Source organism: Vanacampus margaritifer, chromosome 9, assembly GCF_051991255.1.
Source record: "Vanacampus margaritifer isolate UIUO_Vmar chromosome 9, RoL_Vmar_1.0, whole genome shotgun sequence".
Taxonomy (NCBI): Eukaryota; Metazoa; Chordata; class Actinopteri; order Syngnathiformes; family Syngnathidae; genus Vanacampus; species Vanacampus margaritifer.
This window is the reverse complement of record NC_135440.1, coordinates 23,516,923-24,004,509: the sequence shown is the minus strand read 5'-3', so window position 1 is coordinate 24,004,509 and position 487,587 is coordinate 23,516,923. Positions and strand designations below refer to the sequence as shown.

Here is a 487,587-nt window from a genome sequence, read left to right as displayed (position 1 = left end):
ACCCCCCCCGCCCCCCTCCCTCCTCCACTCCCTCCTCCTTGTGATCTGTTGGCACTGCAGCGCTACACACTTGCCTATAAATCACACAGCATTACCCCCACCGTCCCAACGACTCGCGCACGCCCCCGATTGGCCAGGCGAAAAGCTCCACTCCGATCCCAAGCCCCGCCTCCCCCTCGCGCGCCCATTGGACGAGCCCCTCGCCGCGGAGCTGCCACTCAAGACGCCGGAGCTCCTTGTTGCGCGCCTGGCGTGCTCTGCTGCGGGGCTGAGAGGGGACGAGGCGCGCTGCATACCAACACACACTTCCACGGGAGTACCCAAGCACCTCCACCCGCTCTCACAGGCATCCGCGCCAAGTTTTTTTGCAGAGAGAATCCCAAAGCGCGCCAAACTCCGATTGTGGAATATTTGTTTTTTTGCCTTTGCTGACATTTTGCGAGCGTGATAAATCGCGCGTGGAGTCCTTGAACGGCTGGAAAGACGACAAGTGGACCCGACTGATGTTCGGCGCGTAGAAGACGCTCTTGTTTGCTTGACATTTCCAACGCAGGAATATTCCTTAAATCAACATAAACAGAACGAAGCGCATCGGTGGAATCCATCTCAACTCCCATCATGGGCTGCCCCCTCTTGTGGAACGCCTTGGCCGGCTTGGTCCTGGTGCTGTTGTGCAAAGGTAAGTTGATGAGATGTGCATTGATGGATCCACGCGTGTGCTTTGCTTGATGCATTTATGGAAGGATGCTGCGCGCCTGCTGTGTGTGTGCGCGCGCGCGTGTGCGCGTAATTCATCAGCGCGCAGCAACGACTGAGTGCAACGAGTGGTGCATGTTAAAATGTTTACTCGGAACCAAAATAACAGACTAAGGAGGGGTGGGCTTTTCTGTACGTGACACGAATGACCGCCCATCTGTATGCATCATGCGTGCGTGCTGGCGCGCGCGCGCGCGAGGGTGCGCGTGTGCAGTGTAGTTGTAAAGGTGTAGCGCGGCCAATGCAGAGGAGTTGGTGTCACCTCTCAGAATCAACAAGGTCGACTGGGACAAAGGGTGACGCATGGTGACGAAGTGGACAGCAGGGGTCAAAGTTGAAGTGGGTGCCAGTGGAGGGGATCCAAGGTGATACCACCTGCAGAGGACGTTTTTTTCTCAATGTGAAGCTCATTAAGAGTTAGTGTTTTGCAATCAAGAGCAAAATAATGGTTTCAGCTCATCAAGTGTAAAGGGGGAGGTCATATTGTGGGTTTCAGTTCTACTTACCTCCAGTAGGTGTCACTGGCGCATGTTTTCCAATTGTATCAGCCAGGCAAACAAAACAAGAGGAAAAATTGATTTTTCAGATTGCCCAAAACAATGCTCGTATCAATTTAGAGTGTAACATCCCTTTAGGATGTGATTGTAACATGCTTGTATTTGTTTAGCACATTCCTAGTAACTGTCTAGCGCTTTGGTAAGTGTATTGCACATTTCTACCTCATTCTGGCAACTGTACATTGTGTTTTTCTGGCACATACTGGTGACTGTCTAGCATATTTTGGTAACTAATCCTTCCTGTAACTTTCTAACACATTTTTTGTAACTGTCTAGCACATTGTAATAAGTGTTTAGGAGAGTCTGGTGATTGCCAAGCACACTCTGGTAACTGTCTAGTACTTTCTAGTAAGTGTCTAGCGCATCTGGTGTCTGTCTAGTACTTTCTAGTAAGTGTCTAGCGCATCTGGTAACTGTCTAGTACTTTCTAGTAAGTGTCTAGCGCATCTGGTAACTGTCTAGTACTTAGTAAGTCTCCATCTGGTAACTGTCTAGTACTTAGTAAGTGTCTAGCGCATCTGGTAACTGTCTAGTACTTTCTAGTAAGTGTCTAGCGCATCTGGTAACTGTCTAGTACTTAGTAAGTGTCTAGCGCATCTGGTAACTGTCTAGTACTTTCTAGTAAGTGTCTAGTGCATCTGGTAACTGTCTAGTACTTAGTAAGTCTCCATCTGGTAACTGTCTAGTACTTAGTAAGTGTCTAGCGCATCTGGTAACTGTCTAGAATATTTTACTAAGTGTCTTGCACATTCCGATGATTGTCTGGCCCAAAGTTGTAAAGCAAATGTACTGAATCTTTCATGTAATTGTCAAGTTACATTCCTGTAACTGACTAGTACATTATGCTTATTGTTTAAATTATCCTGGTAGGCTAAGTTTTAATCACATTTCAGTATATATCCAGCCTGTTCTGTAGACTCTTAAAATCATGCTGGTAACTGTCTAGCAACTTCCGGTTACTAGCTAGCACATTTCTGTATCTATGTAGAGGATTCCATTGACTGTCGAGCATATTGTGGTTGCTGTCTAGCACCTTCAAATAACTGTCTTGCACATTCACGTGTGTAGCCAATTCCAGTGACTGTCACGCATGTTACATTACAGGTCAAGTTCATTCTAGTGCCTGTCTAGGACATTCTGGTAATTGTCTAGGACAGCTCTCTGTGCAAATAATAATAATAATAATAATAATAATAATAATAATAATAATAATAACGGCAACATCAATGAAAAGTGCTTAAGCATTCATCCTAACATGCTTAGTGATCAATAAAGTTTGGAATCCATTAAAGCATCCTCCCATCCGTCCTTACATCATCCCTGAGTGCTCTTGGCATGCTGTGGGATGTCCCCGCGTTTATTAGTTTTGCAAGACGTACTCAGCATGCTCAGTAATTATGCTCACGCCCCCACATAACTCCCCCCCCCACCACCACCACACACTCCTACTTCATCTATGAACGCATGCAAAAAAAAAACTTCACACAAACACACACCTGCCGCAATTAGAACCACCTCCGCCCTGTGGGAAATCAGTATATAAATAAATTACCGCGACCCTTAATAACAGTAATTGATGTGTCAGTGCAATAAGACGGGGGGTTAACAACCTGCAGTACGACTCCCGCCTCACGGGGGCAGGAGTGAGTGGGAGGGGTGGTGCGGGGGGGGGCGACCGGTCATGCTTGACGGCGAGCAGACGGATGGCGCAGGACGCGTGAAAACACGACCGACTCGGTGGCCGCGGGCGCACATGCAGGCGCGCGCACGTTTCGTTTCATCTGTGAAAGCTACTGCAAAGGGACCAATCACCGCCGGTTTCTTCGTATGACTGGAGATGCACTGCGGTCCTGCAAGCGTGTTGTTTGGGGTGGGAGGGGGGAGGAATGTAAATAAATGATGCAGCAGTGCAACTATCTTGTGAAAGGCAATAGTGCACTCGCCACCAAGTATGCTGTCGGCTTGTTTATCTGCAAACTTTGCCGGCAGATACCGTCTATTCAGGCAATTCTGAAGCCCACTTCCGGTTCCTGTCTACCACATACTGGTAACTGTCTAGTACATCCCGTTAACACTACCAAATAATTCTGGTAACTGTCTAGTACATCCCGTTAACACTACCAAATAATTCTGGTAACTGTCCAGTACATCCCGTTAACACTACCAAATAATTCTGGTAACTGTCTAGTACATCCCGTTAACACTACCAAATAATTCTGGTAACTGTCTAGTACATCCCGTTAACACTACCAAATAATTCTGGTAACTGTCTAGTACATCCCGTTAACACTACCAAATAATTCTGGTAACTGTCTAGTACATCCCGTTAACACTACCAAATAATTCTGGTAACTGTCTAGTACATCCCGTTAACACTACCAAATAATTCTGGAAACTGTCTAGTACATCCCGTTAACACTACCAAATAATTCTGGTAACTGTCTAGTACATCCCGTTAACACTACCAAATAATTCTGGTAACTGTCTAGTACATCCCGTTAACACTACCAAATAATTCTGGTAACTGTCTAGTACATCCCGTTAACACTACCAAATAATTCTGGTAACTGTCTAGTACATCCCGTTAACACTACCAAATAATTCTGGTAACTGTCTAGTACATTCTGCTAACTGCATAACACATTTGTAATGTGCTAGCTAATGTGATAGACAACTGTCTATCACATTCTGGTAATTGTCTACTACACTCCGCTAACTCTTTAACACATACAAGTAACTGCATAGCACATTCAGGTACCTGCCTATGACAGTCTGCTGATTGTCTAGCACATTCCGGCATTAGAACATTTTGGTAACTGTCTAGCGCAGGCTGATATCGCTCCAATATGTCCCCGTTTATCAGCACTGAAGTCGAGCTATTCCGGCAACTGTCTCACATTCTGTTCACTATCGATAAGCAATCCACATAATGTACTAGAAGGTTAGCATATTTCAGTAACTATATAGCACATTTTGGTAACTGTCTAGCGCAGGGTTCACCAATTCCGGTCGACCATGTCCGTAGTCCAGGTTTTAGATGTTTCCGTCTACAAACACACCTGGTACTAAAGATCAGGATCCTTTTCAGACATGTTGATGAGCTGATTATATGAATCAGGTGTGCTAGTGGGCAGAAACATCTAAAAACCTGCAGGAATCGGAACCCCGAGGACCGGAATTGATGAACCCTGGTAGCACATCATTGTAACCCTCTAGCTAGCTAGCTCAAGGGGTCTACTCCATTTCGATAAGAGTCCAGCACATTCTGGTAACTGTCTAGCGCGGGGTTCACCAATTCCGGTCCTTGAGGTCGAGAGTCCAGGTTTTAGATGTTTTCGCTTACCAACACACCTCATACTTAAGATCAGGATCGTTTTCAGACATGCTGATGATTATATGAATCAGGTGTGCTAGTGGGCAGAAACATCTAAAACCTGCAGGAATCGGAATCCCGAGGACCGGAATTGATGAACCCTGATAGCACATCATTGTAACCCTCTAGCTAGCTAGCTCAAGGGGTCTACTCCATTTCGATAAGAGTCCAGCACATTCTGGTTACTGTCTAGCACATTTCGGTTGCAGTATTTGCACATTCTGGTTTCTTAGACATTCTGTTTATCAGTACTGAATCAGCGCCATTCTGACAACCGTGTAGCTCATTTCAGTCACTGCTTTGCTCCTTCCGGTTTGGCACATTTTGGTTACCGTCTGACTCGCCCACAAATATCACGCTTGATGCCCGGGTAGAAGGGAGCGCACATGGCATGGAAAGGGTGAGAGAGCAGGTGGGGTCAATTTGTCACCTGCCTCGTCCTTCTGATTTAAGCGGCATATGTGACTGTGAGCTCAACACCCCCCCGACACATACACACACATCCATGCACATTCGCACCCGCTGGATCAAATGTGTTGGCGAGCAGAAGAAGAGGCGGGCCATGCCAGCGTCAACAGATGCCTGGTGTTGCTAATCTGGAAGCAGTTTTTTTTTTCTTCCCCTCTTCCTTCCTCCCTGTGAAATCCTCAGTTTGTCCTCCGTACTCGCCTCACACAAATGCTTTTGCCCAATTGGCGGCTTTCATTTTTAGTGCGCCACCATCCCGAGTCAAGAGCCTCAGGGAGAAGGGTCGGAGGTTTAGCCAGCCTCGAGTGCGCTCAACATCCCAATGCTACCCCCCCCCTTCCTACCACCCCTCGGGTGCCGCTTTTCATTCCCATTCCTTTGGCTTGCCACGCTGCAGTGCCTCCGACATCTGCTTATTCCCATTGCCGACGCCGCCGAGGCGACACCTTTGTAAAAAAAAAAAACCCCTGCTGCGTTTTGACCTAAAACTAGAAGCCACGGGGAGCCATGATGGAAAAATGATAAGAAAGCTCATTTATCACGTTGACAGTTTTACAAGGTGCCGTCGCGGTCCTAGCATGGCGACGGAGCGAACGCCACCACTGCCGAGATTTCTCCATTTTAAGCGCTAATCAGTTTGAAATGAGTCCAGATGTTGCTGGGAACGAGTCAGACGCTCGTGACTCATCAGGCCTTAATATTTCGTGGAATCGGAATTTGATTAGGAAAATGAATTCCAATGTGACGCTACCACGTCTTCAGTTATTGAGCCAAGAGGACGGAACATGAGATGCGAAAGTGTGCTTTGCCTTCTCTTTGGCTTAAATTTAATTTGGGTGATGACAACGGTTTGCCGCCCCTGAATTCAGAAGGATTAGCTCCACAAGTGTGCTTTGTGTTTGTTGTTTTTGTATGTAATGTCTGTAATATTGGAAAAGTTGATAACACATTCTGGTAACTGTAACTAACTATCTCCATTGGTCTAAAGATTCCGGGAACAGTCTAGCACATTCCAGGAATGGTTTAGCATATTCTAATAACTGTACAGCACATTCTGGTAACTGTTTAGCGTATTCTGTCAGGCACATTCCCGTAACTTTGGGAAAATTTCTTTACTGTTCAACACATTCTGATAACCGTCCCTCGCTTGTTCCGTTAACCGTCTTGCGTGTTCGGGTGACTTTCGAGCACGTTCCGGTAACTGTCTAGCACTCTGGTAAATGTGCAATACATCCCAGTAAGTGTCTAGAGCATTTTGCCAACTGTTGAATCCATTCTGGTAACTGTCTAGTGCATTTTTGTCCCTGTCCGGTACAATCTGCTGTCCATAGCACATTCCGTCTAGCATAATACAATAAATGTCTCGCACGTTCAGATAACCGTTTAATCCATTCTAGTAACGATTGTGGCTATTTGGTGACTGTCTAGCGCGTCCTGATAATTTTCCTATTTCCTGGTGACAAACGACTCCGGGCTTTGTAAATGAATGTAGTGTTAGCGTCTCTCCCATCTGCGTGACGACCGACATGCTTGGGTGGGTCGCCGTAAAAAGGACACCCCCCGCCACGACCCACGCCCTTTCCTCAACGTCGGCGTTATAAACAACCATTAAAAGTGCCATTTGTTTGCAGTTATAATTACCGTTATAATATACAGAGTGCAACGTAGTGGAACGCGAGGGGCTGTTATAGCGGTTAATTGCTAGTCGCTGTTCATGCCCCGGCTCCTGGCGCCGAGGCCGACCCGAATGAGAAAAAGATGAATTCCAACCTAGTAAAAGTCTGAATGTTAAATCAATGTAAAGCCAATTGAAGCCAAGTCTGTTACATATAAACATGTCAGCGTGGCTATTAATAGCGCTCATCCAATAGCAATTATATGGAGACAATAAAATAAAAGGCCAGGCAGCAGAGAGCCACTGGTGTGATCTTCCTCCTCCCGCCGACGCCTTTTTGTTGTCAGACGGACAGACACAGCGAGAGGGAGAGGAAGGCAATCGAGATTAGCGCGGGCGGTTGGTCCTCGGGGAGCCGCCAGGGATGAGGGTCCCGCTTCCCTCCCTGTCCTCATTACCACCAGACAAGGAAGTCGCCGGCAAAATCAATGGGAAAGGCTTAGGTGGTAATGCGGGCCGTGCCATTGCTTTTGTGTGCGGCTTTTTCTTCTTTTGTCTTGAAGTGAGTGTGTTTGGACTCGTGAGTGTCGGCCTGTGACTCACTTTGTTTTATTTGGCCTGTAAAAGCTGTAGTGCTTACGATCTAGGACATTATGGTAACTTTCTAGTCCATTCCGGACACTGTCTAGCGCACTCCGCTAACTCTCCAGTCCGTTTCAGGGACTGTCTAGTACATACTGGTTACTGCAGGTGTCAGTGACGTTTTTTGGGAGTAAAATATGAGATCATTGTTGAAAAGCATATGTAGACCATTCTGGTAACTGTCTGGTATGTTTCAGTAACAGTCAAGCACCTTAGAGTAACTGTTTAGTCCATTCAAGAAACTGTCTTGTACAATCTGTATACCAGATTTGGGGAAATCTTGATCATATTCTGACTAGTGAATTCCGGTAACAGTCTAGCACATTACAGTGATTTTTATTTCTTTATTAACCCTGGAGAACCCAAGAACCCTTTTCTTCTTTGGAAAATTATGAATTATACATTAAATGACTGCTATAAGTTCACTGAACACCAAAATATATGTTTTTTCAATGTTTTTTTCAGTTTATTCCCTAATTTAGGATTAGGGCAAAATTTGACCCTTTGGGATTTAGTGGTATAGTTTCGAAAAATCTGAATAACAAAAACTGTCAGTAAACTATTTAGAATTTAAGAAAAATAATCAATCAAATACACAGCTACATTGAACAATATACTTTTTTTGTTTTATTTGTTGCATTTTAGCCATCTTGTCGCCACCACTCTGGCTCATGTAAGTGCAATATTCATCCACTAGATGGCCCCATGCAGTGGTCAGAAGTGGCACTCTGGACTTTTGAAGTTAAATTTGTAAAAAAAAAAAAAAGGTCTTTGTTATTTGAGTAGCAGAATTTATAGGGGCCAAATTTGACCCCGTGGGTTCTCCAGGGTTATTAAACACATTCTAGTAATTGTCTACCACATTGTGGTCACTCCCTGGCACATTAGGGTAACTTTCTAGCATCATCTGGTTACTATCTAACACATTCTGCTAAGACAACCATGCGGTGGTTGTGGTGCGGACAGAGACCCAAGATAGCGTCACATTCATCCGCGACTTTTGTCATAGCTCATGTGGCTTTAATTGCCAAGGGCATTGTTGCCATGACGACTTGGAGCAGGACAGCATGTGGCGGGCTTCCTGGAAAATAAAAATAAAAAAAGAGCAGCGCCTCAATGTTTATCGTCAACAAGACGCCAGTGGCGAATAGGCCGCTACTTTCTCTTCTATCCCCTTCTTTGTTTGCGGCTGTTTACACGTGTAGAAGTAGCGAGCGCTACACATGCTAACTTAATGGCCTCGCGTTGCGCTGGATTTTCAACCCGACTTGACTCCAACGAGGTGTCTGAAAAATAAATAAAAAGAGCGGGACAACAGATCAATACATATTTCAACAGCTTCTTGCAAAGCCAAGAGAGACGCACACAAAGAGAGATGGAAGGAAGGAGGGAGAAGAGTAATTGCGCTCCACACTCATTGTCGGGGGTGCACGGGAGATACGGGGATAATTGCGGCCCGGGCTTTAACAGAGAGAGTGAAAGGGTGGAGAAGAAGCACTAACGAGCGGCGCATAGCAAACATGCTATGAGAGGTTGAGGCCCCCGCACCGTGGCATTTCATAATAGTGGCTGAATAGAGCACATTCTGGTAACTGGCTAGCACATTGCGCTAATGGCTAGCACGCTCTGGTACCAGTAAAACACCTCGGGGTAAGTATTTTGTTCCTGGTACTGTTTGGTGTCTAGCACATTATGGCAAATCTCGAGTCCATTCCGGTAATTGTCTAGAACATTCTGGAACTGTCTTGTAACAATTAGCCCCTTCCAATAAGAATCTCGAAACGGTTAACGTTTGAGTTTTTCCTTGCCGTCTTGTTGTTCGATCAGGGGATGTCGTTAATATTTGTCAACTGCTATTTGTCACTTTCCTTTCTTTTCTTTGGTCCTTCCTCGGGTTTCCTGACGGCCTCATGACTCTGGCTGGAAGTGTTCGGTTTAGGTGAACGGTTTGGGATTTTTTAATAGGTTTTAGGTAAACTAATAAATTCACACGCACACGCACATACACATTCTCACCAACATTAAAAAAAAAATTTAAAAAAAAAGGAGAGCAATAATGATGACATGTCAAAACGGTAAAATTACCAAATGAACAATACTGAGCTAACCAGAAAACTGTGGGCATGTGAAGCCCTTTGAGACTCTTTTGTGATTAAGGGCTATATGAATAAATTTGACTTAAACACAATTTGGTAACTAGCGTATATTCCCAATTGGAACGTATATGCTACACTACAAAAAAAAAGTTAATTTATCTCTAAAACCTCAATCTATATGTGTGGCCTAGTAGTAACTGGATGGACTGGTGGTTGTGGACCACATTTCTAAAACATTCTGGAACAGCCGTTTCCATCCTGGTAATGGTCTAGCACATTTTTTGGCAACTGTCTTGTCCATTCTGGTCGCTGTCTAGCACATTCTGCTAACCGGCTTTCACATTCCGTGAACTATTTACTCCTTTTTGGTAACGGTGTTGCACATGTGTGAGACAGTTGCTATGCGGAATGGGAATAATTGCATCCCGGGCTTTTAATACATAGAGAGAAAAAGCGCGGCGAAGAAGCGATGCTAGTCGCCGCACTAACGAGCAGTGCATAACAAACACGGTATGAAGAGGCTAAGGCCCCCACTCTGTTGCACTTCATAATAGTGCCTGTAAGAATCCACCTCCTTCCCCCCCACACACACACACACACACACACACTACTTTACTTCCTGTTAGCTGTTGAGTGTACTTAGAGGTAAGGATAATGAGCGTGGGACAAAAAAAAAAAACGGTGCTGGGGCTGGCATACAAAGATGGGTGGTTTAAAAAAAAAAAAAAGGTGCGAAAGAGGCAGGTGGTGGGAGGAAGAGCGAGCGACGCAACAGGCGGCCATGGTGTCTGATTGATCTTGCAGGTGTGTACGACCTTCAGGGTCTCTTTGTGTGCTTTGGGGCCAAAGTCAATGTTAGCTGCGGTGGTAGCATAGCGTTAGCATCTAACAATAGCATAGCATTTTTCGGACAAATAATTCAAGGTCATTCCTTGCCTTGGTGTTCTTGTTGATTTTTTTTGGGGGTCACTTCACCCACGTCATTTTATTGTAGCTTCCTGTAAAGTCTTGCTAGTCTATACCGGTGCTCTGGCAGCCTCCGAAAATGGTCTGTGCCGCTAACTAGAACGTTACACGTGGACATGACACATTGTCACCCGACACAGTTTTGTAGCTGTAATAAAACGTCCCTATTAATGTTGCGCCGTGAGTCTAGTCAGTGCTCGGGCAGCAGCTCTTTTAAAAAATGTGATGAGATTGTACATCAAACCGAGGGCTCTTTTTGATTATAGCTGAAGATGCCGCGGTGTCAGTTTGATCTTGATCTTGGCTTATCTTAGCTCCCACGTCAGTATAATGTATGATTATGTCGCTAGGAGAAGTCTAGTCAGCACTCGAGCCACCTCGGCTGATCTTTTACAAACTTGTACATCATTTTAGCTGCTAACTCTGCCACAGTGTTGTAACTAATAAAATGTTCTTGTTCGTGCTGTACTGGGATTCTAGTCGGAGGTCGGGCAGCCTTGAGTGATCTTGTTCAAACAGAGAACCAAACAGTATATATTGGGAAGCAAGGCCTTTTTAAAAAATATATAATTTCAGTAAAATGTCAGATTACGTGTGTCATCTACTATCGTTTTGTGAGGATAATAAATTCTTCGTGCTGTGCCGTGAATCTAGCCTTTTCTAATCTTTTACAGACTTTCAGGGTTTGTACAGCAAAGTGTCCTTTTCTGAAGATGCCACGGTACCAGTTTTATTTTTTAATCACAGTTCTGATACTTGAACGTCGTGACCGAAAGAACAAGATCCCGGATACGAGCGGCCGAAATGAGTTTCCTCCGCAGGGTAGCCGGGCTCTCCCTTAGCTCTTTGACTGCCAAAAACGTTAAATAACGTTTAGTAAAATCCTATGGAGTGCCAAAGACGTTAAAAGACGTTTTTTTCAAAACAGAGGTGAAACTAACCATTTTCTATTGTTGATTACTGAAAAACGGAATAAGGTAGAAACAAACTTTTTTTTTCTGATGAAAGATGAGAGTCCAATCTTTCATTTGGTAGTATGTGTGTTTCCATAGTCCAAACACATACTTTTCTGTGGACCTTGAAAGATCAGTCAAAAATGCTTAAATCGGTTGGCACCCACGGCATTCCTTTTCTGAAAACGTCTGGCAGTCAAAGACTTAGAGATAGGGTGAGAAGCTCGGTCATCCGGGAGGGACTCAGTGTCGAGCAGCTACTCCTCCACGTTGAGAAGGGACCAGTTGAGGTGGCTCGGGCATCTGGTTCGGATGCCTCCTGGACGCCTCCCTGGGGAGGTGTTCCGGGCATGTCCTACCGGCGGGAGGTCCCGGGGACGACCCAGGACACGCTGGAGAGACTACGTCTCTCGGCTGGCCTGGGAACGCCTTGTGGTCCCGTCGGAGGAGCTGAGTGAAGTGGCTGGGGAGAGGGAAGTCTGGGCTTCCCTGCTAAAGCTGCTGCCCCCGCGACCCAACGCCGGATAAGCGGAATTGAAGACGGACGGACGGACAGTTCTGATGCAAAGTGTGAGGACAATGCAAGATCCCGTCTTTTAGTAGCAGTCTAGTCGTTGCCCGAGCAGCATCAGCTCCTTTTTCACAACTTTGTCCAATGTCTTTATTGCTAACAAGTGAGGTTTTAACTGACGTGACACGCCGTCATCTGCCGCAGTTTTTGTGGCTGTAATAAAATGTTCATGCTGCACAGTGAGTCTCATCGGCACTTGGGAAGCCCCCCCCCCCCCAAAAAAAAAAAGTTTCTGCGCTATCGAAGCATGGCCTCCTTTGATTTTAGCTGAAGATGCCGCTGCGCCAATTGGATTTTGATCGTAGTTCCCACAAAAAGGTGTCAGGACAGCACAGGATCAATGCCCTACTAGAGGTCTATTCGGCGCACGAGCAACTTCGGTTGCTCTTTTATAAACTATACTGCGACACAAGGGCTCTTTGATTTTAAACGGTTGCAAAAAGGTAGAACAACTGTTGTAATTTTGTGACTCTAATAAAACATTCTTCTGCAATTCATGCTGTGCTGCTAGTCTCGAATAACACCGACTGATCTTTTCACAAACTTTCAGAGCTTGCATATCAAAGCAAGCTCTTTTGATTTTTAAACGATGATGGAAAAGTCTGAGATTGTTGTCATGAAACGCTCTGACGTTCCCATTGGCTGCATTTAAACCTTAATTACATTTTTTTAAACAAAAAAAACAGCGACAATCTGGATGCTAGGTGCGATTTATTTTTTATTTATTTTTATCAAACAATTGTGCCAGCTTGAGATAGTTCTTTTAATTGGCTTTGAGAGCAGACTCACGTCGCGCTATTGTTTTGTGATATTTTGCTAATTAGATCCCGGGTTGGATAGTGCTAAAAGCCCGTGCCGCTCTTTCCAGTGAAATTCCATTAGTGCTTTGACGCGGATCGCTCCGGGTTCCAAAACGTTGTTCAAGACACTCCGAGGACTGGTATGACTCGCAGTTTGCTGTAAAAACAACATCACACATTGCACTTGTTGAGTCCTTGCTGGCTACGTTTTAGCAACGACGCCAATTAAAACGCTTTAGCCCCAGCGTCCTTGGAGAGGTTGCTATTTACTATGTGTGGCAGCAGCATTGGAAAGATGCAATAGCAACGCAACATGTCCCCCTTCTGAGGGGTTAGCGAACGTTAGCGAGCGTGTCCGCATGACCTTTTACACAGCTATCGGACCTGTGGTGCCGTTAAGGAATAATGAAGGTGTCAGCTAAGGGCAATTAGCTGCTTAATGTCAGGCAATGGTGTGTTAATACGGCATCTTTTTGCTGACTGTTCAATAACGTACGTAGCAAGGCCTGAAAGAAGTGCTCATGTTATTGACTTTGAATCTGGTTATGTAAAGTGCGATGTTGTTAAAAGGTCTTCAGGACGTAGCCTGTAATGCTAGCGTTAGCATTCTAAGAAAGCTGGAAACCTCGATAGCTAAGTTTAAAAGCAGAAGCTTCTGTGCCATTAGCATGAACATTAGCATTGTTGGAATTAGCAGCAGTAACATTAGTGCTAATAGCTTTAGCAGAGTTAACATTAACATCATTAACGTTCGTGCGAGTACATTTTGCAGTACTGATGATTTGAACTATTTACATTAGTTCAACATTTTTTCCACTTTTGTTAGCAAGGGTATGAAAACCTAAAAAAAAATATTGTACATTTAGAACAGATATAAAATTTGTGATTAATCGTGAGCTAGTCATGCAATTAATTATCATAAAAATTGTAATCATCTGACGCACCTAATTTAATGCATGGAACACATAAATAATACAATAAAACCCATGGTTACGTCTTTGGTCAATTGTGGGGGTATTAAGAGCAATTAGTGACGTTTAACTGCGTTTGTAGCAGAAGCACTGTTGACATTAGCAGCCTTTAACGTTAGTACTAGAAAATTTAACACTCATTGGTATTAGCAACATTAACTTTGTCAACATTGACATTAGCATAAAAAACATTAGTGGCATTAATGCTAGTTCCAGTAACTTTAGCGCTAGCGCTGTTGATGTTGAGCACTTAACTGACATTAGCGGAATTGACATTAGTAACATTAACATAAACGGGCATTGATGTTTGTGGCAGTATTTAGCGCTGTTGACATGAACGTCAGCGTCAGTTTTGGTACTTTCATTAAATTCATTAATTTGAGTGCATGTCCATCAGCAGCGTTCCCTTTGAAATTAGTGTCTTCAACATTAGCTGCATTAACGTTATTAGCAGTAACTTTAGCGTCATTGACATCAATGTTAGTGTTAATAACTTCAGCGCTATAGAAATTAGCCTTAATGTCAGTTGCTGGTAAATTAGCGGCTTTAACGTGTAAATTTAGCACTCACTGACATTAATGGGCTTTAAATTAGTGTCATTAACATTGATGTAAATAGTAACTTTGCCCCATTCACACTATTGTTACCATTAGTAGTCGCAGTGCTATAGAAATTTTAGAGACTTTATCATTAGCAGCGTTAATATGGGCACCATAAAAATAACTGAAATGGGATTGCAAAAGTGTGCACACCCTCATTACTGGGTTGTGGCTGTTTCCAGAATTGACCAGTCACATTCAAACTCATGCTAAATAGCAGTCAGCATACACCCGCCACCAATTAAAGAGTCTCTGATTAACCCCCAAAATTTCAGATGTTCTAGTAGGCTTTCCCTGACTTTTTTTTTTTGTGTGTGTGTTTGCTTTCTTGTAGAAGCCTGAAGAATTTGCGCTAACACTGACTGTTTATAATTCCTTCCACCTCGTCCAAGGCCCCAGTTTTTCAGCTGAAGAAAAATAGCCTCAAAGCATAATGCTGCCATTTGCCATGCTTCATTGTAGGTATGGTGTTCTTTTAGTGATGAGCAGTGTTGTTTGCGCCAAGCATACATTTTAGAATTATGGACAAAAGTTCAATCTTGGACCGTAACAAAAAATGTATGCCCTGTGTTCCTATACTATGCTAATTTCATTAGCTTGTCTAGGGATTTTTGTATAGTTTTTTCGTTTGTTGAAACAAGCACACTTGACATCTTTTTCAGAAAAAAATGTTTATCAACTGTCAAACTGCTGCTTGACGTGGAGTTCTCTGCAGCTATCGAGTGGTGGAGGGTCTGAAAGGGTCTGAAAGACACTCAACTCAAATCATTGCTTGCAAAATAAAGCAAAAATTCAGCCAAATGACAGCTCACATAAAAAAAGAAGCTTCACTTATAAGTCAAGGCACTGTTGCATAAAAATCCAGGCGGATAAACAAGAATTTACTAGAGTTAGCGTCCCTGATTAAGTGCTGGTTGTGGTCGCGGAGGAGGCGGGGGTGGGGGGGGGGTCTCCACCCTTGCATTGTTTACTTCATCAAGCCGGCCGACGGCCACTTTAGCTGGCACTTTTTTTTTTCTCTCCTCCCGCCTCTGACAAGCATAATCACAATTGATCTGTATTCCGGCGGGGGGAGGCGGCTCAATCAGACGTGACAAATGCGGGCAGACAATGCAGGTGTTTTCTTCATCAGGCCGACGCCGTCTATCCTCGCTTCAATCCATCACAATCAGGCCGTATTGACGCAACAGAGTTTCGATTAAGATTCTTTCTCTTTTTTTTTTTTTTTGCCCCGTCTCTATGAGCATTCCAAGATAAAAGTTTCCGCCTGGTCACAATAATCTAAAAAAGCCATTTTGCTAGTGCCATTGATTTGACATTAGTTATAATTGCTAAACTCTTGACCTACAGGTTAATTTAAAAGGCCAACGTGTCATTATTGGCTCCACAGTCAATCATTTGCATGCCATACCAATAGGGGGCAGCGTGTTATCTGAACTTTGACTTTCATGTGACAAAACAATCGCTGCTACAGCTGGTGGGACAAAATTGTGACTTTTTTTGTAATATTCGGATGTTATTATAGGAAAATATTGTCGTGTTGTTCCCCTCATAAAATTATGACTTGATTCCAGATATATTTCGGCTTTACTTTTCATAATGTATCAATTTACCGGGTAATCTTTTTTACTAATATCCATTCATTCGTTTTCTATTCTGTTGATCCTCATTTTGTTATAAATATGCAATCATTTAAAATTATATTGATAGTTTTATTAATAGCAATAATACCAATATGACATTGTAATATTACTGTTTGATTAATGGAAAATTAAGGGGGTTTTGATTTGACTATTATAATTTTGGGGAGTTTTGATTTTATTCTCGTTATGTTTAATCTTTGATCTCGTAATATTCCAAATTGTTCTAGTAATATTCTAATTTTAAAAAAATCTTTACAAACATAAAACTCTCTCTCTCTCTCTATATATATATATATATATATACATATATATTTTTAAAATTAGAATAAAATAAAATTTTCTTAAGAAAATTATCGATGATTTTATTGTTATTATGTCTTTAGTTTCATTTCATATTATCCTAGCAATACACTAATAATTAAAATATTTTCTGTTGGATAAATAAAAATATAATCGTATTACAACTTGACTTTCATCACTTTCCGTAATGATAATAATACATATTATTGTGGTACCAATAAAAAAAAAGAAATAAAAAAAATATCATTAAAAATACAACTTTGTCATAAAATATTCTTACTTGACATCATAAACTATTTTTATTAGTTGTATTGTTTCATATTGTATTTTATCACATATTATCCAATAATGAAAAAAAGTGACAAAATGGCATGTTTTTGTGCAATATTACTTAAGTATCAGACTTTTTAAAATCATCATATTACAAGTTAATTCTCGTTACATTTTGTGTTCACCCGCATAACTCTACAATATTACACTCATAAAATTCAAGTCAAAGTTGTGCCGGGGTGCGTCGTTTATCAGCTTTTACGGTCTAGCGACCGACGGGCGCGGCAGGATCGCAAATCGCGCGTAACGGGATAATATCCAGAATGACACGAACATAATGCATATAAATCGACAGCGGCGGGACGGGCCTAGTGTTGATGAACAGTCTTTTGGAACAAGGTCAAATAAACAAAATCCCATTCAGCAAGTGTAGAAAAGTGGGTTGCGGCCTTTGGGCGTGGCCGTGCCAGATGAGGATGGCGGAGACAAACGCGCACCATATGGCAGAGGGCCGCCGCGCCCGTGCCGGCGCCGGCGCTTGCTTGTTTTATTTATTAGCCGCGCCACATTCATTTCATGCCTGCGTTCCTCCACCTGCATCTTTACTCGCCGATAATGAATTCTCGCAGGGCCCGAGCGAGGACAAAGAATCAATCAATAGAAGAGATTAACAAGTGATTAAGTCCATATTTGACTTTTGCACAAGTTTAAACTTTTTTATTGGGTGCATGCGAGGCTTTTTGAAGCCGTAATATTCCTCTATGCAGATATTCCAGATTTACAGAATTACAAATTGATTTTGGTGTAAATTGCAGCTGCTAATCATGTCAAACATTTTGCCAACATAAAGACACGAATAATAATGGGATTTAACAGGCTTGTTAGCGGTTTATTGCAGTCCATCGTGGACTTCTATGGTTTAGTTTTAATGGTTGACAAGTTTCGTTTCGGTTGTGAGTGTGTTTGACGTATGCTAACAAAAGAGAGCTAGTGGCCAATGCTAATTGTTTTTTTTCCCTCTTTGTTAGCACGTTCCTAAGACTCCATTTTAGGGTGTATTTTAAATAGGTAAATGAGTTTTATGCATTTTATGGCTTTGAAAGAATCCGAAGTATGCTACAAAACAGCGGCTAATGCTAATGTGTCAACAATCAGGTTTCCATCCACACATTTTTATTCGAAATTTCAAGAAATGCGAAAATAAAACTGAATGGAAATGCTAGAAATTTGAAAAAGTGCCCCAAATTCGCATAAAAGTTTTTACGAATAAGAAAATGCGAATTTTTAGCTATGGAAACGGGTTTTGCGGCTAAACGGCAACAAGACCGGATACACGTACGTTTGTAGTCACAAAGCAATGGCGGACGATAAAGTAAGGTACGTTTGGGGGGGGGGGGGGGGGGGGACGAAACAGAAATCTTTTTGGAATGAATTAAAGAAGCGAATATGAATGCAATTTTAGATGGAAAACAGCAAATATAGGCTACGGTTTATCAAGAATTACAAAAGCAAACTCATACGACATCTCACAGCGCAGTCGCTTCCTGTTCTTTTTTCTTCTTTTATATTATTGGTGGGGATCACATCTCTATAGTGAATACGTGGCCGAGTCCCCTTTCAATATTCGCAAAAGAAGAACAGATGCAAACGGGCATAAGTCACATGTCCGTTTTGCGCATTTTCAGTAAATTTGCTTAAAGAATTCGAAACAATTGGATGGAAACCTGACTATAGCCTTCCTCTCAGCACGTCTTCCAGTATAGGTAAATCTTTTGTAACTTAAAAATATATATATTTAACAGTGAAAGTGTATTCAAAGTATGCTAGAAAATGCCCTTGTGCGGTTGCCTATGCTTTAAAAGGAGCTAGCAGCTAGAGTTAGCGGTCTTAGTTGTTAGCCTGCCTTATGGCATGTTTTTAAGGAGTCTACATTATAGTTCTATTTTTTCTTTTTTGGAACAATGGTGAGTTTAATCAATCATTTAAAATTATTAAACAGTGAAAGTGTATTCGAAGTATGCTACAAAATGCCTTTGTGCGGTTGCCTATGCTTTAAAAGGAGCTAGCAGCTAGAGTTAGCGGTCATAGTTGTTGGCCTGCCTTATGGCATGTTTTTAGCAGTCCACATTATAGTTCTATTTCTTCGCTTTTGGAACAATGGTGAGTTTAATCAAAGTAAGCTAGAACTTTTTTTTAAACAGTGAAAGTATATTCGAAGTATGCTAGAAAATGCCTTTGTGCGGTTGCCTATGCTTTAAAGGTAGCTAGCAGCTAGAGTTAGCGGTCTTAGTTGTTGGCCTGCCTTATGGCATGTTTTTAGCAGTCCACATTATAGTTCTATTTTTTTTATTTTTTGGAACAATGGTGAGTTTAATCAACGTAAGCTAGAACTCTTTTTAAACTGTGAAAGTGTATTCGAAGTATGCTAGAAAATGCTTTTGTGCGGTTGCCTATGCTTTAAAGGGAGCTAGCAGCTAGCGTTAGCGGTCATAGTTGTTGGCCTGCCTTATGGCATGTTTTTAGCAGTCCACATTATAGTTCTATTTTTTCTTTTTTTGGAACAATGGTGAGTTTAATCAAAGTAAGCTAGAAAATGACATTCAGTAGTACGGTGTGATTTAATTAGAACTGGCAGCTAAGGCTAGCATTTATGCAAAAGCAACATTTAGTATGCAGCTATTTGAAAAGAACTAGCAGATAAGGCTAGAGCAATTTTAGCTTTCTTGTTTCCAAGTTTTTGGAAGCCTGTTCCAGGTCTTTTTAACGATGCCGAGTGTATTTGAGGACCAGAAACGCCATTGCTTCGTTTTCTTGTGCTTTAAAGAGAGTACAAGATTAGCACTCACTTTTTCAGGTTTTAACCTGCTTGATACCTGATTTTTGAGGTTCTGTGGTGTTACTCGGATGGCTAGTGTGGTTAATGGCGGTGGGCGTAACATATCTAAACTCTCCAAAATTCCGTCACCAGAGACACGAGTGCACTGCAAGCTCTTATTCTCAATTCTCAAGTGAGCCACAAACTGGCAGCTAAAAGATTCATGCGTGTGGACTTTGGGTCATTAAAGAATAATCTGGAGAGAGGATCCTCATAATGAAATCCAATATTTATGAAATGGATCTTCACACCTGTTTGTTGATATAGTTGCTCGGTGTGGAATTTTCAGGGCCACCTGCTTAATTATGCTGCATTGAGGGACAGACTCGCAGTACTTGTAACAAGCGGAGATTCTTCCCGAATGAGGTCGGCGTCATCGTGAAATGTGGTTATTAAAGTGCAGGCGGTGTTTAATAATAGATGGCATGTTTTGTGCTTATTAAAGTATTTTCGCCAGATTAAGTTTTTCCTTCCAAAATATACAGTAGAATATTGTTCAATGGTTGTATTGTGTTATTATTGTGAATAACTGATATTTTGGGGGAATATATTTATTTTTAGTAAATACTTGATTGAGCCCTGGGCTGAAATCGCAAAAAAATACATATTTGAGACTTTTTTTTCTACCAAATTAATTTCATGCTGATTAGTGAAACTGGCTTTGACAAAGAACCCTGGAAATGTCAAAAATAACCCTAAAATGGCCGCTTCAAACCAATAATCCCCAACAAATTATTATTATTTTTTTTTTAGGAACGGGTAGTTAAGGCTTTTTCTGTTTTGTTCCGTTTTTTTGACATGCTTACCCAAGTTCTCCCTACCAAGATTTCCTCACAAAAGCCAATGAAAAAGCCAAAACCCACTTATGGAATCTATGCTTGTACATACTATGCTGAAGTCTGATAGGACTTGCTGGAGTGCGTGATGACACTTCCACCGTGTAAAAACGAAACAAATGCAGCGCAGAAAGTCATTGAATTCCTTTGCGGAGGTAACAAAGCACCCAAACGCCTGCTAAACCACGTCAGAATGCCGACGAGACGCCGTGTGACCATTTAGAGCCCCAATCAATAACTAATCTTGAGGTCAGTGCGTTTGCTTTATGGCTGCTCTGGTGTTATTTCTTGAAATGAACTCCTGCAGTCAATCACATGACACCTAATGGATTTTGTTAGCCTATGTGTTGGTCGCAAGCCAACATTTGAGGGCCATTTTTCCACTTGTCCTACAGATTTTGTCCGACTGCTTCAGAATCTTAAACTGGTACACTCTATAGATTTTTTTTTTTTTTTTTTTGGTCTATCATGAGCAGACCAACATAAAAGTATTAAGAAGCCATGGTCGTTGAATCGGTGGAGGCTGATGTCTGTGGATCTCACTCTGCTTCATCTATCCTTCCTTCCTTTCTTTAGTCTTTCCTTTGGTCTCTTGAGGTCTCCCTAATTTTTGGGATTTTAGATGTTTCTGGGGTTGGTGAAAGCTTCTGGTTGGTAACCCGGTGGGTAGTAGGAGATGTCTGGTCGGTGCCGGATTTCACTTTCCTTTCTTTTCTTTGATCCTTCCTCTGGTCTCCCGACAACCTCACGACTCGAGCTGGATTCTGAAGTATTCGGTTCAGGTGAACGGTATGGGATTTTTAATAGGTTTTAGGTGAATTAATGAGTACACGTACGCACACATGCTCACACACACCCGTACATGCACATACTCACACACATCCCAAAAAAAAAGATCAATGATGATGACATGTCAAATCGGTAAAGATTACCGAATGAACAATACTGAGCTCTCTCTCAAGAAGAAGAAAAAAAAGAAGCCATGGCCGAAAATGCACGGCAAATCTGCCATTTTGTTATGAAAAAACAAAAACAAAAATTTTGGGCAATTTTTTATAACATATAATACTAATGTCAAATGACACTTTAACTCATTCACTGCCATTGCCGGCTATAAATGTCAAAAATTAATTTTAACAATTTCTATTAGTTTAACATTCTTTTGTTAACAAGAGTATGAAAACCTAGATTTTTTTTTACTGTACATTTAGAACAGATATAAAGTTTGTGATATAATCATGATTAACTACGATTAAAAACTTTAATCGCCTGATGACCCGAATTTGTAATAATCTTTTTTTTTTTTAATGGATTTATGGCAGTGAATGAGTTAAAAAATAGTGATGTTTAACCTGCTGAAAATTGAATTTTGAATCGCTACTGCCACCCGTGACCAAAAAAGGAAACTGCACACTCCCTTCTTTAAATACACAATGCGCACATAATAATAATAATAATATAATAGTAATAAGAATAATAAAGGTTAAAACAACACAAGTGTGAATGCTGTTCGGCATTCCCACAATTAAATTTGTTATCATTGTGTGTGGGTGAAACATGGCTGCCAAGTTTGATGAATTAATAGCGATGATTTAAAAAAAAAATTCAGCCCCCGAAGTCAGCACCACATGGCAACGTGAAATTTGGTAGACATGCCTGTCATGAGAAGACCCACCAAAAATGTCTCAAAAAGCCATAATGAAAGGCACAGTCTGCTATTTAGTTTGTTTGTTTTGTTTCGGCCGTTCAAGTGTCATTTTTTCACCACTTACAGGGTAGATGTTACTATTTTGTCGTTTGTGTGTGTGGCCATAAAACAGGATAACACTAATTACTAAGCCCACTGATTTCATTTGAGAGCCTTTATTTGAATTGGAAAACAAAAAGCAAATACCTTGAAATGTTAAACACACGAGGGGCGCGCGGGGGAGGATACAAACAGCCTCAAAACTGTGTGATTAAAAGGGCAAAATAAGCACCAGCAGCAATCTTTAATCAAGTCTTGCATCTATTTTTATTTCTTTTTTTTTTTTTTTTGGGGTCTTTATGCGGAGACGTGTTGTCAGCTTTTGACGTTGGCCTCCTCCGCCGCGATAACCTGCAGACGCGGCGATCATCAACAGCGATAATCAGCGCAATCTTTTCCCGACGACGTCGCCGCTAATTTCCAGCTTTGCGCACGTGCAAGAATCTGTGTGTGTGTGTGTGTGTATGTGTGTGTGTGTGTGTGTGTGTTTACTCCAGTGAAGCAGTGGGGGTAATCCTTTCTTTCATTGCCTTTGATTCTCTTCATGCTTTCCCCTTGTGTACATAATCTGCAACACACTGCAGTACAAAACACACAAAAATATACAATTATGTCGTTCAGACTGGTTTAGTCTCATTTGATTGGCGGACTGTAACGTACCTTTTTTTTTTCTCAATGGCCGACAACGGTGTACTGATTATACAAATATCTTAGAGCAGATGAAGGCGTGCCTGTTGATTATTGATGGCTAATTGAAACGACTGTGACTTTGCCACATAGCTTTATCCAGAGTCACCTTTTAGCTTAAATGCTTAAAGAAGCATTGCTTTTTTTTTTTCTCCACGTTTTTTGTTAGTTTGGGGTTTAGGAAAGGAAAAAAATTTTTTTTTTTACTTAGGAGCAGATAACGACAGATAATGTGTGCCTCTTGATTTTTGATGGATGATTCAAGAACACTATGCAGAAAGCCACATAGCGTGGGATACAACAATAATACATTCTTGGGAGATGAAAATTGTGTTCCTGTTGAGTTCCTGATGATAAAATTACAAAAACTATATGGAGGGTTAGATAGCTTTATCCAGAGCCTTTATTTGGGTTAGTTTGAGGTTTTTGGAAATAAAATCTGAGGAGCTAACTTATTTTTGAGGGATGATTCCAATTACAATGTGGACGGCCGCATAGCTTTATCCAGAGTCTACATTGTCTGCATTAGTTTTGGGTTTTGGGAAAGAAGAACAACAAAAAAAATATTTGAGATGAAAGTTGTGTTTGCATTGTTTTTAATTGTATTTTTTGATTTGTTGGTTGAATTCAAATGACTGTGGACGCCCACATAGCTTTATCCAGAGCCTGCTTAGAGCTGCCTGAATTTGAGGATTTTGAAAGAAGTGGCATTGCCTTTTCGTTAGCCTAGATTTGACTTGGTTTGGAAAAGGAAACAAAAACAAAGATCATTTTTAGCAGATAAAGATATGCCTCTTGATTTTTTTTTGGTTTATGCATATATTCAAATTATAATGTGGATGGCCGCATAGCTTTATCCAAAGCCTAGTTTGTCTGGGTTAGATTGGAGTGTTGGAAAAGAACAATAACAACAACAACAAAAACATTTCCTTTGAGGTGAAAGTTATGCTCCTGTTGATTTGTTGATGAATTCAAAAACTGTGTGTAGGGCCGCATAGCTTTATCCAGAACCTGCATTTATCTGGGTTAGTTTGGTTTTTTTGGAAAGATAATTAAAACATCCTTAGGAGAAAATAATAGCATACTTCTTGATTATTTTTTTTTAATTTTTGTAAGGGATGATTCAAATCACTATGCAGAAGGCAGCAAATCTTTTCCCACAGCCTGAATTTGTCTTGGTTAGTTTATTTTTTTGGAAAGGAAACAAAAAAAATAACAAATCTGCTTGAAACCCAGAAAAACACTTTTTTTTGTCAGTCATGACTCGACTTGAAAAATGTGATCTATGAAACAAAAATCAACCTCATGTGACTCAAATTTGAAACACAAAAAAGGGGCAAACTATCAATCAGAGAAGGTGTTAGTGCGTATATGAGGTTGTTTTCAGGGCCAACAAAGCAACAGGTCATCGCCAGTTATGCCACACAACAAAACCAATCATTTCGCCAGATAAAAGAAGTCGTCCTGTTGACAGATTCAAATAACTATGTGAACCCTCGCCGAGTCTGCATGCATTAATTTTGGAAAAGGGACACAAACAAACATTTTCCTTCAACCTGTCTGGATTATACAAAAAAAAAAAAAAAAAAATCACAGCCGTTAGACTTTTCTATAAATAATAATGTCCGACGGGCAAGCCGAGGCGTGCATGCGCATGCAGCAGGAGTTCGACCAACAGAAAAATAAATCAGAGCGGGAATAAATTGCTGGTCGGCGCCCGCCTGCTTGATCTTTTCCCGTGAAGAGAAATTGAATTAAAAAAAAAAAGTGGCGTTTGATATCTGCTGAATAAAACCATCAGACTTTGTCAACATGTTTCCCGACCGCCCCCCCACCCCCCCACCCCCCCCCCCCCCACCCCGCCGTCGTCTCCCCTCCCTCTCGGTTGGGATCTGGAAAGCCATTTTTTTTTTCTTTCTGTCAGGTAGTCAGCGCACGTCGCCCCCCCCCGCTTCTTCCCTCCTCTCTCTTTTCGCTCTCTCCTTTCGTCTTTATCCTCCGCCGTCTGCTGCAGGCCCTGTAGAGAATTTGCCTGAATTACCTGTCATAGCGGATGCGACGTGTAAATAAGGCCGCATCGTATATCGCTTTTCCCCCGGCCTATCTTGTCTGACTTCAAAACCGTAAACCGGACCCCCCCCCCCACCCCCCTCTCACCTTCACCCTCCATCCATCTCATCTCTTTGGCCCTGTTTTCTCTCTTCCTTGCCCTTAACCTCAATCTCTTAGCGTCCCTTTCCCTGGGACGGCAGCACAGCAGGGGAGGGGGGGCGCGGGGGTGGGGGCGGGAGCTCTTTGTGCTTTCTCTTTAAGTTGGGAAATGAGTTTGTTGCTGACTCGGTAGGAGACGCCGCGCGCCGGGATAGAGGTCATTGACTACCTGTCATTTAGCTCGGGGGGCTTAGTGAATTAGAAATAGCAGGGGGCGGGGGGGGGTGGGGTTGTGTGTGTTCCGAGTAGCATGTTTGTTAGCCCTAAAGGGTGCGACCAACTCAAATCCAATATACGGAGACAGGAACGTAGCGGAGCGAGTGGGAAGCACGTCCCGATAATGCGCCAAACTTCTCCGCCAGTCGGATCGCGGGGTTTCATGTTATTGTTATTCTCAGGAATGTAAACTAAGCAGACAGAACAGGACAAGAGGTCCAACACCTTTTCAGTTCAATGTTGATTTGCATGTTTTCTGCCCCAGCCGGGTCTGGTCTCTGTTGATCAACTGAACTGCGTGAGACTCCAGCGCACCCTGGCAGTGTTCGGGGGGGTTCTGCCACAAAATTTCACGAGAGGCCGAGTCTCTGCCACTGTTTTTTGCGGCAATTGAAAATATAAATCGCAGTTTCATGTTGTGGCGACGTCGCTAATTGTAGCTTGTCCGTCAAATTCACATCACAGACAGATGGAAAAAAATTTAATAAAAACACTGTACATGCATTATGCATTGTTTTACAACCATACTCAACCATATGCATATACGTTGCATACTTATATACGTTGTGGGTTGGTCTGGAACAATTCCCACGCGAAAACGGGTTCCTTCATGCTGTCGCCGCACCTCTGTAGGCGTCGCTGGTTTCGTAGTCTGGTCTAGTAGCAACAAATTCACCTGTCGTAAATGACAACATCTATGAACGGAGGTTTTTGAGGCATTTATTTTTTTTTCATTCACTCCCAGCCAATTTCACTGAAGCAACCACCTTCGCTTCCGCCGGCTATTTGACTGGATTTTGACTGATTTTGCAAGACCCACACAATATTCTGGAACCTACCTTTCATCAGGAAAAAAAAGTATATTTGTATCGGTTTCCGTTTTTGCGGCAATTAGCATTAGAATATAGCGAAGTTTCATCATTATTCACAAACTTGTTGAAAACACTTGGGAATAGAGCTTTTTTTGCAACATGGCCCTGGTTGATCTCTTATACTCTGCTGCTACCTACTGACCATTTTTTAAAAATAATTATTATTGCTTTACGCAACCTCTTCAGGTCAGAGGCTGTGCAAAAACCTTCTGTATGCTCTTGCATAAAAAACATATAAATACGTTTTTGGGACCATGGCAATACTTAAAATAGAACGTTTTTATACATTTTTTGGAGCAAATGAGTTAAATGGACACAACCGGTGGTTAATTGGGGCTTAGCATCTGATTGCGGGAGAGCATTCTTTGAGGAAGTAGACTTTTTTGTCTGTAGGAGAATCTTTTTGGACTTTAAACTTGTCTCGAGGGAGGCATTTATTTGCCTGAGTATTGCGACCGCATAATTAAAAATGATGTCTTATCTCTATAGTTGCTGCTGTTTTGGTTAGCAATAGTCTAAATAGGCTCTGCAGTTGTGGCTTTCATGCCTTTGCGCGAACGATAGTGTCTTTGAACTGAGGTCAGATGTTTATTGGAGGGAGGCCTTTATTTTTAGGCGCATACTGCTAGTGAGTACCTTACGCCAGTCGGTGCTGCTGTTTTGGCTACCTCCAGAGTCCTTATTTGCTTTCTGAGGAATTTATTTGAGGCACGTATAAATAGGAAACTATGAACCAACTGTAGAGTGACCACGTCAGAGTTGTCGCTCCTCTGTATTTGCTGCTGTTTTGGCTAGCAACAGAGTCCAAATGGGCTGTACAGTTAGCGTCGTCTGTGTGCGAATCGGTGTTTTTATAAACTGAGGTCATCATGCTTACGATCAGTTTTTGGCCGGCATCTACTTAATACAGGCATTTACTTGAGGAAATGCTGTATTTTATAGAGTCCGTCCGTATGGTGTAGCCTTTAAGCAAGACGCCACAGAAAAAGAATCAATACATACTTAAATGAAGACGCTCCTAAGGGGGACGTTTTATTGCCAATAAATTGAGTGTCTGAAATCCTTGCTCCTTTTAATCATACAACAGCGGCAGCTTTTCACGATTCGCGCCGACACGAATAAAAATGGACGTTCTTCGCCCAACCCATCCCTGACGTCCGACTTTGTGTGTGAAATCCCCCGCTGTGCCGTGCACATTTGTTCATCTTGTCTTTTTTTTTTCCCGATTCGAACGATTCTCGCGAGCAAAGATTTGCTGAGCTGATGGCACCTGTTAGCCAAAGCGGCTTCAATCGCGGCCGGTCACGCTCGGCCTCCCGATCGCCTCTCGCAACACGGAGATACGCGCGCGCGTCTATATGTGCGCGCCGCTCCAAGCTATTCATGCTAATTCATGCACACTGGTGTAATGTATGCACCTCGAGGCGTGAGGGGCGAGAAGAAAGACAGAAACGCCTCCTCCTCCTTCTTATTAACATAGTGGCGGCAATGGCTAGAAATCGGACCTCGTTTTCAGGCGGACACTTCATGGGAGAAGAAGATGATCTGTAGGGTCTATTATTATCTATTATTTCTAGTAGTCATGTTGTTTCTATTTTGCAAAGTGGCTCTTACCATTAATAACTGGCAAGAGGAGTGATGGCATTCATTATATATAGCAACCTTTTTTTTTTTAAACTGTTAGCTACTTCATGGGCGCTGATTAATGTGACGGGCTATCAGTTTGATACGCACTTCTGAAATAATAAATTACTTTTAATAATATTTTGTTATAAATAATTATTCATGATGTTAATTTATCTGAAGACACCGAGGATGTTAATGATTTCTCACAGTAGTTAAAAAAATTAAATAAAAATTATGTCAAAATGAACTAACCCAACTTCTCGGGTTATTTGTTTGAAAATGGACAACTTCCGAGAGTTTTTCAAAAAACAAGCCAATTTGGGGGGAGAGGGTTGTACAAAACCCATTTTTGAGGTTGTTTAGTGGGTTATTCATTAGACACAACTTTTTTGTTCAAATAAATAAACCAAAAAGTTGAGTTGGTCCCTATTTGACCCAATTTTTTTTTCACCCCCCCCAAAAAATAAAAACTAAAAACAAATAAGGTCAAAAAGGGACTTAGCCAACTTTCAGTTTTTTTTATACATAAACAACCCAAAGCATGTTGTTTTGTGATTTATTCATTTGACCTAAATTGGGTTATTTTGTACAATCTAAAAAAATAAAATAAAATAATTAAATAACGGCCAAATTGGGTGGTTACCGTGGTTTAGTGCAAAACCACCTAATTTTGGGTTGTTTTGTGGGTTATTCATCTGACCAAACTTTTTGGGTTAAATAAATAACCCAAAAAGTTGAGTTGGTCCCTTTTTTTTAACCCAATTTGGTTGTTGTTTTTTTATCCCCCCAAAAATAATAATAAAAAAATAAAAGGTCAAAAGGGACGTAGCCAACTTTCAGGGTTCTTCAATTAATCCAAAAAGTTGGGTTTTTATATATAAACAACCCATAACACGTTGTTTTGTGATTTATTCATTTGACCTAAATTGGGTTAAATTGTACCCCCCAAAAAGTTTTTATATTAAATAATGCCCAAATTAGGTGGTTACCTAATTTTGGGTTGTTTTGTGGGTTATTCATCCGACCAAACTTTTTGGGTTAAATAAATAACCCAAAAAGTTGAGTTGGTCCCTTTTTTTTAACCCAATTTGTTTTATTTTTTTTTATCCCCCCCAAAAATAATAATAATAAAAAAAGGTCAAACGGGACTTAGCCAACTTTCAGGTTTCTTCAAATAATCCAAAAAGTAGTTTTTTTTGTATATATGAACAACCCATAACTCGTTTTGTAATTTATTCATTTGACCTAAATTGGGTTAATTTGTACCCCCCAAAAAGTTTTTATATTAAATAACGCCCAAATTAGGTGGTTACCTAATTTTGGGTTGTTTTGTGGGTTATTCATCCGACCAAACTTTTTGGGTTAAATAAATAACCCAAAAAGTTGAAGACTTGACTTTTTGGGTTAAATAAATACAGTAACCCAAAAAGTTGGATCAGTCCCTGCTTGATTGGTTTTAGTGTAAATTCACAGTTAATTACCCAAATTTCCATGCAGGCTTCCAATTAGAAAGATTTACGCCCCCCCCCCCCCCCCACTCCAATGGAAACGTCCCGGAAACTTTGCCAAATAAATAAGAGTCAAGGAAGGATGGCATTACAGTAATTGCATGACACGTTTCACGTGTGTGCGCGGGACCCATCATGCTGACGTTGCCGCTGCTTTCGAGGTCACATTCCTCCATATTGTCGCTTCGGAAGGCATCCCCGAATGGGCCCGCGAGTGGGGAATAACAACGCATTCAATCAGCGTGTTGTGCGCCATTATGGAGGGAGGAATTAGAAAACATGCTTTCCCTAATGAGCTCAGCTATAAAAATCCCCACCACGCCGTGTTTCTTCTTTTCATGCTTTAGATTTCCATTCATCCGCCCCCTCGCCTGCAAATGGGCTTGAGAATTTATGCTTTTCGACAGCAACGGCGGCGGCGCTGGCGGAGGCGCTATCAAAGAGGGAGGCTGCTTCTCAGATGGGAGTAGAGATAGTAAAAAAAAAAAAAAAATGGATGGGGGATCGATTGTGTGGGCTTATTTGAGTTGAGCCAACAGCGTGAAGGTGTAAGAGAGATTGAAGCGCTGGAGCCAGATGGCAACGAGACCACGCGGCCTCGTAACAACACTTTGTGAGGCTTTCATTTGCCCTCCAGAGTACCGTGGGGAGGGGGACCAGAACGGAACGATTAATCGAATTTAAATCGACATGATGATGTAGCGGAGTGGAAAAAAAATACGCAAATGCCGTACGGTGAGTATGCAGGGATCCACTTTTTTTTTTTTTTACTTATGTGTGAAGTCGCTCGACCAGGCCATCGGCTGCCTTTTCCAATTGTGAAAAGTCGAGAAAAAAAAAAATAATCCACCAAACCCTGGCAGGCTTAGTCACTTTGTTGCGCCACAGACACAGATAAGCAGGATCCTTCTCCCCTCCCAGCTGAGAGCATAACAACAAAAGTTTCATTTGATTTTCCCACTGCAAACCTAATTTGAACTTCCTCAAAAGGGAGCCAAGCGAGGCTTCGCGGTCATTGATTTCGGCGCGATTTCCTCCAAGGGAGAGCGTTTTGCAGCTTTTGCAAATGAGCCACTAATGCAATCCCCGCGATGCCTTTCCGATTGGATTATGGGAGGTGGGATCCAGGAAGATGGCGGCTCGATACGTTTCAAGTGTGGCTGGGAAGTTGGCATTGATTTTGCTGGCATAGCAGCTATTTCGTTATTCTCCGGTGTTTGCCTGACAGTCGCTTTATCTCGTAAAAGCGAAGCAAGTTTATCCTCAGGTCTACGTCATGGGATGTGATATTTACTCAACAGGTACTGTTCTTTTGATGCACACTTCTGAAATAACAAATGACCTTTAATAATATTTTGCTTTTAACTCATTCACTGCCATTGACGGCTATAGACGTCAAAAATTCATTTGAACTATTTCTATTAGTTTAAAATAGTTTCTACTTTTGTTAACAAGAGTATGAAAACCTATATATTTTTTATTGTACATTTAGAACAGATAGAAAATTGGTGATTAATTGTGAGTTAACTAGTGAAGTCATGCGATTAAGGCGATCATTTTTTTTTATTGTAATTAATCGCATATCTTCAATAGTTAACTCATGATTAATCACACATTTTATATCTGTATTTTAAAAAAAATAATCTAGGTTTTCATTAAAAAAGGGGGAACTATTTCTATTAGTTTAAAAAAATTCCCCCTTTTTTTTAATGAAAACCTAGATTTTTTGGGGGAAATACAGATATAAAATGAAATGTGATTGATTAATCGTGAGTTAACTATTGAAGTCATGCGATTAATTACAATTAAAAAAAATGAATCGCCTTAATCGTAATTAATCGCATGACTTCACTAGTTAACTCACAATTAATCACACATTTTCTATCTGTATTTAAAAAAAAAATCTATGTTTTCATTAAAAAAAGGGGGAAAAATGTTAAACTAATAGAAATAGTTCCCCCTTTTTTAATTACAATTAAAAATTGTAATCGCCTTAATCGTAATTAATTGCATGACTTCACTAGTTAACTCACAATTAATCACAAATTTTCTATCTGTTCTAAATGTACAATAAAAAATATACAGGTTTTCGTACTCTTGTTAACAAAAGTAGAAAAAATGTTAAGCTAATAGAAATAGTTCAAATGAATTTTTGACGTCTATAGCCGTCAATGGCAGTGAATGAGTTGATAATTATTCACGATGTTAGTTGCTGCATTATCAACATTTGAGATGCAGATATAGAGCAGTTAGAAAACAAACCAACAGTAAATTTCTCGTAAATTTTCTAGAGGTAACTCTAGAACTTGTACATTTTCTAAGAGGTGCGAATGCGCCAGAAAAATGCAGCGATATGTAAAGGAACTAGAAAAAAACGGTACATTTTGTAAGTACGCATCATAAAATAAAAAGAACATAAAAATGAGAAAATGTCGTAAATGTCCATCATTGACGTAGCGCCAGAAAATTTAACTGTCCACCATCACAGAAATAAAACTGTCTTGCCTTTCATCAGGAGAAAATGTGAAAGTGTCGTAAATATCCATCACAGAAGTCAAATGGAAAAGTTAAAAAATCATAACTCTGCCTCATCGCAGAAGTACAACACGACGTTGTAGTTTTCCATCATTACGACAGCGGAATGGGAAAAAAAATATGTGATGGTCGAAGAAGACAGAAAATGCAATAACTGTCCGTCAACACAGGAATTAAATAAAATAAAAAAAGACAAATGTACTGTTCATCAAGGACATAAAACCATGTCCGGAGTCATATGAAAAAATGCCCTCATCATCCATCTTGACAGAAATAAAAAAAGATGTTGACACAAAACAAAACAAGAATGTTGTTACTGTCCGTCATTAAATAAAAAATAAAAATGTCCACCAAAGCCGGCTTTGTGTGATCGAGTCAGTCCTGTGATTGACAGCTGATGTGTCCCTCCTTCGGGCTTCTGTAACAGGCTTTCGGCACCCCTGCGACCCTGAACAGTAGCAAAATGAATGCCCGACATCGCCCCCTACAGTGAAGTCACGACAACACCGCAAAATTCCATCAAGAATCAAGGACTTAATGCAGGAAAACGGCAAGGACAATTAGTCATTGCCCCCCCCCCCCCCCTCCTGTCTTTATACAAATGACTCACAAGGGCAATTCCATTTGATGCGACTCCCCGGGCGGATCAGCACAAGCGCTCTGCATGTAGAGTGGAATTGTGGATTTTCCGGAGAGCTACAGTATAGACGTCCAAAATTCATTTGAACTATTTTTATTAGTTTAAATTTTTTTCCCACTTTTGTTATGAGTATGGAAACCTAGGAAAAAAAATTGTGTACATTTAGAACAGACGTAAAATTTGTGATTAATTGCGATCGTGAAAATTAGGGGTGTCAGGCGATTACAATTTTTAATCGTAGTTAATCGCATGACTTCGCTAGTTAACTCACGATTAATCACACATTTTATATCTGTTCTAAATGTACAATAAAAAAAAATTCGAGGGTTTCATACACTTGTTAACAAGTGAGAAAAAAATGTTTAACTAATAGAAATAGTTAAAATGAATTTTGGACGTCTACAGCCGTCAGTGGCAGTGAATGAGTTAATTACGATTTAAAAAATGTCATCGCCTGACCCCTGAATTTTTAATAATCTTTTTTTTTTTTTTATTCATTCACTGCCATTGACGGATATATTAGTTCAACATTTTTTCCCACTTTTTAATTTTTTTAAATTGCACATTTAGAACAGAGATAAAATGTGTCATTAATCGTGAGTTAACTAGTGAAGTCATGCGATTAATTACGATTAAAAAAAAATGTATCGACTGTCACCCCAAATTTTTTTATAATCTTTTTAAAAAATGAATTTATGGCAGTGAATGAGTTTTAACCTTCATCCGACACATTTTACATAGAAATCGTGCCAGTCCAAAAACGGAACCCCGTCAAGAACTGTTTCATATTTTCAATAAGTGAAGAAGACACACAATATATTTTTTTTTATTAAACTAAAACTAAGCATTTTTAAATAACTAAAACTAATAAAAACAGAACCACCCTGAAAATTAATTCAATAAATTTAAAAAAAAAAAAAACGAAAATGAAAATTCCCAAACTATAATAACCCTGTTCGTACTTATTCTAATGTTGGCAACGACTCATCTAAAGGAAGACGAGACGCTGTAAAAGCAACACCACGCGTACCGCGATGAGGCTTGAAAAGCGAGCTGCAGGACCGGTCTCGGTGGGACTCATGCATTATTACTGACCGCATCGATCCGGCCGGCGGGAGAAAAATGAGATTGTCTTTAAGGCCAATGACGGAGGATGGAAAAGTGCACGGCGGCGGCGGCGGAGGCGTGAAATGAAACGTTCTTCGTCAGCCTGCAGACAACAGCAGACAGAAACTTGCAAACAATCACGGCCGTTTGTGTCAACAACACGGCCTGGCATGCTGGATGGGGGGAGGGGGGAGTTAATGTGACACGATGATTGTCATGAACACTCCCAAGGTGGACAAACTGCGTATTTACCATTCCTGATTGCGTTTAACCCCCTCGCTCGACCCCCCCTTCCCGCAGGCGACGCTCTCTCACGGAGGCAATTAGCAACTCAGCAAAGATTCGGGACGAGAGCCATCGCTGAACATTTGCAGGTGACCTTGAGGTGTTCACTACTGTGCGGGGAAAAAAAAAAGAGCTCGCCATTAGATGTTTAGTCGAATGTTAGAAGTCAAGGATGTCTCTTACAGGAAAAAAAAAAAAAAAAAGATGGGTGCTTAAAATGAGAAAATGTCCATTCATGCAGAAATGAAAGTTCAAATTAAGAAAATGTTGTTACTGGCCATCATTAAAGAAGTAAAAATAAGACAAATATTGCAACTGCACAGTAAATTCTGTAGAGTAATTTTGACTCTAGAGTGGGAACAAATAAATTCCGTTTTAGAGTAACATTTACACTGGGAAGGGAGTAAAATAAAGATAAAAAAAGTAACTCAAGGGTTGAGGAACAAACTCACGATCTTCGGTTTGGGAGTCGTTTTTGGTCTCTTGGATGTAAGCAAACAGGAGGAGGCGCACTTTGTCTCCCAAGCTGAAGGTCGCGAGTTTGTTCCTCAACCCTAGAGTGACTTTCATTTTTTTCAATTCCTTATTTTACTCTCTTCCAAGTGTAAATATTACTCTAAAGCCGATTTTGCTCTACAGAATTTACTGTGACCAAAGAAGAAAATGACAAAAATGTCATCACGACAAATTAAAATGAGAAAATGTCCTAAATGACCGGTCACAGAAATAAAAATTAATTTAAAAAAAAATGGGGGGGGGGGGGGTGACGTAAAAATCCATCCAAACTAAAATGAAAAAAAAAATAAATAAATTTGTATGATCATAGACATAAAAGGTAAAAATAAAAATAATTTCAGAGTTCAAATGTGAAAAAAAAAATCTAATTGTCCATCACAGAAATGTAAACATCAGAAAATGTCTTAAGAAAATTAGCAAGCTGTCCCTCATCACAGAAATAAAACGTAAAATGAGAAAATTAACGGTGCACTGTCACCGTGTCGTACAATGCGTTTGCATAGCGTCTGCGGGCGTGCACGTGACCCACCAACGGAGACTGGAGTCGTCCCTCAGGGGGGGGGGGTCCGGTATCTGATCGCTCCGATTGATCGTTCCAAGGAGACCGTGACATTCACTGGCTCGGGCGTCAAAAGAGCGCTTTGGAAAAGGGAACGTAATTAAGACCAGCCAATCGCATGCTTCGAACCCTCCTCTTATGTTGAGGGTCAAATTTAACCATTTGAAAATTGAGAGAGAAAAAAAGTGAACTCTGTTATAATACGTTGGGGTACGGAGAAAAAATAGAATTTTTTTCGTGAAACTGTCGATCACAGAAAAATAATATAATATAATAATAATAATAATAAAAAAGTGAAACGAGAAATTTAAGTACATTTTTCCATCACATAAGGAAATCACATAAAATGTAAAATGAAAATGTCGTATAATATCACAAAAGCAAAACAAGGACACAAGCAAATTTCGTAAAATAGTAGAAAACTGTAGCTGTCCATCACAACGTAATTTTTTTTCTGTAAATTATCACAAAAGTAAAAAAAAGATGACCAAATGACCAAAAAAAGACAATTTTGTAAAACGCTGTAATCTTTTAAGTATAATGAGGAAATCACATAAAACGTAAAAAGAAAATGTCATAAAATAGTAGAAAACTGTAGCTGTCCATCACAATGGAAAAAAAATTCGTAAAAAATATCACAAAAGTAAAACATAAAAGTGAAACGAGAAATTTAAGTCAATTTTTCCATCTTTGAAGTAAAACAAAATATTGTAATCATCGATTATCACAGAAGTAAAATAACAAAAAAAAGACAATTTTGTAAAACTCTCTGTAATCTTTTAAGTAAAATGAGGAAATCACATAAAAACGTAAAAAGAAAATGTCATAAAACATCACAAAAGTAAAACAAGGACACAAGCAAATTTCGTAAAATTGTTCCTCTTAAGTAATTTTTTTTTTCAGCAGAAAAAAAGGAGCATTTCATAACTCTTTATCATCTTTGGAGCAAAACGAGGAACTGTCCATCGTCACGGACGTAAAAAAAAAAAAAATATATATATATATAAAAAAAAGTTTACTTTTTTTTTTTTTTTTTACAATATCACAAAAGTTCAAAAAATTCCATTTTTTTTTAATTTGACAAAAAATTTCCATCTTTGAAGTAAAACAAAATGTTGTAATGGTCGGCTATAACAGAAGTCAAATTTTGTAAAACTCTCCATAATCTTCACAGCAAAATGAGGAAATGCCGCAGAACACGTGAAAAGAAAATTCTGGTGGTTCCCCCATCTCCCCGGGGGAGGGGGGGGGGACATCAGCTCCGTCAGCTCTGTCTACAGATGAGACGTGGGAGTTTTCCGAGGGGCTCCAGGCAGCACAGGTGGCGCTCGCATTGATCCCCTCGGTGGCGTTCGCTCCGGGAAATGTCATCCTCCGCCACGGAACAACTTTGGCGCAGCCTATCAAATGAAATCGGCATCGGTGACTGACTCTCACTAATGGGACTGAAATCTCAACTGTGAACCCTCGCTTCCTAAAATAGTGCTGATGTTCATTCATATTGGCTTTTTGTCATCTGAGTGAATATTAAAATGTCTCTTTGGCTTTGTTCCCGGAGCTGAAAACATAACATTTTTTCCCAACGTGCCTTTGTTGAACCTGCCGTAGTGCGAGCGTGCTGGCGCCAGCAAGAATATTAATAAGTCATTTGAATATGTCTACAGATGAAACTTACAATTTCAAAAGCCATACAGTAGAAGCTATGCTCAAAACAGAAATTGAACTCTCAAGATGAAAAATAATAAAATATTAGCTAGAAATAGACAAATTATTTGCCCCCCAAAATGCACAAATATTACAAAATAAAACTGGTGTTTGGAAGAAATTTACAAATATTAAATAAAAAATAAACTATTGGAAAATACAAAAAAAATGAAAGGAAAAGCAAGAAAAAGAAGGAAAAAAATGAACTTATCAGCTAAAAAATACAAAAATATTAGACAAAAATACCTTAATTGGCTATAAAAAAAAGCAAAAAATATTAAGAAATAATCTGAACACAAATGGTTTGCTTAAATATATCTGAGAAAATATTACTGAATAAGTCTAAAATATTTTTAATTTGATCAGCTGAAAAATAAAAAAATATTAGCTAGAAATAGACAAATTATTTGCCCCCCAAAATGCACAAATATGACAAAATAAAACTAGTGTTTGGAAGAAATTTACAAATATTAAATAAAAAATTAAATATTGGAAAATACAAAAAAATGAAGGGAAAGCAAAAAAAAGAAGGAAAAAAATGAACTTATCAGATAAAAAATACAAAAATATTTTACAAAAATATTAGACAAAAATACCTTAATTGGCTATAAAAAAAAGCTAAAATATTAAGAAATAATCTGAACACAAATGGTTTGCTTAAATATATCTGAGAAAATATTACTGAATAAGTCTAAAATATTTTTAATTTGATCAGCTGAAAAATACAAAAATATTAGCTAGAAATAGACAAATTATTTGCCCCCCAAAATGCACAAATATTTTAAAATAAAACTAGTGTTTGGAAGAAATTTACAAATATTAAATAAAAAATAAAATATTGGAAAATACCAAAAAAATGAAAGGGAAAGCAAGAAAAAGAAGGAAAAAAATGAACTTATCAGCTAAAAAATACAAAAATATTAGACAAAAATACCTTAATTGGCTATAAAATAAAGCAAAAATATTAAGAAATAATCTGAACACAAATGGTTTGCTTAAATATATCTGTGAAAATATTACTGAATAAGTCTAAAATATTTTTAATTTGATCAGCTGAAAAATACAAAAATATTAGCTAGAAATAGACAAATTATTTGCCCCCCAAAATGCACAAATATTACAAAAATAAAATTAGTGTTTGGAAGAAATTTACAAATATTAAATAAAAAATAAAATATTGGAAAATACAAAAAAAATGAAAGGGAAAGCAAGAAAAAGAAGGAAAAAAATGAATTTATCAGATAAAAAATACAAAAAATATTAGACAAAAATACCTTATGGCTATAAAAAAAAGCAAAAATATTACGAAATAATCTGAACACAAATGGTTTGCTTAAATATATCTGAGAAAATATTACTGAATGAGTCTAAAATATTTTTAATTTGATCAGCTGAAAAATACAAAAATATTAGCTAGAAATAGACAAATTATTTGCCCCCCAAAATGCACAAATATTACAAAATAAAACTAGTGTTTGGAAGAAATTAACAAATATTAAACAAAAAATTAAATATTGGAAAATACAAAAAAAATGAAGGGAAAAAATGAACTTATCAGATAAAAAACACAAAAATATTTAACAAAAATATTAGACAAAAATACCTTAATTGGCTATAAAAAAAGCAAAAATATTAAGAAATAATCTAAACACAAATGGTTTGCTTAAATATATCTGAGAAAATATTATTGAATAAGTATAAAATATTTTTAATTTGATCAACTGAAAAATACAAAAATATTAGCTAGAAATAGACAAATTAACTAGTATTTGGAATAAATTTACAAATATTAGATTAAAAACAAAATATTAGAAAATACAAAAATATGAAAGGGAAAGCAAACAAATAAGAAAAAATGAATTTATCAGGTGAAAAGTACAAAAAATAATATCTAAAAATAGACAAAATATTTGCCAAAAAATACGTAAATATTACAAAATAAAACTGGTATTCGGAAGGAATATAGAAATATTAGAGAAAAACAAAATATTAGAAAATACAAATATTTTCGATAGAAAACAAGAACAGTAAGAAAAAAAAGAATTTATCAGGTGAAAAATCCCAAAATAGTAGTTAAAAAAAGAAGACTTATTTTCAGAAAAATACACGCAAATATTATATTTATATTTGGAAGAAATATACAAATATTAGACAAAAAATATATGATTACAAATTTTGATGAAAAATACGTAAATATTCCGTTCCATGCCTCTGACGTATTCCGTTTCTTTGCGGTATTTTTTATTTTTTATTTGTTTTTGCTGTTGCGGCATAACCCAACAATGGCCAACTAGTACACGCCTCTCTAAGATGTTCAATACGGTAATAACTATCATTTCAATTTCAATCAATAATTGTACCCATCTTAACAGTTTCATGGCTACTCTCTAGGAAAGCGAGCTTCTTGACGTGTATTTCTTCCATCTGGAGAGGGCAACACACACTAAGCTGCTCTTGATTGTTAGAGGAGACCTCCGTGGGTTTTGGCAACCGGACCAAAGTCAACCACAGGTGGTCCAGTGACGCACAAGGTCCAGATGGCCCGCCCGGCTGCGACAGAGAGAAGCCTCTCAGACGTTATTCTGTGATGCTATTAATAGTTCAACAATCACTTAGAATACAGTGAATGATTAATAGTTTTGATGGTTTATTTATAACTCGTTCACTGCCATTGACGGCTATAGACGTCAAAAATTCATTTAAACTATTTCTATTAGTTTAATGTTTTTTTTTTCACTTTTGTTAACAAGAGTATGAAAACCTAGGAAAAAAATTATTGTACATTAAGACCAAAAATACAATTTGTGATTAATCATGAGTTAACTATAGAAGTCATGCGATTAATTACAATTTTTTTTATTATTATTTTTTTTTTCTGGAGAGCTCAGTATTGTTCATTCGGTAATCTTACCGATTTGACATGTCATCATCATTGCTCTCTTTTTTTTCTTTTTTTAATATATATATTTTTTATAAATTTTTATGTGGGTTAGTATGTGTATGTGCATGTGCATGTGTGCGTACGTGTGAGTCTTTATTCATTAGCTCACCGAAAACCTATAAAAAAATCCCATACCGTTCACCTAAACCGAACACTCCAGAACCCAGCCAGAGCCGCGAGGCCGTCAGGAGACCAGAGGAAGGACCAAAGAAAAGAAAGGAAAGTGAAATCCAGCACCGACCAGACAATTAATTACAATTAAAACATTTAATCGCCTGACGACCTAATTTTTAATAATCTTTTCTTTTTTTAAATAATTTTAATTTTTTAATTCAAAAAGAAAAAAAAAACATTTCTTTTTTGAAAAAAAGAAAATATTATTACAATTTAGGCTGTCAGGCGATTGTAATTAATCGCATGACTTCACTAGTTAACTCGTGATTAATCACAAATTTTATATCTGGTCTAAATGTACAATATATTTTTTTCCTAGGTTTTCATACTCTTGTTAACAAAAGTGAAAAAAAAACCCCGTTAAACGAATAGAAATAGTTCCAATGAATTTTTGACGTCTATAGCCGTCAATGGCAGTGAATGAGATAATATCCAGCTAGACTGTATCTACTTTATTGGTATGTTTTGGTGGTAACAGACTTGCCGCCACCAGGAAGGTCCGCGCCGACCTGGCCTGCTCCTCATAACAGTTAATCGCTTCTTGAAAAGAGTAATTCTATTCCAGGCTAATTAATAACATGAGTGACACTCCAAAGCAATGCTTGGGATTTCATCCTCTAACCCCCCCCCGTCCCCCCCACCGCCCCCCCACGGATGCGGCTCTGGAGTCCTCCTACTGGCAGATCCCACCAGACGTCATTAACATTATCTGTGCCCGGGCCGGCCGAGCGACTGCACGAACATATTCGTGCTGTAATTCGACTGCGTTGTCTTCTTGAGTAATCCCCGGTCACGACGCGCTCTTTAAGAAGCCAAAGAGCGGCCATTAGCGACTAAACCAGGGAGGCCCGAAATTGCACACGATGAGAGGTTGGTCTACTTTTTGGGAGTCGGCGTGTGGCCGGCTTTTTGGGCGGTGATTTGTGTTGCTGTGGCTGGCATCGCTTCAGCGCGGCTGCAGACCACGTTGTGCCATCCCACTTGGCGTGTCGCCGCGGCGGCCGCGCGTCCGCCGCTACCTGCTGCTCCCTGAAGCATGCGGTGCTCTTTAGTCTTAGTCGGTTCTTTATGCTTTTATTCTGATAGCGGTTTCATCACAGAGGAAGGAGGCCTTGGGTTTGATCCTGGGTTGGGGGGGTCACTCTGCCAATTTGACAGTCTGAAAACATGTTGATGACAAGGGGAAGGCGTTTATGGTTGGTTAGCATTAACCCCTTCAGGCCTGCCTTTTTTTCTGATGGGCATTTTTTTCCACTTTTGTTAACAAGAGTATGAAAACCTAGGAAAAAAATTATTGTACATTAAAACCAGGTATACAATTTGTGATTAATCATGAGTTAATTATTGAAGTCATGCGATTAATTACAATTAAAACATTTAATCGCCTGACGACATAATTTTTTAATAATCTTTTCTTTTTTTAAATATTTTTTTTCGAAAAGAAAAACATTTATTTTTTCAAAAAAAGAAAAGATTATTAAGATGTAGGGCGTCAGGCGATTGTAATTAATCGTAATGTACATTTTTTTTTATATCTGGTCTAAATGAACAATATTTTTTTCCCTAGGTTTTCATACATAAAAAAACGTTAAACTAATAGAAATAGTTCAAATGAATTTTTGACGTCTATATCAACATTTTTAAAAAAAACAAATTTTGACTATTTTCCCACATAAGAACATGGAAAAAAATTCTCATGTTTTTACTTGTTATCGTGGACGCCGGGGATGGTACAGTCACAACGTGTTGTAAATTTACCATACATCAACTTGTGGCTGTGATTGGTTAGCTGGTATCCAATCAGGAACCCCGAAGTGTTGACATCATCCAAATGATGTGTTTTAATTGGTTTAGACACGCAAATATGTCAAGCCCACCGCAATCATCTATGCCATAGGTGTGTCAAACTCCGGTCCTGCATGTTTTGGATGTTTCCCTTCTCCAACACAGCTGATATATCATCAGCTCATCAGCAAACTCTGCTTAAGCCTGATAACCATCCTGCTGATTGGAATCAGCTTGTGTTGGAAGAGGGAAACATCCAAAACTTGCAGGACTCCGTCCCTCCAGGACCGGAGTTTGACACCTATGATCTAAGGTTCCGAAGGGGTTAAGGTTAGTAGTAGGGGTTAGTGGCTAGAATTAGTCGTTGAGAATATCATTAGGGGAAAGATTTATGGATTAGTGGTGATGGTTCGGGATTAGGGTTAGTGGTTTAGGTTAGGGGTTGGTAGTAGCATTAGGGTAACTGGTTTGGATTTGTGGTGTGAGTTAGGGTTATGGGATTAGGATTAGGGTTTGGGGTCAGGATTTATAAAGTAGGTTAAATTTAGGATTAGTGGTTTAAATAAAGGGTTAAGGTTAAGGTCAAAGTTACTTGTTAGGATTTGGGATTAGAGTTGGGCAAAATGGCAAAAACCAAGACCAATCGTCAAGTTTCGATTTTAGGCGAATTTTTGTCCAAGAGGAGACTGAAGGCCTCGAGAACAGGACCTCCTCACTAAAACCCGACTCTGGAGAGTTAAAAACATTTCAAATGGCAGTGACGAATCATCCGTGTGATATTGACATACTCCGAACCCCTGCGGACCAGGTTCCATTATGAGCAGTTATTGCTCTTGCCAATAGAAAAACATCAATATGGCCGAGTAGAATTGAAATGGGATTCAAGATTAAAAAAGAAAAAAAAGATTGGTTTAAGACCAAAGATGTTGGCTTTCAAAATAAGTTTGGTTTTGCAAAGTAAAGTCAGGAAGTTGTGCGTGCCCTTTAATGCTTTGTATGCTAATTATGCAAGCGTTTGTATATGTGGATGACGTGACGAAAGCTGTTAACAAAACAAGCCCAAAGAAATTAAATTAAAGCTGCTGCAGATCAAAGGCCACAATCAGTGCAAATGTTCTCCCTTTTGTTATTTCATTCACCGACGCTTTTTATGATTGGCTAACGCGGCGTCACATTTGCAAGTTCAGAAAATAATAATGCGGCCCTTTGAACATTTAGCCAGAAAAGCCGCCACCCGCTCTTTTCCAATTTGTTTTCTTTTTTTTGGTAAACACTGTGAAATGGCAGCCGCTAACAACGCCACAGCATTTATTATTATTATTATTTTTTTTGCGCATGACTTTTTCTCTCGCGGTCCCGGCCCTCGCCGAGCGCATTTCAGTCGAACGCCATCTGGTCCTTTGGTTCAGTGGCGGGCGGGCGGCTGCTTGCTGAATGGTCATTTTCCTCCACAAAAAAAAAAGCCGGCTTTGACTTTTCATGTCGATATTAGTAGCGCGCGTAGCTTCAAAAAGCGGGCGGCGACTCGTGCCACGTGTTCCTTCAAAGCCTTATGATTAGTTTGGCTGAACTTAAGTAGCATCTGTCACGCCTGCAGCTGTCTTATGTAGCCGGCAGAGGTGGCAAATGTACACTCTGTACTTTAGGACCTTGTTGGAGGTACTGAACTTCACCAGTTTCCTATCCGCATTAAGTGAACTTTTCTTTATTGAAAAATAAAATCTTTTTTTTTTTTTTTTCAAAATTCAAGATACAAGGTTTACTGGTGGACAAAATAAACAGGGAGAGTAGCCTTTTCAATCTGGCTCTCTTCACCTTGAATTCAGAAAGTGTTGTGTTCTTGTATTCCCCATGTCCATGCACCTGAACTCATTTGCTCCCAAAAACGTATAAATACGTTCTATTTTAAATATGCTCCCAAAGATGTATTTATATGTTTTTTTTTTTTTTATGCTAGAGCATACAGAAGGCTTTGATGCAGCCTCTGAACTGAAGAGAATGCTTGAAGCAATGGTAGTTATTACAAAAACAGCCAGCAGGTGGCACCAGAGTATAAGAGATCAACCATGGCCATGTAGCAAAAAAGCTCTTTTCTCCACTGTTTTAAACAGATTTGTGAATAATGATGAAACTTAGCTATATTCTAATGCTGAATGCTGCAAAACGGAAACAGATAGAAACATACTTTTTTTTTCTTTCCCTTAATCAAAGAAGAGACTCTTTTGGTAGGTTGCATATTTTTATAGCAATAGAACAGAATATTCTGTGGGCCTTGCAAAATCAGTCAAAATCCAGTAAAACAGAGTGAAGGGGGTAAAAAAAAAAAGCAAGATTGAGAAGAATGTAGTACTTGTGAAGATAACTAAAAGTGTTTTTACACACTTTAAACAAACTCACTCTAAAAACGACTTAAAACTAAAAAGTCAAAACGAAACAAATACTAACTTCAAGAAAAATCTGCAACTACTACTTGGTTACTTCTCACCACTGACAGCGAGCAACCAGGCTGAAAATGGCGTCATATAAATGTGATTTAAAAAAAAAAGAAAAGAAAAAAAAAACAATTCCCTATTCAAGCCCTCCCCTGTCATTATCATAATCTTCAAAGATGCTTGTCTTGTTCATTCCGCCGGTGACCCCGCCGGGCGAATTTCCTGAAATAACTGCAAATAAGGCGAGGCGTCATTAAGATCCCCAGCGTGCGCCGTGCGACGGGACCGAAGAGACTGTGGATATGAAAGGACGTCCGCTTGATGGCAAATGATCTGAACTCGGCTCGTGAGGGGAATGCAAATGGTTCGGCTTCATGTCGACGGAACCCGCTGACCTCCCGTCGCGGGAACGGGCGCCAGGAGATGCGGCCGCTTGTTTTAATATGCGTATATGGTGACACATCCGCTGGGTGCAGCCATTTTCTCTGACAGAAATCCCTTCACCCAGCTGTCCGTTTGCTACCTTTTATCTTGTTCATGTTCAGGGCTGCTGTGATGGTGGCTGATTTTGAGTGGGGTGGATAAAAGCGATCCTTATTTTTATTTTCCCGACAGGAATTTAGTAGAAAATTAGCTGGCAAGTCATTACTTGCTTTTTACTGTTGAGTAACTGGCGACCAATCCAGTTGACAGTCAGTTGGGCTAGACCCCCAGTCCCCAAATTACCCAATTTGGGTCAAAAATAACTTGACTGAAGTTTATGGATTGTTTTGCACAAAATAACCCCAAAAATTGTGTTATTTTAATAAAACAACCCCAAAAATGTATCCGTTTTGTACAAAATAACCCCAAAAATTTAACTTCAATTGTGTACCAGAGAAAGACAGAATGGGAAGCCTGATGGGCCACCAAACAGCGCCCTGATTTTCTTAGATGTAAAAGAAACACATTAGGAAAGGGGGGGGGCACAGTATGGGTTTGGGAAAAAAACAAAAAACTCAGCAAACGGCCACATTCCACAGACGATTCCATAAAAAAAAAAAAAAAACAATTCAGAAAGTTGGGTCAATTTGACCCAAGTGATGGATCCGTCCACTTTATTTATTTTATTTTTTTTTTAACCCAAATTGTGTTATTTCTGAGTCTGACCCAACTGTTTTTAAGGATGATTGGTCTGTTAGTGGTTTACAATCCTCCTGCGATTGCCTGGCTACCAATCCGACAACCCAGAAAGTTGGGTCAAATTGACCCAAGCAGTGGATTGGGTTGTTTTTGACCCTACTCTGTTTTTAGAGTGCACGCTCAGTTGGGATAAACTCTCAGAGTAAATAGGAAAAACTTGCCACTGTCATGCATGTGGCCATTCAATTTCCTGTTAATGACTGGCGACCAATCCAGGGTCAGGTCCACCTTTTGCCCCCAATATAGGATATGTTTTCAAGCTTAATAATAAAAGTTAAACAATCTGTGGGCCGTTTGATTGGTCGCGTAGTGCTTCACATAACTGGCCTCTCGATTCCTCCATTCATAATCACCCTAGAATCAACTGGCGACCAATCCAAGATATAGTCCGCAGACTGCAATCAAAGTTCTCTTTGTGGGACTTTAAAGGGTACAGGGGGGTGCACTCCAAACATTACTACTACTTGGCACTGCATCAAATTCAAGGGCAGCAGCAGGAGGAATAAAAGGCGCTGTAGCGAATTTGAAGCATTTTTGCGGCCGCACTGTGTAGGTTCGAAACGACCGCGGAGGTGTCGCGAGTAGAACACATTTTGGCATCGCGCACTCAAGGACGAGCGTAAAAAAAAAAATCCCTGCACACCCGCCGGGCGCGTCCACACGTCAGACAACACAAATGGCAAAAGTAGGAGTACGGATAATTTGGTCAAAAGAGAGTCTGGTAAAGTCGGAGGGCGGATTTAACTACTTTTGCTAAAAGTGCACTCGAAAGTGGAAAAGGAAAACATTTATCTTAATAGTCACTTATATACAATAATGATTGTCAGTATTTGGTACTCATACCGCAAGAGGTACAAGTATGTGGTATGCGAAAGCAATCACTATTTATTTATTGGTATTTTCATACTGTGTATGTACGCACAGTGTTAGTGTTGAAGTTGTGCATAATGTTAGTAGGCCTGACCAATCAATTTGTAAAACTGTCAAATGTTCTTCCTGTTATAAATATCTTTATTGTTGTGCACATGCAGGCACCAAAAAAAAGGAAGTTTTATCCATATATTTTATAAATATATCTATTTTTAATTAATCGCCCAATTAATCAGTCATCAGTCTTTTATTTTGTCAAATTTCAGAATTGACATCGGCCTAAAATTTTTTTTTTTTTGGGGGGGGGGGGGGGGTCAGGCTCTAGTTTTAATGTTGGTCATGACAGTGGCACTTTGCATTGTTTTTTTTTATTAAGTGGCATTTGCTGTGAAGTTGAAGAATCTCTGATATCAAGTACGTGCAACAAAAATCGGTCAGCATTCAAAATGGTTTCCCACTTTTATTAACTTGCATCCTGCTCCTACTGAGCAAAGCTGACATTCTTGGCTTGACTTGAATGGACTAATGAAAACAACTCAAATACTACCTCATATGTTTCAGTTTTTTTTTTTTTCAGATTAACTCATTCACTGCCATTGACGGCTATAGACGTCAATAATTCATTTGAATTATTTCTATTTCTTTAACTTTTTTTTCCCCACTTTTGTTAAAAAGAGTATGAAAACCTAGAAAAAAAATGTGGGATGTTTTTTTAGCTACAATAATTATTCTCTCAAAAATTCCCCATTTAAGTCATTCACTGCCATTGACGGCTATAGACGTAAAAATTGCATTTGAACTATTTCTATTAGTTGAACTTTTTTTTCTACTTTTGACAAGAGTTTGAAAACTTAGATTTTTTTTATTGTACATTTAGAACAGATATAAAATGTGTGATTAATCGTGAGTTTATTGAAGTCATGCGATTAATTACAATTAAACAATTTAATCACCTGATGCAATTTATAGACTATTAAAAATTCGTGCCATATGGCGATTATTTTTTTTTATAATAATTAATCGCATGACTTAAATAGTTAACTCACGATTAATCACAAATTTTATATCTGTTCTAAATGTAAAACAAAAAAAATCAAAGTTTTCAAACTCTTGTTAAAAGTTGAATTTTTTTTTTTAACTAATAGAAAAAGTTCAAATGCATTTTTGACGTCTAATGGCAGTGAATGACTTAAATGGGCAATTTTTTAGAGAATAATTATTGTAGCTAAAAACACAAATCCAAGGTATGTGGTCAAAAACAACAAAAAAGTCAGGTAAAGATACCTTAAAAATGGTCTTTAGTAACGCAAGTAAGTATAAATACTTGGATACTTGCCACCGGCGCAAAGCAGAATCCGGCACAGTATTCGGCGGCCCCGCAGAGAGCGATTGTCTTATTCTGTCACTTAGTCGCTTTGCGGCTGCCTTAATCTAACGCAATTGGAGCCACTTACATTTTTCACGCCGCGCGCACTAGCCAGTTAGTAGTGGCTGAGTGGGCCAGATTAAGGGCCACCGTGCAGGCAATCGCAGCCGCGCACACCTCGTCTTTTTGCGGCCACCTTGAAAATGACGGCAATTAAAATGTAAGGGTTCGCAAACATTTCGGGTCGCAGACATTTTTCCGAGGGCCCTTGTCATAATTGGAACGTTAATTAAACTTAACTACCATGTGCACTTATAAGGTTGGCCGAAAAAAGTTACAATAGCAAATTAGCAATTTTTTTTTGTATAAAAAATGTTGCCATGTTATGAGATTAAAATTATATTAAAATCAAAGTTTGATGAGGGAAGAAAGTGCTTTTTTTCCCTCATACTACACTTTTATTTAAGAAAAAATGCCTTTATTCTCTCGAAAAATCGCATTTTAACACCAAACACACATTTTTATAAAGTATTGATATTTGCATAATGATGATTTGTTTGAGGACTCATTTTTAAGCGCTATACAAATTAGATTTATTTTTATTTTTATCAATATTACTAAGCAGGTCAGTTTGCCATTTAATTTGTTAGATTCAAATAAAGAAAAACTATTTTTCCCCAGGCTGCAATTAAAAGCAAGCAAACAATGTACCAACTCAAATCAAAGCACACACGTAAATATTAGGCACATTTTCAAAATACATGAAAATACTATTTTCTAAAATATTGAAATAAAAATGACATGAGAAATTAGCATATTGAGGTGGGTACAAATAAAGGTGTAGTTGAGCAAAGTACATACTTTGACTTTGATTTTTTTTTTCCAGGTTCAGACTGTGCCCCCCTGTAAGGGCAACGCTTGAGCGTCATTTCCCTCCTCCTTCTTCCTTATGTTTTTTTTTTTACTCTAAAAACCTTGGGGCACTAAAAGACGACCCACCAGGCTTCCCGTTCTGTCTCCCCCTATTGGTCATTTTTATTTTCATGTTTTTCGGACTGATAGTAGAGTAGTATGGACCTACGAAGGTATGCATTTTTGAAATTAGGACTTCAATCATTTATCCCAAATTATTTTGCAGACCGTTTAACTCCAACTGGAGGACCCCAGTTTGAGAACCGTTCTTAAAATAATTTGTTCTGGTTCTGCTGCAGTGCCTATTGAGACTCCTTTCCCCACCCTCTTTTTTTTCTCTCTATTTTATTGATTGGACACTTTATGACACGACGCGGCGGGGACGAGCCGGCAGTGAGGCGGCTGGCGTTGTCGTTTTCGTCGGATGTACAGACAAACATAAATCTTCCCGTCGTGCTCACCTAAGCCCGATCATAACGCTGTCTTGTAAATGTCGGAACCGTGGCTCAGCGTTAAGGGGGAGCAGGGGTAGTAAACCAAGTCTTTATGGGCACGTTCGGCACTGATGAGCCCATTTGTTAACATATACCAAGCTACATCTTAGCTATATGACTCACACCTAGTATTGAAAGGAGTCTGTTCTTTAAATAATCCACAAAACTAACGATCCATTTAATGACCGTGTGTTCTGTTGATTGTCATGAGGGTCAATTCGGCCAGGCCAGGGGTCCTTTAAAGATGGACTTTTCTCAGATGGCTACTAAATTTAGCCTATTTATACATCTTTGGACACAAATGGCTCAGCAACAGATATGACAATACTCACAGACATTTTTTTTCTTTATCCTCTGCAAAGAGCGACAAATATGACTCCAGCCCACTGAGCTATCTGTATATCCGTATGCCTGCATTCTACTGCCCCCAGGTGGCCGAGGCGTGCACATGGAGCAATGTCCATTGAAGTGAAGCAAAAAAAAAAAATGTGGCGAAAACTTTTTGAACTGCTTAAAAACTCAAAAAACTCAAACTGTATCACACCAAATTCTACAGAGTTTCAAAAATAAGAGTTTGATGAAATACAACTAAAGAGTTGGATCCAAAGTGTTTCAGAACTGTGAAGCACCTCAAGCTTGAGAGGTCTTGCAGGGATTCGACATCACCATGGGAAACATCACAGTGCTTCCCTTTCACACTGCCAAGAATCCCGGCCGGATTTGTGCCAATTTACTGTGCTCGTCTCGCAGTTTAACCCTCTGCAATATCTGTGTTTGAATGTTAGCTGCACAAGCTTTTGGTCCTGGAAAGATACTCCAAATTTTACTTTAGAAGATGCACAGATGCAGTACTTGCCAAAAAAAAAGTAGTACATACAAAAATGATGGTCTTGTCCCACAGTTCTAGTCAGTACTTGAGCAGAAACTTTTTGGACCAGCTGGAAAGATTTAGGTTTAGATTTAGGTTTAATACTGGGCGGGCCCCAGTATCCGGGGGGCGAGAGGGCCGGTGGGGTGGATGGGGGTTTGGTGGGCGGGTGCCCCTCCTGCCCCCGCCCGGTTGGGGGGGGGGGGGGTCCTGGTCGCTCCTCTTAACTCACTGCACTAGTTTTGCACAATACACTTTTATAGACATATAGGGCACATAACACACTTTGGGGGTGGGGGGTGTTAAAGAAAAGAGAAAAAAAAAGAAGATTTCTTTGGTCTTCTACTGCAATAAGAGCCGTCTGCAGCTGCTGTAGTGCACGAGAACTACGTTGCTTCTGACCGTTCCATTCAATACCTAATCAATAGCATTTTGGACCAGCTGGAAGGTCACAAGGGTGTCTTTGGGTCTTCTACTGCAGACTTCTACTGTCTACTGTGGCTAGTACAGACCGCAGGTCACAGTTGTAGTCTGTACTCCGACAGCAGCATTGTAGTCAAGCTGGAGGCTCTTCTGAAAGCATTTTTTGTTTGTCTACCACGATAACAGTACTTGTTAATAACTAGAATGGGAGAACTTTCCCCCACTGGCATCGACGACAACAACATTCTTCACTCCCTCTTGATCATTTCTCCAAATACAAACCCACATTGTGGAGGTTCTGAGGGACCATTCCTCCCCATCTTCCTGTTTTTACCGCATCCATCCTTCTCCCGCATACCGTTGGTCTGTCGTAGCGGTTGTCAGAGATGGAGAGGAAGCAACTCCGGGGCCAGAGAAACTGGCATCGATTTGCTCGCTCGCACCTGAAACCTGCTGACTGCCGGCAGAAAAGAAAACGTTGGGAAACAAATATGTGTTATCAAAAAAAGCCAACCCTCAGCTTTTTCTTTTTGTACCCTTCTTCCCACCTGTTTTATCATCACGCATGCAGGTCACGCTGGCTTTGTTGGATACCTTTTTCCTGAAAACATCCAGGACGTGACTGCCCTCTTGCTCGGGTGCACTGTTTTTATTGTCTTTTTCGGTCGTAGCCCCGTGATCCAATTTTCCGAAATATCCGCTCCATCTCTCATACTTGGAGCTGCTGTCCATTTATCTTTCACCGTGTCCTCTTCTGCATCCCCTCTGCGTCTGCAGCTCCATCTACACACATACACATTCGCGCAGAAAACCATTTATTTCTGTCGCAACCCCCCCCCCCCCCCTTTCTCTGGCTGTTTGGAGCACGTATCAGAGGCTCAGTCATCGGGGATTAGCCACAGACTTGATCAGCGTCTCTGCAGTGACCAAGGTTGAATCTGCAGCCTGAAGATTTACACAAGACAGTTAATAACAACCATGTCGGGGTCTTGAGCCTGATGTCTGTGTTTGGGCGACAAGCGGAAGGGCGTTATACCCATCGTGTTGTGATTAAGGTCAGAGCATGCAGTGCGTAGGCCATTCAAAGAAAGCTTCGTCTTGGAGGATTTGGCCGATTTGCGACCAAATTTGAAGTGTTTGACACATTTTAAGTTTTTGTTATTTTGTGGTGCCCTGTAGTAAATTCAGCCCTAGGCCACTTTTTATTTGGTAACATGAAATTTGGTCATCATGAACAGACTAACAAAAAAAAAAAAAGTCTCTAGAACCCATGCACAAACATATGCATGTTTAGATGTGTTGCTTAGCTGTTGTTTTGTGGAAAACACGACTTCACTTTTATATTTTTATGCAGGATCGTGAGTGATCGGTGGCAACAATGAATACACAGAGACTGATATAATGTGCTAGAATAATTGTGCCCTTTATTCCCCGAAAAACAGCAATCAACACACTTCAACGCTAAGCAGCATAATATAATCATCATCAGCGCTTGCCTTGACACTAGACCGGAGAGCCGACGGTCCGGGTAGAACGAGCTGCTCAACGGCTGGGCGAACGTACGCTTCCCTCAGCTGACTCTACCCACACCGCGCGCCGCTCCGTCTTTTATTCTTTAACAAGTAGGGATGAGCGTGAGAAGCCGAGCTGGCCAAGCCCTCCCCCAGGCTCCCTTTCTATGAGTCGTGTCCTGCTTCGAAAACATGTTTCCGAAATAGGGAGGACTGCAGGTGTTGTCAAAGTCAACTTTTGCAACCTGGTAAAAATGTAAGCTTGGTAGACTCGGTAGGGGTGTCTGGAATTCAAATAAAATAACCAATGCAGCACAAAATAACATTTGGTGGACATACTATAACTTGACAGTAAAGTCCCAAGAACGCAACCATTTTAGGGTCATTTTGGCCTTGTCCAGGGAATTGCTACCAAATCAGGACTAATTATACGAGGCAGGCGGGTGACACAAAATTGCATGAAATTTAACGAGGATATCTATCATGAACAGACGCCCCCAGAAAGTCTCAAGAAGCCATGGCGGAAAAGACACATGAAGTCTGACTTTTTGTTTGAGACCAATTATTTTTGGACATTTCCGAGGGTCCTTCTAACACATGTCTCTAAAGAGCAAATCGGAGCTAATTTAGTAGACAGCCGGACCACGCATAATTACCAGCCAGCTGAGTTTTCATCATTGTGTGTAGGCGGAGCTTGACAGCGATGCACCATAAAGCAAAAAAAACTTCCATAAATCAGCCCTACAATGTCCAAGCCGGACCAAACGGGCCCGTTCAGATCTTCTTGTAGCTTGAATGATCATTATTATTATTATTTGGAAGGCATTGCACAGACAATATCCCATTTGCGCCTCCAGGAATGAGCTTCAATCTGATTATGCTGCGTCCTGTGCCAATTACCTGACGGCATCATCCTTAATTACTCGCTGACCCCCCTTAGGTGGCGCATTATTCACGTCAAATGATAAAAATAGTCTGTTGAATCAATGACTTGGCTCACTGCAAACCCGCCGGAAGAAAATAAAAACATTTTGTCAAGGTTAACACATAAACAAGCCAAGGTCTTTTTTGGAGAACAACAACCCGATAGTTTAGTGCGATTTAATTATACAGTTGAGCTAATTCTTCCCGGGCCGAACTCTTTGTAAAGGAACTACTCAAATATTTACAGCTCAAGGATTTCAGAGAAAGCACACATGCTTCCTTTTTCTTCTTGGAAGACACAAGGAAAAGCAGTTATGTGCACGAACCAAAGAATATATTACGTTTTTTTTCTCCCTTGAACATTCTTCAGAGATGAAGGGCTTGCTACGCTAGCCTTATTTAGAAATTAGCACAGTGACTTCATACAAAATTGAAAATATTTTTTTTCTTCTAATATTATCAGTCCATTCTTAAAGAAAGCCAACAAACATTCAGAGATGCTCAAACGGTTATCTTGCTTTTGTCATCATCAAAGGAGGAGCCTCGCCAAAAGCTCAATTATACGTTTATAGACTTTGTAGTGCCCCAATTTAGAATTTAGAACCCACAGCTATTTTCACTAAGCATCAGGAAATTTGGTAGGCATGTCTATTATGAGCAAGTCATGTCCAAAAAGACATGAAAAATCTGCAAATTTTGGTTTGAAGCTGCCATTTTAGGGTAATTTGGTTATTTCCAGGGTCCTGACGGACTCCCCCTTGACATTTTGTCAAATTTCTACCAAATTTGAACTAATTGTACGGGAGAGATGGAGGTTTGGCTCGTTTACCTGCTAGGAAGCTAGCTAGCAAGCTATTCAGAGGCTAAAGCCAAATGGTGGCACGGTTTTTACTTTCAAGTGCTAGCTAGCCACCCCCCAAGCTAGCTCCCATGGTGCTTATGTACCTGCCAGAGAGCTAGCTAGCTAGCTATTCAGAGGCTAAAGCCAAATTGTGGCAGGGTTTTTACTTTCAGGTGATAGCTAACTAGCCCCCTAGCTAGCTCCCATGGTGCTTGTGTACCTGCCAGGGAGCTAGCTAGCTAGCTATTCAGAGGCTAAAGCCAAATGGTGGCACGGTTTTTACTTTCAAGTGCTAGCTAACCACACCCCAAGCTAGCTCCCATGGTGCTTGTGTACCTGCCAGGGAGCTAACTAGCTAGCTATTCAGAGGCTAAAGCCAAATTGTGGCAGGGTTTTTACTTTCAGGTGATAGCTAACTAGCCCCCTAGCTAGCTCCCATGGTGTTCGTGTACCTGCCAGCGAGCTAGCTAACTAGCTATTCAGAGGCCAAAGCAAAATTGTGGCAGGGTTTTTACTTTCAGGTGCTAGCTAGCCACCCCCCTAGCTAGCTCCCATGGTGCTTGTGTACCTGCCAGGGAGCTAGCTAGCTAGCTAGCTGTTCAGAGGCTAAAGCCAAATTGTGGGAGGGTTTTTACTTTCAGGTGATAGCTAACTAGCCCCCTAGCTAGCTCCCATGGTGCTTGTGTACCTGCTATCAGGGGCTAAAACCAAACTGGCGGGGTTTTTACTTTCTGGACTTGGATTTGCCACCTCTGTCGGCGACTCACATTGGCAGAAATGCCGACTGACCACCGCACACCTACCAGCTTGCAATGTTTGAAAAACTGCAACCCCGGGTGTTGTTGAGAAACAATGTTTTGAGGCGTCACTTATTTGACTTTCTTTAAACCCCAAACATGGTTTGAAATCTATTAGTCTTCTGCCTCCTGCAACCTTGCTTGGCGTGAAACACAAATGAGTGTCCCTGTTGCTTGTTAGCCCCCCAAACAAGGTTTTGATTGGTTAATTGGGTTGTTACAGCATTCGCTCCGGGGGACGACGGCACGGCGCGGCCTGGCTGTCATTCATCGGCGGCCCAAAGAGATGGTGACGTCATGTGCAACAAGTGAGCGAGCGTGTCCGAGGAACTTCAATGCGGAGTTGACTTTAATGACTTTATTACCCAAAACTTTTCTCAAATCTCACATTTACAGAATTATCTTTTAGCATTACAGTGGGATTCCTCCATACTTGTAGTTTGGCGAATTAATCTATTCACAGATTTTTATGTCAATATCATTTATATATTTTTCCAAATGCGTTTCAATGGACATGAATTACAGTATAGATTTTTTTTTTTCGCTAATTGCAGACTGGCCTGGTCCATCGTATTAAAAAAAATAAATAAATAATTAATTTAGCAAAAATAAACGTAGTTCAATTTGAGCAATACAGTTAATTAATTATCAATGACTTGCCCTAATTATCATTCACGCAACTAATTCCAGCATGACCTACAAAATAATTGTGTTCCTTCTCTTACATGTCTGTCAAAGGGTGAGTAGTTTTACTTTATTTTAGTTTTTATTACACAGTAGTTAACGTGTCGTTACCCCTGTATTGAAAATGTGACTCAAAACATTGCCTGTACAGTTTATAAAGGTGAAATAAGCTACGAGTGCTAATGGTCCATACGTTATTGGTGGTGAAATAGCGCTATTTTTTTTTTCTGCCACCTCTCACGAACGGGAAGATCTGGAAAAACACCCCGCGACCGAACTAACTGAGCTGTTTGATGAATCCATTTAAATTCGTCGGGAATGTTCCTTTCATGTTCCCGCGCGCACGGGTCACCGGCAATATGTCCGACAACCCGAGAAATGTAGTAGCGCGGCGCGGGGCTAATGAGGCCGGCGGTGATTCCGGGCCGTCGCGCGCGAGGCGTGAAGGTCGCGACACGACGACAGGGAAGCTCTCGCACGCTCGCTCTCACCAGTTTGCTACACTTGGCCTGCTCGCTGATTAATTAGCCTCATCGGGCTAATTGAAAGTCACCCGCCAGCGCCACCTGAGGTTGGACTAGCGTCCCGTTACGTCGTGCGAGCTGGTGTGCTGTTTTTGCGCGTGACGTCGTTGTTTTGTGTCGGCAAACAGTGGAGGTCAGAAAACCATGCAAAAATTATCATAAAAAAAAAATAAAAATAAAATGAGAATGTGAGAACTTGGAATGGTTTGAATCGGTCAAATATCAAAAGGGGGGGGGGTGTAAATATGTCATTTCTTAACTCATTCACTCCCAGACAATTTGACTGAAGCAACCCCCTTCGCTCACGGCTGTTTTACTGGATTTTGACTGATTTTACAAGGCCCACAGAATATTGTGTTCTATTGCTATGAAAAACATGGAACCTACCAAAAGATTAGAGTCTCTTCTTTCATCAGGAAAAAAAGTTGTACCTGTTTTAGTTTTGCAGCAATTAGCAATGGAATATAGCTAAGTTTCTTAATTATTCACAAATCTATTTAGAACTGTGAGTAAATGAGCTTTTTTGCAACGTGGCCCTGGTTGATCTCTTATACTCTGCTGCCACCTGCTGGCCGTTTTTGTAATAACTACTATTGCTTTAAGTGACCTCTTCAGGTCAGAGGCGGCGTCAAAGCCTTATGTATGCTCTAGAATAAAAAAAACATATAAATATGTTTTTGGAACCATGGCACAAAAAAAAAATTATACGTTTTTGGGAGCTAATGAATTTGGGGGTTTTGTTGTAAAATTACAATTCGATTCTTGTAAAATTTGAAGTTTTTTTCTCTTAAAATACAACTTTCTTACTCCCAAAAATTATTTAATTCTTCTAAAATGACTTAACTATTTTCTGTTAAAAATGTCAATTTTGATAAAAATTAATTACTATTATCTTTTTTGTAATTTGTTTGACTTTTGCCTTCATAAAATGATTTTCCTATTAGCAACTTTTTGCAACTATATTTTGGGAAAAATCTAATTAATTTGCCTAAAATTCATTCGCCTAAAATTATATCTTGTAATTTTGCAACCTTGTTCATTTTACTTTGTTATACAAGTACTATCTTGAAAATATGTGATTTATTTATTTTAAGTACATTAGTCTCTTAAAATTACAAATTCATCCTCATGAAACTACCTCATTCTTGTAATTTTTTTTTTTTTTTTCCCTTTAAAAATTAGACTTTTCACTTTTTTTTAAAAACTTAATTCTCATTAAAATTGAACTTATTTCTTGTAAAATTCCGAATTTTTCGTCAAGAAACTTAAGGTATAAAGTAGGGATAGACGAGTACCAATACCAGATATCGGGTCGATACCGGGTCGATACCGGGTCGATACCGGCCTTATTTCAAGGTATTAGGTACTTGTGAAGAAGGCTGATACCAACCACTGATACTTAAATAAAAAAAAAAAATCTGACATTGAATACATTTTCCTTGCTTATTTGGCATTGCGGTGAATCATTGTGCGGCAAAAAGATTTGGACTTGTCATTGTGTTTTTGTGTCAAAATGTATGTATCATAAACACTAGTGGTATCGGTCTGGCAAAAAAAGTGGCATTGAACATCCCTACCAAAAATAATGACTTAACGATTGCGACCAATCCTTTTTCACCCTTGTTAAACAGCATTTGTGCCACTGTGAAATCTCTGTGGGGAAATGCCAACACAAAGACAGCTGCTTGCGTGCAGTCGCATTGAACTTGTGTAACACGCAGCTACTTTTGAAAGGCGTGTGTGCGTGAATTTGCGTGTGTGTGTGTGTGTGTGTGTGGGCGTTGTGCTTTTAGTCAAGTGCAAACATTTTAGCCTTAAGAGGAAGAACTGCCAGAGTCCGCCGCCATCCACGCCCACGCCATCTCGAGTGGCAGCCTCAACAGCAAACAAGCTCGTGTTTTTCTCTGCGCGTGTGTGTGCGTGCGCGCGCGCGCCCGATGCGCACCAATCATACGCGCAGTCGGTCCGAATTGCTACACGTGTTTGACGACACGGTCGCTCGCAGGCTTCTTGAAGCCGGTCCAAGCTGCGATTCTGACGGCGGGCAAGGCTCGTGTTGCTCAATAGCAGATGTTGATGGTGCGTTCAAAAACACTAAAGCCGTCATCGTGTTGCGTTTAGTGGCAGTGTCGGAGCCGAAAGCTCAGATTGTCAGATGTTTTTCATATTTGCATTTGTAAACTGAATATGGACAAGTGTGAATTTGGAAGGGGGTAGCTTCGCAAGGGTGGAAGCAGAGAGGGAAAATGACTAACTAAAGTTTCACTTGGGGGTTTACTCACTTTTGTTGCCTGGGCTTTATCTATGAACTCATTCTCTCCCAGCTATTTTCACTGAAGCAACCTAATTCGTTTATTGGATTTTGACAGATTTTGCAAAATCCACAAAATATTGTGTTCTATTGCTATAAAAACATGGAACCTACCAAAAGAAAATTTTGAGTCTCTTCTTTAATAGAAAAAAGAAGAAGGTATATTTGTATCTGTTTCCGTTTTGCAGCAATTAGCATTAGAATTAGGGCTGTCTAAGTTAAGGAGTTACCTAATTAATTAATCGCAAAAAAATTACCACATTAATCACGTATTAAGACCGCAAATGATCCTTCAGCTGACAGTGGATAGTTACGTTAAATGTACCACAGGTTGTGTTTGAGCAATAAACATAATTACATGCATTAAAGTAAAGCATTTAAAAAATGTTTGCGTATGCCATTCAGTATATTTTTTTTATGTCAAACTATTGGGGTTATTTTTTTTTCCATTTTCAATCATGCAAATTATATAACGTTAAATGTCGAAAATATTGACACACAACAGGTGCTCTTTAAATTTGGCGGGCAGAAAATGTTGATTAAAATAGCCTTTTTTAATTAAACGATTAATCGTGATTAATCAAAGTTTTAAGATGTGATTAATCTGATTAAGAAATCTAATCGTTTGAAAACAGCTACGTTTTGTCAATATTCACAAGAGCTTGTTGCAGATCTGATCTCTGGCTGATTTCTTATACTCTGCTGCCACCCACTGGCTGTTTTTTTTAAATAACTACCATTGCGTCAAGCCTCCTCTTCATTTCAGAAGCTGCATCAAAGCTTTCTGTTTGCTCTTGCATAATAAAAACATAAAATAAAATAAAACGTATAAACACGTTTTTGGGAGGGAAGGACAAAGTATTTAAAAACGTTTTTACATGTTTTTGGGTTTCAATTAGTTAATGACTATTGAGTTATTTTTATTTTATCATGAAACAGCAAAAATGTGACATGCTGTACATGTGAGAAAGTGACCAATCATAAATGATTGTTTGTGACCGGTCTAGGGTGTTCAGTGCCCCTCACGCAAAGTCATCCATGTTGAAATGACGCTAAATGACTTCCTCGCTGGCATTCTAATAATATTAGCGGGAGCGGCATGTAATACAGAACTACTCTAAGTAGTAATAACATGCCACTAGCGAGCCATATGGTGCTCAAGAAGTCATTTCATGGAGATTTATTACATCCGGGCCGCCCAGGGTCAAGTGTTGCCAACTTGATCTTTTCAAAAAAGAAGCACATGAACATTCACTTCCATGTAATTGAGGCGTAAACATGCTGCCGGTCTGCGGAGGGGGCGCGCTTAAAAAGAAATAAACAAATAAATAATAGCAAAAAGCTGTCAGGGTGAGCGACAGGCAGCGAGCGGCGGGGGCCGAGGGGCGGGGGCCGAGGGGCGGGAGCCGAGCGGCGGGGACCGAGCGGCGGGGACCGAGCGGCGGGGCCGAGCGGCGGGGGCCGAGGGGCGGGGGCCGAGCGGCGGGGGCCGAGCGGCGGGGACCGAGCGGCGGGGGCCGAGCGGCGGGGCCGAGCGGCGGGGGCCGAGCGGCGGGGACCGAGCGGCGGGGCCGAGCGGCGGGGCCGAGCGGCGGGGCCGAGCGGCGCTCCAGCGTGCGTTGGCCGTCGGTCCAATGGAAAGCAGAGACTTCTGGTTGGTGGCCTGGTGGGTGGTGTCTGGTCAGTGCTGGATTTCACTTTCCTTTCTTTGGTCCTTCCTCGGGTCTCCTGACGGCCTCACGACTCTGGCTGGAAGTGTTCGGTTTAGGTGAACGGTATGGGATTTTTTAAATAGGTTTGAATACACACACACTCACACACACATACTCACCCACATACAAAATTAAAAAAAATAATAATAATAAAAAAAATGAAAGCAATGATGATATGTCAAATCGGTAAAATTACCGAATGAACAATACTGAGCTCCCCCCCCAAAAAAAAAATAAAATAAATAAAATAAAATAAAATAAAGGAAAGCAGAGACTCCTCCTGACAGCGCTTCTTAGACTCGTCACGCTGCGAAACTCCCGAGAAAGAACGGTTTAAAGGACGACAACAAAAGGCCGCGGACGCAAATAGACGCGCTTGAAAGAGGGCCCGCAGTCGCGCCGGCGAAGGGGGGCGGCAAAGTGATGTTAATGACGCGGGACGTTGATGGAACAACTGAAGCACACACACGCAAGTGTACGTATAAAGATACAATACACACACCTCGGGCAAGCGAGGGGGAGCGGTGACAGCTCGGTCCCTGGCGACGCCCACCAGTCCACATTAAAGTCACTGATCTGTGACCTCGCCGCCACGCCAGGAAGACATGCACGTTCTTTCGAATGAGCATTATCATCAACCAGTGGCAAGCAAGCTAGTTTAACTCATTCACTGCCATTGACGGTTATAAACTAAAAAAAAAATCATTTTGGACTATTTCTATTAGTTTGACATTTTTTCTACTTTTGTTAACAAGAGTATGAAAACCTAGAAAAAAAATATATTGTACATTTAGAACAGATATAAAATTTGTGATTAATTGTAAGTTAACTAGTGAAGTCATAAAAAAATTTCATCGCCCGACGCCCCTAATTTTTAATAATCATCTCGCCAGGCGATTCCATTTTTTAATTGTAATTAATCACATGACTTAAATAGTTAACTCATGATTAATCACAAATTTTATATCTGTTTCTAAATGTACGATATTTTTTTTTCTAGGTTTTCATACTCTTGTTAACAAAAGTGGGAAAAAATGTTAAACTAATAGAAATAATTTAAATGATTTTTTTACGTTTATAGCCGTCAATGGCATTTTTTTGTAGAATACGTTTATGGGGTTTAAAAAAATAATACATTTTTAATAAATGTAATAAAATTATTTAAAAAAAAATTTTTTTTTATAATCACCCAAATCCCATCCAGCAAAAAAAGAAAAAAAAATTAACAAAATAACAAAAAATCAATTCAAAAAATTCAAATCTGGTCACCCTGAAAACCGCAACAAAATAACTCAATTTTGGTTCAAAATTGGACCGACTTGCTACTTGGGCTAATTTAACCCAACTCTGCATTATTTTGTATCAAAGCAATAAAAAGTTGGGACAAATTGACCCAATATTGGGTTGGTCCAATTTTTGCCCCAAATTGTGTTCATTTTGATCCATCAATTTTAAGAGTGCAGGATAATCCTCTTACTTTTGAGGCTTATTTGGGCACATTTTCCAATGCAAATGTTCTCAAAATGGCCGCTTCAAAACAAAATGGCCAACATCCTGTTAAGACTATTTCATGGGCTCTTGAGACGCTTTGGTGCATCCTGTTTGTTGTGTCAGACTCGCCCAGCCAATTTCTTGTGGCGTGAAACCGTCCCGAAGGGCAAATTTATTCCAACTTTCTTTATGAATGCGTTTGAACATTTCCTGAAATCATTGAACGCGCCCCCTCACTCTTGCAAAGCCTTCTGACAGAGCTGTCAAAGTTGTTTTGCAAAGTGCAAAGTCTTGTTCATATCTCCACATAAACCTCCGCCCTCGCATGCATTCATCTGAAGCCTCGACACGACTTTCCATCGGCATAAATGCATCGCTAAGAGGCTGCTTACTGGTCATTTCAGCTCCCCGTAAGGTCGGCGTGCTTTTAAAGGCTTCGTTCGGCCGACGCGTCCTGGAAGCTCTTCAATGACGAGGAGCGAATCAAGCGGCTGCCGTAATGATCAATATCCCGCTGGCGTGCGCGCGCTGAAATGGATTCCCCCCCCCTGTCAAGATTTACATCCGAGCTCATGCGATGCTATACGGCGCGGGAAAAACATAAATCCCAATCGGCCGTAAATGTGCTTACGAGAACAACGCTAGATTGCAAACTCGGTTACAGCGAGTCTATTCATTTCGCAATAACGGGCGCTTATTTGAGTGGCGGCATTTTTTATTTGCCTCGTATGACATTTGGGAATTGAATATTTTACTCCCTGCTTGGATTTCCTTGACAAGCATGAGCATCGTTTAGCAAACTACCGAGTGTTAATTTTGTCAAAGAAAGTTACACAAAAATAATTTCGTCAACACATTTTTCACTGGACTAAAACTAGACTAAAACCCTTATTAACTCATTCACTGCCATTGACGGCTATAGACGTCAAAAATTCATTTTAACTTTTTGTATTAGTTTCACATTTTTCCCCACTTTTGTCAACAAGAGTATGAAAACCTAGAAACATTTTTTTATTGTACATTTAGAACAGATGTGAAGTCATGCGATTAATTATGATTAAAAAAAGTAATTGCCTGACGCCCCTAATTTTTTAGTATTTTTTTCTTAAAAAAAAAGAAAACATTATTAAAAAATAAAAATAAAATAATTCAAATTACCTAAAATAATAATAATAATAATAATAATAGATTATTAAAAATTAGGGGCGTCAGGCGATTAATTTTTTTTGTAATTAATCGCATGACTTCAACAGTTAACTCACGATTAATCATAAATTTTACATCTGTTGTAAATGTAATTTTTTTTCTTCTAGGTTTTCATACTCAACAACAACAAAAACTTAACAAAAGTGGAAAAAATGTAAACTAATAGAAATAGTTCAAATAAATTTTTTGTTGACTAAAACTAGACACATAAAAAAATGTTTTCTTGGACTAAAATAAAGACTAAAATGCTAGATTTAGAGTAAACTAAAAATGGATTGAATAAAAATGGGATAATTGAAACTGGACAAAAACTGAGACTAATTTTTAAAATGGCGGCTAAAATTAACACTAGTACTACTTTGAATCATCAAAAATGATGCAGAGGTTAAAATCAAGTTGTTGTTTTTTTTTACCAATTGTCAGCAAACCTAACTTGAGAGAAGCAAACAAACCGCAGCATCATGTACGTGGTTTAAAAAGTTTCCGCTTTGACTACTTTCTATGTGCTGACAGTAAAGCTTTCATGCTGATCCTAAAACAATTAACGGCAAACCTCTGCCAAGGCAGCCTATTTCCCTATTTTTTTTTTTTATTTTTTAACGCTTTAATTGCTTGGCGCTAAAGTGTAACGGCCTCATTCTTGGCCCGTGTTGCACACCGCTGCTGAGTTTCAGCCGACCTCGCTCGTTTGTTGTGCAAACACACGCGCACACACACACACACACACACACACACACACAGTGGGAACATTAGCTCCACAGCGCTGCTAAGAAGTCATTGAAGTCTATATGTTGATACTGCAGCAATGGATTCTTTTGAAGACGACTGCACAGGAGCATATTTTGCGCGCAGCACCTGGCATCAAAGTGTCGCCCCCGCGTCGGCCCGAGCGGTGCCAGAAACTCATTAGGACATCCCGCAATGCACACATGAGCGACTTTGAATCGGTGGATTCGTTCGCAAGAGAAAAACGAAGGTTGGGGTAGATGACGAGTGTGGAGCGTCAATGGAGGATGGTCTGCATTTAGCCCGTTACAATACTGAGGATTTCTTTTGTCCCGTTTATAACCGTAATGCACAGTTAAAAATTACACTACCGTATTGTTACAGAGGAGAAAAAAAATGACCGTACTACTACAAATCCCCCAAAAGTTGTGCAGGTTCAAACAGGACGACAAATTCCTTTCAAAAAGGCTTCTGTGAATCCCCCAAAAGTTGCTTGCCATACAATAATAAAAAAAAAAAATCCTGATGAAAGAGGAGACTCTAACTCATAATTTCCCATGATTAATATGTTTTGTTTAGTTTTTTTAACCCCAAAAATATATATTTAAAAAAATTGGCTCAGTTTTCAGAAGGCATACTTAACTCATTCAAATCCAAAAACATATTTATACGTTTTATGTTTTCGTTTTTATCCTTACAGAAGGCTTTGATGCAGCTCATTACAAAAAAACGGCCAGTAGATGGCAGCAGAGTATAAGAGATCAGCCAGGGCCATGTTGCAACAAGCTCTTTTTGTCAGTATTTTCAACAGGTTTGTGAATAATGATGAAACTTAGCAATATTCTAATGCTAATTGCTGTAAAACGGAAACAGATATCATTTTTTTTCTTTTGATTCCTGGTGAAAGAAGAGACTCTAATCTTTCTTTTGGTAGGTTCCATGTTTTTATAGCAAGGGAACACAATATTCTGTGGGCCTTGCAAAATCTGTCAAAATCCAGTAAAGCAGCCGGGAGCGAAGGGGGTTGCTTCAGTGAAAATGGCTGCGAGTAAATGAGATATACAATAATTGGTTGGTTGGCTTGGAAATGCACTTAAGTGCAAAATAAAACTGTATCCAATTAATCGACGTAATAATCGATTTTTAAGGACATATTCCCTGAAGTCTGACGTCTATCTACCGTAAATTTCCCAAAACGTTTTGCAGGATTTACGAATATATCGCACGAAATCCCCTGAAAATTCCGGAGAGTAAACATCAGCTTTCGCATTACACCAAAGTGATTGTCTTCACTAAAATCCAAGCGAAGGCAAAATTGTTTACTCGAGTTGTGGGAAGAAAACAGACTTGTGGGAGTTGTTGCGAATCTGTTCATCCGCGCTAATGTCAAACGTTCGTCGCTCCGTGTTGCGGCGGCGGCTTCAACAGCTGAAGGTACTTAATGGTGTGGCAAATGAGCGGTAAAAGTGTGCGAAAGAGTGCAAAACGGAGGGAACCTTGGGACCCGCGCTGGCTCGGCGCCAGCGTGCGTGTACTTCATGGCTCGTAAATCGTCTTTCAGAGCCTCTCCGGGAAGAGCCTATTGATCGCCAAAAGACAAACGGGGCCTCCTCAGGTCTTGAGGAGACTTAATAACGTCACTCACGCTTTCGCAACGATCTGTTATCGGGGAGGGTGACAAGACGGCTCGATTGTCCTTCCTCCTTGTGGCCCGGCTCATATTTTCTTCTTGAGATCCAGCAAAAAAAAAAAAAAAAAAAAGTTAAAATATGACTGTAAATCCCTCAAAAACTGCACAGTTAAAAGTAAGAATACCATAAATCCCGCAAAAGTTTCGCAGGTGGGATTAAGACAAGCATGAAACGCCTCAAAAGTTGTTAAATTCAGAATAAAAAAGTTGGAAATGACGCAAAAGTTCACCATTAATCTTGAAGAAGTTAAAATAAGACGACCATGAATCCTCCTTCAGTTGGACATGTAATAAGATGAACATGAATATATCAACTGTTGCTACATTAAAAATAGAAATTACATAAATCCACATTTTTTTTGTGACCGCCATAAATCCCAAATCTTGGGTACCTTAACTCATTTGCTCCCAAATACGTATAAATACATTTTATATTAAATGTTTTAAGTGTCCCAAAGACGTATTTTACTTTTTTTTTTTTAATGGTATTTTATGCTAAAACATACATAAGGCTTTGATGCAGCCTCTGACCTGAAGAGGTCACTTAAAGCAATGGTAGTTATTACAAAAACGGCCAGCAGGGAGCAGCACGGTATAAGAGATCAACCAGGGCCATGTAAAAAAAAAAACTAATTTACCCACAGTTCTATACAGATTTGTGAATAATGATGAAACTTAGCTATATTCTAATGCTAAGTGCTGCAAAACGGAAACTGATATAATTTTTTTTCCCTGATGAAAAAAGAGACTCTAATCTTTCTTTTGGTAGGTTCCATGTTTGTATAGCAACAGAACAGAATATTCTTTTTTTTAAAAAAAAAGAAAAAAAGAACAGAATATTCTGTGGCAAAATCAGTCAACATCCAGTAAAACAGCCTGGAGTGAAGGGGGTTGCGTCAGTAAAAATGGCTGCGAGTGAATGAGTTAAAATTTCCCAAAAGTTGTGCCAGATAAAATAAAATGAACACAAATCCCCCAAAGGTTGCATTGGTTCAAACAAGCACCAGAATCCCCTAAAAGTTGCGCGGGAAAAAAAAAGACGACTGTGAATCCCCAAATCTTGACACAAACACAAACACTCTTAAGTTGCTGGTTGTGACAAGACTGCCATAAATCCCTCAAACGTCAATAAATCCAAAATAAGGCTACCATACATTTCCAGAAGGTTGCACAACTAAAGACAACCATGAATCCCCCAAAAGTTGAAAAAAAAGACTAAAGTCAAAGTTGCAGTTTAGAAGATTTTTATAAAAAAAAAAAAATCCCCAAAAGTTGCACAGTGTAAAAATTTGCCTGATAAAAACCCAACACCCTGTAAAAAAAAAAAAAAAAAAAAAAAAAGAGAGAAGGGTCGGAGAGTGTGCCTTGTAACTGAGCACACCTCTGTCCGTTTCTCCTCACGAGTAAAATCATCTAAATCAGTTGTCTGCCTTCCTTGTCTGTTGTTTATTAAATGTTCTATGTTGTCTGAACCTGCTAAAAAATAATAAGAAATAATAAGAAATGGGTCTACTATAAATCTCCCCAAAATTACAGAGAATAAAATAAAATGACCACAATGAATCTAAAAAAGTAAAAAAATTTGAATTAAACACTTCTAAATAGCCCCAAAGTTACTGTTAAACCCCAACATTTTTGCAGGATAAAACAAGTCTGCCTTAAACCCTCAAAGTTGCATAGATAAAAACGGGAGCACAAAAAACGAAAACAAAAAAAACAACAACGCATGGTTGCACAACTAAAATAAGTCCCATAAATCCCCATAAAGTTGCAATAAATTCTGTATATGGTTTGTACACTATTGGCCTGATTCCCCATGCGGCACATATTTACATGGCGGCGCCGTCACGAGCTCATAAATCTCCTTTCAGGGCCTATCGATCGCCCAAAATACAAACGGGCTACCTCTGGTATCGAGGAGACTTCATAACGTCACTCACGCTTGCGAACGCATCCTTCATCCCGGAGGGAGGGCAAGCTGGCCTCTCGGAAGGCACGGGGCGAGTGGCGAGCGGCCTCCTGGGTCCTAAAGAGACTCTGGCTAATCCGCAACGTCAGCCTCGCGTCTGTCAGGCAGCCGGCGGGAATCAGGGAACGTGTCATGCGGGTTAAATGCGAGACAGTGCAGCGTGTAAAATATCTCCCGCATCAGACAGACACTCATACAGATTAAAGCAGCCATGCTCTCTTTATCCCGACAAAAAAAAAAAAAAAAAAACCTGGGGCGGCTTGGTGAATCTGAGGGCTACTTGAAGTTGCCGTCGTCGTGATTTCCGAGAGGCCGGCTCGACTGTTCTTCTTCCAAGCACATATTTACATCAAGGAGCTGTGAAAATAAAACCCCCCAGAAATTGCACAGATTGAAATAACGTTGCCGCAAATCTCCCGCGCTATTAATCGGAAACACGATGGCCGTAAAATCCTCCAAATGTTACGCCAGATAAAATAAGACTTTATAAAATCCATCAAAAGTTGTGCGGGGTTAAATCACTTTTCAACAAAATAAGAATAAGGCGAGAATTGCAATTAACAAGAAGACTAACATTAATCCCTAAAAAAATTGCACTGTGTAAAAATAAGTCTGCTGAAAATCCCTCAAAATTCACATAGTGTAAAAAAATAAGTCTGTTGTTAATCCTTGAAATTTTTCTGAATTAAAAACAAAAATAAAGTAAATCTCCCAAAAGATAAAATAAGATGACCATGATGCCCTAAAAAAATGCAGAGGTTAAAATAAGACTAAAGTCAATCCCCAAAAGTTGCTTAGTGTGCTGAAAATCCTTCAAAAATGACGCAGCATTCCAACAAAACAAAACAAAATTTACTGAATATATTTTTTTTTAAAGAGTAGTGTAAATTCTTCAAAAGCTCTGCAGCTCGATAATAAAAAGTTACACAAATTGAAATAAGACAAATCTGACATTTCCCAAAAGTCAAAAATGTCCAGACACGGACACAGATTAAAGATGACATACTTTCCTCATCCCTGTGTGTGTGTGTGTGTGTGTGTGGGGGGGGGGGGGGGTGTAGACCCAAACACCTCTGGCTCCATTGTGAATTTGAGGGCTGCTGAATGTCGCCGGACTTGTGATTTCCCAAGAGGGAGTAAATCCAGCATGCAAGTTGGGTTTGATTATCTTTTCTTCCGGTTGCTCGACTCATCAGGAGCTGCCAGAAAGTAGCACAGGATAAACTAGTCTATTGGGGTTGCCCCCAAATTTGTGCAGGTTAAAATAAGACTAACACAAATCCCTTAAAAATTGCCATAAAAATAAATAAAAAAGAATAAATGAAAAGAAAAAAACGTACATTTCGAAGAAGATGTGCAGGTTAAAAATTAAATATGACTGACACGAATCCCTCCAAATTTGCGATTGTTGAAATAAGACTAAACAAACAAAACTAAACTAAAAACTAACTATTATTAAAAAAATAAAATAAAATCCAAAACTACTACAACCATGATGCAGAACAAAAAAAGCTACCATAAATCCTCCAAAAGTAGCACAGACAGAAACAGGACAAGCATAAAAATCCCCAAATGGCCACACAGCTAAAATAAGTCTCCCTTAATTCCCCATAAAGTTGCAGTAAATCCCGCAGCTGGTTTGTGCTCGATTGTCCTTCCTGCTGTTTCCCATGCGGCGCGTATTTACATGACAGAGTCCTCGGCTTTTCTTGGAAAGGTTATCCAATGGCGGGAAAAGCAAGTATTTTCATATGCTGGGCCCCTGCAACTTCCCGCCATTCCATCTTCCATCTTGGCGCTAAATTGATCCTCCGGCGCCAGGACGTGATTGCCGCGCTCATCTTCACGTCGCACCAGAGAAGGTCAGCCAGCGGCAGGTGGCTCGCGAGCTTATAATGATCCCAAACAACCGCTCATTTGGCCCACGTGTCTTATTGAGTAGTTCTCAAAGCGGGAAGATGCGCCGTAATGAGGGAACGTCGGCATAACGTTTACCTCGCCGGTGCCACAAACCGGCGAGACCCGATTAAATCGGCACATTCTTGCCGCCGGCTCCCTTTGGACGCGGCAGAAGCATTCTTCTCTCGCTTCCCTCTGAGGAGATGATAAGTGCTTGTGAAATGAATACAAGAAAAAGGCCAAGGAATTGTCTTGCTATCGGGCTGCGAGCAAAAGCCCGAGGGAAGACACGGATGCGACCGCACGCCGCAGACAACGGCAGTCGACGCTCGACGGAGGCTGTCGTTAACTAGCGGAGGCGAGAGGTCACCGTGTCGGACGGGGGCGGGTGGCAATGATTAACGGCGTACGTTAATTAGCCCGCTCGCGCATGCTAGCACTTATTACAAATGCACCTCACGACATGATCGGAGTGATAAGACAAGTGTCGCCTCTAATACCCAATGATGTTTCTCAACTACAATTTTCGACAAAAAATATGTTACAGAAAATTACCCAAAAGTTGCAAAGGTAAAAAATATGACTACCGTAAATCCCCCAAAACTTGCATGAGTAAAAATCGGACTATAATAGCAACCAAACTCTTACACAGTTGATACTCAATCTACAGGTTATAATTAATCTACAGAAAATCTCCCAAAAGTTGCAAAGGTAAAAAAATAAGACTACCGTAAATCTCCAAAAAGTTGCACAGTTAAAAATAGTACTACCATAAAAAACTAAATTTGGTTCAGGTTAAAATAGATCTAAAGAAAATCTCCCAAAAGTCGCAAAGACAAAAATAAGACTACAATAAATACAAATATCTTGCACAGGTTCTAATAAATATACAAAAAATCCCCCAAAAGTTACAATGGTAAAAAAAATAAGAGTACCGTAAATCTCCAAAAAGTTGCACAGTTAAAAATAGTACTAAAATAAATACCAAAATTTTAGGTTAAAATAGATCTACAGAAAATCACCCAAAAGTTACAAAGGTAAAAAAATATATATTTTTTAACTACCATAAACCCCCAAAACTTGCACAGTTAGGAGTACAATAGAGACCAAACTCTTACACAGGTAATCTACAGAAAATCTCCCAAAAGTTGCAAAGGTAAAAAAATAAGACTACCGTAAATCTCCAAAAAGTTGCACCGTTAAAAATAGTACTACCATAAATACCAAAATTTGTTTCAGGTTAAAATAGATCTACAGAAAATCTCACAAAAGTCGCAAAGACAAAAATAAGACTACAATAAATACAAATATCTTGCACAGGTTCTAATAAATATACAAAAAATCCCCCAAAAGTTACAATGGTAAAAAAATAAGAGTACCGTAAATCTCCAAAAAGTTGCACAGTTAATAATAGTACTAAAATAAATACCAAAATTTTAGGTTAAAATAGATCTACAGAAAATCACCCAAAAGTTACAAAGGTAAAAAAATATATATTTTCTAACTACCGTAAGCCCCCAAAACTTGCACAGTTAGGAGTACAATAGAGACCAAACTCTTACACAGGTAATCTACAGAAAATCTCCCAAAAGTTGCAAAGACAAAAATAAGACTACAATAAATACAAATATCTTGCACAGGTTCTAATAAATCTACAAAAAAAAAAAAGTTACAAAGGTAAAAAAATAAGACTACCGTAAATCTCCCGAAAGTTGCAGTTAAAAATAGTACTAAAATAAACACCAAAACTTGGTTCAGGATAAAATAGATCTACAGAAAATCACCCAAAAGTTACAAAGGTAAAAAAAAAAAAGAAGACTAAAATAATAATAATAATAATACAGGAAGTCCCGCATAAATTACAAAGATAAACACTAACGTAAATCTCCTAAAGGTTGTTCAGCTCAATATTACAGCTACCGTAAATCTCCCAAATCTTGTGCAAGTTTAAATAATTTTACCAAAAAGCCTCAGAAAGTTGCAAAAGTAAAATAACAATAAAAAATAATAAATAAAACAAAACTAATAATAACTGTGGTAAAACATTTCAAATTTGCTCAGGTCAAAATATTACAATGAATCCCCTAAATCTATGCTGCTGAAAATAAGACAAACGTGAATCCCCAAAAGTTGCATATGATAAAATAAGACCACCCTCAAAGCTCTGCACTTTTCACCTGGTCACAATTTGCATTCAAATTTAAAAACCGTAAATTTTTTTTAAAAAAAAGCCTTCTAGATGAAATCAAGTCATTGTACGATTGTTTTTTAATTTTTTATTCTGAAGAACATTTTTGAGAATCAGCCGCAAAGAGTCGCTACGCATTGGCCACGGGTGCTGATGCTGCAGATTCTCTGCGCATCCCGTTGTCAGGCGTTGCGATTTCACGCTGCCAATTAGGCCTCTAATGCCCTCTGACGGCCTTTTAAATACCTCATTTGATTTTCATCCTGGGCTACAAGCTCCCCACTTCACCTGCCAGTCCCCCCGCTTCGTGTCGATGATCCCCGCTTTCGCTCTCTATTTCTTTCCGAGCTTGCTCTTCCCCGTGCCAGCTGTGTGATGAGCTGGCGGGGGGGGGGAGGAGATAAGCGGTGGTCAGCTGCTCTCCAGATGGCAGCCCCCTGAGCGGCGGCAGCTGCCTGGCGAGGGAGTGCGAGCGGGCGAGCGAGGGTGGCGAGTGTGCCGGTGGAGTGCTGGGATGATTGCGGTGGTGTTGCATCTCCAGGTTCGACGTGGTGTGTGTGGTGATGGGGGCCTTGTAAGTGGGATGTGTGACATCACTTGCCACCCGGGGGGGGAAAGAAGCTCAGCGGGGGGGTCGCCCCCACATTCATGAGTATTTCTTTAGTTCATGCAACAACGCACTCCAACACTCCCACTGTTGAGGACATGCTTTTCCCATGATGTGAATGTGATTGCTTCCATATGCAAAACTGAATATAAAAAGGAGCGTCCTTTTGTTTTCCCTTCAGTCACGGTCTTGGCTGCTGTCTGTGGGAAGGGGGACTTGGCGGTCTTTCGCAACACTTTCAGCCAAGTTAAAAAGACGAGTCCTCGGCTCTTTCGGTCTCATGTCGAGGGGATTGATTCAATGTGGAGTTGTAGAATTTCAAAGAAAAAAAAAAAAAATATATATATATATATATATATGTATATATTAGGGGTGTCAGGCGATTACATTTTTTTAAACGTAATTTTTTTCTTTTTTTTTCTTCTTTTTTTTCAAACAATTAATCGCATGACATCAATACAATTAATAGAAAATCTGTTCAAATGTACAATAAAAAGTTTTCATACCCTTGTTAACATAAAAGTGGGAAAAAATGTTAAACTAATAGAAATATGGCTGCATCTTTTAGTCATTGAAACAGTAATCTCATAATAATTCATAAAATTGAGTTAAAATTAAAAAGATGCACTATTCTGTAAAAAAAAAAAGTGTGATATTGATTTGTATTGAGGTCATTTTTCTGCCACTAGATGGCATAATTGCATTTGTAAGACTTTGGTGACAGCTTAGAGCATTTTTCTTATCTTTTAACGTGAAGTAACTTGTGAAATTCTGCACCTTTTTAAAATTGTAAAATATAACTTGATCCCAGTCTCCACAAATATATGCATTATTATGATATTTATTACTGCTGAATTTTGACGTGGACGTGTCTGCTGCGTTGCGACTGGAATTCCCCTAGTACAGGCTTTCCAAGTAAGGGGCAGTCATTAATCGTGCGTTAAAAAAAAAACCTCAAAAGTAACACACAAATTTTGACACCCCTAATATATATATATATATATATATATATATATATATATATATATATATATAGTTGTAAAAAGCAGGATTATAGAGGATGAATTCTTCAACGAGAGCTACGCCGTGCTGAAATACTTCCTGTTTCATTCTTCTTCTTTCAAATTCACATGGTCTGAAATTAGATTAGTGTGCTGCCATCTTGTGGTCAAGAGTGGAATTACACTTGATTTAAATGCGAGTTAGGTCAAAATAGTTATTAATGCCCCCCAAATAATTGCAAATTAGCAGGAACGTGAACCTGGAACCTACAACGGTGATACCATAATGTTTACCATAATCAAGGTATTCCTGGGTTCAAGTTCTTCTCAACCGTACATCAAATAACTTTATTTAAATATGTACGCTACACCTGCTTTGTTAAACTCCCCACCAGGATCCTCCACTTCAATTCTCCGAGTTTTAGTGGGAATCGTGAGCAGCTCCAAAGATTCTCCCAGGGATACCGAGATCAGAAAGGGGGGGGTTGTAGGGGAAGAGTGAGGCGTGGACAACCCGCGGCGCATGATAATTAGGAGACCATTCAATTAGCGCAGCTGAACGGGGCCCGATGTTGATTACCTCAGACAGGCCGGCGAGTCCCATCTTTTTCCCACTGATTAAAAGTAAGATGAGGGATGAGCGCGGGACGCCGGGCATGGGTGGCTTTTCTAATTCCAAAGGACGAGCAAGGTCGACGCCCAGCATGCACCGGCTGATAATTGGATGTAAATGTAAGCATAAGATGGGGAAAGTTGCCGTGCGACCACGTGTTTCCTCATGAATGACATCGCCTTCAGTTGAAGTTTAATGTAAGATCAACAAATCCGTGTAGCTAAATGCTAACACACAAAGCAGAACATATATGGGCTAACGATTAGCATAGGTATTTCAGTATAACCCTTTAATAAACAGATATTTGAACACGAATGGCAGAGCAAGCTTGTATGCATAAAATGTGCTGATTAAAGTTTGTGTCTACTTTTTGTGAAGTTTCTTTTTGGAGGTGTGTTATAAGGTTTTTTTTTTCTAATGTCATGAATGAATAAAACGTAAGCCTTGGCTCTGTAAAGGTTGGGAAATACCTCTAACATTTATTGAACCAAAGTACGTATTTCATAATAGAAAATCGCACAACAAAAATGTCATTAAAAATATACATCCTTCACTATATTATGGTTCAACTACTGTGACCTGCACTCCATTGTGGATATTATTATTATTTTTTTTTAAACACACATCGCTGTTAATAAGCGTTGAAATCTGTTATGCCCTCTTATGTAGGAATTGAATTAAACACGACCCACCAGTTGAATCACTGGCTTAAAGGTCCATTATGTGTTAGCGTTAGCATTAAGCTAATGGACTAAAGGCTAGGTAGATGTCAGAGGTGGCAAATCCAGGTCCAGAAAGTAAAAACCCTGCCACAGTTTGGCTTTAGCCCCTAGTGCTAGCTAGCTAGCTAGCAGGTAAACGAGCACCATGGGAGATAGCTAGGGAACTAGCTAACTAGCACCTGAGGCTAAAGCCAAACTGTGGCAGGGTTTTTACTTTCTGGTCTGGATTTGGCATAATCTTGTTTTGTTGTTAGCTGTAGTTTGTTGTCAATAAATATTTGGGACAATTAACTGGCACCTGGTGATTTCTGAGTAGTTGGGCATCGCATGTTGTGACAGGGATGATCATGCAGTGATGATTGGGCGCGCTTTGAAATCCCAGCAAGGTGTTTGTCACTCGGGCGGAGTAACGGGATAATCGCTGCCATTGTGTCGCCGTCGAAAGGCACATTGGTGTCGAGCGATGCGGAGGAGGAGGAGGAGGAACTGCGACGAAGACGCGTCTCGTTGCTGTTGTTGTCGTCCTTGTGTGCTCGCTTAAATGGAGATGACACATCCTGTTGTCTGGCGTCAAGCTAAAAAAATAAATAAAAACGTTTTCTAAATGTTTTCAAATGCGTTCATGGCAAAATGAAATAATCCCCATAGAAGGTCATGGAAGCAGAAATAGTATTGAAAGTTGGCAGGGTTGGGGTTTTCAAATTGGGGTTTCAAGCCTGGGTTAGGGTTTCAAGACGGGTTCAGGGTTTCAAAAGGTCAACATTTTAAGAAAGGCTTGGGGTTTCAAATACGTTTTCAAGACTGGGTTAGGGTTTGAAACAAGATCTAGGCTTTTAATTTAGTGATAGGGATATGGTTTCTAACAGGTTTAGGGTTTCAAATGAGGCTTTGGGTTTTAATTTAAGATTTCAAGGTAATGTTTTAAACTAGGGGTAGTGTTTCAATGTAGGGTTTCCTATTTGGATTTGAACACTGTTCGGGTTTCAAGGAAAGATTGGGGTTCCATATTAGTCTTTCAAACGAGGAATATGGTTTCAAGCCAGGATTGGGGTTTCAAAGGATAGCGTCTGACCACCAGTTGCTTGATTTAGAAATCGGGCTTTGGCCCCAATGTAAGTAGACGGCGACGTTTGTTGATCTACTTTATGTTGATGCTTGGACTGTTTGTATTTTGTCAGACGGCGAGTGACAGGATGGTGGGCGGCGCCGGCTAACGGGTGCTGGCATCACAGCCTGGGAGAACGCTCGACGCCTCGCTAAATAAAACCGTGACGGACACTTTTGACATGTGAGCGGAGGCAGGAGGAACACAGAGCCCCCCCCCCCCCAAAAAAAAACTTCCTGTTTTGTTTTGGCTGACCCTCAAGAACAAAGCGAGGCAGCTGTAAATTGGATTAATTAAACACATTCCTTTCAACTTTGGGCTAAAGAAAGGGTTAGGGTGTGAAATTTGGGCTAACATTTGGAATTTTGGTTTTAAGCATGTGTTTGGGACGCAAGATTTCAAGATAGGTTTACTCTCCATTCCCAAAGTTGGATTTCAAGCCTGGGTTAGATTTTTCTATTTCGCAGTACGCCACTGCCAGTCGGGCAAAATAAGTGTTAGGGTTTCAAAATAGTCTCAAGGCAGGGTTGTGGTTCCAAACTAGATCTAAGGTTTCTAATTGAGGTTTCAAGTCTGTGTTGAGATTTCAAATTAAGGTTCCAAGCCAGGGTTAAAGTGTCAAATTTGGTCCAACATTTTGAATTGGGGGTTTTAAAGCATGTGTTTGGGTTTCAAATTAGGGTTTCAAGGTCAAACTAGCTTTCAGGGTTTCAAACAAGCGTTATGCTTCTAAAAGAGGTTTTAACACAAGCTTTCTTGCATGTGATTTTGAAATCGGGTTTCAAGCCAGGAAATGAGTCAACATGAATAGAAGATGAGGATTACACGGAGGAGGGAGGCCACTGGGAGCAGGAATCGGATGAGGTTTCCGAGGCCCTGAGGTGTCGACTTGATCCTGACCTCGGCTGTTGCTGAGCAAGCGACTGAGGCCAGTGTGTGTGCTTGTGTGTGTACCGTGTGGGTGTAGTGAAGAGCGGCTCGTGCGTGAACAAACGAGAGATGATAGCGAACACGGGCGCCATATAAAGAAAATGTATGCAATGTGGGTGGGAGTCTGCGTGTGTCTTTTTCCACCATGAACAGCCTCAGTGAGTGCCTGGTGGCCTTTCAGGTTCGCTAACCTTTTATATGAGGTCTCAGCGCATGTCCTTTTGTTGCTTGATTTACATCTTCCTCCCTACAGGAACAACAGCAACTTTGAATGGTTGCATTTTCGGAATTCATTTGATGATCACGCACACCCATATGAATGATGTCATAAGAGAAATTCTCATAATGGGCGAAGTGTAATAATCAACCTAGATTTAGATTCGACACGGAGGCAAAGCCGGCTTTGTTCCTTCGAATAATATTGCGCACACAGAAACGTTTCAAGGCATGAGTGTGTCCAAAAGAAGACGCTGAGGGACGTTTAACATGTGTAATGTATATGCCAAGTCTGGAGTGGGCGCTGTTGCGCAGCCACAGGGAGTTAGCGGAAAGCGTAGAAGAAGAATCAGCGAAGAAGACGAACCACTGATACGAATAGCTGATAGGCCAAGACTTTTGAAGCCACAAGGCCGCCATATTACTTCTCCCAAGAAACCTACGAGCTGTAAATGTCTAATCTGAAAGTATACGTATCGTTTATACAGTAGTCTGCTCGGGAGATGGGAGGAGTAAGATGGCCGCCCTGTCGCTTCAACGGCTTGCATGGGCGTGTATGGGCTATCGGCTGTCCAGTAGTATATACAGATCAGTGAAACGAACACAGGAGACGTGACAATGGCGGGTGATTCGAGTACAACAACATCACGCAAAAATATTTTGATGTGAAAGCCAAGGAGGTTGCGCAAAAACGACTACGACGCGGCTATCCGCCATTGTTGACAGACTAGCGGTACGCAAGCATGCGTCATCAAACTGGAGGAGTACGAAAACGGTTTCAAAATAGTCTCAAGGCAGGGTTGTGGTTCCAAACTAGATCTAAGGTTTCAAATTGAGGTTTCAAGTCTGTGTTAAGATTTCAAATTAAGGTTCCAGGCCAGGGTTAGGGTGTCAAATTTGGGCTAACATTTTGAATTGGGGGTTTTAAGCATGTGTTTGGGTTTCAAGGTCAAACTAGCTTTTAGGGCTTCAAACAAGCGTTATGCTTCTAAACGAGGTTTTCACACAAGCTTTCTTGCATGCGATTTTGAAATCGGGTTTCAAGCCAGGAAATGAGTCAACATGAATAGAAGATGAGGATTACACGGAGGGGGGAGGCCACTGGGAGCAGGAATCGGATGAGGTTTCCGAGGCCCTGAGGTGTCGACTTGATCCTGACCTCGGGGAACCTCGTGGGGAGCGTTTTGAAATATTTCCGCTCTGGAGCGCGGTTTCAAAAGTGATCGGTTTCAAGCTCTGAAACGGCGCCGCCGTGTGGAAGAGCTGCCCAAACGGTAAGGAACTTGTGCGGATACATTGAAACAGGCTTATGTGTGGACGGGGTCTTCGTCTGTCACGATTGTGAACAGCAATTCGTAAGCTATAAACTTGTGCAAGCATGAGCCTTGATGTCAAAGTTGGACTGAGACGGAATGGATAGTTATCCACCTCTGTATTAGAACATCAGATGAAGGTTACAAAATCTCATTGAAGCCCCGTCGCCGGCCTCCCGCCCTCCCTTTTTCCGTCCTCTATTGATCCCGCCGTCTCATCAGGCACGTTTCCTTGAAGATGCAATTTCCCCCACACATCAACACGGCAGGCCGGGGCACTTTGTTCTATGCGGCCGTGTCATTGATCGAGCCCGTCGTCCCGCCTTCCCCTTCGCTTTGCTCCACTCGGCCCCTCAATCCCCTTCGTTCTGCCCCGCCGCCATCGCCGCCCCTGCTGGGACCAGACGGTAGAGGCTCCCCACATCCACGCTCATCCCTCGTCAAATTGACCCGGAAATATTATTGCTGATTCGGCGACACGGAAATTTCAATTGACTTAAATTGCACTATAAATCCATCTGATTATTTTGTGACATCATTAAGGACCCTATAAAAGAAAATTGGGATATTACTTTCTAAATTCATGATACAGGTTTGAAGGAACTTACTAAATAAACAACATGCACAAAAACTGATAAACGAGAGTACTCGAGAGGCAACATGAAAATGGGGGCTTTACACTGGCATGGTTGCTTCAGAGTGTCTCATTGTCAGCCATGAGTATGCGCATGACCATGGGTATCTTTTACTTAATCCCTTCAGACCTGAATATGGATGGCTGCTTTAGAGCGCCTTGTTGTCAGCTGTGAGTGCATGTATATCATGGAGACAAGGCATAAGAGTGAGGTAACACCAAAACATTAAAGGTCGGTTGTGACAGCCAGCGTGTGGACCAGCTTTGAGCTGGTGTTGCCTCTTTAGAGTGCCTTGTTGTCTGCCATGAGTACACGCATATTATGGAGAGAAGGTGGATGAGCAGGGTAAAAAAACAAAAAGTAAGACAGATGCTTCAGAGTGTCTCATTGTCAGCCATGAGTATGCGCATGACCATGGGTATCTTTTACTTAATCCCTTCAGACCTGAATATGGATGGCTGCTTTAGAGCGCCTTGTTGTCAGCTGTGAGTGCACGTATATCATGGAGACAAGGCATAAGAGTGAGGTAACACCAAAACATTAAAGGTCGGTTGTGACAGCCAGCGTGTGGACCAGCTTTGAGCTGGTGTTGCCGCTTTAGAGTGCCTTGTTGTCTGCCATGAGTACACGCATATTATGGAGAGAAGGTGGATGAGCAGGGTAAAAAAACAAAAAGTAAGCCAGATGCTTCAGAGTGTCTCATTGTCAGCCATGAGTATGCGCATGACCATGGGTATCTTTTACTTAATCCCTTCAGACCTGAATATGGATGGCTGCTTTAGAGCGCCTTGTTGTCAGCTGTGAGTGCACGTATATCATGGAGACAAGGCATAAGAGTGAGGTAACACCAAAACATTAAAGGTCGGTTGTGACAGCCAGCGTGTGGACCAGCTTTGAGCTGGTGTTGCCGCTTTAGAGTGCCTTGTTGTCTGCCATGAGTACACGCATATTATGGAGAGAAGGTGGATGAGCAGGGTAAAAAAACAAAAAGTAAGCCAGATGCTTCAGAGTGTCTCATTGTCAGCCATGAGTATGCGCATGACCATGGGTATCTTTTACTTAATCCCTTCAGACCTGAATATGGATGGCTGCTTTAGAGCGCCTTGTTGTCAGCTGTGAGTGCACGTATATCATGGAGACAAGGCATAAGAGTGAGGTAACACCAAAACATTAAAGGTCGGTTGTGACAGCCAGCGTGTGGACCAGCTTTGAGCTGGTGTTGCCGCTTTAGAGTGCCTTGTTGTCTGCCATGAGTACACGCACTTTATAGAGAGAAGGTGGATGAGCAGGGTAAAAAAACAAAAAGTAAGCCAGATGTGACAGCCACCGTCTAGGCATGTTAAATGTCGACTGTGACAGCCAGCATGTGGACCAGCTTCGAGCTGGTGTGGCCGCTTTAGAGTGCCTCGTTGTTAGCCATTAGTGTGCTCACGTTATGGAGAGAAGGTGGAAGAGTGAGGTGAAAAAAAAAAAAAAGTAAGACAGATTTGACAGGCTTTACACTGGTATAACTGCTTTAGAGTGCCTCGTTGTTGCGGAAAACCGATCTAATAGGATATACAGTAGTTCAGCTATTTATATTTAACAAAATAGCATTTAACTTTATAAAAGGCACAAAAATGAAACCCATTGAAATTGAGGTCCACAAAATATTTGAATATCTTGTAAGAAGATCTTTAAAAAAAAAAAAAAAATTAATAAAATAGGTGACGGCGTTACGTTAAACGAGTCGTCCCGTGTAATATGTCACCTCAGTTTGTATAGTGTGCTAAGTGAAGGCCGTTCTATTGCTTTGGAATCGAGCCGCTTCCATTCCGCCGCAGTAATCCCGCCATTGGCTGGGGCGGGGAAGCGTTAAACAGGTTTTGGGCTTTGAAATGAGCCGGCCACGTATGAAGCCATATCACCAATCAAACATCCCGCCGGGCCCACGCCGCCGTACAATTGGATCAGTGTGGCGCATTCACATGCCAGGACTCTACTTTTAAATAATAAACACACGGCACCTCTCCTTCTGCTGCTTCATCCTCCTTTTGCGAGTGTGTGCGTCGCTCGCACATACACACGCATTCATTCATAAGGTCTCTATCAGAAGAAACACACTTCCACTCTCGCTCACACTTATCCAAGTCAAGCAATGCGGCAGTGATTTTTTTTCTTCCCAGCGCACCCCCCCCCCCCCTCACCGCCCCCACCATTGCTCTCTCTCAATCCCATCCTATACAAGGGTGTTTCCATGGCAACAAGCTCTATTTTCTGGCATTGACATTTGCAAAAAAAAAAGTTAGAGGAAGTATGCGAGGCCTCGAAGGGGGAGGATGAGGGGGGGGGGGGGGGGTGGCTTGAGTAGACGTCAAGATGGCAGATTGTGAGGATGCGGGCGGGGGTTGGATTCTCGCAAGCGCTCCAGTGACGCCACGCTGGCATGATGAAAGCGCCCGCTGCCAACGTCATGCAAATGGGGCCTTGATGGCGGTTCTTCTTTGTGGCCTGGCATGTTGGTCAAGGGTGCTCCAAGACAAGTGGCTCTTTTCTGCCGTTCCCTTAGAAATCGTCATGTTTACCGCCACCGCCTGTCCTAGCGTGTATTGCATTTCCATACCCAGTACCAGCCGTCTTGACAGCGGTGATCCGGGCTGTCCAAGTGCGTCCTTGGAGTCAGTCGGATCCTCAGCGATAAACCTGACGAGAGATGAAACCATATGGTAATTTCCAAGTGATCAAAATCAGTTATCATGTTTTTGAAGGAGAAAATATTTGTCCTCAAACAGACTTGCGCACATAAGACACTTCTTGCAAATTAGAAAATTAAACAGCAGCAGATAAAAAAAATAAATAAATAATACTTTTAAACATTTGCTTATTCTTAAATGAAATAAACCAAAAGCACTTATTTGCACATTAGAAATTCAACAAAAGCAACCCAAATAGATTTTCTTGTACGATTGTAAATTTACTTCGAATTGCTAAGAACATTTTGGGTGGTGATCGCAGTAATCTAAAAGAAATCAGAGACACGCCAAAAGCACTTCTTGCACATTAGAAATTAAACAACAACAAGTAAAATATATTTTTTAACTAAATTTTACTCAAATTACTGAGAAAATGTAGGGTGATAATTACAGCAATATTGATATATAGTATCAATATTATAGTGCAATATTCATGTGCCAAAAGCATTTTTTGCACATTAGAAATGAAACAGCAACCACCCAACACATGTCTTCACCCATGGAAACACGTCATAGAACCATCTCGCTAAAAGAAATCAGAATCACTTTTGTCACATTAAAAGTGAAAGAGCAACAGTTAAAATTTATTTCAGGCACACAAGTTTACTGTTAAAAATAAAGTCACATGACAGAAGCACAAAGTTTACTCAAAAGTACTTGGGATTTTTTTTTTATTAGAAATGAAGCAGAAACACATTGGAAATTGAACCGAAGAAACCTAGTAATTCTCACACAGACTAGGAAATTTCTTTCAAATTGTGTTGAAAAAAAAAATCACTAATGCATCAATTAAAAAGTCTTTTTTTGCACAATAGAAATAAACGGTAGCACATTAGAAACGAAATGGCAATGAAATGGTTAAGCTGGTTGGTTGGATACGGTTATCAATATTACGTTGTTCAATATTGCTAAAAGAAATCACAGACACTCACTGAAAGCACTTTTTGCGCATTAGAAATCGACATGGTAATAGCAAACGTGTGAAATTTCCAAGCCTTTTATCTGACTGTGGGTGCCCATTATGGTTGCGTGTGCTTCCCCTAAAGGGGACAGGCTCCGCTAGCTCAGCCGTAGCATCTGCGAACAAGCCCGAGGTCATTTTCGCACTTTCTCGCAACACTTCATTGCTACATTAACGCGGCTCCTCATTGGGATTCTCGCTTGTGGTTCTCTCTCGTCGCCTTCGCTCGCTATCCAGAGGAGAATGTTCCCGCGCCAAACATCTGAGCGCTTCTATGACTGACACATGACAAGCGGTGTCGCCTGGCATGGAGCTTTAGAGGGTGTTTTTTTTTCCCCCTACTCACTGTATGATCTCAGTGGATTTACACATTTGCAAACACATCTGCTAGGAAGTGTGAGAGCTGTGATGTTTGTGGAGGCTGAGCAGAAGCATGCATTATACAGACTATTGTGTAGTGGTGCACATTGACTTTTCATGGTATGGCATGTCTGTCCACATCTGCTGGCAAGTGTGAGCTGCGACGCTATGAATCACTGGTAGTGTAGTGGTTGACATAACTTATTTTTTTTACTGTAGTTCATTTTAATGCCAACCAGTCCGGTTGCAGAACCCCTGTGGCACTATGGGTCATTGGTAGTATAGTGGTTCACATAGATTACTTTTCTTTTCTTTTTTTAAATACACTATGCCTTACTGGTATTGTAGTGGTTCACATGGCTCACTTTTTGTTTGTTTGACTGCTAACCATGCCAGGGATGTCTCCACAATTTAGGTCAGTGGTAGTATAGTGGATCAGATAACTGACTATTATTATTCTCATTAGTAATGCAGTAGCTCACATAGCTCACTTTTGTTATTGACTGCTGGCCAGTCAAAGGGCATCTCTATATATTCTCTACGGCACTGTGGGTCATTGGTAGTACGTATAGTGGTTCACATAGCTGACTTACATACTGCATATAGTAGTTCACAATTTCAGTTCTATTGACTGCCAATCAGTCCTAGGATATCACTACATATCATCTGATGTATGATAATGGTCATTGATAGCGTAGTGAATCACATAGCTGACTGGATAATTGTTGTCTAGTTATTTACATAGCTTACATTTGTGTCTCACTCTACATAGCTGCCGTGACATCTTGGGTAGTATAGTAGTTTACATAGCTGACTAATATATACTGTATGCGCTTTTAATCCTTCATGATGTAGTGGTTCACTTTTTGTTCGATTGACTGGTGACCTGTCCAGAGATGTCTCTAAATATTTGGTATGACACTATGGGTCACTGATAGTATAGCGGTCCACCTAGCTGATTCCTGGTTCCATTACTGACCAGTGGCACTATGGGTTGTTAGTAGTGTAGTGGTTAACGTATCTAGCATATACAATATGGATCATTGGAAATGTTGTCGTTCATATACAATGTTTCTCTAGACGCTTTGAATCATAGTAATGTAGTTGTTCTCATCGCTCATTTTTAGTTGGATTGATTGTTGCAGATCCGCTGTGGCACTCTGGGTCTATTAGTATAGTCGTTTGCAAAGCTGGCTAAGAGATTTGTGTATTGGTTCACATAGCTGCCTTTTGTACATATACTATAGATCATTGGTAGTGTAGTGGTTCACATAGCTTACGTTAAATTCAGTCAGTCCAGTCCAGGCCAGGGATGTCCCTCAATATCAGCTGGCGCGCGTAAGCTGTGACACATTAGGCCATGTTAGTGTAGTGGTTCACGCAGCTATGTGAGCCGTAACGTTAGCGAAGGCTGCGCAGAAAATTTGACCCTGAGGATAAGCAGCGAGGATGGATGTTAACATAAGAGAATCAGTATGTTCCACTCATAAGCAACACGCTGCCAAGCTCTCCGGTGAAGAAAATGCAAAATTGGAGCTAATAAAGCGAGTTGGAATTCCTGCAGCTGTACAAGTTTGACGAGAGGAAGTTTTGACTGGAGATGTTTTTTTCTCAGAGGACTCAGCGCAAGTGCTGCTGCTATAAGGCAAATAGTTTGAAATTCTCACATTTATTCAGAAACTTTCAAGCCGTCTCCGATCGGCTGCTGTAAATGAGTTTTTCCTTCCTTTCCCGCGCACTGCATTCAGCTCTTAATCCTCCCTCGAGTCGGTCCTTCTTTTCTCCTTTTTTCCCATTGCCTTCCCATCCCTGCACTTGTTTACCTTTTTGTCCTCCCTTGATCGGACCCGAGACAAGCCCGAGTTCTCCCGACCTGTTGTCGGTATGTTTCCCCGCCTTGGGTCTTTCCGCTGGAATGAACACATCAGATGATAAATTCCTCCAATTCTCCCGACTTCAGTTTTGGCGAGGCACGCACAGTCAAGCATCAAAAGGTCATCAATTGCGAGCGGTCGCCTTGGCCCAGCTACCTGCCAAGCAAGACTGTAGTTACACCTTCAATCCAAAGTCCACTTGTAAATACGCTAGCCTCAGTGCTGTTGATTATGTTGGTAATTAATTATTGAATAGAAAAAAATCATTGAATTAATGCTTATTCCATTGAGATTTAAGGGAAATGGTTGCCGTTTCAATCCTAATCTTTCTTTCTGGGGCTGCTTTGCTACATCTGGTATTGTAGATTATTTGGATAATCGGTTCATAGAATAAATTATTATTCCCTTCAGATTAAAGACCAAACGTGAGCAGCTGTGAAGGGTCCTCGCAACCCAGGATACTGGTACGTTGAAATTAGACGTACTGTATTTAAATTTTTTGGGTAAATGCCACAACAAACCTCAACAATGAATGTTAAGACATGTTAGCAAACAGCGCGTCGCCACGGTAACATTTCAAGACAGTCGGACAAAATCTGTAGGAGGAGTTCTTTAACGGGACCTTTATAAAAAGGCCAAAAATGGGGCCAAATTTGAAAGAAAATTCAAAATGGCAGACTTCCTGTTAGGGTTAAGTTAGGTTAGTTGCTGAAACGTTTATGTAGGTCTTGGGCTATTACATATGCCTTCAAATTTTCATGGATCTTGGTGAAATGTTAAAAATTTCATGGAGGTGCTACTGAACCATTTTTTAGCCATCTGGGTTTTTTTCCCCCAATCATTCAATAGAAATTCTTTTTTTTATGACTTAGCCCTTGCTGTTAAGAAATTCACATTACCGCTGTTGCTTAAAATGAACGGCACCGTTAAACTGTTGGGGGAGCCACGACGCAGAAGATAAATCTACCGTCTATCGTCAACAGGTATGTTTATTATTCTCGGCCACGACATCCTTCCGCTTTCACCAAATTGATTCTTGATATCTTCCCTCGCTCCGGAGCCGCCGCTGACCTGCCACGGCCGTCTGCGCATCGTCCCCCCTTCATCTCTAATTAAAAAGTTCCCTGATATCAACACAACTCGTGTTCCTCAGGAGCCATTTGGAGTGAGTTCATTAAATCGGGTGTCTCTTTCATAGTATACGCCTCATGCCCGCTAATGGGAAAGCTCTGCCATTAGTCTTCCCTGCATTGTGGAACAAGTCGAGAGGTTGAGGACAAGTTGTCGCTGTGCCTCTGTTTTTTTTTTTATTGAAATAAATGTGCCTTGAAAGGTTGTGCGGTGTTGAGATTGCGCCACTGCTTAGATTGTTTGGCTCGCAGGGTTGTGTCGCGCAAACCCAATCAATCCTGCTCTTCCCTTCCACTCGGGGTCTTCATTAAATAAGAGTTGCTTGGGTGGCGCTGGGGACGGGATTTCAGTTGCGTCTCCTGGCGTCTTCAAATTAGATGACCCGGGTTGGATCTGTTGGGTCTGTTTCACTGCCGGGTGCCCGCGGTCGTCTGACTTGTTTATGGCCTAATTTGCTGGGCTGCACGTGGTTAGCCCGGACTCTCTGCACAGAGCCACGGGGTCAGGGGTTAACAGGCGCCATGTGCTATCCAGAACATACACATTTCTCAAGTGAAAGGTGCATTAAGAGCTTGAGGAGGCCCACGGGCGTTGGAGGGTTATAGGCCCGTGACAACCAGTTAGAACTGTTTACTTTTGAGGGAGGCCAACGAGGGGAGGAGGTGGCAAGTGTTTGTGTTGCACTCATTATGTTCCTTTGTGCCTTCTCTACCGCCAGTTATTCGTAATAACAACCACCTTTCAAAGTAATAAAATACAGAACAACTACAAAATACTCGCCACGCCTTGATATATAATATTTCTTTCACACAGTTTTAGCGTGCGGTATATACCGGTACTGTACGGTCCTACTCACGGGTCATTGACACGTACTGCAAAAAAAAGCTCAATACTGCACACTTGCATGCTCAGACTTCTGACTGCGTCTAATATTACAGCAGACGGCATACATTTGGCCAACGGTCAAGATTTGGACCCTATCGACCAATAGCAAAAACGTTTCTTGACGACATTATCGTATCGAGTCCACACCAGTATCAAGCTGTGACTGCCTAGCTAGTGCGGCTAAACACGTTGTAACTAATCATTACCTCCATGGCGGCAAATAAGATATTTCAAGCAAGATTATCTTGAAAGGACAAGGAGTACCAGGAAAGGATGGCGAAGCCATACTAGCTGCTAAGATAACACAAAATGTAGAGAACTGAAACACCAGATTAATAAGTGCTTAGTGAAGAGGGTCTTCTGCCCAGATTTAGTCATAACTGTTTTAATTTACTTATTTCCTCAATAGACCATTTGTCTGTGGTTGAAGTCAATGTGTTAGTATGATTTCTTTGTAAATCTTATCTTATGCCGGGTTTTGGTTTGTCTGGGGGGCCTCCTCTATTTCCACAACAATAGACCATTTGTCTGTGGTCGAAGTCAATGTGAATTGAATGATGTCTGTAAAAGTTTCATCTCATGTCTGGTGAACTCCGGGTGGGCTGGGGGCTTGGTGGTTTTGTGGTACCGCCCTTCAAGATAGTATAAGAATGTTGTGAGTCCGCTGTAACTTCGCACTAGTGAGAGGCTGCCATTTTCTGGGAACTCACTTGTGCCCGGAATATTCTGTAGAAATAAAAGTGACTGTTCATCGATCTCCAGCCTGCATTCGGATAACCAACATTCTCACTACCCGAAAGAAAACAAACACATGGAAGAAAAAGATTATTTTCTTCAACATTAGGTAGCTGTTAGCTCTCGAATGGAGAGTTAAGCGCAATAACAGTCGAGACATTTGTGTTGTTTCCATCCTAACCCATCCCGGTATCAATTTAGCCTGTGTAGAATGCTGTATGGTCACATTTGAACCCAAGGTTTTGTTTTATGCTTACTTCATCATGTAAATGACTGAGAATAAACTACAAAGCACCGTTGGTTACACAAGCTAGCTACCATGCGCATGCGTCCACAGTCAACAAAGGTCAAAATGCGTCTTATGATGACCACTTTTGCTACTTTTGCTAGTTATTCACTGTAACCACCACCTCGCATGAAAGAAAGAAACAAAGCAACTAGAAATAATCAGTAGACAAAAGAATCTTCAGCACAATTGGTCACATACGTACACAATGTACATCACATTACTGATGTGTGAATGCTGGTCTCGCCAGCCACATCAAAAATAAAGAGATGATTACAAACAATCCACAGACAGGAATGTTCCAGTGCGGCAAGGATTTGCTTTTGTTGGGAGCAAGAACGCGAAGGCTGCGGATCAATATTAGTTAGCAGTTGTGTGCGCACACAATACGAGTCATTAGCGACGTTCGCGTTTGCCAGCATTGACAGAAGCGTGTTTATTTCTGATTTATTCCCGTCGGCTGTGCCACCATGGAGATTTCCATTGAACTCACTCATGTAATTAGCAACGGTGCTATGGAGGACTTCGCATCCTCCTCAAAGTGCACAGCTGTGTATCCTGTGTATCCCCCCCCGCCCCCCCTTGGTGTTTCTGCGTCTCCCGTCACCCTCCGTCACTCTGACCAAGCGTGCAAATGGGCAGCCTACCGCCACCACTCCGTCCCCCGAGCTTCTTCCCCGGTTTCTTATTCATGAGCGGAGGTTGCCGCGTTGCCCCTCGTCGCACACTATGTCACAAACACACCAGAGCCTCTTACTCAACAGAAAAAGCGCTTTGTGCCCGATAAACCTGCCGTGACATTCCTGCTCCTGTTGCCACATCCCGCCTTGGAGAGTGATTAAAAAAAAAAAAAGATACCTGTAAAGGGGCGGCCATAGAGGCAAGGGGGAGCCAGACTTGTCTTAAGAAATGTACTTCCCTTGACTTTGTTGTGAAAGCGATCGAAGATGAAGATTTATGATGATCGCCGCTACTGTTTTAAGATGACTGATGGCCATTATTTTATTTTAATATACTGAGCACTGGCAACCTTGTACAACGAGTGTCACCTTGGCGCCCTAAACCAATCTTTAAACTTGGACCTCCCTCCACTTTTTTATTGAAGACTAGGGAAGACTGTAGCAGGAAGTCAGTCGCCCGTACTTCAACCTCGGCTAATGAATGTAATGCGGGTAGCTCGACTTGTCCTTGAAACAAGTAAGCCCATTCACTTTGTAAGTGAAGACAATGACTGAAGGCCTCAAATCAATTGCTGCTACTTTATTTTAGCAAAGCAATTACCAGTAGCCTCGGGTAATGAATCTAACGTGGGCAGCCAGAACTGTACATTACTGTAATGTATGTACTTCCATTGACTTGGTTTTGGATAGATCTTCTTCAAACGGACCTTTGCCTGCTTTCCGGCAACGGGTGTTGAATAGTCGGGGGCAGGTCAGACAGTGTTCCATGATGTGGTCTGCGGATGGTCGGTCCGATCTTGTAGCCTCATTTGTTTATAGCAACCCTGGATCGTCCTGTTCTTCTCAGGCGGTTCAGGGTTTTCCATTGGGTCCGTGGTATGTCTGGGCCAGGAGGAAGTTCTTCAGCAAGTGGGATTTGCATATTAACTGGTGAAGGTTCCTTTCGGAGCTTTTCCAACCAGAATCCAAGTCTAGTTTCCTCCCAGGATGTTGTTAGAGGATGTGGAGATTGTGTTGAGGTCTTTGTCTTGCAACTTCCAGTCTGATGTTGGGAGGGGCTGTACCAACAAGGTGGGTTTAGGCATTCAGTGATCAGGTGGCAGGTGTTGGTTAGTCTTAGTCATGCTTTAGTCTGAGCATGTGCTTTCTTTCCATTTTGAAAACAACGAAAGACTGTCAAGATAAAAAAAACAATTGGTATTTTCTTTTAATCAATCCATTGCCGAAAAGCTCACAGGTAACGTGTTGATCGGCCATCGGGTTCCCCTTGAAATGTTCTTGTCGGCGAGGATTAGCTTCTCCCGGGCCAAGTGGGCCACAAGTGTCGCCGTTTTCCAGCCCCTTTCATCTTCTGAGGATCTTGGCAGCTTCTTTGACAATCAACCGATCCATTAAATTTTTACAATACGCCAGCCGTCGGCTCCCCGGCGGGGTTTCGACATCCAATCTCTCTTTGCCGGGGCGCCTCCTAAGTGGGGCTCGGTCAATCTCTGAGCACTAACTGGTGAGAAGGAGGACAAATTATCTCCTGATTAAAAATTAATTAAAAGCCATTTAGCTTTTCTCCCTCCCCTTTGCCTTTGTCGCCCTTAACAGAAACAACTTTGCCCTCCAGGTGGGAGGTAGAAGCCACTTTCACGTGAACTTTACTTGACCCATTCCACCGATAAATATATTAAAGTCACTTAATTTGGAAACAACCGCCAATGTTTTAATGAGTGTCCTACAACGAGGAACTGCTGTAGGTGAGAGGGACAATTACTTTGCCATTACTTTGTTTTAACAAGCCAAGTATTGACAATCTTGTCAGACTACTTACATAGTTTAATAGTTCATTAAAGTATTTGCAAGTGTTACAAATATTGATTTTTCGTCAGGGTTTGTTCAAGGTCGCAAAGATGTCCGCCAACAGTTTTAATGACAGTTGTCCTTGTTGCGACAAGAAAAACCCTTAAGACTTTTGGCGAATGTCTGACGAACATTTGAAAGTTTGTGTCATTGAACGAACCCCGATGAGAAACAAACGTTCACCCCTCAGTGAGATTCAGGCTATCCCAATTTGACCAATCTGCATCAGTCAAACTTGTTTGGACAAAAATTTACCTTTTTTTCTGACGCAAAATTGTAATTATTAGGTAGCAAGTCCTTGTTTTGTTCAAACAAATTAGAGGAATCAAAAGTGTGAAGAAGTTCTAACGGTCAACGGAGATACTCGTTAAAGTGGAAGTCAACCTTAAACATTTCTTAGCAATAATTTATTACATGTGACCCTTACTAGTATAAACATGACATTCTGAGTCATATTACATTTGTGGAATATGAGTTATGAAGTAAAATGTTGCCATTTTTAACCATCTCAAGGCGTGGCCATTTTGCCATTTGCTGTCGACTGAAGATGACATCACAGTTGCTCAGGTCTCAGGTAACAACCAATCACAGCGAAGCTTCAGAAAATAGGTGAGCTGTGATTGGTGGTTGCCTGGACAAAATGGCCGCCCCCTGAGATGGTTAAAAACAGCTGGATTTTGCTGCTTAACTCATATTCCACTAATGCAATATTAACCAGAATACTATATTTAGACCAACAAAAACTGGGGAGTTGACTTCCTCTTTAAAAACAGCATTGTTAAACCTATTTAAATCAAACAAATGAAAGGCAATCAAAACCTCACAGTTCTGGCAGCCAGTGGAGAATACCATTGGACATCAATCAATCAGACAAAGTTATACACAAATTGTAATGTGTTATCATTCTTAACCCTGTGCTTAAAACATTACAGTAATCATCTGTTGTTGATATTTGGTTTGGTAAAACAAAGTAAAGGCGATATGCTTTTGTCTTGTGAAGTCTTGAGAGAGAAAGTACAATGCCGATGATGACTTATTCCATTTCATTTCTATTCCACAACAGCAATTAATTATATGTGCCGGCACATACAATGTGTTCTTGCAAAGTTCCCCTTTAATCATGCCAGAATGTCGATACTCGTTTGTTAACACAAAGGCAGCTTATCTATAACGTGAAGACCTCACTTACATTGAAAATAAAATGAATGGGGGGAGGAAGTGCGCCGTGCTTGAAGGACACTCCTGGCAGTTAGTGGATGTACTTCAAAACATGGCATTATAAAACATGTTTTCATCGCTTCTTTGCATCTTAACAGAGTCTCGTATGCCCTTGGAGGCTAATAAGTTATTCAATACATTATTTCCGTTAGCAAAACATGCTCCCTCTTCCCCCTTGTGTAAGATAGCGAAACCGACCTAGTGGCAAAAGGGAGCCGTTACATCAGCGTGTGTGCTTGTGGTCATGCCAAGTTTGCCGCTCTGCCTTAATGACCCGTGCCGCACCCCCAAGAGCTGGGGGGCTGTCAGGCCACCTTGACTAACGGCCCAGCCCGTGATTGCCTTCTGACAACAGCCAAGTCAACACACACACACACACACACATGCATGTGAAAACACACACACACACACACACGCACGCCCCGCTGCTGCTTAGAGACCTCTAAATGTGTTTACGTGGCTGCGGATGCCTGCCCTGAGATGTACGTATTACGTATGTGGAAGTCGGCAACATGGCCGTTCGGGCTAAAAGCATTTTACGCGGGCGGCAAGATGAGATGGATTTTTTTTTTGTGTGTGTGTGTAGCGAGAGGGAACATGAATTGTGGAAGGGGAGCCCCCAGGCGGCCCCCTCGCACCCCATCAGGACTCCCTTTCTTCCTATTACGCACATGTCCGGTGGTCTCAAAGTGTCCATCATCAACTGGAGAATTTATGAGAGACGGCTCTTTTTTTTTTTTTTTTTACAAAACAAACACGGTTGGCTACGCTGTGATTTGTAATGTGCTTGGCCTGCTGCCGGTTTGAGATTTTCCGATGAGGACAGGATTCTCTGGCAGTTAGAAAAAACCCTGACTCCAGTTTCACCGATTAATAAAAAATTGAACAGGAATTCTGCCATTTTGATTTGAATCAGCATTTTTTTTTTTTTTTTTTACCACAGTCTCCTACAAGGGAATTTTCCCAAATGAGCCCCAATTTTGAGCAGGTATCCTAAATGGATGGGTGATGCTAAATAGTAAAGAACTAAAATCTTTTACTCAATCTAAAGTAGGAGGAGCACAACGTTTGAGGATAATTTCTTGGCTTCTCATTTAAGTTTCCCAAAATTAGCGGCAGTTTTGACCCACAGACACAAACCGGGTGGACGTCTATCAGGACGAGAAGTCTGAAAAACCCATGCCTGAAATTGAACAGGAAGTCAGCCATTTTGGTTTGAGCATGTGCTTTCTTTCTATTTTGAAAACAATGAAAGACGGTCAAGATAAAAAAAACTATTGTTATTTTCTTTTAATCAATCCAGTGCCGAAAAGCTGCAATGTAATTTTTTTAGCAGATGACAAAATGGTGTTATTTATTTTTTTTAAATCAAGATAAATGCAAGTTTGTGGTCGGTGCTATCTGAGAATACCATCAGGGTGAAAGCGAGGGAGGTTGTGACGTGCCAGGGCGATGACATGGATCTACAGTTTCATAAAGACGTTTCCCAGGAAACGATGACATCAACAGTATGACATTCAGGATGAAATGTCTATTTTGCACCAAGTTGATACCGTAATAAAGTTGCCTTGGATGCTGGGCTTTGCTTAAAGGTCAGGTCATTCCATGACAAGTGCTTGATGCTAAATTGAGAAAAAAACAGTGTAAACTTTTGAGGATCATTTCTAGGATTCTTAGACAAAAATGTCCTTAAGGACCCTTGGCCTTATATTGAACATGAAGTCAGCCATTTTGGTTTGAAGCAGTCGTACTGGGGCAAATTCCACAACTTGTACTTGACCAGCTAGAGAATTGAAACTCAATTTGTCCTGATTAAAAGCAGGTATACTAAAGATTTTTTTTTTGTATATTATATCTGATGTCAGCGGAGCATGGCAGCAAAATCATTTCAAGGATTCCCGGAAAGCCCCCCCGACATTAGTTTCACCTGTCCATACAAAATGTCTATCTTAACAATCTCATAACATCCCCCCAAAAATACATTTGTCCACCATGATGTCATTAACCCCTGGTTCTCAACCGCGGTTCTCGAGTACCCCTATCCAGCCTGTTTTTCATGTCTCCCTTAGCCAACACAGCTGAGGATCGTTATCAGGTTTCATGCGGAGCTTGCTAATTAGCTGATCGTTTGAAACACCTGCGTTGACTGTGGGAGACATGGAAAACAGGCTGGATAAGGGTACTCAAGGACCGCGGTTGTGAACCGACAGTTTTAGAGTCAGATTTTCTGTCCATTTCCAAATCAACTTGGCTTTAACCTTCACAGGCCATCAAATTAGGTCCCATTGAACGCAGCATCTCAAGATTGTGCTTGTTCAGTATTGCGATGCGACGGCGAGCGAAGAGAAACGGATTAGGACGCTCGTGTCGATTCATCAAGAGAGAAAGAACGAGCGAACCAAATGGAAAAAAAAGTGCTCTTTGATAGCACGGCAACGGGTGAGAGGTGCAAAGATGGAACGAATGCGCTGGCGAAATTGAAGCGGAGAGAGTCCGCCGCCGCAGATGTATGGTTGCAGGCTTCAATCAATTATTAACGGCATGCAGATTAGCAGCTGTAGCGGCGACAAACGATGAAGGCTGTCAGTTTTTTCCCGTCGCCTCCTCTCGCTCACCTGCTTTCCGGCATGATGGAGCGCATGAAGAGAGGACGGCGTGCAATGACGGGAGATAAATTGGACGGTTGAAAAAAAAAGTTGCATCTAACTTGTTTTGTGCTTTGTTTATACCTCCAGCAGGGGAGACAGAAGGGTTCGCGGAGAGCGCTCTTATTGCGAAGAGAGCAATAAAGCATGATCATTAGCTGCTCGCAAGATGGATGGCGCTCAGCTGGAGTTGGCTGCAGCGCGTCACGATGTGACAGATGAGCGGCGAGACATACCGTTGTCTAATCGTCACACAGCAGCATTCAATAAGCATGGCCTTTGGACTCACTTTTTCATGGTGAAGCCACCAAATAATCATCACATTTTGGCACCATGCTAATCCCGCGTTAGATATTATACGTAAAGAAGCATCGCAATTTAGCGGCGTTCCGCACCTGTTTCCAATGCCGGCTTGTTTAGCAGAATTCCCTAGAGGGAGTTTGTCAAAGTGCAAGCTGTGGAGTTCACCCAAAATGACTGCTTCAAATCAATTTTTGGTAAGAGCTTTTAAAAAAAAAAATTCATGCTGCCTATTGTGATAGACATGGCTGACAAATTTTCTGTTGAACAGTTGAATTAGTGTTGGGCTAATTTTTTCAAACTTTACGATGATCCTTTAAATTACCATTGAATTTCTCCGTCCACATTTGATCTTGGCCATTTAGCATCGCCCATCTGTCAACCTATGACAGATTGGACGAATTCCCTCATAGGAGTTTGTCAAAGTTCCAGCCCGGAATTCATCCAAAATGGCCAACTTCCTGTTAAATGAGTTTTTTGTGCATCTTGCTATGATAGACATGTCCAACTAACTTCATTTTGATAGGTTAAACTGGTGTTTCAGAAAATAATGAAATCATCAAGCTTTTTCATATGGCTCCTCCCATATTCTGGGTGAAAAGCTTGGTCATTTATCCTCACCCATCTTTCTTATGTACTTGTGTACCAAGGTTCGACTCTTGGCTCAGGCCTTTGTTTGGAATTTGCACGCACTGTGTCTTTGTGTGTGTTCTCTCGGGACTCCAGCTTCCTCCCTCATTCCCAAAACATGCTTCAATAGAAGTATTCGAGTGATGCTTGTTTGTTTATATGTGCCCTGGGATCGACTGGTGCAACGTATAGGTATATCCCGCCTCTTGTCCAAAGTCAGCTTAGATAGACTCCACCCATATGACCCTAATAAGGACATGGATGAATGGATGGATGGATGGAGGGGAACTGTCGACCACTTTCCAATGCGCATCACCACAACCTCTGGCGCTTGAGAGGAACTTGACAAGGAAGTTTTTTTGCCCCTGATGGAGGTCTGTGCTCCACTGAGTGTCATCTCACTTCTCCCTTGTCTTTGGTCCCCCGGCCAATCAATGTTAAGACATCAACATCAGCGCTGCAAACTGCAATTGGTATTTTGCATTGTCTTTCTGACATTTTGCTAAAGTAATTAATTGGTGCATCGCAGGGCGTGTGGCCTGAAATCCATAAACTGTCGTCATTCATTGCATCGCAGACACTTCTACTGCATTTTCATCCCCGGGATGAAGCGCATTGATTTTCTTTTCTTTTTTTCTCCCTGTCTTTGATTGAGTGTAGCCGACATTAGCGCCGCTTATTCTCATGACGACGTCGCGCAGAGGCCATTGAAATGTTAATTGAGCTTCCTCTGGTTTTTATTTCACTTTTTATGTAATGACTGTCATTCATGTCACTCGCTAGACTTTATCAGAACACTTGCTAAAAAAGAAGCAGGTGTAAATATTGTCAGGGTGGTGTTTATTTGCGAAGAGAAGCATAAGTTGGAGGGCAGGTGGGGGTGAAAATTAGCCCGGCCTGAAAGTATATCAACTCCCACGAGCACGTCAGCTTGGGTCAACACAATTAACCTAAAGACGGGTGCTATACACACTGTAGCTCACTATAGAGGTTATCGTAAAACAGCGTGAAGTGCTTCTATTTCAGCATGTTAAATCTCTCCGCAATTCATAAATCATTCAGTATAACCTCGGGCTATTCTGAACGTAAAAGAACACTGGCAGAAGAAACGCAAAATATGCACATGTAGATGTAAAGCCACACATAACAGCAAGAGTATCATGGCTCCATATTAGACCCCATCATTTTGTACTAAAATCTATTTTTTTTAAATGTATTTATTTTTTGGATTTGTCGGCTTCTTTGTCAGTTGTTGGTTGGTTGGTAGGTCCAGCAGTCTGTTGAGTGGTTGGTTGTTTGGTTGCTCAGTCATCTAGTCCATTGGTTGGTTGGTTGACTGGGTTGGTTGGTCCAATAGTCTGTTCAGTTAACTCATTCACTGCCATTGACGGCTATTGACGTCAAAAATTCATTTGAACCATTTCTATTAGCTTCACATTTTTTTTCCAGTTTTGTTAACAAGAGTGTGACAACCTAGAATTTTTTATTGTACATTTAGAACAGATATAAAATGTGTGATTAATCGGGAGTTAACTATTGAAGTCATGCGATTAATTACAATTAAAAAATGTAATCGTCTGACGTCCCTAATTTTTTAATTATTTTTTTGAAATTGTAATTCATCACATGATTTCACTAGTATAAAAATTATATCTGTTCTAAATGTATAATACATTTTTTTTTAGGTTTTCATACTCTTGTTAACAAAAGTGTGTGTGTGTGTGGGGGGGGGGGGGGGGGTAAGTAAACGTACTAGAAATAGTTCCAATGAATTTTTGACGTCTATAGCCGTCAATGGCAGTGAATGAGTTAATTGGTTGGCTGTTTGGTTTGGCCTATTAGTGGGATAGTTGGTTTGTTGGACAGTTGTTTTATTGTCCATTTGTTAGTTATTTGGTTGGCTGGGTGTTTGATTAGTTGGTTTCTTTGTTGGTATATTTATTAGTGATCTATCTGTCTGTCAGTCATTTAGTCCTTTGTATGGTCAGTTGGTTGATCATTTAGTTAGTTGATCAATCAACTGTTTTTTTGGTAGGTTGATTGGGTGGTCGGTAATTTGGTCAGTCAGTCGTTCAGGTTATTGATTGGCTAGTTGATTGGTCCATTCCTAAGTTGTTTGTTTGCTCTGCCAGTCAGTTATTTGATACGTTAGTTGTTTGGATGAGTGGCCAGGCCATTGGTTGGTCTGGCGGTTTGTTGGTCTTAAGTCAAATAGTGTCATAGGTTGGTTGATCACTTGGCCAGTCGGTTGGTTACATGTTTAGTAAGTCACTTGGTCAGTCAGTCGGTTGTTTAGATCAGAGGTCCCTAACCCTGGTCCTCAGGGACCGGTATCCAGCCTGTTTTCCATGCCTCCCATAGCCAACACAGGTGATTCATATCACCAGCTAATCAGCAATCTCTGGAGAAGGCTGATAACGATCTCCACCTGTGTTGGCTGTGGGAGACATGGAAAACAGGCTGGATACCGGTCCCTGAGGATCAGGGTTGAGGACCACTGGTTTAGATGATCTTTTGTTCAGTTGTTTGGCCTGTCACCTGGTTCATCAGTCAGACGTTAAAAGCATCCGATCTGCAAAACTGACTGTCCAAAATGACATTTGACCGCATTATTATTTGCCTGTTTTTCAAAATCAAGACATCCATCCCTCAGTCCAATTTTACACATCCCTAAGGAATTGCAACCTGTGTAGCACTGATAAGACCCAAACTGTAATGGGGATAGGGATGGTCTCAAATGTATTCTTTAATGTTCCTCACTGGAATCTAGCAATGACTGCAGTGTCATCGCCGCCCATAACAAGAGCACATTACAGTTTGAAACCCGGCAGAAAGCGCCTTTAAAAAATGCATAGGGAGAATTTATAGTGCGGGAGAGTAAATGCTTCCTAATGGAATCTCCCATTAAAAGCTCTCCAGCTCTTAGCAGTGAAGTAAGGCAGGAATTATTCGAGCATTCACTTCTGCAAGCACCCCCACCCCCTTTACACCCCCCTTTATTTTTCAGTTTGTCCCAAAGACAAGGTTAGGGGCTTCTGCTTGCTGCCTGAGGCATATCGTGCAGATGAAGTGACAAGAGACAAGGATTTGCTATCAAGTGGAGAGCCACAGAGTAAAGCTACAGAGGATATAAAAAGTCTACACACCCCTGTTTAAATGCCAGGTATTTGTGATATTTAAAAAAAATGGTACCAAGATAAATCATTTCTAACGTTTTTACACTATTAATGTGATCTATAACCTGAACAACTCATTTAGAAAATGTATATTTAACAGAGGGAATGCAAAAGTAAACGACTGAGATCATGTGGTTGCACAAGTGAGCACACCCTCACAACTGGGCATGTGACTGCACAACTATTTTATCTACCTTTTTCTATGAGTGTTGGGTGTGCAGACTTTTTCTATCCACTGCACTTACCGTGTGGCGGGTAAAGGTATTAAAAGTGTTGACGCACCTTCTCTGCTTGCCGGTCTGTACGCCGCGGCGAGGTGAAGGTGAGGGCAGTTTATATTCTTGTGTATGAGAGTGACAGACAGTAAATGCGTATTTTGGCCGAGAGGAGAGTGAGCGCAATAGTTTGACACTAAAACGTGGAAAAGGGAGCAAATACCAAGTATGGCCTTTCAGTCTTGTTGCTGACAATCTGCACGATTTTTAAGCGTTTCCTAGAAACTACAAACTGCTAGAAATAAGGTCTTATCTTATTTATTGGCGATTCTTTCATGAACCACTTAGAACAGGGTTCACCAATTCCGGTCCTTGAGGTCCGGAGTCCTGCAGGTTTTAGATGTTTCCGCACTCCTGATTCATATGATCAGCATGCCTGATAACGATCCTGATCTTTAGTATCAGGTGTGCTGGTATCTAAAACCTGCAGGACTCCGGACCTGGAGGACTGGAATTGTTGAACCATGATATAGAATATTCAATTTTTCAGAGTATAATATTAACATTTTTTTGGGAAATCAGTCGGTTGATTGGTTGGTCTGTTGATTGGTTGGGACACCAGTGGCTTGCTTGGTCATTTAGTCAATGAGTTGGTTGCTTGTCCAGTCAGTGGTTTTACCAGTTGGTTGATTTGGTTGTTCAGTTGCAAAGAGAATAAATCTGTCCAGCTAGGCCGTAACAATCAAGACGATAAGAGCCACAGAGATCTCTGCCAAGTATCTTCCAGATGATGAAGTATCTCCTCTATGATTCATGTCTGCGGCAGTGTGGACTTGTGTACTGAATTTCCAACGACCTAATTAGACTTTTTCCCCCAGAATATATTCTTGCTATGTTTTCAACTGTTGGAAACAATTTTAGTTTTTTTTTTTTTCATTCCTAACATAATCTGCAGCGACGTGTGACAAGAAAAATCAGCGAGCAGATGAAAACTTAAACTCTATTCGAACCCACCAAAATGGTAGATTTACGCATCCAACAGGAAGCTCTCGTTGCTTTCTCCGCCTGCTTTCGCCAAAAATCCTCCGCCATCTGTTCGCCACTCACCAGCCGTCCCCACATCCTCCCCTCGAGTTCAGACTCCCCCAGACCGTCTGTCAAGCTCCTTACCCTTCCCACGGAGCCCCCTCCCCTTCCCACAAAGCCCCCCCTCCCCTCCACCGCCGCCATCCATCATGGCGCACTGACTCATGATTCCCGAGTGGGGGCTGCCAGGCGACAGGGATCATGCAGCTTTGTGGAACCGGTGCTCAGATAAGCTGCTGAATTAGCGGATGGAGGAGATGAGCGCTGGCATTGCAAAAGGAGCGCAGAGGATGAGAGGGAAGGGGCTGTGATCAAAATGCATAAAAAAAGAGCTGTAACAAAAAAATATGAGGTGAGGAAAGTAACAGGAAATTAGCGTCTACACTAGGTTTGTTTGATATCACAAGTACAACTCAATTGGAAAAAGAAACAAATATTTTGGGATAGAGAGAGGGAGGCCAGGGAGGTTGTGAACAAAAGTGGATTTGTTGGTTAGTTAGTCGGCAATTTTGCTGATTGGTAGATTTGTTGATGTATCGGTTGGTTGGTCAGTTGGACAGTCGGTTGGTTTGAAAAAAAAAAAGGATGTTCAGATCTTTGGTCATTTGATTGGTTTGGCCTTTCGGTCGTTCAGTTGTTTGTTTGGTTGGTCCAACAGTAGATTGGTTGATTGTTCAGTAGTTTGGTCACTTGGTTTATTAGCAGGTCATTTGGTCCATCTCTAGTTTGGTTAGTTTTGTTAGTCAGCTTTTTAGTCATAGTTTGTTGTTTGCTCTGTCGATTGGTTTGTTGTTCAATCAGTAAATTTTTGGGTTGTTTGATTTGTTAATGGTTTGTCGTTTGGTCGGTCATTTCGTGAGTTGGCGGGCCAGTCCATCACTAGTTGATTTGTTGGTAGCGGTCATTTAAGTCCAGTGGTTCTCAACCGTGGTCCTCGAGCACCCCTACCCAGCCTATGTCTCCCACAGCCATCACAGGTGTTTCAAACGATCAGCAAATCAGCAAGCCCTGTATGAAGCCTGATAACAATCCTCAGCTGTGTTGGCTGAGGGAGACATGGAAAACAGGCTGGATATGGGGACTCGAGGACCAGGGTTGAGAACCAGTGATTTAGTGATCGTTTAGGTTTGTTGGTCAGGTGGTCCATGTGTTGATTGATTGGTTGGTTTGGTTGGTCATTGAGTTCGTTGGTGGGTTGGTCCAGCCTTTGGTTGATTGGTTGGTCCATCAGTCAGTTGGTTGGCAGTTGGTTTGTTGGTTGGTTTGTTGATCAGTCAGTGAGTAAGTTTGTTGATCGTTGGTTTGGTTGGTTGGTTGATGGTCCATCAGTGAGTTGGTTGGTCTGTTAGTTACTTTATCTCCATCTGTTGATTAGTTAGGTTGTTGGTTGGTCAGCTGTGGAGTCGGTTGATTGGCCAGTCGGTCGGTTGTTTAGCTTCAATGAGAATAAAACTGTATTAGCCGTGCCTTAAATGTGACAACGATCTCCCGTGTTCTTTATATGTCAAGTCTGACTAAATTTCAGGAAAAAAAGCGATTTTTCCATGAAACCCTTCACACATTCACGACAACACTGAAGATGAAGACGAATTTCACCTTTCGGATGCCCACATCCGCATCAACAAAAGAACTTCTGTCGTGACAGCTGACGACAACGCGTCCTTCCCACTCCTGTCACTCGGCGAGGCTGTCAGTCAAGAGGTCGTGACCCTCCTATCTTGCAATAGGTCAGACGCTAGTCGCGAGCGGCGCTTTTTTACGCCCGATCGAGCGCGTTGAATCGCGTGCGAGGCACCCGTTGTTCAGCACGGCCGACGACGAAGGCGCTCGCTCATCTTTTTTGTCAAGAGGGAACCAACGAGATAGAAAGCAGGTCCATGCTGCGTAGATTTGCTTTAAATGGGTCAGGTTATAGAAAATTTATTTTGGAATTGCTTGTATACAAATAGCTTTGCTCTCTGGTGTGTTAGTCAGGGGCCTATTTCTGAAAGAAAAAAATATATATATTTGTTTTCATTTTGTACTGACTGTGGAGTCTAATTCGTTAACCACTAGTCCACCGTGCTGCCCTGTATATCATAATTCCCTGTAAATTATAATTAGGTTACAAATTATGAATAGTGAAGCCATAATGGACTTATTTGACATTGGCTGCAATCCCAACAAAGAGAAATAAACTTCTCGCTCTCCGTGTAGAAATGTGACCAAATCTATGGAAAAATCCATAGCAAATTCTCACACACACACACACACACACAACTGTGCAGCAAAATAGCGAGCCGCGACGGTTATTTTTTTCTCCCCCGCCCGCTGCACATGAAGGAGCATTAATCCAATCCAAACAGCTCCGAGGAGACGGCTCTCTAATAACTTACGGTGACTTAAGAATCTGTTTATGTCGGCAACGGGCCCGTAAAAGATTAATAACTGCCACAATAGGAACGGTGCGCGTCCTCGGGAAATAAAGAGCACAATAGGAAAATAATGCCGATGTGCTGAGATAAATGAAAAGGCAAATTAGCCGCCGGCGATGTCGTTTAATTACAAGTTACCTCAGTCGGCGCTTGATTTGCTGGCCTGAGACTCCGCGAGGGACGCCAGCCGGCGAATTCGTCGGCGGTTTAGTTCTGTAACGGTCTCATGGGCAACGGTTCTCACACTGGGGTCCGTAAGGGTCCGCAAAATAGATGATTGCTGGATTATTTTACAAAGGAGATAGCTAAACATAGTTTTCGGACAGCTGGCCAATAAAGCAAATGTAATTAACCAATTACGTTGGCTTGGCAGACTATTGGTATGCGCATCTCTCAATGTTCTGAGGTTGGGGGTTCGAGTATGGATTGTGTGGAAATGTATGTACGTTCTCCCTGATCTTTTGTGGCTTCCTCGCACATTCCAAAAACATTCATATTCAATTCATTAAAGAATGACATGTGACATTGCTGGATGTCATTAGATTGTGCGTTCCTACCTTTCTTGGTGGGTGAATGCGGTGTTCTTTTTATGTTTGGTTGAGAAATGTGTTTGCTTTTTGGGGCAAATGCTGCTGTGCTGTGGCACTTTAGGGTGCTCGCAGCCAAACACACGCACACACACGTATGTGAGCCGACTGCAATCGGGAATGCAAATGAAGGCCGTGCACAGCTGTAAACGTGTCTGTGGGCACAGCCGGCCCGCTTCCAAAACTGCACACAAACAGACGGAAATCCGCAAACACACACTTCAAATCAATTCCCTCACGCACGCACCTGCATACATGAACCAAGACTTCTGCGTGCGGCAAATGAATTACACAAGCTTGCATTCGTATTCATTACCCTCGCAAAAGCAATTGCTATTGTTTTCACGGCGTTCATTTATTTGATTGTCGGCACGGCGACGCAAAAACTCAAGTGGAAACACTGAAAAGTTGTGAAGAGATGGGAAAGCAGGAACCCAGTCGATATTGGTCCAATAAGAAAAAGTATGGATAGATAGATCATAAAATTTTTGAATGCAGCTATTTTAAAAGTTGCCCAAAATGGCCGACCACCAATTCATTTGGGCCGCGGGTATTCTTATGATGGACAATTTAAGACTGCAGCTATTGAATATTAACAAAATGTGCTTGAGGCATGAATGTATTGTCTACTTGCTGTTGCCATCCTCACGTTCCGCAATATATCTGTGACTTTGAGTATGCGTGGCTTGATAATTAATGCCTGGCCTGGTGAGTGACATGGGCGTCAGCGAGTGAGCGTGTAGGGTCGGAATATTAAATTTTCGAGGGCTGGTGCTACTCTACTGTGCTGTGCTTTGTGTCTTTCAAATTCAACAAGCCATGTTTCCATAACATTTATTTTTGAATACAGCTAAACAACATGATTGTTTTTCTTCAGAATTTAGTGTCAGTCACCTGACCCAGATGCTGCTAAGTAAAATGGTCTCTGGGGGCTGATTTTTTTTTTTTAAAGTCTACCCATTTTAATTTCCGGCTCTTCTGTGCTACTGTGGTGACAAAGTCGCGTCAGCAATGTTTCTTTTTGAAAGATAATTTTTTCCCCCTATATTTTAAATTCAGTTGCAACCGGACAAACTCTTCAGGATGAGTTCTTCTTGAAAAGACTCAATGGAAACGGCAAAATTGAGCCGTAATGGCTGCTTCCAATCAAAATGGCCGGCTTCCTGTGCATTGGTCTTTGAGACTTTTATTGTACATCTCCTCATGTTAGAATATGCTTCCAAATTTCATGTTGCTAAAAACTACCAGGCTATATTTTCATCTCTTGTGTAACTATTGTGCTATTGTGATGGGTTTCAACAACAGGTCCTCCTGTTTACATGATCGCTCTTTATGAATCGAACACACGATTGATCAACTTGATGTGTGTAACCCGATTACAATTCACAGGTTTATTCTTTTGAGCTTGTTGCCCAAAGTAGTTGTCGCGCCTTGTTTGTCTGTTTGCAAAAGTCAACACAAACAACAACAAAAGCCTTTCCTCAGATTGCTTACCGCTAATTGCCCTCCATTCAGTCACTACATCTAAAGGCTCTTATCCTGCCGTTTGACATCCTTTTTCACACACACACACAGAAAAATACTTCATTGTCAGTGCAAAGCGAGTTCTGGCAGAGGGGAATTAGTAAGCGAGCGAGTGCTTGCTGTGAAGGCTTACGACTGCAAAGCTAAATGAGATCCGTTTTTTTTTTTCTTCTTTTTTACCCTTCTACGCAGCTCGGCATTGTCTTGAGACTTTGTCGGGAATTGTTGGCTTTGTGTGCTTTTGGGCATGTTGATGGAAATCTGCGTTATTGTCCCAAAAACATCTGTTTGTGCTCATTAGCGCTGCTTTTCCACTGTGTGGGAAAATGGCAGCTTGTGTTGTCCACTGTGTTGTCCACTTGTCAATTTTTCATCTAATCTTGTCACTATCAGCCAGTAATTGCCTGTTTTGTATTTTCCCACTTAGGAGACTTAAGTGTAAGCCACCAAATCAGTCCACATCATACACTCTAAAAACAGTCGCATCAAAATTCACCCAAATTCAGTCAAAAGACTCAGACACAACTTTTTGGGTTGTTTGTTTAATCCTATTGTTTGGCTTAAATAAATAACCCCAAAAGTTGGGTTAAGTGAGTAACCCACATAACAACCCAATGTTTGGGTTATTCTTGATCAAATTGCTGAGAGTGTAGGCTATTCATTAAAAACAGTTTTGATGACATGTCAAATCGGTAAAATTACCGAATGAACTGAGCTCTCCACAAAAAAAAAAAGGAAAAAAAATTTGGGGTCATAATTGGATTAGGTCCACTACTTGGATCAATTTGACACAACTTTCGAGTTTATTTTGTACAAATCAATCCAATTTAAATTGGGTTGGTTCCTCTACTTGACACAACTTTCCGGGTTACTTTGTACAAAACAACCCAACCCAATTTTGGGGGGTCAAATTGATCCAATTAGTGGATTGCTCCATTATTTACCGAAAACTGTTTTTTTGAAGAATAACCCACAGTCTAAAAACAGTTGGGTCAAAAATAACCCAAATAAATCTTGATCCTTGGGCTATTGGACAAAATCATGCATATTAAGACACCTGAGATTTAAATTGTGGGAAATTCATGTCTCTTTTAAAACCCCTGGGCGTTATTTTATTTTGAAATGGCTTGGTCAGAACCAAACAAAAAGCCAAAAAATGGTCAAATAACGCCCAGGGGTTAAAGTTAAATTTTTAAAAGCAGTTGGGGCAAAAAATGGACCGAACCACTACTTATTGAATTTGACTCCAATTTTTGGGTCATTTTGTACATAACAACCACAGCAGGGTTGTTTTGTACAAAATAACCCAAAAAGTTGGGTCTAATGTGCGGCGGAAGTTCAGAGCGTCTCACTACAGACGTTTTTAGAAATCAGCATAAAACAAAAATATTTGTGGCTAATGGTTGAATCGAGGCAACTGGACTCGTCTTGTTTGTTGAAGATGTTTCATTTTTAATCTGAAATGCTTCTTTGGTGTTCTATTTCTTTTTCACGTCTCTGGTTGCTGTTGTTTTTGCCAGATATGGCTGGTGAAGGACCGGCCCTGGTGTCCCTAGACCCTTTCTAGTTTAACTAAGATGACTTCTCTCATATTTCTTTCCACATCAGCGTTCCTTCTTATCCACAATTTGAACATGGTTGCCTTCAAAGAAATGTCACATCTTTTTTTTTTTTTTTAACGGCTCTCTTATGGTTGCACCATGCTTTTATACAAGGTTTGCTAGGTCTCTTCAATGTACAGGTCATTGCATTCATTACACTGCACCGCATAAACAACATTTGCGAGTTTGCTGTAGAGATTAGTTCATGAACCAGTTTTTTGTCTGAGGGTGTTAGTAGGTTTGAACTGAGAATCTACGCAGACATTTACATGCTTGCTTAATTTCACACTTGATGCGCAGCAGGCACTCCAGAGACATGACTATTTGTATACAAGCAATTAAAAAGTCAATTTTCCATAATATGTACCCTTTAAAAACCTAATGAAGGCATATTGAACAGAAATACGTCCAGATAGAGCTACCTGGTGAGCCTCGGTGTATGTACGCACAACGGCTTCCAAAGAAAAAAATGTCAGCGTCTTTTTTCCCCGCTGACAAATGGCTCAAATCAGCCATCGGGGGTGGCAGTCAATAAAGAAATGTGTTATGAATGTGCTTCATAAAAGAAAACACGGCGAGTATTCCCGCCTGCTGGATGTATTTATAGCATTTCTATCCAATGAAAACCTTGTATCCGCACGCTATGACAGTTCTGACTTAATATCATGACATTTGCCATGTTCTCCAAATAAAAAATATATATATTAGTGTAATAAACAGCAGGAAAGCCCAGGAGAGGATTCCTGGCAAGGAAGAGAGATCATATAGAACAGAATTGCAGCTTCTGACTAACTCTCACAGAGGTCAGGTGACATTTCAAAATTAACCCGACGTGCATTATAATAACCTTTACAGGTGAACGTAATTTCACCGACTCAAACTTCTGAATGACTTCATTCAGAACAGGTTTGGTCCATGAGTCAATCAAGATGTTTAGGGCAAGTTGTACAAAAAAAGTGCTAAAACAGTGAACAGTTTGTAAAAGTGATCTTGTATTTTGGGTTCATTGGGAAATTTTCAAAAACTTTCAGGACCTTTCAGTTCTTGGTAGATGGAATTCCATGTAACTTCCAGTCTTGTGTTTACAGCTGCAGATCTCCCCCCAAAGGTTCTTGGACCTCTCTGAAGTAGTTCGGGTCTTCTTTTGGGGCTTAATTTAGTCAGTAAAGCCCAAACATACATACTATTAGTTCCACTTATCTGGGGTTGGGTCGCGGCTGCAATAGCTTTAGCAGAGAAGGCCAGACTTTCCTCTCCCCAGCCACTTTATCCAGCTCTTCCGAGGGAGGTTGAGGTGTTCCCATATAGTCTCTCCAGCGTGTCCAGGGTCTTCCCCAGGGATTTTGGGATTTGCCGGAACACCTCACCAGGGTGTCAAGGCGGCATCCTAATCAGATGCCCGAGCCACCTCATCTTGCTCCTCTCACTTTGGAGGAGCAACGGCTCAACTCTGAGTCCCTCCTGGATGGGAGGTACTGTAGAGCCCTGCAATTGGCTGGCAACCAGTTCAGGGTGTACCCCGCCTATTGCCCGAAGCCAGCTGGGATAGGCTCCAGCAAACCCCGCGACCCTTGTGAGGACAAGCGATTAGGAAAATGGATGGATGTACTGTAGATTCTCTGGTAAGTTCTTCTTCACCATGACAGACCGATACCAAATAGCAGTCCAAACGTGCAATGGTCTACCAAAAGTTACTAGTACCAAGGAATAGCTACAACGTTGTGTACCCTTCAAAATACCTCTGCCGTGACTGAAACAAATAGTGTTACTGCGCTGACCTAGAGAAACAAGCGCTCTACAAGTTTGTTTCTTGTTTTTCTTTTTTTGTTTGGCTGTTGCTTTTTGTCACAATATTGTCACCAGAGGATGAGTTGTTTGCCTCTTGGGGCGCCTCTGTACTTGTGAAGCTCGTCTTTAGGACCAATGACAGACCCCAGCCCTGTAAATCTGTCAAATTACTAGTACACAGGGTGCATTTAGGGGCCTCCACAGGGCCTTGTACGAAACCAAGTAATAGTTTAACTATTTTATTGATCTCAGGAGCGCTACGGTGTTTAGCAGTGGAGAAAAAAGAGGGGGTAAAATACAGCAGAACGGCATTTTCTCATCTCTCCGTCGTACTCGATTCGACGTCGGTGATCTAGCGCTGCCCATTGAGGTTGCACAAGTGCTGCATTGAGAACGTGGAGTCTCCCTCCCTGCACTCGGCAGCGCTCTATTGATTGCTGTGTGAAGAGGGATTAGTGGCTGGGAGGGAGAAGGAGGGGTAGCGAGGGAAGGGGGGATGAAGGGAGAAATGGACGACAGGGGACATTATGGCGCAAAGGGAGGGAGGAGTGGAGCAAGGTAGGGAATGGGAGACGGCGGCCGATGGAGTGAGAAAAAAGAGTTGAATGGAAGAAAGGAATGACGAAAAGGAGTGAAAGTTGTCATGAGGAATGGATCGGTGGAGTGACGGATGGGTGGAGGGAAAAAGGGAACGGAGAATCAAGCTGCTGGCGATGGAACAAGGTAAGGATGGTGGAAGGACGGAATGAACGAGGGACAGAGTGAATAAAGTCATGGAAGCAACAGCGGTAAGGATGCAGAGAGAAAGTAAGGGAGGGATCGTGTGGGGTGATTGGAGCGAGGGAGCAACAGGCTGAGAGTGGGTACCAGCTCAGTGGCCGAGCGGTACAGTGTCCGCCCTGAGACTGAGAGGTTGTGGGTTCAATTCCCGGCCGGGTCATACCAAAGACTATAAAAATGGGACCCATTGCCGCTCTGCTTGACACTCAGCATTAAGGGTTGGAATTGGGAGGTTAGATCACCATATGATTCCCGAGCGCGGCTGCTGCTCACCGCTCCCTCAGGGAATGGGTCAAATGCGGAGAACGAATTTCGCCCCACTTAGGTGGGCGTGACAATCAGTGGATTTTATCTTATCTTACAAAGGAGGCATGGAAGGAGAACTGAAACCAGACCGGAAGGAATCTGCAAGTGTATGAGGATAGAATGGCCAAACCTTAACTTGACCATAAAGTAAATTCAACCCTAACCCGATATTAATACCAGCAGAAATTTTCCTAAATAATGTAAACCAATCCAACCCAGTCCTTCACCATCCTGACATGGGCTGGGGCCGACCGATCCAAACAGCCACTATTAACTTTTTTTTTTTAAATCAGCTCAAATCTGTGCTTATCTGTTCACAGAACAGAGAACGAGTTGATCAAACGAGAAAGATTCAGTTGCATCTTTGTTCGCAGTAGTCAAGACCCCCTCAGAGGGGGATTTGACTATTTAGGTGCACATCTGGGGATGACAGTCTATTGGCTGTCACACTCGTTTGAATATGGAGGCCTCACGGATGACACAAACAAGGTGCATTTGTGTGCATCCGCCTCCCTCCTGGGAGCAACAAACATTTGCAGCCCTGAAGGGGAGGAAGTCGACCTCGGCAGATAGAATCCAAACAACTCCTTCAGTCTCTGACAGGTGTCAGATTTCTCTTCAGGCGCAATGGTGGCCGACAAATGCGGCGAAGGGTACATTTTTCAGCTATCTGGACTATACTTGGATATTTTTTGGATGACTTTTTTTGATGATATTTTTATACACCTCAATAAATAATGAGATATACGTAGTCTACTTTTTGGGGTCATCAAAATGATGCCTGCGGGTACAAAGTAGTCCCCAAGGACCACATGAGTGCCTGTTCCAAAAAAATAGCTCCCCAGTGAGATGCAACAAATTACCAGACAGCTCCTATTAACTTTCCTTGTTGCTATTCTTTTTTTTAAATCACACTTGCATTGATATCAATTTGAAAATAACAATATTGGGCAAAAAATAGTATAGTTCGAAGGTTGGTAGTGCAGCGCATGACCAAACCATACCATTTGTTGAGACAAGCTAACAGGCGCAATAACAATGAGGAGATGATTTCTTTTCTTTAGTCCTTCCTCGGGTCTCCTGACGGCCTCACGACTCTGGCTGGAAGTGTTCGGTTTAGGTGAACGGTATGGGATTTTTTAATAGGTTTTAGGTGAACTAATGAATACACACACACTCGCACGCACACACACATACTCACCCACATACAAAAAAAAAAAAATGAGGAAATGATTCAGCCCCAAATAACTTGAGCAAATTTCAGAATTGGGTATCAAACTGGTAGACCTTCACACTAAACAGTACCCAAGAAGTAGATACGTAAAAATGACTTACTGTGAATGGAGAGAGGTCAAGTCAACCGATTAAGGTCTTGGGCAGAAAAAACGGGGACAACCAACATGGTAGGACGAGAATTAACCACGGCAACAGGCTCGTCGAAGTCATCCGTGGTTGTGGGCAAGAAGATTCGTTCGTGGAGAATGCATTGTCTAAAAAAACAACATCTTCTGGTGATTCTTTCTAATCTAAAAAAAAAAAAAGTACTTTTCCGTCGTTGATATTAGCTAATTTAGCATTTTTGTATTACTCAGTTCACAAAATTAGCAAAGCTACTATAAGGGGAACACCTTTGCTATCTTCAAGGTTGTTCCTCGCTCAAAGCGCATCACCGCATTTCTTACTCGGAGATATACGGTGTGGATTAGCTAGTGGACGCGATGGCGTCCGGCCAGAGTTAATGGGATCACATGAGGGAAGAGAAAGGATATCGGCGCTGGTTAATGTTTAATCCCGCACCTCTCCAACACCTCGCCTCGTGGCCCGCGGCTCCCCGCATCTGATAATCCTCGCGCCTCCTCCTTGTATCATCGGGGTGCCTGTGTAAATATTTAATTGGCTGCAGCATGCCGCTCTTAATTATGCGGGGTGCATGTCGCTCTGCTCTCTGCCCCGCAGCCACTTGCGTGCCTTCACACTGCGCAGATTTGATGTTTTTTTTTTTTTGTTTTTCAGATTTGAAATCGGATTGTAAAATGTACATCCTGTGGCAGGTTTGGACCACATTCTGGACTGAATTGTTCATTACAATTGTTCAATAAAGTTTTTTGTTGTTTTTTTTTTTATAGCCAATATGGATTCAAACACACTATTGTAAGGATTGGCTAATGTCATTCATTCTCAAGTTTGAAACAGACTAAGGCTACGTGTAGGTTGAAGCGGACCAATTCCCAGATTGAAATCCACTATAGAAAGGAAACAGTTTCATTCGTGTCTTTCATTGCTGAAGTTCAAGAAGACTGAACTTGCTTGTACCTAATTCATGACCACATAGTGAAGTGGACCAAATCCAATCTAGATTAAAGTCCACTATACAAAGGATTCTGTTGATGATACGGTTATATATATATATATGTCATTAATTCTAGTTCCAATCTAATCCAGACTCAAATTCACCATGGTCAAAATTGGTGATTGTGTCATTTATTTTTCAACATTGCAGATAGAGGTTGCCTATACTAGATTTAGGACCACATTAGCACAGACCAAATTTAATAGAGATTCAAATCCACTATGGAAAGAATTCTGGTGATTCTCTGTCATTTATGTTACTCATTCTTGGGGATGAACAAGACTAAATTTGATCTAATCCAGATCCAAATCCATTTAGGAAATGATTGGGGATTCTGTGTCATTTGTTCTTGACATTGAAGAAGAAAGAGGTTTCTTGGATCAGATTTAGGACCACGTTTACATGGACATCCAATCCATATTCAAACCCACAATGGAACAGGATCAGCAATAGTGTCATTCATTCTTAAGGTCAAAGAAGACAGAAGTCGCTTGTAGTGACATAGGACCACCTTTGAAGCGAACCAAATCCAATCCTGATTCAGATCCACAATGGAAAGAAATCTGATCATGTAATGCACATTCTTTTACGTTGAAAAAGACTTTGTTTGATCAAACTCGGATTTAAATCAAAGGCTGAAGTTCCTTGACATGAATCAAATCCAATCTGTATTCAGATCAGTGTTCCTGCCAAGTGTAAACGGGCTTTGTCACAAATGTGGTTCCATCGTCTAAATGGAACCACAACACCTGGATCAATGGCGGCACGACGGCGTGCATTTGAGAACGCTTTAGGATGGTGGGAGCCAAATTCACTATTGTATTGACTCGCTCCAATTCTCCTACTGTTGTGAACATTTGTAACGATTTGAAATAACGTCACGGACCTTGTGCACGTCGCACGTTTGCAACGCGTGCAGCCCGCGTGCGTTCGCACGTATCACCCGTCATCGCGGAGACTCTGTCTGACATTCGTCTGATCTCCCGATCCGAGTGCCGGCGCAAGCCATTGTTGCTGTCGCATTCGTCCCGTCATCCTCCCCGCCACGTCCTCATTTGCTGTGACTTTAATTTTCCAGACACGCCTATAAAAGCCATTTCGGCATGCATTAAAATGCATTATTGTCATGTTTTTTTTAATTTATTATTACAGCCTCCTCTGTTCCTCATCTGAAAGACGATCGCGCATTCAGAGGAAGTCATCCCCTTCTTTTCTTTGCGTGTGTGTGTGAGTGAGTGTGATTGTCAAGGGCAATGCAAAATAGATGAGCAGCACAAAGGAAGGCGCCGGGGCTAAAGTCGTACAGCTCAATAGAGCGCCGCTCACAAGTGTCTGCCGGCAGCGGGTGCAATTACAAACACAGCGCATGTAAAAGTCAAGAGAATACAAATCACATAATAGACGCCCGGCTTCCGAGCCAGTGCGACACACACACACACACACACACACACACACACGCGCACACAAAATGCCCCCGTTGAAGGCTATTACGTGAATGTCTGCGCATAAACCTGCACTCTCACAAAAAAATGGTTATCCTCCAACGTGGAGTATAAATGCATGTGTAATCCCTCAATGTCCTTTAAATGTTATTCCCGTAAAGAATGACCTAACAGGCAGACAAATGTGGGTGGTTGGTGGGTGGTTGGTGGTTCGAGTGTCACAAGGCGAGTGGATGAAGGTCTGACCTTGGTGCACCGAGACAGCAGGTCATAGCAAGGACGAGTGATAGCAGCAACTAGAGCAGGCCGTTTTTTTGAATATGGGCCGTTAAGCGCATGTATATCCAAGTAACGTGTACCTTTTTTTAGCCAACTCAGGCTGGTGCAGTCTGAATCCAAGCCTTGCTGATGAAACCTGTTCAGATGAGAGACGACTTCTAGAGCAGTCCAGTTGTGATTTTTTTGCCCTAAGAAGGAAATGACAAAAATCAGGCATTAAAAAAACAAAAAAAACATATATTACTTTTTTTAAATGCTGCTATTCCAAATCATTTGGAAGATGGGCAAAAAAGAAAAAAAAAAAGCTAGCTGCTCTGCCAAAACACTGACATTAATCCTTTTTTAAGTTTTAAAACTTTTTGCTTTTAAACTTCCTTTTAAGTTTAAAAGCAAAAAATAAAGACATTTTAATATGACAGGAAGTTGTAACAGACTGTGCCAAAACCTCTTTTTTTTTAACAAGGCCAAAATGGATTTTCAATGCCAAAACTTAAAGGTGGCATTCTGGCTTCATATCACAGCTCCTCTCTTCCTTGCACAAACTACCCCCCCCCCAAAAAAAAAAAAAAAAAAAACTAGCCCACTGAAATTGTTGCCTAACCACATTGTATCCTCATACAGCTCCTTTTAGTAGGATATTTTAAATAAAGTGTTTTAAAAAGCACTCTATAATATTTCCTTAAAAACATACAGCGATGACATAAATAGAACGTAAAGAATAATAGTTTGTGTATCATGATTAATTCATTGCAACACCTCCTGGTGTGGACAACTTGGCCACCAGGGGGAGTATAATACAGTCATGAAGAGACAAACAAAGAAGACTTTTACAACTACTGTAAGTGATTAAGTAAGCTGCAGTATTATTTAGGATTTATGCGATCAAAATTTTGGCGCCAAATTTAATAAAAAAAATTAAATACATTTAAACCAATCTGATCAGAGTGGACCAATATTTTTATGTAAACAACTTCTTTATTTAATGTACAGTCTTGGGACCGTCCGACCCACAAATAGCCAAAATTCACATATAATTGACGCCCATTAAACACCCCACAAGTATATATATATATATATATATATATATATATATATATATATATATATTTTTTTTTTATTATTGGCAAGGAATTGAAAAAAACATCTGACTATATATGCTGTGAAACCTCCGATTATTAACAATGGCAGTCGCTGGAGTGAATGAGATTGTTTACATTTCTGTAATGTTTAATTTCGCCGATCTGATCAAAGACGTCATTGAGCAACCGGCAAATTTATGACATTACAGCCAATCACCAATTTTGCATAAATGGAAAATATCTGCCAATCCGATGCAGCCGATCAGATCTGTGTAAGATCTACTACCTTTAGTCGTTTTTCTCAAAAAATAAAGAAAATATGCCTGTGAGCAGTTTAATATCATCTGTCTACAGTACACGTGTTGATGTACCAACTCTGTTGAAATAACTAAAGTTCGTATGCTTTACAATGACAATACTTCACTTTACTTTCACTTTTCACTTCATCCTATGGCGGAGTCTTAAAACGCTACAAAATAGTTAAAAAAAAAAAAGTGTTGTGAAGGAAACCCATCCCTGCTGCTTTGGCTCGCCGATTCAAGTGTGACGAGCATGCAACACATTGTGTGTGTGTGTGTGTGTATTGACACCGGGGTGTTGTGCTGTGGGAGCGCCGTGCAGGTTTTGGCATGCTGGGTGCCAATCGAGCTGTGAAAATAGCAATTGAGTAGGGAAATGGGGAATAGCACCTCGCCACTATGTAACCTCGGTGTGCATGTGTCACTCATTCAATGGGAGCGCGCGTGCGCACGTGTCGACGGTGAAAGCCCCTCTCCTTCCCGCCTTGGTATGTAGGCTATCTATGAAAGCGTGTCACAGGCGTATCCAAGCCCCCAGCTCTGGAAGCGAATAGAATTAACCCAAATAAAGCGAGGAGTGTAGCAGGGAGAACACATGAAAAGGACCGACGACTCTCTGAGGCCGGTGGGCGGCGATGCGGCGTAACTGTGACACACAAAATAATAATAAAAAATACAGATCATAAATAAAGCAAAGTTTGTCACACTTTTTGAAACTTGCCAAGTATGCATTGCTGCTGTGTTTTTTTAAAGTTCACAACAGCAAGCTAGTAAAAGTTTAATTTGGAATACAAAAACGGATTAAAAATGTTGTAGTACGGCATGCCAGGCCAGTAGTTGGCGATGTCAAGTATGTTTTTGGCTTTAAATTAGCTAGCTAGCTAACTAACTAGCTTTAAATTTCCACTGTGAGTTCTTTTTTCCAATGGTATCTCAAAGCGGACATTTTTCAAAACTAAAGTACTCTGGCTGTTTGTTATTGGTTTTGTTTTTTGTTATTTTTTTGGGGGGGGGGGGTGCTTAAAAAGCTAACATTAAATAGAGGTATGAAAGGTAATTTCACAACAAGCATTTTTTAGCCTACAATGCTAACAATGGAAAGTCTATTATATTTTTGGGATTATCTAGTGTTTCTGTTTCCTCTTTTAACGTAACACAGAAAAAAAGTGGATACAAAAGTTAAGTATTCTCTGGCGCACTAGGAACGAAAAATGTCCGAAATAGTGTTACTGTATTTCTATGACGTTTAAAATGTAAAACATTGGAAAAAATCGGCACTATTTTAAAGGTGATAGATATTATATAATTGTGGCGGCCGTGGCCCAGGGTGAAGAGATGATCGTTCAGTAACCAGAAGGTCGCCTGTTCGATCCCCGCTCTCCCCAAGTCATGTGTTCGTTGTGTCCTTGGGCAAGGCACTTCACACACATCACTGGAAGGTGCGACTGGTCGGAGGGGCCGTAGGCGCACACTGGCAGCCACGCTTCAGTCAGCCTGCCCCAGGGGCAGCTGTGGCTACTTAGTAGCTTACCGCCACCGCAGTGTGAATGTGTGAGTGCATGAATGATGTATCGTCTTTGAGTGTCTAGAAAAGCGCTATAAAAATCCGATGCATTATTATTATTTTTTATATAGTGTTACCATGTTTTCACGAGTGTTTTTCGAGTTTAAATCGCTTACTTTTTCTCAAAGCAGAAAAGGAGTTTCTAAGAACGATAAAGCTTACCACCGCTACCGCGTTTCCCATGATAGCATATTTCGAGCCTAAAATGCTAACATAATTAAAGCATATCTCAAAGTGTTTTTCTTAACAATAGTGAAAATGCTAACCATCGAGACATTGTATTCCTTTCCACTTTGAGATATTTTTTCAGTGTTAGCATGGCTTGACAAATGCTATCGTGGAAACAAGCTAACACGATTAGCATTCAATGTTTGCATTTGAATAAACATTTTCGAATGAGATGCGGGCTTTACAGACTTGTGGGCGTCCCTCAATGCCGCTTGTGAATCCATCACATCACCTCCGCGCACAGCATCGTTTATCTTGATGAAATGATAAACGCGTCGGCACTTGACTTCCCTTCGCGTCCGCTTAGCGGGGCGACCACTCCGAGACGGAAAAAAAAAAAAAAACGCGTGGCTCCACAATGGAGCGCAGGTGCTCGGCAGCTATGGAACTCACCAGCTTTCTCCTTCTTTCATGAAGATGAATTTCTGAACGCTTAAGGCTCAGACCTGCTGGTATATTGAGGTCAGCGCTAGCTAGGTAGCTGGTGGGTGGTATCAGGTGTAGAGAAAAAGCCTGGAGTGGCCGACAGGCATGTACAAAGTAGGTCTTTGGTTATCTTTATTTGCACTCCTGCCAAGTTGGGGGAAAAATTAACTTTTTTTTTTTGCTTCACCCCGGTGTCCGGCACAAATCACATTTCCTCTTTAACAAATGGCTCTGGATGTGTCAGTGCTTGTCCAATTGTGTGTCTGTGTGTGTATATATGCATGTGTGTGTGCGTCCCTTCTGTTACTGTCCCTTCATTTCACGGTCCGGCACCTCCGCGTGAATCCTTTTCCTTGGGCTCATTATCAGTGCTGTTCAACGAACATCCTGGCAGAATGCATGCGGAGGTTGGGGGGGGGCAAAAATGATTATTCCGGTGGGCACAGGAAGGGTCGGCGGCGGCATTATGACTTTTTGTTTTGTTTTGTTTAGCGCATTCATTACTTTGACGTCGTGCATAAATAAAATAAAAAAGCAGAATGGAAGCAGAGAACCTAATTTAAAAGAAGTGCTGACTTGAAAAACTTGGTTTTAAGTTTTGGTTCACACCTGTTTATTGCCACTCCTTTGGCGTTTACTGTAAACAAACATTAAACAAAAATTATTACCCATTGTGTATTCAACCAAAACGGCATAACTTTCTATTATAAAAGTCTGCTAGCGTAATGCTAAAACGCTGCGAAAGGGCTTATAGACAGGCTAACGAAACTAGCATAAACACCATGGCAGGTTTAAACCTTTAATCAACTTATATGAATGGAAACAGTGCCTAACAAACCCAGAACAAAAACAATACTCAGGTTTATATTCTTTCTACACTGCGAAAAACACTGATCTGAATGTATGACTGGATAGCCGATAGCTTATACGCGCCCGTGCGAGCCGTTGAAGCGACAGGGCGGCCATCTTGCTCCTCCCATCTCGCGAGCAGACTATTGTATAAACTATACGGTATACGTACAGATTAGACATATACAGCTCGTAGGCAGTTAGTTTAGGGCTGGGCGCTGGGGTGGGGGTTTTGTGGCGGGGTGATCACTATTTTTCAAAAAGAAAAAAAAAAATTAACAAGTGGACGGTATGTGCTGCTTTCTTTTAGCACTCAGTTCCTTAGACCCTAATATTAGATTTGGCATCTTTTGTTGAATTACAGTTAGTTTCCTCCTGTAAACATTAAGCATATAATTTATACATGTATTTAGGGCAACTTGTAAAATGTCTGAAGTCCTCTTATTAACAAATTTAAAACCTGATAAACCATGCTGTTTCTACTGAGTACTGTCTCAAATGTTCTCCAATTTTGATACTGTAAATGCATAGGATCATATGCAGAGAAACGTTTCTACGGAGGAGCAAGATTCATAAGTCTCGGCTATCCAGTCATATTTTCAGATCAGTGGTCGAAAAACGACCAATATTACCGCAGCTTAGCTGGAACGTCGTCTTTGTGTTTAATCATCTAATCTACAGTATGTTATACTGCCCCCTGGTGGCCAAGACATGCACACCAGAAAGAGACTTTCTCGTACTAATGAGAAAGTTGCCGTTAATGAGAAAAAAAAATAAAAAATTCCCACGTGACACTTAAGAGACTCCTTTGTTGGAAGAGATAAATGCCATTAAACTTATATTTCAGGGCACCACTATATGTTGAAATTCCATATTTTTTGGTACAACAAGCAGTCAGGTCACATTTGTGTAGTGTTTCCTTCCATTGCCATCTACTGGCCTGGCATGTGTAGTACAATGTTTTCAAATTGCTTCGATATCGTCACCCTTAGTCCTGTGCCCGTCGTTGCTCACGCAAACATCTGCCCGCCCATCTGTTGTTGTCATTTAATCCTCACCGGACTCTCCTGTCGTCTGTTCTTGGCAGACTCCAGCGTGCACGGAGCGGAATTTGGGCACCTGCCGGACAACATTACAGTTCTAGAAGGCGAGAGCGTCACTTTGAGGTGAGTTTTGATCCTTTGCACCTGCGCCCGCTAATTACATTTGAAAAACCTGTTTGTCTTTACACATGCGCACGCACACACACCTGTCAGATCCCGCTCAGCTCACATTGTGCTAATATTCTCAGCTTTGTTTATCCCGCAACAAACTAGATAGCAGTTTATCTCTCCAAATTGAATGCTGTCTGGCAGTGAGTGAATTATTTTATTGAAGAAAAAAAAAAAAGCACACACAAAAAAAAAAAATCTAAAGATTCTTTCTTGGATAATCTGATTATAAGAATCCATAAAAGTTTTGATAGGATCGTCTGAAAATGGTTGCGGGCTAAATATTTTTGGGGATGCTATTCGAAATTTCTGTCTGAGGAATTCAAAAATAATAATGTCTTAATGTTTGGAACTCAGCTCACAATTGCTACTGCTAGAGCGCTGCCTAGAAAGTATTGTACTGATTTTACATCTTCGGCGGACAAAAGATGGGGACTATAAGCATTAATAGTAGGAATTGAAGATTGCTGCGGGTAGAAAGATGGCGATTACTGATTTGACAGGATATTATTCAAAACAAACGAGGACCTACTTCCAACTGAAAATTGCTTCATGTAGAGCAGGGGTGCTCGAGTTGGGTCCTCGAGAGCCCCTATCCCAGCCCGTTTTCCACGTTTCTCTCCGCTAGCACACCTGATTCATGATCAGGATCGTTATCAGGCTTCTGCAAAGCTTGCTGATTAGCTGATCTATTAGATTCAGCTGTGCTGCTTGAGGGAAACGTGGGAAAGCAGGCTGGATAGGGGCTCTCGAGGACCCGAATTGAGCACCCCTGATGTAGCGTGTCGCCGAGAAAGATGCGGAGAACTGATTCGTCAATCTTAAACAGCAACTATTTAGCTCGTTAAAGTATATTCTTGCCACAAAGATGACTGGAATCAGCTGTAAGTCGCTGCATGTAGAGCGCCCCCTAGAAAGATAGAGAGAACTGACGTGTCCACCATTCTGAAAAATATTGTGTTTGTGGAATATGAATTAAGCAGCAAATTAAGGGATTTTACCCTTTTAGATCTTTAAACAGTAATCATGTCACAAGAATCCTTGAAAGTATTAGCATTTGCTAGAGATTGCTACAGGTAGAGTGCTGACTAGAAAACGACAGCTCCCAACACATTACTCTCGCAACAGTAAGTATTATTTCAAAGCCCCCGAGAATCGATATTTGCTTGAACACAGATCTTTAACATCCCCGATCCTGGTAGCCTGAAGCTGCTCTCAATCTATTGAACTTCCTTCAATCCTGCACACCTTGAGGACGTTTTTTTTTTTTTTTTTTTTTTTTTTACAATCGATGTCACCTGTTTTTTTCTACCCAGCCGTTTGTTGGATGTAAACACTGCAGAGCCGCCTCTCTGGAGACATGTTTAACGATTCAAACCAGGTCTTTTTCTTTTTTTTTTTTTTTTAATATGTCTGCAAAATGTATTGGCTTTTGTTTCCGTCGTGAAGTTCCACAGTCAAGTTCAAGTGAAGGTTGAAGGAAGTTGGCGAACATCTCTCACTATTTGGGTCAGAATGTTTTCTTATTTGTTGTTGTTTCATTTTCGCATGCCATTAGAGGGCAGACGGTTGGGAAAACATTTTTTTGGGGCGAAAATCACTCCCAGTGTAACATTTCTCATCAAGCCTTTATGACTTCACGAGCAGCAATAAAACGGCCTATTTTGTAATCAAACGTGTGCGCGTACTCGCTGGACAGCCCGCGGCTGACAAACAAAACACAAAAGCGCTTTATAAATAAACTTCCACTTGAATGTAAATTACTTTTTTTTTTTTTTTTGCCCAAGTACTTTTTTTTTTTTTCTCCAGACGATGCAGTTTGATGCGGGCCATTAAGACCAAGCCACATTTGATGTTGTTACGCTTCTCATTTCCTTTGGGCTCCAAGTGCTGCAGCAGCAGAAGAAGCAGCGGCAGCAGACGTGATTAAGTTTAAAATTAGATTAATACGCCATTTGTACACAGATTCTGTCATTTTTATGGCGGAATTACTCGCACCGAACCTTGTCTGCGCATCTGCGAGACAAACGTCAGCTTAGAGACTATTTATGTTGAAGAAAGTCCAACTTATGTGATTTTTTTCCCCCCTTTTTTTTTAGGGGAGGGGATGGAGGGCGTTTTTGCAGTTCTTTTATGCTAGTCTATTTCAACATGAAGAGCTGGATGTGTTTTACTTTCTGTTTGGGTCACAATCACCCATGGACATTTTCAGAATACCAAAGAAACCAACATAACAAGGGGGAGTTAACAATAATCATGAAACGGCAAATCCTGACAGTCATCTTTTTGAGCCAGTTTGAAGGGCAATTGCTACTAGTTAACAAACTTCACTAATTTCGGAAGATGTAGCGGACTTACTGAATTTCAAGACAAGCAGCAGTTTGGTAGCTAGTTAGCAAATCTAATGCTAACACTCAATGCAAATAGTCAGATTCAGGAACTAGAATCAGTGTAATTATTATTGCGTATTTTTATTTTTTTTTGACATTCCACAATTCTCTCAGGCATATATTATTTAGCTAGTTTCTATATAATTTTGTTATAACTTTTTATAAAGTCCAATCTGAACACGATACAGAAATATTTGTTGGTGTTTTTTGGGCAGCGGTGGCAAATCCAGGTCCAGAAGGTAAGAACGCTGCCACAGTTTGGCTTTAGCCGCTAATGCTAGCTAGCTAGCTAGATAGATAGATAGATAGATAGATAGATAGATAGATAGATAGATAGATAGATAGATAGAAGGTAAACGAGCACCATGAGTGCTAGCTAGCTAGCTAGTTAGCTCCCTAAATGTGCACCATGGGTGCTTGCTAGCTAGCTAACTCCCTAGCAAGTAACCGAGCACCATGGGAGCTAGCTAGGGGGCTAGCTAACTAGCACCTGAGGCTAAAGCCAAAGTGCGGCATGATTTTTATTTTCTGGACCTGGATTTGGCACCTGTGTTTTTTGGGGGCGTTGGAAAAGTTTCCATTCATTTGAATGGGGAACGATGATTTGAACGATTTAACTACGAAGTCAAGTGCCACTGCATAACTAACTGGCCATGATTAGTTGTAACGCTTTCGAGTTGGCGTCGTGGCTGAATCATTTCAACACATAGAATGTTACTCATCAGTTTTGCATGAGATGGATAGAAAAGGACACTTGTGAATAGACGAGCAGAGGCGGCACAAAGCTCAGATATAACGTGAATCATGTGCTATTCATGGACCTTCTTCTTTTCTTTTCTTTTTTTTTTTTAAATCAAGCAGAACACTTTTGGGGAGATTTTTCATGTCGGGTGTTGTGAAAACACTCGAGGGGGATGCAGTCAGTGTGCGTCAGTGTCGTTATTGTCGGTTGGAGCACGCGGACGCCGACGCAAAGCGAAGAAGAGCTCAAGGCCGACAGGAAGCATCGTGAATGCTTGTATTTATTTAACAAGAAGTACAGACGCAAAGAGAGAGAAAGGCTTGACAAGACCGAACAAACAGAGAGAAGACACAGGTGGGAAGAAGGCAGGCAAGGGCAGACGAGAAACTACACACACACGAGGAAGCTGGCATGGCTGACAAGGCGATAGAAAAACATCTAGGGATGGGAAAAAAAAAAAAAAAAGTCACATTCAAGAAAGATGAGAGGCTAACAAGTAATGTGAGAAATCTTGAAAGTTGTGGAGCAAGCTGAAAACTGCTGCTGGAAGAGTGCCGACGAGAAAGCGCAGTCGCGCGTAGCCTATATAAGAAATCTTAGTTTGGACAGGATTCAAAACAGGCATCTATTTCCCTTTCAAATTCAGCCTTTTAGATCTGTAGACAGTGAACATATAACAAGAACTGAAAGATTTGGAATCAGATGGAAATTGCTACTGCTCGAGTGCTGCCTAGAGAGATCGAATACTGATTTGTCATCCATCTTGATTCATTTATAATTAAAAACCAACAGGATACTACTTTAACCTTAAACTTTCTAGTTTGTTCAGCAATAATCACAAGAATGCTCTAAGGGTTTCAAGAGGAAAATTGCTACTAGTAAAGCGCTGCCTAGAAAAAAAATGTTTTTTATTGATGTGACCACAGGAACAGTATGACATTAATCTTGGTATTCAAAACAAACTATTGTCGATTTTATGACAAGGTTTTGTTAACAAGAATCACATAGCAAGAATCCCTGAAAGTTTCAAACTTAAAATTGCTACTAGTGTGCCTAGGTGCCGCCTAGAAAACGTGAAGAACTGATTTGACAACAGGTATGGCATCCATCTTGGTTTGGGTATTATTCAAAACAAGCTGCAACCTGAAAACAAGCTGTAAACACAAATCACAACGTTTCCAGATTAAAATTGTTGCTAGTAGAGAGACGTCTAGAAAATATAAATGACTGATTTGATCACACGTATGGCATCCATCTTGTTTCAGCTATACAGTAATTTTTTTAAAAAGAATATTTAATATATTTTATTACATTCTTTTACAACAGTAAACTAAAATTATATTTAAAAAAAAAATGCCTGAAAGTTTCTAGATCAAATTGCTACTGTTAGAGTGCCGCCTAGAAATCTGCAAATTATTCATTTGACTACATATGTGGCAGCCATCTCACTCCGCTCTACTTTGCTTTCTGTAACAATCACAGAATAAGAATACCTGAAAGTTTAAAGGTGAAAATGGCTACAGATAGAGCGCCGCCTAGATCTGCCCATTTCAAATGCTCTTGTCATTTATCCTCGCAGGTGTCGGATCGACGAGGAGGTGACGCACAAGGCCTGGCTGAACCGCTCCAACATTCTATTCACGGGCACCGACAAGTGGTCGCTGGACAAGCGCGTCACGCTGGTCAATAGCAACAACAGCGACTTCTTGGTCCACATCGACAAGGTGCAAGTGAGCGACGAGGGGCCCTACACGTGCACCTTCCAGGCAAACAACAAGCCGCGCATTGCCCACGTCTACCTCATCGTGCAAGGTCAGAATTTGTTGGGACATTTGGGGAAAAAATTGAAATGGAATCTATGTTGTGAAACATACAGGGAGTCAGCCATTTTGTATTTGAAGGTGCCTTCACTTTCCTTTGTTTTCTTTGGTCCTTCCTCGGGTCTCCTGACTTTAGGTGAACGGTATGGGATTTTTTTAATAGGTTTTAGGTGAACTAATGAATGCACACTCACACGCACGCATGCATATACACATACAAAAAAAATAAAAATACAAAATAAAATGAAGGTGCCTTTTTTTTTTTTTGGTATCTCAGCAAACTTTTCATCGTTATCACCTGATCACAGAGGTGGCAAACCCAGGTCCAGAAAGCCCTTTTTGCTAGCTAGCTAGCTCCCTTAGCAGGTAACCGAGCACCCGGGGAGATAGTTAGGGAGCCACCTGGGGCTAAAGCAATACTGGCTGTTGACAGGACCTGGATTTGCCACCTCTGTCTGATCACCACCAAATTTGAACCGGGTATATTAGACACATGACCAATGCTTAATTGTGGAAGTTGTGACTTTTAATCATAAGGTGTAAATGGATCTCGACAGCAGTTTGATGGGTCGCTATTTTCAGTTTTTCTGGCATTTGGGCAATTTTTGGAACGTTTGTACCAGAACAAAGGCACGATTATTAACGTGGGTAGTCGTGATAGTCACAGAGAACACATATCCTAAGCTAGCATTAGCACTGTAAACAAGCTGATGTTAGCTACATTGCTAGCATGACTTATTCCTAATTCAATGTTGCTTTATAATAACCCTTATTGGTTTGAAGTCCTATTTTTGGAATACACAAACACAAATCAAAAAGCGGTGATGAATTTGCATGTCAAACAGAAATGGTGCTTTATGACAAGTGACAAGGTCGCCAATTCCCCATCAAGCACGAAAATATGATCTCCCGCCATCAAGGTCATCCTTCGCCGTGCCTTCTGCTCGCAACCGCCACATCTGCCAAATGACTTAATTACGCGTTCCGTTTGTTGGCTGCGATTGACGCTTGACACCGCGGAAGCAATCAGTAGGTTTTATGGGCGCTTCAATGTGCCTTTTCCTGTTAAATCACAACTAACAAGCCCGCGCGACAATTTAGCACGCGAGCTAAGTCGTACGTATGAATGAGTCGCGGCTTCATTGCGGCTCACCTGCAAAAGGTAAATAGAAGCCGAAAGCGCAGGTGGCTGGTGACAAAAGTGGGACGGCCGAGAGCGCTTTCTCACTTCCCTGCCGCAGAATCTGTCGACTTGTTTGTCTTGATTTGGGAAGTCAGACAGATTCGACGCGAGCGGAACGGCGCGCGGAGGCTCGAGTGCATCTGCTGGCAAAAAATGCGAGAAAAGTGTGGCAGAAGGCACAGCGATCGCTGATTAGCGGTGGGAAAACAAAAGCCAGCTGACATTCGAACCCGGCTCCTCCAAGTGTCTACTGTATATCCTTTATAGACCAAAAAGGATTGATGTTTCGTAACTAGAGCCGCAACGGGCTCCGCATTCCGCTCTGTATCATATTGATGATTAATTATGACCCTGGAGTAATGGCTGCTTCAAATATTGTCAGCTTATTACAGATTGCTCTTGTTCTGGTTCTGAATTTGGAGGTCGGATCAGGGCAGGGACGGAGCAGTTTCGCAAAAATAAATAATTTATAATAATGTATTAGCATTTTACTGATTTGATATTCACTCTCAGCTAAGCTAAGCTAACCTAGCTAAAAAAAAATGTACATCTGTTCTCCTTTCAGAATTCTTATACTAACAACTTTTTTTTTTTTTTATCATAATCGCCCTAAAAGAACAGGATGCGTTTATGGCTGACAGGTGGCAAAGAGATGCTGACTGAAGTGCTTTTTGCCAAATGCAGCCAAGCAAGCAAACAATCACGTCTGGAGGGTCCAAATCTTGGCATAGACTACCAAACGCACACGACATACATGCGCATATATATGTTTATATTTATATGTTTGTATTGCTGAGCGCTGCGATTGTTTGTTTATTGTGCCGCTTCGCCGCCGATGCCGTCGGCTACCCGGCAAGTGAAATGAGAGCCATGGCGGAGCCAAGCTCATTAAAAACAATGATAATGGCCCATTTAAATTCAAGGGCCGTCTCGTTATCAATTTAAGTATGAGGCAGAGTGTTGCACGCTCCGTGCCGGTTAATCGGGTTTGTTGTTGCCCGGCCGCTGGATCAAGAGGAAATTGACACTCTTGATCAATTCTACGAGGAAAAATGACTTTCCTTGAGTTAGAAAATATTAGCATGCGGTCTTAGTTTGTTTTATTGACGCGAAATGCGGCATGGCAGGACACATAAAAATTGGTACTTTTGTATTTTGTAGATTGGTGGCAGTTTGAGGATTCACTATTTAAGTTACTATTTTCTCCAAATTGGGTCACTATTGTGGCTTTGGGAATTGATAAGAATCTAGTAATTCCGATTCTTGATGTGACGTAATTGATGTCCATTTTGATTCCTAGGAAGAATCAAATTATTATCATGGGAACCGTTTTTTCGATTCTCATTTTAGTTTCTGCCTGAACGAAATACTCAGAGAGAATTCACACGATCATCACCAAATTGGATTTGAGAACAGAATGACCTTGATTTTAAAAGCTATATATATATATATATATATATATATATATATATATATATATATATATATATATATATATATATATATATATATATACTGTATATACGTATATACGTATCAGTATTTCTGTTTTCTCAGTGCCAGCCAGAATCGTCAACATCTCCACAGACGTGTCTGTGAACGAAGGCGAGAACGTCAACCTCTTCTGTCTGGCCGTGGGCCGGCCCGAGCCCACCGTCACCTGGAAGGACCAGAAATGTATGTACCCTTTTTTTTCTCTTTTCTTTTTTACCGCAATTCCGGCATCAAGCCTCAATCAGCGTTCCGCCCTTCATCCCGTGTTGTCATCCTTAAAGCCAGCTGCATTGTCTGGCCTCTTCCGTCTTTCAAATCCACTCTGCTGTGTTTTGCTGGCGTCCTGGTGTTTTGTCCCAAATAACCGCTCATTACGCGTGATTATCCCCGCCGCGCCACCCGTAATCATCGGCATCTGTCTTCATCGGGGGTCCCACGTCAAGCGGCGTGGTGCTGCCAAATGACGCTAGCCGCCACTTTTGGAACTTCACGGGAGGCTATTTCTACATATACTACTATACGCTGAATGGCAGCCAGCAAAACGTAAACATCCTTCATTCCCTTCAATTTTGTTTCGTTCATTTTCACTGAAGCAGCCCCCTTCGCTCTTGATTTGATTGACTTTGCATTTCATAAATCAAATCATCTTTTCCCATTAAAATGAATGGAAATGCCATTAATCCGTTCCAGCCTTCCTTAAAAAGGAAAAGAAAAATAATGTAATGTTTATTTTAATGAGTAAAAAATACGCAAACGTCCTTCATTTCCTTCAATTTTGTTTCAAAATCAAATGCCGTCATTCCTCCATTGTTGCGTGCGTGCGAGTCCACGAGAAGCTCTTCCGATCTGCCGAGGATTATTTTCTTTAACTTGTCCAACGTTTTATCAAGTGGGATAATTAGCGGTTGGCCTCCAGAGCCGAGGCAAAAAAAAAAACTTGCGAGCGCAGCCTGCTTTGGATTCGGCACCGGCAGCGGGTGAGATGCAGCGGGAGCAGCAAGCGCACTGTAGATCACTGGGACAAGCCGCAGTAAATAGGTCAGTGTGTACGACCACTGAACTCCGTGTAATTAGACTCTTAGGGCAAAGGATGCGCAACCTACTGTCCTCTGCTGCTTGCACACAGATTTCCTCCCCATGATGTCCGCTGCTAATGTCAGCACTTAATTCCTTTGGAATGCTGCAAATTCACTGCAAAATTCGAATCTAAGATTAAAACTGTCAAACCAAAATGTGCTTGTGCTTTTTATGCCTTCTTAGTAAGCATTTTTTGGTGGCAGAACATTTCACTTGCTTCAAGCAATTTGTTTTATTAAGAATCTTGTGGTAAAGTTGTGCCTTGAGATACAAATTAATTTGTTCCGTAACCACACTCATAAATCAAATCATCTTTTCCCATTGAAATGAATGGAAATGCCATTAATCCGTTACAGCCTTCAACGGCGTGACCTTGTGCTATATATATTTTTCCAATAATTGTGCTTTTATACATTTTTTAAAATGCAAATAGACTGAGATGATTTAGTTTTATAATTCAGATTGTTCCACAAATGGACACCTTTGGTTGAAATACATAACAGTTTTTTTTTTCTGTATTTAGGTTTGGAAAAAATATCTGTTCCTCTTAATTTGTAATCCGGAATTTGATTTGCATGTTAATTAGTACAATTTCATGATGGGCTTTGTAGATTATTTTAAGGCGTTTAAACTCCATCAATTCATAAAATGTTGACGTTTTTAGTTTTAAGTTCATAAATATTAGATTAGTGTGATCTGTGCATCCACATCCGAAAACGACACAAATAGCACGTTTCTGGGTTTGTTTGTTTTTAGTTTGTTGCTTAAAGGGTTAAAGCACTGTGACATAGATGCTACTTACTGTTAGCATTAAGCTCGCGGACTTTAAGAGAAAGTTATGCGGTTGTTATAAATGCATGCGTGATTCTCTGTTTTATGTTTTGTTTGACAGTAACTAGGTGTGGCGTTAAACAGCTTTTTCACTATTAGCGGCGACAAAGCGCAGCAATTGTAAAGTGATGTGCCTTCCCTACCACTGTATGATTCTCATATCAAGTTTGAGCTCACAATTCAAAGCAAATGGCCAAACTTATATCTCAAAACTTGTGAGTCAAGTTACTCGTATCTAAAGGCAACACTGTCTTACCAATACAGAGTATCGATTTTATGTATTGTGGTTTACAATAATATTTAGCTGTATTTTCAATTTCATTTTTACCCCTAGCTAAAAAGCGAAGCGTGGAGAGTCTCCGGAAGAAAAAAAAATCCTTAATTTTTTTTTTTATTCATGTATTTTTGTTTGTTAAACAAAGAACCAACAGTTTTTTTCCCATTTATTTTACTGGAACAAAATGTGAAATAAAAACTATATTTACACATGGATTCTGTCCATTTGCTACACTGAGAGGATCTTTGCAGTCTTGCACACACGCCGACACTTCCACACACTCGCACATACATTACAAGCGGCGAACATTTGTCCTCGCTCGCAGGCCGACAGCGTTTCTCCTCTGTCAGCTATAATCTACCCCCCACCCCCACCCCCTTCGCCGCCCCCTCGCCATCTCCCACGCCTTCTCACACCCCCAACCCTTCAAGCATCCGACCCCCCCCCGCAACCCGTCAGCTCTCTGGAGATAGCGACCGCATTGCTATTCGGCGTCTGCAAGCAAGCATCAATTGCCGATGACTTGAGGGGCCAGTGAAGGGGAAAGAAGGCTGGACAAGCCCGCAGAGACAGCAAGAAACTAGCAGACATCACTTGCTATTATTCAGTGGCTTCATTGAAAAACAACATGCCGGGTGTGTTGGGAGTCACTTCTGTTGTGTGCGTCGGGGGTTCACAAACTTTTGGGGTCCAAGGACCATGGAGGGAAATTACTGAAAAGCTCTTCGTAATCCAATAACTACCATCTGTACCCCTAAAAGTCATACAAATTAAAAATACAGCCATTTTCACTGAAGCAACCCCCTTCGCTTTGGATTTGATTGATTTTGCATCAAATCATCTTTTCCCATTGAAATGAATGGAAATGCCATTAATCCGTTCCAGCCTTCTATATGAAAACATGGAACCTACCAAAAAAAGATTTCATCAGGATAAAAAAAGTATTTCTATCCGTTTCTGTTTTGCAGCAATTAGCATTAGAATATAGCCAAGTTTCAGCATTATTCACAAATCTGCTTAAAACACTGCGGAAAATAGCTTTTTCTGCAACATGGCCTTGGTTGATCTCTTATACTCTGCTGCCACCTGCTGGCCGTTTTTGTAATAACAGCTATTGCTTTAAGCGTTCTCTTCAGTTCAGAGGCTGCATCAAAGCCTTCTGTGTGCTCTAACATAAAAAAAAACTAGTGCGTACTCAAACAGTGAATACTCGTACTGGTATCAGTCTGAATAAAAGTGGTATCGAACATTTCTAATAAGTACAATATTTATATATTTTGTCAAGATAAAGTTGTAATCGTACAATTTCCTTGTGATATAAAAGTCATTTTAAAAAACGCCTTTTGTCGGAAGGTTTTATTTGCTTAAAAGGAGGACTACAGTCTAAAAAAAAAAGTCCTGCCTTTTGTTCGTGAAAAAATACATATTGTAAGTAATTTGACAGGCTGCCAAGCTAACCGCTAATATAGTCACGCCGGTCTGACGTTGGCGGTGGTCATCAGACACAAAGATCCCATCTATGGCGTCCCTGACCCGCATAGTGGAGGTCTCTTCTTCTCTGTTGGCTTATCACTTGACACGGCGTCACTTGAAACAGGCACAAGAACGAATGTGCGTCGCTGATAGCCGGTGAGCGCTTTGCGAGAAGGAGATTGGCGGCCCCCGCCAGCGGAGACAAAAAAACAAAGGCGTTTTTTTTTTTTGAAAAATGCGTGCGCTTGAGCAGAAAGTAGTCAAGTGTCCTCGTGAGGAAGATGAGCAGGCGAGTCCATCAACGTCCTCCACAAAAAGGCCTACTTCAAACGTTTAAGCTACACTTTGTCATTGAAGAGCGTTTTCAAAGTGGAGCTGTTTGTCTTTCATATTAAAAGACGGCCATGCTGAAATGATGTTCCTCATTTGAATGTAAACAAACAACCGCGGTTTTCTAAAAGTCATTATTTCGTCGGTTGGCGAGCTGCACATATACATAAGATCCATTTACAGCTCTCTCGTTTCACTTGACTTCCAGGCTTGCCCTTACGTAATCAGATTACAAAAAAATGTAACTGTATTACATTACAGTTACAGGAAAAAAACATGTAATCAGATTCCAGGTACATTTATTAAAAATGGGGATTACTTTGAGGGATTACAATTTCTACGATGAGAGTGCGAAAGAGGGCGAGAGAGAGGGACAGAGCGAGAGAGAGCGCCCGCGCAAGTGGGACCGTTGCTACATGTCGGGGAGGTGGGAACGAACGAACTGACTAGTCGTGTCCTCCACACGCCGGCAGTTTGAAAAAGCTTCACGGACGGGAGGAGGAAATGGCGACCGGTATTCACTGGAACTTACTCAGAGCGAAAGTTTGAGTCCAGTGGCATGCTACACGCTGTAGCTTCTTGCTAGCTAGCCCGCTAGCCTACAACCATAATGTGAGTTACACCTTCCAAACAAATCCTCCTGCTATTTGTAGGCTGCCCGGGTCCCTGTTACCCGCAAATAGCAGGGGCATAATGTAAAGAATATATATTGTGGTGATATTTATTTTTATTTTGTCTCCATGAGCATACTCAATATTGGAGTATTCCAAAAGTAATCCAGTTACATTACTTTGATATTATGGTACTTGGATAACGTTACTAACTAACTAGCTACATTTTTTAACATGTAACTTGTAACTGTAATGAATTACATTTTAAAAGTAACCCTCCCACCCTGTTGATTTCACTCCAATCCTCACTGAGGGGACCATGATGGAGCAGATATTCTTCGCTACAAAAAAATAAAATAAAATCATAGCTAGTAAAATGCTGTAATAGTGCAAATGGTTTAGCATGATGCAAAAAGTTCAAAAGGTGAAAGGACAAATAAAGGACAAAGTTAAGGGAGCTGCTAAAATGATCTAAATGGTGCAAAGTGGTTTTAGCACCACACAAAATAAATGGAGCAATATTGAGGTTAACATGTTGACGTGGTCTTGTTCCAGTTTCTCACATGGTCCCTTTTGGGAAATGAATTGCCCGGCCCTGGGTTAAGCTAGTGTTGAGTGTTGAGGTTATGGCAAGAGTTTTTGTTCGGGATTCAGGGATGGATGGTGAATAAGGATTCTACGGCCATCAAGTTTACAAACCCCTGTTCCACAGATTCCAGAGGTTCTAAAATTCCAACTTCCACGATTTTACAATTCTGAGATTCTGATTCATGGAGCTCCAGCTAGGGAGGGTCTTCTTTGGACTCCTGTGTCCGATTTTGAGGCCTCGTCTTCGGATAGAAAAATGCCCAACCATCCCGGAGCCTGGAGGTCCAAAGTCGGATTTTTGTTTTGTTTACCCTCTTGAGACGGGGTGATCATTTGTAGACCTGAGTCGATGTTTTTTTTCTGAATATACAACCTAGATTTGGATTCTCTCTAATTAGCCTTAGGATTCGGGGTTGTGGTTAGGGTTCCGCTTTTAAGGTAAAATCAAGTTAAAGGGTTTGGGTGTAGATTAAGGTTAAAGTCAATCTGACATTCTGATTAATATTACATTTGCGGAATATGAGTTATGAAGCAAAATCCAGCCGTTTTTATCCGTCTCAGGGGGCGGCCATTTTGCCACTTGCTGTCGACTGAAGATGACATCACAGTTGCTCAGGGCTCAGGCAACGACCAATCACAGCTCGGCTTCAGAAGACAGGTCAGCTGTGATAGTCGAGAATTTTTGGGAGGTTGACTTCCGTTTTAAGGAAAGGGTTCGTTTTAGGGCTTATGGCTCAGGGTTCGGGTTCAGAAGGCTTTTATGATGGAGACAGTTAGACCCTGAAGCATAAATGTCATTTTTTTCTTTTTAGTCTTCCTACTAAAATCGACATCACTTTCAATGACAATCGACTACAGTACTTTTGCTTTTGGAACGCGAAAGACAAGAGGTGCCGAGAGCTCAAGTGATCTTCTGTGGCTCAAAGTGCTGGAAAACACTCTGTAGTGCTGAACCCCGGAAAACCTCCTCTCACTTTCATCCCCGCCGCCTCCTCTCCAGGTGGCCAGAAGTCAAGCTCCTTCCAAAGCTCCTAAGTGCTTGATGGAGTTGTATTTTTATACCGCATTGTACCCGTGGCTGCCTGCTGGCTACAGTCAGATATCATCATCATTACTTGTCGCCCCCTTTGCAGCTCCAACGGCTTCACCTCCCCTCCTCTCACGCTATTCTTGGGAGACTTTTTGTTGCAGCCCAGTAGGTGCAGGTTCAAATCGGGGTTAAGGGTTTATACTGGTGCTTAGAAATCTGTGACACATGTCAGAAGTGGCATGTTTAACCGCCAGGGAGTCCGCAGCGTAGGATTGTTTTTCAACCTTCGGTTTCAAATGTGGGTATATTATATATAATATACGCCTTCTTAAGATTCACAAGACAAATGATGTTAGAAGTGGGATATATAGACACAAGGCCAGCTGTGTTCAGATCCATCTGAAGGAATCATTGGATTATTTGGTTCAACCCACTATAGACCCTAGTCCATATCTGTTATTTTATTTCTTTAGATTAGAATTCAGTGACAAATGTGGAGGTTGGCGTTTGTGGATCTTACTCGGCTTCATCTATCCTTCCTTCCTTTAATCCTTCCTCTGGTCTCTTGATGTCTCATTAATCCTGTTGGAATTCAGATGTATCGGTTTGTTTGTTTGTTTAAGATTCTGGATTTGTAAGTGTGGGTGGAGGGTGATGCCTAGTTGGTGTTGGATTTTGCTTTGCTTCATCTTTCCTTTGATCCTTCCTCTGGTCTCCTGACAACTTCACGACTTTGGTGGAACTCTGAAGTATCCAATTAAGGTGAAGGGTTTCAGGTGAATTAAAGAACACACACACACACACACACACACACACACACACACACACACACACACACACATACTTGCACTTGTATCATTAAGAGGACATCCATCAACATAATGCATTTTCTAGCCTCTTACCGTAACCTTAATCATCACAACTGATTGCTTAACCTTAACCCTTTTCCTAACCCCAACCAAAAATACAATTAAAACCTAAACTTTAAAACCAAGTCTTAACCCTCAAAAAGAGGTCTTCAGCTGTTTTGACAGGCCAAAATGTCCTCACTTCACAAAAATGTCCTCATTATGTTGGTTCTGTTAGCATTTTGGTCCTCACAATGTAGCATGTACAGTAACACAAGCACATGCACAAAAAAAGAGTGATGATGATGATGATGATATGTTGACTCGGGAAGGCTGCCGATTGAATAATACTGAGCTCTCAAGAAAAAGAAAAAGAATAAAAAGAATTTAGTGACAAATGGTGTCAGAAGTGAGATGAACAGCAGGGGCCCCAAAATTGAGCCCTGTGGAACACCACGGGGCAGAGCAGGAGTCAGAGCAACCGAGGCTAACAGAAAAAAGTCCTTCAAATCTGGATTGAGAGCACCTTATCAGACAAAAGATGTCAGAAGTGGGATACTTTCCCGATATCATAAATAATGTATCATCTGTATGTCTTTCATCCTCTTGTATAGCTCATTATGTATTCTCCCCGTCTGCAGTTTCTCCGCACGTGTGCCCCAAATCCTTCTTTCCCCCGCTTCTGTCGCCAGTGATGTCACAGACAAGCGCCACGTCGACGTGACTAATGCGACCAGTGAGCAGCACCGCACCGAGCCTATCAAGCAGCGCCAGAAGGCTCGCCTTCCCTTCCCGCCTGTCCCCCGAATCGTCGTCTCCGACTCGGCACCCGCGCTAATAATCCTGCGCTTCTAATCTTCAATTAGAGGCGGCGTGATAATCTCTGTCGTGAATAATGGCGGCGTTTAGCGTGGATTTGTGTGTGCGGAAGCGTGGAGGCCGCTTGTGTGTTTTCGCTGATTGACGGCGACAATTCAGAAGCGGGATTTCCTTGTCAGAGATGATGTAGGAACGTCACGTTCTGTACGCTGCCTTTCTCTAATAGGGGGGGGGGGGGAGTTTTGAGGGCGGGACGTGATGGCCAATGAAAATTCTTGTCATGGACGGTAAAATGTGCTTTTACAGGAATCATATTGACAGCAGTGGCAAAATGCATTTTGCATGTGTGTTCCGCATGTGGCCACTAGATGGTCTGGTGAGCGAGGGCGAATTCCTGGACATCACGGAGATCAAGCGGCAGCAGGCCGAGGATTACGAATGTATCACCCACAACGGCGTGGCCCCGCCCGATCAGCACAAGGTCAAAGTCACCGTCAACTGTGAGTGCGCACCCCCCCTCCCCTTATTGGACAGTCGTCATCCAATCAAGTGACTCTAAGCTCTTTTTTTTTGTATTCGACCCGCAAGACCCGCCCACCATCACCGACATGAAGAACATGCCCGCCACCATGGGGAAGACGGCCATCCTGCGATGTGAAGCCATGGCCGTGCCCCCCGCCTCCTTCGAGTGGTACCGGGACGAGCACAGGTGAGGATGCTTCATTGCTAATGCTAATGCAAATTTTTTTTTTTACATCCATTCATTTTCTGTGCCGCTTATCCTCACCAGGATTTATTCAAGCTAAACTAAACTTAAAAAATTAAAAAAATATTCTTCTTCTTCATTAAATTTCCCCTTATAAATAAAAAACTCAAAAATTGTGGATGTTATTGAATTTCCCCTTAACAAAATTTGAAAATTAGGGGGGGAAAATTTTTAATCGTAATTAACCGCATGACTTCAATATTAACTCACGATTAATCGCAAATATTATATCTGTTCTAAATGTACAATCAAGTTTTCATATTCTTGTTAAAGAAAAATGTTAAACAAAAAGAAATATGGCTGCATCTTTTAGTCATTGATACAGTCATTTCATAATAATTCATAAAATTGAGTTAAAATTAAATGTACTGTACTGTAAAAAAATGAGTGTGATGTTGATTTGTGTTGGTCATTTTTTTGCCACTAGATGGCATAATTGCATTTGTAAGACGTTGGTGACAGCTCAGTGCATTTTTCTTTTCATATTAAATAAGAGCTATCTAATCTTTAACATGAAGTAACTTGTGAAATTCTGCACATTTTCAAAATTGTAAAATACATCTTGACCTCAGTCTCCACAAATATCGTATATGCATTATTGTAAAATTTTATAGTGCTAAATTTTGACATGGACGTGTCTGCTGCGTTGCGACTGGAATTCCCCCACTACAGGCTTTCCAAGTAAGCGGCGGCCATTAATCGCACATTAAAAAAAATTGAGGTGTTAAGAACTTTAAATTAACTCAACATTGTGATACCCTTATTGAAAATATCTATTTTTCATTGCATTTCTCTCTTCAGAAAAAAAATGAAGAAATGCACTCAAAAAAAGCAATCGTTGTTTATGCCATACATGATTTAGCAGAAATTGTCCTCTACAAAGGGCAGAAAGTCAAAAAGGTAAAAGGTGCGAGTGGGCCTCTCAAAAAGGCTCTTTGGAGCGTAATGCGAGCACTCGCACACTAATGATGACAAAAGTTGGGCCTAATGGGCAACAGCGTAAAACAATGAGGTGAGAAGGACATTTTGGCCACAAATGGGCCAAGGTCAGCGTGTCGCTTTTCCAATCTACGAAATCCTCCACTTGAGGAAAAACGGCTTTGAATTGTTGGTCAATATTCATTTCAAATGGAAAAGGAGAGACAGAAAAGTGTGTTTCTGCAACGAGCATGTGACTTGGGAAAATAAAGATGAGCATTTCATTGAGATTTAAATTTGTTTTTTTTTTCAGATTATGTTCTCAATTTTAAGATTATGGTACGCTTGTGATATAAAGATAATGAAATATGCACTTTAAAACGGTTCAAAATAACCCATTGTGGGTCAAACTATATCTGTGTCTTTATATAAAATGACAGTCAAAATATGTCTTTTTTTTCCTGCAAACAATTACAAGTACATTAATTTATTATTATTTTACTGCGGAGTAATCTGAAATTTCCCCCCAAAAATTGCATCAAATCCAGAGCAGCCAAATTTCAGAATGTCATTTAAGTGGTCGTCAATGCGCCATCCAGTAGACAAAATTAGCAACAACTGTTAATTTTAGTGAGAAACTGCAGTTTTTGTTTCTGTCCTCACGGGCCAGATTGGACCTCCTGACGGGCCGGTTCTGGAATATTTGACACCGCTGATTTAACCCCAAACTTTCTATCTATGAAACTCGGGACGCTAATTAGTAGGGGTGGGAATCTTTGAATGTCTCACGATTCGATTTGATTCCGATTTTTGGGTCTGCGATTCGATTCGGAATCCATTTTCGATTGGAACGATTTTTGATTCAGAACGATTTGATTGACAATGATTTTTGCTTCAATTTATAGATGTGCAAGGAATCGTATTGATCTACCCCAGTCTGACTCGCTAATGCTAATTAGCGCGCTACTCGCCGCACTTTTATCACTCAAAAGAATGGCACCACACTGCAAAAAAACTACTTTTATTGGAATAACTTCATCGTGACTTTTTCCTTCTACTCTCTAATGTGGCTACAACTTAACGGTTTATCAGACCGCGTGGAACCACACTGCCCTTCAGTGGCCAAATCGGGTACAACATGAACAGCGCTCCAAATAAAGGCACACACAGACAAAGGCAAGACAGTATAAAATAATTTCAATAAAATTAGATTTTGGGACATTTAAAATCGATTCTGAATCGTATTAAATGAGAATCGCAATTCTTATGAGAATCAATTTTTTGGCATAATTAGTGGACCGTCACCCGCTGTAGCTCGTTGTTATTTTTGGTGTTTCTCGAGTTGTGACTATGAAGACATACTTAGCCAATAAATCGGATTCTGATGGTTGACATTTAAGGTTACTGAATGTTGGCATAGAATTTTTTTTATTGCGTCTTGTCTTTTTTGCGGTTGTGGCAGGCCGGTGGAGAGCGACAACACTCTGCGGATCAAGAACGAGAAGACGCGCTCGCTTCTGCTCTTCACCAACGTGACGGAGAAGCACTTCGGCAACTACACCTGCTTCGCCACCAACCGTCTGGGGACCTCCAACGCCAGCATGTTGCTATTCCGTACGTTTTTTTTTTCTTCCTTCTCTCTCCGCCCCATTACGTCTCCCCCCGCGCCGCCTCCCCCTCGTTAGATGTCATCCCTCTGCGAGCCCGATCGGCTTTCCCCTCCGTTTCCCCCCGTCAACTCCTCTCGCCCGCGTCGGGCATTAGCGTGGTAAGCGAGTCCTTCATCTCTCGCCGCCTTTCTTCCTCTCCCCCACATTATCCCAGCCGGTGCCCCTTCAATGACTCACTCTCCCGTCAGCCTCATACATCTTGCAACTCCCGTTTTCCCACCCGTGTCAGCCCATCTCTCCATCATCCTCCCCTCCTCTACCTCCAAATCTGCTCCGACCGTCATTAGAGCACAACAAACATCTTTAATTCCGGACGTGTGGCCGACCTAAAAAAAAAAACACGGCCGGAATCATCCCTCCGTGTCATTGCTTGCCGCCGATTTTCTGATCCGAGTCTTTGCCCGCATTGCATCCAAATGAGGCGTGTTGGTTTCACTTTCACTCTTAAATGGTGGGAGGTCGAGTTGAACAATTTGGGAAAATAATCAAATTGAAACTACATCTTACATTTATAAAACTAACTAAAACTATAACTAGACAAAGTGCAATTTCTGCAGAAATTGCGTGGGAATGCTGAAAGATTTGAACGCATGTGCTTATGAAGTAAATTGAAAGATAAATAATGGGAAAATAACACATTTTTATTTGTAGTTAAATGACAAATGAATAAAAACTGGAACTGCGATTTGTCTAAGGTGGGATTTGGGAGTCAGTTGGTATCGAACCATGGAATGTACTCAAATGTGGTCCCGGGTTCTCCGTGGTGGCAGGCAATTGCTCTTAAGCACTTGTTCAAATTCATGGCTATTGGCAAGTTTATTTAAAAAAAAAAAATGATGCTGAAAGATGAATTTAATCATTTCAGTGAAATGATAATCCATTTCCTGATATGATAGTCAGTTGGTATGCATGTACATCATTTAACATAACGGCCATGGATATGTTTGCAATGTACAGTCGGAGGTGGGATTCGAACCTGCAACCTCCTGGTAACTGGACAATGCACTTTCACCGCACCAGCGAGCAGTATCAGACACCTGGCAATGATGATCCATTGTTGTTACATGGCAAAAAAAGTGTGGAGAATAAAAATATGTTTTTGTTTTTTTTTTTGTTGCAAAAATGTCTTTTAATATCATACATTGCTTTCACTGTTAATTTTAAGTGTTAATTTATTTCAGTATCGCTGTACGTCTTAATAGAAGAAGGAAGGTCATATAGTCGTCTCAATTGTATTTTTTTTTTTTTTTTTACACAATACTAAGTGATCTTTTATTTTTTATTTTGCAGGACTTGCACTCGATAAACACTATATGTTTAACCCTAGTGGGAGGTAAAAAGAAGAAGAAAAAAAAAAGAACATAAATCAATAAATATGGAACACAACTAATCATATAGAAGACGGCCCTGGTTGATCTCTTATACTCTGCTGCCACCTGCTGGCCGTTTTTGTAACAACTACCATTGCTTCAAGCATTCTCTTAAGGTCAGAGGCTGCATCAAAGCCTCCTGTATGCTCTAGCATAAAAATAAAAAAACGTATAAATACGTCTTTGGGAGCATGGTAATATTTAAAACAGAACGTATTTTTACGTTTTTGGGAGCAAATGAGTTAACACCCAACTGCTCCAGATGAAGTATATTGCACAGCTGCTTTTTTTTTTTCTCGATAATTGTGTTGGTAAGGCCGGCCACTGCTCAAATGACATCACCGCCGTCCCCGTTATCTCGAACCTGCATCCACACGGCCCGCGAGCCTGCCCGACGGGCGCATCGCGGGAATCAAGGAGGTTAATTAGAAGCCGTTGCAAGTATGATGAGACCGGCCAATTAAACATCGCCGCGCTTCCTCTGGCACGCTCGCAAAATGGTCATTGCATGTCATGGAATTATTATTTATTATTATTTTTTTAATGATGAATTCTTTCTGGTCGTTGGAGTGTGCAAGGTGTCCGTTATCGTTAATAAGCGGCTTGAGGGTCCATCGCGTTCCATACGGTATATATATCAAGTGTGCATGCGTGACAGCAAATGGATTATCTGTCGGCATTGTTTATTTCTATTGCGCACATAATCGGTTATCTTGAATAGTTGGCGAGAGCAGCAATGGCATTAATGACATCACACGTACGTTGCGTGTGACTGACTGCTGCTTCGTTTATTTCTATTTGTCTTATTTATTTCTATGATGCGGTCTGGCATTTCACAGGTAAGAGAGGGGTTTGTTTTTGTTTTCTTTGACCTGTTTTGCAAGATTATATACAAATAACCACCAGAGTGGACGGTTAAAATACATTAGAAGTTCATCTAGAGAGTTGAAATAAATAGCTGGATTTCACTTTCCTTTCTTTTCTTTGATCCTTCCTCGGGTCTCCGGACAACCTCACGACTGTAGCTGGATTCTGAAGTATTCGGTTTAGGTGAACGGTGTGGGATTTTTAAGAGGTTTTAGGCGAACTAATGAGTACACACTCACACTCACGCACACAAAAAATAAAAAATGAAAAAAAGAGAGCAATGATGATGACATGTCAAATCGGTAAAATTACAGAATGAACAATACTGAGCTCTCAAAAGAAAAAAAGAAAAAATAGAGAGTTGAAATAAATGCTCACTGAAATTAAATTAAATTAATGTAGCAGGTTCAATAGAAATAAACAAAATGAGTAGAATTAATCAATACAGTAAAAATAAATAAAAAATTTAAATTAACTGCCTGTTTCGTAACATGCGTCCGCAATGTACGTATCCTATAATGTTAACTCATTCACTGCCTTTGACGGCTATAGACGTCAAAAATTCATTTGAACTATTTCTGTTAAGTTTCACATTTTTTTCCCCACTTTTGTTAACAAGAGTATGAAAACCTAGAAAAAAATTATATTGTACATTTAGAACAGATATCAAATTTGATTAATCGTGAGTTAACTAGTGAAGTCATGCATTTTTTTAAAATTTTAATCGCCTGACGCCCCTAATTTTAATCTTTCCTTTTTTAAAAAAAAAAAAAATTGCATCAGGCGATAATTAATAAAGACTCACGATTAATCACAAATGTAATATCTGTTTTAAATGTACAATAAAAAAAAATCTAGGTTTTCATACTCTTGATAACAAAAGTGGAAAATATGTTAAACTAATGGCCGTCAATGGCAGTGAATGAGTTCATGTTATGGCTCCCCTCAAGTTATTTATGATGAACTCCAACATACACAATAGAAATAAACACCTAAACAAAATGGCTAGAAATAATTCTTTATTCAAATAAAGCTTTTAACACTATACAAAACAACTATTGATTATAACATCATCTCAACTTTTTGTCACAAGTGACAATAAATAACACGATAAGCTGACGAAGGAATCGGCGAAAATGAACCAGTACGCACTTAACTTATATCAGAAATACAATTTTCTGCACTGAAGCATTGCACTGATCATTTTTACCAAAAAATGTTACCAAATTGAAATTTTTACTCAATTTTATTTCCACTCGTAATTGTCTAAAAACCAGACTTTCATCCTTGAGGTGACGTAATGCTGCACGGCTCCCGCAGAGTGAGTCGAAAAACCAAGATTTATTCTCAGAGTTTAAAGATTTGTTCCCAAGCTGTTTTCACACCGGAAATTGTTCAATTATGCATAAAAATATCAGATGATGAAGGGACCAACCAAACCAATAAAATCAATTTGTGCTTGACAGCGATGATAACATCCTATCGTATCGTTCCTGATTTAACATCTTTCCTATTTTCTCTCTTTCCTCCCCGTGCTGGACTTTGGTCTTGAAGGACCGGGTGCCATCCAGGGTCGAGCGAGCGCTCTACAATCAGGCTTAAGCGTCGCCCTCAGCGTTTGGATCTCCCTCTCGGCCGCCGCGCTGCTGAAGGTGTAACAATCGGACCCCCAACCCCGAAAACGGAATAGAACGCCGGCCCCTCTGATGCCCCCCCACCCCAACCCCGAGCCCACCACCTCCCTGCCCCTCGACGGAAACGGAATTGAATTCTTTAATTAACGAACCCATCACTGTGAACAAAAAGAATATGCATTGAGTCATTGCATCGAACCGGAGACGCCCAACTCGCACCCCCCCCCACCCCTTCTACGACCCAGCACGCTCATCGTCTGTCCGTCTCCCGCAATGCCTTGCAGATTTGAGTGTACATAAATGATTATTGTGACCAGTGAGGAAAATGGCTGTCATAACAAAAGGGATGTAACGTATATCTACTGTATGTACTAATGACTGACCTACAAAGTCTGCCTTATGGGGAAAAAGTCAATCATCAAAGTCACTCTGTGGTAAAATGGTGGACATGATGTATGGTAACGTGCCCTGTTTAAGGCTACACACGCATTATATACACGGTGGCGGTCCAAAGTTGACATGTACGCATTATCGCCATTTGGAGCTTTTAGTGATGATGCGCTCGTCAGATCGGCCAATACCGAGAGCGACGACGGACATGTTTTGGCCGATTTTCAAGATCCGCAATCGATTGTTCAAGACGGAACGCCAACTTCTCCATGTTGGTCACCAAAATGGAAAAGGGACTCACAAATTGCTGGAGATAGACCGATATGGTTTTTTTCAGGGTCGATACCGATTATTAGTAGTCAAGGAGACCAATAACCGATATTTGAAGCCGATATTCATTTTCACTAAAAGCGAAAATATTGGCATGAAAAAAGAAAACAACCTCCAGCTCTTTTTTTGTAATTTTTATTTTAAGCATATGTTTGTTGAACAACGTTTAGGGTTTGTAAAATATTGGTGCTTAAAAAAATAAAAATCTTAGTCAATCATCTTTGTTGGAGCCGATATTCATTTTCACTAAAAGCGAAAATATTGGCATAAGAAAAAATTACAAAAAACTCCAGCTCTTTTTTTATTTATTTTAAGCATATGTTTATTGAACAACGTTTAGGGTTTGTAAAATATTGGTGTTTAAAAAAATTAAAAAATCTTAGTCAATCATCCTTGTTTTAAAAATCTAACAAAAAGTTCAGGGATCTCCCAGGAGCATCTCTTCAAAAGTTGAATAAAAAAACTTAAGTAAATATTTCCCTATTGTTTGCTACAGCAAATAAAGTTTAAAATTGTACTTATCTTCGTTTTAATATCCAACAAAGACAGAAGGTGTAGACAGTTCCCAAAGTCAGAAGCATCTATGAAAATTTAATTAATTCCTAGATTTTTTTTCCCTGAACACCTTTAAAATAGATCCGTATAATTCTTCAAAAATGGTCGACGCCGATATTCGTCAAAACGCTGAATATCGGCGCCGATAATTGGCCCAGACGATTATCGGTCTATCCCTGCAAATTGCATTCGATCTGCAATTGAGTTCACTCGCACCAATTTTGTTGATCCGTTCCCATTATTTGAGTATTGGCCGATCAATTAATTCATCGCATCACTAAATGCCCTAAATTAGCGTGCGTAAACTTCGGACCACAACCGACCATATATATTAACATTATCTCTATATATAGTGCACTGTATGGCTTTTTTTCTCTCTTTTTTTTTTATTTCCAACCGTGCGGCAGTTAAACCTGCAGCGAATGATGTCAAAATGTGCACAAAAATAAAAAGATCTGGGTGGGGGTTTGCGGCGGCGGGCATCTTGTATCCCCCCCCCCCCATCACTACCCAGGCCTTTTCACCCCCCCCCCCCCCCCCAATCCCGTATCCATCCACCCCACATCACCAATGTAAATATGCAGTACAGGTGCGGAGGGGCAATTGACCGCCCGCCCCCACTCAGCTTTGTTGCTTGTTGATAGCATGTTAGCCCTGTTGTGACTCCATTCATCACCCCCCCCCCCCTGCCCCCTTCCTCAAAACCACCGGTGTCTATTTGACCTCGCTTTTTTTCTTTATTGGTGTTGCTACTACTACCAATGCTGATGATGTTAATATGTATTTGAATACCTATGAATAGTTATTCCATGTCAGAAGAAGACAAAAAAATATATGGTGATAATGAGTCGTTTGTGGGGGGGGTTGGGTTGGATGGGAGTTTTAGGTGGGGGGGGGTAATTTTTATACTTTGAGACATCTCTCACACACACACACACGAAATAACTGGGAAAAAAAGAAAAAGGTGTAAAGTTTTCCTATTTTGCCATGACAAGCTTTTTAAAAACACTGTCCAAGGGATGATTATTATGATTATTATCATTTGTACCACTCACCCCGTCATATACAGCGTATGTGTCCACATGTCTGAGCATCTTTGTCAATGGGGAAATAAACCATGTAATAATTTGCCGTCCACGTGGTGTTGTATGGTGGGTGGAGCTCAATTATCAGGAACGGATTAAAAAAATTTAAAAAAAAAAAGTCTCGAGAGTACCGCAGCAGCCGTATGAATGTGTCCGAGCAGCAATAACCCCACCACCACTCCAAAAAAAAAAAAAAAACTTTACCCATCTGTTGTCGTATTGACTGTATGCTGTGAAGTTGGTGCTGAAATCATTGAAATTCACCATTTGTGCATGTTGAAAAAAAAAAAAAACACACACACACAAATTCAGAAAAGTACCATTTCACTAGGTTGTTGATTATTATTATTTTTTTTTTTTTTCAGTCACGCTACATTTGTGTCTATGTAACGTGTTCTTGATGATGGAAAAACTTTGGAAAAGAAATGCAGACAAAAAAAAAAAACATTTGTCAATTTGTGGCGGGGCGAGTGAACGAGGAATTGCGGTAAAACGAAGCACGTTAATGTACGTTGTATGGATGGTTTTTGACAACAAAAAAAATGATATTAAAAGTTGTTGGATTTCTCATGGATTGCAGTGTATGGGGAGTGAGGGATTATGGGTAATTGCGGCCATTTTTCTTTACGGGACATGATGGAAACAAAACATTACTTTCTGTTTTAAGTCAGATTTAAACAATTATGAGCCTGGTCATTAGGGGTGTGCCCAAAAAATCGATTCTCATAAAAATTGCGATTCTCATTTAGTACGATTCAGAATCGATTTTAAATGTCCCAAAAGCGATTTTATTTAAATAATTTTATACTTTGTCTGTGTGTGCCTTTATTTGGAGTGCTGTTCATGTTGTACCCGATTTGGCCACTGGGGGCAGTGTGGTTCCATGCAGTCTGATACACTGTTAAGTTGTAGCCACATTAGAGAGTAGAAGGAAACAGTCACGATCAAGTTATTCCAATAAAAATAAAAAGTGGAGCGCGCTAATTAGCATTAGCCAGTCAAATAATTCTGAAGCAAAAATTGTCCCTAATCGAAAATCGATTCTGAATCGAATCGCAGACCCAAAAATCGGAATCGAATCGTGAGACATTCAAAGATTCCCACCCCTACTGGTCATGGTCCAGTCATGGGCCACAGTCCAATCCGTGCTTCTGTGCTCCCTTGGTCTTGATCTGTCTAAGAATTCCGAAACCCGCTGGATCTAGAGAAGAACTGTGACATAACGAGACTCGATGATACGGCAACTGGCGATGGAATGGAAATAAGCAGAAGAAAGAGCTAAACAATGACAAAGGGTAGCACCGAAGCATTGCAAAAAACATCCTTCAAGGATCTGTGGAAGGAAAAAGCGAAGACGAGGTCACCCCGAAATGAATTGGAGGGATAAGCTCAAGAACCAGTCAAGTATGCCATTGTACCAACTCCTGGACAAAACCAACAGAGGTGGAAGGTCTTAGTGTTACCTCCTCTGCTGTGCCCCAACGATTCTACACTAGGTCATGGGACAACGAGAACGACCTGTAGAACTAGAAACCCTTAAGGGCCACCGCAGTTCGTTCTTGTATCCAAGAATGCAGACGCAAGCAGGGATTTTTGGCCACGGACCGCTCATGGTCCAGTCAAAAGGAAGTCATGGGTTTGGTTTTTACAGGCAGATCACAGGATGGTCCCTGGAAAACCTTGATCCAGCCAAGGGGCGTTTGTGCCGGTCATGGTCCAATCAAGGGCTAGTCGCGGTCAAATCAAGGGGCAGTCATGTGCCAACCATAGGCTGTTCTTAGAGCAGTCTTGCACCATCATTAAAACGAATCTGATCATGGACTTCATAGTCATAGTCATCAATCATAGTCCAGTCATGGGCAGACTACAGGCCAATCGGACCTGCAGTATTTTGATGCCATTCTTAAGTGTTCCAGTCTTTCCAAATTTGGACCTCGCCTCTCCCAAAGACTTTGGAAGTAGGAGGATTCGCGCGACTATGCCGCGGTGTGTGTTTGCGCCACCCAGAATGTCAAATGAATAATAAACACAATGTGGCCTATTTTGCGTGTATAAATAAACTATCCTCCAAATCAAGAGCGGGCTAACGCTAATGAGAAGTTTGCTGCGCGTGTGCTGATGAGGAAGTGTTGATGTAGCACAATTCGTGTTACTTGAGGCCCTTTTGAATTGAATTCAGATGCTGTTTCTGTTTGTTTTCCACTCTCAGACGCTTGAAAAGGAATTTATTTTCATGTTTATCCGCACAATTTTTTTTTGGTCTTCCAGAGGATTTCTTGGAATTGTTTCCAAGAAGCAGTCGAATAATTACAGCGCTTTGAGTGTATTTCTCATCTGGCTGCACATGTGCAACCTCTTAATCAATACCTCTGACCGAAAGGCTTTCGGGAACGGCGCGGCCGCCGCGCACGCCCAATTGATCATGTGCCTGCAAGAGCGCTCGTAAAGCCAGAGAGCATAATTCATCACACCTGATATGAGGCTCCCCTAATTGTGCATCGATTGGTCGCTCCTGGGACGCATGTGCGCACCCCCCAAACAGCAGAGAGGAAAATGAATTCATTTTTTCGGGCAGCTATTTTTGTCCCGTGTTGCTCCGTTTTCTCTCTCTCTCTCTCTCTCTCTCTCTCTCTATTGCTGATAGACGTTTGATTTATTTTCTTCCTGGAAGTTGTGCATTAGCATTAGCAAAAGTGCCATTGTTTTATTTATGAGTGATGGCGGTGGCGCTCATCTTTTACAGCAGCCTAAGAATGGCGTACATTAGCCTAATTGTCCAATGTTTACCAAATATCTTTAGGCTCGTTCATTCCTCATGGGCGCAGTCAATGTTACGAGTCTATTAAGGCCCCGCTCTGCCATTACCGCCGCTAATGACTGCATTAGTACACACTGAGCTAGATAGGAAAGAATGGCAATACACTACCCGTACACACAGAGATCCATATGGATCGTCATAGGGAGATTATCCTGGGTTAATCATGGAGGGTCTAGTCATGGCCCAATCATGGTCTAGTCATCGGCCGATCATGGGCTAGTAAGGAGACGGCAATGGTCCAGTCACTGGACGGTAAACAGAGAGTCTCTGGTTAGCCATGGGCCAGTTAAAGACCAGTCATGATTTGGTCATGGTCCAGTCAGGTGTCAAGCAAAAGGATGGTCATGGCCCAATCATGGTCTAGTCATCGGCCGATCATGGGCTAGTAAAAAGCCAGTCAGGACACAGCAATGGTCCAGTCACAGACAGTCTCTGGTTAGCCATGGGCCAGTTAAAGACCAGTCATGATTTAGTCATGGTCCAGTCAGGTGTCAAGCAAAAGGATGGTCATGGCCCAATCATGGTCTAGTCATTGGCCGATCATGGGCTCGTAAAAAGCCAGTCAGGAGACAGCAATGGTCCAGTCACAAGACAGTCTCTGGTTAGCCATGGGCCAGTTAAAGACCAGTCATGATTTAGTCATGGTCCAGTCAGGTGTCAAGCAAAAGGATGGTCATGGACCAATCATTGGCTGGTCTTGAGCTAGCTAAGGGACAGTAATGGCACAGTCATTGAGCAATTAATGTTTCCTTATAGGCCAGTCATGGTTGAATAATGAGTCAGTCATGGGTCCATCATGGTCCAGTAAAGACCAGTCAAGGGCTGGCTGTGGTGTAATTGGCCAGTCATCAGCCAATCATAGTCATGTCATAGGCCAATCTTGTTCCTGTCAAGAGCCAGTTATGACCCGGTCTTGGTCTAATCATGTCCAGTTATACAGTATGCTAGTACTTATGGACTAGTCGTACTTTTTTATGCTTGGTCCAATTAAGTTCCAGTCAGGGGGAAGTCATGGGCCAACAGGTTGTCCTAAGCTGATGATGGATCAATTATGGCTCAGTCATGGGCAGAACGTGGGCCTGTCATTGTCCAGACAAGGTTGTGGTACTTTGTGACGATCAAGCAAACGACAACAGAAGACCTAAGGTAAGATATACATTTTATTCTTCAACAACATCCTACAATTTGTAAAACTGTCACTTAAAAATATTACCTTTGCATTAATAAAAAGTTTTTGATGTTGAAAGTTAGTTCCATTATTCCACACACTAATTCCTTTCTCACAGAATCCCGTTTCCCCGAGTTGAACATTTGTCGCTAATGACAACGCATTACTTAGCAGCACGCAATCCTTTGAAAGTGCGCCGCAAACGCGTTCCTTGGCTGGCGCGGCGGCAGCAGTAAGAAGTGTGTAATCAGATAAAGTGAAACAACTACAATTAGCGGCGAATATGTAATGAGCCTCGGTTTGACAGCCGCAGATGGCGTCTAGTCTCTCTCTTGGTCTGACTTCTCTCTGACAGACAGCGCGAGGGTGTCGTGCCGCTGCCGCTACGCCATCCCCCTTGTCATCATTAAGTCGCCCACCTTTCATTACTCGAGTACTTGCGAGCCGGCGGCCCACTCTTGCCATTTTCCTCGTCAATCAACCGCAGTCTAAATGCTGCTTGTTGGCGCTGAGAGCTGATGGGAGACTTTTTATGACATTTAACAACAAAAACAATAACTGAGGATTTATGATATTAGACATGAGGCACTATGCCAGGAAGTGTCGGCGGGGAAACTTGACAGGTGGTGGAAATGGGCCTGGCATGGGCTGGTCTTGGAATATTAATTATTATTAGGTCCAGAAATTATGGAATAGTCTTGGTCCAGTTATGGGCCCGTCAAGAATCAGCTTGGGACTGACTCCATTGGCCTATCATGACTCAGTCTTGGGCCAGTCTGGGTCTGTTGGACAAACTCGGTCCTCGAGGGCCAACGTCCTGCTGGTTTTGGAGGATTCCCTCTTACAACACAAGCTGATTCCAATCAGCAGGATCGTTAACAGGCTTATGCGAGCTGATCATGTATCGGCTGGGCTGGAGAAGGGAAACACCCAAAACCTGCAGGACTAAGTCTTGAGTTTTGGTCTGTTCTGGGCTAGCTCTAGACCAATCATGGCCCAGTCATGGGACCTGTGCTGGTCCAGTCGTGTGATGATCATGATCCAATTATGGGCCCTTTCATGATCAAGTCATACTCCAATCAAGTCTAGCCATGGCCCAATCACAGATCAGAAATGCCCAGTCATGGTCTGACGATGTTACAGTTAGTGGCTATTCATGAGACAGTAATGGCCCAACCAGGGGCTACTTATGGGCTCGCCATGGACCATATCGGTCCTGCCATGGAGCATCCACGATCTCATCATTAGCCATCCATCTAGTAGGCGGGGCACACCCTGAACTGGTTGCCAGCCAATCGCAGGGCACACAGAGACGAACAACCATACTCACAATCACACCTAGGGACAATTTTAGAGTGTTCAATTAACCTGCCATGCATGTCTTTGGAATGTGGGAGGAAACCGGCGTACCCGGAGAAAATCCACACAGGCACGGGGAGAACATGCAAACTCCACCCAGGAAGGCCGAAGCCCGGACTCGATCTCACGTCCTCTGCACTGGGAGGCGGACGTGCTAACCAGTCAGCCACCGTGCCGCCCATCATTAGCCATTCAATGTTAATTATGTCGAAGTAATTGACCAGTCATAAGATGATCATACACGGTCACGGGCCAGTCCAATCATGGTGATCGTGTTCCAGTTGTGATCCAATCGCGGCAGAGTCATGGTCCAATTAGATGCAGGGCAACGCTATGATAGTTAATGAAAACTAATTAAACTAAAACATTTTCATTTGAACTAAAAGTAACTACAATTATAGCAAACATGTACTTTGTTTTCGCCTTTGTTAATAATATCATACACGAGCTTTCGGGGTTCACTTTAAACAGCAAGACGGAAGAACGAAGATCGAACAGTCGTTTGGGAATTGTACTTTATTACAAAAAACTTAAAGAGACCTATTTTATGGACAAATATTCCCATAAAAGTAAAAGTAATGCGAACTAAACTAAAGGCTTACTTGGAGGCAAGCTTGTGATTGCCTAGAAGATCGTGTTGTGTTTTGTGTTGAACAAGGAAACCATTTGTACTTCACACCGGCACATACACACAAAGCATGTGTCATTGTGGAGTCAAAATCGTTTTTTGTCATCCTTTTACTTGCTGAACTTGTCTTTGACTTCTGTCACCACAGATGTTTCCCCCCCCCCCCCTCGCAAATCCACAAAGTGAAGTTAAAGATGATAGTGGAGGGAGCAATCTGGAGTTTTGATTTGATCAGAAGTCTTTCTTGTTTTTGTTTGCGCAAAGACAGGAAGTGAGGTTGGCTTTCATTTCCTGTTGGGTTTGTAATGTCAGTTAAGCACGCGCCGCCTGTGGGATCTCATGTCAGAGCCTGGTTATGGTTCAGGTTCGTCAGTCAGCTCATAGGCCAGTTGTGGGTCAATCCGTGGTCCGATCGCGGTGTGTGCGTATTCTAAGTAGCTAATCAAAGGACCACCTGGGTATGATGCGTTCTGTTGCTAGTGATCCAGGTCGGCGTGGCGGCGCTTGTCAGTGAGCAGCTGGTGATGAATGTGGTGTCCGCCGCGTGTTCTCCGAAGCACTGAACTGATCTCCTCCCTCGTATTTTCAGTCCCGCGGGGTCGATCCGCTGGCCCGACGCTCGGCTAACGACGCCCGGGGACGCACTAAATCTCGCCGCCCCCTCGCCTCGACTAGATGAAGTGTCATCTTCATCACAGTCGACGTCAACCGGTGTGCCGGCTCGCCCCGCGGCTAACTTCATAGAGAGATATGAAGTCTTAAGCTGTCAAATGCAATACAGCTCAGCTGTAATGGAATAGATTGAGATTCTGTGTGTTTAATATACGGTAGAGTTCTTCAGTGGTCCACTGGGAATGCTTCTGTTGAATGTTCAACCAGCATTTGTGTGACTGAACTCCGTTATACAAACCGCATGCGAAATCCTATCAAGAGTTTCAAGACGCGATATGGCAATAAAAATGACAATAGAGCGTCAAGTCCCTGTTGGAGGTAATGTGTATTACAAAGTGGGTGCCAAGTACCACACAACTCCATCTACTGGATGTGGTGGGTTACTGCAACCACTTGGCCCCAATATACAATAAGTAATTGGACTGCGAAAAGTGAAAAGTGGGATTGTAATGACATAACTAAAATAAACATACAATTAAAAAATATCTAAAAGTACATAATGACTTAAAGCAACCAATTTAAAAACTAATCAATAAACCAACTGGAAAAGTAGCTAACCATCCAACTAACTAAACACGTAGCTAACCATACCGCTAGCCAACTATTTAATTAATGATCCAACTAACAAATCAACTGATTAACCAGCTTCTCCATTAACTAACTAGTCAAGTATGTTAACTTCGATGGTTAACTAACTAAACATCAAAAGTTCAACAAGCTAACAAACGGACTGATTACTAACCTACTAACAATTGAACTAATTCAACAGCCATGAATTTAACCAACTAACCAAGTAGTTGACATCCAAATAACCAGCCAAGTCACTGACTAACCAACTAGCCAACTAACTACTGTAACTAATCAACTGAATAAACCACAAACTAACCAGCCAGCTAATCAACTATAGAAGGGTAAATGACTAAACTAACAAAGTAATTAATCATCCAACAAACCAAACAACCAACTGTTCAACAGAATAACTACAAAAGTAAATAACTGGCCAACTAAAATACCATCCAACTAACTACCCAACCAACACAACGACCAATAATTAACTAACCCACTAAAACAACAACTCAACTAACCCATTAAATAACTAACAGATGAGCTTGATGGCTGTATGAAGTGGTGCATTTGTAATACCCAATAATGAGCCAATCCATCAATCAATCAATCATCACTGAAAACTGAGCTAATCCAATGTGTGCTGATGAGCTTTCTCCCTTTGGCCTGCTCTGATTTGAGTGGCTCTCATAAGCGCAGCAGGCTCACGTGTAAACAAGCGACAACACTTTGCTGATAACAAAGCCCGTCTCCATATAAAACACAATGTGCGCTGCAGTGCATTATGGAAAATGTCTGTCCCCTCTCGTAGATAGATGCAAAAAAAAATGTTTTTTAAACATTCTTTGACTTTATAGTGTTGTTGTATTGTATCTACATCCCAACCCTGCTAACTAGCATCCAACTAACAAGCCAACTGGAAAACTAGCTAACACGCCAAGAAACGACCAACTAAAGAACCAAAACTTAAAACAACAAACAAACTGACAAACCATGAACAACCATGTACAGTACAATTAACTAAGCATAACTTTCAACTAACTTACTAACTGATAAACCAACTACCTATCTGGGTATCTTAGCATCCAACTAAGTGACAAACTGAACATTCAAACCATCAACCACCTAACCAAGTAACTAACCATGCAATTAAATAAATAACCAATGGACTGACTGACTACATAACTAAGTAACTAACTTACTAAAAAAACTACAGTACTTAAACAATTACCTTAAATAAAACTTGTTCATCTAAGTAACTACCATTCAACTGACAAACCAACTAACTAACTAACCACCCAATTGACCATCTCTCAACTTAACAGCTAACTAAACAACCAACTGTTAAAATAACCAACTAACTAACCAAGTAGCTAAACTATTATTGAAACAACCACCGAAACAAAATATCGTACGTCGATGTTCCTTCCACATCAAGCCAACATGTGCCGCAATGCATGATGGGAAAACAACTCTCCCATCTCAGCTAGCGCGGAGATGCTATCTCTGTTTTGTTGTTTGTTTGGTTTTTTTACGCATTGTTTGGCCGTGTTTAGCGTTGTTGCAGCAGGCAGTCTCGTCTTATCTGCGGCGTTAGATCGCGCTGAGGTGGACAAAGAGTGCTCGTTCCCATCGGCATAAATCTGTGTTGATCGTGTTGTTGTGCCGAGAGGGAAAAAGAAGATTATGAAGCAAAGGTAATTACAGTACAAGCCGTTAGAAGATGCACTTTGAGTTGCGGCTCGGTGAAATTACGCCAAAGTGACGCCTGGTCTGATGGATGGCTTGCGGCGGAATGGCCTTTTAGGCGTACATCCTGTTTATGAGGTAGACTTGTGCAAACTTTCCTGTCTTCTGCAGGCGTGACAACAAAACTATAAAAATGCTTTCATGATGACAACTTACCACTCAAATACAAGTTTTCTTCTTGGTGGGATTCGTTTGCGGAATCGTCACTTTAAACACTAACCATTGAACTGGAACCTTAATTTAAAACCTTAATCCTGTTTTGAAACCCTACTCCTTGTTTGAAACGAATTTAAAACCCTAACCCTACTTTGAAACACAATATTTTATTTTAAATGTAATTTCAATTTATGCCCCATTAAACCCTAATTTGAAACCCTACTCCCAGTTTTAAACCCTAATTTGAAACCCCAATAATACTTTAAAAGCCCAATTTGGAACCTTCCTCTTGATTTGAAACCATACTTCGAAATTCTAACCCTAAATTAAAACGCTAATTTGAAACACCAACCCTAGCTTGAAGCTCTGATTACCCACATTTCAAACCCTAGACCTAATTTGAAGCCCTAATGACGACTGATTTGAAACTGTAATCCACATTTGAAGCCCTATTTTGAATGCTCAACTTTGTTCTGAAGTCCAAACCACATTTTGACCCTAACAGAGCGTTAAAACTTAACCCGGGTTTAAAAAAAAATCAACACTTGCTGTTAGTGCTAAAAACTTTCATTTGAAAGCAAAGGCCTTGCTGACAACCGAACCATTTTCAGGGTTTTTAGTGACTTGACGAGGTTGAGCAGAAGGCTGCGAAAATTCGAGTCCTTCTCTCCAAGTTCATCTTTTCATAAATAATGGCGGGCCTGTACGCGCCTTACCTCGTATTGATGGTGAAGAAGAAACAAGTGGTGAGCGATGCTCCTTTTATGATGTGCAAATTCCTCATGTGGAAGCAACGGCAACTATGTCCTCATTCCAAATCAATGAGAGACAACGAAAAAAAAAACACAATGTAGATTAGCATTTTAAACCCGAAACCTAGACTGACACTTTGAAAGTCCAACATGGGCTTGAAACCCTAATACATTAATTCAAAAGTGTTTTATGATGGCAACTAACTAGGGCTGAACGATTAGTTGCATTGGGGGGGCAGAAACGTATGTTGTGTCCGATTCCATGAATGAAAATGAGGACGAAGGAAATGATTATTGCTCGTCGTTACTCACCTTCATTTAGGTGCCGCCGGCGCAGTCTCTTTTATTTTTTGTAGCATTGCATTGGTGAACTAATCAGGCCAAACGGCGAACAAACAACAAAAACTGTCGGCTGAAACGGTAACCACGCCAGAACACAACAGCTACAAACGCGTTTAGCTTAGTTTAGCTTAGCTTAGTTTACCAAAACAAAAGTCTGTGATGCATTCGTGGCCCCTCCCGACAATGGGAAACTACGCAACCCGCGACCCACCCACAAGGATTGCTACAGAATGCTAGTGTTTTTAAAAAAAAAAATCTAATCGGAAAATGTTACGTCATATAAGATGGTATAATTTTACTTTGCCTACACTTTAGCATGTGTGAGTTTACTGACTGGAGATCGCTAAGTTGTTTTTTTTTTTTTTTAAATATGTATATTGAATGTATTTATTGATAAATACAGTGTTTAAAAAGTGAAGTGTTTACATGTCATGTTTCATGCAAATTAGGTAAATTGTAACTGTAATTGTGGTAGAAAAAACGCTGATATTGAGGCTTCATTTGCCTTTATCTTAAGATCATATAATCAAATCTTTTGTTGGGTAAAAAAATCATTGAAAAAAATAATTGCCTATGATATCGGAATCTCAATTTTGGGGGGTGGGGGGGGGGTCACATTTATAACTCAAATACACTTGTTTTTTTATCTACTGTATGGGAGTGTACAACAATTGGTGGGATTTTTTTGTGCATGGTCACATGTAAAACACGCCTACCCTGGTTTGAAATCTCAATTAAAAACATTGTCTTAAAACCCTCATTTGAAACTCTAACCCAATCTTGAAACCCTACTTTGGAACCCTAACCCTGGTTTTCAACCGTAATTTGAAACACTGAACCTACTTTAAAACCCAAATCCTAATTTGAAAACTTGCTTTGTAAACCTAACAACTTAAAAACCCTACTTTGAAACCCTGATCTACTTTGAAGCCCTAACCTTGTCTTTAAAGATGATTTAAAACCCTAAACTTGAAACCCCAATTTAAAATCTTAACCCATACTTTAAATAGCAAATTAAAACCCAAATCCAGTTTTTGAAACCCCAATTTTAAACTGTAACCCAGGCTTGAAACCCTACCCGATTTTTTTAAAACTCCTAACATACATCCTTAAAAATAACGGGAAGAAAATGAAAAAAAGTTTAAAAACAATTATAATTAAAAAAAAAAAACATGCCTTTATTCTTTGAAATATCCGACTTTTTATTTTTCTGTGCACGTCCCATTTTGCCTTTGTTGTCATCGTCCGTGTACCATCGCAATATTGTCGCCCTGCCTTTGGCAAACATTTCCATGTCAGCGTTCTTATTGCCTGATCTGTCTAACCCGCTGTCATTATTGGGGAGGAAAAGTCAACAAGGAATGCTTTCCAGAAAGGTAGAAAACTGAAGGTTGGGGGACAAAAAAAAAAAAATGATTGTGGACGTTTGGCAAATACAAATAAAAATATTTTCATACGAGCTGGGGGAAAATGAGACGCTATCTTTTGTCTTTAATAGCGTAAACATTGGGAGTCATGTAAACAAAACAGCCCCTTTTTGCTTCGCTTTGTGTTGCTGGGAAATTTTGCTAATTTACCAGAATGCGTTATGCACCTGCCACATAGAATGCGCGTGCGTGTGCGTGTGCGCTTGCGTTGCTGTGACGCTCTGATTCGGAAAAATAAATTAGGCCATTCAGATAAGACTTAATAGTGTTGAATAATAACAAGAACGACAAGCACCAGATTAAATAGTGAGTCATAGTTTCATCTTTTTTTTTTTATTCTGAGGACTCACAAGCACATGAATGTTAGACTTTTAATGACGTCCAGTCTCGGTGAATGTTTGGTGTCCAGCAGAAGGCAGCGAATATGCTACATGTGTTTGCATCATAACATACATATTGTAAATAAAACGACATTATTTTCTACAACATGACTAGTGTTGCTATTCTGCTATGTAGAGCCAGTAAAGCTCCTAAAAGTGTCAAACCCCCTAACCAAGCACCTGTAACCTCAATTTACACTCACGTAACCCCACAACTCCTACCCCTAACATAATCTTACCAACCCCAAACCTAAAATCCAAACCAAACCTTGACCGGACCCCTAAAGTATGCCAAACTCTACCCCTAACGTTATGTTACCCTAGCCCGATCCTATCCAATACTAAACTTACATCTTGACGTAACGTAACCCAAACCCTGACCACAATCTAGACCCCAACTTTACTTTTAATTAACTAACTAGCTAACTGGTCATCTATCTATCTATCTATCTATCTATCTATCTATCTATCCGTTTATCCACATAGCTAGGTAGCTTAGCTAGCTAACTAGCCAACCAACTACATAGCCAATTAGCTACCTTGCTAACACCATATCCAATTTTAACCCCAACTGTATTGTTTTCTTTACTCTAAAGTAACTAGAGACCGAGCAATCTGAGATTTTTAAGCGCAAATGTCAGATGATAACTAATAATTCGGCATATTACTATACATGAATGCAAATTCTTATCATATCTAAAACACTGCTTCCAGACAAAGAATCAGGATGCTAAAAATAAATGAATTTTACAAAGTAACACCAGAACTTGAAACTGTATAATAGTCTTATATTAATGGTGGACATGGGAATTACCAGTTGTGTGTTTTTAAATCTTTTTTAATTTACGCGACGTTAAAATGCTATAATATGCTCGCTAATACCCGTTGACATGACTTCTTAACGCAAGGACATTATTGGCACTAAAGTGGAGTGTTTTGTTGTTTTGCAGTCAATTACATGGAGTAAATTAAGTACTGGGATCTGACCCAAACCTTAACCTGACCCTAACCATCTCTACCACTAATGTAACCCAAAACCCTAACCCTAAAATAAACTTACCCCAACTCAATTCAAAACCAAACTGTACACTAGTTTTATATCTTTTGATATTCATTTTTCTGGCGCCTTTGTCCACATCCCGCCATTGTACAAAATGGTTGCTTGTTTCCAAGGCGCTCTGCTCTGCTCATCGTGACGGGCGGCGGCGCTTCTGCTAAGTGACACGCGGCACCACAACACGCCCCAACTCACGTGCCACAAACATGAACATGACATTAATTTCCTGCCGCCGGCGGTGATAAAGAAATAAACCGAGCTGTTAGATAGCATTGATCTCTTCTTGTTTGCTCTCCTTATCGTCCCCGCCCTGCTTGGGGGCCCGCCACGGGGGCCGGTACGACAGGCACCCGTTCAGGCGGGCCCTCGCCCCCTCCATCACGTTGCCCACCGTACCCCGCACGGCCGCCGACGAGAAGTAAAAGATGAGCGGGTCCAGGCAGGCGTTGAAAGTGCTGCACAGCAGGGCCTTGTCCCGCCATTCGGGGTTCCGCCAGGTGATGAAACCCACCACGTGGGACACGTTGTAGGGGCCGAAGCAGACGGCGAAAACCAACAGCGTGCCCAGCGCCATCCCGATGGCCCGCAGACGCCGCCGCCGGTCGATGTGCTGCAACCGCGAAAGGATCCGGATGAAGTTGATGTAGCAGAAGCTGCAGATGAGGAAGGGGATGCAGAAGAGAACCAGGCAAAGCTCCAGACGGACCGGCAGGAGCACCAGCAGCTGAGCGTCGGAGAAGTCATCGTAGCAAACCTTCTCCGGGGCCGGAGTCGGCGCCGGAGTGGTGACGTTGGATTCCGCCGTGGCGCTGATGGGCTGGTCCGACGCGCCGATGAACGGCATGATGAAGACGATGCTGAGGTGGGTGAAGGAGAAGATCCAGAAGAAGACGCTGGCGGCGACGGCGTAGAGCGGCCGGCGTTTCAGGCTGTGCTGGATGGGGAAGGCCACGCCCAGGTAGCGCTCCACGCTAACGGCGGTCAGGAAGAAGATGCTGTTGTAGATGGTCATGTAGAAGATGAAGCCCGACATGGGGCACAGCGCGTAAGGCATCTCCCACAGCATGTCGTTCGCCGCCTCCTGCATCTTGAAGGGCAGGAAGAGCAGGAAGAGGAGATCCGAGATGGTCAGGTTGAGGAGCAGGATGTCGATGGGCGTGGCCTTTTGCCGCACTTTGCTGCAGAAGGTGTAGAAGGCCAGCACGTTGGCCGGGAAACCCAGCACGAAGGTGATGACGTAGACGGACAGGCACAGCTCCATGCTGCACTCCTGCATGGACAGCTCCTTCAGAAACATTGGACCGGCGGCTCCCCCCCCTCCCCCACCCGGGTCGGAACGAACTCCGGCGAGAGACGTCTGCTGATGGTTAGCTCATTTTTTCTGCAGAAAAATTGGAAAATGGAAAAGAGATTCCTTCACAATACATTCACAACTGGTGGATTCCGCGAGACACGATTACTGTAACGGCCTTTTGCCCGAACTCCTTCGAAAGAGCATCAAACAGCTGCAGCTCGGGTTCGGACCAGAATATATGACTCCAGTTCTAAAGACTTCTACACGAGCTCTGAGTCAACTCCCGGTTAGACTTTGACCCACTTGGGTTCTGAGGTCCGCAAACTCGAGTCAATAAGTGGGGGGCGGAGTTCAAAAGCAAACATGGCGAAGCAGCATTTAGCTGTTATGCTGCTACGCAAATGGAATAAGCTTCCAACAGAAGTGTGGTCAGCCCAGAGTGTAAATGCTTTTAAATGTGAGGTAATTGTACAGGAATGGATAGTGGTACATGGGCTCCCTCTAGTGGTACGTGAAGAATCACGTAACTTTCAAGTACATTTGTATTTCATTTTTAAAATAGTTTTTCAAACATTTATTTAGGTAAGATTTTGGTGATTTGAATTTTAATATATATTATTTTTTTGGGGGGGGGGGGATTATATATATATATAAATTTTTTCTTCCTTCAGTCGTACTTGTAAGACGTTTAACTCATTCACTGCCATTGACGGCTATAGACGTAAAAGAATTATTTGAACTATTTCTATTAGTTTCACATTTTTTCCCACTTTTGTTAATAAGAGTATGAAAACCTCATTTTTTTTTTATTGTATTACAACAGATATAAAATTTGTGATTAATCGTGAGTTAACTAGTGAAGTCATGCGATTAATTACGGTTGAAGATTGTAATATAATCTTTTCTTAAAAATAAATATATATTTTAAAAAATATTTATTATTATTTTTCTTTATTTGAAGAAAAGATTATTAAAAATCAGGGGTGTCCAAAAAAATTTTGTTTTAATCGGAATTATTCGCATGACTTCACGAGTTAACTCACGATTAATCACAAGATTTATATCTGTTCTAAATGTACAAAAAAACACGTTTCTAGGTTTTCATACTCTTGTTAACAGAAGTGGGGGGAAAATGTCAAACTAATAGAAATAGTTCAAATAAATTTTTGACGTCTATAGGCGTCAGTGGCAGTAAATGAGTTAAGAACTACTGATCTACTATAACGTTTTGGGTGGCGGGTTTTGGTACTCATTTTACGCTAGGACAGCATATTCTTCGCTTTTCTTTCAAGATCAACTAACAAGATTAGAAGGTAATAAATACCATCATGACGACTATCGGCAAATGTTGGCGTATTTTCGTACGACACGTGAGTTTGTGTACAAGCGCATAAATTCAACTTCCTCGCAAACACGATGGAGTGTCTTCTTCTTTATTAACTGTCCGCTTGTGTACTCGCAAGAGGCAGACAAACATTTGACTCCATGATGCTCTCTGATGTCATTCTGCACACACCAAACAAACTCTTGTCGTTTTTTTTTTTGTTTGTTTGTTTTTTACTGGCCAGCCCCTGCGTTTACCGTCAATAAATCATTGAAATTAATTAAATGTATTCCACTTCAAAGACGGCCATATTACTCGAGAGAGAGAGAAAAAAAAACACATTTACAAACACAAAGTAAATGGATTTGAACACTCGATATTTCATTTCCCTCATTGGAAAAACAAAGCACCTCTATGTCTCTATCGAGCTAATAGGCTTAAGGTTGACATTTGGTTCACAGCTATTTAAAACAGAAAAAGTACGTTTTTAATCAATTAACTCATTCACTGCCATTGACGGCTATAGACGTCAAAAATTCATTTAAACTATTTCTATTAGTTTCACATTTTTTTCCACTTTTGTTAACAAGAATATCAAAAAAAATGTTGTACATTTAGAACAGATATAAAATTAGTGATTAATCGTGAGTTAACTAGTGAAGTCATGCGATAAATTAATGTAATCGCCTGCGCCCCTCATTTTTAATAATATTTTCTTCTTCTAAAAAAAAAGAAGGTATTTTTTAAAAGTTGTTAATAATCTTTTCTTTAAAAAAAAGAAAATATAAAAAATTAGGGGCGTCAGGCGATTTTTAATCTTTTTAATCATAATTAATCCAATGACTTCACTAGTTAACTCACGATTAATCACAAATTTTATATCTGTTCGAAATAAAAAAAATTCTAGGTTTTCATACTCTTGTTAACAAAAGTGGGAAAAAATGTTAAACTAACAGAAATAGTTAAAATACATTTTTGACGTCTATAGCCGTCAATGGCAGTGTATGAGTTTATGATATACCGTAATTAAAAAAAATAAATCTAATAAAAAGTAAGTCAAAACTGTCAAAAACATATACAAATGGTAAAACTATTAACTCAATGTTACCGTGACTATCAAATGAAGCCACTTAACATGCTAATTCTTAATTATGAGCAAACAAATAATTTCATGTTTCAGAAAAAAAAATAAAAATTGTTAGACAGCTAAGATATACATTTTTACAAAAAACGAAAGTCAAAACTATCAAAAGCACAAATATTGAAAAACAACAACAAACACGTAAAAATGCTTGTAATGATGAATATTAAAGTGATCAGATCAGATCAAGTCGAACCACAGTTAGCATGCTAAGTCATCATGCTAAGAGCATTTTTGTTCAAAGTTTCACCTGGTAGCACTAAAAACATTGAATAAGCAATTTTTTCTATATATATATTTTTTAAACAAAAACAAAAATTCTTACCTCGCATCCAACAAGGTGCACGCAAATTTCTCCAAAATCCTCTCGTGTTCCCTCACTTTTTTTTTTTGCAGCTAACTTCCTGTTCCAGCAGCACTTAATCGGCCCCCGCGTTTGCCGCCCGTCTTGGCCCGTCCCCCCCTCGCCGCTGTGCTTGCTCAGCTTGCTTTATTGGATCTCTCTCTTTATGCCGAGCCGGCCGTCCATTTCCACTTTATTTACATGGCGCTCCCGAACATCCAGCGTGCGGATAACGGCAGTTATTGCAGCGCTGCAATTTATCAGCTCGCCAAACAGCGTCTCCCCGGCGACGGGCGAGGGGCTCGCACCGCCTGATGCGGGTTATTAAATCATATTCGGTTATCTGCGCTTCTACATGGATGCGTTCCGTTGTTAGAGCGAGAGTTGGGGGGGGGGGGGGGGCGCAAAAGGCCATTTGACCTGCCGGACACGGGGCCGACATACGGCGCGGTTGGGCTAATCAAACAGCGGCCTGTTGTTTGCCGACTCGAATCGTCAACGAGGTTTTCATTCAAAGGTGGATTATGGCTGACAGGTGAAAAGACTTCTGTATGCCAAAGTCCACCCCGGCCATGCCTGAAGTGTTTATTCTGCTGTGATGAGAGTGACGCGGTGTTGACGGTTTCGGACTCGGGGTACGGGGATGCATTGAAAGTAGCCGTGCACCATATTCAGGGCCCGGGTTCCAAATTTCAACTTTGAACAGACTCACTTCCCTGACTTCCTGGTGGGGGCCCGGGTCGGAACCATGTAGACCTACTTGACCTTTTGGGCCAAGGGGTGCCGATTGTGTATATTTAAAAGGTTAGGGTTTGAGTTTAGGGTTATGATTAGGTCATAATTTAGTTGATGGTGGAAAAAAGTTTGGAAATGATAACCAGGCATTTGACCAGGGGTGTGTAGACTTTTTATATCCACTCTATATGTGCTTAGATTGGTTATGCGACCAAACCTGTTAACTTTAGAAAGATTCAAAAGGCATTCAACAATCCAATTCATTTTTTTTTTGGGGGGGGGGGGTTAGTCGAGTCATCCGTCATGCAACCGAAACAAGTGCTTATTTTTTCATCCAAGTAATGGATGTCACCATAAAAGGGATTAAAGGCAAGTAGTAGCAGTCAACTACACGAGATTATCTGTCTGTTTATTAATTTACTGCATGTCTGACTGTGTTGTAAGCGAGCCGCCCTTCAAGCAGCAACATGGCAGCTTAGCAGAAACTCATCTCGTCTGTCGAGAAGGCCGGCGGGGGAGGGGAGGGGGGAGGGGGGGGCGTAGTGTGTGTGGGGTGTCTTCTTATTCACCGAAAAAAGTGAAGGTTCATGCGCGAGGGATTAACAACAACAACAAAGAAATCCTACCCTATGCCATAAGCGTAAATTTCACAAACCCGAACCTTAGCTCATTAACTGCCATTAACGGCTATAGACGTCAAAAATTCATTTGAACTATTGCTATTAGTTTCACATTTTTTCTCCACTTTTGTAAACAAGAGTATGAAAACCTAGAAAAAAAATATTGTACATTTAGAACAGGTTTAAATTTTGGTGATTAATTGTGAGTTAACTATTGTCATGCGATTAATTACAATAAAAAAAAAAAATCATGACGCCCCTAATTTTTTAATAATATATTTTTTTTTTCTTTTTTAATTAGGGGCATCAGGCGAATAAAATTCTTAATTGTAATTAATCACGACTTCACTAGATTAATCACAAGTTTTATATCTGTTCTAAATGTACAATACATTTTTTTCTAGGTTTTCATACTCTTGTTAACAAAAGTAGAAAAAAATGTGAAACTATTAGAAATAGCTCAAATGAATTTTTGATGTCTATAGCCGTCAATGGCAGTAACTCATTTACTTCATAAATTCATTAAAAAAAAAAAAAGATTATTAAAAATTAAAGGCAAGAGGCGATTACAATTTTTAATTGTAATTAATTGCATGATTTCACTAGTTAACTCACGATTAATCACAAATTTTACATCTGTTCTAAATGTACAATAAAAAAAAATCTAGGTTTTCATACTCTTGTTAGCAAAAGTGGGAAAAAAAAAAGTGAAACTAATAGAAATAGTTCAAATGAATTTTTGACGTTTATAGCCGTCAATGGCAGTGAATGAATACAATTTTTTTTTTTAAATATTATAAATTCGGGGCGTTATTGCCAACGTGCTTGGGTCACACCCGTGTTCCAATGTGAACCGAGCATGACAGATGTTGATCATTAGCAAGGTGCGCCATCGTCCCGTTTTTTCAAAACAGGGACTTGCCGTATTTGCCGCACAGCGATCACATCTTTCATTCATTCTATTTTTAGACTTACGACTGTTGGGCTTTTGATGCTTTCGGACACAATAAAAAAGACAGTTGCGTTGTGAAAGCCAGCCCGGTGATAAATCTGAAGGTGGGCCCCAAAAAAAGCTGCTAGTGTTTGGATCGAGACGATAAAAATGTCTGGAAAGGTTGAGCAGCATTGTAAAAAGGACAAAACATATCTGGTGCGAGGATTCACGTCAAATGGCGGCTGATGGCGGCGATTACAAGTGTCCTTGAGATTAGGGTTGACCTTGAGTGGAGGCTTCGGGTTCAGGGTTCGGGTTTACGGTTTTGGTAGGGTTGCAATATGGGTAGGATTAGTGTCAGGGCAACGATGTGGTTTATGGGTTCATTTAACGTAGGGATCATATTAATGATAATGAAAATATTGTGATATCACGACATTAACATGACATTAAAAGCAGCACATTACAGTTGTAGCACCCTCTGGTGGTTAGTTTATTAGTGCATCTTAATTTTAATTATGAGTGTTTTGGCCACTGCAGCGGCTATTAGGGGCGGGAATCTTTGCATGTCTCACGATTTGATTCCAATTTTTGGGTGTGCGATTCGATTCAGAATCGATTTTCGATTAAGAACGTTTTTTTTTTTTTTTTATTCAAAATGATTTGATTGACAATGATTTTTGCTTCAATTTATAGATGTTCAAGGAGTCTGCTCCAGTCTGACTCGCTAATGCTAATGCTAATTAGCGCGCTACTTTTATCACTCAAAAGAACGGCTCCACGCTGCAAAAAAAACAACTTTTATTGGAATAACTTGATCGTGGCTTTTTCATTCTACTCGCTAATGTGGCTACAACTTAACAGTGTATCAGACCGCGTGGAACCACACTGCCCCCAAGTGGCCAAATCGGGTACAACATGAACAGCTCCCAAATAAAGGCACACACAAACAAAGGGAAGACAGTATAAAATAATTTATTATCATTATTATTAATATTATTATTATTATTATTATTATTATTATTATCATTATTATTATTATTATTATTATTATTAACTAATTTAATCTCCAGAAGAAAAAAAAAAGTATAAAATAATTCAAATAAAATCGATTTTGGGGACATTTAAAATCGATTCTGAATCGTTCGAAATGAGAATCGCGATTCTTATGAGAATCGATTTTTTGGGCACACCCCTCGCGGTTATAGTCCTATAAATCAGTCAAACAAACAAATATTTTTCAACATATCTGTAAAAAATAAATAAAGCCGAACACAGTCTTGTGAACTACAAAGACCATGATGCTTTGCACCACCGAGCCAATAGGAGCACATGATAATGACATGACCAAACCTATTTTATGTCACTGTTGTTATTACGTACAAAAACAACAGTTTTGTTTGTTTGTGTTTCCAGGAAGGAAATAAAAAGTAATCTGCCGTAAAAGATTGTAGATAAAGCATGTCGGCGGTGAGACGCTGACAGATAAATGATTATTACAAGGTCTTTAATGTAAAGGAATCCGTCGGCGCCGCTTTCAACGAGTCCGCCGCCAACACGGCAACACGGACGACGGCAAACATAAAACATTAACTTCCGCCTGTTATCTAAAATGTCTCCAGTGAAGCGCACAAACGCACGGCGAACATATTATAGACGTCGCAAACTTTTTGCTGACTCGGCCGCTTTGTGCGCAGGCATGCAAATGTCTGATAGTTTCCCGTTTGAGACAAAATGTCATCGCCTAAAAGACCTTCAACATATTTGACAAAAAGCTCTCAAGGAATATATGAGAGCGAATGATTTATTTTTTTTTGTTGCTACAAATGAACCCTGACAGAAGGAATGTGTAAATGTCACCGTTTAACGCCGTCACATGACCACAGCTGACATTTGGAAGGGCACAGATTGTCCCGCTTTGCCGGGAACACATCGAATGGAATCAAGAACAAAATACACACAAAACACTCAAGCTTGACCGACTGATTTGAACAATTAATACCGAGAAAACATAACTAAAAATGGGACATATGTGTCATCTGCTACTACAATTTTTTTATCTACAACATGTCGGCCATGTTTGTGGAGCGTGTTGTTGGCCACCGTGTTTGTGTTGTGCACAAATCGGTTGTGACTCATATTGAATTGGCCGTTAAAAATGTATCGGGATGTTTAGCCGGCTAATGATCTTGATATTAAACTGTTAAGCAAACAACCAATAAAGCCCATCTGGGCAAGTGTATCAACATCTTTGCCGTAATTTGCCGTTTTGCTGTCGTTGGTGCTCGCAAACTTGGATGCTGGACCAGAGAGACGAACCCTCCTAGGTTAGCCTAGCGCTTGCGAGCTAGTACAGAACACGAAGGGATTTCAAAGTTTACCAAAATATATATTTTTTAAAACACACTCTGGGTTCTGTTGTTGGCCAATGCACGGAGAGGGATCCTACCGGTTAAAGTTATTTGAAACTAAAAAGAAAAACTTTTCCGTAGGTTGAAGCAGCTGCGTTTAGCGCGACAGCTACATATAGTCTTGGCACACTCCAAAAAGTGAATATTAAGCTTAATAAAGTGCTTTGGACAACATAGAGTGTCGATAAAGCGTGATATAACTACACTCTGTTTACTAGAGGTGGGAATCTTTGAATGTCTCACGATTCAATTCCGATTTTTGGGTGCGCGATTCGATTCAGAATCGATTTTCCGATTAGGGGCGATTTTTGATTCAAAATGATTTGACTGACAATGATTTTTGCTTCAATTTATAGATGTTCAAGGAATCGTAATGATCTATTCCAGTCTGACTCGCTAATGCTAATTAGCGCGCTACTCGCGGCACTTTGATCACTCAAAAGAACGTCGCCACGCTGCAAAAAAATAAAAAAAAACTTTTTGGGGAATAACATGATCGTGACTTTTTCCTTCTACTCTCTAATGTGGCTACAACTTAACAGTGTGTCAGACCGTGTGGAACCACACTGCCCCTCAGTGGCCAACTTGTGTACAACATGAACAGCGCTCCAAATAAAGGCATACACAAACAAGGGCAAGACCGTATAAAATAATTGAAATAAAATCGATTTTGTGATATTTAAAATCGATTCTGAATCGACTAAATGAGAATCGCGATTCTTATGACAATCGATTTTTTTTAGCACACCCCTACTGTTTACCGTTATGAATGATCAAATTGGATTTCTCATGTTTTATGGTCTACGACGTGATTTTGTTTTTTGACGGGAGTACAGTTGGTTGAGTGATCGGGACTCACCGGTTACAAACCAACCAACGAATACGAGGACGTAGACTTGTCCTGGCGGCCATGTTTGTGGACTGTGTTGTCGCAAATGTTTCTGGACTTTGCTGCCAACCGCGTTTGTGGAACGTGATGGCGGCAAAGTCTTTTGACGGCCAAATTTGCCAAGTATGTTCAAAATGTTTGCGGACTATTTTTTCGGAGCATGACGTCAGCCATGTTTGTATTTTTAAATCCAAACTGGTGGGTGTATAAGAACACATTAAATGAGTACAGAGAAAAAAAAAAGCAATTCAAACTGAAAGTATTTATGTTTAACAGTGTGTGTTTGCAAACCGCAGTCATGCATTTCATGGTCTTTATTTTTCGCCTCGCACGCTGCACCATCCTTAATACTCGCAGCCAGGCAATAAGCGGGACCCCCGCTGCTTTTGGATCAGGCTCTCGCAGCCCTAAATACCCCAATGACTTTATCGGTCTTGAAAATGAAACCGACGCCGCGTGTGTTGTGCCATGTGAGTCGCGCTATTAAAAGCTCAACTGCAGACATAGAGGACGGAAAGGAGAGGAAGTGGGGTGTGGGGGGGGGGGGTGGTTCGGGGGTTGCCGTTACTGGCTCAGGTGTTTGGTAGGAAATGATACAAAAAAGTCAAACCGGAAGCACCTGCAGAAAACATCATCTCCACACAGGAAGGCCAGAGCACAGACACGAACCCATGACCTCTGAACTGTCAGCCCATAGTAAAATATTTGATATATTTTTATATGAAATATTTTTCTTTCACATATAGTCTTTTTTTAGCTAAATTTTTAGCAATTAACTTTAACACCAAAAAATATTTCGCTGGCGTCGGGCCAAAATGTAAGTGCCGCCAAAATCCTCCCTTTTCAGGAGCGACCCAAAACAACAAGTTTTTCGAACCGTTAACCCATCATCAAAGAGAACAAGCCATTTTCAACACTTTCGACGGGTCAATAATTCGTAAAAATGACACTCACACGTTAACTGACCAAAAGTATCGATTTTTGAGAAGAAAAAAAGAAAACGAAATTTGGCAAATTGTGACTGACGAGTTTTCGCCAGTGATAAATGATATACATTTTTTTCCCATTTTATTTTCAAATATATTCTATCATTTTATTTTAACACAAAAATATTTTAAAAAGTGTGTTTTTTAATGTATTAATTGATTGATTTTATTTTACATATGGATTTTCTATATTTTAAAATAATATTATATTATTATATAATATATAATAGTTTAAAATAAATAATGTGTACAAATAACAGTCATTATATGTATTTTATTCCCTTTACATAAATGTTTTTTTTTCATTGACATGAACATTTCCGCCACTTAAATCACATTTTCATTGAAAATAATTATTGAAATCATTCTTCGTGATCAATACATTTCCACTCCAGTCCAGGTGGTGGCGGTAATGCTCATTGCAAGCTTCTTCCAAATAGCCCAAAAATTCAAGAATTTGAGCAAGTTTTCACATGATAAACTTCAGAAATCATCAAGTGAATTATTTGAGGTGGCGATTTCGGATGTTGTCGGGATTATAAATAAAAATACGGCACCATCCAAAAACTGCTTTAAGTACACAAATACACTTGACAGAAAAGCGTAATGCCTTGGCGGAGGTAATAAAGCAAACATTTGACATTTTCAGCCAGCATGTTTTGCTTCGATGTTCTGTGATCATTTTTCCTTCTGCCGCGTTTCAAACAAACAACGCTTCCCTTTGATGCGCTCGTCTTGAGGTGAGCTTAGAAAGATCACTTACAAACTATGTTTTGTTTTTTTTCCCCCCCTTCTTGTAATTGAATTCAAAGCAGCAGGTGCATCACTATTCTAAATGTTTTGGAGGCGGGCTTTCACTTCTAAGAAAACGCGTGCGTGCCATACAAACATGACAGCAATAATAATAAAAAAAAAAAAAAGCCTTTGATTTTCTTGTAAAATGCTTCTTGTTAAGTACTCCCAAAAGGCCCGCGTTCACCTTCACCAACACGCCTGTCGATTTAATTTATGTTATGATTGGCAATGATTTTTTTTTGGGGGGGGGGGGGTGCTTTGACGCTGCACAGATGGCGAGGGGCCGTCCTCGCCGTCCCCCTGAGGGAAGACAAAAAAACTAAACGCTGCGAGCGATCGATGGCTAACCTCGCACGGCTCCCCCTGGTGGCAGTTTGAGCGTATCATTTACATTTTTTTTTCTCGACACGCCAGTCTGGAGCTATTTACAGTTATGAACCGTCGGGGGATTCGGCGTCCTGCTCAAGGACACCCCCGCCGGATGCAAGGCCCCTCCAAACAGCCCCTTTCAAGCAATTCAGGGTCACAAAAAAATGAGTCGGCTGCGGAGCCGTAAAGTCCATACGTTTGTTTTATTTGATGGCCCCGCCCCCCCCTCAAGGGACGACATGTTCACAGGTCTCTAAATGGCGCCCGTGCGCAGACTGTCGCTGAAGGACGACTCAAATGGCGTCGAGGTGGATGTCGGTGACAATATGGGGTAAGGATGGGGAAAGACGAGCGGACTGGTGGACTTTACAAGCGCATGTCATGTTTGGAGCATGACCTTGACTAGTCGCTAATGACATGCATTTGCCTGGCGGCTGCTGGCGCTCACAAATGAGGTTGTCACCTTAATTGATTGAAATTGTTTTCTATTTTTACATGTGCGGCTTTAGGGAGTGAGGGTGAACAAGTAAAGCAGGATTTGGGGAAATATTTGGATCCATGCTATCAAATTGGAAGATGAATGCACACACACTCTGAGGCCCCTGATTGATTATGTAATTTAAAAAATAATAATAATATATATATTTTTCTATATATGTTGTGTACCCCCAAATACTCGCAGTTCAGCACCCTTTTTTTAAATTTTTTTTTTACAAATTTACTTTTTTTAAGGCAAAGCCCATTTTCAGGTGGAACGCATGTCGGCGGTTTATCGTCATTTTTTGAAGAATTTTTGGGTTCACAATTGTATTTTGTTTTGGGCTAAATTTCCCAATGCATATCAATTTTCGCTATACCTGGGCTGGCGTGTACCATTTCCAGATTGAAAATGCCATTTTTGTCAATCGTATGGTTAGGAGGCGTGTCATTCTATGCGGACCTCCAGTAGCACTGTTGTTTGTTTTTATAATATTTTATTTATTTATGTTATTTTTTTCAAGCCAACCCCCATTTTCAGGTGAAACGCATATTGGCGGTTTATCAGCATTTTTGAAAGAATTTTGTGGTTCACAATTGTTTTGGGTTAGCGGGGCGGGTTTAGCTAATTTTTTTTTATTGCATAGACTAGGACTGCTGATTTTTTTTTTAACAATATAATTTTTTTTTTTTTTTAAGCCAACGCCCATTTTCAGGTGAAATGCATGTTGGCGGTTTATCAGCATTTTTGAAAGAATTTTGTGGTTCACAATTGTTTTGGGTTAGCGGGGCGGGTTTAGATATTTTTTTCATTGCATAGACTAGCATGGATGATTTTTTTTTACAATATCCTTTTTTTAAATTTTTTTTTTAAGCCAACCCCCATTTTCAGATGCAGTGCATATTGGCGGTTTATCAGCATTTTTTAAAGAATTTTTCGGTTCACAATTGTTTTGGGTTAGGGGGGCGGGTTTAGATAATTTTTTTATTGCATAGCACTGATGATTTTTTTTTTACAATATAAAATTATTATATATATTTTTTAAGCCAACGCCCATTTTCAGGTGAAACGCATATTGGCGGTTTATCAGCATTTTTTAAAGAATTTTTCGGTTCACAATTGTTTTGGGTTAGGGGGGCGGGTTTAGATAAATTTTTTTATTGCATAGACTAGCACTGATGATTTTTTTTTACAATATAAAATTATTATATATTTTTTTTAAGCCAACGCCCATTTTCAGGTGAAAACGCATATTGGCGGTTTATCAGCATTTTTTTAAAGAATTTTTCGGTTCACAATTGTTTTGGGTTAAGTTTGGCTAATTTTTTTTTATTGCATAGACTAGCACTGATGATTTTTTTTACAATATAAAATTATTATTATTATTTTTTAAGCCAACGCCCATTTTCAGGTGCAGTGCATATTAGCAGTTTATCAGCATTTTTTTTAATAATTTTTCGGTTCACAATTGTTTTGGGTTAGGGGGCGGGTTTAGATTTTTTTTTTTTATTGCATAGACTAGCACTGATGATTTTTTTTTAACAATATAATTTTTTTTTTTTTTAAGCCAACGCCCATTTTCAGGTGAAACGCATATTGGCGGTTTATCAGCATTTTTTAAAGAATTTTTCGGTTCACAATTGTTTTGGGTTAGGGGGGCGGGTTTAGATGTGTACTGTTTAATTCAAAGACTTGATAAGTTCGCATGTGTTTATTTCCAACGCTATCTCATCTGTCAACCATTTCCAGCAATCCACGACAAGCTTTAAGTATTACCATTTCAAACCGAGAATTTCATGGATTCTGAAAGCTATCTGGGATCCAGGGTAATATCTGTATGTGTTTGTTTTTGTCAGCACTGCATTCGCCTCGCTGTTCATCAGCAACATTTCATCATCCGCCTCAGTCAATTAAACACAACATAAAAATTTTAAAAAAAAATCAACCGCAGTCAAAGCTTCATAAATATTTTACGACCGCCACGACTGAGTAAAAAAAAAAAAAAGAAAGAAAAAAAAAAAGTCAAAGTTAAATGTGCAATGTGTGTGTTTTCGTAGTGAGCATTCATCAATACACAAAAACCAAACCGGCCTTTAATTTACGCCTCCAAAAGGATGTGTAAGCATTCCCAGAACGATCCGGCCTGCACTAAATCATCCTAGTGGCAAAAACAGCAGCAGATTTACATGCAAATGGGACGGGACGCGCCGGCGTTTGTCTCGTGGTTTCAATTGTTGCGCCCCGTAAACAAGCCACTTAACCGCGAGCGAAGGCGGCGCATTTGCCAAAGCCGTCGCAACTTTCCCATAAATCACCACTTTTCATCGCCAGGCCTTTTGGCGCACCTCCACTCGTCAAAGACTCTCCACCGGGGGCGCTTGGAATCCTCAGCGGGATTTATCGTGAGAGGACAACATGCAAATTGACTGTGAATTCGGTGAGCTAACGCAACATGACAAAAGAATAGCTACATTTTTTTTTTTTTTTTTTAGTGAGTGACAACTCCCGACAGGATGGTAACACGTATGGAGGACTAAAACTGCCCAAATTAAAATTAAATAAATGGCTGAATAAATGAATAAAGTTCCATTTATATATATATATTTTTTTGTGCAATTTTGCTTTTTTTTTTACTGTAATGTAACCTATAATCTATGAAGGTTTGAACACTGAAAATGTTTAAACGAGAGAAATGTGAGAAAATGTAAATGCCTTGATGAGAAAAGTTCCTAAACGTTGTGGCGAGGGGTTTTAGAGCCTTAAAACATTTCTAATAAATGCAAAATATAAATTTTAATTTTAAATCTAAATTTTAAGAAAATTAATATAAACGTCAAACAATGGTTGGTATCAGCCTCCTTGACTATAATATTCGGTATTGGGTCTGGAAAAAAAAACATTGATGTATCATTAATTTTACTGTACGTACTAACTAGATAATACTATTTTCTTTCAAGTTGCCTCTTTTTTGTCTACAAAGTTGTTTATTTCTTTAAGTCTGTATGTTCAACCTTATTTCCGTAAGTGAGACGATTACTAATTTGCATATTTGTATCCTCTTTTCATTGGAAAGTGACTTCACGTGACATGACTTACCCGCGCGCGCGTGGCAACAGAATCACGTGACTTCGCCAGCAGCGACAGTAGCAGCAAGTCCGTATGGAGTTTGTGATTTGTCCAGCAGTGTCCATCGATGACTAACAAGTTATATTATTCTTATTGACTTGTCTGTAAACATCTCGTCAGAACCAGCCATATCTTGTTCCTCCCAAATGCTTGTTAAGAGTGTTTGGACGACGTTTCTCATACGCACGTTACCGCGTAGCAATCTTTTAAAAGTGATGTTGCGCCGCTTAACGACACACCGGAAGTGTCACTATTTCAGTTTCACAATAAGAGCGCATACCGGAAGTGCCGTTTTAAATGTCGCTAGCTTAATTGCGCTTTGGTTAATTTTTCTTTAGGAAACCACATACACCTACACGAATGTTGTATGACGATGGAAGTGAATTGAATGAAGAAACTTGGAGTAAAGCATTGACTTGAAACAGTGAACTGAAACCTGAAAGGGTTCTCGCTTCTCCCCTCCCTAAATGTGCACACAGTTGCGGCAATGTCCCACTTGTGAGGGTTGTTGAAAAGTGTGTGTGAAAAGTCTTAATGATTCGACAACATCACAAAATGAAGACATGCTGAGGAGACACTGTGCAATCAAACAGTCTTTCAGCGTCGAGTATTCGCAGCGATTCAAGAGACATACACACGGGAAGGTTGTGTTGTTCTCCTCCACCAGCGCTGACAGCTCTTCACTTTTCTAAATTTAAACACGGGCAAAAGATGCGAGCGGCAAAAATAAACAGTGCTCTTAAGAAAAAAAGCGTCTGCGAGAGTTTTGACCTATTCACCGGCGGCGTGTGCTATACGAACACACACGGCGCAACGAGCACCAAGCGATGGGTTTACTTTTTAATCAAAGGCTTACAAATATGCTTAAGAAACAGAATTTTAAGGGCAAAAGTGGTTTAAAATGGTCTCAAATTCGTGCTTGTTAAAATCTTGCGGTATTTCAACCTCAGCAAGCTCAAATATTCATAATCAATACAGTCTTACTTGAAATAATGAGATGAAGTGCTATTAATTCACAAAGATTGTCAATTCATGCAAGATGTCCACTGCAAACAAACTTTTATTATTTGCGTTCATTGTTACCTTTGGCACTTTCAGCTTTGTTCTTGGCAGTACAAAAACATGACGCCACAAGCGAAATAAAACATTCTGAAGCACATCCCTGAGTTGCGAAAATCCCAAATCAATAAATACATAAAGCAATAATGACATTCCTTGATGATTATGACCCTGGCGCAAGACAGTAAATTGGCTTTTTCAGCGGGAAGCGCCTCGGGCTGGGTCTGGCTCATCTCTTTGTGCTGACCTCACTCATGCATGGGTGCGATTACTTCCCCAACTCATTTAAGTCGCATAAAAGCCTTTAATTAATAAGCAGCCGTCCAATTGTGGGATCCCCTTCATGGTTAGCCGAGCGTCGCTTCCCCGGCTCCGTCGAGGCCAATCCTCTTAATTGAGAAGTGTCGCGGCGAGCATCCGTAAACAGAAGGCGCAAAATAAGAAGACGGCGCCGTATAGCTTATTTGCATTTCCTTTAGCCGGATCGAGTATTTTCCCTATTTAGGCTTTGTCCACACATATTTGGCATTTAAAAATTTTTTTTAAGCGCATTTCAAATCGTCAGGTGGCGAATAGAAATACTGTAGCAGACCATCAGAAATTATTTACGGAAAAGGCACTTTTAGAAAGGTATGTAAAAAAAAAACTAAAATTCTAAAATAAAATAAAAAATATATAAATGGGCCAGTTTAGCTAATCAGAAGGCAGAAGAAAATAATTTCATGAGAAGACGGAAAGGCCAAATAATACCGTTAAATATATTACTTTAAAACATGTGAAAATTACATTATTTTTATTAACCAATTTTTAAACATTATTAATAAATGACAGTTGCCGCAATAATCGCAACCACGACATTATAGCCAATCAGACACCAGAAGAAAGTCAGTGGTGAGCTGTGCAATTAATACCTTTTACAAACGTATTTTTTTCCACTTCCTGTCGACTGAAGATGACATCACCTGTGTTGAGGAAGTTGATAACGACCAATCAGGGCTCAGTTTACCGACCAAACCCAGAAAACAGGTGAGCTATGATTGGTCATTACCTACTTTCTCAGCACAGGTGATGTCATCTTCAGTCGCCAGCAAGTAGAAAAAATTGTTTAGAAAGCTATTAGCTGTACGTGAAATTAATAAGTAATTCTGGACCAAATAACTTTTTACCGCTGAAACTGGCTCGATGACAACGACCAATCATAGCTCACCTGTTTTCTGCAGCTGAGCTCTGATTGGTTGTTCCCTGAGACCCGAGCAACTGTGATGTCATTTTCACTCGACGGCACGTAGCAAAATGGCCGCCTTTTAAGATGGATTAAAAACGGCTTGACTTTGTTTCATAACTCATATTCCACAAATGTAATATTAATCAGAATGTCCTGTTTAGACGAGTGAGGTCACATATAGCATATTATTGTCAAGAAATGTTTCAGTTTCAGCCAATCAGAAACCAGACATATTTGCGCAAAAGACAGAAACAAAAATGGCAACGTAGGTTTTCATTTCGCTACCGAACTTGTCTGTTTTCAGTAAAATCTTGTGAAACGCGCTCGTGCTGCTTCATCCATCACAAGGCACTTTATTTTTTATTATTATTATTTTTAACCATATTTAGGACAAAAGGAACCTTTGTTGTTGTGGTGGTGTTTTTCCCAACTCCCATTCGTCAGCTGTTCGTTTGAACGTCGAGACGAGGCAAAGCGACGGCGTGCCGACATCTGTCATCACCTCGGCCTCCCTCGGTGAGCCTGATGCTGGAGACAAGAACGCTTCGTTGTTGATGTGCAACAAGCACCGAGTGCAAGAAGACAAAGTGCAAACAGAACCGCGACTGACGACAAGCAGCCGTGCGCTTAAAAGCTGACAAAAAGACAAAACGTTTTTTTTTTTTTTTTTGGGCGTGGTGAAAATGTGATGTGATTACATTACAGATGAAACCACGTTGTCTTTTTTTCTTGAAATTAGAGCTGTCAAAATTAATCGACAATTAATTATCAGATTAATCGGCAATTATTTTAATAATAGAGTAATCGTTTGGAGCCTTTTTTTTTCATTGTCCAAATTCTCAGATTTTAGCATATCAACAATAATTGTGATTTCTGTAGTCCTTCATGAAGACTGATTATCATCTGTGTTTAATAATCATTTACATTTTACTTTGGAAAACATTGACTGAACCGGTAACATAGTACAACATCAACCCCCCTCCCCCCCTTTTATCACTATACAAATACAAAGTACGAAATAACCATCAATCACTTGTTAATAAACAGTAATTAAGTAAAAAAATAATGCAAAATTAAAATGAATCAGAATATTCAACAATCGATTGAATAATTGATAGATTAATCGATTCTAAAAATATTCGATCGTGACAGCACTAGTATGGTGTTCCTCAGGGTTCAATTCTGGGGCCTCTACTGTTTTCACTGCATCTGCTGCCCTGTATTCCATCTTAAAGGGGAAGTCAACCCCCCCTTTTTATATGACAATAATATGTTAATATGCAGCCCCATTAGTCTAAACATGGTATTCTGGTTAATATTGTGTTAGTGAAATATGAGTTAAGCAGCAAAATCCAGCCATTTTTATCCATTTGTCATTTGCTTGTTGCTCCGGCCTCAGGTAACAACCAATCACAGCGCAGCTTCAGAAAACAGGTGAGCTGTGATTGGTCATCTTCAGTCGACAGCAAGTGGCAAAATGGCCGCCCCCTGAGATGGATTGCTTCATAACTCATGTTTAGACCAGTGAGGTCACATATAAAATATTATTGTCAAGAAATGTTTAAGGTTGACTTCCACTTTAAGAAAACAGCCGTGTTTGTTTTTAAGTGCTCTATAAATAATATTGTTGAGCGCTGCTAGCTATCTAGCAAAACTGTAATTTGAAGGCTGGTTGACTTCTTCTTCTGAAGGGAAACCGGCGACAATTTGACAGAATTGAAAACAACTTACCTGCTGCGGGTGGGCGGCATGACCGTGGCCGCTACGACCGTGGCCGGCGTGGCCTCGGGTGTGAGCATGGCCGTGCGCGGCGGCCCCTTTTACAGGATGCTGATGGTGCCCGCCATTCTTGGGGCGGTGCTCAGCAGATTTGTGACGGACGTGAGTCCTGGGAAGGCTCCGGAACCGGGTGAGCGGGATAACAGGCGGCGGGGTGGGCGGTCCCGGTTCCGCGGGCGCAGAAGTCGGTTGAGACCGTGGTCCAGGGTTAATCAGGGCTGCTTGTGTTTGTTGTCTCCGGTTCTGGAAGGTCTGCGAGTTCTTGGTGTGGGATTTAAGTGCCGCCTGGGTGAGGGCACTGGGTTGTCGCTGGTTTGAGACGGCGGCAGTTTGGCGAGGTTGGCTGGCGCTGCGGGTTTGAGCCCCTTGGCTTTGCGCTTGGGCCAGTGCCGCCCTCTGTTGGTGGGTCACTTGCGCTTGGTGGAGGTGGTTCGGATCAGCCAATGCTCTGGTATCTGGACTAAACGGGTTCGTTTGTCTCAAAGCAGTCTGCTGGTTTATGAACGGGTTGCTGCTTGGTGTGGTTTCCTGACTGGAGGCAGGTTGGGTACCAGGCGGGACCCTCAACTCTCTCTCCCTTTGCGTCGTGGGGCTTTTGTGCGAGTGGTTGGCGGGTTCAAGTTGCGGCACTCTAAGAGTGCGCGAGTCCCAAAAATCAGCCGAGTGGCTCCTCGTCCCGTCTTCCCGACCCTCCCTGAAAGGATTTCGACCTCGCGATTGGTTTTGTCGTAAAGGCGGGTGGTTGGTGTAGTCTGTCGTTTCTGAGGTCCCACCCGGGTACGCCGGCGTCCCTCGCAGGGTATCCCACGGCATCTGCTGGTGAGAGGAAGCGCCGCGGACTTCCTGTTGGTAAGTCTGCGTCTTGGCGTTGCGCTGAGCAGCGTGGGATCCCGCCGGGATGAGCCCAGGATTCGCCGTTGGACCCGGGTGGGCTGACCCGCTTTGCATTCTGGGGTTGGACTGCCCTGCGTCCAATAATTGAGGAGCGTTATTAGCGGCTTCCTGCTGAGGGAAGGTGTTAAGGTTGACGTGGATGGTGGGCATCTGCGCGTTCTGCTGGGAACCTTGCGCCAAGCTCAGCTGGACCCCCGCGGGCCCACCGTTGCCTTGCGCGGGCCCCGTCTGGATCACGATGTTCGAATTGGTCTGCTGCGTGTCCGCTCTTGCGAAAGCCGGATTGTCGACGCCGTCGAGCGGGTACGAGGACGCGTTGCCGAGGAGTGGGGGGCCGCTTTGCTGCAAGCGGTTCAGCTGCAGGTCGGCGGGTCTTTGGCGCTGGGCGGCGTACAACTCTGCGGGGCGGCGGGCTTGCGGGTTCGATTGAAAGATGGGGGGGTCGGGACCTTGGGCCAGATCCCTTGCGAGGTTAGCGCGGGGATCTGGAGGCTTAAGCGGGCGGGAGAAAAATGAGGGAAGAGGGTTAGCTCTCAGTGGCGCCATCACACGCCGGTTCAAATCGATAGCGAATCATGTGCGAGCTGGCTTACTCGAGGTTGGGGATTTGTGCGGTTCTTCTGTACTATGATGGCTTCTTCTCGCCTTTGTCGCGCTGGAACAACACAGCCGCAAACAATTACCAGGAGACAGCTACAAAGTCGTGTACAGTAAATACAAGATTTAGTGAGAAGCATGTGCTGCATTTCCTCAAATATACCTCCGTGCAAATAGATAATTATCAAACTAATTGCCTTGTCTCAAATAAATGCCTCAGGGGGAAAAAACGGTAGTAACTCTTCTTTTTTTATTATTATTATTATTATTTTCTCTGTGAGATATTGTGTGTTTCATAGGAGGAGTTATGGAAGAATTAATGGATATTTGTACAAAAACAGAACATGACTTGCTGTGAAATGCAAATGGGAAAAGTTGAAAGACAACAAAAAATGTGTGCCCGTTAATAAATAAATGCCTTACTTCCGATAAACAGTCATGATAGATAGATACAGGAATGAATTTGAAATCTGGATTCATTTATATGGACACTCTAAAAAGAGAATTGTTGAACCAATTTAAGATTATAAATTGAACTGACCAATTAAAAAAATTATTTTAAATTATCGCTTCAAGTGGTAACACGTGATTGAATTTAATTATTAAATAATGATGAAATAATAAATAATGATTAAATAATGATCAATAATCACTTAAATTTAATATATTCACCTAAATTAAGTTAATTCAAAGTGAGTCCAATCCAAAGTATTAAGTTTATCCATCCATCCATTTTCTTGACCGCTTGTCCTCACAAGGGTCGCAGGGGTTGCTGGAGCCTATCCCAGCTAGCTTCAGGCAGTAGGCGGGGTACACCCTGAATTGGTTGCCAGCCAATCGCAGGTATTAAGTTTAATGAACTCATAATCATTTAAACTTAATATTTTTGGACTAACTTAATTCAATCATGTGTTAACACTTGAAGCGATTTTTTTTTTAAGCTGCTCAACAATTCAATTTGTACACTCTAAAAAAAGTTGGGTCAAAAGTAGCCCAATTATGGATCAAAAACAGACCGATCCACTTTAGGGGTCAATTTGACCCAACTTTCTGGGTTGTTTTATACAAAATGAGCCAATTTGAGCCAAGTAAAGGATTTGATCAATATGTATGAGTTATTCTGAAACTAATTAACATCCTTACCCCGTCTCCTTAGAACAAGACACACCAGCAGCACGATGAGCAGCACCAGGATGACGAGCAGCAGAAAGCTGCCGATCACGATGCCCACCACTTCCCCGACGTCCAGACAAGTGTCTGAAATAAAAAAATAAAAAATAAAACACAAGTCAAATCTCAGATGTTATATAATTAATTAATAATTGACGCTTTTTAGAGTGTCCCGAATACTATTTTTTTTCTCTCGGCTGGCCTGGGAACGCCCGTCGGAAGAGCTGGTCGAAGTGGTTGGGGAGAAGGAAGTCTGGGCTTCCCTCCTAAAGCTGCCGCCCGACCCCGGATAAGCGGTAGCAAATGGATAGATGGTCATTTTAATATTAGAAGAAATTTGTCATTTTAGTTTGAATTCACTTTATTTGGTTTTAAAACTTTTGTTGTGGTAAGTGGTAATACTGTGGAATTTTTTTTTTGTAAAAGTAGTGAAATTAAGCCATTTTTTTTTTTTATGAGTAAATGTTACGACTATTCTCACAACTTTACGACTATTTTTCCTCCCTAATTTTACTGTATTTTTATTGTCTCAATGTGACCATGCGGATATTAAATAGCCGTATAAAGTTTTGAGGAAATTAGGTGGGTTGATTTTTGAGTTATGGTGGCAACAAAAAAAACCTGCTTTGCCCTTTCAGCTTGCCAGCGGTAACAAACAAAGATAATGAGGCCAGCGAGAACAGATAAGAAGGAGGAGAGTGAGAAAGAAAAATAAATGAAACCAAAAAATGGAGGTGTGTGTGTGTGTGCGTGTACGCGTGTCACCAAATGACTTTGACCACATTCCCGCCAGATCAATCTCCCAGGATGCATTGTGTCCCTCTGCTGTCATGAAGACAGATACGCGGAAGGCAGTGGGGTGGGTGGACGCCGTTCTAAAACCCACCGCCATCATTATTATCCGCCTAGAGGTCAACCTTGGTCATAACTCACTTTCCACCGACACGTCCGTCGCACGCTCAGACTCGCCACCCGTCACGGCGTTCCGGGCGGTGCACGAGTAGCGGCCGCTGTCGTCCGTGGACGACGTCTGGACGCTGAGCGCGCCGCTGTCGGGCTGCGCCGACGCCACCGGCTCGCCGTCGCGTTGCCACGTGAACAGGGCGGGGGGCAGCGAGTCCGACAGGCAGTTGAGGCGCAAGATCTGGCCGGCGAGGACGTCGGCGCTACCGACGCAGTCTTTGGGGGCGTCCTTGGTCAGGACCGGCGTGTCGGGCCCGTCTGGTGGTTTGTGGGGAAGAGAAGAACACAGAAACAATATTATGAAAAGCATAGGGCTGAACGATTTGGATAAATAAATTTAAAAAAAGGGCTGAACAAAAATAAATAATAAATTAAATAAAAATAATAAAGGTCTTAATGCTTGTGTAAACACCCCGCAGGTTGAGCAAACGGGTGTCGGGTCCGTCCGGGGCAGTGATGGACACAGCAGGTTGTTATCAGCATCACAAGATACACTTACTATTGATTTGTTTTCACCTCCAAAGACCAAAGAGACTTTCTGGGTTGTTGAAGGCGATTTGCTACCTCCACCAAGGAGCTTAAGGTTCGCTTTAATTAGCTAGCAAAAAAAAAATGACTATGGATCTATGCACCATTATAAATCTACAAGTAGATAAAGGGTGCATCTTAGGTATTGTTTTGCATTTTCAACAGTTGTCTTCATTTCTCTGTGACTAATGTATAAATGATGACATCTAAAGCCATTAGAGACAAAAGGCCTAATGTTATGCAGATACTGTATATATATATAAGTCATGATAGATCAAAAAAATATGCAAAAATTTGGTATAAAAAGTTGGAAAGTTCTGAGTCATGTCACAATACTACGAGAGAAAAAAAGACAATATTTTATAGGTTTACCGTTGAAAAAATTGTGGGAGAAAAGTCATCATTTTGACAAATGAATATTGTGACTTTATTCTGCAAAATTTCTTGCATACCGTCTTTTTCGGACTTGAAGTCACACTTTTTTTCATAGTTTGGCCAGTACTGTGATTTATATTCAAGTGCAACTTGTAGTGAAATTAGAGCTCGGACTCAAACCCAAAGTTGCAAAATTGTGGTCAATCATTGTGCCTTTTCTTCACAATTCATTTTAGAAGTGTGAAGAGACTTGTAGTTAAAAAATAAAAACGGAAATAATCAAATTTTTTTTCTCGTAATTTTTTTCCCTCAAGTTTGTCAATAAGATTCAAGTGCTAGTCAGAAATTAAGATTTTTTTTTAAAACCCACATTCGTACTACAAAAACATTGTTTTGCATTTAAGTCACTTTATTCTTTTTTATTTAATTTTTTTTACCTAACAATTGAATAGGAAAAAAATGTAAAACTGAGAAAAAATGTGTGATGTTACACAACTGAAGTCAGAATTTTACATATCATCTATTTGAGAAAAAAAATGTCTGAATGCTATCAGAGTACATTTGTAATATTGCGAAATGTGTTTTTATATTTTTGGGGGGGGAAAGTAGTGATTGCTACACAAATAGTCAAAATTGAACAAAAGTGTTATTTTTGAAAAATAAAGTCATAATGTTACCTGAATAGTCACATAAGTAGGAGAAAATAATTTGTAGTACGTAGTACACAAAAATAGAACTTTTTCTAGAAAAATGTTACGTTAACTGTTGGAAAAATATGAAAAAAAAAGTTGCACGACTTAAGTAATTATACCGTTTTTTTTTTTTAAACTTATTAGAATAAATACATCATTTTAACAAGAAAAATCCTCTACCGTTTTTTTAAATCTCAAAATACCAATAGAAAAACAAGAACCACACCAAAGTCCTTGTAAGTCCCATTCCTCCACAAACCGATTTCTTCCCCCCCTCCTTTCAACGACAATAATAAAAAATGATCACATTAACAACAACGCTTAGCTCACTCACAAAAGACGGTGAGACTCCGTGTGGCGGCGAGGGCGCTGACCGGGTTGCTGACGGTGCACGTGTAATCGCCGGCGTCGGCACGCTGGCCCGGGTTGATGATCAGCGATCCGCCGATGATGGTGATCCTGCCGTCTTCCGTGATGGCCACGCCGTCTTTACCCCACTGGAAGGTGAGCTCGGTTCCGCCTGAGGCGCACGTTAGCGTGATGTTGCCCCCTTCCGTCGCCACCGACGGAACGGTGACCATCACCCCGGACACGCCGTCTGTAAAAAAAAAAAAGCCATTAATCTTGCGTTTGAAAATAATATGAGTGGCGTTAAAGGAACTTTAAATTGACTCAAAATGAACGCACAAATTTTGACACCCCTAATATTTACAATAGGCCCACTGCACGTACTGTAGTATTTGTGTTTGGATGTTAAGGGGCGTGGCCTAGAGTGTGACATCATAAGCTGGAGACGGCAGCTCCTTGCAAGTGTTCTACTTTTGTATTTGTGTGTTTGACTGTTTGTCCCGTTCAATAAATGGCTGAAAGTGAATCGGCGACTGTGGCTCTCCTTTCCCACATGCAAGGGCATGACCGTACCGTAATTGCACCATTTTGTTTTCACTTTGTGTGACATATTTGTCTCGCAACCTGAATTATTATTATTATTTTTTTTTTTAAAGTTGGTAACATTTTAAAATTTAAAAAAAAATGGTCGCGACAAACCGCAGATTTCGGAAATTTCTGCAACGGAATAGTTGGAACATTCTACAAATAAAGCAGCGATATAGAGGGACAGTCCAACGGAAGGTTGGTTTGATGTTTATGGTGAGGCTACAGCACGCGGGTGCGGGCACAGATGGTGAATAAAGGCCAGATGAATGAGTGGCGCGGAGATGCTGGCTGGCGGTCGGCCTGAGTTTAATCACTGCACAGGGAGCAGAGCCTCAAGGATCATCTGCAAACATCAAGTATTGATGATGCAAGTGGACGCTGGGTTTCAAGGATTGTGGTTGTGAATGTAGATAGGTTATTAGTTGCACAAATCAATCGCAACAAGGAGGACATGTTCTGTCGTGGTTGCGGGAAAAAGAGAAAGCAAGACGGAGTCATGAAAATATTATATGCCATTTTTCCGCAAATTGTAACCGCGATGCAAAAAGACGTCTAAATGTTTATTTATTCTTTTTTATTTTTTTGCTGACAATTTACTGCATTCTACGAGTAAATAACTGAGTTATATAGATTTTGCATAATATATGTAAAATGTATCTTTATAAATATTGTTTTTAATACATTTTTGTAAATATTTTATTTTAAATTGCAAAAAACTTCAATATAATATTTATTTTCACACACAAAAAAATGCTTATTTGTATATAATTGCTAATGAACAACATATATTAGAATAAAAAAATGATTTGAATACTAATATACTACTATATTACTAATATGTTAATAAATTTCAGATGTTTCAATTTAACTCATTCCCTGCCAGCCATTTTCACTGAAGCAACCCCCTTCACTCCCGGCTGTTTTACTGGATTTTGCAGCAATTAGCATTAGATTATAGCTAAGTTTCATCATTATTCGCAAATCGGTTTAGAACTGTGGGTAAATTAGCTTTTTTCAACATGCCTGGTTGATCTCTTATACTCTGCTGCCACCTGCTGGCCGTTTTTGTAATAACTACTATTGATTCAGCCGTTCGCTGCAGTTGAGAGGCTGCATCAAAGCCTTCTGTATGCTCTAATGTAATTTTTTGTTTTATTTTTTAACCTATAAATTTACATTTACAATTAGAACGTATTTATCTGTTTTTGGGAGCAAATGAGTTGAGGTCGCAGTGTAGCACCAACTACTGGCACGGAAGACTTACTTCATGTTTATTTTCCTTTCTTTTGCTTTAAGTATCTGCAGCTGGTATCGGCATCCTTCATGAGTACCGGATAGCTTGAAATAAGGTATCGTCCCGATACTCATCCCTAGTTTTTTTAGTTTGGTCATATGTATGCTGTCCTTGGGTGTTCTGAAAGGTGCCTTTAAATAAAACAATCATAAATTACAACATTGGTAATATTATTATCATTAATAATTTAATTGCCAATCACTTACAACTAGACCGAAAAACAAATTTTGAGTCTCTGTCTCTTGTTGATACAAGGCATTTATTGCTATACAATTGATTCTATAAATCATCTCCCTGATTGTGTTGATGGAGGAAATGATCCCAAACGTCTCTAACGCGATGGCTGCTGTTTTCCCTTTCCAGCCGCCCTGCTGACTCGACTGCAGACGTGTGGTATTTTGTGCCAGACGCACAAGGACGTGACATCGGCGTGCTCTTCGGCAAGCGCGCACGTCGCAACCTTTTCGGCAATCATTTGCTCCACCCGTCACCCCATTAGCGACGGCGCTGGGAAATGGAGGTGGGCTGGACGACGGCAACGTGGGATGATCACAATAGACGTTGTGCAGGACCGGCCTTTATGGAAATCAATGCAAATAGTGCAGATAAATATAATACAAAGTGCACTGTGACACATCTAAGAGTGTGTGTGTGTGTGTGTGTGTGTGTGTGTGTGTGTGTGTGCTGCATATCAATTGAGTGAGGATGAGTGGAAATAATCCACACTGTAGACTAGGTTACATAAGCACACAATGTACGTGTCATGGTTAATGCAATTTCTCCTCTCGCCAGCTATACAAGCGATAACAACTACCTTGCGCATTAGAAATAATTAGAATAACTAGAAATAATCCACCACTGTCGAAAAAAACATAAACCACATCAAGCACGGACATGTGCACAAGTTATGAAACTGCTCCTCTCTCTCCAGGCCGACACATTGCACAGTAGAAATAGACAGAATCACTCGAAATAATCGAAATCGAATAAGTCAAAAAAAGTCCAGGTCATGCTTGTGCACATTTGTGTACAATGTACACATCATGATTAATGTGATCATCATGCCTCTTGCCAATTATGTATAACTGCTACCTTGCACAATAGAAATAAACTGAATGACTAGAAATACAGTAATCCCCCACTGTTGAAAAAATATAATCCACATCAAGCACGGAGATGTGCACAAATTATTTGTCACATAATGTGACTGCTCCTCTCTCTAGGCCGCCACCTTGCACAGTAGAAACAGAATTACTTGAAATAATCTAAAATAAATAATTTTTTAAAAAAAAAGTCCAGGTCATACTTGGGCACATGATTATTGTGGTCATCATGTCTTTTCCCAGGTATGTATGATAACCGCCACCTTGCACAATAGAAATAAACAGAATGACTAGAAATAATCCACAGTCAAAAAAAGCCATAGTCACTACATCCTTCAATTACTGTGATATTACCTCTAACCAGTTATTCACGTAAGCAACCACTTTGAACAATAAACATAAACCAAACCAGTCAAAATAATCCAGTCAGAAAAAAATAGTTCACAGTACACTCAATAATGTACCTGTTAAGATGCAATCACTCTTCTCACCAGTTATATACAATAGAAATTCTAACGACTTGAAATAATATTTAAGAGTCAAACAAAAAGGTCCATAGGCACAGTGCTAACGCACTGTTCGCATCCAAATTTATGTGACTACTTCTAACGTAACAAGCACCTTGCACAATAGAAATCAAGAAAATGGCTCAAAGTAATCCACATCTATGGCAGGCCCGATTGCATGCGCATGCAATAAACATTATATTGCTTCTCTCTCTAATTAATCATGATAGTTGCCACAATGCACAAATGGGAAAAAGAAGAACCCCACAAAATAATCCACAGAGGATACAATTTTGCAGCCCAAACAGGCGTGTGCGCAATATAAAATCTATCATATAATCGATGCTTTCTTTTGTCGGTCCTTACCAAAAACCCTGAGCGGCACCGATCTGGAGTTTGGGGTGAGGCCCGTGGAGGCAAGCGGGACCACCTCCACCGTGTACGAACCCGCGTCCCCCAGCTGGGCACTTCCGATGCGGAGCTGCGTGGCCGTGATGGTGACGCGGCCGCGAAACTGCGACACCTCGTTGATAACGGAGGAACCGCCTGCAAAAAGGCCCAGCGTCACGCCCTCGTACAGCCACGTCATGGACAGAACGTCCGGGATGGTCAGCACCGTGAACTGGATCTCGGTGCCGGTCAGCACCAGCACGGGGTCAGTCTGGAATTGGATCTGGATCTGGTCCTGTGCCAGCACCAGGACTGGAAGGCAAACGTGATGGTGGAAAACTAGATTAGTGACCATAAGGGTTATGTTGTGGATTATTTCAAGGCAGCAGTACACGCAGTGGAGGTTATCAGGAATATCTGGTTGAATTGAGCAATCGCATTACAGGTGCATGTACTGTCCATGCACTGTGGACTGTTTTGACTGTGGATTGTTGCGAGTTGTTTTGTTTACTTCAATTATGCAAGGAAGGGGTTACTTTGCAAAACTGGTAAGAAGAGCCATCAAATGAATCATTACACCTATTGTATATTGTGGGTGCAAGGGCCTTTACATGATTAAATGCAATGGACTTTTTTTGACTGTGGATTATTGCGAGTTGTTCTATTTATTTGTCTTGTGCAAGGGGATGGTTGTCATAAAAAAATTAATAAAAACTGGCTAGAGGAGCAATCGCATTATGATATGACATGCATAACATTACATGTGCATAAAACAATCTGCCCTGTGAACTCTTTTTTTTTTTAAACTGTGGATTACTACAAATTGTTTTGTTTAATTTCTATTAAGCAAGATGGGAGTTACCTTAAAAAACTGGTGACATGTTAATTGTGACACCATGCATTGCAGGGACATTCGCCTGTGCCTGCCCGAATGCAGAGGATTTTTTTTTTTTAACTGTGGATTACTGTGAGTTTTTTTTTTTTGTATATTTCCATTGTGCAAGGTTGCGTGTATCATTAAACACTGGTCAATCGCGTCATAATATGACACGTTATTCATGTAACGGAGTACGCAGTGGATTCTTTTTTGCATGTGGATTATTTCAAGTTGTTTTATTTATTTCTAATGGTGGCGAGTGGAGCAATCACATTAATTATGAGGTACACTAAACATGTATGGACCTGACAACTTTTTTTTTTTGGACTGTGGATTATTTCAAGTCGTTTTATTTATTTATTTATTGTACATGATGACAGTTATCAGGAATAAATAGCAAAATGACCAAAAGCATTAATCATGACATGTACATGGCGCAACAAGTGCACCATGGAATACTTTTTGACTGTATGGGTTATTCCTAGTCATTCTGTTTCGGAAAAAAAGTCCTACATTCTATGTTGGCCCCTTTTTCTAGCAACTCTTTGTTGCCAAAGTTAAGATAGACTATTTTGTCATTCCTACAGAGGTTCCCTTCTTTTTACACATGCATGTTGATAAAAGGTGACAACTGGCTGTTTGCATGACTGACTCTACCTTATTTTTTTACACTTTGTTTTTGTGACTAACATTTTGACCTTGGAACAGACTAGTTCAATTGTTGTGAAGTTTCCTCAGCTCTAAAACGAGCAGAAACAAATTTGCAGCAATGATCCTGACCTACTTATTTAATTATAACAAGCAAGCAATGTCCCCATATACGAACGAGTGTGTATTTACACAAAGAACAAGCACGATTCACATTCAGGAAAGACTCCAAAGTTCAATTACTTCATATTTTCACACCCAAATTAATGACTCTGCATTATTTATGATTTCAAAGAAGCTCGATTAGGGGGAAGTCAAAATAGACTTTGGCAGAATGTCCTCAGACTGCTTGGTGGGCTCAATCACCATTTTGCCAAATCAATTTTCAATAGGCAGCGGGGAAAAATGACTATTTAATTAAATGAGAATGTCGGCGATTACGACTTGAATTATTATCTCTCATGCATGAACGGCGGGCGCCGGACGACGAGCAAATTGAAATGTAATTTCAAATTCCCGACGCCTAATTTTCTCCGCAACGATATCTTTGACACTCTGTCTTGTTTTTTGTTGTTTTTTTTTCATGTGGGTGCGACAGGCAGTGTGGCCTGTGACAAGTGGCAGAATTAAACACCACCACACGTTTACATTATGCATGGTTTTAAAGACATTAAACATTCAATTTGAGGAGTTTGTCGCTTGTCTCAATGGCTTAAAATCTAATTAGGGCTTTCTCGTGTCCAGAAAATTGAGTAAAAAAAAAAAAAATCTTCTTGTTACTACAATAAACATATGCAAACATGACTACAATAAATACCATTTTAATATTAAAATGATCTGCAGGAAAGATAAGTAAAACAAATAAATTGCAATATAAATCAAAGCATTTTATTAACTATTCATATTTATATATTTATTTATATTCTATATTTGACCTCGTCGGGTAAGTAAATGTGCAACTAAAGTCCATTCACTTACCAACAAAGTAATGCAAGACAATACTATAAACTATTTTGTAAACATTTATTACCATACATTGTACTATCAAAAACACTACATAGATGATTATTTGTTATAAAATATTTTAAAAGAAAGAAAATAAAGACATCACCCCTAATAAACACCGTGTACATTTTGCAGGAAACAAGCCATATATTTTGTTGTGTTATCTGATGATTTTATCAATTTGATATTTATTTTTAGTAAAACAACGTTCTATTGTTTTGTAAAATTGCAATAATTACAGTACTTGAAAAGCACAATAAAGTTAGGTTTATTTTGGCAACCACCGGTAATGACGTGTTACGTTCAGGGTCATATGCTTCGGTGGGTAAAAGAAGACATCTCTAAACTAGATATGAACAATTAAATCGCGTCTTCTTCTTACACTGGCTCAACAAAGATAATACATTATCATTGTCATTGATTAACGATCATTACAAGCATTAATGAGCTAAACCCAATTTAAATTGTTAAACAATCACTATCTCAATGATGAATTGATAGAATTACGAGCACGAGATGAGGCCTTGAAGGCATCACGAAGGGAATGCGGTTGCTCTCGTTTGGGAAGGAAGACAAATGAAGGGAAGGCGACTTTGCGGTTTGAAGGCTTTTCTTTTCTTTTTTTGCCACCTCCCGTGGACGTGTTTGAAATACCACGCAGCTCGTCTTGTTTTCTTCCCACGTCACCGACTCGGAGGTCATTTGGGGGCTCTTTCTGAAAGCTAGAGGAAAAAAAAAGTGTTGTGTTGTTTTGGTTACCTGCCAGTGAGATCCCGACGAAGAAGGCCACAAGTTGTCTCATGTCGCCAGTCAGGATGCCCTGTGGGCAAAACTTGACTTTTTAATCTGCAAAATAACTCCTGGGATGACGTCCACAAGCAAGTTTTGTGATACCTTACAAAAGGAATTAATGCTGTAAGTTACTAACTTCCTCGAATGCGTCAAACAGACCATCCCTCCTTTGCGGAGGTAATAAGTTTATTATTAACTTACCCGCGCATGTTCTCTTCATGGGCATTTTGGTACGTGATTAATGTCATGCTCAGTTTCGGTACGCATTGCTGAGTTAATTATGTAAACTTCCGGGTTGCCACGCCTACCGCCTGTCAACTGTTGCACCTGTTCTCTTAAAGAGCCAGCACCCTAACAATGCGAAAATAGAAAACACAAGCGTCTACGTGATGTGTTTACGTGGTAGCCATGTTGAAGGGGGCAAAAACAATGCATGTGTATTGACTTGCTCATTTCTCATCCGATTTTCATGAGGTTCACTATTTTTATCAATAGGTCTTTATTTGTCCAAGAGCATTTTTGCAATTATATTAAATTTAAATGCATTTGTTCTCATTTTCTTTCCAATACGTTTGGGACTTTTTTTTTTTTTAATAACTCAATATTTACCAGGCAGCACGGTGGCTGACTGGTTAGCACGTCCGCCTCCCAGTGCAGAGGACGTGAGATCGAGTCCGGGCTTCGGCCTTCCTGGGTGGAGTTTGCATGTTCTCCCCGTGCTTGCGTGGGTTTTCACCGGGTACTCCGGTTTCCTCCCACATTCCAAAAACATGCATGGCAGGTTAATTGAACACTCCAAATTGTCCCTAGGTGTGAATGTGAGTGTGGTTGTTCGTCTCTGTGTGCCCTGCGATTGGCTGGCAACCAGTTCAGGGTGTACCCCGCCTACTGCCCGAAGCCAGCTGGGATAGGCTCCAGCACCCCCGCGACCCTAGTGAGGAAAAGCGGCCAAGAAAATGGATGGATGGATGAATATTTACCAGTTGACTTATAAAGGTAATGATGTATTGGGAAGAGGCCTTTATGTATTTCAGAGCATTTTTAAAACCTACATAAAATACAGTATTTATCATATTTTAAATATAATACCATGTGAGCAACTGCAGAAAACACTAAGCACCTATTAGTGATAAGGCATTTATTTTTCCACAAATAATGACACTTAATTAAACCACCATGTGTTATGTTCAGTCCCATAGAGCCCAATGCATTTAGTCCCTAGTGTCTCCCTTTCGGGGGGGGTTTCAACACGACTCAAAGCTTTAAAAATGTTAATTTAATGGCTTTATTATAAGTAAAGCTAATAATTTCCAACCATCCAACAATATTTATGAGTTAGCAGAAAATTATTCTAGCAGCAAGCCGTATGGATGTGCAAAAAAAAAAGAAAAAAGAGAAAGTGAGCTAACAAACAATTTTTCTGTTGCAAAGCTTCACTGTAGGCAATGTTCACTCTTAATCGCCTTCTTCCTAAACGCTTCCTGCCAGCCGGCTGAGGCGTTATGTGAGAGGAACAAGGTCAAAGGAAGAAGCTGTTCAATTATTAAAACTCGTTCGCGTTGTTTTGCTTTGCTTACTGCAGTAGCCTTCAACGCGTCTTGATTTAATGCTAAACATATAGTATATGCGAATGAGTATACAAGAGCGTCTGATGTCTTTTTTTTTTTTTTTTTTCTTCCAACAGGGCGCAACGTTCCTGAAAAGAGGTGTTATATTGGCATTTTTCATTCAAGGTAGGTTTGTTTGCATTTACATGTATTTTCTTTCAGTAGGATATAATGAAATAGTTTGTTCTACGGTCAAGTCAATACCCCGTTGCATTATGGGAAAAAAATTCAAAACTAAATTATGCACTGCATGACATGATAATAAATCATGAAAATTACAATTAATTTGAACTACATTTTCAAACGTATTGTGTAGCATTGTATGTAGCATTATGTAGCATTTAGCCTACAAATACGTTTGAACGTATTTGCAAGTACATTCAAATGTATTTCGATTAGGTGTGTCAAAATTTGTGCGTTCATTTTGAATTCATTTAAAGTTCCTTTAATGCCACAAATTTTTTTAACGTTTGATTAATGGACGCCCCTTACTTGGAAAGCCTGTATTAGGGGAATTCCAGTTGCAGCGCAGCGGACACGTCCACGTCAAAATTTAGCAGTAATAAATTGAATAATAAATAATGCATGTATTTATGGAGACTGGGGTCAAGTTGTATTTTACAATTTTAAAAATGTGCAAAATTTCACAAGTTACTTCATGTTAAAGATTAGCTAGCTCTTAATATGAAAAGAAAAATGCACTGAGCTGTAACCGACAAATGCAATTATGCCATCTAGTGGCAGAAAAATGACCTCAACACAATTCAATATCACACATTTTTTTATAGTACAGTACATTTAATTTGAACTAAATTTATATATATTTATGAAATTACCATATCAATGACTAAAAGATGCAGCCATATTTCTATTAGTTTAAAAAAAATCCACTTTTATGTTAACAAGAGTATGAAAATATATGATTGTACATTTAGAACAGATATAAAATTTGCAATTAACCGTGAGTTAACTATTGAAGTCATGCAATTAATTACGCTTAAAAAATTTAATTGCCTGACACCCATAATTTCAATACGCTCAAACATACTTGCCAGTCCAAAAAAATTTGAAAAATAATAATAAAAAGCAGAAGCAAAAAAATAAACAGCACTGTGTATGTCAGAAAATGTATCTAACTTGAAATTCCAGCCATGAGCTGCGCATAAAGTAATTATTACTATAATTTGATTATAAGATGTTTGAGGACAAATCTGAAATTTCTCACACAACTCAAAAGTGTTGGACTCCATGTTGTTTATATCGCCATGGTTCCCACATTGCATTGTTCATCTAAACAAAGTGGACAATGATGGCACTGCAGGACAGCATACATGCACTCATCTTATGTGTCACTGCCCCCTGCTGGTTAAAAGCAGTAATAAGAGCGCCCAGTGGGAGTGAGAGCTGTTTGATTGCTCATGAACACTCGGCAAGGAGGCGTCGGATTCAAATCATCATCATAATTGCTCGTTGTCGTGCCTCCCCCGTCGATAAGTGATGTCATTACGCCGCACGCTCGCTCTCTGGGAAGGAGGTTGACAGTCAAAACAGTCTAATCTCGCATAATTGCTGTACCGCCACTCGCCTAATACGGCCGAAAAATAGTCCCATGGGGAATCCAGACACACAGGGAGTAATTCACATATGACTCTTTTTTTTTTCCCAGCTACAGTTCAGAAGCAGAGACAATATGTATTGTTCCTGCTCAGGAGGGATAATAAGACAGCAGCACAAAGAGTATTTTATGGCTTCCAAGTCCTACATTGTCGCCGGTTTCCCTTCAGAAGAATACTGCGGGCAAGCGGTGGCCAAGCGGGCAGGAATGCGACCTGTGACCCAAAGTTCGCCAGTTCACTTCTCGCGACCGCACCGCATCATCGCGAAAGAAATTTCAAGTCAGCTGGCCTTCAAATTCAGGAAGTGTTTGTGCTACAGTTTTGCACGATAGCCAGAGCTAGTAGCTACCAACACTCAACGCACTTTAAAACAACTACCGCTGTTTTCTTAAAGTCAACCTTAAACATTTCTTGACAATTATCAGTTATATGTGACCTCACTAGTCTAAACATGACATTAATATTAAATTTGTGGACTATGAGTTATGAAGCAAAATCCAGCCCTTTTATCCATTTTGCCACTTGCTGTCGACTGAAGATGACATCACAGTTGCTTAGGACCAATCACAGCTTACCTGTTTTCTGAAGCTGCGCTGTGATTGGTTGTTACCTGAGCAACTGTGATGTCATCTTCAGTCGACAGCCGATTTTGCTGCTTAACTCGTATCCCACTAACACAAAATTAACTCATTCACTGCCATTGACGTCTATAGACCAATTGCAATAGTTCAAATTAATTTTTGACATCTATAGCCGTCAATGACAGTGAATGAGTTAACCAGAATACCATATTTAGAGTAGTGGGGCTGCATAGAGCATATTTTTCCTCGCCCAAAATTGTTTGGGGAGGGGGGTAACTTCCCCTTTAAGAGCAGCAGATACAGTGAAAACAGTAGAGGCCCCAGAATTGAACCCTGGGGAACACCATACACATGAAATCATGTTTTAACACTAATTTTATGCATTTGTAAAAAGTCTGAATATTTAACATGAAACGTGCTTAATGCTACATAATTCATATTACTACAGTTTGAGTTTAAAAAATTATTTTTTTTTTGGGCGCCACAAGTCTAACTGGCTTGAAATTTCTCACAACTGTGGCTTTAAACATGCACACGTCTGTTTTCGTATTATTTTTACTTTTGTGAGAAACGCATTTCAGCAACATCAAATAAATGTCAAATTTCTGATTCATGTTGTTTTGCTAAATGAGTCGTAAAAATGTGAAATTTTGTGTCATCTGACACAACCCCCCCCCCCCCAATTTTTTTATTTCTCATGCAGGTCTGTCAAATGATGTCGCCACGGTTACAGGCTTGTTTCGCCGTCACTTTTGAGGCCTTTCTGTGAGCTTTTGCCACTTTCGGAGGAGCGCTCGTTTTCACAATAGAGACGTCCAGCTGGAGGCCAGAGGAAGCTTGTAGTGTAGCCTACAGGAAAGAGAGGTGGAGTCCAGCGCGAGGAAACGGCTTGAAAACAAGGTTACGCCTCGCTCGGGCTTGTGTGACCCGCTCACGTTTTCACCAACTCCGCCACGTCCGTCTCCACGCCACCTTTCTCGCTATGCGCTGACGTTTTTTCATTTGGCATTTTCGGGGGACTTTGGCAGCCAACCGCCTTGAACTTTGACCGTTGGGAAAGCGAAGAGAGAACGTTTTGGGAAGGTGGGTGAAGTTTCAGGCTTGGGGGGCGGGGGGCTTCATGTTAAATGTTGCTGGCGAGCCCGTGGAAGTTGAGATCGCGCCAAGCGCGTTGCTATCGTTGGCCGTGAAACCGAATGAAACAAATAGCCGCAAAATTTGCCTGACATGATTGTTGTTTTAACCGCTGCCAGGTGCAAAAGTGTTTTTGTTTTTCAAAAGTTTGTTGTTGTATGTTAGCAGAATTACAGCAAAACCATGCCAAGGAAAAATATGTGAAAGGGAAAGGCATGTGAGAAATTTCAAGTCAGTCAAAAATTTCGCTTCTGTCTGTTTACTACAACCAACTGGATACAAACTATCTGTATATATCCCAGCCATTTTCACTGAAGCAACCCCCTTCGCTCCCGGCTGTTTTACTGGATTTTGACAGATTTTCTTTAAGCAACCTCTTCATGTCAGAAGTTGCATCAAATTTGTGATTAATCGTGAGTCAACTATTGAAGTCATGCGATTAATTACAATTAAAAAAATGTAATCACCTGACGTGATTTAAAAAAACAAGATTACTAAAAATGAGGGCCGTCATAATTAATCGCATGAATTACACTAGTTAACTCACGATTAATCACAAATTTTATATGTTATAAATCTACAAAAAAAAAAAAATTCTAGTTTTCATACCAAAAGTGGAAAAAAAATGTTAAACTAATAGAAATAATTCAAATGAATTTTTGACGTCTATAGCCGTCAATGGCAGTGAATGAGTTAATATTGTGTTAGTGGAATATGAGAGACAGCAAAATCCAGCCGTTTTTAATCCGTCGACTGAAGATGACATCACAGTTGCTCTAGCATTTTAAAAAAAAAAAAAAACGTATACATACGTTTTTGGGAGTGAAGGACAAAGTATTAAAAAAACTTATTTATACGTATTTGTGTTTGAATGAGTTAAAAGACGATTCAAGAACGGTACATTCTCAAGTGGAACGATTTGGTTCGATTCAATTTGATATGGTACGGCTGTACTTTTGTCATGTTTAATAATATGTAACAAGTTGTGAAAAGTATTCAAAATTCCAACTATCCACGTTAATTAAATTTAAAACAACAAATCAGCAGCAACATCAAATCGATGTATACCTGGTGTGCATCTCTCATTGATTTGGTTGGTTTAAATCAAAACCGATTTTCTGATTAAAAGTTGTTGTTTTTTTACACCCCTAATATATACGTATGTGTATATGTTTGTAAATATATATATATATATATATATATATATATATATATATATATGTAAATATATGTAAATATATATATATATATATATATATATATGTGTATAAATACTGTACATGTACATACATATTACGGATGTATACTTTTTTTTTTTTCTGTTCCTCTTCACTTAATCAGCTTCCGTATTTCAAACCATGTCCCCGCTAATGTGCACGGGTTCCACTAACAACAGATGGAGCTCGGTTACAAAAGTATTGACAACTTAGCTCAACGTTACCGACTCCTCTTGCGACTTTTTTTTTTTTTTTTTCAGCTAAGAAACCTACAACATGAGCAGAAAACCTTTTCGCATCGTTTTCTAAATGCCCCCTTCAAAATACGAGCTTTTGATGGAACTATTGTGACGCTTGTGAATGCAGTAAGAGTGTACTGTACGTTGACGTGTGCACGTGTTGTGTATCCACATCAGCTGGCGTCATGGCTCTAATGGACTTCCTGTGCTGGAGAGCTGCCACATTGCTGCTACTGTGTAAGTGATGTATTGCTTGTTTTGTTCAAGTTGACTATTGTCCCGTTTACTGGACACCACGTTATATGGTAAGCACACGCCATTGGCTCCACCCACTATCACCATTTTGTGTTGAGCGACATTACGAGGAACGTTTGCCTCACAAGGCAATCATTTTGTGTTAATCACAAATGTGTTGTTTCTTGATTTGCGCAGTTGCCAGCGGGCTGGAGTGCATCTCGGTGCACATCTCCAACGACGAGCCCGTGTACATCATCCCGGGCTCCACCCTGGTCCTCCGCGCCCACATCCAGTACGGCTCCCCGGACGAGCTGGCGGCCGTCACCTGGGAGCGGCAGCCCGAGAGCGCCGCCCCCGACGGGCGGGCCGTGCTGGCCTCCTGCCCCGGCGGGAGCCTCCCGCTGCCCGTCCAGTGCGGCGGCGCCACCCGACCTAACGTGCGCGCCAGCGTGGAGCGGGAGGCCAGCGTCCTGCACGTTAGCGAATACGGCAAAGCCGACGTGGGGGTTTACGCCGTCACCGTGACGGGCAAGGCGGGACAATCCAGCACGGCGAGATGCATCGTCAGAGAATACGGTGAGGTTATATTATATGTAACGTATACACCTTAACTTTTTTTTTTTTAACACATTCACTGCCATAGACGGCTAGAGACGTCAAAGATTCAGATTAATTTTTGTGGGTCAAATGAAAAAGATTATATTACAGTACATTTTATTTTGTAATAGCATTTAAGCGTGACGACCGGGACCTTTGCTTGGGGTTTGGTGGTCCCGCCTGTACCCCTTCTCTCCTTCTCCCCCACCCCAGTGTTCCGCCCTACCACGTGGCTGGCGGTGGGCGTGGGTGCCCTCACTGTCCGGCACCTCCCCGGCGCCGATTCCTGGGAACGGGTGGTCCCTGGGGGTCGGATAATAGGGGGCTGGCAGGGGTGGGAAATATATTTAGATACACACATATATTTCTTTTATTGATATTACTTTCTTTTAAAAGTCGCATTTCTAACCTTTGCGTGCGTTTGCGTCGCAGAGGCGGTGCACCACGTGACGGTGAGCATCAACGTGTCGCACTCGTCGCTGGTGTGCGGCGAGGCGTGGGGCACCGAGCCCCAGTTCAGCTGGCTGCACGAGCGCGACGCCGTCACCGGCAGCGTGGGCCGCGTCTCTGCGGACGGCGCAACCCTGGTGGTCACCAAGTTGCCCATTTGCGGCCACTTTACCTGCGTGGTCAGCAACAAGATGGGTTACAGCTCCGCCACCTACACGGCCGGTACGGAGACATGTAAAATCAACAGAAATCAGATTTTTTTTTTCTCATTATTATTGTATTATTCTATGTAATAATGCAACTGATAAATCCAGCGAATTTGAGTGTTGACCTGGTGGAGACCTGAAAAGTAGCAGCAATCAATTTCTGTCCTTCCTCACCCCCCACCTCATTCTTGCCTTTCTTCCTTCCTTGCATCCTTCCTTCCTTTAAAACCGTCCTTGTGTTGTTCCTCCCTTCCTTCCTTCCAACCTTCTGGGCAACCATGTCCGATTTCCTTCCCCCCCCCCCCCCCCCTGTTGCGCAGCACCGTGTGAACCAAGCGGTATCAGCGGCTCGACGGTGGCTATTGTTTGTTTGGTGGTGCTGCAGATCTTAGCAGGAGGCCTGGCTTTTCTACTCTGGAGGTACACCCATACAAAAAAAAGTGAAAATAGTGAACAAATCTTGAAGGGAAAAAAAATACGAAAATGCTTCAACCTATGTATTGCTATTTCTACTTTTTTTTTCTTTCTACGTTTATTGTCAAACTAATCAAAAAAAAGAGCCACAATGACTTTTGTTTTACAAAAGCCTTTTAAGCTCAATACTAACACGTAATTGGAAACACCATAGACAGGCTAACAGAACTAGCATCAATGTCATGCTATTTCTAAACCTTAATATTTGAACACAAGTGGTGGCAACACATATACACAGATAATACAATAATACTGACGGGCAAATATTCTTTATCCCTCTGCAAAAAAAAAAAAAGAGACTAATATTGCTTACTTAAATCGCCACATAGCTTAGCCTTTAGCCCGCTAGCTTCATGCCAACGCTAATTAGCATTAGCATAAATTGGACACAAATTTAGTCCAATTTCTATTAAATTTGTACAAATTATGCTACACAAATAAATGACCTAACGTTTAATTGACCAAATACCTTTTTGGCATTGGTAGAATTTTCAGAAAAGTCAGCCCCCAAAATCAAAACATGAAATTTGAAACGACCCAGGAAGTCTTCCATTTTAGTTTGAAGCCACCATTTTAATGTCATTTAGCCATGTCAAGTAGTCCTTCAAAAGGTCAACTCGTTGTTGTAGTTTTTTGTCCAAATGTTGCCAAATTTGAACTAATTATACAATCCAGACTTGCAACACAAAACTGCAAGATTTAAAGTTGTTGTTTTTGTGTGTGCTTGTACCTGATTTATTTTTGCTGTTTTCCTTCCCAGGAGGTACCGGAACAGGAACCGAGGCGACAGGCTGCGAGAACATATTGACGACAACATTTAAAAAGTGCCAAAAGATTTTGGGGGGGGGGGGGGGTTCGTTGTTAATGTATATAATAAATTTGAGGAAGTCTTTCTATTGTCACCAGCAGGACTTGTGCTACCATAATAGGAGTCTGTATCTACACTGCCTCCTGCTGGGCCACACTTGACACTGTTAGTTTAATCAGTCATCCTCCTGGAAACACAAATAAAACACAAGAAACAAAAAAACGCTTGTATATAACACATACAACTGTAGAAAATTGCAGTTAAGCATTTTAGCAAGATACTCTCTACCGTTTCTATGAAAAATAAAGCAGAAATGCTCAAAATATCGTTTATGGTGCCTTTTGTGTTAAAATACATTGAGAAGAATGTATTTGCTTGTTTTGGAGTTCAAATTGTCCAGAGTGCATTTTGTATACAGCGTCATTGTAAAGTGCGTGAGACAACCTTGGTTGTCATAGCAACCGCCAGTCCTGTTTATGCCTCTTAGCGAAAGGTTACTCGAGCAAGGGAATTGACAGTGATGACCAGGGTGGAAAAAAATATCTATTAGTTTGCATCAAAGTCTGGGGTAGTCCTGGCTTTGTTTCTCAAACTTTTTTTTTTTTATTGCGTTGCAAAAAACAACAACAATAAAATTAGCTCACCAAGTACCAACAACATCAAAATACGGTTGCATAATGGGCCGACATGTTAATAAAAAACAAAACAAAAAACGTTTGGTTGATTGATGGTTTATTCTGAAAAAGTCAGTTTCATATTATTTTAAGCCAATGTAACATGCAGTTTTAACACAGTGCTAAGAGGAAAAAAAATATATTTAATGGTTCAATTAAACGATTGTAGACTCTTTTGGTTTTGTTTAAAAAATGTGTCTAATGGTTTGAAAACAAACCACAAAGTCTAAAATGCAAATTATTGAACATCAGGCGGTGATTCGCTTGCAGACCACTAGAGGGAGCACAGGTAACAATGTGCTTGTCCAGTTTATTTTAAAATAATTCAGTCGATTGCATTGTATTGGTTGTAACTTGTAATTAACCAATTTAAAAAAATAATTTTTAAATAAATGCTCATTTTTTATTATTTTTTGTACATAGATTGCACCTTACATAAATGTTAAGAAAATAATAAAAACAATTACTAATATTGAACATTCTGAATCGTCACTTAATTCATGCAGAAAAAGTAAAAAAAATTTTTTTAAAAAGTGTACTCACCATTAAGTCGTCATGCTTTTTTTCACCTTCTATGGAGAACAACATTTCAGTCTGTACTGGTAAAAGTCAAATTACGAATTGAACAAGCACATAACAAAAGTCCCACTGTGTGTGACCAAGGTAAAGCAAAGCATTTTATTGCAAGTATTAGTCAAACATACACTTCAAACAAGAAGCAAAGCAACACTAAAAAAGGCCAACAACCTAAAAGGAAGAAGTTACAAAAAGGAACGAATCAAGCAGTCGGTACAATTGCGACAAATGCAAATCACGTAGGCGTCGTCGCCGAGATCTTTACACATGTGACTGACGCAAAGAGATGCTACGATGCAGGAAAAAAATAAAATAAAAAATTGGGGTGTCAAATGAAATGTTTCCTTGGCCACGGACGAGCAATCAGGACGTCTAATCTCTTTCGCATTATTTGGTTCAACTTCGGTAGTGGAATGCTGAAGGGGTGTGAAAAAACATTTGACTGGATTAAGTAAGAAAGGGTTGTTACAGTATTTCGCTTTTGTCAAACAAAAAACGTACAATCTTGTTTGCCCGAGTGTCGAAAAGAAGACGCGATGCAGGCACAGGTCTCACTAGCTAGCCTTCTGATCGGGACCGGATCGGATTTTGTCATTACGATATACTCGACACTCGGATGGCCGGACAGGACAGAAAACTCGCTGAGAAAAACTCGGGACCATCCCGAACGGCGAGACTTTAGCGTAGCGATTTTAGTGGTTTTGGAACGAGAAGAGACGAAACGTACGATCGGTTTCAAGTACGCAGGCATAGGACACAAATAAGGCTTTTTTTTTTTTTGACACCCGTCCTCCTGTGGCACAAGAGCTCGACAAGACCTTTCGTAGAATCACAACTCACAAAAAATTAAGGGTATCGGATTTATGGATGAAATTTCAGGATGAACCTAAAATGCTGGGAATTTAATTTGACCTTGTCTAATTTTTTGAATGCATTGTTGATTGTTTTTGTTTTCTTAGCATCCACTAGCGCATTTTCAGTTAATCACCGAATACCCCTAACTTTTCAAAGTAGTATCATCTAATCCAATGGAACCGAAATGGCAGATGTAGCCCAAAGATTCAGGTCTGAAACGGCTTATGACGTCGGGATTGGCATTTGGAGGCTAAATTAGGAAGAAGTCCCATTAAAAAAAATAAAATTAAATAAAATTAAAAAAAATCAGCCCGTTCGCATATATCGTTGTGCTTGCGCGTACGAGAATAAGGCTCCAAACACCTTCCAAAAACAAAAAAAACACTCAATAAATACGCCATAAAATACTCCGCATATATAGGCTTCTTATATATATTTCATTAACACATTTAAATAGGACATCACAAAGGAAAAGTCGGCTCAAGAACAAAATAAAAAAAAATCTGATAACTGTTAAGACAATTTTTTTTTTATATATATTTTTTTACAGTTACCGGTATATATTTGGACTCTAAAATAGTTAAGAATGTCAGGCATTACTCGAGCATGTGTGTGTACGCGACTTGTATGTCGCATAAGCAATTCGCAGTTTTCTCTTAGGTCGTCGGACATTATGCAGCATACCAAGGTAAGTGAGGTGCAGTGTTTCTGAGAACTCCCCTAAAAACAACAACATAACAGTTCGCCCACCCCCCACCCACACCCCACCAGGATTTAAGACCCTTTTCAGTCTACGTCCTACTGGCTTGTTCCGCCCCCTCCCAACAATGCACTACCCTTAGCATTAGCATGAGTAAGTGCCAGGTCTCTGAACCATTCAATACTGATGCTGGTCTCTTTTTTTTTTTTTGCCCTCCGAGCCAAATGAAAGCTTCAAGTCCTCCCTCCCCGTCAAACGTTTTGTTGACATTCCCATCTAAAAAGGTCCAAGTGGTGGATTAAAGACTCCGGGTTGAGACGTTGAGACTCTGAACCTCAAGAGTTTTTCAATGGTGGTCTCTAAAGTGCTGTGGTTGACATTCATGGGTTCTCCATATTGGGTTATACCAACGACAAAATCCAAGGTCCAAGACACTTCTCCAATGTTTGCCCGTTTTCTAGAGGAGGAGGAAATAAAAGCCAAAAGTTTCTTGAAAAAGGAGCGTCAAGAAGAAAGGCACTTTCTGTGTGCACCGTTAACTTTCTGTGGACAGATTCCACTTTAAAGGGAGACAAGAGCTTTTCTACAAAACCTGGCAAAACATCCCTTAAACTTGCTCCACTTCCTTTCATGTTAGCTCATTCATTGGCAATTTTTTCTGCTCAACGTGAGGCCTTGTAAACATCAAGCATCAACTCCACCGTCCGTGTTCTCACAAAGCCGACAGAACCGGAGATCCTCGGATCCAAATCAGAGAAACCTCCCCGGCAAACCATCACTTTTTTTTTAAAGGGGTATTGTGTAGGAACTTGAGGGCAAAGAAACAAGTTCTTTGGGGGTCAGGGAGACAAAACTGCAGAAAAACTCCAAACCCATCTTCCAACAGTCCTTGAAAATGGATCACTTGCCAGTTGTGGAGCAGGCATCGGCAGCAGGTGGGCAAAACATAAAAGATGATAAGAGTAGGGTGGGGGTCATTCCACTCCCACGATAGTACCGGTCCCCCAAACCTTTCTGTGTTGTTTGATGGGAGTGGGGTCATGCAATACCCAACGGGGTAGCAGGGCTATCCTGCAATGACCAGGGTTGTGGGGGGTGGGGGGGCAGTCCCACACCCACAAGGGTAGGTGCTGTACCATTATCACGGGATTTCACCAGGTTAGTGGGGGTCCTGCGTGTTCTGGATGTCTCCCTCCTCCAACACAACTGATTCAAATGATCAGTTCATCTGCAAGGTCTGGAGAAAACCACTAGACCAGGGATAGGGAACCTTGGTTCCCAAAAGCTGCAGTCCTGCGTGTTCTGGATGTCTCCCTCCTCCAACACAGCTGATTCAAATGATCAGTTCATCCGCAAGGTCTGGAGAAAACCACTAGACCAGGGATAGGGAACCTTGGTTCCCAAAAGCTACAGTCCCGCGTGTTCTGGATGTCTCCCTCCTCCAACACAACTGATTCAAATGATCAGTTCATCCGCAAGGTCCGGAGAAAACCACTAGACCAGGGGTAGGGAACCTTGGTTCCCAAAAGCTGCAGTCCTGCGTGTTCTGGATGTCTCCCTCCTCCAACACAGCTGATTCAAATGATCAGTTCATCCGCAAAGTCTGGAGAAAACCACTAGACCAGGGGTAGGGAACCTTGGTTCCCAAAAGCTGCAGTCCCGCGTGTTCTGGATGTCTCCCTCCTCAAACACCGCTGATTCAAATGATCAGTTCATCCGCAATGTCCGGAGAAAACCACTAGACCAAGGGTAGGGAACCTTGATTCCCAAAAGCTGCAGTCCCGCGTGTTCTGGATGTCTCCCTCCTCCAACACAGCTGATTCAAATGATCAGTTCATCCGCAAGGTCCGGAGAAAACCACTAGACCAGAGGTAGGGAACCTTGGTTCCCAAAAGCTACAGTCCCGCGTGTTCTGGATGTCTCCCTCCTCCAGCACAACTGATTCAAATGCATCAGACCGTCTCTAATCTCACTGTGGCGTAATGGGGGGCTTATCCCATACCCACCCGAGTAGGAGGGGCCACCCCAAATTTTCTGAAGAGACGTACCAACCAAGCACCAGCAACTGCCACATCGTCCAGATTGTGAAGGCGTCAAAACAAACTACCCAGTTCAGTCTTTACAACACAAATGGATCCACTTGCCCGTTTTGGGGGCAGGTGTCAGCACCAGGGTGGACAAAAAAGAAAAGCCAAAGAACATTCAGGAGCTATACAACATATTTTCTCACTCTTTGAATACACGTCTACAAAATTAGCATTCGACATCGGGTCGGCGGTTCAGAGTTCGGCGCCCGATCGCTAACAGTACGACAGTCACGGTCAAGACACGGCACTACTTTGGACCACCCGCCACCGGTCGCACGGACACGTTATACCATTTACAGTGACACAAGTCAACAGTCTATATTGCAATAATAGTATAATAAAAACTTTGTAATTAACTTTTTCTCTTTTATAACATACGACGATACATTTATTACTAAGAATAATTAGACTACATCTTTTTTTTTTTTAATCTGTTAGCAAAAATAATTGGTGTGCATTACATCATTTGAAATGTACAAATATACTTTTGATCTGGCTTTTTTTTTTTTTTTTTTTAAAGGCTTTTCGTCACGGAGGCTCAGACCGCCGCAAGCTTTCCCATCGGAGGGAAACGCCTTCTGAAGGTAGTCCAATGCAGCAGTGGATAAAAGACTTTGACAACACACCTTTTCCAGACTGTACCGTTTTCAAGGCTACCTCCACGTGCACCAGGGTAAGCGGGACACTATCCCATACCCAGTAGGTGTGCCGGAGTATTAGATGGCGAGAGATTTGGGACCAGTCCAAAACACAAATATTCCAATGGATGTGGGGGATAGTGGGGATAATCCCAACACCAAAAATGGGAACATCCCATATTCACCAGAGTAGCAGGGGGACAGCCCATATCTTACCAAGGATGTCAGGACTGTACCCACAATCACCAGGGTAGTGGGAGGCAATCAGCCGTCCCACAGCAGTAGAGGGGATTGTGCCACATCCATCGGGATCATTGAGGATGCCTCAGACCCAACACGAAAGTGGGAATCTTGTAATACCAACCAGGGCATCCCGCATCCACCCAAGACTCAGAGGCATTGGGGCTGTCCCATAATCGCCAGGGAAGTGGGAAGCCGTCCCACAGCCACCCAAGACTCCCAAGGTACTGGGGGCTATCCCTACAATCACCAGGATATTGAGAAGCGTTCCCAAAACCACCAGAGGCGCAGAAGACTCCCACACCCAGCAGGTTATTCGGGGTCAGCCTACCCCTACTCAGGTGCACCCCACAACCTCGATGGTACCCATCAAGGTTGTGGGGTATACCACAAGCAGAAGGAAGTCCAACATTCATCAGGGTATCTAGGGCCATCCTAAGACTACTTTAGAAGTGAGGCTATCCCACAATCAACACGGAATTGGTGCCTGCCTGACACCCAACATAGTAGTGGGGGGGTCTACCAGAGGCCGCCCTGATCGTTTATGATTTTCCTAACCTGCCCAACTAGTCACAAGTTCAGTTCAGCTTCTGATTCTCCACTGGTTCGAGTAGCACCACGCCTGTGTTCACAACCAGAACACATGCTTCTTTTAGTGCAGTTAACTTTGTAAAGGAATAACACCCCCCCCCCCCCAAAAAAAAAAAAGCTTCAGACCATCAGCAGCGTAAAGGAGCCGAGTAGCGACCGCTCTCCAGACACATTTGAAAGAGTAAACCCAAAAAAGTGGTCTCAATTGACTCCTTAGCTTTTTTTGTTTTGTTCCGAAGCCAGTCTCAACTTGTATAGCAACTCAAAACTGATTATTTTTTATGACGATCGGACTGCTGCGTCCAAGCAAAGCTACCAGCTAACACTGTGACCCAGGCAAAGCACACACCGACGTCAGGATGAAGTTGTGTAAAAAAGTCAACTTGTCGAGAAGAACACGAGGCATCGGGTGAAACATTTTGTCGGTTAAGTCCCTCTGCCCGTTCGACATGGCGCGATTCACCCTTTCGCCAGGCACTTAAATACTCCCGCCCCCTCTTTTATGGCCTTTGTACTCCACGCTGCTGCAATCAGGTCCAAAATAACTAATTTATCGAAAATTCTTAAATGACACGCGTATAAATCCTTCAAGTAAGAATGTGAAATGTTGTCAAAACAGAAAAAAAAAGAAGTTTCTTTTAAAAGTGCCTAACAGTATGCAAACCTCTCGCCAAACGTATCAATTATTTCACTCTTCCCTTCCTTTTGCACGTTATTGCACAAGTGGAGACCTGCCGACATGACCTTCCACTCAAAAAAGCAAAACAAAAGCACTGCCTGGGGAAATTAAAATGGTTGCAACAAGGTAAAAGGACATGTCAACGCTTCACATGCAAAAATTATAAAAATGGGGAAAAAATGACATCAGGATATAAAAAGACAACAGTGTTATACTATTTTTTTTTTTTAAATCCAGGGATGGCTGTGATGGCCGTGTCAACACAATAAAAACTAGTGACAGCATCTTTTAACACTCCCCTCGTTTTACTGTGGGTCAAATTGACCCATTATGTCAAGTTTTACTCTCCTGTTATATTGTGGATTAAATTGACAAGTCAATGTTTGCTTCACAAAGGCTGTGGGTCAAATTGGCCCATTAGAATCCCCAGTTATGTTGACGGTCAGATTCAATTTTGAAAAGTTTTAACCCTACTGGCTCCCCCGCTGCATACCAACAAATGTGACTTAAAATGTTTTAAAAATATATTTTTTAGATATCAACAAAGCCGGTGGAAAACGTTATCCTGAAATTTTTGTACATATGCACGCACACACAAAAAATAAATAAAAAAAAAAGTAGTGTAAGAAGGTATCCTATAATTTATGTATATTGACAAGGAAGAAAGGGCCAGGGGTTAAAGTAAAAATTAAAAAAATAATACTTGATTTTTACTGGTCAATGTTACCCACAATGGAACAGGAGAAACAAGACGACAATGCCCAAAAAAAAAAAACACGCACACACGAAGCTACCAATTAAAAGTTTTAAACTTACATATTTTGTACTTTGTACATTAAAAATATCAACATTTTTATACGTCAATTTGATTTTGTTTGGAAAATTGACCCACAGTAGAACAGGAGAATGTAATGGAGGCGTCTCTGGGGATGACGTTTCACCTCGTAGCCAGCTGGTGGCAGTGTCCTCAAAGAACTGGTTATTTCATGAGAGGGAGGGAGTTGGGCGGGGGGGAAAAAGATGAACTCATAATCTGCAGCCTTCCCGCTCTGCTCCCTCGTTTTCTTAAAAACACACACATAAAGAATGTAAAAGTGCTGCTGCTTATGAACTGACTGAGGAGCCGGGTCGAATGTAAACAGCGGAGAGGGACAACAGCCTAAAAGAGCAGTAAACACCTAAAAAAAAAAAAAGGATGGAAATAAAAGGAGTTGGCTGGTTTCTATTGCATATTAGTGCTGAGTTTTGTTTTGTTTTTTCCTGGTTAAAAGCAGCGTTTTTGCATCCTCAATCCAGTGTGGGGTGCCGCCTCCTCCTTCTCCCTGCTTCCCTCCGCACAGTGTCGGGTCCGGATTGACTAGGCGAGTGTGTGTGTGTGTGTGAGGACTTTCTGACTGGCGAGCCATCCGTGCATGGCTATGTGTGTGTGTGTGTGTGTGTGTGTGTGTGTGTGTGTTGTATGTGAGTGTTCATGTGTGGAGGATGGAAATGGTGGTGATGGTTGTGGTAGTTGGGTGGATTGCAGCTCAGGCGAAGTACATGGTCCTCAGGGTGTCGTGGTGGATCTGGACAGCTTTGGCCAGCGCCTGCGGGTCTCGGCCGTTACTCTGACCCGACACGTGGCTGCCCTCGGCGCTGCACGGAACAATATATGCAAAGATGAACTATCTTAAAATCACGAGGATAACATTTTATTTGCATTGTTTTTTTTCTTTCCAGTTGTATTTTAAGTAGTGTCAAACGATCACATCTTAGAATTTTGATTAATCACCAATTAATCGCATAATTAAAAATGTTGATTAAAAAAAAAAATCAACATTTTTTGCCCGCCAAATTTAAAGAGCACCTATTATGTGTTCATTTTTTCGACGTCTTCAAAAAATGTTATCCACTGCACACGCTCATCCTCCTCTTTTTCTAATTAATTAATTGCTTGCATAATGTAAAATGGAAAAAAAATGACCCAAATGGTTTGACATTAACAAATATTCTGAATGTCATACACAAACATTTATTAAATGCTTTAATTTAATGTATGTAGTAATGTTTATTGCTCAAACCTGTGCTACCTTTCACGTAACCATCTGCTGTCAGCTAAAGGATCATCTGTGGCCAAAATTAATAAGTGTGATTAATCTGCGTTAATACATGATTAATGCGATATTTTTTTGTGATTAATTAGTTAACACTAACTTTGACAGCAATTATTTTAGTTTAAAAGAGGATTAAATGTGTAATCCTACAAAAAAGTCATAATCTTATGCGAAACCATGGTACCTCAATTTCCGAGTGACCTGACTCGTTTTGAGATAAGAGCTGTCGCTCAACGTATTTTATGCTTTCAATTGTGAGCAAAAATGTAATCATTTTACAAGAATAATCGCATTCTTTAGGGGGAAAAAAATAGAATTTTAACAAATTTTAAAAAAAAATGTATGGGTCAGACTCTTGCATGAATAACATTTAGAAGTGTTTTCTTGAAAAAAAATCTCATGTTGTAACCTAATGACATGAAACATTATTTGAGAAAAAAAAAATCGATTTTGAGACTAGTAGTATTTTTACGACAGAAAAAAAATTCATTTCCAAGACAAAACTCAGAAACATATTCACATGAAGAGCACTCTGGATTTCATGTAGGTCACACCTCCACTTACAAATAAATGTTCCAAATCTGACCCCGAGCTTCAACATTCAGTGCCGTTTGTACGGCAAACCTCCTCCCCGTGCCTTACCTGTCGTGTTCTTTGTCTACCAGATGGTAGCGGGCGCGGAAGGCCACCAGGTGGGCGTAGTAGGCGGGCGCGGGGATGGACACCGAGCGGGTACAGCGCACGTAGGTGTGGCACAACTGGTAGGTGAGCAGCTGGAACTCGTCGGCCGTGAAACAGTTGTCGTCCCACAGCACGTGGTAGTGGGAGGGTCGACTGGTGCCCTGCCACATGGAGAAAGCAAATATTTGGATTTCATTTGCAAATAGTACAAAAAAAAAAAAAAAGATATGCTAACAAGAGAGCTCACCTGTATTCCAGCGTGACTGCAGAGGTAAAAGTCAAACTCGTAAGGATGTGTGATGTCGGTATCCACGGTCGTACCAGCAGGAATGTTTCCGCTGCGTCCAACCTGACAAACACAATCAGCGTTACGTCACTTCTCATCAATGTCGTCCATCACACACGTTTGATCATTTCCCGTTGAAAGACTTTAGAGTGTTGCAACAAAAGCTATATCATAAAAGTGAGAAAAAAAATTGGAGCAAGGGAAAGAGAATTTATGTTATGTTAGGAATAATGCCTGCTTTTTTTCTTTGTTCGGGAAAAAAAAAGGATTTTTGTTTTTTAATTTTCAAGAATAATCATCACCTGTTGGGACTAAAGCATATTTATTGTGAAAAAGCTGTAATTTCATGTCAAGTTACTGAGACAAAAAAAAAATTCTATCTAAAAAAATATATCTTTATCCAGCCCAATTAGACTTATGAGAAATGTTATAATCTTGCAAGAATTAAGTCCGATTTTCTGAGAATTAAGTCTTATTTTTCAAGAACGTCATCAAACATCAAATTTGACAAGATAAAATTTTTTTTATTTTGGAGCAATTTTACAAGATTAAAGTCAAATCTATAATATTGCAATAACAAAGACGGATTTTATTCCAATAAAGTTTTAGTTTTTCAAGAAAGTCGTAAGATAAGTCTTTATTAGACTTATAAAAAAAACATTTTATGAAGGGGAAAAGAGAGGGTTTTTTTCCTCTTACAAATGTCAGAACCTTGCCAGATTCGGCATATTTTTTTCAAAAATGCCCTATTTTTGACTGCATTTAAGAAAAAACTAAAGATGGAATCCTGCAACAATAAAGTTGGACGTTTCAGAGAAAAATAAATCCGAGAATAAACTTTGCTTGTTTGGTGGGACAACTGAAGTGATATTTTTGAAGGAAGGAAAAGTGATGTGATCTTAGGAGAATAAATAAATATATATATTTATTTTAAAAAAGCTTTAAGTCCAGAAAGCATTCAGTCCGTTCCCACTAATGCCATCCATGAGCTATTTTTTTTTCATTTCCTCTAACCCACTTTTCAGCACTGTAACAAAAGCTTACAAAAAAAAACATAAATGGCAAACATTTAATAGTAGGGTATGCTCTTAAAGCTATAAAATCTCATCTGGAAGCTAAATGACTTGATGGAGCGGGCGAGTCCGTCTCGGTCAAACAATTAAAAGACTTAATGCTCTTGAGAGCTTACGTCTCCATGTGAACAACACAAAACAGAGTATGCGGGCTGCGGGGGGCCTTGAGTTCCACTCCGCAGCTCTTTGGGCCCTAATGCTTTAATCGAGCGCTACTTAACAAGGGGGCGGGAAAGGTGAACGGCGGACCCCACCGCCAAAAGGTAATCAAAGTTGGCCCGTTCCGAGTGCTCTGATGAGAGCTTTTGTACAAAGTGGGAGGAGACTCACTCGCTCGTTGCGGTCGGCACAGAAGAGGCGTGTGTGGTGGCGCTTTTGCACCACGATGTAGGTGATGCCCGGCTGGTACTCCTTCTCCAGGCTGATGCAGGCCTCGCGGATGGCCAGCAGCTCATAATACAGCACCTGAACAACAAAAATCATCTTTGCCGGGGATCTATTTGACCGTCTCTGAACTTTTTAACTCTTTAACTGCCAAAAACGTGAAATAACGTTTAGTAAAATCCTATGGAGGAGTGCCAAAGACGTTAAAAGACGTTTGTTTCAAAACAGAGGTGAAACTAACCATTTTCTATTGTTGATTACTGAAAAACGGAATAAGGTAGAAATAAACTTTTTTTTTCTGATGAAAGATGAGAGTCCAATCTTTCATTTGGTAGTATGTGTGTTTCCATAGTCCAAACACATAATTTTCTGTGGATCTTGAAAGATCAGTCAAAAATGCTTAAATCGGCTGGCACCCACGGCATCCCTTTTCTGGAAACGTCTGGCAGTCAAAGAGTTAATGTAACCTACTGATGACACTCAAGCTTAGTGGCTACTAAACATACATACGAAATGACATTTAGTATGCCACTTGTTTCTTGACCTGCCTCAACCCGACATCTAGATTTTGGTTTGTTCTATTGATCTAATTGATATGTAAATTGTATAAATCCCACACTACTTCAACCCTGTCACAAATAGCAGCAAGTCTGCAATTAACTGATACCCATGAGAAGGACAAATTTTGCATTAGGGATGGACCGATTATCGGCCGGGCTGTTTATCGTTGCCGATATTTGGCATTTTAACAAAAATCGGCATCGGCCTTTTTACAAATCCGAAAGCCGATAAAGCTGGTATCTCACTGAGCAGTGAATGCTTACGAACGTAACAAAATTTAGAGTTTTCATCAAGATTTGTAAGAAGTTCACACTTTTTACTTTTTTTTTTACTAATTTCGAACATATTTAGACCATTTTTCACTGTCTGCGAAGATCTTTTGAAACCTTTTACAAACCCTGACGAAAACCCGAAATGACCTACATTCATATGCATTTGTCGCTCAGTGAGATACAGGGAACTTTTCATTTGTGGATTTATTTCAATTTCCACAAAAAAAAAAAGATGCTGACACTGAACTCCCTACCCCTTTGTAGGTTTTAAATTAAAAGAAAAAGTCATTAAAAAGAAATTTGACGCCAATATTTTTTCTTTTACTGCAAATGAATATCGGCTTGAAATATCGATTATCGGTCTCCTTGACTACTAATAATGGGTATCGGTATCTGCCTTGGAAAAAAACATATCGGTCTATCACTATTTTGCAAGGTCCTCGATTGCCACAAAGATGCCATCAAATGATTCAAGAGAAAAAAAAAAACTTAGTTATCTATAATTTGATTGGAACTTGTGGCTAAAAAGCAAAGCAAACACATTGTCGGTCCATACTGAAATTTCTATATTTTCTATAGGACGTGTTTTTTTTTTATCATTTCTATAGTTCATACTGAAAATTCCTCAAATGTCACCTGAAAGGTGACTCACTCTCTCTCTCTCTCTCTCTGCAAGTTCGAACCTGACCTGTCTGAACTGGCCTTCTGACACTCCGTCCCTGTAGAAGATGATGCGGGTGGGTTTGTAACGCGTGGACTTGTAGAACTGGATGAGCAGCTCGCGCACCATGGAGGCCAGATCCTGGATCACCTCCTGCCTGGGCCTCTGCACCCGCACGGTGGCACAGTAGCGGCTGGGGTGGGCGTCCATGCTGCCCACCACCTGGGGGAGACAAAAGCACATTGCTATCACTAATGAATAACGCTTGCAAGAAAGTAATAGAGACAGGCTGCCCGTTCTCCCCAAAATACTGGGCGTAAACACCCAAGATGAAACTTACTGCGGCAATCGAGGGCTTCTTGCCATCTCCGGCAGGCGGATGTGTCACATCTGCTCCCAAGAAGATGACTGGCTGCTGAAACACTGACGGCCTGCGAAGAGACACGCACCAAATGAGTCATTGCTGTTCGAGAGCTAAAGAAGTGAAGGAAAGGCTTACCGTTGGTGCGGCACCAGGATGTTGTTGATGCCCCCCAGCTTGACGTTGATCTTGAGGCAGAGGTTGGAGAGGGTCTGGGGGGACGTCTTCACCACGTTCTTCACCTGGACGCACTGCGTGGCCATGCCCAGCAGAGTGTCACCCACGCGCTTCACCTCAGCTATATTTGGACATACAGCATCGACTTACACGTGGGGGATAATCGTGTCTTCTTGTTATCGTGTCAATATGTGAAAAGCATGATGGAAGACGATTGCTAAATAATACCAGTTCTAAGTCAACCGGGAAACGTGTTAGTCCATTCATGGATCAAGCATCTGTTGTGAATTTTTGCAGTTCAGCTCTTTGTGAGATAACAAGTTGTGCAAACAGTAGTGAAACATTGAACAGTTGGACGTTCAAAAGTTTAGAGAAGGTCAAAATAAGTTCAGAAGTGAAGTTTATATAGTACATTTGAAGTTCAACCTTTAATTTCTGCCAAGCTTTTTGCGATTACAGTAATGTCTTGCTATTCGCGGAGGAAAGTGACAGAGCACTGATGCTAATAGCATAAAAGCAAGTCTTTCAGTGAATAATGGAGGTTAGGTTTATAATGATAATAAAAGAAAATGAATGGGTGAATTCTTTATTTAGCTTAAGTTAAATACATTTGCATTTATTCTTTAACTGTTTGTTTTTTAAAACATTTATTTATGTAATCTCTTACTTTTATGTGAAACACATTTTATACAAATCAATATTTACCGTATTTTACTATGAAGCACAACGGGTTAAAAGCCACGCCCACCTGGTGTGGATTTTATTTAAAAAAAATAATAAAAAATCCACATATTGGCCACGCCGTACTATAAGCCGCAGATACATACCGTACGTTATGAAATTCGATACTCAGGAGCGGGCGTTTACACAGCGAGCTCCGCAGCAACAGCAAAAAATTAATACATTAGTCGCACCATCACATTGGCCGCGGGGATCAGAGCGCATGGAAAAAGTAGCAGCTTATAGCACGAGAAAATACGGTAACTACATTTTTTATTTTCTTGTACCGTATTTAACCCTTTTGCTCTCAAAAACTTGCTCTATTTTATATATCACCAGTGTACCAAAGACGTATTTATATGTTTTTTTTAAATGATAGCGCATACAGAAAGCTTTGATGCAGCCTCTGAACTGCAGAGAACAGTTGAAGCAATGTTAGTTATTACAAAAACGGCCAGCAGGTGGCAGCAGAGTATAAGAGATCAACCAGGGCCATGTTGAAAAAAAAGTTGTTTTCCCCCACAGTTTTAAACTGATTTGTGAATAATGCTAATTGCTGCAAAACAGAAACAGATCTAATCTTTCTTTTGGTAGGTTCCATGTTTTTATACCATGCCTTGCCTTGCAAAATCAGTCAAAATTCAGTAAACAGCCGGGAGCGAAGGTGGTTGCTTCAGTGAAAACGCCTGGGAGTGAATGAGTTAATGTATCTTATAGTTGTCACTACGGTGACGTAATCTTTTCCCAATAAGTACTTTTTGGTGGCACTTTTTGTAACAAGTTGGACAAGCACTTCTGTATGATATATCTTGTCACGTTAATAGAAGCTCATTTTCTTACCATATACGGGGGTTTTGCCTGGCAGGATGACGATGATGAGCTGTAATCCGGCGTAGGTGTTCTTCAGGTGTCTGAACATGGGCTCCACGCTGTCCGCTCCCTGGGCGTACTTGCAGAAGCAAGGCTGGCCCTGGATGGGCATGCCGGCGTCCTTGGAGATCTTGCGCAGCTGGTCCGTGAACGCTCTACACAGACATTTTGTCACATTACTACCTCGTCGACAGATTTCGTTTTTGTTTTCTTTAGAACTACAACGCTTTTATCTCTTCTGACTTGAGAATGTCTTCCCGACACTGGCGCTGCGTGGCAAAGCAAGCGATGGCCCACATCTTGATTTCTACTCCGGTGTGGAACTGCTTGCCCCTCATGTCCCACACGCCATGACTGGGCGTGGCCACTGTGCGGTTCTGGAATGACAGGTGTAGTCTCACCGTGTGCACTTGTGATTATTGAAGTAAAACGTGCAGACGTTTATGAACTAGAACAAACACTACTCAGACAAACACACATCTTATGAATCAATGCAGCCGGGAACTATTCGCAATGTTTCATGTATTTCAAAACATTTTTTTACATTGTGCGAAGAGTTTTGAGGGACTGAATTTAACAAATTTTGGAATGAAGCACTGTGAACGCTATCCAGATGCACTGTATAGTTTTACCTAAGTCAAGTTTGAAACTAGTTTAATATTTTTCCGAATTTAAAGCTGCCGTAACAAAAACATTTTTTTACATTCTACAGTCAAGACACACAAAGAAACAATCCTAAGAACACACTAAATATCCACTTGTAACAATGTGGTTGAAATTCCTGCCATGACAGTCGGAGGTGGAGCGTTGCAACCAAGTTAGGGCTACTTATTATTGACGACTTTACAACCCATCTAGTGACCGTTTTGTTTTTAAAAATCAACACTTTGTGGTATTATTGCAGACTTCCATAGACTCTATCAGACTCCCTTCATTCAGATTGCTAATGAATGGTGTTTGTGTAAAGCCACCACCAACCAGCAAGACTCGACTGCATTTTCCCTCGTGGAGGCAGCACTTCTTCACCAAGTCTCTGTAGTACACTATGCAAATGAATGTAGCGAACGTCTGCGAATGGCACATGCAGCGGACATAAATTTGTCGACATACGGCTTATCAGAAACTGGATTCCAGTCGGCACTTGAAAATGCTAGATCTTCACACAGCCAAGCAATTAAGTCATGCATGTGAAAAACTTGGCGATATGTAAATTTGCCGAATATATCCACCAAAATTCATTAAGGCTTGCTCAGACACATTCAGAACTTGGCACATTACAAAAAGATTTATGTTTATGATAGAAGAGTGTTAATGTTCAGAGATTCATTAAAAAAAAAGAAAATCATTTTCAGAAGACTACTCCCTACCAATGTTTTTAATATTAAAAATCCTTTTTGATTGTTTCTTATGTAAGGTTATAATTTCTTGAGATTGGTCATTTGAGTTTTCCATTAACTGTAATCTATAACCATCAAAATTAAATTATGTTCAATGACAGTCTAACACTTCACCTCTCCATTGTTCCTCTTTAAAATTCATCTAAAACTAAGAGACCCCAATACAGACGGATGTTAATTCAGATTGTGGCTCAGTCTCAACTTTTTCTTCTTTTTCAAATTTTGCTTTGAAAATGTGTTTGCTCCCCCACTTTATTTTTTATTTTATCCCCCCCCCCACACACACACTTTATTAACATTAAGAGATTGAGCCACAATTAGGTACAACACACAAAACATGAAACCGAAGCTAGTGCGTTAGTTCCCCCCCGCTAAGGAAAGTGGGGGGCAAGCGGGCAGCATGGCAGACAAAAACAAGAGAATGGGTGTGATTTAAAGGAAGGGTACCATAAAGTGCTCTGTGCTCACCCTGCCGCCGTACTGCAGCATGGGGGCGGGTAGCACTCGCCCTGTCACATGGGCCATCTCGTCGCGCACTTTGAACTGGAACTCCTGGACGAAGGGGTCGGCGTCGTAGTTGGCGCTGCGTACCTAAAAGGCAGAGGAGGAGCGAGAAGTCAGAAGTCAGCTTTTAAAGACTTGACTTCCACGTAACAAAGGTTTGTTCTGTGTGGGCTCACCAGCCTGCTGATCTCTTCCTGTCTGTCGGGTGCGGAACGAGCCGTGGCCTTGATCATGGTGGAAGTCTGATTATCAGTCAGCTTCTTGATACATCGCTGACCGGCTACAATGTTACACACCTGCCAAAAACAATAGAGAACGTCACTTTTCTCTCTCTCTCTCTCTCTTTCTCTTTGTGGTTGTTTTGTGTGTTTTGGATAAATGGGTGTCGCTCACCTCCAGGGGCAGGTAGGTGTGCTTTTGCTCCTGGCCCACCTGCAGACAGGGTAGGTGGGGGTACTTGAGCTGCAGGCTGTACTTCTCCCTGAAGTACTGGGCTACCGTACGCTCCACCGTCTGGCCATTCTCCAGCTGGAGGGGGAACCTGCGAGAAAACAAAAAAAACGGTACCTACATTAAAACGCGGCTAAATAGCTCAATAGTCTAACAGTAAGGCTGAACTTGGTAAAACCGCGTTCCGTTTTTCTGCTGCATACTCCTGGGGGACACTCGCAGTCTCTCAAACTCAACACAACTGTTACCATGTGCAAAACAAGGGTGAACATTGGAGCTTCCTTTGATAGGTGGAGGGACTAAAGGCGGCTGAGAGGATTCGGCATCCGTGTGGAATTATCAGAATTTATCCTCGAAAAGCTAAATTTACCAACTCTTTTCTTTCTTTTTTTTTTAATTGTATGTAACTTCCATGACTAACGTCAGCTTGATTACCGTGCAAGTTACATACAGTGCATGTTAAATGGCTTTGGCCAAAGACTCAGAAAGGTGGGGGATCAAACGTTTTCAAACCATATACTCCCTCTTTTAATGAGTAGAACAGAACATAAAAATGGTTCATTTATTTTATAACAAGCGTGTTCTAAAATAAAAACAAGTGAATTATCTTCTGTGAACCATTATGTGCTCAATTTAAATTGTTAGCACTGGAGTTAATGAGATACAACCATGTTTAATGGCATGTTTTTACAGTTTTGATACTTGTGGGTAATTAACCCTGGAACATTATTATTGCTGTCCCTAAAAACAACAACATCAGAGTTAAATGTTTAATTATAATGTACAAACTCATGTACAGTTACACCCACAATTACTTTTTATTTTATTTTATTGAGCACGCATATGATTTACAATAGGGACTGAATATGTTAAGAGTGCAAATGTAGGTGACAAATCATTAAAGCTTAAAGTATTCTTTTGTTAGTTTTAATCTTGGGTCATTTAAAAAAATGAATGAGGCTTTTTAAGATGATAAACGGCAAAGGGCTGCTTCCCTACTGGATGACTAATTCTGACTCCATAATGAGCCAGTCGGCAAGCATCTGGTTTACTGGGTTTTCGATGTGCAGCCGGTCTTAACCGCCCCCGTGCGAATGACCACAGAACCACGTCGCCTTGTACCAGGCCCCGAGGGTGACTCACGTTTGATGGCTGGCCGGCCGGCGGGTCACGTTGCAGACGCGGTACTTCCTCCGCATGGTTCCGCAGTGCGTCACTTCCACCTTCAAACCTAATAAACACAACAAAACGAAAAGTTTTCCTCTCAAGCAAAAGAAACTTTAGTCCCACGTCTTTACCTTTGATTTCTTTGGTGAATTTGACCCGGTGCGAGTCAGTGAGAGGGCGGGGCTGCTCATCGATGTTGTGGATGTCCAGCACTTCGCACATGAACTGGATGACAGGTTGGGCCTTGTAGAAGGCGGTGGCGGACACTGCCAGATAAAAGACAAAGCATGTCATGTTGTATCGCAACCGTGGGCGACATGAAATAAAGCAGCCAGCCAGCATCAAAGCATTTAAAGGGGACAAATTATGTAAAATAGACACTTTGAAGTGTTCTATACAAATTGCTGTGATTCCGGAGTGGCGTCCACAAGTGAAACTCAACCACTAAGTACATTTTTCTGAAAGTGAGCCCTTCTGAATTTCCAAACCACTGTTACCCAACAGTCCGTCTTGTTTACATAATGCCACTCCCACAACAAGTTTCTTCACCCATGAGTAAGCAACCAGTGAGTGGAGATTCACCATCTCCAAGCATTGGCCAAACTACACCACTTGAAATGCTCCGTCAAAGTCAAAAGGTAAGCAGAGCTGCATTGAGGGTTTTATTGGATGTAAAAATTAGAGGTTTGATAATCATGGTATTGTCTCGTTTGTCTTGTGTCAATTTGGCGATGTGTGAAAACGTGTATATTCGCTATTGCAATAGTGTATGAGGAAGGGTACACGGTCGACTACGATATACTCAAAACGGGGTAATTTCAGCAAAACAAAAAACAAGTTTAAAGTTTGCTATAATTCTTGGTTCTTAGGGTATTTTGATGAATGCATGTTACAGACTAAAACACCCGAGAACTGTTTTCAAATTATTATACGGGGGGAAAAATGCATGTCTTCTTCAAAGCACTGTCTAAGACTCAAGATGTAAACCCAGTACATTTGTCTGTTGTTTATAGGCTGCTACTTTAGCTTCCTGTGCTAGCAACTAGCTAATACAGGTAAGTGCGACAGTAAGTTCAGCTGCTGCCATCTAACCGATTTCTTTCACCAACTTGAATTGAGTGACGTTAAGATGCACGTTGTCACATCCGCCATGATACACCACTTTTACCGCTAGGGGAAGGTGACACCATACTTAGCCGCCCCCCCCCCCCCCCCCCCACACACACACACACACACACACACACACTGAGTCAGACACGCTAAATGCAAAATTGATTTGAGAGGTGTCACTTCTCTGTAATTACATTTATTTGAAAAGAAGAAGTGGCTGAGTGTGTGTCTTTTAATGTGAGAAACAGACTCCCCCCCCCACACAAGAGTACTTAGCTACCAAATTAGCTTTGAAGCATTTTACATTTATGACAAAATTACAATCCAGTGTGCGACCCGCACTTAAGATGACGGGGAAAATGACACAATGAGAGAGAAGGGAGGGGTAGTTTTGAAGTAGTTGGGAGCAAAAAAGCTAGAATGGAAAGGAAATGCTCCATGTAGCCACACACACACACACACACACACACACACACACACACACATTGCACACAGCCCCCACCCTGCCCTGTACATAGTACCTTCGTACACACAGACAGACACACACGGCATCGATACACACACATAAAACACACACGATCATCTCTCAAAGACACACACTCATGCGCTCTTTAATACAGCCCCACTCACACATCCACACGCTGCCTTGTTTCCATAGCAACCAATTAGTCAGCTCCCATTCCAGCCCAAAGAACCTCGCTTCCTTTCGCTTACCCACAAGCGTCATTTGACTAGCCCGGGCCACAAGTGTTGTACAGCAGTCCGCAACCTGCCACTCACCGTCAATGTTGAGCATCATCTTCCACATGGCGGGCCGCACCGACTGGTGGAAGCCGAACCACACCTCCCGGCCTCCGCCCAGGGGGTGATCGTAGCCCTCTGGTGCCGAGAAGAAGGACCGGCCCACCGGCGTGTACCTACGAAGGGGGGAGGTTCCATCAGCGCTCATATCAACAAAGTTATGCAGCATTGTTGAATTTTTTCATGGCTTTAATTAAAAGGCAGATTGGCTTCTGTCGTGGTTCCATTAAATTAGTTAGCAGGGTTTTACGTGTAGCTTTAAATTCCATCTTAACAGTCACATATTTTGAAACATAGTTTACAAAGTGATCTAATCAAGAAAATGTGTACCTTAAATAAAAATAAATAAAATTGGTGTTTACAGTACACAGTATGAGCAGTCATGAGGGCGTTGGCGGGCTCTTATTATACCGCATTGTGGCATTGTGGTGCAAAGGGCACACATTTTGCAATGTGAAAATGTGTCAGGATGCCAATGCGATAGCAGGGCCTCAGTAAACAAACCCAAATGAAAGATGGATAGAGGCACCTTTTGATAAAGCTTTATAGAAGCCACGGTGAGATTAGTTATGACGGCGCCCTTGCCGAAGCTGAGGAAAGTGATATCAGGTTAGAGGATGGCCGGGCTGCAGCCAATGAGATCCCATTTGAGCCTGCTTTGATTTCCGTTTGGATGGCGCTGTCTGATATTGTTGATATTGAGGGAATACGTTCCAGACCAACCTGCTTTAGGTCAAAATGTTTTACCCCTCTTCACTGCCATATAGCGGGCTGTGAATGATGAACCACGATTTAGCAGAGGTGTCGGGAGGGATTCCATAAAACTCACTTCATGGACGGCAGGTGTCTCAGCACCACGTCCACGGCGTGCACAGGGTTGGTGCTAATGGGCTTGTCCAGCTCCAGCGGCTCGGACATGCTGCGGCCCGTCAGCACTTCGTGCAGCATGTGCCAGCTCACCAGGGACACAAACTTGATGGACACCTTGAAGGGACGATCTTTGCCCCCCTCGCCCGGCAGAGTGACGTCAAGGTCCACCTGAGAAGAGGGCGGGTAAAGTTACAACAGTCAATAGGTTTGTTTGTTGATGTAGTTTTTTAGGGTTTTTTTTCCAAGCAGGGAGGAGGACAAGAATAAAATAGTAGGATGAGGAGAATGAAAACAAGAAGGACAATAAGGTGGACAAGTAGAAACTGTGTGGAGGAGGACAAGAAAAAGGCTGAGAAGTGGGAGAAGGAAAAGAGGAATAACAATACAATGAGGATGATGCGAAGGAGATGCAGAAGACGAACGAGGACGAGGATGGCAATAAGGAAAGGAATGCGAGGAAAACAAGGATCAGGAACACACAAGGAGAAGATGATGTAGAAAAAAAGCAAAGGAGAAGTATAAAAATACTATGAAGTTGTCAAGATGGGAAAAAAAAAGAGGATAACCACTACGTGAAGAACGAGTAGAAAAGATGGTAGGGAAAAGAATGTCAAATGAGAAGAATAAGAAATAGTGGAGGATGAGGAGAACAAAAAGGACAAGGAGGACAATAAGGAGAAGAATGTGAGAAAAAAAAAAGGAGGCGAACAAGGAAAAGATGTAGTAAGAAGAAAATGAGAAGTGGACAAGACAAACAACAGGATGAACAGAAGACAGTGGACCAATAAAGGAGCAAGAGAAGAAAAAGATGAGGACAATTAAGAGAAGAAAAGGAGGAGGACGAGGTGTAGAAGAGGCAGGACGAGGTGAAGTTGAGTAAGTAATAGTAAGAACAAGGAGGGAGAGGAGAAGAAAGCAAGAATGAAGAGAATGAGTGAATGAAAATTTAGGACGAAAGAGGACAAGCAGTAGAAGAAAAAGAAAGACTTAAGAAAAAACAAAAAGTGCACATGAAATCTAGTAAGCGCAATCTTTAAAAGCATCCAGACTGCATGCATATGTTTTTTTTGTCCTATATGAAAATGTCTAAGTCATGTGTGTGTGAGTGTATGTGGTCATCTGACCCCCGTGGGTGCCACAGGCAGCGGGTTGGCCGTGTACAGACTCCTCTTGCCATCGTAGACCGGCCTGCGATCCCCGAAGATGGTCACCTTGAAGTGCTGCACCATGGAGTCGACCACCTCCCTGTGACAAACCAGTTCATTCTTGTTAGCGTCTCGCGGAAGAAGCGCAATCGGCGTCCGGGAAGGGGGGGGTGGGGGCGGATGCTTACCTGTTGACTCGTCGCGGGCACTTGTCAGGCTTGATGTCCACCTCGTAGAGGTATACGTCCATCTTGGGGATCTCCACCTGGAAGCAGTTGGCCAGCAGCTTGATGGGCTTGCCCATGGTGCCATAGCCGGGCCGCCGAGGCATGGCGAACAGGGACTGGGCCCCAACGGCTCCTGCAGGCGCAGCACAAAATGGAGGAGGGGATGAGCACTTTCAGCCTCTCTGCTACGTGCGACATCAAAATTCAAAGAAAAACAGCACTCTATACTGAAGCCTTTGCTCCTCAGTAATGATATTGGTCGTTCTTTGTAGAGGATAAAGAATATACTGTATGCCTTAAGCTAATCGCCACCAAACTGCATTTGTATCAAGTTTTTACACAAATGGGGAAAGAAAAAGGCAGAACAATGGCTTTTAGCTCACCTAAATCACCTCAAATGTACATATTGGGTTATGGGAGGATGAATTTAAGACTTTTTTTTAAAAAAATAAAATAAATTACACTAGTTAAGTAAACACTCGGTAAAGATGTAAACCACCGTAAAACCTAAGACACAAAAGTTAATATGTACAACATTAAGTAAAAATGTAGCTTTAAATGCAACACTGAAATAGAAACAAATTAACAATCATTAACTTAAAATGTAACACTTCAGTAAAAACAAAACTAACAAAGCATGACAATTATATTACAGAGTTAAAATGTAAATTAAATGAAAAACAAACATAAGATTAAGCTACAATAAACAAATACAGTAGACACAAAAATCATAACAAAAATGCTAACATTTACTTAAAACTTAACTTCCAGGGGGTGCACCAACATGCTTTGCTAATTTTTATTTTTACCTTAACCTTACACTGGCCTATCGAAAAACTTTTAAGTCTTAGACAAAACAGAATAGAACACAAAACACGCACACAGTAACTGATAAACACATCTGTTTGTGGATAACGGCAGAAATTCCAAATGTCAACAATACCGTGCGTGCTACTACGGAGGGAAACCACACAGCAGAATGAACTGTGAGTGACATTTTCCAAATACAACAAAAGCCCCCACCGCGCCAGCCCTTTCTCCACGCTCTGGGAATCCAACGTATTTATCGCACCGAGATGTCTTACACATGAGTCACTCTTGACTCCCCTTTGCCCCCCTTACAAAAAACAAAAAACAAAACCACAGCTTAAAACGTGCCGCGCACATGCCGGAGCTATTTTAGCGGCTGCTGAGTCTTGACTGCCGTGTCACGCTTGAGAAAACATTTTAAGTCACCAGGCTATTTAAATATGGCACTCGTATTTCCCCGACACCACCCTCACAAAAACCGAGAGCTTAGTTTTGTAAAGCCTGCACCAGTAAATCAAAAGTGATTCATCGCAGATTTGACTCATGTGCACGGGGGTGAGTTGAGGCCCCTTCAGAGGGGGGGGGGGGGGGAGGAAAGTACCAAAACAACACAAGTCTTGACTGAGTTTGTTTTGTTTGTTTACAGTCAGTGCCCTGCTTCTCTGGGGGGAAGTCTGGAATTCCTGACACGCAAAAAAAAAAAAAAAAAGGCATGAAAAGTTTTGTTATGATAATTCCCTGAAGGCCGTGTGAGACACAAAAGATGGAGAACAGATATTCCTCAAAGCTTTCATTAAAGGCCAAAGGGACACACTCGTGTAGCGGGCAGACCGAGGGAGCTGTCGTCTTAAATCGGACCATAATTCAATTTGGGCCCGGATACGAGCCAGTTTAGCACAGAGGTTGCGAGGGAGTGGCAGGATTAAGTAGGAGCAGGCGTGGACATTTGGCAACATTAAAATCTCGCCACGCCGGGCTGGTTTCCTTTGGGCGTGAGTAGGAAATGCAAGACTTCCTAGTTTTTGTAGTCAACAATAAGGTGATGAGAGTTGAGTCGACGACGTCATTAATATTTTTTCAGTACAGATAATTTTTTTTAAACATTTTTTAAATACACGAATGTTGTGACGCCTTTTCCAGTCAGATTAAAAAAATATATACAGTATCACCAATCCCTAAATTCAATGCTAGTACTTTAAGGTCAACATAACAAAGACGAGGAGCTAGCATGTGCCGTTATGTTCAGCATCAACCTGGTTTTTGAGTTTCAACATGTTGTCACTATGCCAACCGGAAGTGAACTCGCCGCTTTGCACCGAACGTACTGTATGCATAGAGTACTACTAAAGTAGTGGACCCGTGTTGCTATAAGCGGATCTGCATTTTCCTCAAGTAGGGCAAAAACATCATTACAAACATCATTAGCGACTAGTCGACGTCAAGCTGTAAATGTCATTTGAGGAGTAGCAAGGTAGTCTGGTCTGCACAAACCCGAGGCATGAGTCACAACGTCCAGCTGTTAAGACTCGGATGTGGCATTCAGCAGGCTGTTCAAATTATAATGAAGATTTCGACGACAACAACAACAAAAATGTTTGTTGTCCTCCTAGTGGTTTGGATCGAATCCACGTGATTGTCTCTGGCCGCATTCTTTGGCTTCCTGCAATTACGAGAGCTTGTGTGTCTCGTATGTGGACTAAAGTATTGGGACGCCTACCCACTGTGCCTGTATTTCCACTTCCCACTACTCTAGGTTGTTTAAACAATTAAATGCAAATACAGGAAGTAAAGAAATGGCTGTTTAACACTTATGGACAGCAGCATGGTGAACTAGGATTTTTTTTGGGGGGGGGGGAGAAAACTAGGTTTTGCATGTTTCCCCCCCCCCCATGCTGAGTTCTCCTTCAGGTACTCCCTCAAATATTTTTTAGAATTTAGCATTCAACCAGTTATCCCTTAAAAACTGATTCCGCATTATTAAACACTTTAACATTTGCATGCGAGTTGCAGATATGATTCTTGTCCATTTGGGGTCACCATCCACACGGCGACCTGGCCTGGTGAGTGACGTGGGTGTCAGCGCATTATAGTGTAGAGTTGGCTGGCTGTTAACTGAGTCTGCATGCCGCGTTAAGTGACTCGTGGATATCAGCAGCTCGTGCATAAGTCTTATCATTAATATTACGTGTGTTTATGCACCATTTATTGAATAAAACAACTTGGCAGTGCACTGGCCGCTGTGTCCTAGACTACTTGCGGGGCCGTTATAATGTGTTCTGACTACTGGCTAGCGATGGTAGGCTATATTATACTGGCTAACATAAATACATGACCCTGTATTGTCATTTACTGCGCTGTGTTGGGGTAGACATTTTCTGTGTTAAATTATCCCAAACTTTGGACATTCTGTCTTTTACAGTCTCTTCCTCCTGGCTCGCTGCCTTTGTGCCAGCGACACGAAGCAGTGCTTGGTGCAACTGCAGTAACTTTATCCCATGTGGAAAAATGATTCCTGCAAAGCTTCCATGCAGGCCGAGATCTTACTTCGATCTTTTTTGTAATCAAATTATTTGAGTAACTCGATAATCGTTGCAGCCCTATGCTAGGCTATTAGTCAACTAACTAACTTAAGCCCAAATTCTGTAGGCTTGGACAGTAAAATGTGAAAACTGCCAAACATATAACATAAAAAGTACTCCCATTGGTGAATGAAACCAGTTGTGGCTGTGATCCAAAATGGTTGTGGGGACGAAGAGAAGCGAGACCGACATCCATCACCCCCAAGTACACAAACGTCCACACCACTCACGAGTGCACACACACACGCACACAATACAGCTGTTGTGTTTGTAATCCACAGAGGCTTGAGCTGTAGGAACACAGCACAATGGCGTCAGTCACACACACACACACACACACACACACACACACACACACACACACACACACACACACACACACACACACACACACACACACACACACACACACACACACACACACACACACACACACACACACACACACACACACACACACACACACACACAGATTGACAGCGTCTGACTCCTCCCCCTCCACGTGCCCTTCCTGGGCCTCTCTGGGGTGTCGCATCTGGCGTCCGCGGGAGTTGCAGCCGCCGCCGCCGCCACATCCTGCACGGTTAGTCACTACGACGTGACAAAAATACCAGAGGAGGAAGAGGAGGCGGAGGAGATGATTGGACGAGGTCTCTGTGGCCTTTAGGGATCAATGGAGCCGAGCCAGGGAGTGTCAGCTTTTTTACGCCAACTTGAGCTGCTTTAAGCCAATTTTCGGACAGGCAAGTAAGTCAAACATATTGTCAGTGTCAGATAAAAACATCCCAAGACCACTTTATGGCCAAAGCATCTCGCTCCTATTGCCACCAGAACTGTCCTTCAAAAGCAATACTTAAGAGATTTGAAATGCAAAAGCAGACATCTCTTTTTTTGTAGATTGAGTAAAATGACTTAAATTAGGCTCTCAAACTCTTCACTGAAATATTACTAGTAAATCAGCTTTTAATGAGCTTTTATACAGAAGTCTGCTGTAGGAAACTTTCCAAGGAAATTAACAAGAATAAACCAGGAACTTACTTTTTCTTTTTTTTTTAATGAAAAGGCTCGACTTTTTGAAATGACGGTCTCTTTTCATTTAAGATTTTGAATGGGACTTTGTTGGTATTTTTGGATGGGGCAGCATTTTTGTTAATTTTTGAACAGGGTGGTTCAGGGGTAATGAGTACTTTATAACTCAATGTTTCTGTTTTTGTTCTTTAATGAAAGAACTTATTATTGAATAAAAAATTCAAAACTTGACAAAGTTCTACTTAATCTGTTGAAAGGTCCTGCTATTCAATTGCATTATTTTGCATGGTTTTCCATCCTTTGCAACACTGTTCGGAAAATCCTTCTACACGAGGTACCGTTTGCTAACAGTTGATCACAAAAGCAGATCACAAAATTTGCCTAAAATGCAAAATAGCGGGCGATCCAATAGGTAGAAAGTCTATTATATGGTTACATAACATCACACGCGGTCAATGAAAGGTAAACGGCTAAAAACAGGTGCCGCGAGCATCCTCCACTAACTTCACCAATATTGGCATGACTAAGGCGAGTTTATTTATTGCAGTGTGTGAGAGTGGGTGGTGGTATGCATGGTGAGCATGGTGAGAGTGTGGTTAGGGCCTTGCCAGTGAGTCTTTTATAAATAGTCATAGACCCGTAAATTTGTCTTCACAAGTGAAGAAAAGCCTAATTAACCAAGAGTACAGTTTGTAGGAGCCAATTTGAGTACAAATTTGCGAGAGTCACAGTTAGCACATTGAAAGGACCGAGCATAGAAAGCACGTTGGTGGGTTAGTGGTGATGATGATTAGCCACATTGGGGGCATTTGTGATAGCAGGCGGGGGGAGTGCGGTGGGGTCTTTTGTTGTCAGCCGACTGTCTGAATGAAAGGCGCGAGATGGATAGTGACTGCAAATGAAGCCCGCCTTGATGAGACTACGCTGAAGCAGCCTATTTATCCGAACGGGTTTTCCCCATTGAGAATAGAGGCGGTGACCAAGCGATGGGGGCGGAGGCAGGCGGTGACAAAAAAGAAGAAAAAGAAAAAAAAAAAAAGAGCGGGAAGATTGATGGTAAGAATGTGGGAGCATATTCTGTATCAAATGATCCTGTCAATGACATACTAAATATGCAAACTGCATTTCAAAAGTGCTGAATCATGCAACTCAAAAAGTCCATCTGGGAACAAAAGGTAGCGTATTAACAGGTAGACAGTGAAGGAGGTTATCACCCACAAAATGAACTCATTTAGATTGTTCGAAAAGTTGCAACCCGATACTGGAGTGTCAGAAATTCAAGTTTAGTTTGTCTTCAAAAACCCACTTTGTCATTCAATCGTCCAGTAAGGAAATACTATCCAACACTTGTTTTCAAATAGGGACATGAATCATAAAGAGGCTATAACATTTTGTGTTCTCCTGTCCTGGTAAACATAAACACCCAATTTAATATTGCTAGGTAAAACCTGTTCCCGCATACTGATGACATTTTTAGATTCATCATGAAATTTCACCTGAAAGCAAACTTTTTGTTCTGTGGGAACTTCAGTAGAATCCTTCAAAATCAGACAAGAACCGTTACGCCCCTCCTAATATGAATCAGAACAATCCTGGTATGAGATCTCCAGTATGACTGTGACTAAGTTTAGCTTCCAAGTTTAGCAAGCTGTGTATCAAAACGCATTGGACTTATTTTGTGCCGGGGGGGGGGGGGGGGGGGTATTGGCTGGCCCACATTTATGCGGCAGCCGGTGTTAATCTGGTCTGCCGCTCGGACAAACGCGGCAGTGTCGCCTTTCAAAGCTGGTGGCCGGTTGTGACAGTCATTTGCATGTTCTCACGCGACTCTGCTTGTCTGCTTATAACGGCAAGTGCGACTGAGCGTGCAACGTGTGTGTGTGTGTGTGTGGGCGATGCGAGAAGAAGGTCGAATTTCGACAGGAGGTGGGCGGCGGGGGCGTTTGGCCACTGGCCTAGTCGCAACATCAAGGCGAGAGTGGAAAGCTCAAGGCTGACTAGAAGCTAACTCACACACACACGCGCGCGCACAGGGTGACGCTGTGAGCAAACACCGTGCTGAACGGGGGGCCCCTTCCTGGCGGACATTTTGGGTCGGTGTCATTACCTCACTTGCAGGCGCTGCGATCAGAGGCTCACTGTTTACATCCTACACAGGATTCCGTCCAAAAGTCGAGCAATTCACGGAGACGTCGCAATAGAGCTGCTGACGATCTTTTGTTAAAAGTAAAAAAAAAAGATTGTCAAATAAAATAATTGCATCTTAATTTATAAGAAATAAAAGTTAAAAGGTCAAAAAAGTGAGACTCACATAGATTTATTAAACATGGGGAAATATTTTTCAAGGCTATTTACTAACTAGCGTCAGTAATAGAGAAGTTCAATACCACTTTTTCTCAGACAGATACCCAACTTTTGAGACTACATAAAATTCTCCCAAAAAATGACAGATAATTTTTAAAAAGATAGAGATAAAAATAGTATATTTACTAAAAAAAATTAATGGCAATTTTCTATTCCTCAAATTTTTAATTTCTAGTTCCTGATCATAAAACGGTCACAAGAGGGCGGCCAACACTGGTATCGGCCACCGTCACGATTACCGTTACCTTAAAGGTGTATTCAAGGATTTTGTCGAAAAGTTGCAGCCAAATGTCTGTTTGTCACGTTTTAAAAAATGAATTTAGAGTATATTGTATTTTAACTTATTGAATTGAGAATATCAGTAGCCCTGACGATGGTAAGCCAGAGGAGACGACTTCAAAAACAACAAATCAATTGTAACTTCCTCTGTTAGCAACTCAAGCTAAACTTAGCTCCTCCCTGAGATACAAAACTAATTTCTCAGTCAAGATGTATGGCTAGCCTATTTAAATTTGAGAATGTTGGACTGCCTTTCGTACTGGATCATAAAGAAACACGTTTCATTTGCTTCATGGGTACTGTGAGCTCTTGTAACAGTATTGTCAGCGTTTAAGGTGCTCGGTTACTGGGAAAACACCTCCTGCTCCCTCATGTTGCATGCCACAGGAAGTGCCTGGACACTAATGAGGAGGAAAAAAAGGAGGAAGAAGAGGGTGGAAGTGGGGGCCGTTTGTGAAGATCAAATGATGTCAACTGCGCCTCCGGACAGTCGGTTTTGTACGGTCACATTAAGTGGAACTCTTCCATTACAGCGGACAAAGCCGAGCAGTTTGTGCCGTTTAACCGTCACTGGGATCACAATGGGGGGGGGGGGGGGGTTGCCTGTCACTGTTGACATTTGCATTATTACAAGACAAGTACAGTGGTTGTAGGTGGGGGAAATCTGTAACAGTCAGCAACAGTGTTTGCGATCAGAGTGACGTTTGTTTGTCATGACGAAATGTGAAGGGTTCTTCCCTTGGTTTCATGCGATGAGGATTCTCAAGAGATATGGGGGGGGGGGGGGGATAAGCCACCCAAAATGAAATTGGGTGGACATGTCTATGGTGACAGGACAAAACTAGGGAATTTGCCCAAATGAACCCCAATCACAAGCAGGTGCCATAAACAGATGGATGACTCAAAATGGCAAAGCTTTTTTTCTTCTTTTTTTTTGCCTACATCTATTGAGGATTCTCAGAAAGCACCCGAAAGCACTTTCACCGGAATTTACCCAAAATGAACCCTGAAGCAGCTATTGAACACAAACAGGACAAAATACACCTGCTGTTTGTAATAATTGCGAGCACTTTGGAGCACTCAACAATGGCAGTACGCGTTTTAGCAATGACTCAAGGCCTAACATGAGAGCAGACACAGCATGATTGCCACTACCAAATACATTGAGGTTAGTGAAGGGTCAGAACCCCCACCCCCCAACCACAGCCTTGAAAGAAGAAACCACTGTCACTGGCACCCTTACATATTAAATACAGGGAACACTCACAGATTCACCATTCACAAACATAGCAACTGGTGATTTTTTTCTCCTTTCTGTTAAAAGATGACAAACTATTAGCTGAAAAGTAATTTAAGGGTTCTGCTTCTGATGAGCTTGAAATGATATCAAAAGCCTTAGTTTGCGATATATTTAGGCGTTTAGCTATTACTATAGGCAGCAATCAATATTTTTATGGCAGGGTGTCTTTTATTCGCTATTGTTTTCTATAACTAACTAGCATGAATAGTAAGGATTTAATCACTGCACATTGTTCCCAGTGGTTCTCTAGAATAGAGTAGATCAGTGGTTCTCAAACTGTGGTCCTCAAGTAACCCTATCCAGCCTGTTTTCCATGTCTCCCACAACTAACACAGGTGTTTCAAATGATCAGATAGTCAGCAAGCTCTGCATGAAGCCTGATAACGATCCTCACCTGTGTTGGCTGAGAGAGACATGGAAAACAGGCTGAATAGGGTTACTTGAGGACCACGGTTGAGAACCAGTGCTCTAGACCAGTGGTCCTCAACCCTGATCCTCAGGGACCGGTATCCAGCCTGTTTTCCATGTCTCCCACAGCCAACACAGGTGGAGATCGTTATCAGCCTTCTGCAGAGATTGCTGATGAGCTGATGATATGAATCAGCTGTGTTGGCTGTGGGAGGCATGGAAAACAGGCTGGGTACCGGTCCTCGAGGACCAGGGTTGAGGACCACTGCTCGAGACCACTGTGATAAAACTATCCAATTTCCCGAAATTGGTTTAAAAATGTTTTTATTGCGTTTGAATATTCCATCAAATATCTCATCGGTTAACGGAGTAATCAGATAAAAAAAAAATGTTTTGACTTATGTTAAAAACAACGTCATTCAGTTCTATTTTGGTTTGATTTTGCTAATGTCTTATTTTTCTCAAATTTTTATTGTCTTATTTTGATTTAATGGAGGACTACAGAAATCAGACTACTGTACTGGCTGTTGAGAGGTTGAAACGAGGACGGCTCCAGTATTTCTTATAATTTTATATCGGCTTGACAGATGCATAGGGAAGCTGAGAAAATAATTTATAAAATATATATTAGCGTTACAAATAAAATGCTGAAGGGGCTTCACAGATTTCTGACGGAACTATAAGCCCCCCTTGGCTGCGGTGTATCGTCAGCCCTGGCACAAAGTATAGGATTAGGACAATTTTGATTTAAAAAATGGCTCTCACCGATTTAATCAATTATCATAATATTTGATTAATAGATTAACTGTTGCGGCTGAAGTGCAAATGCAGCATTGGTCTGTATGGAAAAATGATTGCTGCGAAGCTTCAAGGCAGACAGACCTAATGTATTTACTTACTACAAATAATGGATTCTCTTCCAACTATCTATGCCAGTAACGTACAGTGACAGGGCAGCAGAAGGCATATAATGAACCTGTGTACAGTTACCTTTGTGACAACAGGTGGGGAGTCGTAATATTTTTCTCATGTAAAATATGAACTTTGCTCAATTTTTTGGGGGGAAACGCCACATTACTGTTTGCAAAAGCCTCCACTTGGTGTGTGGCGGTGACAGTCTCCCTGACTACAGTAAACAACTTGGCCGGTTGTTAACCTGCAAGGCCCCGCATCAAACAAAATGCGGTAAAATTCAAGAAGAAGAAAAAAGCCTCACCTGTAGTTCCGATTTCCATTCATGAGGTCACTGCCCGGTTTACTTCCCGGATCCCACTTAAAAAAAAAACTGCCTGGTCCTCCTGCTTCCTCCCTCCTCCGGCTTCTCCTCCCTTCAAGCCGGTGTCTCCCCGCGGCTCAGCGATGCCTGTGCCCCCGCAGAATGGCGGGCTCCGGGCCTCTTCGAGCCCGCCTTGCCTGGGGGGGAAGCTGTCAAACCTTAGGTCGCCCCTCCACCACCACCTTTTCCGTTGGCAACGTGTCCAATCCCGGGTGTCGCTGCGAGCGCGGCGCCTTTCGGTTTAGCTCAGTTTAGCTCGCTCGTGAAGCCTTTTTTTTTTTTATGGAGGGGGATTAAAAAGTATCTTGGCGGTCAGGAAGTCATCGCAGCGGGGTTGAAGAGTCCAGAAAATACGGAGAGGCGCATTTGGGGTGGATTTAAAACCGTGTCACACGTAATTACACGTCGGAGAAGCGGGCTAACGTTAGCCCGTTAGCTCGCTTGCGACGAGGTGGAATTGTGACGGTTACTTTTACCACGAAGGGAGGTAGAGGGAGAAAAACAGCAAAAAAAATGGCACTTTCACCGGCTAAATTTTTCGACACGACGCCGGCGTCGTCGTCTTCGAAAGCCCGGTTGCCCAAAATCGAAAGAAAAAACGGATCCAGCTGTCAAATCCTCGGTGTACGCCGAGAGTTGAGAGATTTTTTTTCCCCGAGGATGACAGATGAAGTGTGAGGCTGGCAGGCTGGTTGGGGATCTCTCCGAAGGCGAGCCTGCTAAATATGGGCAAGTCGGGCTCTGCGCCGGTTACGTCACGCCCAGAGCTCCGCCCTCGACTTCCTGTTAAGGCGCTATTACGTCCTCGGTGATGCTGTCAATGTCATTTTCGCTCCCACATTGATGTTCCATATATATATAGTGTGAAAAAGAGATTACCAAAATTTAGTGCAACTAAAAAGCTTTTTGGATGACAGTCCTGGGCCACTGCAAACAACAATCTTGAGGACCAAAATACAGTAATATTGCATATTTCTCATATTGTATGAATATCGTAATTTGTAACTTTACCTCCAAATTTGTATGATTTTTACTCCAGGAAACTGGAAACATATTCAGATTAGGAATATAATGGAGATACTGTGCATGTTTTGCAGTGAGCCCGACAATTAATTACATTTATAATGACGTATCAATATCTTAACATTCTCAAGTAACCAAATAGCTGAAATATTAGTAAGCATCTCTCTGTATGACACAAACTGCAAGGACCAAAAAAAGGTCATATTAAAATGCCCTTTTTAAAGGCCAAATTTGTTTACTTCATCATATTGTGCTGGTGTGCCTAATTAAGTGAACCACAAGCATAGAAAAAGACATACAGGGAATTATTTAAAAAACAAATTTATTTTCTTCTTAAAAAATAACCCTCCCCCACAGAGTTTCCATTACTACTATCACATACAGAGCCAAAAGAGCGTAACGCTTCCATGTCCTTTCATTCCAAATTCTATTGGGAAGTGCTATGACAAGGACTGTTCTTGATCAGTGGCTTCGATATTGCTTAGTCAGATGGTGAGGCTGCCGGCTGTCATACATACATTCCTTAAACCCCTAACCCCTACAACCCACCCCACCCGGTCCTCCCGCTCACCTGCCCGCCCCCTCTTGCAAGGTGCTTTGTGGCTTCAGTGAGTGAGAACTGCATCTGGTTTCAGCGGTGCAAAGTAATACCGCGAAACTTTGTATCATTATATGGAGAGGGGGAAACGAACGAGGCAGCGGGAGAGTATTGCCCCCCCCCAGTAATTGTGACAAGGCCTGGCGAGTGGTGAGCCAAAATACATAACAGGTTAATATCATATATTCATATGTACAAATCACCTTCAACACAATGACGGGTCAGTAAAACGTCGTACAAAGGCTTTTTTTTTTTTGATTACGCAAGTCCATAAATGTTATTTAAAAACCGCAAATGGGCGATCAAGGTGACATTTGGACCAAAGCCTCTTTCACACAGAATCCAGCAAAAAGACATGCTGTTTATCCACCAAAAAAAGATAAGTAGGCATAACTGCCTGCGGTTTCTTTCACACAGAGACGAGGCAGCCCAAAAATGGATCACGGACAACAGCTTTACGCACAATTGTTTGTGGGAGTGTCAGGTACTAAAACTTCACATGCACAAGTCCAAGGTTTGGGGAAACATAATGCTCCAATTCAGATATTACCTCCAAAAGGTGGGGGAATAAGGAGTATTGGCAGAAAAAAACATTGTTTTCTACACAACTGTATTAGCTAATTGAATATCCGTTTATGAATGTTGATACTACCTCCAAATATGGTGAAAAATCATGAAGATTGGCAGATGTCGCAAAAAAATCACAAGATTGGCAATATGGAAAAACAGCGACAGTTGTTTTCAACACAATTGGGTGGTAGAAGTGCGTGTTCAGGTGTTAAACCCCCTTGTGGAAAAAGCCTAGAGAAATTCTTCACATCGACTCCAATACCAACTTTGAAGGCGGAAAAATTGCCCAAATGACCGTTCATACAAAACAGAGATGCCAACCGCCCATCTTCCCAGAATACCCAGTTGGCAGAAAGTTAAAACATTACAGCTCTAATGTTACCTCTGAAGGTGGGAAAGTGCCAAGTGAGCTTTGTCGGTGTTCCTGATTTCTACCATTTGGACTGGGAACATCAGGGTCGCCACCTCTGTTTGTAGCAGAAATGGAAATAACACAAATTTTCCATTTTTGGAGGCGGTACCAGATTCATAGCATTGGCAGGACCAGGGTGAAGAAAAGCTGTAGCTAGCTTATTTTAGTTTGCTAGTACAGCCTCCTATTTGGGATTAAAAGTGTCATGGTGGTAAAAAAGTTAGTCGAAATAAAGCCAATGACAATTCACGGAGTGGATTTCAAGCTGTGTCACACATGACTACACATTTGCAAAGGTGGTTAACGTTAGCTAGTTAGCTCGCTCGCGACAAGGTGGAATTCTTTAGCTTTGTCATTTGTAATGATTTCCCCCCGACTGGGAAAATGGTGAGAGCTGGCATCTCATTTTCTTTATAAGTAGCAACGGTCAACTATCTTTGGAGGTAGTATCAGATCCATAACATAGGCAGGACGAGGCGGCATAAAAAGTGCTACTTTATCGATTCTTTTCCCATGTTACTTATAAGAACAAAATCGTCTGCAGTCAGTATCTGCTGGACCTGTTACAGCATCTCTGAGCTATTCAAATTAGCCAGCAATAACCAAATACCAAAAGTATTATATATACCAACAAAAAGTAAGGCTGTGTGAAAGGGGCTTCGGTCTCCACAGACACAAGTCACGATACTCAAATAATGTGGTGGTGGGGAAAAAAAAAGTTTTTTTTGTACCAATTTCACAATCGAGGCAAACAGGCAACGGCGAGCAAAAAAAATAATGCCCACCGTACAAAAAAATAAAAATAAGGTGGCTCAGATAATCCAGTTTTACAACGTGTTACATGCATCATTATTATTATTATTATCATAGTTAAAAAGGCAGGGTGTATTAAGTGGTCGCAACCCCCTTACCCGTGCCACCCATGCACACGGAGCACCAAGGGAAATTGGCTGACACACACTAAAAAAAATGGCAGGGTTTCCAAAACTGAGTCTATACATTTCTTACACTAGGGAGCGCCAATCAACCTTGACAACTTTTTTTTTTATTTTATTTTTTTTAAATCACGAGTAATTTATCTTATAACATAAGCGTGTGGCTCGTTTTGACAGCTGGGCCGGTACAGGTGTCAGAAAGCCATATGAGGGTGGCAGACTGAACTGTACCATTGTAGCTGTGTGGTGGATTCCACAGGGAAAAAAGATATTAAACTCCTTTGAAAAAAGCTGAAAAATTGACAAATACTGACAATTTATTACAATCAGTTAACTCTTTGACTGCCAAAAACGTTAAATAACGTTTAGTAAAATCCTATGGAGGAGTGCCAAAGACGTTAAAAAACGTTTGCTTCAAAACCGAGGTGAAACTAATCATTTTCTATTGTTGATTACTGAAAAACGGAATAATGTAGAAACAAACTTTTTTTTCTGATGAAAGATGAGAGTCCAATCTTTCATTTGGTAGTATGTGTGTTTCCATAGTCCAAACACATAATTTTCTGTGCACCTTGAAAGATCAGTCAAAAATGCTTAAATCGGCTGGCACCCACGGCATCCCTTTTCTGAAAACGTCTGGCAGTCAAAGAGTTAAAAGTTAAACGCAATCAGACAAATTCTGCAGGATGAGTCTTTTTTGGAACGGCCAAGATGTCCCCTAAAATGGCCACTTCAAACCAAAATGAAAGACTTCCTGTGTCCTTTTAAAGGCATGGCTTATTGAGACTTTTTTTTTGTGGGTCTACAAAATTTCATGCTGCTTAATTAAACTTTCTTTCAGAGGCTTAATTGTTAAGTTCAACATTGAGAGGCGCCTGGAAACTGCTTGCGTCTTTTTCGGTAAATGGCGCTTAATTGTGGCTCTATTACTAATCAACAAGTTTGGGAAACCCTGCGCTAATAAGTTTGAGAAGCGATAAATGCGGGTGTCGGGGCGTGAAGAAGGTGACGATGGCGTTACATGAGGAGTGTTGAGAAAGACGTGCATTTGAAGAAGGATAGTTTTGAGAGTGTGCTTCTGCTGCCGAGGCGGTGAGGTAAGAGCTAATGTGTATATAGAAGTGTGCGAGTTCTAGTGTACAAAGATGAGGCCATTTGGAAGTAATAATAACAAATAAAAAAATCAATAATAAAAAAAAAAAAAAAAAGTGCCTTGTAAATCCTTAAGAGCATACAACAAAAATAATAGAAACAAGCTCCCTGTTGAAGCGCCCCTTTTTCCATTGGTTGTTCTTTTTTGGCTGGTTAATAATGCTGGTTCAGGTGCATGGGGTGCAAGTACCTTTTACACACCAGGGGTGGGGAACCTGCAGACCACCACCACGGCAAATAGGTTCCCCGCCCCTGGCTCTACGCAATGGTCCCTCTATTATTACACTATGCAAAGCCCTCTAAAGGCTCTAAGATATGCTACGCCCGCTTAGGAAAATGAAGACGAGAGCCTACGACGTGCAGGCACCTACATGCTAAACGCTAAGTGCTAATGTAGCTCAAGGCGGGTTTAAAAAAGAAAAAATGATACAAAAAGAATAACATTATTTGTAAAAAATAAAACATTAAAACAATGAAAAAGTACGCAAAGGATACCCAATCCTTGTGATTTTGGAACACTGGCATCGGGGCTTCGGATTGGGTTCAAGAGGCAGCATCGTGGACCACCTACTTTCCGCCCTATTGCATACTTACTTGCATGTGTGAAGGTAGTATACAATATTACATCATAATACCGACGGGAAAAAACAAACTAAATCAAACAGTCCTGGTCAAGTAAAAACAAAACAATCACAATAATAATAATAATATCCATAACCTTTTGAGTGCATGAGGCTGGAGAGTGTTTTGAAGATTGGATCGATGCGGCTGGCTTGGCTGTAGAAGATGAGTAGTGGGCAGTCACGTGGGGATAAGGGAAGGGGATGAGGTGGTCGTAGTGGTGGGGAGCTGCGTGCCCACTCAGGTGGGAGTGACATGGCGAAGGAAGTGGTGGGTGGCTCGCTACGCAGCTCAGGCGAAATACATGGTCCGCAGGGTGTCGTGGTGGATCTGGACCGCTTTGGCCAGCGCCTGCGGGTCCCGGCCGTTACTCTGACCCGACACGTGGCTGCCCTCCCCGCTGCAAGCAGATGCACAAGACCACCGTTTCAGGCTGGATTTACACCACAAGATTGAAATGACATGAATCTTTTTTTTTTTTTTTTTTGCTCTCAAGTAGCACAATTAGGATACGTGTAAATAAAAATGCATGGAATCTGATATTGTCAGACGGGAATCAGGCTTCTTCCAAATGTGGATAAAAATCTGCTATGTATTAGGTGTGTGCCAATGCCAGTATCAGCGACATAAACACAGCTGCCAAAACAACCGATATGAGAGAACATTAGAGGTAAAATATCCTTTATTAGTGGTGCCCTAAGATATTTAAAGTGGAAGTCAACCTTAAACATTTCTTGACAATAATATGCTATATGTGACATCACTAGTCTAAACATGACATTCTGATTAATATTACATTTGTGGAATACGAGTTATGAAACAAAATCCAGCCGTTTTTATCCATTTTAGGGGGCGGCCATTTTGCCACTTGCTGTCGACTGAAGATGACATCACAGTTGCTCAGGGCTCACCTGTTTTCTGAAACTGCACTGTGATTGGTTGTTACCTGACACCTCAGCAACATTGGTGTCATCTTCAGTCGACAGCAAGTGGCAAAATGGCCGCCCCCTGAGATTTTGGGGCTGGATTTTGTGTCTCTGCTAATCTGTTACTGAGACACTGTCATGTGACACACAGTGACACACCCCTTTTCAAATGTGCAGCTAGCAAGTGCAACATAAACAAACATGGGACAGACAGGAAGTGGATTCATGGTGAAAAGACTATAACATTCCAAAAATAATGTTAATCCGACCGCTAACTAATGCCAGTTAACTTACTAGCTCAATGCATGGAGCCATACTAGCCACTGTAATTGTTCAAAAAGATGAGAGAAATTTTCATGTGAAATGGTTTTAGATCTGAAATGTTCAACATTATCTGCTGAAAAAATATACAGGGATGAAACGATTGTCCTGACTAAAACGTTAATAGTTTTTGTTGACTAAATCTAGATGAATACAATTACGTTTACTTGGACTAACATAAAATGCTAGATTTATAGTCAACTAAAAATGGACTAAATAAATACGGGATGAGGTTGACTATGATAAAAACTACCAAGCGTGATTGAAACTGGACTAAAGCTGAGACTAAATTTAAATACAATTAACACTAATATTTAGACTAGTGGGGCTGCATAGAACATATCACTGTCAAAAAAAATTGGGGGGGGGGGGGGGGGTTGACCGCCCCTTTAACTAATGGTTTTATATTAGTTGTGCTCCCAACCTGTCGTGCTCTTTGTCCACAAGATGGTAGCGGGCGCGGAAGGCCACAAGGCGGGCGTAGTACGCCGGTGCCGGGATGGACACAGAACGGGTGCAGCGTACGTAGGTGTGGCACAACTGGTAGGTGAGGATCTGCAACTCGTCGGCCGTGAAACGATTGTCATCCCACAAGACGTAATAATGCGACGGCCGGCTCGTACCCTGGAAATGGAGAAAAGGCGACAAAAGAAGTCGCATGGAGTGCAGAATGCCAATTTATGGTGAATCATCAAACTTTACGACTAAGCTCCAGCCACACCCAATGGCAAAAAATAAAAAAATAAATAAATAAATATAATAATAATAAATAAATAAATAAATAAATAAATAAATAATAATAATAAATAAAATAATGCTGCCCATCTGTCTGGTATACAGTTCAAATTTGATAGCAACCAAACACAAACTCAAGGATAAGTCAGTCTATGAAAGACCAGGTCTGATTTCACCAAACTACACGCAGACAAAATGCTGAAATCCAAATGTTTCGCAATTTGATGGCACCCAACAGTCTTACTTAATTACAGGAAGCTCATATTTGGTAGAAATCAGACAAACTCCCTGGGGCAAGTCCCAAGAATAGCCAAAAGGACCCTAAAATGGCCGCTTCATACCTAAATGGCAGACTTCCTGGATTAGCAATTAGCACATTGCTAGCTAGCATCCATACCTGTATGCCTGCGTGGCTACACAGGTAGAAATCAAACTCAAAGGGGTGAGTGATGCTGGTGTCCACTGTAGTACCCGCAGGTATGTTCCCGCTTTTTCCAATCTGGTGAATGACAAAAAAAACAAAGACGATACTATGAATATGAAAAGGTGGATAATGGTGCCTGTCAGGTCTAGAAAAAAAGCACACCCTCTCAGACTTGTCGGCGCAGAAGAGGCGCGTGTGATGGCGTTTCTGCACCACAATGTAGGTGATGCCGGGCTGGTAGTCCTTCTCCAGCTTGATGCACGCGTCCCTGATGGCCAGCAGCTCATAGTGGAGAATCTAAAGCAAATATAATACGTTTGATGTGCATTGTTTGTGGGAAAATACAAAAGGAAATTCTGTTTGTCAGCATGAAATATTTTTATTTCAATTACAATGAAACAAGGGAATACGAAATGTGTTGCTAACCAAAACGGCAGCACCGACGGCTGTATGTAAATGAACCCCCTGTGAGACATTTTTACAACACTTAGCATTCAAGTAGATTCTCTCTCGACCTGCGGCAGCTGTCCCTCGGGAACGCCGTCCCTGTAGAAGATGATCCTGGTGGGCTTGAAGCGGGTGGACTTGTAGAACTGGATGAGCAGCTCGCGCACCATGTAGGACAGGTCCTCGATGATTTCCTGCCGAGGCCGCTGAACCCGCACGGTGGCGCAGTACCGGCTGGGGTGGGCGTCCATGCTGCCCACAACCTAGAAGAGCGAGAGGGTGATAGCAAGGGAGCATTAGCACCTCTTGGTGGCGAACACAGGGAAGCGAGGGACCAAGCATTTGGGCTCAAGGGCCACATTTGATTTTTAAAATAAAAGTGGTCTAGGTTTTTGTTGCCAAGATAAAATAAAAAAAGATAATCATAATTGTAAATTGTTTTTTTGCAATAGTCAAATAATGCAGTCTCATTTTTTTTTTAAATTTAGAATTAGTTTTATCGGTAATCGTATGGTAATTAACTAAACATAACTAATTATTTAATAAAATATTTTTTATGTGTAATTATTATATATTTATTTCAACTCATTTTTTATGCATAATCAATTTGTGACTAATTTACATATTTAATAAATGTGGTTTTTGTGGCATGTTAATTATGTAGAAACATTTTTACAATATTTAACCTATTTCATTGATCATTAATTTGACATTAATACAATTTAATTTTAATTTTTTTATGTCATTCTTAACAAGAAAAAAAATAAATGAAAGGGGACAGAAAGAAGTAAAACTTATATCTGCTCCTGATCAACACAATAATAATTCATTCTCATTTAAACTAATACGTGTAGTTGTAATACTATATAATGTTACTGTAAATAACCAATTAATCAATCAAATAAAAAAGTATCCAAACAATTGAATTGTGTATGTAAATTATGCAAACTATCTTATCTCACTAAAATAATTAATTCTCATACTTTTGTGTAATTAATATTATAATTAATATGGTTTAATTTAAAAATAACAATTTAAATGTGTAAATACATTAGTGTATTTTAATTTAAAATCACAAAGTATTTCAATCAATTTAATATTAATTAAAGTAATCAGGAAATTATTTAATATTTCTTAATGTAAAACGTGTATGTAAAAATTTATTGTAATAAATCTGTATTAATTATTGCATAACTTATTAATTACAATACCCAGACTTAATAAGATTAAACATATTTTGCATGGTTAATGCAACACAATTGCAGGACTCTTGTTAAAGTTAAAAGCTCTGTGGTCCAGAAGTGGCCTATAGGCTATACTTTGCACAGCGTTGATCCACAATGAATATTTCCTTGCAAAAATTTTGAAATCGTCTTTTTTTTTCCCCCCTGCTCTCTCCTCACGCTCGCTCCCTCACCCCAACGTGTGATTCGAGCATCTGTCACAATCGCTAGGCAACTCGGCAACCAATTGCAGCGCGGCTGATGTCAGTGGCGGCCGAGGGGTTGACGTCATCTAAATTTTTCAACGTGACTCAATGCGATGAGATATTTGTTTCCTTTATCCCCTTAGCGACACCTTCCTCACCACCCCTTTTAATTTTTTGTTCCACCTCAGTCAGATACGCAGCTTAAGAAGATGGAACCTTTTATTTGGCTCCACCCATTTTTTTCCTGCGTGTGTATTGGAAGATGAAACATGAAAATCGGATTCCTCTATGAGTGAAAAATTAGGAAAAGTGGGTGGGTGAAGGAAATGACCTCACTGTTCAGTACTGTTCCCTTTTCTCAGAAATGAGTCAGATGTCGTGTGACTTGAGCAAATCACACAACTTTGAATTGGCTTGCGTCAAATGGATCAATGCCGCAAATTATTTTTCTATAAATTTTTGTGTTTTATCTTGTGATGTTACTGCAGTGGTAGCAAAAAAAAAAAAACCACCAAAACATAAAGCATCATAAAGCTAATGCTAATAAATGATAGACACTACATGGTGCACATTAATTTCCTGCAGTACCCATAAACCACCACTATGCGTGAGTAAAGCGCTGCAAACACCTTCCTGTTCACTCTCCATTGGCACTTACGGCAGTGATGGAGGGTTTCTTTCCATCTCCAGCAGGGGGGTGCGTCACATCAGCTCCTAGGAAGATAACAGGCTGCTGGAACACCGCTGATCTGAAAGAGTAAACACAAAACAAGTTAGCCGTATTATGAATCCATTCGTACGAGAGTTATATAAAGGAAAGACACATGCTAATGAAAATGTAATGTAAGTCCCCTTTAATATTGCTAATGGGCTACCTTTGGTGTGGCACCAGGATGTTGTTGATGCCCCCAAGTTTGACGTTGATCTTGAGGCAGAGGTTGGAGAGGGTCTGAGGGGACGTCTTCACCACATTCTTCACCTGGACGCACTGCGTGGCCATTCCCAGCAGAGTATCTCCCACGCGTTTCACCTCGGCTGAATACGGAGATACAGAGTCGTCTTATACAGCACCCGTCATGCTAAGATGACATCATCACCTTACCATAGACGGGGGTTTTGCCGGGCAGGATGACGATGATGAGCTGCAGCCCCGAGTAAGTGTTCTTGAGGTGTCTGAACATGGGCTCCACGCTGTCCGCTCCCTGGGCGTACTTGCAGAAGCACGGCTGCCCCTGGATGGGCATGCCGGCGTCCTTGGAGATCTTGCGCAGCTGGTCCGTGAAGTTCCTTTGCGGACAAAATGATCATTTATTAGTTTGTTCTCACTTTTCTGTCACGGTTTTGATGCTACCGCAAAGTTTGGGATCATTTCACATTTAACAAGGATGATTAACTCCCAGCCATTCGCTCCCTGCTGTTTTACTGGATTTTGACTGATTTTGAAAAGCCCACAGAATATTGTGTTCTTTTGCTATAAAAACATGGAACTTGCCAAAAGAAAGATTAATGAAAGAAGAGTCTCTTCTTTCATTAGGAAATCTGTTTGCGTTTTGCAACAATTAACATTAGAATATAGTTTCATCATTATTCACAAATGCGTTTTAAACTGTGGGGAAAACAGCTCATTTGTTACATGGCCCTGGTTGATCTCTTATAATCTGCTAACACCCGCTGGCCGTTTTTGTAATAACTACCATTTCCTCAACCGTTTTCTGCAGTTCAGAGGCTGCATCGAAGCCTTCTGTATGCTAGCATAAAAAAAAAACACCACACATAATAAACGTAAATATACGTCTTTGGGACACTTGTAATATTTAAAATAGAACATATTTATACGTTTTTTGGCAACAAATGAGTTAAGTGCAATGTGTACTAAAACAGCACGTCTACGATCGCCAACACAAAAGTAATGTTACCCAAATGAATAAGCCTACCGTTGCCAGTGTAAAATGCTTTATTAAATAACTGGTAATAACAGCTAACGCTACAGTCTCATATGCTGACACCCACGTCACTCACCAGGCCAGGCTCCATCTTTAAAAACACGCACACTCAAAGTCACAGATATTACAATAAAACGTAAGGATAAAGACCCCAAAAATAATACCTTGCACCCTACACTCATGTGTTATTATTGTGCTGAATAATGCAAAAATATTTTCTTATTAGATTACTCTATTAATGAACGAGATAATCGGTAAAATACTCTATTGTAAAAAAGAAATAACTCTGATAGCTACAGTGCTAGTTTATAGAGAATACCAACACAGGGTGAAAAAGTCAGATCCATCTCGGCTTGTTTAGGCAGTGTAAGAGGTTGCTAGGCTAACATTAGCACTTACTTTAGCACCTCCTCTCTGCATTGCTTCTGTGGGGCAAAGCAGGCGATGGCCCACACTTTGATCTCGATGCCGTTGTAAAACTGCTTACCCCGCATGTCCCACACGCCCTGATTGGGGGTGGCTATGGCTCGGTTCTGAAACGGGATACACCCAAAAGATGCTCACTATACAGCTTTCAGATTCAAAGTCATACACCAGGTTGTTGTGGTCAAAATATTTACCCGTCCACCATACTGCAGGATCGGAGCTGGAAGCACTCTGCCCGTCACCTCAGCCATTTCGTCCTTCACCTTGATGCCAAATTCCTGAATGTACGGGTCGAGGTTGAAGTTGGCGTTCTTCATCTGCAGGAGAGAACAACCAAAAAATCTGTAGGCCTCTTTGGAACATTAGTCAAATACAGGGATGTGATTTGACCAAAGTGAAATTATCGGGGGTCTGGGGGCCGCTGGCACCCAGCTAGGTCCAGGTCATGGGTTTTCCGTGTTTTTAAGTACTTTCAATGCACTCACATGACAAAGAAATAGACAAAACAACAGCATAAATTTTCAATGTATATTGAACTATCCCATATAAAATGGCAGTTTTAGTCAACTCAAAATCAGTCACATTCAAAAACATTGGACTGCCTTTGCTTTTAAAAACTATCACTGAGAAAATCATCATATCTAACTAATGTGATTACTAAGTTAACGCATAAATAATGTTGAGTTCAAATTTCATGAACAAATAATTGTATCATGACCAAATGAAAAGTAACTCATATTAGAACATACCACAAATGTCTTTGTTATAGCAGAAGATGTTATCTGTCGGAGTCATGTGCATACACAATGAACTACTACTACTACTACTAAAAAAAAAAATATATATATATATATAAAAAAAAATCGGAATTTTTTTTTTGGGGGGGGAGATAAAAAAAAGCGGAATTCCGCGAATTAGCGGAAAACTCACATCCTGCAAATAACAATTTTTTTAAAAAACGGCCAAAGTCTTGTCTAAAATAAAACGCTATCTTGTATCATCTTGCTGCCAGGAAACTATGTTGAAGTCAGAAGAGGAACTTCATTGATACAGTGCATAGCCATTTGCTGCTATTTTGTGTAACTAGAAATCTTTTGAGGAGGGGTGGAGCGTCAATTACTCTCCTTGCGAACTTTTGCTTGAATTTGAAGTACAGACGCATGGATAGTGGTTTAACTCACCAGCCTGCTGATCTCTTCCTGCCTATCGGGTGCTGAGCGAGCGGTAGCTTTGATCATGGTGGATGTCTGATTATCTGTCAGCTTCTTGATGCATCTTTGGCCCGCCACAATGTTACACACCTGCCACATTTTGAGCAGAGAGGTTTTAAAATGTCCTCCTGAAGGGAAAATCATCAGGGTGTGATACGCTTCCTCACCTCTAGGGGCAGATATGTGTGCTTCTGCTCCTGCCCCACCTGCAGGCAGGGCAGGTGAGGGTATTTTAGCTGCAGGTTGTACTTCTGCTTGAAGTACTGGGCAACGGTGCATTCTACAGTCTGCCCGCTTTCGAGCTGGAGGGGGAACCTGCAAGATATGAAGAACTGAAATGAAGACTTGTAATGGCCCCAGATAGCAAAAGGTTCTTCACCCCTGGACTAAGTATGTATTAGTATGTGATTTTTTTTAAGGCCACTTTAATCAAATTTACAACCTCTAATTTACCAAATATGTCCTAAAGAGTGTGCTCAGTATCATGATAAATGTAATAAAAAAAAATAAAAAAAAGTGCACCAATGAAAGAAGGGTGGTGGATTTGCTCATTCTGAGATTCGATGCTAAAATTCAGAAAACCAGCAATTACAGTACAATTACATTAAAACTCTTTGACTGCCAAAAACGTTAAATAACGTTTAGTAAAATCCTAGGGAGGAGTGCCATAGACGTTAAAAGACGTTTGTTTCAAAACGGAGGTGAAACTAACCATTTTCTATTGTTGATTACAGAAAAACGGAATAAGGTAGAAACAAACTTTTTTTTCTGATGAAAGATGAGAGTCCAATCTTTCATTTGGAAGTATGTGTGTTTCCATAGTCCGAACACATAATTTTCTGTGGACCTTAAAAGATCAGTCAAAATGCTTAAATCGGCTGGCACCCACGGCATCCCTTTTCTGAAAACGTCTGGCAGTCAAAGAGATAAAGTAATGTTGCCGTTTTGTCTTAAATGTAATTATCGATAAATATAAGCACACAACCAAATGTCAAAAAAGGTGAAAAAAATGGGACTGCATTAAAATTTATTTTTCTACATTTTTCAAGCCAGCAAATCTGACAAACATGACAGCATGGTTAAACTATGGATGAAGGAATTGTGTCACTTTTAAGGAAAATTCAGGCCTTTCTTTTGAAAATCCAGTTGTGTTACAATTTAAAAAAATAACGTGAAAATGTGTACACTTAAGATACAGATATAGATAGTACACTAATGTCCACTAAAACCCTCCTGTTATGTTACAGAACTATAAGTCAAATTGACCTGTTTTACTTTTATTTTCTTTTTTTAAATCAATGCAAACCCTCTTCTGGCCTTGTTCTCTATTTCTTTTTATTATTATTATTTTTACATAGTATATTAAATATATTAACACTGGAAGGGCGCAAAGGAGAGCAGAACCGTCAAAATTTGTGATGGTTAAGCATATAGCTAATCATACATTGATCCATGTGCAATAAAAACATAACAGGAGGATTAATACAACATGTCAATTTAAATATGTAGACTGTATATACCCCAGCAGGGAAAAAAAAGAACAAGCTATCGGGAGATTTTCTTAAATGTTAAAATTTTAATTTTGACATGCAGCATAAGAAGAGGGTTTAAACTCCACACTGACTAATCCACCCGTCCGCCGAAAATATTCACAGGTCAACCTGACCTGCTGTCTGTTTGATCATTTATTTAAAAGAAAAAACAAGAACACTTCTTACCCCCTTGAGGTCCTCGTGTGCTGGGTCAATATCCATTCATCAAAGCAAAGCTAAATCCTCCGTCTCCCTAATTTTGCTAATTATAGTTTTTTTTCTTCTATTTTTTTACTGACAACATACTGAAAGCAATTATTTGACAAAAAGGGAAACATGGTCAAATTATTATTTATTTATTTTTAAAAGGGGGGGGGGTGGAGTGCAGTGCTGTTAATAATAAAAGGCAAAAGCAAAGTCATTGTGACAAAACGTAACGGGGCAAAAAAAAAGAAAAAAGCTCATCTACTGGAACTCACTGAATTGTGCAGGTGTGCCTCATGTTTGTTCCCATTGGTGGGTGACTAACAAAGATGAGTTCATAATGACCTCATGTGGACAGTGTCTCTTTCAAATGACTGTTGCAGTGAAGCATAACATCATCATCATCATCATCATCATCATCATCATCATCATCATCATCATCATGGCACTTACGTCTGATGACTGGCAGGACGTCGGGTGACATTGCATACGCGGTACTTCCTCTTCATTTGCCCACAGTGGGTCACTTCCACCTTGAGGCCTGGAGAAGTGGGGTACACGAGACCTGACACTACTAGATATTTACATATTATTTGCGGCACTTGGAGTTGAAAATCCCCCACCTTTGATCTCCTTGGTGAAGCGAACTCGTTGCGAGTCGGTCAGCGTTTTGGGCTGCTCGTCTATGTTGCGGATGTCCAGAACCTCGCACATGAACTCGATGACAGGCTGGGCTTTGTAGAAGGCGGTGGCGGACACTGGAGGGAGCCAGAGAGCAGTAGTGAGGAAACCAAACCACACTTTTAGGCTTTTATACAACAGAGGTTTGTTTGTCACTCACCGTCAATGTTGAGCATCATCTTCCACATGGCGGGCCGCACCGACTGGTGGAAGCCGAACCACACCTCCCGGCCACCGCCCAGAGGGTGGTAGTAGCCCTCGGGCGGGGAGAAGAACGAGCGGCCCACTGGAGTGTACCTAAATGGAGGATTTGACAAAAACAATGACGTGTGCGCGTGTCAGAGAGAGAGAGAAAAAAAAAGACTCAGCATGACTTCATGTCTTATCGTCATGTTATCTCATGGCATATCACACATCATTTGTCACCATTCCAAAATCTTAGTGGAACCTCTAAAGTCCAATGTTGTGTGTGATAACAATAGAATAAAGGATTAACAATTCTTGTTAACTGGAAAAATAAACAAACTCTGAATATCGACCAATGGTCTAACCTCCTCATAAATCACATTTTAATGGAAAAAATATCTGCCTCAAATAAAAACCAAATATCAAAATTTATAGAAACATGGTCTACGTATATAGAATTTTTTAACCTAATTCTGGTTACTTAATTCTGTCTGTTAGCGAGAGCCACTACATTGTGATAACTTACATTGATGTTTCTGCATTTGGCAATTTATTATTATATTATATTATTAGTATGGGATTTTTTTTTAATGGGCTTTAGGTGAACTGATGAATACACACACGCTCGCACGCACGCACGCACACACACACACACGCACATACACATACTCACCCACATACAAAAAAAAGGGCATATATATATATATATATATATATATGTGTGTGTATATGTGTATATATATATATGTATATGTATTTAAAAAAAAAAAATTCTTAATTTTTTTTAATTGATTTGTAGGATTTAAAAAAAAAAAAAAAAGAGAGCAATGATGATGTCAAATCGAATGAACAATACTGAGCTCTCCTGTAAAAAAAAAAAAAAAAAAAAAAAAAGAATAAAGGATGTTTTTTTTTTTTAATAAAGGATTTTTTTTTTACCTATTCAGCCATTAATTGATTAATCGGCTATTAAAATAACCACCAATCGCTGCCCTACTTTGCACTTCTGGGGAAATAACAGCATCAAGCAGTACGGTGCGACGTCAGATGCGTACCTCATAGAGGCCAAGTGGCGCATGGCCACATCCAGGGCTTGCACAGAGTCGAGGGGCACCTGCAGCCGCCCGCTGACCAGCGTCTCCTGCAGCAGGCGCCACGACACCTTGGCCAGCCAACGGATGGACACCTTGAAGATTCGGTCCTTGCCTTCACCTGGGATGGTGACCTCGAAATCCACCTAGAGTGAGATGTGTCAAAATACGTGAATAATAAGGCGTTCAAGGTAGGGCTGGGCCGATTATCGGCGCCGATATTCAGTCATTTTGAAGAATCAGACGGCCGTTAATAAATCCTTTTAAAAAAAAGTGTTCAGGGAAAAAAATCAGGGATCTAATTATTTACATTTTCGTAAGATGCTTCTGACACTGGGAACTCTCTACACCTTATGTCTTTGTTTGAAATTAAAACTAGATAAGTAAAATTTTAATACTTCAGAAATTTTGAAATTTAAAAAAACTTTGTTTACTGTAGCAAACAATAGGGAGCTATTTACTTAAGTTCTTATTTAACTTTTGAAGACATGCTACTTACTGCCCCTGGAAGATTCCTGAACTTTTTGTTAGATTTTTAAAACAAAGCTGTTTATTGACTAAGCTTTTTTTTTTTTTTACTCCAATATTTTACAAACCTTAAACGTTGTTCAGTAAACTTATGCTTTAAAAAAAAACAAAAAAACTGGAGTTTGTATTTTTTTTATGCCAATATTTTCCAAATAATCTGTATCAGCCCTGAAAAAAATATTATATTTCTATTTTTAGATTTTTGCGATTTAGGTCCTACTCAGAGGTGGCAAATCCAGGTCCAGAAAGTAAAAACCCTGCAACAGTATGGCTTTAGCCCCTGACGCTAGCTAGCAAGCTAGCTCCCTAGCAGGTAAACGAGCACCATGGGAGCTAGCTAGGGTGCTAGCTAGCTAGCACCTGGGGCTAAAGTCAAACTGTGGCAGGGTTTTTACTTTCTGGACATGGATTTGCCACCTCTGGTCCTACTTACTAACATTTAGAAATACTTTGCTTATTGACCTTCTCATATTTTTTTGTAAACAATGGTATTGTTTGTAACCATGGTACTTTCTTGTGATAGAAAAGTAACTGTAAACAATGACAAAAATTTGTGTTTGGGGCACCGCCGGCAGATATATGCCAACATTTTGAGTTTTTTTCAATGCGCATAAAAAAAAAATGAAAATTATTGATGATGCAAATAGTTGTCCAAAGAAGAGTCTTATTTTATGATCCTCTCCAATTTAAGGGCTTAGCTGCCATCTTGTGGCATGTATAGGTACTTTCAAATCTCTTTTGGGGCTCATTGAATATCCCTTCAAAATAGACTTTTAATTGATGTTGTTATTTTGTTGCTCATGTGTTGTAGCAACACATTCAACTTGCGTTACCTTCTCACTGCCAATGGGCAGCGCCAGCACTGTGTAGATATTCTTCTTGCCGTCGTACACGGGCTTACGGTCGCCAAAGAGCTGCGGCTTGAAGTGCTGCACCATGTACTCCACCACCTCCCTGCGGGGAGGTCACGAAACAAAAGCAGAACGTTAACGCGCGCCACCCATGGCGCTCCATCAGTTAAAGCCATCCCCTTGATCGCAGCGCTGCATTGTGACGCGAGATGGCGGAATTATCGATTGTGCGCGATGCAGCTGTCATGGTCATGGGAGGAGGTGGCAAAAAAGAAAGACCCGAAGGTTGTGGGGGGTGCAGGAGGCCACTTTTCAATGTGAGAAAGAGGGGGAAGGTTGCAGGTCAAAGGGCGTGATCTTGGGATACCTTCTGGAAAGCCTTTATAGTCAGTCAAAACCCTCGAGTCAAGAGGCCAGACTTTTAGAGGAAGTTTTTGGGCAGGTTTGTGCTACTGTTTTTGCGTCTTGAGTTTAAAGTTTTGCAGAAATTAACTCAAGAAGCTTAAGTCCTCCAGCCCAAGTTAAATAGCAACTTGAGAAACAGCTCAAGTTGGCTTGTTTGTAAATAAATACCATTTTAGATGAATCTTGCTATGGAACAGCCACACCTGTTTTGATCTATCTCAGGGGGCGGCCATTTTGTGTCATCTGAAAAATGACATCACAGTGACTAGGTCTGAGGTAACAACCAATCACAGCTCACCTGTGCTCTGGTCATGTGATGTTCACAAGCTGAGCAACTGTGAGGTCATTTCCAGTCGAAAACCAAGTGGCAAAATGGCCGCCACCTGATATGGATAAAAATGCGTGGCTTTTGCTGCTTAATTCATATTCCACATACGCAATATTAATTACAGTCCTGTGTTTAGAGTACTTGGGGCGTATTCTAAAATAAATTTGCATTGGGTGGAGCCTTATTTCCTTGTTAAGAAATAGCCACATCCTGTCCACCTGAACTCGATTGTTAAGAACCAGTCACGTCCAGTCCACGTTAATTATTAGCACGCTATGAAACACCAAGATTATCTGGTTAAGGAACAGCCATTTCCGGAGAAAGTTCTGAAGAACGGTAGTCCAAAAATCTGCAGGATTTAGCGCCATGAGAAAATGTCGCTCAAACATGTTTTTCCCAGACAAACAAGATGACTGAAATGGAAAAGAACTGTCAAGAGACCTCAAGACAAAAGTGGCGGCAGATTTTTCCCTCCTCTGCTTTCATGTTTGTTTACCGCCGTTCGAGCGAAGAACGAGACAAATCACAAACAAGACAGCTCCTTTTTTCTTTAATTGGCAAGGATGACATTGAATAAACATGATTCATGTCATTTTGCCTTTATTTCATTTGTCAGCACTTTTTCTAAAGAGAGTCCTAAAAGAAGAAAACAAATGGCTTCGCAACCCAACACTAACAAAAAATGTGCAAAATTGATTGCTCATTTGAAGCCTTAACCATCCATTCTCTGAATGACTTGAAACCCTAACAAAGGCTTAAATCCTCAACTTGAAACCCTAATCCTGGGTTAAATCCCTATGTTGAAAACCAAACCGGGCGGCGCGGTGGCTGACTGGTTAGCACGTCCGCCTCCCAGTGCAGAGGACGTGAGATCGAGTCCGGGCTTCGGCCTTCCTGGGTGGAGTTTGCATGCTCACCCCGTGCCTGCGTGGGTTTCCTCCGGGCGCTCCGGTTTCCTCTCACATTCCAAAGACACGCATGTCAGGTGAATTGAACTCTCCAAGTTGTCCATAGGTGTGATTGTGAGTGTGGATGGTTGTTCGTCTCTGTGTGCCCCGCGATTGGCTGGCAACCAGTTCAGGGTGTGCCCCGCCTACTGCCCGAAGCCAGCTGGGATAGGCTCCAGCGCCCTAAACCTTAACGCTGGCTTCAAACCCTAATTTGGAACCCTAACTTCAAAATGCGACCTTGGCTTAAAGCCTAATTTTAAATCTTTAACCTAGCATGAAACCTTCCTTGAAATCGACGCCATATGCTAACAGTAGCAACTAGCCGATATGAACTGAGGTACTCACACTTCCTACTTTTCAGGTCAATGATGAAAATGTACAGATGTTGTCGTGGTCACAGCACTGGGATGAGACGCCACAGCAAGAGCAGTCATTTGCGTCCTACCTGTTGACTCGCCGCGGGCACTTGTCTGGCTTGATGTCCACCTCGTAGTGGTACACGTCCATCTTGGGGATCTCCACCTCGAAGTAGTTGGCCAACAGCTTGATGGGCTTGCCCACGGTGCCCATTCCTGGCCGACGCGGGGCGTGGAACACCTGCTGCAGGGGTGGGGGGAAGGCCCCCATGGGCACTGAAGACAAACGGGTGGGAGAAATGATGTAAGATTTTGTCCGACTGCTACTAAATTGTAACAAATACGATGGGCGACTCAATTAAGAAGAATTGGCGATTATGTCGGTGCTTGTGGGCGGAGCATGGTGGAGAAGTTTGGTTGACTTGGCATAAATGCCAAAACTCCAGTTGATTTTGGCAACATTAAAATTGGTAGATGTGTCTATCATGAGTAGACCCACACGGAAAAAAAAGTCTCAAGAAACCATACCCCAAAAGTCGGCCATTTTGGTTTGAAGAGGCCATTTTAGGGTCTTTGTTGTGTTTTCCGGGGAACTTTTAAAGGCAGGATTAAGGTATGTCTGATTGCTACCACATTTTTACTAGACAGATTGGTGACAGATTGTCCAATTGCTAACAAGACACTAAATTGTTCATGTTAATTTTCAATCACAGCAAAAATCTATGAGATTCACCGTCAAATCCTAAATTCTTAAGCAGGAAGTTTCCTTGTGTCCCACACAAACTTGAAATAAATAAATAAATAAATACCCCCCAAACCAGTTAACCTAAGAAGAATGAAATTTGGTTGGTATATCTATCATGATGACCCACAAAAAAGTCTAAAGACATGCCTGGAAAAACACAGTAAGTCTGTCATTTTAGTTTGAATCGGCCATTTTAGGGTCATTTGGGCTCACCAAAAGACATTAAATTCTAATATCTCCACTTCATAATTCAGCACCCAAAGACATTTTTTTTAAGCAAAACGAAATTGAGTTAGAAGACTCACAGATGACTCAAAAGAGCGTTTCCTGAAAACACACAGGAAGTCTGCCATTTTAGTTAGAAGCAGCCATTTTAAGATCATTTTGGCCAAGTCTAATAATTCGCATTACACACGAAATACAAATACCTCCACTCCAAAATTCAGGCCCCGAAGAGTCGAACTTAGCAACATGGAATTTGGTAGACATGTCTATCATGACTAAACTCACAATAAAGTCTCAGGAAGCCATGCTAGAAAAGTCATTTTGGTTTTAGGCGGGAAACATTATTGGGTCATTCTGGTCCTTTAAAGACGACAGCCAATCGCCATCTTGTTTGACTTGTTTAAAGCGGTTGGACTGTCAACCAGGATAGCATTTAGCAGCTAAAGTAATAACAATCACCCGTTACCAGATTGGCTAGCGATGTTCAAACTTTTGTTGTTGTACAAAACCCCGCTAGGCGTATGGAACAACTTGCTATTTCGTGTTCGGTCTGAACCGAGCATAAATTTTTGTCTGCTTGATTATAAACTGCAAAACTTTTGTGTTTTTGTCATTCTGTGTGAGCGGAATATGGAGGCGAAGTTTGATGGCTCAATGTTAAAAAAAATATATATATGAAATTCTAACACCTCTACACCAAAACTCAGCCAACATGAAATTTAGTAGGCACGTCTATCATGGGTCGACCAACAACAACAAAAAAAAAGTCTTGAGTCAAGTCACCCAAAAAGACCCCAGTGTCCTTTTGTCGTTTCCAGGGGTCCTTTAAAAAGGAACTTGTCCTTGAGAGTTAGTCCTATTGCTACCAACTTTGAACTTTTAGATGAGGTAGATGGATGAGGCTAAACTGCAAAAAAAATATATAATAATAATTATTGCATGTGGGCGGAGCATGGTGGCCAAATTTGGTGACTCCCCACACAACTTGAACCGAAAGAAAACCAGTGTCAGTGTCAATACATCTGGGATGCCGGGTTTAGCAGTAGCTCCTACTTGCAAGGGGCCCCCCGTGTCTTAACCCCTCAGGTCCCCAGAGAACCCCCCCTTTACCCCACCACTAACAACAAAGACCCCAGCTGCCCCGCTCCTTCGTCTGAGGCACACATAAACAACACCGGGTGGCTTGACGGAGGGGAGTGCCCTCACAAAAACGATAGAGCGCCCCCCCAGCATTCCCAGCCTCACCATGGAGACGCCACAGCAACACGGCATTGTCATGGATATCAGAAGACCTGTGTGTGTGAGTGTGTGTGTGCGTGAGGGGAGGTTGGGGGCGCCTGTTGGATGGGAGGAGGAGCCAGGACCTTGGCCTCTTGGGTCCTGCAGGGAGCATGTTCCCACATCAGGCCAACCTGGAAAAGCCCTTCTTTAAATAGCTGCAAGGGATTTCCTCAAGGTAAAACTGGACCAATCCCATGACACATCAGGATGTGTGTGTGTGTGTGTGTGTGTGTGTGTGTGTGTGTGTGTGTACAGTGAATACTTTGGCCCCACACTCACAGAATAAAGATGAAGTGTTACGAAATCAGTGACAACGGCACTTCAATTCAAACCATAATGCTCAAAATATTTTTGAAAAATCCAAATATGATAATATTTTAAAAAATAAAATATTTTGTCACTAAAAAAATACCACACAAATATTTTATTTTAAAATATATATGTTGGACGAACTAAACTAGATGACAAATACAGAAATACTTTCAAAATGAAATTAAAATAAAACGATCAGATATAAATTACGCAAATATTTTTTAAATCTAATAATAATAATAATAATAATGCATCAGATTTATATGGCGCTTTTCTTTCTAGAAACTCAAAGACGCTATATAATAATAATAAATAATCATTTAAAAAAATATAAGAAAAACCTGAAAATATTGGACTAAAGCGTGAAAAATATTGGAATGTAATACTAAAATTTTAGATAATTTAAAATATTGGGTCAAAGTATAAAAATAACAAAATATAAGAATATCAGGAAACATTCAAATTTATACAGAAATATTAGAGAGAAAATTACGCAAATAGTAGAAAAAAATGACTAAAATATAAATATTATTGGAAAAATATAAAAAATTTTGAGACATTACAAAAAACGGTTTATATGTAGAGTAATGGAAAAAAACAAAAATGAAATATGTCGTACAAAAAACAAACCTGAAAAAATGCAAATATAAACGTATTGGATAAACAATACAAAAAGAAAAAAGAAAAATATGAAAAGTGTGCGTGTTAAAAAGTTATTCCCCTTTGGCTTGACGGGACAGTGCGCTGGAGTTGCCCAACTTTTTGTGAACAAAAGATTAACATCTGTGACCTGTGTTGTACCTTTTTGGCCACATTTGTCTGCTCTGAGTGAAGACGTAGACTCCTGCGTTTGCATCTCGCACTTGCCGCTGAATTTCCTTGAGTCTGAAATGTGCTATATAAATAATGCTTCTCACTTATGATCAAAAGGTAGCGTGTTACATGAATATGTACACATGCTTTCAAACACATTAGCCTACTGCACAAAATCAAGTGCACAAAGGCAGATTGAAGATTCATGATGGCCACGCGCTAAAACGCACGCACACACACGTCTCGCACCCTTTTTGCCAATGAAGGCAGATGGTGTGAATCCGAGCCAGATCTCCCCGGCGTCCCGAGACAATAGTTCCCGGGCGGTGCGATGACAACAGTGCGGCGTCACAGCATGACCGCACTCGCTAACTTGTTAGCATCATCACAATGACATAACCACACAAGTGTGGGCTACTTGCCTTTGATGTTGAGTCCGCTCAGTGAGCACCGAAGGATTAAATGAATGCTGGGCATGTGTGCTTTTTCTTTGATTTTTTTGTCACACGTATAGTCCAAAATTAGGAATCACGTCAACGCAAATTAAATATCTCTCCTTGCCCACGTGCCAGGACTCCTAACTCGAAAAACGTTACATTGAGGTACTATAAGTTGAGGCCAACCAATGTCGGGTTTTTTTGGAAAATGTTTACATTTGATTTAAGCTAGTCTGCTATTAGGCTAATGATAATTGCTTTTTTTTTTTTTTTTTTTTTTTTAGGTTTTAAAGCAAACATGGTGAAGCAGCATTTAGCTGTTGTGCTGCAGGCTAATTGAATAAAATAAGTGAAATCAGCCTTGAGTGTAAATGCTTTTAAATCCAGGTAAAAAATGTACCCTCCGTCGCAACATTTACCCCTAAAAATTATTCAGTTCTACTGCTTGGGGACCAACGCCACAGCTTTGCTTAGTTTCAGCATTGACATGATTGTGCTTCTGTGCACTGCACTTGTGCTTGAAAGTGGCTAATCTTCACCCAGCCCGGCTACCAGTTTGCAGGCAGAGCTTACATTGATTGTTTAATTTCACACTTGGCAACATAGAAAGCCAAATATTTCTATTTACAAAGCAAGTAAAGTCAGCTTTACACAATAGATGGACATGTGACACTTGACCAGATTGCAGAGTAATTAGACTCAAAACACTCATATTGCAAATCATCTTTCCACTTTGAAATAAATGGAAATGTCATTAATTCGTTCCAGCCCACCAAAAACACCAACAGCATGTTTTCAATAAGAAACAGGCCACTCTACAGACAGTAACATATTTTATAAACACACGCGTCAGCCACCAGGGGGCAGTAGAATACACAAATGAAGACGGTCACAAACTCACAACTCAGCAAACTGTAGTGATAAATTGATTTTTGCTGAGGATAAAGAATTAATGCCTGTGTGAGTTTTGTAATATTGTCTGCTAACATCTGTTGCTGCACTATGTAAAAATATCCAATGCTTAAACGGTTATAATTACCGAGTACTGACGTATCGATGTTAGTGTCATTAGCTCATCTATGAAGATTTGAATTGTGTGTTAGCAAGCATACCTTTTATAAAGCAAAGTTTTGTGTGTGTGTTTTTATTTTAAAATACACATTTAATTTTCTTGACTTCCCCTTTTGTTGTCCAGTTAACCTGAACTTATCTTTGCATTGCTTCCTATGGAGAAAATTGAATAGTGTTCTAATTTAATTCTCTTTTGCATGTCGCCACCCTTAATTAAAAGGCTTGCACTTGACCATACTGCCACTCCTATCATGTAACAATTAATCAGAGGAACAGACAATTATGCTCCAATTGTTCTTTTTAGTTGACCACAATCTAAACATACTTTTCAACAGCTTTTTTGAATCATCACACATACACACAATAGGAAACTTCGCAGATACTGAAAGGGTCCCTAGAATGCCTCCCCCACCCATAAATCCTAAATTAACTCATTCACTGCCATTGACGGCTATAAACGTCAAAAATTCATTTTAACTATATCTATTAGTTTAACATTTTTTTCCACTTTTGTTGAAAATCTAGATTTTGTTTTATTGTACATTTAATTTGTGATTAATCACGAGTTAACTAGTGAAGTCATGCGATTAATTACGATTAAAAATTGACGACTGACGACCCGAATTTTTTATAATATTTTCTTTATTTTTTATTTTTTATTCATTCACTGCCGTTGACAGCTATAAACGTCAAAAATTCATTTGAAGTATTTCTATTAGTTTAACATTTTTTTCCACTTTTGTTAACAAGAGTATGAAAACCTAGATTTTTTTTATTGTACATTTAGAACATATAGAATTTGTGATTAACAAAGTTAACTAGTGAAGTCATGTGATTATTATTTTTTTTTTTAAATAATCGCCTCTTGCCCCTAATTATTAATAATCTTTTTTTTTAATGAATTTATGGCAGTGAATGAGTTAACCACACACACAAAAACATGCAAAAATCGGCACTTGTATATCATAATTATTATAGATATAATATTACAGTAATTGGGAACCAGCACACTGTCAGTAATCGGGGAGAAGGGCAGCCCAAAGCACACAGCCAGATGCTGGTGGTGGAAGGCGGGCTTCATTCCCACGACCTCGGTGGCCGCCCCCCACCCCAGCGGATAGTCAACACCGTTTAAAAGGGCTCGTCCGCGGCTAAAAATCGAGGAGAAATTCGCTTAAGAGCCCCCGCGCTTCCCTTGGTCTCCCCTCACGAGGTTGTCATCCAGCCACTAGCCGAGGCCAGACGACCATAGCTCAGGTTATTCTTCCACGAACATTGCCCCAATGCATTTTTTTAAGGAATAATGTTTAAATATACATACCAGCGCCAGACGGTCCCGGCTCCATCCCATTCACTTAGCCGCGCGGGTACAAGATAGCTAATCCGGGGTGGTTTGGCCGAACCGCCGGCCCCTTCAGGCTGGGAGGCAGACTTCCAGCCCCCTCCTCTCGGCGTCTTGTCTTCGTCCCTCCTCGGTGTGTTGTACCCCACGCCTCCCCCCCAAAAAAGACCCACAAGATGGGGCGATAGCTGCCCAGAGGTCCGCCACTGGTCTGCCTCGCTGACCCCCTCTTGTCTCCGGCTGCGGTTTGTCGCTTCGGTATACCTCCCCACCAACCCGCCCCGGGATTGAGCCGACGGTCCGCGGCGTTGGGGTGCCTCGAGCGGTGTGTTGTGGCTCTCTTCCCCGCCGAACAAAAAAGGCCAGCCCCCCCTCAAGTCCCCCCACCGCCCCAAAAAATGATAATAAAAAAAAAAAAAATCTCAAACTTCTTCTCTGACATCAAAACTGCTGGAGAACTTACTGACGTGCTCTGGTGGCGATAAGGGGAATTGCATTGCAGGAGTTCACCCGACGTAACCCGTTTTTAAATTGTACGTAACGTAATTTTTGTAAATCGGACCGCTTCACACGACGCTAACTCAAACGAAGTACGACGTACTTTATAAAATGAAAAATCTGAAAAATTGTCCCTTCTTGCCCCCCAATCCCTTGGAGATTTTTTGTTTAGAAAAATAGATACATGTATTACACTATAGCTGTTTAAAATAATTGTATTAATTATTTAACATGCTACAATTTGTGATGAACTTTATCATGGTGTTTTATGTTAAATGTATTGTTTTTTATTAAATAAATTAAAGTGATAAAAGCATTGTATTATCTTTTAAAATAATGGTATTTTTTATTTATAGATGTTGCTAATAGTTTTTTTTTTTTACTTTTATGCACAGTATTTTTATTTTGACATTAATTTATGAATATTAACGAATACATGTATTTAATAGTTTTTCAAAAGCATTTGAGTGTGTTTTTAAATTGATGACATTTATTCACCATTACAGTCGTCATACTTCACTACGATCGGGGCCTTGCTGGTATTTATCAGTTCCAGGAAATAAACAAATGGGGAAACAAAGTAAAACTTCAATAACTTTAAGGACAACAGCACATGTGAAAAATATAGTAAAAACACATTAAAAAAATAATAATAATAAAATACATACATATATGATAATAATAATAATAATAATTATTATTAAAAGGAATGTTTAATTTATGCTAATTATCAGTTTGTATTATATTGTAAATCGTCAGTTTCCTAAATTTTCGCATTTGTAATGTAATTAATTAATATTTACCCAAATTATCGGTAAAAAAAAGTCCTCCCACGTGACAGGAAGTGCTATGACGTCACCTACTCCAATGCGGAAGCGGTCGTCATCTTAAAAACGGTGAGTTGGAAGCTTGGTGAAATCTGTGGACAGATTTGTCGTTTTGGTTTAAATCGTGTCTTTCCTCTCTAGTTTGAATGAATGTTGATGTTTACACTGACAGGAGCTCATTTGACAGTATATTGTCAGCGCGTATGTATTGTTAATTTTTTTGAAGCAGGCAAGCAGTTGCCTCGATTGAGCGCATGTGTCGTGAATCATTGCAGCGGGATGACATTTCACGGGAAAATCCTGTCACTCAAATCCCATTACGTCTAGAAAGACATTTGCTTATTTCTATTTGTTTGTGGGCATTTTTTCTTTTTTCCTCCCAAACCTCCTCGCAGCCTGAACATGTCGTGGATAAGGGAGGGCGAGTTAAACCTACTCGAGAGGATTGCAGCCAATATCCTCAAGGTATGATTTATTTAAAAAAAAAATAATTCCTCTTCCTGAATATAATACTGTCTATACACATATAAAGTGTCTCATACGAGGGCGAAGAAATGGTAATGATTGGCGCAAATCTTTTTTAGTTTATCATTTCAGGTTTGAATGAATGTTGTGTGAAAAAAGCTAAAAAAAAAGTTTTTTTTTTTAAAGCCAATTTATTACAAGAAAGTAATTTAAAAAATGTACGAAAAAAATACAATTTAATTAGAAGGTAAAATAAATTATTTGAATTTTCTTTATGAGACAAAAGTATTGTTTTTTTGTTTTGTTTTAATATATGAGAGTCACAATTTTGACAAGAACTTACAAAATTGTAGAAAGTCCCAATTTTATTTTAGTTGTTCAATGAGAAATTTTTAATGAGAAAAAAGTCAAAATGTTTGAGTGCACACATTTTTACAAGAAAGTTAGGTTTAACCAGAAAAAAAGGCAACTTAAAAAAAAAAACAGATTTATTTTTTACCAGAAAAAGAAGCAATTTTTGAAGAGACGTCACAATTTCTACAGAAATCTGAACGTCACAGACACAAAGTCAGACTTTGATCAACAATGAAAAATCATTAAAGTCACTAAAAATGTTGTGCAATAAAAAACTTTTTTTTTTTTTACCAGGAAACAGTTACAATTTCAAAATTAAAGTATTTTTTTTGTATAAGGGGGAAAAAAACAATTTCCTTTTTGAAACAACAAAAGTTTTTTTGTTTTTTTTAAGAATGCCACAATTGCACTAAAAAAACAGAGGGTGAAAAAGGCAAATTCCACAAGAAAACTCACTGTTGGCATTATATTAGTAATATTAAACTTTATTCTTGTAATTCTGTGAGGTTTCATTTTAACTTGTCACTAATACTCTTTCATAGTACATGTACTTATAGTCACTGCTTTCACAAGTGACCCATGCCACCCCCCCTCCCCCTCTCAGGCGGGTCCCATGCCCAAGCACGTGGCCTTCATCATGGACGGCAACCGTCGCTTTGCGCGCAGGAAGAACATGGAGCGCCAGGAGGGACACATGCAGGGCTTCAACAAACTGGCAGAGGTGAGCCAGGCTGGCATTTAGTGCCAAATTGTCGGCATGTGAATGAGCCTCGCTTGTCTTCTAGACACTTCGCTGGTGCAAGCATCTGAACATACAGGAAGTGACCGTGTACGCCTTCAGCATCGAGAACTTCAAGCGCACTAAGGACGAAGTGGACGGACTGATGGTACTGGCCAAACAGAAATTTGAAAGACTTTTGGAGGAACGGTGGGTTTCCCGTCCAACAGCGGAACCTTTAATGTGCTCACAGTACATACTGTGAATGTTATAGTCAAACCTCTAATGGACTCTTGTTACAGTTGTAGTTGAGTCTCTAGATGAGGAAATGCGGAAGAGCATGTGATGCCTTTTTATTTGTGTGTTTTTTTTCCAATGAATCAGTGAGTGCTGCTTGTGTTTGTATGCATGAGACAGGATGTGTTGTTTTGATGTTCTTCTTTCAACCGCAGGGAGAATCTGGAGAAGCACGGCGTTTGCATCCGGGTGCTAGGCGACTTGAACCTGCTGCCGCTGGACCTCCAGCAACTCATCGCCAAAGCCGTACTCTCCACGAGAGCTCACAATAAGTATGCTGGAGTTTCTCTCCCTTCATAGTCATTTTTAAAAATGTAGTTGTCACAAGAAAAATGATATGATTTTTTTTTTATGAGAGAAAAGTCTCAGTTTGAACAGCTTATTTTTTTTTCCAAGAAAGTTTTATTTTTTATTTATTTTTTTACTAAATTACTACAATTTTACAAGTAAAAAAAAAATCACTACTTTGATTATAAAAACAAAACAGAATTTTTCTAAGAATACAGTCAATACATATTATGAGAAAAATATTTTTACCAGTGGAAATTATTTCATTGCTTTTAATGAGAAGTCTTTTTTTTTTTTTTACTAGGAAAAAGTCATTCTTTAAAAAAAAGGCAAAAGTCACATTTTAACAAACCTTTAAAAAAAATAATGAGAGAAGTCACAATTTAGAAATAAATTATTTTTATGAGGGAAAAAGTAATTAAAAAAGTCAAAATGTCTAAAATATCCAAGTCAAAATTTTATAGGAGGAAAAAAAGTCAACATTTTACAAGGGAAAACAAACACACTCCATTTAATTTAATTTCAAAGAGTTCCCATGAATCTTACTAACATGTCAGTTTGTCAAAATCACCAAAAGATGACTAATTACAGCTCAATTTACACCCTCTCTTTTTGAGTCTGACTAAAATCAGTGTGTTTTAAGGCGGGGCCAATGCCAAGTGCAGCTTTCTCCACCTTGACGAGAAAGAGCCCTCATGACCATTTGCCCCTCAACACCCCCCAATAAAGAAATCGTGGATTGTATTTTCACTCATGGAGGCAGCACTTCATCAACAAGTTACCAAATGACACTTTTGTCAATTAGTATAACAATGGCACAATCCAGAGACCCATTTCTACATAACCTTCGTCACTGCTATAAAAATATGTACCGCATTTGTATGTGGAAAGATCAAAGTTGGAAAAAGTCAGAATTTAGGTGTCACATTTTTTGTTTGTTTTTTTACAGGTGTTTCTTGAATGTGTGTTTCGCTTACACGTCACGATATGAAATGACCAACGCGGTGAGAGAGATGGCCTGGGGGGTGGAGCAAGGACTCATTAAAGCCAGGTATGAGGTTTTAGTATATTTGGTCTGAATAAAGTCGGAAGTATAACAAGGGAAATGTTTGTGTTTTATCAAAATAATGTTGTCATTGAAAGAGTGTTCAAGAATAAATTTGCTACTTAACAGTCTTCAGAAAAAGTCATAGTTTGCAGCAATAATGTCAGAATGTGATGTTCTTTTTTAGGAGGAACATTTTTACAGTTGCAAAATTGAAATGAATGAATGAATGTGTTTTGTGTGTCTAGTGACGTGTCCGAGGCGCTGCTGAGCGAATGTCTGTACAGCAACAATTCTCCCAATCCCGACCTTCTCATCAGAACCTCGGGCGAAGTGCGCCTCAGTGACTTCCTACTCTGGCAGGTGAGGATGACGAAGACTTTTCCTTCCTTTTTTTTTCCAATATGATGAGTATTAAATTGTCTTCCCTGTTTCTTACTCAGACATCCCACACGTGTTTAGTGTTCCAGTCGGTGCTGTGGCCCGAGTATTCTTTCTGGAACTTGTGTGAAGCCATTCTCCAGTATCAAGTCAACCACAAATCCATCCAGGTGAGGCTTTGCTTCGGTTGCCCCCCCAAAAGGCATTTTATTATTAGTAATTAGTTTGTGCATTTTATTTTTTATTTTTTTGCATTATTGTAGCAAAGCATATACATCTCGATCAGGGATGTACACCAGCATCCCCACCCCCTATTTGCCAATTAGTTACCGATCGGGTATCTACGTCATACACTAGATGTCTCATGACGTAATCGGCAACGTCACCATTGGTCGGCCATCTTGGGACAGGGGACTGCACTGGTTCGCTGACGGAATTAAAAACGGACTGGTTTATTCCAAACCTTATTAACGTGGCTATGATTCAGGCCGAATTATTATTTATTTTTTTACGGCAAATAGTTTTTTGGGTCATATCTAGTCTTGTGCTCGTTATTAAAAAATAGTAACTAGTTATGGCTACTAGTTACTGCATTTTAAAAGTAACTCAATTACTCTGATTACTTAAACAAAAAAGTAATGCGTTACTATTAACTCATACACTGCCATTGACGGCTATAGACGTCAAAAATTAATTTGAGCTATTTCTATTAATTTTCCACTTTTTCCACTTTTGTTAATAAGAGTATGCAAACCTTTAAAAAAGTTTTTTTTTTTATTGTACATTTTGAACAGATATAAAATTTGTGATTAATCGTGAGTTAATTATTGAAGTCATGTGATTAATTACAATTGAAAATTTTAATCGCCTGACGCAATTATAAAAAGAAAAGAAAAGATTATTTAAAAAAAATAGGGGCGTCAGGCGGTAATTTTTTTAAAATTGTAATTAATCGCATGACTTCACTAGTTAACTCACGATTAATCACACATTTTATATCTGTTCTAAATGTCACACTCTTATTAACAAAAGTGGGGAAAAAATTAAACTAATAGAAATAGTTCAAATGAATTTTTGACGTCCATAGCCGTCAATGGCAGTGAATGAACTTTTTTTTTTAAAGAGCATACAATTTTCCTTTATGCTCAACTAAGTGATGAGCGTATTTCCACGTCGAAAAACATTGACTCTCCATGACTGCCAAATCCGATACCCACCCACAATGCATCTCCTTCGATCCATTGTAAACTGGAATTAGTACAGTGCACAGCAGCCATCCATTCATTATTTGATTCTGAACCGCTTATCCTCACAAGAGATGCACAATTAAATCATTAAATTAAATAATCCATCAAGTAAATGACTAGCGCACCATATTGTTACTGTATTTAAAAAAGTAATCCGTTAGAGTATTAGTTATTGTAAAAAGTAACTAAGTTACAGTAACATGTTACTGGCCAACACTGTTTATATCTATCAACAACTGAGTGATCAAGCAACCCTGTCCCTGTCCTCGTGTTTCTTGCCATTGGCTCACAGCGCGGACGACACATCCAGTGTTTACGTTATCCATTATCCAAGATGGCTTCATCGTGATCATGTCGGTTTACGTTCAAAGTCTGTTCCGCAACTAAAACTCTCACATTGCAGAACGCACGGGACGTCCACCGAGAACACCAGGCGCTGGAGCAGCTGGAGGCGGACCGAACCTGTGCCTTCTCCGCCGAGCACCTGCAGCGCCACGGCAACGGCAAGCCCGCCGACGCCGGCCACAGGCAGGAGGCGCTGTCACACTATGCCGCCCGTCGCCAAGAACGAGTTCGTGACTTCCTGGAGGCGCTGGCGCACAAGCGGGACTCCTTCTTTACTGACTTGCATGGCGGCGTGGCGGCCTAAGAGCGCCTCCGTGTGGACACCACCTCGTCCTACAAGGGCTTCTTCTGCTCAGCGTCCAGAAGAGGGCGACGTCAACCCCTATGGGGCTATAGAGTTGCTGGCATATTTATAAAAGTGGATTTAAATAAAGTTAACAGCTAATACGTAGCTGGTCAAAATGTAGTTAAAGGTGTTAATCGTCTTTTCAAGTGCATGCTGTGCTTTGTGGAGTGAGCGCTGTGCCGTTATATTCCAGTTAATCAATGAAGGTGTCAGTCCAATCGTGATGTTGATGACATAACTAGATTTTGACCAGTTTTATCACACACAAAAAGAATAAAGTGATTATTGATTGTCAAGTTACATGGTTTGTGAGTCACCCTTTTTGAAAGTTTAGTTTCATAATTAACAGAATTTGAATTTGGTACATGTGAAAACATGTCATGCTGGCTTGATTAATTAACTATCCATCTTGAAGTCTGAGGAATATGTTGCTGAAATACATGATTAACATTAAAAAATATTTTTGAAAAATATTTGTCTATATAAATTTGTCACTGATTTTTTTATGTAAAAAAATCCATTCACGAATTAAAATTGTAAAAATAATTATCCTGAATCTATTTAATAATAATTATACTGACATTTTAATTATTTGTTGGAATTAATTTGATGCAGATTTTTGTTTAATGGGATTTTAGTAAAACGTGTTTGTATTAAATTGTTTTATTATTTATCATTTAAGATCATTGTCTATATTTCTTAATAACAGTTGATTTTAATTTTAATGTTTTTTTATTCAATGTTAACAATTAATGTAGAACATTTAGGGCATTTTTTTAAATTGAATTTGTATTCCTATAATAGCATTTTAAACTCGAAGATTCATATTAAATATGTTTTGTCAATTTAAGGAAATGTAATGTTTTTACTTGATACTATTCATTCAGTATTGATGTTTATGTCATGATGCGGGTTTTAGTTTTTTTTGTGGAATTTTATTCATCATTACTTTTTTTTATATGTATATAATGAACTTTTTTAAATTTAATGGCTTATTTGTCGGACCATTAGTTCATTATGCATTTAAAATAATACATTTTTATGCTTTTATATAACCTTATAAAACCGATGCGAATTAAATCTACAGGAAGTAGTACTACTGCGCTGCCTAGCACGCCCCCTTCAGGCGCAGATCGAGACTTCCAATGACACCCTTTGGGCTCCCCCTCCCATCTCTCGTCTTCGACCAAAAAGGGGTTGGAGCCTGGGGCCACGTGACACGATGCTATCCAATGAATGCCGACGCTATGTCCAACTGGTTCAAACTGGTTTGGCTCTTATATTTCATGGTATAAACTAGAAAAACATTGCTTTGCGATATACATGCGCCATTTTAAGCAGCTCCCCTGTCTGCACACCACTGTGACCCCCTTGTGACAAGGAGAAAAAAAAGCCCGTTTCACACGTCATTTTCCCCCATTTTTTTATCGGGCGACGACATGGCAAAAGCGAAGGTAAGACTTTTTTTTTGTTTTGTTTTTTTATTCGCCCGCAGAGAGGTTTCTGGCGTTTCGCTTTTTATTTGTTTTACAATGAAGGTTATGTGAGGTTGTCGTCCTTCGTGTGTGGAAACGTCATCGCCATGACAGCCAGCAGTGGCGCGCACACTGCGCAAACCTGCAGCCTGATTAAAATAAACACGTCGCTTTTTTTCCTCGTTGCAAGCTAGGTACAAATAATCAACGAATTTGCTCCTGAATCACAACGTCGTGCATGCTTTTTATGTTTTTCTTTGTTTTTTCTTTTTTTACACTTTTGTGGGAAAAAATGCACTTTAGCCTCTTTTTTCGCGCCAAATTGCACGCGAATACGTGCGATGTTTTCATGTTTACGTACGCCTGACAGTTAACTGTCAATCCAAATGTATGTTTTGAGCGCGAGGACTGTGGTGGGGGAGGGGAGGTGATGTGACGTCTTTTTTTTCTTCTATTTTTTTTTTTAACCCCATCCTCAGTTTGTTTTGGCAGCGCGTTGTATTTTTTTTCTTTCACAACAAAAAAGAATACGTTATTGAATCAAAATGTATATTTTTTGCGTGGCCGTGTTTTGTATTCGAATGACGTTTTGTTGTTGATGTCGACCCTCAGGAGCAGCCATTGGGCAGTGTGATATGAATCGAGTCACTTCCGGGAGTTTGGGTGTGAGGGGGGGTTGGTTTAAAAAAAAAATAATAATCATAAAATTCGAATTTGTAACCTTCTGTGGTCTGGCAATTGTGGTAAAAAGCGGTAGTTGGCTCATTCGTAAGACGGTAATTTCGTCAGTTTCTCCCCGTGGTTTTCTCGCGCTCCAAAAAAACACGCACACACACGTAAAAAAAAAATAACAAAGAGAACTGTCATGGCGCCAATGCGTTTCCATAGCAACAGCACCCGCCCCCTGCTTATTTGAATTCAAATAAGAGCGGGAAGGTTACGTGCTGCTCAGGTCAAAAAAACATTCAAACTTCTTTTTGCCATGTTTAAATAAATAAATAAACATTTTCAAAAACAACAGAATTAATTAGTCAAAATTTGATTAGTTATTTACCTCGATTCAGTGTGAGTTTTTTTTTTAGCAAGCACACTTTTTTTATAGCAATTGTGACAATCACGTAAAAATGATATTGGCAATTATGCTACTAATGAAATGTTTGAATTATTGACATATTGTGTTAACTGTGAAATTTAATAAATAATTTTCTGGTTTATTTCTTTTTCCCCTTAACAGTCAAGTGGCTCCATTGAGGTTTGTTACATTTGTATTCACTTACTGGATTTTTTTTTTTTTTTCAAATAACAATTTATACATTATGGTTACATTTTTAAATTCTTTCTCTCTACAGAGACGGTGTTCCCCACGCCTGTTGTTGGTGCGTTGCGGTCACTTGAAAAAACAACATCTGACAGACTTCATTTATTTTATTTATCATTATTATTGTTGTTGTTCTTTGTTTCCTGACTGGTACTGTAGCCATAAACAGATATTTATTTTATACTAACCAAAGACCATAAGATTGTTACATTGCAGTATAGATGTTTTGTTACACTCCTAATTTACATAGGGTGAATCTCTTGGGACAATAATTATCCTCTTTGGGAGAAAAGGCCAATCAAAATGAGAAATACACTGCTTAACTGTATTAGAGCCGCACCTGTTGCAGTGTACAATGTTGATGTTATTTAACCCAAATTGTATTTTTCAATGTAAAATATTATAATAATATACACATCGGTGGATATTTAGCAGACAGGAAAGCTATTTTTTTGTATTATAAAATAGATAACTTATTTCACACTAGGTATGCACACTGTTCAACAAATTAAAAATAATTCAATGATGAAATTATCAATCAGAAGTTCTACTTTACTTTTAACGGGAATGAATGTTCTGAGTTTCTGTTTACATGCCAAAAGCTGACGTCGTGGCCGCTTGACTTATTCAACAGCGCCCCCTGCTAGTTGTTGCTAAGCATTGCGTTCCCATTTTAAAAGTTTTTCATAAAGTTTTTTTTTTTTTTTACGGGGTATGAAATGTGGAAAAAAGGCCAGCAGGACAAGTTGAATGTATTTTTTTCCAATATAAATATATAAAGTTTTAAGATTTTTTTTTTTTTACGGGGTATGAAATGTGGAAAAAAGGCCAGCAGGACGAGTTTAATGTATTTTTTTCCCAATATAAATATATAAAGTTTTAAGTTTTTTTTTTTTTTTTACAAAATCCATATAATAAAGGGAGCAGCGTTTATTTTTTTTATTATGGCATTTAAAATTTGTATGTTTTATTAAGTTTTTAAGAAAATATTTGTGTGAAATACAAAAAGAAATAATAATTTAAAAAAAACGATACACAGGAATCAGCCACAAATAGTGGCTATATTATTGATTTTTATAGCCATAAAGCAAAAAGTAATATTAACATCCTTATCTGGATATTCATCCCACTCCTATTACACACATCGCTCTTAATGAATGGCTGGTTGTAAAAATGAAGATTCATGTCGTCCTACAGAAACCAAAACCCGCTCCAGTGGAAGTCAAAAAGAAAGCTACCACCAAGGTATGAATCCCAGCACTATCGTTGATGTTTTTAAAACGCCTTACTGTGAGTTACTAATGACGACTTGTTGTGTTGTAGAAGGGGCCCAAAGCAAAGAAGACAAAGGCAGAGAACGGCAACGCCAAGGCCGAGGTATTGCTAAATATTGCTAACTCAGATTCATATATTTAGTGTCAACTCTTATTTTTAATCATTTATGCTGTGTTTGTCGCTCCAGGAGCCCAAGGCCGACGCCGCGGAATCCAAATGAGTCGACGTGCTCTGTTTTACTCACCTCCCACCCTCAACCCCCCCATCCCCCTTCCTGTGTACTTGGTGATTGTACAGTTTGAAATAAGTATTTTTACCAAGTTTTATATTACAAATGTCAGTTATTAGGTTTGCCTTGCACTTGGTGTAACACATGGTGTTCTCACGACGCTCACTCATATCTATTTTGGAATTTCTTAACACCCCTGCAGTTTTTACCTCATAACTAGCTTTCTCTCTTTTCGGTCTTTTATTTGTTTTTTTTTTGTTTTTAAACAGCTGAATAGTAGATTCTTTGCCACGCATTTTTTTTTTCAAACATAAGGCAGCTATTAAAAAAAATTGAAGTCATGACTTACCAAATGTTTTTGAAACACTGTATATTGTTAAAAAACAAACAAACAGATCTGCCGTCCTCCCCAAGAAACACATATCCTGTGAATTCTAATCACCCGATGATGAAACTTCCCCATAAGCTATGTTTATGACTCCGATGGTTAATCTAAATGTTACTGAAATAAACATTTTTAAAAAGCGCTTAACCCCCTTTTATGTCTATTCTCTTTTGTGCCAGCAGAGGGCAGTGTCATACCACATTACATGAAACACGGTATTCTCGTTTTGGCCACTGGGTGGAGCTCTCAGTTTATCACAGATTGGGGGGGGGGGGGAGTGGGTCAAATATGACACTTATGAAAACATGGACACTGAAGACTTACCCTTTTTTTGTACACTTAACTGCATCTGTGGCGATAAACTTAAGGAGCTATACTGTGCATGTATATACTGTATACACACGTGTATGTGTCGGTGACCCTTTACCCGAGCAACTGTTTGTCTTGGGGGATGGGTGTTGAAATATCCTCACAGGTTTGCATTCTAGGAATAACGAGTCATCATGTATTAAAGTGAGGTTAGGGACAAAGCTACCTTATAAGACTAGAAAAATAAAGGCTTACAAATGATTGGATGGATTAGAAAAAAAGCAAGCATCAAAAGTGTGAGGACGCTGGTGTGTACAGTGCTACTTTGCACTTTACAGAAGAAACTAAGAAATATATAATTACTCTGCAAAAAAAACAACTTGTAATTTTTGGGGTCTTAAAAGAGTAATTTAATTTGGAAAAACGTTTAAATATACAGGGAGATGTTTGACATAAGCACAACAAAGCAAGCAAGTTCTTTGCTCTAAATCAATTTGCTGAGTCGTATTTACTTATCTTTAAGGTTCTGTAAACTCTTCTTAGTCTTGGTTGTGAAATACAAGCTGGCCAGCTTTAACAAAAACAAAACTTCAGATATTTCGTTCAATGGACCAACTTCTTTTTTTCCCTAACAGCGTAATATATTTGTCAACATACTATTATACTGTATTCCAAACTGTAAATGTGATTGTCCAATGGTGTCCTGAAACTTTTGGATGGGTGGGGCTTTTATTTAATTGTTATGAAATGAGCTATTCTCACAGTGTGGTACATGAAAATCATCACTACCATTTTCAATGAATTCTACTGTTATACCAACACATATTTCCATATGATATGGCACAAAATATAAAACCTAAATCGCAAGACTTTCATTCATTCGCCGAAGCACTTTTTGACAAATTAAAAACAACAAAATAAGCTTTTACACACGCTTGTCTCGACAGATACAGGATCATTTATTTATTTATTCATTCATTTTTAAATATATATATATATATATAACGCTCCTGTTTTCACTTCCACAGTGACCTGTATTGTCCACTATGTACAGTATGCAATATATGTCACGCAAATGTCAACACTTCCTTCGCTTTACATTGCAGTCTATGGAAGGAGACAAAATGTTCCAATGCATACAACGCACATGTAGCGGAGGTGACGGACGAGCTCATTTCTTCAGACGTTAGAGGGGTGTGCTTCATGCATGTGCATGTGCACGTACAGGGCGACTCCTGGTGTGTGGAGCCCCACCACCCCCCTCTTCACGGTATAGAACACGCCCACCGGGGCCCATAAAGAAACTCAGTGTCACCGCAGACACGCGCCGGGTGTTCTGCATCCCAATAAAAGTGAGAGCCAAGGATAACGAGGTAAGAGCAATTGTTTGGTCAATTAAGTAGCGGTGACAAAGAAAAAGGTCATCGTGGACAGATTTGGCCGTCGATGCTCGCCTCATTCACGGTCAATTTGCTGCAATGGAGTGTTTCTGTTGTAGCTTTTATCGTTAAAGTTGAATGAGTGGGTACAAAGTACTACACGTTGTTGCTGTTAAAGTGTCGATAATGTGCGTTTGTATGCTAGGAAAAAAACGCTTAAAGGTGGTTTCTGTGGAGCTAAATGAATTAAAGTGTACAAATGTTAAATACTTATTTGAAGTCGGAGACGTACTTTTAATGAATTGCAAGCAGCTTCTGATTCCAACTTGTGCAGTCTGCAACATTAACAATTAAATGTGTTTAAACTTGATGCTACTTCGTGGGGAAAAACGGCTTTTTTTTTTGGTCTAAAATTATCTACGTGTAAAGTAGACTAGTCTGAGAAAGAGAAACTTGAGGCTGTTTGCACGAGTTACTTCCTTTATTGCCATAATTGTAAGCAATTAGTCAATAATTATGAAGTTTTCACTAGTTTTAAATTGTTCGAATGAGTCTTGTAGAACTTTGTTTGAACTTTACTATTCATTGTCCGTTTCAAAAAGCCTTTTAGTTAAGCTACTTGGTGAAATTACATGAGTTAATGTGTTTTCTTGTCTACATGTACCGTAGCTAAATTTAGATGGTGGCTAATGTTAAAGCTAACGCCTGACCTTTTATGATTTTGACATTAGTCGTTATGTTGGTGCATTTATGTACACAATTTACAACTTTACAAGTTTGTTTAGTTTTGATGCGAACTACCTGCTCTGCTTTTAATGCTAACGGTATGAACAAATGCTAATGCTATGCACACAAGCTAACATTTCTCATCGTCTTAAAGTTGTGTGTGCTTGTTCAAAGAGTTTATCATTTTAGAATGTCAATTAAGCTAAAAAAAAAAGTAGGGTCTGTTTGCAGCACAAATAATAATGCTATCACATTTCACCAGCTTGCTAACCTGAGTTGTAAAATGATGGCGTAGTAATAGTTCCCATTTGGCTCATGAAACATGACTATTTATTAGGGGTGGCAATCTTTGAATGTCTCGCGATTCTGTTCCGATTTTTGGGTCTGCGATTCGATTCAGAATCGATTTTCGATTTAAGAACACTTTTTTTTTTTTTTTTTCAAAATGATTTTTGCTTCAATCTTTAGATGTGCAAGGAATTGTAATCTACCCCGGTCTGACTCGCTAATGAACTTTTATCACTCAAAAGAACAAAAAAAAAAAAAACTTTTATTGGAATAACTTGATCGTGACTTTTTCCTTCTACTCTCTAATGTGGCTACAACTTAACAGTGCATTAGACCGCGTGGAACCACACTGCCCCTCAGTGGCCAAACTGGGTACAACATGAACAGCGTTCCAAATAAAGGCATACACAGACAAGGGCAAGACGGTATAAAATAATTTAAATAAAATAGATTTTAGGACATTTAAAATGGATTCTGAATCTTACTAAATGAGAATCGCGATTCTTATGAGAATCGATTTATTTATTTTATTTTATTTGTATATTTTTCATTTTGGGCACACCCCTACTATTCATATTAAAATACATTTAAGAATGTTTTGTTTTTTACAACAATGTTAGAATGCTACTTTTACTATAGTGTCTTGCTACATGGTCTGCTGTGCTAATTCTAGCATCAGACTAGCTAGCTCACCCTATTATATTTCTTGCTACTGTCAGTGACTTTTACAGGAAAAATTTAAATCATTTAAATCCAGCTTGGAATGCTAATCACTACCTAGCGTTCAACCACGACACATTTGGGGACGTCGTCTTCCATTGTCTACTTTCCACTTTCCCGAGCCCCGAATTTCCCACTTCCCTCAAATATAGCACAATGCAGCCGGTGTGCAGTATGAACGGGCGGCTTTGTGACGTAACCGTGGCGACAGACGTCCAGTTGCAGACAGTGAAGCAGCCAGCCGGTGCGTCTGATTGGACCCGTCAGTCGCTCGGATTGTATGTCTCGTCGCCATTTTCCCCACTCAGCGCCCCCCCCCCCCCCTTACTACACTGTGAGGAAAGGAGAGGAGACTGTAAGCGGCGAGAGTGAAAAGGCGGTACTACGATTGACAATGAAGGGATTTCATTGGCTGTCCGGAGTAGAGTACACTGTGTACCCTGTGTATGTTCATGCCGGACTCTCAATGATGCCGATTGACGCAAATAGTCTACAACCTTGATGATAATAATAATAATCATCATGGTTCGATAATAATCTCTGTGTGTCAATGTCAATTAAACCGAGCATGATCAAATTTGTAAAGGCAGCATTTTTGCGTCAGATATGTTGTGTCATTGTCATTTTCACTGTTGCTCGAGTGTGAAGCAGCCTTTTGATTTCACACTTCAGGTAGTGAATTGTTAAGAATAGTTTCTAGGTGACTCGGCATCAGGATTGCTGGCCAAAAGCGCATAGTATGAACCACTCCTTTCTAAAAAGTAAATAAATGAATAATAATAATAATGATAAAAGTGAATGATTTTAAGCTTTTTCTTTTTTTTTTTTTTTTTTTTTTTTACCCTCTCTGGAAAATGGTAGATTATGAACAAGACAAAAATGTAATAAATTAAAACATTGTTTTTAATATCTGACTAAATGAAATGGTTTTATTTTAACCTGCACATCGTTTAGTGGGATTACGGTAATCTTTTTTTTTTTTTTTTTTTTTTTTTATCTCCAAAACATTTGTTTGTTTTATGGTAGTCGTTCTTTATCGTGTTGGGTTTAAAAATAAAAATAAATGTGTGGGGTTATTTTAGTGTACTCCATTTGCAGTAGTCATATTTTTTTTTTTTGCTGTGCGACTTTTTGAAGCATTCCATTTTTATCCTGCGCCATGTTGGGGATTTACAGTAGACTTCTACTGGTGCGACCCTTTTGGAGTTTAACTGTAGCATTATTTTAAATTTATGGTAATCTTGTTTTTAACTGTGCAGTCTTTAGGAGGTTTAAGTTAAGTAATTTTAGCTGCAACGTTTTGGTTATTTTTGCTCTTCTTAATTTAACTAGTAAAATATTTTGGATTCATGCTAGTCATATTTAGAACTTCGCAATTTTCGGGGCATGTTTCATAGTTCAACCGGTGCAACTTTTGAGTGGATTAGTAGTAGTCAAATTTCAACTTGCACTACAATTGGGGGGATTTATGGTAATCTCAACCAGTGCAATTTTTGAACAATATTGAATAATTGCTTATTAACTCATTCACTGCCATTGACGGCTATAGACGTCATAAATTCATTTAAACAATTTCTATTAGTTAAAAAAAAAAGTCCCACTTTTGTTAAGAGTATGAAAATGTAGAAAAAAAATATTGCACATTTAGAACAGATATAAAAATTTGTGATTAATCGTGAGTTAACTATTGAAGTCATGCAATTAAAATTTTTAATCTCCTGACGCTATTTTTAGAGAAAAGATTATTAAAAATTAGGGGCGTCGGGCGATTAAATTTTTTAATTGTAATTAATTGAATGACTTCACTAGTTAACTCACAATTAATCGCAAATTTGATATCTGTTCTAAATGTACAATAAAAAAAAATCTAGGTTTTAACACTCTTGCTAACAAAAGTGTAAAAAAAATGTTAAACTAATAGAAATAGTTAAAATGAATTTTTGACGGCTATAACCGTCAATGGCAGGGAATGAGTTACACCCCGCCCCCTTTCATTGATCAAGTAAATTTGCTTGCTCTGCTGTCCCTCATAGCAGACAAGGACGGGGAGGGCCGGCACCGGAAGTCAGATGGCAACAGAAGAAACTAATTATACTGCAAGTGAAATAATGCTAGTCACAGATTTTAGCATTTAAAAATGAGGGTCTTCTTTTCACCACCGCACCTTTTTGCTGCAACTGGTAGGCCACAGCGCCGTTTTTATAAATCAGGAGCCCATCATTGAATTGGTGTATTGACATGTGGTTGCAAACACACCCATGTAGTGTTTGTTTGTAGTCAGTCATCAACGCGACTGCCAAGATGGAATGTGATAAATGGCGTCCTTAGCTTCTGACCTTGAATGCCGTTTGTTTGTTTGTTTGTTTTTCCCTTGGGCGTGTTTACAGGCAATTTTCATTCCTAGAGATGATTGTTAGATGCCTTTTTAATAAACAGAATTTCCCTACAAGTAATTAGTTGACATGTGCGTAAAAAAAAAAAAAAAAAAAATGGGGCGGGGAACCTTATGAGCTGCTCGAACCTTTTCAGTCCACAGTGCAATTATTCAAACAAGTAAAACCTCTGTTTTATAAATAGCCTAAGACTATTTAAGCCACATATGCTCATAACATAGTCTTAGTGAAAAGTTGGTACACACTTTCAAGTGCTATTGAATGAGAAACTTTGTCAAATTGTATATCAATAAAGTTTTGGAATGCCATAGCATTTATATATTTTCATACATTTTGTATTGTCCTCTTATTTTATAAAAAACAAAAATGGGTTTGTTTCGACAGGTTTCAGCAAATTCAAATAATCGAAACTGAAAATGTCGTTTTAAAATTGACAACGGTTAGCATGATCATTTTAAAACGGAATTATCGCCACTGCGGTCCCAATCAAAAGTACCAAAATCGTTTAAAGTCAAATGTACGTTCTATGGCGTTACGTCACTTATTTTTGGGAGAGTAAATATTGCGGAAGCCTTACGAAGAGCGGATGATAAAGCAAATGTGTACGTGGTTTTTCACCGGTTACGTTGGGAACGTAGCCCAATTTCACAATTTCATCGTTGACGCAAAACGATGTCAAGGTAATTCATAACTTTGAAAAACTCGCATTGATGATGTGATTTTTTTTGTCTCCACCATTTGAGTATTAAAATGTTCTCTTTACTTGCAGTCTTAAAGTCGTGTCATGTTCCCGTGTGAATAAGTCACTAATCTTTGAATTCATCCCATTAAAAGAAGTCGTACCAATCCGAGATTGACCAGATTAACTCGTTAGTGTGATTATATTTGATTTCTATTGGGCTTAATTTAGTAACTGGTCTTTGTCAAGAGGGCTGAAATATTTTGTTTTTTCTTTATGCTTCATTCAAATGTGACACACATACATTAAGATGGGAAATTGCACATGTCTAAACTCTTGCAACGTAACTTGTGCTTTTTTTGGGGGTGGGGTTTCATCAAATAGTCCCGAGGTTTGTGCGTGTCACAACTCTGCCGGCGTCCAACAAGAACGCACGCATCAGGAACGGTTGCGTAATCCCACTCTCGGACATGCACATGCTCCGCCATGAACGCGTTGTCCCCCCGTTGATTCGTCTTTATCTGCTAACGAGCTAATAACACGCGACAGTTTGTTTTTTGGGGGAAGGGGGTGTGTGTGTGTGGGGGGGGGGTGTTATGTTTTGGTCGGGCCAGCCAGTGAAAGTAATGCTTTTCGACAGCCCCGGTGTGCGTGTTCCTGCAAAAAAAGTGGGCGTGTGCGCCGCAGCCCAGCCTCGCAGATCTGGTTGGGCGAGAGCAGAGCTTTATAAAAAGGCGGAGGAAAAAAAAAAAGTACCTCAGCTGCTCTCACCGCTTGGGTTTGGAGGGCTCAAGGTGTCAATGACTGGATAACTGGGGTGGGGGATCTGTAGACCACTAGAAGAGTTTCTCAGAAGGGAAATTCTCTGGTTGGGTTGAGGAAGAAAATGAGATGGTCCTGGACCTTTTGAGGAATTCTGAAAGAACTTGCGAAAATCGGTGTTGAGCTGTAGAGTTGAGGAATCCTTCGACCCCCCGGGATATTTTTTTTTTGTAGAACTTCAATTATCCTGTCAAGTCGGCTAATCCTCAAGACTCTGGAAGAACTTCCTGCAAACCGGCAGTAATCCAACTCCAAACAGGTTGGCATGTTTGTCTTGCGCATCTTTCACCGCGTTAACCTGAAAACTGATCCGCACAGAACGACCCTGACCAGGTCTCGCGAGTTTGCAATGTTCAGATTCTGATTTATATCCAACCTTGTACCAGTTAAGACTGGTTAGTTTGAGAATCCATATTATGGCGCTGGAAGAAACCCCAGATGGTCTTGTGTTTTTGCAAGACTTGAATCTGCTATTTTGCAAATGCGTTGCAGGGTATCGGGAAACCCAAACGATGGAGTTTTTATTTTCGCACACGGGTACATTTTGTTCTCGTCCGGTCCCGAGTGCACCATCGTGTACATGCAGACATGTCCTGGGGGGGGGGCTTTTACCACTGGTCGAATGATCAACACTTAGCACGTCAATCAGACGGATTCCGTGCCAAGGCTTCGGGCTAGCGTTGTTCCTTCCTCATGCCAGGAGGTCAGATGGTTCTGGTTTGCGAGTGACCCGCTCATCCACACTTCCTCTTATGCCGATGTTGACTAATAGAATCCTCCTGTTTTTTTTTTTTTTTTGCAGGTCCTCAGCAGCCAACCCCGTCTCGCACATCCGTAGATATGATCATCAGGCTGGGAAGGCTGACACCAGGATACTTTCGCCTCCTCCAGGTAGCGACACTCGCCAGATTCCGGATCACGAATCTGCACCGCTCGCGTTTCGCCGCCACTTTCGACACTAATCGAACCCGACGTCGGCCATTGTGACAACGCTTCCCGTGTTTTTTTTTGGTACCCCGGCAGTCATCACAACCTTTTTTGTTCACTTAATTGGGGAACAAAGGGGCCCTTCAATAGACGGCGAGGAAAAATGGCGATTGTTACATAATGTATGACCCCCCCCCCCCCCCACCCACACACACACACACACACACACACACACACACACACACAAAGACCAGCCAGAGTAAATTAAAATTAACTTAAATATTATAATTTAAATTGAGTACTTTTTTTGTAGTTTTATCTTAAATTTGACATTTTTCTTCAAATTAGATATTTAAAATATATATATTTACTTCAGCGTTTAGTATAAATTACGATGGTAAACAAAATTCAGAATGATAAAGTAACTGTAGTGTAGAAAAGTTTTTTATGTATTTGGTCCAATTTTTCTTCCTCCTAATTATATTTTTAAAAATATATTCTGAATTAAAATATTAAATTTATTACTCCACTGTAAAAAGAAAAGAAAAAAAATCGAGTTTTTAAGTTTCATCTTGGAGCAAAATGGCCTTCATTCTAATCACTTAAAAAAAAAAAAAGTATAGATTTTGTAGTAAGTGTTATATATGGTGTATTAAAAACTTCTGTTTTGGTACGCTAACAGATGGTTATGACTACAGCATGTGTACTGTATGTTCTTAGAAAGTACTGGGACCGTAGCTTCTCACGTTAGCTAGCTGCCCCTGTAGCTAGCATCTCTTTGTGAGTAAAAGACTTTGATTTTGATATGTTATGGTATTATATTTTTGGGGGTTTGAAGTGCATTTAAGTGGAGCGGTTTGGAAAATGGATGTTTGTGCGGAGTGAAACATTTGGACTGCTATGTTAGATTTTCGCAGGGAGGAAGCAGACTTCTGTTAGCTTCTCACGCTAGGCTGGCTAGCTAGCTGCCATACATTTGTGATCAAAGGGTAATTTAAAAAAAAATAATAATAATTTTTAAAAGGACTTACAAATTTTCATGTCTCAAATGGGAGTTTAAATATTGTTAGCCTGCAACTTTGTTTTATTATTGTGCAACAGGGACAAATGTTTAATAATTTTTTTTAAATAATTCTTGTCTTTGTTTTGTCGCCACCACAGAGGCAAGTGGCCGGCGAGGTGCAGACGCAGCCTCAGGATCGTGCCATCAATCAGATAGCCATGATGCTGGCCATCATGGGTCTCAGCTTATCCTACTACAGTGCAAAGCAGATGACGGAGAAGGTGCAGGCCCACCCGGCACCTTGAACCGCAGACCGACCGGATGGACGGAAAGTGGAAAAAAATGAAGCCACAGTGATGCTATCCTGTTTGTTTTTGTTTTCTGCATTCAGACTGTAAGGGGACAACTGTTCTGATCGCAGGTGGAAGATGGTGTGTGGCCCGTTAGTCGTTGCAAAGGTGCACGCAAGCATGGTAAAGTCGCGACGGGGGTGTGGGAGGGATTTTATGTAATTGTACTACTTGAATTCTCAAAGTGGATCTCCACGTGGAGAGTCTGGAGATTCTGTGACTATTTTGCACAACCATGCGGAAACTGTTTTTATAACAAACACATGTCATAAGTCACTACCTTTTCTTTTTTGGGGTGGGGGGGTATTCTTGTGAAGTCACACTCTACATCTAATCAATGACGTGTTGTATACTGTATGTAAACCACACTGAGCGCATGTCTGGACTTTTTGAAATGGAGTTGTTTTTTTAATCTATGTATGGACTAATGTGTCACTTTATTTTGTAATGTTTAATAAAGCTGTGAACCTTTTTTTTGTAACTACTGCCTTTTTGTTTTCCTAACTAGTTCTAACCATGAGAAGCAGACAAATGTAGAACAGGCCGTTGAAACTACATGTCCCAGAATGCAGTGTGATATCTGCCAGGAATAGCTTTAGAATATTGCAGCCCAACACTGTATAAATAGGAAGCTAATAACTGTGTGTGATGCTAGTAAAGAGCAAAATTGTTTCTAGAAGTGTCAAAAACAAACTGACAAAAACTTTCATTACATTTTGACATTCCAAATGCATTTAGACTCCTGTAGTAAAGTTTGTCTACGCGGCGTTGCCGTACATTGCGTCCATCTTCCGTAAACAGTCACTTGTTAGCGCTGTATATCTTATTGTAATTATGCTTAGCGGTCGTTTTACGACAAAAAAGGGAATAGGGGTTTATAATGGGCTTAATAACACGCGTTTCTTTGTTAATGTACATTACTAATTGACTCGCTAGTCAAAATATTGTTAGATGGGACATCTTGCTTGCTAATAAATTGCTGCTTCCTGGTGTACTACGGAGGTCTTTAAGGATCAAAAAACGTTTGGCATCCTGCTCTGATTTGACGGCGTAGTTTCACGTAAGTAAAGTGTATAAATTACTCATTTGCGGTGTTAAAAAAAGAACTGTTTATAGGGTAACGCGCAAGTTTGTTAGGCAGTTGTACTGTATTTGTTTGCGCTGCTTTAAGCGTACTTGTGGGGCACTACTTGAAACGTGTTTGGTGAATTGCTCCATTGTAAACGTGTAACTTGTTAATAGTCATAGAATCAACACGTCAAGTGTGATATTTAAATATGCAATAGTGACTAAAATCTGATACTTATCTTAATTACCAAAGGTTCAGCCAAGCATGGGTTTTAAATGTACTGCAATGTGTTTCCTAACCTTTATTTAAAGGTACACATTTTGTTCAAGACAAATGCCACAGCAAACTACCAAATAAAAATATCACAGAACGTCTATAAACTGAAACTATGATCTTGTATCAATTTGCCAGTGGTGAGCCTTCTCAGCTGGCCTAAAAACTCTAAAAAGCACAAATGCTAAGATTTGTTTTAAAGTACTAATTTATTGGAAGTGGTCAATTGTCCTTATTTTTTTTGTAACATTTATTTGGGCTGCACTGCTTCCAGTACTGTATTTGCATGTGGATGTTAGTTTTATTTTTACTCCAATCAGATTTCAGCCTTTTCCTGTTGCTATGCCAGTTTACTCTGCCTCTAACGGGGCCTCCTATTGCTCGCCGATGTAATTTAAATTGTATTGGCAATGGAATTGTTTCTTTAACTAATCCTATTTCAAATTCACCTCACAGGTTCAGTCAGCTGGCCCAGCATGACAGCATTTTTCTGTCCTCCGATTGGTCGGTCAGTCACAGCCAACTTCGACTAGCACACGCCAAAACATGTAAGTGAAACAGCATGTAATTGTTCTGCCTGTTATATGTCAACTGCCCCCCCCCCCAAAAAAAAAAAACCCAGCTTAGCAAAAAAGATGATGTAATCAAATCTTCTGCGCCAAATTGAAGTTTTAATTAAAGGGATGTGCGCAACACATCACATTTGAGTAAATGAAGCATTAAATGCATATGGGAGGGATTTCGGCCCACGTTTGGCCCTCAATCCTTTCCTTCCCATTGGTGATTTGCATTTCCGCACGTAGCCCCTTCGTGTCGACGCATGCCCACTCGCTCGCCATCGCGACATGATATCGTGCGACAGGCCTTGAGACCTCGCCTGCCACCACGTGCCTGCCCCCGGCCCGGCACGGCCCCCCTCCCTCCTAAGTGATGCTTTGCTGATGGCCGGCCATTGGCTGAGCGTTGACGCGTCACCCAAATCGGCCTGGTTGCAAGGCGCGGAGACAAAGGGATGAGGATGCGCTCATTGGCGCGAATAATGACGGGGAGGGATTTATTTTTGATTTATGCAGTGAGAGGGCGGGAGGGGTCTTATCACGTTTTATGACATGCGTTGAAGATTTCCTTCACAGAAAGAGTTGTTATATGCATAACCTGAAATGTGTTAAATACGTTCAAATAATCGACAATCCCCATTTTGGTTCACATGGCTGGTAAAAGGGCGAAAAGCTGTGACTCATTTCTTAAACTTTTATCTCATGTATGATAATTCCATCGTCGCTATCGTAACTCAATTAGCAAAATAACAAAATAAAACCCCTTAGCAAAAAAAAAAGGCGTTTTTGTGTTTTGTTGATGTCCTACTTCCTATTTTTAGTACGACAAACTAAAATGTTAAAAATAGGTGGACCAGATTTTTTTGCATTCTGGTTTGGGCAAAATTATTTCTATCATGACTCACGACGTGTAACAATTCGCAGTATGGCACCGTGCCACAAGGTGGCGCCGCCTTGTTTTTGTTATGCCTATGCAGCACTTTTTCGTTTGGCCATCAGTGTATTTGATGCCGTGGACTTAGCGCCAAGATATGGAGGACCAAAAGTGTCAAAATTCAAAATAAATAAATTACTAGTAAATAAATAAATGACTAAAAGTGAAAATAAAAACTGATATAAAAATATAATTTTACATATATATATATATATATATATATATATATATATATATATATATATATATATATAATTATATATATATATAAAAGAGAAAAATATACAGTACATAATACATACATACATCATCGTATTTTGGTTGTTTCAGCACATGTTTAGTGCATGTCTCTACATCACCTCTAGTCATGCAGCAGCGTGTTAAGGATGGATCCTCACTCCAGCCCGTCCTCTGAGCTGTAGTGACAACGTGCAGGCTGCAGAGAACACAGTGTCTCCGTTAACAGACACCCCCCGACACCCTTCCTCACGACACTGCCATCATCTGGCTGACCTTATGCAAGACTCCCCTCTGAAAGTCATCATTTTAATGCAAAAAGCTCTCAAATTGTATTATAGACGGCTTTCTTGCATTTGCTCTTCGCGCTGCCTGAGCAGTCAAGGACGACAAAATGTTCGGCAACTCAAACTACTCCGAATTTATTTTGTATTTCTAAGTGGCTGTCTTCTTCCATCTTTTTGAACACATGCAAGACTCCCATTTCAGAATGATCATTTGTACACAAAGCGCTCTAAATCAACACTGTAACTCGTTCTCTCGGGTGGATGTTTTCAGTTTCTGTGCAGCTAAGTTGGACAAAATGTTCGGCATCCAAACTACTCTCATTTTAATATTTATTTCCCCGTAAGTGCCTTTCTTCCATCAGGATTTGACGTCATCCATATGATGATCACATGCAAAAGTTCCATCTGAAAATGCTGAAATTGGTCATTTTTAGATAAAACATTCAGAAAATGTATTTTAACTTGCTTTCTTGTATATGTTCTTGATTGAAGTAGTATGAGATCACATTGCCCCCCCCCCCACTTAATTCCCCATCAACATTTACATCAACTTTTGTTCAACTGCATGCAAGACTCCCATCTAAAAATTGACATTTTTAGACATTTTTCGTCAATGTTGTACTGTAACTTGCTTCGTTGTGTTTCTTCTTAGCACTGTTAATGTGTTGAAGTAGATCAAGATGTTCTGCTTCCAAACCATACTGAGTTTTTTTTTTTCATTAACCATGTTGCCTTTTTCCCCCCCATCAGGATTTACTGAAAAGCTGCTTATCTCCTGCTGGGTGAGCTCAAATGTTCTTTTCCACCCACGTGGTTCATGTTATCATTTTACATGATGATGTCATCTTTTCGTCGCGACAGTTTAGAAAGTCACGTTTTGTCAAAACATTCTACATGAAACAAATTGTTATTAAAAAGAGATGAAACGCGGTATTCCCGGATTTGCGCTCTAAGCTAAGCGCTAGGCATTCAATTGTAGACAGGAAATCAGTTTTTCCCCGTCCCTGGATGTTCTCACGCAGGAGACAATGCGAACATCCCGACCGCGCGGGGTTAAAACAACTTTCTCAGGCGGTGGATTGTTGGTAACAATAAAGGCATAGACAGCAAGGGTGGAACTAGCTAGCTAGTCGGACAGCTAACGTCCTCAATGAACCAGGAAGTAGCCTGGAACTAATTTGCATCAGGACTAGGTGGTTTGGCCATCAAATAGAACCAACATGATCCAACATGTGGAAGATAAATGACATAAACAAAAATCTTCATAGAAACTCAATTATCTGGATAAATCGAGTTGCTGCAGCCTACTTGGTCATTGGCAGGAACAGCTGGAGGGTGACCTTTGAGGTCATGTTGTCATGTTGTATAACATGCAGTCATGACAGATCCATGCATGCAGTCATGTCTGCTCGTTAACACATACATACGTACATACGCAGTATACGGTCCATATTCACGGCCTCGGGGTCAATTGAGTGACAAAAGGCATGCGGACTAGCATGTAGACGTGAGGTTTGTGTGGTTACATAGTATTATTAGAATTGTACCTATTACAGCAACAACTTTTCATTCGTATTTTGCATTTTGTTCCTGAACTTAACAATTAAAAAAAGATCAGAAATCTAAACAATAAACAACAAGATAAACATAATTTTACAGTTTTATTTTTGCAGATTAAAAAAAAAAAAATCGCAATATTAATTGTATTTATTTATTATTTTTTTTACAAAATAAATAATTTAAAAATGTTCAGGATTGCATTAAAAAAAAACATAAAACTGAATATTGCACTTTTTGCCATGGTACAGTACAGTACAAAATATACATATAAATTAAATAAATAAATAAATAATATTGTTTGTAATTTCTTTCAGAATACTGTATATTTTTTTCCCACATCATCATCAATTACTTTCAGAATATTGTACAATATATTTTTAAGGATATTTTGCAAATCAAGTTTTTTTTTAACCAAAATAACAAACCATCATCCTTTTTCTGAGAATAATTTATTACATATATGGCAGCATTTTTTCCTCTATAATATTGTATTTAAAAAATATGAATATTGCAACCCCCCCCAAAAAAAATGTATTCATTTATTTTTGCGTTGATTGTATTTAATTCTCGTACAACCAAATGACGAGTCTAACTCTAAAGCGTATTTTCTCCTTTTTGGCCATTTGTGTTGTTGCTTGTTGGTTTCCTGTCGCAAACGTCTCCACTGCAATTTGCAAATTCTCTCCACATGTTTGCTTGGAGCTGGTTCGAACCGCTTCCCATCTGGTTTGAGCAGGTTAGCTTAAAAACAAAACAAAACAAAAAACATTCCTGCATAAACACACAGGCATGGAAAAAGACCCATGCAAATAATAAAAACACACTATGAAAGCATCTCTGTTGCTTTGTTTACACATATCAAAACTTTATGAATCAATGAATAAAAAGCATGCATGTGAAGGAAACATAACGTGCTGAATATGACTTTGTTATGCTGATGAGTGGACTTGTGGCGCTTGTGTGTCATGAGCAGTGTTACAGTATGTTTAGAGTATCTTGAGGGGCCTTATAAAAAGTACCCACCATTACTTACAAAAGCGTAGTCACTTGATTTATTTCATTGTTGACAGAGTAGAAAACCAGTGTGTTAAGTTTAATGGCAGTTAATGATAGGCTGTCGTAAAGTAGTAAAGTGACGTAGCCTAATCGCTACTGTGCAATCAAAAGTCAGGTGTTCAATTTCTCAGATTTTTTTTTAAATTATATTTTTACTCCAAAATGATATTGTAGTTAATCTACCTGTGTCACGTAAAATAACATTTGCTACTCAAGCTTTGTTAACTTTGACCCCAAAGAGAGACTTTGTTAATACATTGGTTACATTGTCACAAGCTAGCTAGCTAGCTTTAGCCACTTTTTTATTTTTTTATATACATACAGGAAATCCTCGGTTTACAAAATTTCCAGATTGCAGTGGTCTAAGTATATTGTTGATAATATTGATTGCTTTATATTAGTGGTATAAATGTGTTTTTGATACAACAATGGTGACTTTACGCTTACTGCGTTACGTTAGCATCTGTTGATTGACTTACGGCACATTCCAACACGTACGGTTACATCGCCATCATAGGGAGAGAAAAAAAAAGTGACCACCTGTTGGTGACAAAAATGCGGCTTATTAGTTTTGTGGTTATTGGTGTTTTTTGTTTGTTTTTTTTAAACATACTGGAGGTAACTGTTTTAAATTAGAGCACGTTTATAGTAAGAAAAAATAGCACTGCTTGTTAACATTTTTTTTTAATGTTTCGTCAAAGGGATGATAAGATGGATCATCTGCATTATAAAATATAAAACGCATCACCTTGCTAGTTATGAGCCATGAGCTAGTTTCTGATAAGACACAGTTAAATGTTTAATGCTAGCTAGCTGTCACGGAACGAATTAAAATCCTAAATCAAGATACCACCGAATATAGTTTTTCTGACATTTTGCTGGGTGGTGTGCTTGCTGTGAGATTTTTCTAAAAACGTTAACATAATTGTCCAAGTCATTTTAAGTTACTGTCACATTATCAATGAAAAATAGCAATATGCTTGCTAATAACTGTGGCTAACTGGCTAATGTAATTACATCGCCGATAGACAGGGGGCAGCATTTAATAAGAAAGCAGTGCGTTTCATCTGTCCAGGTAAAAAGTTTACTACTGCTTTAACATTTCTGATTCAAACTTTGTTAATGTTAAAATATCAATATTAATGCCTTATTAGATTACTTTGCTTATTAATTACTGTACATTTTACATTTACAACTCCATTTATAGTACTGTAAATAAAAGAATATGAAACTTGCCATTTGCTATCAAGTCTCATGTTATATAATGAAACGCATTGCGTGAGTGCCTGTTCTTGTGAGTACATACTACACGCCTTTGTTTTGTTTTCTTTGGTGGTTTTTACAAGAGCCTTCGGGCATCTCCATGTGGCACTGTTGCTTCCAAACTCTTATGCAACATCCACTTTTCCTAGAAAAAAAGCACACTCACACCTCATTCTTGTTGCTTTTTATGAGAGCTGCAACTTATTAAACTGTCAACAACCTATAAAATGTCAACGGGGCATGCCGCTTGCCGCTTATTAAAATGTCTGCCATGTTGTATATTTTTGGCCTGCATCAGCTGCACCTATAAATGAGGGACAGAAACAGAAATATTTTTAGAATCAATTAAATATGTGAATATTAAGGCAATTTTAGATGGAAAAAAAAGCAAAGAAACGCTACGGTTTATCAAGAATTACAAACGTAAACTCATACGACGTCATCGCACGTCATTCCTGGTCTTCTTCTTCTTCTCTTAAATTACTGGTGGATCACATATCAATGGTGCATACCGCCACCTAAAGCGTCGGAGTCCGCGCTCAATATTCACAAAAGAAGAACAGATGGAAACGGGCATAAGTTGCATGTTCGCAATTTTTTTTTGAAACAATTAGATGAAAACATGACTGTTGTGAGTTGCAGTACCAAGACTGACCTGCGTGCGGCAGCGCTGTGTTTCAAGGTCATCCCGACTGATTGAAAGTAGAAAGAAGAAGACCTAGTATTTTTAAGCTAGCTGCTAGCTTACCTGGTAGCTGTACTGTGATGGACAAGTTATGCAAACACTAAACGCAACCAGTTATCCTTTTTGGATAATCTATCATAAACATTAAACATGTTTAACATTTCATTAGCCTAATAGCATAATTACCCAAGTTATTTTTAATTTACATGATCTCAATTAAACATACCAATACTCTTGTTTATTTTTTCTTTATCTTGTAGATTCTTTGTCCTTCTGAATTTGTTGTGTTTTTTTTTTTCATGTTTTCATTCAAATATGATTAAGACAATTATGCGTATTCAGAGTAAAGCAAGTTGGAAAAATCAACCATAACACACTCCACACCACAAGATAACCGCTAATGACAAACTTTTAGAGCAGTTTTGCTGACTTGGATCCAAATACACGTACCCCGCTTGATGATTAGGTTGTGTTTGACTTCAAAATAATGCAGTCCTCAGAATCTACACAAGGTTTGCAATAATACTGAGCATGTTTATCATTTATGATTATTGGCCGCCACCATTGTGCTGCCTACATTATTTGACACAAACATACAGTAAAAGGTGATAAGTTGTGTAAATGCTCTAAAATGGAGGTACAGCACTCCACAAAGCCAAATGTATCTGCTGTTATCTACAAGTGTTAAAGTTCTTTGTCAGCGTTTACCATAAGGCTCCTTCTTATATGTGCTCCATATGTAAAGCGATAACCACTGCTATTTAGATTGCGTAAATATTTGGACGAGGGCAGAGACGCTCAAATTCCGTTCTGTGTTCCAGATGGAAACAGCTGAGCAAGATTGTATGATATGGAATATTTAGGTTAGTAGGTCAACTTTAGCAGACCCGCTTACGGTCAAAACGGATGTGCTTAAATTGTCATCGGCGCCCCATGATTGCAGTGCAGTTTTATAAATAATATGTTTAATGTATGGCACTGACCCAAGGACACTGAGTTCTGTACATTGTGTCCCTTCTTCAGGCCAAAGTGGAGACTGACGCTCTCTAGTGGTCAATAGAATAAGTGCAGTGTAGGGGATAAAAAAAAGAAAAAAAGGGGATTCCTCTGTTTTCGATTTATAAAGTGAGACTGGAAACGACAATCATGGCTAATCCAAGTATATCATGAAACATCATTTTGTATAAAATAAACATATGACCTAATCTTATTGTTTCATATTAAAGCAAAAAAAAAAAAAAACTAAATTAATTGCTGTTAAATGTACTTACAAATTTTAAATATAGTACCAAAATTAAACTTAAAACGCAATGCTTAAATAAAAATAAATATATTAGTAAACTGAATCAATCAATAAAATCAATGTATTTTAAAAAAAAATCTTGCAAAATATAAAAATCATTAAAAAAAAAAACGTATTCAATATATTAATGAAAAATAGAATGCTAATGTGGAATAAATGTGATTAAATTCACTTAAGTATATATAGAAATAGAAAATACAGCATTATATAATTTAGAAGAGAAAATTAAAACCATTAATACATTTATTTTTTTAAAACCCCATTGTAGAGTCAATGTTTCCAAAATAATAATACAAAGAAGGATTATATAAAATAAATAAATAAATCTCAGTTACTAACCAAATCATTATAAAAGTGTAATATTAATCAATCACAATGTTTTATTTCTCTGTGTAATAATTGTAGCTCCAATTTAAAGTGCAATCATACATTTAAAAGAAATAAATAAATAAATAATGATGACGATGGTCATGAAACTAGATTGTAACGCGACCTGCACATCTTTCAACCCGCTTTTGCCCACTACTGCATGTGACCATTGCGCCACCTAAAGGTGACTTGAGGCACCTGCAATCGAAGCATATTGTGAAATGATTACTGCTCAGAATGTGTAATTGAATGAGATTTATTCCGGCTGATTATTAATAGAGTTCCAGTCTGTAGGCCGTCGTAGTGTTAAAAAGTGGGCGTGTCATTTCCACTGTGAAATCTAAACCTCCTCTCAGCGTGTGTGTGTGCGCGCGTGCGTGCGCGCATCCATAATTGATGTTCACCTTAAACATCCTCACAGTAGATCCGTGTCAAACGTAAAAGGCAACGAACAATGTATGTACACACGCCATTCACAACAATACTCAGTTTTATAATGCAACTTTGTACTCCCAAGTACCACCTACAAAAATATTTATAAAATATAAATATATAAAAAAGACGACAGAGGTCCAATTTCGTTTTTACTATACGCCGCGGGGCTGCCCAAAAATGGACAACAAATGGTCTACCTTGCTGCCGAGGTAAGAATCTCACAGTATCTTTATTATTGTGGTTATGTTTAAATAATATTTTAAAAAGTGTGTGTGTGTGTGTGTGTGTGTTACTGGAGCCAGCTGACAATGGAGCTGTGGCTGTAGAAGAGACACTCTGTGAAATATGCATGAGGAAATCCACACCTGTTTCCAGGTAACCCAGCCAGGCGTCCTCAAGCGTGACGTTCACTCACCCACTCACCTTGTGTGTGTGTGTGTGTGTGTGTGTGTGTGCACGCAGGTACACGCATGCACAGCTTCACCGTCGCGGGCTCGCTTGATGCTTCGCTGCAGGCCTCCCTCCGGCCGCCACTTGATGAAGGCCAAAAAGGAGGAAAACGAGGACCAGGTCGGGTGAAGTCCACGCACAGGAAGTGAAGTCCAGAGCAGCGTCCAGCCGAGGTCAGCATGAATCCTTTGTGGAGGCTTTATAAGAGCAAAGTCATGAAGACGCTCGACCCGGAGTACGTGGACGACTCGGCTGAGGAGGTATTGATGTGGAACACTTTTTATCGAGAAATCACCCCGTAATATTAGGTACGCCTTATGTATGCACCCGGATCTAATTTAATGAGATACAAGACAGGAGCTGGTTCTAAAATGATTTCATTACATATATAATGCTGACTTTACATTCACTGCCATTGACGGCTATGGACGTCAAAAATGCATTTGAACTATTCATATTAGTTTAAAACTTTTTTTTCTCCACTTTTGTTAACAAGAGTATGAAAACCTAAAAAAAAATTATAGTACATTTAGAACAGATATAAAATGTGTGATTAATCTTGAGTTAACTATTGAAGTCATGTTATTGATTACAATTGAAAATTTTAATCGCCTGACGCCCCCTTTTTAATAATATTTTCTTTTTTTCAACAAAAAAAAAAGATTATTAATTAAAAATGTCTGCGTTTTCATACTCTTGTTAAAAAAAGTTGTTGTTTTTTTAACTAATAGAATAGTTCAAATTTATTTTTGACGCTTATAGGCGTCAATGGCAGTGAATGAGTTAAGGTAAGTTGAAAAAAAAAAGTAGAGTACAGAACTGTACTTCCATTTTATACCACTAGAGGGAGCTACAAGCTTTGAGAGGGACTCTTTATAGTTTGGCTCTATTCTAAGTGACCCACATCAAAAGAGTGGCAAGAAACTGAATCCGACACAGAATCACAACAAAGGGATCGGCTGCCAATGCTTGGAGTGACGCACACCAGGTCAAGGCCTCCATTTTGTGTGTGTGTGTGTGTGTGTGTGTGTACTCATGATTTACATTCAAGAGACTGAATGAAGCCTTTTGTCTTTTGCAACAAGCCTTATTTTGGCAAGTGGATTTTTAGCCAATCAGTCCAGGAAAAGGTGCAATGCTAAAAGGTCACATACTGTAACTGAATAAACAGTCCGCAAAGCTACAAATGTGCTTTTCTTTTCTTTTTAACATTTGTACACGTTTAATGTAATTTTGTATGTTACATTTACATTGATGAAAGTAATAAATGTCAAATAAAATAAAATCCACTCGTACCAAATGTCATTTTTTTTAAAGTAGTAAAATATCAAATAAATTTGGTGAATAATTTTGAAAGAAAAAAAATATATAGGTTAACATTTCAAATAAATTAAAAATTTTAAATATACAAATTACTGTTTGACCATAAAGAAACAAATAAATGATAAATATAGTCAAATATATTTTTTAAATAATATAATCTAAAATAATTTATAGTAATAATAATTTGACAAAAATGTAAAATAAATAAAAAATAAATAAATAAACAAAGGAAAAAATGACCACTATAGAAGGTTGAAAAAACTTTATGGACACAAACCCAACTTCACCAAAAATAGATTTTTGGTCATATAAAAAGCCTACTAGAACTTCTGAACTTTATTGGTGTTTTTTCAAAGGCACTTTAAATGGTAGCATGTTTGTGTTGACTCCCATTTCACAAGAGTTTAAATGTGTTAATTCTGAACATGGCCACATCTCCATTTTTCTAAGTAATTGTAACTTGAGGAAGTAATTAAAGTAAAGTAATTAAATGTCAGGAAAGGCCTACTAGAACAGCTGTACTTTAATTGTGGTTTATCAGAGGCGATTTAAATAGTGGCAGGTGTGCGCCGACTCCCGTTTAACATGACTTTCAAGGTAATTGGTGTCCCTAATTATGAGGGTGTGTGCACTTGTGCAACCACATTATCTCAGCTACTTTGTTTTGTTTCCCCACCGAAAAGTCGATTGATTTGTACAGATTATATGTCAGTCTCATTTTTTTTTTACATCGCAAAAAGCTGCCATTTCAACAAGGCTGTGTAGACTTTTTATAGATACTTTTTCAGATATTGTAATTGTTGGAGGTCATAACACATGTAGTACCCTTTCGATCCAGTAGATGGCAGCCCCTGCTCAAAGGTGAATTTGCACTCTGTTTGTATTCAGGTGAGTGAGGTGGAAGAAGACACGATGAGTCCAGTCCAGCAAGATGAAGGCCAGAACGCCGTCTCCCAGCTGGCCCGCAGGGTATGTCGCACGTCACTTGACCCATTTCATACGTGAACATCTCCCTTGACCTTTGACCTCGTGTTCGTGTTCATGTTTTTCCAGATGCAGGGGGCGGGGTCCAAGAGCTGGAACAGACTGTCAACTCTCTTCAATAAAGATGACGAGCACCAATTACTGCAAGAGACACAAAGTCATCCGATGGCTGACCAGTGAGTGGACTATACTGTGCATGTGTGTGTATGTACCCATTTATTTAGGAGTTTCATTTATATTTTTCAGATTTTTTTTTTCAGATATGAAATAAAAAAATATAGTAGTTTGAATAATGTATAAAATAAACTGAAACATTATATATATATATATATATATATATATATATATATATATATATCAATTTAAAAATCAAACATTCAAAAAAACCTCAAGAAGAATTTTAAACAAATATACTGTATAAAGTTAAACTAAAACATATTAAATATTATGAATGAAAAAAATTAACATTAAAACAAAACAAATAACTTTAAAAACCATAGTAATAAATAATGTGATTTTAATAAGACAATTTTACAAACAAAAATTTAAAACTTAATTTTTAAATGATAAAATTATACTTTAAAACATAATATGTGAAATTATGATTTTTTTTTAAATTCAAACAAAAAATGCACAAAATATTTACGTGTCTTCTTCCTCCCAAAAAGAAAATGATATAAAATAAAAATAAAAACATGGACATTGAAAAGCAAAATAAAATGTAAAATAAAAATGCATCCAAATAAAATAACTTCATGACAATTAAGAACTAAATAGAATACAAGATATTTAAAAAATATATATGTGAAAACAAATCTAAAGTAGAAACTTAAGTCAAAAAACTGAAAAAAATGTAATGAAAATAATGAAATATTTAAAAATCCCCCAAATAAAAAAAAAGTACTAAATTAAATATAGACAATTAAAACAAAAAGGCTAAATAGAATACTACCTACTGAATAATGTGTGGGAAATATAAAATTAAAAATAAAATGGAAAATTGAAGAACATATTTTTGAAATGTATTATTTTTGTAACATAACCACTAATTATGAGGAAAAACAATCAACTCAAAATACCTGATTAGCATCTACCGTATATGTAATGTCATGCTATGTCAGTCCACTTGCGATCAAGCCAGAGGAACCTTCCAGGCCCGCTCGCCGCAGTGCATTCTGGGATAGCTTCGCCGCCAACTGGGCTGCCAAGAAGCAGGCGGAGGCCCCCGCCGCCCGCCAGGCGACGGAGGACGACGAGGGGGCGACGGTGGCGGCCGAGGAGGAGGAGGCTGCGACCGCCGGGCCTTCTGATGCGGCGGAGGCGGACGGCGCGAAGGAGGAGGCGGAGCCACGGGAGAGCCACGGCAACAACGGCTTCTCCAAATACGTCACGCTGGGAGGAGGAGCGGGCGGCGAGGACGCCTCCTTCAAGTGGAACTTTGTCACCAGCAAATTGGCCGAATTGAGGAGAGCCAGCCCGGCCAAGAGCAATTAAGAGAACGCAGACGAAATGGGGAATTTCAGGTATTACAGCAGGTAAGAAAAAAAATATGGATTCATAATGAAATAATAATACAGGGAACTGGATGGACGGATTCAATTATTCACTGATTATGCAAAAATTACAAGTTTAAAAAAAAGAGTTAAAAATACAGTATATATTATGTGTACAAATGTAATTTTGCACACGTAATTATGTTGTTCTTTTTTCCCGGTCCCATACTGTGCCCCCTCCCTAGTGGGAGCCCTTCGAAGTTGTTTTTACCCCTCACTCTTCCTTTAGGTTTTTCTTTTCAACTAAGAAATGTGGGGTGCCATTTGGTGACCCGTCAGGCTTCTCCGTTCTGTCTCCCTCTGCTGGTCAATTTTTTTTTAATGTCACTTCGACGGGTTGTAACTGTTACGCCCGTAACTCACGGCGATGGCTTGTGTGCGCACATAGAGAGTGATTTTTTTTTGTTTTGTGTTTTGTCAGGGTCCGTTCAAGGTTGCAAAGTCATTCGCCAGACACTTGTAAACCTTTTTTCTTGTCACAGAAAATTTGAATAGGTTCAAAACTGTTTGAGATTTTTGTGTTGTTTTTTCTTTGATTGTGTCACGTTTGTTGGATTGTGTTGTTTTGTTTTTCTTTGAATGCTGCAATGAAAAAATGTTTACTATATTTAAGGACTGATTAAATGATGATACATGATACAAGACCGCTCTACAGTTTTTTTTTTCATTATTTTATATTTTATTTTGCCCTATATGGTTAACTGGAACATGTGATTCCTCAAGCTACACATTTTATTTTGTGATTTTCTTTTTTTTTTTCTTTTTGGGGGGGGGGTGTGTGGGGGGGGTCATTTTCAACATGTATTATTCGCCTCTTTTTTATTGTCTATGTTAGATTTTTCAAATGTTTACGTTTTTCCATAATATGTACTGTAAATCCTTGTTTTGGACAATGACAACCATGGTAAGGCTATGGTGCCTTTGGCCACCAGAGGGCGCGATTTACCTTTACACCGTGTACAGGCAGCATTAGCCATCTTGTCAACATGTCATACAGCACAGCCAGCCAGTGTGCTTTATTTCTTCCTGTAGGGCGACTGACTGATCTGAGGCCAGTTTGTCCTCATTGATTGAATCGTTTGGAGCGGATCCGCTGCACCCACATCCGCTTTTCACTTCCTGTACAGTCATCCCAAAACTGTGCTTCCTTCATTCACATCCTTTCAAGTTAGAGAGTGGAAAGACAAGAAATACAATATGACCACATGTAAACACTGAGAAAAATACCGCATAAATAATTCTAATAAAGTTCCTGATTACCTTTTAGAATGCCGATTACGACTATTATTATAGGTTTGGTACCTTGTCACATCCTGGTACCAAAATGCGTGCTCTGCAAACCTTCCCGCTAACGTCTTCGTGACGTCATCATCAGGCGTTTGTTAAATGAGTCACAGGAGAAAAGATGTGAATAAAATGAGCTGGCGGCTGTTTTCTTTTCCTCCCCATGTCTTGTTTTGTTCGCACAAACACACACACACACACATGCAAAAACACTTGTATAGACAGAGATGTCTGGTGGCGTTCAGGTATGATCATGGTGGGCGTCTCTGTGGCGGTGAAACATCACATCTGGAAAACACACACGCACACACCTGCGTCAAACATGGCAAAAGTCTGATTTTTTTTTTTTTTGTTTAATGTGTGACGATAACCCGAGATCACAAAATGAAACTTGGCTAATTTTTAGCAGTATTTATATATACATAAAAAACATTTTTTTAAACACCTTTAAAACTTGCAAAGACACATGAAATATAATTAGATAAAGACAAATAAAATGAAAACTAGAAATACGGAAACAAAATTTGAAATCAATTTCTAAACAAAGAAAAAAATAAAATAACCGAATATGATAAAATGTGTCAATAACACATTCAAACACTTTTGATGCTGTGAAAATAATAACATTAAAAACATACTGAATGGTATGGAATCACATAACCGTAATTGACAGCTTGCTGCTAGTTAGCGAGCTAACTTAGCACTGTCTAGCTAGTAAGCCACCAAAAAATAAGTTGAAATGTGGAAATGAGTGTCAATTAATGTGGTTTTAATACTAATTTGATCAGGAATGAAAATAAAACTGTTCCTACTCCAGAAACCACATTGTCTAGCTAGCTGCTAATTAGCGAGCTAAGTTACCATAAGTGCCTGTGTGTAGCTAATAAGATCCATACAAATAAATCCTAGTGGTGAAAATAAGTAAAACTTGTAATGTTGTAGCACTAATTTGATCAGGATTTCGAAGAGTTCTTTCCCAATCCAGGAAAAAGCTATCACAGTGGCGAGCTAGCTGCTAGTTAGCGCGCTAAGTAGGCATAGCTGTGTGTAAATGAACACACTTTTATTCAATGCTGTGTGGTGATGTTTTTGGTCTTTACAGCAAACAAGTTAGTACAAGTGCACATTAATCATGTCACAAGCTATCATTTAAACGTAACACGTAGTTTTTACTTTTTTTGATTTATACGTTTGAAGGGTGTGAATGAATCATACCTGATGTAAAAAGCATGAGTCAGCAAAATGCCTTTTCACTCATTACACACTTTTTGTCCGAGAGGAACGCAGATGTTTGCCTTCCCACCGTAATCTTCTTTACAGCCCAAACTTTTCTACATTCCCACAATAAACTGTGCTGAGAGAAACATTTATGGCGGACAAACATTCCGGGGAGCGTTTCAAAATATGGCTTCAAGACAGATTTGGCTTTCCAATTAAGTGTCAGGCTTTCAAATTTGTTAGGGGTTTACACTATGATTTTAGTCCTGTTAGGGATTCTACACCGAGTTTCAGGTCGGGGTCAGGGTTTCCAGCCTGTGCTGGTTTGAGGACTGGGGCTAAGGTTTCAAGTGTCCTCAGGATATTTGACATTTTCTCATGTTCAGGCGGAATCTTTGCAAAGCAGCAAATGCTTCATCCCATGTTAACCAGCCTGGGTCTTAGCTTCACGCTAAGCTAACCCCTCTGGACGCATAGAGCTACTAAGTAGATCAATAGGATGACAATCAATATGTTTTCTATGCTCTCATTTGTATGTGTTATAAATGATGATGATGATTGATGGTCACCAATTGAACTACTTCATGAGGTCTTTCAACTCTTCATCATTCTTTTTGTTGTTTTCTTCTTATATAATTTCACTTGATTGTTTTTGTTTTACTCTATTACTGTATTTTGTTTTGTTTCTCTCTTTTTTTAAACTGATTTTGTCATTTTTAATATTTGTTTTATTCTGCTTTGTTTCATCATTCATCATTCATTTTTTATTTGTTGCATTTCATCTTATTTCAGCAATCATTTTAGATTAAATATTTCAATCTTATTTTATCTTTTTGAATTTAACTTAATGCGATCATTTAAAAAAAATTAGGTTTAGTTTTTTTTAATATTAATTAATTATTCAATTAATTTTCGTATATTTTGTATTTATTATATTGTATTTTGCTGGTCGTCAGTAGTTGAATCTGCTGCTGCTTGGGTTACTGTTGCTACAGCTGCTGCTTTCTCTACATGTTGTTCTTTGCTTCTGTACACGCACGCACACACACACACGTACACACATGTCATGAGAACCAATCATTTTGGAATAGTAAGAATCTGTCCCAGGGTCAAACAGTGGCCATGGTCAGAATAGGATTTCAAGTTTGTGTTCGTGACTTTCAGTTTAGCTTGCTAAGAAATACTACGCTATGTTGCGTAACATGATGCTATGTTATGGTATGCTAAACTATAGCTATGTTTCACTACACTCTGCTATGTTATCTTATGCTACGCTATGCTACAATATGCTGTTATACTATTCTACAGTACACTATGTTACGCTATGCAATGCCGCTACACTACGCTATGGTAATCTATGCTATTTCACACTATGCTACAATATGCTGTGCTACACTACACTATGCTGTGTTGCGCTATGCTAAGAAATGGTAAGCTATGCTATAATATGTTACCCTAGCTATGCTGTTTTATGCTATGTTATCTTACACTGCACCATGATACACTACGTTGTTACGCTGTATGCTAACCTATGCTACGCTACACTGTGGTAAGTTAAACTACGCTATTTTACACTGCTACAATTAGCTGCGCGACACCCCCATGATATGCTATGCTACATTATGCTCTCCTACACTATGCTATACTGTGCGATGCAATGCAGTGCTAGGCTATGCTATTCTAGCCTAACCTCAAACACGTACAGTCTTTGTGAAGCAAAAGCAGAGGTGGCAAATCCAGGTCCGGAAAGTAAAAACCCTGCCATATTTTGGCTTTAGCCCCACCCAGCCAGGTGCTAGCTAGTTAGCTCCCTAGCTAGCTCCAATGGTGCTCATTTACCTGCTAGGGAGCTAACTAGTTAGCTACCATCAGGAGCTAAAGCCAAACTGTGGCAGGGTTTTTACTTTCAGGATCTAGCTAGCTAGCTCCCTAACTAGCTCATATGGTGCTTGTTTACCTGGTAGGGAGCTAGCTAGCTAGCATCAGGGCCTAAAGCCAAACTGTGGCAGGGTTTTCACTTTCAGGACCTGGTTTTGCCACCTCTGGATTTTGGGTTTCAGTCCAAGCTCGAATTTTAATGTTCAATTCGCAGGAACCAACCAAAGTATGAAAAAACAAAAAACAAAACTGCGACTCATTAAAATCTGAAAAAAATATGGTAAATATTTGTCCCTGTATTTGGTTATTCTAATTAAGGAACGGGATAGCAGAGGTGGCAAATCCAGGTCCAGGAAGTAAAAACCCTGCCACAGTTTGGCTTTAGCCCCGGGTGCTAGCTAGCTAGCTGCCATGGTGCTTGTTTACCTGCTAGGGAGCTAGCTAGCTAGCTAGCTAGCATCGGGGATAAAGCCAAACTGTGGCAGAGTTTTTACTTTCCGGTGCTAGCTAGCTAGCTTCCATGGTGCTCATTTACTTGCTAGGGAGCTAGCTAGCTAGATAGCTAGCATCTTGGACTAAAGCCAAACTGTGGCAGGGATTTTTACTTTCTGGAACCTGGATTTGCCACCTGTGAGCAAAAGGAATCTTCTTCTTCTCCTCCTTCCTGCTGTTGTCGGCGTCTCCCGGCAGTCTATTTGCGACGTGGGAATGCGACGTGGCGACAGAGTGAAAAGGTCCTCGGATGTCAGGCTGTATGTTGATGAAGGTTGTCAGGAGGTACAACTATTGTTTTAATTTTAACCTTCATGCTATTTTGGGGCTCAAATAGATAGTTTAATATATATAGGTCTATATGTCTTCTGGCTAGGAGGTCTAAACATGAACTTGTACACTAGGTGGTCCACAACTAATGTCATTAAATTCCTGCATATTTCCTGAATTTCATTTCCTTTTTTCCAGACCAACGTTTCCCTCCCGGGTACTGTGCTTGCACACGAGACGATTAGGCCCTAATTGTTTCGCTCCTGCAGCCTTGCAGGCGCACCTTGCTCTCCGATTGCGCAACGACACACCTGGCGTCAGTTCTTGTTCCTCCCGGAGGACGTCGGCTCGGATGAAGAGGGTTGACGTCTTTGGTTCGCGCTGCGCTGCAGGCACAAGACTTTCTGTGTATTGTTGCTCGCCGTGACAGGTAGGGTACATGGTTTCCTGTTTGTCTGACAGCCAGTGTGTCATTGAAATGGCGGATACAATTACAGTGCATAGCGCTCAGACTGATGTTTAAGTCTGGAGTTACTTCCGGTGGTTTAGTTTGATGCGATTTGCCCACCAGTGAAAAATGTGCGTTTTTGTGATGATGCAACCTTGAGCATGGCTTTAATGACTTTTCATGGTGATTATCAAGTGTGTTTTTGCTGATTTGCCAATCAAATAATAGCAAAAACAAAACAAAAAAACACACTTTTTTTTGTGGTCATTGTGTTATCATTTAAGGTCATAATGGCAAGATTATGATAGATTCTGAAAGCCCTCATCGAGGCCTTTCATATGAGATGCGACTTGGTATGGTCCATTGCAATAATATTTTTTTAAATTGTTTTTGTAATAATCGCAAATAAATCGGAATGAAAACAAGGCATTGTGTCATATTATGGGGACAAACAAAATAACATTATTATGGATCCAGAAAGTCCGGATCGTTAATTTAAAGCTGCAATATGGAACTTTTTTTCCCCCCAAAATAACTTTACAGTACGCTTTTTATTTGACCATTAATGACTGAAATGGCTTCTAATTAGTAGATTAACACTTTATTTGTTCACAATGCGTACTACTGCAAGCCTATGGCCAATAGTTTTCAGACTGGATTCGGGTTAGAATTTCCCGCGCCCTGTCCGCGGATGTGACGTAATGTGCGTGGTGTGTATGTGAAAAAACGGTATGTGCAGTTTCATTTTTCGTCAGCAGGTGGCAGTAGCGATTCGAAATGAAATATTCTACGTTCAGCAGCTTTAAGATGTGACTCAGTATGGGTCATTGTAGTCTGATTATTATTATTTTTGGGACATATTTTCATTTTTTTTTTTTAATCATTTTTTTCTTCATTTTTTAAAAATTTTCTCATAAGATATTGACTTTCAAAAATGACACTTTTTTTTCATTTAACTCTTATTTCTTTGTTTCCCCCTCAAACTATACTAATTATTTTTCTTGAAATATTTAGGGTTTTTTAACATGCAAGTTTTGATCATATCAGGCAGTCTTTTTTTTCTCTCCAAAAAAAGCAACCCATTTTTTTCCCCTCGAACATTTCTTTTTTCTTTTTTTTTTTAATTACTACTTGTTACTTAAAATAATACAACTCCCTTTCTTCTAACATTGTTTTTTTTTAATTTATTATTTTTTCCCAATACATTGTATATAAATATATATATATATATATACACTTTTACAGATTTTCCTGAAAAAATATCACCCAAAAAATTTTCCACCTTTTAAAAAAAAAAAAAACTACAACAAAAACTACGGTACTTCTTTTTTGTAGATTTTCTTAAACGCAGCCTTAGTAACATTACGTTTTAAAATGTAAAAATATTTATTTTGTGAAGTTCAGGCGTTTTTTGTGAATCGTCTAAAACATTTTCCCTCTGCTAATTTAAATTGTAAAATATGCCTTTTTTAATTTAGTTTTTTTTTTTAAATTAGCGCTTCAGATAATGGCTGGATAAGTAAAGCCATTTTGTTGCTGCTTCACCCTCCGTAAGTGGCCATGAAGTGAAAACAAATTGCCCCGTTTTTGCCAGCACGCGTCCCGTGAGACTCCTGCTGCGGTTTTGCCGCCGAGCGAATCCTCCGGGGAGGTCCGGCCCAGCGTGGCGCCAATTCGCAGGGCCTTCCCTCGCCCTGGCGGAACGAGCGGGCGCTGGCGGGGAGCGGCCAAACCCCAAAAGTGTGGTGAGGTCACTGGCTTTGATGACGATGGAAGTCTGAGAAAGCGACAGTAGACAGACTGGCTCGTCTTCTTCATCTGGAGCCTCGTGAAAAAAAAGAGGCAATGTATTTTATATTTAATACAGAGCGGTTTCATTAGAAAATGTATTTACTTACTAGTCACATTTATTTATTTCCGAAATGTCCACTTTTTTTTGTCCCTCAAACCTCTTCACGTGAAAGTCTGAGCCTGGATGGACTCAGTCAGTCTGTCTGCACGCTGGTCGCGCCCCCAAATGGATTCTTCACGGGGATCGAAAGGTTTTCACCTGGGCTCCAGGCACGAATGTTTTCATTAGCGAGATTAGCAGCAGCAAAAGGACCGTAGGCCCCTTGACGCAGACCCGACATGCTTCAGATTTCAATTACCGTATATCTGTATACACGATATAGTTCTTAAATTGCGTTTCTTTGCTTGCAACATCCTGACTTGTTTCTCAAAAGGCAACTTTTTCTTGACTGCTTACAATTTTTTGTTCCTAAAACATTCTGAAATCCTCTGAATATGTTTTTTCCTGACATTTTCTTACAAAAAAATTGAAAAAATTGTAACTTTTTTTTTTAATCCTTTAATTTTTTTGACTTAATTTTCTTATAAGACTGTGACTAGTTTCCCAAAAACCTAAACCTTTTTTTCATAAGATGATCACAACCTTTGTTTTCCTCCTAATTTTCAATGTATTTTTCTAAATATGACTATGATGACAACTGAATATTTCTTTATTCATGTTTCCTTTTTGTTTATTAATTTATCAGCAAAATTCATACAACATTTAGATACACTTTATGATGTATTTGTCTGACATTTTTGTAGGATTTTTTTTTTGTCTCTTAGCATTATGTTCCCCCAGTGTTTTCCACCATTGTTGTTTTGAATGTTAAACTCTTGAATTTGCAAGTTTCTAAACAGGCATGATAATATGGTCATCACCCACCCCCACCCCCCCACCCCCCCACACACCAAAGTTTCACTTGTGCCAAACAAACAACAAACTTCTACTAAAAAAAGAAAGAAAAAAAACGCTACATTGGCTAACACAAGGCTAGCTCAAGCTAGCATTTTCTGTTAGCATGTCCTCTCTGCGACCCCGAGAGCTAAACTCAACAGGAGGATCCTTTTTGTGAGCTAAAATATTATTTTTGCTAAATTCTTTCGTTTTTCCAGCAGCTTAGCAGGATAAGTGTGGTATGTAGGACTCTAGATTTAACCTACTTTTACGTGAGAACATTCTCCTTTCCAGTAAATCCGGCTTCTTGGGCGTTCTGAGCAGGTGAAAACAAACGTCGGGATTACATTGCTTGCTACCGTCGGCTTCCGGGCGGCTCATTCTTCCCCGAATGCTGACTTTGTCACAACTTCTTTATTTTCCCTCTAAAGAAAAAGAAAGGCTAATCCAGTTAGCGTGCTAGCATAGCTGTCGGACGACTTTGTAGTGTGTTGCTCGCACGACCATGTAGGTCAAAGCTTACAGGAACTTTGTAGCCAAAATTGTCTCTTTTTTGTTGACTTTGTGAAAACGATGTAATGGAAGCTAAAAGTGCACGAGTATGAAAATGGAGGAAGAAATACTGTCCTGGATTAACTCATTCACTGCCATTGACGGCTAGAGACGTCAAAAATTCATTTGAACTATTTCTATTAGTTTAACATTTTTTCCCACTTTTGTTAAGTTTGAAAACCTAGAATTTTTTTATTATTATTATACTATTATTAGAATAGATATAAAATTTGTGATTAATCGTGAGTTAACTAGTGAAGTCATGCAATTAATTACGATTAAAGATTGTAATATAATATTTTCTTTAAAAAAAGTAATTATGATTTTTTTTTTTAAGAAAAAATTTAAAATCAGGGGTGTCAAAAAAACATTTTTTTTAAATCGTAATTAATCGCATGACTTCACTAGTTAACTCACGATTAATCACAAAATTTATATCTGTTCTAAATGTACAAAAAAAAACTAATGTCTAGGTTTTCATACTCTTGTTAACAGAAGTGGGAAAAAATGTCAAACTAATAGAAATAGTTCAAATGAATTTTTGACGTCTATAGCCGTCAATGGCAGTGAATGAGTTAAAAACAAATTCAGTAGGTTGAACGACATACTTTGTTGTAATATGTTGGGTTGTATTTCGTTTCGAATGTAAATGCATATTTAATTCAGTGATTCTTTTGTGCTTTGATGCTTTTGAATGAGCTGGCACTAACCAGAAGCTCCACAGTAGCCTTGTTCAGCTGCAGAACCAAAACACAACGCTTCAAATATTCCGTTTTGGTTGAACCCACCTGCCTAATAAAGACAAAACTTCTTCTCCCTGCTTCAATTCAACGTAACCCCCTGACGCCCTGCTCAGGTTTCCCACCCGACCGAGACTCCCTTCAACCCCCCCCCTCTTGAGGCAGAGGTCACATAGGAGAGAGAAGGCAATGAAAGGGTCCACCGGTGTGATTTATGACCCCACGCCGTCATGGGATACCAGCAAGCAGCAGGTTCTTGCTACTCGAAACCCTCCTGCCAACATTAGAGTAAACTTTCAGCCAATTGGGGTGGAACCACTCACTTTTTTTCCTTCCGATTCTGTGCTGACCGTCTGAATTATTGCATTCTCCAGGTGTGATCCATCTGTCGGAATTTTTTGGGGAAATTCTGACCCAACTGCTTATGTAAGCGTTCTCTTCGTACCTTGGACTCGCTTGTCAGTTGTTTGGTCTGCTTCATATCAAAGGCCTGATTTTGCAGCATTTTTTACATCAATCTTATCTTATAGTTTTAATCCTGATTTTCACTTAACTCTTTGACTGCCAAAAACGTTAAATAACGTTAAGTAAAATCCTATGGAGGAGTGCCAAAGACGTTAAAAGACGTTTGTTTCCAAACAGAGGTGAAACTAACCATTTTCTATTGTTGATTACTGAAAAACGGAATAAGGTAGAAACAAACTTTTTTTTTCTGATGGAAGATGAGAGTCCAATCTTTCATTTGGTAGTACGTGTGTTTCCATAGTCCAAACACATAATTTTCTGTGGACCTTGAAAGATCAGTCAAAATGCTTAAATCGGCTGGCACCCACGGCATCCCTTTTCTGAAAACGTCTGGCAGTCAAAGAGATAAAGAAATGTGGCTGTAGTCGCCAACAACAATTTCATGAAGTCACCTAAAGCCATATTTCCACCAAAGTGGTTTAGTAAGGATGTGAATCAACAAAGCGGACCCACTAAAGATCTGACTTGTTTCATCCATAAAGCAGGTCCTCAAATGGATCTGATGGTCTCCTCAACCTCCCTATTTCCTGAAAACATCAAAACTGGGAAGTCTAAAATCCACAACCCCCGTCAAGTCCCTACCTCTAACGTATCGACTTCAAAGATCAAACCACTGTGATTCTTCTCGGTACCTGACGACCCTTTCCAGTAGGATCTTGACCTCTACTACTGGGCTATCCTTAAAGTCCAAAGTGTGCCTGAAGCCACAAAGCCAACATAGTCAACCCCAGTTTGCTGCGGCTACCGGTGCAGAAGAACTAGGCCAGATTTGACACACTTCAGGGGGCATACTAAAACCCTGGCACACGTTATGTTGACTTCTGAGAAAGGAAGGCAAGAAAATGCATGGATTCAGTTTGAGGCCACTTGGACGTATGTAAACTGGACTGTTGGATGTGTGCCACCAAAAAGTGGAAAATGAATGACAAATGGATTCCAGAGGCTTTTTCTCATTAGTGCCGTCATAATTGGGTCAGGTTGTAGGTCTTTGGACCCCCCGTCGAGGTTTTACGTGAATGAAAACCCACATCAGCAGCCTCGCGTGGTTTGTTGCAAACTTTTTCGGGTGTTTCTATTCCCTCTGACTTTGCTTGCTCAGCGCTTCCCCGATCCTGTCCGTCCCTACAATTACACAGCGAGGATTGTCCTCTGCCAGCTGGTGTCTCGTTGATTTCAGGGCAGCAGACGCTAGACGAAGAAAAAGACTGAGGGGAAAGAAAGCCAATGCCAAAACATGAGCATATGTTGAAACCTTGTCCTGTGAACCCAAAACAGGATGTCACAGCAGGCCCTCCAGTCAGTGAGGCTGACACAAGAAGCTAATTGTCTTGCTGCTGCTGCTTGCAAAAAGATGGAGGACGGTTCATGTTTTCTATCCTTAAAACAAACAAATGTGTGGGCAGAGTACAAATCCAGATGTTTGGATCCTTAAAAGCACTTGAAGAAAACTAATTAGGTTTTCTTGACCATCTAAAACAGTTCCCGGGTTCACGGCTAATTTACGTCATGCTATGTGACGCCTGTAGAAATAGTTGGCTCATTGAACGAAAACAATATCTGATCCGAGTGAACTGATCAGGCTTTGAGAGACGCCTCGACGTACTATCGAAAGGTAAGACTTATTTACATGTTGATATTAAGTACCTGCGATTGGCTGGCAACCAGTTCAGGGTGTGCCCCGCCTACTGGCCGAAGCCAGCTGGGATAGGCTCCAGCAAACCCCCGCGACCCTTGTGAAGAAAATTGATGCATATTAAGTACAAGAACAATCCTGTTGGTTATCTGGATGATTCATGTTCATAAATGGCAACTTGTTATCCAAAGGTGTTCCTCAAGGCTCTGTACCGGGTCCTCACATCTGTTACATTACCCCCCCCCCCCCCCCAAAAAAAAAAATCTGAAACAGTCAAAATCAGTCATTATTTGCATTTATTTGCTGTGTACTTGATACACATCTCTTTGGAGTAGAAAACAGTCTTTCATACACATCAGTCACAAAAATGATCCGATTTGTAAACATGCAAACAAAGGCAAAAGTAGGTCCAGTTGAAGGAGTGTGCGTGGGAGACGATAAATACGGGTAGAGCTATCAAAGTTGCGAGTAATTACATTAATTTATTTCACTAGTCACATGCGAGAACCTCAGTTTAACCCTCAGCATACCTTGGAAGACCCCCCCGCCCCCCGCCCCCCCCCCCCGAGTCTGAAGTGACCTATTGGCGGAGATAGTCAGTGATGAATGAAGTGAGGTAGAATCTGCGGTTTATCTTCAAGGCTTTACCACCACATGCAGCTCATCACCGAACAGCTGACATTTTGACTGTCTTTTTGTTTTTAAAGCCCCTTTCACACTGGCCCAGGATCATCAAAGTCACGCGTGCGGTGCCGATGCGGAATGACGACGGGGGTTTTAAGTCAACCAGCGAATTTGTCCGCCTATCTAGATGCGCCCTTCAGACGCGACGGGAAACCAAGTACCGGTTCGATCGTTGGACCTTAGCAATGTGAAAGGGGCTTCTGAGTGGTGACTATAACATATTGAAAAGCTTATTGGAACTAATTGTCTGGTGTACGTAGCATATTTTACAATTTCCCAGTAATCCTCGGTGGTCATCAATGGCGTCACAAGCAATTATCAGGACAGTGTCTAGAAAAATAAAGTAAAAACAAAGCTCTATCCGAATCCCCTCTCTGTCCGTTTCAGTACATTAACCCCACAGGGGTGTCTTACATGTTTGTTCCAACGCCTGCGTTTAAAAGAGCAAAACTAAAAGCAACACACTCTAAACTAAAACCGAGACATTTCTTTATGAGGTACTCATGGTTCACTTCACGCGGATTTAGTTCACGAAATCGAACTCTTTGCTGTCATTACTAGCAGACAATTATAGCTATGTGCCCCCCCCAAAAAATACAGTTCAGAATCCAGTTCTGTATCTGGAAACAGTCCACCTGCAGATGAGGTTTTCATGAGATCCATAAATAGGTTTTGTAGAAGTCGTTTGGCAAAATCGTTTTTTCAAAAAGCAACCACCAAAGTACTGATGTAAACAATGTGCCAAAGAAAGCTACTGCATAAAGTCTTAGAACGGAGCACGGTCCTCTGGATCAAACCGTAGACTCTTTCGGTCCTTCGCAGGCAGCATTCTTGCACCCGTAGAGCCACTTGATGACCCGAGCGTTCCTCTCGATGATGGACACGCCAGCGGGGGGCTGCTCGGCCAGCTCCTCCTGAAACAAGCCGTCTCCCGAGTGACGGGAGAACTCGCTGGGCTCGGTGCCGCCGTCCCCGGCGATGCTGCGCAGTGCCAGCGAAAGCGTGTCTATGGAGCTGGCGCCGGACAGGAAGTTCTCCCGACCGAGGCGCTCGATCAGGTCTGCGTCCAGGCCGCAAAAGTCAAAGAACTGCTCCTGCTCGGACCAGGCAACGGAGCAGCATAGATGCAGGTCCGATTTCGAACGGCGCAACCCGGCAAACTTGCTCCTGCTTGATGACGACTGCGGCGACGCACGTCTCCAGGGGTCGTTGTCGTCCATGCCGTCATCGTTGGTATCTTTAGACCCCTCATTGGTCTGGTCCGGTGTCGAGCTCAACCCTCGGCTGGTGATGGACCCCGGGCTATGTTCCTGGTCTGTTTTGCTGGACCTCCTGCTTCCCGGCCCACCGTCTGTTGTATCCTTATCGTTAGTCCATGACATGCGTGAGTCTCCGTCCCGCGAAGGCGTTTTCTCCTCCCCGATGACCATCTTGTGGACTCCGCCCCCTTTCTCCCTCACGGAACCCTGGAAGAGGCGGCGGACGAAGCTGTATCCCTTCAGCTCCACGCTGCCGTTCTCGACGCTGGGGTTCTTGCACTCTTTCTTCTGCCGGTAGATGAGGAGCGAGTCCGGTCTCAGCATGCGTTTGCCGGTGCTCCTGCGGAGGACGGGCGCACTGTGCGGTGCCACCAAGGTGGTGTATCCCGGAGTTCTGGGATTAGGCGGCTTCCCGTTGATGATGTTGTTGTGAGCCTCGATGTCAACGGCAGATAGTTTGTTCTCCTTTTTGGAGTCGTCGTTTTCATTTTCATCCCTGGAGGTGAAAGATCCAGAGAGAGTGGAGAAGGGAGTGCTGGATAAACGCCGTGGAGGGAGTTGGGGGCTGAATCCGCCAGGTGCGGCCAAAACCCTGCGAGGCGGCGGCGGGGTGGCGCACGGCACCAACACGGGTTCCTGTTTGGTGTTGATGACCTGCTGGCTCTTGACATACTTGGCCTTGTCCGCCTCCAGCCTCTCCACGGCGCTAATCGCTCGACCGTGGCCCCCGCCGTCTATCTGGCGCCGCAGGTAGTCCGGACCCTTGTTGAGGAGTCGCAGGGGGGACGGGGATCCGATGGGGGTCAACGGCTTCATGTTGATTTAACAGTATAGGAAATACATCCAATCTGTTGCCCCTTTTTTGTGTTGTCTCTCCTTCAACACGTGACTTTCATTCCTGCAAATTTGGAGGGGAGCATTTGAGGAAACCACAGCGTTTATTTTATTTTTTTGGTGTCTCTTTTTTCAGAGGGGGGTAATCTTAGCGCTTAGGCTAATTGATACCCAGTATTTGCCCAGTCTTTTGGATAGGCCTTTTTGTGTCGGAGGACTCCCAACCGAGACACTCCCTGGCCACAGCGCAGCCAAAATAGCAAAGCGGGGCGCTCTTTGAAAAGACGTTTTCTTTTCCTCCCTCCGCCGATCCTCCCGGCGGACGCGTTTGCGTCCGAGGTACTCCGCACGTCGACTGACAGATGGGCCGATGTCGATTCGCGGTGGCCTCACCTGTGTGGACCCTGGGGAGGCACGGGGAAAGAGAGAGGAGGGAGGATTTAGTTGTTTTGAGAGAGCAGATGGCAGACGCTGCTATTGTGTGCCGGCGCTTATTTAAAGCAGGAGGGAGACGCGTGTCCTCAGCGGGCCGGCGTGTAAAGCTGGCATATATTCGTACACAACGTGTGTATCCTTTCACACGCGCCCTCGACTAAACATGGAAAGGGATCAAACACGATTCTCAAGGAAATCAACTGAAGTCAAATTGTACATGAGCTGCTTTTACCACAACGTGACGTCAAACTCCAGAGAGTCGCCACGAAATTAATTTTGACTGTCTCTCGCCAAATTGGCACAAACAAGAGACACAACTGTAGAGTTTGGATATTGTCAACAGAACTCGCCAAAGCTTCACAGCTGGAGGGCCCAAGTCATGAGTCTCGGACGCTAAACACTCCTTCGGGCATTCAATTTCAAATTCCGCAAATTCGTGGATTAACTTGAACCTCCCACATTCTGCTTTGCTACCTTTCACAGAGAGAAACAGACAGTTTAGCTAGCCAGAATGAAAAGTGACTCCAGAATCGAATCATCTAAATACACAGCTGCAACCGGATATCATTTTTATTATTATTGTCATTATTATTATTATTATTATTGTAGAAGAAGTTCTGTTTCAAGCTTCGGATGTGCCAATTTTCCCCAAACTTTTTCCCTCTGGTTATCGAAGGCAGTGGTCCACAACCACCGGGCGGTCCATGGCACAGGTACTACTCCGCAAAAATATATTTTTTAAATATATATTTATATATTAGGGGTGTAGCATAAAAAAACGATTTGAATCAGATAAGAGATGGGAGTGCTTTGAATCGAACCGAATTATACTTAATTCATCGAGATACGTACAGAATCGTCTTTTATTGGGGCGATATTTCTTTAAAAAGAAATTTGACTAACCTCCTCATAAATCACATTTTAATGGAAAAAATATCTGCCTCAAATAAAAACCAAATATCAAAATTTATAGAAACATGGTCTACGTATATAGAATTTTTTAACCTAATTCCGGTTACTTAATTCTGTCTGTTAGCGAGAGCCACTACATCATGATAACTTACATTGATGTTTCTGCATCTGGCAATTTATTATTATATTATATTATTAGTATGTTTTTTTTTTTTAATGGGCTTTAGGTGAACTGATGAATACACACACGCTCGCTCGCACGCACGCACACACACACACACACGCACATACACATACTCACCCACATACAAAAAAAAGGGTATATATATATGTATATATATATATATATATATATATATATATATATATATATATATATATATATATATGTATTTAAAAAAAAAACAAAAAAAAAAACATTTATTAAATTTTTTTAATTGATTTGTTGGATTTTTAAAAAAAAAAAAAAAAAGGAGAGCAATGATGATGTCAAATCGAATGAACAATACTGAGCTCTCCTGTAGAAAAAAGAAAAAAAAAAAAAAAAGAAAAAAAAAAAAGAAATTTGACTTTTACCGTAGCCTACTCACAAGTTCATTCATACTGTAAAATGGCAAACTCATTTCATTGTTATCTCTTTAATCACATCATAATCCCTCTAAATCATACCAAATCGAATCGTTCCACTTAAAAAAAAAAAAAAAAGGCCTTGAAACGTAGCAGAGCAGGAATGTACGTTTTGTTTTTTTTCTTTTTACATACAACGGGATGATGACGGCAGGTGGTGGAATTTCTGACTTTACGCACGTATTTTAAAGTTTTTATTTTTTTTATGGTAGTACCACCAAAGACTCGGGGCGCTGCTAAATAAAATAAAGCAGCGATAAATATTTCACAGTGCTGGTTAACGAGTCCTGTTTTGAAATGACAAACCCACAACAAACATAGCAGGGAGACACGCCAGGCTGTGTGAAATCATGCCGCATGTTTATTACGGGCATATTTATGGACAGCCCAGCATGCGTCTGTATATAGTTTGCGCACGTGTGCATTGAGACGTTTGCTTGTTGTCTAGCTCGTATCCTACCAAATGTTATTTCAGGCCAAACAATGAAAATGACATCATCGATATTATAAACGTCAGTTGGTGGTTAGCTTCCTTTTAAAATGTAGGTATTAAAAAGTTATTACATTTATGACCTTTTTTTTTGTACTTGGATAACAAATGTTTATATTTATATGCCCGTTTAAAAACAGAAAATAAAATGTCTTTCATGTACATTGAGCAGGCCACCTTTTCGCTTTCCCGTGACCTTTTACCTCGTACAGGTTCCACATCACAAACGACATACTGCTATAAATCCTCTGAGAGTCGACAACCTGCTGGTTACGTTTTTTTTTTTTTTTCCCCCCTCCCCAGATGTCAGACTTCCAGCCTGGGAAAGTTCTTGTTTAGAGGCGTGAAAAAGTTTAAAATGAGTCACAACCAAACAAACGTGACTACTGAAAAGGGCTGATCAAGTTTTGGGATGAAAGTTTATTTGACAAGATGATTTTTTTTTTTTTTCAACGGCTTCCATAGTTAACGGCACTGCTTCCACTAACTAACATTTTTACGTAAAATAATAAAATAAATAATTTAAAGGCCATATGGTGCCGCCCTACTACTGAGGACAAACACAAACCCTAAAGAGCAACAAATGTGTCTCCTCCGCTGTTGAGCAAGCGCATTCTAATCTCCGTCCCACCCGCTTTGCCAGGGGGGGGGGGGGGGGGCTGGCCCTCACCCCTGCAGGGGTTCGGAGGCTTAGCGGGGGCGACCCCATGCCGGCTAAAGCAGAACCAGATGTTTAGTGTCGCGCCGCACGGAGCCGCCCTACGCAGACCTGACGCAGATTTTTAATCACTGCTGTTGTTATGGCTTCATAAAAGGGGTCATATTGTGTACAATTGATTTTTTAAATGTCTTTAAATGTGAAATTAAAACAACAAAGTTCATCTTTTATCTGCCTATTTACGCAAAATGAGAAAGCCTTTCTGAATTGTGCCCCACTGTGATATCACAATGTGGCTAATTTGCATAACCCCGCCTCCATACTTGAGGTTCTCCACCTGTGACTTGAAAGCCAGGCTGGGCGAAAATCCACCATTTTCAATCAATGGCCATCTTGCACAATATAAAACATCAAAGCCAAAAGGTAAGCAGAACTGCTTTGTTAGCGCAGATTAGCATTAGCTAAAAGTCTTAGCATCTGATAAACGCTACATACGTGGATGTGACATAGAATGAAAGCATGCGGCCTCAGGAGGAGGAATTGCTTCATCGGTGCCATCCGTCTCCAACAGGTAAACACAAGATAAGAGCATATTGGACCACCTCAGTGAAAGCGTTCACCTGTCCAATTCATCTGGAGACAGACGCGTGCTAACATCTGGCGCCGCCGCTAATGCACGCCGGTCACGTGTTGCCGATGTGATGGACGGTCCGGTCAGAGAGGCAGGATGCTCATAAAGCACAAAATGTATAAACACACGTGCAGCCGAAAGCGCCTTTTATGGGTAATAGTTTGATGTGAACGGGGAAAATACGCCCCCAAATTTGTCCTGGGCTTGTTTAATTATTTTTGTGACGACGCCACAGAAGTGTCTGCCATTTTATTGCATAATCGTGTAATGTAATTGTGTGCTTTTATGAATTAAACATATACACAATTTTTTTTTAAATAATTACCAAAACATTTTGTATTAATAAAAATACATTTTAGGAGAAGATATTTTTAAATGATTGCACATATAAATTTAGATTAAAATATATTGTATTATATTTTTGGCTTAAAAAAACAATTTTAAGAAAGAGAGACAGAGGCCAGGGGCTTTGTTGACGTTAGTAATGGGTCACAACAAGTCATCTTGGCTGCTCAGCCTCATTAGTCAGGGAGGGGCAACACGGCTGCCATAAAACATAAAAGACGTCAACTACTGTCCCCCCCTCCCCAAAAAAAAGACAAAGAAAGCAGACAATAGTGTAAATCTTCTGGGTATTATCGCGTCTGAGCTGCTGGAGGTTGCTAATGACTTTCTCTGGTGAGTGCCCCCCCCCCCATGCCCTACAACCCCCCCACCCTTGAGACCCTCCCAAAACACAACATGGACAACGCCGGCTCTTAACCGGCTGCCTTTGTCATTCAAAGACAAGAGTGCTGGAGACGACATAGCTACTGCAAACTGATGAGGGTTGCAACAAGATAGCCCCCCCCCCCCCCCCCCATAAAAAAAAAGAAAAAGTTTTTTATTATTTTAAATAATATATACAATACTTTTTAAAATCTTATTATTATTTAAAAATATATTATTTATTATTTAATCTATTAATTTAGTGTAATTATCGTAGCGCAGTTGACCTAAATATCAGAACTGGTATCACGATACTGGCCCAGTATCTCTTGATACCAAATCTTGCATTTTCAGATTTAGTAATTTGATTGACGAATCCATCGTAATTTACAATAGTTTAATTATCGAAGCTACGGGTCTTTTCTGAACTCTATATTACAAAAATATCAGTACAGTATCATGATACTTTCCTGTACTTTCTTGGTTTCAGATCGATTCCAATTTTGCTGACTTGATGATTCATGTGAATTGACCTACTGTATTAAGCTAATAGTGCTATTGATATCATTAGATTGATAGACTATTTATGAACTTGATATCATATTGATATCAAATCTGCACTGCATTAGCTTCTTTTTTTGTTGTTGCCGCAAACAATGTAGTTTTAGCTGTATTTGTTTTTTAGCCTGAACATACAGTATCTGCTGCGTGACTCCATTTAGTCGGTCGACTAAGTCACATGACTCAGTAAGTGGTTTTCATTGGACCATACTCGATGAAATCCATCAAACACCATCCCACTCTGTTGATACAGAATCGATAGTGGCCCATTTAAAGTGGGCAGTAGACCAGCAGGGGGTCGTAAGTGGGAGGTGGCGGTGGGGGCTTTTTTTAGCTGACCTCGCGTTCGGGGACACGACACAGCTGGAGCAAACGGCGCCGCTCACCAAACCTCCCGAGTGCTTGCTAACTTTTTGAGTCACCGCGTGCATCCATTTGTGTTGCTGTCACGTTTCGTCAGCGCGCGTAACTCGAATTTCCTGATGCGCTTAAACGCGACGCCGCTGCCCGTCATCAGGCAGGCTTTGCTTTTGAAGGTGCCGTAATTAGGGGTCGGCAGGTGGCCAACTTGACACCCCGCGCGTTTTTAGCGGCCCCTCTTAGTGCCTCGTTAAAGAACACATCTGCCCGACAGAGGGAAATGTGTCAGTTTGAGGAAAAAAAGGCAGCATGGACGAGAGAGTTTTTGTGGATTATTGCGAATTGTTTTTGTTCATTCCTTTTGCGCAAGGTGTCGGTTATTATGATTAACTGTCAAGAGGAGTCATCACGTTTATGAAAGGACAGGTCTCTGTGGGACTGAGCATACCTTGGATCTTTTTTTTCTTTATAGATTATTGTAAATTGTTTTGTTTGTTTCAATTGTACAAGGTGGTAGTTATCATGAAAAACTGGTGTGAGGAGCCATCACAGTATTTTCTAGGACAGGTCTCCGTGTGACTGAGTATGCCTTGGAATGTTTGGACTTTGTGGATTATTTTTTAGTCATTTTGTTGTTTTCTATTGTGCAAGTTGGCATTTATCATGATTATGAATAACTGGTAAGAGGAGTCATCACATTTATGAAAGGACAGGTCTCTGTGGGACTGATCATACCTTCGATTTTTTTTCTTTGTAGATTATTGTAAACTGTTTTTGTTTGTTTCTATTGTACACGTTGGTAGGTATCCTGAATAACTGATGTGAGGAGCCATCAAATTAATTTCTAAGACAGGTCTCTGTGTGACTAAACATGCCATGGAATGTTTGGACTTTGTGGATTATTTTTTTAGTCATTTTGTTGTTTTCTATTGTGCAAGTTGGCATTTATCATGATTATGAATAACTGGCAAGAGGGTTCATCACATTAATAAAGGGACAACATAGACTGTAGGACTGAGCATGTCTTGGAATTTTACTTTGTGGATTATTTTGAGTGGTTTTGTTTAATTTTATAGTGCAAGATGGCAGTTGTCTTGAATAACTGGCAAAAAAAAGCGATTGCATTAACTATAAGACTTGTCTCCGGCAAATAACCTTGTGTGCATGGGACTTTCTTGACTTTATGGATTATTTGGAGTCGTTTTTATTGTTAGTTTTGTTGGTGTTTATGTATACGTGAATGTAGGTAAGCTTTTACCATTATTAATAACTGGTGAGAGTAGAGGAGCGATTGCATTAATTATAGGACATGTCACTGTGACTGAGCATGCCTTGGACTTTTTTTTTGACTTTGTGGATTATTTTGAGTCATTTTAGTTCTACTGTGCAAGTTGGTCGTTATTAATGATTTTTGAAGATATTTTATGACACATCTCTTTGGGACTGAGTGGACCTTAGACCATTTTTCTTTTTCTCACTTTGTAGTTTATTTATAGTCCTTCTGTTTATTTCTATTGTGCAAGGTGTCTGTTATCCTTACTAACTGACTCGGAACAATCTCATTACATGACTTGCCAAAACTTCAAGCAAGAATCCCTGAAAGCCTTCTCCGTTTCACGTCGTTTCTGTTGTTTTTTTGGGGCCGACTGCCACACGTGCGAGCCGTTAACCTCTGCCGAACCCGCCAGCTGTCTCGTCTCATTACACGTCGGCCGACCTGCTTCCCGACAAACAACGGCCGACGGAACCCCCCCCCCCCCCCCCCCGCTCGCCTTCCACCTCCTCCTGTCGGAATCACACGTCAACATCCGGTTGGGGCCCGGCGACGTCGTCACGGTTGAGCGGAGCGCCGTGACGTGACGTGAACGGATGCGGCGCCTGCTCGGAGCGCCGGCAAGAGACGAGGATGCGAGCGGCGCTTGTTCGCAGCTGTCAGACGCACACCAGGGATGGAAATCTGTCAGGTTCGCTTCAGATGATTTGAGAGCAGGCCGTAAATAATAGATGGAATCATGAGTCCGTGGAGGATGCTGATGTAACAAATGTGACGAGAGCGATGATGACAGTCGAGCCGACGCGCTTCCGAAGTTAGATGGCAACATTTGGGGCAGATTTTGATGTCTGTAAAGCACAGGAACGAGCAGATTGTGCTGATTTTTTTCCCCCAACTGCATGCTACAGACACATGGTTCATTAAAACAAAGTAACAGCGGGCAATTCATCCTGGTACTGTAAGATTGCGCTTTGCTGTGAACAAAGGGAGCGTGTGTGTCAATAATTAAGTTCATTGTCTAAGGTTGTCAACACTTGGTTCATTAAAACAAAGTAACATCATTGAACTAATTCTCACGCTGATATTCAATGCTTTTCTGTTGATAAAATAAGCAAGTAGAATGCAGATGGCAATCAGGTTGAAAAGTGAAGTTCATTGTCTAAGGTTGTCAACACTTGTTCACATAAACAAAGTAACAACATTAAACCCATTCTCATGCTGATAGTCCGCAAACAAAATAAGCAGAGTAGAAAGGTCAATCATTAAGTTGAAAATTCAAGTTAATGGTTTAAGTTTGTCCATACTTTTTTGTCATTAAAACAAAGTAACGACGAGCAATTCATCCTGGTTCTGTAACTTTAAACTTTTCGGCAAACAAAATGAACAGTCGTGTGCAACTGTCAACCATTAACTTGAAGTTCATAGTCGAAGTTTGTCAACACTCGGTTCATTAAAACAAAGTAATGACATTAAACTTGTTATCACTGTAAGTCTGTTCTTTTCCGCAAGGGGCATGTTTGACTAAATTATTAGTGAAAAAATATCTTTATGATCCAAGATTGTCAATACTTGGGTCATTAAAACAAAGTAACAACATTGTCTCTTCCTCGTGGTCTGCAATTTTCGCACCAAGCCATCTTGGCTGAATAAACAAATAAATAAAAAGTTTATCATCTGAGGTTATCAACACCTTGTTCATTAAAACAAAGTAACAACATTGTCTCTTCCTCATGGTCTGCAATTTTCGCACCAAGCCATCTTGGCTGAATAAACAAATCAATAAATAAAAAGTTCATCATCTGAGGTTATCAACACCTTGTTCATTAAAACAAAGTAACAATAATCTCTTCCTGACTGTTGTGACTTTTCCACAAACAAAATAAATGGGAAGTGTGGTGTCAATTATTAAGTTAAAAAAATATTAAGTTAATAATTGCTTAAGGTCAAAGGTTGTCAACACTTTTTCTATTAAAAAAAGTAACATGATTGTTTTGCCCTGATTGTCAAAACAAAGTAACAACACGCACTCCTTAACCTTAGACCTTAACCTTACCATTTGTCGCTTTTTGAAAACACGCGGCTAGAAACAGCAAATAAACACACATGCTAATGCTAGTTTGCCCAACTGTCTCCACTTTGCTTCAGTGCTCCATTTTTTTTTTTTTTACACATAACATAGATGTTTTTATTTTCTATTTTTTAAGGTTCCTGTGAGAAAGTTCCCAGGATGCACAGCAGCATAATTTGCTCGAACAAAAACAAGTCGACGGACTGGACAGCGAGCAATAAAGTCAAATTAGAAGGTAGGAAGGGTCCACATCTGACATTGGAAAGCAGCTGCTTCTCAGGCTGTGGATGCAGAACTTGCTTTAGGGGGAGGGGGGGGGGGGTGATGATGTCATCAGCAGGGGTACGCCACACCTCTAATTAGAAACTTAAGCTTGCCGACATAACTGGAGGGGGTCCTTACATGCAAACCTTTGCAGGAAGATGAAACGGCTTTGAAGGTGATGTTTATGCGAGCACATGCCCGTGATAAGAAACACATGCGACGTGGAGCAATTAATCAGGTTGTTACCTCCGCCAAGGAGTTTGCAGTTTACACAAGAATCATGTGACCCACCGTCAAATGCTCGTTTTGACAACAGTGGCCGTTTAAAATGGACGGCGACGCTCGTGATGGCTCACGAACAATTAATAGATGAAGATATTATTAACATTTCGTTTTATCAGCAGTACCCATTTTTTTCCCTTTTTTTAATTTTGCTAACCTCACTACTAAAAAAAACTTTTTTTTTCTTTTTTTTTTTAAGCAAACGTTTTACAGTTAAATATTTTTGATAATTTTGTGCAGGAAGTAATGAGAATATAAGTAAAATAAAAATAAATGGAAATGTACATTTTTAAATTTTATTAGATTTTATTTAAAATTTAATGTAGCCTGTATTTAATCAATTTTGTTTCGATTTTATAAATTTGGATTAAATTTTGCTTATTTATTTTTTATAAAACAAAATCTTAGGGCCAAAGTAATTCTTTAGAACCCCGACCAATATCTACTTTTTTGGGCCATTGTGGCTCCGGGAACCGTTAAATCGTTGTTTATTAAAGTCACGACTCACTACTAAATAAAATAAAATATTAATTTGATTAATTCCTAATTTTATGAAGTAAATAATGCATGAATGAATGTTAATGATAAAATTCTGGTAAATCCATAAAGAGTGCATCAACAAAAGTGTTTGCTTCTGATTGGAGGAAAAAAAAAAAAAAGTAAAAATCATAACATGTTAAACGTGTTTGTCCTTAACGGGTTATGGATAATAATTTGTCTTATTTTTTTATAAAAATTTAGGGCCCGTTACATCCCGCTCGATGGCGAATGACGTACAACCCTGGGAACAGACGACTTTGGCCTTGGAGCAAGTCGCACCCGGCGGCGGTAATAACAGGCTGGTAGACACAATCGAGCGTCACTATCTCACAGCGCCGACAAGATCCAACAAGTGCTAAACAACACCTGCAAAAATTTTATCGGCCACGGGAAAAAAAATTTGAATGACGATTGGCTGAGTCATGCTGGATGCAAGCTCGCTCTCATATTAACATAGCTTTTAAAAAAAATTGGATAAAGACACTTTCATACAGAGAACCCAAAAAATGAATCTGGAATAGAAGAGTCAGCGTTTATTGGCTTTGGCCTTTTCACACAGAACTCAGCGCAGCAGGATATTACCGCAATTGTGTGCATTCACACTGCAACAGAGCACAAAATTCAAGAGCCTTACTAGAAAGTCCATCATTCATTCGCCTGTGTTTTTTTACACAGAACCCTGCAAAGCATAATATTGCCTAACTGTGTACATTTCACACAGCAACACACCACAAAACAGCTGTAAACGATCCAGATGGTCCAATTTTATGTAGAAACCAGCAAAAACTTTTACTTTCACTTTTTATATTACTCTCTTTCACACGGCAACACGGTAAAAGTTGAGCCCTAACACAAAGTTCAGTATCTATTTGCCTGTGTCTTTTCATGCAGAACACAGCAAAGGAGGATATTGCCTAACTGTGTGCACTTTCACCCAATGACACAGCACAAAATGGCTGTAAACGATTTGTAACGGAAGATCAAATTTTACACTTAAATCTGCGAAGCATGACATAACTTGTGGTTTCTTTCACGTAGCAACAAAGCCAAACTTGCGGTATGAAATATTTTACACAGAACTCTGCAAATGTGGATATTGCCCTGGCGCAAGGTTCCTTTTTTCATTTAACTTTTCATGCAGAATCATGCAAAGGAGGCTATTTCTGCCACTGTGAGTGCTTTCACACCACAAAATTTGCTTTTCACTTCACTTCACTGCAATCACTTTTTTTTTGTTCTCGCTCTTCATTCCCAACTTTGTGCTGTGTGGTTGTGGGAAAATATAAACCGGCCTAACCTCCTTGGCGGTGCTCTGCGTGAAAGGCAGCGGCAAGTAACTTCTGGCTTTTATGTTGCCTGCTTGTGGAGCCCCAAAAATCAATCATTAAACGTCCTCTGCGGAAAAGCCGCTGGTCCTCAGCAAGGGGGGGGGGGGTGAATGTTTACAACGCACGTGCGCTCTGTTTGGTCTAGCAAGGCCGTCATTTACCCGCGCGCCGATCAAACCGATCCACACTCTGGATGGGAACATGAGCGACTGATTGGACGCTGCGACGTCCGCTCGAGCCGTGTCAATATTTGCGCTAAGACGCAGTTAAGGCTATCAGCTTTAATCGTCACTCTCGCTCAAGTTTTGGGACCAGCCTCACCCACTTCCGCGAGTTGATATGGGTGGTGTGCAACCTATGGCCTGTGGGCCATTTGCCGTCAAAAATTTCACAAAAACATGTTGTAAAAAAACAACAACCCTAAAGTACAATTTAGTTTAAATAAAGCAGTTATAAAAGCAACTCATTATTTTGACTAAATAGATGCTAACATAAGTAGCATACCTCACAATACTTTCTTATTTGGCTTTTTTTTTTTTTTTTGGGTGGGGTGTCACAAAACCTAACTCACTACTAAATGCTAATACAAATAGCATGTAGCATACCTCATCAAACTTCAGGTCAGCGAGCAAAAAATATTTTATTATCACATATTTTTGCTTTTTATTTGTCTTTTTTCCACAATACCAAAAGAATGTGGTCAGTACCAAATTTGACGTTGACTTTTTATGCATCAACGGTGACGAGCTTCTTTTTACACGTATCACTGCTAAAAAGTGACTTTAAAAATGGTCCAGTGAATTTATTATTTTAGGGCTTTTTGATGGTCGTAATTTGACTCTAAAACATTTTTTTTTATTCACATTATGCACTATTGGGCAGGAGAAGGGGGGGGGGGGTATTTACTGATTAGCAATCAATCCAACTAATCAATTTATCAAATGATGTATATGACTGTACTAATGTCACGAGCGGAAAAACAACCCACGATAGAAACTAAAAGTCACCAAACCCCAAAAAATCTCTTAATTATTAAATAAAGAAAGAAGTGAAGCCTCGCAACGCTTACCTCGATTGCGTTTGGCTTGTAATCCTCTCCTGTTGTTTGGATCCGATGCAAAAGACGCGCAGTTGTCTCGCTGTGACAGAACGACGTTTTTCTCCTTCGTGGACTTTGCAATGAGGGAGCGTGCGGAGAGAGGCGAGATACATACTCGGTGGGAGGGGCGGAGAGGGAGGAGAGGGAGAGGATGAGAGAGAGAGAGAGAGAGAGAGAGAGAGAGAGAGAGAGAGAGAGAGAGAGAGAGGAGAGAGAGAGAGAGAGAGAGAGAGAGAGAGAGAGAGAGAGAGAGAGAGAGAGAGAGAGAGAGAGAGAGAGAGAGAGAGAGAGAGAGAGAGAGAGAGAGAGAGAGAGAGAGAGAGAGAGAGAGAGAGAGAGAGAGAGGGGGGGGGGGGGGGGTCAGGTGTGCGTATGTGTAAACTGACTCCCACGTGTAGCTGTGGGGGCCTGGCGGGTGACGCGGGAGATAAACATGACACCAAAAACTGAAGAAGGCCAACAATAATAATAATAATAAAGAAAAGGAAAAAAAAAATCATTCAATAAATAAAAAGGAATTTAAAAGTATTTAAACTTAAAGATATTTAACAATTAAAATGTATTTGAATGTGAGTGATGAATAACTCAACAATTTCCACAAAGAAATGCAAATCTTAACTCATATCTTTAAGGATAAACTCTCTCTCTAAAAAAAAAAGAAGAAAAAAAAGGATAAACTGAATTCATGTGTTGAAGGAAATTAAAAAAGTTACATTCAAATTAATTTAATTTTTTTTAAAATGTTTTTAATGTAATGTACTATTATCTATTTTTTAAGTTTTGTTCTACATATTTTGCAATGTTTTTTCATATTTTAGTTTTAAATAAAAAATTTTTTTACAATTTTATTTTTAGATTTTGATTACTGTATATCTTTTTAAGTTATTCAAAAATTTGCAAAGTACTTTAATATAGTTTTTTAATGTTAATGCAGTAATTATAGTTTACCCTAATCCAGGGGTGTCAAACATCCGGCCCGCGGGCTGGATCAGGGTAAATTCGGCCTGCTAGATGATTTTGTAATTAACTCATTCACTCGCAGCCGTTTTCACTGAAGCAACCCTCTTCGCTCCCGGCTGTTTTGCTGAATTTTGACCCGATTTTGCAAGGCCCACAGAATAATGTGTTCTATTGACTATAACATAAATAGCATGTAGCATCGTTGCTCATGACTAGCATAAACATGGCCAGCGTCTCACTTGCCTGTCTGCAAGCACTCCATGATTAACTTTGCTAAAAAAGAAAAGACTGATTGATGACTTTGTTGATTAGCGAGGCCCGCATTTAATGTGATGATAATCCACTGATTGATTGATTGATAGATAGTGTTATGGGTTGACGGATCCCATTGGGGTGGTTCACACCTCATTGTTAACAGATATGATTAGCATTAAATGGAATTTTCTGTCATTGATCTTCTTTATTTGCCTTATTTGCACCGATTAACACATGACTCTCGTTGTCCTCCATTTTGTTTTCCTTAGCTCATCCTCCCCTTCCTCAGTTAGCACACTGAAGGTAAAAAAAAAAAAAAAAATGACGTAGGTTTGTTGGGAGGAAGAGATAAAGCAGTGATCCACACCTGTTTTTCATTCCTAAGTTCATTACTCACGACAGGCAGACAAGCGAGGAGGCACAGGGCAACACGCATGCACGCACACACTGGGAAGTATTTTACCCGGCAACATAAACGGGCTCCGAAACAGAACCATGTTAAAGCTCAACATGTGCTATACATACCACGCACACTTGTTTTGTTCATGTATAAATGTCGCTTTAAACTTTTGTCATCATGCAGCAAAATGGCCGCATCAGACGACCGCGACGTCGCCAAGAGTTCCATTTCCTGTTTTGGACTTTTTGACTAGCCGTTTCGGAATTGTCGGGTTTTTTTTTTTGTCCGTTCTTGTAAGTTTGTGAAACGTTATCAGTCGCGACCCAAGTACTGTTCCAATTAAAAGTACGCATAAACTGATGTTGTTCTTGTGAGCTAGCTTAAATCAAGGACGCATGGGTTGGATACTTGTGAAAGGCTTGGCTCGGAAAATAACCCAAGATGTATTTTGTGCTACAATCACGGAAATACGTCGCTGCTACCAATAGATATGACCATAAGAGTTAGAAACGACACACCCCTTTTGAGCTGTTTGCCTACAGCGGCGCTAAGCTAGTAGGGGCAAAGTTGTCAGTACAGGAAAACGGATGCCAATAAATTGTGTCAACGGTTAAAAATATTTTGGGGGCTTTTTTTTCTCCAAATGTTCTGTATTGATAGCGCTTTGGTATTAACAAAAAAATGACCTCGTGAAAATTGGTTGAGAAATAAGCAAGTTACTTTCCATGATGGCAATGACGCCCCTGCCAACATGGCCGCCACATACGCACTTCGGTTAGCTACAGCTTAGCTTAGCTTACAGCGCAGGGCCGTGTCTAGTTTTCTTGTCTGCGTTTGTACAAATTTCATTGTAGATTTGAATTATTGATCAAATTTACAATGCAAATTTTTGAATAACTTAAAAAGATATACAGTAATAAAAATCTAAAAATATATATATTTTTATTTAATTTAAAACTAAAATATGAAAAAAACATTGCAAAATAGGTAGAGCAAAACTTAAAATATAGATAATAGTACATTACATTAAAAACATTTAAAAATTAAAATTAATTTGAATGTAACTTTTTTAATTTCATTCGATTTAAAAAAATAAAATAAAAATACTACAGTATACACTGTTGTACTGAGTACTGTGTGTAAGGCATCAATTGATTCCATGAAGAACTCAACTTTATTTACAGAGCACTTAAAAAAGACAACCGGAGCTGAAACAAAGTGCTGATCATAAATTTAAAAAAGAACATAAAACGCGCACATACACAAAAAGAAGCTATGACGGAATGCAAGCAGGTTGACAAATGACATGTCTCGGAATAGGACTTCCTGTTTGATTGAGGGCGCAGTCACGCCTCATTTGGGGGTCACCGCCAGACGGGAGAAATGCACTCTGCTTGATCTGCTCCCTCTGCTGACCTCTGACCCCCCCCCCCCTCCCTCCCAGCCCGAGGAAATCACGCTTCCCGACGAGCTCCGCATTCGCTCAGTTGCGCAGTTCGAGGTTAGCAGGTGGCTAACACTTCCTGCTGCCAGTTTGCGGACGTGCTAATCCGCTAATAGTTGCCAAGATTACGGTGTAGAATGAAAAACAGTATTTTGTTCCTCTTAAGTTTATTTTAGCCTTCCTGTTGACCTTCGAACCCTACTCAAACAACTCCCCAACAAGTTACGGCGCCTTTTGTCCGGTGTTAACGTCTTGCTCAGGCACCGGGCTGCAAAACAAAAACAAAGCTAGTACCGCTCACTCACTTTTATTGTTTTGCGTAGGAAGACGGTCATAACATGCCGGGAATTCGGGCAGTACAATGGGAATGTCCGGAATGCATCACCGTGCCGGCCGTTTTCCGAGCACGGAAGATCAATATTACTGGACAAAGATGAGGAAATGGAAGAAATTCCTATCTTGAAAAGAAATGTGTTGTTACAGTGGAGCGCCCAAAAAGTGGTACAGCCGAAATGTGCTGGGAAAATACTCCTCAAAAGTCAATCAAACCATCATCCGGAATGCTGTCAGCTAATTGTGAGACTTCAGCTGAGGGAGAATCTACAGTACAAATCTTTTTCTTTAACTTTCACCAGAGGTGGTGAACATGAAAAGGGGCTTTCTGACACTACTTCCGAAGGTCATACTGTAAACATATAGCCAAAAATGGAAAAGTTGACCAGAATGAATTTGATAACTACATTATTTCTTGAATACAATTAATACCTTTAAAAACTATTTACTAGGTGAATGGTTTCCACATGGGTACGGGGGACGCCTGGTGATATATTACACACCGAGCCTAAGGGTATGTTTACATTATGACTATTAAGTCCCAAGTTTTGGCAAAACCTTTTTTTGGTTTTACTCAGAACTCTCACTTTCACACGGCAAACACAGCTAGCATCTGGTTTGATGTGCAAAATAGTTATCAGACGATTGCTTCCAACACACCTGGGCAGAAGAAGTATTCATTTTTACACTCACTGGCCTTTGATACGACCTCCATGAGGTGTATAATTGCCGGATCGACTTCCTCCCCCATCACATGTACCTTTCATGTACAGCGAGCTGGTAAGAAGATCATGAAAAGGGTTTTACAGGAACATTTCTGGGTCACAAATTCTATATTAGGGCCACGTATAATATATATATATATTTTGAGGCCGGGGGCAATATTCAGAGAAAAAAAACTCAAATTTGCTACTTTATAAAGTGGCAAATTTGCGAGAAAAAAACTTACGAACAATACACGTAGCGTACCACTCGATTTTTGTGCCAATACTTCTCAAAAAAGGAGATAGTAATTGCTTTAACCATATCATGTTAAGCATTCACACTTTGCGAAGGTCCACACCCTAAGGATCAAGCAAATTAAGTAAGTAAATTTTTCAAAATAAATATTTACTTGTACATTTATGTTTCCAGAATTATTATTTACACATTCTAACATTTTTTTTTTTTACAAGTAGCTAAGTCGATGCGTCGAATCTGCTGCTCTCCGTCGTTCACTTGCATTTACCTAAAGTATGCTAGCTTCTGATTGGTTGGTGTTTAGTCAGCTGATAGGGGATCAGGAAGTCTTGTCACTCTAGCTGCCGTGTATGCCTTTTCATTTTATAAACAGTGTCCCATTAACCACCAACGAATCCTCACATTAGACTATAGCTACGCTACATATATTCCTTGTAAGTTTCTGATTTTTTTTTCTCGCAAAACTGCCATTTTATAAAGTCGCAAATTTGCCACTTTTTAAAGCCCAAAATTTCCCACTTTATAAAGTCGCAAATTTGCCACTTTTTAAAGTAGAAAATTTACAAGTTTTTTCTTGCAAATTTGCCACTTTATAGTCGCAAATTTGCCACTTTTTAATGTAGAAAATTTACATTTTTTTTCTGGCCAATTTGCCACTTTATAGTCGCCAATTTGCCACTTTTTAAAGTAGAAAATAAAAATAAAAAATTCTCGCCAATTTGCCACTTTATAGTCGCCAATTTGCCACTTTTTTAAGTAGAAAATTTACAATTTTTTTCTGGCCAATTTGCCACTTTATAGTCGCCAATTTGCCACTTTTTAAAGTAGAAAATAAAAATAAAAAATTCTCGCCAATTTGCCACTTTTTAAAGTAGAAAATAAAAATAAAAAATTCTCGCCAATTTGCCACTTTTTAAAGTAGAAAATTTACAAGTTTTTTCTTGCCAATTTGCCACTTTATAGTCGCAAATTTGCCACTTTTTAAAGTAGAAAATTTACAATTTTTTTCTTGCCAATTTGCCACTTTATAGTCGCCAATTTGCCACTTTTTAAAGTAGAAAATTTACAATTTTTTTCTGGCCAATTTGCCACTTTATAGTCGCCAATTTGCCACTTTTTAAAGTAGAAAATAAAAATAAAAAATTCTCGCCAATTTGCCACTTTTTAAAGTAGAAAATAAAAATAAAAAATTCTCGCCAATTTGCCACTTTTTAAAGTAGAAAATTTACAAGTTTTTTCTTGCCAATTTGCCACTTTATAGTCGCAAATTTGCCACTTTTTAAAGTAGAAAATTTACAAGTTTTTTCTTGCCAATTTGCCACTTTATAGTCGCAAATTTGCCACTTTTTAAAGTAGAAAATTTACAATTTTTTTCTTGCCAATTTGCCACTTTATAGTCGCCAATTTGCCACTTTTTAAAGTAGAAAATTTACAATTTTTTTCTGGCCAATTTGCCACTTTATAGTCGCCAATTTGCCACTTTTTAAAGTAGAAAATAAAAATAAAAAATTCTCGCCAATTTGCCACTTTTTAAAGTAGGAAATAAAAATAAAAAATTCTCGCCAATTTGCCACTTTTTAAAGTAGAAAATTTACAAGTTTTTTCTTGCCAATTTGCCACTTTATAGTCGCAAATTTGCCACTTTTTAAAGTAGAAAATTTACAAATTTTTTCTTGCCAATTTGCCACTTTATAGTCGCCAATTTGCCACTTTTTAAAGTAGAAAATAAAAATAAAAAATTCTCGGCAATTTGCCACTTTATAAAGTTGCAAATTTGCCACTTTTTAAAGTAGAAAATTTACAATTTTTTTCTTGCCAATTTGCCACTTTATAGTCGCCAATTTGCCCCTTTTTAAAGTAGAAAATAAAAATAAAAAATTCTCGCCAATTTGCCACTTTATAAAGTTGCAAATTTGCCACTTTTTAAAGTAGAAAATTGACAAGTTTTTTCTTGCCAATTTGCCACTTTATAGTCGCAAATTTGCCACTTTTTAAAGCCGAAAATTTGCCACTTTATAAAGTGGCAAATTTGCCACTTTTTAAAGTAGAAAATTTACAAGTTTTTTCTTGCCAATTTGCCACTTTATAAAGTGGCAAATTTGCCACTTTTTAAAGTAGAAAATTTACAAGTTTTTTCTTGCCAATTTGCCACTTTATAGTCGCCAATTTGCCACTTTTTAAAGTAGAAAATAAAAATGAAAAATTCTCGCCAATTTGCCACTTTATAGTCTCTTATTCGCGACTTTATAAAGTGGCAAATTTCCACGTTTTTTTCTCAGAATATTGCCCTGCCCTCTAAGAAAATATATATTTATACGTGTCCTTAATATGCCATCGCACAGAACAGAGAGTAGGGACAAAGTTTGAAAAATAATTTGAATAATGGACTTCTGATTTTACCTCCCAAAGATGGAAAAAAAATCCAGGCAGTGTGAAAGCGACTGGTGAGTGCTTCAACATGTATGTGAGACATTTGCAGACAAGCAAAGCGATGTCCACTTAGTCTCGTGTTTTGGGATAAGCGAGGCGATGACACGGCCGTGTTGTTTTTCCGCCACCGACCACCGGCGCTGCTCAAAAAGACACGTCGTCACAGGTTGCAGGTTCAAGTGTGCATCTCCTGTTTTAGGGACACTCACAAAGGAATGCCGGACTTCCACGCCTGAAGGGAACTTGTCACAAGGCCACTTACCCTTAATCAACACCTCCGCTGGACCGTAGAGTCTTAGACAAGATCTTCATTCGGTTTTAGCTATTTTATCACAGGAAACCATTTAGGAGTGTTGTTTGGTGTCTTGTTTAGCGTAAGATAACTTTGCTTTAACGTGACCGATATCCCAACAAGCTGGGACTGAAAAGTAGAAAAGTACCTATTGGATATTTTGGAATCCTTTCTCACGAAAACCTTAGCACATGCGTACCAAATTGATGTTCATTGCAGGCGGTGTAAAAGGGGATTGTGATACTACCCCCAAAAATGTAACATTTAATGAAAATCCAATCGCAGTCAATGTCCCTAAAGCCTTACAAGGTTTATCCTGACTTGATTGGTCCTGGGCCTGAGTTGCTCTGGACTTTGATGCAGCCCTCACAGGAAGTCCAAGTACCCCCTTAATTAGCTGTATGTGTTCAAGCTTGCCCGAGGGCAGCAGGCGGTGCGTGGACAAGAGGGGGACCCACAGCGCGAGCTTTGAGGGGCGAAGCTGATTGTCAGTCTGGCTCCAGCTAAAGGTAACCTCAGGCTGCTCCCACGCTCACTGCTTATAATAAATCCAAGGAGGCGCAACTGCTGGTGACGCCTCTGGTGGACGCGGGAGGCTCTCAAAGACAATTTATTTGTTGAAGTTGATTAAGCAAGGGCAATTGCTTTCAAGATGGATCATGTATAGATTTCTACAAGAATAAGCCTTATCCTGGTCCCAGTCTTGACTTGGTCTCAATCCTTCAAAGTTTTCGTGGCGATTCAGCCTCAATCCTTCAAACTCTTGGTCTTGACTCAATCTCAACCCTAGATGGCCTTGGTCGAAGTTTAAACCTCTCAAAGTCTTGGTCTTGACTTTGTGTCAACCTGCCCTGGACTAATTCTTAACTAGGTTTCAACCCTTTTAAGCAGGCTTCCCCAATCCTGGTCCTCGAGGGCCGGAGTCCTGCAGGTTTGAAATTTCGGTACCTTAACACGCTGGTTCTCAACCCCGGTCCTCGGGTACCCCTTTCCAGCCTGTTTTCCATGTCTCCATCAGCCAACACAGCTGAGGATCGCTATCAGGCTTCATACAGCGCTTACTGATTAGCTGATCGTTTGAAACACCTGTGTTGGCTGTGGGAGACAAGGGGTACTCGAGGACCCCTATCCAGCCTGTTTTCCATCTCTCCATCAGCCAACACAGCTGAGGATTGTTATCAGGCTTCATGCAGCGCTTGCTGATTAGCTGATCGTTTGAAACACCTGTGTTGGCTGTGGGAGACAAGGGGTACTCGAGGACCCCTATCCAGCCTGTTTTCCATGTCTCCATCAGCCAACACAGCTGAGGATTGTTATCAGGCTTCATGCAGCGCTTGCTGATTAGCTGATCATTTGAAACCGCTGTGTTGGCTGTGGGAGACAAGGGGTACTCGAGGACCCCTATCCAGCCTGTTTTCCATGTCTCCATCAGCCAACACAGCTGAGGATTGTTATCAGGCTTCATGCAGCGCTTGCTGATTAGCTGATCGTTTGAAACACCTGTGTTGGCTGTGGGAGACAAGGGGTACTCGAGGACCCCTATCCAGCCTGTTTTCCATGTCTCCATCAGCCAACACAGCTGAGGATCGCTATCGGGCTTCATGCAGAGCCTGCTGATTAGCTGATCGTTTGAAACACCTGTGTTGGCTGTGGCAGACATGGAAAACAGGCTGGATAGGGGTACTCAAGGACCGCAGTAGAGAACCACTGCCCTAACACACCTGATTCCTATAATAAGCTCATCAGCAAGGTCTGCAGAAGCCTTATGACGATTCAATTCAATTCATTCATTACAATCAGGTGCGTTGGAGGATGGAAACATCTAAAACCTGCAGGACTCCGGCCCCTGAGGACCAGGATTGGAGAAGCATGCTATAAAGTCTTGGTTTTGACTCCTGCCTTGGACTGGGTCTTGATTCAGTCACTCTCATCTCATCATCTCGTCTTTGTCTTGGCTCAACTCTTCAAAGTTTGGGTCTTGGGTCGGTCTTCCTACCTTGGTCGTAGTCTTGAAAACCCTTCAAAGTCTGAGTCTTGTTTCGGTCCCACTTTGAACAACAATTGTTATTTTTGGTCCCCAAGATGATCTGTTGGTGGCAGTCAGAGACGTTGGCAACCCACAGCAGTAAGACAATAGACAAAACGTTTCTCTGTGAAATGTCCACTGCTGGATTTCACAAAGTCCACTTGGAAAACAAGCATTTTGACTGGAATTTTGAAGGATTTTTCAGAAGGAGATCTTATCTGAAAGGCAGAAAAATTTTGCTTTGTCAGCCTCAGCGGGGAAGCACGGATTGATTAACCTCTGTGGGCTGTTGCGTAAAAGAAAGTAAGTCAAAAGTGAAGAGCAAAGTTGCGTCTGCAGTCACAACAAGGCCTCGTCTGAACGCGTCTCTGACCTCAGTCTCGACTCAAACAACACAAAAAGAAACAACAATTGATTGAAGCTAAAAAAAAAAGAAAAAAAAGAAGCTTTGTTGAGTTTCTCTACGTCATCTGAGAAGGACGCGTGGGCCCGAGGGACAAAGGGGCTACTCATGAGGCTCGGCGCTAAAACGACAGCGGCTCAGTGAGATGTGACTTTTCAAAAACATCCCGGAAAACAACAGCACTTACTGTCGGATGTGATTTCAATTCCACTTCAAACAGCAATTTTACTGGACTTAACCAAAAATGATCACTTATTACTTACAAACCTTCAAAACTCAAAATAAAATAAGACACAAATGACTTGGTCACAACATATCAACCTTTGTTTTGTTTTTAATTAGGTCTAAACCTTCCCTGGTCTGGGTTTTAATTTGATCTTGACACTTGAAAATCTTAAGTCTTGACTGTCTCAAACCTTTAAAGTCATGGTCTCGACTGCGTCAACCTGCATTGGTCTTAGTCCTAACCCATTATAGTCTTGGTCTGGACTATGTCTCAACCTGGTCACAACCTACCAACCTATGTTGGTATCAATAAACCTTCCCTGGTCTCGGTTTTAATTTGATGTCGACACTTCAAAATCTTAGTCTTGACTGTTTCAAACCTTTAAAGTCATAGTCTCGATTCTGCTTCATCCTGCATTGATCTGTGTCTTTTATCTGTCTTAATCGATTATAGTCTTGGTCTTGACTTGGTCTTAACCTTTTCAAGTCTGACTTTGCTCAATTTTGAAGCTAGTGAACATGAGTAAAAAGTTTTGAAATTTGGCGCTTGGTCTCAACTCAGTCTCAACCCATGAAAGCCTCGTCAAACCAGCCTTGATGTTGGTCTTAGTCTCACCTCGCCAAAGTCTTAGTCTCAAATTACTCCGTCCCACCCCTACCTCGGTCTTAGTCTCGACTCTTGTCTTATTGAAATCTTCAGGGAGATCATACAATGCCTTCAGAAAATAAGTGTTTGCATTTCCTTAAAATTGAATAAAATACTGTAACGATAACAGAAATATCGTGATATCGCGACATTAAAACTGCCACAATATATCGTCGCCGTCGTGTCGTGATATTAAAAGTAGCACGTCTGTTTAAAAAGTCACGTTGATTTACATTTGTGCAGTTCTAGCACCCTCTGGTGGCTAGTTTTTTTTGTGCAGTTTAATTTAATTTTCACAAGGCATGTTTTGGCCCTTCTATTATTATTACTTATTAAGTGTTATTAGAGATTTTAGGTTGTTAATATGCATTGCTGTAATGTACAAAAGCACAATATTGTTTTTTCAGTATGAGCTCCTTTTTTTTTTTTTTTTTACAATATTGTGACTTTTTTGGTATCGCCAACCTCCCCCCAATATCGTGATAATTATCGTATCGTGATATTGTATCGTGATATTTGGATATCGTTACATCCCTAGAAATGAATGGCAATTGTATCGTTACAATTTGCACATAAAAGTCGGCGCTTGGTCTCAACTCAGTCTCAACCCATGAAAGCCTTGTCAAACCAGCCTCTTAGTCTCACCTCGCCAAAGTCTTAGTCTCAAGTCACTCCGTCCCACCCTACCTCGGTCTTAGTCTCGACTCTGTCTTATTGAAATCTTCAGGGAGATCATAAAATGGCTTCAGAAAATAAGTGTTTGCATACTGAAGCAGCACAGACTCATTTACACATTTCACCGAAAAGAACACTCTGACTCGGAGGGAGTTCATACGGAATTCAAGGATTCTCTGGTTGGAACTATTCCCAACTGAGTAACATGAACATAAATCATCCAAAATGGCCACACGCGCAGTCAGTGAGCGGGTGCAAATGAAGCCGCGCAACCACTCGCCCGGCATGGAGCTCAAAGATGTGCGGCTTCAAAATGATACGTAATGATATGATTTACTTTCGTGACATATCTGCTCAGTTGGGAATCAAATAAGAGTCCAACATTTCGAATGATACTTTTCTATTGGCAAAGATAGTAAAGTGGTACTAATTCTCAGACCTACTTGAGCAGGTTTTCGAGGATACACGGGGAACAATGGCCAAAACAAACATACATGCTAACGTTAGCTTAGCTGTGTCTGAGCTCTGGAGGTTGCATCATTCGACTCCATTTTGCTGCACCACCCTTAGATAAGTATTGGGTCATTAAGACGATGAGTAAACAAAAGGGGCTTTTAAATTGCCATTAGATTCCACAGTCTCCACTTTGCTGCATAGCTCCGTTTTTCTTGTCGGGGTTTCCGTTTGGATAAGTACGGGGTAATTAGTAAGATGAGAGGGCAGCAAAGTCCTGGATTTAGCAGGCGGTGTAAAAGCTGTGAACGTCGCCAATCGGCCCGAGTAGTATCAGGTGTTGCCGGCATTGCACACACACAGGTGCCGTCCAGATTTTTTTTTTTTTTACTACCCCCAAAGGTGGATCATTTGCTAGACAACTTCAGATAAAAGATGGAACACGCTCTTTTTTTTTTCTTTTTTTTTTTCCTGGAGAGCTCAGTATTGTTCATTTGGTAATTTTACCGATTTGACATGTCATCATCATTGCTCTCCTTTTTTATTTTTTATTTTTATTTTTGTATGTGGGTGATTACGTGTATGTACTACCTCCAACGGTGGATCATTTGCGAGACAACTTCAGATAAAAGATGGAACACGCTTTTTTTTTTTTTTTTTCCTGGAGAGCTCAGTATTGTTCATTCGGTAATTTTACCGATTTGACATGTCATCATCATTGCTCTCCTTTTTTATTTTTATTTTTGTATGTGGGTGGTTATGTGTATGTACTACCTCCAACGGTGGATCATTTCAGATAAAAGATGGAAGACGTTCTGGCTTCAGCAGGAAACGATTTGCAGGAGACGTGAGCGTCAGGTGTTAATCTTCGCACCCGTGTCCCGGCCGTCATTACGGCACATGCATCAGAAATGAGCGCAGGGACTTTGAAGGCGCTTCCTGTCCGCTCCCGCCGCTCTTATCTTCCTTCCTTGAAGCTCTTCTGCCGCTTTCCAACCCTCTCTTATGTTCTGCTTGACGGCGGATCCTGCTGACACAGCTGTTGAGCAAAGCGCGTGGGTGTGCGTTATTTGTCCAAGAGGCTAAAGAGGCAGAGAAAGCCCCGTTTGATGGGGGTCACTTTCCAGAGCGGCGACGTCATTGCCGGGCCACTTGATGTTTGTTATCTACGCTGGTTTTTAGGTCAACTGTTCTCAATCCAATGCAGTACTTTTCCATTCATTCGCAAGAAGACTTCATGTAAATATGAGAATCGGGTTATTGGAGAGAGAGAGAGAGAAAAAAAAAGTTTTGCAACCGTATATTTAAGAAAGTGAAGCAAGGGTTGTATTCTGATTCATGTTCGATTTCCACATACAATTCCTCTTTTTATTGAGTCATCGCAAAATTTTGCTACAGTGTGAATTGAGTACAATTCATAGCAAGAGGCAGATTTGTTCATTTTTCTTCAGTTATTAATTCCCCCCCCAAAAAAAAATCATGTATAGTCAAATATAATCTATTTGTTCCAGATGTTTTGTTTTTTGCATCATTTTTTAAAATTAATTAGTTAACTCATTCACTGACATTGACGACTATAGACATCAAAAATCATTTGAACAATTTCTATTAGTTTAACAATTTTTCCCACTTTTGTTAACAAGAGTATGAAAACCTAGTGTTTTTTTTATATTGTATTAGAACAGATATAAAAATTTGTGATTAATTGTGAGTTAACTAGTGAAGTCATGCGATTAATTACGATTTAAAATAGTACTCGTCTGACGCCCCTAATTTTTAATAATCTTTAAAAAAAAAACAAAAAAAACCTGATTATTTAAAAAAGAAAAGAAAGAAAGAAATCAGGCGATTACAACTTGTAATCGTAATTATTCGCATGACTTCACTAGTTAACTCACGATTAATCACAAATTTTATATCTGTTCTAAATGTAAAAAATTTTTTTTTCTAGGTTTTCATACTTTTGTTAACAAAAATGGAAAAAACTAAACTAATAGAATTAGTCATGTAACACCATAAAATAAGTAAGTAGAGTACTACGGTCTTTAACACATTTGCTCCCAAAAACATATAAATCTGTTCTATTTTAAATATTACCATGCTCCCAAAGACATAGTTATGCATATTTTATGTTGTTGTTTTTTTAATGCTAGAGCATACGGAAGACTTTGAACTGAAAAGAATTGTTGAAGCAATTGTAGTTATTACAAAAACGGCCAGCAGGTGGCAGCAGAGTAGAAGAGATCAACTCGGGCCATGTTGAAAAAAACCGCTCTTTTCCCCAGTGTTTTAAACAGATTTGTAAATAATGATGAAACTTAGCTATATTCTAATGCTAATTGCTTCAAAATGGAAACAGATAAAAATATAACTTTTTTTCTGATGAAAGAAGAGACTCGAATCTTTCTTTTGCTAGGCTCCATGTTTTTTTTTATAGCAATAGAACACAATATTCTATGGGCCTTGTAAAATCAGTCAAAATCCAATAAAACAGCCGTGAGCGAAGGGGGTTGCTTCAGTGAAAATGGCTGCGAGTGAATGAGTTAAATACCCGTTAATTACATCAATGAATGTTGTTGACATTTTAACATTGTTGGTTGTCAAATAACAACTTCAAGAGTTACACTTAGAACTATCATTGGTAGTCAAGAAAAATAATAATTTTGGAAATGTTCCAGAGGTTGAGCCTTAGCCATCATAAAACTGCGAGGATATTACTTTGCTTTTAAACGCCTTCACTTGTGCCTGAAAGCGGTCATCTCAGGGCCCTCGCTGTAAAATTCCACACGCATTGTCAACAAGCGGAGGATTAAGGTGCCAAGTCGGTAAATAAAGCCTGATTTGTGTGCGTTCTGGTTTGTGTCACTCACTCAAAACAGGGCCAGGCCCCTCCATTTCCTGTTTATAGCGTCTTCATTGTTAACATTCGGTCCCTGGAGACCTTGCAAGAGAGTTGAGCTGATAAAAGTGGCGGTTAAGAATAACAAACAGATTTTTGGGCCACAGATAGCGTGTTAGCGCTGATTATCTAATCTTGTGCTAATCTGTAAACGCGTTGCGAGTCGCCTACTGGAAGTTTTTTAGATTTGTCTGGTTTTAAGAGGGTTGCACTTGGTAACTTCACTTTTACTCTCACTGTAGTGGGTGATTGACAGCGGGGGGGGGTGTTGTCTGGGTTTAAGGGTAATCACAACAATTGGACATAAAAATTCAAACTGATGATAATTTTAGCGTTGAAGATCTCTATTACGAGTTTGTCTGTGAACCCTAAAATGGCAGCGCTAAGCCAAAATGGCGGACTTCCTGTTTTTTGGGGGGGCCATAGATTCTTGAGTCTTTTCCGTGGGTCTACTCATGATAGACGTTTCTACCAAGTTAAATTTTTCTCTGTGAAAATGGCCTTGAAGAATTTGAATTCTTAGAATTTATGGAAAATAATCTTCTCGTCTAACCCCCCACCACCTCACCTCGATTTTCTCAGGCTAAAATGATGTCCCCAGTTTGTCCTTACCAAGTCACTTCTGGCCTAAAAGAAATGTTAGGCGGTGCCAGACGCTAATTTTTTATTATTATCGTAATTAATTGCATGACTGCAATAGTTAACTCACGATTAATTGCAAATTTTCCATCTGTTGTAAATGTACAATAAAATCTACAACAATTAATTTTTTGGAGTAGATGATTGATAGACTGACATCGCCAACTAGTGGCCTGGCATACGTATTACATTTTTGTAGATCTGTCTAAATAATCATCTTAAGACCCACTTTTATTCCTTGACTTTTAGTCCAGTGTAAATTGTGTGGTCATCGTGATATTTTTTTTGTTTTTTATTTTATTTAAAAAAACAATAATAATAATATTTAAAAAAAAAAAAATTATTATTATTTTTGTATGTATTTAAAAAAAAATGATTTAAGTACTTTATTGACTGTTTTTTTTATTTTTTTATTAGGGGTGTCAGGCAATACATTTTATTTTTATTTTTAATTAATCGCATGACTTCAATAGTTAACTCGTATATTCTAAATGTACAATAAAATATTTTTTTCAAATTTTCATTGTTCATCTTCTTAACATAAAAGTGGAAAGAAATGTTAAACTAATATAAATATGGCCGCATCTTTTAGTCATTTATACAGTACTTTCATAAGAATTCATAACGTTTAGTTAAAATTAAAAAGATGTACTTTAGTGTAAAAAATACGAGTGTGATATTGATTTGTGTTGATCATTTTTTTGCCACGAGATGGCATAATTGCATTTGTTAGACTATTAGAGCTATCTAATCTTTAAAATTAATTAACTTGTGAAATTTTGCAATTTTTTTAAATTGTAAAATACAACTTGACCGCAGCCTCCACATATATATGCATTATTATTAAATTTATTACTTCTAAATTTAGACGTGGACGTGTCGGCTGCATTGCGACTGGAATTCCCCCAGTACAGGATTTCCAAGTAAGGGGCGGTCATTAATCGTGCATTCAAAAAATGGTGGCGTTAAAGGAACTTTAAATTAACTCAAAATTAACACACTAATTTTGGCACCCCTAATAAAAAGCCCTTAAATATTGAAAGCATGATGATTACAATGTGTACAGTGTAATAATGCATATTTCTTCAACATATTTTTTGAGAAATGTCGCACGGTCCACACAGAAATGGCCCCAAATAGATCACGGGTTTGCCCTTGAAAAAAACAATAGACGATAGTGAACATAGCGAACACACGACCTGCGTGTAAGTGGGAGGTCCGAGGCGGGAGGCGGGGATGGAGGGAGGTCAAGCTCCATTTGGCATTGTTTGGAGGCCATAAAGGTCGCAAGTCTCCGTCCGAGGCCTGACCTAAACTGTTTACTTTTGGGAGAGAGGCCTCTGAAAGCAGCATGATAGATGGTCAACAATCCCCACAGGAAGGTGTCATTAAAATCTAGTCTTTGATTTGAGAGGCTTTCTTTAGATTCATTTGTCGGGTTTCGTGTATTTTTTGTTGCTTAATAATGATGATAATAATATTAAACTTAAAAAAGTTTAATTTCAGCAATGAGACTATTTTTTTTAATTTTTATTTTTATTTTTATTTTTATTTTTATTTTTATTTTTATTTTTTATTTTATTTTATTTTATTTTATTTTATTTTATTTTATTTTATTTTATTTTATTTTATTTTATTTTATTTTATTTCATTTTTTATTTTTATTTTTATTTTTATTTTTATTTTTTTATCCTCTTATGATAGACATGTTGACCCAATATCAGGTTAATTGGCTCTTTTTTTTTCAAACTTAACAAGGGACACCACCATGTTTTATTTTGTTTTTATTATGGTAATATTTACGATCTTTTGAAATAAATGAGTTTTCAGATGTGTTGGGGCCTCCAAAAAGGCTAATTCTTAGGGGTGTGAATTGCTTAGTACCTGGCGATTCGATTCGTATCACGATTCATAGGTCACGATTCGATTCGATACCGATTAATCCCGATACGGATCTATAAATTAATTCTTGCGATTTTTTTTTTTTAACTCAAATTTAGAAAATACTAATCAGTAAACTTGTACATGTACACTGTAAGATTTGTATGAAAATATATTTATCTGAAAATTCCGGTTGCAGTCTGTTTCTGAAATAAAATATTAAGGCTTAATGTGTAAATCCTAACCCTCATTAAGACGTTTTGTTGAATATTCCCATAAAAAAAATTGATGTTTAAAAATCGATTCGGCCGCATATTGAATCGATTTGAGAATTGCGCGCCGTGATATCGCGATATATTGCCGAATCGATTTTTTTCTAACACCCCTACTAATTATTCATGTGAAGAATAATTCATATTGATTTCCAGAGATCCTTCACATGGTTCTGGTTCTCGGTTTCTCGCAAATATATTTCGGTTTAATACAGCAAGATTTCCAATCTTCATTTCCCACAATAAGTACTTTTGAACAGTTCAATCCACCAGAAATCGAATTATGATCGCGACACATATAAGAATCGTGTCCATGTGATGTAAATCCAGCCTGAGATAACCAGACCCTGCAACCTTTAAAGACTTAACCCCCCCCCACACACTCCTCTCCAGAGAGCCATTTGTGGTTTGGGGATTTGTCCCGGAAGCAAGTATGTGGTCAGCCGCTAATTCAATGCCAACTTAATGTGTAACATTCACACCACTAACATCACGGGAATGTAGAAGAATACATAATCACGTTCGTGGGTCAACCGAGGCTCTTCGGCGAAGGGGGTTGGATCTGGATGAGAGCTCTGCAGAGCGCCACAGAGCCCCAGGGAGGCTGCGAGAGGGGGGGGGGGGGGTTGTACTCCACCGCTCTAATGCAATATTTAAAATCCAGCTCTAGTGTATGCCCCAATGCGGGGGGAAAAAATAACTGTCCTGTCCTATCATCGTCCAGGCTGACTCACGCCATCCATGCATTCGCTTGACATTTTCTGTGAGGCTGCAGGGCGGCGTTGGCAAATTCGCATACTTGGAGGAACGCACCAGTATGCACAATTTCAACAACAAACAAGCCTGGCATTGAATATGGATGATGAAAACGTTTGGAGAGTAGCAGTTAAGGAAGACCAAGGGTGTGTGACAAAACCTTTGAGGATTTGAGACTGAATTAAGGCCAAGACTTGAAAGATATTCAATACCACTTTTTTTTAGACCGATACTTCAGTACTCATTGATACCGATACCAAGTACAGATACCATTATGATACATAAAATGTCCCCAAACCCCCCTCCCCCCAAAAAGTGACATATATTAATATATATATCAAAACTACAGCTAATTTCCTTAAAATTGAATCAAATAATGTAACGATAACAGAAATATCGCGATATCGCGACATTAAAACTGCCACAATATATCGTCGCCATCGTGTCGCGATATTAAAAGTAGCACGTCTGTTTAAAAAGTCAAGTTGATTTAAATTTGTGCAGTTCTAGCACCCTCTGGTGGCTGTTTTTTTTTGGTGCAGTTTAATTTTCACAAGGTATGTTTTGGCCCTTCTATTATTATTATTATTATTATTACTTAAGTGTTATTCGAGATTTTAGGTTGTTAATATGCATTGTTGTAATGTACAAAAGCACAATATTGTTTTTTCAGTACAAACTCCTTTTTTTTTTTTTTTTTTACAATATTGCGACTTTTTCGGTATCACCAACCTCCCGCCAATATCGTGATAATTATCGTATCATGACCTTCGTATCGTGATGTTTGGATATCGTTGCATCCCTAGAAATGAATGGCAATTGTATCGTTTCAATTTGCACATAAAAGTCGACTAAGACCGATGTCGGTTTCGGTCCCCGAGGTGCTCCGGAGTCCTGCAGGTTTTGGAGGTTTCTCTCTTCCAACACAAGCTGATTGCAATCAACAGGATGGTTATCAGGCTCATGCAGAGCTTGCTGATGAGCTGATCATATACCAGCTGTGTTGGAGAAGGGAAACACCCAAAACCTGCAGAACTCCGGCCCTAGAGGACCGAGTTTGCCCACCATTGGTTTAGACCGAGTCGAGACCAGGAAGGGTTGAGAGAGACTGAGTCAAGACTAAGGCTAAGACCAGTGCAGGTCAAGACCAAGTCTACGTCAGGTCTAGAATGGAGGAAGTTTGAAGCTAAATCAAGGTCAAAAACCAAGGCAGGTTAAAACCAAGTCAAGACCAGTTTTAGCCTCATATGATCATCATCGTTTTTTACGTCCCGTAGTTGAAATATGTCCCGATACTTTTTCCCATATAGTGGACTTTTTGGCTGATTTTGCAACTTCTTGCAGAGTGCAACAAGCAAGCTGTCCTCACCGGTTTTAGCCGTGCCCCAAAAGGTCCCGCCAGTCCCCCGAAATAGAAGGTTGCATGTTTTGTGAGAACTGATATTTTTAGCTTTTCCCGTGCTGAAAATGGCTGCGTTGTGGCTTCGACAAGTCTCTCCCGTTATGGAAGCAGTAATCACAGATGTTCCCTCCTGGTTTGCACCCACGCCGGCGACAAACTCCGGAATGGAATCGTCACACGGACTCACACGTACAACTTCAGACTCAGGCTGATTAACTCGTTCACTGCCATTGACGGCTATAGACGTCAAAAAATCATTTCAACTATTTCTATTAGTTTAACATTTTTTCCCACTTTTGTTAACAAGAGTATGAAAACGTAGACTTTTTTTTCTTCCATAGCATGAAGTAACTTTAAATTTTGCACATTTTTAAAATTGTAAAATACAACTTAACCCCAGTCTCCATAAATATATAAATTACTATTAAATGTATTATGGCTAAATTTTGTCATTAACTCATTCACTGCCATTGACATCTATAAACGTCAAAAATGTATTTTACTATTTCTATTAGTTAAACATTTTTTTCCCACTTTTGTTAACAAGAGTATGAAAACCTAGACTTTTTTTTTCTTCCATCGCATGAAGCAACTTTAAATTTTGCACATTTTTAAAATTGTAAAATACAACTTAACCCCAGTCTCCATAAATATATAAATTACTATTAAATGTATTACGGCTAAATTTTGTCATTAACTCATTCACTGCCATTGACGTCTATAAACGTCAAAAATGTATTTTAACTATTTCTATTAGTTTAACATTTTTTCCCACTTTTGTTAACAAGAGTATGAAAACCTAGATTTTTTTTTTTTTATCTTCTTACTTTTTTCCTTTTTTTTTAAAGAAAAGATTATTAAAAAATTTGGGGCGTCAGGTGATTACAATTTTTTATTATAATTAATCACATGACTTCAATAATTAACTCACGATTAATCACAAATTTTATATCTGTTCTAAATGTACAATAATTTTCTTCTAGGTTTTCATATTCTTGGTAACAAAAGTGGAAGAAAAAAAAGTTAAACTAATAGAAATAGTTCAAATGAATTTTTGACGTCTATAGCCGTCAATGGCAGCGAATGAGTCAAAGACAGTGAGGGGGCTCGGCAGTATATTCAGCAAAGCACCAATGTAAACAATGTTGGCCGAGCAGGCAGCGGCGCGTACGCTTGAGCGACCAATCGAGCCAAAGTGGGAGAAAATCTCATCATTATGGAAATGACAGCTTTTCTGCTCAATCAGGCAGCGCCTCATTTTTGGGAAGGACAAAATAAATGCCTGCGGGGAGGCCACTGCGTTTTCATGCGGCTGCCGTAAATCGTAATTGCTGCCACGCGAGCCCCCGAATCGGCTCTTGTAAGAATAACAGCAAAAGTTGTGAAAATGACAGATCTTGTTAGGACACACTTGGAGGGGTTTGAGGTTGCAACTTGAGACCAAGCCAAGACCAAGACTGAGAAGTTGAACCCGTGTTAAAATTAAGACCAAGGCACACCGTAAATCCTGTAGAGTAAATTTGACTCTATTTAGAGTAAACTCAGTTTTAGAGTAATATTTACACTCGGAAGAGAGAATTGGGGGGGAAAAATAAAAGTCACTGAAGGGTTGAGGAATAAACTCACGGCCTTCAGCTTGGGAGCTTTCATCTACTCCCTGAGCCACACAGCTCCTGCTGTGTGTTAGTATATCGCTCGTCTCAGCTAGAATCGTTCATCGCATGAAGTAACTTGAAATTTTGCACATTTAAAAAATAAAACATTTTTTAAATTTTAAAATACAACTTAACCCCAGTCTCCATAAATATATGCATTACTATTAAATGTATTACGGCTAAATTTTGACGCGCACGTGCCGTGCACAGGCTTTCCAAGTAAGTGGCGGTCATTAACTCATTCACTACCATTGACGCCTATAAACGTCAAAAATTCATTTGAACTATTTCTTCTAGTTTAACTTTTTTTCCCCCCACTTTTGTTAACAAGAGTATGAAAACCTAGACTTTTTTTTTTAATAATCTTTTTTTTTTCTAAAAAAGAAAAAATTAGGGGCGGCAGGCGATTACAATTTTAATTGTAATTAATCGCGTGACTTTAATAGTTAACTCACAATTAATCACAAATTTTCTGTTCTAAATGTACAATATTTTTTTTTCTAGGTTTTCATACTGTTGTTAACAAAAGTGGGAAAAAATGTTAAACTAATAGAAATAGTTTGAATGAATTTTTTACGTCTATAGCCGTCAATGGCAGTAAATGAGTTAATCGTGTAAAAAAAAAAAAATGGCGCTTTAAAAGGATCGTTAAAGTAACTCAAAATCAACGCACTCATTTTGACACGTCTGATTTTTATAGTTGTTTTTACTAGATTTTACGTGTACGATAGGGTGCGCTTGTTTACAAAATGTGCAATAGAAATAAAGTGGATTGGATCTCAGTTTGTACTTTGGCGTAAACGAGCAGCAAACGCATCCTCGGGTTGCTCGATCGGCCTCGAATCAAAATGTCAAGTGTGCGTCCAGCGTTGTCGGACCTCCGAGCGCTTTTCAAGGCCGACTTTGATGTTCAAAGTGCCCCCCTACCCCACCCACCCCCGCGCCTCCCCATGCCTTCATCTCTCTTTTTGGGTGGTGCCAGATGTGACCTACAAGAAGAAGTGCTGAGTGAGCGCACCTTTCATGGCAATGAGGTAAGAGTTATGGTCTACCACATGGAACACAAAGAGACGAAACACCTCAAAGTCAAGCCTGAAGTCTGGTGTGCAGAAGGACCTATTTTTAAAAATTTTATTGTTATGACTAAAACAATGTGCGGGCAGAGGAAACAATTCTAGCAAAGGCCTCATGGCTCCCACCTGAAACTCATTTTCACCATGAACATGTTTGAGCCACGACTCCTTATGCAGCGCAAAATAATTCTGGGGGAATTATACACAATGCAACACGGACGGCACCTTGAAACAGGTTTTTTGGGTCACGTTTCAGGTGTCGTCAGCTGTTCTTTTACTATTTCCCCAAAATCTTAAGCCACAAAACCCCTTCAGCGGAATTGACGCACCCACTTTACACTTCAAAAGTGAGAATAGGTCCAAAGAAAGACATTATTGGCACCAGAATTGTCCAAATACATCGTGTAGTTGTTAAGTTATCACAAAAATGAAAAACGTAGCTCCAGAGGATCGTTATTTTTTTCATAAATAAGACTTTTTCATTAGTTATTTTTGTGGAAAACTTTCAAGCAACGCAGTAACCGTCTGCTTGTAAATTATAGCATGATGGCTCCGCCTGCTGGACAATAGGTGTAAATGCACTATCACTATTCCATGCAGTAACTCAAATGTGACTCTGGGGGGCGCTGCGGTTCGATTAGAAGACACAGTACGAGTCATTGCTGTATTTATTTTTCACTCAACAGAAGCCAGCAAATGAAATGTGAGTTAGTTAAGGAGAAAAGACAAGATGAAGGGAGCGGCGCTAGCATTTTAATGCTAAACAGCGTGGAGGCGGATGGGCGTTGACATCATTTGTGAACTTCCTTAATTGTTTTCGTGATTGACGCAACACGACCTCGTTTCCCATCAACGCCGGGATTTCGTCATGCGGTATCAACGGTGCAAGTCTCTTTGGAGTCAAGTTCAGACCGCCAGGAAGGATGAATGAAGCAAAGGAATGAGTGTACACCGCACCTGTTGAAATTCAGACAAATACATAGAAGGGCACTGAAATGATTTGGTGTGCCTAAATGTAAGGACTTCCTGGTAAGGCCCCAAACCTATTTTTGCTCACCATACATACCACTACCCCCACTCTAAGTTCTATTAGTTTTATTAGCCCCTTTGTTGCCAAAATCTGTACTATTTTTGGTCAATCGCCGTTAGAGAGGGATACTGTTTTTTTGTTTTTAAGCTAACGACGTGTTAGCTTAAAAACAAAAACTGTACACTGACCATGACACAGATTTCCACTGAATACAATGAAGAACACAGTAGCGAGATCACATAAACAATGCTAGTGACAAATCATGATCCCAAACCGGAGAAGTGCCGTAGAAAATAAACAACATGTATGTCACTGAGGCTACTTATAGCAACGCAAGCAGCACGAACCCAAAATCCGCCGACTCTACACTGTCATCAACATAAGATTTATTTGTTGGATTTATGACAGTGACCCATCATGAATTTGGGATCTAAAAACAAATGCAGACACGACAACATCCTGGTAAAGACGTGTTGCCACAGAGAGCCTCTCACATGATTTGATTGCCACAATATTGACAAATTCAGGCTTGGGTATCAAAAAAAAAAGAAAAAAAGAAAGTAAAACCATCCACACTTTTCTGGCCATGTTCATGCTAGCAATAGCAAGTACATTCATTTGCTAAACGTCATTTATGTAATCCACTTCCTGTTTAATGGTTATCCTCACACACTTCCGTCTTTGCCTTTGTAATTCTTCTATTTCCTGGCCCGTGAACCCGCTTTGATGTGTAATTCACTTTGCTAGCGACGGTTAAAGAGCCAATCCTTAACATTAATGACACTACAAAGCACAACACAGGCCTATGAAAAGTGTAACGCAATAAGAAGCGGCGGAGAAAAATGACTGCTGCCTCCAAAGTTGACTGGACGCCATCTAAAATGTACGCACGGTGAAAACGAGTGACCAAAAAAAGAGTGCTGAGTCACGTTTAGTCTCAGTCTTGAGAGGCCACTCCTAAAAGTCTAAACAAAAAGTAAAAAGTCACTGAAAAGGCAAATATACGTTTCTCCAGCTCCAAGTGACCGTTGTGATCTTGTCTGACCCCCACATAAATTAATTCTCTAAATATATGCACCCACATTCTCGTAGCGGCCTTCGTGAATACCGATGTTGGCGTTTAGGTCATTTGGGTGCTTTGGAATTGTTCGCATCACTGAGCGCGGAAAGACTTGCCAAAGTTAAAGGATAAAATATTGAAAGAGATTTTCTATTGTATCTAAGGTTAAATTGAAACACTTTATGACTAACATATTAATCACGAGAAAGTCCCTCTGCGCAAGGAAAGAACTGAATGGACTGTGATATGGTTGCATACTTTAGTAATCCTTCGCCAACTTTACAGAAGCCTTTTGGCTTAATGTTATTTGATATTCCTTTATATGAAGACACTGATTATGTTAATACATTTTCACCATAATTTGTAAACAGATACCAATATGCAACACTTTATTTCTATAAATCTCTGCCGGTGTTTACTTTGTCAAATGAGCACTTACTACACAATTGTCATAACACTGGGATGCTATTTTTTTTTTAGAACAGGCCCGTATTGGTGACCTCTGGTGTACTGTGTGACCTGGGGTCCATTTCACAAAGCAGGTTTAGTGATTAACCTGAGTCTGTTAACCCTGAAATGCGGGAAACTCAGCATTTTCCTGTTTAGAAATGGAGGTAACTGAAACCAGAGGAAAAAAAAGGTAAGTCTAGCCTGTGTCATAAAAAGAGGTCACTTATTAAACTCTTGGTCAGTTACCGTAGTAACAGAGTCTATGAAACTAACCTAACATAGTTCTGCCGTCTGTTATTTAAAAATAAATAAATAATAATAAACAATCAATAGGCCTATATTAAAAGTCCACTCGTCAAATCAGGGCTCCATTGATGTGGTCTTGTGGTGTCCTGTAACCGAAAACGCAGAGTTTCTTATCTCAGGGTAGGTCAACTCGCAATTCAGGGTTAATCTCCCGAGTTTGTTGAACCTGCTTTGTGAAATGGACCCCTGCTGCCTCCATGAGTGAAAACACTTTTATAGTGTTTATAAGGTGCTCGCGGGTTGTTGTTGTTGTTTTAAGCCATTTGAATCACCAGGCTCAGGCGACATACAGCAGACTGTGAATTTGCGGATTTAAAATGTTTATTTTATTTTTTACATTTTATTACAAATATATATATTTTTAACACCAACTCACCAAACCCTGTGAATTTTTATCAGTGTTTTTGGACAATATTTTGTCTGTCAAAAAAAAAATCTATACTAACTGCCTACGAGCTGTACCGTATATTAGTCTGCTCGTGAGATGGGAGGAGTAAGATGGCCGCCCTGTGACTTCAACAGCTTGCACAGGCGTGTATGGGCTATCGGCTATCCAGTCATATATTCAGATCAGTGATGTGAACATAGTTAATAAGCCGATGGACACAGCCTATATTCAGTAGGTATTCTACATTTTGCATTATATAAGTTAACTTTTGCATTATATAAGATAACTTTATTAAGTGTAGCAAGTGTTTGGAAGGGTGGGAGCTGTGTACCAAAAAAAGGTCCTACCTCTTTTTCATGGAGATTAACTTATTGCGGTAACTTGAATGACTCGCCAACAAAAAGTGAGGGAATACTGTACAATTGTGCACATGCACAAGACAGGTCTGCCCTCCCAAAACAGGCTAATTTCAACCAGACAAGAAATGGGGAGTGGTAATTGTATTACAATTGTTGATCTCTGGGGTATTTTGAATAACAATGAAACACTTATGCCTCCTTCAAATGGACTTGAAGGAGGAGAGGAAATTCTTTGATGCGTTCAGATGATAAAATCAACACATGAGAGTCATGAGGTGGTGTTTCTCAAACAGCTCAACTGTCGAAACCTCCATGCCGGCCGGCGTCGCTGTTTCACGGCTACCGTGCTCCCTCTCCCTCCACGCGTCGTCCCTCGCATCCACCAAACCTCCGCGAAAAGCTGAAGGTTGAACGAGGCAAAACAGAGCAGACCTGACTCAACAAGCCGTGAAAGAAACAACCGACGCCGCCCCATCCGAGGCGGCCACCATCGCGGCTCTCCCTTCCCTGACCGGACCCCCGCCAAGGTCCTCCTCCTCCGCCTCCGTGGGGGCGGGAGACGGCTGAATTGCCGCACACACGCGGACATTGACTAGCAAAGTCATTGGGAGAAAAAAAAAAAGTTCGCGTTTACGGCGACGAGGCAAAATGCGGCGCGGTCGTGTCGCGACTCCACGTCAAGGTCAGAATCCGAGCGACGACGACGCCGCCGCCTTGCGAGCGACTTTGCCGAGGAGGGGACGGAGAGGCGCGGAAGGGGATGCCGCTGCGTGTCGCTTGTCTCCAGCATCAACAATGACACCTTTTCCCAGAGAGGACATCCGCGCTCGCTGCTAAGCCGCGCCGGAAAACTTGCCCAAAAGCCCGGAAAAGGGAGTCTTGCTCCGACTTTTTACATTACGTCCGTGTATTTTATTATGAGTCTCCTTCAGTTATCGTGACATTTCCTGCTTCCTCCCTCCCACGGCCCTCGGCTGCTCACCTGGCTAGCCAAGACGCTCCACACCGGCTAGCTAACCGAATAATCCCCCCCCCCCCCCCCCTGGTTCCGAAGTCTTCTAAATTGTTCCACGCGGTCGATTCACGTGACGAAGTTCGAACCAACAAACGCTCCAACTTCTTTAAACTTCAAACAAGCGTCAACACCTCCACCACCTGCCCTAAAAAAAATAAATAAAAAATGTCCCCCAGGAGAAGCTTTCGCCGCCCGGGCGGCTTCGGTAGCAGCTTGCCGCAGCGCGGGCTCCTCTTGCTGGTGCTTCTGGTGCTCCTGCAGGGCTCCGTGCTGCACTTCGGAGCCGCCAGCTCGCCGGACGTGGGCCACCGAGACGAAGCAGACGTCCACGCCGTGTCGCAGGAGAAGCACAACGTAACCAAAAAGCCCTTCCCGGTGCTCAGCTTCGAGTATAAACACATCCAGACCCCCTTCGAGATCTCCTTATGGGTCCTGCTGGCTTCTCTGATGAAATTAGGTGAGTTGTTTTTTGTCACTAATGTTTGGGTCAGTAGTCACAGGTGAGTTGGGACAAAAAAGGTGCATCTTTACAATGAGATCCAATGCAGGAGCTATATTGAAAACTTTCCACGCTGATGGTGTGCTCATGAATTATTTATTGAGTTGCAGTGGTGTACAAAACTGCACTGCATCATATTGTGACTTGTTGACTATGCTATAAAAGCCTCATCTGCTATTAGCGTTCGGTGTGGGTCCCACACAGCTTGGTTTCAAAATTAACAATTAGTAACTCTTATAACAGCTTGAACACGTTAGCACATCGGCCCCACAGTTCAGATGTTCTGGGTTTGAATCTCAGCTGTGTCTTTTCTGTTTGGAGGTTGCGTGCCGCTACTCTGGCTTCCTACCACATTTCCAAAAACGTGCATGTTCAGTTCCTGAAAGACACTTAATTGTGCATAGGTGCAAGTGAAAGCTTGGTCTTCGAAATGTGCGCATGTAGAACTCGTATGACACCATTTGTACCACTTGTACAACAGCTTAACACTATTTTCTCTATATGACTTTACACGGCCTGCTCGCCTTGCACACACCCACTCGCGCTACTCGCAATGTCGCTCGAGGGATACGTTATTTGGCTGTCTGACTTTTTTTCATTTGAGAGGAGTTATAACGCATATAAAAAACTTTTTTATAATGTTTAGAATTGCAACAATTTAGTCAATTATATTACTAATTGATTACTCATTTAGAGACTGTGTGTAATTCAAAATTGTCCAAATGCTTCTATTTCCAGCCTCTCAAACAGTCGATTTAGCCTGTTGTCGTCCGTGAAAACGGACGGATTATCTTTATCTATATTTTTCAAGATAAGACATTTGCAAACATCTGCTTTGACTTTGGGAAAACATTGATCAATATTTTTGCCTATATTCTGACATAACAAACCAATACCTTTTTTTTTTTAATTATTTTTTACTCCATGTACTGCACTTTGCATGCAGTAATGGTTGTTTTAAAGCGTTTTATAAATAAAGTTGAGTTGATTAACTGAATATAATCAACAATTATGTGTAGCCTATGCTTTTTTTTTTTGCACCTGTTTTTGAATAATGGCAATCATTTTTTTAAATCGGATTCATTGATTGACAAGATAATTGACCATTGAATAATCGTTAGCTGCAACCATAATACAGTTGAGTTTTGCAACTAAAATAAAAACACAAGATTAGCGCAAATCCACAAATTTTGCATCTTTCACACGAAGGGCAGCATGGTATATCTGCTTCACACATCTAAGGCTCTAAGGATGTAAGGTTCGAATCTCAGTTCATGCTCTTTACATCCTTGCATGATTATGTAGTTCACATCTCTCGCTAAAAGTGAACTCAGGAGTGCCGTAGCTATCGTATGGATGGGTACGAGTATTGATGGTCCGTAGTCCGCCTCTTGCGGAGCTTGTGCTCGCGCTTGCGGTTTGCCTCACAATCACATGCCGTACAGAGAGAAGAATGGCTTATCCAGAAGCAGCGCAATGCTGATAATTCACGCGGATAAAACACATCTTTCCTGAATGCAACGCGCAAGCTTGTCGCAACTTTTTGTATCCCGATGCCAAGAATGGACTTATGGCAGATAAACAGACTGAAAAGGCGACACTGTTAAGGTTCATTACATCTACTCAGTGCAGTTGTTCACTCAAGGGGTTAAAATCGATATTGATGATTGGCTGTGACGAGGAGAGGACTCCTGCGGGTTTTTGCAGCTCGCCACAGCAATGACTAAGCAGTCCTGATGCGACCTTGGATGGCGGACAACAGTAGTTTGGCTAATCATCACAACAGTAATAATAACAATAATACCGGTAGTGTCACCTCTGGAGCAGTAGAATTTGCTACAAAGTAAAGTAGGCCTTTCTGTTATCATCAATAGAGATGAAAAATTCTATTGCAATATTGTGACCAAAATGACCGCAGTTATCGGTGTCGTTGAAGGATTCGTTACAAAGATGGAAGTCAATTTGAATGTTGACGCATGATTACTGCTTTCCTTGGCAGAAGCTGCTAAACAACATAAAAGTTTTGTCTGAGGAGAAAAAAAAGAAAAGAAAAAGGAAGCTACCCGGATGAAAGGACAGTCAAGAAAACGACGCATTGCGCTTGTCCTCATGGGAAATGTGGTCTTCCTTCAGGCCCTAATTAACATAAACTGAAAGTTCTGTAGTGTTGCTTTAATGCAATTCGTTTCTTCTCATTTGTTGTTTTTTTCTTTGTGTTTTCTTGTCAAAATGTTAAAAAAAAAAAAAAGAAGCCTGAGACAATTAGAGTGATTAAATGCGTCGCAACAAATCATGTGACGTCGATCTGTTTACTCTTATAGACGCTGTTAACAAAATAAAATGCTAACCGTTTGAAAGGTTATCGCACTTTATGATACAGTAAATGCATTTATGTAAACAGTTTCATCCCTAATCCTGAATTAATTAATTAATTAATGAATGTCCTTTATCGGACTTGGATGATCTACCAATCAAGACGAGACATATTGTTAAAAGACAAAATGGTAGACGCAGGAAGAGTCACCAGGGTTAGCGTAGACCGACTGACTGACCGCTGGCCGTCAGCCTCCAATTAACCCAGGAAGGCTGGAAAAATAGGATGCGAGTAATTGAATGTGGCTGCTTCACTGCCCGGCCTGGTCCCCGTGTCGGCGCCTGATGGGCCCCCTCGTATCGTACACGCTGTGGATGTGCCATCCGCAGTCCATTTATCTCCCCGGCAACCTGTCTGAGCACATGAGCAGATCACAATCCCTTATCTTAACCTTAACTCCGTTTGCTGCATGTAGCGCAGTCTCAATAAATTACAGTCGTGGCTCCCTAAAATGCCCCAAAAATAACTTTTGAGAATAAATGACCTAAATTCTTGTGTTGTTGAGTTTTTTCGCCAGTCTGTTTAGCTTTAATCATAAGTAATTGCTACCAGTGCGTTATCTAAATGACCTCCTTCTCTGTTTGTTTGGGGATGTGAATAAACGTAGAAATGTAATAAGTAACGTCTTATCGCCAGGCCATATAATAATCCGAGTTGGATGCCTTATCGTGACATCAAACATCATCGACCAGATTACATTTTTTTTTTTTTTTTTTTACGGGAGAGCTTAGTATTGTTCATTCGATTTGACATCATCATTGCTCTCCTTTTTTTTTTCTTTTTTTTTTTTAAAATCCAACAAATCAATTAAAAAAAATTTAATAAATGTTTTTTTTTATTTTTTTTTTAAATACATATACATATATATATATACACATATACACACATATATATATATATATATATATATATACCCTTTTTTTGTATGTGGGTGAGTATGTGTATGTGCGTGTGTGTGTGTGTGTATTCATCAGTTCACCTAAAGCCCATTAAAAAAAAATCCCATACTAATAATATAATATAATAATAAATTGCCAGATGCAGAAACATCAATGTAAGTTATCACGATGTAGTGGCTCTCGCTAACATCGACCAGATTACAGATAACATTCATTGATAAGCATGTGGAAAACCACCATTTGCTTCTTCCTACTAACTCAAATCCTTAACAATGCAATTTATTTCAATAGTGTTATGATTCTGTGAAGTCTTTGCTCTTTTTGTACAAATCTTTGCTAGAAATTGCATGTTGAATGCTGAGATGCTATCACAGAGATGAAAAAAAAAAAAGGCTCCAAAAAGAAAACTGTTCAGTATAATGCAGATCTCATACAAAATCTCAAGTTTCTAGTCAAATATATCAACCTAGTGGCTGTACAAACAAGGATAACAATAAACCAAAGAAACCTACGGTGAAATCGAATTGGATGTTGATTGCACCATTATTGATTTTCCGCCATGATGTCGTCAGACCCGCTTGCATTTCGAAAAGACGTTTATTTTCTAACTAGTACGTGCTTTGACAATCCCAGAAAGAAAAGAAAAAAAATCACACCCTTTGTTCTTTTGCCTTTTGAATATGCTACACAGGCAGTATGAATGAATGTGTTTAAAAATAAATGGAAGAATACCAAACGAGCAGTGACGAATGGGCCCTCACACCCCCCCGTGCCAGTAGTTTTTATGGCCTGCCATCAAACTTCCCACATGCAATGACAAAAACTCAACTTATTCATACTTCACCCATTTACACAGTGTTAATGCTTGCTTCAAATTAAAGTGGCGGACTTTCTGTCCCTTTAATATTTTTGGGGGTAGATTAACATGTCTTACAACATTTCATGTTTGCTAACTGTTTTCTCAAGCTGAATTGTACAACATTTATTTTTTCTCTCTGTTTTTTTCCCTTTTCTTTTTTGTCTTCTTTTTTTTTCCTGAAAACAACATTTCAATGCGGCACATGAAAAAGCCCTAAAAATGGTGATTCATTTGGTTGAACAATAAAAAACGACAAGAAAACAAAGCAATTACGAGAGGGCCTTTGCACTAACACACATATAAACATAGCTCAAAGACTGATCATGTTTGGTAAGAGAAATATGGAGACCAGGCAGTTGTCATTAAGTGAAATGATTACTACTGTTGTGGTCGGGTCCAAAGTTAAATGAGTTATCGAGACTCTACTGTATGTTGTAGCATCCTTATCTCTTTAACGTAAATTGGAAAGATTCTAGGTTAACCATTTGGAACCTCGCCTTTGGCAAGGCGGCGTCCGAGTCTACTTAGATGTGCTACTTAGATTTGAGATAAAAGACATTTTATCTTTTAAGTTTGACAGACCACTTATTGTCTAAACATAATTTCCAAGATGGCTAATCTATCGCGTATCAAAGGCGCCTTAAAGCTGCCATAAAATAAAGCTTGGTTTCATTTTGTGAATCTTAACCGGAGAAACTTGCAGATCATTTTCTGTTCCTAGAAACATTTATTTGATATCTGTTATCTGTAATTACGGAACAATCTGGAAGTGAGATTCAATTGTACTATGCATGTTTAGAATTGAATGCTCACGACATCAAAAGTCTGTAGCTGCAGTTTTATTCCAAGTGTTTATTAATCTTGTATCCGGGGGGTCTATACCAGCTGTCAGTCATTATTAATAATTAAAAGCATCGCTGGTATTTGGCAACTTGAGGAGCACAATAGAGTCCATCAACCCTAAAAAATATCAGTCAGTCATGTTCAGAGCTACCTTTTTAAACAGTCTGTGTTTTTGAGAACTCTTTTTTTTTTTTGACATGGTTGATCATGTTCATGTTTGACACACTGTCAGTTGTGTTCAGAGCTACACTTGGACACAATAGCCTTGTTTAGAGCTACTGTTTGGCACCCGGTTAGTGATCCCGGATGTTATTTGACACGCGGTTGACCGTGTTGACGGTCTTTGGTCGATAGAGCAATTTCGTCAACATTCAGTGCTACTCTTTGAAATATGGTCGGTCATGTTCAGAGCTCGTCTTTGCTCAGAACTACTCTTTGACACGGTCAGCTACTTTTTGACACAGTCTGCCATGTGACACATGCTCGATCATGTTCACAGCTACATTTTGACACGCTGTCTTTGGTCGTCCATATTCATAGTCTGTCTTTGACATTTAGTGCTACTCTTAGATACGCGGCCGGCCATGTCCAGGGCTACTCTTTGAAACACGGTCTTGCAACGTTCAAAGGCACTTTCCGGATGTTGAAGCCAGGAAATGTGTTCATTGTTTGCGCCACCAAAGAGTCTGCGTCTGTTGAGCTTACGAGTCAATTCGGCCGCAAGTCATGTGCAATTTGTCACCTGGCAACCAGACACGCTTCCTGACCTTCTATGCAGTGCATTGCCGAATGGATGGGCCGTGACCCTTTTGGCTCCCAGGGGGGTGCGAGGGCCAAGGACACATTAGCGGGCTATGAACAAGAAGCAGCTAGAAATGACGACGGAAGTTGGGGAATGTGACCACCTATGCGCTACGCTTGCGTAACCCGCCAAGAGACACTTGAGAGCGTTCCTTTGTACGTGTGTTGTTGTACACGGCGTGGTCCCCACCGCCCGCTTTCCACTTATCTAATCTCCTGTTTGTGTCGTGCTCTTTCGCCCATGTCAAGTTAAGGCTGACGTTGCAGTCGAGATGTAACAATGTGTCATCTGTCAGCCCCCAGCTTCAGCCTAAAGGGATTTACGAAAAGTTCCCAAATGTTTTTTTTTCCGTCCTGTCCAAGTCACGCAGCCATGAATTCAAATGGCTTTAATTAATGTTTAATTCTCCATTCCAGCACTGATAGCGCTACTGCTGGAAGCAGTGTTGTTAATAAATGTCTACATCCAATGGGGACTACTTTTTGGTTTTGTCCTCAAGGACTCCACTGTGAATCATTTAATTGTTTGTATTATGAACTTCATTGTGTGCTCTTGTTTTGCTGAAGTATTATATCGACATTTTAGTTAATCAGTATTAGTGTGTGTCTTGGGCTAGTTGGTGGGCTATTATACCCATCTGTTTTGTGGAAAACACTACTCCACCTTTTATATTTTTATGCAGGATCGTGAGTGATCGGCGTTAACAATGAATACACAGAGACTGATATACTGTGCTAGAATAATCGTGCCTTTTATTCCCCGCAAACAGCAATCAACACCTGTACTGTGCTAGAATAATCGTACCTTTTACTCCCCGCAAACAGCAATAAACACACCTCACTTTGCTAGAATAATTGTGCCTTTTATTCCCTGCAAACAGCAACCAACACCTGTACTGTGCTAGAATAATCGTACCTTTTATTCCCCGCAAACAGCAATAAACACACTTCAACGCTAAGCAGCATAATATGATCATCATCCGCGCTTACCTTGACACTAGACCGGAGAGCCGACGGTCCGGGTAGAACGAGCTGCAAAACGGCTGTGCAATGGTACGTATTCCACAGCTGACTCTGCCCGGACCGTGTGCCGCTCCGTCTTTTATTCGTTAACAAAAAGTTGTGAGCGTGAGAAACCGGGCTGTCCAAGCACTCTCGAAAACATGTTTGCGAAGCAGGGAAGACTGTAGTATAAACAAGGCATTCACTCCCAGGCTGATTCCGATCTTTATTTACAAATTGTTGGGCACCTGGATTCGTACAACAGTTCAGGACAACAACATATCCTTATATAAGAGGTTACGTGAGGAGCAATCAAACCATGGTTATTTTCCCTTCACCATCCAAAGACATATTTGTGTTTAGTAGTAGAGTCCATTCATCCATCTATCCATTCATCCTACATGACTTTGGATGAGAGGACACCCTGGAATGGTCGCCATGCAGTTGCAGATTCAAAAAGGAAAAGGAAAAGAAGAGCTGATATCATCAGGTTTTGCTCACGCAACAACTTTTGGCAGAGGTGTGAAGTGTACGTCATTACCATTAGAAATGCATGACTCAAAATACCACTGCTTGTTCGTTGAGGGTAATTGCCGTCACATTCACATAGCGACTTCCAAATACGCGTGCCCACCACCTTTATTTTGATTGTTGCCAGTGAGCTCAGGCCTATTTTTGGATAGTCAGGGCTTTGACGTCGGCCATGCCAAAATAACTTTTGCACCAGTTCATTTATGCTTAATGCCACTCAGAGGAACACCTTCCCATCCGGCACCGTGGGCCGGCCTCCTTGTCTTCTTCTTCCAAGATCACGATGCAAGAATTTCAAAGTCAGCAACAAACAAAACACGCTGATGCTTATCGCTGCTGTTGAAATGAGGGGCCTAATGGCTATCACAAGAACATTATGTAAAAAAAAAAAAAAAAAGCAAATATTTATAGCTAGTATTATTAGATAAAAAGAATGTTTGCCGCTGATTGTGCAATGCGCCATCAGAAACGTGCACAAAGATGCACAATCATACCCTCCCCCCTCCACCCTCACGTATAAGGGAGCAGTTGACATTTTCCTGGCAGGTGTGTCGTTTCAATTTACTTAACTGAGCTAAGTCGATAAGGCCCTTCCATGACTCACTTCCCCCGTGAGTAACAATTTGTATTGAAACGTGCAGTTTTTTATTTTCTATCAATACACTTGATTGTGTGTCGTAGCGTTGACTTGTGTGTACAATGTACAATCACTAGCTGTGTCGTCACAACATTCTTGATCTTTTTTTTTTTTTCTTCTTGGCTCACAAATGTAGAGCACAACTTTCCCAGAGGCCAACATTTGCTCCTTTTGCAAGCCTTTTGTTTTCTTGCTAGATTAGATAGCACCTTGTTTCAAATACAACAGGCTAACGAGCAAGGTTCTTAGTCGATATAAATGCTAAAAAGCCCGGGCAATCGACCGATGGTTAACGATAAAGACTTGGTGGTAATTACACAAACACTGAAGGTTCCTAATATTGATTAAGTGCCCGCAATTGATTTTAATTCGCTCACTGGTGTTTTCTTTTTTTTAACGAATCCACTAGTTTCATTTACTGCAAAAATATCACATGCACTAGGTTAAGAGGTGGAATCGTTTAATGAATTGAAGCATCAAATTTACCATGCCAAAATAATGGTAAGAGCTTGACATTAATTATTCGCCAATTATGTGTTTTTGGCATTGGCAACACGGACGCCTCATTGAAATCAGCACGAGGTGGGCCTGCGAAGCAAACTGAGATATTTGATTAATAACGAGGCTGGCCCGATAGCATAGTCACTTGCCGCAAGACTGATTATCTTCATTTTTTTTTTCCCTCTTCTAATGCAGGATTTCTTTTTCTTTGATCCTTCCTCTGGTCCCCTGACAACTTCAAGACTGATCTTCAGTTAGTTGTAAGCAAAACACAAGTTCACCCATCTGAAAAGGTATCCGCTAACGCTAGCTGGTGAACAGCCAAAATTGTCGGTGAATTCACCCCCGTATCAGAGGAAAGGCAAAGAATATACTGTAGCGTCTTTTCATCCATACTGCAGTGTTTTGGTAAGTAATGCAAATTGTGCCACTTAGGAACAAGATATCGGAATATACTGTGACTTGAAGCATGCAGTCCAAATCCAACCTTTGTGCCCCAATTTGACAACCTGCTGTGACTCGCAGCACGGCATGTATTTGTTGAGTTGAACTTTCTCCCATGACACAAAACTTGCCCCGGGAAGCCCGTTTATTTACTAGCAGCACGGTGCTGTTTACTCTGAAAGGAAATCCTGGCTCTCATGATAATAGTCCCTCAAGAATTATGTGGCGAGCAAGTGGTTCGCACCATGCTCAATTGCTTCTCTAGCCGAGTGGGGAGGCTTACTACTCCTCGGATTGGATACTGATGGATCGATACCCGGGCCCGAGTGCTGACAGGGTTTTGGTGGTTGCCGCGACGACCAGCCACCTTTATCGTAACGAGCCAGTTCCTGATGGAAGCTGACATTGAGTTATTTGTAGCCGAATGCTGTTTAGCCTCCAGTACAGGCCATTGACGTACCTTAAGAATAGACAGTCATGCTTATGATAGCGTTAGGGATTAGACGTGTAATCCTCATCCCTCTCATCAGGTTTCATAGGAAAACACATATGGTTCCTCTTATCAAAGGCCGTCTTTCAGTGCAGCCCTGCCGAGTTGGCGGCGCTCGCCGCGAAAGTTCTATGAAAAGACAATCCTCGGCCGCTGACGCGTCCGTGTCGGAAATTCCAGTTGTGCGTCCCCCCCCCCCCCCCCACAGACTTTGAATTGTTGGGCTCACACGCTCAAACAGTAATAGCGTTGTCTATGAGATGTGAATATATACAGCCTCCCTCCCCCCGGCCTCAGACGTCTTGTATTCCCATGAACCCATTCCTCATGCCGTGCTTGAGCACACTGTACTGCTAAGTGCGCTTGTAATGCGGCCATTGATGCTACAGTATGTACTCCTTGTCTAAAGCTAGCACTAGCCGAGGCCTGAACAATCCCAACGGGGATCTTCGGGACATTGGACACATTTTTAAGATGCTCCCCCGACGCATGTGCCTGATTTTGTCGTCGTGCTTCAGTCATTGAGAAAGTATGCAGAAGTGGAAGAAAAATCTGGGAATCCGTAATTCAAGGGCGTATCTCGCGTGTGCGTAGAAATAATAGTTGTTTAAGGCCGTCATAACACTTTGGCTTCCTGGAGCAAGACTGACTGTTTATAAAGATTTTCATGTAGCACATTGTGTGGTAGTTAGTAAATTTGCTTTATTTTCTTTAGCACTCCTGGACCTTTTGTTTGTGTTTGCTTTTTGTCTTGCAGTTTTTTGGGCTCATTATGTTTTTTATGGAATCCTCCCATCTGTTTTAACTCATTCACTGCCATTGACGGCTATAGACGTAAAAAATTCATTCGAACTATTTCTATTAGTTTCACATTTTTTGGAGTGTGACAACCTAGAATTTTTTTTTTGTACATTTAGAACGGATATAAAATTTGTGATTAATCGTGAGTTAACTATTGAAGTCATGCGATTAATTAAAATTAAAAAAAATAATAATTGTCTGACACCCCTAATTTTTAATAATCTTTCCTTTTCTTTTTTTTTATTAGAGGTGTTGGGCAATTAATTTTTTTAATTGTAATTAATCACATGACACTAGTTAACTCAATATTAATCACAAATTTTATATCTGTTCTAAATTTACAATACATTTTTTCCTAGGTTTTCATACTCTTGTTAACAAAAGTGGAAAAATGTGAAACTAATAGAAATAGTTCAAATGAATTTTTGACGTCTATAGCCGTCAATGGCAGTGAATGTGTTAACAGCAATCAGTCACATACCACGTATTTCAAGACATTTTCAAAAGACATTTTTGATAGAATGACATCGCCAACTACTGGCCTGGCATGCACATTACAGCTTCAATCACTGCTTGTTGAGCCCTCATGTGAGCATGTATTCTTACCTGGCTCATGTTTCTGTATGCGTGTTTGCGTGTCCGGGATGAGTTGCGCTTGATGTCAGCTGGCACCGCCGCTGCGCTTATGTACAGTAAATATAACCGAGACAAGACTTCACACCATAGGACTGACGTCGTCGTCTCTTTGAAGTCCTTCTCCCTCCTCTTGCATTGGCTCCAGTTGTCCTGTTGCCTCCATTGTATGGTGTGATTGCGTAACTTTGAGCTAAGGGAGTGATGGGGTCAGGGTTCAGGTCTTCAGAATGTCAATATCAAACACATTTATTTACATCCCTTGCCAAACCCAAACTTTAGAATATAAAGTGAATTACAGCTGCTGTGTAATCATTTTAATAAAGGCAATTTTGAACATTTGAATACTCACTTTTGATATATAAAATTTCATTTAACACAATGACAAAAAAAAATGTGACTAAAGACCTTTCTTCCTGGCATCAACGACTACCAGGAGGTCTTACTCAATGTCAGATTTTTATTTTGCCTTAAGTATCGGTGTCAGGTATCGACATCCCCCATAAATACTTTTAACTCATTTGCTCCCAAAAACGTATAAAAACGTTCTTTTTTTATCTTGCCATGGCCCCAAAGACGTATTTATCCGTTTTTTTAAAGAGCATAAAGAAGGCTCTGATGTAGTTTCTGACCTGAAGAGGTTGCTTAAAGCATTGGTAGTTATTACATAAACGGCCAGCAGGTGGCAGCAGAGTATAAGAGATCAGACAGGGCCACGATGGAGCAAGCTCTTTTTCCCAGTGTTTTCAACAGGTTTGTGAATAATGATGAAACTTAGCTATATGCTAATGCTAATTGCTGCAAAACGGAAACAGATAGAAATATACTTTTTTTTTTCCTGATGAAAGAAGAAGACTCTAATCTTTCTTTTGGTAGGTTCCATGTTTTTATAGCATCAGTATATTACAATTTGGGCCTTGCAAAATCAGTCCAAATCCAGTATCCGGGAGCAAAGGGGGTTGCTTCAGTGAAAATGGTTGGGAGTGAGTTAAAATATGAGGCCGGTATTGGCCTGTGGCGAAAATAGGCAAAGTTAGGGAAAGCCAAGGCTACAAAGTGGCGAGACAAGCTCAGCAGGAATTGGGTTCAATCCATGTGACGTGAATCACTAGCCTGCTTGCTTGCTTGCACAAACAATGCAACCGTCGAGTAAAACGACCTGCAGCTAGCTAAAGATGAGGGCGGGACCAGCTATCAAAACAATGCAAATAGAAGCTCCAGTTTCAGTGGAGTGTTATTAACTTGATTTAGACGTCGCTGCTAAACTGTGGCTTGAATCTATTCTTGCCACCCGCCAAAAAAAGACGTGTGATAACTAAAATGTCATTAATTATAAAAGGATTTGCAATGGCGACGGCGGTGCCATATGAGATGTGAAATATGAGCCGCCAGATGAAAGGTTGTTTTAATGAATTGGAACTCAGTCAAAATTGGGATTTGTCTGAAATGAGCGGAACATTTGCATTTGGATATTTCCCTTTACTTGACGTCACTTCGTTGTAGCAATCTAAAATCATCAACGCTTTGTCAGGTTTGTCGATGGAACATTTTGGAATCAGTTTTCACTAAGAAATTTGCGTCAAAATGTGTCACACGCTTCATTTCCTCTTGACAACTTTTTTTTTTTTTTTAATTTTTTTTAATTTATTTTTAAAAAAAAATTCTGGAGAAATCAGTATTGTTCATTCGGTAATTTTACCGATTTAACATGTCATCATCATTGCTCTCCTTTTTTTTCTTCTTCTTTTTTTAATATATATATATATATATATTTTTTGTATTTTTTTTTTTTTGTATGAGGGTGAAAATGTGTATGTACGTGCATTCATTAGTTCACCTAAAACCTATAAAAAAAAAATAGCTTGACGAGCAGGACGTGAAACTTTGAAGGCGAGCACAAAATGATTACCTCGCACTGCAAGCAATGATTTCACAGTTTGGTTGTTTTGAAATCGTACTGATCGAAGGACATAAGACTGCTTAAATGATGTTTTTAATTTGATTTAGACATGTTTTCGTTTATCACTACTAAATACACTAACACCACTCTTTTTTTTTTTTTTTCCCCGCCCAATCTTCTCAGGTTTTCACCTCATCCCTCGCCTGCCCGGGATTGTGCCCGAAAGCTGCCTGCTGATCCTGGTGGGCCTTTTGGTGGGCGGGCTTATCAAACTGGCCGGCCAGAAGGTGCCGCCGGTGCTGGACACCAACTTGTTCTTTTTCTGCCTGCTGCCGCCCATCATTCTGGACGCCGGCTACTTTTTGCCCATCCGCCCCTTCATGGAGAACCTGGGCACCATCCTGATGTTCGCCGTGGTGGGCACGCTGTGGAACGCCTTCTTCATCGGCGGGCTGCTGTACGCCGTATGCCAGATCCAGCCCAACAACCCGTCGGACCTGCACTCGTTGGAGCTGCTGCCCTGCTTGCTCTTCGGCTCCATCATTTCGGCCGTGGACCCCGTGGCCGTGCTGGCGGTCTTTGAGGAGATTCACATTAACGAGCTGCTGCACATCCTGGTCTTTGGCGAGTCGTTGCTCAACGACGCCGTCACGGTGGTGAGTCGGTTCAATTGATGAAGGCTTCTTTGTATTTCGAACCTTCAAAAGAGATTTTTCGACCAGACTACTATGGTGATAGACTGCCGCAATTTGTCTCTTGCCTTGTTCTCACACATGACAAAATACAGGGAAACAAAAGTAAAGAGTGATATTAACTCATTTGCTCCCAAAAATGTATTAATACGTTCTATTTTAAATATTACCATGGTCCCAAAAATGGATTTATACGTTTTGTTTTTTTTTAATGCTAGAGCATACAGAAGGCTTTGATGGAGCCTCTGAACTGAAAAGAATGCCCGATTTTGCAAAGCCCAAAATTCCGTGATCCATTGCTATAAAAACTAGGAACCCACCAAAAGAAAGATTAGAGTCTCTTCTTTCATCAGGAAAAAAAAAAGTATATTTGTATCTGTTTCCATTTTGCAGCAATTAGCATTTGCTAAGTAACTATAACTAAGTTTCAACATTATTCACAAATCTGAAACACTGGGAAAAGAGCTTTTTGCAACATGGCCCTGGTTGATCTCTTCTACTCTGCTGCCACCTGCTGGCCGTTTTTGTATTAACTACCATTGCCATTACCAAAAACATTTAAAAATGTTTTTTATAGGTTTTTGGGAGCAAATGAGTTAAAATAAAATAGGTGCAAATATATCAATTTAAAAAACTCAAAATTAGTATTAATAATCACGATTATGCCGATTTTGTAATTGTGGAGCGTAATAATTGATATTGTAATTGAATTTCGATTAATTGCACAGCCCTAAACGAGAGGCAACTCTATTTTTCATTCTTGTGTTGTAGGTGCTGTACCATCTTTTCGAGGAGTACTCGGGCGTGGGCACGGTGTCGGTGTTAGACGGCGTGCTGGGCGTCATCTCCTTCTTTGTGGTGGCGTTGGGCGGCATCCTGGTGGGCGCCATCTACGGCATCCTGGCGGCGTTCACCTCACGCTTCACCTCGCACACGCGCGTCATCGAGCCGCTCTTTGTCTTCCTGTACAGCTACATGGCCTACCTGTCGGCCGAGATGTTCCACTTGTCTGGCATCATGGCGTAAGTTTTGCCGTCTGCTAAAATAAACTCAGTTTAACATAGGGCTGGGTATCGATTCTGGTTTCCTCAATCGATTCCATTCACAAGAGTTCATTTCGATTGGATTTCGATTGTTCCCGATTTCATTCACTTCACTTCAATCGGGTATCGATTAATTATGGAACATCAATTGTTCTTAACTCATTCAAACCCAAAAACGTATTTATACGTTTTTCCCCTGTAAAAAAATAAAATAAAAAAAAGCTATAGACTACAGAAGGCTTTGATACAGCTTCTGACGTGAAGAGGTGGCTTAAAGCAATGGTAGTTATTACAACAACGGCCAGCAGGTGGCAGCAGAGTATAAGAGATCAGCCAGGGCCATGTTGCAACAAGCTCTTTTTGACAGTGGTTTCACCAGGAATGCAAATAATGATGAATCTGAACTGTATGCTAATGCTAATTGCGGCAAAATGGAAACATATACAAATATACTTGTTTTCCTGATGAAAGAAGAGACTCTAATCTTTCTTTTGTAGGTCCCATGTTTTTATAGCAGTAGAACACAATATTCTGTGCGCCTTGCAAAATCTGTCAAAATCCAGTAAAACAGCCAGGAGCGAAGGGGGTTGCTTCAGTGAAAATGGCTGCCAGTCAATGAGTTAAATGTCAAGGACATGATAAAAACTCCACAAATATTACATTCCAAAGTGAATTTGAAAATATTTTCATAATTCCAATCCAATAGTTGTAAATATAAATTAAAAATATTAGAATTGTCTAAAAGTGCAATAAATCAGGTCTTTCATAAATTCTTCTCAATTCATGTAAACAGTAATTTCAAGAATACTAAGTAAAAAAAAAAAAAGGCCTTTAAAATTTTATTTTTTTTATAACCCAGCCCTGATTTAACATAGATTATTTCCCCTTTAATATTGCGTATGGAGCAACGCTCACGTCATTGGTGTTCTTCTTTTTCCTTTGTGAGTTATTTCACACAGGTTGCAGCGCATTACTTTCTGCCCCAAGTGTGCTCTCTTGTGTCTGTGAAATAGTCCGGCTGTTTCAGGGACGTCCCTCGTCGTATCCGTGTACTGGACGGGGTTGATGTCATGCGCCCAACTGGACCTGCCGCCAGGAAAAAAAAACACCCTTTTTTTTTTTAATGCCTCCTGCTCAACTTAGAAGATCCTTGTGTGTTGCAAATTGTGGAGTGACTGGCATGTGATTTATAGGCTTCCTTCTGTTGTATATTTAACCCCCATGTTAACCGTGGTAATGTTTAAAATAGAACGTATTTATACGTTTTTGGGAGTAAACGAGTTATTGATCCAAACAATGTCAGAAAAAGGAAAAAAAACCCACAATAAATGTTATTTAATTATTAACAAAATTACTAACCATTTCATCAATCTATTTAGTGTAGCTTTTCCCTTCATGAGGATTCACACATTTTTGGTAAAATGAAAAAAAGAAATACTATAGTGTTTAGTTTAGTTTTTTAAACCCCCAAAAAAAGAGCTTTGCAATAGAAACACGTGCGTCTTTGAAATAGTCCGGCTGTTTCAGGGACGTCCCTCGTCGTATCCGTGTACTGGACGGGGTTGATGTCATGCGCCCAACTGGACCTGCCGCCAGGAAAAAAAAAACACCTTTTTTTTTTTTTAATGCCTCCTGCTCAACTTAGAAGATCCTTGTGTGTTGCAAATTGTGGAGTGACTGGCATGTGATTTATAGGCTTCCTTCTGTTGTATATTTAACCCCCATGTTAACCGTGGTAATGTTTAAAATAGAACGTATTTATACGTTTTTGGGAGCAAATGAGTTATTGATCCAAACAATGTCAGAAAAAGGGAAAAAAAAAACACAATAAATGTTATTTAAGTATTAACAAAATTACTAACCATTTCATCAATCTATTTAGTGTAGCTTTTCCCTTCATGAGGATTCACACATTTTTGGTAAAATGAAAAAAAGAAATACTATAGTGTTTAGTTTAGTTTTTTAAACCCCCCCCCCAAAAAAAGCTTTGCAATAGAAACACGTGCGTCTTTGAGTGGCTCCATTTAAAAGGGGACTATTTGACTCGCAGCATAACCGCATACTTCGAAGGCAGGAGGCATGATTGACAGTCTCCCCCCGGGATGTCACGGCCGACGCCTGATGCTCAGCTCCAAGGGCGTTCTTATCCTCTCTTCCTTTTTGCAGCACCTGGAATTGTCACTGTGGTTTTTATTAAAAGGGGACACGTTATCAATGTAAATCCCCCGCTTCCTTTCACCTGGCTCCAAAGATGGCAAGCAGCTGCAGAGAGGCGTTTTTAGAGGACGCTTTGAGGGATTTTGTTTGATTTTTTTTGGCGCCTTGCTTTTGACATGGCACAACGGTCGACTCAAACAGAGAAGTAGTGAGCAGCAGACGGGAACCGGCTTGCGCAATAGCGCCTTGTGGAACTCGAGATTGGTAACCGGAGCCCTCGTTTAGCGGTCGGAGCGACAACACGTGTATTTATTATAGCGGCAGGGGTGTTCCCCTCCTGTAGGTGAATTAGAAGACAACCACAAGAGGAATAGAGATGAATACATACTAGATAAGATTATGTTCCCTTTTCAATTGCACTTGAATGTAGCAAAATGCTTGTTAATAAATCAGGCTGAAGTTTAAATCCCCAATACAGTATGTCATTCTTAACTCATTCACTCCCAGCCATTTTCACTGAAGCAACCCCCTTCGCTCTCGGCTGTTTTACTAGATTTTGACTGATTTTGCAAGGCCCACGGGATATTGTGTTCTATTGCTATAAAAACATGGAACCTACCAAAGGTTAGAGTCTCTTTTTTTCATCAGGAAAAAAAAGTATATTTCTATCTGTTTTCGTTTTGCAGCAATTAGCATAAGAATATAGTTAAGATTCATCATTATTCACAAATCTGTTTAAAACAGTGGGGGAAAGAGTTTTTTTGCAACATGGCCCTGGTTGATCTCTTTTACTCTGCTGCCGCCTGCTGGCCGTTTTTGTCATAACTACCATTGCTTCAAGCGGTCTCTTCAGTTCAGAGGCTTCAAAGCCTTCTGGATGCTTTAGCATTGGGAAAAAAATAAACATTTAAAAAAACGTAAAAATACGTTTTTGGGAGCATGGCAATATTTAAAATAGAATGTAGCCTCACAGTACTTCAAACTGGCTGTTAACACTCAATACCAAGACTGCTTGATCAAATAAGATAATATGTATCTATCAAATAAGATAATATGTATCTTTTTTTGCAACATGGCCCTGGTTGATCTCTTATACTCTGCTGCCACTTGCCGGCCGTTTTTGTAATAACTACCATTGCTTCAAGCGGTCTCTTCAGTTCAGAGGCTTCAAAGCCTTCTGGATGCTTTAGCATTGGGAAAAAAATAAACATTTAAAAAAAACGTAAAAATACGTTTTTGGGAGCATGGTAATATTTAAAATAGAATGTAGCCTCACAGTACTTCAAACTGGCTGTTAACACTCAATACCAAGACTGCTTGATCAAATAAGATAATATGTATCTATCAAATAAGATAATATGTATCTTTTTTTGCAACATGGCCCTGGTTGATCTCTTATACTCTGCTGCCACTTGCCGGCCGTTTTTGTAATAACTACCATTGCTTCAAGCGGTCTCTTCAGTTCAGAGGCTTCAAAGCCTTCTGGATGCTTTAGCATTGGGAAAAAAATAAACATTTAAAAAAAACGTAAAAATACGTTTTTGGGAGCATGGTAATATTTAAAATAGAATGTAGCCTCACAGTACTTCAAACTGGCTGTTAACACTCAATACCAAGACTGCTTGATCAAATAAGATAATATGTATCTATCAAATAAGATAATATGTATCTTTTTTTGCAACATGGCCCTGGTTGATCTCTTATACTCTGCTGCCACTTGCCGGCTGTTTTTGTAATAACTACCATTGCTTCAAGCGGTCTCTTCAGTTCAGAGGCTTCAAAGCCTTCTGGATGCTTTAGCATTGGGAAAAAATAAATATTTAAAAAAACGTAAAAATACGTTTTTGGGAGCATGGTGATATTTAAAATAGAATGTAGCCTCACAGTACTTCAAACTGGCTGTTAACACTCAATACCAAGACTGCTTGATCAAATAAGATAATACGTATCTTAAAATGAGCACAATTATCTTGTCTGGCAATTTCATTTGAAGTAAAAAATAACTTGTCAAAGCAAAATAAGCAAATTAAGGTTACATTTGAGAAATTATATCTTACTTAAGATTTCAGTTTTTGCAGTGATACTCCTGTATTATTGCTGCCCTCATTCTTTTTTCGAATAATGGGTTAGGGTTAGTTAGCACAGTGTAGTTTTGGGGGTAAAAAAAACTCAGCAAACAGGCGCATACAACACACAGCAACTCGAATGCTAGCACATGTGGAAGAACAACAACAGATTAGCTTAGCTATGGCTAAACTGCTGCACATGCTATGTAGTCTTCACTTCTCCATTCATCTTGGGTATCGTGCAGTGGAAACGGGCCAATATGATCGATTGTTAATGACTTTTATCGACGCTGTCTTGCCTCCAGGTTGATAGCGTGCGGCGCGGTGATGCGGCCGTACGTGGAGGCCAACATCTCCCACAAGTCGCACACCACCATCAAATACTTCCTGAAGATGTGGAGCAGCGTGAGCGAGACGCTGATCTTCATCTTCCTCGGCGTGGCCACCGTGGACGGCCAGCACAACTGGAACTGGACCTTCGTCACCGTCACCGTGGTCCTGTGCCTGGTGGCGCGGGTCATAGGTAGGTCGGCATTTCATCGTTTGAACAAGGAGATATTATTTTGGAGAGTTGGCCGTCTTCTTTTCTTTCAGTATCTTTTGATATCTGCCTATTACTGAGCATTCTATACATATTTATACAATCAGAAGGCTTTGATGCAGCCTCTGAACTGATGAGAAAGCTTAAAGTGATGGTAGTTATTACAGAAAACGGCCAGCAGGTGGCAGTAGAGTATAAGAGATCAACCAGGGCCATGTTGTAAACAACCTCTTTTTCCCAGTGTTTTCAATAAGTTTGTGAATAAATGATGAAACTTAGCTATATTCTAATACTAATTGCTGCAAAATGGAAACAGTTAAAAATATACTTTTTTTTCCCCGATGAAAAAAGAGACCCTAATCTTTTTTGGGTAGGTTACATGTTTTTATAGCAATAGAACATAATATTCAAAAAACAAATAAAAAATAAAAAAAGGAACATAATATTCTGTGGGCCTTGCAAAACCAGTCAAAATCCAGTAAATCAGCCTGGAGCGAAGGGGGTTGCTTCAGTGGAAATGGCTGCGAGTGAATGAGTTAAGTGACTACACTTTTAGTAACACTATCACGCAGAGGTTATACCATACAGAAACAACCATACCGCAGGGTTGCCATGCTCCTGCTGTCATGTCAAAGCCGATAGGTAAGCAGAGCTGCATTTAGTTTTAGCTAACAGTGTTAGCTTCATATTTTTGAACATACTTGAGTATTCGGTTTAGATGTCGACAAAAGCATGCCAAGTCTATAAAGATACATTGAAACTGTTTTAAATGATGAAAAACTCCACCAAGAGAGCCTTCCAGCGAATTGTGCTGTTTGTATACATGCACAAGGGAGATAAATGTGTGTGAGCCGATATGGTAATGAGGTGCTAAAATGCCTCATTACGCAACTCTGCGGGTGTGACAGGAAGCACTGCTGAGTATTTCCTCAGCGACTCGGGGCTGCCGTTGCTTCCTTGTGCCGGAGGATTCTGGAGCCGCAAAGTGGAAGCGTGATTAGGCTTGTTGCATCACGTCGTCGTATGTTTCCTGACTGACAACAAGAGTGACTCAGTCATTTTACTGAGTCATTAGTTTGTTAGGGTGGTAAAATAACAGCTGTTAAAAATATCATTTGTAATATTGTTTTATTAAGCCTCCACCAAGCACAAATGTTAGAAAATGATTGATTTCAACAACTATGGGAAAAAAAAGTCGGCACCCTCTTTTTTTTTTAATGCTCATTACCGCCACCTAGTGGTCTGGGGTGATACATTCTCTCCTGGGCTGGCTGTGTTGGGGAAACGAACAAACAAACAAAACAGCTACATTACAAGGCACTATTTTTAATACCTGGTCAACCAGAGTGCTGGATACTGCACTACTATACGCCACAGTCTCCACTTTGCTTCTTTGGCTCAGTAGATTTTTTTTTTTGTTTACCGCTGCTGCTGCGTCATATAATTTGAGGATAGATGGCTAGAAATAAAAATGTAAACATATACAGTATGCTAATATTAGCTTAGCGGTACCTGAGCACTGGACGCTGTGGTGTTAGCTAATTACCCTCGTAAGAAAAATGTCAAATTTTTGGCTTTTTGCTTTTTATTAAATCAGTATAAATCTCAAATATAAAGCAGAAAAAAAAAATCACTGAGTGAGCTGAAATTGCACCCAATTGTCCAAAACATGTTGAAGTTCAAAATGGGACCGTCCAAAATTTCAAAAATGATTATTGCCATTATTATATGTGAGAAACAAATTTTTATAGTACACATGAGTAAAAATGTCCAAATTTTGGCCCATTGACTCCCATTATAAATCATATTTTTTAATGCACTGTACACCTGATGTGTTATAGTGCATTGCCCGCGATTACTCAAAATATCCCTTCACTGGGGCATCAACTAAACGTAAACAAAAAAAATAAAACTTTAGAGTCATAAAAGCCATAATGAACCAGATGGCGCTCGAGAGCCAAATTTAGGCTCATTGTACTTATGTGTCGTAAAAAAAAAAAATGTGTCAAGTGGATTTGTCATTGCAATGATTGAGAATACACATTCAAAATACCAAAACTGTGTTTGTCTCGTGCCCCTGTGCAGGCGTGGTGGGGCTGACGTACGTCATCAACAAGTTCCGCATCGTCAAACTGACCACGAAGGACCAGTTCATCGTGGCCTACGGCGGCCTGCGCGGCGCCATCGCCTTCTCCTTGGGCTTCCTGCTGGACGAGAACCACTTCCCTCTGAGGAACATGTTCCTCACCGCCATCATCATCGTCATCTTCTTCACCGTCTTTGTGCAGGTAGGCATGAAGATTAATCGTGACCTAAAAATCGGGGGTTAAACTGTGGCGAGAGAGTTGCATTGGGGTGTAAATGACAACATCGTAAATGCAAAGGTTGACGTCCCTGCCTCAGATGTTGCATAGGAGGTCAATTTAACCCTGGAGAACCCACCGGGTCAAATTTGGCCCCTATAAATTCTGCTACTCAAATAAAGACCTTTTTGTTTTTTTTTGTTTTTTTTTACAAATTTAACTTCAAAAGTCCAGAGTGCCACTTCTGACCCCTGCATGGGGCCATCTAGTGGATGAATATTGCACTTACATGAGCCAGAGTGGTGGTGACAAGCTGTTTTGTTGAGCTGGAAATCAATCCAAACAAAACCATTTTCTCAGGAAACCATCAGATGGTAAAATTGTGTTTTTTTTAATTTATTTTAATTTAATTTTTAATTTCATATCATATTGCAGAATGCCTAGGAGTATGTTTTATATATATATATTTTGATAAATTAGCAACTCTGAGCTAGTTCAAAAAACAAGGGTTAAAATTGAAAAAACATATATTTTGGTGTTCAGTGAACTTATAGCAATCATTTAATGTATAATTCATAATTTTCCAAAGAAGAAAAGGGTTCTTGGGTTCTCCAGGGTGAAACGGATTCCTTTTAGCATTTGCTTACTTTACTCTATTTGTAAGCTACATCGCTCACTTGTTATTCCAGAAAACAATGCAGACATTTAATATCCTCACCATGCGAGTGCAACTTCCTTTGCGGCAGGCGCCGTTAATGGGGGTCATTATCCACTCCAGGCTCTTCTACTTAACCTGACAGCCATTTTAATCACCTCACAGAGGTGACGGCAAGCAGCGCACCGACGGCATCTAAATTGGGCCCGCGCGTCCGCTTGATAGAGAAAATGATTGCGGCGGTCTAACAAAGTTTGCTGCCGTTTTTTTTGTTTGTCGCGTATACGGATCAGTCACTTATTTGATTTGTTCTGGTCTCAGGGCATGACCATCAAGCCTCTGGTGGACCTGCTGGCAGTGAAGAAGAAGCAAGAGGCGAAGCGCTCCATCAATGAGGAGATCCACACTCAGGTTCGGCCACAGTAATTGCTTCTATTCACATGAGCGATTGGTACGTGCCCGCCAGGGTAGACGGTATCGATTTTTTTTTTTTGGGGGGGGGGGGGGTGATAATAATTTGACCATATTTGGACATAGGAGTTTTTCGTCGGATCGCGACACTAAATATATTGTGATTGTAATTACTCACGCTTTAAAAAGGGATGAACTGTTTAAAATCCCACACGTGAACGTTTTTCATCCTGGAGCCTGAATGGAAAAGGCAGGAGATCTGGGTTCAAATGTCTGGTGGAAGAAGGCCTCCTGTGTGAAGTATGCGTATTCTGCCCGCGCTTTCTTCCACGTTCCAAAAACATGCACGTTAGCGTCATTGAATTGCGCATGGATGTGATTGCGACTGCTTGTTTTTGTCTCCATGCCCTGAAAGACAGCTGGGATTAGGCGCCAATTAACTCTTTGACTTCCAGACGTTTTCAGAAAAGGGATGCCGTGGGTGCCAGCCGATTTTAAGCATTTTGACTGATATTTCAAGGTCCACAGAAAATTATGTGTTTGGACTATGGAAACACACACTTGCTACCAAATGAAAGATTGGACTCTCATCTTTCATCAGAAAAAAAAAGTTTGTTTCTACCTTATTCCGTTTTTCAGTAATCAACAATAGAAAATGGTTAGTTTCACCTGTTTTGAAACAAACGTCTTTGACATTCCTCCATAGGATTTTACTAAACGTTATTTAACGTTTTTGGCAGTCAAAGAGTTAAAAATGCCTGGATGAACAATGTAATTAGAAATGTCCCATGACAGAGAAAACATGGCCCTTTAAGTTTAGATCAGCATATTTAGATCACTACTACCACCTACAGGTCATTTGGTGGTATGTCATGTGCTTATGAACATTTTAATATTTATTATAGATTCCTTGCTGCATTTTTTTTAAACAATAATATTTGGTATATCTTGGATAATATAACTTGAAACACACACACAAACTTCTCTCCACTGTTTTTTTTTTTTTTTTGCTCATAAACAAATCTGCTCGTGACCGCCACATTGCACAATGTGTCGCACGCACACACATTTACGATGAGTCACACGTGCTTTCACTTAAACTAAACAGCAGCTTTTCTTCCACTTATAAAAGAGAGCAAACGGCTGGAATGCAGTAATGTCAATAATGTGTTCTGCGGTGTTTGCACGGTGAAAATTCTATCATGACACAAATAAACAGAAGAGAGAGCCCGCTTGACTTTCGGGAGATCCGTGTAGAAAGACGCGATATCGTCACTTCTAGTGACGCTAATTTCCATTTCGATATGATAAATCGGCATTTGAGTTTTTATTTCTTCAGGCTCGTTTCTCCTCTTCCTTTTAAATTGCTGATGTCACAGAAGTTTGATATTCCCTGCTGAGCGTAATTAACTCATTAAAAAAAAAAAGACGATTAAAAATTAGGGGCATTTTTTATTGTAATTAATCGTATGACTTCACAATTAACTCAATTAATTAATTAATTAATTAAACCCAATTAATTACAAATTTCATATCTGTTCTAAATGTACAATAAATAAAAAAAATAAAAAAGTTTTTATATCTTGTTAACAAAAGTGGGGAAAAAATGTTAAACTAATCGAAATAGCTCAAATGAATTTTTGACGTTTATAGCCGTCAATGGCAGTGAATGAGTTAATGGAAAGTGCCTTGATGAGAATATTGTTGAGGATTTGTTCTCATTGTCTTGCTCTCTTCACATACAGTTCCTTGACCACCTCCTGACTGGCATCGAAGACATCTGTGGACATTACGGACACCATCACTGGAAGGACAAGTATGCGTTTAATAATACACTTGACCTGCTTTCAAATCCGTCTCCCTCAGACGTAACCGTTTGCTTTCCCTCTCCCTTCCCAGGCTGAACCGCTTTAACAAGAAGTACGTAAAGAAGTGCCTGATTGCCGGCGAGCGCTCCAAGGAGCCGCAGCTCATCGCTTTCTACCACAAGATGGAGATGAAGCACGCCATCGAGTTGGTGGAGAGCGGCGGCAACATCAAGCTGCCCTCCGCCATGCCGTCGACCGTCTCCATGCAGTGAGTGCAATGACTTGGTGCTTCCACTAGATGGCAGAAGGTACATTTAAACCCGTGTATCCGCATGTTGCCGTTCGTGCGACAGAATAGTAGTTTCTTGTGAGCTCATTCACTGCCATTGACGACTATAGACGTCAAAAATTCATGTGAAATTTTTCTATTAGTTTAACTTTTTTTTTTTCATTAATTTTTTTTTATGAAAACCTAGAATTTTAACTTCAATTTTTATAAGAAATGCTGCTGACCTTGGGAAGTCTCTTCTATTATTTGTTTGAAATTAACAGGGATGTGATTTTTCCGCTAATTCGCGGAATTCCGCTTTTTTTATCCCCCCCCCCCCCAAAAAAAAAAAATCCGATTTTTTTTTTTTTTTTAGTAGTTCATTGTGTATGCACATGACTCCGACAGATAACATCTTCTGCTATAACAAAGACATTTGTGGTATGCTCTAATATGAGTTACTTTTCATTTGGTCATGATACAATTATTTGTTCATGAAATTTGAACTCTTCAACATTATTTATGTGTTAACTTAGTAATCACATTAGTTAGATATGATGATATTCTCAGTGATAGTTTTTAAAAGCAAAGGCAGTCCAATGTTTTTGAATGTGACTGATTTTGAGTTGACTAAAACTGCCATTTTATATGGGATAGTTCAATATACATTGAAAATTTATGCTGTTGTTTTGTCTATTTCTTTGTCATGTGAGTGCATTGAAAGTACTTAAAAACACGGAAAACCCATGAGCTCCGGGGGGCATCGCCCCCCTTGTCCCCCCACCAGGGCACCGCCCTGGACCTAGCTGGGTGCCAGCGGCCCCTAGACCCCCGGCTAAATTTTCAGATAATTTCACTTTGGTCAAATCACATCCCTGAATTAAAACTAAAATACCGGTAAGTGGAAATGTAAGATTTCGGATATTTTTACATTTTGGAAAACTTTATTTAAAGTAGAAAACATATAAGTAATACGTTTGTAATAATGTTACACTGACGCAGGGGTTTAAAAAGTGTTTTGAAGATGCTCAGAAGGTGTGGAAAAATTAGCCGCTGACACCAGTTTCACCAAATCGGCCGGCCGATTTATCGGCCCCGATTTCCTTAGTTTTGGGGCCGAGATGACTAATAGGCTTTTCATTTTTATTTCAAAGAACTATTAAATATGCAGTTAAAACAAACCGTTTGTATTATTTCACTGATGTTGTTCAATGTTTTCCAATAAAATAAGATTGCAACTCTGAAGGTTTATGCTGCTTGATATGAAAAAAATCGAGATCAGCAAAAAAATCGGGATTGGCAGATCAGACGTTTTAAAAGATCGGTGATCGGACAGAAAATTGTGATCGGGTTCACCCCTCGTTTAAAGTATCCATTTTGGGCTCATTCCTGCCTACTAGGGAATTCGGCCTTCAAATTGAAGTAATGCTTGATAAATGGATACTGTTAAAAAGTTACAAAAGTTTTTTGTTTTTGTTTTTTTGCCATCAAAATCGAATGTGACTTCAACCTCTAATTTAGTTTGTTCGTTGAATTTGCCCGGCGTCAAGACGACAGAACACGTAGACAAGTGAGGCAAACAGAACCAGATTTGACATAATCTAGAGATGATCCAAATCCAACGTGTTTTATTCTTTCTATGCAGTCACAGCCGTCACGCTCCACAAAGTGTTACTACTGCCGTGGCCGTGACAAATTGCAAGTGTGATAAAGTAGCACGTTGCTCCCCAGCTGCTCTTTATGAGCAGCGAAGCCATTTCTCAGCGAACGAACGTCAAAGTTGAACGGAAACCGTCACGATGCTCGCCTTTTCCCGCCGCAGTCGATAACGCAAGATTCCGTGCGGACAAATGTAAACGTTATGACTGATTGTGCGACTCCGCGTGTGTGTTTCCCAGGAACATCCAGCCCAAGAAGCCGCCGCCCGCCAAGCCCGAGGAGCGCGCTCTGCCTCAGCTGTCGAAAAGCCGGGAGGAGGAGATCCGCAAGATTCTCCGGGGCAACCTTCAAAAGACGCGGCTGAGGGTACGCCACACTCTCACCGGCTCATTGTCACCCCTGAAAGAAGGAAAACGTTTTCTTCCCCGCTGCTTGATTGAAAGATCAAACGCGGGTAGCGGCAGCATGTTTGAAGACTAATCAGAACTTTTCTCTTCCTCACCTGTGTGGTGTTCTCAGTTGCGTTCCTACAACCGGCACACCCTGCTGGCCGATCCGTATGAGGACAACTTCAGCGAATTCCTCCTCAACAAGCAGAAGATGATTGCCCTGGATAAGAAGGTTCCCTTTTTTATTTTTTATTCACTCAATCGCATACTTTTGGGGAAACTATCTTGTAGAAAATATCCTACAACAAAAACTGTACTTTATTTATTTATTGTATTTAAATTAAAAAAAACAAAAACTTTATTTAAAAAAAAAAAATTGTAGGGGTGATCCCCAAAAAATATTCTCATAATAATCGCGGTTCTCATTTAGTACGATTCAGAATCGATTTTAAATGTCCCCAAATCAATTTTATTGAAATTATTTTATACTGTCTTGCCCTTGTTTGTTCGTGCCTTTTATTGGGAGCGCTGTTGTTGTACACGATTTGGCCACTTAGGGGCAGTGTGGTTCCGCGCGTTCTGATACACTCAAGTTGTAGCCACATTAAAGTAGAGTAGAAGGAAAAAGTCCAAATTAAATGATGCCAATAAAAGTTTTTTTCCTGCAGCGTAAGGAAGAGCGTGTGCCGGTGAGTCATGTTAAGATGATTCTCTTAAAACATTCCTGAAGCGTTTTGTATGCACAGCCGTTCTTTTGTATGATAAAAGTCACGCAAGTAGCGCGCTAATTAGCATTAGCGAGCAAGACTGGAGTAGATCATGACGATTCTTTGCACATCCATAAATTGAAGCAGAAATAATTGACAATCAAATCATTTTGGATCAAAAATTGGTTTTAATTAATTTTCAGGGTGGTTCTGTTAGTTTTTATTATTTTTAATTATCTAAAAAAAAAAAGGTTAGTTTTAGTTAGTTTCAGTATTAGTTTTTGTTCTTTTTTTATGGGATTGTGTGCAATATTTAATAAATACCACGGTAAAATGAAAAAAGTAACACATTTCGTACCTAATATTGCATTTCGGCTGAGTAAAAAAAAAAAAAAAAAGCAGGCGAGCCATTGGAGCTAAAAGTCAAGCACGCAAAATTGTTGCCTATGAGTGACATCATCTGAAGGTGCTTTTCTATTGGCCGCTGCTCAATGACGTTATTTCTGCGTGACACTCTTTCAAACGGCCTTATTCCGTTTAATATCCAAATAAATATACTTAACTCATTCACTGCCATTGACGACTATAGACGTCAAAAATTCATTTAAACTATTTCTATTAGTTAAAAAAAAAAATCCACTTTTTTAGACAAAAAGAGTATGAAAACCTAGATTTTTTTTTTATTGTACTACATTTAGAACAGATATAAAATTTGTGATAAATTGTGAGTTAACTATTGAAGTCATGTTATCAATTACAATTAAAAAATGTAATCGCCTGACACTCCAAATTTTATTAATCTTTTTTTTTTTTTTTTTTTGGGCTAACCACAAATATGTGGGGGTTCACTTTATACATTCCAGGTAGGTCAAAGGGACTGAAGTCGTTTTGACTGCTACCTGGCAACCATTTAAACAGATTTTATAAGTAGCGCTTAGCGAAAGTAAAAGACATCAGCACGTAATCTCGTTGTCGTCTCCCAGATCCAAGACATGAATAACTACCTGACGGTGCCCGCCGCTCCCCCCGACTCGCCGACCATGCGCAGAGCCAGACTGGCCTCAGGTAAACACCTCCGACGTGCGCACACCCCCCCCCCCCCCCGAGACGCCGAGCGCAAACACTCCGTGCTGTGTACACACGCAGGGAGCAAATCACGCACGCACCCACCTTTTGTTTGCGTTGTGTTCACACAGCAATATTCAGAATAATTCCTGCCACTCCAAGCTTCTATTCCACTCAAAATACCCCCCCCCCCCCCCCCCGCAGATGGAAATATGTTTGCATGCGGCGGCCGTCGCCATGTAAACAGTGTGGTTTCGTTTTTAGGCAGAGAAAGTGATTTCAAACCCGCTCGGCAGCAGAAAGCGGACACGGCGGGTGCAGGTAAGTGGCCGGAGGAGTGAAGACGATAACCCCCCCCTCCTGACCCAATTCGTCACCATCGCCAGAGCGCTAACACGCATGCCTCACACAAGCTGCTCGTTAAACCTACTTAGCTCAGTTCATAGTATGAACCGATCCCAATTTACAATCCCCGCATTGTGCATTGTTTTTCCTTTTCTGAATTATTTGGTTGACCCGATGTTTCTCCTACGCAGAGAATGTGTTCATCCCGTGTGCGCACGCAAATGGAATGCCTGTCCCCACGCACAGGAGTGCTTTTTTTTCCTTTTTTTTTTAACTAGAAAAAAAAAAAAGTCAACCCTCAGCCACACGGATGTCGTTAGTCCACACGGATGAAGTGCTTGGCAGAGCAACAGGCTAAGAAAGACTTTTTAGCCAATCAACAACAACAAGCTAAATACGGTTACTATGCGTAATTTAGAGGAGAGAAATTGTTTTTAGAGTGAAACCGTAAAAAAACAATAACCACAAGTCAAGGTACTACTTACTGTACATGCTTTTTTATTCATTTTGAAAAGGAAATGTGAAGAAAAAATATACACAGGCAGCAAGATAAGTCAAATAAAAATCACAAACTAATGGTTTTAAAGTGCAATAAATCCAGTCTTTCATAAATGTAAGAAAATATTTTTAAATTCATTTGAACAAAATTTTATTTTCTTAAGATTTTACAGAGGGTGGGGGGAAGAGATATTTGAATAATCGATTCATGGTTTTATGAATCTATATTGGGCTCGAAAAGGAAAATCGATTCAATATCAATTATTAATTATTTTTTTTAAAACCCAGCCCTAGATAAAAGGGAAAAAAGTTTTCAAAAAATGTGGCAATAATTTAGCTTTTTATTGGATTTAGAATTTGTGAAAAGCAAAAAAATCACTTCATAGAAAAAAAGGTGTTTTTTTTATTGGACTTGGATATGAAATATGAGAGAAAAACATTTCTCAGTGGATCCCCAAAACACTAAAAACTGCTTAAATCATTTGTTCCCCAAAACGTAAAAATGCGTTCTATTTTAAATATTACCATGCTCCCAAAGACGTATTTATACGTTTTTATTTTTTTCATGTTAAAGCATACAGAAGGCTTTGATGCAGCCTCTGAACTGAAGAGAACGCTTGAAGCAATGGTAGTTATTACAAAAACGGTCAGCGGGTGGCAGCAGAGTATGCGAGATCAACCAGGGCCATTTTGCAACAAGCTCTTTTTGCCAGTGTTTTAAATAGATTTGTGAATAATGTTATTGTTATTATTATAATAATAATTGTGAAATTTAGCTATATTCTAAGTGCTGCAAAACGGAAACAGATAGAAATATGCTTTGTTTTTAAAGTCAAAATCCAGTAAAACAGTCGGGAGCGAACGAGATTGCTTCAGTGAATGAGTTAAAGATGTTAGGGAAAAAAATACTCCTCTTTTTTTTCTGGAAAAAAAATACTCCTGAATGTGTGGACATGCAGTGAGAAATGGCGCCCCCATCCGCCATTGTTTTATTTGCCGTTTTAACACCCTGATCCCCCCCCCCCCCTTCCCCGCAGACCCTCAAGCTTACAGCATGAAGCCAGCGGTGGACAGCGTTCCCACCATCCAGGTGGACCTGGCCTCCCCCCAGTCGCCCGACTCGGTCAACATCTTGGACGAGTATCAGGCGGCGGCGGCGGCGGCGGCAGAAGACGACGGCCTGATGATGAAACCGCCCGCCAGGCCTGACGAGCACCACAACACGGGCGAAATGGACGCCAGCACCAGAGAGAAGCTGAAGAGATGCCTGAGTGACCCCGGGCCCCACGCCGAGGACGAGGACGAAGACGAAGATGAACCCTTCCTGCCTTAAAACGTTGGAGGAAGGTGCGTACTTCAAAAAAACTGCCAGCTGGGGGAAAAAAAAAAAAAAAAGACGAAGAAGAAAAAGAGCCATTCGCCCTTTTTGTCGTCATCGCTCTTTACTTTCAAGAGACGCAGTCACGGTTACGAGACATTCAGGAATGAACTATGCATTACCAAAGGGACTGTTTGTAGTTCTTTTAGGTTCTCTTTACATTTTGTTTATAATATCTGAGATGGGCGGGATTGGACGGGGTGCGACAGCCAATCTGCTGCTCCCAAAACGAAGCCAATCGCAATCATTCTGTCACTTGAAATCACACAGAGGGGAGGAGCTCTTCATGCATATTTTTGCCTTATTTGATGTCACTCAGTGCAATTTTTTAATATATTTTTAATTTTTTTTTTATCAGCACTGCCTTTTAATTTCAGGGATTGCCAACGTTGGTACGAAGGAGTATTACGGGCACACTGAAAAGAAAATATTGAATGTAAATGAATGCAATCATTCATTTTCTGGGAAGGATCGGGAACGACCCTGCTGCGATCGATGAAATCTACCAAGTGCATCTCCATGTCACAAGATGGCAGCAAAACGGATCATCAAACACCCGCGCCGTGCATTCTAGCAAGCATACTTTATTTAATGAGTCGAAAAGCCAGCAACAACTGACGATCAATTCGTTGAACTTAACTGAGGATTGTTAAAAAAAAGAAGAAAATTTTTTGGGGTGAAAATCAAATTTGTAGACGTAGAACGTGTCTATTTCTTTTTTTTTTTGAGGAAATGTTACATTATCTCATAATGATTTTTTTTTGGTCCTAAAATTTCCCTTTTTGTCTGACTTTATTATTGTCATAAAATAAATAATACCAGTTCTGTAGTCTCTTTTTTGTCTTTTCAGTGTGACCCTAAAACTCCTTCATGGGTTTACCAGCCTTGGTGGGATATAGTTAAAGGTGGGCGATGTCCCTCCCTCGCACCCGCCACCTCTATACTCCTCACCTTTTTAATAAATTGAGGGGGGGGGGGGGGGGGGGGCAAGATGCTGAATGTTGTGATGTCATCCATGTTTTTTTTTTAAATTTTCTGATATCAACGTCTGTAATTAATGTTAAGAGGTGGCTCCCTTTAAAAGTCACTCCGGCAAACAAAAACAATCAACGCTCGCCGTCTTAAAAAGGCACATTTTCGTTGCTTTCCGTGCTCACAAGAATGTCTGCGTTGCATGGCTAAATAATTAAGACAGTTCTATGCAGCATTAAGGGGTAGGCAAAATGTGGCCGTTAATTCTGTTTAGCAACCCTTTAAAATGACATTAAGATGCAAAAATGTTGAGGTTTACCAATAATGGACTTTTTTTAAATTTATTTTTTAACTATGATAAAAAAAAAAGGAATCTACACTTGGAACTTTACGACTTCTGTATTATTATTATTATTATTATTATTTTTTTTCCTTGGGACATTACAGAAGCATATTGCATTCACTTGGAAAAAAAACTTTTTTCTGACAATTTTTTTTTGGGGGGGGCTTTGCGTTGAGATTTTTATTTTTATTTTTCTGAATATTTGTTTCTGTTTTACTGAGGGTTTTTTTCAAAAATATTTTTTCCCCTTTTTTTTTGAAAAGTTTTTTTCGTTTTTTTTTTTTTTTTTAATTTCCTCGTTTTTCTAAGTAATATTTCCTCCTGTTTTTCTGAATTTTTTTTCCCACCGTTTTTCGGGAAAACAGAAAAAAATATTCTGAAAAACAGAAAATTAAAAAAAGAAATACTCCAAATAACAAAGCTTCCCAATAAGATTAGTCAGAAAAACATGAGGTATTTTTTATCCCCCCCCCCCCCCCCCCCCCCCCCCCCCCCGAAGTGAATGCATGTAGGACATAATAGCTTCTTGCTCAAAAATTTCCGACATTATTCTTAATTGTACAAGCAGGACTTGTAATGTTCTGAGTAGAAATACTTATCAAAATATTTTTGTTCTCAAACAATAACAAAAAATTGGTTATGATTTTCGTTTTTCTCATGCAACTTTAATGGCTTTAATTTAAATATGACCACTTTGTTCTGTAAATATTCCGACTTTTTCCTCTTGTTTTGAGTTTGATTTCGGTGTGGCCCTTCTTGTTTACGTTGCAAAAACATCAGTGAATTGAACCTGCATTTTTAGTCAAACTAATGCTGGTTATAAGGTATGGCGCCCCCTGGCGTGGACGTGCGTAAGCGCAGTCCTTGTATGTTAATATTCGCTTGACATTTTACCAAAGAGTTTATTTTATCACGACAAAACAGATTATGTTGGTAACAAAGCATTCTACCGGGAGGCAAATGTTGGGGTTCGAAAGCCATAGCTTTTGCTCTGTGTCTTTTTTTTAATTTTTTTTTTTAATTTGCCTTTTGAATCATTGAATGTCTTTCATGGCTTTACATGGACGTATCAGTCGCAAAAGTGCTTTTTACTTTAAATATGTATACGTGTGCGCTGTAATAATGTGCTTTACATTTCATGTTTACATTGCTGCAGAGGATTCATTGCAATCTATGATCGCAAGTTCGTGCTGGGAATTTCATGGAAGAGTTCCAAAAATTCAATTGGATCCCGTCACGTCACATAGTTGATTGCTTTCGGCCTTTAAATGCGTTTGAATCCAAATTTATTTCCATGACACCCCCCCCACCCCACCCCCCTCGGTTTAGTTTCTTTCGTTAAATGTGAAAAAGCAAACCAAAGCCACCCAAAATGGGCCGTCATTTCTCATATTATTACGATTACATATGTTTTCATACTATTTATCTCACAACATAACTTTATTGGTCTAACATTGGAATTCTTTGTCATAAAGTGTACATTTTTTAATATTGCAATAACGTCTACATTTTTACTTAGCAAAAAATACGTCATATTTTATTCTTCCCAAATTATGATTTGCGATTTATGTAGGAATGATAACATTCTGGGGTGATGTATTTTTTTATTTATTTTTACCATTATGAAGACTTTGTTGCCGTTAACACGATGCTCGCTGATTTTCGGAGTATTGCAAATTTATCATCGTGACTTTTCATGCCAAAATGTAGGATGTCATTTTTAGATTATTGTGACTTCATAATGTCTCAATAGTTCATTTTTTTTTACATTTTTGCCATCGCATTGGAACTTATTTACGTAATATTGCCTTCTTGAGGTCAGTTGTCCCCCCAAAAAAAGTTTTTAATTTTTTTTGTTATGTTTACTTATCATACTTTTTAAAATTGCCTTCAGCTTTAATTTAATTTATTTTTTAAAACTATACAGCTTTATTAGCAGAAAATTACGAATCCTCTTTCCCTTTATTGTAAATAATTTTTTTCCATTCGCTTTAAATTCTGACATGAATCTGGTATCATTCGATGTTTATTTCAATAAATTATTACCTGCTGACTTTTTTATTATTTTTTTATTTTTGCCTCCGTTTTTTTTTAAAGAAACCAAAGCCGGGGGGAAGCAAATTAAGTTTCCAAGACCATTTGGAGCAGGCAAAGTCAAATATATTCAAGTAGATGGAAATTAGACAAATATATTTCTATATTTAATATATATATAATAGTATCGTAGCCACTTAAATGCAGTATAACATCACCCATCCCAAAAACGTTTTTTTTTTTTTTTGGGTTCACTCCCTCCAACACTCCCAAGATGCATCCTTTCTCCGTCTCGTACCGTTTTACCGCCGCCGCCACGAGCACTTTATGGGCGCAGAAAGAACCTTTATCTCCAAACGACGTCAGTCGGAGCAATAAGTCGCTTCCATGTCGCTTTCATGGGACGGCGATTCGAGATCTCTTTTATGATATTCACGACGAATCCTGGTCTTTAAATGTTGCTATGTCAGCATTTCCCGTGCAAAAGTTATTATTTTTGATATACCCTACATTCATGGGAAAATGTACATCTACAGTTATATAGTGTATGTATTAGAAATGTATGATTGTAATGTGCAAAAAAAAAAAAAAAAAAAAAAACGTCCCTGATGATTGATCATAAAGCTTTCAGCATTCCATTCCTGTTCTAACAATCCTCATCAAACTAACCACCTAACAAACTATATACCAAAATAAAGGTGAACTTTCGAACCCTGCCGTCGCCGTGTCCTCATGTTTGGATCGTTTATCTGTGCAACACAAACACAAGAAAAATGGACTCTGTTGCTAATTAATTTTTTTCTTTTCTTTTTTATATTTTTTTATTTTCTTCTTGTAATGTTGAGATTTTATCGCTGATCGGGCTTTATTTTCGTTATGATTTTCTCATAACGTTAATGTTTTTGTTTTTTCTTGCAACTCTATTATTCCTCTAACTAGATTTTTTTTCAGCCTTATGATTTTATCGTAACATTTTTGCATAATGTTACAACTTTGTGATTATATTGTCCCGCAATTTCATCGTAACTTTACTTGTCGTAACGTCACAACTTGATCCTCCTCACGATCCGATTTTATTGTCGTATTTTAAGCGATCATGTTGCGACTTTATTCTCGTAACGTTACAATTTTATTGTCGTAACATTTGATTGTAGCAGCAGCGGTTTTATTGTAACATTAAAGATTTCGTAATAACTTTTTGTCGTAAACGTGATATTTTTTTAATGCAGTACTGGTTGGTACGCAAATTTTTTTTTTTGTGTAACGTTACAACTTAAAGTCAACCTACCAAAAAAGATGTTTTTGACAATTTCTTTGCAGCCCCGCTTGTCTAAATGTGTTATTCTGGTTAATAATATAATATATATATATATATATATATATATATATATATAATGTGTTGCCGTTTTTAATCCATCTAAGGGGTCGGCCATTTTGCCACTTGCTGTCGACTGAAGATGACATCACAGTTGCTCAGGTAACAACCAATCACAGCTCATCTTCAGAAAACAGGTGCGCTACGATTGGTCCTGAGCAACTGTGATGTCATCTTCAGTCGACAGCAAGTGGCAAAATGGCCGCCCCCTTAGATGGATTAAAAACGGTTGGATTTTGCTTCTTAACTCATAGTCCACAAACGGAATATTAATCAGAATGTCATCTTTAGTCTAGTGAGGTCACATGTAACATATTATTGTCAAGAAATGTTTAACGTTGACTTCCAATTTCATAACTAGTAACATTGTGACTTTTTCTTGTAACAGCACGATTTTAGTAAACCAACATTTTCATTTTAATGTTGTAACGTCACAACTTTTTTTCTCTGAATATTCCGACTATTCTTGTAGCAATACGACTTCATTTCCGTATTATAAGAATTACTTTTTTTTTTTTTAAATATAACTTCAATCGAAAACCATTACAATTGTATTTTCATAAGAATATGATTATTTTTTTCTTCGTTTAAGCGAGACTATTATGCAGCTGCTTAAAAATACTTTGTTAAATCAGTAAATGTGTTAGACTTGTCTTTGTTGATTTAATTTTGTTTTCTCTAGTCTGAACCTATAAAAGTAACAGTCTTTGCTGACGTAAAAAAAAAAAAAATGCGATGCCTCCCAAAAGCAAACATTTTGAAGACGCCATTTGTATTTTTCCGCACTGGACACATTTGCCATTTGCATTTGTGGTGTGCAATAACTGGAATTGTTCTGCCTGCTTCAAATGCTTTTGTCAGTGCTGCCAAAAGAGCTTAGCGAGGAAAAGGCTTCCCTTTGTGTCTAATTCAAACTCACAATGACTTGTATTGTGTTTGGAAAACCAGCTTGGCAGACTTTCCACGTAAGTAATATTGTTTTGCAATGGATATGATTACGCCTCACAATGTGGATCATGCAAATATGTTGTATTGCGCTCGATCTCGCGGACCCTCCGGGTGGCATATCCAGGCGTTCAATAAGTGGATTTTTTTTCTTTTCTTTTTTCAGTTCATAAGAAAAAGGCATCAGTGATGACTTGGACATCCAACGTCATCACCGCTGCTCCTTTCCTTGCCATACCTCGAACAGGCCAACAGATGGCGCTGTGTAGCCACAGTAAAAAAAAAAAAACATCTCACTTGTTGAAGTCGTTTGAGGCTTAAAAGCAAAAGTAGCGTATTTATTCAGCGTGTGTGTCTCCTCCAATTGCATTTGTTTAATGGTCTGTTTGCTGTTGGCGTTCCGCTCTCATTTACATGAGACGCACGCCACTAATTTATGCCTTTTTAGCCCAGTTGTATAAAGTACTAAAAGCAATATATTTCTGCTTTCTACCTTTCAAAATTAATTTTTGGGGGGATACAGAGGGCACTATAACCTATACCGACTCCCTACTACCTAAAAGTAAAGCGATATAACACTGCCACGTAGATGCTATTCGTTAGCTTGCCTAGCACGTTTCTTCTTGCGTTAGCATTAAGCTAACGGCGAAGTTATACATGTTTGTTTTGGGTTTAGTTTAAGGACCGTAAAGACTCAACTAAGCCTCTTTTCTTGTCGGGGCCAACTTGATTTCAATCTCACACTGGTTCTGGTTTTATGTTAAGTGGGTACACTGATTTCTGGTTTTTGGGGGACCAACTTTCTCAACATGTGGAAGGAGCCTGATTTCGCGGTTATGCAGGTGGACACGGCGGTGCGGCCCGGCAGCTCTCTACCATCCTGATGTTATTGGAATAAGCACAACACAGAAATTGACTTTGATTTTTTTTTTTTTAGGAGGATGAATAATACATGAGCGCTGTTTGAATTACATTTTTGAACAGACGGGAGGAAATTGCTATGGACCACGTGCCTTGTCTGACATCTTTGCACTTATTTTTTATTTTTTTTTTAGCTAGGTAAAACTCAAGACGGCAGTCAAGTGGAAAGAAATGCCTCCTATAAGTCAAAACAAAAAAAGTGAGTATTTTGTTTTAGAATGGAAAAGTGCATTGATAATCAGCACCCTTAAAAAAAAAAAAAAAAAAAAACTTTTATATAACCTTGTCTACAAATGACCCGTCCCATCCTGGTCCAACGCGTAAAACCCGGCGCTCCCTGCTTCTCCGCTTGACTGCTTCATGTTAATGTACAGCACAAACCAGGGCACCAAAGGCCAAGTTATCGATCCTCCTCCCTTTTTTAATGCCAAGCCGACTGACGGAGAAGCGTCTTCTGAACAGTCAGTCACGGAGAAATAAATGTCAAGCGTCTCGTACATCTGAGGCCTCCCGCTGGACTGTATCCCCCTCCCGGCTCATCCGGCCCGCTGATAAAGTAGCCTGTCGCATGCTAGCGCTTGGTCTACACGTGGACATCATGGAATAAAACTGGGACAAGGAGTAGGAATTGTGTGGTTAATTCCAAATATTTGTTCACGCTATCACTTGTAGCGAAAGGCTAAAGGTCTTCTGTCAACCTCCTGAACCTTTCACGATGTCGTCTTTTTGCAGTAGGTAAAAGTCTACAGACGTCAAAAAGTAACCTGGAATCACAGTGGCTGAAGTTATAGGGCAGCCATCTTGTTTTTCAACTTTTGTGAGGTTTTTGCTGAAAACACTTGTGGCAACTCAAGATGGCCGCCTGCGCATTTAAGATAACTTGAGTTCTCACTACTTCGAATGTGTGACGTTAGGCAGCCGAGTTATTACATATCTTGTTGTTACATATCTTAAAAAAGGTCAACATTTAATTCCCGCTGTTTTTTAGGGGTACAAGCAGTAGTTATGTTGAACTCATTCAAACCCAAAAACGTGTAAATCCGTTTTTTTTAAATACTTTGTCCTTCACTCTCAAAAACATATTTATACGTTTGTTTTTGTTTTTTTTTATACAAGAGCATACAGAAAACTTTGATGCAGCTTCTGACCTGAAGAGGTGACTTAAAGCAATGGTAGTTATTTAACAAAAAAAAAAAAAAAAAAAGGCAGCAGGTGGTAGCAGAGTATAAGAGATCAGCCAGGGCAATGTTGCAAAAAAGCTCTTTCCCCCCAGTGTTTTAAACAGATTTGTGAATAATGATGACATTTCGCTATAATCTAATGCTAATTGCTACAAAACGGAAAGAGATATGAATATCCTTTTTTTTTCCTGATGAAAGAAGAGACTTTTATATTTTCTTTTCTGCACTGAAGTCTTGAACGGATGCACCTGTTAGCCGTTACATGAATCCTACAGGAAGTGCAAAAGTGGAAGTGAAAACCACTTATAAACATGTTTTTTCTTGCGTGGGTTTTTACAAAGTAAACCCCCACTATTGTATAGCGACCAAGCCCTTGGTGCGAATAGTGAAAAACGGAATAATTGACTTTAATCTGCTTTCCAGTTCCATGTGACCAAAAGCTCCCAGCATAAAGTTGCTCACAAACCTTTGGCAGACTTGGCCACACATACACACCCAAATCTGTTAATAAATAATAATACAGAAATAGATGCAGGTCCCCTCAGGGGGGTTCTCAGTGAAGTAAAACAAGAGTTTTTAGCCGCACGCTACTATTTATTTGAATGTTTTCGGTCCTTGTGAGCAGCTGAAGGCAGTGTGACTAATAGTATTAGACAAATGTGACATAATGAATAATTGTTTCGAGGAAGGAACTCAAGAGGAAGACACTTTCTACTGTACGTGCTCACATGACTCCATTTATTTTATTTTTTTTACTGAGAAAGGCAAACTGTGATTCATTGTAAGTGCATTTTCACATGAGTTTCATGAAAAAATGTTTTCCGATTGAAACCTGCTCGGAATCGGTTGTGGCAAAATGTTTTTTTTTTTTTTTTTTTTTTTAAAGGATGTTGTACAGGCCAAAGGGTACACAATGTTGGTAATTAAATCAGTCTTAAAAATCATAAACGGACTCAAGTCGATTACTATCAGTCAGGACTCGCAGCAAACTGACTTTTGTTTATGGAACGTCACAGAAGCAATGACAAATAAAGTAGCAGTAAAGCAGTAAAGTACGCCACCATGGTAAGGGAAAAGTTTTGTTATTGTACATTTTTTGCTTAGGTAATTATTTTATTGGATCAAATTAATATTTAAGGTTTGAACTAAATCACAAATTTGAAGCAAAATTTAGCTGCAACAAAACAGTCTTTTTTTTTTATGGTTTTTTTTTGTCAGCCCAACCAAAGTAGCTATACAATATATATATATATATATATTTTTTTTTTTTCATGACTTCTCTTGTCATTGTTTATGAACGTGTTGTATTTCGATCGATCTTTCATTAGAAAAGCCGCTCTCTCCATCGGTGTCGGGATTTGTAGATGCTCCGGAACCTGAATCCAAACCTCCCCCTCCTCCCCCGGCCGCGTTGTGATAAGCTGCTACGCTGATCCATCAAAAGCATCCGAGCATCCCACTGGATCGCCGAGTAAAGGAGGAGTAAGGGTGGGCTTCAATCCCCCTCTTCTCTCTCTCTCTCTCTGCCGCTGCACTACCTGAGCTTGTACCGCGCGTTCGCTCCACATCCTCCAGGCGGACCTCCGCGGCGGCACACACGGCGCGAGAGAGCCGAGCGAGGCGCGGCTGAGGCGGCTAACGAGCAGCGGCGCGACCCCCGCCCCTTCACCCGCAGACCCCGTGGAAACGTTCGGATATTTTCCCCTTCTTTCTCTCTCTCTTCATCGAGACGTATAACTTGGCGCCCGTAACGTGAAAAAACAGCCTTTTCTTCCGTCATTTCGTTCGTTCCTTACCAGCTCGCCGCGGCGTGTTGACGCCGGAGAAGGCGAGCGACGAGCGGCTTGACGAGGAGGAGGAGACCCCCCGTCCCCCCCCCCCCTAACATTTTTCCCCGTGAAATCGGATGGTACCGCTGGATTTATGTCATCGTGGAGGGATTATACACCGATGTGGGTTTGTTATTGACAGCCGTGCGCACGCTCGCGCGCGCGCGTCCATCATGCATCCGCACACAACTTTGCCCACGTCTCCTCTGCTTGTGTTTTAATAGAGCAAACCAGGGAAAAGGAAAAAAACGCCGGTAGCATGCACCAGAGACGCTGCAGCCCGTCACTAAAGAGAGCCCGGGGCGGCGGGCTTGTGTTGCCAGCTCATTGCTAAAAAAGCTCAAGTGTTGCCTGGAAGCCAGGCCTTGTGCTCTGCCGACCAGCTGTGAGGAGGGGAGAAAGAGAGAGAAAAAAAAAAAACATCTGAAAGACTCCTGAACAAGAAGACGAGGCGGAAGAAGTTGTTCCAGATGGTGTTCCGAAAGTTGCCCGGCGTGTCCGCGTCGGGCATGGGTCTTCGGCTATCGCAGAAGTTTGTCTTCTTGCTCTTCCTGTCAGGCTTAGTGACCCTTTGCTTCGGGGCGCTCTTCTTCCTGCCGGACTCTGTGAGGCTGAAGCGCATCTTCCTATCCAAGAGTGAGAACCAGCCGGCCACGGCGGCGGGTTCCGGCGCGGCGGAAAACGATGCGGGCGAGCGCACCAAGAGGCCCCGGGACCAGGAGCACCCGCGGGGGGTGACGTCCACCAAGGGGGAGAGCACAGTCGTCGCGGTCGGTGGCGGGACCGGCGGAGGGGGAGGAGGTCCCGCCAAGCTTAAGGGTCAGACCCGAAAGACGCCCACGTCCTACGAGGCCACTGAGGAGCGCCCGGCCGGCGGGAAGGCTCAGGAGGTGCTGACCCTGGGGTCGGAGAAAGCCTCGCCGCTTGACTCGGGTGCCTCGTTCGCCTACAAGATGTTCCGGAGGTGTCTGCTGAAGCCGCCTCTCGGCAGGGATGGCGGCAAGCCCGGGGACCCTCAGACCGATAAGCGGCGGGAAAAAGTCAAAGAGGTAAGAGTCGATGTTTGTCTTTGCGAGATGTCAAAACAACTGAAAGCAAAATGAGTCATTCCATCCCCGTTGAGACGTCTTTTGTGGAATCCGTGGGCCACAAAAGACTTTAAGCGATCCGCCGCCGATTCCTGTTTGCTCGTCCAATATTGGAGCTGTGAGAGATAACCGTCTCTGAAAGATCACAACAGCCTGTGCTAATGTGCTAACCCTCCCACAGTTAAAACATCCCAGATTGCCTTTTTGCATTTTATAGGGGGGACCCATTAAGGTCGAAACGTACCCCTTCTGGGCCCCGGAGAAAGTACAAATATTTTTCTTGGAGTTCAACATAGGTTTTTTGATGTACTTTGAAGGACCCTGATTAATCTCGTTGTGCACGAGAAGAATAATTACCGGTACCCAGATTTTTCTCCTGTGGTCTAGATCAGTCTTGTAACATTCAAGATCAAAATTGACCCCTACTGCACCATTTTGGGTTCCGCAAATGGAACACATGTTTACCCTGGAGTCCAGGGCTAATTACCAGACTCCAGAGTAACCATTTGAGCCCAAAACGGTACATGGATATGTAATGTACCTTGCGGGACACCCTACTGTTACCCCCAATCATGGGGCCCTGAAAAGGTATGGACAGTTAGCTATGAATATCCCTATGGACTAGATTGGAGTAGATGGTACCCTGAGGGGTAGAACTTGACCCTGGATGACTCCAGAGTAACCATTTAAGCCCAAATAAGTACATGGATATGTAACGTACCTTGAGGGACACACTACTGTGCTGTCTCTATCATGGGGCCCTGAAAAAGGTACGGGCAATTAGCAAAAATTATCCCTATGGACTAGATTGGAGTAGATGGTACCCTGATGGGCAGAACTTGACCCTGAATGACTCCAGAGTAACCATTTGAGCCCAAAACGGTATATGGCAATGTAACGTACCTTGAGGGACACCCTACTGTTATTCCCTATAATGGGGCCCTAAAAAAGGTACGAACAATTAGCAAAAATTATCCCTATGGACTAGATTGGAGAAGATGGTACCCTGATGGGCAGAACTTGACCCTGAATGACTCCAGAGTAACCATTTGAGCCCAAAACGGTATATGGCAATGTAACGTACCTTGAGGGACACCCTACTGTTATTCCCTATAATGGGGCCCTAAAAAAGGTACGAACAATTAGCAAAAATTATCCCTATGGACTAGATTGGAGTAGATGGTACCCTGATGGGCAGAACTTGACCCTGAATGACTCCAGAGTAACCATTTGAGCCCAAAACGGTATATGGCAATGTAGCGTACCTTGAGGGACACCCTAGTATTTTCTCTCTATCATGGGGCCCTGAAAAAGGTACGAACAATTGGCAATAAGTATCCCTATGGACTAGATTGGAGTACATGGTATCCTGATTGGGCGGAACTTGACCCTGAATGACTCCAGAGTAACCATTTGAGCTCAAAACGGTATATGGCAATGTAACGTACCTTGAGGGACACCCTGGTGTTCTCTCTCTATCATGGGGCCCTGAAAAAAGTACGAACAATTAACAATAATTATCCCTATGGACTAGATTGTAGTAGATGGTACCCTGAAGGCAGAACTTGACCCTGAATGACTCCACATCAGCACCTCCTCAAAGCCGAGCGAGGGTCTGGTGGGGGTTGTGTCTTTGGGCGGAGGGCGGGTGCTTGTTTGAGGGCAGCTATTGGCCGCCGCATAGCCTCGTGACTTGGATAAAACCCCGACTTTCTCCGCCTGACACCCTCTCCCGCCGAGACACATGCCTCTCTAGGCCGGCGGGGACGGGGCGGCGTGATCGCCGAGGTGTCGGCGGATGGCAGCGGGTAGCCCCGCACCGCCTCCCCCTTCTCGCGTGTGCCGACCTCTCTGTGACTCATAGCTTCTCCTTTGCACATAAAATGTCAGCGTGACTTTACCCCTGAGCTGGACACAAGTTTTTTGTTTAGCCGCTGGCTCCGGTCATCTGAGGCTAAAGTGATTTTTTTCTACCGCTGCGCTTCTGTTGCCAACTTTTTTTTTTTGGGGGGTGTGATTTTAGCCCCCTTTGGAAATCACACTGCTTGCTTACATGCACAACTTTGTGTAGTGTGCAAATCGCAACGTTTTTACTCGTGATTATTCTTCAGTCAAATAAATTGCTTTTTTGAGGACTCGGTCATCCTTAAAAACTAACTAGGAACATGACGTTTGGTCCAAGCATGTCTATCATGAGTAAACTAACAAAATGTCCTAATAAGGAGTCTGTCATTTTGCTTTGAAAGAAGGCATTTTAGGGTAATTTTGGTCAGTTCCAGGAGTCTTAAATTTTGTCTGATTGCTTCCAAAGAACTATTCCTGATTAAACAAAATGAAGTTTGGTAGTCATGGGTGGATGTCTATCATGAGTAGACCCACAAAAAAGTCTCAAGAAGTCATGGCCAAAAAGGCACAGGAAGTCCGCCATTTTGTTTTGAAGTAGCCATCTACTATGAACACTTAGTGACTATTTAAGTTAATGGTCTCATATTGCGGTGTCTTTGCCAAGAAGCAGTCTTCTGCTTAAGGCTGTTGCCTATGCATGCAATTTTACATTAGCCACTTAGCTATTAGCCACTATTGGCTACCAAGCGGCTATTGTGCAGTTAGCTGGTCATTTGCTAGTATGAAGAGAAACTATAGTATTTAATTACTTCCTGTTGGTTGTCCTGTGATGTCCAATCGGATCTTGAAGTTTGAAACTTTTCCTGAAAGTTCTTCTGTGATTGGCCTTGGAGTTCATTTGTTAGAAGAAGCACTTAAGATTATCTTATCTTAGCAACCTGCGCTAGCTAGCCTTAGCTTGTCACGACATTAGTGGTTGATTTGATACTACTCGTGTGACAGTCAACATTGTTTTCCATGAGTTTGAAATGGTTTAATGCTGGACTGCTTTACAAGCCTTCAGGCCCTCGATCGTTGTCCTGCGAGAGAGTGTTTGAAACGCAAACAGTGAAACGTACATACGCTGCGTTTGGTTGTGTTTGTGTTCACTCTCTTATCAGGAAGAATAAGCACAGATGAAAGTTCATTTGGGAGCCTTGTCAACAGCACGCGCTTGTTGTAAAAGAAAATAGCACTTCATTGAATGTTTCTTTTTCAAATACATTTAACTAAATTATATTATTTATTTGATATATTAAAAAATCCAGGAAATTTGAATACCTGCATTTAATATATTATTCATTTGATTTTTTTATTGCTTTTTTTAACTCATGCAGAACTAGCTACATAATAGTTTTTAATATATTTTACTTATTTAATTTAATTAAACAAATATTTTGTAAATTATGAAAACTTCCTATGTTATTATGTTTCATTATTTGAGTTTGCACATTTTTATTAAGAATACCTGCATTCATTTTTTTTACATGTATTTTTATGTATTATTTATGGCATTGTTTTATTATTATCATTTTTTATAAATGTTATTTTTACTTTAGAAGTAGTATCTATATTAATGAGAATAACTGAATTTTATTATTATTTGAATATATTTATTATTATTATTTGATTATTATTTTTATATGTTAGAGCTCGGCCTCTCACTCAAAATTCACCGTTTTGAGTTTACATCCTCGATCGACGTTTGACTCGATTTGCATCTCTAAAAAAAGCAGCTGAAAAATCCAATTGGATGAAATTGCTAAATGGAGTGGACTTAAAAGTTTATTTACATCATGCTTGGGGTGCCCAAAGAACTTTACAAAGCCTCACATTCACTGATTTATTGAACTGGCAAGCGCAGTATAGCTGACGAGACGTTCTCTCTGGCGCGAGCCGGTTCTGGGTTAAAAGAGGTCGTCAAAGTATAATCCGATAGAAAAGATGGCCACGATATGCAAACTAGCATTTTCAACAGTCGCGATGAGCATCCAGGCCGCTTTATTGAGCACCCTGCTCTCCCTCGTGCCCTCGTACCCCCGCTGTCCGCGATCCTGCTGAGCCTTAACACATCTCCGCTCGTCCTGGAGCGTGCCCGTCTTGTTGGGCCAGAACTCTCTTATCAAGCTGTCACGCTATCGACGGCCTCCTCACAAAATGAAATTGACCGTTAAATCTCATTTCTGCATGCAATTAACGTGTTTTTTTTTTTTTACAGTCATGCGTGAACGTGGTGATCCCCGAGGTTAATAACATTAGCAGCATGCTGTTAAGTGGAATGGAAGTTGTTGATATTAAGGCATCATAACGATTGATTATGTCTAATAGGTTGTCGATTAATCGTGTTTTGGAAGCCACTGATGCAACTCTCAACTAGTTTGCTGTTCAAAGTTGTCGACAGAAAGCTGCCTCATTTCTGCGTTTTACTGCTCGGTGTCATACCGGGTGGAAAAGGGAGTTCAGAACATTTACTTAAAGAAAAAAAAAAGCATCACAAAAAACTCAGTGGATTTTCCCTTTTAAGTTGATCAAGGAAAGTTTATACCTAACATAAAGTGAGTGATGAATTAATGATTAATTTAGCATTAGCAATGGCTAACTAGCATAACATTGTGCCTTGGTGGAGGTTTCCATGACTTATTTCTAACGAGACTATCTGCGTATCAATGTTGTGATTTTGTTTCCATGTTTTCAGCACATAAAAGGCTGACTAATAGGTTTCATTTTCATTTAAAATGGCACTACTTCCTACTTTGCCTTTTCTCCTCCGAACGCATGCTGAGAACATAAATGTTCCCACAAGCCATTTTCCAAACATGACTCATCAAATGAATGCTGAGCAACAAAGTGTATACTTGTTTGATGGGGTTGTTAGCTAATCAGTCCGTGTAGGTGGAAAAATTGTAATATGGGATGGAAGAAGAGGACAGCGTTCGGTAAACATTTGCTTGTTCATGTACTACGAGGCCCAAACTCACCCGCACATACGCAAATAAAAACGTTCAGGTTGTTTGTTTACACAGTGCACATACCAAAGGCCAAAATAATCACAAAGTAAGACATTTTCATCTTTTTTCCTGTTGACAATCTCCCCTTATGTTTTAAAACCGTATTTATATATATATAAAAAAAATCCATACCTTTATTTAAAAACAAGAATTGTTTTTAAATTGACAGTGCAAAAAATGGTTTAACCTAATTTTTCTTTATAATTCCGGTTTCCGTAACATGTCCGAAAATCGGTTAAAATGTTCGTCTTGATTTTCCAAAGCAAAATGAAATGTCTCATTTTGATTCAACGCAATGACAATCAATCTGCTTTCATCGAAGACAACAGAAATCTGAAAGGCTGAAATTCCGAGGATTTGGACAATTTTGAAGTCTATCAAAAATAATGATTGATTTCACCAAAAGCAGGTTCTCAAGGTCGGTGTGGTTGTCGCAAAGAAATTGAAACTCCACAAGCCCCGTGCTTCAAGAGATGGCTAAATGAAATGACACATTATGTAAGGCTGGAGCGGATTCGTTTTGATAAAAAATTATTTAAGAGATAATTTTGTAAATGTGTGGGAAACCTTTAAAAGTTCTGCCGCTGTCTGTTTATTTATATTTACATTTTTTTCCCTCTGTGTGCATATTTTTAAACATGATGACAATCCACTCGTTTTTTTTTTGTTTTGTTTTTTTTGTTCTATTGTATGGGGGAAAAAATCTTAAAATATATAAAAAATAATTATTGATTAATTTGATTACTGATTAACTGCCAATCAATCGTTGCCCCTTTAATATTGATTTGATTGTATTGAATTAAATAATTAATTTGATTTTATTTTTATTTTAAATGTATTTATTTTGAATATATAGCTGTTTAAAAAATACATCTACATTGCGTCCAAACGCAAAAGCCAAATATATATTTTATTTACTTACCTATTTACATTTTAAAATGTCTTTTTCATTGTTAACATTTATTATACAGAATTTCAATTCATTTCCACAATTGTTTTTTTTCCCAGTTATTATTTATCATGCCAATTCCGTTTTCTTTAATGTAGTAACCCAAGACGAGAGCTTAACAACACCAGTAGCCTTTAGCGAGTGCTTTCGCTGATAAAGCGCTATCTTAGCGTAGCGGCCCATTTCCTGAGGCGTTTGTCGTCGGGTGACATTGGGACAGGAAAAGGAAGTACAAACACGGGTGTTGGCTTACTTTTTTTTTTTTTTTGCCTATAAAACATTTTTCACCCCTCGTTTCGCCGTACAGTAACAAAATAAATAAATAAATAACAATACAGTAATATAAAAAAAACTAAATGAATACATATTTTAATTGATTTACTATTCTATAGTTTGGGCTTAATTCTTTCAATCTTTTGATTGAGTGAATGAACAAATATGAATGAGGCTGCAATTTCCATTTCCTGTTCTATGGTTATCATCGCTCACACTTTTCTCTTCTTTGATGCCATTCGCTCCAAAAAAAAGCCACAGAACAAGCTAAAGTGACTCGATTTGTGTTTGCTCAGTGCGTGTTTTTCATCAAAACGCTCGGCAAGGTCAACTTTTTCTCTGCGATGTGAAAAACACATTTGTGTTGTTGTTTTTTTTTTTCTCTCCACGTCTTCCATCGGTGGGGGTGTTGAAAGCGTTGCGTAACGTAAGCAGCTCGCAGCTTTTTCCTGGTGACGAGGCCTGCGAAACGCGTTGCAGATGTTCTTCTTCCTTTTGTTTCCTCCTCAAACTTCTCGTTTGAAATCGGGCCCCGCCAGTCTGTTTGTTTCCCAACTTGCCATTCTAGCCTAAGGGCTTTTTTTTTTTTTTTTGCGTCATTTCCTCTAAAAAAAAAAAAAAAAAAAAAGAAGAAATGCGAAGAAAGTCTTTTACAAGGCAGCTAGGTGCAGCTCAGATTTCATCACCTAGGACACCCCACCACCCCCGCCGCCACACGCTGTGATGTTGCAATAAGTTCCACGCAAAAGCCAATTTCTCGAGAGGGGGTGTCTCTTGCTGACATAATGGGGTCGTTGTGCGTAGACCACTTAATCCCCACCCCCCACCCCTTTCCCCTACACTAACCCCCCCCCCCCCCTCCCACGTCTGAAGGCTCACCATTACGCTCTAAAACAACACGTTTGATTGCGTTCCAGCCTTTGGGCCAAGATGAAGCCAATTTTGTTTGTCGGGGATTTTCTTTTTTCACACTTTTGGGGTTATGAAGAACAACACGCTATCAGGGAAGACAGCAGCATGCTCAAGCGTGGCTTCGAACCCAAGAGAGAAAAGCCTAGAGCCAGCAATGAGGAATTTCAAATGTGTTCTTCCTCTATTAAAGGTCAAAGGCTTAATTACATTGTTGTGGACTAATTGCACAACAGAGTAAAAATGCAATGGTCAAGCGCCGCCTAGAACTTGAGAGTGTATTAGCACATACTTAAGAAACCAAACAATTATACAAGGGTAACCGAATTGAAGGTGAAAAAGGCACAGGAAAGGAAAAACAACTCGCTACCTTGGCATGGCATCGTGCTTGAGCGCAGCCTCGACCCCAAAAGAAAAGTCCAGCCAGCCATTGAAGCGCTGAAAGAAAACAAACAAAAATGATGAAATAAAGTGTGGAAAAAAACAACAAAAAAACAATCGACTAGGGTATGGCAGCATGCTTGAGTATTGCCTAGAACCCAAGCTAACAATCGAGTCTTGTGCTTTCTTGTGGCAACAACATTAAAAACAAAAAGACACAGAAAAAGGAAAAGATAGTGACATGCTCGAGCACAGCCTAGAACCCCAAAAAAAAGGTCCAGAGTCAGCATTAAAGTGTTACAAGAAAACATAAATGACAAAATAAAATGCGAAAAAGTTTTTTAAAAAAATTCTACAAATGCTCAAGTACTGCCTAGAACACAAGAGAAAAGTACCGAGTCAGCATTCAAATGTTCAAAAAATAAAAAGCAAAGATGACCAAATAAAAGGTAGAATATGGCAAAAAAAAACTGAACAAAAACTTCACCACCACATTACTAGGGCATTGCAGCATGCTCGAGCACTCCCTAGAACCCAAGAAAAAGGTCCAGAATTAGCATTAAAGTGTTACAAGAAAACAAAAAAATGACAAAATGCGTTTTTATTTATAAACTAGTTTTGTAAACTCAAAACAGTGAATTTTGAGTGAGAGGCCGAGCTCTAACATAAAAATAATAATCAAATAATACTTTTTTCAGTTATACTCATTAATATAGATACTACTTCTAAAGTAAAAATAACATTTATAAAAAAAATTATAATAAAACAATGCCATGAATAATACATTAAAATACATATTAAAAAACAAATGCAGGTATTTTTAATAAAAATGTGCAAACTCAAATAATGAAACATAATAACATAGGAAGTTTTCATAATTTACAAAATATTTGTTTAATTAAATCAAATAAGTAAAATACATTAAAAACTATGATGTAGCTAGTTCTGCATGAGTTAAAAAAAAAAAGCAATAAAAAATCAAATTAATAATTTATTAAATGCAGGTATTCAAATTTCCTGGATTTTTTTATATATCAAATAAAATTACAATAAATAATATAATTTAGTTAAATGTATTTGAAAAAGAAACATTCAATGAAGTACTATTTTCTTTTACAACAAGCGCGTGCTGTTGACAAGGCTCCCAAATGAACTTTCATCGGTGCTTATTCTTCCTGATAAGAGAGTGAACCGAAAAAGTTTGAAAAAAAAATTCTACGAATGCTCAAGTACTGCCTAGAACCCAGGAGAAAAGTACAGAGTCAGCATTAAAAAATTCCCCCAAAAAATCAAAAGCAAATAATTAAAATGAAAATGGCAAAAAACAAACAAACAAAAAAACACCACCACCACACCACTAGGGCATTGCAGCATGCTCGAGCTCTGCCTCGAACCCATAAGATAAGCACCGAGCTGGCTCTTGTGCACTCTAAAGTAAAAATCAAGCAAGACCATATTAATAACAAAAAGGCACAGAAAAAAGAAATCAACATGCCGCCAGGGCACGGCAGCGTGTGGCCTAGAACCCAAGCGGCAACATGGACAAAAGGCTTTCTTCCTTCACTGTAGGTCAAAGGTTCAACAATGTTGTGGTCAGATGTCACAACTCAGCCCTTACACACACTGATGCCCTGCCAGGGCACTGCAGCGTGCTCGTGCGCCGCCTAGAACCCGACCAGAAGCGATAAATGACGCCACAGTAAAGAAAAAAGGCAAAAAGCGTAATTAGCTGGAGCATGTGTACCTAATAATGAGTGCGGAGTACCTAATAAGGTGTCCCGTGAGCCAGCGAGGCATCCGATTGGATCGATGGCCAATCACGAGTTTTGGCGCTCTCATTAATCGCGTTTAAAGGCCTCGGGACGGCGACCCAACGCGTCCTTTTTCTGCCGCCGTTGCAACTGTCGGCCGTCCGACCTTGAAGGAAGAAATCTTTACGGCCGGCTAATGAGCGCCCACCGCCGCCGTTTGATTAGCCGCCTAATTGCTGTAATAATGAGCAAATACAGCCAACAATGACTGAAACCGCCTTCGTAAGCGCTCGGGTAATTAACGGCTATTTGCGCGCTGGTGCTGAAAAAGAAGAAAAAGGACACTGAAAGGAGGAAAAGACACGCTGTGCGGTTTGATCGGGGATGACCACATTGGGGAGGGTCAAAATGTTAGCAATCGCGTCTTGTTCTGATGGTGGTAACGTCCATCATGTGGACCGTTGAACTACAATGACCTTGGCGGCATGCTCGAGCGCGGCCCAGAGCTCGAAAAAGTCCAAAGTCTTTCTTCAAAAACAAATAGGCAACCTCATTAAAGATGATATTGGTGTGGCTTCTCCTCTATTGTAGGTCAAAGGTTAACCAACAGCATGTTCGAGCATGGCCTAGAACCCGAGAGAGAAATCCCAAATCGGCATTCTAAAGGGGTTCGTCCTTGACTTTAGGTCAATGACTTTGAAATTGACATCATTGTGGTCTGATGTCACAACACAGTAATCACATAGACTAGTTGTTAGCATGCCCGAGCGCAGCCTAGAACCCAAGAGACGAGTCCAAAGACAAGGTTTGTTGCATTCCAAAGAGAAAACAAAACAATGGTGATCAAATTAAAGGCAATAAATGCCTCCCGGGAGGAAAAAAAAAAATCTACCAGGAAGGTCATAATTTTGCATGGGAGAAAAAAAATGGCAGCATACTTGAGTGTGGCCGAGAACCCAAGAGTGATCCCAAGACAGTGTGTTGTAAATTCTTCCTCTATAGTAGGTCAAGACTTTACAAAAGTGTTTCAAACTAATGTCCCGATACAGCAATCATACAGACTTCTTGACTACCATGACGTGGCATCGCGCTCGATCGCCGCCTAGAACTCAGAAAACAAGTCCGGCGCCAATGCATGCAGAGAGGTTCTTCCTTGATTGTGGATCAATTTGCTTAACAAAAGTGTTTGTGGTCTGATGTCACAACACCGTAATCGCATGCAGCATGCTAAAGCGCAGCCTAGAATCCAGGAGAGGATTTAAGAGACAATGTAAGTGTATTCTAAAGGGGTGAAAATACAACAAAAGGCTGTCATATACAATAAAAGGGGGGGGAAAGATCATTATTATTTTTTTTTTTTTTTTTACCAGCTGTGAGCACCGAGCATGGCCGAGGAACCCAAGAGTTCCGAGCCAGAGTGTCTAAAGGGGCTTGTAAAAGGGTTTGGTGTCCATTGTAGGTCAAAGACTCAACAAAAAGTGTTGTGGTCTGATGTCACAACACAGTCATCAACATGCACTAATTGTCACGACACCCTGATCTCATGCTCAAGCGCAGCCAAGAACCCAAGAGAGAAAAGTCGAAAGACGGCCTCAGCGCGCTACAAGGACAATCGCATCAAAGCTGAATGCCACAACACAGTCGTCATACAGGACCCGGGCGTCACGCTCCAACATCGCCGAGAACTCGAGAGACGAGTCCAGAGCTGACATTCTGAAGAAAGAACACGATGAGAGCTACAGAGACGACCCCCCCAACCCCCCCTCCCCCCCAAAACCACGGCCCCTCCCCCTTAGGCCTACTTGCCCATTGAGCACAGCCATGCATGTTGTTTTCTGACCATTAGGCAGCCATAAAAGCAGAGCAGTTCGGGACCCGTCGGCTGGGGGGGCTCGCGCAGTGTGCTGCTTGCATCTAGGCCAACCTCTTCCTCGCCGCTCTCTTTTGTTGGCGGGAGGGGGGGCCCACAAAACGGGGGAAGGAAGTGGTGGGGAGAGTGGGAATCTGTATTTTTGTTGTTGTTGCTAACAATCATTGGGGGGGAGAGAAAAAAAAAGCAAGAAATAATGAACACCCTTGTCAGGCAGGGGTATGGCAGCATGCTCGAGCGCAGCCTAGAAACCGAGCGACAAGGTCCGAGTCAGCGTAAAACACATTAAAGACAAAATAGGTACCAATAACAACAACTAACATGACCAGGTCATGGAAGCACGCTCGAGTGTGGCCTAGAATCTGAGCGCAAGAGCAGGGAAAGCACGGGCTAAGTGAGAAGTCCAGAGAGTCTGAAGCGAGGACACTTATTCTGATGTCACAACACAGTAATCATGCAGACACACTGGCCTTGTAGGGCCTGAAAACATGCTCGAGTGCTGCATAGAACTCACAAGCGAGAAGTCGAGAGACATTGTTAATACATTGTAATGGGGAAAAAAAAATGGACAAGGTTAACTACCGTAAATGCAAAAAAAAAAAAGGCGAAAAATAACATTTAGGAAGAAAATAGAGAGAGAGAGAGAGTAGAGAGAGAGAGAGAGGAGGAGAGAGAGAGAGAGGAGAGAGAGAGAGAGAGAGAGAGAGAGAGTAGAGAGGAGAGAGAGAGAGAGAGAGAGAGAGAGGAGAGAGACGAGGAGAGAGAGAGAGAGAGGAGAGAGAGAGAGAGAGAGAGAGAGAGATGAGAGAGAGAGAGAGGAGAGAGAGAGAGAGAGAGGAGAGAGAGGAGAGAGGAGATGAGAGGAGAGAGAGGAGAGAGAGAGAGAGAGAGAGAGAGAGAGAGATGAAGGAGAGAGAGAGATAGAGAGAGAGAGAGAGAGAGAGAGAGAGAGAGAGAGAGAGAGAGAGACAGAGACAGAGACAGAGACAGAGACAGAGACAGAGACAGAGACAGAAAGAAAGAGAATTTGTTTAAAAATAAAACAAAACAAGGGTGGCCACATTAACGGCACCAAAAATTTATAAAAGGGTAAAAGAACACGCAGGAGAATGCAGCATGCTTGAACGTGGCCTAGAACCTGAAAGGTAGATTGAGAGCCAGCATTAAAAAAACAAAACAAAAACATGAAAGCATGCCTTATTAAATGTGAAAAAGTAACCAATTTTTTGTTGTTGAAAATTGTAAAAAGGAAAATAACACATTACTGGGGCATTGGAAGCATGCTTGAGCGAGGCCTAGAATCTTCGTGAGCGATCGAGAGGCAGCATTAGTGCATTCTTTGAAAACAAACAAGGGTCACCACATTGAAGGTACAAAAGCTTTTTTCTCCGAAACAAACACGTTACCAAGGGAGATAGCAACATACTCGAGTAGAGGCTAGAACCTGAGCGAGAGACTGAGAGCCAGCATTAGTGCATTCTAAAAAAATTAATAAAAACATACGGGTGTCATATTTTTTTTTTTCCCTCGTAAAAGAACATGCTATTGGGTCATGGCAACGTGCTCGAGTGCCGCCTAAAACCAGAGAGCTTGAGCAAAAAAAACCACCCGATTTTTCTAAAAGAACATGTTACTGGGTTGAATGGCAGCATGCTCCTGTGTGGCCTCGAACCCAAGAGAGAGATCCACGGCCAATGTTAGTGCATTAAAAAAAAGCCACCAAAAGTTAATAAAAATTGTTTTCTCTCCAAGCAACTTGCTACCCAAGGACGGGTCGAACGCCCGAGTGCAGCCTAGAACCTCAGAGATATCCAGCACCTGTTTTAGTGCATAAAGCAAGCAAACAATGGTGACCAAAATAAAGAAGGAAAAAAAGTTAAGAAGTAAAAAGACACCCTAGCGCATCATGCTCGAGCGCAGCCTAGAACCCAGGAGAGAACCTCCCAATATATTGCCGTTTGACCACGTATGATGAAACAGGAAATGGGTAGCTGTGGGCAGGAAGTCAAGCGTCACACGCGATGCTTCGTTTAAGCAGATGTCAGAGACACACCCAGCTTCGCTCGAACCTTCTCAGGCTAAATTGGAGTTTTTTTGGATGATGGCGTACTTTGGATAATGAGGCGGCCACTGCTAACAAGGGAAACTTAAAACATACAATGTACGATTTCATATTGACTGTTTTGATTGTCGTATATAACGTCGATTCTTTAAAATGAGATTGAAAAATCCATCCTCTTGACTTGACTGTCGAGAATAATCACCGAGAAAACCCGGAGGTTGCGCAACACTCTCTTGTGTCTTTGGCTTTGCGTCGAGTGTGGTCCACATCAGAGTCATGCAAATGATCCAATTAGACGTTTTACATGCTAAGCGGAGGCATCCGTCTTGCCGTTAAATTGGCGCCGCCGTTAAGAGAGGACCCCACCCCCCCCCCCCCCCCCACCCGGATCCCGCCCGTCAGGTGGGCCAGACGCTGTGCTTTAATGAGCTTCTCTGGACTGACCTGTGCTTCCATTAATGACCTGTAGACTCGAACCGGTTCAGGGTTTTTCCAGGAAAGACATCATCAGGAGGAGATGAGTGGATTCTATGGAAGAATTGAGAATCTTTAGGTGTGGTTGAGCTCTTCCAGAAGGTAAAATAACAAAGTGATGTGTGATCCAGAAAGGTTGAAGGGAAATGTTTTAATTGATCCCTGAAAAAGGACAATGAAAACCGGAAACTTTACATTTCTGAAAAATACATAATTTCTTGCATATACAAAACTGTGTTATATGTGACAAGGAGTGTTTTTCTTCTGAAGATAAATATTCAAGACTAGATTTCAGAAGAAAAAAAAATTGCAGTAATTGCTGGCATGTAGTGGCTATGACCTAAGTGTGACAACAATCTCCTGTTTTATTTATACAGCATACAAGGCTTGTTTTTACAAAAAAGCCTGGCTTGATTATTTTTTATTTTTTTTAAAGATGCAGGAATTTCTGTCATGTATTTGCTATGTCCGATGAGTTACAACAATCTCCAGTATTCTTCATACACTATACGGGGTAGTGTGGCAAGACGAAAGGAAGCCTTTTCTTACAAAGATGCTGTAAGCATTCAAGCCTGGCTAAATTTGAGCAAAATAAATATGTGCAGGAATTTCTGGCATGTCCTGGCTTTTTTTTCCAACATGTGACAACAATCTGCCTCATTCCTCATCTGGCATATGAAGTAGGATTATAAAACAAAACAAGGCCTTACAAAGGAATATTTAATTAAGCCCAGCATAATGTTTGAAAAAACATGCATGCAGGAATTTCTAGCACATATAGGCTATGTTGTACATGTGACAACAATCTTCTGTATTCTTCATACAGCATATACACGGTAAGGTTACAAGAAGGAAGATAGAATACATAGAATGTCGCAGTCGTATGTTTTTTTTTTTGTTTATAAGAAAAATATTTGCAAAAACATACATTCAACTCATATTAGGCAGGTAGTTGCAATCCTACATTTGACAACAATCTCCTCTATTCCTCATACGGCATACAAAGTCGTGTAGCAAGATGGAGGGAAGCCAACATGAATGCAGGAATTTCTGGCACTGTTGAAAGAGGCTATTGTTAGCTTAGCCAAAAATGTTATGCTACTATACAAAGTTAGTATCCATGGTGCGCTAGCAAGCTAACAAAGGCTCCTTTTTACGTGTTATCTGTGAAGTGTGAAGAATTTGCGTGGCGGTTGTTGGACAAAAGGTCACATTTGTTCTCGGCGTGGCAATGGATCGCCGTTATTGACGAGGCGGATGCGCGCGCGCGCTCCCCGAGGCATCGGCCATCGATAGCGTTGGCCCGCCCGATAACCGATGGCAGGTCCTGACCTGTCTGTAGCCGCGCGCTCAACGCTTAGCTACTTTAGCTAATTAGCTTTCCTCTCCCGACAATGACGCATGCGAAGGTCGAGGAGATCTAATGTGTGGTAATGATTCAGCTTTTCAATGCAGTGGCTTCGACGTTCTCCATTAGCGCAGCCTGCAGTCTACATGCTCCGAAGAGCTGATTGCAGCGGAACAGCCAGACGCTAGCAGATGCGTGCAATTAAGTGTGCATGCTCGTGTCGGTGTGCATGCGCTTTGTTTATCAACCAGGCGGGAATTCAGGACCTTCTGCTGACTGAAGTCAATAAAATCTTATTCGGGGGATATAAAATGTACACTGCCCTGTTAAAGAATCACGTTTGTGTCTTTTCCCACCTTTAATGTGAACTGCTTTAATGTGAGCTGCAGGAATTTCTTGCAAGTATTGGTTGTGTGTGACAAGAGTCTCCCGGGGTAAGGAGAAAAGCTTCCATATTTAAAAAAAAAATTAAAAATCGAAGGTGCTGCTGTACTGGCTGACGTTTTAGCGCAAAAGTAACATGAATCAGTTTCCCAAGATTTGACAATTTTATGCGAATTAGGAATTTCTAGCACGTACTGGCTACATCCTATAACAAACGACAAAATTTCTCCCGGTGTTTACATTTATGTGGTTTCGGGTTATGGTGGCAAGAGAGAAGGAATACATTTGCCAAGAATATCAAAGTGTAAATCTACTTGCAGGAATTGCTGGCATGTACTGACTGAAATCTACTCATGACAGCAATCTCCCTGTTTTTATATATCCGTGGCTATGGGGTAGGGCGGCAAGACAGAATGAAGACTTACTTATTTTTTACCAAGAAAAACTTCAAAGTGTAAAAATATGAAGGAATTTCTGGCATGTACTGACTGAAACCTACACGTTTCATCAATCTCCCTATGTTTATATACCTACACATTTCATCAATCTCCCTATGTTTATATATCTGTGGCTATGGGGTAGGGTGGCGAGATAGAAGGAAATCTTTTATCATGAAAACACATAACAGAAAAAAACAAACATACATGCAGAAATTTCTGGCATGTACTGGCTGAGTCCTATATATGAGAGCAATTCCCTGTAGTCATGTTTTGGGGTGACACAGTAGTGTAATTTTTAAAAATGGTTTCTTATGTGACCATAGAATAGGAAGACAAGTCTTTTCTTGTGAAGAAAACATCCCAGCTCGACTAAATTTGAACAAAACCGTACGTGCAGGAATTTCTGTTTTTTGTCACATGTGGCAACAATCTCCTGTATACTTCATAGCATTTTTTTTTTAAAGACAAAATTTGATCATGACTGAAGTTATGTGATTAAAAAAAAAAATATATATATATTTAAATGTGCAGGAATTTCTGGCACGTACTGGCTGTGTCTACATGAAACAAGAGTCTCTGAATTTCTTCCTAAAATCCGAGCGAATATCTTTGGCCGTTTTCCTTGCGTGCCTATCTAGCTTGCGGGTTTCCCCGGCAACAGCCCTTCTCCCCCCTTCAGTGGGTCCGAGCAGAATGTGTCGGCCAGACTGGGATGCGAGTCGAGCGCTTTGGAAGCGGCACGCTGGCATGAATTTGAATGGCGTTGGCTGTCATCGGGCCAACTGGGCCGTCATCGGCGTCGGCAGCTCGTCTTCATCGAGAGCCCTCGCTCGCTCTCCATCGCACGCCGCGCTCGGCTCTTGTTTGTTTTAGTTGCCCTGTTTTGTTTTTCTGCTTTGTTGGCTCCCTTCGGCTCACTACGCTCACTTGTGTGGAAAGTAACAACGCGGACCTTGCTGCTGGGCAAAAACGACAGATAAAAACCTCCGTCATTTTAAGTTCTCATTACTCCATGGGAAAAAGTTGTCCTCCAAATGTTCACAATTAATCAAGATGACCAATTAAAATATTTTGTTAAGTCAACCATGCTGACTAAATTAGAAACTCAAGTCACAGAAAAACGAAAAACCTCGAGGCGTTTTTAGATATCCGTCCAATGAATAAGCATATTTTACAGGAAGTTGGATTCCTAGGTTAGTTAAAACTAGGGCTGTCACTATGGAATCTTTTTAAAATCGATTATTCCATCGTGTAATCGCCCCCATCCCTTTGATAACTACTCATTATTGATTCTTTTCTGTTCATATGCATTACTAAACACCAACACAATTAGCCTATGCTAAGCTGTTAGCAATCGCGATTAGCATTAGCGCGCTAGCGATTAACATTTAAGGTAAACGATAAGGAATCTTTTTAAAATCGATTATTCCATCGAGTAATCCCCCCCCCCCCTTTGATAACTACTCATTATTGATTATTAAACACCAACACAATTAGCCTATGCTAAACTGTTAGCAATCGCGATTAGCATTAGTGCGCTAGCGGTGCACATTTAAGGTAAACAAACATTAACAACCATTTAGTTCACACATACATTGATGTTATATCTAAAATACACATTTAATAGTGTCTTAAAAATCACTTACAGACGATGCTTGAACAATAGTTGTTGAATAAACAAGTGGAGCTGCCTGCATGCTACAATGAGCTCAACAACTTCCTGTCCACTGCGTGCGTTAGCAAAAAAAAAATATAGACGGCAGCACAAACAAAATGTTTCTGGTGGAGCTTCAAGGCAGACATTTTTAGTCGACTTATCTCGCCGGCCCTAGCTAAAACCTCACAAATAACAACAACAAAAAAGAAAGAAAGTAAAAGTAAATCCCACTCGTGGAGTCTCATGAGATGTTGTGAAATGTCACGTTTACTGCTAAGCAGCTGTAACCTTTCCGTGTGCGAGTGTGTGTTATGCGTTTGCGGCTGTGCAGTTCTCATCCTTCCATGGTGGCCTCACGCAGAATCCTGCAGGGGATTTTTAATGCCAGATAAACTTAGAGTGGGCTTAAACAAGGCAGCCCCCCCCCACCACCACCACCACGAACCCGCCCAACAGCCAGAAGTGTAAAGGTCACATGATTAACCTCGATCAGATGAGATGAGCGTGAAATTGCCTCTGATGATTCAACTCTTGCGTGCGTGCTGAGGGTCCGTGTTTGACTTCTGACCAGTTAGAGCTGTTAGATATTTATTTATTTATTTTTTTTACCCCTGCATGGCTTGACATTTCAAAGTTTGGCATCCTTAATACTTTCGTGTCTCGTTGTTGCTGCAATGACACAAAGACGAAGGCCTGAGACGAGAGAGCAAATTAAAAGGTTTTATTTCACTGAGTGCGTGAATCCTGCTGAGCGAGCATCTCTATGGGGAGTCTCACTTGAAAATAGGACGTGAACACTCCGAAACAATTGGACTTTTTCCACCGGCACAGAACAGGAAGCAATGTGTTTTAATTTGTCATTCGAGGTTTTACGCTGGTACACTTATTGCCGTTGCACAATGATACCTTTAAGTTGTATTTTTTGGGGGGTAAAATGTGCTCTTAAGCGGAATGTTTGGAGTTGGAAAAAAGGATGCTTAGCATTGTTACCAGTTTTATTTTGGTAGTTTTCTACTTCCTGTTTTGTTTTGATGGAACTTCCAGGCAAGTGCAGAAGGATAAGTAGACCGCAAGCTAGCATCTCACATTAGCCGCCAACTAGCTAGCTGCGGAATGCTTGTCACTTTTATGGATGTGTTATGTTTTAACATATTACATGACATGAATTCTCTGTGTGACAACAATCTCCTGTATTCTTTATATCCATTGGCTGACAGATTTTTGTGGAAAGACAGAAGGAAATGCACATCCTGGCATCATTAAAAGTGCAGCCAATTAATTTGCAGTCAAGACCGTTTTACATGATGATTGTGTCCTAGGCGTGACAACAATCTGTTTTTAATAGGCAATTACAAAGAAAAACTTCAAAGCAAAAAATGTCTTATGTGAGAGCTGAAATCCAGCTAATCACATAACAGTCAGAGAGATTTACAGGACTTAACTCTACTGTTATGTTGCGGGTCAAAGTGACCCGTTAGGAAAATCTAGGGGGGAAAAAACTTCGGTTTAACAGTTCTGCTGGCTTTCGCTTTTTAATTTTCGTTTTTGACATAATGAAAAACATCGCATTGCGTTATGTGATATTTTTTGATGATTAACTCAATTCGCTTCCAGCCATTTTCATTGAAGCAACCCCCTTCACTCCCGGCAGTTTTACTGGATTTTGACTGATTCTGTAAGGCCCACATAATAATCCGTTCTTTTGCTCCAAGAACATGGAACCTAAAAGAAAAGATTAGAGTCTCTTCTTTCACCAGAAAAAATGTATATTTGTATCTGTTTCTATTTTGCAGCAATTAGCAATAGCATATAGCTAAGTTTCATCATTATTCACAAACCTGTTGAAAACACTGGCAAAAAAACCTTGTAACATGCAACATGGCCCTGGCTGATCTCTTATACTCCGCTGCCAACTGCTGGTCATTTTTTGTAATAACTACCATTGCTTTAAGCAACCTCTTCATGTGAGAAGCTGCATCAACCATTTTGCACGAGCATTAAATTTTTTTTTAATTTTTTTAAAAAAAAACGTATAATTGCGTTTTTGGGAGTGAAGGACAAAGTATTAGAAAACATTTATATGCTTTTGGGTTTGAATGAGTTAAACAGTCAAACGGGTCAAATTGACCCATGAACATTGTTAAGAAACAAACACAACAGCCTTCCCGACTGGCAACCCAAGCCACAGAGAGAGGAGTAATACATGCTGACTGAGAGATATTGATGTGATTTCTATCTGGAAGTTGTTGTTTTTTTTGGGGACAAATTAACTTGTGATGTGGCTAAATTGTGCCAAGGTGTTCCCATATGAGGACGTTATCTTGGTGGGTGGTCGCAGCCGGCCGCCGCAAAAGCTCCCCTACACCATAACGTGAATAATTCATGAGCAGGCGACACGATGGAGAGAGTGTATGCTCCTTTCCAATCCAATTGCGCTCGTCTCGCTGTGGATTTCACATCGCTGCCTCGTCGTCGTTTCCCCACTCGTAACCCCCCTCCGTGTCTCCCCCGTCTGTCCTTCTCCATATCGCTCTCTTGCCTCACCGCTTTCATCCGCCCCACAGTCTTGTTCGCACTCGCCGGAGCGTATTGGAGAAAAAAAAATGGAAGAGAGAGAGAGAGAGAGAGAAGGATCGTTTTCTTTCATGTCGGTCCAACTCGCGTCATCCCGCCCCGGACGAAAGCAAGATGACCTGCTGAAGATGCGCCGCGAGGGCAGAAGATTAAGAAGACTGCGCTGACTCACTAACGTTGTAATCTGGATTTTTGGTCGTCTCGCCATGTGCAACGCGGCCGGTTAAAAGGTGGCAAAGATGAATGGGAGAGCTTTGGTGTTGCTTTTAAGGCCATGTGGTCATTAGTGTAGCGTCAACAAGTCAAAGAATCGTAATAAAATTGAATATGGAAAGTTATTTTGCCATTATAATTGGGTTAGCCTTAGCATTAATATTAGCATCAAACTCACTGTTCCGCTTTAGTGTAGCACTTACTTTAGTGTAAGTTAAATCTAAGTTGTCTTTATTTTCTTTATGCTAATTGTTATGATTTTATGTGTTTTTTGCTCCAGTTTTCATTGAGGATTTATTGTTGTTTATTGTAACTGTGGCTATTAACTCATTCACTGCCATTGACAACTATAGAGATAAAAAATTCATGTGAACTATTTCTATTTAACAATTTTTCATTTAATTTCATTTTTTATGAAAAGCTATATTTTTTTCATTGTACATTGATAACAGATATAAAATTATCATGCGATTAATTACGATTAAACGGCCCTTATTTTTATTTTTTTTTAATAAGGCCCGTCAGGCGATTCATTTTTTTAAATTGTAATTAATCACATGACTTCGCTAGTGAACTAACGATTAATCACAAATTTTATAGCTGTTCTAAATTTACAATATTTTTTTTTCTAGGTTTTCATACTTTTGTTAGCCAAAGTGGATTTTTTTTAAACTAATAAAAATAGTTTAAAATAATTTTTGACGTCTATAGCCGTCAATGGCAGTGAATGAGTTAAGTGCAACTAACATTTCAATGTGAAAAATAAATTTGTGATGCCAGAATGAGATATCACACTATCAGCTTTTCCCAAATGGAAAAGCGCCAACGCTTAGTGCAGTGTGAAAAGGGGATCCTTTTAGTAGTAGTAGCAGCGGCGTTAAACCGGCATTCACAAGCTTTTCCTCACATCCCCGCCACGTTGTGTAGGATGCTGCATGACTCGCCGAGGATAGCGATCGGCTGATCAATAAGCGCTTAGTAGGCTAACACTCCCACGCTGCCGCTAAGAGAAAAGCTCAAGAAGAAATAAAAGCAAAGGGCCAACGAGAGGACGAGTCCTTGCCACGGGTTTCGTTATCACCTATCGAACGCATCCATAACGTAACGGTTTGCTATCTTCTTGCACACAAACTCCTTAGGCTGACCAAACAACATCTGAAGCCAAGCACAGATTTTATTGTTGTTTTTGATATATTGAGGTCCTCTTACAAAAGAGTTTACTGGTGTTTTTCCAATGAGCTAATCGACTTTTTGGAGGCCTCAACATGCCCGAAAGCGCGTTCATTTTTTGGGAGGTCCCCAATTTGACCCTCTAAAATTCATTTAATAGCGCCCCCTGGCATGTTGGAAAAAAGTTACCTAGTGATTTGATTCAATTTCAGTTATTTACAGGGGCGTGCGATGAAAATTGTAAATGATAGTCTGCCAGCGCTAACATCTTTATATTGTAGTTACTGGGGGTGCGACGATACGGGTAACTCACGATTCAATACTGTGACGATATGTGGCCCACGATAATAATATGGTCCAGGATATTGAAAAAAGTACAGAAATCCGAATCAGAGTCTGGCATGAAAAAGCTAAAATGACAAAGCCATTCAATTAGGCATTATAATGGTTTTTTTTTTAGCAGTTTTTTTCAATCAACATTTACGCTGAGACACTGCAAAAAACATCTGCAAAAGAAGATGATCATGTTAATGTAAACAGCAGGAGTGTCGTGATTAGGTTGTAAAAGTACGTCTGGCTGTGTGAATGTTGGCGCAGATAAAAAAACAAAACACAGAAGTTGGTCCCTGCCTGCCTGCACATATGCCGCAGGTGTATTTTTAGCCTGACGAGAGTCACCTCAAAGTGTCGAGATCAGGACCGCACTGCTGGGAAAGAGGGTCATCTTGTAGCTGAGCTGGTAGTGGGAGTCGGGGAAAAGACGTATGGGGCATAAACAAGACTGTTACCGTGGCAACCAAAGCTCGGAATGTGCCCTTGATAAAAGAGAGGAGCTTTATATGCAGATGAACCTGGACGGCAGTCGTTATATAAGACATTTTTAGTAGGGCTCAGCCATTTTGAATTTTTTTTTCCCCTTTCGTGACATTACAATTGCGATTAATTATGTGATTTTTTTTATTCTAAGGTCATCTTCCTATAAAATAAACACAAACAATTATCTATAGCACAATAAATATAATCAGATTTATTATACATAAATGTTTAGGTATTATTCGTCAGGCCATTAAAGTAGTTGTCAATTAATTTAATAATTGATTAATTTTGACAGCTCTACATTGCAATGCCAATCTGAATTTGATTACTTAATTCATCGTTCTTTCCTCAATGTCAATTTCAAGTGTGCGCATCCATGATTTTGATTATAAACCCGTTGTTAGTAACACGGAGCAACAGGAAGTGGTTTTCGCTTTCTCACGTCTGGCGGCAGGAAACAGGAAATGGAGTCAGCATCGTCAGTGTCATCGCTCGTTTATCGAGGTCAGAGTTCACGTCCCACCCGTTTCCCAACCGAAACAAAAACAATACCGGGAATCATGAGTTTCCCGTCGCCAGGTATTGACGCCGCAAAAGTGTCCACTCAGCACTTCCCGATAGTTTGCCCCCTTCTCCCCATGCGTCCCTCTGGCCTGCTTTTATTGGACTACACGCGGAAAGCGATGGAGATTTACGAGTCATGTGTCGGCGTGGAGAAACATTCCGCGTTTCTTAGCTGAAGGCGACCTGTAAGTCACCGCTCCTTAACTCTGTAATCGTTCATCTCTCTCTCTCTCGCCGTCTCTCTCTCTCTCTCTCTCTCTCTCTCTCTCTCTCTCTCTCTCTCTCTCTCTCTCTCTCTCTCTCTCGCCGTCTATCTCTCTCATCCACCATCTTGTTTTTTTGTTTGTTTTTGGGGGCGCTTAAATTAGGTAGGAAATGTGCCGTAGATCAGCATAAGGCAGCCTTAATAACCTTGCACACGTTTAATAGAGTTGGTGTTGCTCTTTGTCTTAAAAGATTGTGTCCTCTCTCCACTTTGAAGCCATCTCGTAAAGTGATCAGAAAGTTCAGTCAACGCAATATAGTGCGCCACTCAGGAGGTTATTACCTCCGCCAAGGGCTCCTCCTGGTACTTTGCAGGATTAACAAAACACACCCGCAACAAATGGCGACGCTGTTTTTCCACAAAAAGTTTACACAGGGAACAGTTTGGGCTTTCTTTTTTCTTTACAGTTCTTAAAAGTTCTCTTCCAAGGTTCAGGTAGCAAGTTTAAGCAGTCGATGTTGGATTTTGTTGATATTTGAAGTTTTGCATTTATTTTCTTTCAATTTTCCAAGATCGTTGTGATTTTTTCCTCCAAATTAGGTAAAATAAAACGAAAGTTAGTTAAAAAAATAAATTAATAAATATAATTAATGAATTAAAATAAAATATGTTGATATATTGATCACAGTGTAAAAAAAGTTTGAATTTTTTTTGTGTGTATTCTGTAAAATCTACAAAAAAGAAAAGGTAAAATCTATATTTTTTTGCCGTCAATTCAATATATATATATATATATATATATATATATATATATATATATATATATATATATATATATATATATATATATATATATTTTCTATTTTTATTGAATTTTTGTGTGAACTTTTTTAGATTTTGCATCACCATGTGAGAATTTTTTCCCACAATGTGGGAGAAAGTTTACTTTTTCATTCTTCTCTAATTTGCATGGTCTCTTGTGTTAAAATATTTTGATATTTTGACCAGTGTAAAAAAGTTTTCATTTTTTGTGTATTTTCTAAAATCTATTAAAACCAATAATTATGCTGTTAACATTTGCAATTTTTAAAAATAATTTTTGCAGTCAAGTCAAAATATATATATTTTTTCCATTTTACTGAATTTTTATGTGGACTTTTTTAGATTTTGTAGGACCTCTTGTCATAATTACAAATTTAATAAGTAAGTTCAAGTTATCAAATTAATTCTTTACAACCTTGGCTTCTGATTGCTTCACTCATTTTTAGCAGCTACTTAAAGACAGTACCAGTAATAATGTTAGTGCAGATGCAACACAAATAAAAAAATAAATGGAAGGAAAGTAGGAGACGATCGGTGTAGCTTTCTTCGTCGGTTAAAAGAAACTGTCGGTCCCTCCTGTGCAGGCATGAAGAGACTGATCATATAGTGAGCGCGGGAAGGCATGAAAAGACACGTCTGCTCGGGCTTGTTTGATTGTGGAGCCGTTTCCATGAGTCAGCGCTGTAAGACACTGTTCACCTTCTCAGCACAGGAAAGACCATGACTCAGCAACACTCAAACACAAAGAGCCCAATTTGATCTGATCGCCATCATGTTCCTTCTTTTAAGTCGCTCTGACACAAATTTTTCAACGGCGCCGCTGGAAAAGTGGCGGCGTGAATCAATAAGGCAATTTTGGCCCGTCGTCGGCCTGATGTTCAAGTTATTTACTTTGGGGGGGGGATGGATTGTTGGTCGATACATTACCTAATCCCTCCCCGAATTGCAACCGTTCATGCTTTCACTACCTCGCTGTTGCTCAAAAAAGGAAGTGAGGATGCGCGATTACCTCCGCCAAGCACAGGGTAGGGATTTGATACACAAAAAACGATACAAGCAACTTTGTGGAAAATGCATCGAGAGAACCCTTTTTTGTGCCGAATCCTGAATAATCAGACTGATTAGCTTTGTGTTTAATGAAAATAGGACATTTTCAAACATCTGCTTTTACTTTGGAAACGGATTCAGTTTCAAAAAGGCTGGCGAATACATCAGTCCATCGTGTGATATTGCAAAGTTTTTAAATTGTGATGTTTTTATCACTAGATACCAAATAAACAACAATAATTGGTCAGCAAAATAAGAAAAAAATTATCAGCAGCTCTCTTTTGTGGCTGTTGTGCTGAACTAGAAATTAGAAGAATAGAAAATTGTCATTCATTTGATAACATTTTAAGGAAATTGCTATATTGATATATATATGTAATTAAAATTCATTGTATTTTAATTATTATTATTTTTTTGCTTGTTTTTCAAACTTAGTAGTGGTATCAGTGCCGGTCTGAAAAAAAAGTGGCATCAAACATCTCTTAATACGAACAAACAACTACGGCCCTACACCAAATTTTATCTGTAAAAATATTCCTGAAAGTTTCCGGCTTCCCGGAATGTTCCTGTCAACTTCTCTTTCCGTCAGCCGTCCTTTCAACTTTGGACTGGCTTTGACGTTTGCTGGCAATTGTTCAAGCTTCCGTCCATGATTTGGTCGCGGCGGGTGTCAGCACCGTTTACGCAGGCTGGACTGCCACACCCACCTCCAAGCACCGTTGTCATCTCCGTTGCAATTACGCCGGCAAAGTGCTCCATTTGCTTCCCGGCCGGCATGACTGACAGTCGGGACGGGGATAAGGAAGTCGGCCGCCGCCGCCGCTAAAATGGCTAATGGATGCTGTCAGTCCATTTTTGTGGACTGCTGAATGGCTGCTCGTGAGCTGAGGTGGACTAACAGATGTTACGTGCATGGAGCCAGATGCTCCGACATGAACTCCTCTATTATTTCTGTGCTCTGAAACCGCCGATTTTAGACAGTGGTCATTACGGGGAGTGAACGACTGACCAAGTGGTATTGATTGATTTGGTTGCGGAAGAGTCCCCGGTAATTTCTTCCTGTAATAATAAAGTAGTACTTTGCTCTAAACATGTCAGAAAATGCATATTTTATAAACTGAAAACAGGATTTTCAGTTGTTTTCATCAAAAGCTAAAAAAAGTTTCCACTTAAAACAAAGCAAAAATGTTTGTGAGGCTTGATAATTGATTTCTAGCCCTAAATGAACTCATTCACTGCCATTGAGGGCTATAGACGTAAAAAATTCATTTGAACTATTTGTAGTTTCCCTTTTTTCCATTTTTGTTAACTCTTTGACTGCCAAAAACGTTAAATAACGTTTAGTAAAATCCTATGGAGGGGTGCCAAAGACGTTAAAAGATGTTTTTTTCCAAAACAGAGGTGAAACTAACCATTTTCTATTGTTGATTACTGAAAAACGGAATAAGGTAGAAACAAACTTTTTTTTCTGATGAAAGATGAGAGTCCAATCTTCATCTATCATTTGGTAGTATGTGTGTTTCCATAGTCCAAACACATCATTTTCTGTGGACCTTGAAAGATCAGTCAAAATGCTTAAATCGGCTGGCATCCACGGCATCCGTTTTCTGAAAACGTCTGGCAGTCAAAGAGTTAACAAGAGTATGAAAACCTAGAAAAAAAATTGTTGTACGTTTCGAACAGATATAAAATTTGTGATTAATCGTGAGTTAACTATTGAAGTCATGCGATTAATTACAATTAAAAAATTTAATCGTCTGACGCGCCAAATTTTTTAAGAATATTTTCTTTTTTGTTTGATTACTTAATTATTTAAACTCAAGATTAATCACAAATTTTATATCTGTTCTATATGTACAATACATTTTTTCTAGGTTTTTGCACTCTTGTTAACAAAAGTGGAAAAAAAAAAGTGAAACTAATAGAATTTTTCCAACACCCCTAATATATATATATATATATATATATATATATATATATATATATATATATACACACACCCTCCACCTTACACACAGGATGGCTGAGATAACCAGCGTGAAAGGGGCTTTAACTGTAGTTGATGTTTACTGACTCCTCTCGGGTTTGTTTACGCCTGCGGCTGTCCAGCATCTTATCGGCCGCCTGAGCCGTTTGATAAAGTCCATTGTCTTCTCATTTGTGGCCAAAACGTGACATTTGGATAGATACGGGCGGAAAGACGAGACAAGCTGTTAAAACAGTGCAGGCTCTACAAAAGGAAAGATAAACACCAGCCAGAGACTGGCGGAGATGACGAGACGGGTCCGGTGTCTTTAAAAGCCGGCCCTCGTCCGCCTTTGTGTTCTGACGGAGACGTCTCCCGGCGGCGTGAATACGCTCGTTACGGGCCGAAGCCGTTTTCTCGTCCGTGCCTGTCAGCGTCCGATCGGCAAAGCGGACAAAGATGCTCTTTGTTTTACTGTCTTCTCAGAGAGGAGCGGAGGGGGTAGTAAAAAAAGGGGGGGTTGCTTACATAGGCAAACAAAAAAATCAGAGTCGCCTCAGCGTGGGCCTGACACGGCGAGCGACATATTCGAGCAAAGGGCTTTGGGAAATCTCACGGGAAGTAGAAAGAAGAGACTTGGAGTGATCATTCCTCAGGCGTGACATCATGGTTGCTTTTGTTGCTGACACTCCATAGCCAGCAACAATTAGCTTTAGCTTTTTTTGTTGTGGTTGCACGTCAGCCAGTCAGGCGGCAGCAGACGGCAGTCGCGGGCTTAAGCCCCATTCCAACTGCCTGCCAATGGCCTGTCAAGTCAAATCAAATTTTCTGGCTTCTGAGGTGATATGATGGAGACAGTGTGAAAAGGGATTTAAATGGCCTTTTTCTCCATTCTGTGTGAAAATGCACTGATACAACTTTCATACTTTCATACATTCAAGTAGTCGCCAATACAGAGTACGGTACTTGATTATTGCAATTGCGGGGGGTCAGGTGATTAAAATGTTTAATCGTAATTAATCGCACGACTTCAATAGTTAACTCATGATTAATCGCAAATTTTATACCTGTACTTGTAAGATGTACTGTACTGTAAAAAAAACGAGTGTGATATTGATTTGTGTTGAGGTCATTTTTCTGCCACTAGACGGCATAATTGCATTTGTAAGAAATTGGTGACAGCTCAGTGTATTTTCTTTTCATATATACATTATTATTACATTTATTATTGCTTAATTTTGACGTGGACGTGTCTGCTGCATTGCACTCCCAGTACAGGCTTTCCAAGTAAGGGGCGGTGATTAATTGCACGTTAAAAAAATTAGTGGCATTAAAGGAACTTTAATTAACTCAAAATTAACGCACTAATTTTGACACCACTTATTTTATTCTACTGGCATAAGTTCCACGCAAATGTTTTTTAGAGTAACAAAATGCCATTACTGACTTGTAACATCCAACTGAATGTTTTAGGGTTGCAACTAATGAGAACTGTAGTAATCGATTAATCTGTCCATTTTTTGGTCGATTAATCAGATAAAAAAAATACATTCAGAGATTTCAAACTGACAGTCCAGGAATTAGTTACTGATTTGGCTCATGCCAGAAAATTAGCAAAAATTGTTTATTATTTTGATTTTTAAAATAATGTTTGCAAATGTTTAATTTTGATACTTACGTTGATGCACGATGGCAGAAAGTGCAGAATATTTACTGTTGAGAGGCTGAATTTCTGAGGATTTGGACAAATTTAAATTAAAAAAGGTCTCACGATTATCCATTGACTTCATGAACGATTAGTTGTTGATTAATCGATTAATCGTTGCACCTCTGGAATGTTTTCTAACAGTCTTGCCACACACATTAGACTTAGCTGTAGCCTGTGACACAATGCATTTGCATTTGCATTTGCATTTGCAAAGTTGGGACATTGGCCTTTTCCACATGTTGCTGTTTTCTATAAAAGGTGCAACCCAAACAATACCGTGACGCTAAACTACAAATGGCCCGTTATCAGCGTGTTCTGCCCAAGTGCTCTCATCCCTTGTGTTCGATTTCGGCCTCTGGCAAACATCATTCGAGCACGGCTCCCGGTCATGTTTGGCTAACGTGACGACCAGTCGCTCAAAAGAGAGTCCATCATGGCAGCTCTTGGCAGGATTTACACATGGACGTGGGGGTACACGTGTGAATGAGTCTGTGTGGCTGGCTTCCAGTTAAGCCCTTTCCACCTGGCCAGGGGCTATTAGTGTGGATGCGGGTTGTTTGCTCGCCTTTTTTGGGCCTTTTTGCGGCAGCGGGACAACAAACCCATAGACTGGTGCAATATCACTGGAAGATTGCTCTCATCCATTTAATTTTTAAAATGATTTTATTTTCATCTTTTTTTTTAATGTATGCAAATCTTTTTTTTTTAATAAAATAAATAAATAAAGACAATAAAAACTAAAATAATAATTGTTTTGAAAAAAATAAGTAAATAAATAAATCCAATTTTGGTGAAAAAAGTAAATGCAGATTGATGTTTTGCCTAATACTATTTTATTCATAATGTACAGTAGTTTATGATAATAATAGTAATAAATAATAATAAAATTTTATTATTTTATTCCTTTTCTCATAATTTACTTTAGATTTCATTTTTAATTACATTTTTATTTAATTTCTTTTAATATTTTGGCAAATTTATCATTTCATAATTTCATAATTATTATTTTTTAATATTTAATATATATTTTTTTATAAATTATTTATGTTTTTGCCACCTGGTGAAAAAAGTAAATGCAGATTGCTTGATTTTGCCTAATACTATTTTGTTCATAATTTACAATAATTTATTTTATAATAATAAAACATTTAATGCATTTTATTTTATTAATTATTATATATATATATATATATATATATATATATATATATATATATATATATATATATATATATATATATATATAATAGATATATATATATATATAATAGATATATATATAATTAAATTAATTTATTTGATTTTTCATAAGCATTTTTATTTAATTTATTTTCATATTTTGGCTAATTTATCATTTAATAATTTCATAATAATTATTTTTTTGTGAATGATAATAACAACAATTAGTAGTAGTTGTTGGAGTGGAAGTAGTAGTAGTATTTTTTTTGTCACCTGAGGAAAGTAAATGCAGATTGGCAGTTTATTGTTTGCAATTTGATTTCATTTGAGCTCATTTCATTTCATGTTGTTATTCCTGTTCCACCCGGGGAAAGCAAATGCTGCCGTTTGTTATTGTCTTCTCTCTTGACAGGCCTGTGAGGGCATTGAGATGATTACACGACCGTCTCCGCTGTGTTTCGCAAAGCTTGGGATGTGCGCGGGGCGTTGGTGCGAGAAGTTCACATTGACAATAGAAATAATATTTGAAATACTGTGATCATGTTTCCCCCCTTCGAGCTGCCTGTTTGTGCACTAATTAAAAAGCGGATGCTTCTCTACGCGTGTGTGCGAAATCATCACTTGAGCCAGTTAGGCCTGAAACCCGCCAAGCCTCGGCTGACGCTTTTTGCGCGTTTTAAGGGGCTGGATGGTGCATGTTTGCACAACATGAATATTGATGAGCGTGGAAAATAACACAGGCGGCAGCTCATTTATTCAAGCGTCATGACAATTCATTAAAATGTGCTATCAATGGGGGGCGTCTGCTGCTTCATGTTTTTCTTATTCTTTTTTTTTTTTAGATACAGTCTGCTTGTCATGGGCACGCTCATTCTCCTGGTTACTAGAAATGGGTCACAACCCTTGAAATTCCCACAATGCTCGTCGCAGACTTGTTCGCTCTTCATTTCGTGTCACGCCTTTGTTTTCCGACGTGCACCCCGACGGGCTTAAAAGTGAATAACGTTTCCACAGTTTCCCAAAGGAAAAGATGGACAGTCAAACCGTTGTCCATTCTAAAACATTTATTGTACAAGCAATGTTTAAAGAAGCATTTAAATATTCCAAACAGTAACTGTAGTTATTAAATGTCAAATTATTGAACTTTTTGATTCAACTTGACACCTCATTTTTGGCCACTGTAGAGCGCCTCGTTGTTGGCCATGAGTGCATGCACGTCACGGAGAGCTTAAAAACGTTTTAAAAATCCAACTTGACAGTCATCGTGTGGGTGGGCGCTTCGGGCTGGCGCAGTCGTGTAGAGCGCCCCATTGTCGACTGTGAGTGTGTGCACGTCATGGGAGAGGAGGAGGAAGAAAAATGTCACGATAGCTTAAGTGTGGAGCAGGACTTCGGGCCGGTATGGCTGCTTTAGAGCGCCTTGTGAGCAGTGAGTGCATGCATATCACGCTAAGGAGGGAAAACAATTCTGACTTGACAGCCAATGTGTGAACTGGCCACTTTAGAGTACCTCGTTGTCAGCAGCAAGTGCATGTATGACACACAGGGATTGGCTGAAGTGCAAGGATCAAAGAAAAAAAAATCCAATTAGACAGCCAGCATATGGACTGGCGCTTCCTTCAGACAGCTGTGGGTGCTTTAGAGTGCCTCGTTATCAGCAGCGAGTTCACACACGTCACACAGACTGGTTGAATAGTGAGGAGGGGGAAATATAACCAGTACAAATCCCGATCTGACAGCCAGCATATGGACCGGCACTTCATTCAGACTTGCTGTGGCCACTTTAGAGTGTCTCGTTGTCAGCAGCGAGTGCACCCACGTCACATAGAGAACGGTGAAATAGTGAGGTGGGGGGGGAAATGACAAATACAAATCCCGACCTGACAGCCAGCATGTTGACCAGGGCTCCGGGCTGACATGTCCACATTAGAGCGCCTCGTTGTCACGCGGGGAAAAGCCCCGTGACAACCAGTAGGCTTTAACATTTCAGTGCCTGAAACGTGTACATGTAGTTGTGTTTACCACTTTTATTTTCACTTTACATGGACTTTAAGTTTAGGATTTAGTTGGTAATTAAAGGTTAAGACATTTCACATTTATGGTTAGCGGCAGGTCTTGGTAGCCGTAGCATCTCTGAATTAACACCTCACACTTTGACTTGTCTTGTCCTTAAACAACGCAGACTAATGGCATGTAGCGCTGCTACCACCCACACATGCCAACACTCGCAGGCTGACTGCTCGCCACAATTAACTGCGGCCTGCAGCCTCCCCAAGCAGCTGTAAACCCCCCCCCCCCCCAACCCCTCTTACAGCATAAAGCATGACAAACAACACAGGCCCTTCATGACCTCGCCTCTAATCAAGCTCGTTGACCGATAAGAAAAGTGTCACGGCCAGCTCGCTTATTGACAGCCTTAACTGCGCACATCAAGCGTACGCGTGTTTGATCCACCACAAACGGCAGATGCCATTGATCGCTGCACTTTTGACCCCCCCTCCCCCCCGCCCACCCCCTCGACTGCGGAGATTACCCGACAGATAGCGAAGACGATAGCGATTGGTTGCTTTGCAATGCTCTCATTTGCATGCATGATGATGAACATGTACAATTCTGACAACCGATTAATTGGCCGATTAATAAACATTCCTTTCATGATGCGCGTCAAATTGACCCATTTGGAAAATTTAGGGGGGGAAAAGATTACATTTAGTCTGCTGGCACTAATTTGTCTTTTTTTGTATTTTTGCATTGCATTATGTGATATGTTTTTTCTGATGATTTAAGCATTAGAGCGGGTCAAATTGACCCATGAACTGTGGTGCGAAACAAACACAATAGGAGGGTTAAATGAATATGTATGATGGATACAGCTACAATTATAATTGCTGCTGCAACATTAACACGACTACTACATCACTGACTTTTTATTTTATGCCCGTTGTAGATTTTTAAAATTGTATTTTTTTAGTTCAGCACTTTTATAAGACTTGTAATTTGATGATACAGCCCTATATATTTTGCTGTTATTTTTATTTAATGGGAACTAGAGATGGAAACTAGCATTGTGCTAAATCTGGTGCAGCCATATTTTTAATGTTACTGCACACTGTCCTTTTAATAAACTAAACTCAAGCTGAAATTAATATATAATTGATAAAGTAGTTTCTTTTTTTTTGGTCCCTTAACGCTTACAACAATAAAGAAATTAATTGCAGGCAGAACAACATTTTTTAGATTTTAATATCAGACAATTAAATCGGTTTAATTTCAACTCATTCAAACCCAAAAACGTGTATATACGTTTTTTTTAAATATTTTGTCCTTCGCTCCCAAAAACGGATTTATATGTTTTTGGGGGGAGGGGGGGGGGCAATAGCAAACAGAATGATTTGATGCATCTTCTGACATGAAGAGGTGGCTTAAAACAATGGTAACCAGCAGGTGGCAGAACAGTATAAAGATCAGCCAGGGCCATGTTGCAACAAGCTCTTTTTTGCCAGTGATTTCACCAGGAATGTAAATATTGACGAAACGTAAGTATATCCTAATGCTAATTAGTGCAAAACAGATACAAATATATATTTTTTTCCTGATGAAAGAAGAGACTTATCTTTTGGTAGGTTCCATGTTTTTTTATAGCAACAGAACACAATATTTTATATGTTATATTCTTGCTTCAGTGAAAATAGCTGGGAGTGAATGAGTTAAAGTGCTTTATAAACAAAGTTGACTTGATTTGACCCACAGCATCACAGTTGGGGTAAACTTTAAATGAGTCAATATGACCCACAAAACAACACACAAAAGAAACCTGCAACCCAGATGTTGGAAATTCCCTTGTTGATCAGATGTCATGGTGTATTCTTTTTTTCTACGGGGGTCTTTACTTGCTTTGACGTCTTGGCAAAACCACCGTGACGCTTGGAGACGGTCCCATCTCAGTCATGATTAGTCGTGTAGACAAATCACGTAGGCCACGTAGGCCGAAAGTTGGTGCAGGTTTTGTGCCCAGACGGCGCAACCTCCTTGAACTTTTGTCCACGGGGGGGGGGGGGGGGGGTGGGGGGAGGTGCAACCTCACGGCCGTTTCATTTCCTGGAAGTCATGCCTTGTGAAAAAAAGAAAAAAGAAAAAAAAAAGAAGAAGCCTGCTGTGGCTTGTTAGCTTCCTTTCTGTTTTCCTCCACATCCTTTTTCCAGCAAAGATTGTGGAGTAAAGTGGGGGTGGGATATAAAATATAGTGCAGATAACCTAGAGTTCAATCTGTGCTTCAAGATGTGGCGGATTAAGGAAAATGGAAGAAGAGGCAAAAGAGATCCAGACGTTGACATTTGCCTTATCTTTGGCCTCTTTTGTTGCCGTTAAGCTCTTTCCTTCTGACATGGGGGGAAAAAAAATGCGAGTTGCAAAGCGGTGATGATTTGAAGCAGGCTCTGCACCGCCTTTTCATTTGTGAATCCTGCAAATTATTATCCAACGTTGATGCAACACTTCACCATTATTACACGGCGTAGGCGGAAAATCGTTGCCATTTGTCGTCATCCGTCCGTCTTAGGATAGCCGCTTCCAATTGGGGCTCATTTTTTGGTGAATTGCCGAGAGGTCGCAGGTGACACACTTGGAGGCCCAAGGCCACCGTTCAGCCCACTTTATATTGCCCGCTAAAGCAAATCAAGTGTTTAGCTGTCCCTCGGCTCAATGAATCGGCGAGACGTTTTCAGACGGGTGCATTACTTTATTTGCAGATTGATACCATCAACACCGACTGCACTTGTGAAAATTAAGTCAAAAATGATCTTCTTTATACACACACACACAAAAAAATGACCTCGTTCTATGTGTCAAGAGAGCTAATCTAAGATTCAAGACTTCAACTTTGTTTCTTCTTCCTGGAGCTTTGATTTGATTTGTCTTGAGATTCAGGACTTGCGCGTCTGTAGTGTAAATATGTCTGGTGTGCCCGGAACTTGCGTTCAGTCTCAGACAAAACTTCCCAGCACCTTTCAGCCCAAGATATGACATTCGTCGGCATGAAAACTTTACCAAAGGTTGGCTGCTGTTGGCCAGTGTCGAGATTCCACAGGTTAAAGTAAGTTATTTTAACTCATTCACTACCATTGACAGCTATAGACTATTTCTATTAGTTTAACTTTTTTTTTTCCATTTTTGCTAACAAGAGTATGAAAACCTAGATTTTTTTTTGTACATTTACAACAGATATAAAATTTGGGATTACTCGTGAGTTAACTAGTGAAGTCATGTGATTAATTACGATAAAAAATGTTAATCGCCTGATGCCCCTAATTTTTAATAATCTTTTCTTCAAAAAAAACATAAACATTTTTTGTTTAATTTTTAACAATCTTTTTTTGTTTTGTTTTTTAAATAAAAGAATATTACAAAATTAGGGGCGTCGGGTGATTACAATTTTTAATCGTAATTAATCGGATGACTTCACTAGTTAACTTGCAATTAATCACAAATTTTATAGTGAATGAGTTAATTTTAACTCAATTTTATGAACTATTATGAACTTACTGTATCAATGACTAAACACATACTTCTATTAGTTTAACATGTTTCCTCTTTTATGTTAAAGAGTATGAAAAAGTATTTAAAAAAAACAATAATTTATTGTACATTTAGAACAGACATAAAATTTGAGATTAATCGTGAGTTAACTATTGAAGTCATGCGATTAATTGTGATTAAAAAATTTAATCGCTCCTATTTTAAACTAAAAAGGAAAACCTTTCTATACATGGACGCGGCTGCTTTAGCTCGTTGGCTGCATAACATTCTTGGAATTTGGTACTTGTTTATAAAAAATAATAATAATAATGAATATGAGACTTGGTAAAGCACTTTGGACAAACAGTGTGATAACATAAATACGTTTACAGTACACCATGTATCATTATGCTCAAATTTTTTATTTTTTGGACTTCTTTTATGCTTTTGATTCGGGATCCGCTGTTTAAATGGTAAATAAATACCGGATTTGGATTTTGGGTTTGTCCCAGCACTAGTACAAGCCCTGGAATTTGCCCAAAACAGCAGCTTCAAACTAAGAAGCGACATTATCGGACATTTTGAGGCTCCCAAAAAGGTGGTTCATTTTGTGTGAAGAACTACAATAAACATGAAGATTCCAAGAAATGTTGAATATATGTCAACAACAGATTTAATGCTCACATTTTCAGCACTTCTTATCTGCGGACTCGTAATCTGTGTTTAATTGCGCCTAATCTACCACACGCAGTTTACTCGACAGGCAATTTGTGACCATCTAGAGGCCACCCGCTTAATGCAACCCTCCTTGTGTAATATTGCTCTTGTTGTAGCCTGAGCCTCCATCACTACCCAATGTTAATATTTAATAGTGCAAATGCATGCGAGGGAACGAAGGCAGTAGATTTACATATTTGCATTTATATTCTATTCCCCAGAAAGCAATCTGGCTTTCGTCTTGACCTAATTGTGTAACGTCTCTAAAGTATTATGGTAAGTGTAATGCTCCTTGGGTCGAGGTTCAGGAAACTATTAATTAGTGTCAGAGAACACCGTAGAGTGTTTATTATCATTGAATGAATGAATCACCTTTTTTGATGGGGCTTCTGCATGTCCCAAAAAATGTCAAATTTTGGTCCAGCCTGGAAAATTATAGGAACCAGGCACAGACAGAAAGCTTTTTTTTTTTACATGTGTCATCCAATGTGAGAATGGCGGCACAGTGTGATGATCGTTTTGAGGATTCTCAAAGTTGGAAACAAATTAAGCCCTGATACATGTGTGACCGTAAACAGAGGTGGCAAATACAGGTCCAGAAAGTAAAAACCTTGCCACAGTTTAGCTTTCGCCCTTTAACTCTTATCGCTAATTGTTGCCCTGCTAGCTAGCAGGTAAACGAGCTAGTTAGCTAGAGAGCTAGTTAGCTAGCTAGCTCCCATGGTGCTCGTTTACCTGCTTTAGCCCCTGGTGCTAGCTAGCTAGCGAAGTAGCTCCCTAGCGAAGTAGCTCCCTAGCTAGCTAGCACCAGGGGCTTAAAGCCAAACTGTGGCATGGTTTTTACTTTCGAGACCTGGATTTGCCACCTCTGATAAAAAAAAATATTTTTTTAATGTGGTAGTTATGACTATCATAACTGGATGCGTAAATGTGGATCCATGCCTGAAACTGAACAGAGAGTTGGCAATTTGGACATGAAGCAGCCATTTTGGGAGCAAATTCCAGGGCTCCTATTTTAATGATCTTCAACTCGGTAATTTCCTCAAATAACCCTCTGATCGCAAGCAGGACAGATTGATGATAATTTTCACTAAGCTTACATATCGATCATTTTGACGACTATAGGAATGTTTTTAAAATTGGCCCCCGACTAAAAAAAGACATATTCAAAAAAAATTGTAAGTGTTCCCTCGCTATAACGCGGTTCACGCCCTTGCTGTTTCGCAGATTTTTTTGTGTGTGCAATTTTGCATGCATTTTTTTTAAACAGTATTTATGCACAAAAAAGTCAAGGAACCAGGCCTGAAATGTCTACTTCTATGCCTTCACCCTAAACTCCGACTAGGAAATCAAATGAGCCCCAATTGAAAGCAGTTATCATAAAAACATGGACAATGCTAATTTGCATAGTTGTAATGTAAAATTGTGTTCATATTATTTATTACAGTCAACCAGACATAAAGAAAGGGTAATAGTAACTAAAAAGTTACATTTTGGCTTCCTGTGGTGAAAGTCTCCAGAGTAATCAGCATACATGGACATTGTAAAAATGAGCGTGTGTGTGTGTGAGTGCCTGTGCATATTTCCCTTCCTCCGCCTCACTTATTCTGTGTGTGTGTTTGTGTACTACTTCACTCCCTCCTAAAAAATAAACCTCCAGGGTGTTGAGTTGCATTGGAGTTCATCCTTCGACAGGCAAAGAGTTCATCCCTTTTCTGAGAATCATTCCCAGAGAGTATTGTTGTTATTATTATCAGAGAGGTAGCAATCGCACACAAAAGATACCGTGCAGTTAGCCTAGCTTAGCATGAGGAGCAGTAAGCAGCTAGCCTTGGGTAGGATTACTTGAGCATGAAATGGGCTCAGAAGCACAAATTGAGACCAAAGCAATGCTCGTAAAAGTCAAGTCATGTTTCATTTTAGCAATGTTACTGAACCTCCATGAAGGCTACGGGCAGCAGTGGGGGGAAAAAAATGTGTTGATCCATCCGGCACAGGGTGTCTTTTATTTTACTTCTTGGTTTATGGCACAGACAGATGGAATAAAATTCCTTAATAAGCACCTTCATCCTTTATCATCAACAAAACTGTATTAATTTTTTATGTATTTTTTATATTTAACCTTTATTTAACCAGGTTGGTCCGATTGAGATTAATTCAATAAAGCCTGAACCATGAAATGTTTGAGAGAAAATGTGATTCTTTGTAAATAATAGTATTTATTGGTCCTTTTGAACAAACAATGTTTTTTTCTCTTTTCTTTAAATCAACTTCCACATATGACTTTTGATACATCCGGTCACAATTATTTAAATGTGTACATTTGTAACTCAAACTATAATAATAAACAGACATATCAAACATATTAGTATTTCAAAAAATCAGAAAGAACAATTCCCACTATTAACTCATTCAAACCCAGAAACGTGTAAATACGTTTTTAATACGTTGTCCTGCACTCCCAAAAACATTTATACGTTTTTTAATGTATTTTTTTTATGCTAGAGCATAAAGAAGGCTTTGATACAACTTCTGACATGAAGAGGTCGCTTAAAGCAATGGTAGTTATTACAAAAACGGCCAGCGGGTGGCAGCAGAGTATAAGAGATCAGCAAGGGTCATGTTGCAACAAGCTCTTTTTTCCTAGTGTTTTCAACAGGTTTTGCTGAATAAAGAGACTCTAATCTTTCTTTTGGCAGGTTTTATGTTTTTCATAGCAATTCCACAGAATATTCTGCGGTCCTTGCAAAATCAGTCAAAATCCAGCCGGGAGCGAAGGCGGTTGCTTCAGTGAAAATGGCTGAGAATGAATGAATTAAGTTGACTTGATTTGACCCACAGCATAACAGTTGGGGTAAACTTCAAACGGAACAAAACAACCCACAAAAGAACCCTGCAACCCAGATGTTGGAAATTCCCTTGTTGATCAGATGTCATGGCGTATAAATTTTTTCTATGGGGGTCTTTACTTGGCCCAACAGCTTTGAGTCCTAGCTCAGAATAAATTGTGAAAACAGTCGAGCTAAATCTACATTCTATTGAAACTGCTTCCATGTGTTTTAGTTAAGATTTAAATACATTTTAAGGATCTCGGTTCCTTGAGCTGTAAGTCCTTCTGCAAGAGATTCCAATTTCTGTCAAGAGTGTTTGGAACACAGAGCATTAAGAGGTCCCGAGAATGCTATGAAAACGGTCTGATGCTTTTCTTCCTGATATAAACGCACTGATAGAGGGGAAGAACACTAAGAATTGCCTTTTAGGTGTACCAGTGAATGAGTGGACCTCGGACTATTTACTGTTTTACTAAAGGTCAAATGACTACAGACGCTCCCCTACTTACGAACATTCGAGTTGCGAACAACGGTACATACGAACATTTCTGCGCGTACAGTATGTCGAAAAATGTTTGGAAAGAAATGCTGTAAGTTAGATTTTGTATTGCGCGTAGTGCTTCTTTCCGCCGCTAATACCGACGATTGGCGCTGTGAGAGCTCATTGGAGGCTCAGCAACGTGGCGAGGAGGAGGAGGAAGAAAACGCCAGTCCCCATGAAGCAGGAAATAACTTTTGAAGCCGATTCCAGCGACGACGAAGAATCTCTCATGATATAAAATCCTCCTCTTCCTCCTCCTCCATCATCTCCTTAAGCATCGAGTACATCTTCCAAAAGTTAGTTAAACTACATTTTATTTATCTTATTACGTACATGTACATACTGTGTGTGTCTCTCCTGCTCTCTCTCTCTAACATACATAGTACAGTACAGTACTGTACGTATTCTCTCCATTTTATTAATTTTTTTTCAGTACAAACCAATGCAGGTTACTTGTACAAGCCTTAAACATACTTATATAAACCTTCAATATACTTATATAGGCTTTAAACATAAATTACTGAAGCAACTTACGAACAAATTCACCTTACGAACGATCGTCCGGAACGTAACTCGTTCGTAAGGTGGGGAGCGTCTGTACTACAAAGAAAGCTAGCGTTGCAGCTAGTACCGTCTCACGAATTGCCAAATCCAAGGTTTCACAATCCTGATAAATCCCCAAATGCTGTGCTGAAGGGTCGACATTTCACTTGGGCCAGAAGATTGTTCACAACTGAGTGTCAAACGTCAATCCGTTCTACCATCTGCTTGCTAGCACGCATCTAGGTCTGGATCAAGATAGAATTAGGGAGTGGCATTTTAAGAAAGGATGTCCAGACTTTTTTTTTTTTGGGACGTCCGCCAGAGAGACATTGAGGCAGACGTCGCCCCCTCCAGCATATCCTAAATCTACCCTCGGGCATCCTCCTGCTTGAGACATACCCACAACAACAAGCCAAAGCAGCAGAGGTCTGGGAGACGTGTATTATAAATAGATGCCGTCCGTGTCTTCAGCAACGTGGAACTAAACTTTTTTTAATTATCCCGTGCATCCATCCCGAAATTTCAATCCGCGCACACGACAACAACAACAATCATTTGCCAGCATGCCGCTGTGTTTACCCCCAACAGCAACCTCTGCTGCGTTTTTAGCTTGGATTAACATGTCCTCGCCGGCAGGTTATGCTTCATAGTCATTGGCAATATACAATAGTGTTAATTATTTCTTGTGTCATATTTTTAGTTATTTCAGTGACCATTGTTGGGTTTTTCTTTTGTCCATGTATGTACACGACACACAAAAGGTAAACAATATCTGACTTTCGTGCTATATTTCACGGGAAACCTAAAATTACATTCTTTGTTCATTTACAGTTCATTTTTTTAAACAGTCCTCTTTGTGTAGTAGGGAAGACGGGGCTTGTTGTCACATGGGTAAGTTGTCACATTGGAATTATCTTCTCTTACCAGAGGGTACAACTATAAAGTGGAATACAAATAAGTGTCCTCCAGATAAAAATCCTAGTATTTATACATTTGGACTTTGTTAGATGTGACAACTTACCCGATGGGGCACCATGTCACATGTTCACACTCAATTTGATTTGACATGAATATAAAATATTCCCGAGACTTTGGTCTTTCATTCGGTGCACATTTTGGAGTGAAAGTGTGACATCAAGTCCCCGGTGTCCCCCTTAAAACATTAAACAGTTGGACTTTCATTCAAGAGTTTAGAGAAGGTCAAATAAAGTTCACCAATAAAGCTTCTAAGTGCAAAGCTACTATCCCTATTTTTCGTGAGTGGTGTTTCTAGTGCAATACGTCATTCCATTAGCATGGACTTGATGAAGGCGTACCTTGCACGTCTCTAACCTGAACCCGGGTGACGAACCGTAATGCGGTCAAGCAGCTCCTTCCAACGGCCCCCTCACACACGACTATCACTTATCGACAGCTGGCCTCAACTCAAGTCCTCCTTAGCGAGGCCGTGCTGACCCAACACACATTCCCACTGTCGCGTTCTGCGCCTCCCTCCGCCATAAAGAGCCCCCAGACTCAGGCAGTCTATTTGCTTGATGGATACGGTATTGACTTTACGGCCTCTTGCTCCGCCTGCACGGGAGCCGACATGGTTGGTTTCCTGAGTTGGGAGCGAGTTAGCTGAGGCAGATGGATGGGAGCGAGCATCCATAACTCTCATTTGTTGTCTGCTCCCGTGGTAGTTTTATGGCCGGCGGCATGATGGGATGTCGAGGTTGGGGCGTGGGGGGGTCCGCCCCTCAAAAATTGGCCATTCATGTTTAATGCGTCATCCGAGGATGACGAGCAGCTGGGTAAATATAACGTTTTGGCTGGCAAAAATTGGAATGGAGATGAGATTAGATGGAATCAAACTTTAATGACGCCCCGGAGCAGTTTGGATGATGCTAACCTGTGCAGGCAGAACATTTGCTTATTTTTATGTTGTTTTTTTGTGGACAAGTTCCTGACAACATAACCCTGTTGAAACTTTTCTTCTTCCGAGTGATTTCTGTCTTGTCATATCAAGAATCCTATTAGTTTTTTATAACGTCTAGTGTTTTTATAGCATTGTTGTCAAACCTGAGATCCCAACCGACAAATCGAGAGCATAGAAATAAGGATGCAACTTTGAACTAGTTTTCCATCAATTCAGCAAATCCATCAAATAAAAAAAGAGAATTAGGGCCAGTGAAGAGAGGAAAAAAAAAGTTTGCCAGGATTCTCTTTTTATTCTCAGAACTTTGACTGTAAAGTGAGCATTGTCACAATGCTCACTTTAAAGTGAGGATTCTGACTTTATTCTCAGAATTCTGACTTTAAAGTGAGGATTCTGACATTATTTTTAGAATTCTGACTTTAAAGTCTGATAAAGGATTCTGACATTATTTTTAGAATTCTGACTTTATTATCAGAATAAACTTTAAAGTGAGAACTCTCACTTTATTCTCAGAATTCTGACTTTAAAGTCTGATAAAGGATTCTGACATTATTTTTAGAATTCTGACTTTAAAGTCAGATAAAGGATTCTCACATTATTTTTAGAATTCTGACTTTAAAGTCAGAATTCTAAAAATAATGTCAGAATCCTCACTTTAAAGTCAGAATTCTGAGAATAAAGTCAGAATCCTCACTTTGAAGTCAGAATTCTGAGAATAAAGTCAGAATCCTGACTTTAAAGTCAGAATTCTCATTCTGATTTTAAAGTCAGGATTCTGACTTTATTCTCAGGATTCTGAGAATCAAGTCAGAATTCCCACTTTAAAGTCAGAATTTTGAGATTAAAGTCAGAATTCTCACTCCGGTTTACAAAGAAAGTGTGCTGTGCTGAGCATGGTAGAGATTAAGAACTTTTAGTAGTTGCTGTTGTTTGAGATACGGCTTGAATACTTTGCATCTGCTTGTGTGAACCTGTCAGTGAGGCCACACCCACTTTTCCCGCTACCAACACGCAACTCTGATAACTTTTCAGAGTCTGCCTCACCTTTACCTTGCCAAAAGATTCCTTCCGTGTGCGCTTTGCCACAGACCTTAATCGACTCATTTGTCTACATAGCAATGTGTCCCCTTTAACGTTATTGATAGAGGCCGGGCGAGGAGGCGCAGGCTGGGCATTTGCTTTTTGTTTTTGTGCGGCTCGCACCAACTCTTAATGGTCTTATTGGATCAATTAGAGCGCCGTTCTGCAAAGGTGCTCGGTAACTCATGATTTAGACAGCCTTCATCAGCTTATTGGACTTGTTAATAGGCTTAGTCAGCCTACCTCCGTGTGTGTATGTGAGTGTGTACTTGCGCTTATAGTGCTTATTTATTTTTGGGAGAGGGGGGTGGTAAATGATCAATACACATTTAAAGGTGTAATGAGTGTGAAAATATTTCTTTGTAAGTGGCTCGCAGGAAGGAAACAATTTTCTGAATTGGTGTTTTTCAATAGTATTTGTCTTTTTGGTCAAATAGTTGTTGTTCACTATGTAGTTTCGATTGAATACAGTAGTGATTCCTTTGCACGTTGTCTATAAATAAAAACAACTTTTTCCTCAGTGTTTGCTGGCTTCATATTGGTTTTCAGTTCTCCAGAGTTTGAGCTATCATTGCTGCAATTTCTGTCCATTCAGACTTGCCGTAGTTCCTTTACATGGCAGGTTAGTTTGTCTCACCAAATGAGGAGTCCAAAACATTCTTTTTCTCCACGAAATTTAACACACTAAATCGAATGTCTCTATGTTAAGATACCGTGATGAATTTTGAAATAGTTTGTTTCAGACTGAAATGTTAAAACAGAAAAGCTTTTTGTGCTAACTGTTAGCATGTCAATGGCAAGTTTCATAAAACGTTAGCATATTGCTAATGGCATGGCTGAGTAATGTGTCAATGTTATCGTGAAGTGAAAACTACTGAAAGCGCGTTTGTTGGTTTAAAAAAAACTTTTTTTCCATATAACCTTAACTCTTTGACTGCCAAAAACGTTAAATAACGTTTAGTAAAATCCTGTGGAGGAGTGCCAAAGACGTTAAAAGACGTTTTTTTTTCAAAACAGAGGTGAAGCTAACCATTTTCTATTGTTGATTACTGAAAAACGGAATAAGGTAGAAACAAACTTTTTTTTCTGATGAAAGATGAGAGTCCAATCTTTCATTTGGTAGCATGTGTGTTTCCATAGTCCAAACACATAATTTTCTGTGGACCGTGAAAGATCAGTCAAAAATGCTTAAATCGGCTGGCACCCACGGCATCCCTTTTCTGAAAACGTCTGGCAGTCAAAGAGTTAACATAATGCTAACCGCATGTCTGAGTATTTAATACTATAAACGTCGTTACATTATAATACCTAACGTGAAATGAAGAGTCAAACTATGTGTTTATTCGGTTTATTGTTTTACAGTATTTCCTTTATTCTGTTTTCTAGTGAATGCAGTGTTTTTTTTTTGTGGGCAAATGACTTGCTCCACTTAATCTGCCTAGCAACAATTTGTCATGTGACATCACCGGGCAAAATCCTTATTATAAATCAGTATCCTTGTTGTCCCTGTTGTTTACGACACTGAAGATGGTAAATAATATGACTGGGAAGTTAGAACTGTATTTTGTCTATTTAATGAGTTGCTTTTTTTTTTTTACTCTCCCGAGGTAAAAACATCAGGGGTCACCAGGAGGTAGTTCAACATGAGCGAGCGAGGGGACGCATGTTTCATCATTGTTTGCACTGTCAAGGGCTTATCTCCTTCCGTTAAAAAGCCTTGCGTGTTGGCGTGCACGTTGCAAATGAGATTAGGCCAATTCAAAAATGGAGCTCATTTATTGTGCGCCGACTCCCACTCGCCTCCCCCGCGACTCGACACAGCGCCTTGAGAATTAGCACCGTTTTGGAGTTATTGCATACATTTTCTCTGCTCTTCCCATTCAGTGTTGTTTTGATTTTAAAGTGCCCCGCAGTCAGAGTGTGTTCGAAAGCAACGGCGCAGTCGCTCATTTGTGTTAAGAGGGTGTTATTAAAAGCCGGTGGATGCGTAATGTGATGTCTCTGCATGTTTGTGCGGCGCTTAAGCGGCCTTGACGGCGTGGCGGGGGATCAAGGCGCTTTTCGGTTTCCTGCGTTCTTTTGTTCTGTGCATTCCAGAGTGATGACTCACATTTCTTCCACCCGCCATATGTTGGGAATGCGGCCGCCAAGGATGCAGACACTTTTGGGGATCTGAGATGATCACAGGCCAGAGTTTTACAAAAGAGTGCTTTTTTTTTTTGTCACCTAAAAATTGAGAAAAAAAACCCAGATGAAGGGAAGAAAAGGAAAAAAAGGGGTAGGAAGGCGCTCATGTATGGTCACATCTCATCTGGATCATCTTCACGCACCCGCAGAGAGCCACGGCGGCTAGCCTGATCTGCTTGTACCGTGTGCGATGCGAATACAAGTCGACGCCAACACACTGCGTGCTGTTGGGAGGGTAAAATAGCCTTGTTTCAGCCAAGTGGTTTAATTTGTGTTTTTGGTACACTTCTATACTTGGAGGGTCTGGAAATATCAGACCCGTTCCTGTTTTCAGCACCCGTTTCGCTCTCATAGTTGGTTAGCTTGCAATTAATTACACTTACTGTAAGTAATTGAATAATTCCCTGCCAGTTATTCATTATATGACTGCCACCTTGCTCAATAATCTAGCGCAGTATGTGAAATATTTTTTAAGGCAACCAGTGCAAAGCGTTTTTGGTTGAAAAACTGCCATGACTTAAAATAGTTTTGCATCATCATTGTCTGATTATTGTTAAACGTTGGAACTTTATTTGTTTAGTGGTCTCTCTTGAATTATTTGGAAATAAAAAGATATAACTAAAAATAAGAAATAAATAATTCCATTACTTTAAGTCAAGATTTGTGCACACACAAATTAGCACCATTAACTGTCCTCATTTTGAGTCATAGTAAAGATATGATCTCAAAAAGAAATCATTTGATTTTAAATAAAGTTTTGAAATGATTGACAGGGTGATGCTAGGTGGCATATGACAGGTTGGGTCGAACCATTCAGTTTTGGGGAGAGGCTTTATTTTTTTAGGACAACTGAATGAATAGTCTACTGAATCTAACGTTCATTTTAAGAGTTTACATTTTTCTGAAATATTTGCAAAATTTAACAATTATTATTATTCTAAGGGTAGATAAATACTACTTTTTCAATTGATTTTTAAATTTCACATACCCCCTTAGAGTGCCTTCACGTAACCCCAGGGGTTGAACCATTTCTCTATTGGGTCACAAAGAGCCTGTAGCATGGTTCGGCACAAGTGAATCTAATTAATGCAAGCTCTCATCACGCCGGTTATTTAGGCTAACAGCCACTTTGCACAACATAAACAAACTGAACAATTACAAATAATCCACGGATTAAAATTCCACAGAGTGCTTGTTCATGCATGGGAACCTGGTCGGTTAATGTACACGTCACATCATGTGATTATGCTAGTTATTCATAACAACCATCATGTGCAGTACAAATAACCAGAACAGCTATAAATAAACCACAGTAGAGAGCCGTGTTATACAACGATACCTATATCGTAGTGGGATATAAAAATGTCCCCGCCCCTCCAACTCTTCACCACGATTATAATTAGTATCATTTGTCTATAAAATTGTTCTAAGATAAGCTAATACTCATTGCATACTCTCTGACAATGAGAGCGCCACTGCCACCTACTGTAGTGGAGGTGCAATTACACTTGAATCTAGTATATCAATTACAGTTGATTCTAGTATGGCTTTGATAATAAATAAATGAATGAATGAATGAATGAAGGACCTTTACCTTACCTTTTTTTTTTTTCTCCAACATTGTATCTGTATAGCTAATAGCGCAAGCTATAAATTAATTTCTCACCTCAGCCATGCTTGCCTTATTCCTGCACTAATGTGCAGCTGGCTAATGTACCGCTCGTGCGTCAACACGGGCCCTTTTGAGAACACGGACGCTTTGAGACTATATTCCCGTCATCTGTCTTGCGCTCGTTCGTCCGTGTTGACTTTACAAACTCGCTCTGTTTACCCGGCGCCCTTCTGGACTGTAAATTTCAAACAGCTTTCATACGATCCACTACATGCCGCCAGCAAAACCAAGAGAATGTCCCGCCTGTGTGCGTTTTACCGGACAGACGGAAATAGCCGTGGAAAGGTCAGCGATGGCGTGCGCGGCGGAGAAAATGGCTTTTTTGTGTCGTTAGTCTTCGCTTTTGCTGTAATTGTGGTGAAGCGTCTGAGTAGTAGTAATAGTTAATCAAGTGGATGCTCCATTAGCCTTCAGCCAGAAGAAAATGCATTGATGGAAGATATGTGGACTTAATTGTGCTTTGTTGTCGGTGCTTATCAATTCGAGGTTTTGTGTGCGGAGCACTGGCTGCATTCACCAATTATTGACTCATTCACTCCCAGCCATTTTCACTGAAGCAACCCCCTTCGCTCCAGGCTGTTTTACTGAATTTCGACAGATTTTGCAAGGCCCACAGAATATTGTGTTCTATTGCTATAAAAACATAGAACCTACCAAAAGAAAGATTAGAGTCTTTCTATCTGTTTTCGTTTTGCAGCAAGTAGCATTAGAATAAGTTTCATCATCCATTAACCTGTTGAAAACACTGGGGAAAAGAGCTTTTTTACAACATGGCCCTGGTTGATCTCTTATACTCTTCTGCCACCTGCTGGCCGTTTTTGTAATAAATACCATTGCCTCAAGTGTTCTCTTCAGTTCAGAGGCTGCATCAAAGCCTTCTGTATGCCTTTCCGTTCACTTCCCCCTAAAAAAAGAAAACCAAAAAAACGTAGTCCGTTACATGTAGCTCTACAAGTGCTACAACATGCTAACTTGTGTTTTGTCTTCTGCTTTCTCTTCCATTTGCTGCTGCTGTGACCACTTCCTCTGTGACGCTTCATCAGGTAAAGTCTTTTTTATTATAATATCTTGAAGTTTAGACATGGTGAAGCAGCATGTTGCTCATTTGAAAAGTTTTTTTTAGAATGCTGTCTTTTGGAATTAAACGCATCATGGGTAATTCATTGCGGCTCCTTGTCCACCAGGGGGCAGCATAATTCAGTCGTGCAAACGATGAATCGTTTCACAACAACTGTAAGTGATGCACTTAGTTGCATTCATATGAGTTGTTTTTCTTAGAGGATAAAGAATATATTATGCTTAAAGGGGAAGTCAACACCCCCCATTTTTTTCACGATAATATGTTCTATGCAGCCCTACTAGTCTAAATATGGTATTCTGGTCGATATTGTGTTAGTGGGATGTGAGTTAAGCAGCAAAATACAGTAGTTTTGATCCATCTCAGGGGCGGCCATTTTGCCACTTGCTGTCAACTGAAGGTGACATCAATGTTGCTCAGGTCTCAGGTAACAACCAATCACGACGCAGCTTCGGAAAACAGGTGAGCTGTGATTGGTCATTGCCTGAGCCCTGAGCAACTGTGATGTCATCTTCAGTTGACAGCAATTAGCAAAATGGCCGCCCCCTGACATGGATAAAAACGGCTGGATTTTGCTTCATAACTCATATTTCTCAAATATTAATATTAATCAGAATGTCATGTTTAGACTAGTGAGGTAACATATAACATATTATTGTCAATAAATGTTTATGGTTGACTTCCACTTTAAATAACTGTTGCTTAAAGCAGTCTAACGCCGCTAACATACAGTAGATGCTATTCCGTATCTTGTCGTGTAACCATGTGACTGGATGTTCACGTGTCGCCAGGAGCCCTGTAGCGACATTTCGGCATATTTTTGCGGTGGCAGCGGTCAAAGCAAAAACATGTGCTGGCTTGATTCGCATGTTGCTCGACGAGGACCAATCGCCCTCCTTTTAATCCGCACGGGCCCATCTGGTGTACGCGTGTGTGTGTGTGTGTGAGGGAGGATGTCACACTGCCCTCATTCACAACTCTCTCCATATTTCCTTAAATCCTCCCAGCTCGCCGTTTGACGTGGCCCTCCCTCTCTCGCCCCCTTGTGACATTTTCATCAAGCCACATTTTTATTGTCTCTTAAGCCGCCCTCCCTCTTTATTACACTTGTCCCCCCTTGACCTTCCTTTTCATCCTCGCTGAAAAGGTCGTCACGGGGTGAATGACTCCCGTGTGTCCCTTGTGATGCTCTGGTACCATCACATCCCATCCCATTGTGACAAAGTATTTCACATATGTACACACACACAAGCGTGTTAAGGTAAAGGACAGGAAGTCACATTTTGGGGTTTTGAAACGGCGTCACCTGCCTATTTTATTTGCAAGTGTTTTGTACGGTAGATGTCAAAGATACATTGTAACTGGGCTGTGGTTTGCATAATGTAGCATAGCATATAGCGCAATAATGAAAGTGGAAGTCAATCTTAAACATTTCTTGACAATAATTTGTTATGTGTAAACTCACTAGTCAAAACATGACATTCTGTTTAATATTTAATTTGTGGAATATGAGTTATGAAGCAAAATCCTGCTGTTTTTATCCATCTTAGGGGGCGGCCATCTTGCCACTTACTGTAGACTAAAGATGACATCAATGTTGTCAGGGCTCGGGCAACAACCAATCACAGCTCAGCTGTTTTCTGAAGCTGCACTGTGATTGGTTGTTACCTGAGACCTGAGCAACAATGATGTCATCTTCAGTTGACAGCTAGTGGCAAAATGGCCGCCCCCTTAAGATGGATAAAAACGGCAGGATTTTGCTGCTTAACTCATATTGCACTAACACACCAGGATATTATATTTAGACTAGTTGGGCTGCACAGGACATATTGTAAAAAAACAATATTGGTGGGGGGGGGGGGGGGTGACTTCCTCCTTAAAAAAAAAAACGTAATCTATTACATGTAGACTAGATATTCAGGGTCACCAAAGGCCACATGAGTAGCCTGTGGATCTGTTCTAAAAATAGCTCACCAGTGATGGGACATTCTGATTTCCTAGGAATGTAGGTAGAAGTGATTTTTTTGGACATTTATACACTTACACAGAACCAAAATATTGAATCTTGATATTCCTCAGTTTCCTAACTTGTGAAATCACTTTCGATGAATATTGTGAGAAATCATAAACATGATCGGTGACCTCATCACTGCTTATTAAAAACAACAGAATGGTAAATGTAATTTGAGCAAATTGGTTATTTCAGAAGTGTGTATCAAACTGGTAGCCCTTTACATTGATCAATACCCAAGAAGTAGCCCTCAGTTTCAAAAATATTTTTTTGCAACATAAAAAAAAATGCTTGCGATGAGTCTGCAAACATGTTTGCAAACTTTTACAAAACAGTTTTAGTTATAGCTACAGTATAAGAAAAATCACACTACCTTTGTTTTAGGGTCATGGTTGGGTTCACAATGGGTACATCTACTCTAAAATGTAAAAGGTGAAACTTGAATAACATATAAAAGATAAGTTGTTTAATTTTAGAAAAGTGCAACTAAGCTTCACTTGTTTTGAAGTACAACAAAACAGTTTGAACAGACTCCATTATTTACATTAACATGTTCACCTCGGAACTCAATACGCCATGAAGGAGTGCTTTCCGACGGAGGGTTAGAAGCTTATGAAGTGATTGATATGTCAAGGGGGGTGGGGTTAGAAGATCTCGGAGGGGCGGCGAAGGAGGAGAGGCAATAGCCGTGAGCTAAGAATGGGGGATTATCCAGATTTAATGGAGGGAATAAAGCATCCCGCGGGGTGGCAATCCGCTTTGCGTCCGCCGTACAGATTTCCATCACGATGATGTGTAGCGGGGTCGTCTCGGTCAAGTGGTTCCGGCCTTGAGCTTGCTCGTATAGTATGTCGTTACTGGCATGTACTCTTGCTACGTTCTAAAGGGATCAGGTAGCAGTTTTACAGTCCAAACATGTCCTTCTGGGACGCTTTGTTTGTTTATCAACAAAAAATAATAATAATTGAATATCAACTTCCACATATGACATCTGGTCCCAATGCTTTAAATTTGTACATTTATAACTCAGGGATGTGATTTTTCCGCTAATTCGCGGAATTCCGCTTTTTTTTTTTTAGTAGTTCATTGTGTATGCACATGACTCCGACAGATAACATCTTCTGCTATAACAAAGACATTTGTGGTATGCTCTAATATGAGTTACTTTTCATTTGGTCATGATACAATTATTTGTTCATGAAATTTGAACTCTTCAACATTATTTATGTGTTAACTTAGTAATCACATTAGTTAGATATGATGATATTCTCAGTGATAGTTTTTAAAAGCAAAGGCAGTCCAATGTTTTTGAATGTTGATTTTGAGTTGACCAAGCTGGGTGCCAGCAGCCCCCAGACCCCCGGCTAAATTTTCAGATAATTTCACTTTGGTCAAATCACATCCCTGATAACTGTCAAAAATATAATAATAAAATCAGAAAGAGCATTTCCCACTATTAACTCATTCACTGCCATTGACGGCTATTAACGTCAAAAATTCATTCAAACTATTTCTATTAGTTTAGCATTCCCCCCCCCCACACTTTTGTTAACAACAGTATGAAAACCTAGAAAAAATGTTTTATCGTACATTTAGAACAGATATAAAATTTGTGATTAATTGTGAGTTAATTAGTGAAGTCATGCGATTAATTACAATTAAAAAATATAATTTAATTACAATTAAAAAATATAATTTAAATCTAGATATAAAATAATCGCCTGACTAGATGATTGTTAAAAATTAGGGGCGTCAGGCGATAAAAAATTTTTATATCTAAATTTAAATTAGACTTTTTTATTAAAATTTTTTAGTCGTAATTAATTGACAAATTTTATATCTGTTCTAAATGTACAATAAAAAAGTCTAGGTTTTAATACTCTTGTTAACAAAAGTAAAAATAAAAAAAAGTTAAACTAATAGAAATAGAAATATAATTATGTTTTGACGTTTATAACCGTCAATGGCAGTAAATGAGTTTAAAAGCATAGATGTCTCGATTGGGGTGATCTTGCAAGATCAGCTGGGTGATACTGCCCTCTAATGGATTATCCGTGCAATCATGTGTCAGATCATATACGTCAGGCTTTAAAATGGGAAAATACTTATTATACTCGTGAAATAGAGGGCTCAAAATGTCTTGCATTTAATATGATACGTTTGCCCTTATAGGGTTAAAAATACATTCAGTCTCGGAACATCACGCCATTTGCTGCTCAAAGGTCGTCATCTCAATTTCCTCTTTGCCATTACTCATCTTTGGTGGCATCAATCCCCAAAGAAAAAAAAGCAGACGTCATCTTTTGATGCTGGCTGAGTGGAGCATCTTACTGGTGCACACACAGGATCTCTACCCGAGCAGAATGCTGACTCGCAGAGAAAACACAAAGCAGGAAGTTTAACCGTTTAGATTCATGGCCGAACTCATACTTATAATCACTTGTTCAGCAAATGTTTTAGCGAGCGGCGAATGAAAAACTGCTAGGGGAGTTTTTTTTGCATCCTGTGACTGCCAGTTTTTTTCTTTTAATTGATGCTGCATATGCGTGAATTTACATCAGACATCCTAAATTCACCGTGTTAAAGTGGAGCCAACTAAGCAGAGGGCTACTTTACTGCAGAGAAAAAAGGTTGTATTTAAAAAATATATATTTTAGAGATATGCACGCATAATTTATCTATGAAAGAAGGTAGAAGCAGGTCAGTTGTTAAATATTCATCAACATAATTGTTTTGTCCTACCCCTAAGGAATAAGGTTGTAATTTTAGGCTGGAACTGATTAAAATTAAGATTAGATTTAATTTTATAACCCTAATTGTTCCCGTAGCTGATATTTAATAGATGTATTAGAACACTCCACTGCTGTAAGTACTTTTACACATTTCTAAGGGGCTTTATGTAAAAACAAATTAACATTTATTTTCAAAAAAACTAACTCTGTTTAATTCGCTAGCAGTAATAAAAACAAAAATAAAAATTACAATCATAATAATAATACTGGCTGAAAAAGACTACCTGTGAGAATTGCTTCATTAATTTTTTGGGACAAATAATTACTTAAAAAAAGATGTGTGTGTGTGTGTGTGTGTATATATATATACATATATATATATATATATATATATATGTGTATATATATATATACGTATATATATATATATATATATATATATATGTGTGTGTACATATATATACATATATATGTATATATATATGTGTGTGTACATATATATACATATATGTGTATATATGTATATATATGTGTGTACATATATATAGATATATATGTGTACATATGTGTGTATATATATATATATGTGTATATATATACATATATATGTGTACATATGTGTGTATATATATATATATGTGTATATATATATATATATATATATATCTGTATATGTGTGTATATATATATATATATATATATATATATATATATATATATATATATATATATATATATATATATGTGTATATATGTATGTATATATATATATATATATATATATATATATATATATATATATATATATATATATGTATGTATGTATGAAAAAAACTAATAGAAATAGCTAAAATGAATTTTTGACGTGTATAGGCGTCAATGGCAGTGAATGAGTTAAGGTCATGTTCCTGAATGCTGAAGTAAATATTTTTGTCATTTTCACATTGTTGTCCTCCCTCATTGGATTAATGCACCCTGCAATCGATCACTGATGACAGGTCTTGGTCGTCTTTCCGCCGCGACGACTTTCACGCGTAAACCGACCTGGAAAGGTTGCTTATGTAATGCGACGCCTCCTCGATAACGCTGCGCCGCACGTTAATAAGCCAAAGCAGCCCGCTGACCTCCTTTCTTTTACCCGAGTCAATATGCGGCAGCACTTTGTCTGACTGGAGGCCTTTTTGTCCCAGTGAGTCTGTCTACGCAATATCGTGATATTATTGTCGACAAAAATGCTATCCTATCAGGAGTTCATCTTGCAAAACACTCTTGTTTACCCTCCAAAAGCACTGAAGGTTTGATGATGTTCCGCCGTGTTCTGACATGTTTTCACTTCCCCGACAAAGCTTTGACTTCCAAAACAAATTCTCATCCCGTCGCCTCGCAAACAAGGCGCCGCGCAAGCGTGTCCGCCAATTACCGCTTATCTCCGACGCGCCTCCATTTTGTCACCTGGAAAGTGTGTGTTATTAAAGTGAGCTCAGCGTTTTCAGCACCAAACAGCTGCTCGGGGAGGAAAGTGCCGGATAAATTTCCCAGTTGTCTCCGTGTTTCCCCATGCACAGCGACCAGACCCCCCCCACCACCGCCACCGCCAACCCCCCCTCACCAATCCTCGCCACTCTCCTGATTAGCGCCCTCAATAATTAGCTTTGTTTTACTTTCCCCAAAAGGTTTTTCGAACCCTTTTTTCTGTTGGAAATGATTTTGACCCGGATGCGACTGCACATTCAGCACAGGTGTACAAACCTTCCAGAGGCAACAAATTGGGAATCATTTGGCCGCCAGACTCATTAGTGGCACTTCCTCTCTTTACACTCCATGTCGAGGGAACGCTCCGTCACCTGAAGACATTTTCCGCTAATCTCCTCCTGAAGGGGTTTCCTCCTTTAATTACCGATCCAAGAATTCCTGTCCTTTAATAATATGTGTCAATATCGCGGGGAGCCGCAACAGAGCTTATCTCCTTGGTCTTGATAAGTCTTATCTTGACTGCTACCAAGAACAATGGCGCTTTGTTTTACTTGCCAAAAAGTGAGCTTCACCTTTTGGAATTTGCACATTCAAGTCCTCACACAGGGAGACAAGACAACACTTTTTTTCTTCTTTTTGAGAGCTTAGTATTATTCATTCGACAACCTTACCGAGTAAACATGTCATCTTTATCGCTCTTTAACTCATTCACTGCCATTGGCGGCTATAAATGTCAAAAAATCATTTTAACTATTTCTATTAGTCTAACATTTTTTCCACTTTTGTTAACAAGAGTAGGAAAACCTAGGATTTTTTTATTATTGTACATTTAGAACAGATACAAAATTTGTGATTAATCGTGAGTTAAATTTAATCACCTGGCCCGCCCAAATTTTATATAATCTTTTTTTGGCAGTGAATGAGTAAAAAAAAAAAAACTACTTTATTTTTCTGGATTAATTTAACTGGACACCACAGTCACTGCGTAAACTGACAATGTTTTTTATATGTTTATTTTTAGAGTTGAAACCATTGAACTTCTTCGTTTTAGCTTCTAAAGTAGTTAGAGTGGAGCATGAGAATAAAAACTGCCAATTGTAGCCGTAAAGGTCATTAAGAAGCATTTTATTCAATTTACATATATGCTAATTTGACAATATGACGTTAGTGTTCATTACACATTTGCTCCCAAAAACGTATAAATATGTTCTATTTTAAATGTTGTAAGTGTCCCAAAGACATATTTATACGTTTTTTTTTTGTTTTTTTTTAAAATGCTAGAGCATACAGAAGGCTTTGATGCAGCCTCAACTGCAGAGAACGGATGAAGAAATGGTAGTTATTACAAAACCGGCCACCAGGTGGCAGCATAGCAAAAGATCAACTATGGTGACCATAACAAATCTGGCGACCTCGAGTTTGTAAACCTTGACTTTAGAATTAAAATTTCCTGCAATGCATTTACAAACAATACAAAGTCATCATCTTGACCTTGACGGACCATTTTGCTGTCGACGTTTTTTTTTGGGGAGGATTTGGGGATCACATTAGCATCACAGTGTGTACTCACAAGAGGGTGTCCCCGTGATGAATGGTTTTCTGTGCTTTGGATGGCGATAACAAGCTCAAAAAGCAGCCCGCTGACCTCATTTGTTGCACCGCCGAGGTTCCTGATGAACATCTGACGCTCCCTCCGTTTTTCTTTCTCGCCGCCTCACGCGGCGATGGAATGGATTGGTTGCGTGCTTTGTGTTCTGTTGAGTCTGGAAGATGCGTGTCGTCCTTGGTTTGCCGCCCTGACGGATGAGGGCGGAAATAATGCCTCGTCGGGGGGAGCAGGGGTCAAGAACCAATGCGGTTCGTAATAGGATCAGCCTGGTGGGTGGGCTGTATTTTAGCACGCTACAATACGTCACCTGTGTCACAGGAAAGGATTGAAAAAGCCTCGGATTCAGTCATGTGCGTACGTGCTGTTGGAAGGCCGTGCACATTTACCTCGGGGGGAAATCAATGCGGTGATTGAGTGACTGACTGTCATCTCGGTCTGTCCCTCCCGAAGGTGGAATCACCGGGGCGGTAAAAAGCAGCGTCCTGTCGCAGGTCGTAAATCCCAATCGCTCTCCTCTGTATTCATTGCATGCGTTTGATATGCAAAGAACGCCGACACCCAGCTTCAGATGTCTTGAAAGTCAGGATGGGGCTGCCGTCGGTTCACTACAGGGTTGCAAAATTGCTGCAACTTCCCATTGGAGCCAGGAGGAAGGGATGGAAATGAATGCCAATGTGAGAATTTACAGGAATTCCTCATAATAAGAATAAAAATGCAATAAACGGGGAAATGTTAGAGATGTTCGGTACCAAAACAAGTATTCACTCGAGTACTCACTGATACCAAGTACAAAAATTGTGAACAAAGCCCTTTTTTTCTGATGCAGATGATGATCACAGTATAGCGCCAACTACTGGTGAGGAGGACTTACAATTGTCAGATATTTTTTGCCACAAGTCAACAAGTATTTGGCCAGTTTCCCATAGACTTCCAATTGGATTTTGGCCAAATACATTTTTACCCAACTGTGCCTTAAAATAAGGCTGGAACTCGCCAATCCCTAGAAAATAATATAGATTTTATCCGATTATTTTTATTTTTTTAATAAGGGAATTACAGGATTTTTTTTTTATATAACAATGTAATGATAATAGAATTAACAGGACGTAAATAAAATCAAAATTAATATAATGGAATTAACTGGGAAAAAAAAGAATACAAATGTGAATATAAAGGAATTTATAGAAATTAGATGGAATAAATAATAATTAAAATTGAATGCATACATATATTTATTAGAATAAACGGGAGAAAATAAAATTAAAAAGCAAATATAATTATATAAATCAAATTATATATAATTCATGGGGATTAATTGGAATACAAATTTGAATACAAGGGAATTCCATGAATTAATTGGAATGAAAATGAAAATATAATGGACTTTACAGGAATTTATTTGAATTAAGGGAATGTAATGAAACTAGTTTGAATTTAAAATTCAACCAGAAAGGATTTTGACATGAAAACGCAATTATTGGGGATTGAAAGGAAAATGAAAAAAAAAACATGACAAAGGACTTTAATTATAAGGAAAATAATTAGAATTTAAAAGATGGCAAACTATTAAGGTGATTTAGTAATGGGACTAAAATCAGGATGACCTGCACAGTAATGCAATTATTGGATAAAACTTGACTAAGGAATTTTACAGGAAACTGTGATAACAAAATGACCAGAAGGGAATTTCTAAGAATGAATGAGAATAAAATATGACTCAAGCAATTTACACAAATGAATGCGATTTATTTTTAGGTTAATAGGGATTGGAATAAAAACTGAATATAAGTATTACAGGAATTATTGTGAATAACACACATTTAAGGGACATGGCTTAAATTAAGAAAACAATTCAAAGAGAATTTCCAGGAACGAATGGAACATTTTCAAAACACAGATAAACAAAGTCGTAATGTTCCAGGGGGAAAACAATTTAGTGATTGACCGATAGCTGACTGACAGGCAGAAAAGGAGCCCAGAGGATCTCAGGTTAATATTGTTTGAGGAACAGCTGCATTCGCATCTCTTTTTAATCCACTTGAATAAGGGACCCTTCCATCTCCCAGTCTCACTGGTGTGGTTACCGCGGCAACCATCCTGTAGCTTTCCATAGATCACACGTGTCTGTCAGCTGTGACCTCCACTCCCCCTCGGGTAGGTCCATGCAGAGGTCATCTCATTTTGCTGACATTTCCCAGCCAGTGTTTGCCACATCAAATTTTTGTCAGTTTAAAGATGCACTATACGCTCGGAAATGGTACGCGATCTTTGGCAAGATGATGAGAAATGATAGAAATCAAATTAAAGGGAAAGTCAACCGTAAACATTTCTTGACAAAAAATTGTTATATGTGACCTCACTAGTCTAAACATGACATTCTGATTAATAGTACATTTGTGTATGATCATCATGAGTACACACTAAGATAATTTACGGAACAGGAAGTCTGTCATTTTAGTTTGAAGCTACCTCACGTCCTTCCAAAATTGAGTTGTCCTCAACATTTTGTTCCATTGGTACCAAATTTGAACCTTATACATCGACATCTGTAAACGAAATGGGGAAAATACTGATTTTGATGACTCAGCACATCTACAGTACAAGCTGGTTGTATTCCAGAAAAACACACAAAGCTATTAGCAATAACCGTATTATTTTCCTGCCATTATAGCGCAATGTTATTTTACAAGCCGCTGAGCCACTCTGGCATCTTTCCTATTTTATGCCCCCCTAGCAGGCTATCTAAAGTGGCCGAGGTGACCCCGCCTTCCCAGCGACAGGGGGGACACCTTAAGAAACCCTTCACCTTATAGCCCCTCACCAACCATAAAAGGCAAAACATACGTGTGCGCCCGAGGCTACGGGGACGAGCACTAAAGCGATGGAATGTGTTGTGAATGCCGGACATTTATTTGGCGGCGTTTACGACGCTAAAGGGTTTGCACGCCTGACGTGTTTGCTAATCGCAGCGGAGGACGGAGGTGGTCGCGCTGTACATTGCGTACGTGAGGGTCTTAAAAACGACATCGCCCGCCACTAAACTGTCACATTTGCTTTTACGGATGAGCCGCAACGTGCCATCTTTCTTTCTGTGGTTTGCCGTAACATGCCAGGAATGCTGCTCTGTATTCACTGCATATGTTTTAAGATGCAAACTCGTGCCACTGCATGTCTTTAAAAGTCAGACCGTTCAGGGCGTGTTGCTTTAACGCATTCACTGCCATTGACGGCTATAGACGCCAAAAATTCGTTTGAACTATTTCTATTAGTTTCACATTTTTTTGAGTGTGACAACCTATAATTTTTTTATTGTACATTTAGGACAGATATAAAAAAAATAATTAAAAGTCATGCGATTAATTACAATTTAAAAAAAAATATTGTCTGACGCCCCTAATTTTGTAATAATCTTTACTTTTCTTTTTTTTTTATTAGGGGCATCAAGTGATTAATTTTTTAAATTGTAATTAATTGCACGACTTCACTAGTTAACTCAAGATTAATCACGAATTTTATATCTGTTCTAAATGTACAATAAAAAATGTTTCTAGGTTTTCATACTCTTGTTAACAAAAGTGGGGAAACAATTAAACTAATAGAAATAGTTCAAATAAATTTTTGACGTCTATAGCCGTCAATGGGAGTGAATGAGTTAATGAAGTCGAGTAGAAACTGGTTAGAATCTGTCGATTATTTCTAGCGTCATAATTGCACATCTGTATCGTCAATAAACAATCACCATAAACTGTGCTTTATTCAAGTGACTGAGCAAGAAAACCGGAAACTGAAATTACAAATCGCAAGGTCGTAAAAAAATAAATACATACATAAATAAATAAATAAATAAATAAATAAACAAAGCCTTACTAGAGTCATTTTTTTATGTACATAAAAAAAGGTCTTACTATAGATGGTTGTTTTTTTTTATAAATAAAAGCTTTACTACGATTCATGATAATTCACAAAAAAAAAGTAAAATAAAATAATCGACCTTACTATTGTTGTTTTTTGTTTTGTTTTTAAAATCTCGTTCACCCGTTGGCTAAATAAGAAGTGAAATCATGGCACGTGGTATTTGACAATCGGCATAGGAGAGCTCATTCATAATTAGCCAATTGAATGTTAACTGAGCTAAGACGACAAGTTTGGGAATAAATGTATTCCGTGCTACGGGGCCCTAACTAGCCTGAAAAAGTTCCTCTTTTCCTCTGATGTTTATTTCTCATTGCACTGCAGAATTTTGCTGTCGTCGGTTGAGGACGGAGCCTCTGTCATTATCTCGCCAAGGACACCTTTGCAGGGTGAACAATGTTTGTTGCATTGGAGATTTTTCTTTTTTTTTTTCTTAAGTAGCACCCAACAACCTCTCTCTTGCTCTCTTTTATTTTATGTAACACATTTGAAGGATTTTTAGCCAGAACACAGAATGGAACATTGGACAAGTAAATCAATCAAGAAATGTGCTGCAAAAAAAGGTTACTTTCATCGTCTCATGAGTGGCAAAAGTGTTGTTCCCGTGTTTTGTTTGCACTGGAACTAAACAACTAGCTGGAATCAAACTACTCCTTTGTGGACATGTTCTGCTAACTGTGGCATTTTAAGAAGGCTTTGTAGTTTTGTTTGCAGGTTGTTAAGCTTTATTTGTGCTCACCAAACAGAAAATGATGCACTTGCCGTAATGATGTCATATAGTCACCTCCAAAAGTATTGGAACAGAAAGGTTAATTCCTTGTTCCTGTATTTGTTGTATACTGAAAAGGGTTTCAGATTTCAGATCTAAAGATGAATAGATTTTTTTTATCTTCTCTTCTTTTCCAGGCATTTACATTTATTTCCAGGCCTCTTTCATGTCTTGTTTGTTCCTTGGGGTTTCTTCCTTTAGTTTCATCTTCAGGAAGTAAAATGCATGCTCTATTGGGTTAAGGTCTTGAGATTGACTTGACCAGTCTAAGAGCTACCACTTTTTTTTCTTCTCATGAAATCAAGTCATTGTCTTGCTGTATGATGAAGCTTCTCCTGATTAGTTTTTTTTTTTTTGTGGCTTAGTTGAAAACACTAGTAAAAAGAGCTGGTTGCAACATGACCCTGATTGATCTCTTATACTCTACTGACACCTTCTGGTCATTTTTTGTAATAACTACCATTGCTTTAAGCGACCTCAGGTCAGAAGCTGCATAAAAGCCTTTTGTATGCTGTCTAGCATTTTTTATTTTATTTTTTACATAAAAAACGTATAAATATGTTTTTGGTAGTATTAAAAACGTTATTAGGGGCATCAAGCGATTAATTAAAGCGCCTCTTTCACCGAAACCGATCGTCATAAAATATGATGAACATCTGTCAAAACAGGACACACGAAAAAGTCTTAAGGACCTGTGCCGGAAATTGAACAGAAAGTCGGCCATTTTTGTTTGAACGAGCCATTTTCAACTAATTTCAGAGCAAACTTCAACTAGGAAATCCCTCACGTAAACTCCAATTGGAAGCGGTCATCACAGGCAGATGGGTGACACAAGTGTTCCTTAAGAGAGGAACAGATGTTTAAGCTGCAAACCCAAGAGGTTTTTAGGCATCTGCTTAAAAAAAAAAAAAACAGCGCGTCACCAGGCCTCGGGGCTCGAAATGCGGCATCGAGCAGGTCTGGATTAGGCCGGGATTTTCACGATCAATACGCGGTCAGTGAGACGCGCCGTATCTGCTAGCGCGTGGCCCGCCATGTACCCTATCGACCCATCAGCGATGGCGGCTGATAAACACGGAGCTGCTGATCTTAAGCACAGATGAGACTTTGAAAATGTGATTTATAAAGAAGGAACACTAGCTTTATATATTTACCGGCCACTTCATTAGGTACACCCACAAATAATAATTTATGTACAGGATGTTGTTTACAATCAGGAATTGTGATTTACAAAGACAACTTTACCTGATTGAGTGGGAGTAAAAAATAAAAATAAAAAAGAGTACATAGTCTGTAAGTAATTGGAATTTTTAAAAAGGGGAATTTAATGTACATGAAAATGCAAATATTTAGGATTTAATTGGAATAACAATAAGGGAATTTACCAGAATTAATGGAGATTAAACAAAGTTAATAAACAGGAATTAACTGAAATTAAAGAAGGCAATTAATGGGAATAAAAATGTGAACATAACGGAACAATTAGAATGACAGAATTTGAATATACCAAAATCAATTAGAATTTAAATTGTGTGACTATATGCGAGTAAATTGGAATTATTGCTGGTGTCAGAACCAGATAAAAATGGGTTGTGTCGGGGACTTCATCCGGCGTACAAAGTGTGCCAAATAAATTATGCGTGTGACTCGTTGTGGTGACCCTGAAACCGAAAAGCAGAAAGTCACTTCTGAAAAAGGTCATTTACATGATAGTGATTAAAAAAAAAAAAGTGAAAATACAGGAATGAATCGAATCAGAAATAATTTAAATAAAAGAAATGTTTAAGGATGGGAATTGATTGAAATAATTAAAAATGTAATGTGAATAAAATGTGACCGTAAGCATGCCAGAAAATGTAAAAAATTAATTTCACAATTTTTGTATTATTTAACTTGTTTGACGCCATTCAACTGCAAGTGTACCTAATACTGAGTCCAGTATGTAATAATACATTCACATGCATGACCCTTGGGAACATGCTAAAGTTCCCGGACATAAATCTCAAGCAATGCATTCACCTGCCCTGGAAGATGGATCACACTTTGGCCGTAATGCTTCATTCTTTCTCACTCAAACTGTACTGTGGCATCCCGTAGGCCTGATCGCAATAGGCGTATCGATGGATGGGATCATTTTTTTTTCTCGGGGGCTCATCAGCATTTTGCAGGAATACAACGCCGGCAAGAAAGGGTGACAGATGCCTCCAATATCAGAATGGACAATTTTCCATTGTGAGAAGAAGGCGACGGTGGAGTGTCGATGTATTTAGGGATTGGCATTTCAATGATTTCCTTAAAGGTCCACTTTGTAACAATTTGGCCGAAATGTCTTTGCATTAGCGTTTTTATTTGATGTCGTGTGTGCATTGTGTATGTGAAGAAGGGAAAATGCAGTTTCATTTTTCAACCACAGTAAAAAGATCGTTGTTTAATGGCCCAAAGGTCATCTTGAAACGACCCTCAATGAGATTGGCGGACGAATGATGGTGATCCAGGTTTTAACAACTTGACTGACTTTCTACTGTAACTTGTTTTGTATTTTATAGTATAAGACTTATCAAAGAAACAGACCAACAGAAGATTAACTCATTCACTGCCATAAATTAATTTTAAAAAAAGATTATTAAAAATTAGGGCAAGAGGCGATTAAATGTTTTTAACTCATTCACTGCCATTGACGGCTATAGACGTCAAAAATTCATTTGAACTATTTCTATTATTTTCACATTTTTTTGAGTGTGACAACCTATAATTTTTTTATTGTACATTTACGACAGATATAAAAAAAATAATTAAAAGTCATGCGATTAATTACAATTTAAAAAAAATTATTGTCTGACGCCCCTAATTTTGTAATAATCTTTACTTTTCTTTTTTTTTTATTAGGGGCATCAAGTGATTAATTTTTTAAATTGTAATTAATTGCACGACTTCACTAGTTAACTCAAGATTAATCATGAATTTTATATCTTCTAAATGTACAATAAAAAATGTTTCTAGGTTTTCATACTCTTGTTGACAAAAGTGGGGAAACAATTAAACTAATAGAAATAGTTCAAATAAATTTTTGACGTCTATAGTCGTCAATGGGAGTGAATGAGTTAATGAAGTCGAGTAGAAACTGGTTAGTGACTTTCTACTGTAACTTGTTTTGTATTTTATAGTATAAGACTTATCAAAGAAACAGACCAACAGAAGATTAACTCATTCACTGCCATAAATTAATTTAAAAAAAAGATTATTAAAAATTAGGGCAAGAGGCGATTAAATGTTTTTAACTCATTCACTGCCATTGACGGCTATAGACGTCAAAAATTCATTTGAACTATTTCTATTATTTTCACATTTTTTTGAGTGTGACAACCTATAATTTTTTTATTGTACATTTAGGACAGGTATAAAAAAAATAATTAAAAGCCATGCGATTAATTACAATTTAAAAAAAATTATTGTCTGACGCCCCTAATTTTGTAATAATCTTTACTTTTCTTTTTTTTTTATTAGGGGCATCAAGTGATTAATTTTTTAAATTGTAGTTAATTGCACGACTTCACTAGTTAACTCAAGATTAATCATGAATTTTATATCTGTTCTAAATGTACAATAAAAAATGTTTCTAGGTTTTCATACTCTTGTTGACAAAAGTGGGGAAACAATTAAACTAATAGAAATAGTTCAAATAAATTTTTGACGTCTATAGTCGTCAATGGGAGTGAATGAGTTAATGAAGTCGAGTAGAAACTGGTTAGTGACTTTCTACTGTAACTTGTTTTGTATTTTATAGTATAAGACTTATCAAAGAAACAGACCAACAGAAGATTAACTCATTCACTGCCATAAATTAATTAAAAAAAAAGATTATTAAAAATTAGGGCAAGAGGCGATTAAATGTTTTTAACTCATTCACTGCCATTGACGGCTATAGACGTCAAAAATTCATTTGAACTATTTCTATTAGTTTAACATTTTTTTTTGCACTTTTGTTAACAAGAGTATGAAAACCTAGAAAAAAATATTGTACATTTAGAACAGATATAAAAAAAATGGGATTAATTGTGAGTTTAGAAGTGAAGTCACGCGATTAATTACAATTACAAATTTGAATCGCCTGACGCCCCTAATTTTTAACAATCTTTTTTCTTAAAACAAAACAAAAAACGTTTTCACTCGTGAAGTCATGTTGTTAATTACAGTTAAAAATTTTAATCGCCTGACGCCCCTAATTTTTAATAATCTTTTCTTCTTCTTTTAAATGAAAATTAGGGGCGTCAGGCGATAATTTTTTTGAAATCATAATTAATCGCATGACAAACAACTGCTTAACTCACGATTAATCACAAATTTTATCTGTTCTAAATGTACACAAAAAAAATCTAGGTTTTCATATTCTTGTTAACAAAAGTGGAAAAAAAATGTTAAACTAACAGAAATAGTTTAAATTATTTTTTGACGTCTATAGCCGTCAATGGCAGTGAATGAGCTAAACAAGTGGGGGGGGGATTAGAGCTGGGGTGGGAATGTCAGGGGAATCCCAAGTGAAAAGGAGGTGGACAAAGTGCAACAAGGACAAACAGGAAACAGGACAAAGTGAAAACACTCAAACAATTGTGTTTTAAAAGAAAAAGAAAAGGCAGACCCCTTTGCTCGTTCGTCCCTGCAGATCTTCTTTAATGGCGTTGAAAGCGAGAGCCTGCAATCTCTAACTCATTCGCCGCTGCTCCCAGGATGCATTTTAGGGGCTAAAATGGATTGAATCTCAGGCACGGGAAGCTTTTCCTCCACGCCGAACGGATTTAGCGTCTGCTGGGGGGAACTGGGCAGAAAAATGCAACGGATGTTCTGCGCTGGAAAAGTTGCGATTCTTCTACTGTCGTCGTTAAAAATCACATTAGTCGCCGTTGTCTTTTATTGTTGGTGACATTTGCCGGCCGTGACCAACTTAAAATCAAAAGGGTTCATTCATAGTGCCATCCTGAAAAAAGATGAATTAGCAGTCAATCACATATTCCGTAGTCTGTCCATGCAAAAAAAAAGCCCAAAAAAAAGCAAAAGCTTTTGACAATTACAGCGATGCCACTCAAACCCAGGATCAGAAAGAAGACACGCCGCCGTTGCCTCGACTTTGAGGTTCAAAGGTAACTCGATGGATGCCGGCTGATCTCAAGAATCCGTTATTAGAAAGAAGTCCCAGAGTCCCTGGTGGCATCTTGTGCTTTGAGATACTGCAGAGGCCAGAAAGGTGATTGGTGTTTGTGATCTTCACGCTAAGTAAAGACTCAGCTTTGGTGATTTTGGAGTCTGATTGATTACGGGATCAAAAATCTTTGAAGCCACTTCCGCGCTCCCTTCTCGGCAACGTGGCTCATTAAAGATCTAACGGGCAGCGCGGCGAGTGATTGCTTAGCAATTAAAAGGTTCCTTAATACAGTCAACCGCCACACATATTCGCATATTCCCGCACCTCTTTTTTTGGACTGATCCGATCTTCTTATATCTTGGTGCCAAAGAACTATGTTGAAGTCATTTTTGTGGGGTCAGGGGTTAAGCGCAAAAGGAAGGGGCTCGCTGTATGACAAAACGTGAACTTTTGTTCCTAATTGCATCTTCTCATTAGGGAGACTAATACAAATAATTAAGTTTGCATAGTTGTTAACTCATTCGATCCCAAAAAACGTATTAATAGGTTTTTAAATAGTTTGTCCTTAACTCCCAAAAACATATTTATACGTTTTTTTTTAATGTTTTGTTTTATACTAGGGCATAAGGAGGCTTTGATGGAGCTTCTGACCTGAAGAGGTCGCTTAACTCATTCACTGCCATTGACGGCTATAGACGTAAAAAAATATTTTATAATATATTTGATTATGTTATACTATTTCTATTAGTTTAACATTTTTTTCATTTCATTTTTTTTTTACATTTATAACAGATATCAAATTTGTGATTGAGTCAACTATTGAAGTCATGCGATTAATTACGATCTGTCGCCTGTCTGACGCCCCTAATATCTTATTTTATTTTTAATTAGGGGCGTCAGGCGATTACATTTTTTAATTGTTATTAATGCCATGACTTCACTAGTTAACTAACGATTTCTAAGTGTACAATAATTTTTTTTCTAGGTTTTCATACTCTTGTTAACAAAAAAGGAAAACAATGTTAAGCTAATAGAAATAGTTTAAATGAATTTTTGACGTCTATAGCCGTCAATGGCAGTGAATGAGTTAAAGCAATGGTAGTTATTACAAAAACGGCCAGCAGGTGACAGCAGAGTATAAAAAATCAGCTAGAGCCATGTTGCAACAAGCTCTTTTTTGACAGTGGTTTCACCAGGAATGTGAATATTGATGAGACTTTTTTTTCTAATGCTAATTGCTGCAAAACAGAAACCGATACAAATATACTTTTTTTCCTGATGCAAGAAGAGACTAATCTTTATTTTGGTGGGTTCCGACAAACAAGCGAGGCGAGTCCATTGCCCGAGTATCCCCAAAAAATGGTTCTCTTTTCCCTGACTTTGGACTTGGCGAGTTTCATTAAAGTGACGGAGCGGTGCTGTCAAACGGCCGCGACAGGATGACTGATGTCCTCTGCCGCCTCGAATGTGAGAAAAAGGAAATTTAAGGAAACTTTCTTCCACCTGCGTCCACACAGCTCAGCAAAAAGAAACACACGCAAAAATGTAATCTTGTAGTTTGATATTCATGCTGTCTGAAGGTGATAATAAATGTAAGAAAAAGGGTTCCTCCAGGAGGATTTTTCTGCTCATCTATGCATGCAATCGACTCCATTACTGACTTAGACTTTAGATGTGTTGTCTTTTGTACTTCAAACAAGTTGATATGACACATCCATAAACCCTGATCAGTGTTGCTAGGAAGTATGAAGTACTAATATTTTGTTACTAATACTACAGTTTTTTTTTAGACTTTATAAGGCAGGCATTGCCTAAACAACAATGTCAGAGAGAGCTAATGAGAAAGTGTTATTTTTTCTTTTCAAAATGCAACCCCCTTTTTAAGTATATTTCAGTCAGTAATTTTTATTTACTTAACTCATTAACTGCCATTGACGACTATAAACGTTAAAGATCCATTTTAACGAGACTAGCAGTGAACGTGTTAAGAGAGTCTTTTTTTCTTCTTAAGTATCCGTATGTCTACTTGAGTACAGAGTGTAAATACTTTTGGTAAGTCATGAATATAGCGAGGGAACACTCCATTTGTACCCAAACAAACAAAAAAGAAAGATGTGCGATATATTAGCGGTGGGAATCTTTGAAAGTCTTGCGATTCGATTCCGATTTTTTTGGGTCTGCGATTCGATTCAGAATCGATTTTCGATTAGGAACGATTTTTGATTCAAAATGATTTGATTGTCAATGATTTTTGCTTCAATCTATAGAATTGTAATGATCGACTCCAGTCTGACTCGCTAATGCTAATTAGCGCGCCACTCGCGGCACTTTTATCACTCAAAAAGAACGGCTCCACACAAACAAAAAACAACTTTTATTGAAATAACTTGATTGTGTCTTTTTCCTTCTACTCTCTAATGTGGCTACAACTTAACAGTGTATTAGACCACTTGTAACCACACTGCCCCTCAGTGGCCAAACCGGGTACAACATGAACAGCGCTCCAAATAAAGGCACACACAGACAAAGGCAAGACAGTATAAAATAATTTAAATAAAATCGATTTTGGGACATTTAAAATTGATTCTGAATCGTACTAAATGAGAATCGATTCTTTGGCACACCCCAACAAAATATCTATGCTTCGGGACAGCATGTAATTGCTCCAAGTGTGTTTGAAAGACTGAAAGGGGGCAAAAGGTGCGATAAGATTTGCACTAGCGAGTTTACTGCCGGTTGGTGCTGAGTCGGAATGGACTTTAGAGACCCACACAGTGCTGTTGTGGTTTGATCAGGTAGGAAATAACAGTTCGGGTCCAGGTCCTGGGATCGAAAGGCAACAGGGGTGGGTAAGTTCAGCGCTGTAATAGTTGGATGAAGCTGATTGTTTTCTTCCAGCAGCGTGATTTTGACAGTACCGCAGCGTGATTTATAGTCTCGGCATCAACCCTCGGATAAAAGGGAGGCCGGTTTGGCTTGAAGCAAACATAACAAGCGCATTATAGAGTGTTCCGGTAAGTGTCAAGAAGTGTTATGAGGGCTTTATAAATATTCATGCAGCCCCCCTCGTTCCAGTGGTACGAGATGACCCTGGAAGTCAATGACTCAATGGAATGTTCATGTCAATTGTGCAAAGTGACGCTTTGAACCTTCTACAAAGTGGTTCATGTCCTCACTGATTTATTTACTCAACTTCTCGCGCAGGTATTTTATTTATTTATTTTTTGTGAACTGGACGGACGAGCCAGTCATTCGTAGACGAGGTAAAAATATATATAAAAATTAAAATGTGAATGTAAAAATATGTAAATTATTGTTTTTAATTATAACAATATCGGTCAGTCACTAGTAGTGACCTATCTTTTTTGTTAATCCACTAAGGTTGGATGCAAGTTGAATATAAGTACTCATAATTTATTATCTTCTATACATATGCATTATTAAACATCAGCAAAATTAGCATATGCTAAATGGTTAGCAATCACGATTAACATTAGAGCGCTAGCATTTACCACTTATGGTAAACAAACACTACCATTTAGTTCACACACACGCACACATTATATCTACATTACATGTTATAATATGTAATATTGTCTAAAAAGTCACTTAAAAGATGACGCTTCAACATTATTCCATGAGTAAACAAGGCTAGAGCTAGCTGTTAGCTACATGAGGTCAATAACTTCTTTGCTGGCTGTCTTCTTCTGGGAACGTTTAGTGCATGACTGCCCTCTACTGGTTAAGTGATGAACAAGTGGCAGGTTATATTTTGGAATAAATACAGCCCAGGTGCTTTTTTGAGGAAGTTCAGTACTTCCTTTTCTGTGTTTTGGGGACGCTCCATGTGCTTTATTGTCTTTTGTAAAAACATAGACAACACAAAAATGTTTTGAGGGAGCAAATTTTAGTCTATTTTTAAAGTCGATTTACACGTCGACTTTTTTTTTCTGAGCCCTAATTGGTGTGCAGTCTCCAGACACCCCAACTATATGTTTACAAGACATTTAAAGACACATTATACTGTATATACATACATACATGACCCCTTTCACGCTGATAAAACTCCTTCGTTTGGCTGTAAGCAACCGAGATACGCGTTAATTAGTTGTCCAGAAAAATGCCGACTGTAGTAATTTGCCTCTCCTGGGAGTGTGTGAGCGAGTACGCGGGAGCTCAGCTGTCAGTAAACCACAACAGATTCCCACACTTGATTGCTTTGGTTGTTAGTGAGGAGCGGAGAATGCCAACCATCCAGGCTGTTTTCCACATGCGGGATTCCTCTTGGGAATATTTCACAATCGAGATGTCGCCGATGGGTAGCGCGACGGCCTCGGGAAAATAACGCTTGGATCGCAGCACAAACGCAGCGATTGTTGATTCTTTGGGTGACGCTGGCGCAGCGGAGCTTTTCAAAGTGGAAGCTTGGCCGGGATGAAAGTTGGCAAAGGCTCAAATGAAGGATTGGAGGACGTGACACTTTCTGACCAGAGCGGCTGTGATGTCTCCTAAAAATGGAAGTCGGGTTCCATGCTGACTTTGGCGGAATAGGAGAGGGCCGGCGCTGAGATAAATGCGCCCGCCCTCCGTGTCTCTTCTAACCTTGACTGGATGCCGGCCACGTTTGCGGAATACCAAAAACATCCCGATGCTCCTATATGAGCGATTTTCTCATATTTGGAATTCAATGATGGATCAAAATGGATTAACATGTATTGTCATTTAGGTTTTGCGTTTGTTAAGTTTTCATCATTGTACTAGATATGATAATGTATCGTAGGTTTTCGTCCAATAAATTGCAGCCTGGTTTAGAAAATTCCATATGTGAAATCGCGTGCATTAACTCATTCGCTGCCATTGACGGCTATAGACGTCAAAAATTCATTTGAACTATTTCTATTAGTTTAACATTTTTTCCACTTTTGTTAACAAGAGTATGAAAACCTAGAAAACATTTTTTATCGTACATTTAGAACGGATATAAAATTTGTGATTAATCATGAGTTAACTATTGAAGTCATGCAATTAATTACAATTAACTCATTCACTGCCATTGACGGCTGTAGACGTCAAAAATTCATTTGAACTATTTCTATTAGTTTTACATTCCCCCCCCCCACTTTTGTTAAGAGTGTGAAAACCTAGATTTTTTTTATTGTACATTTAGAACCGATATAACATTTTTGATTAATCGTTAACTATTGAAGTCATGCAATTACAATTAACTCATTCACTGCCATTGGCTATGGACGTCAAAAATTCATTTGAACTATTTCTATTAGTTTACCATTTTTTTCCACTTTTGTTAACAAGAGTCTGAAAACCTAGAAAAAAAATATTGTACTTTTAGAGCAGATATAAAATGTGTGATTAATCGTGAGTTAACTATTGAAGTCATGCAATTAATTACAATTTAAAATTGTAATCGCCTGACGTGACTTAAAGATTAAAAATCGGGGCGTCAGCCGATTAAAATTTTTAATCGTAATTAATCGCATTACTTTACTAGTTAACTCACAATTAATCACAAATGTTATATCTGTTCCAAATGCACAATAAAAAAATCTAGGTTTTCATATTGTTAACAAAAGTATAGAAATAGTTCAAATGAATTTTTGACGTCAATAGCCGTCAATGGCAGCGAATGAGTTAAGATGCGCCGTCCTCCATCTCATGATCGGCTGCGCGTGACTCCCTTCCGGTGTCGGTATGAGATGATTCATTTTAATCACCGCCTCTGTTCACTTATTGATCCACTGCAGGCACGAGCAGCGGCCAATTAGCTTGACTTGCCGGGTCACCTCCGCGTCAGGTTCCGGCCATCCGGACCCGCCCTCAATTTGTTCTGCCATATCGCAGTGCTGAGAAGGAACAACGTGCAAATGATTTGTTATATTTGAGGTGTCTGTATTTTTCTGATGACTAATTTTCCTGATATGAGAGATATTCCCGATTCATGGCCTTATATAAGAGAATTTGACTATTTCAACTTTTTGCAGATGTTGACACAACTTAAAAAAGAGAAATGGAGTTGAAGTCAACCACTGTAGAGAGTTTGATTGATTGAAGATAAGAACGCCAAGCAGGAGGCATTAACAACGATGATGCAACACATTCGGAGAAGAAAAATATTCCTCAGCCATGGCCTTATTTATGAGAATTCTTTGATGCTGTCGGCTCCAAGAATGATAAATGCGGAATGCGCGAGCTTCGGGCCTTCAAAAATTCGCTTGTGGAATTTGTTAGAATACACAAAGCAAGGGTGTCCTTTTTCGGTTGTGGTCTTTAGCTAATTTCAATGTTTTTTGTTCACAATCATAGCAAGGCTATGTGAACATTTTTTTCTCAGTAAAAACACTGAAGTTGGTCCAAGTTATCCAACGGTGAAAATGAATTTTCACCTTACTTCATTCTGTACTTTTTTACTTTACTTCTACTTTCTACACAAGCACATTTACTGACCTCATTTGCTCCCAAAAACGTATGAATACGTTCTATTGAACATTACCATGCTCCCAAAAACGTATTTATATGTTGTTGGTTTTTTTTATTCATTTTTTTATGTTAGAGCATACGGAAGGCTTTGATGCAGCCTGTGAACTGAAGAGAATGCATGAAGCAATGGTACTTATTACAAAAACGGCCAGCAGGTGGCAGCAAAGTATAAGAGATCAGCCAGGGTCATGTTGCAACAAGCTGTTTTATGAGTAATGATAATATTCTAATGCTAATTGCTGCAAAACGAAAACAGATGTCCATGTTTGTATAGCAATAGAACACTGAATTCTGTGGGCTTTGCAAAATCAGTCAAAATCCAGTAAAACAGCCGGGAGCGAAGGGGGTGGCTTCAGCGAAAATGGCTGGGAGTGAATGAGTTAAGTACAATGTGAGTAATTTTACTGCCTCTGCTGTAATGTCAAACATTACCAATCAGCATTATGTTTATTTATTTATTTATTTAAAATTTCTGCTTCAGTTTTCTCCGTGACGTTCACTCGGTAGCGACCTTGAAAGAAAGAACAAGATTTTTTTTCCTAATCACTTTTTTTTTTCTTTGTGTTTTTGGGTGAAGGAAGGCTTGAAGACAGGCTGAGAATATAAAAAGAAACATCTGACATTGTGCTTTTCTTTGATTGGGTGAAGCCGAACGTCGTGTCGGGACGCCGTCACACTCTCTTATGTTCTTTTGTCCCCATCTGGCATCTGCGGCAGATGAGGTTGGGAGGTTGTGGTTTCGTCGCATTCTGTTACTTCGTGCGATTAGGAAAAAAAGAGAACAAGCTTTGCCATTTTTTTTATTTTTTATTTTTTTAACAATTTTCCTTAAGATCATCAGAAGCGATAGAAAAATGATAACAGTCAGATCGTTATCATTCTGGACTGAGTGGCGAGCAGTCCAGAGACTCGCCGATTATCAATTCACGATCACTGGCACCCAGAACCAGACTTGACGATCTGCCCAGACTTCCCTAAAATCAGAAATCTTGATTATCTGGCGACTGCTCACAACTGACTGGTGACCAGTCCAGACTAAGTGTGGCGAACGACTTCCGAATGCAAATCAAGGATGGTTTATTTTAAAGTGGAACAATTCGATTCAGTCGAATTCCGATTCGATTCAATATGGTATGGCTCAATTTGAGAGGTTATGATGAAATGAGTTTCTTGTTGACCTTTTACGTAAGAGTTCATTTATATGTCGGCAATGGAAGACGTTTCGATACATATCTTGATATACTTCTATAAAATGGAACGATTTAGTTTACCGATTTTCTGATTCAAATTACACCCCTACAGACAACTACAGACTCTTTTGGTGACCAATCCAAAAATAATTAGTACCTAATCCAGATTTACTGCTAACCAACACAGATTTACTCGAGTCCAGTCAAGACTGATTGTGACCATTCCCCACGGAACGGCGACCATTCAAGACTCAATGGTGGCCAATTCGGATCGACTTCCAATCCACTTCAATCTGTCGTTCCTATTGGAATGTTTTGAAGTGACAAAGCGGGAAACATTTCCTGCAGTTCTTGCCAATTAGTAGAAAACATTAAACCAAGCATCACTCATCTCACCCGCCGTAGCAACGATGATTGGTATCGCCGATCATATCAATTGATAAAAAAAATGGTTGATGAGAAACTGTCCAAAAAGATCTCCGTCCCATCTGGCATAAACCAATTAAATGCCGCCTTTAATCTTGGAATTTCTTGTGAAGTTTTTAATGGCTGCTGGATGAATGTCAGCCTTACTTTATTTCGGAATGTGGCATAATTGCACGCTTGTCCTCTGCCGCGCTGATCAATAAACTATCATTCCAGTCGCCCGGAGCTCGACAAATTTAATTACATGTGCGCTCCGTCAATCCACTGACTGTTTTGTGTGTGTGCGCGTGTGTGGCTTTGTTTTGCAGATGATGAAGTTTTCCTGGGACAACTACAAGCAATATGCCTGGGGCAAGAATGAGCTGAGACCTTTAACTAAAAACGGGCATATTGGCAACATGTTTGGTAAGTCTTTGCTTTTTTTTTCTTCTTTCTTTTCTTACTTTCTATAGGCGGAATGATTGGTCACAAAGATTGGTCCTCATTCCCCAAATTCTTTTTGGGAATGAGGAATTGTATTTAAGTAATTCCAATGGGACTGACTGAGAATAATGATCAAAATGATATAATAATAATAATAATAATAGTAAAAATTGACACTGACTCTAGTAACTTTTGTATTTTTGTATTAGTAAAAATATTTTTTAAAGGATATAAAACCCTATTTTTTTTTATGTTTTTGAAATTTTTAGTTTTAGTTTTTTGTAGCGCTTAAAAAGTTTAGAAATGCATTTTCCCCCTGTTTTTGTAGCTGTTGAATACAAAATAAAACTGCACTGATCTCATGAGAATTAAATTGGATTTAATTAAATTAAATTAAATTAATTTAATTGGATTTATACCCCAAAAAGGAATTTAATTTTAAGAGAATTTAATTGGATTTAATTAAATTTAATTAAATTAATTTAATTGGATTGGAACGCATTTCAAAATGGCAAATTAATATCCGAATGCCTACAAAATGTTACCTAAATTTTTTTATAAAATACATTTTGATTTTTATATTCATAATTCCTTTTTTTTTTTTCATTTTTTTTTTTTTCAGGAGAGCTCAGTATTTTTCATTCGATTTGACATCATCATTGCTCTCCTTTTTTTTAAAAAACAAATAAATTAAAAAAAAATTAATAAATGTTTTTTTTAATATATATACATATACACACATATATATATATATATATATTTTTTTAATTTATATTCATAATTCCTTTAAAACAAAATACAAAAACAGCCTTTTTAATTGAATATATCATAGGCTAAAATGTTGAAATAATTAAAAGTGTACTTTAAATTGAAATATTTCATTATTTTTCTAGCCTTTTATGTCCAAAACATGCCTTAATGAATATGATCGGGAGGGATAAAGTAAATCCTTCCCTTTGGGTTTTAAAGAAATGAAAGTGTATTTTTACGGCGAGCTGGAATTAATGTCAGGCAAAAAATTGCTTTTGTACAAAAGTTAAAAGTACAAAGATTAAATATTTTGATGGTATTTAGTTGGGTTAATATTGGAAGTTGAAGTGTCTGCCAAAAACGAACTAGTGGGCCAAATCGCTGTCCAAATCCCCTGCAATAAACGTCAGATGAGCTGGTAGTAAAACCCTTAATACCTGGAGTCTCCTTTTGTCATTTTCCTCGGATTATGACGATGGAGAGCATTTAACTTGGACAAATAAACGGGTGTGATATTTTTGGGGTGGCGCAGTGCACGATCACACAACATCAACATGATGAAATTTCAAGTAACTTTTGAAAACAGGTCTAAACATATGGAGATGATCAAACCTGTCTAAACTCTGAAAATGCATCATTTTGAAAAGAGGTTAAAAAATGGAAATTACCGTACCTGTCGAGACATTAACAAAAAAATTATTATAAACACTAAAAAAGGCCTCAGCGGATGTTCTGACTACAGTGGTACCTCGGCTCACGAACGCTTCAGCTCACGAACTTTTCGCCTCACGAACATTAAATTCGCGAGCATTTTGTCTCGGCTGACGAACTACTTTTCAGCGGACGAATCAAATCTCGCGACACGAGAAATCACGAGAAGCTGACGCACGCTCACGGCGTCCCAGTTCGTCGCCCCCTTTGTTTGAGTGCGGACGTGGTTTGTGTTCGGTAGACATTTTGGATCATTTTGGAGTACTTTTGGAGTACTTTTGGAGTACTTTTGGAGTGTACTTTTGCTACCATGGGACTGAAAAAGACCCCACAAAAGGCTAGTGTTAAGCCTAAGAAGACATTGAAGAAAATTACGCTCGAGCAGAAGAAGGAGATCATCGACAAACACGAACGAGGTGCGCGTTTGTCAGCATCAAGTGAGAGCATCAACACCATGTTAGCAAAGTGGAGTGATGTGCAGGCTTTTGTCGAACAGCACCATTCAGAAAAGACTGTGGCTATGAGAATCATCAACATGATGAATGATAATGTGATGCCTCAGTTTCGTAAGACCTTACAACTCAGAAAGCAACAGGTGTCAATTAAGAGGTTTTTAGTCAGCAACAAGGATAAAGAGTCTCCTAAGAAGCAAAGAAGAGAAGCCACAGCGGAGGACTCTCCTTCCAAACAGTAACTCCCTCCCTCCCTCCCTCCTCCTCCAACTCCATTCCATCAAGCCTTCAACTACTGTACCATCACAAAGGCAAGTTGCAAGTTTTGCAAATAAAAACACTTTATTATACAGTACAGTGTATTTCTTTAATTACAATACAATAGCACATTTATTATACATAAAATAAGGTATATTTTGTGTAGTTTTAAGGCTTTTTTAGTAGAAAATTGTGTTTTATGGGGACCTGGGAACGGATTATTCTCATTTCAATGGTTTCCTATGGGAAATACTTGTTTGGAAGACAAACTTTTCGGCTCACATACTCTCTGTGGGAACCAATTAAGTTTGTGAGCCAAGGTACCACTGTACTCAAAAACTAATATAAATGCTGAGTTATATTCATTCAACAAAAAAGCAACGTTTTGAAAAGGTGATTAACGGACAAAAGTGTATTTTTCTAAAATGGTTTCAAGCCTATCACATCCATCTCAACACTTTTGGACAGCTACACATATAACACCCCCCCCCCCCCTTTTTTTTTGAATAGCATTGCGGACCGTGTAAAAATAAAATTTCAGTGTATGCCGCGGGCCGCTAGAAAAATGGACAATTGGCCGCAAAGGGCCCCTGAGCTATAGTTTGGACACCTCTGCTATAGAGATCAAATGTAACCATTTGCTTTTGTACCAGAAATGAATGGAAAAAACATCCGAACCATCCAGTGGAAGTCAACCATAAACATTTCTTGACAGTAATACGATATATGTGACCTCACTAGTCTAAACATGACATTCTGTTTAATATGCAGCCATTTTTATCCATCTCAGGGGGCGGCCATTTTGTCACTTGCTGGCGACTGAAAATGACATCACAGTCGCTCAGCTCTCAGGTAACAACCAATCACAGCTCCGCTTCAGAAAACAGGCGAGCTGTGATTGGCCGTTGCCTGAGCCCTGAGCAACTGTGATGTCATCTTCAGTCGACAGCAGGTGGCAAAATGGCCGCCACCTTGAGATGGATAAAAACGGCTGGATTTTAGTGCTTAACTCGTATTCCACTAACACAATATCAACCAGAATACCATATTTAGACCAAAAAATATTTTTGGGGTTGACTTACCCTTTAATACCAACAAATGAGGCAAGCTAATTTCAAAAGCAGCTAAATTAGCCTAACAGAGTGCTTACATTGTTTGCTTTGTTTATTTAGTCGTGAATTGAATTGACCACTGGATGTCTTAGTTTGAAGGTACGCAAACTAACCCTTGCTGGGGGGTTAAAGGTTTGACTTCTCGTCTTCTTGCTGCTAATTGCCTTCGTTGATGAAGCTTTAATAACACATCCAGCCACCATCAAAACCACGTGGACTTTGTCCGGCACTTTCCCGCTTCTTGTCGAGTCTCTGAGAAGCGAGCGGCAGATCCGGGAAAGGGCATCATTCTGCCGAGTAAATGTCACAATGAAGGCGGCGTGCTTGCATGTGCGTGCGCGTGCGTGTGTGCACGCGTTGCGACAAGCCAGGTATGAAATTGGCTGCTGTGTTCTTAAACGTAATCCTCAAGAGTGAACACGGAGGCGGGATGATTGGATTCCGCACGCTGCGTCTGAAGGCTGTCGATACACAGATAAAGACGGCGGCAACATCCGCGCCTGAAAAGGAGCAAAAAGACGAGATGTTCGCCGCAGCCCGTCGAACCTCAACCTTGTCTTCTTCTCGCACGACTTCATCCCGGCGTCGCTTAATGTTGTACCGCTCCGGGCTCAATCTGGTTATCCTCGCGCGGGAGAAAGTAAGAATACAGTACAGTGACTATTTTGAAGACACTTTATCTTTGTAGCGTATGAAATATTCATTTGCGCTCGGGGCAACTCGGAAGAGGAAACGAGGGTTAGGTTAGCAGTGGAGCGTTGGGGGGTGTAGGCCCGGTTGCCCCAGGTGCTAAATTTTCGGGACAGCAAAATTACGAAAGAACAAAAAAAAATGATGTGGCATGCACAACTTATTCTGGCTTTCTTCTGTTTTACTACTTTCCCCCGTTCCTCGCCTGTTTAAGTAGTTTGTTTACATGTGACGTTTTAAATTATGATCATTTTCAAAACCACTCAGTTGTATGACAACAATTCTTTCTGACATTCAACAACACCAACTTTTGACAATTTGCAATTTTTTTTTAAATGCCTCAGAAAGCCAAAGCGGGGGTTACCAAAATGTATCTTTTCAAAAGATTTAAAAGCAAAATTTAAAACGCTCATCCTTTTGAAAACACATAAAAAAAATGACGAGTAACGCATTATTTTCAAGGTTTAAAAGTGGAAGACGATATGATATGATATACTTGAAATACCAATGAAAAGCGTCTTTTTTGATGTCTTCTCACTGATGACAAAAATGTATCTAAGTAAGTCTAAAAGGGGACGTTATAATCTCCGTCAAAACACTGAAAACTTTTTATAAAATTGTTAGCATAATCGTCTGAAATACACTTTATTTAATTTTAAATTTTAAATTTTAAATTTTAAATTTTAAATTTTTCATTTTTCATTTTTCATTTTTTAAATTTTTCATTTTTAAAATTTTTTCATTTTTTCATTTTTTCATTTTTTAAAATTTTAACATTTTTAATTTTTCTCCTGGAAAAAAAAACATTTTTAATTTTTAATTTTTTTTTAAATTTTAAATTTTAAATTTTATTTCTATTTTTATTTTTATTTTATTTTTATTTTATTTTATTTTATTTTTATTTTATTTTTATTTTATTTTTATTTTATTTTTATTTTATTTTTATTTTATTTTTATTTTATTTTTATTTTATTTTTATTTTTTCTGGAGTACATAATACACTTTATTTTGAAAATAATCCCCCTGAGGGACATTTGTGGCACTCCCCTATGTTAATTTCACGTCAGAGTGTGCGCACATTTCCTAAACATTCTCCAATCTTCTCTAAACAGTTTGAATTGTTTTCATGTATAACATTTTCTTGTGGCACTAAAAAAAAAAACATGGTACTCTAGGCGAACGTTTGTGAACCTTGAACGTATACTTTTGTAAACACTGAAAATATATCAACGGGTGTTAGCATATCATCTTCTAAGAACATATTTAAGCGAATTTAAGATGAAGCTCACAGGACCAGAACTTGTTCCAACGATTGATGGGGCGGCGGAAGCGATGAGGTCATCGTAAAAGGATTTGATTCCTGTTACAAAAATCCAATCGGTATGAGAGCTTTGACGTTCATTTCTTTATATTGAACTTTCATTCCGCATTAATATTTTTTACTAAAGAGGTCATGTTTTAATCTGCTTCCGATGGATCTGCTGTCTTTCGGTTGGATTATAAACAGATTTTTTTTTATTATTATGAATATTAGAAGAATTCTTGGGTCTGCAGCCGAATATTAGCTTGAAGTACGTAGCCCCCCCCCCCCCCCCCCCCAAAAAAAAATCTCTTGTTTCAAGTTAATTAAAACATTTTCTTGGCGTGAAGCAGCTCGGAGCTTTCCAGGGATCCGATCAGTTTGGATTTCCACTTGTCAGTGTGTTGAACTCGATTGTGAAACTTAGCATTCACCGCCTCCGCACCTTCCGCCCGTGTTTGTTTAGCATCCGGCACTGGAGCCCCATTCGCGGAAAGTGCTGTTTGCATACAAAAGCAGTTTGGGGGAACATTAGCAAAAGCGGGACAGCCCGTTGCTCTCGGGTGCCTTTGTTGCACTTTTCTCGGTTACCAGCCTGGAAAACATCTTGACAATTAATCCCTCAAGTCAACCGTTGGCTAAAACCGGGATTTATTGGGTTTTTTTTCCTTCGCTAAGCTACAACAACAACACCACGAGTGGACTGGAGAGCCGACGACCTTGCATGGCAAATAGAGGCTGACAGGATACTTTAAGATACCGGAACTCCTCACAGTAACTGGCCCGGAAAAAAAATTCCCGCTTTACTATTGCAGCGTGCTCAAAAAGGCAAACCGGGAGTTTCTTTTTTTAATTTCTCATGAGTAGCCTTCTTTTGTTTACTCATTACTCATTGTTTAGTTTAACAAGTAGTAACTCGTCTTTTTTTCCAATTTTCAGAAGTTGAAATGGGTTAAAAGACAGAGGTTACCATAGCTGTCGAACCCACAGGGTCAAATTTGGCCCCTATAAATTCTGATACTCAAATAACAAAGACCTTCTTTTTTTTTCAGCAGTGATTTTGTCCCTGTGTTCTTGTTTCCATTGGCCGAGTGTGTTTGTACATTCAAAATCCAGTTCTAAAATGCAACAAATACAGCAAAAAAAATTATATTGTTCAATGTAGCTGTGTATTTGATTGATTATTTTCTTAAATTCGAAATAGTTTACTGACAGTTTTTGTTATTCTGATTTTTCGAAATGATACCCCTAAATCCCAAAAGGGTCAAATTTCACCCTAATCCTAAATTAGGGAATAAAGGGTTAAAATTGAAAAAAACATATATTTTGGTGTTCAGTGAATTTATAGCAGTCATTTAATGTATAATTCATAATTTTCCAAAGAAGAAAAGGGTTCTTGGGTTCTCCAGGGCTAAACACTGAAGAATGAATCTTTTTCTGAAATGGGTCTGAAGGCGGAGCTTACCATCTTTCTACTGAGAAAGGCAGAGGCAGGTTGTCATACCGACTAAACATTGAAAAACATGTTTTAATGTAGAAGGCAAAAAAAGTGGAAACAGACCTTGGTCAAATGCAAACCAGGAGTTTCTCTTTCCTTTTGTTATGGGGGGGTGGACAATATCCCACTGTAGCCTCGTTTTGGTGGTAATCAATATGAGCTGGCTCTGATTTTAGGCTTCTTTTTTTCAGCCTCCATCACTTTATGAGCTCATTACTTTATGTAACAGCACTCGCTTCACAAACACATTTTTTTCATCGGAATATGCATTTCGATTAAAAGCATATCATATCCATACCTGCCCCTACATGCTTTTCTAAAGCTGTTTGTTAAAGTTCACGTTATCAAACTGAGCAATGGTTAATTACCATACCCGTCTAATCGCCCCAAATGTGCATCGAGTCTCAAAGCAGATCGGTGCTTATCGGATCAGGTTATCATACCCATCTAAACATTGAAAAAAAAAAGAAGCTTTTTTTTGTAAGATGAGGGTTATCATACCCGTCTAAACATTGAAAAAAAGAAGCTTTTTTTTGTAAGATGAGGGTTATCATACCCGTCTAAACATTGAAAAACAAAAACAGCTTTTTTTTGTAAGATGAGGGTTATCATACCCGTCTAAACATTGAAAAACAAAAACAGCTTTTTGAAAAATTTCCAGTTTGTAAGATGAGGGTTATCATACCCGTCTAAACATTGAAAAAACAAAAACAGCTTTTTTTTGTAAGATGAGGGTTATCATACCCGTCTAAACATTGAAAAACAAAAACAGCTTTTTGAAAAATTTCCAGTTTGTAAGATGAGGGTTATCATACCCGTCTAAACATTGAAAAAACAAAAACAGCTTTTTTTTTGTAAGATGAGGGTTATCATACCCGTCTAAACATTGAAAAACAAAACCAGCTTTTTGAAAAATTTTCAGTTTGTAAGATGAGTGTTATCATACCCGTCTAAACATTGAAAAAACAAAAACAGCTTTTTTTTTGTAAGATGAGGGTTATCATACCCGTCTAAACATTGAAAAACAAAAACAGCTTATTGAAAAATTTTCAGTTTGTAAGATGAGGGTTATCATACCCGTCTAAACATTGAAAAAACAAAAACAGCTTTTTTTTGTAAGATGAGGGTTATCATACCCGTCTAAACATTGAAAAACAAAAACAGCTTTTTGAAAAATTTTCAGTTTGTAAGATGAGAGTTATCATACCCGTCTAAACATTGAAAAACAAAAACAGCTTTTTTTGTAAGATGAGGGTTATCATACCCGTCTAAACATTGAAAAACAAAAACAGCTTTTTTAAAAATTTTCAGTTCGTAAGACGAGGGTTATCATAGCCGTCTAAACATTGAAAAAACAAAAACTGCTTTTTTTGTAAGATGAGGGTTATCATACCCGTCTAAACATTGAAAAACAAAAACAGCTTATTGAAAAATTTTCAGTTTGTAAGATGAGGGTTATCATACCCGTCTAAACATTGAAAAAACAAAAACAGCTTTTTTTGTAAGATTAGGGTTATCATACCCGTCTAAACATTGAAAAACAAAAACAGCTTATTGAAAAATTTTCAGTTTGTAAGATGAGGGTTATCATACCCGTCTAAAAGAGAATCTTTTTGACAGAAGATGGTAAAGCTTGCAGGAATATAGGCTACCTTTGTTGAAACACAAACCAAGAGTTTCATTTTCAATTTGTTCTGGGTAATAAATCACATTGGACGCTATCCCAACGTAGACTTGTTTTGGTGGCAAACAGTTTGCGCTCGCTCCGATTTTCCGCCGCTTTTTCCAGCTTCCACCACCTTCTATATCTGAGCTCATTACACCTTATCTAACTCAGCGCTTTTTTCACTCTGTTGGCACCGGAGAAAAAAATAAGAGTACACTTTGCCTCACCAAGACCAAACTTCCCCACATTGTTATCCATTACACTACAAAAGTGGCCTGTTCTGAGAATAAATAGCTCGAGAATTTCTCCCAGACAGTCGAGGGGGGGATGTTTTTGCTGATGCACTCCAAGAAGGTCGTTGGTTTGAATCTGGAAGAGGGTCTAGTCTCAGCCTTTCTGCCTAGGTTAAATTTAGGGCTTTGGGTTGGATTTAGGGGTAGGGTTGATTGATGTTAGGATCCCTCCTAATTCGGGCCAGAGGTACGGTTACGATTAGTTACCAACAATAGTTAATTTCAACAGCTGAATTGTTATTTCATACCCTCAATCTTTTCTTAAAAGTCAGAGCTGGTGTTGAAGAAAATAATCTTTTTCTTCGCGTGATCGTTTTCTTTCGGCTAGTGAGAATGTTGATTATCTGAATACAGGCTGGAGATCGGTGAACAGTTTCTTTGAAGGTTTTATTTTTACACAATATTCCGGACACAAGTAAGTTTACAGAAAAATGGCTGCATTCTTCTTGCAAGTGTGTCTGTCGATTACAGACACAAGCTTTTTATACTATCTTGAAGGGCGGTTCCAAACAGCCCACCTGGAGTTCACCGGACATGAGATAAGACTTTAAAAACATCATTGAATACAGACACTTGGCAGAAATTGTGACATCACTCACAAAGTCACATCAACAGATAAAAGTTCTACTGAGGAAATAAATAAATAAAAACAGTTATGACTAAATCTGGGCAGGAGACCCTCTTCATTAGCCTTTAGATGATTTTAGGCCAAGGGCAAGCTCTTCATTTCCCGGTCCTCTTTTGAAGTGAGTGAGGTCCTCAACATGGAGTGAGAGCCCTAAAAGGATTCAAGACCCGCGTGTACGACGTCATCCTGTCAAATCACACATTATTAACCCGGGCCAAGGAGGTGGCAGGGGCAAATGTTTGTGATTGTGGGGAGGAAAGAAGAAAAAAAATGAATATTGCAGTCTGCCACATGGCTCCCCCCCCCTATCACACTAGTGTGATTTACTGTGCAAAATGTTTATCTGATGAGTGGGTTTGCTGCTGAGATCTTCAATATGCGGAGAGATTCTCATTGGATCATTAAAGAGCAGCGGGGCATCGTTTTGCCGAGGCATCTCCTTGAATGCAAAACCAGAAACTGCACGGGTAAACCCTTCGCACCCCCCCCCCCCCCGTCCCCCGATATCGTGCCCGGTGACCGTTTAAAAGCGAACGTTTATTGGAGAATCCCAAGGGCTCTTCACAAAGTGGCTGATAGCTGCTCTTAGATGATGAAGTGCACTGTAGTGGGCTAGGAAATGGCCTGGGATCGTGACTGAGCACGGATCGATGGTCCATATGATGGACCCGCGCCCCCCCTCCAACACACACAAACTGACACACACGCACTCGACGGTATTTATTATTTAGTCATCTCTGGCCTCTTCCAGGTGGTTGAAGTGAAAGGTAAAATTGTGTAAATATTTCAAAGAGTCAAAAGCAGTGCAAGATTTAAGGCAGGGTTCACCAACATGGTGGTACCACCCAAGGACCACATGAGTAGCCCACAGCCTTGTTCTAAAACGAGCTCGTCAATGATGGGACATTGTGATTTCTTAAGAACTCAGAAAAGTTCATTTGAAAAGAGTTATTTCTAAATAGTGATGCATATTGATTTATCTTCAAAGTCTTGATCTTAAGTTGGTTTCAGAACCTACAAAGTCGTCTCAAAAGCTCAATGTCCTGGTCGTCATTTTTTATGACAAATATTCCTACTAAAAGCATTCAACTGACAACCACTTTCCCCAGTAATCACCTCAGCCATCGCCGCCACCTTCGCCTTCGCCGCCTCCCCCCCCTTCCCCCTGCCGCCCACCTTCACCTCACTGGCAATTACCTCCGAATGGGCCCGGCTCCCGCTCTTTAAGAGGACCGCCACGAAGGCTGGAGACAACGACCGAGGGTGCGGCGACCATCACTCGCCCGGCAGCTTGAAAGGAAACGCCTCACAAATGGCGCCTATCACGGCAGCCCGCCGCCTTACAGTCCGCCGGCAAAGCGAAAGGCTCGTTACCATATGCCCGCTCTCCATCTCCGGGCCATCCATTTTTATATCCCCCCCGGGCTCCTCCGTCATTGTGTGCAAGGGATCATCTGTCTCCATAGCAACCTGCATTTAGGTGACAAATAGCTATCTTGCACGCGCGCATTCCACAGAGAGCTCATCCGTACCCTCTTCTTAAAATTGCCCAGTTAAGTTGTCAAGTTGTCTGGCGGGAAAGTGCTGGCTCGGCATTTTTTTTATAGTATATATTAAACTCTGCATGATGATTGGAATAATGATGAACACATACGGAGCGATGATTTACACCAGAGGGTGTCCGGTCTGGCCCGCGGGCCATTCGTGTCACAGGAGAAATTATTCACCGATTAAGATACGATACGATAGATACATTGTGATAGGAGACGATGCAATCGGCAACCATTTTATAGGACGTAGCATACGTATATAATATGATGCTACTATAGGACAGGGTATGAATTCGATAGGATAGGACAGGATATGGTACGGTAACGGGGGATGGTAGGCTAAAAGGTAGTGATGGACAAATGAAGCTTCATGAAACACTTGTGATATTTTTTTAACTCCTCTAGGTGGCACTCTTGCTTTAAAGCTGCAGTGGAAATTCAAACAATTTCCATTGCACAAGCTATTATCTTTCAAACAAACATCACCATCTAGAGAAGTAAAAAAAAAAAATATTGCAAGTGCTTCATGAAGCTTCATTTTCCCATCACTACTAAAAGGCAACAGGATAAAGTACAGTGGGATAGGAAGTGATACGTTACAACAAGGTATGATGTGATAGGATAGAATATGGCAGGAAACAAGATACGATATTGAATACAATTGGACAGGACAGAGTACGATGGGATAGGACAAGGGTAGGCGACCCTGGTCCTCAAGAGCCGCAGTCCTGCGCGTTTTTCACGTTTCCCTCCTCCAACCGGTGAGCATCATTATCAGATTTATCCTGAGCTTGCTGATGAGCTTATCATTTGAATCACCTGTGTTGGAGGTGGGACTGCGGGTGTTGAGGAACCAAAGTAGCCTACCCCTTTGGTATAGGATGTTATGTGATCGGAAAGGATACGATGCGACTGGATTGGTTTAATAAAAGCTGACATTGTTCCGTTAGCGGCCGTCCTTGTCAAACATTTGGACATCTAATTTATCGCTAACGCCTTTAATTGGAAGAACTGGCAACGTAAAGCAAAACACAAATGTGCCTGTCATTATCACCACCACCAAATTCGTCCTCTTTCTTTCGGGGATTAGAGCAAGTCCCCCTCAGGGGAACGCAGGCCCGTCATCAAGCCTCTGCAAAGGGATTATAGCCAAGATGATGAAAATCTAGTTGCTGAATGTATGACGAAGCTGCTGGATTATGAGGGGGGGGGGGGGTGCTCCATTTTACTGTAACGCTTCCATGGCAGGCTGATGAGGGTCAAATGGACTCGAACCACTTGATGTCGTTCGCCTGATGGCCTCAAATCCCATGTTTGCGTAATCTGATCACTGATCTGTCTGCGCTGACGTCGTCTAACGCGGGGCCGATTCGTAATCGAGGTGACGTCACGACCACCTGAGACATGTCGTAGTAATCCCCGTTTGCTAGCTTTAATCGCCAACATTTCCTGCCAAGCGCTTAAGCCCGTGGCGGGTTTAGCCGACTATTAATAAACTCAACTTTATTTAGAGTTGCTTCAGTGCAGCCGGTCACATCCGGCCCGGTCACATCTGTACGTCTTTTGATTCATCGTGTTTTTTAATCTTGGATCCCGGCATTTTTGCTAACATTTACTGTTCCGGACAGACGGTTTAAAAATGGTACTTTGAAAATGAGTCAATTGGGGACCATCAAACAGTGTGTTCCAACATGTTCCATGATACGATAAAATTGGATATAAGTTGCGGTAAAATATGGTAGGTAGGTACGGTATATAGATATGAAAAAAATTATAAAAAGCAATAAATTCACAATCTCTAAATCGGTTCAGCATAGCACCAAAACATTTGTCAGACAAGAAGCCATGCCCGAATAGACACAGGAAGACAGGAAGCCATTTTGCCATACCATTTCCCAGACGTCCTTCAAAAGCAATCTTGTCCTTCAGTTTGTCTGATTGCGAACAAATTTGAAATATTGCACTAGACACACCGGCGCTGCAAAATTGGGGGGGAAAAATGTTTTCCTAATTGTGTGTGGGTGGAAGATGGCAGCAAAGTTTGCAGGTGAGTTCATTTCGAGGTTACTCTTAAGAAGACGCTAAGTTAGCCAATTCTTATACACCTGCTGCCATGGCAACTTCCATGTTCATTTCGTTTCTTGTGTCCGTCAACTGTCATCTAGTTGAATAAATTGCAGCCATGTTCACCCTGATGAAAAAATACATTTGGAAGGATTGTTTTTCACTCTTAATTCAGCCCCAAAAATCCACTTCTACGCAATAGCGTTGAGAAATTTGGTAGGCTTTGTCTGGGAAAAAATCTCAACAGGCCGTGCCAGGAAATTCACAGGAAGTCAGCCATTTTGGTTTAAAGCAAATGATAGGAAGTGTTAGAAGACTATCTTTGTCTTCCGCGTGTTCGTTGTTGTTCGGGTAGAGAGAATGTTGATTTTCTGAATACAGACTGGAGATCGGTGAACAGGTCCTTCGAAGGATTTATTTTACAGAATATTCTGGACACAAGCAAGTTTACAGACAAATGGCTGCAGTTCCTCTCGCAAGTGTGTAGTTACAGCGGACTCGCAGCATTCTTATACTATCTTGAACCACCTTCCCCCCCCCCAGTCCTGAGTTCAATACACATGATGACAGCCGGAAGTAGATAAGACTTTTTACACTTTTACAGAATATTATCCAATACACATTGACTTCAACCCCAGAAACTGGCCCATTGATGTGGAAACAGACGAGGCCCCAGACCTCATTCAATACACTCACCAAGCTCAAGGAAATTAAAACAGTTAATGACTAAATCTGGGCAGAAGACTCTCAACAGAAGTCGTTGAGGTTGTTGTCAGACCAGTGTCAAAACAATATTCAGTACGATGTATTTTCATTCCAAAAGAAAAATCCGCTTGTGTTTCCATCAATCTGGTCTGTTTCCCTTCGCCGTCGTCTCGCCGCTCACTGCACACCCACCGCGCACAAACAAATGTGTTTGATTCCTGAAGCAACGACTTGGCCGCCTGACCTCAGCAGTCTCGCCGTGTCTCAATCGCCTTCCCTTTATTGCCCCGCGTTATGCGTTTGCCGGCATAACCATTCCAAGTCAGGCGCCCGCCGCGGAAAAGCGGGAAAAGGCGGTGGCAGAATTACAGGGCGAAGTTGCGTGAAATGAATTCCTTTTGTCCTTTTAGGCTCGGGGGAACTTTCGCACTTTGCTCAGCAGTCTGGGCCACACTTCAGAAGCGAGGGGGGGTGGGGGTGGGGGGGTTCGGTCACGAGTGATCCCAAGCGCCCCCCCAAGCGCCCTGGAAAGGAAGGAGGGTGACGCCGCAATCAAACCAAGAGCGGTCGCCGGAGTGGAATTGGGTTCGTGTGATGTTGAGCAGTGCGGACAAATGTTTCTTCGGAGGCTAACTGACATTCCTCAAGGCCATCATACCAAATATTTGGGATTGTTAATGTAATTGGGGGTGAAAATGAAGGCGAATTGGATCCGGGCTACAGCGTTCCACGTTCAGAGTCAATTGAATAAAGTATACGGTTTTGCCTCCTCAAAATGGAGGCGGCAATATTGGTGGAAGAAACACGAGAAAATGTAAAGAATGTTTGAACCTTGATGATCTCTCATGAGTCGACCCACAGAAAAGTAGCAAGAGCCCCATAAGGTTGTTTCGCCGGTTTTCTGGGGGTCCTTTAAAGACAAACTCATCCTACAAATTTTGTTCAATGGTACAAAATTGGACGACACTAAATTATAAAGGAATTGATTTTTGTCACTGTGTGTAAGTGGAAGTGAAATCACAATTTTAAAGGTTGTCCCATATTCAAAACTCACCAAATTTTGCAGGCGCCAAAATTTGAGTTTTATTTGCGTTCCCTCGCAAAAAACAAAAATATTGCGTCCCCTCGCAAGAAACTTTGCGTTCCCTCGCAAAGATTATGTTCTCTTGCAAAGAATGCGTTCCCTCGCAAAAACGTTAGCGTTCCCTTGTAATAAATGCGAGATAACGCAGTTTTGTTTTTGCGAATGGACGCCTTTTTTAAAAAAAATTATTTATATATCTCTGCGCATTTATGTACTCCCGGGTCAGTTTGGATACCGTATCCTGAAATACACGGGTGAGAGGTGGCGGCGGCACGATAGCATAGATATCTACGGCAGTCGCTTTTGGTCATGTTAGATATTATTAACATTTTAATACTTTATTTCATATATTAACCATTGTTATACATTATTAACATTTTAATTCTTTATATTAACCATGTTGAAATGTTTTATAGATGTGAGATAGTGTTGAACTCAGTATAATTTGACCTTGAACTAAGCTGGAACATATTGTTTGGTCAAAAAAATTCCTTCTCAGTGTTCTGTGCGAAAACACACATTTGGTCCTTGAGAACAGAATCTGCTTCGAACACACACCCCTGACTCTGTTTGCGCCATCGCTCACGGAAAAGTACCCAGAGAGTATGTTTTGTCTACAAATGAAAGAGAGGCGGTCGGTTTTAACTATAAGAAGCCATTTTACACGCGGAAGACACACATTCGGCACTCTGAAATTCCACCTGTTACGTGATGTTTGGAGTCTGTCACGATGTCCAGAGATCTCTGTTTTTTTTTTTTTTTATTAAATCATTTTTGCAAAGGTGTTTTTTCTTACATTAAATCTGTCTTCAAATTTTGGAACACGCAAAGAGGACAAATAATTTTATTCCTCTTCAGTCACACCGAAGTTGACCCGGAAGTACATCAGCTCAGTTAAAAAAAAAAAGAATTGCGTCCCCTCGGAAAAACAACTTTTGCCGTATCTCCCAATCACTACGAGGGAATGCTAACGTTTTTTTGAGGGAACGCAAAAAAATTTTTTCTCCCCCTACTATGTCACCTTAGGGGCTCCGTCGCTTGGTCTGTAGCAAAACCTGCAACACATAAATCAGCCGCATAAGCCATTTCCACTTAGCAACATGAAATTCGGCAGGCATGTCTTATCACAGACGGACGGACCCACAAAAAAGTCTCAAGAAACCAAGCCTGAAAAAACCCAATCATCAGTCTTCAGTTTTGGTTTGAAACGACCAATTTTGGTCATTTCAAGGGATCCTTGACAGGCAAACATGATCTGAGAGACTTTGTCCAATTGCGACCAAGTTTTGGACCACGTACAGTGGACGGACGGCCGGCACTAAGTCATTGCGTGTGGGCGCCGGTTGGCTAGTGATGGGAAAATGAAGCTTCATGAAGCACTTGTGATATTTTTTGACTCCTCTAGATGGCACTCATGGTTCAAAGATTCAATGGAAATGTAATCAGTTTTCATTGCACTCGCCTTTATTGTTAAACCCAAAAGCACCATCTAGAGGAGTCCAAAAGTATCGCAAGTGCTTCATGAAGCTTCATTTTACCATCACTACGGTTGGCAACAAAGTTGTGATGACTAACCGTGAAATTCACCAATATTTGTAGGCAAATTTACATTTGATTGGGGGTTCTCGGCAATGTCTGCATTTGTCTCGAGCAGATCCCTGAAAAGACCCAGGAAGTCTTTCATTTTGCTTTGAATCTGACATTTTAGGCCCATTTTGGCAAAGTGAATGCTACTGTGAAAGCTTCCTACTGTCTTGTAGTCTTTCCAGCCTAATCAGATCTTCCGGCTTTTACCTCCTGTCAGATTTTGCGGCATCCGAAGCGTGCTGACCGCGGCTACCCCGGCGTGTTTGATGGATGCGCGGCAGGCTTACGGATCGCGGGGAGGATGCGAGCGTTCGATAACACTTGTGTAATCTCATCTGAGAGGCTGTCATATCAGCCATCCTGACACGCTCGCCGCGCTTTCCCCGGGCGCCAAATTAGACGATTAGATTGAGGTGCGCCGAGTCTGGAACGCCGGCTCTAATCAAGTCTGGGCTGTTTTGCATTCAATATTAGCCTTTGATTTAGTTAATGTGTGCGAGACGCTCTTCGGTGTTTGATCGCGTATCGACCTGTAGTAAAGGCCGCCGGTCGGGGGCCCGTTCAACCTCCGCTTATGTCTACGGGACGCGGTTGAAGCGGCGGTCAAAAGTGCGAGAGGAGTTAAAGAGTATGACATGATGTAAAAGGCTTGACTGGAAAGGCTTGTCTAATCACTGGCTGTATCTTATCTGCATCGTGTCACCACTCATTAAAAGACAAAGTGGCTTGAAATCAATGACTGTGATTGAAGCATATTTTAAGTCTTTTACTGAAGTGACTTCATCTAAAGCAGTTAAATTTCGCAAAAAAAAAAGGAATTAGCCTCACTCTTCTACGGAAGAGGATTACGGTCAGTGAAGTGGAAAAAAGGGTGGGCAGGATTCTCAAGACTCTCTGACTTTAAAGTCAAAATTCTCGATTTATTCTTAGAATTCTGATTTAAAAGTGATAATTCTGACTTTAAAGGCAGAATTCTGGGTTAGGGTTAGGAGAATTCTGACTTTAAACTCTTTAAAGTGAGCATTTTGACTTTAAAGTGAGAATTCTGAGATTAAAGATACAATTATGCTTTTAGAATTCTGAGATTAAAGTCGGAATTCTTACTTTAAAGTGAGAATTCTCAATTTATTCTAAAAATTCTGACTTTAAAGTGTGAATTCTCACTTTAATATCAGAATTCTGTCTTTAACTCTTTGACTGCCAAAAACGTTAAATAACTTTTAGTAAAATCCTAAGGAGGAGTGCCAAAGACGTTAAAAGACGTTTGTTTCAAAACAGAGATGAAACTAACCATTTTCTATTGTTGATTACTCAAAAACGGAATAAGGTAGAAACAAACTTTTTTTTCTGATGAAAGATGAGAGTCCAATCTTTCATTTGGTAGTATGTGTGTTTCCATAGTCCAAACACATAATTTTCTATGGACCTTGAAAGATCAGTCAAAATGCTTAAAATCGGCTGGCACTGGGGACAACCCGTTTCTGAAAACGTCTGGCAGTCAAAGAGTTAAAGGGAGAAATCTGACCTCTTGACGTAGAGCTATAAATCGTGGGGGGGAAGTCTGAATTCTGAGAATAAACTCAGAATTCTCACTTTAAAGTCAGAATTGTGACTTAAATCTCTGAATTCTGACTTTAAAGTGAGAATTCTGACTTTGTGACGTACAGCTATGAATTGTGGAGGAGAAGTCAGAATTCTGAGAATAAAGTCAAGAGTTCTCACTTTAAAGTCAGAATTCTGAGAATAAAGTCAGAGTTCTCACTTTAAAGTCAGAATTCTGAGAATAAAGTCAGAGTTCTCACTTTAAAGTCAGAATTCTGAGAATAAAGTCAGTATCCTGACAACCATTTTTTTCCTCTCTCTTCGCTGGCCCTATAATCCTCTTCCGTACTCTTCCAATACTTTAGAACTGTATTGATAGATGGCAATCTTGACTGATGGACACGGTGACATTTCTCATCCTCGATCTTCTTAATCCCGCCGCCACCGCGCCGGCCTGTTTTCTTTTCATCCGTCCGCCGGAACTACCATGCGTGTGTCCTGAATAGCAAGCAGCTTGCCGTGGCTAACGCCGCGCTGACTCATCGACGCGCTAACCCCGCTTCCATGGTGCCAGACGGCATTAGCGCTAACAAGACGCCCATTGCCCCCCGCCATTGATAATTGGATGGCGGTATCCGCTGGCAACAGGGTGGCGTGATGAGCGCGAATCCAAGCATCTGTATCAATTAGCATCAGCCGCCGCACCAAAACGGCTCACCTTACCCTCACCGAGGCATCTGTTACACGATGCTCACATTTCATTTGAACTTTCGCAGACACTCTTCATGATAATGCTCACTTTTGTGAGCTCCGATAGCCACTCTTGTATTAGCAGTCCATAGATAGTGTAGCGGGTATGTAGTTACTCTACCTTACATGCTATATGATTGGTAATGCAAATGAAAGGGGAAACGCCTTTGAGAAAGACCTGGCGGTGACATTGAAGAAAGGCACACATACTTTATGTAACATAGTTGTGTGTGTGTGTACGTAAGATGTCTGTCATTTGATGGCATCACTGATTGATGATGTGGACGGCGGTGGTCTAATGTGTCCCGCCCGCGTCCATTGCTGACCGCCACTTGACAGCCGTGATGAATGAACACATGACGATGGCGTGTTACCTTTCATCAGGAAAAAGTATCTACTTTTTTCCGTTTTGCAGAAATTAGCATTAGAATATAGTTAAGTTTCATCATTATTCACAAATCTGTTTAGAACTGTGGAGAAATCAGCTTGTTTGCAACATGGCCCTGGTTGATCTCTTATACTCTGCTGCCAGCTGCTGGCCGTTTTTGTAATTACTACCATTCCTTCCCCCGTTCTCTGCAGTTCAGAGGCTGCATTAAAGCCTTCTGAATGTTCTGGCATAAAAAAAACAAAACTTTAACGTATAAATATGTCTTTGGAACACTTAAAACATTTAAAATAGAACATTTGTATATGTTTTTGGGAGTAAATGAGTTTTAGATAGATTTAATTCTATCATTTAACAAAAATAAATTAAAAAATAAAAACTTAATGTGATTTCATTGTGGATTTAAATGAAACTAGAAATATAGAAGCTTAAAAATCAGATACATTTTTGATTAAATAAAATGAACCGTTTTTAATTGAAAATGCAATTAGATTTAAATAATTCAATAAAAACGTTTGAATATGAAAAATAAATACAATTTGTAATCACAGAAAATTACATTACTTCATTATGTTTTTTATTGAATTTTACAACCCTATTTTTATGGTTGTATCAAAAAGTTACTGGTAATATCGGTTGCAGCTAACGAGTGTGTCAACATTTTACAAACACCCTTCCACAATAACAAACTCATTGTTATGGAAATACAGAAAATAAAACAAAAGTATCAGTCGTAAATACAACACAAAGCATACAGAGTACACTTGTGCATGTTTGTTCCCGCGCTTACCAACATAGCAGAGGCTAGCTTCATTAGCCTGGGTCGGCCCCTGGGGCTCTCGGTCCATTTGTGTCCGAGGGCTGCAGGAAGGCCAAGAAAAAGAAATGCACTATTGGCACACGTGTGCACCCCGAGAACAAACATTGATGGATTGATCTGCTCTGTCTGTCCGGGCACACAATCAATCTTCTTCACTTTAAGGTTTTTGTTTTTTGTGCCTTATATGAAATTTTACACACGTCTTCTCTTCGTGCCGAAAAAGAAGCAACACGAATCGGAACTGCTCAATTCCCAAACATCTGTGTATTAAAATCAAGTCAAATGAGTCATTAATAGTATTGTAGAGATGCAATGATGAATCGATTCAGTGAAAACTAATCGATTATATCAAATTATTTTGGTAATCTGATTACCTTTGTGTTTTGTCAAAATACACGGGGGCTTTCGAGCACCGACGGCCGCTATACAGTATTTGATTAATCCGTATACAAATAGGAATGTCATAAATGTTTCTTGGGCAGCAGCTGCGGCGCCGGCGGTCATAAATCACGGCGCGGCGACACTTCGTCATTTTGTCTCCCGTGCTTCCAGGTGGCCTGAGAGGAGCATCCATCATCGACTCGCTGGACACGCTCTACATTATGGGACTGTTGAACGAGTACGACGACGCTAAGGAGTGGGTCAGGAGCAACCTGGACCTAACCTCGGTAAGACCGTGACTGTTTTTTATCGAGCGCTGAAACAACATCAATGGCGAGTCGTGCTCAAATCATTTGCTGCTTCGAACCAAAATCGACGACTTTCTGTTCATTTTCGATGGGGAGATTATTAGACCTCTTTGGTGCATAGAATTTAATGGGTAGGACTTTTCTGTTGCTTTGACTTGACTTCCTTTTTGTATGACACCCTTAGCACACATATTAGCTGAATTCAATTAAGATCGTAGGGGTCACACATTGTCACATGGGCTGGGCGGAGACTAAGAGTAGGAATCGTGAGGGAAGTAGATTAGACCTTCTTCCACATCTGGCAGTAAAGGGCTCCACAGCCATGTCTTGATTTTACTGGCATCCATTAATCAACTGAGAATGTACAGTTAAGTGAGCATTAACTCATTGCCTGCCAGTCATTTTCACTGAAGCAACCCCCTTCGCTCCTGGCTGTTTTACTGGATTTTGACTAATTTTGCAAGGCCTACAGAATATTGTGTTCTATTGCGATTAAAAACATGGAACCTACCAAAAGAAAGATTTAAGTCTCTTTGTTTTGCAGCAATTAGCATATAGCTTAAGTTTCATCATTATTCACAAATCTGTTTAAAACAGTGGGAAACCAGCTTTTTGCAACAAGGCCCTGGTTGATCTCTTATACTCTGCTGCCACCTGCTGGCCGTTTTTCTAAAAACTACCATTGCTTCAAGCATTCTCTTCAGTTCTGAGGCTACATCAAAGCCTTCTGTATGCTCTAGCATTAAAAAAAAAATAAAACACATATAAATACGTTTTTTGGGACCATGACAATATTTAGAATAAAATGTTTTGTATACATTTTTGGGAGCAAATGAGTAAAAGAAACAGTAGAAGCTTGCTAGAACTTCTCAATTAGTGCCGTGACCCGGATTCAAACCGGGGTTTCTGCGACCTTGGGTTCTTGAGGCACCTGACCCTTATATGCTCACCGACTGCCCAATGGCTGTTTATGTGACCCTACTACATTACAATGACATATAATATAAGATTTTGGTGGGGTTTCTAAAAAACAAAAACAAAAAAAACAACACGTTTTTTCAAAAATGGAAATTATTCAAGAGGCCACCAGTTGCCCTGGCATAGACAACACATTTTGCAATTAAGATATCTGCTTCTAATCGGGCCTCAGCCACGGAATCAGCCCCAAAATGGCTTCTTCAACTTCCTGTTCAATTTCCGACATGTGTCCTTGAAACTCATTCACGTGTCTTGTCACAATAGACGTCTCCGCCAAATTTTGTGCCGCTCAGTGAAACTGTTGTCAGACTTGACTTTTTTCAGTCCATTTTTTTTTTTGCAGCGGTGACGATGATAGAGATTTGAGACCCCCTACATTACGTCCATTTTTACTCACTTGCAAGCTCCATATTTATTCACATTGTTTACTTGCGCTGCCGCCTCTAAATGAACTCGTCAACATATGAACACTGTGAGCGGTAAGGAGGAGGTAAAAAAAAAAAAGAAAAAGGAAAAACAAATCTTTTGTCTCGTTATTTCTTCCACCGGCTGCTCACACAAAGCATTCCAAGAGGATGATGTCATCACCAGCGTGTCCATTTCTTTTTCTTCTTCAGAGTTTTTGTTTTCACAAAAAGCTTCGTTATGACCCAGATCGACACAAATGAGAGCCTTAAAAGCGCATCGATTTAGTTTTTTTTTTTTACCGTCAGTCAGCACTTTGACGCTCATAAATAAGGAGCGTAAATCTAGCGTTGGCCTTTTTGGGGTTACGTTTTGTCGATAGTATTTAACTACAGGGTCACGGTGTCAATCTCCCGTTTACCCGCAGATGCTGCCGTATATAATTGTCTTATTTTATTATGTCAATGCAATGATTAAATAAAAATGAAGTATAATTTAATACAACTGTCATTCACTGGTAAATGGCATTATATTTATATAGCGATGTAGTAACAATGGCATGGGATCGAACCCACAACTTCTGAGTGGGACGACGACCACTCTACCATTGAGCCACGCCACCCTGTACAACATGTATTTTAATCTGATAACATTTTAAATATAAAATTACATTTAAATATTAAAAATAAGTTCGTTGTAAACCCGTGAAATTAGGATTTCATTTCATATTTTTAATAAATTGACTGAAAAAAATATTTACAAATAATTCCGCACAAATATAAATTTTTTCTATTTAATTTTTTAATTAATCAAATTGACAAAAAATTTAATCTTGAAAATATTTTTGATGCGAATTTAAATTTCAAACTTTCATCAAAAAATGTAGGACTCTTCTTCTGCAATCTTTCATTTAATTACATATTAGTTATTTTTGATCAATCTTTGAGAAAAATAAAATATTTAAAATGTGATTTAATATATGAATGTAAAAATGTCTACATTGTGATGCATTACATACAACATGCAAAATAAATGTATTCAATTAACTTTAGTTGTTTTCATAAGCTAAATATTTAAAAAAAAGTTTTTAAACATCTTTTTTTTATCTGTAAAAATGAAAGCTAAATTAATTTATGAATAGCAGAATTTATTTATTTTTTTCTGTTTTAATCAACTGGTTTGTAATAAATGAGAAATAAATTATATATTATAATATCATAATATTTTTTTATATATAAAAAATAGTTTTTAAAAAGATGCTTGTCAAATGAAAAATGTAAACATATTACTAGCTGAAATTCCAGAAATGTGTTTTATTTTAATAATTTTTAAAGGAAAATATTGATATGAACTGAAATTGAAGTTAATTATTGATACATTTTCCTTTACAAAAAAGAATTATCAGGGCTTCTTATATGTGGAAATATTTTTGTTGCATGTGCGTGGCACAGATTCAGCTCATATTTTACTCATGATGCCATCACTGCGTTGACTGATGTCAGCTTGCGTATCAAACGACTTGCCGGGGTCCCATTTTTGTCATTTCTCCGTTGACGACAATGCAAATCTAACGCTATTGCTTTCTAAATATACACATTAGACAAGAGAAAGTCTGCGAGTGAGTTTGAATGATGACATTATTAATGATCATATGTGTTAATGCTTTAATGTCATCTGGATGCTGACAAGGCTGACAAGTGAAGTTCTTCTGCTCTCTCTCTCACCGCAGAATGGCGAAGCGTCGCTCTTTGAGGTGAACATCCGTTACGTCGGCGGCCTGCTGTCGGCGTACTATCTGACGGGAGAGGAGGTAAGATGAATAGATGTCTAGTGGTGTTATCCCGCTGCACTACCGCCCGCCGAAATCCACTTCCTGCTTTTTTTCCCAGTCCAAAGTTTGACGGATAAAAAGACTTTCTGGGAAGTGTGTGGCAGTGCAAGTCGAGAGTGAGTGTGTGTGTGTGTGGTTGCGTCAAAAGATGGACTTTGCTTTTTTTTCACGGCTAGTTTTTCACCTGCCTATATGTCAGGTGAATTGGATTTACTGACATCCGTCTTGGATTGCATCACGTTTGATCTGGCAGTGAAAAAAGAATGGAATGAGTTTCCATAGGCTGGAAATGTTAGCATTAATATGTCTGGAAATGACTAAAAATGAATGGAGTAAGGTTTCCCGTGATGATAAATTTTGCATAAATAGCTCTACATTATATTGACAATAACAAAGTACTAGTACAAAATATTGAATTGCAATATATAGCTGCAACGCGTGGACAAACACAGAAAACGAATGGAGTGAGGTTCCCGAGGTTGCCAAATTTAGCATGAATGCATCCACATTATATTGACAATGACGAACTAATCCAAATTACTGAAAAATCATATTTAGATTTACAACATGCTGAGTCATGCAAAAATAAATGGAGTGAGGTTCCCCAGGTTGCTAAATTTAGCATGAATGCATCTACATTATATTATTAGCGACGAACTAATCCAAATTACTGAAAAATCATATTTAGATTTACAACATGCTGAGTCATGCAAAAATAAATGGAGTGAGGTTCCCCAGGTTGCCAAATTTAGCATGAATGCATCTACATTATATTATTAGCGACGAACTAATCCAAATTACTGAAAAATCATACTTAGATTTACAACATGCCGAATCATGCAAAATGAATGGAGTTAGGTTCCCAAGGTTGGCAAATTTAGCATAAATGCATTTACACTTGATTGACAAACAGTCCTAATACAAAGCACCACATATAGCTCCAAGACGGACTGGTAAAATGAATACATAAATTAATAAATAAATGGAGTGTGGTTCCCCGGGCTGACAACGTTAGCATAATTTCGTATACATAATGCTGGTAAAAACAATGTTCTAATACAAAACACTAAAACACCGTTTGTAGCCTTACAACAAAGAAAAGTGGGAAAAGAATAGAGTGAGGTTACCAAGACAAACCTTCATTATCCGTGAAGAGTGGCTGGAGGTCAGTGAGGCACCGTAATGAGCATCTCCCTGCAGCAAAGACCCCCCAACCTCTCTACTCTCTCTGCTCCCACCCCCACACCGTAGGTGGACTATTTTTAACAGCGACCACATGCTACGGCTGCGCAGGAGCTAATGGAGAAAGCGCCCACGGAAAGTCTCCGGCGGCTTTAATGAAAATTGATTTGAAATGTGAACACATATACGATATAGCGGAATACGTTGGATGTAACCCATTTTCACGAGATGCTCTTCGAATGCATCTGCATGGCTATACATTATGGAGTGATGGTGACGAATTCATTTTCAGCTTGTATTAGTGCTCATACTAATACTGAAGAAACATATTTAGAAACAACAGAGACATTTGGGCAAGGAATGGAGTGAGGTTCCCAGGCTAGCAAATTTAGCATAAATGCATCCAATAAATGTGTTGACATTAACCAAATGTTCTTTCCCAAAAAAGACATTTGCAACCACAAGCCGGGAAATGAATGGAGTGAGGTTCCCCCAGTCTGGCAATGTTAGCATGTTTTTTTAACATGGTTTCACATGTTAGCATGCTAATGTTTCTCATTTGTAGACTGTTGTAACCTTGTTTTGTGAGCATTAGCTGAATTGTAAATGGAGTGAGGTTCCCCAGGCTGGCAAAGTTAGCATATTCCATACCATGGGGACTGCTCACAAATTGTGATATGCTCTTATTTCCCAAAAAGACATTTGCAACCCTAGCCGGGATGTGAATGGAGTCAGGTCCCCCCAGTCTGGCAATGTTAGCATGTTTTATAACATGCTTTCACATGTTAACATGCTAATGTTTCTCATCTGTAGACTGTTGTAACCTTGTTTTGTGAGCATTAGATGGATTGTGAATGGAGTGAGGTTCCCCAGGCTGGCAAGGTTAGCCTGTGTCTTCATTCTCTCTGATTATTAGATGATTGTGTTTGATTCATGTTCGTTCTTTTGACAGTTGTCGGCATTTTATTTGAGCTCAGAGCCTGAGGCTATTTCTATTGTTAAACAGAGCATCTATTGTTCATTTGTGAATACAGTACAGCCATGGATTTCCTTCCTTGGCACATCTACCCACATCCCAGTGCAGCATCTTGCCATGACCGCGTTATCTTCACATATGAGATCAACCTTCATGAGATCATCAAATTTCCCTAGAGCTGTTGGTTTTCCCACCGGCAGATTTTCCAACTTCAATGGCATTTTTAACAAGCCGATATTTACATTGGGTAGACTCATGGATGTTGACGTGTGTCAGCTGTCAGTCACGCAGACGCGTGCGCAAGCTGCATGTTTTATTCATATTTTGCGGAAAGACTGACAGCTGCTTCTTTTTTTGTCGATGGTCTGTCCACTGATGTAAGGTCAGTCTAGAGAAGTTACAGTAGCTTGTTGTCAAAAAGATAATGGCAATCCATTGAGGCGGTGGCATTTATTTCTTTAAACTGTTTATTTTATTTTGAATGATACAAAGTATTAAAGGATTATCAAGTTTCATGCCAAATACAACCAAATACACTATTATGAACCTTAGATTATTATGAACTATTATGAATGCTTTTATTAATTGCAGCTTGAAAGCCTAACAAAGACTTCAGTGCGACAGGACCGAAAGGGAAGAAAAAGGCTCTGCTTGCCACAAGGCTGTCGTCATTAAGAGCTCTCTAATGAGTCCCCGCAGTTGATTTGTTTGCCCCTCCCCTTTCTCCCCCTCAAATGCATCACACCTTTCATCCGTCTCACTGCAGGAATCCAATTGTGGCAGACTCATTTGGGCTCATACAAAGAATGGATCGGGAGAGTAAAGAACACTCGAAACGTAGATGTTTATTATTTTTTTATCAGGATTATTATATAAAGCCTGGACCAACTGTTAGCATATTAGCATTTT

The 487,587-nt window shown here is 40.1% G+C and overlaps 11 protein-coding genes and 8 long non-coding RNA genes across 41 annotated transcripts in view; 10 read left to right on the top strand and 9 right to left on the bottom strand.

Annotated features, from left to right (window-relative positions):
* The first annotated feature begins 247 nt into the window (after positions 1-247).
* Positions 248-142,203, top strand: iglon5 (IgLON family member 5). The gene is made up of 8 exons (XM_077575809.1): positions 248-679; positions 116,932-117,010; positions 121,767-121,999; positions 124,748-124,867; positions 132,937-133,068; positions 133,157-133,277; positions 135,715-135,866; positions 139,714-142,203. The coding sequence occupies exons 1-8, from the start codon at positions 619-621 to the stop codon at positions 139,815-139,817; spliced, it is 1,002 nt and encodes a 333-aa protein (XP_077431935.1). The 5' UTR covers positions 248-618; the 3' UTR covers positions 139,818-142,203.
* On the bottom strand, positions 73,481-152,551 carry LOC144057854 (uncharacterized). 3 transcript variants are annotated; one of them, XR_013295336.1, is made up of 6 exons: positions 152,332-152,551; positions 151,984-152,067; positions 111,480-111,587; positions 108,664-108,818; positions 80,169-80,248; positions 73,481-73,942 (listed from the first exon to the last, which is right to left on the bottom strand). It is a non-coding gene; the product is annotated as an uncharacterized LOC144057854 (long non-coding RNA). The 3 variants fall into 3 exon arrangements; XR_013295335.1 differs by lacking the exon at positions 108,664-108,818 and having other exon boundaries at positions 73,489-73,942; XR_013295334.1 differs by lacking the exons at positions 73,481-73,942; positions 108,664-108,818 and adding an exon at positions 74,734-75,649.
* A 1,586-nt stretch (positions 152,552-154,137) lies between these two features.
* On the bottom strand, positions 154,138-156,522 carry LOC144057864 (free fatty acid receptor 2-like). Its single transcript, XM_077575832.1, has one exon. It carries the CDS (start codon positions 156,520-156,522, stop codon positions 155,488-155,490), a length of 1,035 nt encoding a protein of 344 aa, XP_077431958.1. The 3' UTR covers positions 154,138-155,487.
* A 54-nt stretch (positions 156,523-156,576) lies between these two features.
* LOC144058272 (uncharacterized) lies at positions 156,577-187,804 on the bottom strand. 4 transcript variants are annotated; one of them, XR_013295411.1, is made up of 10 exons: positions 187,705-187,797; positions 187,471-187,605; positions 184,158-184,493; positions 180,287-180,550; positions 178,328-178,615; positions 177,368-177,481; positions 176,221-176,282; positions 174,686-176,119; positions 173,356-173,482; positions 156,577-156,606 (listed from the first exon to the last, which is right to left on the bottom strand). XR_013295411.1 is itself a non-coding variant. In XM_077576648.1 (9 exons), exons 2-9 carry the CDS (start codon positions 187,511-187,513, stop codon positions 173,453-173,455), a joined length of 2,571 nt encoding a protein of 856 aa, XP_077432774.1. In that variant the 5' UTR covers positions 187,514-187,531; positions 187,705-187,804; the 3' UTR covers positions 171,713-173,452. The 4 variants fall into 4 exon arrangements, 3 of the variants coding, with proteins under 3 accessions (XP_077432774.1, XP_077432773.1, XP_077432775.1); XM_077576648.1 differs by lacking the exon at positions 156,577-156,606 and having other exon boundaries at positions 171,713-173,482; positions 187,471-187,531; positions 187,705-187,804; XM_077576647.1 differs by lacking the exon at positions 156,577-156,606 and having other exon boundaries at positions 171,713-173,482.
* LOC144058273 (uncharacterized) lies at positions 187,266-196,986 on the top strand. 4 transcript variants are annotated; one of them, XM_077576651.1, is made up of 8 exons: positions 187,266-187,626; positions 189,188-189,236; positions 192,011-192,207; positions 192,336-192,390; positions 194,075-194,134; positions 194,330-194,710; positions 195,164-195,403; positions 196,622-196,986. In XM_077576651.1, the coding sequence occupies exons 5-8, from the start codon at positions 194,083-194,085 to the stop codon at positions 196,828-196,830; spliced, it is 882 nt and encodes a 293-aa protein (XP_077432777.1). In that variant the 5' UTR covers positions 187,266-187,626; positions 189,188-189,236; positions 192,011-192,207; positions 192,336-192,390; positions 194,075-194,082; the 3' UTR covers positions 196,831-196,986. The 4 variants fall into 4 exon arrangements, with proteins under 4 accessions (XP_077432777.1, XP_077432780.1, XP_077432778.1 ...); XM_077576654.1 differs by adding an exon at positions 195,708-195,807 and having other exon boundaries at positions 192,011-192,390; positions 196,622-196,834; XM_077576652.1 differs by lacking the exon at positions 192,336-192,390.
* LOC144058274 (uncharacterized) lies at positions 194,621-195,670 on the bottom strand. Its single transcript, XR_013295412.1, has 3 exons — positions 195,569-195,670; positions 195,141-195,392; positions 194,621-195,056 (listed from the first exon to the last, which is right to left on the bottom strand). It is a non-coding gene; the product is annotated as an uncharacterized LOC144058274 (long non-coding RNA).
* A 1,021-nt stretch (positions 196,987-198,007) lies between the features above and the next one.
* On the bottom strand, positions 198,008-230,282 carry ago3a (argonaute RISC catalytic component 3a). Of its 2 annotated transcripts, none has more exons than XM_077575256.1 (19): positions 229,505-230,282; positions 219,481-219,652; positions 219,272-219,392; positions 218,107-218,315; positions 217,257-217,393; positions 215,498-215,632; positions 215,343-215,430; positions 214,143-214,290; positions 213,926-214,045; positions 213,693-213,836; positions 212,092-212,225; positions 211,819-212,003; positions 210,220-210,379; positions 210,061-210,151; positions 209,748-209,942; positions 208,173-208,307; positions 206,731-206,832; positions 206,445-206,644; positions 198,008-205,344 (listed from the first exon to the last, which is right to left on the bottom strand). In XM_077575256.1, exons 1-19 carry the CDS (start codon positions 229,521-229,523, stop codon positions 205,236-205,238), a joined length of 2,604 nt encoding a protein of 867 aa, XP_077431382.1. In that variant the 5' UTR covers positions 229,524-230,282; the 3' UTR covers positions 198,008-205,235. The 2 variants fall into 2 exon arrangements, with proteins under 2 accessions (XP_077431382.1, XP_077431383.1); XM_077575257.1 differs by having other exon boundaries at positions 213,714-213,836.
* Positions 230,283-231,684: 1,402 nt separating this feature from the next.
* ago1 (argonaute RISC component 1) lies at positions 231,685-256,414 on the bottom strand. Of its 3 annotated transcripts, none has more exons than XM_077575252.1 (19): positions 256,055-256,414; positions 249,939-250,125; positions 247,793-247,913; positions 246,396-246,577; positions 245,315-245,451; positions 245,097-245,231; positions 244,927-245,044; positions 242,905-243,052; positions 242,708-242,827; positions 241,721-241,843; positions 241,500-241,633; positions 240,260-240,444; positions 240,033-240,192; positions 239,816-239,906; positions 237,797-237,991; positions 237,444-237,578; positions 237,255-237,356; positions 236,547-236,746; positions 231,685-235,275 (listed from the first exon to the last, which is right to left on the bottom strand). In XM_077575252.1, exons 1-19 carry the CDS (start codon positions 256,077-256,079, stop codon positions 235,167-235,169), a joined length of 2,607 nt encoding a protein of 868 aa, XP_077431378.1. In that variant the 5' UTR covers positions 256,080-256,414; the 3' UTR covers positions 231,685-235,166. The 3 variants fall into 3 exon arrangements, with proteins under 3 accessions (XP_077431378.1, XP_077431379.1, XP_077431380.1); XM_077575253.1 differs by having other exon boundaries at positions 244,927-245,038; XM_077575254.1 differs by having other exon boundaries at positions 244,927-245,014.
* A 1,052-nt stretch (positions 256,415-257,466) lies between these two features.
* On the top strand, positions 257,467-263,186 carry dhdds (dehydrodolichyl diphosphate synthase). The gene is made up of 8 exons (XM_077576889.1): positions 257,467-257,865; positions 258,824-258,940; positions 259,005-259,147; positions 259,390-259,506; positions 260,472-260,573; positions 260,816-260,930; positions 261,011-261,118; positions 262,599-263,186. Exons 1-8 carry the CDS (start codon positions 257,803-257,805, stop codon positions 262,842-262,844), a joined length of 1,011 nt encoding a protein of 336 aa, XP_077433015.1. The 5' UTR covers positions 257,467-257,802; the 3' UTR covers positions 262,845-263,186.
* Positions 263,187-264,113: 927 nt separating this feature from the next.
* Positions 264,114-267,715, top strand: LOC144058352 (uncharacterized). The gene is made up of 6 exons (XR_013295424.1): positions 264,114-264,340; positions 265,596-265,613; positions 265,711-265,737; positions 266,877-266,924; positions 267,003-267,056; positions 267,142-267,715. It is a non-coding gene; the product is annotated as an uncharacterized LOC144058352 (long non-coding RNA).
* Positions 267,716-269,110: 1,395 nt separating this feature from the next.
* LOC144058486 (uncharacterized) lies at positions 269,111-277,636 on the top strand. Of its 2 annotated transcripts, none has more exons than XR_013295444.1 (3): positions 269,111-269,250; positions 275,687-275,775; positions 276,973-277,636. It is a non-coding gene; the product is annotated as an uncharacterized LOC144058486 (long non-coding RNA). The 2 variants fall into 2 exon arrangements; XR_013295445.1 differs by lacking the exon at positions 269,111-269,250 and adding an exon at positions 274,784-275,143.
* Positions 277,637-277,978: 342 nt separating this feature from the next.
* LOC144058311 (uncharacterized protein C1orf232) lies at positions 277,979-292,143 on the top strand. 6 transcript variants are annotated; one of them, XM_077576708.1, is made up of 8 exons: positions 277,979-278,224; positions 278,963-279,054; positions 281,272-281,303; positions 285,907-287,567; positions 287,655-287,902; positions 289,854-289,934; positions 290,019-290,125; positions 291,071-292,142. In XM_077576708.1, the coding sequence occupies exons 5-8, from the start codon at positions 287,822-287,824 to the stop codon at positions 291,441-291,443; spliced, it is 642 nt and encodes a 213-aa protein (XP_077432834.1). In that variant the 5' UTR covers positions 277,979-278,224; positions 278,963-279,054; positions 281,272-281,303; positions 285,907-287,567; positions 287,655-287,821; the 3' UTR covers positions 291,444-292,142. The 6 variants fall into 6 exon arrangements, with proteins under 6 accessions (XP_077432834.1, XP_077432833.1, XP_077432835.1 ...); XM_077576707.1 differs by having other exon boundaries at positions 281,272-287,567; XM_077576709.1 differs by having other exon boundaries at positions 280,363-287,567; positions 287,655-287,815.
* LOC144058312 (uncharacterized) lies at positions 289,326-292,907 on the bottom strand. Of its 2 annotated transcripts, none has more exons than XR_013295419.1 (3): positions 292,763-292,907; positions 292,449-292,662; positions 289,326-290,090 (listed from the first exon to the last, which is right to left on the bottom strand). It is a non-coding gene; the product is annotated as an uncharacterized LOC144058312 (long non-coding RNA). The 2 variants fall into 2 exon arrangements; XR_013295420.1 differs by lacking the exon at positions 289,326-290,090 and adding an exon at positions 290,589-291,385.
* Positions 292,908-296,860: 3,953 nt separating this feature from the next.
* On the top strand, positions 296,861-299,586 carry LOC144058262 (uncharacterized). Its single transcript, XR_013295410.1, has 2 exons — positions 296,861-297,074; positions 298,687-299,586. It is a non-coding gene; the product is annotated as an uncharacterized LOC144058262 (long non-coding RNA).
* A 3,963-nt stretch (positions 299,587-303,549) lies between these two features.
* fam110d (family with sequence similarity 110 member D) lies at positions 303,550-318,362 on the bottom strand. The gene is made up of 2 exons (XM_077576624.1): positions 318,254-318,362; positions 303,550-306,451 (listed from the first exon to the last, which is right to left on the bottom strand). The coding sequence occupies exon 2, from the start codon at positions 306,027-306,029 to the stop codon at positions 304,746-304,748; it is 1,284 nt and encodes a 427-aa protein (XP_077432750.1). The 5' UTR covers positions 306,030-306,451; positions 318,254-318,362; the 3' UTR covers positions 303,550-304,745.
* Positions 318,363-341,059: 22,697 nt separating this feature from the next.
* slc9a1a (solute carrier family 9 member A1a) lies at positions 341,060-377,890 on the top strand. 4 transcript variants are annotated; one of them, XM_077575679.1, is made up of 14 exons: positions 341,060-341,391; positions 344,249-345,427; positions 358,368-358,840; positions 359,648-359,898; positions 364,448-364,665; positions 366,769-366,971; positions 367,963-368,052; positions 369,798-369,868; positions 369,952-370,128; positions 372,027-372,153; positions 372,307-372,408; positions 373,867-373,948; positions 374,213-374,269; positions 375,829-377,890. In XM_077575679.1, exons 2-14 carry the CDS (start codon positions 345,136-345,138, stop codon positions 376,122-376,124), a joined length of 2,439 nt encoding a protein of 812 aa, XP_077431805.1. In that variant the 5' UTR covers positions 341,060-341,391; positions 344,249-345,135; the 3' UTR covers positions 376,125-377,890. The 4 variants fall into 4 exon arrangements, with proteins under 4 accessions (XP_077431805.1, XP_077431806.1, XP_077431804.1 ...); XM_077575680.1 differs by lacking the exon at positions 341,060-341,391 and having other exon boundaries at positions 343,897-345,427; positions 375,829-376,138; positions 376,547-377,890; XM_077575678.1 differs by lacking the exon at positions 341,060-341,391 and having other exon boundaries at positions 343,897-345,427.
* LOC144057784 (uncharacterized) lies at positions 372,296-404,409 on the bottom strand. Its single transcript, XR_013295326.1, has 4 exons — positions 404,237-404,409; positions 400,389-400,472; positions 394,251-394,318; positions 372,296-372,396 (listed from the first exon to the last, which is right to left on the bottom strand). It is a non-coding gene; the product is annotated as an uncharacterized LOC144057784 (long non-coding RNA).
* LOC144057782 (mannosyl-oligosaccharide 1,2-alpha-mannosidase IA) overlaps positions 385,426-487,587 on the top strand; it is a 141,467-nt gene continuing 39,305 nt past the window's right edge. The window contains exons 1-5 of one of the 2 annotated variants that reach the window (XM_077575683.1): positions 385,426-385,892; positions 385,994-386,818; positions 460,655-460,751; positions 481,170-481,285; positions 484,419-484,499. In XM_077575683.1, coding sequence (XP_077431809.1) covers positions 386,240-386,818; positions 460,655-460,751; positions 481,170-481,285; positions 484,419-484,499 — 873 coding nt within the window. In that variant the 5' untranslated portion in view covers positions 385,426-385,892; positions 385,994-386,239. Of the gene's footprint in view, positions 386,819-460,654; positions 460,752-481,169; positions 481,286-484,418; positions 484,500-487,587 lie in introns of both variants that reach the window. The other variant, XM_077575682.1, reaches the window with a different exon arrangement.
* Positions 408,694-434,673, top strand: LOC144057783 (uncharacterized). The gene is made up of 2 exons (XR_013295325.1): positions 408,694-409,769; positions 434,558-434,673. It is a non-coding gene; the product is annotated as an uncharacterized LOC144057783 (long non-coding RNA).

Bases quoted from the DNA above. Each gene is read 5' to 3' on its own strand.
- ago1 (XM_077575252.1), bottom strand. From the start codon at position 256,079: ATGGAGCCGGGACCGTCTGGCGCTG. The intron at 245,452-246,395 runs GTACGCATCTGA...TCCTCCATTTAG, and splicing joins CGCCACTTGGCCTCTATGAG to GTACACTCCAGTGGGCCGCT. The intron at 241,844-242,707 runs GTGAGTTAAACC...TCTCTCCTGCAG, and splicing joins AGGAAGAGATCAGCAGGCTG to ATGAAGAACGCCAACTTCAA.
- slc9a1a (XM_077575679.1), top strand. From the start codon at position 345,136: ATGTCCCCCAGGAGAAGCTTTCGCCGCCCGGGCGGCTTCGGTAGCAGC. The intron at 366,972-367,962 runs GTAGGCATGAAG...TTCTGGTCTCAG, and splicing joins TCTTCACCGTCTTTGTGCAG to GGCATGACCATCAAGCCTCT. The intron at 374,270-375,828 runs GTAAGTGGCCGG...CCTTCCCCGCAG, and splicing joins AGCGGACACGGCGGGTGCAG to ACCCTCAAGCTTACAGCATG.
- LOC144058311 (XM_077576704.1), top strand. From the start codon at position 281,202: ATGTTCTGCTTCCAAACCATACTGAGTTTTTTTTTTTCATTAACCATG. The intron at 281,304-289,853 runs GTGAGCTCAAAT...GTTTGTATTCAG, and splicing joins AGCTGCTTATCTCCTGCTGG to GTGAGTGAGGTGGAAGAAGA. The intron at 290,126-291,070 runs GTGAGTGGACTA...ATGCTATGTCAG, and splicing joins AGTCATCCGATGGCTGACCA to TCCACTTGCGATCAAGCCAG.
- LOC144057864 (XM_077575832.1), bottom strand. From the start codon at position 156,522: ATGTTTCTGAAGGAGCTGTCCATGCAGGAGTGCAGCATGGAGCTGTGC.
- dhdds (XM_077576889.1), top strand. From the start codon at position 257,803: ATGTCGTGGATAAGGGAGGGCGAGTTAAACCTACTCGAGAGGATTGCA. The intron at 259,507-260,471 runs GTATGCTGGAGT...GTTTTTTTACAG, and splicing joins TCCACGAGAGCTCACAATAA to GTGTTTCTTGAATGTGTGTT. The intron at 260,931-261,010 runs GTGAGGATGACG...TTTCTTACTCAG, and splicing joins GTGACTTCCTACTCTGGCAG to ACATCCCACACGTGTTTAGT.
- iglon5 (XM_077575809.1), top strand. From the start codon at position 619: ATGGGCTGCCCCCTCTTGTGGAACGCCTTGGCCGGCTTGGTCCTGGTG. The intron at 122,000-124,747 runs GTCAGAATTTGT...CTGTTTTCTCAG, and splicing joins CGTCTACCTCATCGTGCAAG to TGCCAGCCAGAATCGTCAAC. The intron at 133,278-135,714 runs GTGAGGATGCTT...CGGTTGTGGCAG, and splicing joins TGGTACCGGGACGAGCACAG to GCCGGTGGAGAGCGACAACA.
- ago3a (XM_077575256.1), bottom strand. The intron at 210,380-211,818 runs GTAAGAAAATGA...GTCCAAATATAG, and splicing joins AGGCAAAACCCCCGTATATG to CTGAGGTGAAGCGCGTGGGT. The intron at 210,152-210,219 runs GTAAGCCTTTCC...GTCTCTTCGCAG, and splicing joins ATCCTGGTGCCGCACCAACG to GCCGTCAGTGTTTCAGCAGC.
- fam110d (XM_077576624.1), bottom strand. From the start codon at position 306,029: ATGAAGCCGTTGACCCCCATCGGATCCCCGTCCCCCCTGCGACTCCTC.
- LOC144058273 (XM_077576653.1), top strand. From the start codon at position 194,083: ATGGCTCTAATGGACTTCCTGTGCTGGAGAGCTGCCACATTGCTGCTA. The intron at 194,135-194,329 runs GTAAGTGATGTA...TGATTTGCGCAG, and splicing joins TGCCACATTGCTGCTACTGT to TTGCCAGCGGGCTGGAGTGC. The intron at 194,711-195,163 runs GTGAGGTTATAT...TTTGCGTCGCAG, and splicing joins ATGCATCGTCAGAGAATACG to AGGCGGTGCACCACGTGACG.
- LOC144058272 (XM_077576648.1), bottom strand. From the start codon at position 187,513: ATGAGACAACTTGTGGCCTTCTTCGTCGGGATCTCACTGGCAG. The intron at 178,616-180,286 runs GTGAGTGAGCTA...ACAAACCACCAG, and splicing joins ACGGAGTCTCACCGTCTTTT to ACGGGCCCGACACGCCGGTC. The intron at 176,120-176,220 runs GTAAGCCAGCTC...CGCCCGCTTAAG, and splicing joins GCACAAATCCCCAACCTCGA to CCTCCAGATCCCCGCGCTAA.